The following is a 551,001-nucleotide window of genomic DNA, read 5'->3' as shown; positions in this document are numbered from 1 at the left end:
CTCTCCTTCCCTCCCTATTTCCATGGTCTGACATCTCTCCCCTTCACTCCTTCCTCCCCAGTATAACATTTCTCTTTCCCTTCCTCCTTTCTGCCCCCTGTAGTCCATCTTTCTTCCCTTCCTCCTTTCTGGCCCCTGTCCCAGTCCAACATTTCTCCCTCCTTTCCACCAGTCCAACATTTTTTTTCTCTCTTCCTCCTGCATGCTTCTTCTCTGATCCTCCTTCCCTCAACCAAACATCTCTTTCTCTCCCTCCATGAGTCCAACTTTTCACTCTCTGCCCTCTCCCCTTCCCCAGTGTAACATTTCTCCTTCCCTCCTTTCTGTCCTCCCCATCCATCTTGCTCTCTCCATGAGTCCAACACTTTCTGCCTCCTGCACGCTTTCTCTCTCTGTCCTTGCCTCTTCTCTCAGTGGCATCCCTCCTTCGCACCCCCCAACCCAACATGCTCTTTCCCCATGCACCATCTCACCCTCCCCTCCAGTTTGTAGCACCTTTAATTTCCCTCCCTTTCTGCCAGTTCCAGCAGCATCTCTTCTCCCTTCCTTTTACCTCCCCCTTGTCCAGCAGTACCCCTTCTCCCTTCCTTCCTCCCCTCCTTCCCTTGTCCAGCAATACCTGGTCTTGTACACGATCTCGCACACTGGGCAGGAAGAGAAGCTCCGGCATCAGCATCAGCTGACTTGCAACTTCCTGCAGCCGTCGCGTATGCCAGGACTCCTGCCTTCGTGTATCTGCCGGATACGCAAAGGCAGGCATTGTGGTATACAATATGGCAGCAGACAATTGCAAGTCAGCTGACGCCGATGCCGGAGCTTCTCTTCCTGCCCAGTGTGTGAGATCACGCTGGCTTCAGCTGACTTGCAACTGCCTGCTGCCATCATGTATGCCAGGACTCCTGCCTTCGCGTATCCGGCAGATACGTGAAGGCAGGAGTCCCGGCATACGCGAAAGTAGCAGGCAATTGCAAGTCAGCTGACGCCGGCACCTCTTTTCCTGCCCAGAGTGCGAGATTGGGTACTAGGCTGCGGGCTGCTAAATAGCACTCAGGGGGGCCGCGAGTTTGAGACTGCTGATGTAAAGTATTTCAGCTGAAATGTAGTTATTGCTGCCCTGTGCCAAACTGTATTTGTAGAGGTCACATGATGCGGTGAGAGCAACAGGACGTGTTCTGGGGGAGCTTTAGGGTCTCAGGTCTGTCATAGGGGAGAACACCCTCCAGGCATTCAAGACAAAGTTAGACAAGTTTCTGCCGAACCAGAACGTACGCAGGTAGGGCTAGTCTCAGTTAGGGCAAGATGGACCACCAGTCTGACCCAGCAGCGGCAATTCTTATGTTCTTATCCCATTGAAGCTAGTCCAAAATGCTGCAACACAGTTGATTTGTGGTGGTTTGAGGTTTGAACATGTCACTCATTTGTTAAAATTGCATTGGCTGCCTGTTAAGTGTAGAATTACTGTATATTTAAGGTGGTGTTAACATTTCAAGTTATCCATTTGGAAATACCTTGGTATTTGTCACAAAATATGACACTGTATCATCCACGGCGTTCCTTGAGTTCTGAGGTAGCAATGAGTCCTTCATTTACAGAAAGTGAAATATGCTGACACAAGAGCAAAAAGCTGTCTCTGTGGTCGGAGTGAAACTATGGAATAAGTTAGTTGGACAGTTAAGGATGATATCCTTATCTTCCAACTCTCCGAAATAGGCATAAGCTCCACAGTCCTAGATTGGTTCTCGAAATTCCTACGCTTCCGCTCCTACACCGTTAACTTAAACGGTACTTCATCCCCCCCTGGAAACCGAAATGCGGAGTCCCGCAAGGCTCCCCCCTCTCTCCTATCCTTTTCAACATCTACATGTCCTCTCTGAAACTCCTTCATCTATCCCCCCTGGAAACTCTCTACACCTACGCCGATGACATCCTCATCCTCCTCGAGACCGACTCGAACCTCTCTAACCTCGCTGAGAACATATCCACTTGTATTACGAATCTCCAATCCTGGGCCCAATCTGTCCAAATGAAACTGAACGAGTCCAAAACAAAACTACTTTGGCTCGGCCCAACATTAGATCATTTACCCACCTCCATCCCATTACCTTCTGGACCCACTCTTCAGCTTGAGTTTTCAAGCAAAGTCCTAGGCATCGTCATAGACTCCTCTCTCTCCTTCAACGATCACCTCAACTCTTTGATAAAAAAAAATGCTTCTTTTGCCTTCATATGTTGAGAAAGGTAAGATCCTGCTTTCATCATTCTCACTTTACCGTCCTCGTTCAATCTACTATCCTCTCTAGACTGGATTACTGCAATTCCATCTATATAAGCCTTACTAAGAAAAACCTCCATAGACTTCAGCTTATTCAGAACGCCGCGGCTAAGCTTATTTTCGCAAAAAGCAAGTTCGATCATGTCTCCCCACTCTTCTCCAAGCTTCACTGGCTCCCAGTATACTCCAGAGTCCTCTTTAAATGTGCCTGCTTAGCCTTCAAGATCCTACATGGCATCCTTCCTCCCGTTATCCCACTCTTTTGGAATTCCTCAAAATCACACTCCACCAGACCCTCCCAAAAACTGAAACTATCATTCCCCTCTATAAAAGGTATATCCCGCGCAGGAAAACTTGGAACATCTCTCCCCTTTAGAACCACAGAACTCTGGAACAAACTCTCATCCCCACTCAGAAACTCAAGCTCCTTCCAATCTTTCCGCAAACACTTGAAAACGTGGCTCTTTGCAAAAATCTAATCACCTCCCATTCTCCAGTATTCTGTCCCTCTCTTTCCTCTTAGTCCCTCTCCTTTATCCCTTATTGTAGTTCCTTTCCTCTTGTGACAGGGAAGCTCCTGTCACAGTGAAAACTACTGCTAAAACTCCCCAGAATGCAGCACAGGGCTCTGTAAAACCCGGCATGGAGCCAGGACAGCTGGCTCAGCCAAAAGAATGCAAGCCCAGGCAGGTCCCAGCACAGTTGAAGAGCCAGTTAAGGAAGGCTCTGAAAACCACTAATTGCCCCTATCACTCCTTTCCCCAGGTCAGGGAGAAACCTGAGACCAATTTAGAGAGGGGTGGAGTCTGACCCGGGAGTTTGCCTTATAGGCAAAGTCAGTTTGCAGATAGGGAGGAGAGAGAGAAGGAGGACACAGCTGACTCTGATAAGAGAAGCCAAATCACTCAAGGAGGTTCCAGGTCACAGAGGGTTCCTAAGACCCAGCATGAGCGTATGGCAGGAAGCCAGCACCTAAGGAAAGGTGGTACAGCACTTGGGAGGTACAGTGACTGGCAACTTAAACCCCAGAGAGAAGGGCTGGGAAATTATCCCCAGGGAAAGGCTGCAGGTATTTTGGCAGACTTGCAGAGAGGGGGATGGGAAGCACAGCCTGGGAGAAATGAGGAAACGTTAAGCCAGAGTTCCCATGAGGGTGAATGGGAAATGTGCAGTGTCCTGAGTGATACTATAAGTGAAGAGGACATGGACCTGGGGGAATACAGTATGTGAAAGTCCTCAGCTAATCTCCTGAAGAACGTTCTCCCAGTGTTTCTTTGTTTCACACGGAAGCCAGAGCATTGCTGGCAAAGCTAATTAGGTGATAAAAACGTGTCAAGAAGATAAAGAAAGCTGAGAGGGGAAAAGGCTTGACACAAGCCGGGCTCAGCTATAAAAGCCAGAAGGTGTTAAGGTCCAGAGAGATCAATAAATCCCAGTGGGGATACGAGCCAAGGAAGGCATTGAATTGAGATAATATTTTGATGTTATAGTATTTTTCCTTTTGATAAGGAGGGGCAATCCAGCTCCTCAGTAAAATACCTGAGACTCACCTGGACTGTAATGTAATAGTGTGCAGGATGCACCCAAAGGACTTTAACCAATCAAGGTGAATGTTTTCTTTTTGTTTCTGTTTTCTTTTCTCTGTACTTTGGGACACTAATAAACCTGGTTCTGTTTTTCAAGGAATCCGGTATCCGGGTCTTCCTTTCACCACCATATAAAAGGCGTACTAAAATTCTTACTTGTGGTCCGGGCCGGAGTTTCCCACCTACTCGGGGACGGGCCCGGCCACACTCTTAACTCTGTAAACCGTGCCGAGCTCTGCGCTTGCGGAGATGGCGCGGTATACAAACCTAAGGTTTAGTTTAGTTAGTACTAATGACAACTAACTTACAGCAATTTAAAAAGTTTTTGAAAACCTCATTATTTGTTGAAGCTTTTTCCTGAACAAAGGTTGGTTTAATGTATTTAGGAGTCCTTTTATTAAGGCGTGCGCTAAATGCTAAGGCATCCATTATATTTTTTGGGCACCTTAGTATTTAGCGTGCACTAATCTTTAGCGTATGCTAAATTGGTTAGCGCATCTTAATAAAAGGGCCCCTTAGTACTTAGTGCAGTTTTAAAATCATATGATTAGTGACATTTTTTTTTTCTGAGAGTGAAGTATGTTCATTTTTTGTTTAAAATTTGGAGGAAAATTTATTACTGTTTTATTGTTTTATGATATTTATTATGTACGAGGACAGCTGAAAAGTTCTCAGCCCAACCAACAAAGCTGGGGCAGTCTCCATCAAGGGCTGTACATGTAGTCCAGTGATTTTCCACTTTTTTGGATTGTGTATAGCTCCCTCGTATATTATATGTTATCTGTGTTTTGTATATGTGATTTTTGTAACCTGCTGTGACAGGGTGAAGTTCCCTGTCACTGGCCAGCCAATAGAGGGAGCCCAAGCAGTGGAACTCATTGAGAGAGTCTCAGAAGTGAAGTTCATTTGCATAAGAGCTGCAAATGTTGCTGGGAGTTGTCCACTGACCCTGAGAAGATTGTGGTACTGAAAAGAACAGCTCCAGCACAGAGATACTCAGATAGCAGGAATATCTTTGGGATGTGGGTAATCCTTAGACAGAAGAATGCTGACTTAATGCCTGCTAAGCCCTTAAGGCCCCAGCTGACCAGTCCTGATAGGGGGTCCATTGCAACAGAACAGAGTAGCTAAGCTGACAAGTCCTGATAGGAGAGACTGGTGCAGCAGCAGAAAGCCCAGTGGTGGGAAGATCTATGCACTGGCAGGAGAGAGCTGGAAAAATAACCAGAGGGCCCAGCAGAGTCTGGAGTCCAAGAAAGAGCTCAGACTTGACAACTGGTGATGGGACCAGTAAAGAAGAAGAATCCAGGCAGTGGGGACCCAAGAGGTCAGGGAGTGGAGGAACTGGCAGTGACCCCACAAGAGGCAGCTAAAAGAGCTGGAAGAATCCAAGGCTGAGGAGGTCTGGCAGCTGATCAGAGGTGGGAATGGCGGGGCTGGTGGTGAACAGCAGACACTAGTGATGGCACCATGAGCTGGCAGAAGACTCACCAGGAAGCAGCCTGGTAGACCCTGGGAGTATTGACCTAGAGATCTAAGGACATCCAGTGGAGAGACCAGCTTGGATGGTGACAACCAGCAGAGTGACCAGTAAATGGCACCAGAAGCTGCTGAAGACCTAGAGGGCCAATGGAAGGTCAGAAGAAGGACTTAGAAAGGACCTGGAGGAGACGGAGTCCAGGGAGGACCCAGGAGAATGACCAGGAGGAGCCAGGAAGACCTGGTCATGGAGTTTAAAGCATGATGTATGTTTTTAATCCTGTTGTGTCTGTCCTTCTTTTAACAGAGGAGGTACCTGGGGAGTAGACATGAGACAGGTGTTGACTGCTCAGCCCGATCACATGATGACACTCACTTAGGATTTAAGTGGGCTAGAAGGTTTTTTTAAATGAATAATCCCACATCATACACCTAATTTATTCACAATTGCTAAGCAAATTTATGCTTAAAATTTTATGGACAGATTTGTTGTCAAGCTAGACTTAGTTATAAGTACCAAAACAACTCGAAAGGAGAAAGACAAGGAGAAATCAAGAACGCCTGATGAGAAGATGGTGAATGGCCCAGGGGAGACAGCTCTGCCTTTAACACCAGAACATATCGTGGAGCTCACCTCAGCAGTTTTGCAGACCTTAGACCCCCGATTTACACAATTATCAGGGTAGCTGTCCAATTTGGAAGCGTTGTTGAAGGAGACATCATGTCGAACAGGAGAATTAGAAACATGTGTGGTATCGATGAAGGATGTGGCGACAACAAAATCATCAGGGGTGGACGACCTACATGAGCGACTGCAGGTACAAGAGGAGAAGATTGAAGATGTGGAGAATTGGAGAATTGCTTTCTCAGGGATAACATCCATTTCTTTGGGCTTCCAGAGTCTATCCCTGATGCTCGATTGATCTCTATGCTAGAGCAATGGTTGAAAACAATTACCATTGCCTGAAGGGGCTGGTCATGTCCATTTGGAAAGGTCAAAGGGCCCGGGGTAGTGATAGCAAAAATCCATAACTTCCCTAACAAAGCTGCGCTTTTACAATAATATAAATCTAAATGAGCTCTAAATGAGCTGAGCTTGCAGGATATGAGACTGGGGGAATTTTCATGTTGTGGTCCAGAAGAGTAGAATAGACTCTCGTCTTACATTAAGAAACTGCTCCTGCTCCTTCCCTGCTCTTCCTCTGATGCCACTTCCTAGGCACGGGTCCAGGAAGTGACATCAGAGAAAGAGTCAACGCTGGCACGACAGTAGGTTGGGGGTTGCTGATCATGCCAGGAATGTTACAGAGGTACAGGGGACGGGAAGGGAAGTGGCATTGGGGGTGGGGACAGACAGGATGATGGGGAATACACTATGTTGGGTTGGTGTTTGGGTAGGTTAAAGGAAAGGGGGATATTTGGGAGGTTGGGGAGGATAATGGGAAAACAGTTCTATATAATACATATATTGATTTTGCACAATGGGTGGGGGAGTAGGTTGGGGAGGATAATGAGAAAACAGTTCTATATAATACAGTGGTCTCAAACTCAAACCCTTAGCGGGGCCACCTTTTGGATTTGTAGGTACTTGGGGGGCCGCAGAAAAAAGTTAATGTCTTATTAAAGAAATTACAACTTTGCATGAGGTAAAACTCTTTATAGTTTATAAATCTTTACTTTAACAGTTAAAGGAAAGATTTATAAACTATAAAGAGTTTTACCTTATGCAAAATTGTCATTAACTATTTTTTCTGCGGCCCTCACATTTAAAGTTTAATATCTTTCCTTTCTCAAAAGTGACACATTTCAATCACTATATTGAAAATAAAATCATTTTCCCTACCTTTGTTGGCTGGTGACTTTATTTTTCTGTGCTTTTAACTATGTTTCCAGGGTCTTCTTGTCCTTTGTTTTTCTCTGTCTTCACTTTCTGCCTTGCATCCATCTTTGGCATTAACTTAATATTCAATTTTTCTGCTTTCTTTTCAAAATCTACGTTTCCATGTCTTACCTTCCCTTCTATCTCTCTCTTCTTCCGTCCCTATTTCCATGGTCTGACATCTCTTTCTTTCCTTTCTCTCCCTCCCTCCTTCCTTTCCCCTGGTCTGGCATCTGTCTCCTTCCATCCCCCCAACTTTTTATTTCTTTCACCCTGCCCCCTTCTTTCTCTCTCTCTCTATGCCCCCTTTCTTTCTATATGTCTGTATTTCTCTCTCTCTCTCTCCGTGCCCCCTTTCTTTCTTTTTTTCTTTCTCCATGCCCGCCCTTTCTTTCTGTCTTTCTCTCTCCATGCCCCTTTCTGTCTGTGTCCCGTATCCCTTCTTTCTTTCTGTCTCACTGTCCCCCCCTTTCTTTCTTTATTTTTCCTTGCCCTCCCCCAAGCCACCACCATTGGGGAACAGGTCGCCACCGCCGCAATCGGGGAACAGGCCAGCGCCGAGGTCTTAGCTCTCCCTACTTATCTTCCCCAGCGCAAGGCCGACCAATTCTTGTCACCCGACGTCAATTCTAACTTCGAGGAGGAAGATCCGGGCCAGCTAGGCAGCGATTGGCTGGCCTGGAACTTCCTCCCCGACGTTAGAATTGACGTCAGGTGGCGAGGATTGGTTGGCTCCGAGCTGGGGAAGATAAGCAGGGAAAGCTAAGACCTTGGCGCTGGCTTGTTCCCCGATTGCGGTGGCTTGGGGGAGGGCAGTGAGATGGGAAGGGAAGGAGATTGGGGACCCCTGCTTTAGGCGAGCCGCAGTCGTGGTCTGTACCCAATTGTCCTCTCCACAATCGGAAAACTTGTGAAGTGGAGAGGACAGATCGCGGGCCGCAAAATAGTCCCTTGGGGGCTGCATGTGGCCCGCGGGCCGTATGTTTGAGACCACTGATATAATACATATATTGATTTTGCACAATGGGTAGGAGATGTAGGTCACATTCTCTCACAGTTACACTGTTGGGACTTCTTGTTTATTTTATTGGTCTTGTTTATCTTCAAGGTATGATTTGAGGAAGGAACAGTGGAGAGGCATATGTTATGTTACTATCCTGGTTTAATTATAGAAGATAACCGTGCCGAGCTCCGCATTCGTGGAGATGGTGCGGTATATAAACCCAAGGTTTAGTTTAGTTTAGAGATTCCTTGATTTACAAAAGTCATATCTTTAACGCTTTGGGTTTGGACTGGAAGCCCAGAGTGCAAAATACCTTTTTTACTACTATGCATAATATAATTTTTTTTTTTTTTTCGGGGGGGGGGGGGGGAATAGGCTCTTCTAAATTAAAATTAGCCACTTGGAATGTATCGTGGATTTCCCAATATAGCCTGTTTGCAAGAAATGAAACATTCTAAATTTCATGCAGCATGGATTAGTCAGGTTTTTACTCTTCTTTTTTTTTTAATCTTTATTAATTTTTCAAAACTAATACAAAGTGCCAAGAATTATACAGACATTAATAACCAAAATAAACACTTATTTCAATCAATAACAATGCAGAAGAAAAGTATCCCTCCCATCCCATTGAACATATTTAATCAAGAATAAACCAACCCCCCTCCCCCCCGTCCTGGATGTGTAAAAAAATAAACCAAAATTAAAACAAAAGACAATTATAATGAATTAACAAAAGATGTCAACGGGCCCCAAACCAATTTAAATAAATTGCTATGCCCCAACATATCAGCATTCATCTTTTCATATCTGTAGCCTAAACATAAATTGCCCACCAAAAAGGAAAATTAAGGTGATCGTAATTTTTCCAATTGCAAGTTACCATTTGCATGGCTATCCCTGTCATAATTAGGAAAAGCCTGCATTTGTAGCGGTCCATGGGGGGCTTAATATGCAGCAATGTTCCACATATAACTACCTCATATGTCAATGGAATTGTTGATTCCAGTATTAGATTAATCTATCCCCATATTGACTTCCAGAAGTTGAGTATCAAAGGACAATAGAACAACAGATGATCCCAATGACAGTGCCAGCATCTATTAGATTTAGAACTAACTTGTGTAACCTAACAGGGGTCCAAAAAGATCTATGTAACATAAAAAAAACATGTTTGTCTCATAGATGCTGATGCTGAACATCCCAACCTCCAAGTCCAAATAGGTTTTTACTCTTCTAATCCTCATAAGAAGGGTGAAATTGCAGTACTTATTCATAAAGGATTAATGGGTCAAGTTACCATATATAAAAATATATCAATGGGACATGTCTCAGTTGTGTCTTCCACTGCTTTCTTATTATGAGACTGATAGATACTGGCTCCTTTCCGAAGGGTTCTAATTTGACACTCATAACGCTGCTTCTAAAACCAGGAAAAGACATGAGGAAACTAGAATCTTTTAGACCTATTTATTTTATTAAATGTAGATTTGACAATCTTGTCTCTTATCCTAGCTGATTATCTCTAGCCCATCTTAGTCCAGATTTAATCTGCTCAGAACAGTTGGGTTTTATCATATGTTGCCAAGCTCTAGTTAATGTATGTAAGGTATTTATGTCTATAGCCCACTGTAAGTTACACTCTGTATCTGCAATATAGTACGTATAGTAAATAATTATTTCTAGAGGGGCAAGAAACCTAGGTTATCCTATAAGAAAGTAGCATTACCCCGGGAGAAAGGAGGTTTAGGCCTGTTGAATATTAGATTGATGGCCATGGAATGTCAACTTTGGCACTTAAATGATTGTTACCGTTCCTTCTCTCATTTTTCTTTCATATTAGCAGAAACACAATTGTTGGCCCCTCCATGGCTTAGTGCCCTCATGCACGCCCCTGTGTGTTTTCTGTACCATGTAATACATTCCTATCCAGGGCTGGTTTTAGACATGCTGTGGTCCAGGGCAGAGATTAATGAAGGGGCCCCTGATCCCCTCTCCTCCCTGCCCCCTTCCTCTAATCTTCCCTCCTGCCATTACCACTACACATAAAAATAACTTTAAAACACCTTTTCATACACAAAACACAGACAGACCTTTACCAAATACAGAACTGGGAGCCCCACGAAATTAAGCTCAGCAAGAGAAATAACAATAGATATGCACTTTTTGTACTGAACACACAGGGGTCCTGAGCCCCGGATCTCCTAAAATTAGCCACCTCTCTTGTTGGTAGGGATCTCAAAGCCATGCCAGTTAATGACCACCTCCTCTGGCCTGGCAGCCAGAAATCTCCAAGTTCTGCAGCTAGCAGAAGTGTCCCTGAGCTGTTTGGAGAATTCTGGCTAATGGACTGAAGGAAGATGAGGTCTTCAGCTGTAGGGCTTTGGGATTCCCCATCAGCTTAGGTATTTATATTTTGCATTTGGGCAAGAGGCATGGAGGAGGGCACGGAGACAATTTAGTGCTCACCCATTTTGGGCTCAGGGCCACTGCCCACACCCTCATTGCCTGTCTTCTAAACCACTGAACACAATACATTCGTAACACCTCTCAAAATTTTCTGTTCTTTGTTTAAACTCTAGCAGGTTATAGTGCTCCTTGTCTGGGGTGAGAGGGGGAAGAAAAATTAAAACTATGCTTTGATATTGATAGACCTGAATCAAAATTGCAATCGTGGATCCTTTGCATATTTGACTTTTATGGTTGTGTGCATGTGACTTAATAAAAAACAACAACAACCAGTATTTGCATTCATATGGAAAGCAGCTAGGAACAAGCTTACAGGTATGGTTGCCAACTCTTGACCAGCCTAGCTAGTATTCTTCAAGGGTGGTCAGCAGGACTAAAACATTGACAATGCAAGTGCTGATTTTCTCCCTTGATTTGTGGATGCATCAGTACTAAAGATTGGTCTCTAAGTCCTGATTAGGCTGGTAGTAGTGGCAATATTATATTGTAAAGGCATACAAGACCATCAGTGCATGTAACTGCCAGGGTCTACCTCTTGTATGGAAGCCAGAGGAGGGAAGGGGCAAATTAATCTGTTAGGCAATTAGATGTTCCCCAGTGGATTGGTGAGCTTGTCAGCAACTATTCTTCATTGTGGAGGTGGGGGAGGAATCATGTCAGAAGCAGCAAATATATTTTTTTCTTTTTTTTCCAAAAGCTTCCTCCAAGTTACAACTACAAAAGCTGTTTTTAAGGCTTGGCTGGATAGTAATGAATTAATGTAGATCATTACATCATGTGTGTGTGTGGGGGGGGGGGGGGGAGCAAGGAAAAAGGAGAGAAAAAGAAAGAGGGGAAAGGCATGTACAGACCAGATGTATTCCATGCATTAAAAAGGAACAAGGAAGGTCAAATGACTACTGGTGGGATTAAAAGGTGAGGTGAAGGAGGAGGGGATGTCAAGCCCCTGAATGGCTGTTTGAGGAGATGTGAACTCAGTTTGCTAGTAGGACTGAACTTTTACACCACAATTTGGGCACACAGGTGGAATGTCTGGAGTCTTGAATGGAGGAGCAGGGAAAAGCCCTTAACTAAATACCACCTAAATACCAACTAAATACCCTAATACCACCAGATCCTCCCACAAATTAAAACTATCCTTCCCCTCGCTAAAAGGCATTTCCCACACAGGAAAGCTAGGGACCTCCCTTCACTTCAAAATCACTGAGCTCTGGAACAACCTTACCTCCCCTCTTCGGAAATTGAGCTCTCTCCAAGTTTTCTGCAAACATCTGAAAACCTGGCTTTTCTCAGAAAATGTAAGTCTCCCTCCAACTTAGGAATCAAGGAAACTCTTATATCTTGGCATCCCAAGTCCTCTAAATTTTCTTTACACTTCTACCTCTAACCCTCTGTTGTAGTTCCATCCTATTTCTCCTACTGTAAACCGCGTCGAGCTCTACGAACGTGGAGATGATGCGGTATACAAACCTAAGGATTAGATTAGATTAGAACTAAAATTTGATCTGTGTGATCACTTTGCTATGTAGTATTTCTCAATTAAAGCCCCCCAACTCTGGAACTCCCTACCTATTTACCTCAGGGAAGAGACTGTACTAAATAAATTTAAAGGCTCTCTCAAATGTTTTCTCTTCAAGGATGCATTTGAAAGCTATGATTAGGGCATTAGTAACACTAACCATCAGAGTTTCTTCACTTTTATCATCCTCATTTTTTATTGAACCCTCCCCTCCTTTTGTTCTTCCTTTAAATGTCTCCCTTCCTATAAAATTGTAGTTATTCCCTCTTTTCCCACTTTTCTCTAGTTGGTCTAGTTTTAGTGAATGTCTAGACGTACGTTTTTTACATGTGCCCCATTTTAATTGATGTATATTGCTTAGAAATATATAGAAGCATTTAAATCAAATTTGAAATAAAATTGGGAAACTTGGATGAGGAGCTGTTATATAAAATTGATAACAATTATGATTGTGTTATGAGAAAGAACCTTCATTTTTAGGGACTACCAGAGAGCAATGACCAAGACAAAATGCCAGCAGATCTTGGGCAAGGAGGCCAACCCTATACAATAAGAACTGGATCGAGTGCATCGGACTTTGGGAACCACATTGTCATATTCCAACAAGGAACTTATTTAGCAAAAAACAAGATCCTGCAGCTCTTTAAAATATCAGGATGTTTCCGTACATATTTACAAGGATTTACCTACTTTCACCCTAATTAAACAAAGAGAATTTAAACCAGTGTTGGAAGGGCAGGATTAATTATTTGGTGGGCCTAGGCACACAAGTACACTGGGCCCCCTATCCTCCACCCCCTACCTATGGCCCTTCCCATTCCCCCACCCTTCCCATAGCCCCGCCTACCCACTCCCCACCCAGATAGCACTGTAAATTTTACACTGGGCCCTAAAACACTATTACACCACCTAATGGGAAAAAACCCCCCACACATGGGACTGCCACAAGATCTCTACATAGAAACTACATGCTAGAAGAATACCAAATCCTAGTCACACATGCAAAACATTGACCCTTAAAAAATATGAAACTAGAGACCACAGAACAATAATAGCGATATAAAGGTAAGAAACTGAGCTGGGAATCTCAAGAAATCAGACTCATACTAGAGAAATAGAAAATGAAATACAAATTTTCTAAAAACTGACATATTCCCTTTAATAAATTATTTTTTCTATCTTTGAGCATTTTATTTTCCATTCCAGTGTCTTTCATCAGCTTTTCAGGGGCTGGGGAGTGTTCCTGTTATTGCAAGGTTTCCTCTCCATTTGACATATCTTCTTTCTTCATGCCCACCCTCCATCTTTCTTCTGTGTCCCTATCAGTCCTGTCCGGTATATCCCCTCTGCGTCCTTATTCCTTTTATCCCCATATTCAGAATCTGCCCTCAGTCTCTATTTCTCCCTCTGTGGTAAATATTGCCTTTATGCTCCCTCCATGCCCAGAATCTTCTCTGTGCCCCTTCTTCCCTCTCTCTTCCCTTCTGCCCCCCCCTTCACACAAGGGCTAATATATCTTTCCTTCTCTATTCTTTGCTCTCCCCTGCAATCCAGTGTCTCTCCCCTTCTCTTACCCTGATCCAGTCTTTCTTTCCTTCTTCATTGCCCCTCGATCCAGTCTTTCTCTCTGTCTCTCTCCCCCTACACAGTTCAGCAGCACCTTTCTTTCTCCATCCCCCAGAGCTAGCAGCAGCTCTCCCTCTCTCTCTCCCCTCCTCCTAGATCCAGCAGCACATCTCCTTCTCAGCTCCCCCCCCCACACCAAGATCCAGCAGTACCTCTCATTCTACTCCCAGGTCTAGCAGCACTCACTCTCTCACATCCAGAAGCATCCCTCTTGTTCACCTTCCCTCCCAGGTCCAGCAGCACTCCTCACTCTTCTTTCCAGTTCTAGCAGTATTCCTTCCCTCTTGCCTTCCTCCCCCAGCAGCATCATTCCCTCTCCTGTTCCCGGGGCCAACAGTATCTTTCCCTCTCCCTTCCTCTCCCAGTTCCAGCAGCACTTCTCCCTCTCATCCTGCTCACAGTCAGCAGTACCCCTCCCTCTCCTGTCTCCAGGGTCAGCAGCAGAGCATCTCTCCCAATTCAGAAACACCCTTCTATATAATCCCCCCATCACTAGGACTAGCATCCATCCCTCTTTTATCTCCAGGGCCAGTAACACCCCTTTCTAGTCTCCAACCAACCCTCCTTCCTTCTGCCTCTGAGCTGGCACCACTACTCCCTATCAGTTCTCTTACCATCCTGGATCGCTGCAGATAGTGGAAGTCCAGCTATTGCTATATGCAGACTCATGACCTTTAGCTAGGCTTGGCCCGCCTTCTCTATGTAGTTTCCTATTTCCTCAGAGGCAGTGTGCGGCCTAGCCAAAGGTCATGAGTCTGCATGTAGGAATAGCTGGGTTTCCACTATCTGCAGCAATCCAGACAGTGAGAGAACTGAATGGAAGCAGTGGTGCCGGCTTGGGGGCAGAAGGAGGGTTGGTTGGTGGATAGAAGAGGTATGGGTGCTGCTGGATCAGAGAGGGTGGCCGCTAGTCTCAGTGGAGGGATGGGAATGAAAGAGATGTTGCCGGCTCGGGGGAGGGGGGGAGAAAGATGAAGAGCTGCTCGGCGCTGCAGTAGATGATGTGACATCATCAGAGCAGTGCATCATGCCCCCCTCACCTTCTTGGGCCCAAGGCACATGCCTACTGGACATACCCTTTAATCTGGCCCAGAGTGTTGGATGTCTTACTTCAAGAGTATATCAAATAAAGGTGGTCATTTCCATTTGGCCTGTGCTTTTTCAGTTGTGGGGAAAACATATCATGTATGGCAATGATCCCCAACCTTTTTGATACCAAGGACCGCTTTTATAGAAGCAAATTTTTGCAGGGAATGGTGGCGGAGAGGGGGGATTCGGTATAGGTTCGTAGGGCAGTTTTATACACAATATACATTACATTTCTAGCAAAAAAAGAACTTTCAACCTTTGTTGTTTCTGCTTTCCTCATCTTCTTGTCATTCTCTTCCTTTCATCCACTGTCTGCCTCTTCCATATGGCATCTGCTTTATTTCTATGCCTCTACAGAAACTGTATCTCCCTCCACCTCCACCACCCCCAATTGGTCTGGCACTTTATCTCCCTCCACCCCCATCACCCCCAATTGATCTAGCACCTATCTTCTTCCATCTGCTCCCCCCATAGTCTGACATCTCTGTCTTCTTCCCTTCCATCTCTTACTCCGTCCCAGGTGGTTTTCAGCATCTCTCTCCTCCTTTCCTCTCTTCACATCTGGTATCTGTCTCCTCCCCTCCCCCAATGCTTTGGTATCTCTCTCTCCTCTCCCTTCCTTTTCTTTTCTGCTCTTCCTTCTCATTTTGTTTTCTACCTCTTGTCTATTTACTTTCCAGTCCTCAATTTCCCTTTCATTGTGTCTACCTACAGCTTGCCACCTCTTTCCCTCATCCCTTTCAGTATCTCACTAAATCTATCCTCGCATGTGCTCTTTCTTTTTCCCCTCCTTCCATCCATTATGTACTCACTCTCTCCTCTCCACTTCCTTCCAGAGTCTGTTCCACTCTCTCTGTACCCTCTCATCCAGCGTCTGCTACCCTTTCTCTCCTCCTCACTTTCTTCTAGCGTCTGCTCCTCTCTCTCCACTTTCAGCATCTGTTCCCCTCTCTCTATCCCCTCCCATCCACCGTCTGCGCCCCTTTCTTTCCTCCCCATTTCCTTCTAGCGTCTGCTCCCTCTCTCCCCTTCTAACCAACATCTTCTCCCCTCCCCACTTCCATCCAGCGTCTGCTCCTCCCTCTCTCTCCACCTCTCCCTCCCTCTCTCTTCACCTCCCTCTGCTCTCCAATCTCTCCCTTTCAGCGTCTGTTATCCTTCCCCCTCTCCCTCCACTTCCCTCCGGCATCACTGAACCTTCTCCCTTCGTCGGCCCACCTTCTCCTTTCCCCTCACCTTCGTGGGTGCTCTTCAGAGTTTTCTGTTTCTGAGTTCCTGGATGCGGCAACATTCTCATAAGTCCCTCAAAGCTTCTCCTCTGACGCAAGCCGCCCAGGCGGAAACAGGAAGTGCATTAGAGGAGAAGCTTTGGGGCAGTCGCGCAGGACTTGTGAGAATGTTGCTGCATCCGGACACTCAAAAACAGAAAACTCTGAAGAGCACCCACAAAGTTGAGGGGAAGGGAGGGAGATGGCAAGGCGAGGGGAAGAGATGCCCTTTGCTGGCAGGTCTCTCGCGGCCCGATGACATGCAGCTCCTGATTGGTAAAGCCTGAGTTTAGTACAGGAAGAGGCAGCTGGAGCATACAGCGAGTGATTTCCTTCACTCGCCGGCACTCCGCTGCCCTCTCCTCCTCTCCAGCCTCCCCTGCCTGGCCATTCGCGGTCAGAAAATACCACAAATGTCCTGCACCTATGGTCAGAACACAGCTGTTAGGGGTAGGACACACACTCCACACACACACAAAAGCTGCATCCAAACAAAACAAAATACATAAATAAATAAACTTACTTGCTTGCAGCTCTAGCAGGTTAGGAACTATACTGGACCTGTGCAGAAGAGCTGTGCCTACTGCTTGTGCACAGGCACCAGGCACAGTTCCTTCCCTCTTTCTCGGGGATACTCAGCACAAATAGCGTGCATATGATTTGCATGCTATTTGTGCTGAGCATGCCCCAGAAAATTAAATCACTCCCAACCCGATATTTTTTTACTGGGTTGCCAGAGCTTTGTGCAGCCTACCCTCAGAAATAGCAGCAGATGCCGTCTAGCAGCAGAAATTGGAGATTGACAAGGAATTCTCCAGACACCTGAGACTTTTATTGGAATTGCTAAGCCAGTGAGAGTCCTTTCATTATCTTCTTGGTCTTGTTCACAGTACCAGTCTAATTTAACATTGCCTGTTTTGTTAGCTTCTGTTTTGTCAGCGTTCATTGGTATGCTTTGAGCTTTAGCACTGCTTAGACTGCACCAATGTTAGACATCTTTGTTTGTTGAACTCTGGAGTTTGACAGTTTCATATTTTTATGTCCCCCATTTTTGGGGCAGGATTGGGCCTTTAATATGTTTCGCTCTCTCTTTTTTTCCCCCCTTTGCTGTTCAATGTATTTATAAATGACCTGGAAACGGGGACGAAGTGTGAAGTTATAAAATTTGCGGATGACACCAAATTCTGCAGCAGGGTTAGAACCGTGGAGGAATGCGAAGACCTACAAAGGGACCTAAACAAACTGGAAGAGTGGGCAAATAAATGGCAAATGTGATTTAATATAGAGAAATGCAAGGTCATGCATATAGGGAAAAAGAACCTGATGTTCAGCTACAAAATGGGGGGATCGGTGCTAGGGGAAAGCAACCTTGAAAAGGACTTGGGATTGCTGGTGGATACAACAATGAAATCAACGGCACAATGTGCAGCAGCCTCAAAAAAAAAGCAAATAGAATGTTGGGTATTATTAAGAAGGGCATTACAACCAAGATGAAGGAAGTCATCATGCCACTGTATCTTGCGATGGTGCGCCCGCATCTGGAGTACTGTGTCCAGTATTGGTCACCATACCTCAAGAAGGACATGGCAATGCTTGAGAGGGTCCAGAGAAGAGCGATGAAAATGATAAAAGATATGGAAAACCTTTCATACGCAGACAGGTTAGAAAGGCTGGGGCTCTTCTCTCTGGAAAAGCAGAGACTCAGAGGAGACATGATAGTGACTTTCAAGATCATGAAAGGCATCGAGAAGGTAGGCAGGGACAGATTCTTCAGACTATTGGGGACCACAAGTACAAGGGGGCACTCGGAAAAGCTGAAAGGGGACAGGTTTAGAAACAATGCTAGGAAGTTCTTTTTCACTCGGAGGGTGGTAGACACCTGGAACGCGCTGCCGGAGGTTGTGATAGGACAGAGTACCCTACAGGGTTTTAAAAAAGGATTGGATAAATTCCTGAAAGATAGGGGGATTGAGGGATACAGATAGAGGTAGAGATGGGATATAGAAAGAGTATAGATAGAGACCAAGGGGGATTTACGGGTTCAGACAAAGATCACCGCACAGCCTGATAGGCCGCCACGGGTGCGGACTGCTGGGCGCGATGGACCTCTGGTCTGAACCAGCAGAGGCAACTTCTTATGTTCTTATGACAGAGTATGCTAATGGGTTTCAAATAGGGATTAGATGATTTCCTGAAGGAAAAGGGAATAGAAGGGTATAGCTAGAGGATTATCATACAGGTCCTGGACCTGATGGGCCGCCGCGTGAGCAGACTGCTGGGCGCGATGGACCTCTAGTCTGACCCAGCAGAGGCACTGCTTATATCCTTATGTGGACTAGAAGTGTTTTAAATAAATACAATAAACAATAGGTTGTGACTTCTCTCCCTGTTTTCAGCCTCTGCTCAGACTTGTGTTTTTGTCTTTCAAAGAGTGGGGGAGGTGGGTTTGTCACCTTTGACATGTTACTGGGATGTTGGATGAAAAAAATGATATTACTTTACATTCTACATTTATTTCCTGCCTATACCAGAACAGATCCAGGTGGTTCATTAAAGATTAAGAATGTTCAATACATTATAGCAACCTTATATATAATCTGAACAATCATCCCAAATACAGTATATCAGACCTTAATCTAATCTAATCCTTAGGTTTGTATACCGCATCATCTGCACGTTCGTAGAGCTCGACGCGGTTTACAGTAGGAGAAATAGGAAGGAACTACAACAGAGGGTTAGAGGTAGAAGTGTGAAGAAAATTTAGAGGACTTGGGATGCCAAGATATAAGAGTTTCCTTGATTCCTAATTTGGAGGGAGACTTACATTTTTTGAGAAAAGCCAGGTTTTCAGATGTTTGCGGAAAACTTGGAGAGAGCTCAAGTTCCGAAGAGGGGAGGTAAGGTTGTTCCAGAGCTCAGTGATTTTGAAGTGGAGGGAGGTCCCTAGCTTTCCTGTGTGGGAAATGCCTTTTAGCGAGGGGAAGGATAATTTTAATTTGTGGGAAGATCTGGTGATATTAGGATTTGAGGAATTCCAAGAAAGAGGGATAAAGGGAGGGAGGATACCATATAGAATTTTGAAAGTTAAACAGGCGCATTTATAGTGGACCCTGGCGATTATCGGAAGCCAGTGGAGCTTGGCCAGGAGCGGGGAGACATGGTCAAATTTACTTTTAACGAAGATGAGCTTGGCCGCGGCATTCTAAATCCATTGGAGTCTGTGGAGGTTTTTCTTAGTTAGGCTTAAGTAGATAGAGTTGCAATAGTCCAATCTGGGGAGGATGATGGATTGGACAAGGAGGGTAAAATGTTTTTGATGGAAGCAGGATCTAACTTTCCTCAGCATGTGAAGGCTGAAAAAACATTTTTTTACCAAGGATTGGAGGTGGTCATTGAAGGACAATGTGGAATCAATGATGATGCCCAAGACCTTGCTCGAGAACTCAAGCTGCAGAGAGGAGCCAGAGGGTAGTGGGATGGAGGTGGGTAGGTGATCTAGTTTTGGACCGAGCCAAAGAAGTCTTGTTTTGGACTCATTCAATTTCATTTGCACAGGACAAGAGGATATGTTCTTAGACAGGTCAGTGAGGTTCGAATCGGTCTCGAGGAGGACGAGGATGTCGTCTGCATAAGTGTAAATTGTTTCAAGGGGGGATAGGTGGAGGAATTTAGGGAGGACATATAGATGTTGAAAAGGATAGGGGATAGTGGAGAGCCTTGCGGGACTCCACAATTCGGGTTCCAGGGGGAGGATGAGGTGCCATTCATGTTAACAATGTAAGAACGAGAGCGGAGGAATTTAGAGAACCAACCTAGGACTGTGGAGTTGATACCTATCTCAGAGAGTTGTTAAACAAGAATATCATGGTGAACAACGTCGAAAGCAGCGGAAAGGTCAAATTGTAGGAGGACGGCGAACTTGTTTCGAGAGTGAAGTTGTTGAACCCTTGAAATCAGGGAAGACAGTAGGGATTCGGTGCTGAAGTTAGGACGAAAGCCATATTGATAGGGCAAAAGAATAGAGAATCTCTCTAAGTATGATGAGAGTTGGGAAGAAATGATGGACTCTAGCATCTTGGTTAGGAGAGGGATATTTGCAATTGGGCGATAGCTGGATGGTATGGAAGGGTCAAGGTCAGATTTTTTCAGTAGTGGGGTCAAGGCGATATGACCCATTTCTGGGGAGAAATGGCCCGATTGAAGGGCAGAGTTTATGAGAATGGTGATAGAAGAAATAGCCTGAGCGGGAATGTTCTCGTATAGGTAGGAGGGGAATGGGTCCAAGGAGCAATTACAGGATTTAAGTTTGAGGCAGAGATTGAGGACCAGGGATTCAGATACGCGCTCAAAGGTGGTCCAGGATCTGTCAGCTGGGATAGGGTTGGAGACCATTAGGGTGGGAGTGGAATCGGTGGGCACTAGGGAGTTGTAAGAGACTGAAGGAGGGAAAGAGCATCTCAAGGAAGAAACCTTATCGTTGAAGAATTTTGCTAGAACATCGGCTGAGGGAGAGGAGGGGAGCAAGGTGGGGTCTCTTTTGGAGGTTAGGGAGCGACAGATGTTGAATACAGTACTGCTTTGATTGTTGGACCTGGAGATTTTGTCACCATAGAAGTTCTTTCTTGCTTTTTTTAGTGCTGTATTGTACAGCTTGATATTGACTCTCCAGGACTGTCTGTCTATAGGACATTTTGATTTTTTCCATATGCGCTCCAGAGCTCGACATTTCTGTTTTAGCTCTCTGTGATATGGGAGGAACCAAGGGGCCTTGCGGGGATAGGAGATGGATTTAGTGGAAAGGGGGGCGAGGGAAAGATAGGTGGATTTGGAGAGAGCGACCCAGTTATGCCAATTAGTACCTGAATCTGCAGGCTTAGGGGCAGAGGAGAATAGATTGAGAAATTTAGACCAGAACAGGTCGCTTGTGATTTTTTTGCGGAAGGTAATGGGATTGGAAGTATGGGGTGGAGCCCCAAGGTGCGACATAAAGATGGGGAGACACAAAGCCCCTAGGAAGTGGTCAGACCAGGGGACATGTTCCCAGCAAGTGTCGTCAATTGACGTCTTGTGAACGGTAAGGTCGAGGAAGCTAATGAGGTCTAGTGTGTGCCCCTTTTCGTGGGTTGGGGATGGTACTGGGGGGGTGAGGCCAAGGGAGGTGAGGAAACTAATAAGTTCAATCGTATCCTTGCTGGTGATGTCGTCTAGGTGGAGACTGATGTCTCCGATGATCAATAATCTTTGGAACTTGAGGAAGGCGTTTGTTATAGTCTCAAGGACGAGTTCGGAGGAGTTGTTCCAAGGGGTAGGTGGGTGGTATAGGAGCAGGATGCCCAGTGGGTGAGGGTGAAGTTCATTGTTGACGGAAGCAATCATGTATTCTAGTGAGGTGTGGCAACCCCTTTCGAGGAGCTGAACATCGAAAAAGGATTTGTAGAGAATTGCCAGGCCACCTCCTTTACGGTTAGATCTAGGTGAAAAGAGACCTTGGTAGCCATGGGAGCAGAGTTCATTTTGTGTAAATAGGTCATCTTTTTTAATCCATGATTCTGTGATGCATAGGAAACCAGGATCAGAATCTTCAAGTAGGTCCTTCAGAATTTGAATCTTGTTGCAAGCGGATCTTGCGTTGCAATAAAGCATTGGGACTGGGGTGAGCGAGTCAGAGGCAAGGTTGGGGAGATTGGCAGGGGAAACAGACTTTAAAGAAGCATGGTTGATTCTTTGTGGGGTTTTTTTGGGAGGGTGTGGTCTGGTGCGAATCAGCGTGGGGATTTTGAGGCCAGGGCAGATATTATTGGTATTTGCGGAATTGAGAAGATCGGGAGAAGGAGGTATTACGCAGAGGGTGGAGTTGAGGGAAAAGCAAAGTAGGAGGAGAAAGGGCCACGAGGGTGGCTTCATGGTGAGAGGTTGGTGAGCCTTTGGTGAGCTTTTGGGTTGTGAAAATATATATATATATATATATATATATATATAATTTTTTTTTTTTTTTTTTTTAGAAAAGCTAGGCAACTTGGTATCTAAGCAAGAAGAGGATCTAGACATCTAGGTAGAGAGAGGACTAGACAGACTTAGCATACCTTGATGGAACAGTATAGAGGTAAAGGAGAGGGCTTAAATATTGCGCTCGTCCCTTAACATTGAAAGCACTTAGCAACTGGATGGTGTCCTATAAGAAGCTGTGGACAAGGACAGGCACTTAGGCCCTGATTCTCCAAAGTGCATCCCGATTTTAGGCGTCCTACAACTGTCTAATCAGCCAATCGGGATGCACGTTTTAAAAAAAAAAATGCTCCCCAGGCAAGCCTGAAGGCGCCTCCGGGAGCCTAGGGAGACCCGCAAGATGCCTAAGCTCGTCTAAGGGCCTTAGGCGGGCCTTAGGCTGAACCTAGGCAGCCCTACGCGTCTCCCTAGTAGAGAAGAAGCTTAAAATGTAGGCCAGCAAAATGCTGGCCTACATTGTAAGTAGATGCGGCCGCTATACTTATCACGGCAAGGGATCTCTCTGCCGCTATAAGTATAGCGGGCCACGGCCCCCTGACCAGGAGGGTGCCCAAACCCTCTGCCCGAAGACGCACCCCCCCCCACTACCGACCGCCCCCCCGACACTACCGACCGCCCCCCCCCCGACATTACCGATCTCCCCCCCCGACAATATCTTTCGCTGGCAGGAGGGTGTCCAATCCCTCCTGCCCGAAGACGCACCCCCCCCCGGCACTAACAACCCGCAAACCTCCACTCCACCAAACCTGTTCTTAGATGGGTCTTGCACGTCTTGAGCCGGCAGGCACGCCTCGTCGAAATGAAGCGGGCCCGCCCCTTCCCGGCCCATCCCGGCGAAGCCTAAGGCCTGATTGGCCCAGGCTCTAGAAGCCTGGACCAATCAGGCCTTAGGCATAGCGGGTCCGCCCATCCCCACTTAATCTAAGGCCTGATTGGCCAAACACACCTTAGACTTAATCTAAGGCCTGATTGGCCAATCAGACTTTAGACTTAGTGGGGATGGGCGGACCCGCTATGCCTAAGGCCTGATTGGTCCAGGCTTCTAGAGCCTGGGCCAATCAGGCCTTAGGCTTCGGCGGGATGGGCCGGGAAGGGGCGGGCCCGCTTCATTTCGACGAGGCGTGTCTGCCGGCTCAAGACATGCAAGACCCATCTAAGAACAGGTTTGGTGGAGTGGAGGTTTGGGGGTTGTTAGCGCCGGGGGGGGTGCATCTTCGGGCAGGAGGGATTGGACACCCTCCTGCCAGCGAAAGATATTGTCGGGGGGGGGGGAAGATCGATAATGTCGGGGGGAGCGGTTGGTAGTGTCGGGGGGGCGGTCGGTAGTGTGGGGGGGGTGCGTCTTCGGGCAGAGGGTTTGGGCACCCTCCTGGTCAGGGGGCCGCGGCCCGCTATACTTATAGCGGCAGAGAGATCCCTTGCCGCGATAAGTGTAGCGGGCCATTTCTAATCTAACCCGTTTCTCTAACCCGCGTCTGTAACATGGACGCCGGTTACAGAATCGGGGTTTAGTTTAGGCCGATTCTGAATAGGACGCCTCTCCCGGGCGTCCTATTCAGAATCAGGGCCTAGGTGTCTTGCGGGCCTCGCCTTCAATATAGGCGGCCTGCCTGGGGAGCATTTTTTTAAAAAAACGTGCCTCCCGATTGGCTGATTAGACAGCTGTAGGACGCCTACAGCTGCCTAAAATCGGGACGCACTTTTAGAGAATCAGGCCCTTAGCAACTGAATAGTGTCAAATAAGAAACTTTGAACAAGGTCAGGCACTTAGCAACTGAATAGTGTCCTATAGGAGAACTTAGAACAGGGTCAGGGTCAGGCGTATATTGGCTATACATGTGGTTTTACATGCGGTAACAGGCTATAAGTGCAGTTTATAACAATCTATGACATGCTGGACATGCAGTTTGTACAAGTTAAATAAGCAGGCTATACAAACTATACAGGTTATATAGGGACAGGGAAAGCTGTGTTGAACCAGCTGATAGAATCCCCAGGAAGAGCAGCAGTTAGGAGAGATGAAAGAAAAAAACAGTTCCCTCAGAGCCTGGTGTGCTTTTTCACAAGTGACTTGGCACTAGAGGACAGCGTTAGAGTGGCCCCTCTTTGCTGCTGTGTTGAAACCAGCTGATAGAATCCTCAGGAAGACACAGGAAAATAGGAACTATAAATACTCATCCTAATACCATAATCAGGAGTATAATCAGGAGTACTCAGATGTCTCTACCTAATTTATTTATTTAAAAATTTTCTATACCGTTTTATATCAAAATGGTTTACAAAATGATTACATACATAAAATGTTAAAACAAATCAGGACACGGAGAAACAGACAGAATTAATTCTAACAATAGAGGTCAATACTCAGAAAAATGCATCAACAAATAATTGTGTTTTTAACAGTTTTCTAAATGAACTCCTATCACTGCATTTCCGAATTTGGCCAACAAGGGTACCCTACTTATGGAACCAAATTCCAAATATGTTTGGAACTGAGGTCTCCAAAGTCCCTGCTTATTGCAGCTTAAAAAGGCCTAACATGGTGCTCATGTATTCTACTGTAACATCCAAATGTGTGTGCACTACCCATATAATAAAAAATGTTTGTTGTTTTTTGGCTAAGGAGGTGTGTCGGGGTGGCGGAGAATACAATACAATACAACATTTATTTATATGCCACAAATACCTCAACATAGTTCATTATGGTTTAACATTAATAAGTGGAGACAATGTCCAGAATTACAATCTTAAAATCAACATTGAATTTACTGCTCCTTTAACACATGTTCATTAAACAAATAAGTTATCAAAGCCGCCTTAAAACTTTTCTAGTTATTCTCTTAAGTCATATGGTCTGATAAATTTTTCCAAAGTTTTGCAGCTTGATAAGCAAATGTAGAAGTAAACCATCTGGTGTACACAATATTCACAATATTTCCAGGAACCCCCGCGAATGTTGAAAACCCACAAATACGTTTTTTAGCGGGGGAGATAGGAGAGGGCAGCCAGAGCACCGGCGAGTGAAGGAAATCATTCGCAGTATGCTCCGACCGCCTCTTCCTGCACTCGGTCATTGCAAAGCAGGGAGACTATATTGAAGGATTGTAAAGAAATACTTGAAAAAAACAAACATGTAAATTTAAAAAAAAAAAAAATAGTGTGCATTATTTATGAAATGACTCTCGTATGAAAAAAGCCAAATGTTAAAACTGCTGAAATGCAAGGTAATGCAATTGTAAGTGGCTGCCAGTTTGACATCAGTCTTTGGCTTGTAACAATGCAAAAAACAAGAAAACATTTCTTTATTATGTTTCAGACCTCAGCTGTGTGCAAAGCAAAACTATTATGCCTCGCCAAGCTCCTTTGGAAGTAAAACATTTGCACCAGAAATAGAAAAGGAGAAACCTTGACTGCAAGAAACGTGGTTCTTTCAATTTAGGAGCCTAGAGGGAAGGTTAGATTTTGCTATGTTCTTTTTTTTTTTAAGCTTTGACTAACAGAAATGAGGGCTGGCAGCCCAGCCTTCTTATTCTCCAGTTCATGATTGTCTGAGCAAAATATTCTTTTAATTCTTTTCATTTAGGAACGTTGAATAGGCCTTAAGTAATTTCTCTTTTGAATAACAGCAATTGAAGCCTTTGGTGTGGAGGTTTACTGTAAGATGGTTAAGAATTTGCTCTCTGTGAGACTGAGAGGCTAGGGGCAGCAGGAGGAAGGAGTCTCCACTCAGTTCCTCTTCCTCCCCGATCGGAGAAGGTTATCATGCCACTGTACCAGGCCATGGTGCGCCCTCACTTGGAGTACTGTGTCCAGCACTAGTTGTTGTCCATGAAGAAGAACACAGTACTACTCGAAAGGGTCCAAAGAACAGTGACTAAGATAGTTAAGGGGCTGGAGGAGTTGCCGTACAGTGAAAGATTAGAGAAACTGGGCCTCTTTTCCCTTGAACAGAGGAGATTGAGAGGGGGACATGATCGAAACATTCAAGATACTGAAGGGAACAGACTTAGTAGATAAGGACAGGTTGTTCACCCTCTCCAAGGTAGGGAGAACGAGAGGGCACTCTCTAAAATTGAAAGGGGATAGATTCCGTACGAACATAAGGAAGTTCTTCTTCACCCAGAGAGTGGTGGAAAATTGGAAAGCTCTCCCAGAGGCTGTCATAGGGGAAAACACCCTCCAGGGATTCAAGACAAAGTTAGGCAAGTTCCTGATGAACCAGAACGTATGCAGGTAGGACTAGTCTCAGGGCGCTGGTCTTTGACCAAAGGCCGCTGCGAGAGCGGACTGCTGGGCATGATGGACCACTGGTCTGACCCAACAGCAGCATTTCTTATGTTCTTATGTTCATATACAGTTGTTCATCCTAGCAGCATGGTGCTGCTGCTACCATTGCAATCACATCTTAGACTCCTTCCTACTTCACTAAGAAAAGGTCTGCAGAACAGAGGAGATCAGGGGACGTAGAATTTCTTGTTTGTTGAGGAGGGGAGGGGATAAGGCAAGGTTAGGGGGGTGAGGTAGGGCAGGTGATTTATGTTATTTAGAAGTTAGCAACCTTAGGCGCAGGCAACATTTTGATTAATGGCTCTAGACTGCTGGAGGCATTAATCAAAGAGCAGTCTAGTTCTTGGCTTATAGGTTAACTGCAAAACCTTAATGCACCATTTTTCTCATCGTTCAGTATAATAAGTTTTATTTGTGTGCAAATGTGTGCCAGCAGGCTGAGCTTGGTGTTGACTTGTGCACAGTGCACCTTCTGTCATGACTTTTAAATCGTTTTTCTCAGAAGCTGGAGGTCTTGCAGGTTTGTTGCGGCAATGGCAATACAGACTTTTTCAAAAGGACTCTTAACTCTAGCCTTTAGTGACTGGTTTTGTTTGGATGAAACATAGGCACTACAGAAATGCTTTGCATCTATTTGATTTGCAGCAGTCCATTATTCACTATTACCTAACAACAAAATGACCTCCAATTCATCTCATAAAGAGTTATTGCAAATGCTACTCATAAATAATTATTTGCTCACTGAAAATCTGAAATACATTTAAAATGACAGGGGGTGGAAATGATCTTAGATTGAGAGAACTACACTGGGATTGGACTAGAACAGGGGTAGGGAGCTCCGGTCCTCGAGAACCATATTCCAGTTGGGTTTTCAGGATTTCCCCAATGAATATGCATGAGATCTATTTGCATGCACTGCTTTCAATGCATATTCATTGGGGAAATCCTGAAAACCCAACTGGAATACGGCTCTCGAGGACCGGAGTTCCCTACCCCTGGACTAGAACTTGAATACATAGGTGTAAGTAAGCATATTTTCGTTCAACGTTAAAGGTTGGAGGACATGACGAAATAGGCTATTGAAAAAATGTTTTTATTTTAAACTTCAGTCTTCAATTTACACTAAAACAATTTTTCTTCTATCTGCGCTAAACCTTTCCAGATATTCCTTTTCTGCTTCTATCCTTCTTTCCCGAACCAGCTTTCGATGCACACTTAACATGCAATAGCCCATAAGCGATCCTCTGTCGTTGCTGAGCACAACCAAGTTTTCACTCTGCACAAGGAACTAAACTGCTGTAAGTCACTTCACAAAGTTGGTTTTAAATAGGGTTGCCAGATATCCGTGAAAACCTGGACACGTCCTCTTTTTAGAGGACTGTCCAGGTGTCCGGGTTTTGGAAGGCTCCAAGTTCAGGGCTGCATCTGGAAAGCCACTGATCATATGTGGATGCGACGTAATGATGTCACACGCATGTGTGATGTCATCACATTGCATCCACACATGCTCTGAGGCCCTCCAGACCTGGTCCAGACTTGGGGAAGAAGAGATAAGGTTATGTGGGGATGGAGGTAGGGGGTGGAATGTTAAGGGGTGTTTAAGGCAGGACAGGGTGGGGCTGGAGGTGGGGGCGGGGCCACATGTCTTATTTTTTGCACAAACAAATCTGGTAACCCTAGTTTTAGACTGACTGATCGAAGACTAAAATTGAATAACAGAAGCAGAGAGCACTACTACTATTAATTATTTCTATAGTGCTACCAGACGCACGCAGAGTGTAGAATCATTCATGTCCGCTCACCCTACCCTACCACTCTCTCACTCACATGTCTTCCTTTCTTCCTTCCCACCATCCTTTCTGGTCTGGGCCACTTTCTTCCTCCCCCCACTTATGGGTCCAGTATCCATCTCCGTCCCCTCCCCTTCACCCTGTGGGTCCACTATCCATGTCCCTTCCTCTCCCCTCCCCAATTGTGGTTCACCATCTGTTCCCTTCCCTCCCCTCCTTCTTTTGCAGGTCAGTCCTCTCTCATCTCCCTGCCATCCTGCTCTTGACCTGACAATTCCCTCCCATGTGGATCTGGCCTCATATCAACCCCCCTTCCTGTATAGAGCTGGTATTTCAAACCTGAGGGAGCTCCTAAAGCATCAGTGGTGGCCTGTTAGTAGAGGAAATGCTGTGAACAGGCTGCTTGTAGCCAGCCGTGCCAGGGCCTTTTCTCTGTTGCATCGAAAGTGATACAGCAGAGGAAATGCCTAAGCAGGGCTGGCCACAAGCATATAGCATTGCATTAGTTTTCGGTTGGTTAGGGGGGTGCAACTGCACCCACTGCACCCCACTGGCAACACTCATGGGCACAATTTCGAGCAGTGTCTGAAATAGTAAAGTTGGTGGGAAATGTATCATTGTATGTTATTCCTATTTTATTTATTGTATGGAAATTATTAATGTATATCTACTTTTATTAGTTATGGGGGAGGGGGGAGAAAATGAGTGTTTTTCAAATTATTTGCATGTTTAAAGTGCGTTTCTTGATTTGTTTATGTTTAAATTCATTGAATTGCACTAGTTATATTTTAAATTTAATAAAGATTTACAAGAAAAAAAAAAAGCCGCTCCATAATGGTATAGAGAGATGCTAACCAGTCCTTATTAAGACCAAGCCTGCCTTCTTTGCGCTTATTAAAAGGCATGAGGAGTGCTCTAATCTGCAATGAGGGATAGGAAACAACCTTGCCAGCCTTTAGGAAAAAACCCCCAAACTATTAGCCTATACTCAGTTTTCATTCTGTCATGTAGATCTCTGCTTTGGCTCAAAGAGCCAACTTCTAAAATTATATAATGCTCCTTTGTAAGCAAATTTAATCACTTTATTGGGGTATCCTCTGACTAATAGCTTCTGCTTCAATATCTTGGCTTGAAATTTATACTTTTCTCTACTGGAACAAAAAAAAACCCCAACCCACCCCAAAACAAAACAGAGAGCAGAAAACTGTTCTTCAGAAGCAGTGGATGGCAGCTAGAATAATGCAGAACATAATTTCTATTTGTTCTTTTCTATAAATAGTAGTACACAAATACCATCATTATTCTTTTTATCAGCACATCCAAAATTGATAATTGCACAGAATCAACAGTCGCCGTAAACTTAATTCTAGGATGTAAATCATTAAACTATTGTAAAAACATAGTCAACTGTTGCTGTGATCTGTTCCATAGAAAGAAAATGTTATCAAATGAGATCACTGAATCACACAACCAAAATGTTCAGAGGAAAAAAAATTGTGTCTCAAGAAAACCAATAAATAAATTTGCCACAGAAGAAGCCATCATGGCTTCCATGGCTACCCCAGAAACTTGCTGAAAAAAAGCAATCCTTAAAAAAAAAAAAAAATACTCTTTATGGATTAAACAAAAAGATAGAACCCTTTGTAGTTATTCTCTGGTGTCAAGATAAAGTTCTAACACCTTCAATGCTTCATCCTGGGGAATCATTGTGTATAAAGAAGTAATGTCCAAAGTCATTAATTTCCTCTATAGCAGTGTTTCTCAACCTCGCAGGCCGCCATCTGGGATCTCTCCCTGCTCCCCGCTAAAGCCATCATCAATTCCTCCCTGCTACCCGATACGATACATCTACCCATCCCCCAGTCTCTACCTGCCACGCTCCATCCCCCACCGTCGCCACAACTCCGGGCAAAGAAGGGCTAAGCACGTGCAGTGATTGCACGCTGCCGGTCCACAAGCCTTCCCCCTGACGTCAATTCTGACATCAGAGAAAAGGTTCCAGGTGAGCCTAACAGCACCAGCTCTTCCAAGCCCGGAGTTGCGGCAACGGAGGATGATTGGATGGAGCGTGTCAGTGGTGGGTGCAGCAGTGGCGGGGGGCAGTGGTGGACCAGGGGGAGGATGGATGTAGTGCGCACGCCTGGCCCTTCCATGCTCGGAGTTGCGGCAGCAGGGGATGATTGGATGGAGCATGTCAGTTGGCAGCGGTGGGTGCGGCAGCAGCAGTGGCGGGCCAGGGGGGTGGATGTAGTGTGTCAGGTGGCAGGGAGGAATCGGCGGTGGTTTCAGAAGGGGACAGGCAGGCTTCAGTGCAGGTCGGCTTTAGGGGAGGGAGGAAAGGGGTGGGGCATAGGCTGGAAGGCAGTGAGTGGGAGGGGGCATGAACTCCGGACACAGAAGGAAGTGAGGATGTATGAACATGGGATACAAGGGAGAGAGGAAGGGGCACTAACTTGGGACATAGGTGGGAGGGAGGGAATAGAAAGGGACAATTGTTGGGTCTGAGTGTATGAGTGAGAGGGAAAGAGGGTTCACATGGGGAAAGGAAGAGGAAAATTGGGCAGAGAGAGAGAGTGAGGTAGAGATTCATGGGGAATAGAAGGATGAGAAGGAGAAATGTTGGATATGGCGGTGGAGAGGGAACAGAGGAATAGATTGAAGGGGATGCAAGGGGGAGGAATGTTGTGCATAGTGATGGATGGAGAGATGTGGCATGGTGTTGGAGAGGGGTGATAGAAGGGGAAATGGGCACGGGGCTGGTGGGCAGTGGTGAAAAATGCTGCACATGATCTGGGGGATGAGAGAGGAAGAAAAGCTGGACTCATAGAGGGACAGAGAGAGATGTTGGTTGGGGAATGGAATGAGGTCTGGAGGAGAGGAAGCATGGAGGAGGCAGAAAGAAAGAAATATTGGATGCACAGTCAGAAGAAAGTGTAACCAGAGACTCATGAAATCACTAAACACAGGTAAGAAAAATGATTTTATTTTCAATTTAGTGATCAAAATGTGTCAGTTTTGAGAATTTATATCTGCTTTTTATATTTTGCACTATATTTGTCTATATAGTTGTTACTGAGGTGACATTGCATATTTTAAAGTCATCTGCCTTAACCTCTTTGAAATCCCCCCCCCCCCCGAATATAAATGATAATAAACATTTTCTCTGCGAACAGTGTGCTTTGTGTTTTTATAATTTTTATGGTTACCATTGTGCATTAATAAGATTATATTGACCTCAGGGAGATTTTGAACAGTACACGACTACACAGCAACTTAAGTACATTTTGGATATTCTCTATGTCTTCAATTAATTCTGCGTCCATGTCTTCCAGTTGCCTTGGGGGTCTGTATACCACACCTAGATACAGGCATTTTTCTCTGCCTCTTGCCAGGTTTACCCAGAGGGACTCCCCGGTGTACTTGACATCTGATCCTGGTGATTTTGATGTCCTCTTTAATGTATAGAGCTACCCCCCTCCTAACCTGCCCTCTCTGTCCTGATGAAGTAGATTGTAGCCCGGTATAGCCATATCCCACCCATGTGAGTCCGTGAATCAAGTTTCAGATATTGCCACCACATCTAGGTCGGCATTCCTTATTTCAGCCTCCAATTCTAGAATTTTGTTACCTAAACTGTGTGCATTGACATACATGGCCCTCCATATCTTGTGTTTGCTAAGTCCCTGTGAAGCGTATCCTACCCGAGTTGGTGTGACTCCTAAAGAACTGTTTGCAATGTGGGTACTTACCTTGGACATGGAAGCGGAGTTTCGACTCACCTCATCAGGATAATTCCTTTCTGCACTAATATGTGAATGGGTACCCTCCTCCGACTTACCTAGTTTAAAGCCCTGTGAAGCAGGCGGGCTAGTCGGTGTCCGAAGACGTTCTTACCCCTACTGGTCAGATGGAGTCCGTCTGGTCCCTGAAGTCCTTGTAGCGCTTCCCCATGGTTTAGGAATCCGAAGTTCATATCCCGGCACCATCCCTGTAGCCACTCGTTCGTCCTCAGGATACGTTCATTTCTGGCTCTTCCCTTGCACACATTCGAGGTGGCAACAAATTGGCTGCTGCAATCCATAGTGGCAACCTTGCAATACTTCAAGTATTGCAAGTAGTTCAGGTTCCATGAGGTTGCCACTAGGGGTTGCAGGCCTATTATTGCAATGTTCTACAAAAAGCCTTGGTGCTTAATCCCCTCTGAGGACAGTTACCACAATGATGTTTCTACACTAGGTTGGAAGTACTATTCCTTCTAAGTCACAAGTGTCAAACACAAAGCCCGTAGGCTGAATCCAGTCCACCTGACCATTTTATGTGGCCCGTAGCAGTGCTCCCGAACTTTCCCTTCTCATAGCCCAGCATGTCTTCCCTCTCACGCCAGTCCGATGTCACTGTCACGCTGAAAAATCTGCCAGCCTCAGCAGCAATTAAGCGATGTTGTCTGTGGCTCCCCTTCCTGCTTTCCATCTGTCGTGGTCCACCCGGGCGAAAACAGGAAGTTGCACATCATTGGAGACGAGCAGCGGGCAATATTGCTGAAACACTGCCGATGCCGGCAGATTTTTCAGCTTGATGGCACCATCAGACTGGCACGGGAGAGAACACATGCTGGGTTGTGAGGAGAGAGGGGCCGGCACAGGAGGAAAGACTTGCTGGGCTATGAAGAGAGAGAGAGATGAAGGGAGACAGGTTGGATCTGTGGTGGTATGGAGGAAGAGGGAAAGAGATACTTGAAGGGAGAACTGTTGGGAAAAGAGAGGGAAAAATAGTGGACCTGGAGGGAGGGAGACAGACAGACAGGCAGGGGGAGAGATAGGATGGGGGGCAGTTGGGAAGAGAAATGGAGAGAAGTTTGATCTGGGGAGGGAAGAGAGGGAGAAATGTTAGGCCTGCATCTCTTTTTTTTTTTTTCTTCCATCTCATTGTTCAGCATCAAGGGGGGAGGGAAGAAGAAGAACAACAACAACAGAAAAAAGAAGGAGCAAAATGTTGGACCAAGGGGAGAGAGGAGGAGAGATGTGGCAATGAGGAGTAAATAGAAGGAAATAGGAGGCTGGGAAATGAGAGAGCTAGGGACTGAGAGGAGATGGAGAATTGAGAAGTAGCTGAAAATTTAAAAGAAGGGAGAGAAAGAGGGCAAGATTTCAAGTTTATTTAAAATTTCTTATTCCACCCAATCAGCCTTCTAGGCGGTGTACAAATTTGTAAAAACAGAAAACAAACTTTAAGTAAAATACAAATTTAAACTGACATTATGTCACCAAATTGTAACTTTTAAAGACTTTTAAAAACAAAGACAAACAGGAACAAAAGGTAAAAGGCAAAAACTACAATAGATTTGAGTGGACAGAGGCAAAAAAGAAAATAAAAAGTTAAGAATGCTGAATGGGAAAAATCAATATGTTGGAGACAGGCATAAAGAGGGAATGGAACAAGAGAGAAGAGGAGAAAAAATGGACAGCAGACAATGGAAAGAAAATTAGTAGAAGATAGACAAAAAAGAGAAACTGGGACCAAGATGATGGAAAAACAAAATGACCAAACAAATAAATGTAGAAAAAAATAATTTTATTTTCTATTTTGTGATTTCAATATGTCAGATTTGAAATGTATATCCTATCAGAGCTGGTGTTAGACAGCAAGTGTGAACTAGGACCTAAAAGAGAGAGAAAAAGTCTGTTTTATTTATTTTGTTTATACCACAGAGCTGGTGTGGAGTTGGAGAGGTTGTATCCCTACATTTCTACTAAGACTAATGGCCTCTTTTACAAAGCCACGCAGCAACAGCCTCGAAGCCCATTAAATCACTATGAGCTTCAGGGCCATTAGCACGGCTTTGTAAAAGAGGCCGTAAGTATCTTAATAAAAAAATTTGGCCCATAACTTAGCATGTATTTTAGATTTTGGCCTCTTATGTGATTTAAGTTTGACACCCCTGTTCTAAGCTGAGTGGGAGTCCTCCATCTATATAGTCTTGCCAGTAGGGGGTGCTGTTTCACTATCACATTTTCAATAGTGACGAAAAGGCAAGCTCTGCAGGACTCTAGGGACCTGCCTGTCCCTAGAGATTGAAATCATGGTATTGAAGCACCGCCCTCCCCTCCCCCCCCCCACACACACTTTTACTGGTAGCAATGTAGTTGGAGGACACCTGCTCAGCTTAGAGGGAACAGTGGTTGGAAGAGGATATAAATGGGGAACTCAGATAGTTGTGAAAGAAGTTTCCCAAAGCTGTCAAAAATTGTGTTTTCAGGGTTTCCACAATGAATATGCATGACAAAAATTTACATGCAGTGGAGACAATGCATGCTAATCTATTTTATGTATGCTCATTGTGGATATACTGGAAGCCTGACTGGCTAGTGGTCTCCCAAGACAGATTTAGGAAAGGCTGATTTTTATAATGGTTCACAAATCTAATAAATAGGCCCTGCTTCTTGAAGCTTGCAATCTAATAAAAACCGGTAGACAGAGAAGCAGACTATAAATACAGAGAGCAAATATGGGGAAGGCCTTTAAGTTAACATAGCAGAGCCAGCTGCAGGGAGTGAGGTATCTTGAGAATTTTTATGAGGAAGTAGCCTGTGTACAGAGACCATATCTGAAAAGTAGCCTCAAAGAAGTGGCTTTTTATGGCTTGGATTTGAATAGGCAAGTAGTCCAGTTAAGCCAACATACACAAACCAATCTATAATTGGAAAGATGATATATAAGATTAAAAAGAACATACCGATTTCGGGTGTGATCATAATCATCTTACATTTGAACTTCAGGTGCAATCAGTAATCTCTACAATTTTTCATACATTATGGGGCTCATAATCAAAACAAAAAACAACGTCTACAAAGTGGCCTAAATGGGTACTTGGATGATCAAAAAGCCTGATCGTCCAAGTACCCATAACTAAGGTGACCATACGTCCCGTTTTGAACGGGATCGTCCCGTTTTTAGACCCCCCTGTCCCGTTGTCCCCACACACAGCTTTGGGACGCCAAAATTTCCCGTTTTCAGGGATAGCGTCCCAAAGGTGTGCGCAGGGACAACAGGACAGGCGATCGCTTCCTGTCCCTCCCTGCGCGCAAAAAAAAAAAAGCCTCTTTTTCTGGCCTCTTGTAGTGCTGAAGGGAGGGAAAGAAGGGCAGAGATAAGGGCTGAGTGACGAACGGTCTTCAATCCCTTTCAGTGCTGGTTGGTCAGAACACTTCCTGGGGCGGGGAGAGTCATAGAAGGGTCCGCCCTCTAGCTCTGATTGGGGGAGAAGAGAAAAGAAGCCATCAATCTCAACTCCTTCTGCTACTCATAGCTAGGGTGGGAGGAGGAACCAGAACTGGACATGCAGCTGGGAAGATGGGCGCCCAATTTAAACCCACCTCCAACCCCTTCTGCTGCTGCTGTTCTCCTTCTTACCTTCCTGCTGCTGCTGGCAATCGCTGCCCAGAAGCCTTCTTCCCGATGTCAGTTTTGACGTCGGAGAGGACGTTCCAGGCCAGCCAGGCAGCGATTAGCTGGCCCAGAACGTCCTCTCCGACGTCAGAATTAACGTCAGGAAGAAGGCTTCTGAGCAGTGATTGCCAGCAGCAGCAGGGAGGTAAGAAGGAGAGTAGCGGCAGCGGCGAGGGAGGGTTAAATCGGGTGGTGGAGGGAGGCTTTTTTTTTTTTTTTACAGCAGCAGGGAGGGAAGGAGGTAGGTAGGCAGGCAGGTTAGCTTTGGTGGTGGGGGTGGGACAAAGTCTGGAAGGCAGTGTGGGGGGATCATGGGAAGGAGGCACTGGGGGCACTAGGGACATGAGAAGAAGGTACTGGGGGGCACTAATGACATGAGAAGGAGGCACTGGGGAGCACTAAGGACATGGGAGGGAGGCACTGGGGGGCACTAAGGACATGGGAAGGAGGCACTGGGGGCACTAAGGACATGGGAAGAAGGCACTGGGGGGGCACTAAGGACATGGGAAGGAGGCACTGGGGGGGCACTAAGGACATGGGAAGGAGGCACTGGAGGCACTAAGGACATGGGAAGAAGGCACTGGGGGGCACTAAGGACATGGGAAGGAGGCACTGGGAGCACTAAGGACATGGGAAGGAAGGAGGCAGGGAATAGGAAGGGACAATTGTTGGGCCTGAGTGCAGAAAGAAATGAAAGAAAGGATGCACAGTCAGAAGGAAATGCAAAAAGAGACTCATGAAATCACAAGACAGCAAAGGTAGGAAAAATGATTTTATTTTCAATTTAGTGATCAAAATGTATCAGTTTTGAGAATTTATATCTGCTGTCTATATTTTCCACTATATTTGTCTTATTTTTTTATTATAGTTACTAAGGGGACATTGCATATTTTAAAGTCAACTGCCTTGATATCTTTGAAACCCCCGAAATATAAATGCTAATTAACATTTTCTATGTGTATACCCTGCTTTGTAGTTTTTTTTAAATTTTATGGTTACCATTATGAATTAATAAGATATTATGTGTGCATGAAAAATTAATGGAAGAAATTGGGGGCAGGGCTAGGGCAAGATTGGAGCGGGACTGACAATTAATAGATGTCCCCTTTTGATGAAAAAAATAAATGGTCACCTTACCCATAACCAAAGCTGGTTTTAGACATAACTAAAACCAGCTTAGGCCTTTCCCCTGCCTCTAAACACATAGAGCGAAAAGAGGCATTTTTAGAGGAGGGGAAAGAGTGGGTGGTGGACGGGAGGTGGGCCGACATAGACACAGGCGTACAGCAGGTACAGTATAAGCAAAGATTTTGACAGGTTGCCTAATTGGCGCTTATACATTTTGACTTAGACGAAGTCAAAACAGGTATAAGTGCGAAAAAGGGGCCGCTGAGCTGATTGCGGCTACCGTGATCAGTTTAGCGGCCCTGGAAACCTGCCCACCCCCCCACTGCAACGATCACGGAAGGAGAGATGCCTCATCTCCCCTGCTGCGATAACGATTCCCCAAAGTGCCGCCAAGAGCGGCACTTCAGATTGCTTTCGCGGCAGGAGAGGTAGACAATCTCTGCTGCCGCGATCCACCCCCCCTGACAAGATTGGGGCAGGAGGGAGCCCAACCCCTCCTGCCACACTGAAACCCCCACCCGCACCCATAACAAAATTGGGGCAGGAGGAATCCCAGGCTCTCCTGCCCCGAAGCAGCCCCGCACCCCCCCGATCCGATATGGGCAGGAGGGAGCCCCCTCCCCCCACGACAAGATCTGGGCAGGAGGGAGCACAACCCCTCCTGCCCGGTGACCCCCCTGTGACAAGATCCTGGCAGGAGGGAGCCCAACCCCTCCTGCCCCGATGACCCCCCCACCTCCCCTAAGATACGGGCAAGAAGGTATGTCAGGCCCTCCTACCCGACGCAGCCCCCCCAACCTCCCCCTGAACTCCCGATCGGCCCCTCCGAACCACCCCCCCTACCCGCCGACCCGTGACACCCCCCCGTCCACCCCTCGACAGTTCACCCCGACACCCCCCCTTTACCTTACAAAAGTTGGATGGACGGACGGGTCCCAAGCCCATCCGTCCGGCAGGCCCGCCATCCAACCCAGCCCATGTGCCTAAGGTCCCCCCAACAGAAGGGGCCTAAGGCAACTGGGCCAATTCCTGTGGGCGGGGCTTGAGCCACCTGAACCAATCAGGCCCTAAGGCCCGCCATTCTGCAGATGGCGGGCCTGCTGGATGGACGGGCTTAGGACCCGTCCGTCCATCCAACTTTTGTAAGGTAAAGGGGGAGTATCAGGGGTGGGGTGGGCAGTCGAGGGGTGGGCAGTGTTGGCGGGTGGGGATGGTGGTTCGGGGGGCCGATCATGGGTTCAAGGGGCGGTCGTGGCGGGCTGCATCGGGTAGGAGGACCTGGGATCCCTCCTGCCCATATCTTAGTGAGGTGGGGGGTCATCGGGCAGGAGGGATTATGCTCCCTCCTGCCCGGATCTTGTCGCAGGGGGGGGTCACCGGGCAGGAGGGCCTGGCTTCCTTCCTGCCTATATCGGATCGGGCAGATGCAGAGCTGCATTGAGGCAGGAGGGGTTGGGCTCCCTCCTGCCAGATCCGATCTGGGGGGGGAGGTGGATTGCAGCAGGAGAGATTGGCTATCTCTTCTGCTGCGATAGCGATCTGAAGTGCCGCGGTTTGCGGCACTTCGGGATCATTATTGCGACAGGGGAGATGAGCCATCTCTCCTGCTGCGATCATTGCTGAGGGGGGAGGGTGTGTGTGTGGATTCTGTAACTGGTGTTCTTTTTGACAGACATCGGTTACAGAATCCAGCTTTTAGGCAAAGGACTGGCTCCTCCTTCGCCTAAAAGCTCTTATGTTGGGCGTTTGTTATTTAGGCTTTTTTGTGGTTGACGTAGTGGTGGTCTGGGCGTTTAAACAGCTGAACGTAGAGGCAGGCCATTATTTTTTAAAAACCCTCCTTTTGGACCTTTGATGTTTTGTCTGATTGTCCAGACTTTAATATTATTGACTACTGTAATTTCATTTATGTGGAACAAAAGACAAGAAGCAGTCCATTTGAAGAAAAGTGGTTTTTAATGCTTCCACATTGGATCTGTACATAGTAGACTGGTGCCTTATTGTTTCCTTACCTATGTTACGAGTATTTATGTGGACTGTAAAAAAAAAAAAAAAAAAGAGGTATAAAAAAAGAGCTCAGAATACTGCTGTATGTTTGCTTTTTTGGTTTATCTAAGTTTGAAAGGATAACACCTTCAGTGTTGAAATTACACTGGTTGAGGTATGTTTCATCTTAAATTGTGTAAATTGGTTTTTTTAAAATTATTCTTGGTAAATTGATCAATTGTAACATATAGGGCCCCTTATACAAAGCTGCAGTATCAGTTCTCCCGCAGCAAATGCACTGAAGCACATTCTGTTCCTATGAACTTCAGTGCATTTGTCGCCAGGGAATCGATACCATGGCTTTGCAAAAGGGGCCCTATATGTTACAATTGATCAATTTATTAGAATGAAATATTTCTGCTATAGCTAGGGAACCATTGAAATGACATTTTCCTTCTTATAGAAAAATCAGTGTAAGTCTGTTTATTCCTCTGGTTTTATATATCAAGCTGTGAAATGGTGGGTGAATTTCACGACCAGTTGAGATCAGAATTCAAGATGATGTTCTATCTTTTTGTAGACTGTTGAAAACTTTCTTATTTATGATATTTCTATTGGATGTTAATTGAATTTTAGTGGTTGTTCTATTGTAAGCCACATTGGAGGTATATGTGGGGTATGAAAGTCAAGCAAAGTAAGGAAGCACACAGCATGTGTTTAGAAAGACTGTTCAGGTGCTTGGTTTGAAAATATGGAGTCAAGAGGAGGAGAAAGGGATCGGGATTTGTATATTGCCTTTTTGTAGTTATACAACCACACTCAAAGCAGTTTACATACAGGTACTTCAGGCCTTTTCCCCATCTGTCTGGGTGGGCTCACAATCTATCTAATGTACCTGGGCTAGTGGAGGATGAAGTGACTTTCCCAGGGTCACAAGGAGCATTACATGGTTTGAACCCAGGTTGTTGAGGCTGTAGCTCTAACCACTACACCACACTCTTCTCCAAGGGTGTAAATAAGAGCAGATTGCTTGTTGAATGAAGTTCGACAGAAGGGTGTATGGGGAAATAAATAAAAGAGAAGAGATAACAAGGCACTTCAGAGTGGATGCATTGTAGGTTAAGACGAGCAATTTCAATTTTATGTAGAAGCAGATGGGAAGCTAATGTAGCAATTCATTATGAGAGGGTTCCCTGATCATACTAACATCAGAGGAATGTAAGTCATGTTGCTGAGCTTTGAACAGACTGCAATGGAAAGCGATTATTCACAGGTAGTAGGTTGAGATAGTCTATTTTGTTAATATGGTAGGTGAGGGAAAAGCCCTATCAGAAACCTGGTATACAAGGGGGGGGGGGGGGGGACCAGGCAACTCAGGGAGTCAATGAATCTCTAAAATAGTCTTACCCTTTAAAAACTGGGGATGGGAGCATCCTAAGGGGATCCTGAACCTCTAGAGTACTAGGAGTATTACTCAGCCCCAAGGTCCCCTGTGCACCAATCAGGGAGAGCTAGATGAAGAGCCCCAGCCCAGGGAAAAAGAGAGCCCAACCCCTAACACCAGTGGTCTCAAACCTGCGGCCCGCCAGGTACTATTTTGAGGCCCTCGGTATATTTATCTTAATCACAAAAGTAAAATAAAACTGTTTCTTGATCATATGTCTCTTTAGCTATAAATTACAATATTATTATTAATACTTAGCCAAAGGGAAAGATTTATAAAGAGTTTTACTTCATGCAAAATTGTAATTTCTTTAATAAGACATTAACTATTTTTTTCTGAGGCTTTCCAAGTACCTACAAATCCAAAATGTGGCCCTGCAAAGAGTTTGAGTTTGAGACCACTGCCTAACACAGAGGGATAGGCCATTTGGCCTTTATCTGCTATCATAATTCAATGTTTCTATGGACAGGCATGTGGGATCTCTTAGGGAGCGGAGGAGATAGTGGATGGGCAGACTGGGATGGGCCATTGGCCTTTATCTGCCATCATATTTCTCTGTTTCTACATTCAGCTGAGTAACAAGAAATAGCCTTGAAGGTACAATGGAAAATCAAGGAATGGATTGTGCATTTGATTCCTCTATTGTCCAGGAGTCAAGGACTTTATGAATTATTGTTCACAAGACAGCAGTGGGCAGGCCAGTGTCAGTTAAAATGCTGCAAGGGAGGAGGCTGCCCTAGCCCTTAAGACTAGAGAGTAAAAAGCCAGGGATTTGTTTTTGTTTGTACTTCTGATAAGTTTGGAGAAACACTGGAGGATGGTACAAACTTGTTCACCTGAAGTTGAGAAAAAGAAAGAAGAAAAGAAGGGGAGAGGGAGTGAAAGCCTCAAAATTCTAGTGGGGTCAGGCCCAGTGGCCCCATGAGCTTGCCTGAGAGGAAGGAAGCCTTAAGGAAAGGCTGCCTGGACAAGATATTACAAACCTTAGCCTAGATACTGCAGAGAAAATGTGGCTTCTGAAGCTAAGTCTGTATTTTGATATTAGGAGCTTTAATAAAGCAGTGGTTAATAATGACAAGGACTGGCTCATTAACACTGTCATGGAAACATTTCTACTAGAAAGAGACCTAGTGAAAGAGAGATAATCAGTGCCAGAATCACTTTGATCATGACACTGTGCATATAAGGGTTCAGGCAGTACATTCAAAATATAGATTTTGGAGAGGCTGTAGAGGAAAAAGCTGTATTTTATGAATGTCCGCAGAATGGTAAAGCAAAGAGCTAAAGAAACACCAAAGTTGTGGACCAAGAAGACCATGAGAATCACTTCATTATTCAGAGCCACCAAGAAAGTGTATGTGTTGGGTAGCGATGGAGGGAATGGAAGAAGTGGTTTGGGGAGAGATACAATGAAAAGTTTTGTTTTGGCCTTGTTCAGTTTGAAGCAATGGTAGAATAACCAGGCAGCAATGTTAGACAAGAAGTCTGAGATTTCAAATAGATTCTTGGAGCTGATAGAGATATTCATATAGTAAGGTTTGTGGAAGTCATGAAATAAGATCAGCTTACTATACAGGGAGAAGATGTAGAGAATGCACCAAACAAAAGAGAGCCTAGGTATGAGCCCTACAGGATGTCATCAGGATAAAGTGATAGTGATAGAAGGTTATCCTCTAAAACAGTTTTTCTCAACATTCAGTACTTGTACCCTTAGGAGTACGCAAGCTGCTTGTTGGGGGTACGCACTGCGCGGTTCTCCCAACCCCTTAACTTCTTAATGGCTGCCAGTGCCCACCCCTGTATGCTGAAAGAAGCCGCTGCTGGCGGGGATCCCATGCCTTAATTCCTGCCCGCCCCCCTCTGCCGAAACCGACCCGAAAAGCTTCCCTATGATGTCAGAGCCGACATTAGAGGGAAGCCTTCCAGGTCAATAGGGAATCCAATTTACCTCCTTCTAGGCTCTTGTTGCAGGAATGTGGCAGCGGCACTTTGCAGGATGCAGTGACTGACCTGGAAGTCAGAGGGAAAGCTTGTGGATGAGCCACGTGCAGCTGCGTCTGGCTGCAAACAAGTGTGACTGAAGGCAGGAAGAAGGAGCCCATCTGGCGGTCATGAAAGAAACAAATGCAGCTCTGCAATCAAAGAGAGAGAGAGAGAGAGAGAGATGTTGGATGTGGCAGTAGAGGAGGTGGTAGAAATGCCTGGATCTCTCAAGACAGATAGACAGTGAGAGAGAGGAGACATGTTGCCAATGGGGGCGGAGGAGAGAAGAAAAAAAGTTGGACTCATGGAGGGACAGAGAGATATGATTGTTGGGTAATGGAATGAGGTCTGGAGGAGAGAAGTGTGCAGGAAGTAGAAAGAAATAAATATTGGATGCACAATCAGAAGGAAGTGCAACCAGAGACTCATGAAACCACCAAAGGTAAGAAAAATGATTTTATTTTCAATTTAGTGATCAAAATGTGTCAGTTTTGAGAATATATATCTGCTGTCTATATTTTGCACTATATGGGGGTAATAATCAAAAAAAAGAAAGTTTAAAAAATGTCCTAAGTGGCTACTTGGATGATCAAAAAGCCTGATCATCCAAGTACCCATAACCAAAGCTGGTTTTTAGACGTATCTAAAAACAGCTTAGGCCTTTCCCCTGCCACTAAACGCACAGAGAGAAAAGAGGTGTGTTTAGAGGAGGGGAAAGGGCGGGCAGTGGGCGGGAGGTGGGCCGACCTACACCTAGGCGTACAACAGGTATAACCAAAACAGTTAAAGGTTGCCTAGTCGACACTTAGACCTTTTTGACTTAGACAAAATAAAACCAGGTCTAAGTGCTGAAAATGGGGCCGCTGAGCTGATGGCCGCTGGCGCCATCAGTTCAGCGGCCCGGCAACCTAACCATCGCAGCAGGAGAGATGCCTCATCTCCCCTACCGCGATGCCATCACTCCTCTACCCAAACTGCCGCGACCCGCAGAAGTTCCGGTAGAGGAATGATGGCATCACGGTAGGGGAGATAAGGCATCTCTCCTGCCGCAATGCATTTCTCCCCCCCACACACAACATCGGGGCAAGAGGGAGCCCAAGCCCTCTTGCCCCGCGGCAGCCGCGCCCCACCCGACAACCTTGGGGCAAGAGGGAGCCCAAGCCCTCTTGCCCCGCCGATTAACATCGGGCCAGGAGAGAGCCCAAGCTCTCCTGGCCCCAGCGACCACCCCTCCCGTGACTGGCTTGGGCCAGGAGGGAGCCCAAGCCCTCCTGGCCTTGGCGATCCCCCCACCACTATTCGATTGGGCCAGGAGGGAGCACTTGTACGCACCAGGCCTTTCTTGGGGAAGTGGAGAAATTGGCGCGATGGCTTGGGGGGGCAGGGGGAGAGAGAAAGAAAGAGAGACAGAAAGAAAAAGGGAGGGGGCAGAAATAAATAAATATTGGATTTACAGAAGAAGGAAGTGCAACCAGAGACTCATGAAATCACCAGACAAAGAGGTAGGAAAAACGATTTTATTTTCAATTTAGTGATCAAAATGTGTCCGTTTTGAGAATTTATATCTGCTGTCTAAATTTTGCACTATGGCCCCCTTTTACTAAACCACGATAGTGGTTTTTAGTGCAGGGAGTCTATGAGCGTCAGGAGCTACAAGGGGCATTCAGTGCAGCTCCCTGCGCTAAAAACCGCTATCGCGGTTTAGTAAAAGGGGAGGGGATATTTTGTCTATTTTTGTATAGTTGTTACTGAGGTGACATTGCATATTTTAAAGTCATCTGCCTTGACCTCTGAACCCCCCCCCACCCCCCAAATACAAATGATAATTTATATTTTCTCTGCGTACAGTGTGCTTTGTGTTTTTTAAAAAATTTGATTGTTGGTAGATCATTTTGACTTGGTCATTTTAAAAGTAGCTTGCAAGCCAAAAAAGTGTGGACACCCCTGGTATAGATGATTGTCAACGGTGCCAAAAACAGCAGAAAAATTACGTAGTGTGCAATAAAGCCCTTCAGACTTGGCCATAAGAAGGCCATTGAAGAATTTCATAACAGTTTCTAATTACCTCCTCAAGGAATGCAGAGGGCAACATCCAAATTGGAGCAGTTAAGAATATCTTGAAATTCAAGAAAGTCAAAGCATTGCAGTGGCGTACCTAGGGTATGTGGCACCCGGGGCCCATCATTTTTTGACACCCCCCCCCCATGTAAAAATTATTATTTTTTTTTTTTTTGCAATAACCATGAAATGGAATAAATGGTCAGAATAGAAACAGGCAGTGAAATTTTTCTTTTATTGAACCTCATATATGTAACCATTATTCCAAACATAACATAACATAAATTATGTCTAAATTGTCATGACATTAGAAGTACATATGGAGTAGTTGCAGGTGATGCTTGGGACAGTCCTGATTGTGTTAGTTCGGTTTTATGTGTTTTTTGAATAGAAGGGTTTTAATTTATTTTTGAAAGTTTTGTAGTCTGCGGTCGAAGTCAATAGGTCGTAGAGTTGGAGGTCGAGAGTTGCAGCTCGAATGGCTAGGAGGTTGTTGAACAGTTTTTGGTTGGAGGGTGTGTGGATGGTGCTTGAGTTCTCCTATGTCTAGTTGAGGTGGATTTAATTAGTCGATTGTTCCAATAGGCTGGGCTGTCTCCGTTTATTGCTTTAAATAGTAGGCAGGAAAATTGGAAGTGGTTAGTAGAGATAGTGGAGCATATCTGGAGACTGAGTAAGAAGGTTAAAACAACAAACTTAAAAGCAACTTAGAATTCTCTTCCATTTTTGTTCCCATTATAAAAAAACACTGATAAGTTCCCAGGAAAAAAATACATTAAAATAAGAAGTGAAAACAAAGGTCCCTACAGATGAGAACATAACATAAGAATAGCCTAACTGGGTCACACCAATGGTCCATCATGCCCAGTAGCCCATTCTCATGGTAGCCAATAGTGCTGCCCGATTCAGAGAAAAATATTTCATTCGATTCGATTCACCCTGTTGAATCGATTTTTTGATTCGATTCACTGTTAATGACACCGCTTTTTAAGTTTAAACAAAGTACAACAATAAATTTCACAACAACAATAAATTTCACAAAGTACTTAAAAAAAAATCACATTTTTCCATTAAAGCAGTTCTGGAGACATTTGCTTGAACAGTCTTTTTTCCCAGTCCATAAGCAAGCAATATGAAAAAGATTTCCTTAATTATCTACTCAAACATTTGTGCTATTTACTTTCATTGTACCTAGACTATTATTCAGTAGAAAAAAATTTAGTTTGTTCAATCAAGCAGAACATTCACTCATAGAAGTCCAATGTCCACACAGGATTTGATTGAACAAACCAAATTTTTTCTACTGAATAATAGTTTAGGTATACTGAATAGCAAAAATGTTAAAGCCACACAGAAAAGCAGTAAAAGTCAATAGGTTCTCCAAGTGGGAACAACCTGATGTCTCAGCACTTGAGGAAAAGACCACGTAATAATGTTTATAAGATAAATCATATAAATGATTATACTGAAGCAGGGTGTCCTCAGCGTGAGAGGTAAGCGAGAGAAGAGAATTCTCCAGCGCTTTACACAATAAGGCACAGGTTAATCACCCTCTGCCTGCAGTGCACACCATCATAGGACACCTCAGGTGTGCTCAAATTAATCAATGTGATAAATTAAACAGTGATAAACAATTGGTCAATCACAAGAGTGCAAGATCAAACAGGTTGTTCCCACTCAGAGAACCTATTGACTTTACTGCTTTTCTGTGTGAGTAGATAATTAAGCAAATATCTGATAGCCTACAGAACTGATTCTCACCTTCCATCCCCAGCCCCCAAGACTTACCAGATCCCCCCCTGCCGATGTATTTACTTACTGCCTGAACTGGATATTAAATAGTGGGGAAGAGAGGAGAAATGCGGGGAAAGAACCAGCCAAAACTAGTATTTGTTGCTGCTGAGTGCCGAGGTCTGCTGCACGAGGTCCGCTCGCTCGCCGCTTGACTCTCCCACTCCTTTCGTTTCTTCCGATGTAATTTACTGTTTCGCAAAACCGGAAGTTACATTAGATGGGAAGAGTCCGGCGGCGTGAAATAGTCCGAACTCGTCGATTTACCTGATTCGAATCGGTGAACCGATTCGAATCGTGAATCGGGCAGCACTAGTAGCCAATCCAGGTCACTAGTACTTGGTGAAAACCCAAAGAGTAGCAACATTCCATGCTACCAATCCAGGGCAAGCAGACGCTTCCCCCATGTCTTAATAACAGACAATGGGCTTTTCCTCCAGGAATTTGTCCAAACCTTTCTTAAAACCAGCTACGCTATCTACTTTTAACATAACTTCTGGCTACTTCATTTTTAAGCTTAGATCTTTCCTTCCAAACAGAGACCTTGCTAGATGTCAAATACAGCACAAGGTAACTTCACACGGACTTAACTGTGCAGGAAATGAATCTCCTCATACACCCACCATATAGTGCAAAAATGTGCAAAGGTCTGTTTTTTTCTTTCGATCACTACATAGCCTAATGCCACACAAGCAGCGCTGTTACAAACATATTCTGAAGGTCAATGCTAAGGTTGACAAAGTTTCCTTCCTTGGACCAGAAGGAGATACTGACAAACCACTGGAAGAGATTCTAAAACAACTACCCAGAAATAACACCCAAAGACCCACTCAGTGTGTGAACCAGTTGAGTGGAGTGGACTAACTGGGGGTGGAAATGGGCCCAGAGTTTGCTCAGCAGAATTTCCCAGACTACCTCTTCCTCTCAACACACTGACATGCTACCACCACACCAACACTAGGAACACCTCACCGAGTATGCCAGCAATGCTTATAAACTTTATAAAACACATTATTATATTTTCTTATAAAGCATATATTTTAACTGAACTCAGCCTTGCCATTCACAAAAATAGAAAAGTTCCCATTTCAAGCTGTCTCATGTACACTTTTCAAATCTAACATATTGTAATCACAAAACAGAAAATAAAATTATTTTTTCTACCTTTTGTTCTCTGGTCAATATTCAAATCTTGTTGGTCCCAGGCTCTTGTTGTCTTGCTTGCCAGGGTCTCCTTTCTCTGTGCTAACCATCCGTCTGCCATCTCTGTCCTCCCCTTCCGTTTCCCTTCCCTCTCCCGGAGATCTGGCATCTTTCCTTTTTTTTGTCTCCATCCACAGATTCACCTTTTCTCAACTCCCCACCACCCCAGGATCCACCATCTCTCCCTTTCTGTTCCCAACTATCCTCCTATCCAGTATCTCTATCCCCCCTCCACACCATCCCCTGTTTCCAGGTTCTCTCCCTTTCTGTTCCTTCCCTCCCTAAATCCCATTATGCACCATCTCTCTCCCACTCCTCTGTTTTTAGACCCATTATTTCTAACCCCCAAAGTCTGGCATATGCACGTATCTTTGAACCCCCCCTTCCCTCTCTCCCTCTGTGTACTTTTACACCAGGACCCCCCCTCCCCCGAAGGTCTGTCCCCCTCCGAAGGGCTACACCCCACCCCTGAAGGCCTGCACCCCCCGAAGGACTTTACCTCCCCCCCAAAGGTCTGTCCTCCCCCCAAAGGCCTACACCCCACCCCTGAAGGCCTGCACCCCCCCCGAAGGACTTTACCTCCCACCAAAGGTTTGTCCCCCTCTGAAGGCCTAAACCCCACCCCTGAAGGCCTGCACCCTCCCCGAAGGATTGTACCCCCCCCGAAGGTCTGCACCCCCCCGAAGGCCTGCAACCCCCCCGAAGGCCTGCACCCCCCCCGAAGGCCTGCATCCCCCTGGAGGCCTACACCCCCACCCCCAAAGGTCTGTACCTCCTGAAGGCCTGCACCCCCCCCTGAAGGCCTGCACCCCCCCTGAAGGCCTGCACCCTCCCCGAAGGATTGTACCCCCCACCCGAAGGTCTGTCCCCCCCTGAAGGCCTGCACCCACCCCGAAGGCCTGCATCCACCCCGAATGCCTGCATCCACCCCGAATGCCTGCATCCACCCCGAAGGCCTGCACCCCCCTGAAGGCCTGCCTCCCCCTGAAGGCCTGCACCCCCCTGAAGGCCTGCACCCCCCCCCGAAGGCCTGCATCCCCCTGAAGGCCTGCACCCCCCCTGAAGGCCTGCACCCCCCTGAAGACCTGCACCCCCCTGGAGGCCTGCACCCCCCCCGAAGGTCTGTACCTCCTGAAGGCATGCACCCACTGAAGGCCTGCAAACCCCCTGAAGGCCTGCACGCCCCCTGAAGGCCTGCACCCCCCCTGAAGGCCTGCACCCCCCTGAAGGTCTGTACCTCCTGAAGGCCTGCACCCCCCAAAGGTCTGTACCTCCTGAAGGCCTGCACCCCCCCCTGAAGGCCTGCACCCCCCCCTGAAGGTCTGCACCCCCCCTGAAGGCCTGCACCCCCCCACCCAAAGATCTGTCCCCCCCTGAAAGCCTACACCCCCCCGAAGGTCTTTACCTCCCACCCAAAGGTCTGTCCCCCCCCTTAAGGCCTACACCTCCCTCTTAAGGCCTACACCCCACCCCTTAAGGCCTACACCCCCCCCCCATCTAGTACTGTCTAATGCAATTAGGTACGGGTCAGGAGGCCAGAGGGGAAGCAGGACATTGCAGCAATTCCCAACTGACCCTCCCCCCTCGCCCTCTAAAGCACAGTTCTTCAACCGCCGGTCCGCGGACCGGTATCGGTCCGCAGGAAATTTTTGCCGGTTCGCACAGGACCGGCAAGATTGACTCATTTGAACTTCCTGCCGGTCCGCGCAGGACCGGCAAGATCAGCATCGGAAGCGTGTGCTGGGCCGGAGAGATCTTGGGGAGCCTCCGACAGTGGCTTTCTCCCCTCTCTGCAGCTCTCCTTTACTTCCCAGCGCAGCGATTCACGAAGGCAGCCTCGGGGCTTTTGCTGAGTCGCGGCTGCCTCTGATGATGCAACTTCCTCTTTCCTCAGAGGCGGCGCGACCCAACAAAGGACCCGAGGCTGCCTTCGTGAATCGCTGCGCTGGGAAGTAAGAAGAGCTGCTGGGAGGGGAGAAAACCACTATCAGTCTGGGAAGCTGCTGGGCAGGGGAAAAAAGGGACAGCTGCTACTGGAAAGGGAGAAGGAGAGATGCTTCTGGGAGGGGAGGAGGGAAAGGAATCTGGGAAGCTGCTGGGCCAGGAAAAAAAAGGACAGCTGCTACTGGAGAGGGAGAAGGTGAGATGCTTCTGGGAGGGGAGGAGGGAAAGGAATCTGGGAAGCTGCTGGGCAAGATAAAAAAAGGGACAGATGCTACTGGACAGGGAGAAGAAGAAGGAGAGATGCTTCTGGGAGGGGAGGAGGGAAAGGAATCTGGGAAGCTGCTGGGCAAGGAAAAAAAGGGACAGCTGCTACTGGATAGGGAGAAGAAGGAGAGATGCTTCTGGGAGGGGAGGAGGGAAAGGAATCTGGGAAGCTGCTGGGCTAGGAAAAAAAAGGGACAGCTGCTACTGGAGAGGGAGAAGGAGATGGAGAGATGCTTCTGGGAGGGGAGGAGGGAAAGGAATCTGGGAAGCTACTGGGCAAGGAAAAAAGGTACAGCTGCTACTGGAGAGGAAGAAGGAGAGATGCTTCTGGGAGGGGAGGAGGGAAAGGAATCTGGGAAGCTGCTGGGCAAGGAAAAAAAAGGGACAGCTGCTACTGGAGAGGGAGACGGAGAGATGCTGCTGGGAGGGGAGGAAGGGAAGAGAGTTACTGCTGGACAGGAGGAGGAGGGAAGGGAGAATGAAAAAAGGAAGGAAACAGCTGGCAGAGAGATTAGAGGAGGGGAAGGGGAGACACAGGCATGAGAAAGTAGAGAGATTGATGATAGGAAGGGGTCAGCAGAAAAATAAGCAGAGGGACAACGATGATAGATCTGGTGTAGGAGAGATAAAAATGAAGAGAGCAGTGAAGCTGGAATGAATCATGTAAATAGGAGAGAGGGGCACAAGCTGGATGGAAAGGGGAGAGGGACATAGAAAGAAGACAGATACCATATGGAAGGGGGAGAGGACAGATAGTGGATGGAAGGGGCAGATGCTGGATTGAAGAGACAGAGAGGGCATACGCTGGAAGGAAGAGAGTGAAAAAAAGATTGAAAGCAGAAACCAGAGACGACAAAAGGTAGAAAAAAATAATTTTATTTCTATTTTGTGATTAGAATATATCAGATTTGAAATATATATCCTGCTAGAGCTGGTGTTAGACATAACTGGGGACTGCAAAACCCAGGCAGTGCTTCTTTAGCTTTCAGCTGGCTTAGGGCGCTCTCTGACCAGGGGGCAGTTGCCCTAGTTGCACTCCCCTAAAACTATTCCTGTCATGTGTTACTTCAGTATTCTGTTAGCATGATATTTCTGTGTAGCATTCTGTAATAATTTGGCTTGTTCAGTTTTCTTGATAGAAGAGGGGATATATGTGAAGGGGAGGGGAGACAGGGGTTTTGTTGATCCTTGCTCTGAATTATTTGTATTTATAAAATGACAATTCTACAGAATATTGTTTCTTTTTATACTTTAATAAAATACATTCAATATAAAATCATAACTGAGGCTTGTGTGGATGGGATCAGATGATTTGTGGGGACCGAGCTCGCGGAGATGGGGCGGAAACGGGATTTTTAAATTTTAGTCCTAGTAGTTTGCCGGTCCACAAAATAATTATTTTTTTTCTGCCGGTCCACGGGTGTAAAAAGGTTGAAGAACACTGCTCTAAAGCATGAGCCGGCTAGCAAGAGGAATTTGCCGATCCTGCTTTAGGGGGGGAGGGTCAGTTGATGATTCGGGTGGCCGATTTTGGGGTTTTTAAAAAATTGATTCGGGCAGAAAAAAAAAATAACAATAAAACCACCGCCAAGCAGCCCAGCGATACTCACCCTCAGTTCCTGCCTTAATTGCAGTGTCCCACGCGGCTCGGGCTCCCTTTCTTGCTTCCACCCAGCCGGAAACCGGAAGTTGCTGACTAAGCTCTGACGGCGACGGGGTGTGTGGCCGTGGGGGAATGGAAGTTAAGAGAGAGGGCTCAGGCAGGATCACTTCGGGGACTCGCGGAAGCCTTGGAGTCGGGCCATAGCAGGGAAGTTCCCGGGCCATGACTCCAAGGCTCGAGCACCCCTAATGAGCTGGTACCCGGGGCGGACCGCCCCTCCCCCCGCCCCACCCTAGGTACGCCACTGAAGCATTGGATATAAAGAGCTCATCTGAGTATATTGGACTCATAAACATTCAAAATACAGATCCAAGTTTATTATGTATTTGATTAATCGCTTATTCAAAATTCTAAGCGATGTACAAAATGTTAAAATATTGTATTACAATAATCAAAGGGAAACGGACTATTTAAATATGACGGACAAGACAAAACATATGATACAAAAGGAAAGGAATAGGAAAAGAAATACAAGTTAAAAATAGTAAAGAAAATGAGTAAGGGAAAAAACAATAGGAAAGGGGAAACAGTAAGCTTCAAAGAGCTTGAGAACCAGGGCTCAGTTGAAGCACCTAATCTAATTTTCTGGTTTATGCATCTAATCTAGTCTTTTTAGTTGTCAAATGCATCTTTAAAAAGAAAGCATTTTAACTTTCTCTTAAATCTACCTAAATTATGTTCTTCACGTACTTGAATTGGGAGTAAATTCCATATTTGGGGTGCAGTGACGGAGAAAATAGATTGCCTACTGCACTTCTTCGAGGGGATAAGCGGACATTTGGACAAAGGTGACCCCACAGATATAGTATACCTAGACTTCCAGAAAGCCTTCGACAAGGTACCTTATGAGCGCCTTCTAAGGAAACTGTGGAACCACGGGGTGGAAGGGGACATACACAGATGGATCAAAAACTGGCTGGCAAACAGGAAACAGAGGGTAGGAGTAAAGGGACACTATTCTGACTGGAAAGGGGTCACAAGTGGCGTCCCACAAGGGTCAGTGCTGGGACCGCTGCTATTCAATATATTTATTAATGACTTGGAAACAGGGACAAAGTGTGAAGTTATAAAATTTGTGGATGACACAAAACTCTCCGGTAAGGTTAGATCTGTAGAGGAATGTAAAAAACTCCAAAGGGACCTGGACAAACTGAGTGAGTGGGCAGATAAATGGCAGATGAGTTTTAATGTGGAGAAATGTAAAGTTATGCACATAGGGAAAGGGAACCTGATGTACAACTACACGATGGGGGGGATGACATTGGGAAAAGGCAACCTAGAAAAGGACTTGGGGGTTTTGGTGGATAAAACAATGAAACCGGCAGCACAATGCGCAGCGGCCTCAAAAAAGGCGAACAGAATGTTGGGCATTATCAAAAAAGGTATCACTACCAGAACCAAGGAAGTTATCCTCCCGCTGTACAGGGCAATGGTGCGACCGCATCTGGAGTACTGCGTCCAGTACTGGTCACCGTACCTAAAGAAAGATATGGCGATACTCGAGAGGGTCCAGAGAAGAGCGACAAAAATGATAAAAGGCATGGAAAACCTCTCGTATGCTGAGAGGCTGGAGAAGTTGGGGCTCTTTTCCCTGGAAAAGCGGAGACTTAGAGGGGATATGATAGAAACTTATAAGATCATGAAGGGTATAGTGAAGGTAGAGAGAGACAGATTCTTCAGACTGGCGGGGGCAACAAAAACTAGAGGACACTCAAAAAAATTGAAGGGAGATAGGTTCAGAACAAATGCTAGGAAGTTCTTCTTCACCCAGAGGGTGGTGGACACCTGGAATGCGCTTCCAGAGGGGGTAGTTGAGCAGAGTACAGTTTTGGGTTTCAAAAAGGGATTGGACGAGTTCCTAAAGGGTAAGGGAATCCAGGGGTACAATTAGAGGGTTACTATACAAGACAAAATGCTCTTGAGTAATAGATCACTACAGGTCATTGACCTGGGGGGCCACCGCGGGAGCGGACTGCTGGGCATGATGGACCTATGGTCTGACTCGGCAGAGGCAATGCTTATGTGCTTATGTGCTTATTTATGGTTTTAAGAGAGGGAACAATCAAGAGATGTTGGTCAGTAGACCTGAGTAATCCAAAAGAGGTATAGGGAATCAATAATCTATGTATGAAAGCAGGCGTTTTGTAAAGGAGAGATTTTAAAGTCAATAGACAATTTATAAGTTATGTGGTGTGCTTCTGGAAGCCAATGCGCTTCCTTAAGTAGACGGGGTCACATGATCAAATTTTTTAGCGTTCCTTATGAGTTTAATTGAAGCATTTTGAACGATCTATAAACGACGGATTTCTTTTTGGGCAATTCCTTTGAACAACGCGTTACAGATGTTTAGTCAAGCCTTTTCTCGACAGATAACTTTAGCCGTCCAGAATGAAACTGAGCAGAAATGATTCAGCTATAATCAGCTTTAGCACAGCAGGAATGGGGAAAGGTTTGATTAAATGACACAGCTTGTCATATTTCTCTGAATTCCATAAAGGTTGCTCAGATTTGGGTGTTATATTATGCTAATCAGGTTTTTTGTTTCGCCATGACCTATTCAGTTCAAAGTCAGGTTAAATTACAAGAGGTTGGATCAGTTACCAGGCAGGAAATTACAGTACATTGGTGCAGATCTCAGATCCCCTTGCAAACTAATTCTTTAACAAGCTGTTACCAATAAATTATTGATGCAAATTGGCATTAATTTGAATGTATGTGCAGATCTGCCTCTGCCTGTGGAGGTATATCCTAATGGTTAGTGCAGTGGCCGAAGAATCAGGGGAACCAGGTTTGATTCCTACTGCAGGTCCATGAGACTCTGAGCAAGTCACTTAACCCCTTCATTGCCCCAGGTACAAAAAATAAATACTTGTATATAATATGTAAACTGCTTTGATTGTAACCACAGAAAGGCAGTATATCAAATCTCAGCTCCTTTCCTAAATTGTCTTGCAAGCAATTTAAAAGGGGCATGGGCATGGGTGGGTCAGGGAGGTTTAGTAAGGATTTTTCTCAGCACCTAACTTTGAGTGACATTTACTGAATCTGGCATATTGTTATTGTTCCCTCTAGGGTGTGCAGAAGTCCTCCAACTGCATTGCTACCTGTAGGAGATGGTGCTTCAGTATTGTGTTTTCAGTTGCTAGGAACAGGCAGGTTTTGTGGAGTCCTGCAGAGCTTGCCTGTCCCTCACTATTGAAAATGTGATAGTGAAACAGCACCCCCCATTGGTAGGTCTGTAGGTGAAACTTAGAGGGAACAGTGCCTGTTGTGTGTTAACAGGGTGATAGTTATTCTCTTAAGGAGATAGAGTAGGCCACATCTTATTTTTATGTTGTTGATCTTATACTGATTGATGTAAGGTGGTATATCAAATTTGGATATAAATCAATAAAAAGAGGGCACAAAAACATGGATAGTAGCAACATGAAGTATCTGATGAAGATGATTTTGAGGGGAACAATGTGACTATAGCATGTCTGAAGGCAATGGGGGAAGGCTGTACTAGACACTGATGGACTGGGATATGATGGGATGTCAATATTAGGGACAGGATTATGGAGTTGGATGGTCAAATATTTAATCTGGAGGATGAGAGAAGATGGGTTTCCTTCCTGCTTTGATTCCAGAAAAGGAAGAGCTGCAGTGACAGGGCTTGAGGAGAAGGAAGCAGGAGGAGAAGGCAATGGCCTTTTGAGGAACAAGTTAAGAATGGGAAAGAAATGGTGGGAGCTGGAAGCCAGGCTGTTGGTCAGATGAACATAATAGTCTTGTTCATAATTATGGTAATTATATTGAAAGAGGAGAGCATAAATTTGAAATTTAATTTAATTTAATTCTTATATACCGCTAATAACTGTGAGGTTTCTAAGCGGTTTACAAAAATGATGCATTAAAAAGATACAATAGATAAAAATAAATAAGATAGGTACTTGGAAAATTTCCCTAACTGTTCCAAAGGCTCACAATCTAACTAAAGTACCTGAAGAAACAATTAATGAAAAGTAAAGATAAAAATATAAAGAGAGAGGTAGAGATAGAGATAAATATGAATATTCCAACAAGTAATATATAAATAACTATTTTACATCTTACAATTGAAATTATTCTAACATCTAATCTAATCTAATCCTTAGGTTTGTATACCGCATCATCTCCACGTTCGTAGAGCTCGACGCGGTTTACAGTAGGAGAAATAGGAAGGAACTACAACAGAGGGTTAGAGGTAGAAGTGTGAACATCAGCGAAATATCATGATACAATTATGAAGAAGGAATTTTTAGCAGACAGGGAATGTGGATACCTAGTGTGAGGAAGAAATTCAGGATAAGGTGTTGAAGTTATGTTCGCGGGAGAGTGTCTGGCTATGACAAGAATTTCTTAAACAAAGTGGTCTTTAGTTCTTTCCGGAAGAAATGGATGAAATCCGTGCTGGAGTAGGGTTTGAGTCAGACAGCAGACAACAGAGGGATAAAAGGGGCTCTCAGGAAAGATAAGGCCATAGTGATTAAAGGAATTCTTTGCTTCAGTCTTCACTGAGGAAGATGTGGGGGAATTTTGGTGTCAATTCTGATGAATTGGAGAAACTCATACAAATCTCTGTAACACTGGATGATGTAATGGGTCAATTTGATAAATTGAACAGTAGCAAATCGCCTGGAACAGATGGTATACACTTCAGAGTGCTGATAGAATTGAAAAATTAACTTTCAGAGCTATTGTTAGCAATCTGTAATTTTTCTTTAAAATCCAGCATAGTACCAGAGGGTTCCAGAGGTGATCTGGAAAATACTAGACCGGTGAGTTTGACATCGGTGCCAGGCAAAATGGTAGAGACTATTATAAAGAACAAAATGACAGAACATATACATAAGTATGGATTAATGAGAGAAAGCCAACATGGATTTAGTCATGGGAAATCTTTCCTCACCAATCTACTGCATTTCTTTGAAGGGGTGAATGAACAGGTGGATAAAGGTGAACCGGTTGATATTGTGTATTTGGATTTTCAAAAGGCATTTAACAAAGTGCCTCATGAAAAACTTCTGAGGAAATTAGAACATCAAGGGATAGGAGATAATGTTCTTTTATGGATTAAGAACTGGTTGAAAGACTGAAAGCAGAGAGTAGGTTTAAATGGTCAATATTCTCAATGGAGAAGGGTAAATAGTAAATGGTAGGTTTCCCCAGGGATCTGTGCTGGGACTACTGCATTTTAACATATTTATCAATGATCTAGAAATGGGAATAACTAGTGAGATAATTAAATTTGGTGTTGATACAAAGGGGTTCTTTTATCAAGCCGCGCTAGTGGGGTTAGCGCGGACATTTCATCATGTGCTAACCCTCGTGGCCAGCTAAAAAGCTAACGCCTGCTCAATGCAGGCGTTAGCGGCTAGCGCGGCAGGTGGTTTAACGTGTATTAAACCCCTACCGCAGCTTGATAAAAGGACCCCAAAGTTGTTCAGATCGCTAGAGGATTGTGAATAATTGCAAGAGGACCTTGTGAAACTGAGAAACTGGGCATCAAAATGGAAGATGACGTTTAATGTGAGCAAGTGCAGTGATACATATGGGAAAGACAAATGCGAACCATAGTTACATGATGCTGGGTTCTATGTTAGGAGTCACTACCCAGGATAAGGATCTAGGTATCATTGTTGAAGATACGTTGAAACCCTCAGCTCAATGTGCGGCAGCAGCTAAGAAAGCAAATAGAATGTTAGGAATTATCAGAAAAGGAATAGAAAACAAAGATTAAAATTTTATAATACTCTTGTATTGCTCTATTGTACAGATACAACTTGATGGTCGCCGTATCTAAAAAAAGATATAGTGGAATTAGAAAAGGTACAGAGAAGGGTGACGAAAATGATAAAATGTTTGGGACGACTTTCCTATGAGGAGAGGCTAAAGCGGCTAGGGCTCTTCAGCTTGGAGAAGAGATGGCTCAGGGGTGATATGATAGAGGTCTATAAAATACTGAATGGAGTAGAAGGGGTAGATGTGAATCGCTTGTTCACTCTTTCCAAAAATACTAGGACTAGGGGGCATGCGATGAAGCTACTAAGTAGTAGATTTAAAACAAACCAGAAAAAATATTTATTCACACAACGTGTAATTAAACTCTAGAATTTGTTACGAGAGAATGTGGTGAAATTAGTTAGCCTAGCAGGGTTTAAAACAGGGGAAACCCACTGCTTATTCCTAGGATAAGCAACATAAAATCTGTTTTATTACTTGGGATCTAGCTAGGTACTTGGGACCAGGATTGGCCACTTTTGGAAACAGGACACTGGGCTTGATAGACCTTTGGTCTGTCACAGTATGGCAATTCTTATGTTCTTATGAGGTTTGATGGGGGAGAGAGGTGGAGGTACAAGAGGAGGAACTAAGGAGAATATACAGTTGTAGGAAGAGATTGGTTTATGAACCGAAGCTGAGAGGCAAGAAAACAGCAGAGATGTTATAACACCAGTTTTTGTCCCAGATAATGGAAACTGTCAGTTCATAATAGAAACACCATCGGGCTTTTAAATTTTACTGATGCTTTGCACTTTCATAGGTATAGCTGGTTTTCAAAATAGTTCTTGGCTGAAAAACTGAAAGGAGGCCAAGGCTTGATGTACAATAGTGCAGTGGTAAGACGTGTTTATAATTTGAAACTGTTACTGGAGCTCAACAAGGTGGACTTCAATTTGCACATTTTTCCTGCTACATTACACTTGATGAGGGAAATGAGGCTGTAAACATCATTTAATTACTATAAAAAGGTTTGGTTTGTGTGCAAACTTGTGTATAGGCTTGGGGGGTTGGGGGAATGATACTCTCTAGTTGATTATTCTGTTAGAATCTCTGGTGGTAGAGCATTAGCAATAGGCAAATTGAAACCAAAATGACTGTGGTCTGCCCTGCTGAACCAGGTTCAAACTAGCTATTGGCGAATCACTATTTCTTCATAAGTAGAACCCAGAACAACCCAACATCAGATTTTCACATACAAACAGACAGGCAAAAAAAAAAAAAAAATTAATAAAGTGTTGACAACTTTAGTCGTGCTAGATATTATAAAATGGAATGAAATTACTGAATCAAAATTATTGAATCAAATCACAAGTAATTGAAATTGAATAAGTTTTCTATGAATGCAAAAAAAAAAAAAAAAAAAAAAAGGGGCATCACTGGAAATTTCTCAGTAGTAAAACTACAATCCTACTGAGGAGACAAATATTTATATCATAATGATGAAATCTCCTTCCTTACCATCCATCCACCACAGTGGGTTAGTATAATATATCCTGAATAAGAGAAAATACAACAATGGGCTAAATTCTATATAGGGTGCCCAAAAAATCATCATCAAAACAGTGATATTTTATAAGCTGGACTTAGGGCGCCTTGGTAGCGATGCTGCCACAGTAAATGCACCAAAACCCACAGGAATTGAATGAGGTGCCTTTACTGAAGCATCGCTACCATGGCTTTATAAAAGGGGTCTGTAAAGTTAGGCATGGCTTAAAATATAGCACTTATACCTGCGAGCCGCAACTAAATTTAGGCACGGCCATTTGCACCTACAAAAACCTGCTGCAAATACTTGTGTCTGAATACATGTGTAAGAAACACCCCCTAATCTGCCCACAAGCTGCTCATTTGTGTGCCCCCTTTTTTGACTCATGCTTAAAATTTAAGGGTCCTTTTACAAAGTCGCGCTAGCGGTTTTATTGCACGCACCGGATTAGCATGTGCTAGCCAGAAATCTACTGCCTGCTCAACAGGAGGCAGTAGCGGCTAGCGTGTGCGGCAATCTAGCATGCACTATTCCGCGCGTTAAGGCCCAAGTGCGGCTTTGTAAAAGGAGCCCCTAGGCACAGATCTCACACCTAAATTTACACACATCTCATAATTGATTTTAATTAGCATCAATAATTGCTTGTTAAAATGCCAATTAATGCTAATTAGCTTGTTATTAAATTTTATTGCACACACAATTTGTAGCGCTTTTTATAGAATTTGGGGCATATATATTTTAACATGCTAGAACAAAGTTTGTATCAAGGGAACATTTTCCCCCTCTTTTTTATTAAACTGCGCTAGCAGTTTTTAGCACAGAGAGCCACACTGAATGGCCCGCGGGCCATTCAGTGCAGCTCCCTACGCTAGAAACTGCTAGCACAGTTTAATAGAAGAGGGGGTTTATCTTACAGTCTCAATTATCTGACCTTCACTAATCTGATCATCCAACATTGCATTACCAGTAAGAAACACTTAACATCTTTTTCTGTTCAAAAAGGAAACATTTGCACCCGAGACAATTTGTTTTGTACCCAGGACCCTGCTTTTACTGCAGTACAGCACTGTTGTGATCCGGAGACCCTGCATTTACTAGTGAGATTCTTTTTCTGCAACATTTTAATAGATAACATAAGAATTGCCATACTGGGAGAGACCAAAGTTCCATCAAGCCCAGTATCCTGCTTCCAACAGTGGCCAACCCAGGTTCCAAGTACCAAGCTAGATCCCAAAGAGTAAATAGATTTTATGCTGCTTATCCTAGGAATAAGCAGTGGATTTCTCCAAGCCATCTCAATAATGGCCTATGGACTTCGCTTCTAGGAAATTATCCAAACCTTTTTTAAACCCCGCTAACCTAACTGATTTCACTACATTCTCCAACAACAAATTACAGAGTTTAATTACAAGTCAGAGAGGCCAAACTCCGAATGGAAGAAGAGCTAGCACGGAATATTAAGAAAGGGGATAAATCTTTCTTTAGCTATATTAGTGACAGGAAAAGAAACAAAGTTGGGATAGAACGGCTGAAGCAATCGGACGGTAACTTTGCGGAATCAGATTCTGCCAAGGCAAACCTACTAAACGAATATTTCTGTTCAGTCTTCACCTGTGAAGCACCAGGAGCTGGTCCACAACTTCAGACCGGGGATAACCAGAAAGACCCGTTTCAGGATTTCGAGTTTACGCCCAGTAGCGTCTACAATGAACTATCAAGACTCCAAGTAAACAAGGCCATGGGACCGGACAACCTACACCCCAGGGTGCTAAGGGAATTGAGCGAAGTCCTGGCGGAACCATTATCTGTGCTTTTCAATCTCTCCCTACGCACAGGAAGAGTCCCCTTGGACTGGAAAACAGCTAATGTAGTCCCACCCCACAAAAAGGGCTGCAGGACAGAGACGACAAACTACAGACCAGTGAGTCTCACATCTGTAGTGTGCAAACTCATGGAAACTCTGATTAAACGAAATCTTGACACAATCCTAAACGAGGATAACCTGCGTGACCCCCACCAACACGGGTTCACCCAGGGTAGATCATGCCAATCTAATCTGATTAGCTTTTTTGACTGGGTTACTAGACAACTGGATGCCGGAGAATCACTGGATGTGGTATATTTGGATTTCAGTAAAGCATTTGATAGCGTCCCACACAGAAGGCTATTGAACAAGTTGAAAACAATGGGGTTGGGAGACACTCTAACTACATGGGTTGAGGATTGGCTGAGCGGTAGACTTAAAAGGGTGGTGGTGAACGGTACCCCATCCAAGGCGTTGGACGTGATCAGTGGGGTGCCGCAGGGCTCAGTCCTGGGCCCGATTCTATTCAATTTATTCATAAGAGATATGACACAAGGACTTAAAGGAAGGGTTGCACTGTTTGCTGACGACGCCAAACTTTGCAACATAGTAGGTAAAAGCGTACTACCTGACAATATGACACATGATCTACTGCTGCTGGAAAGATGGTCAACTACTTGGCAGCTAGGCTTCAATGCTAAAAAATGCAAGATAATGCACCTGGGCAAGAGTAATCCGCGTAGAACTTATGTACTGAATGGAGAAACATTGGTTAAGACCACTGCAGAACGCGATCTAGGGGTGATTATTAGTGAGGATATGAAGGCTGCCAATCAAGTAGAGAAGGCTTCCTCCAGGGCAAGACAGATGATGGGCTGCATCCGCAAAGGTTTTGTCAGCAGGAGACCTGAAGTAATGATGCCGTTATACAGATCCATGGTGAGCCTCACTTGGAGTACTGTGTTCAGTTCTGGAGACCGCACTACCGTAAGGACATACTGAGGATCGAGTCAGTTCAACGAATGGCGACAAGGATGGTCTTGGGACTCAAGGATCTCACGTATAAAGAAAGACTAAAAAAGTTGCGGCTGTACTCACTTGAGGAAAGAAGAGAACGGGGAGACATGATTGAAACGTATAAGTACATCACGGGACGTATCGAGTCGGAAGATGATCTCTTCTGTCTCATGGGACCCTCAACCACCAGAGGGCATCCGCTGAAAATCAGGGGAGGGAAATTTCGTAGCGACTCCAGAAAGTACTTCTTCACCGAGAGAGTGGTGGATCATTGGAATGGACTCCCATTGCAGGGGATTGAGGCCAGCAGCGTGACGGATTTTAAGAAGAAATGGGATATTCATGTGGGATCTCTAGGAGAGTGAACGCTGGGGGGCGGATAATTGGAATGGGCAGACTTGATGGGCTATAGCCCTTTTCTGCCGTCATTTTCTATGTTTCTATGTTGTATGAAGAAATATTTTCTCCAGTTTGTTTTGAAATCTACTACTTAGAGCTTCATTGCATACACCCTCGTCCTAGTACTTTTGGAAAGAGTGAACAAGCGATTCACATCTACCCTTTCTACTCCACTCAGTATTTTATAGACCTCTATCATATCACCCCTGAGCCGTCTCTTCTCCAAGCTGAAGAGCCCTAGCCGCTTTAGCCACTCTTCATAGGGAAGTTGTCCCATCCCTTTTATCATTTCCATCACCCTTCTCCATACCTCTTCTAATTCCGCAATATTCTAGGTACGGCCGTATCCTAGAGCAATGCAAGGGCATTATAACATTTTCAGCTTTGTTTCCCATTCCTTTCCTGATAATTCCTAACATTCTATTTGCTTTCTTAGCTCCCGCCGCACATTGATCCGAGGGTTTCAATGTATCCTCAGCAATGACACCTAGATCCTTTTCCTGGGCAGTGACTCCTAACATAGAACCCAGCATCATGTAACTATAGTTTGGATTTATTTTTCCCATCACTTTGCACTTGCTCACATTAAACATCATCTGCCATTTTGATGCTCAGTCTCTCAATTTCACAAGGTCCTCTTGCAATTATTCACAATCCTCTTGCAATTTAACAACTTTGTGGCATCAGAAAATTTAATTATCTCACTAGTTATTCCCATCTCTAGATAATTGATAAATATATTAAAAAGCACAGACTGGGGAACCTCACTATTTACCCTTCTTCACTGAGAGTATTGACCATTTAAACCTACCATATTTACCCACATATAGGTCGCTCCATTGTATAGGCCGTAAAAAATGCCTATAAGTTTTAAAACTCTTAGATAAGCCACCCCATGTTACAAGCCGCGGCTTATCTAAGAATTTTAAAACCACATGGGGTGACCTATACATCCCCCCCCCCCCCGATAAGAACCCTATACCTGCCGGCTGCCTCCTGTAATGTCGCAGCCGTGCTGCAGGGCAGGAGTGATCTTTTCAGCATCCAGCCCACCCCGCGCTGCTTCCTCAATGCCTGAGTCAGTTCTTGCGGGACTCGTACAAGAACTATCCCATAGTTGCAGGACTCGCAAGAACTATCCCATAGTTTTCTAATTTCCTCAGAAGTCTTTGAGGTACTTTGTTAAACGCCTTTTGAAAATCCAAATATAGAATATTAATCGTCTCACCTTTATCCACGTTTATTCACCCCTTCAAAGAAAGCAGTAGATTGGTAAGGCAAGATTTCCCATGTCTAAATTTATGTTTGCTTTCTCTTATTAATCCATACTTATGTTCTGACATTTTGTTCTTTATATCTCTACCATTTTGCCCGGCACCGATGTCAGAGTGACTCACTGGTCTATAATTTCCCAGATCACCTCTGGAACTCTTTTTAAAAATTGGCATCACAAATTACTAACAATAGCTCTGCAAGTTCATTTTTCAATTCTATCAGCACTGTGAGGTATATATACCATTCGGTCCACGTGATTTGCTACTGTTCAGTTTGTCAAATTTGACTCATTACATCATAAAGTGTTACAGAGACTTGAGTTTCTCTGATTCATCAGAACTGAATACCATTTCTGGAATCAGTAACCCCCCACATCTTTCTTGGTGAAGACAGAGGCATAGAATTAATTTAATCTCTCCGCTACAGCCTTGTCTTTCCTGAGAGCCCCTTTTATCCCTTGGTTGTCTAGTGGTCCAACTGATTATCTTCCCGGCTTCTTGCTTTTAATATACCTAAAAAAGATTATACCGTGTGTTTTTGCTTCCAACACAAACTTTTTTTCAAGTTCTCTCTTTGCCTTCCTTATTAGCGTCTTGCATTTGACTTGACATTCCTTGTGCTGTTTACAATTATTTTCAATCAGATCCTTCTTCCACTTTCTGAAGGATTCTCTTAGCTCTAATAGCTTCCTTTACTTCACTTATTAATGCCGGCTGCCATTTGGTCTTCCTTCCTCCTTTTTAAAACATGGAATATATCTAGTCTGGGCTTCCAGGATGGTATTTTTGAATAACATCCATGCCTGAAGTATATTTTGGACCTTTGCAACTGCACCTCTTAAGGTTTGTGGGGTTTTTTTAACCATTCTCCTCATGTTATCATATTCACCTTTTTTAAAGTTAAGTTCTGTTGTGGTGGATTTCCTGTGCGAACTTATTCCAGGGATTATATGAAACCTGATTGTGTTGTGATCACTGTTATCAAGTGGCCCCAGCACCATTACCTCCAGCACCAATTCATGTGCTCCACTAAGAATCAGATCTAGAATTGCTTCACCTCTTGTTGGTTCCTGAACTAGTTGCTCTATAAAGCAGTCCTTGATTTTATCAATAAATTTGATCTCCCTAGCATGCCCTGTTAGATTTATCCAGTCAAAATCTGGGTAGTTGAAATCACCCATTATTACTATTACCCAGTTTGTTAGCCTCCCTAATTTCTGATAACATTTCAACATCCGGCCGTTCATCCTGGTTAGGCTGACGGTAGTACTCTCCTATCACTATCCTTTTCCCACTTACACATGGAATTTCTACCCATAGGGATTCCAAGACATGTTTCTACTCCTGTAGAGTTTTCAGTCCATTCAATTCAAGGCCCTCCTTAACATATAACGTTATGCCTCCACCAATTCGATCCACCCTGTCATTACAATATAGTTTGTACCCAGGTATGACAGTGTCCTATTGGTTATATTCCATTTAGTGCAATATATTACAACTCTTCCATCTTGTTTCTTAGGCATCTGGCATTTGCATACAGACATTTCAAACAGTGTTTGTCATATCTATTTACAATTTGCTCAGCAGTTGGCATGAATAATATGCAATCTTTAAAATCAGCTTGAGTATTTAAGGAAACCTAGTCTACTGTGGACTGTTTTGCAATGTCACTATTGGGATGCTTTGTCTTCCCTTTTATGATGATATCTTTTAGAGATACCTTTTCCCAAACTATACTCTTTTGAGCGACTTGTTGGCCTTAACCCAGCTTCTAGTTTAAAACCTGCACTATCTCCTCTTTAATTGCTGATGCCAGTAGCCTGGTTCCACCCTGATTAAAGTGGAGTCCATTTTTGTGGAATAGGCTTCCACTTCACCAGTATGTTGCCCAGTTCCTAACATATCTAAAACTTTCCTCTCTGCACCATCATCTCACCCATGCATTGAGACTCCAGAGCTCTGCCTGTCTCTTGAATCCTGCGCATGGAACAGGGAGCATAAGAACATAAGAATTGCCGCTGCTGGGTCAGACCAATGGTCCATCCTGCCCAGCAGTCTGCTCACGAGGCAGCCCCAAAGTCAAGACCAGTGCTCCAAATGAGTCTTCTGAACATGCTACCCTGGAAGTTCTGGAGTTTAACTTCCTACCTAAGAGTCTAAATTTGGCTTCCAGAACCTCCCTACCACATTTCCTTATGTCAATGGTACCCACATGTACCAAGACAACAGGTTCCTCCCCAGTACTGCCTAAAATCTTATCTAGGTGACATGCGAGATCCTCCATCCTCGCACCAGGCAGGCATGTGACTAAGCAATCCTAACGTCCACCAGCCACCCAGCTATCTACATGCCTAACCCTTCCCTCCTGGGTAGAAGCCCCTGGAGACACATCCTTGGTGCAAAAGGACATTGCATCCCCTGGTAGGCAGGTCCTGGCTACAGGATTGCCTTCTGCTTCATCAGGGTGATGCTCTCCTTTAAGAAGACCTTCCTCTTCCAAGGCAGCACAGAGGCTGCCAGACTGGAGTTGGGACTTTTCTGCTCCTCCAAGTCTGCTCCTCTAGCCTCAAGAGATCTGACCCGTTCCCCAAGTGCTTGGAGCTCGTTGTACCAAGCACACACATAAGACCTCTCACCAACTGGGAGATAATCAAACATGTGACACTCAATGCAAAAGACTAGATGGACTGCATCTTGCTGCTGTACTGCTGCCTGCATCTGAATAATGGTGATTTCTTTGTTAAGTTTCTATGGGAGTTGGAATATGTATTCTACATTCCCCCCAAGATTGCTAGTTATATGTTAGGTTATGATAAAGTTTAATTTTTATTATTTTGTAATGTTGTAATTGGTAAGTTACCCTCCAAGGATTTTTTTAGACTATTTCTTAAGAGCTAATTACTTTTTTAGCCTTTTAATTGGTTCAAGAAACTATAAATCAGAGATCAGGCCTAGAGTGGATGGGGTCTAAACATGACTTTCCTCTACTACTGTCTGTGACCTAATATGATTTTACTAATCTAGACTAAAACACTTTATATATAAAAAAACACCCTAAGAGACTCTAAAGGCTTCACTATTGTCTAAACTGACTTTTCTGTAACAGCAGAGTACTAAACTAAAAAAGTAAAAGAGAAGACAATGAAATAACCCACTGAAGCTCAAGTTTTACCTTCTCTCAAGTTTGAATGCTAGCAGGTAAGATATTCCAATGGAGTTTTTCTTCCCCTTATCAGATGCACCACTCTAAACATTTAAAAATTTCCCAAAGAATTGTATCTTTAATAGCTTTGAAAATCTTAAATAAGATTTTTGTTGTATGATCAGAGTCAGAAAATTCTAAGATTTAACTGTCTGATAGAGGAAAGAAGAAATAAAATATAATTTAAACATACTTGATTTACAGAAAAGTAAAGCAACAAGCGATGTCTCCCGGCTTGTAGACTTTTAGGGAAAGACAGTTAAGGAAAATAAGCTGGAGCTTTACCACTGATTAATAAAAAAAAATAATAATAGTGCATAGTTTAAATAAATCACATATAATATCAAAAATTAATTCCACCCACTAGCAACTTAAGGTTACATAGTTGTATTAATCCTTGATTAATTACAAGGAATTTAAGAATTAGAGCTAGCAGGTTTTTCTGAGTTGTTTTTTTTAATTTGTTCCATATTGGATTTCACTTTTCACTCCTCAGATTTTCTGTTGTTTTTCAACAATTTAACCCCTTTGATATATTTCGGGTCATACCAAAAATCAATTTTGCAGTAGCATTCTGTAAAATTTTAAAACAGTTAAAAAAGCTTTCTGAACAATCAATATTTAGAAGATTTCAATAATTACATTACATTACATTAGGGATTTCTATTCCGCCATTACCTTGCGGTTCAAGGCGGATTACAAAAGGTTAATTTAAAAAGAACAGAGTTACAATGATTAGCTAGAGAGGTAGATTGTAGGTCTTATAAACATTTTGCGGGTTGTTGAGGGTTAGGTGGTTTGTAAGAGAGTTAATAGGTGGTCATAGTGGAGATTCTTTTGTTGTTATTAGTGTAGTAATGGGTAGATCAAATGTCAGTTTTAGAGTTACTATGAGGTCGTGGTGTTATTGCTGCTTCAGGAATTTCTTGAAAAGTGTGGTTTTTATTTCTTTTCTGAACGTCCTATAGTCTGGGGTGGTCATCAGAAGGTTGGAGATCTGGTTGTCCAGCCTTGCGGCTTGAGTGGCTAGGAGGCCGTCGTGTAGTTTTGTTCTTTTTACTTCCTTGATTGGGGGGGGTATGAATGGGGAGTGCGTTTTTCTGTGTCTGGTAGTGGGTGCTTGGATGAGGCGATTGTTCAAATATGATGGGCTGTCTCCGTGTAGGGTTTTAAATAGTATGCAGTAGAATTTGAATTGGATTCTTTCTTGGATTGGAAGCCAATGTGAGTTGATGAAGGCTTCAGTGATGTGGTCATGTTTTTTCAATGAGTAGATGAGTCTCAGAGCTGTATTTTGGATTGTTTGGAGTTGTCTTATCGTAGTTGCAGGGCAAGGGAGGAAGAGGATGTTACAGTAGTCCAATATACCTAGTATTAGGGATTGTACTATAAGTTGGAATTGTGTTCTTTCAAAGAATTTTCGGACTTGTCTCAGATTTCTCATGATTGCGAATGATTTCTGAATTGTTTTATTTATTTGCGGTTGCATAGTGCAGCATCTGTCTATGGTCATGCCAAGTAGTTTTATGGTGGTTTGGATGGGATATTTGATTGTGTTTATATCTAAGTTGGTTGTGGTTTGGACCTTGTCATTTTCGAGGAGGATGAATTTGGTTTTGTCTTGGTTGAGTTTAAGTTTGTGATTTTTCATCCAGGTTGTGACTGTTTCAAGTGTTTGTTGAAGTTTGTCTGTCATGGTAGGTTTAGAATGATCGTATGGGATGAGGATGGTGATGTCATCGGCATAGCTATAGGTGGTTATGTCCAGATTGTCCAGATGCGTTCCTAGGGAAGCAGTGTAGAGATTGAAGAGGGTAGGGGATAGTGGAGATCCTTGTGGTACGCCGCAGGGGTTTGACCAGGATTCTGACTTTTCTTTGTTTGATTTTACACTGTAGGTTCTGAGTTTTAGGAATCCTTCAAACCAAGAGTAAACTTTATCTGAGATGCCTATTGCGTCTAAGATCTGTAGAAGGATGTTGTGGTCCACTAAGTCGAATGCCGCAGTTAGGTCTAGTTGTATGAGAAGCATTTTTTTCCCTGTACTAAGTTGTTGTCTGACGGTATCCATAAGGGAGCCTAGCAGTGTCTCTGTACTGAAGTTTGTTCTGAAGCCTGATTGCATGGGGTGGAGTAGGTTGTGGTCATCTATGTAATCGGTGAGGAGTTTGGCTACTAGGCCTTCTATAATTTTGACATATAGCGGGATTGAGGCTATAGGTCTAAAGTTAGATGGGAGGTTTTGTGGTGCTTTTGGGTCTTTTTGGATTGGGGTGATGACGATTTCGCTGAGGTCAGCAGGGAATGTGCCTTCTGTGAGCGTGAATTGAATCCATTGTAGAATTTTGGTGCGGAATTTTACACTAGAGGTGGTAAGAAGATATGAGGGGCAATGGTTGAGGTCACAGGAGGCATGGCTGTATTTTTTATAGAGTTTGTTGAATTCTAGCCATTGTATGTTGGGGAATTGAGTCCAAATTCTGTCTGCTGCGGTTGCCTCTTTTCCTGTAGGGTGGATTGTGATTGGGTTTTGATGGGATGGGTTAAGTATGAGAGTGGCTCTGGTGTTGGTAATTTTGTTCTTGAAGTGTTCTGCTAAGAGGGTGGGTGATGGAGGAGGGGTGTTCGTGGTGGTGGTGTATGGTTTGGTGTCTGTTAATTCTTTCAGGATTTGGAATATTTTTTTGGAGTCTTGGGTTTCCGTGCCTATGAGATTAGTATAGTAGCTTTTTCTTTTATCCCTTAGTAGAATTTTGTATTGTTTGTTGATTTTTTTCCAGTCGGTTTTTGTTTGATCTTGGTTCTTTTTTCTCCATTTTCTTTCTAATCTTCTACACTGTCTTTTGAGTTGAAGTAATTCATTATCAAACCATTGGTCTGATTTCCTGCTAGTTCTGGTTTTGGTTTGTAGGGGGGCCAGATCATCAAGGATGTTGGTGGACACGTTTTTCCAGTGGAGGATGAAGTCTTTTGGGTCGCAGTTTTGGATAGTTTCGTCTACATTTGACCAAAAAATGGTTGGGTCGATATGTTTGCGTGTGGTATATGTGGTTTTTTTTGATTGAGGTGTGTGTTTGGTCTTGGTCCAATTGATGTTGAAGTTGTATGTGTAGTGGTCTGACCATAGGGATGGGGACCATGTTCCGTTAGGAGTTTGGATTGCTGGATTGGATGGTTGGTGAGTCATGAATGCAGCAATGTCCAGTTGATGACCTTTTTCATGGGTGGTTTGTGGGTTTAGGATCTGGAAGGATAATGCATTGAGGAAGGATAGACAGTTATTTGCTGGTGTGGAGGTTGTGTCTTCTAGGTGTAGGTTTAGGTCTCCTAGGATGAGGTTATATTCTGCTGTTAATGAGTTTTGGTAGATAAAGTTTTCAAATTCAGGTCTCACTGTGGTCCAGTTTCCTGGTGTTATGTAGCAGAGTAAGCAGTTTAGTGAGTTTTTTAGTGTTGGGTTTGTGAGATGACACGCTAGGAAATCCATTTGTGGAGTGGATGTTTTTTCAAGTATGTTTAGAGTTAGGGAGTTCTTGATTATTATTGCTAGTCCTCCTCCTCTTTTTTTTTCTCTGCAGGTTACTGTTATTTTGTAATATAGAAAGAATAAATTGATTGTTAGAACTGTATGTTCAACTTTAAAGCAATATTTAACTTGCCCAAGTACTTTCAATTTGTAAAAAAAATGTTTGTATCAATTTGTTTAGTTGGGCTTTCATGGTTAGATGAGAATCAAAAATTACTTCAAATACATGCAAGGGGGATTCAAGATCAAACTTCAACCTTTTAAGAAATTTTTTAAAGAAAGGTATAGGAAAAGAAAGAGGATCAAACCAAATCAAATTGTTTTTATTTGCATTCAGCTTCAATGGCTGGGCTAAGTGGAGCAATGGGGTTAAAATGCTGGATAGTTTATGAATAAAACTCAATATAAATAAATCCCACACAACAAACTTATTAGTGATACTCAATGAATACCTTGAGGGTAGGAAAAAGTCTCAGAATTCAATCTGCTCATTCTAATTTAGTGGAGCAGACCATCTACAGGGACACGACGGGCTACACCTGACCAGAAGAGGGAAGAATGTCCTTGGACACCGTCTAGCCCGTCTACTCCACAGGGCTTTAAACTAGGTAAGTCGGGGGAGGGTACAGGCACAAACAACATACCTGGCGAACTAAACTGCCAATACATTTTTGAGGTTGAGGTAAGTAGTCACCGAAATTCTGGGTCTAGGTCAGGGGTGAGTGCACACACTTTTGAGTCGGGAGTAGGGTCACATCATATTTATGGGTCACATTGTAATTCCGGGTATAGGGGGAGTACACACTGTAGTTCTGGGTATATGGGGAGTACACATTGTGGTTCTGGGCCTCAGGAAAGCACAAATAATGCTAAAGGTGTTCAAGTAGCTCAAGCAGGAATATCCCCATTGAGACGTAACAAAAATACAACATGGAGGGCTATGTACGTCAACGCACACAGTTTAGGAAACAAGATCCTGGAATTGGAAACAGAAATAAGGAATGCCGACCTGGATGTGGTGGCGATATCCGAGACCTGGCTCACAGACTCCCATGGGTGGGACATGGTCATACCGGGTTATAACTTGCTTCGCCGGGACAGGGAGGGCAGAATGGGAGGAGGTGTAGCATTATATACTAAAGTTGACATTAAGGTCACGAGAATCTCAGATGTCCAGTATACTGGGGAATCCCTTTGGGTTAATTTGGCCAGAGGGAAGGACAAATGCTTGTATCTTGGCGTAATTTACAGACCCCCAAGACAACAGGATGACCTGGATATGGAAATAATTGGAGATATAGAAAATATCACCTTGCGTGGGGACACAATATTGCTAGGTGACTTCAACATGCCTGATGTGGATTGGGTTACACTTACCTCTGCTTCCGGCAGCAGCAGGAGGCTATTAAACTCTATGAAGGGAGCAAGACTCAGGCAACTGGTGTTGGAACCAACAAGGGATCAGGCAATAGATCAGGGATCAGGGCAAGGGATCAGGCAAGGGATCAGGCAAGGGATCGAGGTCTCGGTGGGTGACACATTGGCCTCCAGTGACCACAACATGGTATGGTTCAGTCTCAGGAAAGGTTTCACTAAATCTACTACACTGACCAAGGTCCTCAAATTCAAGGACACAAATTTCAAAGAAATGGGAGACTTTGTTCACCAGGCGCTACAAAGCCAAGCACAAACCGATAACGTGGAAGAAATGTGGTCGACTTTGAAAGCAACCATACAAGAAGCAACAAACCGCTATGTTAAATCAGTAAGTAAACGGCGAAGGAACAATAAGCCACAGTGGTTTACTGCGGAGATCTCAGACCTCATCAAGGAGAAGAAAAAAGCATTCATCTCTTACAAACAATCGGGGAAGCAGGACTCTAGAGCAGACTACCTGACCAAATCAAAAGCCGTCAAAACAGCAGTCAGGGAGGCTAAATTCCACATGGAGGAGTCTCTAGCAAAGAACATCCAGAAGGGAGATAAATCCTTCTTCAGGTATATCAGTGATAGAAGAAAAAACTCGGGCGGGATTGTACGTCTTAGGAATCCAGAGGGTGACTATGTGGAAAAGGATTTGGAAAAAGCCCAACTATTAAATGAATACTTCTGCTCAGTCTTCACCCGAGAAGCGCCGGGGCTCGGCCCTCAGCTACAGACAAGGGTTGGCTCAGTTGACCCGTTTAGTAACTTTGAGTTTACGCCCAGCAGTGTCTACGGTGAGCTGTCAAAGCTCAAGGTTAACAAAGAAATGGGGCTGGACAACCTGCACCCCAGGGTGCTTAGGGAGCTGAGTGATGTCTTGGCGGAGCCACTGTCCGCACTCTTCAACCTCTCCCTTAGTACAGGCAGCGTCCCGTTGGACTGGAAGACAGCTAACGTCATTCCACTCCACAAGAAAGGCTCAAAGATGGAGACAGCAAACTACAGACCAGTGAGTCTAACATCGATAATGAGCAAACTAATGGAAACTCTAATCAAACACCAATTGGATAAGATCCTGGATGAGGAGAATCTACGGGATCCCCGACAACATGGATTTACTAAGGGGAGATCATGCCAATCCAACCTGATCAGCTTCTTTGACTGGGTGATGGGGAAGCTGGATATTGGGGAGTCCCTGGACATCGTGTACCTGGACTTTAGCAAAGCATTCGATAGCGTACCACACCGCAGGTTGCTGAGCAAGATGAGTTCTATAGGATTAGGTGACACATTGACGCAATGGGTTGGGAACTGGCTTGGAGGTAGGCTCCAAAGGGTGGTGGTGAACGGCACCCCCTCCGAAATGACGGAGGTGATTAGTGAAGTACCACAGGGCTCAGTCTTGGGCCCAATCCTATTCAACATCTTTATAAGAGACTTGGCAGAAGGGCTTCGAGGTAAAATAACATTATTCGCCGATGACGCCAAACTAAGTAATGTAGTGGGCAATTGCACAACAGACGAAGATTCAATGCCCGACAACATGATGCACGACCTACTCCTACTGGAGCGATGGTCTAGGACATGGCAACTCAACTTCAATGCCAAAAAATGCAAAGTTATGCACCTGGGCAGCCAAAATCCATGCAAGTCTTATACCCTTAATGGCGAGATCCTAGCAAAAACGGTAGCAGAACGAGACTTGGGGGTAATCGTTAGCGAGGACATGAAGTCTGCCAATCAAGTGGAGCAGGTTTCGTCCAAGGCAAGACAAATCATGGGCTGCATACGAAGGGGTTTCGTCAGTCGTAAGGCGGAAGTCATTATGTCATTGTATAGATCCATGGTGAGGCCCCACCTGGAATACTGTGTGCAATTCTGGAGGCCGCATTATCGCAAGGATGTGCTGAGACTGGAGTTGGTGCAGAGAATGGCCACCCGGATGGTCTCGGGACTCAAGTATCTTCCATACGAAGAACGGCTTGACAAATTACAGCTATACTCGCTCGAGGAGCGTAGAGAGAGGGGAGACATGATCGAGACGTTCAAGTATCTTACGGGCCGCATCGAGGCGGAGGAAGATATCTTCTTTTTCAAGGGTCCCACTGCAACAAGAGGGCATCCGTGGAAAATCAGGGGCGGGAAACTACGAGGTGACACCAGGAAATTCTTTTTCACTGAAAGAGTGGTTGATCGCTGGAATAGTCTTCCACTACAGGTGATTGAGGCCAGCAGCGTGCCTAATTTTAAGGCCAAATGGGATCGGCACATGGGATCTATTCACAGGGCAAAGGTAGGGGAGGGACATTAGGGTGGGCAGACTAGATGGACCGTGGCCCTTATCTGCTGTCTATTTCTATGTTTATTTCTATGTTTCTATCTTCATTCAATCATTGGCTTTAAAAAAACCTCCCCTGGGTTTATCTGTAATATATATTTATTTTATTCAAATTATGCAAAAATTCTTGTATAACTGTTATTTAGATTGTGCAAAAATTCTTTATAAATCAAGTCAACTTAATTGAAGAAGCCACTAATTCATTCTTTCTGGGGCGGCCAGCATCTCACTTGACTACAATCTGCTGCATCAAGTATTCTTGTGAATAAAGCAGCACACTTTCTGAAAAAAATAAATTCTAAAAGTACAACTTAGTTTCCATTTCTACTATAGTGTGGCTGTATCACTAATTAATTTTGTTGTGTGAGATTTTGGGAGTCGATTCTGGAAATGGCGAATGCAATGGTAGGTGCCTGCCAAACGGGCACCTACTGCGCATCAATCACTGGTAGGTGCTGCGTCCAGAATCAAGTCTATTTTTCAGACAGATGCCTTAAATGTTGGCCAGCATTTTACAGGCCTAAATTTAAGACTTGTGCCTACGGAAGCGCCTAGGCATGCCTTTGATGCACAAGGCTACTTCTAGCATGATCTTTAGGCATCTGTAGGGTTCCTAAATGCCTCCGTAGGCACGAATTAGATGCCTACATTGTAGGTGTCCTTTGTGGCACAGATTATTATTTTTTTTTAACGTATGTCCATTAGACTGTAGTAGGATGCCTATCGCCATTTACAGTCGCAATGCTGTTTCCAGAATCAGGCCATTTGTATATTATGTTTTATATGAATGTCCCATGGTCTTAATTTTTAGTATGAGTGTAGCTATTAATAAGAGAAGCCAGTTCTTCTTGAAGTGGAAGCCCGAAGAAGCAGGTGGAAATTGCTAAGAAAAAAATATGAATGACAACAATGTTCAAGCCTAAAGCTATAAGAGTTGTTTATCTTTCCTGTGGGATATGAATCCATCCTGTTGAGAAAAGCACAGAGTTTTTAGTTGTGAAATACAGAGAGCATGGAAGAAACACACACACTTTATATAATTATCACTTCTATATTTAATATTAATGGTCCAATATTCAGAAAATGCTGACTTCCTTTATTTATGCTCCTAAGTTAGCCTCCTATAGTTGTACCTCTTTTTCAGACAAACTTAGGGCTCCTTTCACAAAGCCACAGGGATCTAGCTAAAACCGTGCCGAGCTCTACGAATGTGGAGATGATGTGTTATACAAACCTAAGGTTTAGTTTAGTTTAGTTTAGTACTTGGGTTGGCCACTGTTGGAAACAGGATACTGAGCTTGATGGACCTTTGGTCCTTCCCAGTATGGCAATTATTATGTTCTTATGAACTGAATGGGCTGCAGTGCTTTTGCCACAGGGAAATTGCTACCGAGGCTTGTAAAAGGGGCCCTTAGGAGCATAATGTTGTAAGTGCTTGAGCCTATCGTAGGCAGTTAGACATGTAACTGCATGTATTTCACAACATATGCATGCCAAGTCCTGGTATGTTCCTGACCTGCCTAGTCCCCTCCATAGTCCACAGCCCCTTGTTAAACACTATGGATCTTGTACCAAATTTTGTAGAATAGCAAATAAGGCCAGTTGCATGCGTAACTGCTAATTAGTGTAAATTATTGCTAGTTAGCATCAATTATCAACTTATCATTATATTAAGTTACACACACCACTGATTTAATTCTATAACTTGCATGCCCAACTTTGCACTTAAAGCATTAAGATGGGTGCACAAGTTTATAGATGTAGGTGCAAACATCTCTCCTCCTAGGTCTAGTAAACGGCAAACAACTATTGATTTGATAACCACAGCTAACACATGGATTGTTAATAATGAAGATCAAACCTACTATACAAATAACCTACCTACAAGCAATGAATGTACTGAAATAGATGCAGCAAGAATATATGAGTATGGGCTGGCCTAGCGCCTCAGGTGGTGTCATGCAAAATATTTCTGGTTCAATCTATGCATCAAGACGTCTACTTCTTGGGATGTCATAAGAACATAAGAATTGCCTACTAGAACAGACTTCAAGTCCATCAAGCCCAGTATCCTGTTTCCAACAGTGGCCAACCCGGGTCACAAGCACTTGACATGATATTTATACTGCTTATGCTAGGAATACACATGTCCCCACATCCCTCTTCATAATGACTTGTGGACTTCTCTTTCAAGAAATTATCCAAACCTTTCTGAAACCCTACTAAGCTATCTGCTTTCACCACATTCTCTGGCAATGAATTCCAGAGTTTAATTTCACACTGAGGCCAAGATTCTTAAACCCCCCCCCCAAAAAAAAAACCACGTTAAAAAGCGACCGTCTGCTAACACAGCCATTTTGATAGTGAATTCAAAAAAGCGAGACATTCTCAAAAACTCACACAAGCAGATGAGGTCGGTGGACAGCAGTGAAGATTCACTAAATTTGCATGTGCCCATAACTGGTGATAGCGATGGGCACATGCGCAGAAAAACCGCATATAAACAAACATAACAAAAACACAACAGCGGGAGAGATGCCCACTCTCCCCGCTGCCACTTGGCCATGTGCACCCCCCACAGCGGGAGATGCCAACTATCCCCACTGCCAAGTGACCCTCCCACCATATAACAACCCTCCCCCTTACCTCCACATAGATGCATGGGGGGGGGGTGTTGCTGCCATTCAGGGGGAGAAGTGTTGTGATGCAGCGGGAGAAAGAATGGGCACCTCTCCCGCTGCATCACAACACAGGCTTTCTAGCAGTCTCCGACACTGACCGGCACACCTGGACCAGTCACTTAGTTTTGTTGCCAAAAGCCGACGCTGCTTTTAGAAAATGGCTTGGCATTTTTTAAGAATCCACCAGAGGGCTCATTTCAATATTGAAGAGACCATTTGCATGTCATTGTCAGAGACTGCTAAGGTAGGAAGCTCGCTATTGACAGAGATAATCTGTTTTGATAATCCACCACTAAAACGTGTACAGGCTAAACTGTCGGTAAACAGTTTAGCGATGGCATTAAAGTTTTGAGAATCTGGGCATGAGTGAAGAAATATTTTCTCTTGTTGGTTTTAAACTACTACTTAGTAGCTTCATTATATGCCCCCTAGTCCTATGAAAGAGTAAACAAGTGATTCACATCTATCCTTTCCATTCCACTCAGTATTTTATACACCTCTATCATATCTCCCCTGAGCTGTCTCTTCTCCAGGCTGAAGAGCCCTAGCCACTTAAACCTTTTTTCATAGGGAAGTTGTCTCATCCCCTTTATAATTTTTGTTGCCCTTCTAATAAGCCTTTTCTAATTCTGCTATACCTTTTTTGAGATGCAGCGACCATGATTGCACAGGGTAGTCAAGGTGCAGCAACAATATGGAGTTAACCTCTAATTTCTTATTATGTCCTTCCCTCATTTATTGAATTGCCTGTAAACCAGTGGTCTCAAACTCGTTGCCCGGGGGCCACATGTGGCCCACCAGGTACTATTTTGAAGCCCTCGGTATGTTTATCATATTCACAAAAGTAAAATAAACCAGTTTCTTGATCATATGTCTCTTTAGCTATAAATTACAATATTATTATTATGACTTAACCAAGAGGAAAGATTTATAAACTATAAAGAGTTTTGCAAAGTTGTCATTTCTTTAATGACATTAACTATTTTTTTCCGAGGCCCTCCAAGTACCTACAAATCCAAAATGTGGCCCTGCAAAGGGTTTGAGTTTGAGACCACTGCTGTAAACCGTGCCGAGCTCTATCTTTATGGAGATGATGCCGTATACAAACTTAAGGTTTAGTTTAATACAATGGCATTTTATCATCTTTGTTTTCCATTCCTTTCCTGATAATTCTTAACATTCTATTTGCTATCTTAGCCTTTGCAGCACACTGAGAAAACAAACAGAATGCTAGGAATTATCAGGAAAGGAAATTATCAGGAGCAAAATTCATAGCCCTCATTATAGGTGAGAAAGTTGTGGTTCCTACTTGAGTGGCACCAAGTAACATTTAGGGCCCCTTAATACAAGTTCCTGGATTTTCTTCACGAAATTCATGCTCAAGTTATTTTTAAAATGCTTTCTAGATTGCAAAGGGACTGTATTAGTGTTAAGAAAAAAAAATTCTGATAGGCATTCCCTTGAGTACTTAGTAAGCGCTACACTGCTTCCAATTCAGTTATTTACGTTTATGAATGCCTACAAAAATAAAACTATCAAGACTTGAAAAAATGTTTAAGTAGATACTGATTTTTAAAAAAAAAATAACAGATGAGCAAATCCATCTCTGTTAACAAAAGGAACACAAAAAAAGAATTAAGCCTGACATGAAGATGGAGTCAGTACTGCAGGCATCTGCAGAAGAACCCGTCTGCGACCGGGTCATTCATCTCATCACTTGCTCGCCGATTGTCAAAAACCTCGTGAACCTGCCTGTAATTGACCTAGCACGCTTTAAAGCAGTTTTCTCAGGACAGACCCCGCCTTAGAGCACATTTCCTCGCGGCAGATTGGTTACCGCTGAAAGAGGGGCGGGCACCGGAGCGTCACCGCCCCATGGCGGGATCCGGCGCGCCGATTGGGCGCGGCTGTGCTGAGTGGCAGGGCGCGGGTCGTCCGGGCTGTCCCGCTGCGTTGCCGGGTGCGGGAGGCTTCCAGTAGGCAGAGAGATGGCGGCCGCTGCAAGAAGCTCGCGGCTCTTGCTGCTGTCGTCCCGGAACGGCAGGGGCGGTGGGGTGCTGGCAGTGGGCTGCTTCCCTGGCCTGGGCAGCGCCAGGCACCGGCAACACCAGCACCGGACGGTAAGTGCCTGTGTGAAAGTGGTGTGTCCGGGGCGTTGGGTCTGCTGCTGGTATAGTTGGACGGTTGGTGGGGGGGGGGGGGGGGGGAGAGGAGGAGGGAAGGGAGCCCCTCCCTCGGAGCTGGGGCGGGGGGTGCCCCTTGCTCCTCTTTAGCTGCTCCGTTGTCTTGGAAGCTGAAGGGGAAGGGAGGCGGCTGTGAAGGGACGTTGAGGCGCGGTGGAGGTGTTGGAGCGTCTTCTTTCCTCCCCGCCCTCACTTCAACTCTCCCTTTACAGTTACACCCGGCAGCTCTGGGAAGGGAGCTTCCCCCTCCCCCCACCCCGCCCCACCCAGAGAGTAACTTTCTACCGTTTCATTCCCTCCGTCTGGACTCTGGAGTTACCTGGGTCACGATGGGCTGTGTGCTAATGTAGTAGACAGCTTGGCAGAGGGGGGGGGGGGGTTGTGGTGCATCGTTGTCTGTCCGAGAGAGGGCGGCTGGGGACTTGCTGCAGGCTTTTCCAAACTGGCAATAGAGAGCGCGAAGTCGGAGGTGCCTTTAGGGATCCCCCCCCCCCAACCGTCCGACCCAGTAGGCTAGAAAGCAGTTAACGTGTTCTTGCACAGATCTTGGGGTTAGCTTCTGTTTTAGAGGCCTCGGGTAGGAGCCAGGTTGGTAAGACCTGGCTCCAGGTTGGTAAGACCTGGCTCCAGTTGGAATTGAGGGTTTTGCTTCAATAGTCGTCCGTCCCCCTTCCTTCCTTAGCCTGAGCTCATCCTTGGCTATGGGGTTCAGGCTGCACAAAACTAGGAAACCGCCCGTAGGGATAGGCGTGAGGAGGAAGTGAATGTTGATTGGAGAAATGTTAACGTATATACAGCGTGGAAATCAGTTAGATTGGGTCACTTGTTGGTTTTACTGTGTGACCTGTTAAGACTTTGACATGGATATTTCTCTAAAGTTATGCAAGTCTTTTGTTGTTTATTTATTCAATTTTTCTCTAGAATGAAGAAATTTCCATTGTATACTATTCAGTACAAACTTGTGTTCTGATGGATGTGGAATATAGTCTGTAATCAGTGAGCTAAATTAGCTCTTTATTCACATGTCAAAATGGAAATGTTCGTTTCTGTTTGTACCCTTCTTTTATCTGATGCAGAAAAGCTTGTGAATGTTTGGTTTCTATCATGAGGGTAAGAGCATACCATACAGAAAGCTAGTGCTATTCAAATTATATGCATGAAAAACATGTGGCTAAATGGGGGTTGAGCATGCTGGATATATGCACACAGAATGCCACTTTAAGAAAACCTTTGTGCACATGTCTAAACAAAGTGTTGGTATATATTAGTACCTCTTCTTCTGTGCCTTAATATGAGCCTTGTTATTGCTTTCACATAAACTTTTCCCAGGCTTGTATTTAGGTGCCAAACATGCACTGTTGTGTACTTTTCAATTTTGGTTTTGTTATGTGCATATCTTACTTCCTATCTGGCTTTTACAACCAGAAGGAAGCCTCTTCAAGTTTCAAAACAAGATAAAACTAACAGTTAAATTGTAAACTGGCAGGATACCCTCTTGTGAACCCTTGAACACTGGCCTGGATGTGGTAAAAAAAATTATCACAGCAAGAGTGTACGAAAAGCTCCTGTTTATTTCTCTGCATTGCTGTAGAATATTCAAACGCTGTCGCTAAACTGTTTTCTGGCGGTTTAGACTGTACGCAGTTTAACGACGGATTATCAAAAGGGCTTTAGCGAGGATTCTAGCAGTCTCCTACACCAAATGGGTTCTTCAGCATTGAAATGAGCCCTCCGGTGGATTCTTAAAAAAATGCTGAGCTATTTTTAAAAAGTGGCGTTGGCTTTTGGCGACTAAAAAAAGCGATTGGTCCAAGGGTTTCGGTCAGTGTCACAGACTTCTAGAAACCCCTGTGTTGTGATGTAGCGGAAGAGATGATCACACTCTCCCGCTGCATGAAAATTCCCTCCACAACTGACCTGACCCCCGCAGTGGGAGAGATGCCCACTCTTCCCCCGCTGGCAAGTAACCCCCTTGCTGTTTCTGCCAAACACCCCTCTCTGCCAACCTCCTGCAGCGGGAGATATGCCTATGCTCCCCCACTGACAAGTAACCCCCACTGCCGCTGTCTCTGCTGCACTCTCCCTCTTACCTGAAAGTTGATGAGTCGGAGAGACGCGGACCCACTCCCAGCTTTCTGTGTCGTCTCAAATAGACTTCCCCTCTCCGGTGCATTTTGGGATGCATCGGGAAGGGACCTAAGGCTCTGATTGGCCTGGATGCCTAAAGCCCCTCCTATGGGGCATCTGGGCCAATTGGATTCTTAGGCCCCTTCACGATTTGCTCAAGTTTAAGACCCCTCCATGGATGGGGCCTTATACAACCTGGGCCAATTAGAGCCTCAGGCCCCTCCACGGTGCATCCCAAGATGCACCGGGATGGGAAGCCCATTTTAGAGGATGCAGGAAGCTGGGAGGAGTTAGGTCTGCGTCCTTCCAGCTCATCAACTTTCAGATGAGGGGGGGATGGCAGGGGATACTTGCCAGCAGGGAGATTGGGCATCTCATTGCTGTGGGTGGGGGGTCATCGGAGAAGGCTGCGATGGGGGAGTTCGGTGGAGATGGTTGTGGGAGAGGGGTTACTTACTAGCGGGTTAGATGGATGCGGGGGTTACTTGCCAGCGGGGGGATCATCCCTCCCACTGCGGGTGGGGGAGGGTCATCGGAGATGTTGGCGGAAACGGATGTGGGGGTACTTGCCAGCGGGGGAGAATGGGCATCTCTTCTGCTGCAGGGGTTGGGTTAGTCGTGGTATGAATTTATGCAGCAGGAGAGTGTGGGCACTTTTATGTTTAGTCTGAACCACTTTCAGTTGTGCTGTTTGGATCGTTTGGAAAAAAAAAAAAAATATATATATATATTTATATATGTATATATTTTTTCCAAACGATCCAAAAGCCATATTTGGATTCGGTTTCAATAGAAATTTTTCCTATGGGTTACCAGGAAGTCAGAGTCAGACCACCATTAGGCAGGATTACACAGTTGTCTAGAGCAGTGATTCTCAACTTCCTTAAGCTAAGTACCCCATAAGTCTAACAAATATCAACCGAGTACCCCCGCCCAAGCTCTGTCCCTGACCCCATCCCCATAATAATAGTGCTAATTGTAATGCAATTTCTTCCATTCATTTTTCATATACACACAATATAATCTTATTAATGCATAATGGTAACCACAAAATTAACCCCCCCCCCCACAAAGAACACCAGTACACACAGAAAATGTTAATTATCATTTATATTTGTTGGAGTTTTTTTCCAAAGAGGTCAATGTCACTTCAGTAACAGCTGTAGTGCAAAATATAGACAGCAGATATAAATTCTCAAAACTTGCACATTTCGATCACTAAATTGAAAATAAAATAATTTTCCCTACCTTTGTTGTCTGGCAATTTCATGAGTCTCTGGTTGCACTTCCTTCTGACTGTGCATCCAATATTTCTTTCTTTCTGCTTCCTGCACACTTCCTCTCCTCCAGACATCATTCCCTTCCCCAACCATCTCTCTCTGTCCCTCCATGAGTCCAACTTTTCTTCCTCTCTCTCCTCCTCTCCTATTGGCAACATGTCTCCCTCTCTCTCTCACTGTCCCATTTGTCTTTTTCTCATTCCCTCCCTTGCTGCAAAAGGAATGGGAAAAGAGGGAGAACCCGGATGCATCTCTCCCACCCCATCTACTGCCACATCCAACATTTCTCCCTCTCTCATCCCCTGGATCATGTGCAGCATTTTTCATCACTGCCTACCAGCCCCATGACTATTTCTCCTATCACCCCTCTCCCGCACCATGCTACAGCTCTCTCTTCATCACTATGTCCAATATTCCTACCACTTGCATCCCCTTCAATCTGTCCCTCTGTTCTCTCTCCACCACCATATCCAACATTTCTCCCTCTTATCCTTCTCTTGCCCATGCATCTCTACCTCACTTCTCTCTCTGCCCAATTTTTCTCTTTCTTCCTTTCCCCATGTGCACCATCTCTTTCCCTCTCTTTCCCTCTCAATCACACACTCATGCCCAACAATTCTCCCTTTCTATTCCCTCCCTCCCTCATATGCCCCAAGTTAGTGCCCCTTTCCTCCCTCCCTTCTGTGTCCTGAGTTCGTGCCCCTTCCCTGCCTTCCAGCCTTTGTCCCAAAATCGTGCCCCTCCCATGACCCAATGTGCTCCTTCCTCCCCCCTTCCTTTCTTCCAGATCATGTCCCCTCTCCCTTACTTGCTCGCTCCAGGGTCGCACTTGCTTCCTTCAGGGCCGTCCAGTTGGGCTGCTCTTTCTGCCTTCAGCGCACTTGTTGCAGGGCTGCTCAGGCAGCGACTCTTACATGCTGCACGTGGCTGACCCACAAGCCTTCCCTCTGATGTTGGAAAGCAGGCTTCCAGGTCAGCCACATGCATTGTGCAAGAGCCACTGATGCATCCCTGTAACAAGTGCTGCTGAAGGCAGAAACAACCCATCTTGAAGAAGGTAACTGGGATCTCCCGCTGACCTGGAAGGCTTCCTTCCGACGTCAGCTCTGACATCGAAGGGAAGCCTTCTGGGTTGGCTTCGGTGGAGGGGGAGGGCAGGAAGGAGGGCATGGGATCCCCAGCGGCTTTGGCAGAGGGGGGTGGCCAGGCAAGCAGTAAAGAGGGCATGGGATACTAGGCAGCGGCCATCAAGGAGGAAGGGGGCGAGAGACCCGCACAGTGCTGCATACCGTGTGTTGAGAAACACTGATCTAAAGCTGCAGCTATCAAAGCAGAGCAATAGATCCTGACTACTCCACAATAGTGCTGCCTGATTCACAATTTGAATCGATTCTAATCAATTCATTTTGAAAAAAAAAAATCAAAGTGATTCAGGCTTGCTCTTGGGCTGTCCCTCTGCCAGTGTCCTTCCTTTTGATGCAAATTTTCTAGACCAGAAGTTACAATCTGTGGAATATTGGGAAAGAATGGGGAATTCATTTTTTATCCCAGGACAAGCAGGCAGGTATTCTCACTAGTGGGTGATGTCATCCAACAGAGCCCCGATACGGACATCTTGCAAGCATGTCTTGCTTGAAGAAACTCAGAAGTTTCGAGATGCCCGCACCGCACATGCACCAGTGCCTTCCCACCCGATGGTCCAGGCGTGTCTCCTCAGTTCTTTTTCTTCCGCGGAGCTGAGAAGTCTATCTTCAATTTGCGCCCATTGAATCTTTTTTTTTTTGCCTTCTATTTTGCCGCGAGTTGAGTTCTTTTTGCTCTCCTGTGCATTTATTTCTTTATTTGATTTCTTTAAAAAAAAAAAAAAAAAAAAATTTTTCCTTCCGATACCGGGTCGGCCGCGTGGCTGGGGCCCCGCGCCTTCGACCTTGCGGCGGAGCTTTTCCGGCCTATGTCCCGGCCGATTACCGGTTTCAAAAAGTGTAGCAAGTGCCAGCGCGCGATTTCGCTCACGGACTCTCATCGACGCTGCTTACAGTGTCTGGGACCGGATCACTTCCCGAAATCGTGCCGGCCTTGCTCCACTCTGACGGCAAGAGCGTTTAAGCGCCGCTGTCTACTGTGGGAGTCCATGTTCAAGATGGAAGCTTCATCGGATCCTGCAGCTTCGACATCGTCGGGTGCTTCGACTCCTTCAGCGAAGCCCTCTGCCTCCCCGGCTGCTTCGGGCCTCCTGAAACCGGCATCGTTCACACCGGTTTCGGCCCCGGCTTCGGCGCCGGTGCCTTCCTCCGTCTCCTCGGAGCAGGTATCGACCCCTATAGTTCCACCGGTGGTGCTCAAGGTTCCGAAGACTGGCAAGCAGAAGCACGCAGCACCGAAGGAGCGCGGAGACCGTGCGGAAGGGCCCCCTTTTGGTGCGGATCCCTCCATATCGGCTTCGTCGCGGTCCCTTCTGGAGGCTCAGTTCGTGGAGCTCATGCAGACCATGGGGCTTCGACTGATTGCCACCATCCAGGGTGACCTCCCAGCTTCGGCTTCGAGGGGCGGACCGCCCCCTCCTCCTCGCCGCACGACCTCGTTGCTCGGCGAGGAGGAGCGGCGAGCGGTGTCCGGGTCCTCGAGGAGGTCCTTCGTTAATGCTGTGCCTCCTTTGGAACCGATTCCCTCGAGGAGGGCCTCCCTTAGTGATATGCCTCCCTTGGAGCCCATCCCCTCGAGGAAAGCCTCGTTTAGTGACCTGCCTCCCTTGGACTCCGCCCCATGACTCAGTGTGGCGTCCACCTTCAGGGCCACCCAGTCCTGGGCATAGCAGGAAGCAGGACGAGTTCTTCCGAACCCCCTATCAAGCCTGGGCGGCGTCAGGGGAGGCACCGACTCTTCCGCCTCTGCGATCGATGGCATCGAGTCCGATCTGCTCCTTGGAGGCGTCTGACCCAGTTTCTCACAGACGGGCTCGATCCCCTTCCAGGCATCGATCCAGACATTCTTCGAAGCATTCCTCTTGGCACTCGACCGTCTCGCCTCAGAAGAAATTGCCTCTGTTGGGGTATGCTGCTTCGACTTGGTCTCCTCCTCCGGGCCCGGAGTTCGAGGACCCCGAGGTTTTCTACTCGTCCTGTTGCTCGCAGGCCTCTCTGGAGCCTGAAGCCTCTTCTTCTAGTCCGTCTCGCAGACCGGCGACTGCGGACCAACTGTCCTTTTCATCGTTCCTCAGGCAGATGGCAGATGACATGGACATTACTCTCGATGCTGGGTCTCGATATTCCAAGGAGTACCTCGATACCATGCACTTGCCTCGTCCTCCGGCAGAGTCCTTGCGGCTTCCCCTGCACAAGCTCCTCGACCAGACCTTCATGCGATGCTTCGAGTCTCCTTACTCTATCCCTGCGGTCCCTGGCAAATTGGATGCGCGGTACCGCACGGTGCATCATAAAGGCTTCGAGGGTCCTCAGCTTTCTCACCAGTCCCTCCTGGTCGAATCCTCGCTCAAGCGGTCTCATCCTGGCCAGGTCTATGCTTCAGTGCCTCCGGGCCGCGAGGGCAGAACCATGGATAAGTTTGGTTGACGCATCTATCAGAATTCGATGATGGCGTCTCGAGTTCTGAATTACAATTTCCACTTTGCAGCCTCCTTGAAATTTTTTCTACCTGTGCTTCGGAAGTTCACACCATACATTGAGTCCCAGGCTAGGTTTGAGTTTGAGGAAGTGGTTGCTTCGCTGTCCCAACTTCGGCTTCAGTTAATGCAATCTGCCTATGATGCGTTCGAGCTCTCAGCCCGAGCGGCGGCCTGCTCGGTGGCGATGCGCCGGTTGGCCTGGTTGCGGACCATTGATATGGACCCGAATCTTCAGGACCGCCTGGCGAATGTCCCGTGTGCTGGGGCGGATCTTTTTGACGAATCCATCGAGACTGTCACGAAAAAGTTGTCTGACCACGAAAAGTCCTTCCAATCTATCCTTCGGCCGAAGCCTAAGCCTCAGCAGTCTCGACCTTCTCGTCCGCCGTTGATTTATCAGAGGCGTTATCAGCCAAGGCAAACTCCACCTGCGAGGCAACCGGCGAAGCGTCAGCCTCCCCAGAAGGGTCAGCCTAAGTCTCAGTCACCTGCTGTCCCTAAGACCACTCAGCCTTTTTGACTGTCTCGTCGAGGGCATAACCAACCTCGTTCTGCCTCCCCCTGTTTTTCCCATCGGAGGGCGCCTCCATCATTTTTATCATCGCTGGGAGGCCATAACAACCGACCTCTGGGTCCTTACTATCATCAAGGAAGGATACTTTCTTCATTTCCATCAGGTCCCTCCGGACCACCCTCCAAGAGAGTATCCTTCCAACTTGACTCAGACCGCCCTTCTTCTTCAGGAAGCTCAGGCTTTGCTCCGGCTTCGTGCCGTGGAGCCGGTTCCGACGGACCAACTGAACCAGGGATTTTACTCCCGGTACTTCCTTGTTCCGAAGAAGACGGGCGACCTGCGACCCATTTTGGACCTCAGGGTCCTCAACAAATTCCTAGTCAAAGAGAGGTTTCGCATGCTGACACTTGCTTCTCTCTACCCCCTCCTCAAGCAGAACGACTGGTTATGCTCTCTGGATCTCAAGGAGGCCTACACTCATATTCCCATTCATCCGGCCTCTCGCAAGTTCCTCAGATTTCGGGTGGGACATCTCCATCTGCAGTATCGAGTGCTTCCATTCGGCCTGTCTTCGTCCCCCAGAGTCTTCTCCAAATGTCTGGTGGTAGTGGCCGCGGCCCTCCGGAACCAAGGTCTTCAGGTATTCCCCTACCTCGACGACTGGCTGATCAAGGCTCCCTCAGCCTCGGGGGTCCTCTCAGCGACCCTGTCAACGATTCTGTTCCTGCAGAGTTTGGGATTCGAGATCAACTTTCCCAAGTCTCATCTACAGCCGACCCAGTCTCTTCCCTTCATCGGGGCTGTCCTTGATACCGTACGTCTCGGAGCATTCCTTCCTTCTCAGCGCATGGATGCTCCTCTTCATCTCTGCCAGTCTGTGTCTTCTCGCCAGACCATCTCAGCGAGACACATGATGGTCCTCCTGGGCCACATGGCCTCTACAGTTCATATGACGCCATTTGCCAGACTCCACCTCAGAATTCCTCAGTGGACCCTGGCATCTCAGTGGACTCAGGTGTCGGATCCGTTGACTCGACACATCACAGTCACTCCTGTCTTCGGCAGTCTCTGCTCTGGTGGATGACCTCTTCGAATCTATCCAGAGGTTTGCTGTTTCATTCTCCTCCCCACCAGAAGGTTCTCACAACCGATTCCTCGACCTATGCCTGGGGAGCGCATCTGGATGGGCTTCGCACTCAGGGATTCTGGACCTGTGCGGACCGACTCCATCAAATCAATCTTCTGGAGCTCAGAGCCATCTTCAATGCTCTTCAAGCTTTTCAACATCTGCTTCACGACATGGTGGTCCTCATTCGCACCGACAATCAGGTCGCCATGTATTATGTCAACAAGCAAAGGGGCACGGGCTCGGCCTCCCTCTGCCAGGAAGCTCTCAGAGTCTGGGGTTGGGCGGTTCGCCACAACACCTTCCTCAAAGCTGTCTACATTCAGGGGAGGAACAATGTCTTGGCGGACAAACTGAGTCGTCTTCTCCAGCCTCACGAATGGACACTCCACTACAAGCCCCTTCATCAGATCTTTGCTCAGTGGGGAACGCCTCAGATAGACCTCTTTGCGGCTCCCCACAATTTCAAGCTGCCTCAGTTTTGCTCCAGGATCTACGCTCCTCATCGCCTCGAGGCAGATGCTTTTCTGCTGGATTGGGGGAATCACTTTCTGTATGCGTTTCCGCCATTCCCTCTCATTCAAAAGACTCTAGTCAAACTGAAGTCCGAACATGCCACCATGATTCTGATAGCTCCTCGGTGGCCCAGGCAACCTTGGTTCTCCCTTCTACTTCAACTCAGCAGCAGGGAACCGTACCTACTTCCAGTGTTTCCTTCACTGCTTACTCAGCATCAGGGGTCTCTGCTTCATCCCAACCTGCAGTCTCTCCACCTGACAGCTTGGTTCCTCTCAACGTAACTCCGCACCAGTTTTCCCAGGCGGTGAGGGATGTCTTGGAGGCTTCCAGGAAGCCTGCTACTCGTCAATGCTACTCCCAAAAATGGACTAGATTTTCTTCATGGTGTATTTCCAATTCTAAGGAGCCTCAGCAAGCCTCCCTTCCTCTGTTTTGGACTATCTTTTACATCTGTCTCAGTCTGGTCTCAAGTCGACATTTATACGAGTCCACCTGAGTGCTATTGCGGCTTTCCATCAGCCTCTACAAGGGAAACCTCTCTCTTCTCATCCTGTGGTTTCCAGATTTATGAAAGGACTTTTTCATGTCAATCCTCCTCTCAAACCGCCTCCAGTGGTTTGGGATCTAAATGTTGTCCTTTCTCAGCTTATGAAACCTCCTTTTGAGCCTCTGAGCAAGGCTCCACCAAAGTTTCTCACTTGGAAAGTGGTTTTTCTGGTGGCCCTCACATCTGCTCGCAGGGTCAGTGAGCTTCAGGCCTTGGTGGCGGACCCACCTTTCACAGTATTCCATCATGACAAGGTGGTCCTCCGCACTCACCCGAAATTCCTGCCTAAAGTGGTCTCTGAATTTCACCTCAACCAATCCATTGTGCTTCCAGTGTTCTTTCCAAAGCCTCATTCTCATCCTGGAGAATCAGCTCTTCACACTCTGGACTGTAAACGTGCTTTGGCTTTCTAATTGGATCGGAGCAAACCACACAGAACTGCTCCTCAACTTTTCGTCTCCTTTGATCCAAACAAGTTGGGACGACCTGTATCGAAGCGCACCATCTCCAACTGTGTGGCGGCTTGTATCTCTTTCTGCTATGCCCAGGATGGATTACCCCTTCCCTGTAAGGTCACAGCACCTAGAGTCGGAGCAATGGCAGCCTCTGTAGCCTTCCTCAGATCGACACCGATTAAGGAGATTTGTAGGGCTGCCACTTGGTCCTCGGTTCATACGTTCACCTCTCATTATTGTCTGGATACTTTCTCCAGACGGGATGGGCAGTTTGGCCAAACTGTGTTACAAAATTTGTTCTCCTAAGTTGCCAACTCTCCCTCCATCCCATTGAGGTTAGCTTGGAGGTCACCCACTAGTGAGAATACCTGCCTGCTTGTCCTGAGATAAAGCAATGTTACTTACCGTAACAGTTGTTATCCAGGGACAGCAGGCAGCTATTCTCACGTCCCACCCACCTCCCCTGGGTTGGCTTCTCTGCTAGCTACCTGAACTGAGGATACACGCCCGGACCATCGGGCGGGAAGGCACTGGCGCATGCGCGGTGCGGGCATCTCGAAACTTCTGAGTTTCTTCAAGCAAGACATGCTTTCAAGATGTCCGTATCGGGGCTCTGTCGGATGACATCACCCACTAGTGAGAATAGCTGCCTGCTGTCCCTGGATAACAACTGTTACGGTAAGTAACATTGCTAAACATCCCATTGATGCATCTCATGAGTTGGACAAATTATTTCAGTTTCCACATGTACTGGTTTGAGAGGCTGATGCAGAAAGCCACAACAGGCAGAAGCATATGATTACTGTGAGAGGTATATGGGCACATTACTGGGTGAAGAAGTTAAACTTGTGCAGTATACTGAGGGCACAGTTTATTAAAATGTATGTTAGTGAGGCCATTTGGTATTTCTCCACAATGCATAGGTGATTTTAATACATGCACAATGCAAGAAATTCACTGCCATGTCAAAGGTAGTATAGAAGGGTTAACTGAGAGGATTTAATGTCACTTTTTTTCTTTCTGCCACTGTAGCGAGTAATTAACTTTAAAAGACAGAATGGGATGCCCACTCCCTCCTGCCACCAGATGTCCCCCCCGAACCACCCTCATACTTTTAGTGACAAAGATAGCAGGAGCGATGCCTAGTCCCTCTTGCTCACAGGCCTGCCACACGGGGAGGGGGCCTAAGGCCTTGACTTGCTCAGATACCCCCCCCCCCCTGGAAGAGGCCTTAAATGCCTTCAGCCAATCTGGGCCTTAGGCCCCTCCTTATTCATCCCAGGATGCACTGGTAAGGGGAAGGCCCACCATTTTGTAGTTGCGGGCCTGCGAGCAAGATAGATTGGGCATCTCTCCTGCTGTCTTTGTCACTAGAGGTATGGGGGTGGTTTGGGTCATGTGGGGGGGTGGGTGGGGGAAGCATCCGGTAGCAGGAAGGAGTGGGCATCCCTCCTGCCAATTTTTTGTAAAGTAGGGGTTAGTGGGGAAGGGGCAGGGTCCTGGCAGGGGGGGTTTCAGTGGTAGAAGGGAGTGGGCATCCCTTCTGCCTTTATTTTTGTTCCAGGGGTCTTTGGGAGGGGGAGGGTATGGCATGGGGGGGATATCTAGGGATAGCTCAATTTTTTATTTTTTTGTGAGCCAGATATTGTGTGTGTGTGTTACAAACGCACAATATCTGTGCCCATAGAAAAAAAAAAAAAAGAGAAACATGGCAGACCTGTCATTTTTATCGGGTTGGTATTAATGATCAGATGGCTTGTTTTAATATTAAAGACTTCATTTTAAAAGTAATGAGATCGTTTATATGCCAGAGTTGGAGAATGTATGAACATACAGAAAACTACGCAGTGAGCCATTTTGAACATTGGGTTGGCAAATTTGGTCGGTCGCTAAATCAGTCAAACTGGTTTAGTGACCATCAGTACATGATCAGAGCATTTAGTGTATCTAAGCTAAACCTTAAGTTTATATACCGCATCCTCTCCATAATTATAGAGCTCGGCACGGTTTACAAGAGTTTAATAAAGGAAGGAGTAGCATAGAGGGGTTGGATGTTGAGTCCAGGGGGGTAAAGAACATTATAATTTTGTGAAGAGACTAGTTTTCAGGTGCTTACAGAATAATTGGAAGGAGCCTAGAATCCGCAGTGGGGCAGTAAGATTATTCCAGAGCTCAGTGATTCTGAAAAAGAGAGATTTGCCCAATTTTTCCACGTAGAGGATACCTTTTAGCGAGGGGAAGGATAGTTTAAGTTTTTGGTCTAGGCCTCTGTCATTGAAGTCAGATTTCTTTTGTAATGGATTTTCTTAAGAGCCTGATTATGTATGTTCTAGAGGAGCTTGACATATGGGGTGGCACAGACTTCTCTGCTTTTAGAAATAAGTAGCATTAAACTGGGTCATGAATCTCGGAATGGTGATGCTGCTGTTAGCTGAGTGATACCAGTCCTCTGCTGACTTTGTTCATTATTTATTTCAAAGTTTGTGGTGCTCATTAGTATCTGTTGGAAACAGAAGCTTGATGATGGTGAGGTTATGCTGTCATTTTAACAGCATGGAGAAAAAAATTGCTTTCAGTCCATCCCAAAAAGCAAATCTTATTGTGCTGCCTATGCTTTGTGTGTGTGTGTTCTTATTTTGTATTTACTCAGCAGTGTCAGTTACAGCTCTTGTTTCCTTTTTCTTGAGAAGAATCTCATGAACCTAGGTATGTATGTAAGCCAACTGCAATAACTGCATCTCGGGGCTATCCATTAGGCATTTGCAGTAGCTTAGGTCCAGTGTTTTTCAACCTTTTTACACCTGTGGCCCGGCAGAAATAAAAGAATTATTTTGCGGACTGGCAAACTACTAGGACTAAAATTTTTTAAAAAAACATTTCTGCCCCATCTCTGCGAGCTCGGTGAACTCGGTCACCTCAGTAATTATAGAAAAATGACAAATATAGTGCAAAATATAGACAGCAGATATAAATTCTCAAAACTGACACGTTTTGATCACTAAATCTCCATGACGAACACAATATACCAAACACTAAAATCAATAGCAACCTGGATGAAAGATCACAAACTGAAATTGAACCCAGATAAAACGAAATTCATCCTCCTAGAAAACAACAAAATACCAACCATAACCAACATTGAAATCAACACAATCAACTACCCCATACAAACTACCCTAAAACTGCTAGGAATAACTATCGACAGATGCTGCACCATGCAACCACAAATAAATAAAACAATACAAAAGTCATTCTTAGTCATGAGAAACTTAAGACAAGTTTGGAAATTCTTCGAGAAAACTCAGTTCCAGCTCATAGTTCAGTCCTTAATACTAGGCCTACTTGACTACTATAATATCCTCTACCTCCCATGCCCTACAACCATAACAAAACAACTACAAACTATCCAAAACACAGCACTAAGACTCATCTACTCATTAAAGAAACATGATCACATTACAGAAGCATATCTCCAATCGCACTGGCTTCCGATCCCAGCAAGAATACTACTGCCTACTATTTAAGACTTTATACGGAGACAGTCCAAACTACCTGAATAACTGCCTCATCCACAACACCGCAACCAGACATAGGAAAACTCGCACCCCATTCTCATACCCCCCAATTAAGGAGGTCAAACGGAAAAAACTATATGATGGTCTCCTGGCCACTGAAGCAGCCAAACTAGACAACCAAATCGCCAATCTACTGACAGAATCCCTCTACTACAAGACTTTTATAAAAGAAATAAAGACCATACTCTTCAAGAAAACTCTGAAAAAAGAAATAATACTGCAAGTCTCAAACTCCACCTCTCACTAAAGCCAACTACCCCAAACAAATAACCTTACCCATTTCTCACTCTTTTTGAAAATGATCTATTTTTTTTTTTTTTTTGTAAGTTCTTATTGTAATACATCTTGGATAATTCTTTTGTAATCCGCCTTGAACTGCAAGGTAATGGCGGAATAGAAATCCCTAATGTAATGTAATGTAAATTGAAAATAAAATCATTTTTCCTACCTTTGCTGTCTGGTGATTTCATGAGTCTCTGGTTGCGTTTCCTTCTGTCTGTGTATCCTTTCTTTCATTCATTTCTTTCTTTCTGCACTCAGGTTTAAGAATTGTCCCTTTCTATTCCTTCCCTCTTTTCTTCCCATGTCCTTAGTGCCCCCGGTGCCTCCTTCCCATGTCCTTAGTGCCCCCGGTGCCTCCTTCCCAAGTCCTTAGTGCCCCTTCCTATGTCTTTAGTGCCCCTAGTGCCTTATTCCCAAGTCCTTAGTGCTGCCTTCCCATGTCTTTAGTGGCCCCCCAGTGCCGCCTTCCCATGTCTTTAGTGGCCCCCAGTGCTGCCTTCCCATGTCTTTAGTGGCCCCAGTACCTCCTTCCCATGTCCCTCTCACTGCCTTCCAGACTTTGTCCCACCCCCATCCCTGAAGCCTGCCTGCCTGCCTGTCTACCTCCCTGCCCAAAGCCAGCCTGCTTGCCTGCCTACATCCTTCCCTCCCTGCCGCGCAAAAAATAAAACAAAAAGCCTTCCTCCTTCCTTTCACCCTGCTGTTGCTTCTACTGCTAAAGCCGACACGAAGTCTCCTTTCCCATGTCAATTCTGACGTCGGAGAGGACGTTCTGGACCAGCTAGGCAGCGATTGGCTGGCCCAGAACATCCTCTCCGACGTCAGAATTGACGTCGGAAAGAAGACTTCCTGTCTGCTTTAGCAGCAGCAACAGCAGGGCGGTAAGATAGCAGTGGACCGGGTGAAAGGAAGGAGGTAGGCGCTTTTTTTTTTTTTGCGCGACAGGCATAGGAAATGATCTCCTGCCCGTTGTCCCCGAGCACAGCTTCGGGATGCTGTCCCTGAAAACGAGACTTTTTGGCATCCCGAAGCTGTGTGTGGGAACAACGGGACATGAGGTCTGAAAACAGGACCTATGGTCACCTTAATCTTGCTGGCCCTGCTCAGACCGGCAGAAATTTTCTGTGGACTGGCACCGCGGACCGGTGGTTGAAGAACAGTGGCTTAGTCAATCTGAGAGCTCAGTTTGCACTTTTATCCTGCCATTGGATCATCTAGGGATCAATTGGGGATAAGGTGCTTATGTGCTGACTGAGTAGCAAGAGGTTGGAATGTGAATGATCTTTCAAGACTGTGGATGAGGAAATAACAATCTGCACCAGTGACCTGCCATTGAATTTGGTTTCTTTTTGTTCTGTGATTTTCTGTATAAGGTCTGCAGCTCCCTCTAAAGCAGTGGTACTTATCCTGGTCTTTGGGACAAATTCAGAACAGTCAGGTTTTCAGGATATCCACCATGAATATGCGTGAGTTGCATAAAGCGGAGGTAGTGTGTATAAATTTTGCTCTTGCATATTTGTGGTGGATATTCTGAAAACCTGACTGGGTTTGTCTCAAGGATTGGTATCTCACTTTCATGAGAGCCAAAATAATTAGGCTAACCTAGTTGCCCCACCCATATGCTCTATCTTAAAAAAACTTTGTGTGTGTTTTGCATGTGAAAGATGGCTCTTATAAAATTGAATGAACTAATAAGTGAGTATGATGTGCCAAGAAGATGGTGTTTGTGTTTCCATATGTGGGTTTTGGACAGAGCTGGGACAGTTGCATTGTAAGTGATTATTTTATATAATATGAGTACACTCTTTGGAGCTAGTGTGTGTTTACTGCTTAGGCTGGTTCTGGATGCCTTTCTATAAAGCCACATAGGTGCCTAGGTTGTTTTTTGTAAGATAAACATCTTTAATATTCCACTTAGGGGGTAATTATATGAAAGGGCACTTAAGAAAGTGAATATAACTTGAAACCCAGTTCTGGATTTTTGAGTGTTGGGGCAATTATATGAAAAGGTACCTAAGAAGGTGAATATAACCTGCTGGTAGATGTGTGCTATCCCACTGGTCTCTGGATTCATCTGCTGTGTCTAAAGGAAAGAAAATTAACAGGTAAAAACATAATTTTTCCATCTCGTTTCTTTCACATTTTAGCCTCTTTTGCTGGGTGGAGTTTCTCCATATCCATCTTGTTTCTGGAGTATCTTTACCTTCCTCACAGCATTCACGTGACTCGTCTGTTGATGGTGAGCCATCACTTTGTGTGTTTACAGGCTGGATACCCTGCATTCTTCCAGGGAAGGAGGGTCTGTTATACTGTTGGTGGATATAACGGAGTCAATCATCAGGAGTTCTTATAGATCCTTGGAGGCATGAAGGGCTGATAGTCTGCAGTCATTCTATTCCTGGATGGGCTCTGTCCCTGTGGTTTCTGTGGCATATGGCTCTCGGGCACTGATTCCTCCTGGTGTTCTGAGGCTTAGACTGTCTAACAGTAAGGTATATAACCTCTGTTATCTAGTACCTCCTTGGACGAATGCTGCATTGAACAACTTGCAAGGAGGGATTGGTGGTTGTTCTCTAGCTATCCGCACTTGTTCTCTGGGGGTGAAGCTAGTTAGGACGTGGCCATCCATATGCTATGTCTGGTGGAGTGGTGTTTATTTCCTTCCCTATGTTAGGACTGCTTTGCTACATCTCACTAGTCTTTGGATTCATCTGCTGCTGATGACAAGGAATGAAAAATTATGTTCTTACCTGTTAATTTTCTTTCCTTTGTCACAGCAGATGAATCCAGAGCCCCACCCGGTTTAAGTGTTTGTCATTCTTGAGCACGGATTTGACATCTTTTTTTGGCTAGAGTTGCATTCTTGGTTTTTAAGTATCAATTGTTCATATAGCACATGTGGGAGAGAGGAGTTTTATATGTTTTATATGTTTAATGTGCTTTCTTTTGGCTGCTCTGAGAAGTGGCCAGGAGGCTGTGCATTCAATAAGGCTGAGGGCAACTTGGTTCTCTCTATCTCCATCTACTGGTTGATGGACATAATCCCACTAGTCTCTGGATTCATCTGCTGTGACTAAAGAAAAGAAAATTAACAGGTAAGAACAATTTTTCCCTATGCTTTTTGAACCTTTTTTTTATTACATGAATTGGGGATGGTTGGATAGAATTGATGTATAATAGATGGGTACGGTATATCAAATTCAGGAGCATGCAATTACTCTTAGACTTGCTCAATTCCTTATTAAGCAGCAGCAACAACAACTTAGGAAGAGGCTTGAATTCTTGTAGCATTGCTCAAACACTTTTTCCTGTCAGTTCCACCTAAATAACCCACCTGGTGGCTTTGATTCTTCTGTTTCATGTCTTTATTGCTTTGACCCAAGGTCTGTTTTGTCTGGCTAAGCCCCAGGGAGCAGAGACTGTTTTTAGAAGCCACATAAAATACTGGGTGTACTGTACATTCAAACAGACCCCATACCATATTTACTTGGTCAGTTAGACTTTTTCTGTAGCTATTTTAAATAGTTAAAGTTACTATTGCTCAGAGGTATAAAACTACTTGTCCACCTTATTCAGCCTCTCTAGAGGTTAGGTTCATAAATGACTTCTGTCTTTTGGAGGCTCTATTATTCACTAAAGTCTAAATATTGGTTTAAATTAGGTCACTTGTTTTGTTTCATATTAGAGTGAGATGTATATATCTGACTTATTCATGTTTGTGTGTTTTTCTGTTCATTATAGAAATAAACATAGAAACATAGAAGATGACGGCAGAAAAGGGCTACAGCCCATCAAGTCTGCCCACTCTGCTTACCCACCCCCTGTCTATGCCCTAATGACCCAATTTCCTTATCTTGACCCTCGTAGGGATCCCACATGGGTATCCCATTTATTCTTAGTCTGGCACGCTGTCTGCCTCGATCACCTGTACTGGAAGCTTGTTCCAATGATCAACCACTCTCTCTGTGAAGAAATACTTTCTGGTGTCGCCATTAAATTTTCCGCCCCTGAGTTTGAGCTGGTGCCCTCTTGTGGCCGAGGGTCCCTTGAGAAAGAAAATATCATCTTCCACTTCGACACGTCCCGTGAGGTACTTAAATGTTTCGATCATGTCTCCTCTCTCCCTACGTTCCTCAAGAGTGTAGAGCTGCAATTTGTTCAGTCTCTCTCGTACGAGAGACCCTTGAGCCCCGAGATCATCCTGGTGGCCGTCCGTTGAACCGATTCAATTCTGTGCACATCTTTACTGTAATGTGGCCTCCAGAATTGCACACAGTACTCCAGATGAGGTCTCACCATGGCCCTGTACAACGGCATTATGACTTCAAGCTTTCGGCTGACGAAACTTCTATTGATACAACCCAATATCTGCCTTGCCTTAGATGAAGCCTTCTCCACTTGATTGGCAGTTTTCATGTCTGCACTGATGATTACTCCTAAATCTCGTTCTGCTGAAGTCCTAGTTAAAGTTTCTCCGTTCAAGAAGTACGTCCTGCATGGATTTCCGCTTCCGAGGTGCATGACCTTACATTTCTTAGCATTGAAGTCTAGCTGCCAGGTTGAGGACCAACTTTCCAATGTAAGCAGGTCCTGCGCCATATAATTCTGTAAATTGCATTCACTTACTATATTACATAGTTTGGCGTCATCGGCGAATAGTGTTATTTTACCTTGAAGCCCTTGAGTCAGATCCCCTATGAATATGTTGAAAAGGAGTGGACCCAGGACCGAGCCCTGCGGCACTCCACTGGTCACCTCCGATGTTTTAGAGAGGGTACCATTAACCACTACCCTCTGAAGTCTGCCACTCAGCCAATCATTGACCCATGCAGTTAGTGTCTCTCCCAACCTCATCGATTCCATCTTGCTTAGCAGCCTGCGGTGTGGGACACTGTCAAAAGCTTTACTGAAGTCCAGGTACACGACGTCCAAAGACTCTCCCAAGTCCAACTTTCTTGTTACCCAGTCAAAGAAGCTGATGAGATTGGATTGGCAGGACCTACCCTTGGTGAATCCATGCTGACTGGGATCCCGAAGATTCCCTTCATTCAAGATCGTGTCCAATTTGCTTTTAATTAGTGTTTCCATGAGTTTGCACACTATTGATGTGAGACTCACCGGTCTATAATTCGCAGCCTCTGCCCTGCAACCTTTTTTATGCAGAGGAACGACATTAGCTAATTTCCAGTCCAGGGGAACTTTCCCCTTACTTAGGGAGAGATTGAATAGCTCAGCCAACGGTTTCGCCAGGACATCGCTCAATTCTCTGAGCACTCTTGGGTGCAAATTGTCTGGTCCCATGGCTTTGTTCACCTTGAGTCTTGCCAGTTCACTGTAAACTTCACCTGGTGTGAACTCAAAATTCTGTCATAGAAGTTTAGAAGTTAATCTTACAAGCAGATTAACCAGGCAGTCTCCAGTACTGGAATTTAGGGAGAAAATGTCAAGCACTGGTACTGCACTATGTATTTTTGTTATAAAGTAGATTTCTGAAACATTGCAGTAAATTTGACTTGGAGTAGCAAGAGAGGTCTAGGCAAACATTTTGCAGTGGAAAGGAACTTCAACAAATGGTAATATGAAGCTGTGGATTAGGGCGGCAGTAGGCTTAAGTAATGGACAGGTGTTTGTTACAAAAAAAAGTTCTGGATGCATAAGAGCCGACTAGAGGTTTTAAAGTCAGAAGACATAGGATAAATGTGTTTGGGATGGACAGCTTGAGTAAAAGATAAGAGGTGAGGAACTAGTGTTGGTTTTAGGACAGGAAATTACCCATCTGCCCAAAGACGGAGAACTAGAAAAAAATAATTTGGCAGATTGAATAGGCCAACTGGTCTTTGTCTGCTGCCAGCTATTATGTTTTGTTCTTATGTCATTACTGCTTTTTCTCTGGAGACATCTATTTATTTCATATAATTTATTTTCCACTCATCTGCATATTCTGAGTTTATGACAGTTAGACACAAAACAAAAAGCAACCAACCATACCTCAACAATCTACAAACACACCCACCTATGCCATTTTACTCAATCTTTTTTTTTTTTTTTTTACCAATCTTTCAGTAAAAAGCACTGTTCTACATGGACTGAATTTAACCTTAACAACCTCCCCCCACCCCAACATACTTACCCATAAGACCTCTAAGTCAGTGTTTCTTAACTCAGTCCTGGAGTACTCCCTTACTAGTCAGGTTTTTCAGGATTTCCACAATGAATATGCATGAAAATTTTATATATAATAGAGGCAGTGCATGTAAATCAAGTTTATGCATATTCATTGTGGATATCCTGACTGGCAAGGGGTACTCCAGAACCGAATTGAGAAACTGCTACTAGATATTAAATTTAAAAAATACTGTTCATCTTATCCACATGTGTCAAACGCAAGGCCCGCAGGGCGAATCTGGCCTGCCTGGCCGTTTTATGCGACCCGTGGTGACTTTGTGCGTTATGCTACACAGACAGCAGGTAGCTGTCTTGAGGATGATGTGGCATTTTACTAATTGCCACCACTGGGTGTTTACCTTTTGGCTGGCTCCCTCTTCCTCATTGCTGCAGTCGTTTCTGTGCACAAAGCCGTGGGTGGCGGCTCCTCGTGCATCCCGCGGCTCACCCAGCAGCATCGGAGAGAAGGCTTCCGGTTCAGGCGCAGGACACATGTAGGAGCTGCCGCCCGTGGCTTTGTGCACAGAAGCGACTGCAGCAGTGAGGAGGAGGGAGCCAGCCAGAAGGTAAACACCTGCCAAAGGGAGGCAAGTAGTTGAGGCACAGAATGGAGGGAGAGAGGCATGTTGGGACTTGAGAAGTAGGGAGTACAAATTTTGGACAAATGATAGAAGGAAGGAGGGAGGGGGCATGAACTTGGGACATAGAATGAAGGGGAGGGGAGCATGAGTCATAGGATGGAAGAATGGAGAGTGAGGGAAAGAGATGCTGAGGTGAGGGAGGGAATAGAAAGGGAGAATTGGGTGTCTGAGAGAGGGAAATTGAGATGGTGCACATGGGGAGATGAAGAAAGAGGAGAATTGTTAGGCAGAGAGAGGGAGGAAGAGAAAATTATTGGATATGGTGGTGGGAGAGGAGTGAGGTAGAGATGCATGGGGAAGAAGAGAAAGATGTCGGACCATATGAGGGGGAAGGGGGAAGACAGAGTTTCTGACCATGGGAAAGGAATGAGATGGTGCACAGAGATGGAGGGGAAGGGAAGATGGAGGAGATGGTGCACAGCAATGGGTGTGGCAGGGAAGAGATAAGAAATGCTTCTTATGGATAGATGGGAATTGGGAAGAAGAAAGAGGGAGAAGATGGTACATATGGATAGATGGGAAGATAGGACATGGAAAATAAAATTTTGAAGAGAAAGCAGAAAAATGGAAAAGTTGAATGTTAAAGATGGATGTATGGCAGAAAGTGAAGGAGAGAAAAACAGCAAATGGATAGGTGTCCCTGGATACACAGTTAAGTGCACAGACATAAGAACATAAGAATTGCCGCTGCTGGGTCAGACCAGTGGTCCATCGTGCCTAGCAGTCCGCTCACGCGGCGGCCCCTTAGGTCAAAGACCAGTGCCCTAACTGAGACTAGCCTTACCTCCATACGTTCTGGATCAGCAGGAACTTGTCTAACTTTGTCTTGAATCCCTGGAGGGTAGTTCCCCTATAACAGACTCCGAAAGAGCATTCCAGTTTTCTACCACTCTGGGTGAAGAAGAACTTCCTTATGTTTGTACATAATCTATCCCCTTTTAACTTTAGAGAATGCCTTCTTGTTCTCTCTACCTTGGAGAGAGTGAACAACCTGCCTTTATCTACTAAGTCTATTCCCTTCATTATCTTGAATGTTTCGATCATGTCCCCTCTGTCTCCTCTTTTCATGGGAGAAGAAGCCCAGTTTCTCTAATCTCTCACTGTACGGCAACTCCTCCAGCCCCTCAACCATTTTAGTCGCTCTTCTCTGGACCCTTTCGAGTAGTACTGTGTCCTTCTTCATGTACAGCGACCAGTGCTGGATGCAGTATTCTAGGTGAAGGCGTACCTTGGCCCGGTACAGCAGCATGATAACCTTCTCCGATCTGTTTATGATCCCCTTCTTAATCATTTCTAGCATTCTTTTTGCCGCCACGCATTGCGCGGACAGTTTCATTGACTTGTCGACCAGTACTCCCGAGTCTCTTTCCTGGGGGGTCTCTCCAAGTACAGCACCAGACATCCTGTATTTGTGTATAAGATTTTTGTTACTGACATGCATCACTTTATACTTATCCACGTTAAACCTTATTTGCCATGTCGTGACCCATTTCGTGAGCATGTTTATCACATTGCAGGTCTTCGCAATTCTCCTGCGTCTTCACTCCTCTGAATAACTTCGTATTGTCTGCAAATTTAATCACCTCACTAGTCATACCAATTTCCAGGTCATTTATAAATATGTTGAAGAGCACGGGTCCAAGCACCGATCCCTGTGGCACTTCACATGTGACGCTTTTCCAGTCCGAGCATTATCCATTTATCCCCACTCTGTTTCCTATCCGCCAGCCAGTTTTTAATCCACATGAGTATTTCATCCTTGATTCCATGGCTTGCAATTTTTTGAAGTAGTCGTTCATGTGGAAGAACGCCTTCTGAAAATCCAGATATATATTGTTGACTGGGTCACCCTTATCTATCTGCCTGTTTACTCCCTCGAAGAAGTGCAGCAAGATTGTCAAGCAAGATCTTCCTTTGCTGAAGCCATGCTGGCTGATCCTCATCAGATTGTGTCTGTCAAGGTGATCAATGATGCGGTCCTTTATCAGCGCCTCTACCATCTTTCCCAGTACCAAGGTCAGACTCGCCAGTCTGTGGTTTCCTGGATCTCACCTCAAACCTTTCTTGAAGATTGGCATGACATTCGCCACTTTCCAGTCTTCCGGAATCCTTCCTGATTTGATCGACAGATTGGCTATGTTGAAGTAGTTAAGATATAGCCCTTTTCAGTTCCTTGATTACCCTCGAATGGATGCCATCTGGTCCCGGAGACTTATCATTTTTAAGCCTATTAATCTGCCTGCATACCGCTTCTCGACTGACCGTCAACCCTGTCAGTTTCCCATCTTCGTTTCCTGTGTATAGCCTGTAAGCTTCCGGTATGTTGTGTATATCCTCTTTGGTAAATACAGATGCAAAAAATGTGTTCAGTTTGTCGGCGATGGCTTTGTCCTCCTTTAGCACTCTCTTTATTCCATGGTCATCCAATGGCCCCACCGCTTCCTTCATGGCTTGAATTTTTTTGGCTCCTTGGCTATTTTTTTCCTTGTAGTCTCTTGGCCCCTCTTACCGCATTATGGCACTTGCTTTGATGTTTGTGCTTTTTCCAGTTTTTGTCTGTTTTTGACCTTTTCTATTCCTTAAACAAAGTTTTCTTGTCTCTTATTGCTTCCTTCACTTCTACAGTGAGCCACGCTGGTTCCTTGTTCTTTTTCCTCTTGGATCCCTTGTTGATATGCGGTATATATAGATTTTGCGCCTCGGTGACTATCTGATGCTGCTGAGTGAGCCGCGGGATGTGCGAGGAGCCGCCACCTGCGGCTTTGTGCACAGAAACAACTGCAGCAGGTAAGGCTAGTTTCAGTTAGGGCACTGGTCTTTGACCTAAGGGGCCGCCGCGTGAGCGGACTGCTGGGCACGATGGACCACTGGTCTGACCCAGCAGCGGCAATTCTTATGTTCTTATGTCTGTGCACTTAACTGTGTATCCAGGGACACCTATCCATTTGCTGTTTTTCTCTCCTTCACTTTCTGCCATACATCCATCTTTAACATTCAACTTTTCAACTTGCTCTAGTGTTTTTACAGTGCTTATCCTCTTAATCTTCTTCCTCACCATGAGTCTCATCCCTTTGTAATTCCCTTTTTGGAAGTTCAGTGCCGTGGCAGTCTTTCTGGATTAATGTTTTGCCCCTGTGTCACCTTTTCAACCTGTTTGGCTACCTTAAGGTCATTGCATACAATCACAAGTCCCGCTCTTCTGTAGTACACATAAGTTCTTCACCCCCCCCTAAATTGTACTGTTCCTTTGGGTTTTTGCAGCCCAAATGCATGACCTTGCATTTCTTAGCATTAAATTTTAGCTACCAAATTTCAGACCATTCTTCAAGCTTTGCTAGGTCTTTCTTCCTGTTTTCACACTATCCAGGGTGTCTACTCTTGCAGATTTTGGTATCATCCGCAAAGAGGCAAATCTTACCTGACAGCCCTTCAGCAATATCACTTATAAAAATGTTAAAAAGAACAGGCCCAAGACGTGGCTTCTTTTTTTTTTTTGGTATACTTTTGTCACAAAACTGTTCCTCATTTAGATTCAAGCAGTTTTTATTCTTGTTGTCTAATACGGTTGACAGCACATACAACATTTTATTTGATTGGTATTAAATGCCTTTTTATAAAGTCTCGCCTAAGGTGGTATACAATGGGGATAGATTGATATATAACTTAGCTTTAAGAGCCATAACAGTAGTAAAATGATCAAAAATAAGAATAAATATAAATCTGTGGGGTAAATCTGGAGAGAGCAAAATTAAATCCTAGTAATAGAACATGCTACAGTATCAGAAATAAAACAGATTAAAACTGCACTGTAAAACAATCATAACAGGAATGATAAATGTTAAGAGTGCGAATGATACCATAATAGGCAGCGGCGAAGAACATTCGTTCATAGGACAAATATACTTATGATGTCAGCACAATACAAATAAGACACCTTAATGGGCATGCATTAGAACATTGATTTGATATATATCTATATAAAATATTTGTGAAACTGGGTAATGGTTAATATATAGATAGGAGAGCTTGGAAAAAAATAGCATGGTGGGAAAAGGAGTTAAATGTCAAAAGTATCAGACACTGCACATCATGTAAAGGAGCTCTATAACATCACGATGCATATAAGAAACCAGGAAAAGGAAATAAAGAAGTGAATATTAGAGAAAAACAGAAGTTTATTTAATTAATGTAGATGTATTGATAACTTCAGTATGAATGATGATTGGATTGTCTAATGTGGGGAGAGGGTAGGGAAAATATGTCTATAAAAATGCTAGCAATAAATAAGAAACTGAACTGAAGAGGAAAATTTGCTATGGTTCTGTAGTTTATTGATTCTGATAGTGTTGGTTCTTGCCTGCCTGAAACAGCTGTGTATTGTTGACCTGTTATCATAAAATCCCCATGGCCCACAGACCCTCTTGTCCCTGCTTCTCTTCCAATAGCTGTTAAAATCAGATTTGCTTGCTGAGAAAAGCAAGTTGTGGGCAGTGCAGTGACCACACTAATGGGCTTTGGAGTGCTGCTATCCTGACCCAGAGCTGCTGTCCATTTACCTGTGATGTAGAGCATTTTTCTCTTGCTCTGCACTCTCCTTGGAGCACTGAACTAAAATTGCAGTAAGAAGACCCCACTTGGTCTTCCAGACACATTACAGCTACTGTAGTTCGATGAAATTGTTCCAGTTGTTTAGCAAAATTAAAAGGGACTCTTGTCCTCAGAGATAGCTTCCCAGGATGGCACATTGTTGATATATGGACCGGAGTTTGTTCTTGCCTTCTGTCTTAGCGTTAGCAGTCTTTTTGCTCATATTGAAATTAAGAACTTAAGAATAGCCTTACTGGATCAGACCAATGGCTAATCAAGCCCAATAGCCCGTTCTCATGGTGGTCAATCCAGGTCACTAGTACCTGGCCAAAACCCAAAGAGTAGCAACATTCTATGCTACTGATCCAGGGCACTGTCAAATGAATCCAAATGAGGACACTGAATTTAATACTTCCAAAAATTGAGTGATTAAAGAAAGTACAGTGGAACTTTGGTTTATGAGCATAATTCATTCCAGAAGGATGCTCGTAAACCAAATTGCTCGCATTCAAAGTGAGTTTCCCCATTGGAAGTAAGGGAAACTCGCTTGATTGGTTCCACCTCCTCCCCTCCCCCTGAGGCCACCAGCGCTGCTCCACTCACCCCCCGCTCGAAACAGCATTGCTCCCGCCTGCGAATGCCCCCCGAGAACCGGCATCACATCCCGCCATTCAAAATGGCATCGTTCCCGCCCGCGACCCCCCCCCCCCCGAGAACCGGCATCGCACCCCCGTGCTGGAAGCGGCATCCCCCACCCGCCCAAGCCCCTTACCCCATCTGGCACCGGCACGCAGCACCAACCCACAAGACGTGCCGGTGCCAGTCATCGAAGATCCCGCCTCTTGCCTGGTCTGGACCTTGAGCATCTGGCGCATGCTGAAGGCCTTCTGGCTCTCATTCTCTACGAGAATCTCAGAGAGAATGAAACTCTCGGAGAGAACAAGAGCCAGAAGACCTTGAACATGCGCAGATACTCAAGGCCCAGCCCAGGCAAGAGGCGGGATCTTCGTTGACTGGTACTGGCATGTCCTGTGGGTTGGTGCTGCGTGCCGGTGCCAGATGGGGTAAAGGGCTCGTGTGGGCGTGCGGGGGATGCCGCTTCCAGCACGGGGGTACGATGCTGGTTCTCTGGGGGGGGTTTGCGGGCGAGGGAGGGAGCGATGCCGGTTCGGGTGGGGGGGGGGTGCTTGCAAATCGAGTCAATGCTCGGTTTGAGAGTCATGATTTGCAAGAATGTTTTGCTCGTCTTGCTAAACACTCGCAAACCGCGTTACTCGCAAACTGAGGTTTGACTGTATATCATATCAAATAGAAAATCACTCTTGTAACAAGTAAAACTCAATACTTGAAAAAATATATCAACTAGTAATGAAACTAATGCTCAGAGACTCGAAGGCAATAAACAGGGGAAACCCCCAAAACTACTGCCTCACCACCCAATCATCGCATGTTTAAAAAACTTTAGTTGATATCAGGAATTATGTATTTTCTCATAGTGCTGTGTACCACACATTAGTTTCATTACTAGTTGATACATTTTTCAAGAATTGAGTTTTACTCTTTACAAGAGTGATTTTCTATTTGACATGATACTGATCCAGGGCAAGCAAAGGCTTCCCCCATGCGATGGACTTTGCCTCCAGGAATTTGTCCAAACCTTTCTTAAAACCAGCAGTTATTTTGAATATGCTCTTCTATGTTGGTTTGGGCATAATTTTTTTTTTTTTTTTTAGCAATCATTGTAATGAAAGAAAAGGCATCTTTTTAGAATTGCAAATCTCCACACATATCCCAAAAATCAAACATAACAGGACTATTATAATTTATTTACACCTTACTCCCCTGCCCCAGCAAAGCCTTATAACCCTTAACTACCTCGGCTTTAGAAAATCACTCAAAACCCACCTCTTCCAAGACCAGGACCCTTAATGCCCCTTCTTTATCTACCAACACCTCTCCCCCCCCTACCGAACTACCCCCCGACCTACTCTCCCCTACTTCTACTTCGTAGTTTGCAACTTTGAATAATTTGGAATTGAACCGCTTGTAACTCTGTTTAATTGATGTGAACCGCCTAGAACTCTTCTGGGTATGGCGGTATACAAAAATAAAGTTATTATTATTATTATTAATATCCCTGAGATCACAATTTTATGTTACTCCTCCAGGTATTCCAGGGGAGTTTTGCCAGTCCCAGATTTTAGATGCGTATTTTGTGGTACTTTTCTGAGTACAAAGAATGACATCGATTAAACAAGTCCAACAACTATAACAGTTGTAAGACTTTGGTTCCATTATTGCTAGATCAAATTATCATTCCATTCATGTGTTCTTGAAACTTTCCCCACAAAATCAGTGCCTAATAATGCCCCCTCCAGCATCCTAAGAACTTCATGTAAAACTAATCACTTTGCAAAATGAACACCTTTTGTCAGAATTATTCAGTTCATGGAACCATATGTACATAAGAACATAAGAAGTTGCCTCCGCTGGGGCAGACCAGAGGTCCATCCTGCCCAGCGGTCCGCTCCCGCGGCGGCCCATCAGGCCCACTGCCTGAACAGTGGTCTCTGACTAATTTTGTAATTTACCTCTAATCCTGCCCCTATAACCTTACCTCTACTCCTATCTGTACCCCTCAATCCCTTTGTCCTCTAAGTACCTGTCCAGACCTTCTTTGAACTACTTTGAACTACTTTGACTGTGTCATTATGCCAAGAACTTATGAATCTTAAGTTACATTGATGTCTAATATTAGTTGATACTGAGAAGCTTATATGCTATCATATAGGTGTTTGAATCATTCCTGCCAGTTCCTTAGTCTTAGACCAATTCTCATCCTCGAACAACATACAGTAATTTCTGCTAATCATAGTCCTGCTATGTTCTTAATTTCCATTTAAAGAAGTTAGCTTTTAGAAGCAATTTTTTTTTCCTCTTGAAAATTTATTGAAAATTTTATCAAAATACAAAAAAAGGAGAGAAACAAACAATCAATATCAATACCATAATCGTGGAACAATAAATGAGTAAAAACAATTATTCAAGCACAACAGAAAATCGTTAGATACATATAATCAGAGGTAAAAATATTCTATGGTGTTGTGATAAGTAGCGGGAAGATATTCAAGGAAAGAAAAAAAAAGTCAGGAGAGAAGAGGGAAAAGAAAGAAAAAGAAGGGTGATGACGGAGGGCGAAAGGTAAGTAAGAAAGCAACAAGGGGTGAGAAAGAGAAGAGAGAGTCCCCCAGAGGTTCTTAAGATGCTGATATTTTGACAAATGTCTTCTGTACTAGTCAAATGCTTCTTATAAGCCCAGAAGGTATCATACTGATAATAGTTGCCCATCAAACTCCATTTCTTTAAATGAAAGCCATTTGTAGTTAGTGATTTCTTCAAATAGGTACATCTAAAGAAGATTGAAGGGCTGAATATACAAATTAGGAACAGCTTTACAACTTTCCTTTTGAAGTTTTAATGAGCAGGTTTTTGCCTTAATTCTCTGTGTGGTTTTTATCAATCCCTTCAGTAATGCTAGAGGATTACAAGAACACCCATTCACATCTGCCTACTTGGATGTATCATCCCTTTGTACACTGAGCCATAATGGAAGTCTTGTAATATAAATTAAAGTAGGCCTCCATTTCCACTACTGAATTTGACCTTGACAGTTAAATAATCCAGGTTTCCCCTAGAAAACTGATGTAAAAACTTTCAATTTGAATGTTTTTGGGGATATATAAAGGACAATAGTTCCACAGACTCAGCTCTGTTGTCACTTAATCCTCCACTGCCCCAGGTACGTTAGATAGATCGTGAGCTCAATGGGACAGATAAGAAAAATGCTTGAAGTATCTGTATGTAAACTGCTTTGAGTATGGTTGTAAAGCTACAAAAAGGTGGTATACAAGTCCCAGTCCCTTTCCCTTTCCCTCTGTTCTATAGAACATAGAAACATGATGGCAGATAAAGGCCAAATGGCCCATCTAGTCTGCTCATCCACAGTAACCATTATCTCTTTCTCTCTCTGAGAGATCCCACATGCCTATCCCAGGTCCTCTTGAATTTAGACACAGTCTCCGTATCCACCACCTCCTCCGGGAGGCTGTTCCACGCATCTACCACCCTTTCTGTAAAAAAGTATTTTCTCAGATTACTCCGGAGCCTAATTCAGACACAGTCTTCGTATCCACCATCTCCTGTGGGAGGCTGTTCCACGCATCTACTACCACCCTTTCCGTAAAAAAGTATTTCCTTAGATTATTCCACAGCCTAATTCAGACACAGTCTTCGTATCCACCATCTCCTGCGGGAGGCTGTTCCACACATCTACCACCCTTTCTGTAAAGTATTTCCTCAGATTACTCCGGAGCCTATCGCCTCTTAACTTCATCCTATGTCCTTTCATTGCAGTTTCCTTTCAAATGAAAGAGACTCGACTCATGCACATTTATATTACTCGCTGCCTTTGTTGTCATCGATAGAAGAAAAGTGAACTGTTTGTGTTCTTTTTCTGGCTCCCTTTGCACAGTGGTGGCTTTGGTCCCATTTTTGAAAAATTACATTTTGAAAAGTGTGGAGTTTTTTTGCCTATGATACAGAGCAGGACTGGTTTATGAACTCATTGGGTTGCCCTCCATATATTGTTGATAAGTTGAGGCTTTTTCTCCACTTGTTATAAATGTACTTTCATGGGTATCTTCTCCACCACTAGGCTAATAACAAATTTTTTTTGCATATTGTATTTAAACGTCTATCATATCTCCCCTCTTCCACCTTTCCTTCAAAAGTATACAGATTGAGATCTTTAAGTTTGTCCCCATATGTCTTATCATGAAGACCACACACCATTTTAGTAGCCTTCCTCTAGACTGACTCCATCATTTTTATATCTTTTTGAAGGTGGGGCCTCCAGAATTGTACATAAAATTCTAAATGAGGTCTCGCCAGAGTCTTATACCTCCTTTTTCCTATTAGCCATACCTCTCTTTATGCAACCTAGCATCCTTCTAGCTTTTGCCATCTCCTTTTCAACCTCTTTGGCCACCTTAAGATCATCACATATAATCACACCCAAGTCCCGCTCTTCTGTTGTGCACATAAGTTCATTACCCCCTAAACTGTACCGTTCCTTCTGGTTTTTGCAGCCCAAATGCATGACCTTGTATTTCTTAGCATTAAATTTTAGCTGCCAAATTTCAGACTATTCTTCCAGCTTTGCCAGATCTTTCTTCATGTTATTCACATCATCCGGCGTGTCTACTCTATTGCAGATTTTTGTATCATCCACAAGTAGACAAATCTTACCCGACAAACCTTCAGCAATATCATTTATAAAAATGTTGAAAAGAACAGGTCTAAGAATAGAACCTTGAGGCACACCACTGGTAACATCCCTTTCCTCAGAGCGATCTCCATTGATTACTACCCTCTGTTGCCTTCCACTCAACCAGTTCCTGATCCAGCCCATCACTTTGGGACCCATCCCAAGGGCACTCAGTTTATTTATCAGACATCTGTGTGAAACACTGTCAAAGGCTTTGCTAAAATCTAAAATACACCACATCTAGCGCATATCCTATATCCAATTCTCTGGTCACCCAGTCAAAGAAATTGACCAGATTTGTCTGACAAGACCTACCTCTAATGAATCCATGTTGCCTCCAGTCCTGTAATCCACAGGATTCCAGAAACTTGACTATTCTCTGTTTTAAAAGCGCTTCTGTTAATTTGCTTACCACAGAAGTCAGACTTACCGGCCTGTAATTCCCTACTTCTTCCTTACTTCCACTTCCCAGAAGAGGCAATGTCAGGTATATTAATTTCTCAATATTTTCTTTGATTTATCACACCCTTCTTCCAGTAAGAGGATCTGCATGTTCTGTTGCCCGTTAGTTAGAAAAAAAAATTATATATTTTAAAAATTTGGTCAACATTTTTGGATACTCAGTCAAATAGGAAAATAAGCCACTGAATACCATCAATCAAGTATCATGGAATTAGATATGTTTGTTTATTAAAACTTGATATCCTGCAGAAGCTTACAACAGTTCTCTGTGGCTAAAAATTAAAGCATATATTCAATTTTTAAAAAAGAAAAAAAGGATCTCCATAAAATATTGGAAAGACCTATACAGTCGTACAAGAGGGAGGGAGGAAAAAAAAAGCGGCATACCTTCTAAAAAAAAAAAAAACAACCCAAAACGCTCCATAAGAAATACTATGATATCTTATAAGGCCTTTCGGAAAGCATTGAAAACACACCTTTCCCTAGCAACAGCAGCAGATGAATCCAGAGACCAATGGGATAGCCTACATCTACCAGCAGGCGGAGATAGAGAAACTGATTAACAGGTGGTCCTATTGGCTGGCACTCCTCCTGTTTATCCACTATTCTCTATCTCCCAGCAGGAAAAGGTCGCTATTCAACTAGCTCCTGAATTCTGGCTGTGACTGGAAAATTATTTTCTCCTGTTGAGGTTTCTCTTCAGTGAGACTGCCATTCTGTTTCTCCTGTTGAGGTTTCTCTTCAGCGAGACTGCCATTCTGTTTCTCCTGTTGAGGTTTCTCTTCAGTGAGACAGGGGTGTCTGGCTGAATGGTGCCGGCTTTAGGGGTTACACCTGGGCCCCCCCAGGTCCTTGCCTCACGCTCCCTCCATTGCTAGAGGGTCTGACTGGGTCTCAATTTTTTTCTTCTTTCCCTTCTCTGTAAAAAAAAAAAAAAAAAAAAGAGACCACATTTGCTACATTCTGTCATGCTTTTGCTGCAAACTGGCTTCAACCGACCCTAACAACAAGCTTGTGAGTATGTCTGGCTTTTACAGTTGTTTGAACTTCAGATTCTGTTTGGGAGTCTTAGTACTGTGGGTTCGGTCATCGTACATTTAAGGTATAGATATTTTATTGAGGCTAAGTTTTATGACTAGAAATCCGTGGAGGAAGCTGGGACTTCCCGCCCTTTGCATGCACGCGCTTGGTTTCCTTGTTGGTTACAGCGCGGCAGTAGCGATGCGATTTCATGCTCGTACTTGTTCTCATTGTTTGGTTTCAGTGCAGCAGTAGTCCTGTTTATTCTGAGGCTCTCTTTCATCAGAGTTTGTAACGGCCATGTGCAGCTGATTGTGCAGGTGCTGGTTTATAGCAGCACGCATGAGATGGGGACATGTTTTTCCGGCGCTGTGGGCAGTTCTTCTGGTTATTCCCCGAGTCTGATTTTCTTTCTATGCAAGCCGCGGCAGGGTAAATTTTGCGGGGCTTGAGTCCAGCTATGTTTCTAGGAGCGTTGATGCAGTGACCACGTGTCAGCGAGAATCAGGCCTGCGCTTGGGTCTCCGGCGATGGCGGGAGAGCTGCAGTGTTCCGGTAGTTTGTTTCCAGCTGACTTTGGTCAGGGTATGCCGGGGCTTCTCTCCTTTCCGGTTCAGACAAGTTGTATGCAGTGTTCCCGCTAAGGTGCGCTGGTGTGCGCTTGCGCACAAAATATTACCTGGCAGCGCACAAGTTTCTCGTCACAGCGCACACATTGTAGAGCACAGTTCTTCAACCGCCGGTCCGCAAACAAAATCTTGCCGGTCCGCGAAGGATTCGGTCCCCGCCGCAACGAAAGGCCGGCGTCAGCTGACTTGCAACTTCCTGTTGCAGTCGCTGTGCCGGGACTCCTGCCTTCGCCGGGACTCCTGCCTTCCACCGCGTTTGCCTCCTGCCTTGTCTCCGCACCTCCAGACCAGCAGCGGCAGCTCTGTATGTTTTTAACTTCGGCACAGAGCTGCCCCTAATCAATAGTTTAGCGCGGTTTCATAAGGCAGCCTCGGGGCCTTTGCTAGGCCGGCCCACATCGCATCATCGAAGCGGGCCGGCTATCAAAGGCCCCGAGGCTGCCTCATGAAACCGCGCTAAACTATTGATTAGGGGCAGCTCTGTGCCGAAGTTAAAAGCATACAGAGCTGCCGCTGCTGGTCTGAACTCTTGGGCCGCTGAAGGAGGGCAAAAAGCAGCTATCCTGGAGGTTTCCCTTCCTCTCGCCTTACAGGTTCCTTTTTTCCACCTTTTTTTTTTTCCTTCAAACGGCAACGGGCCCCAGCATCGACATCAATCAAGTAAGTTCCACTGTCAATCAAGCGGTTCTGCTCGGCCAAAGCTTCCCCTGTGACATGAGCCACCCTCAGGGGAAAGAAAGTGACCCACAAAGGTGAGGGGAAGGGGGGCAGATGATGGAAGTTGGGGGGGGGGAGAGAGAGAAGGGGCAGATGATGGAATGGAGGAGATGAGAGAGAGAGAGAAGGGGACAGATGATGGAAGTGAGAAGAAGGGAGAGAGAGCAGAAGGCAGATGGATGTCAGTTGAGAGGGGAGAGCAGATGCTGAATGGAAGTGGGGAAAGAACACATACTGGATGGAAGGAGGAGATAAATAAAGGGGGAAGAAAATAGTAAGATAATGGAGGGGTGAGGGAAAGGGGTGACAAGCTGTGTGTAGACACAGTGAAAAGAGGGAAACGGGACTAAATAGTAAGAAAGAATTTAATTTAGATGGAGGCAGAAAATAGAGAAGGAAGACCAGAGAAGAAAAGGGAAGAGAGCAGAGAATGATCAGATCTGAGTGGAGGAAATGAGAAGAGAGATATGCTAAAAACCACAGGGGGGAGGGAAGGATAGAGATGCCAGACCATGAGGGGAACAGAAGGAAGATGATGGATGCTAGACCAAATTGGAGGGTGGGGGGGGGGGCAGGAGGAGAGATGGCAGGGAAAGACAGACAGTGAATGGAAGGGGCAGATGCTGGACTGAAGAGACAGAGAAGGTTATCATGCTGCTGTACCGGGCCATGGTACGCCCTCACCTGGAGTACTGCGTCCAGCACTGGTACTTTAAGAAGGACACGGTACTACTCGAAAGGATCCAGAGAAGAGCAACTAAAATGGTTAAGGGGCTGGAGGAGTTGCCGTACAGCGAAAGATTAGAGAAACTGGGCCTCTTCTCCCTTGAGCAGAGGAGATTGAGAGGGGACATGATAGAAACATTCAAGGTACTGAAGGGAATAGACTTAGTAGCTAAGGCAGGGAGAACGAGAGGGCACTCTCTAAAGTTGAAAGGGGATAGATTCCATACAAACGTAAGGAAGTTCTGTGGTAGAAAGCAACATATTTATTTGGCTCATAACTTGCTGGCGCCCGATATTTTTAGCTCACAGTGAAAAAAGTTTGCTCACAACACCCGCCCGCTTAGAGGGAACACTGGTTGTATGTGTTTCACCAGCTTGGGACAAGCTTGGGCAGATTTATATGTCTATGTCTGTGTTCCTGCTGTACTCCCTTGAAGGAAGCTGCTTGTTTAATCGGACTCTGGGGTTAGCACTCAAGGGGTTTACCAGAGAGACTCTGACCTGGGCTAGGTCACCCAGTCTCGGTTTGTCTCCGGAGTGGGGTGACATACGGCAACTCACAGCACGGTGAGATCAGCAGTAAGATAGTGCCCTGTATTTCACACAGGTATCTCATTGTCTCTCTTGGGGTCCCTGCAGATTGAGCCTTTGTCTGTTGATAACTGTTCTTATTTGGGCCTCTGTGCTGAGCTGCATGTGTCTAGTAGTGGCACAGGATATATATGCCTAAAGGTAATACAAACAGTTTCCAAGTTTGGGCTGTCTCTATGGGTATAATGACACTGCTCATCTTCCTGCGGCCAGGACTCTCTTTCTCTATTTCTGAGGGGGCCTGGACTTCAGATTTCCATGCTTATCACGCTGGTTTCTCCTGTCACCATTTTCTCATGGCACATGCTAGACGGGCCCCCCGACCAGACAGGAAGGGCTGTACAGCTCCTTTTAACCAGGAGCCAGTTACCTATTCTATCAAACCCGCGGAGGATCACGTGCTATGTGGCTGTTAGCCTCATCCCTGAAGCTCTCATTAGCGATGTGAGCTTTGTCTGATACCTGTAAGGATGCTGTTGTTTTCCACGGGGCGGTAGATGCAGCATCTTGATTGAGTCTAGTACGTATTCACTTTAAAGGACATAAGTATTTTGCTCATGTTGCATGGGGTTAGTACTGTTTTCATGGTTCCAGTATATTCCTCTTTACATTGTGAAACTTGATTTTTCCTAGAAGAATCTTCTTGCAGATCCTACTGTCTCATCCTGCCATTCCCTGACCTTCTGCACTTCATTCTGAGGGGATCTTGACTTCTTCCAATGACTCTTCAGGCTTAGAGAGTTGCGCGGGGACAGAAATCCCGTGAGGAATCACACCAGTCCCCACCCGTCCCCGTGAGGAATCCCCTCCGTCCGCGCCCGTCCCCGCGAGGAATCCCCTCCATCCCCGCCCGTCCCTATAAACTTCAGAAATAGTTATTTCATTTAATTATGCTACTGAATTAAAGGCTCTGGTAGAAACCCATTTACAAATAAGCAAAAAGACTTTATTAATTTGGAAATATTAATTGGGAAGAATACATACTTTGTAAACGGGTTTCTACCAGAGCCTCTAATGTTTATAAATTTTTATCAACACAACTAATATACTATTTTATCCTGAAGCAAAAAAAAAAAAGAAATTGAATTCTTTTCCTACCTTTGTTGCCTGGTTTCTGCTTTCCTCATGTTCTCATTCAATTCCTTCCATCCACTGTCTCTCTTCCTTCTGCGTCTTCCATTTGCTGTTACTGTGCCTTTCCCTTTCTCCCCCCTTCCAAATTGGTCTGGCACCCATCTTCTTCCCTCTGCTCCCCCCATAGTCTGCCATCTCAGTCTTTTTCCCTGCCAGCATCTTCTCCCCACTCTCTCTTCCCCATTTCTTTTCAGCGTCCTTCTCCCTTCCCATCTTCCCCATGTCCTGTCAGCGTCCTTCTCCCCCCCTCTGTCTTCCACATGTGCTTTCAGTGTCCTTCTCCCCCCTCTGTCTTCCCCATGTCCTTTCAGGGTCCTTCTCCCTCTCTGTCTTCCCCATGGCCTTTCAGCGTCCTTCTCCAACCCCCCCCCGTCTTCCCCATGTCCTGTCAGCGTCCTTCTCCCCCCTCTGTCTTCCACAAGTGCTTTCAGTGTCCTTCCCCCCTCCTTCTCTCCCGCCCCAGGTGCAGCACAGCCGGCCAGGTCCCCTTACTTTTGTGGCGCTTCCCCGACCGACCGATAACAGCCCCGGTCCGACAAACCTCCCTGCCCTTAACCGCAAATCTAAATTACCTTATTACAGCTGCTGCTGCTGTAAGAAGGTAATTTAGATTCGCGGTTAAGGGCAGGGAGGTTTGTCGGACCGGGGCTGTTGTCAGTCGGGGAAGTGCCACAAAAGTAAGGGACCTGGCCGGCTGTGCTGCACCTGGGGCGGCCCGCCCCACTCCCTTGGTAGCCACTCGAGCCGCGAGGCTGTTCTCCTTCTCCTTACCTGCCCTGCCTGCAGCACAGAGCCGAACGGAAGTCTTCCCTATGTCAGCGCTGACGTCGGAGGGAGGGAGGACTTTGTTTAAGCCCTCCCTCCCCTCCGACGTCAGCGCTGACATAGGGAAGACTTCTGTTCGGCTCTGTGCTGCAAGCAGAGCAGGTAGAGAGAAAAAGAGCCGTGCGACTGAGTACATCAAGCCCCGCAGGAACCCCGTGACCCTTGGGGGCGTCCCCATGGGATCCCCGTGACCCGAAGGGGGAACCCGCGGGATGCTCGCCGTCCCCGTGCAGCTCTCTATTCAGGCTTTCTCATGAGGGAGAAGACGCTATAATGTTAGATCAGGGGGCTGTGAAGGTTTTTCAGGATGCTTGCATCTTTGCATCCTCCTCAGGTTTCCAGTTCGTTCTTGGAGTCTCTGTTTTGTGTTTTCCTTTTCAGTGTTACTGGTCCTCAGGACAGTTCTTGTAGTTCTTCGGGAACTAAGGGACGTTGTTCCACTTACTGCATGGTGCCCGAGACGGGGGCATTGGGCAGGCTGGATCCCATTCTGCTGAATTAGTTTCTCGGGGTTACACATTTCTGCAGACAACCTGGGAGTATATTTACATTTTCTCTATGGACTCCGAATCGGCACTTGGTTTGCCTGCCTCTCTTGGAGCAGCGCTTTCGGTTTTGGCACATGCCATTTCGCCTACCCAAGGCTTCACGAACGTTTTAGGTGATGTGGGCGGTGGTACCATTTTTGGCGCTACCAGGCGATTCATCTAATTTCTTCTTGACTGCCTGCTTGATTCGGACGACTTCCAGTCCAGTCCAGGGTGGTATCTTTTCCTCAGTTCTTTACACGTGCATCTTCGAATTTGCACAGCACTCTTTTCTCCTGTACTATTTATAGGTATATCGGGGTAATGTTTTTATTCATATAGGAGAGACATGTGTTTCTTTCCGGAGACTTGGGCATGGGGTCTCGGTCTCAGATTGGTATTCTTCTTCGCTTACCATGAGCAAGAGTATGGGATTCGGTACAGTTTCTGGGATCCATATTGCTGACTCCACTGGGAACTTCGGCTTGCTTTCCCCTTCTTACGCTACAGCAGTCGCTTTTGTTCCGGTGGTTCCCGGTATTTCAGGGCTCCAATTATTTGGTATGCTCCTCCTGCATCGCTCTGTATAATTTGGTGGCTCAGCGCGATTTCTCTTTTCAAGGCATGCCTCGGTCTTTGCTGGACTAGCTCATGACCACCGACCATCTCGGGCTGTCGGGTTGGGGGGCTCGGTGGCTTCCATCCTCAGCTCCAGGAGTCTGGTCTTCAGAGGTGACTCAGTACTTGTTCATTCTTCTACTCTTGAGCAGGGTCAGGCTACCTTTCTGGAGCTTCAGATCATTCTTCCGGATTGCTGCTGAGGGTCCTTTTGGTCAGTATTAGGATGGGGGTATTTCTCTACAGCTTGGGCAGTAGGTGTTGTACTCAGTTGGCAGGTGAAGTTGGTGTGCTTCAATGGGTGGACTCTCATCTTCGTCTTCTGTTGGCAGATCCTTTTATGGATCAGGATAAGAGTTTGGATAGACTTTCTCTCCGCGGAATCTGAGCATGGCCCATTTCTTGTATGTTAAAGTGTACAGCGCTGTGTACGCTCTGGAAAGTGTGCATGTTAGTAATAGTTTCAAGTTAAGTTTCAAGTTCATTCCAGTTTTTGATTAAACGCTTGTTCAAATTGCACAGCGATTTACAAAATATTAAAATATAACATATAAACAAATAAATAAATATTAGACATACTGAACATACTTGGCCATGATAACAAATCTACTAGTGATTTGACAAGTAAGACGTATATGACCAATTACAAGAACATACTGGGTAGGTAGAACTGTAGAGCCCCTAGGAACAAATAGGGAAGGGGGGAGAAATATAATCGTTATAGAAAGAGAGAAAAACAATTAAGGTAAATACAAAAGGAAGATGAGAAGATAAGAATGAGAAGTAGAAAGAAGTAAATTGTGGACAGTTTCCCCGATGGTGAATGTAACCATTCAACATTATTAAGAATCATATGGTCAGCTGAAGGCATCTTTAAAAAGAAAGCACTTTAAGCTTCTGCATCCTGGATATTGAGATTTATGGCTCAGGCGTTCTAGCTCTTTTTATGGACGCGAGATCTCCTTGACCTAGACCTCATGGCCTCGTCTCTCAATTCTAAACTTCCTAGCTTCTTCGGCGGGCCCAGGGAGTGGGAGTTAGAGGGGGTAGCTGCATGGCTTCTTTCTCGCCTCTGCCTTCTCTTTTTCAGTGTTTTCCGCTGGCTGATGATGGCTTGGATTTGCCATCTCGAGCTCGCTTTCCGGGCACAGTATTTGAAGAATCTCTGGATTGGCGGCGCCATCTTTACTATGCAGATTTGATGAGTCTTTCGACAGCCGGACTAAGAAGTTTCCTGGTATCTCCAGCTTTGCTCGCCTAGAGTCCGATCAACATGGATATTTGTACTACTTTAGTATTACGACCTAGTTTTTTGAAAAATCTTGGCTGACGTATAAGGGTTATGCGAAGCAGGTTGTTTCTTCTCTTATCCAGGTGCTACGGATGTCTTCTGTGGCTTCTGCTTCCTTTTGGAGGTTTTTCCTTTCTTGGGTGCTTCTTAACGTTTGAACCACTCCAGAGTTCCTTTTTGGCACAAGTGTATTGCCGAGGGCTTAGCTTTCAATTCCCTTCAGCTTCTAGTGCCATTCTTGGCTTGTTACAAGGGCTAGGTATATTGCTCTTCGCTTACTTCTCAGCTTCATGTAGTTCAGTTCCTAAACAGAGTGCGGTATATTCATGCGCCTCTTAGAAAGCCCGGTTTGGAGTACAATCTTCACGTACTTCTTCTCAGTTTACTGAAGGCTTCATTTCATCCTTGTCTTTTGGGACTCTAAAAGGCTGTGCCGTTAAACATGGGGTTTCTTGTGGCCATGGCTTCAGCTCTGCAGTTTTCTATGTTGCAGGCCTTGTTCAATGGGGATTCCTATTTCTGATTTCCGAAATATGGGGTATCAGTTTGGATGGTACCACTATTTCTTTCTAGGGGGGTGTCATCCTTTCTTTTATGTAAACTAGGCACTATATTTAAATCAATTTAGAATGAAGAAAGTAACCAATCACGCTAGCTTTCAGCAGAGAGATATTGTCTCACTGCCTTACCAACCTTCATTCAACAATTGGTTCAGTATTTGTTCACTGTTCCTCAGCGGGCCACCACACACTCAAGCATTCTCATTGTGTATGGCTTTATGCTCCCACTCCTCATTGGAACAAGGTATATTTTTTAATATTATACTTATTTTGCAATTTTCTACATATATTTTAAATACTAAGAATACTTAGCTTTTAGCTTTTAGCAAGACGCTGTGCTGGGGAGTTAGTGTGAAAACACCGACATGTTTCGCCCGTATAAGTTAGTGGGGCTTTCTCAAGGCTCCAACTCCCTATAAGATATAAAATCAGGGTCTAAATTATACTGATCCACCTTCCCAACTTCTTACAGCATTATTTTTAAGTATAATTATATAAAGTATATTTAAATCATTCTTACTCACAAACATTCAACCACCATAGCGTCAAAACGAAATGGCCGGCTGACTCTAAATCACGTGATTTATAGGTTCCGTCCCCTCCCATCCAGCTGACGTCAGGGGACAGAATACATTTTAATGTAATAGTTATACTTCGGTACACTGAATAACTGGACAATATGGAGGAACCTTAATCCCTGTATGATCTCATATAAGGGAGGCCCATTCTAGCTCGTTGTTCAGTCCATACGGAGTCACTGAGTTTAAGCGGTAAATCCATCGCTGTTCTAACATGTTTAACCTCTGTTCCCAATCCCCTTTTAGTTCACTTGTTTCCAAGTGATCTATAACTCTCCATTTTAATTGGTGGACCCCGTGCTCTTTATCAATACAATGCTGGACTAGCGGGGCTTGTATAGCTAAAGTAGTGATCCGCGATTTATGTTCGTTAAGACGAACATTAATCGCTCTCTTCGTGCGCCCTACATAAATTAAATTGCAGGGACATACGATGATATAAACTACACGAAGGGTTCTACAACTGGTATTGGTCTTGGCTTTTATTACATACCCCGATTGTGGATCAGTCCATTGGGGGCCCTCCAAAGTCAAGCTACACCACTGGCACTGTCGGCATTTTTCATGGCCCCTGATCGTACTGGGGTCCACTTTCGTTCTATCAGATTTTAAAAGTGCCTGGCCAATGGTCTTACCCCGGCGATGTGAAAACAGGGGGGGTTCTACTAAACATTCGTGTAGATTCAGTATGGGCCAAAATTGTTTAATCAAGGAGATTAATACTCCTGATGCAATTGAGTAAGGTAAAACACAGACAAGACGATCTTCCTCTTTGATGTTAGATTTTTCTTGTAATAGAAGATCTCTCTGGGCGTACCTTGCCCTAAGATACGCTAGTCTAAGGGATCTTCTAGGATAACCCCTTGCTAGGAAACGTACCTCCAAATCTTTAGCTACCTTTTTAAATTCAACTAGGGTGGAACATACCCTGCGTATCCTCAAATACTGACTGATGGGCAAGTTGTATCTCAGATGGTATGGATGGTAACTATTGAAGTGGAGTAATGTATTCCTTGCTACAGCTTTTCTATATAGAGTGGTATGTATCCCTGAATCATCTTTATTAATAAGGATGTCAAGAAATTCAATCTTGGTTTTGCTATGGTGAGCCACAAACTGCAGATGTGGATTTAAGGTGTTAATCCATGTGCAAAACTTCTTAAGATCTTGCTCTGTCCCTTCCCATACTATGAAAATGTCATCCAAAAATCTTTTCCAGTATAATTTAGACCCTGATTTTATATCTTATAGGGAGTTGGAGCCTTGAGAAAGCCCCACTAACTTATACGGGCGAAACATGTCGGTGTTTTCACACTAACTCCCCAGCACAGCGTCTTGCTAAAAGCTAAAAGCTAAGTATTCTTAGTATTTAAAATATATGTAGAAAATTGCAAAATAAGTATAATATTAAAAAATATACCTTGTTCCAATGAGGAGTGGGAGCATAAAGCCATACACAATGAGAATCCTTTCTTTTATGTCATGCTCGCTTTTCCTTCCGCCTTTCTGGGAGGGGAAATTGGGAGCAGTGCTTTTATTCACTACATTTTTTGATACGTACGTAGCGTTCTCCGCGAGCTCGGTTTCTAATGACTTTTAGTTGTTTATATCTCCTTTTTGTATTCTTCAAGGGACGCCTCAAACGTATGGCGGCATCCGAAGCCTCCATCGCTCAATGGGTCCAGGAGGACATTCTTTATGCTTACTTGCTGGCAGGGAAGCGGTTGACGAAAGAACTTCATGACCATTCCGCCGGAGCGATGGCTACTTCTTGGGCTCGGCCCAGAGGTTTTTTCCTTGGAGGAGATTTGTCTCGTGGCTAATTGGTCTTCCAAGAGTGCTTTCTCTCAGCATTTCTGCTTGGATGTGGGGGCGCATGCGGTAGGGGCGTTTTGTGCTTCGGTTGTTGCGGAGGCGGCGTTTGCTTCTCACCCAGATTGAGGATTGCTTTGCTACATCCCATTGGTCTCTGGATTCATCTGCTGCTGTTGCTAGGGAAGGAAAAATTATGTTCTTACCTGTTAATTTTCTTTCCCTTAGACGCAGCAGATGAATCCAGAGCCCCACCCTTTCTGGATATTGTCTCTCGGTTTTTTCTTTTGCAACTTTCGCAGTTTGTTATTATGGCAGGTTGTTTTCTGTATTATTGCATTTTGAGATTTGTTATGGGAAAGAAGTTTTTTACATGCTATGCCTATTGATGGGTTACGGATACTTGGGCAAGGAGCTATACTAGATAAACAGGAGGAGTGCCAGCCAATAGGACCACCTGTTAATCAGTTTCTCTATCTCCGTCTGCTGGTAGATGTGAGCTATCCCATTGGTCTCTGGATTCATCTGCTGCTTCTAAGGGAAAGAAAATTAACAGGTAAGAACATAATTTTTCCATAATAGAGCCAGGGCATGGGTGCTTCAAAGAAGAAAGTTCTATGCAAGAAGATTCTAGTCGAGCAGAGCGAAGGCCTGGGATGACAGTCTGTTGATCGTCAAGTGATTTCAAGAGACTTGTTGGGGAAAAGGTATGGTTGGGATGGAGAAGTAAAGTGGAGTAACAAAATGAATGTCTTTAAAAGCCAGAAGAAGGGCTTTGAACTAAATACAGGAGGCAACTAGAAGCCTATGGAATTTATGGAGAAGCATGATTGTTTTTTTGTGAAAAAGCCTGATTGCAGTGCTCTGGAGAGTTTGTACTCTCTTAAATGTTGATTCTATGGTGCTAAAATAAACTGTATTACAGTATTGTAGTCATGAGGTCAATAAGAGAATTAATGAATGAAAAGTGGCTGTCGAAAAATGACCTAACTATGCAGAGCTGTCTCATTATGAGGAAGCCAGTTTTTCAGAGAGAAGAAACTTGTGGTTAGAGTATCACTTGTGAATTAATGAGAACTGCTAAATAATGAAAACTAGAGATGGGGTAGTAGATGTGCCCAGTAGGAGGGGCCAGGTGATTGTTGCTTTTGTAAACACTTTCCTTCAGCACTTTTTATACAGGACTTAATTTCTGGGGGAACAGCCTGGACCCTAGTTTTGCCACTTACCGTAATTTTCGCTCCATAAGACGCACTTTTTCCACCCCTAAAAACGGGGTGAAAATGTAAGTGCGTCTTATGAGGTGAAGATACAAATTTGTTAAGCCCGCTGCCGTTGCATCTTTTAAACCCCCCACTGCTGCTGCATCTTTAAAACCCACCCGTCGCCGTCGTACCTGGTGGTCCAATGTATTTCCCGTCCAGAATTACACAGGCCAGAAGTGCAGAGATCAGGAGCAAGCCATCTGCACTACCGCCTGGGCCCGTGCCGATCTCCAAATGGCTGCAGTCATCTCTTGTGGGACTCGCGAGAACTGACTGCAGCCATTCGGAGATCGGCGTGGGCTCAAGCAGGAGCATGGAGGGCTTGTTCCTAATCTTTGTGCTTCTGACCTGTGCGCCGTTGGCTGGGAAATAGATGAGACAGCCGTCTAAGGAGGGAGGAATTAAAAAAGGTATTGAGGGGGTATGATTAAAGGTATGGGGGGATGATTAAAAAAGGTACTGGGGGCATGTGGTTGTATGGGGGATAATTTAAGGTACTTGGGGGGTACATGGGGGTATGGGGCCTGTCACTAGGCCTGCCCTGTGTCCTGCCCCTGCCCAAACTGTGTCCTGCCCTTGCCCACCCTATGTCCTGTCCTAGCCTACCACTAGATCACCAGAGGGGGGACAGGATACAGAGCCTGGCAGGGAGGGGGGACAGGGTGCAGAGCCTGGCAGGGATAATTTGGTTCAGAATGTTTTTTTTCTTGTTTTCCTCCTCTAAATCTAGGGTGCGTCTTATGGTCAGGTGCGTCTTATGGAACAAAAAATTCTGTATCTCAGATTGGAGCAGCTAAAGGTGTTCTGCTTCAATCCCCACCCTTTCTGGCAGCCTACAAAGAAATACACACTTGCTTCTCTAGTGTAATTTTGTTTTGGTTGCGTTTTTCCTATTTGAACTGACATTCCTTTTTACTCTTTGGTATGTACATTGCCTTGCAGTGCGTTTTGGTAAGGTAGTAGATTAAATCTAATAAACTCTTTGCTCCTTTTCAGGACTGGCATGTCCTAGTGGAATTCTACATCGAGATCGACTGGCATGTCCTAGTGGAATTCTACATCGAGATCAGAAATTTTGCATGCAGAACTTTTTTGTTTTAAGGTTCTGCATATTTCATTTGTCAAAGCAATATAACACAATCATTTTGAGTCTCTTTTCTGTATTGCCATTTTAAATGATTTCTCAAAGCTGCTGAATCTTTAAAAGCAACTTTTGTTTATGAATTTCCTCAGGAGTTCTGCCGATGCTCAAAAAGGTTCTTCGTAGCTGCTACTGATCATAGTAGCAGACAATAAAGACAAAAACTGTGAATGAGGATGTTCTGAAAGATGATTTTATTTGTCCGGTAGGATGTTCTGAAAGTCCGGTAGGACTAATATATGTGGACTATCAACTTGGATTTGTATTTTATGTTTATCTGTTTTTTTTATTATGAAGAGTGCCAAATAAATCATCTTTCAGAACATCCTCAACCACAGTTTTTGGCTTTTATCGTTTGGATTGTTTTCACTGTGGAACATTGGGTCTTCCTTTTTTTGCTGTGTTGTACCATAGTAGCAGATACCCAGAACCAGGGCTGTAGAGTCGGAGTCGGAAGAAATTTCAGGTACCTGGAGTCGGAGTCAGAAGTACAAAAAACTGAGGAGTCCGAGTCAGAACATTTATCTACCGACTCCATTTTTGAACTTGGCATACCAATCACGAGCGATTCTTTCAGCTATAGCACCCACTATACACAGCACTATACACCCACTATACACAGCACAAATGTTGTGAGCATCTTCTGCGGCCTTAGAACCTTGATTAAAAGCAAAAAGAAGGTGGTGTCGAAAATGCTCATTTCTCTCAACTTGACATTCCATTTTAACGATCCGAAAATTAACCAGTGCTGTGGAGTCGGAGTTGGAGGAAATTTCGGGTACCTGGAGTCGGAGTCGGAGTCTGAAGTACAAAAAACTGAGGAGTCGGAACATTTATCTACCGACTCCACAGCCCTGCCCAGAACCCTATACAAATGCATCGCTAGGAGTTTATTAGTATTTAAATGAGCTTTTCTAGCAATGCTCAAAAGGGAATGTTTCTCCTCCCCCCACCTTTTTGAGTTAACTAATTTCCGGCAGCAATGGAACTGCCGGTAGCTGTTGTGAGTGTGTTGTGCACACAGACATCACATATACAATAGCTGTACCCCTTTTAAAAAAAAAAAAAAACCCAACAAAAAACCAAACACCCACCGCCATTCTCCTTCCTTCCCAGCTGATTTGCTGCTTCCCCTGTTGGCTCTGGAGCTGTGATCAGTTGATTGGGGCTTCCCCTGATGGTTCCAAAGCAGGAATTGGCAGGGGAAGCCCTCATCATCTGATTGTGGCTCCATTGGCAGGGGAAGCTGTGAATCAGCTTCTCCTCCGCTGATCCCCACCAGACCTCCCCCCCAAAAAAATCTCTAATGGGCTGGACTGGGCTGGGCTGGGCTGAGCCCCCTCAAGGACTCGGCTTCCCCCTCAGAGAACTGTCCCCTCCCACCTCAAGGAGCTGATCCTCCTTTCTCTTTCCCTCCCACCTGGCTGGATGTATGGTCCCCTCCTCCAAACCACCCCCCATACCTTATTTGGAGGAATGCTTGCTCCCTCCTGCCTTTTTTTTTCCTGTCTGTGAGGGAAGCTTAGCAATTTTTGGCTTATGCAGTAAAACCTTGGATTGCAAGTAACTTGGTATGCAAGTGTTTTGCAAGACGAGCAAATCATTTTATTAAATTTTAACTTGATAAACAAGCAAGGTCTTGCAATACAAGTATATACAGTATACACACATCACACAATCATAACTAAACCGATAGTTCTTCTCTCTCTGATGCTGTGGGAGTGTAGTGATTGTTCTAAATGAGTGAGGTCTTGCAATACAAGTATGTACAGTATTTTGTATTAAAGATTTTGGATTGTGGAACGAATCGTCTGAATTTCCTTTATTTCTTATGGGGAAGTTTGCTTTGATATACGAGTGTTTTGGATTACAAACATTTTTTTGGAATGAATTATGCTTGCAAACCAAGGTTTTATTGTATATTCTGTGCCTTAGCTTGAAGCACCGACACTGTAGATGAAAGACCCTGCATAAATCGCTAAAAATCTCCTTGCCTTATTTCACCTATCTACTGAATGTGTTCTCATATTTAGGCTTAATATTATCTAGATTTCAGATTTACTTCAGAGCAGAGATTGAAAAATGAAAATTAAGACTGTAAAAGGTGCTGTCTAGGAAATGTGCAAAAATCTCTTCTTGCTGTCTACATTTTTTTACCATCAGCCCCTCTGCCTCCCTTCCCATCCCACCCTCCCGCTCATTGTCAGCACTGGAAAAGAAAGTGTATAAATAGAGGAAGTTGAAAAGTGCTACCCAACAGAGGGACCAGATGCATCCAGTGGCAGGAGAAAGTGGACAGCCCTCCTGCATTTATTTATTTATTTATTTTTTTTTTTTAAGGGGGACGAGGGGAGGGGATGGGTCGGGATGAACTGCCTGGCGCTAGGGAGGCCCTCTGTTGGCAGAAGGGAATGGCACTCCTGTTATTCTTGCTTGGGGAGTGGGGTCGGCATGGCAGTAGGGAGTGGGCATCCCTCCTGCTGTTTTTGCTGCCATGGTGATGGAGGTTGGTTCCCAGTGCTGATTTGTCAGGGGGGACGTTGAGGAGGGCTGTTGGCAGGGGGTGTGCCTTTTTTTTTTTTTTTTAAATGGGGCAGATATTGGGTGCGTTTAACACTTATAGCATCTGTGTCCATTAAAAAAAAGGGCTAAACTATGGTTAGACAGGTAAGCGACTGGTCTTAACCAGTCGCTTTTTTGGGATTGCTAAAAGCGATCACTTTATTTTTTTGTGCTAGTATTAATGAGCTTATTTGCATGGTTATATTGGAGAATGAGCAATCATGCAGAAATCCACATGGTGAGACATTTTCTGCATTGGGTCTGTAAATGCGATCGTCGCTAAACCAGTCAAAACTGGTTTAGCAACTATTGTTAGATGATTGCTGACTTTAGTGCTTCTGTCCCTGATGGATTTAATTTGCACTAACAAAATGACTGCTGTCCACTAAATTGTATGTGCTAAAATGAATGGTGGAGGGGTGATGGGTGTTTTACCAAAAATGAAACACATTATATTGGTTCCTGCATTAGGGCTGCACTTTGATTTTTAAAAATTTTTATTTAATTGCAATTAATCATAAAATTAAAGGACTAATCTCTCTTGCCCCCAGATCAACATATCTTCTTCCCTCTTCCCCCAGGTCTATTATCTCTTTCTTTCCTTCCTCCCTCTTTCTCATTGTCCAGCACTTCTCCCTCTCCTACAGCTCCAGGTCTATTATCTTTTTATTTTCCCTCCCTCACTTCCTCTTGTTCTCCTGTTCTGTTTGCCTCCCCCATCCCTTTTCCATTGGGCTTCACCTGTGCTAGATACCAGAAGATCAGCAATTATATGCAAGGCTTCTTGAGCATTGATACAAACTTGGTGAGCAGCCTCAAACTCATTGTGGCACCTGGAGGTCACCGCCTCCGGCAATAGCTTCCACCAGGGACCCCTCCAGTTCAGCTGTTGGGTCTACAGTTCTCTCCCTCCTGAGGTTTGGCATCTGCTCCTCACTCAATCTCCTCCTGCCGATCTACCTTAAAGGTGGTGCCCAGCAGCAGCAGCAGCAGCAGCGATCCTCCATGTACATTGCCTGTAGCCTGTTAGGAAGATTTCCCTCTCGTCCGGCCTGTCCATGTGGCAACAGGAAGTGATGATGGGGGTGGGGGAAGCATAGACTGACCATAGGGAAAGCTTCAGAACTGACTACAGTGCATTGTTGTTGCTGCTGAGACTAATAGAAGACCTCCTTTAAGTTAGATAAAGGGAGGGAGATGTTGTATCACAGGTGGGGTCAGGGATGAAGATGCCAGATCGTGCCAAGGACAAGAATTTGGATTGGAGAGTGGGAAAGGAGATGGATACTGCAACTGGATTGATTTTTATTAGCTGTGATTTAATTTTTTTTAATAATCTAATAATGTGTTAATTGAAGCATTTACTAATTTAACTGCAGCCCTAGCATTTATTGGTCTGTTGTTTTTTTTTAGTGAGTAACAGCCTTTTCCCCAACATTTTTACTTTGTGCTACATAAAACATTTTTATTCATAGAACAGCGTTGTCTCTTAAGGGTTGAACTTCTCTGGTTATACATGATGTCTGTTCTACAACCTCAGGTTTTTTTAGTCTCTGGTTTATGGATGTTTATTCTGTGGCTTTTACTGGCTTCTTGATTTATCTCTTAAATGACTTTCAGAAATGCACTGCTAGACCATCTGCCCTTCAGATGGTTGACTGTATGCTAATGAAGAATTAAATAGTAAAGCGGTATGGGAATTCTGTTTGGATTAAGGCAGTGCATAAATCCACATTATCAATTACTGTGATCACAGAAGCAGCTCACAAATCTATAATCAAATGGGTGGTAGCTGAAGTAGAAAGCATGCAGAGAGCAATGACTCGGATGCAGGGGAGAAATCTAAAACTCATATACATAGGCAGTCCTCACAAAAAAGCTGTGTCAGCAGTAATGAGAGGATTTTGGTAAAACTCTTCTGCCAATGAGAGATAACATGGCTCACTGCTCATTGAGGGGCTCTGACAATTTCCAGCTATGATCAAGGACTCCGCTGTCTCTCTTGGTAGTGCTGGGCTGGGAATCCCTATAGTCTGTCAATGCAACCTTGCATTTGTGGTGGGTTGGTTCAGGCCAGTGATTTTGAAACATGTTCTAGAAGAACCCCAGCCAGTCAAGATTTCGGGCTATCCACAATTGATATATATGATATTAATTTGCATATACTGCCTCTTTGGTTTGCAAAACTATATCATGAATATTCATTGTGAATAGCCTAGAAACATGACTTGCTGAGGGTCCCCAGGACAGGTTTGGGAATCATTGACCTAAGATAAAAGCCTGCAGAATCATGCTTGACTGCAGGGTATGGAAGTTGAAGCTTCTGGAAAGATTGTGAAAAGAGCAAGGTATTAACCAGGATTCTGACTCTGCATACTGCTGCTCTGGATAGAGCGGTTCCCTATATATATTGTGAAACATGAAAAACAAAATAGAAACATGATGGCAGATAAAGGCCAAATGGCCCATCCAGTCTGCCATCCACAGTAACCATTATCTCTTATTCTCTCTAAGAGATCCCACGCTTTCTTGAATTCAGATATGGACTCTCTCAACCACCTCTACTGGGAATTTATTCCATGCAACTACCACCATTTCTGTAAAAAAATATTTCCTTAGATTACTCCTGTGCCTATCACCTCTCAACTTCATCCTATGCTATCTCATTCCAGCTCTTCCTTTCAAATGAAAGAGACTTGACTCATGCGTATTTATGCCACGTAGGTATTAAATGTCTCTCTAGAACAATACTAATAATAACAGTCTATAAATTAATTACTCCAAAAAAATGTTATTAGCCAAGTGGTGGACCATTGAAACTCCATTTAAGTAAAGTGGAGAAAAAGCCTCAACTCAATTTCATATGCAGACGGCTACCCAATTAGTTTTTCAGCTGTTCTTAATCTGTATCATGGGCAAAAAACTCCATTACTTCTCAAAATGTAGTCTTTCAAAATGGGGACATGTTTCACCATTGTGCACAGGGAACAGGAAAAAGAACCTTAAGGAAGGTTTCACTTATCTTCACAGCTGTTGTTAAAGACCAGGATCGCGATCCAAAAACGCAGCGATCTTCCCACAATCACAATTGCATTTTCGGCACTGAAGAGAAGACAAGGAACCGGTGTCCAAATCCAACAAGGCTCTTGTTTCACCAACAAGTTGCTGCTTCAGGGAGTTCCCTCCTATTCCGTTCACAATTTGGCTCCACAATGACACCTGACTTGTAGCTCCCGATCTCATGACGTCACTTCCACTGGAAACACTGTTGACTGAACTTTATTAAAAAAAACAAGAGCCTTGTTGGATTTGGACACCGGTTCCTTGTCTTCTCTTCAGTGCCAAAAATGTGATTGTGATTGTAGGAAGATCGCTGCGTTTTTGGATCGCGATCCTGGTCTTTAACAATAGCTGTGAAGATACGTGAAACCTTCCTTAAGGTTCTTTTTCCTGTTCCCTGTGTACAGTGGTGAAATATGTCCCCATTTTGAAAGACTACATTTTGAGAAGTAGTGGAGTTTTTTGCAGATTAAGAATGGCTGAAAAACTCATTGGGTTGCCGTCTGCATATGAAATTGAGTTGAGGCTTTTTCTCCACTTTACTTAAATGGTTTTTCAATGGGTAGTTCCACCACTTGGCTAATAACATTTTTTGGAGTAATTAATTAAATGTCTCTTATCATATCTTCCTTCTCCTCCCGCCTTTCCTCCTCCAAAGTATACATGATGAGATCTTTAAGTCTGTCCCCATTTGCCTTATGATAAAGACCACGCACCATTTTAGTAACTTTCCTCTTGACCTAGTACTCATCCTCTTAAAAATCTTTTTGAAGGTGCAATCTCCAGAATTGTACACAATATTCTAAATGAGGTCTCGCCAGAGTCTCATACAGGGGCATAATACCTCCTTTTTCCTACTGGTCATACCTTTTCCTATGCACCCTAGCATCCTTCTAGCTTTCAAAGTCACCTTTTCAATCTGTTTGGCCACTTTAAGATCATCACATACAATCACACCGAAGTCCTGCTTTGCTGTCATGCACCTAAGTTCTTCACCCACTAAACTGTATTCATTTTGGGGTTTTGCAGACGTTCCCATCCGGACAACAATTCCTTGATGTAATTCCCCACCCAAAGTTCATTTTTTAAACTTCTAGAACCTTTACTTTTGAACCAGTCTTAATATTAAACTGTATCATGCAGTGATCACTGGATGCCAGATGATCACCCACTGTAACATCAGAAACACTTTTCCTATTTGTAGGCACTAGGTCCAGTATGACCCCATCCCGTGTGGGTTCAATTACCAACTGCTGGAACAGTTCTCCTTGTAGAGAATCCAGGATCTCCCTACTTCTAGAAGACCATCTGGCATGTTAAAATCACCTATTAGTAAAACTTCACTTTTTTTAGATATATTCTGAATGTTTACTATTAAATCTCTCTCCATTTCTTCCGTCTGTGAAGGAGGCCAATATAAACATATTTACTATTCCCCCTTTCCAAATTGATCCACAGTGCCTCTTCCTTGCCATGCAGATCCTGCAAATGTGTGGCTTTAATATGATCTTATCCAGAGAAAAGAAAATTGTAGGGAAACTATCTATGGAAAGTAATATGTGCAATGTGGAGATCAAAATCCTTAAACCTAACCAACAAAAGTGTCTGTTATCATAAATGTTAATTTAACCTTAAATTCTGTGTAATTCAGCCAAGGACCGAAGCCCCTATAGCCAAACCCACCACCCAATCACTGTGTATGGAATATTTTATAATAATTTATATCAAACGGTGAATTTTTAAATTATATATAATCATAACTTTATTATAAAATCTTCAAAAAAATCACTTTGTGACTTATTTATAGAGCAGCAAACAGTTTTGAGAATCTTTACGCTGAATTTTGCTGAAATGACAGAACGGCATGGTGCAAACTAATGTATCACCCAAATTGTGTGACAGTTAAGCACAACCAGTTAACTCTTTTGTTGGTTCCTTGAAATGTGGTCCACGTTGGGACCCTTGAGACTCTATAAGCTAAGTCACAAAGTGATTTTTTTGAAGTTTTTTAAATGCTATGATATTTATAATTGAAAAATTCAGTGTTTGATATAAATTATTATAAAATATTCCATACACAGTGATTGGGTGGTGGGTTTAGCTATAGGGGCTTCAGTCCTTGGCTGAATTACACAATTCTGAGTGTATGAGAATTTAAGGTTAAATTAACAATTATGTTAACAGACACTTAACTGGAGATCTTTTGTTGGTTAGGTTTAATATGATCTTACCACTACTCCCCCCCCTTCTTTTCTTTCTACCCTGTCTTCATTAACAGGGACAAGTTAAAATTTTGAAAAATAGATATAAACCAGCGTTTACCATTTCTCAGAGAGTGATTTATCAAATATGCAATGACTGGATGGTAAACTTGTCCCAAGAGGGGGTTGTCTCTCTCTTTAGAGTTTCACTTCTCTGAGCGTACTTCAAAGTAATTTCACTCTCTTGGAATTGGTGTTCATTATAGTCAGTTTGTTTCTATCATCATTGCATCCATGTTTGGCATTAACTTAACATTAAAGTTTTCCATTATTCTGCTTTCTTCTCAAAATCTACATTTCCATGTCTTACTTTCCCTTCGTATCTCTCTCTCCTTCCCTCCCTATTTCCATGGTCTGATATCTCTCTCCTTTTCCCCCAGTGTAACATTTCTCTTTCCCTTCCTCCTTTCTGGCCCCCCTCCCAGTCCAACATTTCTCCCTCCTTCCCACCAGTCCCAACATTTTTTTCTCTCTTCCTCCTGCATGCTTCTCATCTAGTCCTCCTTCCCTCAACCATACAACATCTCGCGCTCTCTCGTGCTCACTAGCTCGGTAAAAATTTAAAGTTAAAAGTTAGAATAAAAAAAAAAAAAAGGGTTGCTGCTCTTTAAGCATGCGCAGACCATGTACAGATAAGTCTGCACATGCGTCGGGATCACTATAGAGCTGGGGTGTCCAACCTGCAGCCCGAGGGCCGCATGCGGCCCCGTGAAGTATTTTGTGTGGCCCTGGTTGAGGGTGATGTAGTGTTTTTTTCTGCTGCCCTTGGGTGTTTACCGTCTTGCCGGCTCATTCCTCTGTCTTGCTGCAGCGTTTGCACATTTGTGCGGCCCCAGAAACATTTTTTTGGGCCAATGCGACCCAAGGAAGCCAAATGGTTGGACACCCCTGCTATAGAGTGATCCGGGCACTTGATTGGAGGCATGATTCCGATTGCCCTCATTTGCATGAGGGTGATTCGTGATTCAACCCCCTGGACATGGATCAGATCAGTGCCCTTACTATAATCTGGGCCATACTCTTTTATTAGTGCAACAAATAAGCTCACAGCAAAGAGAGCAAGATCATGCTTAATTCTTCCAAACGTTTTAACAAAAACTATTCAGTGGTGCTGAACCTATTTGTCACTTTAAGAGTTATTGCTAACAGAAGTTATTTTACCATGCTTGCTAGTAAATATGGAGGGTATAATATATAAACACACACGAGAGCCCTGCAGCAATGTAGTTTCCAGGGGATATAATTACCACTTTATAATCTTTAAAAGCATTGCACTTCTCACTGAGGAGCTAATGCAGATTGAACAATTAGCAGCATCTTGATGAAATTAACAAAGCTATTCAAAAGTCCTTCTAAAATTTAAACAAGTTTCAGGCTCTAGTTGCTTTAAGTGACTGATCGTGTTCAGGTTATCCAGGTCTCCACAAATCAAAATTGTGGTTGGGGTTATTTCTTCTACTACTTATTTCTGTACAGTTTTATCATATAGTTGTATCTTGTTTTTGTAAAAATAAAATATGCTAAAAGTAGTTCCTTAGCAACAGCAGCAGATGAATCCAGAGACCAATGGGATAGCACACATCTACCAGCAGGCGGAGATAGAGAAACTGATTAACATGTGGTCCTATTGGCTGGCACTCCTCCTGTATCTTCAGTATGCTGTATTTCCCAGCAGGTGATGGTTGCTATTCAACTAGCTCCTGGATTCTGGCTGTGACAGGAACTTTATTTTCTCCTGTTGAGGTGTCTCTTCAGTGGAGCAACATTTATATTTCTCCTGTTGAGGTTTTCTCTTTAGTGAGGCAAGGGTGTGCGGCTGAACGGTGCCAGCTTTAGAGGTTACACCTGGGCCCCCCCAGGTCCCTGCCTCACCCTCCCTCCATTGCTAGAAGGTCTGACTGGGTCTCCATTTTTTTTTTCTTTCCCTTCTCTGTTTAAAAAAAAAAGGGAGACCACGGTTACTACGTTCTGCCGTTAGTGCTGCATAACCAGCATTTACTGGCTTCAACTGGCCCTAGCAATAAGCTTGTGAGTATGTATGTGTTTTTTACTGTTTGAACTTCAGGTTCTGTTTTGGAGTCTTGGTACTGTGGGTTCGGTCAACGTACGTTTAAGGAATGGCTATTTTATTGAGGCTAAGTTTTATGACTAGAAATCTGTTGAGGGAGCTAGGACTTTCCCGCCCTTTGCATGTACGTGCTTGGTTTCCTTGTTGGTTATAGTGCAGCAGTAGCGGTGCAATTTCATGCTCGCACTTGTTCTCCTTGTTGGGTTTCAGTGCAATAGTAGTAGCCCTGTTTATTCCGAGGCTCTCTTTCGTTGGTGTTTGTCACGGCCATGTGCAGCTGATTGTGCAGGTGCCGGTTTATAGCAGCGCGCATGAGATGGGACATATTTTTTCCAGCGCTGTGGGAAGCATCGCACCGTTCTTCTAGTTAATCCCCAAGTCTGATTTTTCTTTCTATGCATGAAAGCTGCGGCAGGATAAATTTTGTGGGGCTTGAATCCAGCTATGTTTCTAGGAGCGTTGATGTAGCGGCCACGTTTCAGTGAGAATCAGGCGCGCGCTTGGGTCTCCGGCGATGGCGGGAGAGCTGCAGCGTTCCAGTAGTTTATTTACATCTGACTTTGGTCAGGGTATGCCGCGGCTTCTCTCCTTTCTGGTTCAGACAAGTTGTACGTGTTTCATCAGTTTTGGGACAAACTTGGGCAGATCTATATTTCTTTTTTTTTTGTTTTTCAATTTTTATTAGAATTTTATAATAAAAACAATAACAATATAATCACCACAAGAACACTTCTGTAGAATAGTACAACAACTCGATATAGCCCACAATAATACCCCAATCCCACAGCCCATCATATAATACCATATAATAAAATAAGATAAAAATAAAACAAGAAAAACATCAACATAATATGCACTATGCGGAAGTCCCCTTGTTGTTTCTGCAAAGAGACTCCCAAACAACCACCCTACCCCTTCCCCCCTAACCCCCCCCTCCCCACTCTACAGAAAGATAGGATCAAATACAATGAAAAATGTTGTCCCAAGTCCGCTTCTGACTGTCATAATAACCATAATGCTTAGCAGCTAAACATTCCATCTGAGCAAGTTTTCGTAATTTTTCCAACCATTCAACTTCTGGTGGAGCAACTAACTTCTTCCACAGATCTATATTTCTATGTCTGTGTTCCTGCTGTATTCACTTGAAGGACGCCGCTAGTTTAATCGGACTCTGGGGTTAGCTCTCAAGGGGATTACCTGAGAGACTCTGATCTGTGCTAGGTCACCCAGTCTCGGTTTGTTGCTGGACTGAGTCGACATAGGGTGTATCACGGCACAGTGATATCAGCAGTAAGATAGTGCCCTGTATTTCACATGGATATCTCATTGTCTCTCTTGGGGTCCCTGCAGATTAAGCCTTTGTCTGTTGGTAACTGTCCTTCTTATTGGGCCTCTGTGCTGTGCTGCATGTGTCTAGTAATGGCATAGGATATATATGCCTAATAGTGCTGCCCGATTCAGGAAAAAAAAAAGTTCGATTTGATTCAGGCTGAATCGAATCGAGTTTGGTTTTTTATTAAACATCCTGGTGGGTTTATTTTATAACCTCTTCACCACTTTTATAGCCTCTTCACCCCCTTTGCCTTCTCCTAACCACACTGGCGCTGTGGTGTAAACAAACAAAAAATACCTTTTCCTCTCTCTGTTAAATCCTAGCTCACATTTGCGGTCTAACACCAGCTCTGGCAGGATACACGTTTCAAATCTGACATTGTAATGGCAAAACAGAAAATAAAATTATTTTTTCTACCTTTTTGTTGGTCCCAGACTCTGGTTGTCTTCTGATAACTTGCTTGCCAGGGTCTCCTTCTTTCTCCGTGCTAACCATCCATCTGCCATCTCTGTCCTCCCTTTCTGTTTCTCTTCCCTCCCCCAGAGTTCTGGCATCTTTCCTTTTTTTTTTCGTCTCCATCCACAGATTCACCTTTTCTCAACTACCTTTTCATCCAGCATCTCTCCCTCCTTCCCCACCACCCCAGGGTCCACCATCTCTCCCTTTCTTTTCCCAACTACCCTCCTATCCAGTATCTCTATCCCCTTCTACACCCCCCTTGTGTCCAACTTCTCTCTGTTTCTGTTCCTTCCTTCCCTAAATCCCATTGCCCATCATCTCTCTTCCTCTCTTCTATTTTTAGACCCATTATTTCTTCCCCCCCCCAAAGTCCGGCATATGCATGTATGCATGTCTCTTTGAACACTCTCTTCCCTCCCTCCGTGTACTAATACACCAGGGCCCATTCCCCTGAAGGTCTGATCTCCCCTGAAGGCCTGCACCCCACCCTGAAGGCCTATACCCCACCCCTGAAGGCCTGCCTGTCCCTCCCCTGAAGGCCTGCACCCAAGGCCTGCCTGTCCCCCCTGAAGGCCTGCACCCAAGACCAGCTTGTCTCCCCCGAAGGCCTGCACCCAAGGCCTACCTGTCACCCCCGTGAAGGCCTGCCTGTCTCTCCCCCCTGAAGGCCTACACCCCACCCCTGAAGGCCTGCCTGTCCCTCCCCCGAAAGCCTGCACCCAAGGCCTGCCTGTCCCCCCTGAAGGCCTGTACAACCCCCGAAGCCTGCACCCCCTCCCCCCTGGAAGACCTGTGTGTTCCCCCTGGCCTCCCAGCATTGATTTACCTTATTTAATCAGCCTGCAAAGATTGCTAACACTAGCGATCTTATGTAGGCTGATTAAATGAGGTAAATCGATGCCGAGAGGCCAGGGGGTAAGCCGGACAGAAGCACTGACACTCCCTACTCGCCCTCTAATGCAGGAGCGGCAGCGACCAGCCAGCAAGAGGCAGCGCTGCCGATCCTGCTTTGGGGGGGGGGGGGCAATTTTTTTTTGGGGCTTTTTGAATCGATTCGAACCGATTCACCCAAAATGAATCGGTGAATCGATTCAAATCGGGCAGCACTAATGCCTAAAGGTAGTACAAACAGTTTCCAAGTTCGGGCTGTCTCTTTGGGCATAATGACACTTCGCATCTTCCTGCGGCTAGGATTCTTTCTCTATTTCTGGGGGGGCCTGGACTTCAGATTTCCATGCTTATCACGCTGGCTTCTCCTATTGCCATCTTCTCATGGCACATGCTAGAACCCCCCGACTAGACAGGAAGGGCTGTTCAGCTCCTTCTAACCAGGAGCCAGATACCTATTCTATCAAACCCGCGGAGGAGCACGTGCTATGTGGCTGTTAGCCTCATCCCTGAAGCTCTCATTAGCAATGTGAGTTTGTCTGATACCTGTTAGGATGCTGTTGTTTTTCCATGGGGCAGTAGGTGCAGCATCTTGATTGTGTCTAGTGCGTATTCACTTTAAAGGACATATGTATTTCGCTCACGTGGCATGGAGTTAGTACTGTTTTCATGGTTCCAGTATACTCCTCTTTACATTGCAAATCTTGATTTTTCCTAGGAGAGTTTATTTCTTCTTACAGATCCTACAGTTCTCATCCTGCCGTTCCCTGACCTTCTGCACTTCATTCTGAGGGGATCTTGACTTCTTCCAATGATTCTTTAGGCTTTCTCATGAGAGGGAAGACACTATAATGTCAGGTCAGGGGGCTGTGAACATTTTTTCAGGATGCTTACAACTTTGCATCCTCAGATTTCCAGTTCATTCTTGGAGTCTCTATGTTTTGTGTTTCCCTTTTAAGTGTTACTGGTCCTCAGGGCGGTTCTTGTAGTTCTTTAGGAACTAAGGGATGTTGTTCCACTTACTGTATGGTGCCCAAGATGGGGGCATTGGGCAGACTGGGGCTAGATCCCATTCTGCTGAATTAGTTTCTCAGGGTTACACATTTCTGCAGAAAAACTGGGAGAATCTTTTCACTATGGACTCCGAATCGGCACTAGGTTTGCTTGCCTCTCTAGGAAGCAGCGCTTTCGGTTTTGGCACCTTTGTAAAAGGAGCCCTAAATCAACATAAAAACAAACTAATACAGTAGGGTAGAAGGGATGGAACTATAATTTGGTTTTTAAAGTTCTGATGAGAAACATGTATGGTAAGCACAATAAGGTAGGGGTTAGAAAGAAGAGAAATGAAAGGGAAAGACAAAGAAGAGAGAAAAGAGAGGAAAAATAACGGGAAGAAAGAAAAGATATCAGTTTTAAAGAAAATTAAAGACTGACAGCATCTTTGAATAAAATAAACTTTTCAGGTTACTTTTAAAGTGGGTCAGATTGACTTCCTTTCTTAGGTGTTGTGGCATAGAATTCCAGAGCAGAGACGCAGTCATGGAGAAAATAATAATAATAATAACAGTTTATTTATACCCTGCAAAGCTGTGAAGTTCTATGCGGTTTACATAATTTAAAATACATTTAAAGTGCAATAAAAGCACAAGAAGATTAGAGAGTAAAGAACCAATAGCTAAAATCCCTAAAAATCTAATAATTACATCGTCTAAAATTTTTACAAATTAACTAAGTACAGTGGTACCTTGGATTACGAGCATAATCCGTTCCAGGAGCATGCTCGTAATCCAAAATGCTCGTTTATCAAAGCGAGTTTCCCCATAGGAAATAATGGAAACTTGCTTTGATAGGTTCCCACCCTCCACCCCCCCCCCCCGAGGCCAGCAGCACTGTTTCCCCCCCCCCCGAGAACCGGCATTGCTCCCCCCGAAGGCCCCCCCACGAATCGGCACCCTCCCCCCCGCGATCCGGCCCCCCCTCCGCCATTGGCCACCCCCCCGCCGCAACCTGAGGTCCCCCAACCCACCCAAATCCTCTTACTTCAGTGTAGCCTCCGTACCGGCACCAGCATGTCCTGCCGGTGCCCGAAGTTCTGCCTCCTGTGCTGGGCCTTGAGCATGTGCGCATGCTCAAGGCCCAGCACAGGAGGCAGATCTTCGGGCACCGGCAGGACATGCTGGTGCCGGTGCGGAGGCTACACTGAAGTAAGAAGAGGGTTCGGGTGGGTTTGGGGGGCCTCAGGTTGCGGCGGGGGGTGCCGGATCACGGGGGGGAGGGTGCTGGTTAGCGGGGGGGGGGGTGCTCGCAAATCGAGGTGCGCTCGGTTTCCGAGGTGCCGATTTTGCTAATGTTTTGCTCGTCTTGCAAAACACTCGCAAACCGTTGCACTCATAAACCGAGGTACCACTGTACTTCCAAAATAAATGTTTTTAAATGTTTTCTAAATTCCCCATAAATTTCAATAAAAAGGAACAGTTGATCTAAGTTTTTGCCCCATGCTGCTGTTTGATATGAAAGAAGATGCTGATGATATTTTTTAAGTTTGCATTCTTTAATAGGTGGAAAAGCAAAAATCAAATTTGAGCTTCCTTTTATGTCTATTAGTTGTAAAAGAGAAAAGTTTATCTATATATTTAGGAGTCAAACCAAATAGAACCTTAAAACAAAAGCAACTAAATTTAAATTTCATGCGCGCCTCCACTGGCAACCAATGCAACACCTGATAAAAGGATGTCACATGGTCATATTTCTTTAACCCAAAAATCAACCTGACCGCTGTATTTTGAACCATCCGCAGTCGTTGCAGATGTTTGAGAAATTGCTGAATAAGCAATATTAAAGTAGTCAAGTTGACTCAATATAAGAGATTGCACCAAAACTCTAAATGATGAAACATCAAAATATGCCTTAATGGTCTGGAGCTTCCAAAGAGTGAAGAAACGCTTTTTAACCAAAGAATCCACTTGGTCCTTCATTGTTAATCCCTGGTCCAATATTACACCCAAAATTTTAACGGTAGATTGAACAGGATAATTAAATTTATTAATGCACAATGATGTTTTGGTGTCAAACGGATGAGGTGAGGTGAAGTGATGAAAAATTTCGTTTTTTCCGAGTTAAGCTTCAACCTAAATTCAGTCATCCATTGCTCCATCAAATCCAATACTTCTGTTGCCTTAGGAATAATTTCAGAAAGAGAGGTAGCAAATGGGATAATAATCGTGAAATCATCTGCATAACTAAATAGCTTTATCCCCAGCTGGGATAATTGCGCACCTAAAGATGACATATAAATATTAAAAAGCAGTGGGGATAACGATGAGCCCTGCGAAACACTAGATGGATTACTCCAAATGCCAGAATAGTCAAAATTAAAACGAACTTGATAGGTGCGAGACGTAAGAAAGCCCCAAAACCAATCTAACACGCTCCTCTAATGCCAATAGCATCTAAACATTGTAACAGTTTTTCATGGTACACTAAATCAAATGCAGAACTCGTATCAAATTGTTGTCGCGTCCCTATAATTTTCAGAGAGGGGACTGTTAGTAGCTTTTGATCCATAGACCGGAATGAATACGAAATATCATATGGGATGAGTAATTTATCAATAAATTGTGGTTTATTTGATGACATAGTTTTGGGAATGACAAAAGTAGAATTTTGAAGGTGATTCTATTGGTGCCTAACCTGTATGGAGGGACAGGGGCAAAGTAAAGAATAACAATGGTAACTGACGGAGAACTGCAAAACAAAACCACATGACAACCTGTCAATCAATGAGCAGAGATTTCTTGTCTCACCTTGCAATACATTTTTACTCTGTGTTTGATTTGTGAGACTTATTTAAATTTGTGTACTGTAATTTCTTTTTTTCCATTTTTGTCTAGTATGGCCTCTTAACCATCTACTGCCTTCCTTTCACATATAATTCATTGCTTTCTCCCTACCCCCCCACCCACTGTACACAGAAGTCTCCAGTGACTGAACAGGGGATGTTTAGATGAAGCTACTTCCATTGCTGTTCTTTAGCTGACACTACTTGATTCTTCCCCCTCCATGATCAATTATACCACTTCAGAGGTGAACTGCTTATGAAGCTCCATATATAAACAGCGGGGTCCAAGACTAGTCTTCATTGCCTCAGGTACAAAATAAGTACCTGTCTAAAATGTGGAAACCATTTGATTGTAACTACACAGAAAAAGAGGTATATCAAGTCCCAACCCCTTTACCCTTCAGTCATTTACTATTAATATAATTTTAGTTGTTCCCTGTGTATAAAGTATTGGCCCAAACAATCTCTGCCATGCTCTAAAAACTAAGTCATTTTTACTTTTTATCATGCAGATGGCTGTGTTGGGTCACTGAAATGACATTAAATACTCTTGCATGGATCATTTTATCTCTTGCTTCTTAGCAAGATAATGTCCTCCCTGGGATGCTACTTGCCTGTTGGACCTTCTGATGCAATTTCTGTGCCAGCTGAGAGATCTCTAATTACATTACTAGAGACTAGCTTTTGTGTTGCTGTAAAAAGCTTGGAAAGTGGGTGCTCATCAAGCCTGGATGAGCTGCTAATACCTCTACTTTCCTTTTTGGCTGCATTTGTGATGGTGTTGTGTATATCAGCAAATGGAGCATGGCTAATGAGGCTATTGCAGTTCTGACTATAGGGCTGATGCAGCAAGCTTCTGCAGAGGTTAGCACAGGTTAGTGTGATGTCTATATACATGGATTTGATACACTGCCTTTCTGTGCTACAAACAAAGTAGTTTGCATTTTTTATGTACTTTCTCTGTCCCTAGTGGTCTCACAATCTTTGTACCTATGGCATAGGCAGGTTAGATGACTTGCCCAGGTTTACAAGGAGATGCAGTAAGAATTGAACTAGAGAATGACACAGGGACCCCACAGGAACTAATTTTCCCGTCCCGGTGAGTTCTTTTCCTATCCTTGCCACATTCTTGCAAGTTCTGTCCTCATCTGCACAAGCCTCAAACACTTTAAAATCATAAGTGTTTAAGGGTTGTGCAGTTAAGACAGAGCTTACACGAATTGGGCAGGGATAGGGACAGCGACAAAACTTACGGGGACAGGATGGGGAAATTGAGTTCCTGCAGGGACGGGGACAAATTTGTCCCTGTGTTATTCTTTAAATTGAATGCAGTTTCTCAGCTCGCTGCACTAATCATTAGGCTGTTACTCATACTGTTTTATAGGCATGTGTTGTAGCGAGGTTTTCTATAGAAGATAAAGGTGTGAATCTGAGTGTAGGACAACACACTATATTAAATAAGTGTTGATGAAGCTATTGGCTATTCTGCCCTGATGCAGAGAAGTGCACATGAGAACTTTCAAGACTGAGCACAAGGTGGGGAGGCTTTAATATCACTTCAGAGGCATAGCTGGATCTGTTGGATCTTCTATAGCAGTAGTCCCCAACCCTGTCCTGGAGGACCACCAGCCAGTCGGGTTTTCAGGATAGCCCTAATGAATATGCATGAGAGAAAGTTGCATATAGTGGAGGTGACAGGCATGCAAATCTTCTCCATGCATATTCATTAGGGCTATCCTGAAAACCTGAGTGGTTGGTGGTCCTCCAAGTCAGGGTTAGGGACCACTGTTCTGTAGTATCGTTTGTTAGGATAAAATATCTGTCCTTTTTTATAAATTTTACTCCTAATGCCTAGGGATTTCCCCACCTTCCCATATACTTTGAAGAAGAAACAGGAGTAATTCTCTTACTTCTGCCTTTGTGCTGCTGTCATCCAATATGGCAGTGTGTGAATCTGCACAGGGCATCCTGCCAAATAAAGGATTTTTATATTATCTTGATTATCTGGTAGTCTCTTCCCTGACTACCAAATAAGGGATTTGACCCTATGTAGTGCGTCCCAGGAAACAGTGCATGGAGTCAACATGAAGGCTGGTCAGCAATTGTATAAATAGTTCCCCACATGGAGAAAGAATTCTTGTTTTTCTTTCCCCCTCATAAGAGATTTTTAGATTGTGTATTCTTTCAGTAGCAATAGGTCAGTGATTGGAAGAATAGTCTTTGTGACCTTCTCCAAGCTGTGCAATATAATGTTTATGGGTGAAAAGCTGCTAACCTTTTAAAATTGAGACACACTACAGCATATAACAAACTGCCAGGAATTGGGCAGTGCCATTTTACAAGATGGTACCCTTGTGGCAGGAGTGATTGAGGGATTGTGTCTCTCCTTAGGAATATTACTTTTCTGGATGAGCTGGGATTGGGGGCTCCTAGAGGCTGCTTTTGGGGGGGGGGGTGATAAGAAAGCAGGAAGACTAGATGGGAGAATCGGTGCTGAGCAACACTTCTGGGAGCATTACTATACTATGGGAAGGAGGGATGTTATGACTGATAGGTGAAAACCTATTTGTGGCTTCAAGCATGACCCTTAACATTCAACAGTTTTTATTGACGACTTCACAGAAAATATTACAATGAACAGAATAGAACAATATGGCCCAGATTCACTAAAGATAGTGACTCAATCGCTTTTGGCTGATTCTCTGGCCGATTTTCAAATAGTGATTGATTCACTATCAAGTTTGCATGCAAATGATTTGCATGGAGGTACAAATCACTTGCATGCAAACTCACCGACTCAATCACTCAGTGAGTAATTGAATCGGTGCAGAGTAGAGGTCTGTACGGGAACGGGGATTGCGAGAATCCCGTGGGTCCCACGGGAATCCCCCCCTCTGGCCCACGGGACTCCCATGGGGACTCCCTCTGGCACACGGGTCTCCCATGGGGATGGAAGGCTTTGGAAGCAGGGTTCGTCCATATAATATAATGGACACGTCAGCCTTAGTAAAAGAGGGGGTTTATAAGTTAATTACCTGAACAGAAAACAAAAAAAGGGTTCCACCAAAGAGATTCCACAAGGGAAAACAGCAGCGCAAACACAAAAGAAACTGTGGAATTAATGATCCTGTCAGAAGTAATTGCTGCTTTTTATGGGGACGGGCGGAGATGGAGGTAATTTCTTGCGGGGACGGGTGGGGACGGAGAGGATCCTGGCGGGGATGGGTGGGATTTCTGTCCCCGTGCAACTCTCTAGTGCAGAGCCCCGACAGTAGTGACAGGAAAAGCAGCCTCCTGTCACTGCTGTTAGGACTTCTTCCAGGTTGTTTTTTTTCCCATTTTTAAAAAATGGCATAGATATTTTGCTTGTAAGAAATAAAATAATAATAATAATAAAATTACACATGCAAAATATCTGCCCAATAAAAAAAAAGAAAAGAAAAAAAAGGTGTCCTCTCCTCCTGACAAATCACCCCCTCCCTCCCCCCTCCTCATAGAAACATAGAAGATGACGGCAGAAAAGGGCTACAGCCCATCAAGTCTGCCCACTCTGCTTACCCACCCCCTGTCTATGCCCTAATGACTCAATTTCCTTATCTTGACCCTCATAGGGATCCCACATGGCTATCCCATTTATTCTTAAAGTCTGGCACGCTGTCTGCCTCGATCACCTGCACTGGAAGCTTGTTCCAATGATCAACCACTCTCTCTGTGAAGAAATACTTTCTGGTGTCGCCATGAAATTTTCCGCCCCTGAGTTTGAGCGGGTGCCCTCTTGTGGCCGAGGGTCCCTTGAGAAAGAAAATATCATCTTCCACTTCGACACGTCCCGTGAGGTACTTAAATGTTTCGATCATGTCTCCCCTCTTCCTACGTTCCTCAAGAGTGTAGAGCTGCAATTTGTTCAGTCTGTCTTCGTACGAGAGACCCTTGAGCCCCGAGATCATCCTGGTGGCCGTCCGTTGAACCGATTCAATTCTGCGCACATCTTTACTGTAATGTGGCCTCCAGAATTGCACACAGTACTCCAGATGAGGTCTTACCATGGCCCTGTACAACGGCATTATGACTTCAGGCTTTCGGCTGACGAAACTTCTATTGATACAACCCAATATCTGCCTTGCCTTAGATGAAGCCTTCTCCACTTGATTGGCAGTTTTCATGTCTGCACTGATGATTACTCCTAAATCTCGTTCTGCTGAAGTCCTAGTTAAAGTTTCTCCGTTCAAGAAGTACGTCCTGCATGGATTTCCGCTTCCGAGGTGCATGACCTTACATTTCTTAGCATTGAAGCCTAGTTGCCAGGTTGAGGACCAACTTTCCAATGTAAGCAGGTCCTGCGCCATATAATTCTGTAAACTGCATTCACTTACTATATTACATAGTTTGGCGTCATCGGCGAATAGTGTTATTTTACCTTGAAGCCCTTGAGTCAGATCCCCTATGAATATGTTGAAAAGGAGTGGACCCAGGACCGAGCCCTGCGGCACTCCACTGGTCACCTCCGATGTTTTAGAGAGGGTACCATTAACCACCACCCTCTGAAGTCTGCCACTCAGCCAATCATTGACCCATGCAGTTAGTGTCTCTCCTAACCCCATCGATTCCATCTTGCTTAGCAGCCTGCGGTGTGGGACACTGTCAAAAGCTTTCCTGAAGTCCAGGTACACGACGTCCAAAGACTCTCCCAAGTCCAACTTTCTTGTTACCCAGTCAAAGAAGCTGATGAGATTGGATTGGCAGGACCTACCCTTGGTGAATCCATGCTGACTGGGATCCCGAAGATTCCCTTCATTCAAGATCGTGTCTAATTTGCTTTTAATTAGTGTTTCCATGAGTTTGCACACTATTGATGCGAGACTCACCGGTCTATAATTCGCAGCTTCTGCCCTGCAACCCTTTTTATGCAGAGGAACGACATTAGCTAATTTCCAGTCCAGGGGAACTTTCCCCTTACTTAGGGAGAGATTGAATAGCTCAGCCAACGGTTTCGCCAGGACATCGCTCAATTCTCTGAGCATTCTTGGGTGCAAATTGTCTGGTCCCATGGCTTTGTTCACCTTGAGTCTTGCCAGTTCACTGTAAACTTCACCTGGTGTGAACTCTAAATTCTGAAACGGGTCTTCTGTGCTTTGTGTTGCCTTCAACTAGGGACCGTGTCCCGGTGCCTCACAGGTGAAGACTGAGCAGAAGTATTCATTCAGTAGTTCGGCTTTATCGGAATCTGCTTCCACGTAACTTCCATCCGGTCTTCTAAGGCGTACTATCCCGCCTGTGTTCCTTTTTCTGTCACTAATATACCTGAAGAAGGATTTGTCCCCGTTTTTAATGTTTTTTGCCAGAATTTCTTCCACTCGAAGTTTTGCCTCCCTAACTGCCATTTTGACCGCTGTAGACCTGGTCCTATATTTGCCTCTCTTTTCTCCGTGCGCTTGTAGGAGGGAAACGCTTTTTTATTCTCCTTAATGAGGTGCGAGATCTCCGCGGTGAACCATTGGGGTTTATTGTTTCTTTGTCGTTTATTTACTGATTTTATGAAGCGGCTAGTTGCTTCATGTATGGTTGATTTCAGTGTTAACCACTTAGCTTCTACATCATCGGTCTCCGCTTGGTCCTGCAGCGTCTGGACGAAATCTCCCATGCGTGCGAAGTCTGTGCCCCGGAAATTGAGTACCTTTGTTTTCGTGTTTGATCTAGGGAAGCCTTTCCTAAGGTTGAACCATACTATATTGTGGTCGCCGGAGGCTAGCGTATCTCCTACTGAGACCTCTGAAACGCTTTCCCCGTTGGTGAGTACCAGGTTGAGGATCGCCTGGGCCCTAGTGGGCTCCGTTACCATTTGTTTGAGACGTGCTCCCTTTATGGAGGTTAAGAGCCTCCTGCTACCGCTGGTTGTCACTGAAAATGAGTTCCAGTCTGCATCAGGCATATTGAAGTCCCCTAGCAGTACAGCTTCTCCTCGTAGAGTGATATTCTCTATGTCTTCAATTAATTCTGCGTCCATGTCTTCCAGTTGTCTTGGGGGTCTGTAAACCACACCTAGATACAGGCATTTTTCTCTGCCTCTTGCCTGGTTTACCCAGAGGGACTCCCCGGTGTACTTGACATCTGTGATCCTGGTGGTTTTGATGTCCTCTTTAATGTATAGAGCTACCCCCCCTCCTAACCTGCCCTCTCTGTCCTGACGAAGTAGATTGTAGCCCGGTATAGCCATATCCCACCCATGTGAGTCCGTGAACCAAGTTTCAGATATTGCCACCACATCTAGGTCGGCATTCCTTATTTCAGCCTCCAATTCTAGAATTTTGTTACCTAAACTGTGTGCATTGACATACATGGCCCTCCATATCTTGTGTTTGCTAAGTCCCTGTGAGGCGTATCCTACCCGAGTCGGTGTGACTCCCAAAGAACTGTTTACAATGTGGGTACTTACCTTGGACATGGAAGCGGAGTTTCGACTCACCTCATCAAGATAATTCCTTTCTGCACTAATATGTGAATGGGTACCCTCCCCCGACTTACCTAGTTTAAAGCCCTGTGAAGCAGGCGGGTTAGTCGGTGTCCGAAGACGTTCTTACCCCTACTGGTCAGATGGAGACCGTCTGGTCCCTGAAGTCCTTGTAGCGCTTCCCCATGGTTTAGGAATCCGAAGTTCATATCCCGGCACCATCCCTGTAGCCACTCGTTCGTCCTCAGGATACGTTCATCTCTGGCTCTTCCCTTGCCTCTAACTGGGAGGATCGATGAGAAAACCACCTGTGCTCCTGTCTGCTTCAGCCTCTCACCCAGTGCTCCAAAGTCTCTGGTGATGGTCTCCGTTGTGTTCCTGGCAGTGTCGTTGGTTCCAATGTGGACAAGAAGCATAGGAAAGTGGTCTCGGGGCATGAGTAGTCTATCCAGACTGGCGGTGACATCTCGTATCCTGGCTCCAGGCAGACAGCAGACCTCCCTAGATTGCATATCCGGTCTGCAAATTGTTCCCTCGGTGCCCCTCATCATGGAATCCCCGATGACTATTACTCTGCGCTTCTTTGGGGGGAGCCGGTCAGTTGTCCCTGGAGATGGAGCTGGGTGTTGGGCCTGCTCCTGTTCCTGCTCCTGTTCCTCATCGGCAGTTCCTTCCTGAAGAATCTGGAATCTGTTCCGCAGGACGAGTTGAGGGGTTGATGTATAGCTGCCCTGTTTGTAAGAAGAAGGAGAAGTTGAAGAGATTGAAAAAGGGGGGGGGGTCTCCTATGTTTGCCCGTAGAGGAGGTCACCAGCTGCCAGGAGTCAGTGCCGCTAGCCATTTCCTGTATCCCAATTGTTGGTTTCAAAGCTGATGATTTGGGTGTCTCGAGGATGGACTTGTCATGGGCCTGCTCGGTGATTTGGGACAACTCCTGGACGACTCCGTCGATGTAGGCCTCGTCCTCTCGGATGCTTTTCAGGCGTATCACCTCCTCCCTGAGGCTCCTTAGTTCCTGCATGAGATCTCCATCCAGCTGCGCAGCCTCCTCTGTCTGTGTAGAGACTGTAGTGTAGCGCTGGGGGATGGTCTCGGTCTGCACAGAGACCTCTGTCCACCGTCCTGGGTTTTCCTCCTTCTGCATGCAGTCCGTGGTCGCTTCCTGGATCCCCATAGCGACTGGAATACTGGTCTTGATTGTAGACTTCGCGCTTCTTGTCCTCCCTGCCATTGCTGAGTTGTAATTGAGGTCTGCCTGTCAGTAAGGAAGAGAATTAGGAAAATTAGAAAAATCTGTCTGTGAGCAGGTGTGAGATTTTGAAAGTTAGGGTGTCTGAAAGTTGGAAGATTGGGGTATCTAGTGCTTGAAAGATAAAGATGTCTGAGAGACTGAGAGTTTGAGATGTCTGAGAGGGTTGCTGTCTGTGAGTTAGTATGAGAGCCTGTACGATTAGGGTGAAGGGATAGTGTGTTTGAGAGGTCCGCTTGTTGCCCTAAGGCATCGTTGTCTTATGTAGTTTGGCTCTTCTTAAGGCTCTTTGCAAAGGCGCTCTCGCTAAGGCGCTCGCCTTCGCCGTGCGCCGAACGGCTGCGCGCCGTTGGCTCGTCCCCTTTTATGGGGGGAGTTTGGCTGGTGATGTCAGGGGTGGGCGGAGTTAGCTCTCGCCTCTTCCCCTGCTAGCACCGCCTTTTCTGCTCCTCTCTCTGCTTCTTCTTGCTAGCACACTTTCCGCTCACTGTTCTGTCTTGTGCTCAGAACTCTGCTACCATGTGCTCAGGACTAGGCACAGCTCCTACAGTCTCCCTTCGGCTGGCCTTGCACTGTGAACCAAAAAAAAATTGGCAAGAGGAATGCCTACTCCCTCTTGCCATTGCCCATGCCGCTTGAACTGATATGGCAGGAGTGATGCCCACCTTTAAGTCAGGTGCAGGAGGACTGCTCAGTTCCTCCTGCTCCTCTGCCGTCCGCCGTCAGCAATGTGGGCCTTAGGTCCCCGGTGCTCAAGGCAGCCATTTCCTGTGAGCAATCTGCCTGAAAACCCGCTAGACCACCAGGTAAGGCTTAAAGGGGGGCTCACAGGGCTAAAAATAGCCGGGGGAAGTGGGGGATAAGGGCAGAACCGGCCTGAATATTATTTGCTGTTTTTCCATATTCGTGGGCAGGCTCTGCCCCTAACCCCTGTGAACACGGAGGGGGAAGTGTAGCAATATTATTGCATGGCTATTAACAGGAAAATGGAAAATTGGCCATTTTCTTGCTGTGGTAGAAAAGACCCATGTAAGGGCATGATAAAGCTACTTTCTACCACAGCTATGAAAGAAATTAAGTGTGAAACTTTTTTCCCTCCCCTGTTATGGCTAGTCCTGTTAGAAGATGTTCTGTTGCCTCTGAAGCAGAATGAATTTGAATCAAATCCACTTAAATCTTGAAGCAGGAATTTGTTGAATCACCAGTTTTCTAGTAAAGTGCATTCTTGTTTGATATAACCTTAATACAAATTTGTCTGCAGTGAGGTGTAAATTTTCATTTTTAGAAGGTGGGGCAGATACATGTATGGATTTTCATTAAGGAACAGGAAATGATTTGGTTATTTTATTTAGCATCTAAACAAACATGAATTTTGATGTCTGGCAGGTAATTTTGTCATGATGGGCTAGGGCAGGGGTAGGCAATTCCGGTCCTTGAGAGCCGGAGCCAGGTCAGGTTTTCAGGATATCCACAATAAATATGCATGAGATAGATTTGCGTCTCAAGGAGGCAGTGCATGCAAATCCATCTCGTACATATTCATTGTGGATATCCTGAAAACCTGACCTGGCTCCGGCTCTCGAGGACCGGAATTGCCTACCCCTAGGCTAGGAGAACAATTGTCCTTGAACAGGCTTTATGGTCAAATAGTTTTTATTATAAAATAGTAAAGCACACCAGTACAAACAGCATAGGCTTTTGTTATTAAAACAGAACAACTATCAACCTTCCTCCCCCCCCCATATCCCTTCCCACCCCAGGAGCCCAGTACCACAACAAAAATTGAGAGCAAGAGTCAAACTTAGAGGTTCAATAATCTGCTGCGGGCATGCGGAGTAAGATCCTGCCAGAAACATTCCCAGGTCAGACTGAATCTACAACCAAGGCCACGATCCAAGACTCCCACCATTCTTCGTTCCAATGTAGCATGGATTATCATCAGGGATCGCCACTGTGCATAAGATGGGGGATCGCGGGACAGCCAGTTAGTAAGTATTGCTTTTTTCCCCATCAAAAGCGCTCTAGTGATGAAAGCCGACATGCCTTTGGGTTTGGGCTTGGCTATATTGTAGAATCCGAATAGTGCTCTTGGTTGTGGAAGCCATCGCCTCCCCCATAGCATCGTAATGTAGTGTCCCAAATATCTCCAAAACTGTAAAATTTTAGGGCAAGTCCAGAGCATATGGCCTAAAGAAGCGTGAGCCTGATCACATTTCGGGCAGGAGTGAGATGCAGTAATCCCCATCCGAGCTGCTCGTTCTGGCGGGATGTAGAGTCGCAAGACTATCTTTAATTGCATTTCCCAATGCGTAATGTTAGGAGAGACCTTATGAATATGTTTCAAAACCCGCTGCAACTGCTGGTCTGTTAAAGTGCATTGCAAGTCCTCTGCCCATGTTGTCGCCAAGATGGCCAAATTAGTGCCCGATTGACAGTCCCGGACTCCCACAATGTGAAAACGAAGTGGAACCCTCTGTTGTGCATAAAGACTGAAAAGTTCCTAGAGGGCCTCCCGGGTATTTTCAGTTAGGTGTTCCCCAGGTAGAGACTGAGCATAATGTCGGATTTGATAATAAGCAAAAAAGTCAGTTGGCTGTAAATCAAATGTCTGACGTAATTCCGCAAAGGTGGCTATTCTCCCCTTCTCCAGAAACAGGTGGAAAAGATATTGTAATCCCAGTGTACTCCACCTCTGGAAGGATGTATTTTGCAGTCCAGGCGGAAAAGCTCCATTGCCCTGGATGGGTAAATAGCAGGAAACCTCAGAAGACAACTTTGCTGTTTTACATACCCACTTCCAGGTTCGCTGCGCCGACGCAAATATCGGGTAGGGAGACACCAAAGGATGTATCTGTTAGTCCGCTACATGCAAGAAATAGCTTACATGGTACGGAGCCAACAAAGATAATTCCAAAGGAGTAGCAGAGAAATCTGATATCCCCCTAAACCAATCATTGAGATGTCGCATCTGGCATGCCAGTGCGTACCAACGGACATTTAATAAACCAAAGCCCCCTCATTCCCTAGGTAAGCACATCCTAAGAAATTGCATACGGGGTCGTTTACCCCCCCACAAGAAACATTGTAAACCTTTAATTAAACGTGTATTATGAGTATAGAAGAGGAGTATTGGTAACACCTGAAAGCGATATAACCATTTGGGAAAGAGCACCATATTAAAAAGAGCCACCCGTCCCGCTACAGAGAGTGGGAAAGAGGACCAATTTTGTAGATGTTGTAAGGTGTCCTGCATGAGGGAATTAATATTACTGTCGTAAAGAGTTTTGAGGTCTCTGGGAATCCAAATTCCCAAATAGCGAATCGATGTCGCCCATGCAAAAGGAAACTCTCCCACCCATGTCTGCTGTAGAGCCGCCGGACTAGCTAGAGCTATAGATTTCTGATAATTCAAAGTAAAGCCCGAGTAGAATCTAAATTCCCTTAGCGCCTGCAGCAGATGAGCAATGGAATGAGTGGGGTTAGTCAGTGTAAATAATAAATCGTCTGCAAAAGCTAACACTTTGATAGTGCAGTCCCCAAAGTCCACGCCCACTATGTCAGGGTCCAGAGTCACTGTCCGGAGAAATGGCTCCAAGTATAACAAAAAGAGGAGGGGAGACAAAGGGCACCCCTGTCGGGTACCCCTTTCAATTAAAATAGGGGCTGTAATAATCTCATTAACAAGCAATCTCGCCCTCGGTGTCGAGTACAATGTGCGTATCGCTCTGGCGTACCAACCTGTCATCCCCATATAGTCCAACACCTCAAATAAATAATTCCAGTTGACTTGATCAAAAGCTTGGGCTGCGTCTAAACTAAGCAGCAACATCTGTGTATTATGGGATTGTGTATGGGCCAGTGATAATAGGGCCTTTCGAACATTATGTACCGCCTGTCTGCCTTTCACAAAACCTACCTGTGCCGGTGCAATAATATTCGGGAGAAGAGTAGCTAGTCTATCGGCTAATATTTTAGAAATAATTTTAATGCCCACATTTAAAAGAGAAATGGGACGATAGGACTCGGGAGCAGCGCTCTCTTTTCCTAGTTTCAATATCAGAGTGATTAAGGCCTCATTTGCTTCAGTGGGAAAGTGTTCATCCTGTATGGTCTGAGAATAGTATTCCCGCAAAAAGGGACCTAGTTGAACTGATAAAATCTTATAGAATTCTGCCGTGAAGCCGTCCGGCCCTGGAGCAGAAAAATTCCTTTGGCGTTGGATTGCATTTTGCAATTCTTTAGGGGCAATGGGTGTATTAAGATATTCTATATCTGGGTCAGAGAGTGGCAACAAACCAGAATCTGCTATATAATCCCTAATAAGGGATACTGCTCCCGAGTCCTGGCGACCATAAATCCTCTGAAAGTGAGAATGGAAAGTCTGGGCAATGTGAGCAGTAGAATGTTGCAGACGTCCCTTATCGTCCCTCAATCCCAACACGTATCGATGTCCCCTGGCCTGTGCAGTCAGCCGTGCCAACAATTTCCCAGCCCGATTACCGTAGCGGTGGTAACGATATTTTTGATATAGAAGCATTTTGACTGTACGCTCATGTATATACGAATTAAGGGTCGATTCCACCGATATTAAGCGTTCCCTATTAGTTTGTGTCGGGTATTGTGTATAATGGCGTTTGGCAGATGCTAGTTCCTTTTCTAAGTTAAGGATACCTCGAGACAAACGACGATTTCGCGCTACGACATAAGCTATACAATCTCCTCGGAGCACTACCTTAGCGGTGCTCCAAAACAGCGTCGAATTGTCGCAATGCTTACCATTAAATTCAAGAAAGTCTTCCCACTTAGATGTTAAATAATTTTTGAAATGGTCATCAGAAAATAAATAACTAGGAAAACGCCAGCGTACTGGGCCCCGCATACTAAAACCCACATTCACATCGATCCAAATCAACGCATGATCCGAGATCACGGTTGGGCCTATCATTGCTGCATCTACATTCAGAAAGGCCCTACTCGTGGTAAGGATATAGTCTATTCTAGATTGGGTGTTGTGTGCCCTGGATCGATGGGTGTAATCCCTTTCTGTGGTGTGTAAAAGTCTCCAGGGGTCAACTAGATCTAAAGTGGCACAGAGATAAGGAATACCCCTAGTGTGGGACACGCAGGTGTTCGGTCCTGGCATAGATCGGTCCCAGTTCGGGTCTAAGACTTGATTGAAATCTCCGGCTACGTAGACTGGTTCCCCAACACGCTCTAGTAACAATGCTGCAATGCCCTCAAAGAAAGAATGATCATATTTGTTAGGTGCATACACATTCAAAAGAAAAAAGGAATATGTTCCTATCGTCAAGTGTAACAGTACATATCTGCCCTGTAGATCAGTTACAATCACTCTGGCAGTATAGGGTAAAGTCTTACGAATTAATATTGCTACCCCCGCCTGTTTTTGAGGGGAAGAAGCTGCAAAGACTGCAGCCACCCAGGACCTCTTCAATTTCTGATGTTCCATGTCCGTCAGGCGGGTTTCCTGCAAACATGCAATATCTACGTTATGTCTTTTGAGCTGTGTTAAAATTTTGGTTTGTTTAATAGGGGATGTAATGCCCGATACATTCCATGACACTAGGCGCAGAGTATTAGCTATGACCTATGGAAATGGAAAATATTTGCAAAAAAGTAACAGTGTATAGAAACCAACCACCCCAGGCTCCCAGCCTCACCCAGGGTAGCCATGTGTTACTTAGGACCTGCCGAAGTATCTGCAAAACCACATGCCTGCCCACTGCAGAATTCCGACTCTCCTTCCTCCAAAATTGTCTTACATACCTCCAACATAGCAAAGGACTCCCCCCCCATACCCCCCCGCCCACCCCACCCACTCCCCCCTGTCGACCCCCCCTCTCGCATCAGTATGCAGTCACAACTAAAGGTCCACCCCAAGGCGGTCCTATAGGTGTGAGAGATCACAAACTAATGCCACTCCAGGCCCCGAGTCACCCACAGATCAAAAACATTAGGCCCATAAGAAACCCAGTAACAATTAAACTTATAATGGACAGCAAAATTAAGTACACAATCCCAGTAACTGTGTCCACTTGAATGCAATTCTGAACAAACCCAGTCCATATCAACAAGTAGGAACATAAGAAAGAAAAAGTCCCGAGCTCCCTGCATTTGGGAATCTAAGCGTCCCGGAAACCTCCAAACCATAGTGCAACCATCAGAATGAAGTGAGTGCTTCCATGAAGTGAATAGACAGTCATGTAAGGTCCGCCTGGGAGAGCACTTGGGTATTCATAAAAGTGGTTGCCTCCACAGCTGAATCAAAGACTTGCCATTGACCCTGATGTTGTATACGTAAGGTAGCTGGGTATAAGAAGAGAAAATGGATTTTCTTTTCTGCCAGGGAGGAACAAAGCGGGTAAAATAGCTTCCTGCGCTCGGTCAGGGCCGCGGAGTAGTCTTGAAAAATGCGCACCTCCGAATCTTCAAACTTAAGGTCCTCAAGAAGTTGTTTATATTTGCACAGTATTTCAACTTTGTGATTGTAGTTCAAGACTTTTGCTATGACCATGCGAGGCCGCGCCTCCCGGGCCTGCTCCCTGCCTAGGCGATGCACCCGTTCCAAACGTATCGGGCCCAGGCTCTCCCGTAAAGCAAAAGTATTGGTCAGCCATACCTCCAGGACCTGTAGCAGTTTAGGTCCAGTTACTGTCTCCGGGATGCGTAAAAAACGCAAATTGGACCTGCGTGAGCGATTTTCCAAATCCTCCAGTCTCTCTGCTTGCTTTTTTGTAAGTGCCTGCAGCTCCTGTAAGGTAGTTTCATGGATGCTCTGTGTATCTTCTAAGCCAGAGACCCGGGTCTCTAAAACAGTTGTTCTGCGGGTAGTCTCTGTTAGTAAGTTCTCTAAGTTGGACAGTTGGTCAGAAAGCCGGTCCATACAGGGCTGTATCGCCGCCGTTACCGCCGTTGTTAGAGCCGCCAGCGCCTCTGGCGCTATTTGGTGTATGGCCGAAGATGGGGCCAGCGCCATTTTGTCTGCGCTAAGCTGCGGGCGATCGCGGTCCTTCTTGGTGGTGCGAGTGGCCATCGGCGACGCTGGGGAGGACAAGAACCTGTCCATGCGCACCCCACACCACACGCGACCACTCGCCGTCCTCCGCCGCGTCCCCGGGGTCGGTAACGGGGCTGTTCGGGACTCGGGGCCCGGGAGCTCAGGCAGCCGTCGTCTGCCCGCGCTCAGTGCATCACATGATCTTTTTCCTTGAACAGGCTTTAAACTGTATTAAGTTTAGACTTTTTTGAGGAGCAAAAAAGAACAAAAGTTAAACTTGTGTGGCTTTTTTAACATGTTTTATAAATTTGACTACACTTATGTTTAAAATAACATTAAAAAAATTTAAATGTTCAATTTCAGTGAAATCGCTAACTTTGGATGGTACAATTAACCTTGTCATATTTACAGTACTTGGTTGGTTTTTTATTTCAAATATTTTTTTTGAAATTTTTAAACAAGTTTAACATAACATATAGAACAAACACGGTAGTTGCCAGTGTTTGAGAACATAAATGGACAAATAAGGTTTTCAAATAGTAAACATGTAAACACCACGGCAACTCCACGGAGTCGGAAGAAAATCCTGGAGAGGGATGGAGAGAATAGTACCTTGCTCAGTCAATAAGTCAGATGGGGGACTATTCAAGAGGGGTGTTTTGCATTGTAATGTAAGTAGCAGGGAGACTTCAAGTCAGAATATAGTAAAGTGTGTGGCATAATTTCAAAGAAAAACATGGTGGAAATATCATTGGCATTTAAGAAAAGTTCACTATGGGATCCCAAATCTTATTGACTATATTCTGTCTGTTGGAGAATTCTGCTGCTTTAGCTTCATATAAGGTGTATCATAAGGACTGTTTCCCTGAGCAACAGCAGCAGATGAATCCAGAGACCAATGGGATAGCTCACATCTACCAGCAGGCGGAAATAGAGAAACTGATTAACAGGTGGTCCTATTGGCTGGCACATCTCCTGTTTATTTAGTATTCTCTATCTCCCAGCAGGAAAAGGTCGCTATTCAACTAGCTCCTGAATTCTGGCTGTGGCTAGAACTTTATTTTCTCCTGTTGAGGTTTCTCTTCAGCTAGACTGCCATTCTGTTTCTCCTGTTGAGGTTTCTCTTCAGTGAGACTGCCATTCTGTTTCTCCTGTTGAGGTTTCTCTTCAGTGAGCTGGCAATGCTATTTCTCCTGTTGAGATTTTCTCTTCAGTGAGACAGGGGTGTCCGGCTGAACGGTGCCGGCTTTAGGGGTTACACCTGGGCCCCCCCAAGTCCCTGCCTCACCCTCCCTCCATTGCTAGAGGGTCTGACTGGGTCTCAATTTTTTTCTTCTTTCCCTTCTCTGTAAAAAAAAAAAAAAAAAAAAAAAAAAAGAGACCACAGTTGCTACATTCTGCCATGCTTTTGCTGCAAACTGGATTCAACCGGCCCTACAACTAGCTTGTGAGTATGTCTGGCTTTTACGGTTGTTTGAACTTAAGGTTCTGTTTGGGAGTCTTAGTACTGTGGGTTCGGTCATCGTACATTTAAGGCATGGATATTTTATTGAGGCTAAGTTTTATGACTAGAAATCCGTGGAGGGAGCCGGGACTTCCCGCCCTTTGCATGCACGCGCTTGGTTTTCTTGTTGGTTACAGCGCGGCAGTAGCGGTGCGATTTCTTGCTCGCACTTGTTCTCATTGTTGGGTTTCAGTGCAGCAGTAGTCCTGTTTATTCTAAGGCTCTCTTTCATCGGTGTTTGTTACGGCCATGTGCAGCTGATTGTGCAGGTGCCGGTTTATAGCAGCATGAGATGGGACATGTTTTTTCCGGCGCTGTGGGCCGTTCTTCTGGTTATTCCCTGAGTCTGATTTTCTTTCTATGCAAGCCGCAGCAGGGTAAATTTTGCGGGGCTTGAATCCAACTATGTTTCTAGGAGCGTTGATGCAGCGGCCACGTATCAGTGAGAAACCGGCGTGTGCTTGGGTGTCCAGCAATGGCGGGAGAGCTGCAGCGTTCCGGTAGTTTGTTTCCAGCTGACTTTGGTCAAGGTATGCCGGGGCTTCTCTACTTTCCGGTTCAGACAAGTTGTATGTGTGTCACCAGCTTTGGGACAAGCTTGGGCAGCTTTATATGTCTGTCTGTTCCTGCTGTACTCCCTTGAAGGAAGCTGCTTGTTTAATCGGACTCTGGGGTTAGCACTCAAGGGGTTTACCAGAGAGACTCTGCCCTGTGCTAGGTCACCCAGCCTCGGTTTGTCTCCGGACTGGGGCGACATTCGGCAACTCACGGCACGGTGAGATCAGCAGTAAGATAGTGCCCTATATTTCACACAGGTATCTCTCTTGGGGTCCCTGCAGATTGAGCCTTTGTCTGTTGGTAACTGTCCTTATTTGGGCCTCTGTGGTGAGCTGCATGTATCTAGTAGTGGCACAGGATATATATGCCTAAAGGTAGTACAAACAGTTTCCAAGTTCGGGCTGTCTCTAAGGGCATAATGACACTGGGCATCTTCCTGTGGCCAGGACTCTCTTTCTCTATTTCTGAGGGGGCCTGGACTTCATATTTCCATGCTTTACACGCTGGTTTCTCCTGTCACCATTTTCTCATGGCACATGCTAGACGGGCCCCCCGACCAGACAGGAAGGGCTGTACAGCTCCTTTTAACCAGGAGCCAGTTACCTATTCTATCAAGCCCGCGGAGGATCACGCGCTATGTGGCTGTTAGCCTCATCCCTGAAGCTCTCATTAGCGATGTGAGCTTTGTCTGATACCTGTAAGGATGCTGTTGTTTTCCACGGGGCGGTAGATGCAGCTTCTTGATGAGTGTAGTATGTATTCACTTTAAAGGACATACGTATTTCGCTCATGTTGCATGGGGTTACCGTATTTTCACGCAAATAACGCGCACCCGTATAAAACGCGCACACGGGTATAGCGCGCAGAAATCACGATGATATGTACAAAAACTTTGGTATACCGCGCTCACGGGTATACCGCGCATGCTGCCCGACGCTCCTTTCGCCCGCCCTGACTTTCCGTGCGCTGTCCCGACTCTCCGTTCACCCCCCCTGACTTCCGTGCACTGTCCCCCCTTGAAGGTCTGTCCCCATCCTGAAAGCCTGATGCCCCCCCCCCGACGTCCGATACATCCCTCCCTCCGAAGGACCGCCGACTCCCCAACAATATCGGGCCAGGAGGGAGCCCAAATCCTCCTGGCCACGGCGACCCCCTAACCCCACCCCGCACTACATTACGGGCAGGAGGGATCCCAGGCCCTCCTGCCCTCGACGCAAACCCCCCCCCCCCCAACGACCGCCCCCCCCCCAAGAACCTCCGACCGCCCCCCCAGCCGACCCGCGACCCCCCTGGCGACCCCCCCACCCCCCTTACCTTTGGTAGTTGGGCCAGAAGGGAGCCCAAACCCTCCTGGCCACGGCGACCCCCTAACCCCACCCCGCACTACATTACGGGCAGGAGGGATCCCAGGCCCTCCTGCCCTCGACGCAAACCCCCCTCCCCCCCAATGACCGCCCCCCCCAAGAACCTCCGACCGCCCCCCCAGCCGACCCGCGACCCCCCTGGCGACCCCTCCACCCCCCTTCCCCGTACCTTTGGTAGTTGGCCGGACAGACGGGAGCCAAACCCGCCTGTCCGGCAGGCAGCCAACGAAGGAATGAGGCCGGATTGGCCCATCCATCCTAAAGCTCCGCCTACTGGTGGGGCCTAAGGCGCGTGGGCCAATCAGAATAGGCCCTGGAGCCTTAGGTCCCACCTGGGGGCGCGGCCTGAGGCACATGGTCGGGTTGGGCCCATGTGCCTCAGGCCGCGCCCCCAGGTGGGACCTAAGGCTCCAGGGCCTATTCTGATTGGCCCACGCGCCTTAGGCCCCACCAGTAGGCGGAGCTTTAGGATGGATGGGCCAATCCGGCCTCATTCCTTTGTTGGCTGCCTGCCGGACAGGTGGGTTTGGCTCCCGTCTGTCCGGCCAACTACCAAAGGTACGGGGAAGGGGGGTGGGGGGGTCGTGGGGGTCGCCAGCGGGATCGCGGGTCGGCTGGGGGGCGGTCGGAGGTTCTTGGGGGGGACGGTCGTTGGGGGGGAGGGGGGGTTGCGTCGAGGGCAGGAGGGCCTGGGATCCCTCCTGCCCGTAATGTAGTGCGGGGTGGGGTTAGGGGGTCGCCGTGGCCAGGAGGGTTTGGGCTCCCTTCTGGCCCGATATTGTCGGGAAGTCGGCGGTCCTTCGGGGTGGGGGTGCGAGTGGTCCTGCCGGGGGGGGGGGGGATGTATCGGACGTCGGGGAGTCGGCAGGGCAAGAGGGCTTGGGCTCCCTCTTGCTCCGATCGTGGATGCGGGTGCGGGTGGGAGCGCGTGCGAGCGGTCGTTCGGGGTGGGGGTGCGAGCGGTCCTGCTGGGGGGGTGAATCGGGCGTCGGGCGGGGTGGGAACTATGGTTTAAAACTTTTGTATACCGCGCTCACGCATATAACGCGCGAGGGGTATGCGCGGTAGGTAAAAACGCGTATAACGCGCGCGTTATATGCGTGAAAATACGGTAGTACTGTTTTCATGGTTCCAGTATATTCCTCTTTACATTGTGAAACTTGAATTTTCCTAGGAGAATCTTCTTGCAGATCCTACAGTCTCATCCTGCCATTCCCTGACCTTCTGCACTTCATTCTGAGGGGATCTTGACTTCTTTCAATGACTCTTCAGGCTTTCTCATGAGGGAGAAGATGCAATAATGTCAGGTCAGGGGGCTGTGAAGATTTTTCAGGATGCTTGCATCTTTGCATCCTCTTCAGGTTTCCAGTTCGTTCTTGGGGTCTCTGTTTTGTGTTTCCCTTTTCAGTATTACTGGTCCTCAGGACAGTTCTTGTAGTTCTTCGGGAAGTAAGGGACGTTGTTCCACTTACTGCATGGTGCCCGAGACGGGGGCATTGGGCAGGCTGGATCCCATTCTTCTTAATTAGTTTCTCGGGGTTACACATTTCTGCAGACAACATGGTTGTATATTTACATTTTTCTCTATGGACTCTGAATCGGCACTTGGTTTGCCTGCCTCCCTTGGAGCAGCGCTTTCGGTTTTGGCACATGCCAAAGCCTAACCAAGGCTTCACGAACGTTTTAGGTGATGTGGGGCGGTGGTACTGTTTTGGCGCTACCAGGCGATTCATCTAATTTCTTCTTAACTGCCTGCTTGATTCGGACGACTTCCAGTCGGGCCATTTGACTGACACGAAAAGGGTGGTATCTTTTCCTCAGTTCTTTACACGTGCATCTTCGAATTTGCACAGCGCTCTTTTCTCCTGTACTATTTATAGGTATATCGGGGTAATGTTTTTTTTCATATAGGAGAGACATGTGTTTCTTTCCGGAGACTTGGGCGTGAGGTCTCAGTCTCAGATTGTATTCTTCTTGGCTTACCATGACCAAGAGTATGGGATTCTGTACAGTTTCTGTGATCCATATTGCTGACTCCACTGGGAACTTCGGCTTGCTTTCCCCTTCTTACGCTACAGCAGTCGCTTTTGTTCCGGTGATTCCCGGTATCTCAGGGCTCCAATTATTTGGTATGCTCCTCCTGCATCGCTCTGTATGATTTGGTGGCTCAGCGCAATTTCTCTTTTCAAGGCTTGCCTTGGTCTTTGCTGGACTAGCTCATGACCACCGACCATCCCGGGCTGTCGGGTTGGGGAGCTCGGTGGCTTCCATCCTCAGCTCCAGGAGTCTGGTCTTCAGAGGCGACTCAGTACTTGTGCATTCTTCTACTCTTGAGCAGGGTCAGGCTACCTTTCTGGAGCTTCAGATCATTCTTCCGGATTGCCGCTGAGGGTCCTTTTGGTCAGTATTATGATGGGGGTATTTCTCTACAGCTTGGGCAGTAGGTGTTGTACTCAGTTGGCAGGTGAAGTTGTTCAGCTTCAGTGGGTGGACTCTCATCTTCGTCTTCTGTTGGCTGATCCTTTTATGGATCAGGATAAGAGTTTGGATAGACTTTCTCTCCGCGGAATCTGATCATGGCCCATTTCTTATATGTTACAGTGTACAGCGCTGTGTACGCTCTGGAAAGTGTGCATGTTAGTAATAGTATAATCTTCTGCATCCTGGATATTGAGATTTGTGGCTCAGGCGTTCTAGCTCTTTTTATGGACGTGAGATCTCCTTGACCTAGACCTCATGGCCTCTTCTCTCAATTCTAAGCTTCCTAGCTTCTTCGGCGGGCCCAGGAAGTTTCAAGTTTATTAATAAATTTGATGAATCGCTTATTAGAATTACTAAGCGATGTACAAAATCCAAATAGAGTATAATAAAAAGAAACAAACATTTTAACAGTATATTTTCATACAAACATGAGTCGGGAGGGAAAGGATAAAAGTTACAATTTTCAATTTATGGTAGAAAAAGTGGAAAAAACAAGAGGGTAAGGGATAGTTAAACCACAGCATGATTTAAAATCTCACTAAAAATTTAAATATTAAAAGCATCTTTAAATAGATAAGATTTTAAAAGTTTTTTGAATATTGTGACATCTTTTTCGTTTCTAATATATTGTGGCAGGGCGTTCCACCATTGAGGTCCCATCACAGAGAATATGTCAGATCTTCTTGTTCCAATAATTTTCAGGGAGGGGACTGTAAGGAGATTTTGACCAGATGAGCGGAGTGGGCGTTGAGTATTGTGTGGTATTAATAATCTGGATATAAATTGAGGTTCATTGAAGGCTAGTGTTTTAAAGATAAGCAGTATTATTTTAAAGGTGATTCTATGACCAATTGGGAGCCAATGGGCATCTTTTAACAATGGTGGGACATGGTCGTATTTCCTAGCATTGTATATTAATTTAATTGCAGTGTTTTGTATCAGCTGAAGTCTCCTTTTTTCTTTCTGTGTAATGTTAAGGAGAAGTGTATTGCAGTAGTCGAGTTTTGCTATGATTAAAGAATGAATTAATATCTTGATAGAGTTAGAACTCAGAAATTTGGCGATTGACCGGATCAGACGTAGTTTAAAAAAAGCAATTTTTAACAGTGAGAGAAATATGTTCGTGGTAAAGCAGTTTATCCCAGGACAAGCAGGCAGCATATTCTTGACTGATGGGTGACGGCACCGATGGAGCCCCGGTACGGACAATTTTAGAGTGATTGCACTCTAAGAACTTAGAAAGTTCTAGTTAGGCCGCACCGCGCGTGCGCGAGTGCCTTCCCGCCCAACGAAGGCGCGCGGTCCCCAGTTTCTTAGTTTCCGCGGAGCTAAGAAGACGCGTGTTTCCAACGGTTGTTGGAAAATTTTTTCATTGTTACTCGCCTTCCCGCTCACGCGTTCTTTTTCTTCGAGAATTGTTCTCTTTCTTATTTTATTTCGTTTGTGTTAAAAAAAAAAAAAAAAAATTCACTTTTTTTTCGATTTTTTTCGGTCAGCCCCGGCGGGGCCTGTTGGCACCATCGAAGCCTTGGGCTTCGATTTTGCTACGGCCGTTTTTCCCTTCATGCCCCCTTCACCGGGTTTTAAAAAGTGTCAGCGGTGTGCGCGCCCTATATCATTATCCGACCTGCACAAGTGGTGCCTGCAGTGTCTGGGTCCGGACCATAGGGCAGAAGCGTGCACCCGCTGTAGTTCTCTTCAAAAGAGAACTTTGAAAAATCGTCAAATACAGCAGCGGATCCTTTTCGGTACCGCTATGGAAGTTCCTCCTGTATCGACTCCTGCAACTTCCTCCAAGTCGACACCGGTAGTGTCGGCACCGCAAGATCCATCGCCGGTGTCGCATCCCGTAGGTAAGCCGGCTAAGAAGCCTTCCCCTACTGTTCTCGGGCCGCCAGTCGAGCATGCAGTGAGCCAAGTCCTGCAGACTGCACGCCGGCCCCGTAAGCGCTTCGCTCCCATTGAAGTTACTGCCTCTTCATCGGCATCGACTTCGCCTGAGCGTCGAGCTGCACCGCAGGTACCGAGCAAGAAAAAAGCGGTACCGGTGCCATCGGGACCGACTCTGGATGAGCGTATTGCCTCCATCCTACAGGTCCAACTTAAGGAGCAACTACAACAATTGCTCCCGGCTCTACTGACTCCGAACCTTCCAGTGTCGGTACCTACTGAGCCTTCGGTGCCGATTGTCGACCAGCCCATTTTATCTGCATCGACGTTATCGGCACCGCAAAAATCTATCTCTTTGCCTGTTCTGTCGGCAGAGCCGAAGTCTCTTCGGCGTACTGCTTACTCGGCTTCTGATCCGGTACCGTTCTCTGACACCCGTACCGCTGTGCAGTCACCAGGTACGGTGTCGACACGTTCAGGAAAATCGGTACGCATGACCAAGCATACCGAATCCTCCACTCCCCTTTCTCAGGGCCGTCTTCAATCGGTACGGGACCCTGATTTGTGGGATGATTCTGACGATCCCCTCGGTACCGAGGAAGATTATTCGTCTGATGAGGATGATCCATCGGTGCAGGATCCTGCTAGTAAGCCAGAGCACTCCTCCTTCACCAAGTTCCTAAAGGAGATGTCAGACACCCTTTCAATTCCTCTAGAGTCTGACTCTAAAAAATCCAAGGCATTTCTCGATGCCTTGGATTTTGACCAACCTCCCAAAGAGTTTTTGAAGTTACCCCTCCATGACATCTTGAGGGAAACTTTTTACAAGAATTTGGAAACTCCTCTAACAATTCCAGGAGCCCCTAGGAAACTGGAATCACTTTATAAAGTGATTCCTATTCCAGGGTTTGACAAACACCAACTTCCCCATGAGTCTCTGCTGGTAGAGTCGACCCTGAAGAAATCTATGGGAGCTAGTGTATATGCCTCTGTCCCTCCTGGCAGAGAGGGCAAGGCCATGGATAAATTTGGGAAACGTCTTTACCAAAATGCGATGTTGGCCAACTGTTCAGGTAATTACGCGTTTCACTTCTCCTTTTACCTGAAACATCTCATCCAACAGGTGGCCTCTTTTCAAAAGTATATTCCGGACCGAAACCTTCCTGCATTTCAACAATGCACTTCCAGCCTTTTGCAACTCAGGAAGTTTATGGTCCGTTCAATTTATGATACTTTTGAACTGACTTCACGGGCCACTGCTATGTCTGTAGCGATGAGACGGTTGGCATGGCTCCGAGTCTCAGACCTGGATGTGAACCACCAGGACCGGCTTGCCAATGCGCCCTGCCTAGGGGATGAGCTGTTTGGGGAGTCCATGGATACCACCACGCAAAAGCTTTCTGCCCATGAAACACGGGACACCTTGTTGAAAAATAAGAAGAAGCCTCCTCCTCCTCGTCCATTTAGACAACAACCTTCGTATCAGAGGAGGTTTTCTGCTCGGCCAGTTCAGCCTCATCCTCCTCAACCTCGGAGGCAACGCCAACAGCACCAACAGGCTCGTCAGAAACAGCCGCCTACCGTAAAGCCTGCCCCTCAAACTAAACCGACGCAGCCCTTTTGACTCCCTTCTCCAGGGCATTGCCAGTCTTCCTCCCTCCTGTCCTCTTCCACAGCCCATAGGAGGTCGACTTCACGTTTTTTACTCTCGATGGGAAGTAATCACCACCGACCAGTGGGTGCTCTCGATCATAGCCCACGGCTACTCCCTAAACTTCCAGACTCCTCCGCCGTTAGGCCTACCAAAAGAGTCTGCTTCCAACAAGTCTCAGTCCCTCCTTCTCGCTCAAGAGGTTCAATCCCTCCTTCTTCTCAACGCCATCGAAGAAGTTCCTCAAGATCAGCGAGGCCAGGGATTTTACTCCCGGTACTTTCTAGTACCCAAAAAGACCGGAGACCTCAGACCAATATTAGATCTCAGAGATCTCAACAAATGTTTGGTCAAGGAGAAGTTCAAAATGCTATCTCTTGCCACCCTATATCCTCTTCTCTCTCAGGGCAACTGGCTATGCTCCCTCGATCTCAAGGAGGCGTACACACATATTCCTATCCATCTGACGTCCAGGCAATATCTACGCTTTTTCATCAACCAACATCATTATCAGTACAAGGTGTTACCCTTCGGCCTGGCCTCCTCTCCCAGGGTATTCACCAAATGTCTGATTGTGGTTGCGGCCTATCTCCGCTCTCACAACTTTCAAGTCTTCCCTTATCTGGACGACTGGCTAATCAAGGCTCATTCTCCTCAGGCGGTTCAGCTTGCCACCAATCAGACCATTCACTTCCTTCGACTGTTGGGGTTCGAAATCAATCTACCCAAGTCGCACCTCATTCCAACTCAGCGACTTCAATTCATTGGAGCCATTCTGGACACTATTCGGATGAGGGCATTTCTTCCACCAAACCGCCTTCACACCATCCTTTATCTCTGTCAGCAGGTGTTTCAGCAAACTTCCATCTCTGCAAATCACATGATGGTGCTCTTGGGACACATGGCCTCCACAGTACATGTCACACCTTTCGCACGTCTCCACCTGCGTACTCCTCAATGGACCTTAGCGACCCAGTGGTCCCAAGCGACGGATCCTTGTTCACAACACATATCTGTGACCTCGTCTCTTCGACAGTCGCTTCTTTGGTGGTTGACATCCTCAAATCTATCCAGAGGTCTGATGTTCCATCTACCTCCTCATCAACTAGTCATCACCATGGATTCCTCCTCCTATGCCTGGGGAGCTCACTTGAACGAGTTCCAAACTCAGGGGTTTTGGACTGCCCAGGAAAAGAAACACCACATCAATTTCCTGGAACTTCGAGCGATGTTTTATGCCCTCAAGGCATTTCAACATCTTCTCTTTCCTCAAGTACTACTCATTTGCACAGACAATCAAGTTGCAATGTACTACATCAACAAACAGGGAGGGACGGGCTCCCGCCTGTTGTGTCAGGAAGCCCAAAGGATTTGGTCTTGGGCGACAGCTCGTCACTTATTCCTGAAGGCTGTCTACATTCAAGGGGAACTGAATTCCTTAGCAGACAATCTCAGCAGAATTCTTCAACCTCACGAATGGTCTCTCGATCCCATGACTCTTCAGTCCATTTTCACTCAATGGGGCACTCCTCAAGTGGGCCTTTTTGCAGCTCCCCACAACCATCAACTGCCCCTGTTTTGCTCCAGACTCTACTCTCCTCACCGTCTGGCGCCCGATGCATTTCTCCTGGATTGGACCAGTCTCTTCCTATATGCATTTCCCCCTCTACCGCTCCTGCTGCGGACTTTGTTCAAGCTCAAGAGGGAACGGGCCACCATGATTCTCATCGCTCCACGGTGGCCCAGGCAACATTGGTTCTCCCTTCTACTTCAACTCAGTTCCAGGGAACCCATACCTCTTCCACTGTTTCCTTCTCTGCTTACTCAGCATCATCAGTCCCTTCTGCATCCCAACCTGCAGTCTCTGCACCTGACAGCTTGGTTTCTCTCGGGCTGACTTCGGCTCATTCACTCCTTTCTCAGCCTGTCCATTCTATCATTGATGCTTCCAGGAAACCGGCCACTCTTCAGTGTTATCAACAGAAGTGGTCTCGGTTTTCTTCCTGGTGCCTCTTACATCACCATAATCCCATGTCTCTAGCAGTGGGACTGGTGTTGGACTATCTTCTTTCCTTGTCTGACTCTGGCCTTAAATCTACTAATATCAGAGTTCACCTTAGTGCAATTGCTGCTTTTCATGAGCCGGTACATGGAAAACCCCTCTCGGCTCATCCTTTGGTTTCTAAATTCATGAGGGGACTTTTCAATGTGAAACCACCTCTCAAGCCCCCTCCTGTGGTTTGGGATCTCAATGTGGTTCTTTCCGCTTTAATGAAGCCTCCTTTTGAACCTTTGGCCACAGCGCATTTCAAATTTCTTACTTGGAAAGTGGTCTTCCTTATAGCTCTCACTTCTGCCAGGAGGGTCAGTGAGCTGCATGCACTAGTGGCCGATCCACCTTTCACTGTTTTTCACCATGATAAGGTGGTCCTCCGTACATATCCAAAATTTCTCCCTAAGGTTGTGTCTGACTTTCATCTTAACCAACCCATTGTCCTACCTGTATTTTTTCCAAAGCCTCATTCTAATCCAGGTGAACAGGCTTTGCATACCTTGGATTGTAAACGTGCTCTGGCTTACTATCTTGAACGCACCAAACCTCACAGATCATCTCCTCAACTGTTTTTGTCCTTTGATCCTAACAAGTTGGGTTATCCTGTATCTTATCTAAACGCACCCTGTCCAATTGGCTTGCTGCTTGCGTTTCATTCTGTTACGCTCAGTCGGGCCTGACACTGGAAGGTTCTGTCACGGGCCACAAGATTAGAGCTATGGCAGCGTCTATAGCTTTCCTCCGTTCCACTTCCATTGAGGAAATCTGCAAGGCTGCTACTTGGTCCTCAGTTCATACTTTTACATCTCACTATTGTCTGGATGCATTCTCCAGACGGGATGGACACTTCGGCCAATCTGTTTTACAAAATTTGTTTTCCTAATGGCCAACCTTCCCTCCGTCCCTCTTTTTGTTAGCTTGGAGGTCACCCATCAGTCAAGAATATGCTGCCTGCTTGTCCTGGGATAAAGCACAGTTACTTACCGTAACAGGTGTTATCCAGGGACAGCAGGCAGATATTCTTGTGTCCCTCCCACCTCCCCGTGTTGGCTTCTTAGCTGGCTTATCCTAACCGGGGACCGCGCGCCTTCGTCGGGCGGGAAGGCACTCGCGCACGCGCGGTGCGGCCTAACTAGAACTTTCTAAGTTCTTAGAGTGCAATCACTCTAAAATTGTCCGTACCGGGGCTCCGTCGGTGCCGTCACCCATCAGTCAAGAATATCTGCCTGCTGTCCCTGGATAACACCTGTTACGGTAAGTAACTGTGCTTTATCGTCAATTACTACTCCGAGGATTTTAAGAGAGGAAACTAGGTTAAGTGGAGTATTGTTGAGAATGAATGAATTTATCAGGGTTATATCTTTTTTCCAGGTAAATAACATTGATTTAGTCTTATTTATATTTAGTGCCAATTAGTTTGTATTAAGCCAGTTTTGTATTGTTTCCAGTTTGTGATTGATGGATGTAATATCGTTATTATTTTCTGGGTCCAAGGGGTGAATGAGTTGAATATCATCGGCATAGCAGAAAGGAGTGAAGCCTATTGACTGGCAGATGCTTAACAGTGGAGAGAGAAATATATTAAACAGGAGAGGGGACAAAATAGATCCTTGGATTCCGAAAGTAGAAGAGTAAGTTGTGGACATTTCGTTATTAAACCTAACAGAAGAAGTGTGATTAGCGAGATATGAGAGAACCAAGAAAGAACTTTCTCAGTTATGCCTATTGATTCTAACCTTTGTAGAAGTAAGTCATGGTCTATAGTGTCAAAAGCAGCAGAGATATCTAATGAAAAAGAATAACAGATTTGTGATGATCTAAGAAATATTGTATATTCGATGTTAATCCTATTAAAGAATATTCCGTATTGTGAAATTTTCGGAAGCCTGTTTGGTTAGGGTATAGTGCGTTAGTATTTTCTATAAAGTCGGAGAGTTGGTTAAATATCAGTTTTTCTGTTAATTTTGCCAAAAATGGTAAGTTGGCTATCGGGCGGTAATTTGTGAGTTCGTTTATACTAATTTTATGGTTTTTAAGAATAGGAGTAATGATTGCAGTTTTTCATAGGGCTGGAACGGTAGCTGTAAATAGACTCTTCTGAATAAGTGAGAGAATGAAAGGTCCAAAGTGAGAAAAGTATTTTTTTTAAATAAAAAGGTGAAATGATTTCAGAGCCGGAACTTTTTAAGTTAACTTGTTGAAAAAGGGATTCTATATCTTTAATTGAAGGAGTTTTGAAGTTTGAGCATCTTGCTATTGGTATGAGTTTTGTTTGGCTAATGTTTATTGAGTTATTTGTTGTGTTTGAGGTAAAAGAGTTACGAATATTATTAATCTTTTGAATAAAAGCATCGGCTAAGTCTTGTGCTTTTAATGTGGATTTATGGGTAGTGTTATTTATTTTATATTTTGGATCTATTTTTAAAATATTGTATAAAGTGGAAGAATTTTTAGCTTTATCAATTTTATTGGAATAGTATGTTTTTTTTGCCTGGTTAATTTTTATTTTGTATGATGTGACATTATCCTTATATGTTTGAAGATTCGATTGGGTTTTATTATGTCTCCATTTTCGTTCTAATGAGCGCAGTTGTTGTTTAATCAGGCGAAGTTCTGCCGTGAACCAAGGGTTTGATAATTTGCGGACAGATATGGTTTTAGTTGTTATTGGTGTTTTGTTGTCTAAAAGAGATGTCAGGGATGAGTTCCAAGCAGATAGATGGTATTCAATGGAATTGGAGGAGGGTGTAAGAATAGATAGATCAAGAAAGGAAGTTATGTCTATATTATCTAGTTTGGAATAATCTCGAACAGAAATAGTTTTAGTTTTGGATGCTGATTGCGGTAATCTTAGCTTGATTAAACCGAGGGAGAGAGATATGAAATAGTGATCTGACCAGGGGACGGGTATAACAGTCAGGTCAGAAAGAGTAAGGTGGTGAGATTGTGGAGCAAAAATCATATCTAAAGTGTGGTTTGCAATATGGGTTGGCTCATCTATTTTTGGATGTAAGTTAAGTAAATCTTTGGTATATGAGTTGGAAAGGTCATCAAAATGAATATTGAAGTCGCCCAAGATAAGGGGAATGATTGATGAAGAACAAAAATCAAATAGGATATCCTGAAGGAGAGAGAATTTGTTTTGTCCTAAGGGGGGGGGGGAACGTAGAGTAGTAGGAAGTTGAGTTTATTGTTTACGCTACATTTAAGGTGGAGATATTCAATTGTAGCATCTTTTGAGGATTGATCGGAAAGGTTTAAAAGATTATTTTGAAAAATAACTGCTAAACCTCCGCCTTTGCGGTTGTGATGATGGTTAAAAAGGTAATCATAATTGGGGGGACAACAGTATGATAAATATGCTTCATCACCTTCGGTAAGCCAGGTTTCTGTGATAAAGAGAATGTGCAGATTATTATGGACAATATCATCCTTTAATAGGTGGGAGTTAGAGGGGGTAGCTGCATGGCTCCTTTCTCGCCTCTGCCTTCTCTTTTTCAGTGTTTTCCGCTGGCTGATGATGGCTTGGATTTGCCATCTCGAGCTCGCTTTCCGGGCACAGTATTTGTAGAATCTCTGGATTGGTGGCGCCATCCTTACTATGCGGATTTGAAGAGTCTTTCGACAGCCGGACTAAGAAGTTTCCTGGTATCTCCGGCTTTGCTCGCCTAGGGTCCGATCAACATGGATATTTATACTACTTTAGTATTACGACCTAGTTTTTTGAAAAATCTTGCTTGACGTGTAAGGGTTATGCGAAGCAGGTTGTTTCTTCTCTTATCCAGGTGCTATGGACGTCGTCTTCTGTGGCTTCTGCTTCCTTTTGGAGATTTTTCCTTTCTTGGGTGCTTCTTAACGTTTGAACCACTCCAGAGTTCCTTTTTGGCACAAGTGTATTGCCGAGGGCTTAGCTTTCAATTCCCTACAGCTTCTAGTGCCATTCTTGGCTTGTTACAAGGGCTAGGTATATTGCTCTTCGCTTACTTCTCAGCTTCATGTAGTTCAGTTCCTAAACAGAGTGCGGTATATTCATGCGCCTCTTAGAAAGCCCGGTTTGGAGTACAATCTTCACGTACTTCTTCTCAGTTTACCGAAGGCTTCATTTCATCCTTGTCTTTTGGGACTCTAAAGGGCTGTGCTGTTGAACATGGGGTTTCTTGTGGCCATGGCTTCAGCTCTGCAGTTTTCTATGTTGCAGGCCTTGTTCAATGGGGATTCCTATTTCTGATTTCCGAAATATGGGGTATCAGTTCGGATGGTACCACTATTTCTTTCTAGGGGGGTGTCATCCTTTCTTTTATGTCATGCTCGCTTTTCCTTCCGCCTTTCTGGGAGGAGAAATTGGGAGCAGTGCTTTTATTCACTGCATTTTTTGATGCGTACGTAGCGTTCTCCGCGAGCTCGGTTTCTAATGACTTTTAGTTGTTTATATCTCCTTTTTGTATTCTTCAAGGTACGCCTCAAACGTATGGCGGCGTCCGAAGCCTCCATCGCTCAATGGGTCCAGGAGGACATTCTTTAGGCTTGCTTGCTGGCAGGGAAGCGGTTGGCGAAAGAACTTCATGACCATTCCGCCGGAGCGATGGCTACTTTTTGGGCTCGGCCCAGAGGTTTTTTCCTTGGAGGAGATTTGTCTCGCGGCTAATTGGTCTTCCGAGAGTGCTTTCTCTCCACATTTCTGCTTGGATGTGGGGGCGCATGTGGTAGGGGCGTTTTGTGCTTCGGTTGTTGCGGAGGCGGCGTTTGCTTCCCACCCAGATTGAGGATTGCTTTGCTACGTCCCATTGGTCTCTGGATTCATCTGCTGCTGTTGCTAGGGAAGGAAAAATTATGTTCTTACCTGTTAATTTTCTTTCCCTTAGACGCAGCAGGTGAATCCAGAGCCCCACCCTTTCTGGATATTGTCTCTCGGTTTTTTCTTTTGCAACTTTCGCAGTTTGTTATTTTGAGATTTGTTATGGGAAAGAAGTTTTTTACATGCTATGCCTATTGATGGTTACGGATGCTTGGGCAAGGAACTATACTAGATAAACAGGAGGAGTGCCAGCCAATAGGACCACCTGTTAATCAGTTTCTCTATCTCCGCCTGCTTGTAGATGTGAGCTATCCCATTGGTCTCTGGATTCATCTGCTGCGTCTAAGGGAAAGAAAATTAACAGGTAAGAACATAATTTTTCCATTCCACCAGAATGTGACATTCAATAGGTCTGCAGATTTCCAATTATGTAGTATCATTTGGATAGTAAGTGCTAGCAAAAGTAAGGATTTTTGCCAGGTGGTCAAGGAGTCTTCAATGGTGAGAGCTCTAAAAATAAGAATATCAGTAGAGAATTCTGATTGTATTGGAAGAATCTGATGATAAGCCATACTTGTGACCAAAAAGTAGCACTATTAGGACAAGAAAAAAGTCATATGACATATGTCTCCGAAGTCCGAATGACAGTGCCAACAAGTATTAGAGCCTAGAAGGCCAGCTCAAAACATCTTATTTGGAGTCCAAAAAGCTTTTATATGATAGGAAGTAAAGGGACTGTGAGAGACTAGAGGATGCAGTGGGTCGTATAATCTTGCTAAAATAGAGCTCCCAATCCTTGGCGATCCTTTCCAAAATGTTTTATTAGACCATATGTCAGTGGACTTTTTGGATCTGAGGAAAAGTTTGGAGTGCAGTTCCCTATAGAAAATAGATGTGGAATGACTCAAAGTGAATCCGAGATGTGAGAACGAGAGAAAAGCTGAAGATTTAGGATTTTCAGAAATGGAAGGCGAGCATTTTTTAATGCAATGAGAAAGTTGGAGCCATCAAAAAAATTCCGACGAGGGAATGGCAAACTTGCTCATGATTTGGGAGAAGGATAAGAGGGTAGTGTATTCAGAAATATGGGCCAGTGACCAAACACCTCTGTCCATCCAAGAGCGCCAATGAATAGGATGTTTGTCGATTTGGGTATTGTACCAAAGTGGAGATGAGATAATATGCCATCTATTTTGAATGGAGATAGTCAAAGTGTTGGATTGCATGAATAGTGACAATAATAGTAATAGATTTATCAGGTACTATATGTAAGGGAGTATACAGTAAACATGAAAGTGGAATGGGAGAAACCAGGAATTGTTCTATAGAAAACCAGGCAGACCGGCGATCCAGTGGTACTGAATCTTGTATCCAGAAGGAACTGTATAGGAGGAATGTAGTGATGTGATAGAGGAAAAAGTCTGGGAATCCCATGCTGCCATTTTCTTTGGAGGATTTCAATATTTTAATAGTAATTCTGGGAGTTTTCTTACACCACAGATATTCAGTAAGCTTACTTTCAATAGATTTATAGAAATCACGTGGAGCTAATTTAGGTAGCATGGATAAATAATAGTTGACAATTGGGGTGATGGTCATCTTAATTGCCTCAATTCGTCCCCACCGTGACAAGGATAGGGGAGACCAGTGTTTTAATAGGGATTCAACTTTAGAAGAAATGGCGGTTTGGTTAAGAGACATCATAACGTTCTTGTCACGATGGAAAAGGACACCCAAGTATTTCAGTGAAGAATGTGACTGTTTAAAGTTAATAGGATCTCAATCGGAGATAGATGTATGATCATTTAGGGGCATAATTTCTGTTTTATCCCAATTTATACGATATCCAGCACAATTCAAAAACTGAGATACTATTTGGAGCAAGATTGGTATGGAGGAGGAAGGATTGGAAAGAAATATTAGGAGATCATCCGCATAGGCGAGGGTTTTAAAATGTTCCGATACGACCGGTATTCCAGAGATATCGGGATGCAGTCTAATTGCTATAAGAAGGGGTTCCAGAACAATATTGTAGGGGAGTGGGGATAAGGGACAGCCTTGGCAGGTGCCCCTATGTAAAAGAATGGGAGTGGATTTAGAATCATTGATACGTAATCTGGAAGAAGGTTTGGTGTACAACATTTGAACCCATTTCACAAAACGTCTCCGCAACCGAACCATCGGAGAGTGCCAACAAGATGGGGCCATTCCATCAGGTCAAATGCTTTTTCAGCATCAAGCGAAGGTGCTAGCATAGGGAGAGAAGAGGATTGAGCAACATCTATTAGTGAATGAAATGTGTGTGCATTATCGTCTATGAAACAATTTTTCATGAACTCTATGTCGCCCAGAATTTTCTCCAGTCTAGAAGCTAGTATTTTAGCTAGAATTTTACAGTCAGTGTTTAATAGTGAGATGGGTCTATAGTTGGCTATATTAGATTAATCCCTATCAGGTTTAGGTAAAACTATGATGTGAGCTTCTGTGAAACAACCTTGGTCTTCGGGGTATGAAAAAAGATATGTAAATAATTGTTTCAGTATAGGTATAAATTCTGAAGAGAGAATTTTAAAAAGTTCTGCTGGGAATCCATCAGGACCAGGTGTGTTGTGTGAGGATAAAGATTTTAAGGCTTCCAAAATGGGAACTCCGAGTTTCAGTGCCTGGGAATGTGATAAGGAAGGATGTGGGAGATCATGTAGGAAACTATCACTTGTTGAAGTTTTGTTAATAGTAGAGGATGAGTATAGGTTTTCATAGAAGGAAATAAACACTTGGGAGATGGATCTATTCTCACAGATGATGCTTCTATTTGCTCCACTAAGAGAAGCAATTCTAGCACATTGTTTGCGGTTAGCAAGGTATTTAACGAGAAGTCGACCAGATAGAGGATATGTATTTGCCCGATCGTGAAAGCAGAAAGCTTTCCTGAGTTTTATTACGGGATAGAAGATTATATTCAGTTTTTTTTCTTCATCAATTCAGGAGATAAGGCTAAAGCTGTAGAATTATGCTGTTGTGATTCCAGAGTAGAAATGTCAGCTTCTAAAGAATTTAATCTGAAGGAACTTCACCATATTATCCAAGATTTAGGACTTTGTGATCCTTGGAGAATTCTCCATCCGGCTGAGAGTTCCTTCACTTTTTATTCGGCCCCACACTGATCATACTCCAGAATTGATTTTTTTTCTCATGTCAAAAATATTACTTCCACAGATTCGTGCTTCCATCATACACCCTATAATCTTATCAGATCATGCTCTGATTGGTCTTCATCTGGAACTACAATATGTTACACCTAGGCACCAATGGAGACTGAATACTTCCTTCCTTTCCGATTCTACCTTCCTAGATAGAATGCGCTATTTCATTTCGGAATTTTTCCTTAACAATCAGGACTATCTTCATACAACATGTTATGGGAAGCTTTCAAAGTAAGTCTCAGAGGAGAAATCCTCAGCTATATGTCATGGAAAAGAAAAGATGAATCCTCCAGATTTTTACAGTACTTGTATCTCTCTGATAGACTGGAATAAAGACCTGCTTTCCTGCTTTTTCAGTTCACATATTCACAGTTCAAAAGGATGAATTTCAAAAGCAGCAGTAAAGGTTTTATGTATACTTGTAGCTTAACAGCAGTAACTTCTAGATATCAAATGCTCTGAATGCTTAAGGCAGAGCTGCTCAAACTTTCTGGCTGTGACTCTGCCAAAGCACATCATGCCATACTTATGTAGTGGTTGCCCAGTTTGCAACACCAAATGTGGTTTGTGCAGTTTCCTAAAAAGCATTATCACATGATAGCATGAATGAAAACAGTGATTTACCAGTTAACTGTATTAGGCTGCTTTTATATTTTAACTCCCATATTTTTCTGTTTAATATCCATGTTTTAATCATTCCCATAATAAATTAGACTCTAATTTTATTTGTCCTGTTTGAAGATTGTAAGCTCTTGGCAGGGGCTGTTTTTTTTGATTTTTTTTTTTTCTTCCCTCCATACTGCATAGCTCTAGCAGTACTAGCTTGCATGCAAATACAATAAAGCACTTTAATCTAACCCTGGTTTGGATTTCTGTACACGCATATTTGTTGAATGCACCATCCTCATCCCTGAAATGTATTATAATACCTTGTGAGATTAGTAATAATTTATTTTTTATATACCACCAAAGTAGTTCGAGGCGGTTTACAATAAGAAGAGCTGGACAGTCAGCGAAGACATAACAATGAAGTCCTTGAATACAATGAATTTTTAGAATAACAGTGATGTCTTTGAATACATGCATATTTGTGGGGAGGAAGAGAAACAGAGTTCTGTAGATGTGCATGTTATACGCTCTTTAGCAGTGAAGGATTGAACCTGGTACTGCACTTATTGGAAAGAAAATGAACTAAAGAGTGCCGATGTTTGTGTGCTTGGGGTTTATTTTTTTGGGGGGGATGTCTGTAATTTTATCTGTTATCTTTTGTAGGTCACGCCCAGTTCTAATGTTAATAACTGCAAAATTTTAAAGCAGCTGTTCAGAGGTATGAATTTGGGTTTTAGCATAGTGTGTCATGCTGAGAATTTTTGTTGTGACTATATCTTTCTCTATATGGTTTTTGTTGTCAGATTGCCATCATATTAGGCCAGTTCTTGATACAGTACTCAAAATAGCTCATTTGAGAGCTCCACTGGTCATCTTATGGGAGAGTTAATTTAGTTTCTGTTGCTTTTTTCAGAGCTGGTGCTGCAAATTGATTATTGTGAATGTAGTTTATAAAAACAGTAATATTAGCCTTTATTTCTGGAGTTTCTTGCTGAGGTGCATCAAATGAGTACCACAGCTGTATGCTATTAGTTTGGAGTTTTTTCATTTTTTTCAAAATTTCCTGATAAATGCCTGGAGCAAATACAGTAATATCTTAAAAAGATAACAAAATACTAAAGTCTTTCATGAAAGAACTTTACACTGCTACTACATATACAGCCTTATATAGAAATGCCTAAATCGGTTCTGCTGTATGGAATTTAGAGAAGACACAAGTACAAGTAAGACAGATTAGAAGTTTCAGGAACTTTTATTACAGTGACCATAGTGGAGAACATTTGTGAATTTTAAACATCTGAAAGCAAGTGCATAAGGCAAAAAGGGCTTTAAAATGAATTCTTGTTTAATATGTATTCAGCCTGAGTACCAAACTTTCACCAGTGGATGAGTAAGTATTAGATAATCTGCTCTTTTTGGAGATTTGCATTTAAATAGTATGTCCAGAAATATGGGGATAGAATTTTAAGGAGAATACAGCAAGATATGATATTTTTGTTCATAACTGACTAAGTGGTATTATTTTAGATGGAATTCATTATCAGATAATTAAAAGTAACACTTTTTTGCATATGCTGTATTCTGCTACACAAAGCATGCATGAGTCCTTACAATAGGTGACTATCCCATACTTCTTAGTTGATTGTAGGATGATGAAATTTACATTTTTCAGCTCCGCCTCCTTTTCCAGTGCTATAGAGCCTCTTACAGTTTTTTCCTTTTGCAAGTGAGTTGAGAAGGCTGTTTATTCCAGGACAAGCAGGCAGGTATTCTCACATATGGGTGACATCATCGACGGAGCCCAGATGCGGATGCCTCACAAGCAGACTTGCTAGAAGAAACTCGAAGTTTTGAGTCGCCCGCACCACGCATGCACGAGTGCCTTCCCGCCCAGCACAGGGCGTGTCTCCTCGGTTCTCAGTTTTCCGCGGAGCTGAGAAGTCCGTCTTTGACTCTCTGTGTTTAACTTTGTTCACTTTTTGCCTTCTCTACAACCGCGGTTTGTGTTTTTCTTCCCGAATCGCTGTTTTATTTTATTTTAGTTTAAAAAAAAAAAAAATTTTCATCTTCCGTTCGTTTTCCGGGACGGGCCGCTCGGCTGCAGCTCAAGGGCTTCGACTTTGCGGCGGCTATTTTTCCGTCTATGTCCCGTCCTGCTACAGGCTTTAAGAGGTGTAGCAAGTGTCAGCTTGCGATCTCTCTCACGGACCCTCATGGATGCTGCCTCAAGTGCCTTGGGCCGAAACATCATCCTAGTTCGTGCCTGCCTTGCGAAACACTTCAGCATCGTGCTTTCAAGCGTTGCTGCATTCTGGTGGACAAGCTTTTCGAGATGGAGTATCCTACTGATCCCTCAACTTCGAAAGTGTCTTCGGCCTCGACTTCAGTCGAGGCTCTTTCAGCGCCTACTGCTTCCATCTCGAGCCTCATCAGACCTTCATTGTTTGCAGCGGCTCTTGCTTCGACGTCATCTGCTCTATCTTCCCCTGTTTCCTCAGGTCAGATAGCTCAGCAGTTGGTTCCGCCGGTAGTGATTAAAGTGTCCAAGACTTCTAAGTCGAAACACTCTCACACTACCTTGAAGGAACCTCCAGCCAAAGCAGGTGGTCTGGTTTCAGACGCGGATCCATCCTTGCCGGCTTCTTTCTAGACCATGTTAGAGAAGCAGTTTATTCAGTTCCTTACTAACATGGGACCTAAACTGCTTCCTCTTATCCAGCCTGGGCATTCAGCAGACTCCCGCGAGGTTGAGCTGCTTCCTATGCCCCAGTCTGAGCTTCCACACTCTTTGCAGGGAGCAGAGTCTCTGCGAGTGTCTGGTCTGCCTTCCAAGCACGAAAAGCAAGGAGCAGATTCTTTGCGAGTGCATCGACAAGAATCCTTACACTTTAATCAAGGAGCAGAGTCTTTGAGAGTGCATCGAGGTTCCTCCACCAACTTCGATCTACAGCCTCTAGCCCTATTCATACATCAACATCGGCAGTTTACGTCTCCGAGGCGAAATCTCCTCGATCTTCGAGATCTGGTTCCAGACACAGTTCTCACCACCATTTGAGGCCTTCATCAAGGCATCCTTCTTCTCAGGATAGACCATCTTCCTCGAAGCTTCGATCTACTCGAACCTCGACCAGACCACCGACTCCTCATTCGATGTCTCCGATGCCGGACCTCGAAGATGTTCTTGTTTTGATTGCCTCGTCCAAGTCACCAGGTTCCTTTGATGCCTTTTTCCATGCCGAGGCTTCTTCTGCGACCCAGGCTGCCTCGACGTCCTCGAGTCCTTCTCGAGGCAAAGCATTGGCAGATCAGCTATCTTTCTCGTCTTTCCTGCGACAGATGGCTGTAGACTTGGATGTTCAATTGGATACTGGCTCCAAATATTCTAAAGAGTATCTAGAAGTTATGCATCTTCCTCAACCTCCGGCAGAGTGTCTTAAGCTTCCACTTCATAAGCTTTTGAATCAGACTTTTGCTCGATGCATGGAGACACCTTTTTCCATACCAGCAGTTCCAGGAAAATTGGATTCTAGATATAAAACTGGCATCGCAAAGGGTTTGACAATTCATAATTATCTCATCAATCCCTGCTTGTCGAGTCCTCCTTGAAGAGATCCCATCCTTCCAAGGTTTATGCCACAGTTCCTCCTGGAAGGGAGGGGAAAACTATGGACAAATTTGGATGTCGCATCTACCAGAATGCTATGATGTCCTCTAAAATCCTCAATTATAATTTTTATTTCATCATTTATTTTGAATTTCTTCTTTCTGTTCTACCAAAGTTTTTGGCTTATTTGGATAACCACATGCATTTTGAGTTTCAAGAAGTCATTGCTTCTTTCTCTCAGTTACGTCTCCATCTCCTCCAATCATCTTATGATGCCTTCGAGTTATCTGCCGAAGCGGCTGCTTGCTCTGTAGCTATGCGTCGTCTTGCCTGACTTCGTACCATTGACATGGACTCTAACCTTCAAGACCGCTTAGCTAACTTTCCTTGTCAAGGCAACGACCTCTTTGACGAATCCATCGAGGCAGCCACCAAGAAATTATCTGACCTTGAAAAATCTTTTGCTTCAATAGTCAGACCTAAACCAAAGCCAGCTCCTGCCAAGCCTTCACGCCCTACTGTTATCTATCAAAGGCGTTTTGCTCCAAAGCCGGCTCCTTATACTCGCCCTCCTCTGAAAAAACAGCAACAGAAACCCCAACCTTCTGCTGCACCTAAGGCTTCTCAGCCTTTTTGACTGTTTACAACAGAGCATAACCTCCACCGTTCTATGAGACCGGACAAACTACACCCCAGGGTGCTCAGGGAGTTGAGTGACGTCCTGGCGGAACCGTTATCCGCGCTCTTCAATCTTTCCCTAAGTACAGGAAGAGTCCCGTTGGATTGGCAAATGGCTAATGTCATTCCACTCCACGAAAAGGGATGGAGGACGAGGCTGAGAATTATAGACCGGTGAGTCTCGCATCGATAGTGAGTAAACTTATGGAAACACTAATCAAACGCCAATTGGATACGATCCTGAACGAGGAGAATCTACGAGATCCCCATCAACATGGTTTTACGAAGGGAAAGTCCTGCCAATCAAATCTGATCAGCTTCTTTGACTGGGTAACAAGAAAGCTGGATATAGGGGAGTCCCTGGACGTCGTGTACTTGGACTTCAGCAAAGCATTTGATAGCGTCCCACACCGCAGGTTATTGAGCAAGATGGGCTCGATGGGACTGGGTGAAACATTAACCGCATGGGTTAGGGACTGGCTTAAAGGTAGACTTCAGAGGGTAGTGGTAAAAGGTACCCTCTCCGATATGACGGAGGTGATCAGCGGAGTGCCGCAGGGCTCAGTCTTGGGCCCGATCCTATTTAACATCTTCGTAAGAGACTTGGCTGAGGGGCTTTGAATTACATTATTCGCCGATGACGCCAAACTATGCAACATGGTAGGCAACTGCACAACAGATGAAAGCACAGTGCCCGACAAAAGCTCAATGCCCGACAGTATGACGCAGGACCTACTCCTGCTGGAGCATTGGTCAAAGACTTGGCAACTAAGTTTCAATGCCAAAAAATGCAAGGTCATGCACCTTGGTGGCAAAAATCCATGCAGGACTTACACCCTAAATGGTGAGATCCTAGCAAGGACTGTAGCAGAACATGACTTGGGGGTGATCATTAGCGAAGACATGAAGACTGCCAATCAAGTGGAGAAAGCTTCATCCAAGGCTAGACAAATCATGGGCTGTATCCGTAGAAGTTTCGTCAGCCGTAAGCCCGAGGTCATAATGCTGTTGTACAGATCCATGGTGAGACCCCATCTGGAATACTGTGTACAATTCTGGAGGCCGCATTATCAAAAAGATGTGCGGAGAGTTGAGTCGGTTCAGCGAATGGCCACCAGGATGTTCTCGGGACTCAAGGATCTCCCGTATGAGGAACGACTGGGTAAGCTGCAGCTATACTCACTTGAAGAACGCAGAGAGAGGGGAGACATGATTGAAACGTTCAAATATGTCACAGGCCATATCGAGGTGGAAGAGGATCTCTTTTTCCTTAAAGGACCCACTGCAACAAGAGGGCATCTGTTGAAAATCAGGGGTGGGAAATTTCATGGCGACACCAGAAAATATTTCTTCACTGAAAGGGTGGATGATCGCTGGAATAATCTTCCACAACAGGTAATTGAGGCAAGCAGCGTGCCAGATTTTAAGAAAAGATGGGATTGGCATGTGGGATCTCTTCATGGAGGTAGCTAGTGTGGGTAGACTAGATGGGCCGTGGCCCTTTTCTGCCGTCATGTTCTATGTTTCTATGTTCTGTCTGTCTCTTTTTCCCCCTATAGGAGATCATCTCCATCATTTTTACAACCGATGGACGTTAATTACATCCGACCTCTGGGTGCTTACCATCATCACGGAAGGATACTCTCTTCATTTCACTCAGGTTCCACCAGAGCTTCCTCCAAGAGAGTATCCTTCCAATCCTTCCCAGACCGCCCTTCTTCTTCAGGAATCTCAAGCTCTGCTTCATCTCCATGCCATCGAACCAGTTCCCTTAGACTCGTCCACTTATGCTTGGGGAGCTCATCTGGCAGTCTTTGCACACAAGGTCACTGGTCTGCCCAGGACTGCCTTTGTCATATAAATCTGTTGGAACTCGGAGCGATCTAAAGTACTCTGAGCTTTGCAGCACATTGTGACCAACACGGCCCTCCTTATCTGCATGAACAGTCAGGTCGTGATGTATTACATAAACAAGGTGGCACCGGGTCCCTGTGTCTTTGTCAGGAAGCCCAGAAGATTTGGACCTGGGCCATTGCTCGCAATATATTCCTGAAAGCAATATACATTTAAGTGGAACAGAATTCACTTCCAGACATAGAAACATATGACAGCAGATAAAGGCCAAATGGCCCATCTAGTCTGCCCAACCACAGTAACCATTATCTTTTTCTCTCTCGGAGAGATTCCTTGTGCCTATCCCAGGCCCTCTTGAATTCAGGCACAGTCTCTGTTTCCACCACCTCTTCCGTGAGCTAGTCCACGCATCTGCCACCCTTCTGGGAGCTGTTCCACGCATCTGCCACCCTTTCCGTAAAAAGTATTTCCTTAGATTCCTCCGGAGCCTATCACTTCTTAACTTCATGTTATGCCCTATCATTGCAGAGTTTCCTTTATATTACGTAGGTATTTAAACGACTTTATCATATCTCCCCTCTTCCACCTTTCCTCCAAAGTATACAGATTGAGATCTTTAAGTCTGTCCCCATATGCCAGGGATCTCAAAGTCCCTCTTTGAGGGCCGCAATCCAGTCGGGTTTTCAGGATTTCCCCAATGAATATGCATGAGATCTATGTGCATGCACTGCTTTCAGTGCATATTCATTGGGGAAATCCTGAAAACCCAACTGGATTGCGGCCCTCAAGGAGGGACTTTGAGATCCCTGCCATATGCCTTATCACGAAGACCACACACCATTTAGTAGCCTTCCTCTGGACCGACTCCATCCTTTTTATATCTTTCTTAAGTTGCAGCCTCCAGAATTGTATACAATATCTCCTTTTTCCTACTGGCCATACCTCTCCCTATGCAACTTAGCATCCTTCTAGCTTTCGCCGTCATCTTTTCAACCTATTTGGCCACCTTAAGATCATCACATACAATCACACACAAGCCCTGCTCTTCTGTCGTGCACATAAGTTCTTCATATCCTAAACTGTACCATTCCCTCTGTATTTTACAGACAGACTTAGTAGGTTTCTTCAACCACACGAGTGGACACAACTCTGCAATTCTGCATCCCATATTTTCTCAGTGGAGGAATCCTCAGATAGACTTGTTTGTGTTCTTTACCCCCCTCCCCCCCCCAAAAAAAAATCACAAGCTGCCCAAGTTTTGTTTCCGGCAGGACTCTTCTCACTGTCTGGAAGTGGATGCTTTTCTGCTGAATTGGACTCACAAGTTTCTCTATGTCTTTCCTCCATTTCTTCTCGTGCTCAAGATGCTTGTCAAGCTCAAGCAGGAATCATGACCATGATTCTTATAGCTCCTCGGTAGCCCAGACAACCCTGGTTTTCCCTTTTACTTCAACTTAGGATCAAGGAACCAATCCCTCTTCAAATTTTCCTGTCTCTTCTCACACAGAATCACGGATCTCTTCTGCATCCCAATCTTTCAGCGTTGCACCTGACAGCTTAGTACCTTTCATCCTAACATTGGCTGACCTTCATCTTTCTCAGCCTGTCAGATTAATCTTGGAAGCATCAAGAAAACTGTCTATGCAGCAGTGTTCTACCAGCAAAAATGGACACGGTTTTCCACCTGGTGTGCTCTTTATTATCATGAGCCTAAATCTACCTCTGTAACTTCAGTATTGGAATATCTTCTACATTTATCCAATTCAGGTCTCAAAATCACTTCGATTAGAGTTCATCTCAGTGCTCTAAATGCTTTTCACAGACCGATTGATGACTTTTCAATGTCAAACCACTTCTCAAGCCACCTCCAGTGGTTTGGGATCTCAATGTGTTTTTTTGCTAAACTGATGAAGCCTCCTTTTTAAACCAATGTCTACAACTCATCTTAAGTACCTTATGGGGAAAGTGGTTTTTCTCATCTCCCTTACTTCAGATCGACAAGTCAGTGAGTTTCAAGCTCTGGTGACGGATCTCCCTTTCACAGTATTCCACCATGACACAATGATGCTTCGTACCCATCCCAAGTTTCTTCCAAAGGTTGTCACTGAATTCCACCTTAATCAATCTGTTGTACTTCTAGTATTCTTAAGCCTAATTCTCACCCTGGGGTAATGTCGCTTCACACTCTGCACTGCAAATGAGCATTGGCTTACTATTTGCAGAAAACTCGATATCATAGAACTCCTCAACTTTTCATCTCCTTTGATCCTAACAAGTTGGGATGACCAGTATCCAAGAGAACGATTTCCACATGGTTGGCCTCTTGTATCTCCTTCTGTTATGCTCAGGCTGGGCTCCAACTGGAGAGTCGTGTCACAGCCCACAAAGTCAGAGCTATGGCAGCTTCAGTTGCTTTTCTTCGCTCAACTCCTATTGATGAAATCTGTAAAGCTGCTACTTGAAGTTCATACATTCACATCACACTACTGTTTGGAATCTTATTTCAGATGGGATGGTCACTTTGGCCAATCAGTATTGCAAAATTTAGTTTCCTAATGGCCAGTTCTCTCTCCATCTCATCATAGTAAGCTAGGGAATCCCTCGTGAGAATATGCTGCCTGCTTGTCTTGGAATAAAGCACAGTTACTTACCATAACAGGTGTTACCCAGGGACAGCAGGCAGATATTGTAACAACCCACCCACCTCCCCTGATTGGCTTCTTAGCTGACTTACCGAACTGAGGAGCTGTGAGTGGCATTGGGCGGGAAGGCACTTGCACATGCATGTACTTTTTCAAGCTCTTAAAGTGGTGATACACTTTTAAAATTGTCTGTACCAGGGCTCCGTGGATGATGTCACCCACATGTGAGAATATTTGTCTACTATCCCTGGATAACTCCTGTTAACGGTAAGTAACTGCTTTTTCATGGCCAAAGAATAAATGTGTTTCCTGATTTATTACCTGAGACTTGGAGCACAAGAAAGGAATATTTATAATTGTGACATCCCAGGCTGTCTGGGCACATTTTTCTTTTTATGATTTCCCAGGAAATGCTTGGTTAATTATGCTAGGAGGTGGGCATTTGTGTGGTTGGGTTTTTGGGGTTTTTTTTTTTTTCTTTTCTTCAAACCTGTCTAGTTTAAAGCACTAATTGAGTTTGGAAGAAGGGGTAATTAAGCATTCTTTCCCTATTTCAGAGGGAATTTAAGGAAGGATTTTGGATGTGGCAAAATTTTATGATCCTCTCTCTCTCCAAATATTTTTGGTGCCTAGGCATTAAGGAATAGAGTTAGGATCTATTTTATTTCTGTACTCTGTTACTTGTGTATTTTTTGTGCTTTATTCGTGTATGTGGTCTTGTGCATGATAAGTGATGTCATCACATAGATGTCCATGCATGCGTGAAGGTCTATCAGACGGGCCCTAAGATGCCAGCAGGGAAGTGGGCCAGAGAGGAGGAGAGGCGCCGGCTGATTGTCTACAGGACATGCCTCTTGCCTCTCCTCCTCCTCAATGTGCCGCAGCACACCTGAAAGTTCAGGAGGCATACTAGTGTGCCATGGCACACAGTTTGCAATTCACTGACATAGAGGATAGAGGATGCAGAAACCAAGGTGAGAGGAGTTAGGAGTCAAAAGCACACTCAAAAAGGTGGGCTTTTAAATGGGCCTTGAACACTGCCAGAGACTGAGCCTGTCATAGTGATTCAGGCAGCTTGTTCCAAGCATATGGTGCATCAAGGCAGAAGGGATGGAGTCTGGCATTGGCAGTTGAAGAGAAGGGCACAGATAAGAGGGACTTACCAGCTGAGCGGAGCTCACAGAGGGGATCATAGGGGGAGATAAGAGAGGTAGCTGAGTGAGTGCATTTGTAGGTCAGTAAGTGGAGTTTGAATTGTATTTGGAAATGGATCGGAAGCCAGTGAAGTGACTTTAGGAGAGGAATGTGAGTAAAAGTGAGTAAAAGTGGCTCTCCTGGAATATGAGTCATGTAGCCTAATTCTGGATGGATTGGAGGGGAGCGAGATAGTTAAGCAGAAAGCCTGAGAGTAGCGAGTTGCAGTAGTCTAAGTGCGAGGTGATGAGGGCGTGGTTAAGTGTTATGGTAGTGTGAACAGAGTGGAAGGGTCGGATTTTGGTAATACAGAGGAAGAAGCAGCAGGCTTTAGCAATATATTGTATCTGGGCAGTGAAGGAGAGAAAGGAGTCAAAGATGACCTCTAGATTATGAGCAAACAAAACATGAAGGATGAGTGTTGTTCATAGACGGAGAATGAGGGAAGCAGAGAGGTGGGTTTAGGCTGGAAGAAGAACAACTCTGTTTTAGCCATATTCAATTTTAGATGGCGTTGAGACATCCAGTAATGTTGGAGAGGCAGGCTAGTCTGGGTTTTAGTGGAGATATTTCACGCAGAGAGATAGATCTGGGAGTCGTCAGCATAGAGGTGATACTGGAAGCTGTGGGAGGAGATCAACGCTCCAAGTGAGCAAGTGTAGATTGAGAAAATGAGCGGTACTAGGACTGAGCCTTGAGGTACACCAATCGATTGTTTGAAGGCTGTGGAGGAAGAATCACTATTGCATACACTGATGGTGCGATGGGAGAGATAGGAAGAAATCCAGGAGAGGGACAGAACCCTGGAATCCTAACAAGGACAGCGTATCAAGGAGTTGGCGGTGGTCAACAGTGTCAAAGGCGGCAGACAGATTGAGAAGGATGAGGATAGGATAGAGGTCTTTGGATCTGGAAACTTTAGTAAGGGTGGTTTCTGTGAAATGCAGCGGGCGAAAGCTTGACTGAAGCGGATCCGGAATAGCATGGGATGAGAGGAAGTCCAGGCAACGGCAGTGAACAGCACGTTCAAGTAACGTGGATAAGAAAGTGGGGTAGGAGATAGGGCAATAGTTGGAGGGACACATGGGGTCCAGTAAGAGTTTTTTGAGGAGGGGTGTGACATGAAAGCATCAGGGACAGTTGCAGTGGAGAGTGATAAGTTGAGGATGTGACAGATAGGAGGGATGACAGAGAGCGAGAGAACACAGAGTAGGTGACTGGGAATCAGATGGAGGAGCAGGCAGTGGATTTGGAGGATGAGAGAAGATGTGTGATTTCCTCCTTGATGATCTCAGAGAAAGAGGAGAAGGTGGCAGTAGAAAAAACTAAGTGGTCTCCTTGGGTATGAGCAAAAATAATTTTTATAATAAATCCAGACAAGATTGACTTCCAGGTTTGTTTCCTGCTGCTGTTGTATATCCTGATGCCAGAACTAGGGATGGAGAATCAATTGAAGAGTCTGCAAAGTTGCTTTTGGGTGTTTGTGTTGCATGGCTTTGACCAGTTTCCTTTCCACCTACACCAGTGTATGCTATGCACAGGGTCCAGTCTGTCTGTACCTGTTCTGCTTACTAATTCAGCAGCAAAGGTTTCCTTGTGCTCATTCTGAACTGCTGATATTATCCATCAGCTCATAGTGCTGAGACAGCGCAGGAAGAAATGAATGACTGGGATATGTTCCAGGATTCAGTTCTGCAGAATGCAAATAAGAGAGCAAGAGTGGAGAACAAAGTATCCTGTCAGAGCTGAACCATGTAGAAAGAGTCCAAAATATATAGCTCTCTTAAGTCAAGTATGACATGACTTCTGAGAGCTATATGCTTTTTTATGTTTCAATCATCTTTATTAAGCCATTTTATATCATATAAGTCCTGTTGAAACAACTTGCATATAATATGTTAATGATATCAATTATGCAGCAAAATTGTTTTATCTTTATTCATATTCCTGTTGTACCCCTGTCCTTTCCCTCACCTTGTAGTCTTGTCTTTATACCACCAGGATATTTATTAGTTCTTCACAAGAACATTAAGGATCCTAGAAACAGCTCTCACATCTTAAGACATTTTTCACCACTGCTTTTCCTGCATTTTTCAGCGACAGCTTTACTATCCTTAATAGTTCATGCCTTTACTTTCTCTGTGAAGTAAAATATGTTGCCCTCTCACTTCAATATATCAAGAGATTTTTTTTCATAATGGGATAGGCCTTTCTGATAAATGGGTTAAGCACCACTGAGCCTAGTAGCAGCTTCTATCCCACATCCAAGGGACACCTTCTATTCTTTATCAATATGCACCCCCTATTAGCACTAAATGGATCCAGACCTCCTCCCAAATTTTCATTATAACTGGACAGCCCAAAGCTGACACTTCTCACAATTACTTGAGCTGGTCTCCTTTTACCTTACAGGCCACTTTATATATCTGGGCTAGACTTAAAAAAAAACCTAAGTTTATTCAGATGGAGGATTATGTCAAAGAATTGTCTGGATGGAAATGTCTGGAAGGAGTAGAAATGCAGTGGGCAAAACTGAAAGGAGTTATTGTAAGGGCAACAAATCTTTTTATGAGGTAAGTAAGTAAAAGTAAGAGGAAAAAAGGCCTCTTTGATTCTAAAAAGTAGTAGCTGAGAAGGTAAGGAATAAGAGGTTAGCTTTCATAAACTACAAAAGATCGCAGAAAGAGGAAGACAGGCAAAAATATCTGGAAAAGTTGAGAGACCGGTTGAGAAGTCAGGAAAGCAAAGATACAAATGGAATAAAAAATAGCTGACACCAGTAAAACGGGAGACAAAACATTTTTTAGATATATCAGTGATAGGAAGAAGTGCAAAAGTGGCATGAAACTCAAAAGTGAAGGAGAAGAATATTTAGAAGCCGAGAAAAGGCTGAATTGCTTAACAAATATTTATCCCAGGACAAGCAGGCAGCATATTCTCACATGTGGGTGACGTCATCTACGGAGCCCCAGCGCGGACAGCTTTTCAAGCAAACTTGATTGAAGTTTCAAGTTTGCTACACTGCACCATGCATGTGCATGCCTTCTTGCCCTCTAGAGGGCGCATCCCACCTCGTGGTCCTCAGTTCAGTTTTTTCCGCGGAGCCAGAAGCCCTGTGGAATTTGAGCTCTGCTATTTTGCCTTCTGTCGCCGCGTCCGGTGTATTTTATTCGGTCGTGGTACTTGATTTCGCTTTTCTTTTGTTTTGTACTTCTTTAAATCCAAAAAAAAAAAAAATATTTCTTTCTCTGTTCGGCTCCGGGGGCTCCCGTGAGCCGCGACCCGGCCTCCTTGTTCGGTCGGTTCGGTTTTCATGTCCCGTCCCTTGACGGGTTTCAAAAAGTGCACCTGGTGTGAGCGGTTACTTTCCATCACTGACCCACACCGGTGGTGCTTGCTCTGCCTTGGACCCGAGCATCCGACTGACTCCTGCGATTGGTGCTCCACCTTTCAGGCCAGAGCGCTCCGCCGACGCCGTGCCAGGATGGCGGAGCTCTTCGCGGTTGAATCCGCGCCCAGGAAGGCCTCGGCTTCGGCCCCGGCCTTGACCTCGGCCTCGGGAGCCTCGGCTTCGCCGCGTCCCTCGACATCGAAGCCTACTCCTGCGACCAAGCCTGCCTCGGGTAAGTCCTCTTTTCCATCCCCGACTCCAGGGTCAACGAAGAAGCCATCTTCGGGCTCCTCAACGGCGGGTGGGTCGTCCTCGGCCCCGCCCAGGACTCCGGCCACTAATGCCCCGAGGGAATACTCGAGACCGAGGTCGCCCTCCAGGGAGCATCCCCCGGCCTCGGACCTGCCTACCATGGTCGGGATCCCGGCGTTCCAGGACTTGCTCCGAGCATTGATTGTCTCGGAGCTGTCTGGGGCCCTCGAACAACTGCAGCAGGCTTCGACCTCGACTGCTTTGGCTTCGGGGGCGCCGACCTCGGCGACCTCGGTCTCGACTCCCTCGGTCTCGGGTACCGGGGCAGCACCGACCTCGGCCCCGACCTTGCCCTCGACTTCGGCTTTGGGGGCCCTGCCTGAGAGGAGCGTAAGGCCCCGGGACAAGGTGCGCAGGGTGAGACGGATCTCCTCCTCCTCTTCCTCGAGGTCCTCCCGGGACTCCTCGCCCTCGGGCTTCTCCGTTCACCCGCGAGAGGGGGTTCGTGCGACTCCTCGCCGAAGAGGAGGGGGCGTGCCTCGGTCCCTCGGACGCCTGGGACCTCTCCCAGGGGTTCTTTGAGACGGAGACGTTCCCCGACCCCCTCGAGGCCATTGGATCTGGCCTCTTGGGACTCAGGGTCCGGTAGGGAACCACGATATTCCCACGAGGCTTCCCCCTTCTGTTCGGCGGAGAGGTCGAGAACCCCCTCGCCCCCAGCCAGACCGTCTTCCTTCTCCAGCTTCGTGCAGGACATGGCACGTGCCTTGGGTCTGGACCTCATGGCTGGATCTCAATATACAAAAGAGTTCCTCGAGGAGCAGGACCTTCCCACTCCCCCAAGGGAAACCCCTCGGCTGCCCTTGAATAAGGTCCTTCATCAGACCTTGCTTAAGAACCTGACTTCACCTCTTACAGTCACAGCGGTTCCGTCCAAGATGGAGTCCAAGTATAGGACGATACCACCCAAGGGATTCGAGAAGGCTCAACTCTCCCACCAGTCTTTACTGGTCGAGTCTGTGCTCAAAAAGACACAACCCTCCCGAGTTTCTGCGGCGGTCCCGCCCGGCAGGGAGGGTCGGACCCTGGACAAGTTTGGTCGTCGCCTCTATTCGAATTCCCTTATGGCAACCAGGGTACTAAATTATGCCTTTACATTCTCATCCTATTTACGGGGCATGGTGAAGGACCTCCCACAGTATCACGACGATCTGCCAGATTCCCGTAGGGAAGGATTCGCCAGGTTTATGTCCAACCTGTCTCAATTACGCCTGTACCTCTTTCACGCTGTGTACGACGCGTTTGAGCTGGTGTCAAGGGTGTCTGCATTTGCTGTGGCTATGCGCCGACTAGCGTGGCTGCGCACCCTCGATATGGATCCAAACCTGCAAGAACGCCTAGCGGATTTACCTTGCGTGGGGTCCGAGTTATTCGATGAATCCCTAGAGGCGGCGACCAAACGGTTGTCCGAGCAGGAGAGCTCGTTGGCCTCGTTGGTCCGTCCGAAACCTCGGGCCACGCCGCAGAAACCCTTCCGGCCTCCTCCGAGGCGTTACCCTCAGAAGTCGACACCGGCCTTTTCTAGGCCTCCACCACGGCGTCCACCTCGACAGGGTAGAGGGGGACAAACGAAACCTCCGGCGCAGGGTCCGTCTAAGCCTGCGCCGTCCTTTTGACGGGCTATGCGGATGGGGCCGGCCCTCCTCCGCGATCGCGCCGGACCCCCTTCCCATAGGGGGTCGACTCCGGTCCTTTTATGCGGCTTGGACCGAGATAACATCCGACGCTTGGGTGCTCCGGACCGTATCCGAGGGTTACTCTCTCAACTTTTGGTCTGCGCCGCCGGAACAGTCACCGGGGGCTTGCCCATGCAATCGGACCCAGCTCCCCATCCTCATGGCCGAGGCCAGGGCCTTGTTGAGGCTTCGGGCGGTGGAACCTGTACCCCCAGATCAGCGGGGGCGGGGGTTTTACTCCCGTTACTTTTTAGTTCCAAAAAAGACCGGGGACTTGCGCCCCATTCTAGACCTCAGAAAGCTCAACAAGTTCCTGGTCCGGGAGAAGTTCCGGATGTTGTCACTTCCGGTATTGTATCCTCTCTTGGAGTAAGGGGACTGGATGTGCTCCCTGGACCTGAAGGAAGCGTATACCCATGTTCCGGTGCATCCCACCTTCCGCAAATTCTTACGGTTCCGGGTGGGCGAGCTACACCTGCAGTACCGGGTCCTCCCCTTCGGCCTGGCTTCGTCCCCTCGAGTCTTCACGAAGTGTATGGTGGTAGTCGCTGCAGCCCTGAGGTCTCGGGGTTTTCAGGTCTTCCCATACCTGGACGATTGGCTGATCAAGGCCCCAACCAGGGAGGGGTTATCTCAGCGACCCGACAGTCTATCATCTTCCTTCAGCGACTGGGGTTCGAAGTGAACTTTCCCAAGTCACAGTTGTGCCCAACCCAATCACTTCAATTTATAGGCGCAGTGCTGGACACTGTTCGCCTTCGTTCGTTCCTCCCTCCTCCTCGGTTGGAGGCTTTAGTTCGGTTGAGCCGTCTGAATTCTCGGCTACGGGTTGTGTCGGCTCAGCGCATGATGATGCTTCTGGGCCACATGGCGTCTACGTTCCACGTCACTCCGTTCGCCAGACTGCACCTGAGAATTCCTCAGTGGACTCTGGCCTCTCAGTGGCGCCAGGATTGCGATCCTGTCTCTTGTCTCATAGCGGTGACTCCTTCTTTGAGACAATCGCTCCGTTGGTGGACCGACTCTTCGAATCTTTCCGGGGGTTTGCTCTTTCTCGTCCCTCCACATCGCAAGGTTCTGACCACGGACTCCTCGGAGTACGCGTGGGGGGCCCACCTCGACGGTCTGCGAACCCAGGGCCTGTGGTCGGCGGTGGACCGACGCTGTCACATCAATGTGTTGGAGCTTCGTGCCATCTTTCTAGTGGCTCGAGCCTTCTGCCACCTACTCTGCGATCAGGTAGTCCTCGTGCGAACGGACAACCAGGTGGCCATGTATTATGTGAACAAGCAAGGTGGGACAGGCTCTTGGTCCCTTTGCCGGGAAGCTCTGCGCCTTTGGGAATGGGCGATCTCCCAGAACATCTTCCTACAGGCGGTCTATATCCAGGGAGAACAGAACTGCTTGGCAGACAAACTCAGTCGGCTTCTCCAGCCGCACGAGTGGTCACTCAACTCCAGAGTCCTACGCGAGGTCTTCGACCGCTGGGGGACTCCGCAGGTGGATCTGTTTGCCTCCCCGGAGACTCGCAAACTACCCCTGTATTGTTCTCGGATGTACTCCCCAGACCGTCTAGAAGCAGATGCCTTTCTTCTCGACTGGGGAGGGAGGTTCCTTTATGCGTTTCCTCCTTTTCACCTGATCTTGAGGACGTTGGTTCGTCTCAAATCATCCAGAGCCACTATGATTCTCATTGCGCCTCGGTGGCTTCGTCAACACTGGTTCTCCATGCTTCTTCAACTCAGTGTCAGGGAGCCTCTGCTTCTGCCTGTGTTTCCCTCTCTGCTATCTCAGAGTCGGGGTTCGCTGTTGCATCCCAATCTTCAGTCGTTACACCTGACTGCTTGGTTCCTTTCCCCCTGACTTCGGTCCAGGTTTCTCAGTCGGTGAGGGAAGTTTTGGAAGCCTCGCGCAAGGTCTCGACCAGGCTTTGTTATTCCCAGAAATGGACCAGATTTTCCTCCTGGTGCTCCTCGCGTCATCTGGATCCGGATTCGGTCCCGGTGTCTTCGGTGCTGGACTACTTGTTACATCTGTTTAATTCCGGCCTGAAGACGACATCTGTTCGGGTGCATCTCAGTGCCATTTCTGCTTTCCATCGTCACTTGGACGGACGTTCTCTTTCGCTTCATCCTCTGGTGACACGTTTCATGAAGGGTCTAATCAATGTTTGTCCCCCTCTGAAGCCTCCTCCCGTCGTTTGGGATTTGAATGTTGTCTTAGCTCAACTGATGAAACCTCCCTTTGAGCCTATCGATAAGTCTCTCCTGAAATTTCTTACTTGGAAAGTGGTATTTCTTATTGCCCTTACATCTGCTCGATGGATTAGTGAGCTGCAAGCTTTGGTTGCGGACCCGCCTTTCACTGTGTTTCATCATGACAAGGTGGTTCTCCGCACCCATCTTAAATTTTTACCTAAAGTTGTGTGTGATTTCCACCTCAATCAGTCCATTGTCCTTCCTGTGTTCTTTCCTAAGTCCCACTCCCATCCTGGCGAGACGGCGCTCCACACGCTTGACTGTAAGAGGGCGTTGGCTTTTTATCTCCAACGTACCAGGTCTCATCAGAAGGTTCCTCAATTGTTTTTGTCCTTTGATCCTAATCGTTTAGGACACCCTGTTTCCAAGCGCACCTTGTCCAACTGGTTGGCTGCTTGTATTTCTTTTTGCTACGCTCAGGCTGGTCTTACGCTCCCGGGTCGAGTCACGGGGCATAAGGTCCGGGCGATGGCAGCTTCGGTTGCTTTCCTCCGATCTACTCCTATGGAGGACATATGTAAAGCTGCCACTTGGTCTTCGGTTCATACGTTCACCTCCCACTATTGTCTGGACACTTTGTCCAGAAACGACGGTCGGTTTGGCCAGTCGGTGTTACGTAATCTGTTTTCCTAAATTGCCATCCTCCCACCTGCCCTTTTTTGGTTGGCTTGGAGGTCACCCACATGTGAGAATATGCTGCCTGCTTGTCCTGGGATAAAGCACAGTTACTTACCGTAACAGGTGTTATCCAGGGACAGCAGGCAGATATTCTCACAACCCGCCCGCCTCCCCGGGGATGGCTTCTTTGCTAGTTATGGAACTGAGGACCACGAGGTGGGATGCGCCCTCTAGTGGGCAAGAAGGCATGCACATGCGTGGTGCAGTGTAGCAAACTTGAAACTTCAATCAAGTTTGCTTGAAAAGCTGTCCGCGCTGGGGCTCCGTAGATGACGTCACCCACATGTGAGAATATCTGCCTGCTGTCCCTGGATAACACCTGTTACGGTAAGTAACTGTGCTTTCTGTTGTGTGTTCATGGCTGAAGATCTGGGAGCGGGACTGCAGAAGACAAATGCGAATAGGGATGGAGGAGTGGTAGACCCCTGATCGATTTTCAGAGGGTTGTATTCGTGAGGAGCTAGCTAAAATAAAGGTAGACATCTGAGGGTGCTGAAAGAACTTAGGGAAGTTCTGGTGGCTTCGCTGACTGACCTCTTCAATGCTTCTCTAGAGTTGTGAGTGGTACCGGAGGACTGGAGAAGGGCAGATGTGGTCCCTCTACACCAGGGGTGTCAAAGTCCCTCCTTTAGGACCACAATCTGGTGAGGTTTTCAGGATTTCCCCAATGAATATGCGTGAGATCTATTTGCATGCACTGCTTTCATTGTATGCTAATAGATCTCGTACATATTCATTGGGGAAATCCTGAAAACCCGACTGGATTGCGGCCCTTGAGGAGGGACTTTGACACCCCTGCTCTACACTAAAGTGGAAGTAAGGAAGAAATAGGAAATACAGGCCAGTAAGCCTGACTTCTGTGGTAAGCAAATTAATGGAAACCCTTTTACTTTAGTCAATTTTTTATTTTCAAACAAAAAAAAAAAATATCCAACCAACAAATGTCAACACCCAGAGAAAAATAGAAAGAAACCTAAGTACAAAGCAACAGATATGGAAACGCTTTTAAAACAGAGAATGGTGAAGTTTCTGGAATCCAGTGGATTACAGGACCAGAGACAATATGGATTCACTATAGCACAGGTGTGAACTCAATCACATAAGGGACCTAAATCCAAAACATAGGCTAAATTGCAGACCAAATTTTTTATTAGAATACTTAGCATTGGTAGAAGTATAGATCCTTCCTCACCTTGAGGCACCATATCACACACCATCTTTATGCATTAATCATGGGGCTGCACGGTCAGGCTCTTGAACATGAGAGATCCCTAGTAAACACTGAGACCCTAGGCATTTAGCCAAACTTTCTTAAGGCACTGCTTATCAATCTAAGCCAGGAGTCTCAAAGTTTCTCCTTGAGGGCCGCAATCCAGTCGGGTTTTCAGGATTTCCCCAATGAATATGCATGAGATCTATGTGCATGCATTGCTTTCAATGCATATTCATTGGGGAAATCCTGAAAACCCAACTGGATCGCGGCCCTCAAGGAGGGACTTTGAGATCCCTGATCTAAGCAAACATTCCACACTCTAGGTGCAGAATAATACACCTATGGAGACTCCCTCTGGCAGTTTTGAAACCCCATCTGGGATCCTGACCCACAGTTTGGGTAGCTCTGCCTTAGGGCCACATATGTAAAAAGCGTCTCTATAGAATTCTTAAGAAAGAAAATGGTTCCCACCCCTTCTGGTATTGTTATTACAATCTCTCAATCATTAAAAAGCAGATCTCTTGCATTTCTCAACATGCGATACAGGACATCTGTTGGGGGTACGTGGCCTACCCTCCGCCGGGGATCCCTCCCTGTCCCCTGCTGAAGCTAGCAGCAATCCTCCCTGTCTGCCATCCTGCTGTACTACCCCAAAGCTGACCCTGCCACCTCGCAGGAGATGACACGCTCCATCCCCCCAGCAGCAACTCCGCACAGTGACAGTCCACGGCTCGTGCAGCGATTTGCATGCGGCCAGCCCACAAGCCTTCCCCCCTGACGTCAATTCTGACGTCAGAGAGAAGGTTCTGGGCCAGCCAATCACTTATAATCTTATTCATTCCTGTTTGGATAACTAGTTGGCCCTTCATTTTGTACCTTCCTTTGTATCTTCCTTCTGTCAGTATTCTTTGGCCCCCACCTCTCCCAATCCCATGTTTCCCCAGGTCCTCCTTACTCCACCCCTCCTTTTTTCAGTTTTTTCCTCCACAGTACCCTTCCCTCTCTTCAAGTACTGCCCTCATCCATATGTTCATCTCTCCATGAGAGCCCCAAGTGTGAATCAAACTCAAACCTATCTTATCATATTTCCTATCTCTCTAATCTACTGTACTGCATATTTCACATATTCTTATCCCTATATCACACCCAATCATTCCTATGACATTCCCTTAACCTACTCATTCAGTTCCTCATACATCTGATTTAAAATATTCTGTACCATGAAATATGCTGGGTAAATAACATCAGTTACTTACATAATCATAACACTAAAACAAAACAATCCTCTAAAATAATCATAAAAACATAATTCAAAATCAATCTCTGTATTATGGTTAGTCTATCAGCCTGTCTTTTCTTAACCTTTTCCAAATGCCTGCTGAAATAGTTTAATTACTTTTTTTTTTTTTTTTGCTACTTGATTGAAATAGATCAGTGGTCTCAAACTCAAACCCTTTGCAGTGCCACATTTTGGATTTGTAGGTACTTGGAGGGCCTCAGAAAAAATAGTTAATGTCTTATTAAAGAAATGACAATTTTGTATGAGGTAAAACTCTTTATAGTTTATAAATCTTTCCTTTTAGCTAAGTCTTAATAATAATATTGTAATTTATAGCTAAAGAGACATACGATCAAGAAACTGTTTTATATTACTTTTGTGATTATGATAAACATACTGAGAGCCTCAAAATAGTACCTGGCGTGCCACATGTGGTTCCCAGGCCACGAGTTTGAAACCACTGAAATAGATTGTTTTGTTGGCATGATTATTTTTTTTTCAGGGGGTGAGGGGTCGGTTCCCTCAACTAGAAATGGGCATAGTCCAGGTTCAGGCCTTAAGAGAATTGGAGCACAGAAAAGAAATGCACTGTACTTTCTTTGTTACGCCTTGGTCTTCTGAAAATTGATCAGGGTCTATTACTCCTCCATCCCTATTCAGATTTGTCTTCTGTGATTTCTCTCCTGGTGCTTCAGCCATAAACAGAACAGAAATATTTGCATCTTTGCTTTTCTGACTACTCAGCCAGCCTCTCTTAACTTTACCAGATATTTTTGCCTGTCTTCCTCTTTCTGCGATCTTTTGTAGTTTATGAAAGCTAACCTCTTATTCCTTACCTTCTCAGCTACTACTTTTGAGAACCAAAACTGCCTTCTTTTCCTCTTTCTTTTACTTACTTGCCTCACAAAAAGGTTTGTCACCCTTACAATCGCTCCTTCCAGTTTTGCCCACCGCATTTCTAATACTTGAACAGAAGGCATACTTGATATGGAGGAAAGTGATAGGGGGCTGACAATTAAGGTGGAAGATGTGATGGGTAGAGTATGCTCATCTGCTCAAAGTAGATCTGTACACATGCTAACCATGCCTGCCAACAATTCCTATCTTGTAGCTTGCTTTAAGCATTTGATGGATGTTTGATTAATACACAGCTTTTACAAAGGCCTAAGTACTGTTTTCACAGTTAAAACCCTGTGTTGTCAGATGAATAGACTTTTGAGCATATACCAGTGATTGAGGGGTTTAGTTTAAGTATGTATTTTTGTTGATTAGACCTTCATTCTCTATCAAAGAGCAATGAGTTTTCCTTTCCTAATTACAGATGATGCTGATATCATGCATGTGATTCTGTGTTAAGGGGCAATGATACAATACTGAAAGTTACTGTATTCTATCACTTAAAGTAGAATACAATTGCAAAGTGTTGGGTTTTTGTTTTTGTTTTTTCCTTCATCAGTTGGCCCAAATTAATGTTAGTCTTCTTTATGGCCTCAAAATGGATAAAATGATCTTTTAAGCAGTTTTATTTTATTAAAACATTTTTTGGGGGATGCAAGTTTCTAAAATGAGCTCTATGCATCTTTTCAGTCTGAATTTTGAGCAGTCGAAGCATATAAGAAGTTTAATATTTTGTAAGACTAAGTAACAATAGCTATGCCAAAATCTTAAAAGTACATAGGTACATATTCAGCTTTAGAGACTGACTCTCTGATCTTTTCATATTCCTCTCTAAAACTTTAGTTGTCTACCTATGTCTTAGCAACACATTGCACAGTTTGTTCATGGAACGTGTTGCCAGAGTATATAAGCAAGACATAAATGGATTTAAAAAGGGTTTAGAAAAACTGCTAGAGAAGACATCCATAAAAACTATTAACCAACTAGGTATCAGAATATTGTTGCTTATCTGTGAGGGAAAGGCTAAAGCGGGTAGGGCTCTTCAGCCTGGAGAAGAGATTACTCAGGAGAGATATGACAAAGATCTATAAAATATTGAGTGGCGTAGAACAAGTAGATCTGAATCACTTGTTTACTCTTTCCAAAAATACTAGGACTAGGGGGCATGCGATGAAACTACAAAGTAGATTTAAAACAAACTGGAGAACATATTTCTTCATTCAATGGGTAATTAAACTCTGGAATTCGTTGCCAGAGAATGTAGTGAAAGCGGTTAACTTAGCAGAGTTTAGAAAGGATTTGGGCAATATCTTAAAAGAGAAGTCCAAAAACCATTATTAAGATGGCTTGCGGAAATCAACTGCTTATTCCTAAAATAAGCAGCATATAATCTGTTTTTCTCCTTGGGATCTCGCCAGGTACTTGTGACCTAGGTTGATCACGGTTGGAAACAGGATACTGGACTTAATGGACCTTCGGTCTGTTCCAATATGGCAACTCTTATGTTTTCTCTGGGAGGGAACTGCAAGAAATAGATCAATTTTGTTAGGGTTTTCCAAGTACATTCTAGTGACCTGACTTAGTCACTGTTGGAGTCGCATTACTGGGTCTGGACCTTTGTGGTTTGACACAGCGTGGCAATTGTTTCCTCTAAACATGGAAGAGAATTATCATTTGCTATCCTCTTTAATATTGAATTCCTACCAGGAAAAGACGATTCTTAACCAGAAAATAACTAAGTGCTGAATTGAGCTGAAAAACAAAAATAGCATGGACATTAGATGTGATGCAAAGCTATATTAACTATATCCATGCCTCCTCTCAACAGAAAACCTACTTTTTAGGTACATAGTAAAATATCTTCCATCCTCTTTGTGAATGATACCAAAATCTGCAAAAGAGTAGGCACCCTTGATGGTGTGGATAACATGAGGAAGAACCTAATGAAGCTTTACGAATGGTCTAAAATTTGGCAGCAAAGAAATGCAAGGTTATGCATTTGGGCTGCAAAAACCCGAGGGAATGGTACAGTTCAGGGAGTGAAGAACTTTTGTATACAAAAAAGGAGCGGAATTTGGGTGTGATGCTATGTGATGATCTTAAGATAGACAAACAAGTTGAAACAGTGACAGTGAAAACTAGAAGGTTGCTTGAGTGCACTGAGAGAGGAATGACCAGTAGGGAAAAGGAGGTATTGATACCCCTGTGTAAGACTGGTGAGACATCATTTAGAATATTGTATGCAATTCTGGAGACCGCACCTTCAAAATGATATAAACAGAATGGAGTTGGTCTAAAGCAGGGGTGCCCACACTTTTTTGGCTTGTGAGCTACTTTTAAAATGACCAAGTCAAAATGATCTACCAACAATAAAATTGAAAAAAACCCCCACAAAGCACACTGTATGCAGAGAAAATGTTAATTATAATTTATATTCTGGGTTCTTTTTCAAAGAGGTTAAGGCAGATGACTTTAAAGTATGCAATGCCACCTCAGTAACAACTATACAAAAATAGACAAATATACCCCCTCCCTTTTTACTAAACCATGATAGCGTTTTTTAGCGCAAGGAGCTGCGCTGAATGCCCCGTGCTGTTCCCGACGCTCATAGGCTCCCTGCACTAAAAATCACTATTGCGGTTTAGGGGTCCATAGTGCAAAATATAGACAGCAGATATAAATTCTCAAAACGGACACATTTTGAATACTAAATTGAAAATAAAATCATTTTTCCTATCTTTGTTGTCTGGTGATTTCATGAGTCTCTAGTTGCACTTCCTTTTGACTGTGCATCCAATATTTCTTCCCTTCTTTCTGCCTCCTGCATTCTTCCCCTCCTCCAGACCTCATTCCATTCCCCAACCAACATCTCTCTCTGTCCCTCCATGAGTCCAACTTTTTCTTCCTTTCTCCCTGCCTGACCCCGGACACACTCCATTCCCTCCCCCAACTTTTTCTTCCTCTCTCCCTGCCCCCTACCCTCTCTTTCTTTATTCCCTCTTTTTCTCTATTTCTTTCTCTCCCCATCCCCCTCTTTCTTTCTTTCTCTCTTCCCCCCTCCCTTCTCTTTCTTTCTTTCTCCCCTTTCTTTTTTTCTTTTTTCTTTCTTTCTTTTTTTCTTCCTTCCTTTGTCTGTCTTTCTCTCCTCCCTGTTCCCCCCCTTTCTTTGTCTGTCGGTCTGTCTCCCCCCCCCAAGCCACCGCCGCCGATTTCTCCCTTCTTCTCCAACGCCGCAAAAGCCAGGTCCGTGCAACCACTGCACAATCGCCGGGCCCACAAGCCTTCCCCCTCGATGTCAATTCTGACATCGGAGAGGAAGTTCTGGGCCAGCCAGGCAGCGATTGGCTGGCTCCAGAACTTCCTCTCCAATGTTAGGGGGAGGGTAGACTTGTGGGCTCAGCGATTGTGCAGTGGTTGTACGCACCTGGCTTTTGTGGTGTAAGGGAAGCAGGGAGGATGCAAAGGCAACGCAAGTCTATCGGGATTCTGCGATCAACTCAAATTACCCTTGCAATCTTCTGTCGACCCTTTGGGCACCCCTGGTCTAGAGGAAGGCTTCTAAAATGGTCAGACTCGGGGCACTGGTCTTTGACCTAAGGGCCATCGCGGGAGCGGACTGCTGGGCATGATGGACCACTGGTCTGACCCAGCAGCGGCAATTCTTATGTTCTTATCATAAGGCATTCAAGAACAGACTTAAAGTTCTCAAAAATACTTTGGCGGAAAGGTGGGAGAGGGGAGATATGATGGAGATGTTTAAATATGCATGAGACCAGTCTTTCAGTTGAAAGGAAATTCTAGAGAGAGGACGTAGGATGAAGTTAAGAGGTGATAGGCTCAGGAGTAATCTAAGGAAATACTTTTTTTTATAGAAAGGGTGGTAAGGTTGTAGAATAGTCTCTCTGTAGGGGTAATGGACTCAAAGATTGTCTGAATTCAAGAAAACGTGGGACTGGGATGTGGGATCTCTTGGAGAGAGGAGAAGATAGTGGATGCTTCCGATGGATAGACTGAGTAGGCCATTTGGCCTTAATCTGCTATCATGTTTTTATGTTCAAATCTATTTTATTAAGCAACAGTAAATACAACAGCAATAACAACCATGGTATGCATTTTCATCAAACACCCGCGGAGGACTGGACTCTTATGTCCTCCCCGGACCCACCATACCCCCCCCCAACAAAGAAGCCCCTACCCCCCCACCCACCCCTCCCCATCCCCCCACAGATACAGAAAAACTCATAAGCAGGGAACAGCAGAGACACCTATAAGCACAGTTTCAGAGGTGGAGTCTATTCAAGACCCGGCTACGACTCTCAGGAGTCAAAATGTTCAAATATGGAGTCCAAGTGTAAACAAAGTCTCTGCTCCGGCGTCGAGAAGAACGAGCCAAACGGGCCTCCCAACCCATAAGTTCATGGAGGCGATTCCTCCAGTACCAGAATGAAGGTGGTTCAGAAGACAGCCAGCAACACAAGATACATTTCTTCCCTAAAATAAAACATTTACTAAGAAATAATTTTTCATAAGAATTGTACATATGCAAGAATGAAAAATGGGCAAACAGCATAGACTGCACGGATACTGGCACAAGGGTCCGCAACAAGCCCTGTAAAAAGGAGGCCATCTCCGTCCAGAAGGTCTGAATCCCCTCACAACTCCAAAGACCATGAAAGTAAGAATTTACCTCCACCGAACAGCGGATACATAACTGAGTATCAATACAAGCATTTCAGACATAGCTATTCTCAGGCCCCTTATCTCTAAGACAGAAGGCTCTGGAATAGAGCCTGCCAGTTCTAGGAGACATTAGTTTGCAGTATTATTCCCTTAGACATTGGCCTCAGAAATTTGCCTTAATGCTATCCATGCTGCGCTTGTTCTGTGGATTTACAGAGGGCTCAAGTATCCAGTTTTGTCACTAAGAATTTTCATAAGCACTATAAATAGAAAATTCTCACAACCATGATTAGTAGTGTGGCATTTGACTGCTCGTGACGTAGGAAGGAGTATGAAACATTTGTCCTTATTGCTTTGTGAATCTCATACCCTTCCCCAGTTTCCAACCCTGCCTTTGTATATCCATTGTGGATGAGAGCTTTAAATTAGAATTGCTGGGGCAAGGTGATCAGAGACCCTAGGTGAGTATAAGCCCTCAGGTAAGTGAGTCACTAAATGCTTCTAAACAAACAGAAAAAGGGGCAATGTCTGAAAAGCAGTATATACTAAAGCTTGAAGTATGGGAAACAAAGTTCTGTATCTAGGGGCTTTGATGGAAGACGCCAAGTTGGATATAGTGGCGATCATAAGAGATGTGGTACACGAAGAACAATGACTGGGATATAGTTATACCAGGCTATAATCTGTTCAGGAAAGACAGGGTAGGAAGAAAAGGAGGTGGAGTTGTGTTATATGTTAAAGATCATATTAAAGCAACACAATTTCAGGGTCAGTCTGGAAAGAGGGAATGGAAAATTTATGCATGCATGTGATATACAGGCCTCCTTCAAAGAGAGAAGTGGACAGAGATTTAATAGTAGACATTCAGGATATAGCTATAAAAGGGAAAGTATTACTAATAGGTGATTTTAACATGCCGGATATTGATTGGAGTATCCCTATTTGTGGGGTCTTCAAGAAGTAAGAAGATCCTGGATGCTCTACAAGGAGAACTGTTCCAGCAGTTGGTAATGGAACCCATACAGGAGAGGGCCATACTTTGTGCTTGCAAATGGAGACAATATTTCTGATGTTAAAATGATGATCTGGCATCCAGTGATCACCGCATGGTAAAAGAAAGAGGAAAAGATGGTTGCTCTGTTCTCAAAAGTAGTAGCTGAGATGGTAAAGAAAGAGGTTAGCTTTCATAAACTACAAAGGGAAAGACAGGCTGGAAAAATTAAGAGAGGCTGGTTGAGTAGTCGGGAATGCAAAGATGCAAATGGAAGAAAACATAGCTGACACGGTACAAGATACTTTTTAGATATATATCGGTGGTAGGAAGATATGCAAAAGTGACATTGTGAGATTCAAAGGTGAAGGGGAGAAATATGTAGAAGCTGATAAAGATTAGGCTGAATTGCTTCACAAATATTTCTGTTCTGTGTTCTCAGCTGAAATGTCAGAAGTTGGACTGCAGAAGACAAATACAAATAGGGATGGAAGTATAGTAGACCCTGATTGATTTTCAGAGGATTGTGTAGCTAGCTAAACTAATAGTGGACAAAGCGATGCGGCTGGATGTTGTACATATGAGCGTACTGAAGGAGCACTGGGAAGTTCTGGCAAGTCTGCTGGCTGATCTTTTCAATGCTTATTGAGAGTTGGCAGTGTTACTGGAGGACTGGCAAAAGTAGAAGTAAGGAAAAAGTAGAGAACTACAGGTTGGTAAGTCTGACTTCTGTTGTAAGTAAATTAATGGAAGCAATTTTAATAATAATAATAATTTTATTCTTATATACCGCCAAAGCCATGATAGTTTGAGGCGGTTTACAACAAGAGGTGCTGGACAATCAGCGAAATGGTCATAAAACAAAGTCATCGAATACAAGCTTACAGAATGGAAGAAGTGAAAAACTATAAAATTCTTAGGTTACAAATCGATTAAACAAATTCTGATTTTCTAAAACTGAAGTAGGATGAGGAATGCATGATAATGTTACCCAGCCAATCGTTCCATTTACCTGCCTGGAAGGCAAGAGTTCTGTCCAGGAATCTTTTGTAGCAGCAGGCCTTTATTGTCGGATAGGTGAACATATGAATTCTACGTGTGGGCCTAATAGAACTATCCAGATTAAATTGAGAAACCAAGTACATAGGGGCCAGACCAAATATTGATTTATAACAAAGACAAAAAAATTTAAACAAAACTCGTGCTTCCAGGGGCAGCCAGTGAAGTTTTTGATAATACGGACTTATGGGTTCCCATTTTTTCAGCCCCAAAATCAGTCGAACTGCCGAATTTTGAATAACTTGGGAGTCTTTGAAGGTGTGTTGTTGTTTTTTTTTAAGGTTCCCAAATAAATGATGTTGCAATAATCAAGCATGCTTAAGATGGAAGATTTAGAAGATTAGAAGCATGTTTAAGATGGAAGATTTAAAAAATAGTAAAGTTTCTGGAATCCAGTAGGACCCAAGGCAACATGGATTCATTAGAGGCGAGTCTTGTCGGACAAAGCTGATCAATTTCTTTGACTTGTGACCAGAGAATTGGATAGAGGGAGTGCACTAAATGTGGTGTATTTAGATTTTAGCAAAGCCTTCAACAGTGTTCCACACAAGCATCTAATAAATATGCTGAGTGCCCTCAGTATGGGCCCCAAAGTGACAAATTGTGTCAGGAACTGGTTAAATAGAAGGCATCCGAGGGTAGTAGTCAATGGACCTCGCACAAAGGAAAGGGATGTTATCAGTGGTATGCCTCAAGACTCGGTTCTTTTTAACATTTTTAAAAGCAGCATTACTGAAGGGCTGTCGGGTAAGATCTGCCTCTTTGCGGATGATACCAAAATCTGCAATAGAGTAGACATTCCTGATGGTGTGAATAACATGAGGAAGGACCTAATAAAGCTTGAAGAGTGGCAGCTAAAATTTAATGCTATTAAATGCAAGGTCATGCATTTGGGCAGCAAAAACCTGAGGGAACGGTACATTATAAGGGCTGAAGAACTTATGTGCATGATAGGAGAGCAGGACTTTGGTGTGATTGCATGTGATCTTAAGATGGCAAAACAGCTTGAAAAGATGACGGCGAAAGCTGGAAGGATGCTAGGGTGCATAGGAAGAGGTATGGCCAGTAGGAAAAAGGAGGTATTGATGCACCCTATATAAGACTTTGGTGAGACCTCGTTTAGAATATTGTGTATAATTCTGGATTCTGCACCTTCATAAAGATATTAAAAGGATGGAATCAGTCCAGAGGAAGGTTACTAAAATGGTATGTGGTCTTCATCATAAGGCGTATGGGGACAGCCTTAAAGATTTCAAACTGTATACTTTGGAGGAAAGGCGAGAGAGGGGAAATATGATAGTGACGTTTAAATACCTATGTGGTGTAAATGCGCATGAGTCGAGTCTTTCATTTGAAAGGAAACTCTGGAATGAGAGGGCATAGGATGAAGTTAAGAGGTGATAGGCTCAGGAGTAATATAAGGAAATACGTTTTTATAGAAAAGGCGGTTGATACGTGGAATAGTCTATGTGTAAAGGTGGTGGAGACAGACTGTGTCTGAATTCAAGAAAGCATGGGATAGGCACTTGGGATCTCTTAAGGAGAATAAGATAGTGGATGCTGTGGATGGGCAACTGGATGAGCCATTTGGCCTTTATCTGTTGTCATGTTTCTGTGATTGATTAGTAAGTTTGGGCTCATTGTGTGAAGTGTGCCTGGAGGTTTCATGGAAGCATAGAATATATAAGGAGATAATGATAGCAGTCCCATCCTAGTCTACCCATTTTCTCTTGTTTCAGTGTTTCTTCCTTTCTGATTTTTAAATTTATTGCTCACAATCCATTCTGTTTATCCCACACTTATATTTTTATTTTCAGTTTTGTTTTTGCTTTACTCTTGTGGTGATTTCATATATTAACATCCATGTCTACCCTCTTTGTCTTGTGCAGTGACCCCTTGTACTCGAACAGGGATAGGCAATTCCAGTCCTCGAGAGCCACAGGCAAGTCAAGTCTTCAGGATATCCACAATGAATATGTATGAATTGGATTTGCATGCACTGCCTCTTTGAAATGCAAATCTATCTCATGCGTATTTATTGTGGATATCCTGAAAACCTGATCTGCCTGTGGCTCTTGAGGACTGGAATTGCCTACTCTTGTTAGAATAGGATTTTAAGAACCTGTTGAATTTATTCACTGTGATAACCTGGTATGTTTTGGGATTACTATTTGTCTGTAAATATAAATGACTGCATTATTTATGTATCTCCCTCCATCCTACTTTGTTGTAGAGCAGAGGTACTTGTTTAATTGGGTTTTTTGGACATCCGAAATGAGTGCATAAGGGATTGCATACACTTCTTCCAGTGTATACATTTCATATCTAAACTTTTTTCAGGAATCTTCTGACAAATTAGTGGGCTAGGAGGGGATTAAGGACCAGTTTGTGCACCACTGATTTAGGTGGTGTGTACGATCTTTTATTACCTTCCAAGTCTCATTATTTTGATTCTGGTTGGTTTTCTTTGGTCTGCTTGAATCATTTGGAAGATGCATCCTTTAGTCCAAATTGGTGTCTTAAGTTATTCCTGGAATATATCTTATGCAGTCAGACTTTCTGGATTGCCAGAATGGATGCTTGTGAGGGAGATTTGCATATGCTTTGCTCCACTGTATGCATATCTAGCTCATGCATATTTTGGGTATCTGAAAACCTAACTGGATAGGGATACTCCAGGAATAATTTGAGAAACTGTGAAGTGATACCAGTGATTTATGTAGGATCATTTTATCTCCATTTATTTCTTTGTCACTTACTTCATATGCACCCTGCCATCCTTCTGACTCTTTCCCAGTACTTTGTCACTGTTTGGCAATTCTGATATGATTACATCAAAGATATCTGAGCTGTTTTAATTCATATGCATATCTTAATGTTAAACTCTGCTTTGTACAGTGGTGCCTCGCATAACGAACGCCTCGCACAACGAACGCTGCACACAACGAACTTCATGTCTTGATTCACACAACGAACTTCGTTTCACACAACGAACTTCGTTTCACACAACGAACTTCGTTTCACACAACGAACTTCGTTTCACACAACGAAGTCGCCCGAGCTGCCGATGTATTGCATCTTTCCGCGCAGGCACTGCAGGCAGTCGTTAGTCACTGCGCTTAACTGCCCTCTCTCACTGTATACAGTCATCCTTTTAAGATAAACTCAATATTTTTTATATATCATGGCTTCTAAAAAAAGCAGGAAGGTGATTTCTGTTGAAATGAAACGGGAAATAATTAGAAGGAGTGAATGTGGGGTAAAACAGTGTGACCTCATCAAAGAGTTTGGCCTCAGCAAGACCACCATTTTCACCATTTTGACAAATTTATCTTTTTTTATGTCATCTTAGCATATTTTATGCTGCAGAACGAATTATTTTTTTTAACATGTATTGTTATGGGAAAACGCGTTTCACATAACGAACTTTTCGCATAACAAACTTGCTCCTGGAACGAATTAAGTTCGTTGTGTGAGGCACCACTGTATTTGTATGTTCACCATTCTGCATACTTAAATTTGATTATATTTGCAGTAATTCTCATTTCTCAAATTTAAACTACTTTTAAGGCTTTATTTTAAGGAGTTCTTATTTTTTCAGTTAAAAAAAAAGATGCACTTTATAGTATAGAGGTACAGAAAGAGCAATAGGACTAAATATCTATTACTTATGTTTTTTTAATAAACCTATTATATCAAGCAATTAAGTAAAACTTTAAACACATTAAAAAAAAAATTGTCAAAACATATAGCACATAACAAAGTACATAGACATCATATAGTAACATAGTAAATGACGGCAGATAAAGACCTGAACAGTCCATCCAGTCTGCCCATTAGTTATTCTCATTAAAAATACATGATTAAATTAACATGTCTCTTTGATATTTCTGGGCCATAACCTAAAGTCCACCTGGTATTGTCCTAGGTTCTACCTGTTGAAGTTGCCATCTAAGCTCACTCTAGCCTACCCAACCATCCCGTTGTCTGCCCTCCCCAGCCCATCCTACACCGAATCACCATATATGGGACACAAACCATACAAGTCTGTCCATTACTGAACTTAATTCTTTAATTTATACCATTTGTTTTCTAATTAGAGGTCCTCTGAGTTTATCCCATGCCTTTTTGAATGTCATCACCGTTTTCCTCTCCACCATCTCTCTCGGGATGATATTTCAGGCATCCACCACCCTCTCCGTACTGCCCTGTAGTTTTACCATTTTCCCTTCTCTAGAAAAGATCAAACATAGAAAACAAAGAACTAGATGGCACCAGCATGACCCCAACATATCAGCTGTAAATGTCCATAAATGATCAAGTGCTCAACATATATGTACACAAGACCTGCATCAGCAAACTTAAATTTTAAACTGAATTGATTCCCAATTAAAACACGGAAAGGGATAGCTGAAAAACTGCATGAAATACTCTAAGGAAAAAGATAAGATATTAGTGTTGCCTGTGGGGGTGGGAGAGGGGGCGAGCTTTCCTACTAACTTTTCTAACTACTAATTATGAAAATATTGATTCGTTTGGATCTAGGATTAGTTCCTCTAACATACTATTGGTAACCCTCCTTTTTCTTGGAGAAAATGTGATTGCCTAATAACATTTTCAGTCTCTATCAGATTGTTGTTCAGTGCTGTCTCGTAAAAAGTGATTATTATTCAAGCATCTAAGGTAAATTGAATCTTAAGTCTTCAAGTTTTACATTATAGTCATAATGATTATATTGGTTTTAATCACTGCCAGCTTTTATCACATAAAGAATGGTACAAATTAATTTTTGACAAAGTGTGATTTAATGTATATTTTTAAAATAGAAGCTCATTTTCAGCTTTTGCTATATTTAGGCATTGATTAAGCATGAGTACAGGTATGAATGATTATACTCATTGTTTCTTGATATATATTGACTTTTAAGAGTAGCTTCTCTTGGGATGAAATGGCCTTATAAACAGAAGGTTTTTGATTTATAGGGACATATCACTTTCTTTAAAAAATGTTTTAGTATTTTTTTTAAGTCAAGGTTTATTTATTGAAATATTTTCAAAAAAGGAACAAGAGATAATACAGTAAACTGAATGATGATGAACCACAAAATCTGCGAACAGAGAAATCAGTACAACAATAAAAGTATGTGATACAAGAATAACAAATCTCAGTAAACATCAATCAAGTCAAACATAAGCAGCGTCCATCATAGAGTCAAACAAAAAGAGGGAGGAGAGGGAAAAAGGAGAGAGGGGAACTAGAGAGAGAAGAAAAAGAGAGAAAGAGAAAGATAGAGGTTATGCATCAGAATGATATAGGTAGAGCTGTAGGGATTTCCAGTTATCTTGAAAACGATGATAATTATTTAATTTTTTAGCTAGATAAGCCTTGAATCTGTAAGTTTGGCAAACTAAATTCCACCATTGAGGGTGAGAGGCTTTGGCCAGATTCTTCTTAAAACTAAGAAGGACCTTAAGAGCCAATGCTAGGAGGAAATCAAACAGAAAAGCATCACATACAGAAAGAGTAAGCGAAGATGCAGAAGATTTTAACAATAACATTTGATAAGACAATTCAATATCAGTATGAAACAGGGAACATATGGTGTTCCATACAGATGTCCAATATGTTTGAATTGCAGGACAAGTAAATAAAAGGTGTTTCAAGGAGCCAGTAGCAGTAGAGCATGTCCAACATGGGGTCCAATGTGCTCTGTGTAGGAGAAAATAAAGACTGCGTAAGGGAGGCAGATCTGGAAGTGTGAAAGGTAGATTTCAAAATAGTATCCCAATCAGTATCGGAAATGGAAATGTCAAGGTCTTCTTCCCATGCACGTTTCAGAGTGGAGGTTGGATTAGAGGAAATTTGTTTGAAAAGTTTATAAAATCTTGAGGCTGTGTGACCTAAAACTAAGAAGTGTTTAGAGAGGGTATAAAGAATGGGGATATGAGTAGTAATTGAAGTATTGAGGCCAGATTTTCTAATGGAGGAGCGAAGCTGTAGCCAGTGATAAAAATGAGATTCAGGGAGGGAGAATTTAGTTTGCAGCTCACTAAAGGTATGCCATGATCCATCAGAGTGACATAGGGATGCAAGATCCCAAATTTGTTGACGCTGCCACAGTGGCCAGGAAATGCATTTCTTTTCAATTTGAAATAGGTGGTTATGCCATATTGGGCAAAAGGCAGACTGAAGCCAAGGGTGTTCCATCAAAATTTTATGAGTTGTATGAATTAACGGATTGCCAAGGCGAGATTGTAGATAAGACGAACCTAGTAACCTAAGTAGAGGAATAGGTTGCATGAGTGAGATTTCTAATCGCAACCAATTTGGGATATCATTGAGCTCTGTTTTATGAAGCCAATCAGCACCTTGTCTAAATATAAATGTCCTATGGTAAAGTCCCAGGTCTGGGAAATTAACCCCTCCTAAGAGATTGAGAGCTTTTAATTTTTGGAGCGAAATTCGATGAGGTTTATTGTTCCAAAGAAAATTAAGCTTTAAAGTTTCCAGTTGGTTGTAAAAGGAGGAGGGAAGCAGTAATGGGAAACACGTTTAGCATGTATGTAATTTTAGGGACAACCATCATTTTTAAGGTATCAAGTCTTCCCCATCAGGAGAGGTGTAAGGGAGACCAGGAGGAAAGAATATTTTTTACTGTGGAGACAGATTTAGCGATAAGCAAGGTTGATGTGGATTTAATATCTCTATCAAAAGGTATGCCTTTATTTGCCCATGCAAATGGATAAAGGGGAAGGTGGAAAGGAGTGCAGGCCTCGTTGAGTGGCATGAGCTCTGTTTTGTCCCAATTTACTTTGTAGCCTGACATACTGAAGAATGATGAAATTAAATCAACCAGGGAAGTGAGAGAAGATTGTAGATTTGATAAGTAAAATAAAATGTCATCTGCATATACTGATAATTTGAATTCAATGTTAGCAATAGTAATGCCTTCGATGGAAGTGGATTGTCTAATAGCAGACAGTAATGGTTCAAGGGCTAAATTAAATAGAAGTGGGGACATAAGGCATCCTTGCCTTGTGCCTCTATGAAGAGTAAATGGTTGGGAAACTTCGTCATTAACTACTAATTTGGCAATGGGTTCATTATATAAAAGTGACACCATATCAATAAATTCCACAGGAAAACCAAAATGATCAAAGACCTTGAACAAGTATCTCCACTCTACCCTGTCAAAAGCTTTTTCAGCATCAAGAGAAGCTATAATCACACAGGGCAGAGTGGAGTACATGACAAAGTAATCTGGTATTATCTGCTCCTTCCTTAGCAACAGCAGCAGATGAATCCAGAGATCAATGGGATAGCACACTTCTACCAGCAGGCGGAGATAGAGAAACTGATTAACAGGTGGTCCTATTGGCTGGCACTCCTCCTGTATCTTCAGTATGCTCTATCTCCCAAATGGTGATGGTCGCTATCAACTAGCTCCTGAATTCTGGCTGTGACTGGGAAAATTATTTTCTCCTGTTGAGGTTTCTCTTCAGTGAGATGGCAATTTTATTTCTCCTGTTGAGGTTTCTCTTCAGTGAGACAGGGGTGTCCGGCTAAATGGTGCCGGCTTTAGGGATTACACCTGGGCCCCCACCCAGGTCCCTGCCTCACCTTCCCTTCATTGCTAGAGGGTCTGACTGGGTCTCGATTTTTTTCTTTTTTTCCTTCTATGTTTAACAAAAAAAAAAAGGGAGACCACAGTTGCTACATTCTGCCCTGTTAGTTCTGCACAACCAGCTCTTACTGGCTTCAACTGACCCTAACAACAAGCTTGTGAGTATATATGTGTTTTTACTGTTGTTTGAACTTCAGGTTCTGTTTGGGAGTCTTAGTACTGTGGGTTCGGTCAACGTACGTTTAAGGAATGGATATTTTATTGAGGCTAAGTTTTATGACTAGAAATCCGTTGTGGGAGCTGGGACTTTCCCGCCCTTTGCATGCACGAGCTTGATTTCCTTGTTGGTTTACAGTGTGGCAGTAGCAGTGCGATTTCATGCTCGCACTTGTTCTCCTCATTGGGTTTCAGTGCAGCAGTAGTAGTCCTGTTTATTCCGAGGCTCTCTTTCGTTGGTGTTTGTCACGGCCATGTGCAGCTGATTGTGCAGGTGCCGGTTTATAGCAGCGCCAGGGCCGGATTTTTCTATAGGCTAACTAGGCTTCAGCCTAGGGCCTCAAGATCAAAGAGGGGCCTACATTCAAATTGTTAGCAAAATTAAAATTACACTATTCTAAAAACAGTGAACACTAAAACACTGAACCGAAAATAAGGAGAAATTCTACGCATATGACTAATAAACAAACATAAAAATGTATTGGTTAAGATCAATGCGTTCGGCTCATTGGGTCTGTTCGTTTGTATATACTAGATTGCACCAAAGTATAGTTCATACGTTCTCTGATTGCTATGACAAATGCTACTAAGCTGCTCGAACTCCTTCTTTAACTCTTCGCGATCCACTCGTCCGAAGAGATTTCTGCGAGCTGAAAATTTTGAATTTTCCATTTGTCTCGCCTCCATCCGTTCCGGGTTAGGGCTCCCATTCTGAAATCACATTTGAAACCTCATTCTAAAGTGCCTAAATATTTATCAGACACTAGGTGGGAGGCATATGCAAAAGCTACAGAAGCTATTTTAGAAAATTACAATGATATCACCGATGCACTCAATTATTTACATTCAGATAATAATACAAAGGGTGATACTAGATTGAGGGCCAACAATCTTTTAGAGAAGATGGAAGAATTTGAATTCGTGTTTATGCTCCATTTCTGGAATCGAATACTGAGACATTTTTCAAAAGTAAATAAAATTCTTCAAAGCCCTAATATTTTACTTAGTAGTTGTGCAGATTGGTACAGGTCACTTTTGGATATTTTACGTGGAATTAAGGAAGATTTTGATGCACTTGAGCAAGAAGCAAAAAACACGTTGCCAAATACTGAATATAGAACTGCCAGAAGGATAATAAGAAGTAAAAGGCAAGGGAATTACGAAAATTAATCTGACCCTGATGCCTTAGACCAGTGTTTTTCAACCGCTGTTCCGCGGCACACTAGTGTGCCGCGAGATGTTGCCTGGTGTGCCGTACAGTCAGGGCCGCCATCAGGGCAGTTCCACCAGTCTAGGGAGAGGGGCGGTCCGCCCCACGTGGACAGGAGAGAGCTGGACGGGGGACTCGCGGAGTTCAATACATCTCGAGCCGCGAGGCTCGTCTTCTGTTCCTGCCTGCCCTGCAGCTAACATATAGCCGATCGCAAGTGTTCCCCGATGTCAGCGCTGACGTCGGAGGGAGGGCTTAAGCAAAGCCTGCCCTCCGACGTCAGCGCTGACGTCGGAGAATACTTCCGTTCGGCTATTTGTGCGCGGCAGGGCAGGCAGGAAGCAGAAGACAAGCCTCGCGGCTTGAGCTTCATTTTGCTGAGAAAGTTGCAAAGATGGGCTGGGAGGCAAACACGGAACACAAAAGGGGTGAGGGAGTGCGTTTTGGACACAAGGCATGAACTTGGGAGAGAGGAAGGGAGGGAAAGAGATGCTGAGGTGGGGGAGGGAATGCGTTTTTGGACACAGAAGAAATGGACTTGGGAGAGAGGAAGGGAGGGAAAGAGATGCTGAGGTGGGGGAGGGAATGCGTTTTTGGACACAGAAGAAATGGACTTGGGAGAGAGGAAGGGAGGGAAAGAGATGCTGAGGTGGGGGAGGGAATGCGTTTTTGGACACAGAAGAAATGGACTTGGGAGAGAGGAAGGGAGGGAAAGAGATGCTGAGGTGGGGGAGGGAATGCGTTTTTGGACACAGAAGAAATGGACTTGGGAGAGAGGAAGGGAGGGAAAGAGATGCTGAGGTGGGGGAGGGAATGCGTTTTTGGACACAGAAGAAATGGACTTGGGAGAGAGGAAGGGAGGGAAAGAGATGCTGAGGTGGGGGAGGGAATGCGTTTTTGGACACAGAAGGCATGGACTTGGGAGAGAGGAAGGGAGGGAAAGAGATGCTGAGGTGGGGGAGGGAATAAGTGTTTGGACACAGAAGGCATGGACTTTGGAGAGAGGAAGGGAGGGAAAGAGATGGTTGTGTACACGGGGAATAGAAGAAAGGAGAATTTTTGGTCATAGGGAGGGAGTGAGGTACAGATAGTGGCATACCAGGGTGGGGGGGGGGCGGTCTGCCCCACCCCGGGTTTACGTCCCAAGGGGGTGCACAGCTGGCCACCCTCCAGTGTTGTCCCTAGGCCGGCAAACTGCGGCTCTTTAGCCACTTGAGTGCCACCGCCGCCATCGGGAACAGGCCGGCGCCAAGTTCTCCCTGCTTTTCCCTGTGGGGCCGGCCAACTCTCGCCACTCGCGTCAATTCTGACGTCGGAGAGGACGTTCTGGGCCAGCCAATCGCTGCCTGGCTGGCCTAGAACGTCCTCTCCGACGTTAGAATTGATGACGGGTGGCGAGAGTTGGTCGGCCCTGCGGGGAAGAGAAGCAGGGAGAACTCGGTGCCGGCCTGTTCCCGATGGCGGCAGTGGCAGCCTATTCCCCAGTGGCGGTGGCAGGATTATAAAATACTTTCTTTGTGTTTATTTGATTCCTATATATTTATATATAGTCAATATAGGCACAGTTAAATTTTTTAACTTTTTCTAATGGTGGTGTGCCTCGTGATTTTTTTCATGAAACAAGTGTGCCTTTGCCCAAAAAAGGTTGAAAAACACTGCCTTAGACGAACTATCTTCAATAGATAAATTTAGGATTAAATCATTTATTCCTATATTAGATGCACTAGAATCAAATTTAGGAAGAAGAGCTTCTGTTTATGATGATGTAGTGAAAATATTTTCCTTTCTTGCCGATCTTACATTATCAAAGGTAGAACTTCAAAGAGGTGTTGAGCTGTTAATGCAAGAATGCCCAGAAGATGTCAACCAAAATCTTACTGAAGAACTATTTCATTTCCACACATATGTGAGACAAACACATAAACCTTCAAAAAATTGCACATTGTCGCATACAGACTTGTATCAAATAACATTCAAAGAAAATATTCAAGTAGTCTTCCAAATCTTACGGCTGTTTCTCAGTTTAATAGTCACTAATTGTACTGGAGAAAGGTCATTTTCAAGACTTAAAAATATCAAAAATCAATTAAGAAGCACAATGACCCAGACGAGGTTGTCTTCATTGAGTATTTTGTGCATCGAAAATGAGACCTTCAGAAAAATAGATTTTGATGAACTTATAGAAGAATTCTGTGTGAAAAAGTTTAGAAAGAAATTCTTCTAATCTACTATTTCGTTTTAAATGTATACTTGGATTGAATCAGTTCTTAAGTAAAATAACTTATTAACATAAAATTTAATATGATATACAATTTGATATTTTCTTTTTTGTGATCTAGATTTTGTTTGAATAAAGTTCCATTTTTGGTTTAGTTTAAGACTTAAAATTCATAATAATTCATACTTAAATTTTAAATGCGAATTATTATGAAATAAATTTATCTGAATTGAATTTGGTTTAATGTTCAATGTATTGAATATATTTTATTTAATTTGATAGAAAATATGATTTTTATTGCGTATTTTATTTTCATTGTCATAGATTTTCATTATTTGAATTTTGTTTCTTTGTAAATGTTGTGTGTTATGTTTGATTAGTTATTGTTACAAGTACTATATATGGTGCTGAGAATAAATGTTCAAATAAGTGTTCTCGACTTTTTTTTATTTATTATCCGTGTCACATTTTTTATAAAGGTTAGTACCAATAACAACATGTTTCATTTAACATATTGATATATATCACAGTAATGATGTATTTTATTATCTCTCATGTAATTTACAAACTTAAAAATGGGAGGTGAAAGGGCCTCATAAGTGGAATAGCCTAGGGCCTCTTTTCATCTAAATCCGGCCCTGAGCAGCGCGTATGAGATGGGACATGTTTTTTCCGGTGCTGTGGGAAGCACCGCACCATTCTTCTAGTTATTCCCCGAGTCTGATTTTCTTTCTATGCAGGCCGCAGCAGGGTAAATTTTGCGGGGCTTGAATCTGACTATGTTTCTAGGAGCGTTGATGCAGCGGCCACGTGTCGGCAAGAATCAGGCGAGCGCTTGGGTCTCCGGTGATGGCGGGAGAGCTGCAGCGTTCCAGTAGTTATTTCCAGCTGACTTTGGCCAGGGTAGGCTGCGGCTTCTCTCCTTTCCGGTTCAGACAAGTTGTTCGTGTTTCACCAGCTTTGGGACAAGCTTGGGCAGATTTATATGTCTGTCTGTGTTCCTGCTGTATTCACTTGAAGGAAGCTGCTAGTTTAATCAGACTCTGGGGTTAGCACTCAAGGGGATTACCAGAGAGATTCTGACCTGTGCTAGGTCACCCAGTCTCGGTTTGTCTCCGGACTGGGTTGACATATGGCAAATCACAGCACAGTGAGATAAGCAGTAAGATAGTACCCTGTATTTCACATGGGTATCTCATTGTCTCTCTTGGGGTCCCTGCAGATTGAGCCTTTGTCTGTTGGTAACTGTCCTTCTTATTTGAGCCTTTGTGCTGCGCTGCATGTGTCTAGTAGTGGCATATGATATATATGCCTAAAGGTAGTAGAAACAGTTTCCAAGTTCGGGCTGTCTCTATGGGCACAATGACACTTCGCATCTTCCTGCGGCCAGAATTCTCTTTCTCTATTTCTGAGGGGATCTGGACTTCAGATTTCCATGCTTATCACGCTGGTTTCTCCTGTCGCCATTTTCTCATGGCACATGCTAGATGGACCCTCCGACCAGACAGGAAGGGCTGTACAGCTCCTTCTATCCAGGAGCCAGTTACCTATTCTATCAAACCCGTGGAGGAGCATGCGCTATGTGACTGTTAGCCTCATCCCTGAAGCTCTCATTAGCGATGTGAGCTTTGTCTGTCTGATACCTGTTAAAATGCTGCTGTTTTCCACGGGGCGGTAGATGCAGCATCTTGATTGCATCTAGTACGTATTCACTTTAAAGGACCTATGTATTTCACTCACGTTGCATGGAGTTAATACTGTGTTCATGGTTCCAGTATACTCCTCTTTACATTGCGAAACTTGATTTTTACTATGAGAGTTTTTCTTCTTACAGATCCTACAGTTCTCATCCTGCCATTCCCTGACCTTCTGCACTTCATTCTGAGGGGATCTTGACTTCTTCCAATGACTCTTCAGGCTTTCTCATGAGGGGTAAGACGCTATAATGTCAGGTCAGGGGGCTGTGAACATTTTTCAGGATGCTTGCAACTTTGCATCCTCTTCAGGTTTCCGGTTCGTTCTTGGAGTTTCTATGTTTTGTGTTTCCCTAAGTGTTACTGTTCCTCAGGGCAGTTCTTGTAGTTCTTCAGGAACTAAGGGATGTTGTTCCACTTACTGCATGGTGCCCAAGACGGGGCATTGGGCAGGCAGGATTCCATTCTGATGAATTAGTTTCTCAGGGTTACACATTTCTGCAGTAAAACTGGGAGAATATTTACATTTTCACTATGAACTCCGAATTGGCACTAGATTTGCTTGCCTCTCTTGGAGCAGTGCTTTCAGTTTTGGCACATGCCATTTCACCTACCAAGGCTTCACGAACATTTTAGAAAATATGGGCAGTGGTACCGTTTTGGCGCTACCAGGCGATTTACCTACTTTCTTCTTCACTGACTTCTTGATTTGGACATCTTCCAGTCAGGCCATTTGACTGACACGAAGTGGTTTCTTTTCCTCAGTTCTTTGGACGTGTATCTTCAAATTTGCACAGTGCTCTTTTCTCCTGTACTATTTATAGGTATATCAAGGAGATGTTTTTATTCATAGAGGAGAGAATGTGTTTCTTCCTAGAGACTAGGGGGATGGGTCACAGTCTCAGGTTTGCATTCTTCTTCGGTCACCATGACCAAGAATATGGGATTCTTTACAGGTTCTAGGATCCATGTTGCTGACTCCACTGGAAACTTCGGCTTGCTTTCCCATTATAACGGTACAGCAATCGCTTTTATTCCGGTGGTTCCTGGTATCTCAGGGCTCCAATTATTTGGTAGACTCCTCAAGCATCGCTCTGTATGATTTGGTGGCTCAGCGAGATTTCTCTTTTCAAAGGCATGCCTCGGTCTTTGCTGGACTAGGTCATGGTCACCAAACATCCCAGGCTGTCGGGTTGGGGGACTCTGTACCTTCCATCCTCAGCTCGAGGAGTCTGGTTTTAAGAGGCAACTCAGTACTTGTTCATTCTTCTACTCTGGAGCATGGTCAGGTTACCATTTCTGGAGCATCAGACCATTCTTTCGGAATGACATTGAAGGTCTTTTCAGTCAGTATTATGATGGGGGTATTTCTCTACAGCCTGGGCAGTAGGTGATGTACTCAGTTGGCGGGTAAAGTTGTGGTTCTACTTCAATGGGTGGACCCTCATCTTTGGCAGATCATTTTCTGGGTCAGGAAAAGAGTTTGGATAGATTTTCTCTCCGCAAAATCTGAGCATGATCCATTTATTGTATGTTACAGTGTACAGCGCTGTGTACCCTCTAGAAAGTGTAAATGTTAGTAATAGTGAAATCGTCTACATCCTGGATATTGAGAATTTTGACTCAGGCGTTCCAGCTCTTTCTATGGAAGTGAGATCTCCTGGAACTAGACCTCATGGCCTTGTCTAGAAATTCTAAGCTTCCTAGCTTCTTCGGCAGGCATAGGGAGTGGGAGTCAGAGGGGGTAGCAGCGTGGCTTCTTTCTCGCTTCTGGTTTCTCGTTTTTCAGTGTTTACTCCTGGCTGATGATGGCTTGGGTTTGATATCTCAAGCTCGCTTTCAGGGCACAGTATTTGTAGAATCTATGGATTGGCTGCGCCATCCTTCCTATGTGGATCTGATGAGTCTTTCGACAGCCGTACTGTTGAGTTTCCTGGTATCTCCGAATTTGCTCACCTAGGGTCCGATCAACATGGATATTTGTACTACTTTGGTATTACGACCTAGCTTTTGAAAAATCATGGCTGACGTGTAAGGGTTATGCGAAGCAGGTTGTTTCTTCTCTTATCCAGGCAATACAGACGTCTTCACCTGTTGCTTCTGCTTCCTTTTGGAGGTTTTTCCTTTCTTGTGTACTTCTCAACATTTGCACCCTTCCAGAGTTCTTTTTTGGCACAAGTGTATTGCCAAGGGCTTAGCGTTCAATTCCCTTCAGCTTCAAGTGCCATTCTTAGCTTGTTACAAGGGCTAGGTATATTGCTCTTCGCTTACTTCTCAGCTTCATGTAATTCAGTTCCTAAACGGAGTACAGTATATTCGTACACCTCTTAGAAAGCCCTGTCCGGAGTACAGTCTTAAGGTACTTCGTAGTTTACCAAAGGCTTCATTTCATCCTTTCTTTTGAGACTCTAAAGGGGCTGTGCCATTGAACACGGGATTTCTTGTGGCCATGGCTTCAGCTCAGTGGTTTTCTAAGTTGCAGGCCTTGTTTGGCGGGGATTCCTATTTCTGATTTTCAAAATCTGGGGTGTCAGTTTGGACGGTACCACAATTTCTTTCTAAGGAGGTGTCATCCTTTCTTTTATTACACACTCACTTTTCCCTCCTTCTTCCTGGGAGGAGAAATGGGGAGACATGCTTTTATTCACTGCATTTTTTTAAAGTGCATAGCGTTCTCCGCAAGCTAGATTTCTAACGACTTTTAGTTGTTTAGATCACCTTTTTATATTCTTTAAGGGACGCCTCAAATGTATGGCAGCGTCCAAAGCCTCCATTGCTCGATGGGTCCAGGAGGACATTCTTTACGCTTGCTTGATGGCAGGGAAGCGGTTGGCGAAAGAACTTCTTTATGACCATTCTGCCAGAGCGATGGCTACTTCTTGGACTCAGTCCAGATGCTTTTTCCTTGGAGGAGTTTTGTCTCGTGGCTACTTGGTCTTCTGCGAGTGCTTTATCTCAGCATTACCGGTTGGATGTGGGGGCGCATGCAGTGGATGCGTTTAGTGCTTCGGTTGTTGCGTAGGCAGCACTTGCTTCCCACTCAGATTGAGGATTGCTTTGCTACATCCTATTGGTCTCTGGATTCATCTGTTGCTGTTGCTAGGGAAGGAAAAATTATGTTCTTACCTGTTAATTTTCTTTCCTTTAGACGCAGCAGATGAATCCATAGCCCCACCCTTTCTGGATATTGTCTGTCGGTTTTTTCTTTTGCAACTTTCGAAGTTTGTTGTTATTGATGGTTGTATTCTGTATTATTGCCTTTTGAGATTTGTTATGGGAAATAAGTTTTTTACATGCTATGCCTATTGATGATTACGGATGCTTGGGCAAGGAGCTATACTGAAGATACAGGAGGAGTGTCAGCCAATAGGACCACCTGTTAATCAGTTTCTCTATCTCCGCCTGCTGGTAGATGTGTGCTATCCCATTGGTTTCTGGATTCATCTTCTGCGTCTAAAGGAAAGAAAATTAACAGGTAAGAACATAATTTTTCCATGTCTTCCCTTTAGAAACCCAACTTGATCCCTATGAATTAAACATGGCATAATCTTCTCTAAACGAAACACAAGTATTTTAGCAAAGATCCTATAGTCCAAGTTCAGGAGAGATATTGGGCGGTAATTTTTCACCAGGTGAGTATCTCTGTTCGGTTTCGGGAGTACGATGATATTAGCTTTGTGAAAATGATGAAGGTTGCTCGGGGAAGAGATGAGAGATTGATAATAAGCAAGGAGATGTGGAGTCAACACAGAAGAAAACGATTTGCAGAATTCAGATGGAAGGCCATCCATTCTGGAGCTTTGGCTGAGGTCATGAGGAAATGGCTCTGGTTATCTCATCCGGGGAAATAGGGTGTTGTAGAGATTGACACTAAGACTCAGTTACAGAGGGTAATGTGAAGGATTGTAGAAATTCCGATATTTGAAAGTCTGGGCAGGATGTTTCAGAAGCATACAGAGATTCATAGAAGATGCAGAAATCTTCAAGAATGTCTTTGGTAGCTGTATGAATTCTTCTAAAGGAAGAAGTTATGTGAGACACTCTATGCTTCATTCTGCGGCCTTTCAAGTAGGAAGCCAAAAGGCGGCCAGCCTTATTCGATTGAGCATAGTACATGGTAGATTGTCTAAACATTGACGAGGAGGCAGAGGTGCTAAATACTTCATTATATTGAAATTTGAGCGATTGTAGAATTTTGTATAGATTTGGATCAAATTTGTCATTCAGTTGAGTTTCATGAGAATGTATTTCCTTTTCCAATCAAAGTAAATCAGCCTTTTTTTGCTTGAGACGAAATGCTGAATAACTAATCGTTTCACCATGTATCCATGCTTTGTAGGCTTCCCAGAAGATAGAATAGTCAACAAATGAATTCTGATTAGTGGTGAAGAACGCTTCAGATTCATGAGTAAGATGAGATAAAAAGTCTTTATCATGTAACAAGATATTATTCATTCTCCAAAACCTAGTCTTCGATGGGGGACGTCCACAAAAGAGAGTAAGAGACAGCAGCATGGTCTGAGATGCCAATATCATGAATTTTGGCAGCTGTAGTCATATGTAGGATGTCTTTAGACCCCAGAATATAGTCGAATCTGGAATAAGTTTTATGAGGAGCAGAGTAAAATGTAAAATATTTCGTAGTATTCTCCAAATGTCAGACCACCATAATTGTTCATTGTGTTGGAAAGTGTAGATCTGGAATGAAGTTTAGAGGGACGACAAAGAGATGATCTTATCTGTGAAAGGATCAATAGGAAAATTGAAGTCTCCAGCAATAATGGTGTGTTCAGATAGAGAAGAGATGGATATAGTATGGAAAGAATTGAAAAAATCCAGATCATCAGAATTAGGGGCATATATATATATTTAGCAAATTGAGTGACATACCATCAATGGTACATTCAATATATGACCAACGACCAGTGGGATCAAATTTATGAAGAGAAAGTTGAAAATTGATGGCTTTGCTGATGAGAATAATGGTTCCATTTTTTTATTTTTTTTTTAACCATCAGCTGGAGCTGCATAACAATGTTGTATCCAACCACCAGATAGTTTTTGAGCTTCTGCAATAGTTAGATGGGATTCTTGAATTAGGCATATGTCAGCATTCAAGTGTTTAAAATATTGAAGAATCTTTTTCCGTTTAGCAGGATTGGAAATACCTTTAACATTTAAAGAAACTCGGTTAATTCTAGTCATCAGAAGTTATGGGAAGAAAACGTTCAGAGGATCCATGAGAAAATCTGATACTTGGTTGATATTGCATTGAGATAACTAGTAAAATCAGCCTCTTGCTGGAGAGAGAGTAATGTGGAAGAAAAACTTGAAAAAAGCTCCATAAGCGAAGATTTAAAGATGAGGAAAAACAAAAATGAAAATAAACATGACTCAGGATGATGCCAAATATGTATAAGGTGAAAAAAGAAAATGTTTTAGTATAATGGAGTAACTCAATCCATCTTTAGAATCGATGCTTTTTGTGAAAACCCTTGGTAGTTTATCTTAATAAGGTTAATTATAGCCTTACAGTTTGAACTAGACTGTAAAATAATTATCTGTGTAGTAGCAATATTATGTTTTGCATGCTTAAATGAGTACGAGTCTCTGAAATTTCTTAATGGTTAATGCAACACATTTTTATTTATTTGTTTAATTTGTTTTCTATCCCATTGGACCCAAAGAGCTCAGAATGGGTTCCAGTTTGATTTACATGATATACAGTTAACAGATTATAATTTGCCATAGTTACACTACACGTTTTTTAAATACACATTTTTATCCTACTTTGACACATACTAAGGATCTAATACAGATATACAGTACATAGGTTACAATTTTGCCATGGTTCCAGGGCAGGGTTCTTCAATACAAGTTTTATCTTAATTTGACGCATACTAGGGATCTAATTTTCAAAGTTGGTGGCCAACCTGTGCTATGCAGATGATACAACGCTCATCACTAGCAGCAAAGACGACATGTTATATCTATTGAGAAAAATCAAAGCCGAAAGTCATAACTTGGGATTAGAACTGAACACACGACGAAGATCATGAACACAGAAAATGATGAAAATTTTGAGCTTGAAGGCGATTGAAATACTTTACAATTTCTATTCTATCTCCTGGGCTCTTTTATAAACAAAGAAGTAACTAGCAGGGAGGAAATATTCCGCAGAATAGCAGAGATCCCTCCCGCCTCTTGTCCCAGCCGATTCTAAGAATTTTTACCTCCTTCCCGCGTTCTCGCGGCAGCCAGTAAGCTAATGGCTCTGCACGGGCTGGAACGAAGGAAAATTGCTCATGCCGCGGTTCACCGCTGGACCATCAGGGATTCTAAAGGTATGCGGGGAGTGGGGCGTGGGAGGGAGGTAAAAATTCTTAGACTCAACTGGGACAGGAGGCAGGAGGGATCTCTGCTGTTCTGGTACAATGCTGGCCCACCAGGACTTACAGCAGGCCTGGTGGAGGCTTGCAAGGCATCGGGAAGGAGGGGAGACAGGGTACATAACCTAGCAGGGAAGGGGGAATGAGTGAGTGAGGAGGCTGGATGCAGAGCCCCTGCACTTGAATATTCTCTCTCCCCCCTTCCCCGGTTTATATTAGAGTTGACCTTTTTTTTTTTTTTGGGGGGGGGGAGGGGGGAAGGTTACCTCAGTTTATACTTGAGTATATACAGTAATTTGGTCCTTTTTAAAGAACACAAAATAGATACCACTCTATGCATTCACAAGCTGAAAACCATGTGGATGATATGACTCAGTACGCTGTCTTAGACTAGTTCTGCAGTTTGAGGGAGCTGAAACATCAGCTCAATGTTTGCAAGCTGGAAGAATCAGATTGGTCGAAGATAGGTTAAAATTTTTTAGGAAGCTAGTGTTATTCCAGCTGTTAATGAAGCATTAATCTTACTCAGGAATGGGGTCATTAGCTCCTTCAAACTTTAATAATCCAGGAGAAACATATTTCTAGAGGACAAACTGAGCTAGTCATATGTGACAGTTTAATAATATATGCTCTTTGTTGCATCACTATAAATTGTTTTGTTTTCTTTGCTCACAGCTTCAAATTTATCATATCCCTTACAAAAAGAGTTGTTTCACATTTATGCTTTTTAACTCTTCGTCATTCTCTTAATAACCAAGATGTTATATACACTTTGTCTTTTCATCAGACCAAAATTTCTCTTGCTTTCTGTTGGCCCTAAGTGAACAAATCTTAATCTGCTTGTCTTTTTTCCATTTTTTTTTAATGCTAAAGTACTCTGGTCAAGATGTCTTTCCCACCACTATGGTAAGGCTAACTTCCATTATCCCAGGACAAGCAGGCAGCATATTCTCACATGTGGGTGACGTCATCCAAGGAAACCCGGTAAGGACACTTTAAAAGTGCATCGCCACGTTAAGATCTTAGAAAGTTCATGATAGCCCGCACTGTGTATGCACGAGTGCCTTCCACCTGATGTAGGCATGCGGCTCCTCAGGTCTTAGTTTTCCATGAAGCTAAGAAGTCATGTTTCAACGGTCGTTGATGTTTTTTTTTTTTCCTTGTCTTCCTGCTCTTGTGTTTATTTCTTTTTCGTTCTTTCTTTTTTTTTTTTTTCTTCATTGTATAGAAAAAAAAGATATTTCTTTTTTTGCTGTCTGTGGGTTATGGCCTGGCGGGGCCTTTGATTTAGTCTCAGCCATCGAGTTTAATTTGACTGAGATGGTGTTCTCGCACTATTTCTTTTAATGGACCCTCATAGCTGGTGCCTACAGTATTTGAGTCCCGAACACCGTGTTCAAACTTGTAAGCGCTGCTCTTCCTTACAAAAATGTACCATGGCTCACAACAATTGTCTATGCTCTCTGGATCTAAAGGAAGCCTATACTCATATCCCAATACACCAGACTTCCCAAAAATATCTCAGATTTCAAATAGCTTGTCACCACTATCAGTACAGAGTCCTAACATTTGGCCTGGCATCTTTTCCCAAAGTCTTTACAAAGTGTCTGGTTGTGATGGCAGTGGCTTTGAGATCTCAGGATCTTCAGGTATTTCCCTGTCTAGATGACTGACTCATCAAAGACCCTTCATGTCGGGATGATGTTCTAGCGACAAATCACACCATCTTGTTTCTTCAGAACTTGGGATCTGAGATCAACTTCACCGAGTCACAGCTTCTTCCATCTCAAAGGCTTCAATTTATAGGAGCACTTCTAGACACCACTCAAATGCTACTACACATCCTCCCCTAGTTGGCTTCTTAGCTTTGTTACTAAACTGAAGGTCCCACAAGGTGACATTGGGTAGGAAGGCACCGACTCATGCGCAGTATGGGCAGTCTTGATACTTTTAGAGTGACAGTACACTTTTGCATCATCTGTGCCAGGCTCCATGGATGATGTCATGCGCATGTGAGAATATCTGCTTGCTGTCCTTAGATAACATCTGCTACAGGTAAGTAACTACTGTATCAAGAATTAATAAAACTTAGAATGCCTAGTGGTATCTAAGAATGCTTAGGTGCTGCTATTCACGGTTCTATAAACTAAGCCTAGCAGATAATTGGCAATTCTGCTTAATGGTGCCTACGAATTAGACCCCATTTATAGAACCAGGGCCTTAGTGTCTGAGCAGCTAGAGTTTGGACAGGATGTGGAGACATAGTGCAGACTTCTGAGATGGGTTTGTTGATTTTTCTTGCTAGCTGTAATTCCCAGAAAGTGGGAGGATGATGAGGGATCTGGTCATTCTAGGATATATGAACTCCAATCTGTGAACCAAGATCAACTCGGTAACTGGGTATTACCGTATTTTCATGTAGATAACGCGCACACGGGTATAGCGCGCGGGAAACACACATTTATGTAAATAAATTTTTATATACTGCACTCACGGGTATACTGCGCATGTCGCTCCGACTCTCCTCTGGCTGCCCCGACTCTCCTTTCACCCGCCCCGACTTTCCGTTCACTGCCCCGACTCTCCTTTCACCCGCCCCGACTTTCCGTTCGCTGCCCCGACTCTCCTCTGGCTGCCCCCCCTTAAAGTCCTGTCCCCATCCTGAAAGCCTGATGCCCCCCCCCCGACGCCCAATTCATCATCCGGAAGGACCGCTTGCACCCCCACAGCTCGCACTCCCACCCCGATGGACCGCTTGCACCCCCACAGCCTCCCCCCCCTCCCCCATGGAGAAGCTGTCTACCTTGTTTCCGGATGCCAGTGAGCCCAGCTGCTTCCTCTGCCGGCGGTCCTACCCCTTCTCTGAGCCCTGCTGTGCTGCTTCCTCTTCCGGCGGTCCCGCCCTTTCTCTGACATCAGAGAAAGGGCGGGACCGCCGGAAGAGGAAGCAGCACAGCAGGGCTCAGAGAAGGGGCAGGACCGCCGGCAGAGGAAGCAGCTGGGCTCACTGGCATCTGGAAACAAGGTAGACAGCTTCTCCATGGGGGAGGGGGGGGAGGCTGTGGAGGTGCAAGCGGTTCTTCGGGTGGGAGTGCGAGCGGTCCATCGGGGTGGGAGTGCGAGCGGTGGGGGTGCGAGCGGTCCTTCTGGATGATGAATTGGGCGTCGGGCGGGGTGGGAACTATGTAAAAAATTTTTATATAGCACGCTCACGCGTATAACGCGCAAGGTTGTGCACGGTTTGTAAAATCGTGTATAACGCGCGCGTTATATGCGTGAAAATACGGTAAATGTGGCGATAACATTCAGGTTTATATATAGGTTGAAAACCTTTTTTCAGACTGTCAAGAGTATATATCTTGTGGTTTATGTAATAAAACAAGTTCACTTTGTAACAGCTGCAGACTGAATAAAGGTTTTAGATCTAATCTGTATAATCTGAGCTTTATGCATTCTGAGCATAAGATTGTGCCCCTGTGGAGCAGTGGTAGCAGAACCTTTTCTGCAGCATGGGACTTTGAACCAGTCTTGTTAGCTGTGTGACATGGCTCATTTTGGAAATTACCTGAGTTACATTTTCTGGTGTCATATTTGGCAGTTGCCCAGGCACCTAAGTACACAAAACCTTGAGTAAATTTGTTGGACATGGCAAATTCATTTTCCTGGTTGGCTAGTTCTCTGAAGATTTTAAACCAATAGCTGTACTGTGAAAGCAAGTAAGGAAAGGAGCTGGGATTAGATGAACATATTTTTCAGTTCAGCAGAAAGAGAACATAAGAACACAAGCAGTGCCTCTGCTGGATCAGACCAGGGGTCCATCCTGCCCAGCAGTCCGCTCACGTGGCGGCCCAGAAGTGTAGGGGTTGAGGTGAAAGTACGTTTAGTTATCCGAGGACAAGCAGACAGCATATTTTCAACATATGGGTGATGTCATCCACGGAGCCCCAATGCAGACAGCTTCACAAGCAATCTTGCTTGAAGAACTTTAGAAAGTTCTTGACTGCCACACCGCGCATGCACGAGTGTCTTCCTGCCCGAAGTAGGGCGCGCGTCTCCTCAGTTCTAGTTTTTCCGCGGAGCTGAGAAGTCCCTACTTCGAGGCTCTGTGTGTTTAATTAGTGCCTTTCAGCTGTAGCTTGTCTTTTTTTCGTCGAGTGTGTGCTTCTCAAAAATTTTTTTTAAAAAGATTTTCTTTTTCATGTGCATTTTTGATGGCAGAGCGTGCTCCGCGGCCTTGGCCTTCGGGCTTTGATTTGGTTGAGGCCGTTTTTCCCGCCATGTCCCATCCGATCACCAGATTCAAAAAGTGTAGCCGGTGTCAGCACGCAATTTCGATCACAGACCCGCGTAACTGGTGTATACAGTGTCTGGGCCCAGACCACTGTCTGGAGTCTTGTTACAGAAACGATCCCTGAAGAAACATCGAGTTCAGCAGGAAAAAATCTTCGGGATCATGGATCACAATTCTGATAAACCATAGACATTGGCCTTGACTTCGATGTCGATGAAGCTTGTCTCGTTGATTAAGTCATCGTCCTCGGGGAAGACATCAACATTGAACACATCGACGTCACCCGATGTATCCATGTCTACATTGATGTCACCGACTCAAGCTAGCTAAGAAGCCACTAGCTTCCCAGATGGAGTCTTGGGCCGTACATGCATCGAGTCTAGTCGTGCCGGCCGCTCAGAGACCACTTATGCGGCTTGCCTCCAAATCTTGAGGTACATCATCATCGATGTCACCCTCGCCGGAGCGCACCGCAGCACCGGTGATACCGTCTACACTGTCAGTATTGGTGTCTAATTTGAAAGATATGCTTGAGGCTATCTTTCGCAGGGAGTTTGGTAACATGATGGCCAAGTTTAATCCCACATCAATACCTCTGCCTGCAGACCAGTCTGAGCATCACTCCGCACCATTGGAAGATGTCAAATCATCGAGGTTGTCTCGACATCGTTCCTCGTCCTCGAGTCGTGCTTCACAACATCGATCCAAGTCACTGAGGTCTAAACATTGATCTCCAATGAGATCAAAGCAACATCGAGGTTCAGAGCAGCAACTGACAACTCCTCGACATCGAGGCAAGACTTACACTCCTCTAAGCATCATTCTTTGAGGCAGAGATCATCTTCGTCTAAGCAGTGATCATCGAGGCACAGATCATTTTCTGAGGTTCGGTTTTCGGGGCTGAGGTTATCCTCTCCTAAGAATCTATCTTCGAGGCAACGGTCCTCATCTTCGTGATGTTCATCGAGATGACAAACTCCAGTGTTGAGACATCATTCTTCAGAGCTTCCTCAACAATCGAGGCAAGAGTCCAATCTATCATATCAGACTCCTCGGTCAGGGAAACATGTTTCTAAATCAAAGCATTCTTCACCAGCACACTCTGTTAAAAGGAAACGCTCTGCATCTTCTGTCCCTTCCACACCACAACGTTCTAGGGGGCCACTATTCTTCTTCTTTACCTGAGGACTCAAATATTCATTCAGTATGCTCCTGCGGCTTCCCCATCTTATTCGGTGCCAGAAGGTTCTCCATAGGCAGGTTCTTATTCTCCTCCTCGGACAGAAGCTTCACCATCTGAACCAGTGTCTTTCACCAGATTTCTACATCAAATGAGTAAGGATCTACAAATTGTTCTGGAATCCGATTCTAAATATACTAAGGAGTACTTGGACGAGTTGGAGCTGTCAAAGGAGTCTCTTAAGTTATCTATAAATGGTACAGTACTCCCCCCAATATTCGCAGGGGTTCCGTTCCAGGAACCCCTGCAAATATTGAAAAACCACGAATACAATTTTTCGTCTGGGGAGGCAGGAGAGGGCGGCTAGAGTGCTGGCGAGTGAAGGAAATCATTCATGTTATGTTCCGTCTGCCTCTTCTTGTACTAAAGTCAGGCCTCACCAATCAGGAACTGCTTTGACATGCAGCTCCTGATTGGTGGGGCCCAACTTTAATACAGGAAGAGGCGGTCGGAGCATACCGCGAGTGATTTCCTTCACTCGCAGGCGCTCCAGCTGCCCTCTCCTTACTTTCCAGCTGCTTTCCCTTCGTGGTCGGAAAATACCACGAATGACTGGGACCGCGGACTGCGAATTCTCAGGGGAACATCGTATACTTAAACATACTTTTAAACAAAATCTGGATACTCCATACTTGGTTCCATCAGTGCCAGCCAAACTGGATTCTTGTTACAAGGTATTTCAGTGTAAAGGGTTTTAAAAACCTCAACTTTCACACTACTCTTTTGTGGTTGAATCTTCTTTAAAGAAGTCCAATCCTTCTTAGGTGAATGCTGCGGTTCACCCTGGATGTGAAGGTAAAACCATGGACAAATTGTATGGTCGCAGATTGTATCAGAATTCCATGATGACAAATAGAATTCTGAATTTTAATTTTGTTTTCACCTCATATTTGAAATTTTGGATTAAATCCATGCCATTATGTTTCAAATACTTACCTTCTCATTGTCTGTCTGAGTTTTAAACATATTCATCGTACTCTCACGCAACTCCGAGTGCACATGGTACAGGCAGCATATGATGCCTTTGAGACATTTTCAAGAGTCGCAGCATTTTCAGTGGCTATGCGACGGTTGCCATGATTGAGGCTGGTGGACATGGAACCTAATTTCCAAGACAGATTAGCGAGCATCCCCTGTCTTGGAGAAGAACTTTATGGGGAATCCATTCAGGATGCCACTAAATAATTGTTTTGAGCATGAAAAATCCTTTGCCTCCTTACTCAGACCAAAACCTAAATCTTTGGCTTCCAGGGGATTTAAACTTCCTTCCTCCTATCAGAGGCGTTATCCCCAAGTCTGCGCCATATACTAAACTAAACTAAAGCTTAACTTTATATACCGGGTCATCAACCTAAGGAAGCTCGACTCGGTTTACAACAATTATATAAGAACTGAAAAAAGAAAGAACAGATGTTTCAAAAGAGATTAATTTTCAAAATGTTTAGCAAATAAAAAAGTTTTTAGAAATTTACAAAAAGATTGGAAAGGACTGGGGTTCCTCAGAGTTAAGGGGAGTTCATTCCATAGTTGCAAAAGTTTAAAAGCCAGAGATTGACTAAAGATCTTAACTCCTTTAATTCCTTTTCTGAAAGGAAGGGAAAGTTTGAATTGTTGGATGCCTCTTGCATAGGAGAATCTGTAAACGTTCCATAATAAGGGAACGAGGGGGAAAAAATTACCATATAAAATTTTGAAAGAGATGCAAGCACATTTGAATTGCATTCTAAGATAAACCAGAAGCAAAGGGGGTCACATGGTCAAATTTACTTTTTCCAAAAATCAACTTCGCAGCGGTAATCTTTGGAGACAGATTTTTGTTATGCCAAAGTAAATAGCATTTCAATAATCTAGTCGGGATAATATGATTGATTGGACCAAAACAGAAAAATGTTGATGATGAAAAAAGATGTCTAACCTTCCTCAACATTAGTAAACTAAAAAAGCATTTCTTGACCAAGGAATTTTATTTGATCCTTGAAGGTAAGAGAGGAATCGAAGGACTCCCAATATCTTAGACGAGAACTCAATCTGCAAAGAGGCCCCAGATTCCAAAGCTACAGTAGAAGGAAGGCAGTCCAGTTTTGGGCCTAACCACAGAACTTTAGTTTTAGTTATATTAAGCTTCATCTGGACAGACATAGCCCAGGCTTGAAGTTTGGAGATGCAATGATTTACTTTAAAAACGAAATTGGTAGTATCCGAATCAATCTCAATCATTATAAAGATATTATCCACATAGGTGAACTGCGTTTCCCAAGCTGACAGCTTAAAGGTATTCAGTGTGATCATATAGAGATTAAATAAAATTGGAGAAAGCGGAGAGCCCTGGGGAACCCCCCAAGGAGGCCGCCAGGAATTGGAGATATCGCCATCAATATTAACTGAATAAGAATGAGAGAATAGAAATTTAGAGAACCAATCGAGAACAACCTGATGAAGACCTATATCTGAAAGTAAATGGAGTAGAATGTCGTGATGTACTACATCGAATACCGCAGAGAAATCAAACTGGAGCAAAATAGAACATTTATTTTGAAGTCATAATTGTTGAGTTTTTGAAAGAAGAAAGATCAATAAAATTTCAATACTAAAATTAGAACGAAACCCATGTTGAAATGGTTGAAGTAGTGAGAATTTCTCCAAATAATCTGTAAGTTGACTAGCTACAATTGATTCTAATATTTTTGTTAACAAAGGTATATTGACAGTTGGTCGGTAGTGAGAACGGATAGTAGGATCTAAATCTACTTTTTTTTTTAGAAGAGGAATGAGTGTTTTATTTGTCCCATGGATTGTGAAAAGTATCCATTTTCCAAAGAGAAATTCAATAAAGTAGTTAACCATGTTATAGCTTGAGATGGAATATTAAAAATAGATATGATGTAAAAGGGTTCAGTGAACATTTACACCTTCTCAACTTTTCACACAATTTAGAGACTTGATGTTCAGATACTGGATTAAATGAACACCAATAACGATTAACTGGTATCTCCTCTGAAAATGTTTTTGAGTGAGTAGGAAAATATCCAATTTCACCTATGGGAAAAGATTGCCTGATAAGGGAAATCTTATCTTGGAAATAAAATAAGCTAGAATATCAGCAGAGGGCGATGAAGATTGATCAGATTTAGAATCAAAATTAATCAAAGAGCACCAGAGTTTAAAAAGAATGCTACTCTGGTTATCAGACTTAGCTATTTTATATCCATAATACATTTTCCTCACTTTTCTAAGTTCAAAATTATATTTTCTAATTGCACTTTTCCATTTTAATTTGTCCAAGTCTAAATGAGATTTTTTCCATTTCTTTTCTAACTTCCTACAATTTTGTTTTAGGGCTCTATGAAAGGGTAAAAACCAGGGTGCATTCCGAGCCTAAGAAATGGTTTTAGTAATTTCTGGGGCCAAAGAATGATAAACAAGTTCTGTAGAAGATCTCCAATTATGCCAACTCTTGTCAATAGGATATTCCCTAGGAGAACAGGGGAGGGAAGCTAAAACTTGGGACCAGAAAGATTCTGAACGAATTTTCTTTCTAAAGGTGACGGTTTTTTTTTCTGCAAAAATTGCATCAGAATATGAGACATAAAAATAGGGGGTGAAAACTCACCAAGATAATGATCAGTCTAAGGGATTTGCTGTCAGCGAACGGCATCAGTGGAGGTCTGTTGAGTAGTATGGTCTAAGAAACTAATGATATCCAGTGAATGACCTTTTTTGTGAGTTGGGGTAAAAGGTGATGATGAAAAGCCCAGTGACTGAAGAAAGAAAATGAAATCAGAGCCATCCCTGTTATTAGTATTTTCAAGATGCAAATTTAAGTCACCTAACACTAGTAATCTATGAAATTTGATTGAAGCATCAGTAATCGTATCAAAAACTGGAGTGGAGGATCTATTCCAAGGAGTTGGGGGTCGATATAAAAGGAGAATGCCAAAGGGTGTGAAGAAAACTCATTCTTAACAGATGTCAGCAAATACTCTAAATCAGGGCTACTAGCCTTTTCAACTAGTTGAACATTAAAAAATGATTTAAATATTAGAGTTAGTCCACCACCCTTTTTATTGTTTCTAAAAGACAATAGGCTCCTAAAACCCTGGGGGCAGATATAATTTTGAATAAAAGTGTCAACCTGAGAAATCTATGATTTAGTGATGCACATTAGACCTGGATCTAAATCGGTTAACAGGTCTTTTATGATATGTTGTTTATTATAAACAGACCTGGCATTACAGTAAAGGACAGGGACTGGAGTACGGGAATTTTAAAAAAAAATCTTTGGATCATTTGGATCTTTGGATCAATGGTTTCAAAGTAATTAGGTTTCTAAAGGGAGTCGATTTCTTATAAAAAGGTTTTCTATTACCTATAATAACAGGGATTTTCTGGCCCAGGCAAGAACAATCTTCTAAAATTGATTCTAGTGAGTCTAGAGGGGATAGACCTACTGAGTAAATATTACCGGCATTCAGACAAAGTAGGAACCCAACAAACCAAAAAATAAAATCCATATTAAAAGAGATAAATAAAAACAGTAGTATCAAATAAAATAACTAAAAACAGCTTAAAAAACTGACAAAATGGCATAAGAAAGAGCAGATTAAAATCTCAGGAATTAAAACTAGCAAAATAGCATAATCATACCATCAAATAATAAAAATAAACCATACAGCAATATAAAAACCTTATTAGACTAAAAGTCTTAAGTTCAGATCAAGGAGAAAACATAGTCCTACCAGAATAGTACAACATAGTCAGAAGTCAATATCACTGGAAAAGAAGCTTCAGGGAGACCACTATGATGATAACAAGACTCTTCTGCAGAGTTTTAGACAAGCTTCAAATCGGGCAAATCATTCAGACTTTGAAACAATTTGGGCTGAGAACATTGGAGGTAAATCTAACTACAAAAATAGTGAGACAGAAAAGAACATTAGGCACTACCCAAAGTCGCGTGCTAAGGCACACGCCTTTGACATGCGCTTTTGAGAGTGTGCCGAAGAAACAGTCTCAACAGCAATGTCAGTGGAAGCCTCAGACATTGGCTGTGGTCAAACCCACACAGCCTTTTTGACCATCTAAGCCAGAGCAAAACATCAATCTCTCTGTCTCCCCCTCTTCTCATCGGAGGTCGTCTACACTATTTTTATCAACGATGGGAATTGATCACTTCCAACCTCTAGGTGCTCTCAATCATCAAGGAGGGTTATTATCTCCATTTCCTTCAGATACCATCAGGTCACTCTCCAAGAGTTTCTAATTCGTCGCAGACCCCCCCTTCTCCAGGAAGTACAAGCTCTGCTAGCTCTCAGCGCCATTGAGGGAGTACTTCTGGAAAAGCAGAATATGGGATTTTACTCCCGTTACTTCCTTGTCTCGAAGAAGATGGGAGGTCTTCAACCAATATTGGATCTCAGAGCTCTCAACAAATTTCTCGTCAAAGAAAAGTTTTGGATGCTGTCGCTGGAATCCTTGTATCCCTTTCTGGATCACAACGATTGGTTATACCCTCTGGATCTCAAAGAGGGCTTACACTCGCATTCCCATTCATCCAGCCTCTCGCAGGTTCCTCAGATTTCAGATGGGACATCAGCATTATCAATACAAAGTGCTACCTTTTAGGCCTGTCGTCATCTCCCTGAGTTTTCACCAAGTACTTGGTAATAGTGGTAGCAGCAGCCTTACAAAGTCACAGACTCCAGGTTTTCCCATATCTGGATGACTGGCTCATCAAAGACCCAATGTCTCAGGGGGTTACTGTAATGACAAAACAGACTATTTGGCTCCTGCAAAATTTTGGATTTGAGATCAGTTTTCCCAAATCCCGACTGCAGTTCACTGGAGCTATACTAGACACAGTGCAACTCGGAGCATTCCTTCCCCAGCAACATCAGGATGCACTCATTCTACTTTGCCAAAAAGGTGTCTGCCCTCACTTCACTCTCAGCGAGACACATGATGGTTCTCCTAGGTAACATGGCCTCTACTGTTCACATGACTCCTTTTGCCAGACTTCACCTCAGAATTCCTCAGTGGACCCTGTTTTCTCAATGGTTACAGGCTTTCGACCTGCTCTCTAAGCACTTTACAGTGACTTCTCTACGGCAATCTCTTCAATGGTGGATGCTCTCGTCCAATCTTTCCAGGAGGTTTGCTATTCCTAACACCCACTCACCAGAAGTTTCTCACTGCAGATTCCTCAACCTACGCTTGGGGGGACTCATCTCAATGGTCTCCTTACTCAAGGGCATTGGTCCGCCCCAGACCGTTGAAATCGCATAAATCTGTTGGAACTCTGAGAGATCTTCAATGCTCTATAGGTACAAGCTCTATAGGAGGGACAGGACCCACAAAAAGGGGGGAGGCATAGCACTATATATAAAGGACTCTATCCACTCGGTCGGGATGGATATGGCAACGAAGGCAGAGGGGCTGGAATCGCTGTGGGTCAAATTACCGGGAAACAAGGGTGCGGGCATAAAACTGGGGCTGTACTATCGACCACCTGGTACGCCAGAGGGAGTCGGACCCGACTTGGAAGCAGAATTGAGACAGGAGTGCAGGACTGGAAGTGTAACAGTGATGGGGGACTTCAACTACCCAGGGATTGACTGGAGTACGGGTCACTCCAACTGCACTAGGGAGACAGGATTTGTAGAAGCTGTGAAGGACTGCTTCATGGAGCAACTAGTCAAAGAACCGACGCGAGGGGGTACTACTCTTGACCTCATCCTAAACGGATTAGGGGGGCCTGCAAGAGGGGTAGAAGTGGGAGGACCACTAGGCAACAGTGACCACAACACGATCAGATTCACATTAGAAAGAGGGACACCCATAGTTAGGAGGACCGCAACAACTGCGCTGAACTTCAAGAAAGGGAACTATGTTGCTATGAGGGAAATGGTGGGGAGGAAGCTCAGAAAAATCTTTAGGATGGAGACTGTGGGAAGCGCCTGGACCCTATTCAGGGACACCCTGCAGGAAGCACAGAGAATGTACGTCCCCAATTTCAGGAAAGGCTGCAAGAACAAGCGATCAAATGACCCGGTTTGGATGTCAATAGAAGTAAAGAGGGCGATAAAGGACAAAAAAGTATCTTTCTGGAGATAGAAAAAGGACCCAACAGAGGAAAATCACCAGGCGCACAGGAAATGCCAAAAGGAATGCCACCGGGAGGTTAGAAAAGCAAAGGGGAAGTACGAAGAGGGGCTGGCCAGGGAGGCGAAAAACTTCAAGGCATTCTTCAGTTACATTAAGGGGAAGCGACCAGCGAGAGAGGAGGTGGGGCCGTTGGACGATGGGGACAGGAAGGGAGTGATTAAGGAGGAAAAAGAGGTAGCTGAGAGGTTGAACACGTTCTTCTCGTTGGTTTTCACGAGCGAAGACACATCTAATATACCGGACTCAGAGGAGCTCATGAGTGGGGAACAGGCTGAAAAATTAGAGCACATAGAGGTAAGTAGGGAGGATGTCCTCAAACAGATAGACAGGTTAAAATGCGGCAAATCACCAGGCCCGGACGGGATCCACCCAAGGGTTCTGAAGGAACTAAGACAGGAAATAGCGGGCACAATCCAACATGTTTGCAACCTATCCTTGAAAACTGGTGAGGTACCAGAGGACTGGAAATTGGCAAATGTCACACCCATCTTCAAGAAGGGATCGAGGGGTGACCCCGGGAACTACAGGCCGGTGAGCCTGACTTCAATTAGGGAAGATGGTGGAAGCTATGATCAAGGACGACATTTGCGAGCACATCGAGAGGAATGGCCTACTGAGAACAAGCCAGCACAGATTCTGTAAGGGAAGGTCGTGCCTAACGAACCTTCTGTACTTCTTTGAGGGAATAAGCAGTCGGGTGGACAATGGGGAGCCCATAGACATCATTTACCTCGACTTTCACGGGGTGGGAGGGGATGTGCACAGATGGATCAAGCACTGGTTGTCGGGTAGACTGCAGAGGGTTGTAGTAAAGGGTCAATATTCTGACTGACGGGGAGTCACGAGCGGTGTGCCACAGGGATTGGTGCTGGGGCCTTTACTCTTTAACATATTCATCAATGACCTGGAAAAGGAGGCAAAATGTGAGGTTATAAAATTCGCAGACGATACCAAACTGTGCGGCAGAGTTAGGACCAGGGAGGAGTGTGAGGACATGCAAAGGGACCTGGACAAGCTGGAAGACTGGGCAAACAAATGGCAAATGCGCTTCAACGTGGACAAATGCAAGGTCATGCATATAGGGAAAAAGAACCCGTTGTTCAGCTACAAATTGGGGGGGGGGGTATTGTTGGGAGACAGCAGACTCGAGAGAGACTTGGATGTGCTGGTGGATGCATCACTGAAGCCATCTGCACAGTGCGCAGCAGCCTCGAAAAAAGCCAACAGGATGCTGGGAATCATAAAGAAGGGCATAGCAACCAGAACACGGGAAGTCATCATGCCATTGTATCGAGCGATGGTGCGTCCACATCTAGAATACTGCGTTCAGTATTGGTCGCCGCACCTCAAGAAGGACATGGCGGTACTTGAGAGAGTCCAAAGGAGAGCAACGAAAATGGTAAGAGGGCTGGAACACTGCTCATATGCCGAGAGGCTGGATAGGCTGGGGCTCTTCTCTCTGGAGAAAAGGAGGCTCAGGGGAGATATGATAGAGACCTTCAAGATCATTAGGGGCATAGAGAGGGTGGATAGGGACAGATTCTTCAGACTGAAGGGGACAGCAAATACGAGGGGGCATTCTGAGAAACTGAAGGGAGACAGGTTCAAAACAAATGCAAGGAAGTTTTTTTTCACCCAAAGGGTCGTGGACACTTGAAATGCGCTACCGGAGGAAGTGATCAGGCAGAGTACGGTACAAGGATTCAAACGGGGATTGGATGGATTCCTGAGGGATAAAGGGATCGTGGGATACTGAGGGAGGAGCTGGGATGTAACACAAGTATAGGAAGTTAACCAGGTAATGAGTATAAACCAACCAGGTCGTGCATGTGCAAGACCGGAGGGCTAGGACTTCGATAGGAAGGCAGGACTTAAATGGGAAACCAAGGTGGCAAGGGAGCCCCTTCTGATGATTCAGACAGGTCTTGACCTGTTTGGGCCGCCGTGGGAGCGGACTGCTGGGCAGGATGGACCTGTGGTCTGACCCAGCAGAGGCACTGCTTATGTTGTACAGACAATCAAGTAGACATATACTACATGAACAAGCAGGGAGGAACAGGATCTCTTCCCCTTTGCAAGGAAGCTCAGAGGGTTTGGAATTGGGCAATTCTTCACAACGTTTTTTTGAGAGCTATCTACATTCAAGGAGAGAGAAATGCACTGGCGGACAAATTGAGTTATCTCCTTCAACCTCACGAATGGACACTCAATTCTCTGTCTCTCCATTACATTTTTTCTCAGTGGGGGACTCCTCAGATCTTTTTGTGTCTCCCCACAACAACAAACTACCTCAGTTTTGCTCCAGAATTTACTCTCCTCACTGCCTGGAGGCAGATGCTTTTCTTCTGGAATGGACGAACAGATTCCTGTATGCATTCCCTCCATTCCCTCTCATTCTCAAGACACTTGTCAAACACGAACATGCCACCATGATTCTGATAGCTCCTCGGTGACCCAACAACCTTGGTTCTCCCTTCTACTTCAACTCAGCAGCAGTTTTTCTGTCTCTGCTTACCAGTTTTTCTGTCTCTGCTTACACAGAATCATGGTTATCTTTTTCATCCCAACCTGTAGTCTCTACATCTGACAGCTTGGTATCTCTCCATACAAACAATGCGGATCGCTTCATCAAATATCCAACCCACAAAAATCACATCATCAATGTGTGCTTTGGCCTTCCTTTTAAGGGTAGGATGGAGTATCGTTGTAGATGATTATATGCTTTAAATCAGAATGAGGACTTGAAATAACATATGTTATAAGAGGTTCTATGCACTGAGCTTGTGGCCCTTGTATGATACTCCATCCTCCTAATTTATTTATTCATTGTTTTTTTTTTTTTTTTGGGGGGGGAGGTTTACTTGGGAAAGTTGATATGATAGGGTAGGGTGCTATATGACCAGCTTAAATAATTCATGAGTTATATTTGTCATTTGAATAATGAGAGATTGTGACACTATATGTGCAAAAAAAGTGGTTTAAATTATCGATGTATTATTAAAAAAAACTCTTTTTTTATGAGCTTGGTATCTCTCGACATAACTTCAAACCTACAGTTTTCTCAATCTATTAGAGACATCTTAGATGCTTCCAGAAAACCTGCCACCAAGCAATGTTACAACCAGAAGTGTACTAGGTTTTCTGCTTGGTGCGATGTTCATCACAAGGAGCCTCAGTCTACCTCCTTGTCTTCAGTTTTGGATTACCTGTTTCATTTATCTCAATCTGGCCTCAAATCAACCTCCATTAGAGTCCATCTTAGTGCAATTGCTGCGTTTCATCAACCACTAGAGAGGAAACCTGTTTCTGCTCATCCTGTGGTTTCCAGATTTATGAAAGAACTTTTCAATGTCAAACCACCTCCAGTGGTTTGGGATCTCAATGTTGTTCTTGCTAAATTGATGAAGCCTCCATTTGAACCAATGTCTACAGCTCATCTGAAATATCTCACTTGGAAAGTTGTCTTTCTCATCACTCTCACTTCTGCTCGCAGAGTTAGTGAGTTACAAGCTTTAGTAGCGGACCCACCTTTCACAGTATTCTATCACGACATGGGGATACTTCACACTCATCCAAAATTCTTACCAAAAGTTGTTACAGAATTTCATCTCAATCAATCAGTTGTACTTCCAGTGTTTTTTCCGAAGCCTCATTCTCATCCTGGAGAATCAGCTCTTCATACTCTAGACTGGGGGTCGGCAACCCGCGGCTCCAGAGCCGCATGCGGCTCTTTTTCACCTTTGCCGCGGCTCCGGTAGTGTCAGGCGGGCTGGAGTCTTTCAGTGGCTGCGGTGCGCTCCTGAAGAATGGGAGGCGCGGAGGATGACGTGTGATAGAGGTCTGCACGGGAACGGGGATCGCGGGGATCCCACGGGTTCCCCCCCTGGCCCACGGGACTCCCACAGGGATGAAAACAGCCTACCTAAATTCTGGCGATGCAGGCATGCAGCTTACAAGTCCGGCGTCGCTGCGGGAAATAGCCATGCTGAGCAGTGAGCTCAGCACGTACACAGATGAAAGCCTTGCTTGCTGATTTGTCCGGCGGCCCCACCCCGCCGTGCCGCCAGACCAATCAGCATCTAAACATTAAGATAAGAAACAATATATGCAGTGTTAGATTTGTTTTATAATGGTTTTGCGGCTCCAAGTTTTTTTTTCTTTTCGAAAACGGGTCCAAGTGGCTCTTTATGTCTTAAAGGTTGCAGACCCCTGCTCTAGACTGTAAGCGTGCTTTGGCCTTCTATTTGCAAAGGACTAAGTCACATAGATCTTCTGCTCAACATCCAGTTTCCAAGAAATCAATCTCCAGTTGGTTGGCTGCTTGCATCTTGTTTTGCTATGCTCAGGCTGGGCTGCAACTAGAGGGTCGAGTCACAGCCCACAAAGTTAGAGCTATGGCAGCTTCTGTAGTTTTCCTTAGATCTACTATTGAGGAAATCTGCAAGGCTGCCACTTGGTCCTCAGTTCATACATTCACCTCACATTACTGTCTGGATTCTTTTTTCAGACAGGATAGCCACTTTGACCAAACAGTATTACAAAATTTATTCTCTTAAATTGCCATCACTTCCACTATCCCATTATGGTTAGCTTGGAGGTCACCCATATGTTGAGAATATGCTGCCTGCTTGTCCTGGGATAAAACATAGTTACTTACCGTAACAAGTATTATCCAGGGACAGCAAGCAGATATTCTTACAACCCACCCACCTCCCCTGGTTGGCTTCTTAGCTAGCTGTCTGAACTGAGGAGATGCCGAGGAGAAGCTCGCCCTACGTCGGGTGGGAAGGCACTCGCGCATGCGCGGTGTAGAAGTCGCAAACTTTCTGAAGTTCTTCAAGCAAGATTGCTTGTAAATCTGTCCACATCAGGGCTCCATGGATGATGTCACCCATATGTTGAGAAAATCTGCCTGCTGTCCTTGGATAACACCTGTTATGGTAAGTAACTGTGCTTTCTGTTTCCCTGGTTAAATCTTTTGAATACTGGCAGTGAATTGTTGCTATAGCAGCAGGATATATCTGGTAAACAAAATTGGTTTGTGTTGACCGCCACCCCACTCTGAAGAACATAATCTTTGACCTACTGTAATATGTCATTTATCATATTTGTGAATGTGTGTTTAGTCTAGTGCTGCTCCCACTGCAGAAATTCCTTCGATTGTATTCTGAGAGCTGCAGAACCTGTTTTTGGTGACGGGCTTCATACACCATACATCTCTCCCCTTGAATCAGCCTTCGGGTAGTTGTTTTTTTTGTTTTTTTTTCATGACATGGTATGCACAAAACAAATTTCTCTTAAGCCTGGGTGTGTGCTTCAGTATGAGCTGCTGCTGCTCTTTGGGTGAACACATCTATTCATTTCAGATTGAGGCCCAAAAAAGAGATGTTTGACACTGGTAGCATCTGTAGGAAAGAACCATGAAAAGGTACTAATTCTCACCGTTGTTCCACAGTAATTGAAGGAAATGTAAGAATAAGTCCATTACACCAAAATTTTGTTTTCCAATGTAAATAATTCATGAAGACGTTTGTAGCTAGTCTTTTGGAGGCTGATAATATTTTCCTTTTCTTTAAATTGCGAAAATGTCGAAGCATGTTTTGTTTCAAAGTGGCGGTGTATATTGTATTCTTTCAACACAGCAACAGTGTCTTTACAAATGAGATATACGGCTTTATCGATTGTATGAAGAAGTATTTTATGCCCCATTCTTCATTAAGGACATGACATTCATGATCAACTTTTCTTTTTCCCATCCATGTTAAGACTGTAAAAGAGAATAAATTTATAAATAATTATGAAATTATTAAAATCATGAGAACTCCCTACAAGCAAATATGTGAATAAGTGAATATACACCTTTAAATATAAATTTATGCAATTACAAATTGAATATTACACTGCACCACTATAAGTATTCTTATGGACAGTTAACTGTAACGACTAGTAATGAACTTCTAGATTCAATTTAAAGATTAGTCTAAACTAAACCTTAAGCTTATATACCGCATCTTCTCTCTAAAGATAGAGCTCGGCACGGTTTACATGAACATTAAAGTAAGGAAACATACATAATAAGTCACAACGCTAGAGCTACTTACAATGCTGCGAATTGACACTGATGCTTGAGATCGAACAAGTATGAAGAAATACTGCAAAATATGCATTTATGATTCAGTATTAAAATTTTGAGTAGTATTAATATTAACACATGTATGGAATATCAGTATATTTTGAACACAATTTTAATTATTGCATTTGAAATCTATCAACACCCCTTGGTTTTTTTTGCAGATTCTCATTAGAAAATTAGTCCAATTTGCGCATTTCAGCACAATTCTTTTGCAGGCTGGATAATATCATATCAAGGGCCATATGTGGCCCATTGGGTGTACTTTGGAGACCCCTGCTCTAAAGTATACATATTGAAACTTTTAAGTCTGTCCCCCATATGCCTTATTATGAAGACCATGCACCATTTTAGTAGCCTTCCTTTGGACCGCCTCCATCCTTTTTATATCCTTTTGAAGAAGCGGTCTCCAGAATTGTATACAATATTCTAAATGAGATCTCGCTAAGTCTTATACAGGGGCATCAATACCTTCTTTTTCCTACTAGCCATACCTCTTCCTATGTACCCTAGCATCCTTCCAGCTTTCGCCGTCACCTTTTCAATCTGTTTGGCCACCTTAAGATCATCACATACAATCACACCCAAGTCTTGCTCTTTCGTGCACATAAGTTCTTCATCCCCTAAACTGTTTTTGTCCCTCTGTGTCTCTCTAGCCCCCTTGCCCTCCCCAAAGGTCCAGGCTCTTATGCAGTCTAGATTTTTGGACTTGTACTGTATCCTGTACACATCTGTTGAATTTTTGCAGCAGTTCCATCCCTGCACCCACTGGTAGTATATCACAAGGCATAACATTAAGAAATTTACACCCAGCAGGCTTGAATCTAACTTAAAAACACAACTGAAAATGAAGACCTTCATTGCAATAAGTGCTGAAAAATAAATAACTTAAAGTTTTGGGGTTTTTTTTTTGTTGGGTTTTTAAAAAAAAACAAAAAAACATTTTCCTTGCTTTTTTATCTACTTTTGTTTTTATCTGTGGGTGTTTTTCACCTTTACATATTGAGATATATATATATATATATTATTTTAACTTTCTCTTATTTCTTACATTACTTTCCCTGTCACTTGTCTTTCCCTGTAATTCTTGTGCACACTTACACTGCTACATGTTAAAGCAGTTACATATTTTTTTTTTTTTACATACGTGTCAGACTACAGAAGAATGGGATTGAAGTCCTTTAATTGGACTAGCTTGAGAGCTATTCAAAGTCTAGCACAAGGGGAAATTTCTGGCCTCAGAAAATGAGATTGAATGAATGAGGTTGGTTATTCATCAGTGGGTCTGAAATGTCTGCAGTGGAGTAATGTGGCATTAATTCCTCCTCAGCCAAGTAGCCTGGGGATTTGCAGCACACAGAGATATCTTATCCTGTTAAGTAGTCTTGTTTCCAGATGTGTCATTTGGTTCTGAGCTCTTTCATTATCACTGATGGATGGGGAGGTGGACCCTGGGGCAGTTCTTAGGTGACTGATTTGATTGGTTATTTGAAGACCAGGATTTTCTTTGTCAGGATGTACTGAAATTGTATTGAGCAAGATACAAGACAGGAGAGGAGAAAGCATGACACAAGTGATTTAAATAGCCATGTTAGTCTAAAGCAGGGGTGAGGAGGGGTAAATCACAGTCCTTGAGGGCCGCAACCCAGTTGGGTTTTCAAGATTTCCACAATGAATATGCATGAGATTAATTTGAATTGACTGCTTCCATTGTATGCAAATCAATCTTGTACATATTCATTGTGGAAATCTTGACAACCCGACTGGGTTGCAGTCTTCAAGGACTGTGATTACCCAACCCGGTCTAAAGCAACACTCCTTAACCCATTCATTGGGGTACATCCAGCTGGTCAGATTTTCAGGATATCCACAATTGAATAATCCATGATAAATTTGCATATGCTACCTCCTAGCTTTCAATAAACAATAAACAGTGTAGATTTCTCTCATATGTATTCATTGTGGTTATCCTGAAAACCTGACTGACTAGATATGCTCCAAGGACTAGGTTGATAGGAACTGGTCTAAATGAGGCTCCTGTGCACTCTATCAAATATTTCTTGAGTTAAAATATACCCTTTCCACTTCTAACCCCTCACCCTAAACAATTTGATTTTGGTCAATACGTCTCTTGACATTTTATAAAATTCAGATGTAATGATTCCTAAAACAGTGTCTCTGGAGGACCCTTGGGGAGGCTTTGTTGATGGGGGTTTATGAAAGAGTTAATTTTAATCAGCTTGTAGCTTGTTTTTCTTTAGTAAATTTCGATCTTTTGCTGGAAAGCTACAATATTTTGCTGGAAAGCTACAGTATCTTCTCTAAGGTATTGTATTCCTCCCCACCAAGTTTGAGGACTTGAGCTAGAAGGTAATGATTTTGCCTGAATGTTGGGAAGGGGAGGATTTTTTTTTTTTCATCTTTCCTATATTTTACCTTGTCTTTTCTCTCTGCTTTCTGTGCTAGTGGATTTATTTTTATTGTATTTTTGAAACTTAGGATTTTAAAAAATGTTGAGAGTAACGATCTGTTGATGGAATACACTTTATAATTTATTGTAAAAAGACTTGGGTGCTCTTTACTGATTTGTTCCAATTTTTTTTTGTACATTTTATTTCTCTTTAGTGGTTTGGGTTTTGTTTGTTTTTGCTTGGTCTGTTTCAGTAGCCTGTACACTCCTCCTCTCCATTGCTTTTTTTTCCCTCCACTACTGTTAGCCATTGACATCTGTTTTATGATGTAGCTGGATACAGTGTGCTTGTATGGCTTATCTAATCTTAATAGCATTTTTATTCTGTGTTATCATATGCCACTTTTTCAGTGGGAAATCCTGGCGGTGGCCATCTTGGATGTTTACTGATTTGAATCCTAAGTTCTCAAACTTCTTCAAAAAAGTCTTGTTTTTTTATTCTAACCATCAGGGATGGAGTCCTCATGCTCCAATGACATGAATTCATGCAAAGTTTGTGCTAGTTGGGCATCTGAAGAGCACCATTGTGCCGCATGTTCTGCTGCATATGCTGGGAAGGCAGGAAAGGAACCTCTGGTTTAGCCTTTGATCATCTTATTAATGCTGCCAAATAACTGTTGGGACAGATTGGGGATGATTTTACCCTCTCGGGGTTCCATGATGTGGTGTCAGTGCCTAATAAAGGTTCTGATGGCCCCAAAGCAAAAAGAAAGTGCTCTAACCCTCCTCTTCAAGGGGGTTCTTGGTCCTTTCTGCCATTTATGCTTGACTTTGTGAGCTCTGTCCAGCCTGTCGGCAGTGTTGTGGTGCCTTCTGCGCCAGTTAGAGAGCGACCACCTGTGCAGTCTCCCTGTGTTCCAGCATCTGCTTCTCCATAGAGGCCTATGTCTCCCTTGGATACTGACAGCTGGTTGGACAAGGACCCTGAAGATCTTGATCTGGATGTTTTTCCTCTCTCCCAGAGAGAAACCTTTGTCACAAATAATTCTACACTGGGCAAAGTGGATCAGGGTCTGAGTGCTGCTGTGGACCAGGGCAAGGACTGTTCAAGTCTGTTGCTCTGATGGCTCTTCTTGAGTCTCTGAAGGAGCTAAACATTGATCCTCCTTGGCATTCTTCCCACTGTTCCCTGTTGAGCAGGGTCTGCTCTCAGCCTACGGCAGGGGTGTCAAAATCCCTCCTCGAGGACCGCAATCCAGTTGGGTTTTCAGGATTTCCCCAATGAATATGCATGAGATCTATTTGCATTCACTGCTTTCATTGTATGCTAATAGATCTCATGCATATTCATTGGGGATATCCTGAAAACCCGACTGGATTGCAGCTCTCGAGAAGGGACTTTGACACCCCTAGCTTACGGCATTTCCGTTGCACCTGGATATGAAAGCCTGATTCCTGAGCAATGGTAGAACTTGGAGGGTTCCCCTAAAGTAGCAAAAGCCATATCCAAGCTATATCCTATGGATCAGCAGTTCCAACTTATGTTTGCTGTTCCCCAAATTACCTTTTGTCTCATTTTGTGTTATACAGTCCAACGAGGATAACCTGGAATTTAAACTTATTTGCTTATCCTAAAATTACTGGCTGCAGATACAATACTCTTTTTTGGATAGGACCCTTGCATTTCAAACAAGTATGCAGCAGTCCTGGTGGGGTAACTATATTGGTGGAGTTATGTTGTATTATGGTGCATTTTGAAAAGGAATTAAATCGACGTTGTTTGATAAATTTATTTCCTAAACGAGGATATTACTGTCAATCAAAATTTTACATTGAATTTATTAGGAAATAGTTATTTCCCTAGCAACAACAGCAGATAAATCCAGAGACCAATGGGATAGCCCACATCTACCAGCAGGCGGAGATAGAGAATCTGATTAACAGGTGGTCCTATTGGCTTGCACTCCTCCTGTTTATCCAGTATTCTCTATCTCCCAGCAGGAAAAGGTCGCTATTCAACTAGCTCCTGAATTCTGGCTGTGACTGGAACTTTATTTTCACCTGTTGAAGTTTCTCTTCAGTGAGACTGCCATTCTGTTTCTCCTGTTGAGGTTTCTCTTCAGTGAGCTGGCAATGCTATTTCTCCTGTTGAGATTTTCTCTTCAGTGAGACAGGGGTGTCCGGCTGAACGGTGCCCGCTTTAGGGGTTACACCTGGGTCCCCCCAGGTCCCTGCCTCATCCTCCCTCCAGTGATAGAGGGTCTGACTGGGTCTGAATTTGTTTCTTCTTTCCCTTCTCTGTAAAAAAAAAAAAAAAAAAAAAAAGAGACCACAGTTCCTCCATTCTGCTCGGTTACTGCTGATCAACCACCTTTAACTGGCTTCAACCGGCCCTAACAACAAGCTTGCGAGTATGTCTGGTTTTTTACTGTTGGTTGAACTTCAGGTTCTGTTTGGGAGTCTTAGTACTGTGGGTTCGGTCAACGTACGTTTAAGGCATGGATATTTTATTGAGGCTAAGTTTTATGACTAGAAATCCGTGGAGGGAGCCGGGACTTCCCGCCCTTTGCATGCACGCGCTTGATTTCCTTGTTGGTTACAGCGCGGCAGTAGCGGTGCGATTTCATGCTCGCACTTGTTCTCATTGTTGGGTTTCAGTGTCCTGTTTATTCTGAGTCTCTCTTTCATCGGTGTTTGTCACGGCCATATGAAGCTGATTGTGCATGTGCCGGTTTATAGCAGCGCGCATGAGATGGGACATGTTTTGTTTGTTTTTTTCCGGCGCTGTGGGCCGTTCTTTTGGTTATTCCCTGAGTCTGATTTTCTTTCTATGCAAGCCGCGGCAGGGTAAATTTTGCGGGGCTTGAATTCGACTATGTTTCTAGGAGCGTTGATGCAGGGGCCACGTGTCAGTAAGAATCGGGCGTGCGCTTGGGTCTCCGGCGATGGCGGGAGAGCTGTAGCGTTCTGGTAGGTTGTTTCCAGCTGACTTTGGTCAGGGTATGCCGGGGCTTCTCTCCTTTCTGGTTCAGACAAGTTGTATGTGTTTTGCCAGCTTTGGGACAAGCTTGGGCAGATTTATATGTCTATGTCTGTGTTCCTGCTGTACTCCCTTGAAGGAAGCTGCTTGTTTAATTGGACTCTGGGGTTAACACTCAAGGGGTTTACCAGAGAGACTCTGACCTGTGCTAGGTCACCCAGTCTCAGTTTGTCTCCGGACTGGGGCGACATACAGCAACTCACGGCACAGTGAGATCAGCAGTAAGATAGTGCCCTGTATTTCACACAGGTATCTCATTGTCTCTCTTGGGATCTCTGCAGATTGAGCCTTTGTCTGTTGGTTAACTGTCCTTATTTGGGCCTCTGTGCTGAGCTGCATGTGTCTAGTAGTGGCACAGGATATATATGCCTAAAGGTAGTACAAACAGTTTCCAAGTTCGGGCTGTCTCTATGGGCATAATGACACTGCACATTTTCCTGCGGCCAGGACTCTCTTTCTATTTCTGAGGGGGCCTGGACTTCAGATTTCCATGCTTATCACGCTGATTTCTCCTGTCATCATTTTCTCATGGCACATGCTAGACGGGCCCCCCGACCAGGCAGGATGGGCTGTACAGCTCCTTTTAACCAGGAGCCAGTTACCTATTCTATCAAACCCGCGGAGGATCACGGGCTATTTGGCTATTAGCGATGTGAGCTTTGTCTGATACCTGTAAGGATGCTGTTGTTTTCCACGGGGCGGTAGATGCAGCATCTTGATTGAGTCTAGTACTTATTCACTTTAAAGGACATACGTATTTCGCTCATGTTGCATAGGGTTAGTACTGTTTTCATGGTTCCAGTATATTCCTCTTTACATTGTGAAACTTGATTTTTCCTAGGAGAATCTTCATGCAGATCCTACAGTCTCATCCTGCCATTCCCTGACCTTCTGCACTTCATTCTGAGGGGATCTTGACTTCTTCCAATGACTCTTCAGGCTTTCTCATGAGGGAGAAGACGCTATAATGTCAGGTCAGGGGGCTGTGAAGATTTTTCAGGATGCTTGCATCTTTGCATCCTCCTCAGGTTTCCAGTTCGTTCTTGGAGTCTCTATGTTTTGTGTTTCCCTTTTCAGTGTTACTGGTCCTCAGGACAGTTCTTGTAGTTCTTCGGGAACTAAGGGACGTTGTTCCACTTACTTCATGGTGCCCGAGACGAGGGCATTGGGCAGGATGGATCCCATTCTTCTGAATTAGTTTCTCGGGGTTACACATTTCTGCAGACAACCTGGGAGTATATTTACATTTCTCTATGGACTCCGAATCGGCACTTGGTTTGCCTGCCTCTCTTGGAGCAGCGCTTTCGGTTTTGGCACATGCTATTTCGCCTACCCAAGGCTTCACGAATGTTTTAGGTGATGTGGGCGGTGGTACCGTTTTGGCGCTACCAGGCGATTCATCTAATTTCTTCTTGACTGCCTGCTTGATTCGGACGACTTCCAGTCAGGCCATTTGACTGACACGAAAAGGGTGGTATCTTTTCCTCAGTTCTTTACACGTGCATCTTCGAATTTGCACAGCGCTCTTTTCTCCTGTACTATTTATAGGTATATCGGGGTGATGTTTTTATTCATATAGGAGAGACATGTGTTTCTCTCCGGAGACTTGGGCGTGGGGTCTCGGTCTCAGATTGGTATTCTTCTTCGCTTACCATGACCAAGAGTATGGGATTCTGTACAGTTTTTGGGATCCATATTGCTGACTCCACTGGGAACTTCGGCTTGCTTTCCCCTTCTTACGCTACAGCAGTCGCTTTTGTTCCGGTGGTTCCCGGTATCTCAGGGCTCCAATTATTTGGTATGCTCCTCATGCATCGCTCTGTATGATTTGGTGGCTCAGCGCGATTTCTCTTTTCAAGGCATGCCTCGGTCTTTGCTGGACTAGCTCATGACCATCGACCATCCCGGGCTGTCGGGTTGGGGGGCTCGGTGGCTTCCATCCTCAGCTCCAGGAGTCTGGTCTTCAGAAGCGACTCAGTACTTGATCATTCTTCTACTCTTGAGCAGGGTCAGGCTACCTTTCTGGAACTTCAGATCATTCTTCTGGATTGCCGCTGAGGGTCCTTTTGGTCAGTATTAGGATGGGGGTATTTCTCTACAGCTTGGGCAGTAGGTGTTATACTCAGTTGGCAGGTGAAGTTGTTCTGCTTCAATGGGTGGACTCTCATCTTCGTCTTCTGTTGGCAGATCCTTTTATGGATCAGGATAAGAGTTTGGATAGACTTTCTCTCCGCGGAATCTGAGCATGGCCCATTTCTTGTATGTTACAGTGTACAGCTCTGTGTACGCTCTAGAAAGTGTGCATGTTAGTAGTAGTGTAATCTTCTGCATCCTGGATATTGAGATTTGTGGCTCAGGCGTTCTAGCTCTTTTTATGGATGTGAGATCTCCTTGACCTCATGGCCTCGTCTCTCAATTCTAAGCTTCTTAGCTTTTTCGGCGGGCCCAGGGAGTGGGAGTTAGAGGGGGTAGCTGCATGGCTCCTTTCTCGCCTCTGCCTTCTCTTTTTCAGTGTTTTCCGCTGGCTGATGATGGCTTGGATTTGCCATCTCGAGCTCGCTTTCCGGGCACAGTATTTGTAGAATCTCTGGATTGGCGGCGCCATCCTTACTATGCGGATTTGATGAGTCTTTCGACAGCCGGACTAAGAAGTTTCCTGGTATCTTCGGCTTTGCTCGCCTAGGGTCCGATCAACATGGATATTTGTACTACTTTAGTATTACGACCTAGTTTATTGAAAAATCTTGGCTGACGTGTAAGGGTTATGCGAAGCAGGTTGTTTCTTCTCTTATACAGGTGCTACGGACGTCTTCTCCTGTGGCTTCTACTAAGGGAAAGAAAATTAACAGGTAACATAATTTTTCCATTTTAATTATTTGTATTTCGCTGATTGTCCAGTCTTCTACTGTGTAAACTGCCTAGAAATTGTTTGATTTTTGGCGGTATAGAAGAATAAAGTTATGTTATGTAAGGTGGACTCTGTTGGCTCAGGTGACCAAGCACACATCCCTTAGTGAGGGGGCATAGTGCTTAAGGATCAACAGAATTGCATACTGTATATGTTGCTCAAGAGGCAGTTTGAGGCCTTGTCTCTGGCAGTGAGGGCTGCTGTGGCAGCTTTTGTGGCTCGAGCGTGCCGCTCTAGATTGCATGACCCTGGTGATGTGCCTTCTTATCCTCCTTCCCAGCTGTTGGTGGTGGGAGTGGATAATGTGATGATGCCTTGTGTCAGAGGTTCCCCAACCTTTTTGATACTAAGGACCGCTTTTACAGAAGCAAATTTTTGCAGGGATTGGTAAGGGGGGGTAGGATTCAGGGCGGGTTCATAGAGCAGTTTTAGACACAATATACAGTATATTTCTATTAAGTTATAATATCGTAATAGAAATTATACAACTTAACATAATGCAGAATGCCCTGAGCTTGCAGAACCCCGATGACCCTGCCAACCCATCCACCTGCACAGCATCTTTCCATCTCTCCATCTGCAGCAGAACCCTGTCCTTTTATCACCCCTCTCAAGCACAATGCCACACTTCTCCCTCCATTCCCTTCACTACTAGGTCCAACATTCCTCCCTCTTGCATCCATTTCAATCTGTCCCACTGTTCCTCTCCACCACATTTCACCTTCTCATCTCTCTTCCCTATGCATCTGTACCTCACTCCTCTCTCTTCTTATGACCAAAAATTATCCTCTTTCTTCATTTCTCCATGTGCATCATCTCTTTCCCTCTCACTGACACACAATTCTCCCAACAATTCTCCCTTTCTATTCCCTCCCCCACCTCATCTCCTTCCCTTCCTCCACCATCCTATATCCCAAGTTCGTGTCCCCTTCCTCTCTCCCTTCTGTGTCCCAAGTTTATGCCCCCTCCCTTCTGTGTCACAGGTTTGGGCCCCTCCCCTGTCTCAACATGCTCCCTCCTTTATCCCAAGTTCATGCCCTCTCTCCCTTCCTTGGTCCAATGCGCGCACCTGCTCCCTCCCTCCTTTTGTACCCCCTCCCCTCCCGCAAGACTGTACCGGAGCCATCCAGGTCGGTTGCCTCCTTCCTGTCTTCAAGCTGCACTTCTTTGCAGGGCAGTGGGCTCTGCACGTGGCATGTGGTTGACCTGAAGCCTTTCCTCCGATGTGAGCTCTGACGTTGGAGGAAAGGCTTCCGGGTCGGCTAAGGGTGGCATGCTGGGAGCGCTGTACGCTGCTTTGTAGAGGAGCGAGTATGGATGGAAGGCAGGAAAAGGAGGCACACCAAGGTATTTGAGCCCCTTGAACTGCCTCCAACCCCATGGGATCCTATGACCACGAAAGGGGGGGGGGGGTCCCTGTGACCCGAGGCATCCCCACAGGATCCCCGTGACCAGAGCGGGATCCCTGCGGGTTCCGTGGGATTCCCATCATCCCTGTTCCCGTGCAGCTCTCTATTCTATAGTGATACATGACTGAGCCACGTTCAACCTGCTTTTAACTCTCAGATGCAAGTTCTGGTGATTTTGGTTTTGAGGTGTTTTATGAACTCTTCTAAAGGCATTAAATCCAGTTGCTCCTCTTCACACACAGGTGTTGTTAAAGCTTGCAACAGTCCTCCATTTCTCTCACTTCATCTGTACAAAACACATTTCTTTTTTCCTCATATGGTAAAGATTTTGACTTGGAGGAGGAGATGTTATGAGACTTCCTCAAGTTCTCTCCATATTCAATCCCAGAGGGCTGGCTTGGATTGCAAAAGAGCTGAATGAAGCCGGCAAGTGCAGTGGTTACAATGTTTTTGTCATGTTAACAGCTTGTGTATCTTCCTAAGTGGGAGACAACCTGCTGTGACTTGGGGAGGGGGGATTTTTCAGGCCAGGAAATAGACCAAGGACTTTGCCACGTAATGCTGCCTTAATTAGCTGGAGAACAATAAAGGAGAATGCTCCTAAATATCCTTTTTAGGATTTGCATGCATACATTTTTGTAAGATCACGTCAAAATTTTTAAATTCTAGTCACACGACAAGTGGAATACTGCTGCCCTCCTCACGCGGAGGTTGTTTTTTTCCTTTTAACTTTAGAGAGAAACTATGTTTTCAGCTAAATTGAAATCTGTTTCGTGAAGATGACAACTGGAGGCTTAATATACATTTCCCTTTCATTCTTTAACACTATTTCAAGTTTCATTGATGCTCGTTTATTTCAAAGCTTGAAACATTTGTCTGTTGGTTACCAGTGGGTTAAAGTAGGTCAGCCAGACACTCTGTAATAATCTGAAGTAGAGGTGAATCCATTCAAAATGGGAGTGTGCAGTTGCTCAAAGTATCAGTTTTCCTCTTTCTTTAATCTATGGCAGCTTGTTCTGGTCTTATCTGATCTTTTACCTCATTTTTTTAATAATAGAAGGGTTCTCTGTTCTTTTTATTACAAGGTTTATTTAATATTTTACCTTGTTTCCATTTTTCTATTTTAGTTCCAAGCCCTCTCTTCAGCTGTGCCTGCTGTATTTTCGCTTCATGTGTATCATTAGTGTGATGGCTGTGAGGTGCAGTAGGACAGTGTCTAATTTATTCAGTTTGCAATGGTTGGATGGTTTTAGTAACTTTAGAGGAGGGAGAGGATGATATACTAGACAAATACCTTAGGGAGATAAATCATATATAAGAGACATTCTTCAGTAGAAAAGCTCTTGAACATGGAGGTTATAATGTGAGGTTGAGGAAGGGCAAAATTGGGAGCAATTTAAGGAAATATTTCAGAAAAGCAGACTTGCCGATTTCAGTCAAGCCAAATTTTCAGAATATCCCTAAAGAATATAATATATTTATTTTTTTAGTTTTCTGTATCGTTCTCCCAGGGGAGCTCAGAACGGTTTATATGAATTTATTCAGGTACTCAAGCATTTTCCCTGTCTGTCCCGGTGGGCTCACAATCTATCTAATATACCTGGGGCAGTGATATATTGGATAGATATCTCCACTGTATGCAGATTTCTTTTATCCATATTCATTAGGGATACTCTGAAAATCTGGTCTGTTATGGTCCTTGAGGACTGAACTTAAACAAGCCTGCTTATACAAAGGGTAATGGAAGTATAAAACAACTTCCCAGTGGCTAGTGGAGGCAAAAGTAACCTTCAAGAAACCTGGAATAAGCATAGAGGATGGGCAGAGAAGTGAGGTTAGCTAGAGGTGCCTGATTTGAATCGATTCACCAATTCACTTCGGGTGAATCGATTTGTTTCCAGAAGAAAACAGACTCACCGATTCATGAGCAGTGGCACCAGTCCCCTTGCTGCCACTCTAATTTGCAGAAGCCCGTTTGGTCTTTCCCTCTGCCGGAGTCCTTCCATGTAATGTAACTCTGTTTTGTGAAACAGGAAGTTACATAGAAGAAAGGACTTTGGCAAAGGGAATGCCCGAGAGGGCCTGTGTGAACAGATTGGCAGCAAGGTGAGCCCACTTCTCCCTGGCTTCTTCTCTTTTGTCTTATTTTTATTTTTTTTAACTGGTTAGCTCTTTCAGCGCACTCCTTCCTAGAATTGATCTTGTCACCCTTCTCCCCCCAACAGCGTTTATTCAATTCCGCTCCCCCCCCCCCGCTCTGTCCCCACATTTACCTTTAATTCGATGCAAAAGTTGTTGCTGAGGGGTGGTAGCGAATGCGATTCACAAAGCTACCCTGCTTCTAGTCCAGGTATCTTCTCTCCATTGTGGCCGCCCCAGCGGAAACAGGAAATTGTAACTGAGGGCGGGCCACATTGGAGAGAAAACGCCAGGAGCGGCGGCTGAGAGCTGTGTGGATTGCTAGATTTGCTGCCACCACAGGCAACAGATTTTACAACAAAATAAAAGTAGATGTGGGGGGATGGAGGAGATGGGGGGAGATTTTGGAGAAGGGAGCGATGGACTTGGAGGAGGAGGAGGGCAAAATGGGGAGAGGGAGAGATGAACAATGCAGAGATAGCAGAGGGAGCCAACAGCTGAAGGCAGTCTGCTGACACCTGAATTCATATCAAGCCACAACATTTAGCAATTCAAGAGATTAGGGCAAACGGTGTGCCTCCAAAGATTTCAGGTGTGCCGCAGCACACTGGGGAGGAGGAGAGGCACCAGTGCCAGATGACTGCTTACAGGATGTGCCTCTCGCAGCGAGAGACACGTCCTGTAGGCAATCAGCCGGCACCAGCGCCTCAACTTCTCTCTGGCCCTCTTACTTGCTGGCACTACCCTATGTTTCTAACTAATTTTAAAGCTATGTTATAGATTGGATATTCCTATTTTTGACATGATATTGCCTTGGTTAAATAAAATGTTTAAACTTAAAAAGCTGTGTCATTGAAATTGATTTGAAAAATCGATTCCTAGGGCGAATCGAAGTATTTTCCCCTGAATCAGGCAGCACTAGTTATAGCCTGTATAGATATGTGCGACTCACAATGGGAGATTAGATTAGATTAGATTCAATGAACACCAGGGCAAGACTAGATGGCCTGTGTAATTATAGGGCAATACTTCTCAGCCTTCTCCTGGAGGTATACTTAGTTAGGTTTTCAGGATAACCACCATACATTTGCATGTAGCACAGACCCACTGCTTGCAGATTTTTCATTCCTGTTCATTTTGGTGATCCTAAAAAGCCTGATTAGCTGGTTGGGGTGGGAGAGTGACAGCTAGAACTCTGGTATCATGAACCTTTATTTGCGGATTTCTTTTCCCCCACAAGCAACATATCTAGCTTGGTCATTATAGCAATGGTTCTGGGCTCTCTATGGATTTCTGAAATGATGGGTTCTGAGTCTGGTCACTATGCATCACTCTTCAATGATGACCAAAATTCATGTCTTTCCAAGGGACTGAAAATATTTATTCTTCTCTTAAGCTGTCTCAGACATGGACCAAATCCACAGTGTGACTTGTCCTTGTTATCTTTTTATGGTTTCTCCCCTTTATCAAAGTGGTTTGCATTCTGCCCCCTCCCCCAAACATCATACATTGCTGAGAAGCCCTTTATTGGAGGGGAGATAAGATAATCCATCAAATATCATCAGTAAATAAAACAAACATCATCCCTGGCTAAGCTGACGAGCCCTTGTAGGCTGAAAGGTATGTACAGTAAAACCTTGGTTTGCGAGCATAATTCGTTTCAGAAGCCTGCTTGTAATCCAAACCACTCGTATATCAAAGCAAATTTCCCTATAAGAAATAATGGAAACTCAGACGATTCATTCCATAATCCAGAAACTTTAATACAAAATACTATACGTACTTATATTGCAAGACCTCACTTGTTTAGAACAGTCACTACACTCCCGCAGCGTCAGAGAGAGAACCCCATCGGCTCAGTTGTGATAATGACAACGTGTATACTGTATGTGCTCGTATTGCAAGATTTTGCTCATTTAGAACAGTCACTAGACTCTTGCAGCGTCAGAGAGAGAAGAACATCGGCTCAGTTGTGATGATGTGACGCGTATATACTGTATGTACTCGTATTGCAAAACTTGGCTCGTTTAGAACAGTCACTACACTCTTGCAGTGTCAGAGAGTGCTCAGTTGTGATATGTGTATACTGTATGTACTTGTATTGCAAGATTGCTTGTATATCAAGTCAAAATTTAATAAAATGTTTTGCTTGTCTTACAAAACACTTGCAAACCAAGTTACTTGCAATCCAAGGTTTTACTGTATACTGTTTGTGATTCATTGTCAGGAGATGCTAGGTGATATCTTTTTTTTTTCTTTTCCTGGGTCAGTGTGCCACCATTATGGCCTGCAGGCTTGACTGACATTGAGGCAGAGGATCTGAATCTGCATCTTGTGCACTGCAACAGTGGTGTACTAAAGGGGTGGGGGTGGGCGGTTTGCCCCAGGTGCAAGCACTAAGGGGGTGCAGCTGGCAACCTCCCACCTTTCTCTGCTGCCAATGCTGCTTTCATGAACTAGCAGCAGCAGTAGTAAACTTAAATACAGCCATTGTGGGACCTTTGGGCAACCCCCCCCCCCCCCCAAATGCCTGTCCATCCCCTCCAACGTCACTTCCTTCTTCTGGAGCAGAGCTGGCAACCACAGGAGGGTGCATATAGGTCCTGCGATGGCTGCATTTAAGTTTACTACCACTGCTACTGCTGCTGATTTGGGAAAGTAGTGCATTGATGGGAAGTTAGGGGGCAGGATTCTGGGTGGAATTGAGGAGGAGGGAGAGAAAAGGGAGCAAGATACTGTATGGAAAGGTGATGGAGAGAGAGGGAATTGGGGTGGAGGGAGAAAGAGAAAGGGGGCAGGATACTGGGTGTTGTGCAGCAGCCGGGGTGGGGGGGGGGGTGGGGGGATAGAAAGATGCTACACGGGGGGATGGGAGGAAGGGAGGGAAAGAAGCTGCAAGGATGGGAGGAAGGGATAGAAGCTGCAAGGGTTCTGCTGCATAAGGGATGGGAGGGAGGGATAGAAAGATACTGCACAAAGGGATGGGTGAGAGGGGAGGAAAGATACTGCACGTGTGGGGGAGAGAAAGGAAATAGGAAGATTTGGGATGGAGGAGAGGCAGGGAGAGATGATCATTGTACATGAAAAAAAATAAGACATCCCCCCAAATAAGACCTAGTGCCATTATTTTCGGGGAAACACGGTATTTTCACTAATACATATGTCACTGAAAGAACATCCGACTTGAAGTGCTTGTGATCTTAGCACTGGCCCTGTTTCATTTTAGTGGCTGCTTCATACCTGAACTTTAAAGTATTAAGAAAAACATGTATGTCTTAACTACCATGATGATTTTGTGACTGGGACTGAGGCTTAAGAATATCTTTAAGCCTGGACTTTCTTAGGGCAAGAGAACAGCAGGTTTGATGCATACCTGCAGTGGACAAGATCTCACAACCACAGATTGTGGCAGCATCTGATTTAGACAGAAAAGGTTACGGGAGGGTAAACAAAAAGAGACCATAGTTTATTGCAACATCTTTGGAAGCAGGGCCAGCTTAATCTAAGGACCAGGTGAAGCTCTGGCCCAGGGCGCCAGCACTAAAGGGAGCCAAACACCCATTGCTACCCTGCAGCTTGAACACTTCCCTCCTCTTCCTTCCATCTCTTCTGATATCTGGTTCCAGCAGGGTGTGGCTTCATAGGCCAGTTGCTGTGAGGGGGGAGGGCCAGCTTCAACATCTGAGGAGGGGAGTGCAGCACTTCCTTCCTCCCTCCCTCCTTTGACCCTAGTGCTTGACAGTTGACACTGATGTTGGCCTATGAAGCTGCATCCTGCTAAAACTGGCAGTAGCATGGGAGGAGGGAACAGGTGGGGGATGTGGCATGGGTCAATGCGTCGTAATCTATTGAGCTGATCCTGTCAAGAAGTTCATGATTCCCAGATTTAATAGTATCATGTCATCTGACTTGCAGGGCTGGTGATATCACAATCTGAAAATTAAGACCACTGAATGTGTCAGGCAGAGGCAGTGATGTGTGGTACTAAGGTGAGGCTTAATTAGGACTGGGAGATGCAAGGAATAAGGTTTCTCTTACTACTGTAAATACTTTGGTCTCGCTGGGATTTTCCCTTTGTTCCACAGAGTTGCTGTCTGAAATTTCATTATGAAGAATGAGCCGCTCTATGCAGGAGGGAGCTTTTAATTTTTTCTCTTTCTGAGTTAATGGCCAGAGCCCGAGGAAGGCTTTTTCACTTGTATTAGTGGGCAGAGTAGACACAGAAAGGCAATATGAATTGTGACCCAGTGAATGCAATTCTTGATTTGATTTTGGAGAGAGAGGTTTCAGGACTGCCAGTTCTTGCTGCATTTCCTGCTAATATACTGACCTTGATTGGGATCATGTTTATGTGAGTTTTTGTGGCTGAAACACTTTAAAATTCAGCACAGTTGTGAGAATACTTGGAAGAGATCTATAGAGAGGTCACCAGGGTCTGATTTGTGGTAGCTGGACGGAAGCACGTAGAGTCATAATTAGCATGGCTGAGTATTTTAAACGAACATAGTTGCTATGAAGTCTTGCTCTCTCTAACTCAGACATGTCAAACTCTGGCCTGTGGACCAAATCTGGCCCACGGTGTAATAAAATTTTGCCCACCAGACAATTTCAAATTTACACTTAAGCTGGCCCGTCGGTACAAGCGCCGCATCAGCTGTAGGTTCACACAGCTTCCCGGTCTCACATTACAGCAGCCTGCATAGGATTGCTGGTCAGCTGTAGCGATCCTAGCAGGTTGCTGTTGCCTCGGCAGCATGTTCCCTGTTCCACGGTCCCACACATCAGAGGAGGGGGAGGGACCATGGCAGAGGGAATGTGCTGCGGAGGCCGACAGCCTACTAGGATCGCTACAGCTGACTGGTGATCCTCTGGAGGCTGCTTTAATGTGAGCCCGGGATGGAGGGAGTTGGAGAAGGATAGTGGGAGATGTTGCAGCAGCTGGCTCCTCAGTTCAAAGAACATAATGCATTGCCCATCTTTAAAAAGGGATCAAGAGGTGACCCGGGAAACTACAGACCAGTGAGTCTCACCTCGGTTCCGGGGAAAATGGCGGAAGCACTGATAAAAGAAAACATCGATGAACATTTGGAAAGAAACAAACTTCTGAAAATAAGCCAACATGGTTTCTGCAGGGGGAGATCGTGCCTAACTAACTTATTGCACTTCTTCGAAGGAATTAACAAACAGATGGACAGAGGAGACCCCATAGACATCATATACCTGGATTTCCAAAAAGCCTTTGACAAGGTGCCACACGAGCGTCTATTCCGGAAACTAAAGAACCATGGGGTAGACGGAAACGTACATAGATGGATCAGAAACTGGTTGGCGGGTAGGAAACAGAGGGTAGGGGTGAAAGGCCACTACTCGGAATGGAGGAGGGTCACGAGTGGTGTTCTGCAGGGCTCGGTGCTTGGGCCTCTGCTATTTAATATATTCATAAATGATCTAGAAACAGGGATGAAGTGTGAGATAATAAAATTTGCAGACGACACCAAACTATTTAGTGGAGCTCGGACTAAAGAGGACTGCGAAGAATTGCAAAGGGACTTGAGCAAACTAGGAGAATGGGCAACGAGATGGCAGATGAAGTTCAACGTTGAGAAATGTAAAGTATTGCATCTGGGAAGCAGAAACCCGAGGTACAACTATACAATGGGAGGGATGTTAGTGAACGAGAGTACCCAAGAAAGGGACTTGGGGGTAATGGTGGACATGACAATGAAGCCGACGGCACAGTGCGCAGCGGCCGCTAAGAGAGCGAATAGAATGCTAGGTATAATCAAGAAGGGTATTACAACCAGGACGAAAGAAGTTATCCTGCCGCTGTATCGGGCGATGGTGCGCCCGCATCTGGAATACTGCGTCTAATATTGGTCGCCGTACCTTAAGAAGGATATGGCGTTACTCGAGAGGGTTAAGAGGAGAGTGACACGTTTGATAAAAGGGATGGAAAACCTTTCATATACTGAGAGATTGGAGAAACTGGGTCTCTTTTCCCTGGAGAAGAAGAGACTTAGAGGGGATATGATAGAGACTTATAAGATCATGAGGGGCATAGAGAGAGTAGAGAGGGACAGATTCTTCAAACTTTCAAAAAATATAAGAACAAGAGGGCATTCGGAAAAACTGAAAGGGGACAGATTCAAAACAAATGCTAGGAAGTTCTTCTTTACCCAGCGTGTGGTGGACACCTGGAATGCGCTTCCAGAGGATGTAATAGGGCAGAGTACGGTATTGGGGTTTAAGAAAGGATTGGACAATTTTCTGCTGGAAAGGGGGATAGAAGGGTATAAATAGAGGATCACTGCACAGTTCCTGGACCTGTTGGGGCCGCCGCGTGAGCGGGCTGCTGGGCACGATGGACCTCAGGTCTGACCCAGCAGAGGCATTGCTTATGTTCTTATGTTCTTATTGTATTTGCTACGGTGAAGAAAATACAAATGCACAAAAGAATAAAAAAACAACATAGAAATACCTCCTGTGCCTGGATGTAACTTTCCTTGAGCTACAAAATTCAAATCAATCAATAAATGTAGACAAAACATAAAGTTCCAAACAGGGACGATACTAGATATGATGGGACCCAGGGCAGATTGTATTGAGCGGTCCAGGATAGAGGGAGGGAAAGAAAAGAGGGCCAAATCTTGGGCCAAAAGGAAAGATGCCAGACCTCCGGGGGAGGGAAGGGAAACAGAAGGGAAGAGGAAAGAAGGAGACTATGGCAAGCAAGTTATCAGAAGACAATCAGAGCCTGGGACCACAACATGATTTGAATAATGATGACCAGACAACAAAAGTTATATATATGTTATATACCTGATATGTAAACTCCCTGGAAATGTCCAGTTTTCACCCAATTTTGTAATCCGCTTAGAACCGCAAGGCACAGGCGGAATAGAAATCTCTAATGTAATGTAATGTAAAAGGTAGAAAAAATAATTTTATTTTCTGTTTTGTAATTACAATATGTCAGATTTGAAATGTGTATCCTGCCAGAGCTGGTGTTAGACAGCAGGTGTGAACTAGGATCTAAAGGAGAGAGGAAAAGTCTTTTTTTTATTTATTTTGTTTACATCACAGAGTCGATGTGGGGTTGGAAAGGTTGTAACCATATACTTCTACTAAGACTAAGGGGTCCTTTTTTTAAGGTACGCATTTAGCGTGCGCTGAATTGGTTAGCGTACCTTAATAAAAGGACCCCTAAGTATCTTAATTAAAAAATTGGCCCGCGACGTAGCCTATGTTTTAGATTTCGGCCCCTTATGTGATTGAATTTCACACCCCTTCTCTAACTGTATGTCTCTGTATTGAACCCCTGACTGGGCTACCTTTTTAAAGCAGGAGTGCATCCTGTTTACTAAAAATATAAAAATTAAAAGATCCTCTTTATGGAATAGGAAGCAAAGATATTAAATACTAAAAATAAATAAATAAATAAAGGAAGAACAGTAACTTATTTTTTTCAAAGATCCAAAGACTTCACACCAAAGGTAAGAACAGGGTGCCATATTCCTGCATTATGGCACACCTATGCCAAGTAATTCCGTACCATAATGCTGTTGGATGAAGCCAGAAGCACTATCTCATCTTTATCCCTAGACAGCCAGGTACTACTGTCCATTTTCCATGACATGGAGTACAGGAAAGCATCTTGCTTGTTTGCTGTTTGACTTTGAGACAGCTTCCTGCATTGCTGGCATCTGCATCACAGCCAGTCTCAGACATGGTCATTATTGCAATTTTCAGTACACTCATTGGCCAAGGCATGCATGGTTTCCATACCTGCAGTGCGCCTTCACTCTTCCACTGCCATCCTTCCCCTACTTCACTTCCTAAGGTGAGGAGATGCCTACTCAATCACAACCTGCAATCCTTAGTTCTCTCTGCATAGGTGTTGAAAGGCTGACCATCTTTACCTTGTGCATGCCATTGGTGGTCTTGGCACATATTTTAGATCTTTATCTTATCCTGCATTTTAAGATTTAATTGTGCTGAGATATTTATTTGAATGTGCTATTTTGTGCTTTCAATGTATAAAATACAGGCGCTGTTAGTTTCTACAATTTAATCTAGTTGTTTCCAAGGTTACATTGATCTGTGTATTACGCTGACATTTGGTAGTTGTGCTATTACTACATGTAAGCTGTTACACTACTTGGAAGAATCTCTTCATAAAGAGTTTATAAATCTCAATAAATACATGAAAATGCCTCAATTGAGTGCTCTGAGTTACAGTTTAAGTAGTGAGGATTTACTCATCCTTTTCACACATGTGGTTTGTTTTTTGATCTCCTGACACAGCCCGCTAATGTCCCATGAAACAAGGCTGTCCTTGTTGGAGGTGTTTTTGATGGTGTACTGCTGATTTATTTATTTTTTTTACCTGGAGGGGACTTTTGTTGGAGGAATTTTTCTCTTCTCTTTGAAGTGTCACTACAGTGGAAGAAACTATGGCCTCAATTCACTAAAGTCAGTGATTGTCGGTAAATGATCGCTGCTAACAGGCCCAATTCACAAAACGGCCCACTGCTTGTTTTTCCCCTCGATTGCCCATTTTCCAATCCGGCCATGCAAATTTGTAAAACCCCATGCAAAATGCAAATTCACAAACATTTGCTTAGCTATTTTGCATCGGGTTGTATGATCCTAAAACCCGACTGCTGTAGATCTTTCAGTAATTGTTACTGACAGGTCTGCCGGATTTTTTTCATTTTTTTTAATGGCACAGATATTTTGCGTGTATTACACATGCACATGCAAAATATCTGCCCATAAAAAAATGGACCCCCCACCCACTGCTGCCAACGGCCCTCCCACATCGACCTCCGACAAACGCGGTGACCCTAAAACCAATGTCAGGAGGGATGCTCACTACCCCCACACCTGAATAAAACAGCAGGAGGGATACCTTCTCCCTCCCCACTCCACCCCTGAAACAATCGGCAGGAGGGATGCCCACTCCCTTCGGATGCCCCCCCTCCCTGTACCTTGAAGTTGGGATCAGGAGGGGTGCTGAGTCCCTGCTCCTCCAGCCTCATCCAGCACAATGTGCCTTAGGCCCCACCTCGGTACATCATGTGATACACAGGGGGAGGGGGAGCCTGAGGTGTCTGAGCCAATCAGGGACTTCCTTAGGGTAGAGCTTAAGAAAGTCCCTGATTGGCCAGTCAGGGCCTTAGGCCCCTTCCTGTGCATCACATGATACACTGAGGAGAGGCCTAAGGCCCACATTGTGCTGAAGGAGGCCGGAGGAGCAGGAGGGTTTGACTGGGCACCCCTCCTGCTCCTAACGTAAAGGTACGGGGGGGGGGGGGGCGACGACGACGACGGGGTATGGCAGAAGAGAGTGGGCATCCATCCTGCTGGATTTTTTCAAGGTGTGGGAGGAGGTATTTGTGGGTAGGAGAGAGTGGGCCTACTTCCTGCCATTTTTTTTTCCTTTGAGGAGCATATGGGCCCGATGGCAGGAGGGAGTGGGCATCTCTCATGCCGTTTTTTGGGGATTGGGGAGGGAGGGAGGGAGGGGGTGCTTTGCCAGGGAGGGCTTTAAAAATTTTTTTTTAATTGGGCAGATATTTTGCATGTGCCATTAAAAAACAAAAAACCCGGCAGAAGCATTACAGCAGTGATAGGAGGCTGCTTCTACTGTCACTTCTGTCAGGGCTCAGCACCGATTTGAGGGCTAGATTCACTAAACCTTTCAATCCTGTCCCGACGATCGCAAAACCAGTTTTACTAGTTTTGCAATTGTTCCCCGACCCGATTCACTAAACAAGCTTCCCAATCAATCTCCGATCCGATCCACCCATGCAAGTGAGGGGAAATTTCATGCAAAGGTAGGAAGCCATCGATTCACTAAGCAGAAAAAGAAACACTGATTGGGTTTGCCGATCTGAAAAGAAGCAACTGCTGAGGACCAGTCGCTTATTATCCTTGCCGACTCTCCTGCCCTCTTCTACCCTGAAATATCAATATCAAGGTTACAACCCCATATAAAACAAAATTAAGCATAAAACTGAAAAATATCTTTACATATGCGTAAGAATTCTGTTTTTTATATATTCTTTAAAAAGTGCATTGCGAGCCCATGTTTTAACACACAGGTTTAAAGCATGTTCTGTTCGATAATCTAGCTACACAAAATAATTCACTGTCGATCACAAATCATTCCTTATTAAAAATGTCCAACTTGTAGGGCCTGCAAAAGTAAACTGCAGCCACTCCTCCCCCTTTCTTTTGAGCTTGCTTGTGCTTTGCCGCCAATGACATGTGGGAATAAACCCCACCCACTTACTACGTAGTAAGGGCGAAGAGCTAACGCATGCATAAATTGAATCAATAAACAATAAGGATACTCTGCGCATGCATTTTGATCGTTCTTAGTGATCAGTGGGATCACTATAGGGTGTTCGTCCAATCAAGATCATTTGCATATAGAATCTGTAGTGAATTGGTTGCTCGGCAAAACTCGGCCAAGAATCGTCCAACAACAATCCAGATTGGTAAGTTTAGTGAATCTAGGCCTGAGTCGGTGAGTTTGCATGCAAATGACTTGCATCTCCGTGTGAATCAATTGCTGTTTTAAAATCAGCCAGAGAATCTGTAGTGAATCTGGGCCTATGTCTTCCTTTCCTGTGAACTCGGTTTCTTGATCCCTGCCGGGAGATGACTTGACAGCTAAGGGCTAGATTCATTAAGCCCACTGATTGTTTTTGTAATCATGTACTGACCCGATTTACCTCCGATCTGATTCACTAACTTCTGGGATGATCATCCTCCGATCCGCGCATGCAAATGAGGGGGAACGGCATGCAAAGTAGGAAGGACGCGATTCACAAAACAATTTCAGCAACACCGACTGGGCTGCCCGATCAAAAAAACAAGCGAATGCTGAGGACCAGTCGCTTGTTTAAAAATCCCTACTCTCTGCCCTGGTTCTGCTTCTCCTGCTCTCTGCCCCGACTCCGTGGTTTTAACCCACAGTGCAGCCCCGCTTTCAACCCGTGGGTTAAAACCACGGGCTCGCAAAAGTTTCCAGCTCTGTGATGATAACAAAAAAAAAAAGTTTCAAACTCTTATGTTCACGGTAAGCATGCGCAGACCATCTACAGGCAAAGGAGATGGTCTGTGCATGTGTCAGGATCGCTGGAGAGCGATCTGTGCGGCCGGTGGGGGTGGGGCATGCCTACAATCGCCCACATTTGCATGAGGACGCTTTGAGAATTCGTTGGCCTGCCATGGATCAGACACGATCAAGAAGGTAAGTGAATCTTAGCCCTAAGTGACTTGTGTTTTTTAAAAAATCAGTGTCGGCTATCAGCTAAATAATTGGTTTTCTCAGCAATGTGCTAGATGCATTTGTGATTTACTGGAGACCAGAATAGGTTTTTATATATTGCTATTTTGGGGAATGCCTTTTTTTGTATGACTTTTTTTTTTTTTTAAGGTTTTTGGGGGTTTTTTGCTCAGTTTTTTCTGGTCTAATTTGGCCAATGATAATTCTGCTGGATTCCATAAGAGTGCTGCTATGGCAATCTTGTGTTGGATTGGTGCTCGTTGAGTTTTTTAAGGCTATGTTTATAATTGTGACTAAGGATTGCCCCCCCTAACCAGTAATATTTTCTATTATTATTTTAGTGGTGGTAAGTCAGCTGTTTTTGTTTTGCTAGTGAATTATTTCATTGAAAATGGTCCCTGATATTTTAGGTTGTTTCATTTGGGTTTATAATCCAGCCTTTCCTAAACAGACTGCACACCCCAGTACTCTTGTTCTCTCCCTTTTAAATAATATTTTACAGTAAAATCCCAAACATGGACTCCGCTGTAGCGCTACTGTCTGCCAAGGTGCCCAGGCACAGCCACTCCCTCCTTCAACAGTATACAAAAGTCTCTTTCAGCCAGTGTACTTAAAACTCTCTCCACAGGACTCCTTGTATGCAAGTACTTTTTCATACAATTGCTTTCTCTTGTGCTAATACTTCCTAGTTCAGCATTGAGCTAAACCCAACCTTTTCTCATGTACTAACTTTTCCTCACAAGTTAGAGCTGTCTGGCTGTTCTCCCCCCATATTCACTAGTATTAATCCAAATACCTGGAAAACTGTAATAACCAAATACCAGTATTCTCTTCCCTAAAGCTTCCCAACTCTCTTAATTAGACACTTGGAACACAATACATAGCTATTTATTTAGTAAGTTTTAATTAAATGGGAAAATTTTAAAAGATGATACCGTGTTTACCCGAAAATGTCTTCTATTAATTTTGAGTCCAAAAAAATGCATAAGAGCTTATTTTCAGGGATGTCTTATTTTTTTTTTTTCATGTACAACAGTCATCTCTCTCTCCCTTCCTCTCATCTACCCTGATTTTTCATCTTTCCTTTCTCCCCCCCCCTACCCATGTGCAGCATCTTTCCTTCCTTCTCTCCCATCCCTCTGTACAGCAGAAGACTAACATACCTCTGCTCTGAGGCCTCAAAAACCAGCAGTGGCGGCAGTGCTCAGTGATGTGGCAGAGGGAAAACCCTGGCGGGGAAGGTCGTGAAGCAACTCGATCAGAGCGCTGCCACTGCTGTTGCTGTAGGAGGCCTCGGAATGGAGGTATGTCAGTTCTTACCGGGGTGGGGGTTGCTGAATCGACGAGTCCAATTTTTTCAGCAAATCGGGCAGGGATGGAGTCAGGGAGATTCGGGGGGGGGGGGGCATTGATCTTAACTAGGGCTTATTTTTGGGGTAGGGCTTATTTTTGGGGTAGGGCTTATATTAGGAGCATCTTTAAAAATCATGCTAGGGCTTATTTTTAGGGTAGGGCTTATATTAGGAGCATCTTTAAAAATCATGCTAGGGCTTAGTTTCAGGGTAGGGCTTATTTTCAGGGAAAGAGGTTAAATGACTACTTTTGACTATAACAGAAGACAAGATAATTGTACAATTATGCAGTATTTTCCCCAGATTTTAAAATATAGTGCCCAGTTTGAGCTATATTTCGGTTTGCGTACAATATTGCTTAGCCTTCACCCACGGCTTGCCTTATAATTGCTCAACTTCTCTGTGATGGCTCATGGAAATGGAGAAAATGAAAACCATGTTCTGTGCATTCAGTGCTGTAGTTTTGCCACTTACCTTGCCATTTTGTCAGTACATCAAAGCCCTTTCATGTCTGCTCTTGGATTTGTGCTAAAACCCTCCCAAGCTACAGGTGCCAGTGTTCCTCAGGAGAGAGCATCTGCTTGTCTTCCAATACTCACTCATAGACCAAACGGGGCTCTCTGTTACGCTGCCATGTAAGAGCAGGCACACTTTGTTTCCTCTGAATCCTGTGCCCTATGGTTGTGAATTTGAATGTAAGCAATTTCATAAACTTGGTTTTAATGTAGTGGTGCGTCATGCTTCTGCAGAATGAGTTCAAGCTTCTGTATACTGTGCAATCCTATTGTGCTATCCTGTATATTGTACTGTAGCATATTTGGGACTTGTGCTTAAGTTTCTGACTTCTGGATTAATTCATTCTCCATCTTGGTACTTTCTATTGTAGCTTGGCTTTCTCATTCCCAATCTGGTTCTCTTCACAGCCTCTCTCTGGAACTCTAATACCCAGGCTGCTCCTCGTCCATCTCCACTTCAGGCTGGGTATGCGTATGGCTTTTGCCCCAATTCTCATGCTCCCCTCTCCCCAACACATCTTTTGCAGTTTATGGTCAATGCTAGTAATTTGAATTTCTTTAAGATCTGAAGCAAGGACATTTCCTATTCTTTCATTGAATTTTTATTCTTGCTTTTTTACTGCATACAAAGTAGGTGCAGAAGCAGATGACCCCTGTTCTTTATTTTTTATTTTTTTTTGGGGGGGTCTTTTATTACAGAAGAAATTTGAGAACCCCCCCCCCCCCCTAAAAGGAACGCAGATGAAATCTGCTTATTTATCATCAGGAAACCATTTCAGTATGCTTCCTCATTTATGTCACTTTAATCAAGAAGCTGTCCATTTATCTTATGTTTGCAGTTGTCACTGTCATGTGCCCCTTCCTCTTCCCCACCCCCCATATGTAGCTTGTATCGAGAAACCTTCATGGATAGTTTCTGTATTCACTCATTCAAGTCTCTCTGCAACCTCCAGCTTTCCCCTAAAAGAGTACCATATCTATTCCCACACACAAGGAATGTTCTGCCATAGTCTGACGTTAAATCTCGTAGAAACATGATGGTAGATAAAGGCCAAATGACTCATCCAGTCGCCCATCCGCAGTAACCATTATCTCTTCCTCTCTCTAAGAGATCCCAAGTGCCTATTCCACGCTTTCTTGAATTCAGACACAGTCTGTCTTCACCACCTCTTCTGGGAGACAGTTCCACATATCTACCACACTTTTTTTTACAAAAATGATTTCCTTTGATTACTCCAGAGCCTATCACCTCTTAACTTCATCCTATGCCCTCTCATTCTAGAGCTTCCTTTCAAATGAAAGAGCCTCAACTTATGTCCATTTATGCCGACTCATGCACATTTATGCTACTTAGGTATTTAATTGTCTCTATCATATCTCCCCTTTCCTGCCTTTCCTCCAAAGTATACATGTTGAGATCTTTAAGTTTGTCCCCATATGACTTATGATAAAGACCAAGCACCATTTTAGTAGCCTTCCTCTGGGCCGACTCCATCCTTTTTATCTTTTTGAAGGTGCAGTCTCCAGAATTGAACACAATATTCTAAATGAGATCTCACCAGAGTCTTATACAGAGGCATCAATACTTCCTTTTTCCTACTGGCCATACCTCTTCCTATGCACCCTTGCATCCTTCTAGCTTTCGCTGTCACCTTTTCAACCTATTCGGCACCTTAAGATCATCACATACAATCACACCCAAGTTCCGCTCTCCTGTCGTGCACATAAGTTCTTCGCTCCCTAAACTACCGTTCCTTTCAGTTTTTGCAGCTCAAATGTATGACATTGCTTTTCTTAGCATTAAATTTTAGCTGCCAAATTTCAGACCATTCTTCAAGCTTCATTAGGCCTTTCTTCTTGTTCACATTATCTGGGATGTCTGCATTATTGCAGATTTTGGTATCATCTGCAAAGAGGCAAATCTTACCTGACATCTCTTCAGCAATATCGCTTATAAAAATGTTAAAAAGAACAGAATCTTGAGGCACACCACTGGTAACATCCCTTTCTTCAGAGCGATCTACTTTGACCATTACCCTCTGTCGTCTTCCACTCAGTTTCTGACCTAGTCTGTCACTTTGGGGATCAATTCAGAGGGCATTCGGTTTATTTATTAGATGTCTGTTTGGAACACTGTCAAAGGCTTTGCTAAAATCTAAATACACTAAATAATATCTATTGCACTCCCTTTATCCAATTCTCTGGTCACCCAGTCAAAGAAATTGATCAGAGTTGTCTGACAAGACCTATCTCTAGTGAATCCATGTTGCCTTTGGTCCTGTAATCTACTAGATTCCAGAAACTTCACCATGCTCTGTTTTAAAAGTGTTTCCATTAATTTACTTACCACAGAAGTAAGACTTACTGGCCTGTAATTCCCTTCTTCTTCCTTACTTCTCTGGAGAGGGACCACATCTGTCCTTCTCCAATCCTCCATTACCACTTCCGACTCCAGAGAAGCATTGAAAAAGTCGGTCAGCGGAGCCACCAGAACTTTCCTAAGTTCCTTCAGCACCCTCGAATGTACACCATCCGGCCCCATCACTTTGTCTACCTTTTAGTTTAGCTAGCTCCTCACGAACACAACCCTCTGAAAATCGATCCCTATTTGTGTTTGTCCTACTCTTGGCGCTTCAGCCGTGAACATAGAACAGAAATATTTGTTAAGCAATTCATCCTTTTCTTTATCAGCTTCTACATATTTCTTCATGCCACTTTTGCACTTCTTCCTATCACTGATATATCTAAAAAATGTTTTGTCTCCTTGTTTTACTGTTTGAGCTATTTTTTCTTCCATTTGTATCTTTGCTTTCCTGACTACTCGACTACTTCTCTTAACTTTTCCAGATATTTTTGCCTGTCTTCCTCTTTCTGTGATCTTTTGTAGTTTATGAAAGCTAACCTTTTATTCCTTACTTTCTCAACTACTACTTTTGAGAACCAAGGCGGCCTTCTTTCCTCTTACTTTTACTTATTTTACATAACGATCTGTCGCCCTTACAATAACTCCTTTGTTTTGCCCACTGCATTTCTACTCCTTCCAGTGTTCCCACCCAGACGATTCCTTGATGTAATCCCCATCCAAATAAAGTTTTTTTTAAAAGTCTAGAACCTTTACTTTTGAATGAGCCCTCTCTATACCCATCTCAATATTAAACAATATTGGCCACAGATTATTTCTTGAGCCGAAGGTATGGGCCCAGAAGTGCTGGACTGGTCACCCTGGTCCAAGTCTGGCTTGTGGAGGAGCTTCTGTATGTGTTCCCCCCCCCATGGCCAATGATAGGTAGAGTGTTTTGATGGATCAGAACGCACCCAGATTGAGTGATCCCAGTAGCTCCAGATTGGTCAAGTCTTCTTTCACAGGGTCCAATTGTTCTGGAGGATACAGAGTGCTTTGGTCTTATGGTATGGCTCTTAGGGCATAAATGCTATGCACTTGAAGTTATTGCCAAGCTCCTGAGGTCTAAGAAGCAGTCCACATTAGCAGTCTATATGAAAACCTAGAAGTGTTTCCAGAATTGGTGCAAGTGAAAATACTTGGACCCAGTGACCGCACTGGTTTTGGTGGTGCTGAACTTCCTGCGGGAAGGTCTGAAGAAAGACCTGGTGATGGGCTCTCTCAAGGTAGAGAAAGATGAACTATCCTGCTTCAGAGCGCAGTTCAGCAAGTGCATGTTGGCATCCCATTCGGATGTTTCCAGATTTTTGAAGGTAGCCTTATGTCTTCGCCTTTCAGTGCGCTAGCCTCTCCATCTTGGAATCTCAATCTGGTCCTGCAGACCCTTGCGAAGGCCCCTTATGAGCTTTTGGAGGTGGCGTGCCCGATAGATCTGATGTTCAAGACAGATTTTTTAGTGGCTGTGACGTCACAAAACCAGTGTCGGAGATGCAGGCTGTGTCCCGAGGGGAGCCCTTTCTTCGAATCTCGGAGGTTAGTGTCTTGATTTAAATGGTTCATTCTTTCCTACCGAAGACTGACTAAGATAGGAAAGCAGAAACCATAGAATGGTACCAACAGAATAAAGAAAACAGATAAAAGGTAGAAAATACTTTGTTGTTTAGTGTGTAGTTTTTGGCAAGGGCATAATGCTGGACCTGGTCTACTGGTCTTAGATATGGCTGGGGCCTATGAGGAAATCCTCATGCATTGGCTTTGAGGGCCAGATGTACAGAACTCAGACAACCTGGTAAAAAACACCAGGTTAGAGCAACATTCTTTGATGCTCAATACAAATATGCAAATTATATGCATGCTATTTGTGCTGAGTACCATGGTGAAAGGGGAAGGTACTGTGCCTGGCACAAGAGCTGAGCGCAGACTGAACAGAGTGCAGGGTTGTGATCACCAGAGCTCCTAACTGAAGCAAGCAGCAGCCAGGAGGAGAAAACACAACTTGTCATTTACTTCAGTAACAAAGAGACTTCAGCTGAAGTTCAGAAGTCATGTCCCCTCCCTCCCCATGCAATTTTGGATGCAGCTGTTAGGTATGGGACTCACATGCACACAAAATAGTTCCTAAATTCAACCAAATAGTGCAAATAGTTCCTAAATTCAACCAAAATGCTTCTCTTGAAGCTACTGACAGCTTCAGACCTGCCAGAAAAGTTTGCACGGTAAAAGGTGGGCATTCCTTTCTGTGCATTACACGGAGTCTTACTTAAATACTAATGAGCGCCTTGTAATGCATTTGCATAGGATTCTCGGTGGCTGCTACTGTCACTACTGTGATCTGTAAAAGCTCCCGAACCCTTTTGTTCATTGGAGGCTGCGCTAATTTGCAAGTAAGACTGGCTACAACCAGTCTTACTTCCAAGGTCTGCTTTTGAGCATTGGGGCCTGAGTCTAGCTTTGAGATGGGTCATCTTTGGTATTTCTGACAATATAATGGGACAAAACGGTGATATAGGGCTCCTTTTACAAAGGCGTTCTAGCGGTTTAACACGCGTAATAGCACATGCTAAACCGCTGGACATGCTAGCCGCTACCGCCTCCTCTTGAGCAAGCGGTAGTTTTTGGCCAGGGGGGGTTAGCGGGTGATGAAAAGTCACGCGCATTAACCCCGCTAGCGCGGCTTTGTAAAAGGAGCCTATAGTTTAAGACCCCAAAGTAGCATAGGGAGGGCCAAGAAAATAGGCAAGCTGTCATGGTACTAGTTTGAGACATATTTATTTCTTACATTAAATCTAGGAATGGAAGTAGGGTGGAATTGGTTATTTAGCTGCTTTCTGTTACATTAAAAAGTAGCCTGCTCTATCCAAATTAATAATGAGCTGTTTTTTTTTTTTCCCTTTCTTTCATATGTCAACAAACTAGAAAAATCTGTTAATAAAGATCTTAAATCTGAAAAAAAGTAATCTGCTTTTCTTAACATCTTTTGTGTGGCCAGTGTAGTCCAGATTTAATGAATCGCCCCCTCCCCCAGCACATTTTAGATTTACATCTCCAAAAGTGGTTTTAATTGGCAGCTTGTTGCTAAACTGTACTGTGAACTAATTAGAAATATAAAGAGAAGAAAAAAAGTATTAAATTGCTGTACTACTTTTGCTGCTTGGTGTTGGTATCATAAATTACGATTACAAATGGAGAAGACATGGCTTTGCATTAGTTGTTCTGTTGTATACTGCCCTGTCTTCCTCTGCGTCTGCTATCTAATTTTATTTCTGATCATAGCAGCAGAAGCATGCCCTTGTTTAAACTATTAAGGGCTGTGTTCATGCCAGCTTTTTTTTCTTGCAGGTGGTGCTGCGGACTCGTTTTTCAGTTTGCTCCCTCCCCTTTCAATTTTTATTTGGGGTCAGATCACTCGCCATAATCTGCTGGGATAGGACCATAACTCGGAAGGAACATATTTTCTTTCTTTCTTTTTTTTTTTTTTTTTTTAGGAAAACGTTCTAGTGGTTGTTTCATGCTCTACTAAATATAACAAAGACCTTTTGCTAGGAGGGTTAGGTTTGGCTTTCACTGCAGCAAAGCCCATGATAAGGCGATGCGGGTGGAGAAGAAAGGACGTTTCTCCTTTCTCTGCATCTTTCTGACACTTCTCTCTGACCTTTCCGCTTTTTTGTCCTGACTTCTACTTTCTCACTCGCTAGTAGAGAAAAGGGAAGGGTCTGTTAAAATATTGACCCTTGGAGGCTTGCGGTAATAATAAATATAATTGCTGGGGAGAGTCTTATTCTAATCCAATTATTGCTCTCAGCCTTAACTCGCTAGTCGGTGTTTGTTCAGAAAACACAGAATTATGTTAGACTTGTTTGGAGATCTCTAAAAGCAGCTTAGTTCTTTTATTCCCACTGCTTTCTGCCCTCTCAGGTGCTGTATTAGTTGTCTCCCTTAGCTGCTGAGCAGGAAATAGATTTAGCAATAGAGGATGTATGTGGCTGCGTCAGCTTGGGGGAAGGGAAGGCTTGGCACTGGGAGGCAGTACGCTTGGAATCCTCCTCGTGCTGTCGGGGGAGCCGGGATTCCGCAGTGGAGGGGGAGGGGTTTCCCCTTCGAGCTCTGCTTAGCATGCGGAGGGCGTCTTGTGCTGCTTGCCAGAGAGCTTTCCCCGTCTCTCCCACCCACCGCACGTGCTGCAGCCCCTCCCTCGCTAACCTTGCAGCCCTCCTTCCAAGGTTAACTTCCAGCTTACTGCAGAATACCTAGCACAGCTTCTCAGCTGTTTGGCGCTGGTTAAACTGCCTTTCTTACGACAAGAAGATGAAAACTGCTCAGCAGAGCTGCATTAAGCCAGCTACTGTGTGTACAAGACTACTACTTGGGATGTTTTTCTGATGAACTTGGTGTCCCTTGATAGAAGTGGAAAGGGAAAAATCTGTTTGCGTTCAGTTTCCCGTTGCCGGGAGACGTCTGCATGAGTTTCTCTGGTGGAGTTACAAAGATTAGACTTGGCAGAGAGAAATCGCGGAGAAACAGTGAGTTTAACAGAAACCCCCAAATACATTGCTGGTTCACTTTTTCCACCTGCTAATTCACACCATCAGAAAAATCTAATAGATTGTAATAAAGTATACCCTCTTATTGCTATATTCACCTTGGCTCTTCTCCACGTTTATCCATATAACCCGTAGTTTTTCTCTTAACATTAGCTTTCGCCATTTTCTCCACCACTTGAGTCATTTGTGAAACCTTTTTGAAAATCTGTGTTTATGTTGGCTACCCTCTGGGATTTGGGTATAGAAGCAAATTTAAATGATTTACAAATGACCAGTAGTAGATCTGTAATTTAGTATTGTAAGAGGCAAAGCCCCATTTGCCTCCTCTCCCCCCCCCCCCAATATCCTCTTTCAGTTATGATTCATGCCCCATTGTTAAACCCAACACATAAGTGAATTTGCTAGTCTGAGCCATTGGGTTAGAACAGTGATTCCCAAACTAGGTTTTGCATCCGTGTAAATTCTAGCTACCTCCTGTGGCAGGTCACAGCCATTTTGTCAGCAGAACTGAATGGGCAGGAATGACCGAAGAGTGCTCTTAACCCTCTCTAGACCACCAACAATATGGTAGGCCCAGGGAATTGGGGTCATATATTTGGTTCCATGAGAGAAGGGCTTCTTGTGTTTGAGGGGAACAGAGGTTTTGTGGTGTATGAAAAATATTTTAGGGGTTCCGTCATAGAATAAATTTGGGAATCACATGGGTAGAACTTGGCTGCAGCTTTGTCAACCTGGTACACACCAGTTCACCTAAACCAAAAAGCAGAGAAAAACTTCTTATTTGCCTTGAATATTACCTTCCACCACCATGTTGATCACATTCCCACCAGTACTGGGGCAATAACCCAGCATGACCAATTATAACCCCCCCGCCCCTCCCCCAGCTGTGACTGTGATTACTGTCAACATAATTTCTCCTATACCATCCCAGAATAATTTTGCAGCCTTGTAACTGTCAACCGATGCTTAGTTAACAGCTTAGTTAACTCAGCTAGGGTTACCAGACGTCCAGATTTTACCCGGACATGTCTTCTTTTTAGAGGACTGTCTGAGTGTCCAGACAGTTTCCTGGCATTTGTCCAGGTTTTGGACTCACTCTCTCCAGTCCAGCCCCCACCCTGGAGTTGGGTATGGCTTTTGTGAGTTTCCCCTGTCCCCCAGTACCTTCTCAGACGCTACAATTTAAAAACTTTGGGTAACTGGCTGCATTAATGACGTGATCCTTCTGCTATCATCAGCCTGCCTCAGACGCCTTCACTCTGCAGCACTGTGCTCGGGGAGGTGGGGTGGAAAAGGGGTGAGACTAGCAGGAGACAGAATACTATGGGCAGGACAGGGACAGGGGTGGTGCATGGGCGTAGTCAGGTGTCCTCTCTTTTTTTTTATTTTTTATTTTTGACTTAGCAATTATCCCAGGACAAGCAAGCAGCATATTCTCAACATGTGGGTGATGTCACCTACGGAGCTCCCTAGTGGTCGTTTTCGCAAGCAGACTTGCTTGAAGACCTTCAAGCTTGCGAGTGGACTGTGCATGCGTGAGCGCCCCTCCTGCTTGACCTAGAGCATGCGTCTCCTCAGTTCTAAAGTTTCCGCGGAGCCAGAAGCCCTGCTCCCTTGCTTCATGCGAAATCGTTGTGCCTCTTTGCACCACGGCTTGCTTTTTTTGTTTTCAGGTTAGTCGCTGTGCTTGCGTCTTTTGTTTTTCACTTCATGTCTTTGCGCCAGGTAACCGGTCTTAGTTAGGCCGCTTGGCCTCACGGGGCCGCGGCTGTGTTTTTTCTTATGTCCCAGCCTTGTTCCAGGTTTAAAAACTGCACCCAGTGCACCCAGTGCAACCGGGCGATCTCCATCACAGACCCCCATTGTTGGTGTATGGAATGCCTCGGTGCGGACCATCATGCTGAGTCCTGCCCGCGTTGTGCGACCTTGCAACCGTGGGTGCTTCATCGGAGGGTGGCCAAAATTCTTCAACTTTTTGGCCCCATGGAACCTGCGGGACAGGCCTCGAGCTCGGCCTCGGCCTCGAAGTCCTCCTCAGCCTCGGCCTCGAAGTCCTCCTCAGCCTCGAAGACCCCGGCCTCGGCTCCTCCTGCTACCCCGGCCTCGGGTAAGTCTCCTCTTGCCTCCTCAGGTGTGCCGGCAAAGAAGCCTACCTCGGAGTCTCATATGAGTGCCGCTTCGTCGGCCTCTTCGAGACAACATTCAAAGCGTGCCTCCTCACGTAGGGAATACTCTTCCTCGAGGTCACCCCTGAAGGAGTGCACTGCTGCACCTCCAATCCAACAGCCTCTGGTGTCGGTGCCTATGTTCGAGGACATGCTTAAAGCTATCCTTACCACGCAGCTTTCCTCGGTGGGGAGCCAACTGGTCCCGGCCTCGAGTCAACTGGCCTTGACCTCGACCCAGTCCCGGTCTGACCAGCCTGAGCATTCTCCCTTTGTGTCTCGGGGCCATGCTCGGAAGTTTCGCAGACTGCCCTCGAGTGACGATTTCTCCCCGGAGTCGGGGCGTGTGGCCTTTCGGATGTCCTGGAAGGGAACCCGCTCCTCGCTCTTGGCCTCATTGAGGCTTGCTTCTTCTAAGAAGCTTCGGTCTTCTCTGCCCCTCTGAGGCCGGTCTCCGACCTCGAGACTCACGGGGCCTCTGTTGTCTTCGGCTTTGGAGGCGGGTCTACATTTGACCCCATCCTCCGCATTCCCTGGGCAGCTGGCTGGATGTTGCTCGAGTGGTTGCCTTAAGCCACTCACCGAGGCTTCGCAAACTGGTACCCCGGACGCTAGGGTCCTCCCCGAGCCGCTTTCCGCGGGACCGCTTTTCTTCGCCCACGAGGCATTTCAGTAAAGCTTCCTCAGTCTCTCGTTCTCGTGACTCCGAGGCTCCGACTTATTATTCGAGGGAAGTTTCTCCCTCTTTCTCTGCTGCCCCCAGATTTTCGTTCTGGGTCCCCTCTGGAGGATGAGTCTTCTCCTCGAAACTCCTCCTTCACTTGTTTTATTTCCGATATGGGTAAGGCCTTGCAGTTGGATCTCTAGTCTGAGTCCCTCTATACCCAGGAATATTTGGAGGAGATGGGGGTTCCTCATCCGCCCCGTGAGGCGTTGCGCTTGCCACTGCATCAGGTTCTTTGGCAGACCTTCCTCCGAACCTGGAGACGCCGTATGCTGTTTCTGCCATCCCCTCCAAATTGGAATTCCGTTACCTGATGGTCCCGGTCAAGGGGTTTGAGAGTGCTCAGCTTTCCCTCCAGTCCTTGGTGGTGGAGTAGTCCTTGAAAAAGTCCAACCCCTCGAAGGTGTACGCTGCGGTCCCTCCGGGCCGGGAAGGGTGTACCATGGATAAGTTTGGTTGCCGCCTGTATCAAAATTCTATGATAGCGAACCGTGTCCTTAACTACACTTTTACCTTCACGTCCTATCTCAGGTACTGTTTGGTCGCACTCCACTCGTTCCAGACAGACATGCCGGCTTCTCGGCATCAGGAGTTTCATCTTCTCGAGGAAACCCTCTCCAAGCTCCGTCTCTATATGTTCCAGGCGGCTTACATAAGAACATAAGAAGCGCCATCAAGTCCGGCGATTCGCACACATGGAGGCCCCGCCAGGTGGCATAGTTTTGGTCCCCATATCGCTCTAAACTTCTCTTAAAGAGAAGTGCATCTAGCTTACCCTTACCCATGTCATTTCATGCCACTCATAAGGAGATGTACATCTAACTTACCCTTAAATCCTAGAACGCCTTTGAGTTATCCTCGAGGGTCAAGGACTTTGCGATTGCCATGCGGCGCCTCGCCTGGCTCCGGACTGTGGATATGGACCCGAACCTCCAGGATAGTCTGGCCAATCTCCCTTGTGTGGGGCATGAGCTCTTTGATGATTCCATTGAGGCTGGCACTAAGCGCTTCTTGGAGCATGAACGGTGTTTCGCCTCTCTGGTGCGGCTTAAACCAAAAACTCCTCCAGCTCAGCCGTACAAGATCCCTCCTCGGAGGTACCCGCAGAAATCGATTCCTGCGTTCTCTCGGCCGCCTCCCAACCATCCGCAGCAGCAACAGCAGCAGCGTCCTGCTAAGGCCCAGCCGCCGGCTCTGGCGAAGCCTGGGCCGTCTTTTTGACAATTCCAGTCTGGACCTCCTGGCTCCCTTTCTCCTGGAGCCTTCCCCCCTCCCCATCGGGGGTCGTCTCCAGCATTTCTACACTCGGTGGGAAAGTCTTACCACCGACAGCTGGGTGCTTACCATCGTCCGGGAGGGGTACTCTCTTCACTTCTGTCGCGTACCCCCGGACTTTCTGTACGCGTTTCCTCCTTTCCCTCTGATTCTGAAGACTCTCGTCATGCTCAAGTCCACTCACGCCACCATGATTCTGATAGCTCCTCGGTGGCCCCGACAACCATGGTTCTCCCTGCTGTTACAACTCAGTTCCAAGGAGCCTCTTCTACTGCCTGTTTTTCCTTCTCTGCTTACGCAGAGTCGGGGATCTCTGCTTCATTCCAACCTGCAGTCTCTGCACTTAACAGCTTGGTTCCTCGAGATTTGATGCCCTCGTTCCAGTTTTCTCAGTCTGTGCTGGATGTCCTGGAGGTGTCTCGGAAGGAGTCCACTTGCCAATGTTACTATCAGAAGTGGACTTGCTTTCCTTCCTGGTTTGCTACGCAGCGACAAGATCCGCAGTCCGCCTCCTTGTCTTCTGTCCTGGATTATCTGTTGCATTTGTCTGGGGCTGGTCTCAAATCCACCTCGATTAGAGTCCACCTTAGTGCCATTGCTGCTTTTCATCTGCCGATTGACGGGAAGCCTCTCTTTGCTTATCCTGTGGTTTCCCGCTTCATGAAGGGCCTTTTTCATGTTCATCCACCCCTTAAACCTCCTCCCGTGGTTTAGGATCTCAACGTGGTCCTTGCTCATTTGGTGAAACCGCCTTTTGAGCCACTGATGCGGGCTCACTTGAAGTTTCTCACGTGGAAAGTTGTGTTTCTTATTGCGCTCACTTCTGCTCGTAGGGTCAGTGAGCTGCAGGCCTTGGTTGCGAACCCTCCTTTCACTGTTTTCCATCATGATAAGGTGGTTCTCCGTACCCATCCTAAATTCTTGCCTAAGGTTTTTTCGGATTTTCACATCGACCAATCCATTGTTCTTCCTGTGTTTTTTCCGAAGCCCCATTCTAACCCAGGAGAAGTGGCTCTGCATTCTCTTGACTGTAAGCGTGTGCTGGCCTTCTACTTGAAGTGCACTGCTCCTCATCGTTCTGCTCCCCAGCTGTTCCTCTGTTTCAATCCTAACCGCTTGGGGCGCTCTGTTTCTAAGTGGACCATTTCTAATTGGTTGGCCGCTTGTATCTCTTTCTGTTACACTCAGGCTGGTCTCTCCTTGCCGGGTCTGGTCACTGGCCACCGGGTCAGAGCGATGGCTGCGTCTGTTGCTTTCCTCTGCTCGACTCCGCTTGAGGAAATCTGCAAGGCTGCCACTTGGTCCTCGGTTCATACGTTCACCTCTCACTACTGTCTGGATGCTTTCTCCAGGCGTGTCGGCCATTTTGGCCAGTCGGTTTTGCAACATCTGTTCTCCTAAATTGCCAACTCTCCCACCATCCCTTTCTGGTTAGCTTGGAGGTCTCCCACATGTTGAGAATATGCTGCCTGCTTGTCCTGGGATAAAGCACAGTTACTTACCGTAACAGGTGTTATCCAGGGACAGTAGGCAGATATTCTCGCAACCCACCCACCTCCCCGGGTTGGATTCTTTGCTAGCTATCTGAACTGAGGACACGCTGAGGAGACGCTTGCCCTAGGTTGGGTGGGAGGGGTGCTCGCGCATGCGTGGTCAATTCGCAAGCTTGAAGGTCTTCAAGCAAGTCTGCTTACGAAAATGTCCGCTAGGGGGCTCCGTAGGTGACGTCACCCACATGTTGAGAATATCTGCCTGCTGTCCCTGGATAACACCTGTTACGGTAAGTAACTGTGCTATATAGTAACCCTAATTTCAACTCAACAGTCTCCATATAGTCTCCATATTTTACCCCACTGGCTTGGGTTTTTCATCCCCTTGTTGCAACAAAAATATAACTTTTGCACCAGCCTGAATAATAAAGAAAACAAATTCTCACCACCAACTCCCAGAGATAAGTGGGAGGGATTGCAGTGCAATTGCTGCCTCAAGGACCCACACTGCCTCTGGTACCTCTGACACCTTGTCTGGGATTCAAAATATCCCCGCATCCGTTGCTGTTCAACAGCTGAGCCTCTTAGCAAGGAAGATGGAGTATGACCTGATGTTCCGTCAGCCCTGTTAAATTACAGCTGATTAAAGGGGCTCAGCAACCTTCATATGGACTTAGGAAGAGCAAACTACTGTTTCTTCTAGGAGAACACCCCCCTCCCCGCTTCTAGGAGAACACCCCCCTCCCTGCCTATCACTAGAAGTGGCGTTTCTGTGTGACTGTTTTGTGACGTGTAGCCATGCCAGGCTTTAGTCAAGCCTGCTGTAACTTGCAATTTTTTAGGGTTACATCCATCGCTTTTCTGAACCATTGAGACCACCTCTATAAATAAGACTTTACCAAGTCATGAGACTTACATACCCACTGAGGATTCCTCTCCCCTTTTTAATCTTTGATTTTTATTGGCTTTTGTTTACAAAATTCCCTAGAAAATTTAGTTGCTGGCAACAGAAGTTTCTCTTACATGGTCTGTCTGCTCCATTTTTTTTTGAGTCTTTTGGGTTAAAAGTAGAATTTCTGTCCCTCTTACAGTCTTCTCAGCAATGAACTCTTCAGTTTATTAGGGATGTGTAGTCTTTTGAGACATTTCCCATGGTTTTAGGCAAAAATAGAAAAATACTTTAACTTTATGTATGTGGGTTTTGGCTTTTTTTTCCCTGTTGGAAGAGTGCACTCCTTAACATTTCTCTATGAAATAGGAAAAATAAAAATAAAATTCCTGCTAATGACTAGAGCAGTCTCTCTTAAACTGTGTGTTGCTGCACAATGGTATGCCAAAGAGATTCCAGAATTTTACTTTATTTTTAAACATTAAGAACATAAGAACATAAGAAGTTGCCTCCGCTGAGGCAGACCATAGGTCCATCCTGCTCAGCGGTCCGCACCCGCGGCGGCCCATCAGGCCCATTGCCTGAGCAATGGTCTATACCTATCTATACCCCACAATCCCTTTTTCTTCTAGGAATCTATCCAAACCTTCTTTGAAACCATTTAATGTTTTCTTGTCTACAACAGCCTCTGTTGTCATGTACACAAGAATGTGTCAATGTCATGAGCATCTGAGTGCGTAAGGATACACCCACCCAGGCAAGCATCATTTCGAGCTATGTTTTGAGGTAATTTGCACTCAAAAACAAGCTCATCCATCTTTAGTTTCACTGTTGTTACAATTAGCTATACATAGCTTTAAGAACTTTAAATAACTCTCAAATTTGCAATTTTATAATTTCAATTATAATGTGCCACGAAAATTAGTGTGCTGGAGCTAAAAAAATTTTGAGACACTGGGCTAACTAAACAAACCATTTTGGGCTGTATGCCCCTACACTTTTAGCTACTTTCATTGGCAATAGCACCCTTGATTTTACTGACCTGAAGATGTAAATTTTTTTTTGTTTTGTTAGGGCAATGAGCGGTTAGTGCAGAGATCAGCAGATTGGTTGGACAGAGTATTGGTAGAGCTAATTACAGGTTAGTTAGAATGAGGACCAATCACAGAAATTGGGTTGGAGTTACCATTACAGGAAGGACAGACTTTTAATACAGTAGTTCAGATATAAATGTTGAAATATCTGGAGATGCTCTCATTCTCTTTTCTTCATAAATGAATTACTTTTTTTTAAAACTAGTTCATGGTCTTATGTAGGTTACATCTGAACTTTGACTCAGTGAGAAGCATTGAGTGTTTGTGGATCAATTGTATGCATACAGACAGGACTTTTTAGTTTATTCCTTTAGAAGAAATAGACTTGGGAAAAGAATAGTTGGTACTAAGCTGTCAAAGAGGAGACTTTGTTAGAAAGGAGATTTGTGTTCCTATCTGCTGTGCTGATCTAGGTGTGGACTCCTTGTATGTTATGGCTAGCTGATGCAGATGCTGCTCATCCACAGGGCACAACTGATGTATTAGCTGAGCAGCAAAGCAGGGCAGGAGTGAGTGAATTGATAAATTATGTAAGAGGAGAGAGAATGTGTGCCATCAGACTGCTCAGTCAGTCAGTGTAGATAAAGCTGCAGCCCCCTTGTCTGGGCTATGTAATAAAATGGATACAGGGATGTATAAGCAGAACCAGAAATGACAGTGGAAAAACAGTGTCCAAAACCTATGTCGCTGCATTTTTTTGTCCCTGCTCTGAAAGTTGTTAATATTAGATCTTTTTTTTCATCACAACTATTACATATTTGAAGATGGTGGTAGGCCCAGCTAATAAACACCTTCAAACTGCTCCATTTAGACACACATTTCTCACAATTTCTCCTTTCTTTAAAATAACATGACTCTTCCTAATGATCAATGACCTCCATTTGAATCCCATTGTAAAGTTATCCGTAATTTAGACAGTTTGTTGGGGAAGGACTTTGCAACTGAGATTTGTTGTGAAACACTATCCAAATATTCTGCTGGTGAGTGCAGTCTTGGTCAAAAACAATTTGATAGGTTCAGTTTTATCTTGTGTATCAGCAGAGTAAAATGGGTATGTTGCATGGTTTGAGGCTAGGGGTTAGGATGGGGTTGTGATTTGGGTTCACTGGTTAGCATGCTGTCTGTGGCTGGACTGAAAGTAAAGGGACTGGACTTCTCTTCTTACCTCCTAAATCAAGATGCAGAGTGCCTGCTTTAATCTTTGCCATCTGTGACTTAGAAAGCGCTAGATCAGGGGTAGGGAACTCCGGTCCTCGAGAGCCGTATTCCAGTCGGGTTTTCAGGATTTCCCCAATGAATATGCATGAGATCTATTTGCATGCACTGCTTTCAATGCATATTCATTGGGGAAATCCTGAAAACCCGACTGGAATACGGCTCTCGAGGACCGGAGTTCCCTACCCCTGCGCTAGAGTGTGGGGTGAATTTTAATGCTTAACATTGAAGTAGTTTTATTTTCTTTTGCACTTTTGCAGTGTCCCTGGAAGTCTGTAACACTTGACTAATGTTGCACCAGAACACCTCAGGTTGCCCCCTCTTCCCCTCCCTCTATCTTGCTTCTTCCAGCAGGAAGCCTGCATGAATGTCCTGTAGGAAGCGTTTTACAGAAACCCAGGTTAAGCAGTCTAGCTGTAGAATGCGCACATTTTGTGCTAGAACATCATCAGATTTTAGCACAGCAAACCTTGAAGCAATCAGGATTCATACATTTCTTAACTGCTACTAAAGAACAGTAAGTTGCCTGCCAAAATAAAGCATCTGACAGTGTTATTTTTACAGTAGTTTTACACTATTTATTATTTATACAGTAATAGCAAACCTAATGGAGTCTGCATGTTGATCTGCTTGCTGATGGGATCAGAAATGTTACAGCTAAATCATTTTGAAGAAGTTGCTTTTTCCTCTTGTTGGAGCATTACACAGTCTAAGGGCTCCTTTTACAAAGGTGTGCTAGCGGTTTTAGCGTGCGCTAGCCGCTACCACCTCCTTTTAAGCAGGCCATAGTTTTTCGGCTAGCGCATGCTATAGCACGCGTTAATCTTGTGCGTGCGCTAAAAATGCTAGCGCACTTTCGTAAAAGGAGCCCTAAGTATTGTATAAGCCCATTTTCTTGGTAGGCTAACACTAACCGTGTCTTTTTGTGTATGATTTTTGTCAGTGCTCTGGTGCCTAAAGGGACTTCAATAAGCTGCCTAGGCAAGGAGATACTACTAGTACTACTAATCATTTCTCTTGTCTGAACTAGAGAGTTGCGCGGGGACAGAAATCCCACCTGTCCCCACCCGTCCCCTTGAGGAATCCCCTCCATCCCCACCCGTCCCCGTGAGGATCTCCTCCGTCCCCGCCCGTCCCTATAAACTTCAGAAATAGTTATTTCATTTAATTATGCTACTGAAATAAAGGCTCTGGTAGATACCCATTTACAAATAAGCAAAGACACTTTATTAATTTGGAAATATTAATTGGGAAGAATACATACTTTGTAAACAGGTTTCTACCAGAGCCTCTAATGTAAATATAAATATTCAGCTGATGAGAACCTCCAAGCTTCTCAGCTGAGGACATCCTTTGCAGTTGGCCGGGGTCCCTTTTGCCAAGCTTGGCAGGCGGCAGTAGCGTCCCTGAGTCACAGATGCTGGCACCTCAGTGGCTCATGGATGTTGCCAGCGACTACTGTGCTTGGTGGAGGGGAGTTCTGGCCGTCTCTAGAGGAGGTCCTCTGCTGGCGGTGCTTGGGGATCCCCACTAGTCACAGCAAGGGTCAGCAAGTACTTCAACACTGTAGAAATAAAACCAGAAATGCATTTCCTTTTCTTTTGAACACAATACAAAGACATCTGCTATATACATTTCCCAAAGCTAACATATTTTAGTCAATAAATTCCGTTTTTTTACCTTTGTTGTCTGGAGGCTTATTTTTCCATAAAGTTGGTCCCAGTTTCTTTTTTCCGCTTTCCCATCTTCTGTAAATTCTTCTGTTGCTGTCCATTGGTTCCTCCTACCATGGTCCAGCATTTATCCCTTTCTCATCTTTCGTGCCTGCCCACCAGCCCCATGCCTGACATTTCTCCTTCTATCACCCCCTCTCCAGCACCATGCCACTTCTCTCCCTCCATTCCCTTCACCACTATGTCCAACATTCCTCCCTCTTGCATCCATTTCAATCTGTACCACTGTTCCCTTTCCACCACAATATTTCTCCCTCTCATCTGTACCTCACTCTCTATGACCAAAAATTTTCCTTTCTTCCATTCCCGTGTACACAACCATCTCTTTCCCTCCCTTCCTCTCTCCCAAGTTTATGTCTTGTGTCCAAAAACGCACTCCCTCCCCCACTTCAGCATCTCTTTCCCTCCCTTCCTCCATCCTCTCTCCCAAGTTCATGCCTTGTGCCAAAAACGCACTGCATCCCCCCTTTTGTGTTCTGCCTCCCAGCCCTCATCTGCAAGCAAATTACCACCAAAATGGAACTCGAGCCGCGATGCTCGTCTTGTCTTCTATTTCCTGCCTGCACTGCCCAGCACACATAGCCGACCGGAAGTCTTCCCCGATGTCAACGCTGACGTCAGAGGGAGGGCTTAGGCAAAGCCCTCCCTCCCTCCGACGTCAGCGTTGACATCGGGGAAGACTTCCGGTCGGCTATGTGCTACGGCAGAGCAGGTAGGAAAAAGAAGACGAGCCTCGCAGCTCGAGTTGCATCGAACCCCACAGGATCCCCACGACCCTAGGGGGCATCCCCACGGGATCCCTACGACCCTAGGGGGCATCCCCACGGGATTCCTGTCGTCCCCGTTCCCGTGCAGCTCTCTAGTCTGAATATACAGTAAACTCTGTTAACCAGAACTCAATTAACCAGAACTCTCAAGCAACCAGAAAAAAAAATGTAAGAAATGCTGTAATACTTTAACTAAAAATGAAAATTAAATTAATTTCTGGTGGAAATTTAAATGTAAACTTGGTACGCTACACCTGAGTACGCCCACGCTTTGCCTAGACCATATGTCTGGTAGTTTGTCTGGAACAGTTTATTATATGGCACAGTATGGGGTATAGTATTAATTAGGCCTGTTTTTAATAGTAACTCTCAAGCAACCAGAAACTATATTTATCCGGCATCTATCAATCTCATGGGTGCCAATTAACTGAGAGTCTACTGTACTATATATAGATCTTCAAGAAAAAGAAAACTCTGTTGGTCCAAAGCAGCAGTCTGCTCAAAATCAGAGTTGTGGCACACAGTGTTAGCAACTTGAGATGCAATTAAAATGAGTTCTGCTTTTAAATTTTTGGAGGTTAGCATTGTGATCATAGTATTTTAGTTAAATATCTACGGTACCATATCCATTACTGATGCTGGAATTTTGTTGATTAGTTATGAATAATATGCATACTGTATAATTATCAACAGATGTTAGGCATGAATATATGACATTCCAAACTTTATGCCACTTGTGGTCTAGGAATGTTTTACTTACCAAAGCTTGTTACCAACTTCATTTGTCATTAAAGCTAATTAGGATTTTTACACATACCACTGGAGCAATTTGTTAGAGTGGACTGATAGCATTATATTAGGTCTGTTTAAAAAGTTCCAGGACAATTTGATTTGCACACCAATGGGAAGTTCTTTGAGATGTGTTAGGCAGCAATGAGTAGCTTGAAACCTCTTGAGTAACCTACTTTATTCCATTTGTTGATATCTAGTTTCGTCTACGAGCTAAAGTAGCTTTTCTGAAAGTCTGTTAACATAAGAACATAAGAAGTGCCGCTGCTGGGTCAGACCAGTGGTCTATTGTGCCCAGCAGTTCGCTCACGCGACGGCCCTCTGGTCAAAGACCAGAGCCCTGAGATTAGCCCTACCTGCGTACATTCCGATTCAGCAGGTAATTGTCTAACTTTGTCTTGAATCCCTGGAGGGTGTTTTCCCCTATGACTGTCTCCGGAAGAGCGTTCCAGTTTTCTACCACTCTGGGTGAAGAAGAACTTCCTTATGTTTGTATGGAATCTATCCCCTTTCAATTTTAGAGAGTGCCCTCTCGTTCTCCCTACCTTGGAGAGGGTGAGCAACCTGTCCTTATCTACTAAGTTTATTCCCTTTAGTCCCTTGAATGTTTCGATCATGTCCTTTCTCAATCTCCTCTGCTCAAGGGAGAAGAGGCCAGTTTCTCTAATCTTTCGCTATACGGCAACTCCTCTAGCCCCTTAACTATCTTTGTTGCTCTTTTCTGGACCCTCTTGAGTAGTACTGTGTCCTTCTTCATGTACGGCGACCAGTGCTGGGCGCAACATGGCCCGGTACGGCAGCATGATAACCTTCTCCGATCTGTTCGTGATCCCCTTCTTTATCATTCCTAGCATTCTGTTCGCCCTTTTCGCCACCGCCACACATTGTGTGGACGGTTTCATCGACTTATCGATCAGAACTCCCAAGTCTCTTTCCTGGGAGGTCTCTCCAAGTACCACCCCAGACATCCCGTATTTATGTATGAGATTTTTGTTACTGACGTGTATCACCTTACACTTATACATGTTGAACCTCATTTTCCATGTCAATGCCCATTCCTTGAGCTTGATTATGTCACTTTGCAGATCTTTGCAATCCTCCTGCGCTTTACTACTCTGAATAACTTTGTATCGTCCGCAAATTTAATCACCCCACTCGTTGTACCAATGTCCAGATCATTTATAAAGATGTTGAAGAGCACCGGTCCAAGCACCGAGCCCTGCGGCACCCCACTGGTGACGTTTTTCCAGTATGAGTATTGTCCATTTACCCCCACTCTCTGTTCCTATGTTCCAGCCAGTTTTTAATCCATGTGGGTATTTCACCCTCAATTCCATGGCTCACAATTTTCCAAAGTAGTTGTTCATGTGGAACCTTGTCAAACGCCTTCTGAAAATCCAGATATACAATGTTGACTGTATTGCCCTTGTCTATCTGCTTGTTTACTCCCTCGAAGAAGTGCAGCAAGTTTGTCAAACAAGATCTGCCTTTGTTTTTGTGATTGGCTATTTTTCATTATGTGCGACCTGAGTGAGTAGCGCTACAGCATGAAGTTCAGCTTTAAATTGGGTAAGACCACTACAGAAACTTACAAAATGTTGAAAGTGGCTTTATGGGGAACATGTCATGAGTCGTGGAAGGTGTTTTGAATGGTATTCGTGGTTGTGAATCGGTGGAAGACCATCAGCGTCAACTGATTATGATCATGTTGATCAAGTGAAGTGTCTTGTGTGGCTAATCGGCGATTAACTGTTAGAAAATTGGCAGAGGAATGCAGCATTTCTATTGGTTCATGCAATAACATTCTAACAGAGAAGTTTGGGATGCCTCACGTTTCGGCAAAGTTTGTTCCACAGTTGATGACCGGTGACCATCATGATCTGTCAGAATTTTCTTGAGTAGGCAAATGAAGACAAAATGTTTCTTGATAAAATAACTGATGATGAGACATGGGTCTACAGTTATGACGTGGAAAAGTTCAGTCATCTCAATGGAGTACCAAAACATCGCCAAGTCCAAAAAAACCTCGGTAAGTTTGGTCGTACATCAGTGATGTTAGAAGTTTTTTGTCAGTCATGGCATTGTTCAATATGAATTTCTATCACATGACAAACTGTCAACCAAAATTACTATTTGAAAGTGTTGAAATGACTCTGTGAGAGAATCAGGAGGAAGCGGTCCGAACGTTGGAGGGAGCAGTCGTGGTTCCTACATCACAACAATGTGAATTTTGTGCAAAACAGTGCAATGACAGTTCTTCCTCAGCCATCTTATTCTCCTGACTTGGCCCCTGCTGACTTCTTGTTTCCTAAACTTAAATCCACGCTGAAAGGAACGTGATTCGACACCATTGAAGACACAAAGCAAAATTTGACGCAGCAACTTTTCTAGAAGTGTGTCAAACTTGTACTGTTCTTTTTGTTCCTTCTCAAACTGATTTTTCATTATTTTCCTCATAATTCATTTTTTTATCCTGTTCTAATATTTTACCTAAATTTGCTTCATTTTTTTCAACTTACTTTTTGGCCTTTGCGTCACTCTGAGCCCTTTGTTTTTCCTGGGCGCATCGACCGTTTTCAGCATCCTAGTTAGTTTATTTCCCTGAGCTATTGAGCTCTTTGTTTATCCCAGGACAAACAGGCAGCATATTCTCACACAATGGTGGCGTCTCCAACGGAGTCCCAGTACGGACACTTGCAAAGTGAATCACAACTTTTAAGTTTTAAAAAGTTCGTGATCAGCCTGTACCGCACATGTGCAAGTGCCTTCCCACCCGACGTAGGTGCGTGGTCCCTCAGTTTCTTAGTTTCCGCGGAGCAAAGAAGACAAGTTTCAACGGCTATTGAAAACTTTTTTTGCCTTCCCACTCTCATGACAGTGACTTTTAGTTATTTTTGTGTTCTTTTCTTCTTTTATTTTTGTCACTTTGGTTAAAAAAAAAAAAATCTTTTTTATCCCTTACGGGTTTGTGGCCTCCGATTTTGTTTTTGCTGAGGCGGTCTTCCCGTGGATGTCATGTTTGCAGATGGGATTTAACAAGTGCAGTCGTGGTGCTCGGCTCATCTCTGACTTACCCACATCACTGGTGTCTAGGGCCCGAGCACCATCCAGAATCCTCTACTCATTGTTCATCACTTCAAAAAAGGACTTTTAAAAAATTGCATTCTTCAACAACATTTGTTTGGTGTCGCTATGGAGGGGGAACCGACATTGCTACTGACACAACACTCATTGACACCGGCAGAAACATCTCCGGTGTCACCACCTCCAGTGGGTAAGCCAGCTAAGAAGCCTTCCCCTATCCCATATGGGATTCAGGTCAAAGTGGCATTGAGTCGAGTCATGCTGACCTTGAAAAAGTCCTGTAATCGCCCGGTCCGATTTCATTGAGTGCCTCGACATTGGCCGCCTCATCACCGGTGGTACGGGCTAAAAGGCCTGCGGTACCGGTGCTCTCCCTCAAGCAAAAGATTGACAATTTGCTTTGGGAGGAATTGGGTGAGCATTTTCAAATGTTGGTGCCGACTCAAATTATGCCCACGTCGACACCAGCTATCTCAGGCCGTGTCGACACTGGCTATCCCAGGTGCTTCAGTTTGAGCAACGAATGACACAGACTGAACCTCAATATGATGCTCAACTGGTGCGTAGACCATTGACACGGGAGTCGATTGATCTATCTACACAGCACCAGTTGTCCTTGACTCAAACATCGAGAGAGGTTACTCCAGTGTAGTACTGGAAGCACTCTCATAAGACCCAGCATCTCGAGGCTTCGACACCAAGTCTCCCACACCATCCTCATTTCATACAGGATTCAGATTTATTTGGAGACTCCAAACAGAAACCACTCTCTACTGCAAATGAGGACTCTTCTGGTTCAGATTCACCTCAACGATCGCTTCAAAGACATTCAGTTTTTCTAAATTTCTCCATCAAATGTCTGAAGATCTTTCCATCCTGCTAGAAGCAGATTCCAACATAGCAAGGAGTTCTTGGAGGCTTTGGATTATGACCAGCCTCCTAAAGACCTGCTGAAGCTTCCGCTCCATGACATTCTACGAGAGACTTTCTATAAAAACCTCGAGACTCCTCTCTCCATTCCAGTGGCTCCTAATAAACTGGACTCTTTGTATAGGGTGGTTCCTATTCCAGGTTTTGCTAAACCACAGCTCCTTCATGAATCTTTAGTGGTTGAATCCACTCTAAAGAAATCATCGGGGGCTAGTGTCTATACATCTGGACCTCCGGGCAGAGAACGTAGAGCAATGGACAAATTTGATCCATTTTTCATTTTACCTGAAATATTTGGTCAAACAACTTGCATCTTTTCAAAAGTATATTCCATCCCATAAGCAATTGAGATTCTAACAACTCATTGCTTAGACTTTTCAATTGCAGAAATATATGGTTCGCACTAGTTATGATACTTTTGAACTTACATCATGAGCAGTGGCCATGTCGGTGGCCATAAGGCGCCTTGCCTGGCTTTATGTTTCTGAACTTGATGTAAATCACCAGGACCGCTTGGCCATTGCTTCCTGTCCAGGAGATGAGCTTTTTGATACATCAATGGATATGACTACTCAAACGCTATCTGCTCATGAGACCATATGGGACACTTTGGTTAAACCAAAGAAGAAGCCTCAACCGCCCCGTACTTTCAAGCCAGCTTCTTCGTACCAGCGCAGGATTTCGGCTAAGCCTGCTGTTTCTCAGCCTCGGAAGCAAAAGCAGCAACCACATCAGTAGCCTAAACAGGCTGATCAACAAAACCCACACAGCCTTTTTGACATGTTCCTCAGGAGCATAGCCACAGTTCCCATTCTCCAACTGCTACCTCAGCCGATTGAAGGGCCGCTTCAGCATTACGTAAATCATTGGGAGCTCATCACCACATTCGTCAGGGGTATGCTCTCCATTTTCATACCCTACCTCCGGATCATCCTCCAAGAGAGTCTATTTTGGACTCGATACAGTCTTCTCCTCTCATTCAGGAGATTCAATCCCTCTTCCTTCTCAATGCCATCAAAGAGATTCCTTTAAATTAGCAGAGTCAGGGATTTTACTCCCGGTATTTTTTTATCCTGAAAAAGACTGGAGGTACATGACCCATACTGGATCTCAGAGATCTCAACAAATTTCTAGTCAAAGAGAAATTCTGGATGCTCTCCCTTGCTCTTCCTTTATCAACTTCTGGATCAGAACAACTGGCTATGCTCTCTAGATCTCACTAAGCCTACATGCATATACCAATTCATCAGGCTTCCCGCATGTACCTTCAGTTTTTTGGTGAATGGATGTCATTACCAATACAATGTTCTTCCTTTCGGCCTGGCATCTTCTCCCAGAGTCTTCACAAAGTGCCTGATTGTTGTGGCCACATTTCTCCGATCCCACAGTCTTCAAGTCTTTCCTTACCTGGATGACTGGTTGATCAAAGCTGTGTCATCTCAGGAGGTAGCTCTGGCAACATATCAGACCATTGCCTTCTTAAAAGTTTTGGGATTCGAAGTCAATTTCCCCAAATAAGTTTGTTTATTTAAGTTTTTGATTAAACGCTTATCCAAAGGTACAAAGCGTTGTACAGAAAAAATTTAAAAATAACAAGGAGACAAACCTTTAGACCAATTTAGATGTACATGACTGATAATAGGACATTCTTGGGCTGACTGACATACTTAAGCCTCAGAAAACAATGGGAATGGGGGGAGAACTAATAACACCTAATTCCGACTCAACGTCTTCAGTTCATTGGGGCTATCCTCGATACTACTCTAATGAGGGCGTTTCTCCCTCCAGAGCGCCTAAACACTCTTCTCATCCTCTGTTAACAGATGTTGAAGGTGCACACCATCTCTGCGAGGCACATGATGGTTTTCCTGGGTCACATGTCTTCCACAGTTCATATAACTCTACTAACAAGGCTACATCTTTGCTTTCCTCAGTGGGCCCTTGCTTCTCAGTGGCCTCAACATATTTCTGTCACAGCATCTCTTCAGCAGTCACTTCAGTGGTGGATGACCTCCTCCATTCTATCCAGAGGTCTTCTTTTTCACTTACCCCCCCCCCCAAAGGTGATAATGACGGATGCATTTCCTTATGCCTGGATGGCACACCTGGAGGGCCTTCAAACACAAGGTCATTGGTCTGCCAGGGAGCAGAAATTTCACATCAGTTTCCTCAAGCTAAGAGTGATATATTATGCTCTCAAAGTTTTCCAGCATCTCTTGAGTCCTCAAGTCCTCTTCCTTCGCACAGACTATCAAGTAGCAATGTAGTGCATAAACAAGCAAGAAGGCATGGGCTCTCTTCTGTTATGTCAGGAGGCTCAGAAAATCTGGCTTTGGGCGACGGCTCGCAGCATTTTCTTAAAGGCTGTCTACATTCAAGGGGAGAAGAATTCCCTGGCAGACAACCTCAGCAGAATTCTTCAGCCTTATGAATGGACTGTCAACTCTGCGACTCTCCATCTCATCTTTACTCAATGGGGCACTCCTCAGATGGACTTATTTGCAATTCCCCACAATTACAAGATGTTTCAGTTTTGCTCCAGTCTTTACTCTCCTCACTGTCTGGAAGCTGATGCGTTTCTCCTGGATTGAACGGGCCTATTTATATATGCATTCCTTCCAACTCCTCTCCTGTTGAAGACTCTGTTCAAACTCAAACGAGAGTCAGCCACCATGATTCTCATTGCTCCTCAGTGGCTCTGGCAGCATTGGTTCTCCCTTCTACAGCTCAGCACCAGAGAACCAATTCCTCTATCAATCTTTCCTACTCTGCTTACTCAGAATCAAGGATCTCTTCTACATCCCAACCTGCAGTCGTTACACCTGACAGCTTGGTTTCTCTTGGGCTGAATTCATATGAATTACATCTTTCTCAGCCTGTTTGCGATATTATTGATGCCTCCAGGAAGCCAGCCATGCAACAATGTTACCAACAAAAGTGGACTCTATTTTCTTTCTTGTATCTCCATCATCATGATCCAGCTTCCTTGTCAGTGGAATTGGTTTTTGATTATCTACTTCATCTGTCTGACTCTGGACTTAAATGTACATCTATTAGTCCATCTCGGTGCTATTACAGCTTTTCACATTCCAGTTGGGAGAGAACCTCTTACTGCTCATCCTTTGGTCTCCAGATTCATGAAAGGACTTTCAATGTGAAACTACCTCTCAAATCTCCTCCAGTGGTCCTGGGACCTTAATGTAGTTCTTTCCAGCTTAATGAAACCTCTGTTTGAACCAATGGCCATGGCTCATCTCAAGTTTCTCACCTGGAAAGTTGTCTTACTCATTTCTCTCACCTCTGCCAGGAGGGTCAGTGAGTTGCAAGTGTTGGTGGCAGATCCACCTTCACAGTTTTTCACCGTAATAAAGTGGTTCTACGCACGCATCCTAAGTTTCAACCGAAAGTGGTTACGGAGTTTCATCACAATCAGTCGATTGTTTGTCTAATTTTTTTCTCTAAGCCTCATTCTCATGCTGGAGAAACGGTGCTGCACACTCTGGACTTTGGCCTATTACATCAACAGGACAAAGCCACATGGAACATCTCAACTTTTTGTCTCATTTGATCCTAATAAGTTGGGGCATCCATGTTTTCTAAGGAGAATGGATTTCCACCTGGGTAGTGACCTGTATATCGTTCAGCTATGCTCAGACTGGACTGCGCCTGGAAAGTTGTTGTCACAGCTCACAAAGTCCGAGCATTGGCAGCTTCTGTAGCTTTCCTTAGATCTACTCCTATTGAGGAAATCTGTAAAGCTGCCACCTGATCCTCAGTTCATACATTCAACTCGCATTATTCTCTGGAGTATTTCTGCAGATGGGATGGGCACTTCGGCCAGTCAGTATTACAAAATTTTATTTTCTTAAAGGCCAATTCTCCCACCATCCCATTCAAATTAGCTTTGGAGGTCACCCATATGTGAGAATATGCTGCCTGCTTGACCTGGGATAAAGCACAGTTACTTACCGTAACAGGTGTTATCCACGGACAGCAGACAGATATTCTCACAACCCACCCACCTCCCCTGGTTGGTTTCTTAGCTGGTTTATCTTAACTGAGGGACTGCGTGCCTACGCAGTGCTGGCTGATCGTGAACTTTCTAAAACTTAAAATTGCGAATCACTTTTCAAGTGTCCATACCAGGGCTCCGTCGGTGACGTCACCCATGTGTGAGAATATCTGCCTGCTGTCCCTGGATAATACCTGTTAACGGTAAGTAACTGTGCTTTATTGTACATTTGATATCCCACTTAATGCAAATGGTCAAAGTGGCTTTACAAATTTTAAAAAGAAAAAAAAAATACGTATAGAAAAGAATGCCAATAATAATAGGAAAAATGTAACAGTCAATCATAATATCCATACAATTAAAATAAGCAATAAATAAGTACAAACTAAGATACACATAGTAGTGCCTGGTATTATATTCAGCCTACTCTGACATAGTGTCGTCCATTATCCCCTCCATGTCAAAGAGGGTACCACATGGTTTTAATTGACATGTTCTCGATGTAACTGGACCATTTGGGTGGGGAGGGGGAAGAGCTTTTTTTGGGTGGGGGTCTATGGACGAGAGAGTATTGGAGGGGGGGGAAAAGAGTGGAGGGATGGATGGGGAGGGGGTTTCTCTTTTTTTCAATGGGGGCATTGGGGCCTTAATGGCAGAGTCTGCTGTCATAGCCTTGCTTTCCTGTCAGTGCCTGCCAATCAGCGTTCAGACACCGACAGGAAAGTAAACCTACCGACAGTTCAGACCCTGCCTGTAAAGTTTGCATGGAAAACAACGCACTTCCATACTTTGCATTATATGAAGTGCTCATTAGAATACTAATGAGCTCCTTGTAATGTATTAGCATAGAATTCTCAGTAGCTGCTACCGATGATCGGAAGCAGCCATGGAAAACCTTTTGTGCATCGGCAGAAGTTTCCTTGCAAGTAAGACAACAAAAGGTAGAAAAAAAATCATTTTATTTTTTATTTTGTGATTACAGTACACCAGATTGGAAATGTGTAACCTGCCAGAGCTGCTGTAAGACTGCAAGCATGAGCAAGGATCTAACAGTGTTTGTATTGTGTATACATGACACCGCCAGCATGGGGTTAAAGAGAGCAAAATGGGGAGGTATATCGTAGAAAGCGAATCGTATCAAATTGAAAAATTAACTCAATTGGCAAAATCAATTTTTTTCCTGAATCAGACAGCTCTACTTAGAACCTGGGTTGGCCACTGTTGGATGATGGATCTTCGGTCTATCCCAGTATGGCAAGTCTTATGTTCTTATTTTTATATAGCAGATGGACAACTTTTTTTTTTAAGCTGTATTCATATTTTGCCTGTATCAGAGTGCAGTTACATTATTCCCTGAGGTATCTCTTCTGCTGTCCATGCTGTAGTATTTTGTTGGGTGTATCAGAGAGATGGAAAATACCATCCCTGATATTCATGCAGTCTCCCTGAGTGCTGATTCATTTACAGCAATATCTGGTAAATTCTTGTTTTGTTTGTTTTCTTGATCGTGTCCAGGCACTAATATGCTGAGCATGGCAAGCCTAGTCTTGTATGGATTGAAGGGAGTCTGAAGAATGAACCAGCAGGACAAACTGTGGCAGCTGCTCTTGTGTAGTTCTGTAATTAGCCATTTGTTGCCTATAATAAACTGTTGCAACATATCCAACCAGGCTCCATTGTCATTAGATCCTATTTCATGCTATGTTTCTAAACTTCTATTTAGGGAATATGTTGAGCCTGTTAGATGGTTACACCATTAAGTGTTAAAAACTTTCTAAGCCATACCTGAACAGGTATGTAGCTGAATAATAACGCTCAAAGTGTTGGCATGGGTTAAAGCTGCTGTGTACTGGGGAACCAACTGCTTGCATCCAGATTTGCTTTTTCTCCTGTGTGCCAAAGAGATGTAGACTGAGAATCACTGTACACTTGGATGAAAACTTGTTTGTCCAAAGCAGCAGTCAGAGCAATGCTGGGATTCTCCAGGTGACATAGTTTGAGAGCACTGCACTTAACTTTCACCTGTACAATGGTGATGAAATGCTGTACTTTGGTGTCCAACTCAAAACTTTTTTTTCACTTATGTCAAACACGCAGTACAAAACAAGAGTCAGAGATGAGGTAACAACACCTTCCATGTCTAGCTGAGACCAATGTTCATGAAAAGATGTTATTGAAAAGTCATTTTTAGGTATTACTTCCATCTCTATAGAGTTTATCACTGTGGATTAGCTAAAAGAGCTGAGACGCATTCTATGCACACCAGAGGTAGTTAACTTATAGGATAACCCTTTCTGCAGTAAAGAACAATTACTAAGGTTGCTTTTTTCTTTTTATTTCTCTTTATTCCTAAATTTATGGGATAGAGAAGGCAGAGACAAGTGGGTTATTGATGATGGATTAGATAGTCAGTGCCTGTAGGCTCATCTTGTTATGTTCTATTGTCAGACACTTTGCCGAGAGTTGCGGCTCCGATTTAGATGGTACTGCCGCCGAAGAGATTGATGTCGAATCTCCCTCCATGAAGAGCAGTTTTTACTGGATGAGGCGGTTCTCAAGTGTTCTTTTTTGTAGAGACGAGCAAGACTCTGGACGGTGCTCAGGCCCCAAACATTGGAGGCACCAGCGATGTGGGTCAGTGAGGGAAATGGGCCGAGCACAACGTCTACACTTTTTTAAAGCCCATCTGAGGCCGGGGACATTGATGGGAACACGGCCTCAGCTAAATCAAATCCGGAGGCCAAGGTGGACAAAAAGCCGTTGAAACATGAATTCTTAGCTCCACGGAAACTAAGAAACTGAGGGACCGTGCACCCTACGTCGTACGGGAAGGCACTCGCGCATGTGCAGTTTGGGCTATTGCGAACTTTCTAGAGTTTTAAAGTGGCGATGCACTTTTAAAGTAGTCTGTACCGGGGCACCATCGGTGACATCATCCATCAGTGAGAATATGCTGCCTGCTTGTCCTGGGATAATACAATTAAACAATCAAACCAACAAGGAAATACGAGGAAAGGTAGGTAGGTTACAATAAACAAAAAAAGGTTGGGGAAAGGGAAGGCATGAACAATATGGTAAGGGGAAAAAAAAACTAAAGTTAGTTCTGCCCACATTAGTTGAGATAAAGCCATTATTCCTTGTGAGGTAGTGTAAAGAGTCATCAAATGTACCTTCTATAGATCAGTTTATGAAAAGAGAAAAAGCTTCCAAACCACAAAGCAGGTAAATGTCTTTTACATTACATTACATTACATTACATTAGTGATTTTTATTCCGCTTGTACCTTGCGGTTCAAAGCGGATTACATAAGAAGAGAACTGGACATTTCCAGGATGGTACATGACAATAGAGAATACAGTTTGAGGATAGAGACTTAATAACAGAATGATAGTAAAGACTTAGTAACATCGGAAGATGTTATTGGACGGCAGTGTTTTGGTTTCTTGGGGGATGGGGTGAGGGTAGGTTAGGTAGATTGTATATGCTTTTTGAACAGCAGTGTTTTGATTTCATTACGGAATGTCTTGAGGTCTGATGTTGTGGTTAACAATCTGGTGATGGAGGGTTCGAGTTTTGCAGCATGTGTTGCCAGGAGGCTATCGTAAAGCTTTTTGCGGTGAGTACCCTTGAGTGGTGGGTATGCGAATGATGTCAGTGTTCTTCTTGTTCTGGATTGGAAGGTTACGGTTTAGGCGGTCATCTAGGTAGGTGGGTGCAGTACCGTCAATTACTTTGAAGAGTAGACAGTATAGTTTGAATTGAATTCTGGCTCGAATCGGTAGCCAGTGTGAGTCTAGGTAGGCATTGGTGATGTGGTCAAATTTTCCGAGTGAGTAAATTAGTCTAAGGGCTGTGTTCTGAACAGTTTGAAGTTTTTTGATCATGTTTGTGGGGGCATGGTAGATAAAGGATATTGCAATAGTCCACGAGACCTAGTACCAGGGATTGTACAATTATCCTGTAGTGTTCTTTGTCAAAGAATTTCCTTATTTTTCTAAGTTGCGCATTGTGAAGAATGCTTTTTGGGGTAGTTTTGTTGATTTGGGTCTGCATAGTGCATGCATCTGTCTATCAGCACTCCCAAGATTCTGAGTGAGGTCTGGATTGGGGTTATTTGGTTGCTTTAATTTCTAGGTCTGTTATGGATGGGTTTTTGTCCGTTTCACAGCATTAGGAATTTGGGTTTTGTCCGAGTTTAGTTTCAGTTTGTGGTTTGTCATCCATTTTTCTACTTCATCCAGAATTATTTCCAGGTGTCCTGTTGAGGTGTGGTCTTTGGTATTCAAAGGGGAGGAGTATATGTTATGTCATCTGCGTAGCTGAATGATGTTACACCTAGGTCGTCTAAAGTGGTGCAGAGGGAGGAGATGAAGAGATTGAATAGAATGGGCGACAGTGGTGACCCCTGGCGGGACTCCGCATGGATTTGACCATGGGTTAGATTTCGTGTTGTTTGTCTTAACTCTGTACGTTCTTGTTTTAAGGAATCCTTGGAACCAATTGTAAAACCACCCCTGAGATCCCGATTGCATCAAGTATCTGGAGTAATATGGTGTGATCGACTAGATCGAAGGCGGCAGAAAGATCTAGTTGGATAATTAGAATCCTGTGTCCTTTACTGAGGTGTTGTCGGGCTATGTCTAGTAGTGTTGCTAGTAGTGTTTCCGTGCTGTGGTGAGATTCTGAATCCTGATTGAGAGGAGTGAAGTATATTATGGTCAAATAGGTAGTTGGTGAGGTATTGAGTCACTAGTCCTTCAATCAGTTTGACATATAATGGGATCGAAGCGATAGGTCCTGATGGTTGGTAGGAGCGTCTATAGGACCTTTTTGATTCTTTCAGTAGGGGTGTGATTATGATCTCTCCAAGATCTTGTGGAAATTGACCTTCTGTGAGAGTGCTTTGAATCCATTGCATGAGGTTGGTTTTGAATTTAAGGGAGGCATTTGTAAGCAGATACGATGGGCAGTAGTTCATGGTCGCATGAGGTGTGGCTGTATTTTTTGTATAGTCGGTTCAAATCAGGACCATTGTAGGGTTGGGAATGTGGTCCATGTTCTGTCTGCAGATATGGCTTCTTCCGTTGTGGGGGTTGTTATCTCGTAGAGTTTGGTGGTTGAGTTGTTGAAGGTATTTCTGATTGTAGTGATCTTGTGTTTGAAGTGGTCTGCTAGTTGAGAAGCTGTTGGTGGTTTTATTGCCTTGGGTGGCAAGGAATGGGTTTGTGTCCGTAAGTTTTTTTTACTAAGTTGAAGAGTGTTTTTGTATCAGAGGTGTTTGTGCCAATTAGTTTAGAATAGTATGTTTTGCGTTTTTCTTTAAGTTTGATGTTGTATAGTTTTGATTTGGGTTCTCCAAGCGGATTTGGTTTGATCATTTTTCTTTTTTCTCCAAGATCTTTCAAGTTGTCTGCAAAGCCTTTTTTGTAGGAGGAGTTCGGAGTCGAACCACTTGTCTGAGGATCTGCAGGTTCTATGTTTGGTTTTTTCAGGGGCTAGCTCGTTCAAGGTTGTTTCACTTAGGGTGCTTTCTTTTCCTATGTGTATAAGTAGGGACTGCCCTTCCAATAAAAGTTATAGTAAATTCTTATCTAGATACTTTGGGCTAGATTCACTAAACCCCGATTGTGTCTCCAATCCATTCCTGATTGGCACGTAGGCCGACGAATTCACAAAAGACAAGCATGCAAATGGGGACGATCGTTGACACGCCCCCCCCCCCCAACACACACTCTGCACAGATTGCTACAGAGAGATCCTGTTGCCTGCACAGACCCTGACAGTAGTGACAGGAGAAACAGCTTCCTGTCACAGTTGTCAGGGCTTCTGCTGGCTTTTAATTAATTATTATTTTTTAATCGGGCAGATAGTTTGTGTGTATTGCACACACAAAAATAGCTGCTCGATTAAAAAAAATAAAAATAAAAAGCCCCCCCCTCCCGAAGTGCCTCCCCAAACCCCTAAAAAAAAATGCCACCCCCATGCGCCGATGCCCCACAAAAGGCAGGAAGGATGCCAACTCCGTCCTACCACCACCTGTATGCCTGAGCCAATTAGGGACTTCCTTAGGGCTGAGCCTAAGGAAGTCCCTAATTGGTCAAAGTAACAGCTATTACTTTGACCAATAATCAAGAAAGAGAGAATAAAACCTTCAGGGGTTGTTGCAGAAAGCTAGTGTAGACAGAAGTTAGCATGATGTCTGCTTTCTAGCACATATCATATACAAATGAAGGCTACTACCGTGTTTCCCCGAAAATAAGAGAGTGTCTTATATTAATTTTAGGCCCAAAAAACACACTAGGTCTTTTTTTGGGAGTATATTCATGATCATCTCTCCCTTTCCTTCACCCCAATTCTTCTTCTTTCCTTTTTCTCCCCCACATGTGCAGCATCTTTCCTCCCCTCCCATCTCTCATGCAGCAGGACACATGCCTAGCTTCCCTTCCCTATCATATATAAAAATGAAGGCTACTATCGTGTTTTCCCTGAAAATAAGACAGTTTCAAGTTTCAAGTTTATTAGGTTTTTATATACCGCCTATCAAGGTTATCTAAGCGGTTTTACAATCAGGTACTCAAGCATTTTCCCTATCTGTCCCGGCGGGCTCACCGTCTATCTAACGTACAGTGTCTTATATAATTTTATACCCAAAAAATGCACTAGATCTTATTTTCAGGGTATGTACATTGATCATCTCTCCCTTCCTCTCCTTCAACCCAGTTCTTCCTTTCCTTTTTCTCCCCCATATGTGCAGCATCTTTCCTCCCCTCCCATCCCTCATGCAGCAGGACCCTTGCCCAGCTTCTATCCTTCCCTCTATCCCTCCCATCCCTCGTGCAGCAGGACCCTTGCCCAGCTTCTATCCTTCCCTCTCTCCCTCCCATCCCTCGTGCAGCAGGACCCTATGCCCAGCTTCTATCCTTCCCTCTCTCCCTCCCATCCCTCGTGCAGCAGGACCCTTGCCCAGCTTCTATCCTTCCCTCTCTCCCTCCCATCCCTCGTGCAGCAGGACCCTTGCCCAGCTTCTATCCTTCCCTCTCTCCCTCCCATCCCTCGTGCAGCAGGACCCTTGCCCAGCTTCTATCCTTCCCTCTCTCCCTCTCATCCCTCGTGCAGTAGGACGCTTGCCCAGCTTCTATCCTTCCCTCCCTCCCATCCCTCGTGCCGCAGGACCCTTGCCCAGCTTCTATCCTTCTCTCCCTCCCATCCCTTGTGCAGCAGGACCCTTGAGTGAGCACCTGTCCCCCAGCCGAACCCCTCCGATCGCGACCGAGCCCTAGTACGTAATGCAGCAGACTGAATTCACGAGCATACAAGGTCGAAGCAGCCTGTTTAAAGTACTGCCGGCCTGACACTGCTTAGGAAGGTATGTACTAGGGCTTGCTCGGGGTCAGCGGGGTTTGGATGGGAGGGAGGGAAGAATGGAGATTTGGCTGCATGGTGGGGGCAGGGGAGGTGCTCGCTCAAGGGTTCTGCTTCACAAGGGATGGGAGGGAGGGGGAACTGCCGGCAAATCCCGGGACTAGGGCTTATTTTGGGATAGGGCTTATATTAAGAGCTACCCTGAAAATCCTGCTAGGGCTTATTTTTGGGGAAACACGGTGGTGGTTCAAAGTTGTTAAATCGCAAGAGGATTATGAAAAATTGCAAGAGGACCTTAGGAGATTGGGCATCAAAATGGCAGATGATGTTTAATGTGAACAAGTGCAAAGTGATGCATATGGGAAAGAGGAACCTGAACTATAGTTACATGATGCTGGGTTCTATGTTAGGAGTCACTGCCCAGGAAAAGGATCTAGGTGTGTTTGTTGAGGACACTGAATCAGAAGCCAAAGACTGGCCTCAAGGTCGAGACAGGAACACACAAAATGTCTGAAATCCAGGCAAGGGTATATAGTTCAAAAAGACAGGAACAAGAATTGGTGTCCACCAGTGTTCTTCAGTTTTCCTGTGGACACCAGTTCCTGTCTTACTTTCGCCAATATTTTTCAACGCTTCAACCCAAGTGCGGTGCCTCCAATCAAGACAGACTCTTGATAAAGGCATATATAGAAACATAGAAACATGATGGCAGATAAAGTCCAAATGGCCCATCTAGCCTGCCCATCCACAATAACCATTATCTCTTTTTCTCTCTCTGAGAGATCCCACATACCTATCCCAGGCCGAAACACTGCCAGTGTCGAGTCTTTGAGTTATTGTGACACATTCATCAATAAAGTGACTTTCTGAACTATACACCCTTGCCTGGATTTCTGACATCTTGTCCTCACCAACTCCCTGTTGTGTGTCATTGTTGAAGATACATTGAAACCATCAGCTCAATGTGTGGCAATGGCTAAGAAAGAAAATAGAATGTTAGGGCACTGGTCTTTGACCAGAGGGCCGCCGCGTGAGCGGACTGCTGGGTATGATGGACCACTGGTCTGACCCAGCAGCGGCAAATCTTATGTTCTTATGTTATCAGGAAAGGAATGGAAAACAAAGATGGAAATGTTATAATGCCCTTGTATCTCTCTAAGGTATGACTGCACCTCAAATACTGTGTGCAGTTCTAGTTGCCATATCTCAGAAAAGATATAGTGGAATTAGAAAAGGTGCAGAGAAGGGTGATGAAAATAATAAAAAGGAATGGGAAGACTTTCCTTTAAGGAAAGGCTAAAGCGGCTAGGGCTCTTCAGCTTGGAGAAGAGACAGCTCAGGGGTGATATGATAGAGGTCTATAAAATACAGAGTGGAAAGGGTAGATTTGAATCACTTACTCTTTCCAAAAATACTAGGACTAGGGGGCATACAAAGAAGCTACTAAGTAGTAGATTTAAAACAAACTGGAGAAAATATTTCTTCATACATGTGGTGAAATCAGTTAGCTTAGCGGGGTTTAAAAAGATTTGGATAATTTCCTAAAAGAGAAGTCCATAGGGCATTATTGAGATAGCTTGGGGAAATCAACTTATTTCTAGGATAAGCAGCATAAAATCTGTTTTACTATGTGGGATCTAGCTAGATACTTGGGACCCGAGTTGGCCACTGTTGGAAAGAGGATACTGCACTTGATGGACCTTCGGTCTGTCCACAACTTTTATGTTCTTAGTTGTTGTTCTTCCAATGTGATGAGAATTGCTGCAGACAACTTTTAAGATGAACACAACATGGGAACCTGAAGGCCACGACCGAGGATATATAGAAGGATTAGTTTGTTGTTCTACAGTAGGAACAGAATAACCAACAGTTGTTGTCATCCTTCTGATCTCCCAGACTACCAGATAGGGGAGAAATTACCTTATTTGGCAGGCTGTCTCCCCATGTAGTGCATTTCATTGTATTGTGCATGGTCAGGTGGTGCTATTTTCAAAGATAGTACAGAGTAGTGCTGCCTGATTCAGGAAAAAAAAATTTGATTCAATTAATCCTATTGAATCAATTTTTCAATTTGATTCGATTTTCCTGCCCAATTGGGTGGGTTTTTTTTGTTGTTTTTTTCAAACATTCTGGTGGGTTTATTTATAGCTTCTTCACCCCTCCCTTTTATAGCCTCTTCACCCCCTTTGCCCTCTCCTACCCACACTGGTCCTGTAGTGTAAACAAAATAATCAAACAAAAAATACTTTTCCTCTCTCTGTTAAATCCTAGCTCACGCTCGTGGTCTGGAAGGATACACATTTCAAATCTGACATATTGTAATCACAAAACAGAAAATAAATTATTTTTTCTACCTTTTGTCTGGTCATTTTTCAAATCATGTTGGTCCCAGGTTATCTTCTGTTAACTCGCTTGCAGGGTCTCCTTCTTTCTCGGTACTAACCATCCATCTTCCATCTATGTCCTCCCCTTCTGTTTCCCAGACCTCCCCGGAAGTCTGGCATCTTTCCTTTTTTTTTTCATCTCTATCCCCCCGGAACTGCAACGATGGACCCTACCATCCCCAGATCCACCATATCTCCTTTTCTCAACTACACTTTCATCCATTATCTCTCCCTCCTTCCCCACCACCCCAGGATCCACCAGCTCTCCCTTTCTCTTCCCAACTACCCTCCTATCCAGTATTTCTATCTCCACCCCCTCCACATCATCCCTTGTTTCCAACTTTTCTCCCTTTCTGTTCATTCCCTCCCTAAATCCCATTGTCCATCTCTCTCCCTCTCCTGTTTTTAGACCCATTATTTCTTCCCCCTTCCCCCCCAGGCAAGTATATGCACATTCCTTTTAAACCCCCTTCCCTCCCTCCATGTTCTTCTACATCAGGGCCTCCTGCCCCCCCCCCCCCAAGACCTGCATGTTCCCCCCCAATTTCCCCTGTCCACCATCCATCCTCCCTATGAATCCCTTATCTATTATATCCAGCATCTCTCTTCTGTGACCTTGTCCCTCCATGCCCAGCATCTTTTCTCTGTTTCTCTTCTGTGTGAACTGCCTAGAAATCATCTGATTGTGGCGGTATAGAAGAATAAAGTTATGTTATGTTTCATGTCTCTCTCCATATCCAGCTTCTTCCTTCTCTCTTCCTTACCTCCTGTATCCCCTTCCCCAGATACAGGCTTTCTCCTACTATCTCTTCTGCCATTCTGCACTCTGCTCACCTACTTTGGAGCAGTATCTGTCCCTCTTGTACCCTTCCCCTCCCCCCTGTGGTTTTGCATTTCTCTCTCCCTCTCTTCATTAGTCCAGCACCTCTCCTAAACTTTCCACCCCCTCTTTTTGGTTTGTTCTCTCCCTCCCCTTCACTTCACCCCAGGTCTGGCATCTCCCCCTCCCCTCTCTTACTCTCTCTTTTTCCTTCTTCCTCCTCCCTCTGCACAGGCCTGGCAGGCATCTCTCAATCTTCAACATACGAGTATAGCAAATGTGTTATACTGCTCCCCCCTCGAAGGCCTGCCCCCCCCATTACAAAGGCCTACTCTCCCCGTGGTCTTCACCCCCACTGCCGCGAAGGCCTGCTCCCCCCCCCCCCGCAAGCCTGCATATTCCCCCAGCTTTCCTGCTTTTACCTTAAGCTAATACAGCAGCCTGCAGGATCGCTGGTGCTATAGCGATCCCTGCAGCTGCTGTCATCCTCAGCGGCACGTTCCTTCTGCCGCGATCCTGTCCCTGACGTCAGAGGAGGGGCGGGACTGTAACAGAGAGAACGTGCCGCTGAGGACGACGGGCAGCTGCCGGGATCACTATAACACTGACGATAGGCTGCAGTATTAGCTTAAGGTAAGAGCGGGGAAGCTGGGGGAACATGCAGGCCTTTCTGACTGACCCTTCCCCGTCAAGCAGTAGTGGCAATGGACGGCCCTGAAGAGGCAGCACTGCCACTCCTGCTTTAGGAAGGCATGGGGGGGAGAGTCAGTCATTGAATTGTGAGGCCAATTTTTTTTTTTTTTAAATCGATTCGAATTGATTCACCTGATTCGAATTGAAAATCGGGCAGCACTAGTACAGAGGCTGGAGCAAGTGGGCAGCCTCTCTTTTAAGTTATGCTGGGGGGGGAGGGAGGAAGGAATCTGGGTCCACTATATGAATATTTTGTGTAGCCATGGGGGAGGTCCTTTCAGGGGGCTGGTGATTTGTAGGATCAGGAGGTCCACCAGACCAGTACGTAGAGATATTTGTCAGGAAGGGTAGTGTGGGTATGCAGGCTTTTTATTTTTGTCTCCGCAGCAGCAAACATCTGCATTCTAGGTCTTTTCTTTTTTTTTGACAGCACACTTTTTAATGCAGTAGTAATTTTCATAAAGAAAGTAGGAAAAAAAAAATATCCCAGGACAAGCAGGCATGATATTCTCACATGTGGGTGACGTCATCTACGGAGCCCCAGCGCGGACAGCTTTTCAAGCAAACTTGATTGAAGTTTCAAGTTTGCACACTGCACCACGCATGTGCTAGCCTTCCTGCCCACTAGAGGGCGCATCCCCACCTCGTGGTCCTCAGTTCAATTTCATCCGCGGAGCCAGAAGCCCTGTGGAAAATTGTGCTCTTCAGTTTGCCTTCTGTCGCCGCGGCTGTGTCCTGATTTCGACGCGGTCGCTGCGTTTTGCCTTGTTCTTTTATTTAATTGTTTAGTTATCGTAAAAAAAAAAAAAAAAAAAGTTTTAATTTTTCCGTCGCTCCGGGGGCTCCCGGTAGCCGCGGCCGTGGGACCTCGCCTGTTCCCGGCCGCTTTTTGGGCCCATGTCCCGGCCTGTGACGGGATTTAAAAAGTGCGGTCGGTGCGACCGACTCTTATCGATTACAGATCCTCACCGGTGCTGTCTGCGGTGCTTGGGGCCCCAGCACCCGACAGATTCTTGTGCCACTTTTCAGAAGCGGGCTCTCAAACGCCGCAGGGCCCGCATGGCGGAACTTTTCGCCGTTGAGTCCCCGACCGGGAAGGCCTCGAGTTCGGCTTCGGCCCCGGCCTTGACCTCGACCTCGGCCTCGGGCCCCTCGGCTTCGCCTCGACCTTCGGTCCCGTCGAAGCCTGTTGCCTCGTCCAAGCCGGCCTCGGGTAAGTCTCCACTTCCCTCCTCAGCTTCAGGATCGACCAAGAAGCCATCCTCGGGCGCCTCGACAGCGGGAGGGTCTGCCTCCGCCCAGCCCAAGGTGTCCAAATCGATTGCCCCGAGGGAATACTCGAGACCGAGGTCGCCCTCTGAGGAGCATCGACAGGTGTTACCGCCTGGGATGACGATCCCGGCTTTCCAGGACTTGCTCCGGGCTTTGATTGCCTCGGAGCTGTCCGGGGCCATTGAGCACCTGCAGCAGGCTTCGACCTCGACTGCTTCGGTCTCAGTTGCCCCGCAGTTGGCGACCTCAGCCTCAGGTACTGGGGCTTCAGCCCCCGAGGTTCGTACTGCCTCGCCCTCGGCTTTGCCCTCGGATCCGGCATCGGTGGGACAACCTGAGCGTAGCGTGCGGCCCCGTGACAAGATGCGCCGGGTGCGGAGGCTCTCGTCCACTTCTTCCTCGAGGTCCTCATGAGGCTCCTCGCCTTCGGGCAGGCCTCGGGCGAGGTGCCGTCCGAGGAAGGCCAAGCGATCTCGGGCCTCGCCTCGGAGGCGAGGTTGCTCGTCGCCGCTCGGGGGCGAGACCTTGCAGGTCTCGGAGCTCCGCCTGGATAACCCCAGTCTTTTTCGCTCCCCTGTCGGAGAAGGTTCCCGTGCCTCCTCGCCGGGGCGGAAGGGACGGGCCTCGATACCTCGTACCCCGGGGGGTTCCTCCAAGGGTTCCTTCAGGCATGATCGGTCCCCGACCCCCTCGAGGTCCCGGGAGCGTGCCTCATGGGGATCGGGGTCGGGTAGAGAGCCGAGGTATTCCCGCGAGGCCTCCCCTTTCGGCTCGGCGGGGAAATCTCGGTCTCCTTCTCCGCCTGCCAGACCTTCGTCATTCTCCAGGTTTGTGCAGGATATGGCGGGGGCTTTGGGAGTGGACTTGTTGGCAGGTTCCCATTACACCAAGGAGTTTTTGGAGGAGCAGGATCTTCCTGCTCCCCCTCGGGAATCCCCTCGCCTTCCGCTGAATAAGGTCCTTCATCAGACCTTACTGAGAAATTTGGAAACCCCTCTTACGGTCACGGTGGTGCCATCCAAGATGGAGTCGAAATACCGGACCCTCCCTCCTAAAGGGTTCGAGAAGGCGCAACTCTCCCACCAATCGCTCCTGGTGGAGTCGGCGCTTAAGAGGACGCAACCTTCCAGGGTGTCTGCAGCGGTCCCGCCGGGGAGGGAAGGCGGACCCTCGACAAATTTGGTCGTCGCCTCTACGCTAATTCTCTTATGGCGACGAGGGTCTTGAATTACGCATTTTCATATTCTTCCTACTTGCGTAACATGGTGAAGGACCTCCCAACTTTTCGGGACGTCATACCTGATTCACATAGGGAGAAGTTCGCCACCTTTATGTCAAATCTATCTCAACTGCGCTTGTACCTATTCCATGCTGTGTACGACGCCTTTGAACTCGCCTCGAGGGTATCGGCCTGTGCGGTGGCTATGCGCCGGCTGGCGTGGCTCCGTACCCTCGAGATGGACCCCAACCTGCAGGAGCGTTTGGCGAACTTGCCCTGCGTGGGTTCGGAGCTGTTCGACGACTCCCTGGAGGCGGCGACCAAACGTCTGTCGGAGCAGGAGCGCTCTCTTGCCTCCCTGGTCTGCCCTAAACCTAAGGCCCCGCCGCAAAAACTTTTTCGGCAGCCCCCGAGAAGATACCCGCAGAAATCTACGCCGGCCTTCTCGAGACCTCCCCCCCGACGCCCACCCCAGCAGGGTAGGGGAGGTCAGTCAAAACCCCCAGCGCAGGGAGCGTCCAAGCCTGCGCCGTCTTTTTGACGGGATCTGCGGTTGGGGGCGGGCCCCCTCCGCGGTATCGCCGGACCCCCTCCCCATCGGGGGTCGACTCAGGTCCTTTTACGGGGCTTGGACCGAGATTACATCCGATGCATGGGTGCTCCGGACCGTCTCCGAGGGCTATTCGCTCAACTTCTTAGCACAGCCTCCAGACAGGCCGCCCAGCGCTTGCCCGTCCAATCGGAGCCAGTTGGCCCTTCTCCTGGTCGAGGCCAGGGCCTTGTTGAGCCTACGGGCAGTGGAGCTGGTCCCTCCAGATCAGCGGGGTCGGGGGTTTTACTCCCGTTACTTTTTGGTCCCGAAAAAGACCGGGGATTTGCGCCCCATTTTGGACCTCAGGAAGCTCAACAAGTTCCTGGTCCGGGTGAAGTTCCATATGTTATCGCTTCCGGTTTTGTACCCCCTGTTGGAGGAAGGGGATTGGATGTGCTCCCTGGACTTGAAGGAAGCATATACCCATGTTCCAGTGCATCCCGCTTTCCGCAAGTTCTTACGGTTCCAAGTGGGAGAGTTGCACCTTCAGTATCGGGTCCTTCCCTTTGGTCTGGCGTCCTCTCCTCGGGTATTCACAAAGTGTATGGTGGTAGTCGCGGCGGCCCTGCGCTCTCGGGGGCTACAGGTCTTTCCCTACCTGGACGATTGGCCGATCAAGGCCCCGACCAGGGAGGGAGTTATCTTAGCGACCCAACAGACTATCATCTTACTTCAACGCCTAGGGTTCGAAGTGAACTTTCCCAAGTCTCAGTTGTGCCCGGCTCAGTCTCTCCAGTTTATCGGAGCCGTGCTGGACACGGTTCGCCTCCGCGCTTTCCTTCCCCCTACTCGGCGGGAGGCCTTGCTTCGGTTAAGTCGCCAAGTTTTGGGGCTATCCGTGGTGTCGGCCCAGCGTATGATGATCCTTCTGGGCCACATGGCATCGACGGTCCACGTCACTCCCTTCGCCCGCTTGCATCTGAGGCTTCCTCAGTGGACTCTGGCCTCTCAATGGCGGCAGGATCGCGACCCAGTCTCTTGTCGGATAACAGTGACTCCTTCCTTGAGACGCTCGCTCCGTTGGTGGACCAACTCTTCCAGTCTTTCAGGGGGTTTTCTGTTTCTCGTTCCTCCGTGTCGCAAGGTCCTGACCACGGACTCCTCGGAGTACGCGTGGGGGGCACATCTCGACGGTCTGCGAACGCAGGGTCTATGGTCGGCCGAGGACCGTCTTTGTCACATCAATGTGTTGGAGCTTCGTGCCATTTTCCTGGCTGCTCGAGCTTTCTGCCACCTACTGCACGATCAAGTAGTGCTCGTGCGGACGGACAACCAGGTGGCGATGTATTATGTAAACAAGCAAGGGGGGACGGGCTCTTGGTCTCTGTGCCAGGAAGCCCTGCGCCTTTGGGAATGGGCACTCGGCCAGAACATATTCCTACGTGCGGTTTACATTCAGGGAGAGAGGAACTGTCTGGCGGACAAACTCAGTCGTCTTCTCCAGCCGCACGAGTGGTCGCTGAACTCCCGGGTTCTCCGCGAGGTCTTCGACCGCTGGGGGACTCCCCAGAGACTCACAAACTACCCCTCTACTGTTCTCGGATATACTCCCGGGACCGTCTCGAGGCCGATGCCTTTCTTCTCGACTGGGGGGGGAGGTTTCTCTATGCGTTCCCTCCTTTTCCGCTGATCTTGAGAACGCTGGTTCATCTCAAATCGACCAGAGCCACTATGATTCTCATTGCGCCTCGTTGGCCCAGACAGCACTGGTTCTCCCTGCTTCTTCAACTCAGTGTCAGGGAACCTCTGCGTCTGCCTGTCTTTCCCTCTCTGCTGTTTCAGAGTCGGGGTTCGCTGTTACATCCCAATCTTCAGTCTTTACATCTGACCACTTGGTTCCTTTCCCCTTGACTTCCGTTCCTGTTTCTCAGTCGGTGAGGGAGATTTTGGAAGCCTCGCGCAAGGTCTCGACTCGGCTTTGTTATTCCCAGAAGTGGACCAGATTTTCATCCTGGTGTTCTTCGAACCATCTAGACCCGAGTTCAGTTCCCGTGTCTTCGGTGCTGGAATATTTGTTGCATCTGTCTAAGTCTGGACTGAAGACGACTTCCATTCGGGTGCATCTCAGTGCCATTGCGGCGTTCCATCGGCATCTCGAGGGTCGATCTCTCTCTCTTCATCCTCTGGTAACTCGTTTTATGAGGGGTCTTGTGAATGTCCATCCTCCTCTGAAACCTCCTCCTGTAGTTTGGGATCTTAATGTGGTCTTAGCTCAACTGATGAGGCCTCCTTTTGAGCCTCTCGACAAATCTCATCTTAAGTTTCTCACTTGGAAAGTGGTCTTTTTGATTGCGCTCACATCCGCTCGTCGGATTAGCGAGCTGCAGGCTTTGGTTGCGGATCCACCTTTTACTGTGTTTCATCATGATAAGGTGGTTCTTCGCACCCATCCCAAATTTTTGCCTAAGGTTGTGTCTGATTTCCACCTCAATCAGTCCATTGTTCTTCCGGTGTTCTTCCCGAAGCCCCACTCTCATCCTGGTGAGGCGGCGCTTCACACGCTTGACTGTAAGAGGGGGTTGGCCTTTTATCTCCAACGTACCAAGTCTCATCGGAAGGTTCCTCAATTGTTTTTGTCCTTTGATCCTAATCGGTTGGGACGTCCTGTTTCCAAGCGCACCTTGTCCAACTGGTTGGCTGCTTGTATTTCTTTTTGCTACGCTCAGGCTGGTCTCACGCTCCATGGTCGAGTCACGGGGCATAAGGTCCGGGCTATGGCAGCTTCTGTTGCTTTCCTCCGGTCTACTCCGGTGGAGGACATATGTAAAGCTGCCACTTGGTCTTCGGTTCATACGTTCACTTCCCACTATTGTCTGGACACTTTGTCCAGAAGCGACGGCCGGTTTGGCCAGTCGGTGTTACGTAACCTGTTTTCCTGACTTGCCATCCTCCCATCTGCCCTTTTTTGGTTGGCTTGGAGGTCACCCACATGTGAGAATAACATGCCTGCTTGTCCTGGGATAAAGCACAGTTACTTACCGTAACAGGTGTTATCCAGGGACAGCAGGCATATATTCTCACAACCCGCCCGCCTCCCCGGGGATGGCTTCTTTGCTTGATATGGAACTGAGGACCACGAGGTGGGGATGCGCCCTCTAGTGGGCAGGAAGGCTAGCACATGCGTGGTGCAGTGTGCAAACTTGAAACTTCAATCAAGTTTGCTTGAAAAGCTGTCCGCGCTGGGGCTCCGTAGATGACGTCACCCACATGTGAGAATATATGCCTGCTGTCCCTGGATAACACCTGTTACGGTAAGTAACTGTGCTATATGGTACCTGAATAAACGCAGAAAAGACAAAAAGGACCAACACACATAAAAATAGTGTCTTTAACAAAAAAAAAATCAAAAAGCTGTAATCAATATGCAATATGTAACAAGCAGTATTGTCAAAGAAGAACCTAACATGATCCGTGTTTCAGCACTATACCTTCCTCAGGAATCCATATGACTTGAGAGTTGTGAACCAAATATTGAACAGTCTTCTCTGACCTTCCACTCTCTGCCCCCCCCCCCCCCCTTTGATAAACAGGGAGCGGAGACGGAGTTCTTGTCCCCTCCCTTGATTACTACTTTCTTTTCCCAGCAGTCTCACATTTGCACAGTGACCTGCCAGAACTTACTCTCTGACAGCTTGAACTGGTCAAAGGACCTTTGGCTCCTCCTGCAACTATGAAGGAGCCTGAGGTCCCTTGACCTACAGAAGAAAGTAGCGATGGAGGGAGGGGACAAGAACTCCTTCTCTGCTCCTTGCCTATCAAAGGTTGGGGGGGGGCAAGTGGGAAGTTAGAGGACCTCTCCTTGACTGTTCTGTATTTGGTTCACAACTCTCAAGTCATATGGACTCCTGAGGAAGGTATAGTGCTGAAACATGGGTAGGCCATGTTGGGTCCTGTTTGACAATGCTGCTCATTACGTATTGATTACAACTGGTATAGGCGGAATAGAAGTCCCTAATGTAATGTAACTTTTTGATTCCTTTTTTTTTTTAAATTAAAGATGCTTTTTATTTTTATGTGTGTCTTTCCTGCATTCATCCAGGTACTACATGTTTTTTAATCCACTTTCTTATGTGTTTTAATTTCATGGAATTTTTTCCACTTGTTTGGTGGTAATTTGCATGCCATTAATTTACTGCACTGAAGAGCAAATAATTGTAAGAACATAAGAATAGCCTTACTGGGGAGGAGCTGTTGGAGTTGGTGTGCGGCAGAGGAGACATCGTTTACCTGGGACAGCAGTGGCTTATTGAACTGTGCTGCTTCTTTTTTCTTTGTCCTGCCTGGTGCTGGTTTCGGACAGGCATCTGGGGAGACGGACGGTGACGTTATCTGGGTCCGTCTTCTCCAGCTGAAAAGCGGGCTGCAGCCGGAACATTTTGAGGAGCTATTGGAGTTGGTGTGCGGCAGAGGAGACATCATTTACCTGGGGCAGCAGTGGCTTATTGAACTGTGCTGCTGCTTTTTTCTTTGTCCTGCCTGGTGCCCGTTTCGGACAGACATCTGGGGAGACGGACGGTGATGCCATCCAGGTCTGCCTCCTCCAGCTGAAAAGTAGGCTGCAGCCATTGTGTGCGGCCGCAGGGTGCGCTCTAAGGGGCAGGTTCTGCCCCTTGGAGTTACGAGAAGTTGCGAGGACTCTGAGAACGTGTATCTACTGGGGTAAAAATCAACTTATAACTATTTTCATGAGTAAAAGAAAGGTCAAACCTAAAAATTCTACCCCAGCTTTGATTGGCCCTATGGACTGCCATTTGACTGTACTTTCGACAATTCCTGTAACTCAAGATACTTTATCCACATCGGGAGCATCGATTAGCCCCCTCGATAGAACTCCTCCCCTTCCACCAATATCTGGAGCTATGGGACCTAATTTAGATCTATAGCAACCTTGGATGACTCTCTAAAATCCTCCTCTCCTTCTAAATTGCAATTTACAGCATTACCTAAAGTGATCTCTCTATTTGAAGGTAATGGGGAGATTTGAGACCATCTGAGGACTCTAAGGACATTACCTTGAAAAACTTATGGCAAGTTAATATGAGGATAGATGGGTTGTTAAGAACAGTAATCAAACAATCTTCAGACCTTTCATCTGATGTTGTAAAAAAATTTGAGCATGTTGACTCTAATTTATTGTTATTGGATAATAATTTAATAACAATTGAATCACAGGTTTCTACACTGCAGCAAGTTTCTATGTCTGCAGTAAAAGATTCATGTATTATCCATTCCAAGTTTGAACAAATGGAAAAAATGACATGATCAAAGAACCTCCGCTTTGTTAATTTTCCAAAAACTCACTTGATATCAGCTGAAATTTTGCTTAGAAAATATTTTAAAGAGATATTGGGATTAACAAATGCAGAGTCCTTACAAATAATGAATTGTTATTATATTCCTCTGAAAAGGAAAATAACATCTGATCAAGGGACAGACCTATTAGTTTCCACAGAGATTGATTTAACAGACTTCCTGGAGGATTCCCAGGATACTATGGGCTCCTTTTACAAAGCCGCGCTGGGGCCTTAACACGCGAAATAGCGCACACTAAATTGCCGTGCATGCTAGCCGCTACCGCCTCCTTTTGAGCAGGCGGTAGATTTTCGGCTAGCGCACACTAAAATGCTTAGCACACCTTCGTGAAAGGAGCCCTATATTAGATAGATCTACTCTCTTGATCACTTGTTTAAGTGAATTTGATAAAAATTTAAACTAAACTAAACTAAACCTTAAGTTTATATACCACATCATCTCCACGGAAGTAGAGCTCGGCACGGTTTACAAGAACTTAAAAATGAGAAAGGGTAGGAAAAGGTTTACATAAGTTTATAAATCGAGTGGAAAAGTGAGGGAAAAGAAATTACATGTTGGAGAAGAGCCAGGTTTTTAGTTGCTTGCAGAATAAATGGAGGGAGCTCAGGTTCCGCAGCGGGATAGTAAGGTCATTCCAGAGACCTGTGATTTTGAAAAGAAGTGATTTTCCCAGTTTACCTGCGTGGAAAATAAACTGCAGCAAGTTTCTATGTCTGCAGTAAAAGATTCATGTATTATCCATTCCAAGTTTGAACAAATGGAAAATATGACATGATCAAAGAACCTCCACTTTGTTAATTTTCCAGGGAGGGGAAGGATAGTTTTAATTTATGGGCGGTCCTGGTGGAGTCAGGGCACGAGGAGTTGAAAGAAAGTGGGATTAGGGAAGGAAGGATGCCGTGAATAATCTTAAAAGCCAGGCAAGAGCATTTGAATTGGACTCTGGAAATCACTGGGAGCCAATGAAGATTGGCCAGGAGTGGGGAGACGTGGTCAGATTTACGTTTTGCAAAAATCAGCTTGGCTGCCGTGTTCTGAATAAGCTGGAGTCTTTGGAGGCTTTTTTTTGTTAAGCAAAGGTAAATGGCATTACAATAGTCAAGTTTGGAGAGGATGATGGATTGGACAAGGACGGCAAAATGTTTTTGGCGGAAGAAGGGTCTTGCTTTCCTTAGCATGTGGAAGCTGAAAAAGCATGATTTTGTCAAGGAGTTGAGGTGGTCGTTGAGAGAGAGGAATCGATAATGATGCCAAGGACCTTGCTTGAGAACTCAAGGTGTAAGGCAGTGCCTGAGGGCAGTGCAAAGAGGGTGGGCAGGTGTTCTAACTTTGGGCCGAGCCAGAGTAATTTTGTTTTTGATTCATTTAGTTTCATCTGTACCGAGAGGGACCAGGAGTGGAGTCTCATTATGCAGGATGTTATGTTATCGTGGAGGTTGGTGAGGTTCTGGTCTGTTTCAAGAAGGACAAGGATATCGTCGGCGTATGTGTAGATTGTTTCAAAGGGGGAAAGCTGGAAGAGCTTCAATGAGGACATATAGATATTAAAAAGGATAGGGGAAAGGGGTGATCCCTGAGGGACACCGCAAGAAGGAGACCAAGGAGTGGACATGGTGCCATTAGAGTTGACAGTGTAGGAGCGAGAGCGAAGGAAGTTTGAAAACCAATTAATAACGGTGGAATCAATTCCTATCTCGGAAAGTTTATAAAGTAGTATGTTGTGGTGGACTACATCAAAAGCTGCAGAGAGGTCGAATTGTAACAGAACAGCGAATTTGTTTCGAGAATGTAGTTGTTGCACCTTTGATATTAGGGAGACAAGGAGGGACTCGGTGCTGAAGCTGGGTCTAAAGCCATGTCGATAGGGGGAGAGAATGGAGAATCTCTCTAGATAAGAAGATAGCTGGGTAGCGACTATGGACTCAAGCAGTTTGGTTAGGAGGGGGATGTTTGCTATGGGGCGGTAGTTCGATGGTGAGGAGGGGTCGAGATCAGCTTTTTTCAAAAGAGGGGATAAGGCAATGTGTCCCATTTCTGTAGAGAACAGGCCAGATAGTAGGGCAGTGTTTACAAGATTGGTGAGGGAGGATATGGCCTGCACAGGAATGTTATCGTAAAGGTAGGATGGGAAAGGATCTAGGATACATTTGCAGGATTTCAATTTGAGACAAACTTTAGAGATCTGGGATTCGGAGGCTATTTCGAAGGCAGTCCAGGATCTATCAGCAGGGATAGGGTTAGAGTCGTTGGGAGGTAGAGAATTGTAGGAGATAGTTGGGGGGAAAGAGCTTCTTATGGTAATTATCTTATCGTTAAAAAATTTGGCTAGGTCGTTAGCAGATGGTGGAGAGAGGGGGGAGGTGGAGTCATTTTTTGAGGTTAAATTACGCCAGATGTTGAACAGTGTACTAGTTTGGTTTTTTGATCTGGTGATTTTGTCACCATATAAATTTTTTCTTGCTTTTGTCAATACCGTGTTTTAGAACTTGATATTGTCTCTCCAGGATTGTCTGTCAGAAGGGGATTTCGATTTTTTCCATTTACGCTCCAGTGCTCGACATTTCTGCTTCAATTCCCTATGATATGGAAGATACCAGGGAGCTTTGCGGGAGTGGGAGATAGGTTTAGTACAGAGGGGAGCTAGAGCGCGGTAAGTGGATTCAGAAAGGGTTACCCAGTTGTGCCAGTTGGAGTCAGGGTCGGTATGGTCAGGAGAAGGAGGGAGTTGGTTGAGAAATTGGGACCAGAACTGTTCACTCGTGATTTTTTTGCGGTAGGTGATAAAATTTGTGGCTCAGGGAGGAGTGCCCAGATGGGACATGAAAATGGGAAGGCATTTGATAATGAAATCATATTTTAAGAATAGATCTGTGAAATTTTGTGGTGATCTCGTATCAATTTTTCCTGATGTTGCTAGAGCAACACAATATTGTAGAAAATAATTTCTTAAGTTAAAATCTCAAGTATTAGCTTAAAGCTTCCATGCAAATGTATCATTAAGGGCCTGTTTTACAAATCCGTGCTAGCGGCTGCCGCAAGGCAACAGCCCCGAAGCCCTTTAAATCTCTATGGGCTTCGGGGCCATTACGCACAGCAGCCGCTAGCGCAGCTTTGTAAAACAGGCCCTAAGTTTCAACAAAAAGAATTTATATTTTGGGATCCTTTGCAATTACAATTTCTGAGTAAACAAGAATCATCTGCAGATAAGGGGGTTGACAATGAATGCTGATCTTTATTGGGAGTTAAGTAATTACAGCACATAATAAGCTTTAACCCAAGTATAATTTGGGTTATATATTTATTTGTTAATATTATGGGAAATGTTCAGTAACTCCTCCATTATAGTGGGCTAGAAAGATATAAAAATGAGGGGTGTTTTTATTTGAATGATTTATGATTTTGTTATCTCTGTTCTTTGCTGTTCTGTTTGAACTGTAAACTTGGAAAATTTATAAGGGAAAAAAGAAAAAGAAAAAAAATGAATAGCCTTACTGGATCAGACCAATGGTCCATCAAGCCCAGTAGCCTGTTCTCACGGTGGCCAATCCAGGTCACTAGTACCTGTCAAAAAACAAAGAGTAGCAACATTCTATGCTACTGATCCAGGGCAAGCAGAGGCTTCCCCAAGCTTGTGTTAAAAGTCATGCACTAAGGCATTGGTAGATGTCTCTAAAGCAAGCTTTCCGACTCTACCCCTCAGTGTCTTACTTTCTGGTACTTGTAGACCTCAACAAGGATACTTATTTCTGGTGCAGTTCCAACAAGCAGACTCCTGGGCTCTTGAACAACCCTAGATTGGATATTTGTCAGCGCATACTTCCCTCTCTTCCTTTCCCTGCTTTAAGTTACAGCATCAGTCTTTATCTCAGGAGTCCAGGGAAGATGAAAACCACTTTCTTCCTTTTCCTTCATCACTAATGTCACTAAAAAAAAATCTTTAATACCAGCAGTTTTAACTTCAGATGCATGATAAAAACCATGTTTAGGGGCTGCTGCTCAGGCATTTCCCAAAGACATGTGCTCACACGCACACACACGCACACACACACACACACACACACACACACTTTATTTTAAAATTTATAGTCCGCATATCCAACAATTCTATGCGGATTACAGCAAAACATACATAATAAAAGGACAACATACACACAAAGTTCACCAAATAAAATAACCATGCTATTACACATTAAAACAATAAAACTTGACAAAGACCAGAGTCAATAACAATACAGCTTACTTTATGGAAATAAACCTAAACAAGAGGTTTACTGAAGACTGACTAACATGACATCGTATTACAATAACCAGACTGTCTCTCTGCTCTCAAAGGGATCACATCCAAATAAATTTTGTCATGGATCGTAGGTTCCGTGTTTGCTGATAAAAGTGCAGCAAAGAGCGCACTTCCGTTGGATCATTATTGTGCAGCACCTTGAAAATTAAACAAAGAATCTTAAATTCAATGCATACACTAATGGGCAACTAGTGCAAATCCTTCAAAATAGGTATAATGTGCTCAAACCGTGACACGTGCAATAATGTGTGCAGTCTCATTTTGAGCAAGTTGCAGAGTCTTAAGAACACATTGCGGCAAGCCTAAATACAAGCATTGCAATGATCAAAGACCGGATTCAACATCATTACGATGGTATTTCTACAGTTATCCTCAGACAGATAATCCCTTAGTCTGCAATACTCGCAACTGGAAAAATGCGCCTGACACAACAGATTTTACTTGTGATTTGAAAGATAAAGTGGAGTCCAGAATTACATCAAGGTATTTGCAGTATTGCAATATTGGCACTGACACATATCCAGAACTTTCTCTGCCAGAAAAGCACATAATTAATTTGTGCAACCAATGCACAAGATCTCTGTTTTAGCAACATTCAACTTCAACTGATTTTCACGCATCCAGTCTTAAATAATTTGGAAACACATATGAAGCTTACCCAGGGCCTCAGTTATACTGAAGATTGATGGACTGGAATCAAAAACTGAATTAAGAATTTTCTCAGCCTCCCACTGGTTTAACAATGGCCACAACTTTTGTAAAAGAAACAAAAATGCTAACACCTAGCAGCCTATGACCTCAGTTTCATAATTAGCTGAAGAAAGTTGGTAGTGCCAGGGATCAAGCAGGCCTGGTGAAAAAGGGTCATAACTGTCTGCATTCCCCTAGCCTATATCCACCACCATCTCCACAGGAACTTCATCACTGTCTCCTGCCAGGGACACTTGGAAGTTTTTCTAATAAACCTCAGACCCTTCCTCCAGGTAAACTAAACCTTAGGTTTTTATACCGCGCCATCTCCATGGTCGTGGAGCTCGGCACGGTTTACAGGGATTGTAATGAGAAAGGAACTCCAGGGACAGGGTTAGATGAAGATCGGAGGGAAGAAGAATGTAAGAGAGCTAGAAAGTCAGAGAGGAGGGAGAGTTAGATTTTAGAGAAAAGCCAGGTTTTCAGATGTTTGCGGAAGGTACAACCCTTTCCTTGGTTTCCAGGACAACAGCTGGACCAGGATTGCTTTCTTCCCAGGGATCTTCTCCAAATTTGTGTCCTCATTTATCCTAGGACAGGCAGGCAGCATATTCTCACATATGGGTGACATCATCCATGAAGCCCAGTACGGACAGTCTGAAAAGTGAACTGTCACTTTAAATTTTAAGAGCTTCGACTACCCACACCATGCATGCATGACTGCCTTCCCACCTGAAGAGGCTCGAGGTACCTCAGTTCTTTGTTTTCTGCCTTCCCGCTTTGTGTAATTTTCTTCTATTTTTACTTTGTTTTGTTAAAGATTAGTAAGAAGAGAAATATTTGTCATTTTATCCTGTTCGCGGGGGTTTTTCCTCGGCGAGTTTCATGTTTTGAAATTGAATTTCATAGCACTGAGAAAATTTTTCTATCCGTGTTGAAACTTTTGATGAGTTTTAAGAGGGGCAGTACATGCCAGCAGTCTATTTCTGTAACCAACCCTCATAACGGGTGGCTTCAGTGTTTAAACTCTGGACTCTGCATCGACTTCAGACTTCCAGCATTGGAGGAGCCAGCTCAGAAGCGTTATAGGTCTCTACAGCATTGAGTCTCTTGATGCAGACCAATTGATGATGCCAGCACTCCCCAGCTTCGCAGGTTGCCTCTCCCTCATGGTATGCATCCTCATTGAGGTCATCTACTTTGAGTCACCCTGCTGCACCAATGGTACCGGATATTGAGCTATAAGTACTGCTGGCATTCTTTTAAGGCATCACAGGTCTAAGCGGCATAGAATCTTATGATGCAGACAGAACAGCAACATCAATTGTTCTTCATTTACAGGTTGTTTCTCCGTCACGCTGTGCACTCAAGGTACCCTCTCTGAGACAACCTGCTGCATTGAGGGTAACGCCTGTTGAACCATCAGTACTGGTGCATGTTGTCCCGGAGGAAGTGATCAGGCAGAATACAGTACAGGGATTCAAACAGGGATTGGACGGATTCCTGAGGGACAAAGGGATCGTAGGGTACTGAAACCAAGGGGTGATTCAAACAGGTCGTGACCTGTTGGGCCGCCGCGGGAGCGGAGTGCTGGGCGAGATGGACCTGTGGTCTGACCCAGCGGTGGCACTGCTTATGTTCTTGTCTGGGAGATACTCCATGAGTTCTTCCAGAGGGAGCTCGGTAATATGCTTAATTTGCACAAAATTCTCCTGCTAGCATAGACTCACTCCCTTGGTATCGTCTCACTTAAGCATAGTGTTATGAGACTTTAAGGATTGATGTTCTCCGTCAAAAATTCTTCAAGACATTCTAAGCTGAGGTATCATCCTTTCTAATCGCATCGATCTTATGCATCTGACCGAACAAGAGATATTCATAGATCCTCATCATTTTCATGGGATCGGCATTGAGGACATTGTAAGATTTTTTTTTTTAAGAACTTCTCTATAATTCAAATTTCCAATGGGGCTCAGATGGTGCACTTACTTTATATAAGCCTGAGTCTTAGGACATTCCTTTCAAACTATTACAGCAACTGCCTTTCGGGAGAAGATAATCTTCAGTGGATCTTTCCTTTCTTGGATATATTTGGCAGCTGGGCGCAGCCCTGCCTGTTAATTTGGAAGCTGACAGTAAACCTAATGCTGAGTTCATATGTGCTTTGGGCTATGATGAGTCTCTGAAAGAGCTTCTCAGGTTGCTATTATATGGCAGGCTTACTGAGATGCCTCTCAACAAATTGGGGCACAACTTTATGTATCATGGTTGCTCCAAGAACACTGGACTCGGTCTTCTCCATGGCCCACATCACTCATTACTGATGGAGTCAACCCTTAACAAATATTCCAGTACGTGAGTTTAAGCCTCAGCAGCTCTAGGGCGTCAAGGCTGTACTTGAGACAAATTTGGACATCACCTTTATCAAAATTCTAGGCTGGTGACCAGAATCCTTTCTTGTGCTTTCTATGTGTCCATTTATCTAAAGCAACTAATCGAGAAATGACCTGGCTTTGAGTAGTATATTCCTTCAGAGCACCTTCTAGAATATCATCAAATTCATAGACTTGCAGATATATAGCAAGGTCAGCCTATCATGTTTTTTAGAGGTCATCTAGTCCTTCTGCAATGTCAGGGACTATGAGGCATCTAGTATGGCTATTTGTCATAGTAGTTTCTTGGATTGATTTCCTTGAAACACTGAGGTCTTTTTCTCCATGACAGGAACCTGCCCTTTCTGCCTTCTGTTAATAGGTGTACTATTTGAATACCTTTTAGTGTTGATTTGTTATTTTTGGTATTCAGCTTGTATATTTTTTGCTATAACAGTCTCTCTTGTACCATTGTAGTGGCTACAACATGAAGGGAATAGGAATGCTTTGACAAGCACAAAGTCTACTTCCTATTCATATCAGGGGTGATATACTTTTACATATTGGCTGCTGCCGCAAAAGCAGCAAAACTAACAGCAGCCTCAGCAACCTCAGCAATACCTTTGGCTTCTTAAAGTTATCAATGACGCTTACTATATCTCATTTCAAAGTGAGGTTTCGTCAACCCTTGGCAAACGCCCTTCTTCAATGACAAATGCTGGCTCTACTTCAATTACATACCATAGGGGTAGTTTCCCCTTCTCAGAATCATCAGGGATTCTAGATGATCTACGTCCACCTGACTTCTGAGACTACAACTGCAGTTGCAGACACACCTTCAACATTTTTTTTAATTATTATTTTATTTTTATTCAAAACTTTTTACAAAAAACTTCAGGTCAACATACTTGCATTAAAGATTTAGAAATTATATTCATTAAGTATAAATATGCTTGATACAACATCAAAAACTGTAGATTAATTACTTATTTAGTCCACAACTAGGATCCAAGAAAAAGGAAAAATAACAATTAAGAAAAACATCTTTCCTTGAGTTCTCTGTCTCCACACTTTTTATTTGATTAATCTGTTCCTCATGATTTTTTATAGACTTACTTTGCTCTTCTATCTTAATCCCATGTGCTATGACCTGAGAGCTAATAGTAGCACAGTCTGCACGATCCGCAGTCATAGCCTTCTTAAGGTTTGAGTCAATAATAACTATTGCCCTCCACAGGTCGTCTAAATTGACTTTGGCAGGTTTAACTAGGTCCCCAAACTGGATATCAAAAGAAGGAATGTTCTCGCTAATTCCAGCAATGGGGGACATTGATAGTAGGTTATCTTCAGCGGAAGCTTGTCTCTCAGGAGACTTCCATCTCTCTTCCGGGACTACCCAGTTGTCTACCTTCTTGAAGGAACTGGGTTACCGCATCCACTGCCGGTATTCCTCCCTCAGGTTGGGGCGGAGGCTACCTCTGTATGAGCTTAGAGAAGCCCGATCCGAACTGAGGTTTGCCAGTGCACTCGGCAATCCTCCCGAGGTCTGGGGCATCCCCTGAGGTTGACACACACCTCCAGCGTCCAGCATTGTCTGAATCGGTCTCGAGCCTCCAGCCACTGATGGTCACGGCCGAGAGGTTCCTTTCCTCTTACCCATTAGGACACGCTAGGCAAACAAGTTCCCGATTGAAGAGAGCTGTCTCACTGGGAAATTTCAAGGCAGCAGATGAAACCATGTAAGGAAGTCCAATGGGGAGACGCAGAGCTGTGCTTCACACTCATGTCTCAATCGCCATCTTGGATCTGATCACCATCAACATTTTCAATACAGAGTTTGCCTTTCCCAAGAGAGTTTATTAATTGCCGGGTAGTAGTGGCAGCAGCTTTATCAGCTCACAGCACTACAGTCAAGTTATGGTTTGAAGTCAGCTTTTCAAAATCCCTCTCAACCAATATACTCGGTAAAGTTCCCCTTTGCAATCGTCTATCATCTGCAATCCATCTCAGTCAATCCAGTGATGATCCTATTTGGTCACATGGTGTCCATTACCCCCTTCGCACATTACCCCCTTCGCATTCATCTCAGAACAGCTCAGTGGTCCCTGCCGTCTCAGTAGTCTCAAGCTCTCGATCCATTCGTTCAGAACATTGCAGTCACATCATCGCTTCACCAATCTCTTTGGTGGTGCATAAATTTGTCAAAGCTTTCTAAAGGGATGCTCTTTCAAATGCCTCCACATCAGAAAGCTTTGACACAGACTCGTCCATATATACTTGAGGTGCTCTCCTGAACGGTCTCAGGAATACAGAAGTTCCACATAACTCACTTGGAACTCAAGAGGGATTCAGAATGCTCTAAAGACTTTTTTCAACAGTATATCCAATCCTATCCCCCCCTTGTTCGCACCAACAATCAAGTTGCACTATGTTACATAAACAATCAAGGAGGGGAAGAACTCTCTGACTCTTTGTCAATCAGCTGAGGAGATTTGGGAATTGGACAATTGCCCGAAAAGTTTCCTCAAAGCTGTCTATGTTCAAGGAGCACAAAATATACTTGCCGGTAAGCCAGCAAATATTTTCAGCTCCACGCCACTCCAAGGTCTTACTTCAGAATATTTCCTCAGAGAGGACTCCTTAGATAGACCTATTTATTTCCCCCAGCAATCACAAACTGCCTCAATTCTGTTCCATCATCGTCTGGAGGCAGATGCTTTTCTTCTGAATGGGGTGGACAAGTTCCACTCATACTCAAAACGCTGATCACGCTCACTCAGAGTTGGCCACAATAATTCTCGTACCTCCTCGGTGGCCCATACAATGGTGTTTCTCCTTTCTACTTCAGCTCACGGTCAAAGATTCAGTAACCTTGCAGATATTTCTGTCTCGTCTTACTCGGAGTCAAGGGTCTCTTTTGCATCCCAATCTACAGTTGTTACACCTGACAGCTTGCTACCTATTAACTTGACCTCAACAGCAAGCTGATCTCTCTGATCCTGTTAGTCATTTTAGCTGCATCCAGAAAACCTTCCACGCAGCACTGCTACCAACAGAAGTGGACATGGTTTTCATTATGCTGGGATCTTCAGCATCTTGATGCTTCATCCTTCCCCATATCTTCAGTGTTGGAATATCTTCTTCACTTCTCCAACTCAGGTCTTAACACCACTTCAGATTCTACCTGAGTACTATCTGTGCTTTCCATGTTCAGGTCAACAATAAATCTCTGGCTGCGCATCCTCTTGTTTCCAGGTTTATGACAGGCCTTTTCAATATCAAACCACCTTTTAAGCCACCTCTAGTGGTTTGAGATCTTACTGTTGTTCTCACTAGATTGATGAAGCCTCCAATTGAACCAATGTCTTTTGCTTATCTTAAATATCTCACTTCGACAGTGGTATTTTTAATTTTCATCACCTTTGCACGTCGTCTGAGTGAGCTTCAAATGATGGTGTGGTATCCACCCCTTACGATATTCCATCATGATATGGTAGTCACGTACCCATCCTAAATTAATACTAAAAGTGGTAACAACAATTTCATTTTAACCAATCGATTGTGCTTCCAGTTTTCTTTCTAAAACCTCATTCTCATGCTGGTGCAACAGCTCTTCATACCTTGGTCTGCAAACGATCCTCAGCTTATTACTTACAAAGAACTTTGTCTCACAGAACATCTCCTCAACTGTTCATCATTCTCATGCTGGTGCATCAGCTCTTCATACCTTGGTCTTCAAACGAGCCTCGGCTTATTACTTACAAAGAACTTTGTCTCACAGAACATCTCCTCAACTGTTCATCTCCTTTGATGCTAACAGATTGGGCCACTCTTTATCCAAAAGAACTATTTCCACATGGCTGGTAGCCTGTATTTCATTTTGCTATGCTCAGGCTGAGCTGCAGCTTGGGGGTCATGTAATACCACATAAGGTCCGAGCTATAGCAGCTTCAGTTGCATTATTGCGTTCCACTCCCATTTATGGAATCTGCAAAGTAACTACTTAGTCCTCAGTTCTCACGTTCACCTCTCATTACTATCTGGAATCCTATTCCCGACCGGATGGGTCACTTCGGCCAAGCAGTATTATAAAATGTATTCTCTTAATGGCCAACTCTCCCTCTATCCCATTGTAGTAAGCTAGAGAGTCCCTAGTGTAAGAATACGCTGCCTGCTTTCCTAGGATAAAGCACAGTTACTTACCGTAACAGGTGTTATCCAGGGACAGCAGGCAGATAGTTTCACATCCCACCCACTTTCCCTGGTTGGCTTCTTAGCTTGCTTACGGAACTGAGGTACCTTGAGCCTCTTTGGGTGGGAAGACTGTCGTGCATGCGCGGTGCGGGTAGTCGCAAATCTCTTAAAATTTAAAGTGACAGTTCACTTTTTAGACTGTCCCTACTGGGCTCTGAGGATGATGTCACCCATATGTGAGAATATCTTGCCTGCTGTCCCCGGATAACACCTGTTATGGTAAGTAACTGTGCTTTTTGGACTTTTCTGTCTTTCCACGATCTGAGCCCTGCTCCCATCTTTCTCCAGACAAGAACTTTCTGAAACCCCCTCCTTACCTGGGTCTGTTCCTTTTCCTTTGCCATTTACTTCCTTCCTAGGAAGGTTGCAGGAAAGGTATGTGAGTTAGGGGCTCTACATATTTTATTCTCTTTGCTCTCAGCCTTTGGGGCACTGTGCTTGTCAGTGTCTATCTTGAGGTGATCCACAACCACTGCACCTTTAAGGGGGCATGTAAGACAGGATGCTGCTTTAAAAGCAAAGGCCCTTAACACTTATTCTAAGTGGGATTTGCTGAATAAGAAGAGGACTCCGGAAATTTTCCTGATACCGTTCTTTGGAAAATACATCCCCCACACGCCTTTTTCCTATACCCAGAGTGATGGAAGTATTTTGAAGATCCAGTGATACCTCTGAATTGGAGAGACTGTTGAGCAAAAGAAAAAATAAAATAAAACCTGGGCTATGCTCTGTGGTAGTTGCTGTGGACTACAGTGTGGAGGATCCGAGTGTTGATTCCAGCCCAACTTTGTTCATAAAATAGAGTCAAAGCTGTCGGCCATCATGCAATAGTGACATTTAATAGCTGGACATAGAATTCATGAAATAAAATGAGTAGGAAGAAATGGCCATTAAAAACCAGGAAATAAACCCCTCTCCCCACCCCCCAAAAAACAAAATCTCTCTGCAGTTTTCATGCAAGACTTTCAGCAGACATTTGTAACGACCATTCCAGCTTTTATTCTGTTCTGTTTAAACATGAAATTGGCTTCTCTCTGTATTGCAGGGGCAGAGAAATGCTTTTTTTGTTTGGGGTGAGGGTCCGATCTTTGTTTTCAGCTCCACCCCTACCCCCAACTCATCCCCTTCCCATACCTACAATCCCATAGTCCTGTGTCTCCCCCTCCCCCCCATCAGCACCATGTTGCCTTGCATCTTTTCTTCTAAATCTCTCACCTTTTCCCTCCACCGTCTCCCACATTTCCTAACCTCCCTACCCTGGGGTGATAACATTATTGGCAGAACAGACATTGGGGCCAGCTGGTGTGCTGTCTAGAAAACTTGCCCATATCAGTCTTCTAGTCCCTTTTGAATTTTTTCCGAAGGGGATGCAAGCCAGAGGCCTTGAGAATGTACAGATATTCAAGGCCCTGTGCCTTGCTGGCCACAGTGTGTCTACAGTTCTTCTGGTTTGTAGAGTCACCACCCTGGGGAATGAGTTGAGGAAATAATTGCATTGTGTGTGTTGGTGGAGGGGAGAAGAAAAACTTTGGGAGGGTGTAATGACATCTGTAGTTTTTCTCTTCCCCCCCCTCAGTTCCAATGCCTAAGGTGTATTGTTTAGATGGGCACTTCTCAGCCTGGATACTGATTCTTAAACTCCTTTAAAATACTGGAATGCCAGGTTTCTGAGGCTCTAAACCACTTTTGCTGGCAGTTCTTAGCCAGCCCTGCTGCTTTCACTGAATTGGGATTTTTAGTTCACTGGACAATGGAATTATAGTAATTGCATATTGATTTAGCTTTTCTTTCCCTGTGGTGGAATGATGAGATCACTGAGCAGTGCAGTCACTTTCAGTTTGGAGGGTTGAGGGAAAATGTGCTCCTGAAGATAAAGGGAGGACTTACTAGCACTGAAGTACATGTTGCTACTTAGATGTGAATGGAGGGTGTTCTCCAAAACTAAACCCAACCCCGTTCATGTCTGTCCTCTTGATCATTTATCCTTTTCACCCCAGCCTATGAAACTTGAAGCTGGAGAGGAGGAGGAGTGATGACTGTCTCAGGAAGACACTCTAGAGATGTTAAAGAATAAAGGGTTAGATTCACTAACCTACCCGGTCATAACCGATCCATGTCCGATCCGGGCAGGTCCGATGGATTCTTTAACCTTCAGTATTCAAATGGGGGCGATTGGAGGAAAGCCCCCATCTGCCAGCACGGATTGCTAGTGTGCAATCCCGACTCATGCGCAGACCATCTGTAGATGGTCTGCGCATACGTCTAAGTCCCGTCTGAGCCGTGACTTTTTAAAAAACTTGTTTAGCCCAGCGAGCCCGTGGTTTTAACCCGCGGGTTAAAACCACAGGCTCGCAGTGCGGGGAAGGGCAGGAGAGATTCGGGGACGAGCAGGGTAGGGATTCAGGGCAGAGCGGTCAGGAGAGATCGGGGAAGAGCATTGGGGCGACAGGCAGGAGAGATTCATGGCAGCAGAGAGCAGGGCTTCAATTGAACTGGAAAGTCAGAAAGATGTTTGCGACTGGTCCCCAGCAGTCGCTTCTTGGGTTGATAGGCCAGTCGGTTTCATAAATTTCTTTGGTGAATTGCGTCCCTGTCTACTTTGTGTGTGTTTCCCCTCATTTGCATGCACGGATTGGAAGTGGATTGCAGGAGAGATTAGTGAATCGGGCCGGAGGGAAATCTGGTCTTAAAAGGGTCGCAATTTGTTTGCTTAGTGAATCTAGTAGTGAAGAAACATGCTATCTTATATTTTTTCAGCCCTAATAATCTAAAGTAAACACATACTCTATTTTGATATCTGTTTTCTTTAAAAAATTTGCACAACCCTTTTTAGAGGCTGTGCAAATTAAGTCTGTTTTGTGCATTCAGGTTGTTTGTTTTTGAAGATTTGCTATGCTGCTAAAACTATACAGGTTGAAGTATTTTACAAAAAAAAAAAAAAATCATACCAAATAGAAAAGAACATCATTAAAATAAGACAGGGCTACAACAGGTTACCAGTCCACAGGTGCTGCTGATAGGGACATGCAGCATAGGGCACTCTCAACTGTTTATTTCTTGGGGAGAGATCAGCCTCTGTAACAGAGGGAATCTTTGTGTTTTCCAAAGATTTTTTAAAGTCTTATTTATTGTACTACTTTTTGTGTTCTGTAGGTGCACCAGAGACTCCCAGCATGGCAAAACCAACAAATAGTCTTTTGTAGTACAGCATCTCCCTCTGATGGTGAGTAGTTATAATGCAGTTTCCTTCACAGATTACCCTGGAATGTAAATCATCCAAATGTTATGCCCAGTGTTCTCCTCAGAAATTTTTTCCAGCCGGGTGGCATGAAAAAGTAGCCGAGTGGGGTGGGGCGGGATGGGGAAATTTGGTGGTGGTACAAAAATTAAACGTGTACTATTTTTATTAGTTAATTATTATTATTTTCCAATGCTCAATATAACTTCCTTTTTTAAGGTTTGACACTTGTGCCAGAATATTTTTACTAAATTTAAGAAGTATCCAATTCTAGAAGTGAATAATTAGATATTCGTCCTCTTTCAAATGACATTGAGCAGGGGTCTCAAAGCCCCTCCTTGAGGGCCGCAATCCAGTCGGGCTTTCAGGATTTCCCCAATGAATATGCATGAGATCTATGTGCATGCACTGCTTTCAATGCATATTCATTGGGGAAATCCTGAAAACCTGACTGGATTGCGGCCCTCAAGGAGGGACTTTGAGATCCCTGGTATAGAAGTTTAAAAAAGGGAAATGCATTAATGAAGTCATTAGGTTCAATCTAGCCATTTATTTAATAATAAGAATAATTTATTTTCTTGTATACTGCCCAACCAGTAGTTCTGGGCGGTTCACAACAGGAAAATACTGAGACATTTCAGCACATGGTACAGTTTCATAGAACACACTATCTATGTACAATCTAAAATTATATAATAAAAGTAATACAATTGTTAAAAACATTCAAGTACAATATTAAAAATTATTAAAACATACTATGACAATAAGAATAGAAACAAAAGACCTCATTTAAATTTATCAAAATTAATATTCTTATTTGTCAAATAAATAGGTCTTTAATGATTTCCTAAATGTGAAGTAAGAATTAGATTTAACAATCATCGGATTTAGCCAGGAGTTCATCTTCCAAGCTTGATACTCCAAAGTCCTGTCTAAAAAGGTCTTAAAACGACAGGCCTTTGGAATAGGGAAGATGAACTTTCCAGAATTTCTAGTTCCTTTTGTTGAGTAAGAAAGTTTCAGATATGAGACAAATATGAGGGAGATAAACCGCATAGAACTTAACGGTATTGCAGTATATAAACTGTTGTTATTATAATCCAAAAAGCACCTTATAACAAATGCATCCAAACTTAAAAAGCATTCTGCAAAAGGCAACCAATGCAACTTGGTATAAAAAGGACTAACATGATCATACTTTTTAAGATTAAAAATCAAGCGAACTGCAGCATTTTGCACCAACCGAAGTCTTAATATAATCTTTTTAGGTAACCCCAAATAAATTATATTACAATATTCTAAAGTTAATAATACAATAGATTGAACCAGTAACCGAAAAGATTCACTGTCAAAAAACTTTTTAATGGTTCTTAATTTCCATAAAAGCGCTTAACTTTTTTAAATTAATAAATGTTAATGTGCGATCCAAAGTAACCCCCAGAATTTTCAAATTAGACGCTATCTCGAAATTTTGGCCCTTCAGTTGGATACTTTTTTCTTGAATTTTCTCATTAGGGCTTGCCAAAAAACACAAACTTGTTTTTTCAGGATTAAGCTTCAACCTAACGTGTAGCATCCATAATTCTAACCTTTTCTAAGATTGGTAGAAATTTGGGTAATCAATTCATTTGAGATGTTCTTACAAGGTAGCAATATAGAAATGTCTGCGTAAATGTAAAACATTACTTCTAGACTTTGTAGTAAATGCGCCAGGGACACTAAATGGACATTAAACAACGTTGGGGATAAAGGAGAGCCCTGCGGTACTCCGCATGAGTTCCTCCAATAGGGAGAATATTTCTCATCAGAAAACACTTTATATGTTCTTTGTTCTAAGAACCCTCTGAACCAATTTTGTACCTTACCACTGATCCCGATTGAGTCCAAGCAGTTTAACAGTAGATCATGATCCACTAAATTGAAAGTGCTGCTTAGATCCAATTACAGGATCAGGGCACTTGTATCAGTACTGAACAGAATGGTGAGTTGATTTAATAGTGATGTTATTACTGATTCTGTACTGTGTCCAGAACGACACCCAGATTGATTTTCATGTAGGATATTATATTTCTCTAAATAATTCACCAATTCGGCATCACCAGTCCCTCCATTAGTTTTTCAAATAATGGGATACTTGCAACTGGCCTATAGTTTTTTTCACTAGCAAGTGACTCCTGGTTTGTTTGTTTTTGCTATAGGGGTTATTATTATTTTTCCTAGATTTTTTTCAAATTGTCCGGATTGTAATTGAGAAGTAATCCATTTGTAGAGATGAGCTCTAAAAGTAGGCGAGGCATTCATCAATATGTTCCTTGGACATATATCTAAACGACAATATTTTTTTGCATACTTTGAATATAATTTACTAAAAAGTTCCCAATCTGGAATAGCGAATTTTTCCCACATCATATCTATCCTAATTCCCTCTTGTTGTCCTATTGGATTAATAAAATTGATGACTTGATTATTCTTATTTTGGCTGCTAAAAGCAGTTTGTAAGCCATCAATTTTATCTTTAAAAAATGTTGCCAAATCATCAGCAGATGGAATATTTTCCTTATTTGGACGCTTCTTAGTCTGCATGAATTTAAACAACTAAAAAAAAACCCCAACTAAAACAACTAAAAAAAAAAAAAAAAAAAAAAGATAAATATAGCTCATCCAGTCATACAAGAAATGGCTCTACAACACCTCTAATAATGTTTTGATCAATAGGTTCTTTCCTGAGGTCTCACTGAGGATATGAAATAGATGCGATCCCCACTTCCAGACCTCTTGTTTAATACAATAATTTATAGAGAGGTGTTACTGAGCCTTGGAGGAGACCTGTGTGATTGCACTACAGCAAAATTAAAAAGTAGCAGATAAAGATCAAAGTGAGAGCTAGGGTAAAAAGGTTTAGGTAAAGATGCAGGTAATAATTAGCAATGTATTAAAATATTTTATTTTATTTGCTTATAATGTCATTTGAAAGCTGCTTGATGTTAATACAACTTTAATTTAATTCTTTATAGTGTGTGTGGGGGATGGGAGGGGGAACAACACCTACGTCAACAGTAAAGTTAGAATAGGGTCATTAAATCCAGTGGTGTACCTAGTATATATGACAGCCAGTGCTGATCATTTTTTAACAACCCCCTCCTATATATAAAATAGTTATTTTTAGTAATGATCCATGAGTCACACAACAAGGGTGCACCTAGGAAAAGGCAGCATCTTAAACAATGCAGTGAGCAATAAAACACCAACACACAAATTGTAAAATTAAACAAGCCTGATCCTGTACAGTCGATGCTGACAGAAAGCCATGTCCTTTTCATACACACAGAACACAGATACACCCTCGCCCAATATGGAATAATCACAAACTAAAAATAGAAATATGTAGACATAAGTTAAACTGAACAAAGAAACCAGATTCTGCATACAATGCAATACCATTGACACAGTGACATGTCCCCTAATACTGTGCAAAATATAAAGACAGTACATGTACATTTGAAAAACTGCTATATAACAATTACCACTTTACAAATTAACAAATAGAAATAAAACAAATAATGTGAAATAAGAAAATACCATTTTATTGGACTAATCCATTTTTCAATTTGCTTTCAGAGTCCAAATCTTTCTTCAAGACAGTACAGTATATTGCTGTTAGGGTCTCCTGTCCTGACCTGAGGAAAGGGGTTTAGTCCCACCAAAATTGCCTTATTTCCTATTTATAAATTTTGATCAGTACAGTTCCAATACTATTTGATTCTACGTAAAGCAACAAAAAAAATTTTTTCTACCTTTTGCCGTTTCTGCTTTAATCATCTTCTCTTTGCTCTCTTCTTTCTATTAAGTATTTGTCCTCGCTCCCTTCCATGCAACATCTGTCTTCTCTCTTTGCCCCTTCAACCCAGTCTCTGCCCCCCCTCTCTCTACCCCTTCCATCTACTATCCACCCTTTCTCTGCCCCTTGCACACACTGTTTACCCTCTCTGCCCTTTCCATCCAGTGTCCGCTCTCTCTCTGTTCCATATGGCATCTTCCCTCTTTCTATGTCACTTCAATAAATTGTATATCCTGTGCCCTTTCTCTCCTTTGTACATGATTCATTTCAGTTTCACCCCCTCTCCATTTTTTTGTCTCCACCCCCCCTCCCCTATGCTCTGGCATCTTTCTCTTCTTCTTTCCTTCTCACTCCACCCTATGATCTGGCATCTCTGTCTCCTTCCCTTCTCTACCCCCATGCCCTGGCATCTCTCTCCTATCTCTCCCTCTCCCTCCTTTGGCACTTCCTCTCCTTTCTTTTCCTTTGGTCCGGCATTTTATGTCTCCTTAGTTTCCCTTCCCTCTTCCCATGCCCTGGCATCTCTCGTCTCTCCTTCCATCTCCCCCTCCCACTCCATTATCTGGCTTCTCTTCTCCGTCCTTCCTTTCACCTGGTCTAGCATCTGTCTCCTTCCCCTCTCCCCATATGCCCTGACATCTCTCCCCTCTCCCTTCCATGGTCTGGTAGCTTCTTTCCCTCCCTCCCATAGTCTTGGCATCTCTTTCCTCTCCTCTCCCTTCCCTGGTCTTCCTTCTCCTGTTGGATAACTGTGGAATAAAGGGAGTGCTAAAGAAGGACAAAGCAATCGCCGACAAACTGAAAACATTTTTTGCATCTGTATTTACGGAAGAGGATATACACAGCATAGAGGAACCCATCAGGCTATATGCTGGAAATGAATACGGGAAACTGACAGGGTTGACGGTCAGTCTAGAAGAGGTATGCAGGCAGATTGATAGGCTCAAGAACGATAAATCCCCGGGACCGGATGGCATCCATCCGACGGTCATCAAGGAATTAAAAGGGACTATCGCTGAACTGCTTCAACTAATAGCCAATCTGTCAATCAAATCGGGAAAGATTCTGGAAGACTGGAAGGTGGCAAATGTTATGCCGATCTTCAAAAAAGGTTCGAGGGGAGATCCGGGCAACTATAGACCGGTGAGTCTGACCTCAGTACCGGGAAAGATGGTAGAGGTGCTGATAAAGGACCGCATCATTGATCATCTTGACGGACACGGTCTGACGAGGACCAGCCAGCACAGTTTCAGCAAAGGCAGATCTTGTTTAACGAACTTGCTGCACATCTTTGAGGGAGTAAATAGGCAGATAAACAAGGGCGACCTGGTTGACATTGTATATCTGGATTTTCAGAAGGCGTTCGACAAAGTTCCACATGAATGACTACTTTGAAAAATTGCGAGCCATGGAATCGAGGGTGAAATACTCACGTGGATTAAAAACTGGCTGGAACAAAGGAATCAGAGAGTGGGGGTAAATAGACAATACTCGGACTGGAAGAGTGGTGTGCCACAGGGCTCGGTACTTGGACCCGTGCTCTTCAACATCTTTATAAATATAGAAACATAGAAGATGACAGCAGAAAAGGGCTATAGCCCATCAAGTCTGCCCACCCTACTGTCCCTTCCTCTTAAGTCTATACCTAGTGACTATTTATTCAGATTGACTCTCTTAGGGATCCCCTATAGGCATCCCATTTATTTTTAAAGTCCCATTTATTCTTAAAGTCCAACACGATGCAGGTCTCGATCATCCCATCAAGTCTGCTGACCCATCCTCTTAAGTCTATACATAGCGACTGATGTTCCCGTTCGACCCTCGTAGGGATCCCACATAGGTATCCCATTTATTCTTAAAGTCCAGCACGCTGCTGGCCTCGATCACCTGCGCTGGAAGCTCATTCCAACGGTCAACCACTCTTTCTGTGAAGAAGTACTTCCTGATGTCGCCATGAAATTTCACACCCCTGAGTTTGAGCGGATGCCCTCTGGTGACAGAGGGTCCCCTGAGAAAGAAGATGTCATCTTCCACCTCGATACGTCCTGTGATGTATTTAAATGTCTCAATCATGTCTCCCCTCTCCCTACGTTCTTCTAGAGTGTAGAGCTGTAGTTTGTTTAGTCTCTCCTCGTACGAGAGACCTTTGAGACCCGAGATCCTCCTGGTGGCCATCCGTTGAACCGACTCGACTCTAAGCACATCTTTACGGTAATGTGGCCTCCAGAATTGTACACAGTATTCCAGATGAGGTCTCACCATGGTTCTGTACAATGGCATTATGACTTCAGGCTTCTTGCTGACAAAGCTTCTACTGATACATCCCATCATCTGCCTTGCTTTAGATGAAGCCTTCTCCTCTTGATTGGCAGTTTTCATGTCTGCACTGATGATTACTCCTAGGTCTCGTTCCGCCGAAGTACTAGTTAAAGTTTCTCCATTCAAGGTGTAATTTCTGCATGGATTACCGCTACCGAGGTGCATAACCTTGCATTTCCCAGCGTTGAAGCCCAGCTGCCAGGTCGAGGACCATCTTTCCAATGTAAGCAGGTCCTGTGCCATACTATCCTGTAAATTACATTCACTTACTGTATTGCATAGTTTAGCGTCGTCGGCGAATAATGTTATTTTACCCTGAAGCCCCTGAGTCAGATCCCCTATGAATATGTTGAAAAGGAGTGGGCCCAGGACTGAACCCTGCGGTACTCCGCTGGTCACCTCCGATGTTTTAGAGAGGGTACCGTTAACCATTACCCTTTGAAGTCTTCCACTTAGCCAATCATTGACCCAAGTAGTTAGTGTTTTTCTTAACCCTATCGATTTCATTTTGCTCAACAGCCTGCGGTGTGGGACGCTATCAAATGCTTTACTGAAATCCAGGTACACGATGTCCATAGACTCTCCCAAGTCTAGCTTCCTTGTCACCCAGTCAAAGAAGCTGATGAGATTGGATTGGCAGGACCTACCCTTGGTGAATCCATGTTGTTTGGGATCCCGTAGATTCCCCTCATACAGGATCGTGTCTAATTTGCGTTTAATTAAAGTTTCCATGAGTTTACACACTATTGATGTGAGACTCACCGGTCTGTAATTCGCAACCTCTGTCCTGCAACCCTTTTTTTGCAGAGGAATGACGTTGGCTGTTTTCCAGTCCAAGGGTACTCTCCCCGTGCTTAGGGAGAGATTGAAGAGTGCGGCTAGCGGTATTGCCAGGACATCGCAATATTGCTACTATTTGGGGTTCTGCCAAGTACGTGTGACCTGGATTGACTTCTGTTGCAAACAGGATACTGTGCTTGATGGACCTTTGGTCTGTTCCGGTCTGACAATTCTTATGTTCTTAAATGAGCCATATATAGGACAATCAAGCCATTGTGACATCACTGATGAGGATGGCTCTTAGGCATTGGTAGAATGAGGCATTATGACATCACAATGTGAGCTACTGTTTGGGACCTGGGTTGGCCACTGTTGGAAACAGGATCCTGGGCTACATGGACCACTGATGTACATGGATCATCTGCTGATGATTTGAGCACTCTTGGGTGCAAATTGTCTGGTCCCATGGCTTTATTTCTAAATTACATTAAGTCTAAATACAATACTATACATTAAGTCTAAATACAATATCGTACAAAGAGTCTAAACGCAATACAATAGTTTAGATGCGAAAGTTACGCATTAATTGATTGGAGATCTAAGGGTAATGAGTGTCTGAGGGATTTAGAACAACCATGAGTTGGGGTTCTGGGTTCGAGGAGATCAAGGTATGAGGGGTTTGTAGAGAGAGAGAAGATGCGTTTTGTGGGGAGAGGAGACCTGGTGACGTACATTGACTAAAACGGTCCCCAACGTCACCAGGTCTCCTCTCCCCACAAAACGCATCTTCTCTCTCTCTACAAACCCCTCATACCTTGATCTCCTCGAACCCAGAACCCCAACTCATGGTTGTTCTAAATCCCTCAGACACTCATTACCCTTAGATCTCCAATCAATTAATGCGTAACTTTCGCATCTAAACTATTGTATTGCGTTTAGACTCTTTGTACGATATTGTATTTAGACTTAATGTATAGTATTGTATTTAGACTTAATGTATAGTATTGTTATTCAGCCTCACGGTATTGTATAGTATCGTATTGTATGTGGATCTATTGTTTTGTTTTGTACTGTTTTAAAACCTTTAATATTCGCTGAATGTCCAGCCTTCTTACTATGTAAACCGCCTAGAAGTCGTCTGACTATGGCGGTATAGAAAAATAAAGTTATTATTATTATTATTATTATTATTATTATTTACCTTTAGTCTTAACAGTTCGCTGTAAACTTCACCTGGTGTGAACTCAAAATTCTGAAACGGGTCGTCTGCACTTGACTTAGCCTCTAACTGAGGACCATGTCCTGGTGCCTCGCAAGTGAAGACCAAGCAGAAGTATTCGTTCAGTAGTTCAGCTTTATCTGAATCTGCTTCCACGTAATTCCCATCCGGTTTGCTAAGGCGTACTATCCCGTCTGTGTTCTTTTTCCTATCACTAATATACCTGAAGAAGGATTTGTCCCCCTTCTTAATGTTCTTTGCTAGAGTTTCTTCCACTCGAAGTTTGGCCTCCCTAATTGCTGTTTTGACCGCTGTAAATCTGGTCCTATATTCCATGATAGCTTCTCTTGTTTCCGTACGCTTGTAGGAAAGAAATGCTTTTTTCTTCTCCTTAACAAGGTGCGAGATCTCTGCGGTGAACCATTGGGGTTTATTGTTTCTTTGTCGTTTGTTTACCGATTTTATGAAGCGGCTAGTTGCTTCATGTATGGTTGATTTCAGTGTTAACCACTTAGCTTCTACATCATCGGTCTCCACTTGGTCCTGCAGCGTCCGATGGACGAAATCTCCCATGCGTGCGAAGTCTGTGCCGCGGAAATTGAGTACCTTTGTTTTCGTGTTTGATCTAGGGAAGCCTTTCCTAAGATTGAACCATACTATGTTGTGGTCGCTGGAGGCTAGCGTATCTCCTACTGAGACCTCTGAGACGCTTTCCCCGTTGGTGAGTACCAGGTCGAGGATTGCCTGGGCCCTAGTGGGCTCCATTACCATTTGTTTGAGACGGGCTCCCTTTAAGGAGTTTAATAGCCTCCTACTAGCGTTGGTTGTCGCTGAAAGTGTGCTCCAGTCTGCATCAGGCATATTGAAGTCCCCAAGTAGTACAGTGTCTCCCCTTAGAGTGATATTCTCAATGTCTTCAATTAAGTCTGTGTCCATGTCATCCAGTTGTCTAGGGGGTCTGTATACCACACCAAGATACAGGCACTTTTCTCTGCCTCTTGCCTGGTTTACCCAGAGGGATTCCCCTGTGTATTTGACATCTGTAATCCTGATGGTTTTGATGTCCTCTTAATATATAATGCTACCCCACCACCTAACCTGCCCTCTCTGTCCCGACGAAGTAATTTGTAACCCGGTATAGCCATATCCCACCCATGAGAGTCTGTTAGCCAAGTTTCGGATATCGCCGCCACGTCTAGGTCTGCATCCCTTATTTCAGTCTCTAATTCTAGAAATTTATTACCTAAACTGTGTGCATTAACATACATAGCCCTCCACTCTTTATGTTTGCTAAATCCCTTTGATACTTTTTCTACCTGAGTTGGTATGACCCCTAGAGAACTGTTTGCAGTGTGGGTACTTACCTCGGAGCTTTGACTCATCTCATCAGGATAGTTCCTTACTGCGCTGGTATGTGAGTGGGTACCCTCCCCCGACTTACCTAGTTTAAAGCCCTGCGAAGCAGGCGGGCTAGTCGGTGTCTGAAGACGTACTTACCTCTACTGGTCAGATGGAGTCTGTCTGGTCCCTGAAGTCCCTGTAGCGCCTCTCCATGGTTCAGGAATCCGAAGTTCATATCCCGGCACCATCCCTCTAGCCAATGATCTGGACATTGGTACAACAAGTGAAGTGATTAAATTTGCGGATGATACGAAGTTATTCAGAGTAGTGAAGACACGGGGATTGTGAAGATCTGCAATGTGGCATAATCAAGTTGGAGAAATGGGCATCGACATGGCAAATGAGGTGGATAAGTGTAAAGTGATGCATGTCGGTAACAAAAAGCTCATGCAGGAATACAGGATGTCTGGGGCGGTACTTGGAGAGATCTTCCAGGAAAGAGACTTGGGAGTTCTGATCGATAAGTCAATGATGCCGTCCGCGCAATGTGTGGCGGTGGCGGTGAAAAGGGCGAACAGAATGCTAGGAATGATAAAGAAGGAGATCACGAACAGATCGGAGAAGGTTATCATGCCGCTGTACCGGGCCATGGTACGCCCTCACCTGGAGTACTGCGTCCAGCACTGGTCGCCGTACATGAAGAAGGACACGATACTACTTGAAAGGGTCCAGAGAAGAGCGAACAAAATGGTTAAGGGACTGGAGGAGTTGCCGTACAGTGAAAGATTAGAGAAACTAGACCTTTTCTCTCTCGAACAGAGGAGATTGAGAGGGGTCATGATTGAAACATTCAAGGTACTGAAGGGAACAGACTTAGTAGATAAGCACAGTTTGTTCACCCTCTCCAAGGTAGGGAGAACGAGAAGACACTCTCTAAAATTGAAAGGGAATAGATTCCGTACGAACGTAAGGAAGTTCTTCACCCAGAAAGTGGTAGAAAACTGGAATGCTCTTCTGGAGTCTGTCATAGGAGAAAACACCCTCCAGGGATTCAAAACAAAGTTAGACAAATTCCTGCTGAACCTGAATTTACGCAGGTAGGGCTAGTCTCAGGGCGCTGGTCTTTGACCAGACGGCTGCCGCGTGAGCGGACTGCTGGGCATGATGGACCACTGGTCTGACCCATCAGCGGCAATTCTTATGTTCTCTCTCTCCCCAGTTGGGTGAAGCAGCAGCACTTCTCTTCCCCTCCCCCCAATTGGGTGCAGCAGCAGCATTTCTCTTCCCATCCCTCCCATCTCACACACCCATCAGCAGAGTCACTACAGACTAAGGCAAGTTGCAAGTGTCCCTCCATTGCTGACCTATGTTCCATAGTTCAGCAAAGGAGGGAAGCTTACAACTTGCTGCTCTTTCTTGCTTCGGACCTTCCTCTTTGCCTTCGCGGAAACAGAAAGTAGGCAGGACCCAGCAGCGAGGAAGGCCCGAAGCAAGAGCAGCAAGTTGTAAGCTTCCCTCCGTCGCTGACTTGTCTCCTGCCTAAGCCTGTAACGAACTCATGCTCCGGGCTCTAACGTGTGCGTGACGGCTTCCCTTCTCTTCTCCCCTCCCCCCCCCCCCCCAAGGACATAACTTCCGATTTCAGAGGGAAGAGAAGGGAAGCTGGCACACACACGTTAGAGCCCCGGAGCATGGATTCAAATCGCTTGCTGGTGTTTAAAAAAAAAAAAAAAAAAAGGTCAAGCAGGAGTCAAACTCTTTCGGTGGCGATTCAGACTGTGCCGAGTCAGCCTGGGAAATCTCCAAGCTAGTGAGAGGGTTTTAAAAAAAATGTTGAGCAGCAGCGGCAGCATCAGGATTCGCGATCGAGATGACAGTCGGGTGGTCATCTAAATTAGCCGGGTAGAGCGCCCGGCAAAAAGACCCTAGGGAGAACACTGGTTATGCCTCAGAGCTGGAGTCTATATTCTGGACCACAAAGGCTGCAATCTGATCAGGTTTTTCAGCTAATCCTGCTGAGTATGCATGACAGATTTGCTTGCATGTGCCCTAATTTTATACATATTCACTATGGTTATCCGGAAAATCCTGGCTGATTGAGGACAAGATACACCAAAAAAGAAAGATCTTTGTTATGCTGTTGATTTACTCTGAACCCATGTATATGAAATCTTCCAGGTACTTTCATCCTGATGGGAAATAGTATTCAGAATCAAGGCAGGGGGACCTAGAAAGTACTGTTCTGGGGGTGCTTTTAATTCTTGTCCTCTTTCTAGAGGAGACAGGAGGTGTCTGTTGGCCTTGGGTGATATTTAATGAGTAGAACACTGGCTTGTCCTGTACAGAAAAGAAACTCAGGATGACAAAGACTTTTCCTTCAAGAAAAGATAGGGGTGTTTTTTAATCGATATACCCATTTGTGAAATTAGCCCAACCAATTAATTGTACATATTTGGATGATAGTTTCTGTATTGAGACTTGTGTAAAGGAGAGCAGTTACAAGACCAAGAGGGAACGGTGACATAATAAAAAGCTAGCTCACTATTATAATGAAACAAATTAACTAGTGCTTACTACTTATATAATACAATAACAGAAATAATGTTTACTATTTATTTATATCACTACAAGTGTTTAAGACCGTTAAATTAACAGGTGCTAGAGTAGAGATGTCTGTCTCTTTCTGTCTCTGTCTCTCTCTGCCCAACAATTGTTCCTTTCTATTCCCTCCTTCCTATGTCCTCAATGCCTCCTTCCCATGTCCTTAATACCCCAGTGCCTCCTTCCTATATCCCCCCTCACTGCTTTCCAGCCTTTGTCCCACCCCCCTCCCCCGAAGTTAGCCAGCTTACCTCCCTCCCTATTTGCTGCGCTAAAGTCAGCCTGTGTGCCTCCGTCCAGCGCCGAAGCCTGCCCCCCCATCCGTACCGCCCCCCCGTCTGGCCTACCGCTACTTCAAACACCTCCGGTCTGCCGCCGCCCATTGAAACTAAAGTAAAGGGAAAAGGGTCCACCGCACACAAACCGCCATAGGCTCCAGCTGAACATGTCGAACACTGCCACGGAGCTACAGATCATGGAGGCAGGGATCACGAAGTTCTAAGTGCACATGCACGCTTAGGGTTTTATTATAATAGATTACACACCTGTCCTGTAGATCAGCTGATTACTCTTTAAGGAGCAGATGCTGTTTGGCAAAGAAGTAGACAATCTCATGGCCAGTGTGGTGGATCGCTGTCCCAAATCCCTCCTGGATAGGGGGAGCCGTTGATCTGCTAGGGGCAGCAGAGGCAATTTTCATGCCTCTAGGAGATCCCATCAATTTTCTTCCGGTTACTCTTCTCAGAGGCCCTTTCAGGGGTCCAGACAGAGATTTGACAGGTACAGGCACCAGCAACCCACAGGTTCCCGTGGTGCTCGACCTCCAAGAAGCAACAATGATGCCAGGATGACAACTGTCCCTCCTCATATCAGAGAGCAGATGTCACTACAGATTTTGTCAGACTGCTGAGTTCTGGACATTATCAGGGAGTGGCACAGGATCTATTGTTCTTGTCCCCTCCAGATCTGTTCCTCGACTCTTCTGCTGGACAGCTAGAGGAGGCCAGAGTCAGAGTGACAGTGCAACATCTTAGACAGGCACTAGTGTCAGCCTGCTGGCTACCCATTGCCAAACATTGCATTTTCAAAGGCTTAGTGCTCGCATTCAAGTCCATACACAACATGGAACCCTTCTACATATCAGCCAAACTCCCACCCTATGTCCCAAACTGACCCCTCCACTCCCAGGAAGAAACATGGCTATAATTACCACCTGGCCAGAGCCTCCAACTAGAAAATGCCAGATACAGATCCTACTCCTAATTCTTAACAAGATACTGGCATCAACTGCTTCTACACAACAGATCCCTCGAAGGACCTTTGAACTTTAGGAAGGAAATAAAAACCTGCCTTTTCACCAAATCTTTATTCTGCATCACCAACTCAGGATGAGTCTGTATTAGACGATTCCCACTATAACCATACTGCCTAATTTGTCTGTATCTCGTTTGTTTTAATTATTATGTATATTACCTTGTAACCTGTTCTGAGCTCTTTGAGGAGAACGGGATATAAATCATATTACATGCATACATCCTACCTGTCTTCCTTCCTTCCTCCCTGCTTGCCTGACGGGTTTGCTATGAAGGTCAACTGAGTTATTTCGGCTTCCTCACAATCACCAAAATGGTCTAATATCCAGACTTTATCATACCTCAGCTTCAGCCAAAATGCTAGTGCCCTACTGATTTCTTTAGGGGAGGAGCAATTCTGAGTTGCTCCTGTCCATGCTGGCTCTGTTGTCAAAACTACTGTTGCAACCTTCTGTGGCAGTTTAGCTGTGGTGTCTGCATAGGCAGGAACCACTAGGAATTGAACCTGTCCCAAAGAGGACTTCTAAAAGTAAGCCCAGGGAGGGCAGATTGGTGTTTGGGAGGTGGTGACAGGTTGGGGGATCTGCACTCTGACAAGATTTGGGTGAGTGGCATTGGTTTCTGTTTCAGATGAAACAAAGCAGCACATTTCACATGCAGATTCAGTTTCGACTGTCTTTCAGTTTGCTGCAGCTTTTGTAGAATTTGATTTACTAAGCTTAAGAAACCAGACCCTTAATGCACCATTGCACATTGTTGACTTAAGCCTAAGGTTACCAGACATCTGGGAAAACCTGGATATGTCCTCTTTTTTGAGGACTGTTCAGGTGCCTGAATGCTTTTTCAAAAATGGGGGAGTCTCTCTGGGTTTAGCTTGCTCTCCTGACTCCCCCAGCTACCTCTTCCCCGGGCCATCTGCTATAATTGAATCTTCGGGCAGCCAACAGCAGCAATAAGGTAAGCCTACAGCCTCTGGCCTGTCTGCAGCGACTTCCTGTTCCTGCATAGGCAGGGCATACAGAGCAGCTTTTGGGGCAGGTTGGCAGCAGCAGGCTTACCTCGCTGCTTCCACCGGCTGCCTGAAGATTCAATCACAGTAGCCATCCTGGGGAAGAGGAAGGTGGGGGGGAGTTGGGAGCTAGAGAGCAGCATTGGAGGAGGGAGGGAGGGAAAGAAACAGCATGAAGGGAAGGAGGAAGGGGGCTGCAGAAAAAGCATTGAGGGAAGTTGGGTTAGAGAAACAGTACAGATGGAGGGAAGGAGGGGGGCTGGAGAAACGGCTTGGTGGGAGGGAGGGCTGGAGAAGCATTATAGAAAGGAGAGAATGCTAGAGAAAAGAGCATTGAGTTGGGGTAGTGTTGGATGAGAGGGGAGAGACAACAGCAGGAGATGAGGTTGGAAAGAGAGAGGGGCACTTGTGGGAGACGGGTTGAGAGAGAGAGAAAGAAGCACCCACAGGAGAGGGGGGTTGGAGGAAGAGAGAGAGAAGCACTAAAGGTGTAGAGCGGTGTTTCGCAAACTGCGTGCTGTGGCACACTAGTGTGCCTTCTGAGATTTCAGGCATGCTGCGGCACACTGTGGAGGAGGAGAGGCACTGGCGCTGGCTGACTGCCTACAGGATTTGTCTCTCGTGGTGAGAAGCATATCCTGTAGACCAGTGTTCTTCAACCGCCGGTCTGCGGACCAGTGCCGGTCTGCAGAAATTTCCTGCCAGTCCGCAGGGCTGCCACGTGCATCAGGCCCAAGACAGTGTTCTTCAGCCACCGGTCCACAGTGCGATCGATGCGGCGTTATCTTTGGGCCAGCTCCTTATTCCTCAGTGTTGCAGTGCACAAAGCCGCGGGCAGTAGCTGCTGCTCCTACGCGCATCCTGCGCCTGAACCAGAAGCCTTCACTCAACGTCAGAGGGAAGGTTTCCAGATGAGGCATGGGGAGCACGAGGAGCTGCTGTCCTCGGCTTCGTGCACTGCAGCAGTGAGTAAGAGGGAGCTGGCCCGAAGATGACACCGGGGTGGCATAAAATGACCAGGTGGGAGCAGGCCAGAAGTTAAGGTACAGCATAGAGGGAGGGAGACAACAAAGGTAGGGGGAATTATTTTAATTTTGAATTTACTAATTGAATTGTGTCATTTTTGAGAATTTACATCTGCTGTCTATTTTGCACTGTTCTGGAAGAAATGCATTTGTTTCTTTTTCTCTGGGGTTGTACTATATCCAGAGTCTTGCATCTTAGGGTCTGTTTGTATATATTGGTACTTTTAGTTTGTGGTCCCGTATTTAAATGGGGTTATCTGTGTTCTGGTAGGAATGAATGTTGAGAAGCATACAATGTGCTTTGTGTCATTTAATTTTGTGGTTAACCATTATGTGTTGTTAATAAGATTATATTGTGTGTATGATGTCAGAGGAGGGGGCGGGACCGCGGCAGAGAGAAGGCAGCTCGGAAGACCCGATGGCAGCTTGCAAAGATCATTAACACTAGCGATCTTATGCAGGCTGATGAAATGAGGTAAATTGATGCCGGGAGGCCAGTGGGGAAGCCGGACAGAAGCACAGACACTCAGACACTCCCCACTTGCCCTCTAAAGCAGGAGTGGCAGCTGCCGGCCAGCAAGAGGCAGCGCTGCCAATCCTGCTTTAGGGGGGGGAGGATCAGTGCTGAATCGGGAGGCTAGGTTTTTTGTTTGTTTGTTTGTTTTTGAATCGATTTGAACCGATTCACCTGAAATGAATCGGTGAATCAATTCGAATCATGAATCAGGCAGCACTACTCACCAGTCCCCCTGCCGATATCAGCTTCCATCCCCAGCTCCCGAGACTCACCAGGCCCCCTGCCGATTTCAGCTTCCATCCCCAGCCTCCGAGATTCACCAGGCTCCCTGCCGATTTTAGCTTCCATCCCCAGCCTCCGAGACTCACCAGGCCCCCTGCCGATTTCAGCTTCCATCCCCAGCCTCTGAGACTCACCAGGCCCTCTGCTGATTTCAGCTTCCATCCCCAGTCTCCGAGACTCACCAGGCCCCCTGCCGATTTCAGCTTCCAGCCCCTAAGACTCACCAGCCCCCCTGCCGATTTCAGCTTCCATCCTCAGTCCCCAAGACTCACCAGCCCTCATTCCGATTCATTTACTTACTGGACTAAATATTAAATCGCGGGGAAGAGAGGAGAAATGCGGGGAAAGAGCCAGCCCAAAATAGTATTTGCTGCTGCACTAGGTCCATTCGCTCGCTGCTTGACTCTCCCACTCCTTTCGTTTCTTCTGATGTAACTTCCGGTTTCGCAAATCCGGAAGTTACATTAGATGGGAAGAGTCCAGCAGCCGGCGGCGTGAAATAGCCCGAACTCGTCTTGCGGCTGAATTGGTGAGTCTGTTTTTAACAAAAACGAACCGATTCAAATCAATTCACCTGATTTGAATCGGTGAACTGATTCGAATCGTGAATTGGGCAGCACTTCTACTGACACGTCCTTGCAACAAGTGCCGCCGAAGACAGGAAGAAACAACCCACCTGGAAGGAGGCAACTGTGATCCCCCTACTTCTTCCTTACTTCCACTTTTCTGGAGAGGGACCACATCTGTCCTTTTCTAATCCTCCAGTACCACTCCTGATTCTAGAGAAGCAATAAAAAGATCAGAGGAACCACCAGAACTTCCTTAAGTTCCCTCAGTACCCTTGGATGTATACCATCTGGCCCCATCACTTTATCTACCTTTAGTTCAGTGAGCTCTTACAATCCTTTAGTTCAGTGAGCTCTTACAGCCCTATTTGCTTTTGTTTTCTGTGGTCCGACTCCCAGTGCTTCAGCTATGAACACAGAAGAGAAATATTTTTAAGCAATTCAGTCTTATCTTTATCAACTTATACATATTTATCCCCTTCACCTTTGAGTCTCACAATGCCACTTTTGCATGTCCTTCAGTCATTAATATATCTTTAAAAAATCTTGTCTCCACGTTTTACTGTCTATTTTTTTCCATTTGCATCTTTGCTTTTCTGACTACTTGACCAGCCTCTTTTCCAGATATTTTTGCCTATCTTTCTGAGATCTTTTGTAGTTTATGAAAGCCACTATTTTTGAGAACCAAAGCGGCCTTCTTTTACTCTTCCTTTTACTTACTTCCCTTACAAAATGGTTTGTTGCCTTTACAATAGCTCCTTTCCTAGTTCTTTGATGATCTCATCTAGACAATTTCTTGACATAATCCCCCATCTGAACAAAGTTAGTTTTTTTTAAAAAAGTTTAGAATCTTCTCTTTCGAATGAGCCCTCTCTACCTACGCCTGTCTTAATATTAAACCACACCATGCAGTGATCACCATGCCAAATGATCACCTACTATAACATCAGAAACACTTTTTTGCATTAAGTTCATTATGGCCCCATCCTGCATGGGTTCTATTACTAATTGCTGGAACAGTTCTTGTAGAGAATCCAGGATATCCCTACTAGGAGATCCCGCACTAGGGATACCCTAATCAACATCTGGCATATTAAAATCTATGTAGTAGTACTTCACATTTTACAGCTATATTTTGAATGTTTTCTATTATATCTCTATCCCCTTATTCCATCTGTGAAGTAGGCCTGTATATCACTTCAATATAAATATATTTTCCATTCTCTCTTTCCATTTTGCCCCATAGTACCTATTCCTTACCTTGTAGATCTGCAATTATATGGTTTGAATATGATCTTTAACTTATGCCATTCCCTCTTCTTTTCCTCTTACCCTATCTTTCCTGAATAGATTATTGCCTGATATAACTATAATCAAAGTCATTGCTCTCCGTGAACCATTTCTTCATGATCACTACTAAATCCAATGCAGCCCCTTCCATCACAGCATCTAGATCAAGAACCTTGTTTCCCATACTTTAAGCTTTAGTATATACTAATTTCCACACTCTTGTTTTTATTTTTGTCAGCTCCGCTGGTGTTATTTGTTTGTTTTTGCTTTGCTTTGGAGTCAAGGTCCTTTGTGGGCCCCTGGCGATTAGTCCACTTCACCTCCTCCATGTTTAGTTGACTCCTTTGAGGAAGGACAGCACTGATGTATTTCCTATCCTCACTTTTAAATTTCCTCCAATTTTGAGAAGCACAATCTACTGGAGGTTTTCCTGATTAGTCCATCCCCTAATCTTCTTTGAATGGCATTACTCTGACCCAGGGATCTGGAATGTTCCTCCTATTACTAAATTAAAACATGTTTTGGTGCCTTGATACACCTGAATGGAAATTGTATTAATACCTATTGCAAAATTAATGTAAAATATCTATATGAAGACAAAAATGAAAGCAAGGCTCTAATGCTGATGTGATCCAAACTGTATAGAAGTACAGTGGTACCTCGGTTTACGAGTGCACCGGTTTGCGAGTGTTTTGCAAGATGAGAAAAACATTTGCAAAATTGGCGCCTCGGAAACCGAGCATGCCTCGATTTGCGAGCGGCGCCCCCCGTGATCCGGCACCCCCCCCCCCCCCCGCGATTGGGCACCCCCCCTGCCCGCAGCTTCTTATTGTCATCTGGGCCTGGGCACCGGCATCTCCTGTGTGTTGGTGCCGGTGCCCAAAGATCAGCCTCCCCTTCTTGCTGGGCCTTGAGCATTGGCGCATGTTCAAGGCCTGCGAGTTCACGCTCTTTCCGAGATTCTCAGAGATCTCGGAGAGAACGTGAACTCGCAGGCCTTGAGCATGCGCAGATGCTCAAGGCCCAGCAAGAAGAGGAGGCCGATCTTTGGGCACCGGCATCTCCTGTGCGTTGGTGCCGGTGCCGGTGAGCAGAATAGATGGGCCGCGGCCCTTATCTGCCGTCTTTTTCTATGTTTCTATGGGGAGGGTCATTGGGGTGGGCAGACTAGATGGGCCGCGGCCCTTATCTGCCGTCTTTTTCTATGTTTCTATGGGGAGGGTCATTGGGGTGGGCAGACTAGATGGGCCGCGGCCCTTATCTGCCGTCTTTTTCTATGTTTCTATGTTTCTATCAGCCTCCCCTTCTTGCTGGGCCTTGAGCATCGGCGCATGTTCAAGGCCTGCGAGTTCACGCTCTTTCCGAGATTCTCAGAGATCTCGGAGAGAACGTGAACTCGCAGGCCTTGAGCATGCACAGATGCTCAAGGCCCAGCAAGAAGAGGAGGCCGATCTTTGGGCATGTCCTGTGCGTTGGTGCCGGTGCCCAGGCCCAGATGACAGTAAGAAGCGGCGGGGGGGGGGGGTGCTGAATCACGGTAGGGGGGGAGAGTGCCGGATCACAGGGGGGGCCTTCGGGGGGAGCAATGCTGGTTCTCGGGAGGTGGGGGGGGGGGGGGGATAGAGCAGCGCCGCTGGCCTCGGGGGATGGGAATGTATCAAAGCAAATTTCCATTATTTCCTATGGGGAAACTCGCTTTGATAAACGAGCATTTTGGATTACGAGCATGCTCCTGGAACGGATTATGCTCGTAATCCAAGGTACTACTGTAAATGTTTTCTATGTACATTGGAAGTTCTTGGGTGACTGCTCACCTTGCGAGTTACTCATCTGTATTCAATGAAGTCCATTACCATAATCCTTTCATTGTCAAAACAGAGATGCTTGCATAATAGATACCAAGAGTTGCAAGCCTATTCTCTCATCACTTCTCAAGGGATATGGATGTCAAAACATTTTCTTCAAATATCTGTATCCCTACAGAAAAAAAACAAATTTCATATTTGATCCAACTACTGAAGCTTAGATTGCCGTATAATTTGTTATAAAGAATATTATTCATAGATCATAAAATTATTAAAGCCATTAGCTTCAATTAATTACAATAAGTAGTAACTGTAAATCATAGTGAAGCATCCTCACGACAGATTTATAAAATCATAAATGGTGTGGAACAAGTTAATAGTGAATGCCTATTTATGTTCTGATAACAATAGAGCCAGGGTGTATTCTGAAACTGGTAGCAATTTGAAATATTTTCCAGCTAGTGTACAATTAAGCTGTGGCATTTGTTGCTGGAGTATGTGGTTAAAGCAGTGTCCCGCAAACTTTCTCAAGCTGCGGCACACTAAACGTAGTGGCCACAGCTCGAGACACCCGGAAGTTCGTGGACATCGCCGTGATATCATGTGCATGTGCGAAGGTCCTCCAGACAGGCCCTGAGACTCCAGTGGGGGGTGCCAGCAGGAAAGAGGGCCAGAGAGAAGGATAGGGGTTGGCGCCAGCTAAGTGCCTACAGGACATGCCTCTCACCATAAGAGGCACATCCTGCATGCAGTCAGCTGGCACTGGCACCCACCCCTATTCCCTAGTGTTTCACGGCACAGTTTACAATAAACTGGGTTAAAGTTTTTAAAAAGGCTTGAATTCCAGGAGGATAAGTGATTTTACCGTTATTAGGTGGAGCTGGAGTGTACTTTTGAGAGTAAGCAACAGGAAATGGTCCTGCAAGTGGTCCTGATTTTGTCCAGCATGAAAGAGAAGACACTAGGCTCGATGTTCTGCGGGTCTAACTCATCATGGCAATGATCTTTGTTTTTTACTGCTTCCTTTCTTGTAACTTCCCCTCCCCTTTCTTACCTTAGTGTGTCTGTTCCCATGTTACTCAGCCATTAAATTAAGGATCATAGCTGCTGTAACTTCATTATCCAACATCTGTCATGGCCCCTGAAGGTTTATAATACCTTTGCTTTCTCTATCCTTGCTCCTTGGCACCAGTATTGCCACTCATCTTTATCCTGCTTAAACAGAGCGATAATTCAAGGACAAGCAGGATAGCAAATCTCATTGAAGTTGATATTTGACAGAGCCCACATGGAGAATATTCTGCAGCTTAATTACTCTAGAAGCAGCTCTGTACATTCATGCAGTTTTACAACCTCACTGTTGCACAGGAATTCTGGTTTTCCATGAAGTTGAGTGGACATCTGCTCCTGCACTCTGAGAACTTAACTTTTTTGAACTCGCTGTTTTTGTGGACCACTTAAGTTTAGTACTCTTACATTACTAGTTTAGTACTCTTCTATTACTAGTTGCCCTAGTTAGGGTTTTTGGTTAAATTCAAATGTTCTTTGCTTTGTTGCATGAATGCTGGCCTCTCCTTTCTGGGGACCTTGGGGTGATCTTGACTGGTATATTTTCAAACAGGTTGGTTTTCTTTAAATTTGGCCACAGCAGTATCTTTTCAGTCATATGTCCTAGAAAAAGGCTTCCAACTTTAAGAAATATAGATGGAGCGCCAAGACCATATCCATAGCACATATTCAGAATTGATTATTGCAGTGTCTTGGGCTTGATTACTAGCTCTCTTGATGCTATTGTTGCTCCTAGATGATGAAAAAAGAATTCATGATTGTAAAGAATAGCATTGTCCAAGAGCTGCACCAGATGTTGGGGTTTCATCAGCATCAGTCACTCTCTGTCTAACATAAGGGGCAATTATCTGTGCAAATTACACCAGGGGGGTCCATATAGATATGTTTTAAAAAAAAATAGCATAACATAGTATAGCATAGCAAAGTGTTTCAGTTTATCATAAGTAGCTGGCCCAACCTGTTCATTTTAAAGTATATTAATGGTAGAAAACATGTTTAATAAAAGATATATGAAGGAATTTGAAAGGTACTTGGAAACTGCTTTTTTTTTTTTTTTCTTTTAAAGCTGCCTAGAACAGAGGCTTATGTTTGCCGACATAAGCTACTGTTTAATGGGAACCAGGACATCAGTTGCACAGAGAACATGGTCAATGTTTTTACTGTCCAAAGAACGTTTGTGGGAAAATCATGACAAGACATGTTCTTAGCTGCCTTATGTAATTGGGTTGAACGTAAGGAAAACCAGGAAGTGGGCCTTCCGCATGATGTTTTTCCTACAGAAGTTGATAGATGTCGATCTAAAGCAGTGGTCTCAAACTCACGGTCCAGGGTCCACATGCTGCCCGCCAGGTACTATTTTGAGGCCCTCGGTATGTTTATCATAATCACAAAGTGTAAAACAGTTTCTTGATTGTATGTCTCTTTAGCTATAAATGACAATATTATTATTAAGACTTAGCCAAAAGGAAAAATTTATAAACTATAAAGAGTTCACCTCATACAAAATTGTCATCCATCATAATAAAACCCTTAGCATGCATACGCACTTCAAACTCTGTGCTGGTGTGCCACGCATGCGCAGTAGAAAATTCACCTTCTGCTACCAATCACCCATGCCTGCGTTAGCTATTTCCTGCCTTCTGCTCCAATCGCCGGCTGACTTCCTGCCTTCTGCCTACGCTGCCAGGTCTCCTCTTCTTCTAACCCCTGGGCCAGCAACAGTAGCAGCCGCGGTTTCATCAAGCAGCCGCGGGGCCTTTGCTAAGTCGGCCCATTTCGATGATGTGAGACAGGCTGACCTAGCAAAAGCCCTGAGGCTGCCTGATGAAACTGCAGCTAAAGCTAAATTAAAGCTTACGGATGCTGGATAGGGGGGGAGGTAAAAGGAAGGGAGAAGGGCTACTGCTGGACAGGGGGAGCAGGGAAGGGAGAAAGGGTACTGATGGACAAGGGGAAGGTAAAAGGAAGGGAGAAGATGGGGGAGGGAAAGAGGACCAGAGGAGAAACATGCAGGAGGCCCTGGAAACATAGTTAAAAGCACAGAAAAATAAAGTCACCAGACAACAAAGGTAGGGAAATTGATTTTATCAATAAGTGCACATGCGCACTTGAAACCCGTGCTTCCAAGCTTCCATACCTCCACATGCGCAGTACACCGCCGTGCCTTCTGAGAGCAAAAGGCGAGGGTGAAGGAAGGGAGAGATGACCGTGGTCGGAAGGTGGGCGTGACTGTCTGGAAGGAGAACCGGTCATGTTTTGAGGGAACAGACCGCCTCCGTTTGGTCCAGGAGCAGAGGCGAATGAGACTGGCCTGTTGAAGGCAAAGTTGACAGAAACTGTCACAGTTTGAGTGAGAGAGCGCGGGCGCAAGGGGGGAGGGAGAGAATCCCGGTGTGAAGGAGCGGAGAGACAGAGGGGGCTGGAACAAGCGTTGTGATTGGGTTTGCTTGCCCGGGAAGCCAAGGAGCCGGAGATAAAAGGGAGGAGAGCTGCAATCGGACATCTTGCCTCCATCTTGGGGATGCATCCTATCTACCTCTGCAATTGCCCCAGCTGGAAAATGCAAAAAAAGCTGAATCCTCCCTCCCAACCGACTGGAAAGGAAATTAAATCCCTGCAGAGCAAGGGAGACAGAAAGAAAGACAGACACATAGAAAGACAGTGAGCAGGGAGAGAGAGAGACAGCAAGAAAGACAGCGGGCAGGGAGAGAGAGACAGAATGAAAGACAGCGGGCAGGGAGAGAGAGACAGAAAGACAGACAGTGGGCAGGGAGAGAGAGACAGACAGAAAGACAGACAGATGAGACCAGAGAGAGAGAAAGACAGACACACAGAAAGACGGGCAGGGAGAGAGACAGAAAGAAAGACAGGGAGCCAAGGAGAGAGACAGAAAGACAGACAGCGGGCTGTAAGAGAAACAGACAGACAGCGAGGCAGAGAGAAAGAAGACACAGACAGCGAGGCTTTGGATATCTTAAGGGAGTTTCTGGACACTAGGATGCCTCCAATTAGAGTTCCAACAGATTTCTTACTCAAGTTAGCCTTCTTAGTGATGAAGAAGAGGTTTTTTTTTTTCCCTTTATGGAGGTCAGATTTTCCAACAAGTATCGGGGATAGCAATGGGCATCACAATGGCACCATCAATTATGAATCTATTCATGGCTGTTTTTGAATCAAAATGGGTCTATTCCAGTGGATATTTTTCAGAAATACCCCTCTGGGTGAGATATGTAGATGATATATTTTTCTTGTGGAAGGGTGATATTCAACAGCTGCTGAAATTTAAGTGAATGGATGAATATGTGTCATGAACAGATCAATTTTACAATTACATGTGATGATACTTCAATTTCATTTCTGGATGTGAAAATTACATTGACTGCTGATGGGGTTGAAATATCAGTGGTCAGAGAAGTGACTGATTGATAGAAACAAATTACTACGCTTTGAGAGTTTTCACCCTGAGCCATTGAAAAGGAGCCTTCCATTTTCCCAATTTCTGAGAATTAGATGAATTTGCTCTACAGTGGATGAATTTAAGGTACGTGAATCTCGGAGAGAGTGAGACTAGAAGGCCTTGAGCATGTGCAGATGCTCAAGGCCCAGCAAAAGGAAGACTGCAGATCTTCGGGCACCAGCATGTCCTGTGCGTTGGTGCTGGTGCCGGTGCCATTGGCTTTCCCCCATATGTGGGTAGGTGAGTGGGGGATGCCAAATCGCGGGGGTGGGGTGGGGGGGATGCCGGATCGCAGGGGGAGGGGGTGCTCGTGAATCGAGTCAAGCTCGGTTTCTGAGGTGCCGATTTTGCAAATGTTTTGTTCATCTTGCAAAACACTCGCAAACCGGTGCGCTCGTAAACTGAGGTTTGACTGTATGTTGAAGAGCACGGGCCCGAGCACTGAATCCTGCAGCGCTGCACTCATGACACTTTTCCAGTCCGAGAATTATCCATTTACCACCATTTTCTGTTTCCTATCCACCAACCAGTTTTTAATCCACGTTATTTCACCTTCGATTCAATGGCTCGCAATTTTTCAAAGTAGTCGTTCATATGGGACCTTGTCGAACGCCTTCTGAAAATCCAAATATACAGTGGAACCTTGGTTACGAACATAATTCGTTCCAGAAGTATGCTCGTAAACCAAATTGCTTGTATATCAAAGCGAGTTTCCTCATAGGAAGTAAGGGAAACTCACTTTGATTCGTTCCACCTCCTCCCCCCTCCCCCCCCGAGGCTACCGGTGCTGCTCCATCCCCTCCCCCTTGAGGCCACTGACGCTGCTCCATATTCCCCTCCCCCCCTGCGATCCGGCATCCACCCTACAAACTGGCATCCTCCACACCGCTCGCGTCTCCCCCCCCTCTCCCCGCGATCCTACATCCTCCCCGAGCACCGAAACGACAACACTTACCCCGATTGGGCACCAGCACCAATGCACAGGAGGTGCTGGTGCCCGAAGATCCTCCCTCTTTTGGCCTGGGCTGGGCGGTGCGACGGAGATCCTCCCTCTTCCCTGTGCTGGGCTGGACTGGGCTTTGAGCATTTGCGCATGCTCAAAGCCTTCTGGTCTCGCTCTCTCTGAGATTCTGAGAATCTCGGAAAGAGCGAGACCAGAAGGCTTTGAGCATGCGCAAATGCTCAAACCCAGTCCAGCCCAGCACAGGGAAGAGGGAGGATCTCCGTCGCACAGCCCAGGCCAGAAGAAGGAGGATCTTAAGGCACCGGCACCTCCTGTGCATTGGTGCTGGTGCCGGTGCACAATTGGGGTAAGGGATGTCGTTGCGGTGCTCGGGGGGGATGTAGAATTGTGGGGGGGGGGGGGGAGAGAGACAACGACGCAAGCGGGGGAAGCCGGATCACGGGGGGGGGGGGGGGGCGCTCATAAACCGAGTCAAACTCGGTTTCTGAGGTGCCGATTTTGCAAATGTTTTGCTCGTCTTGCAAAACACTCGCAAACCGGTGCACTCATAAACCGAGGTTTGACTGTACAATGTCAACCGGGTCACCCTTGTCTATTTGCCTGTTTACTCCTTCGAAGAAGTGCAGTAAATTTATCAAGCAACCTATCCCTGAAAACAGGCGTGATCCCGGAGGATTGGAAGATAGCCAACGTTACGCCCATTTTTAAAAAGGGATCAAGAGGTGACCCGGGAAACTACAGACTGGTGAGTCTGACCTCGGTTCCGGGGAAAATGGTGGAAGCACTGATAAAAGAAAGCATCGATGAACATTTTGAAAGAAACGAACTTCTGATAACCAGCCAACATGGTTTCTGCAAGGGGAGATCGTGCCTAACTAATTTATTGCACTTTTTTGAAGGAATTAACAAACGGATGGACAGAGGAGACCCCATAGACATCATATAACTAGATTTCCAAAAAGCCTTTGACAAGGTGCCTCACGAGCGTCTACTCCGGAACCTGAAGAACCATGGGGTGGACGGAGAAGTACATAGATGGATCAGAAACTGGTAGGGTAGGGGTGAAGGGCCACTACTCGGGCTGGAAGAGGGTCACAAGTGGTGTTCCGCAGGGCTCGGTGCTCGGGCCGCTACTATTTAATATATTCATAAATGATCTAGAAATAGGGACGACGTGTGAGATAATAAAATTTGCAGACGACACCAAACTATTTAGTGGAGCTCGGACTAAAGAGGACTGCGAAGAATTGCAAAAGAACCTGAACAAATTAGGGGAATGGGCGACGAGATGGCAGATGAAGTTCAACGTTGAGAAATGTAAAGTACTGCATGTGGGAAGCAGAAACCTGAGGTACAACTATAGGATGGGAGGGATGTTATTGAATGAGAGTACCCAGGAAAGGGACTTGGGGGTAATGGTGGACATGACAATGAAGCCGACGGCACAGTGCGCAGCGGCCGCTAAGAAAGCAAAATAGAATGCTAGGTATAATCAAGAAGGGTATTACAACCAGGATGAAAGAAGTTATCCTGCCGTTGTATCGGGCGATGGTGCGCCCGCATCTGGAATACTGCGTCCAATATTGGTCGCCGTACCTTAAGAAGGATATGGTGTTACTCGAGAGGGTTCAGAGGAGAGCGACACGTCTGATAAAAGGGATGGAAAACCTTTCATATACTGGGGTTTAAGAAAGGATTGGACAGTTTCTTGCTGGAAAAGGGGATAGAAGGGTATAAATAGAGGATTACTGCACAGGCCCTGGACCTGTTGGGCCGCCGCATGAGCGGACTGCTGGGCATGATGGACCTCAGGTCTGACCCAGCAGAGGCATTACTTATGTTCTTAAGCAAGATTTTGTTTGCTGAAACCATGCTGGCTGGTCCTCATCAGATTGTGTCTGTCAAGGTGATCCATGATACAGTCCTTTATCAGCACCTCTACCATCTTTCCTGGTACTGAAGTCAGACTCACTGGTCTGTAGTTTCCCGGAACTCCCTTCGAACTTTTCTTGAAGATCGGTGTAACATTCGTCATTTTCCAGTCTTCTGGAATCCTTTCTGATTTGATCGACAGATTGACTATTAGTTGAAGCCGTTCAGCTATAACCCCTTTCAGTTCTTTGATTAACCTTGGGTGGATGCTGTCTGGTCCTGGGGATTTATCATTTTTAAGCCTATCAATCTGGCTGCATACTAATGCTGCCCGATTCAGGAAAAAAAATTTTGATTCAATTCGATTCAGCCTATTGAATTGGTTTTTAGATTCGATTCGATTTTCCTTCCCAATTGGGTGCTTTTTTCAAACATCCTGGTGGGTTTATTTTATAGCCTCTTAACCCCCTTTGCTTTCTCCTAACCACACTGGTGCTGTGGTGTAAACAAAATCAACAAACAAAAAAGACCTTTCCTCTCTCTTAAATCCTAGCTCACGTTTGCGGTCTAACACCAGCTCTGGCAGGATACACATTTCAAATCTAACAATTGTAATCACAAAACAGAAAATAAAATTATTTTTCCTACCTTTTGTTGTCTGGTCATTATTCAAATCTTGTTGGTCCCAGGCTCTGGTTGTCTTCTGATAACTTGCTTGCCAGGGTCTCCTTCTTTCTCCGTGCTAACCATCCACCTGCCATCTCTGTCCTCTGGCATCTTTCCTTTTTTTATCTCCCTCCACAGATCCACCTTTTCTTAACTACCTTTTCATCCAGCATCTCTCCCTCCTTTCCCACCACCCCAGGGTCCACCATCTCTCCCTTTCTTTTCTCAACTACCCTCCTATCCAGTATCTCTATCCCCCCTCCACACCATCCAAGTTGTGTCCAACTTCTCTCCCTTTCTGTTCCTTCCCTCCCTAAATCCCATTGTCCATCATCTCTCTTCTTCTCCTCTATTTTTAGACCAATTATTTCTTCCCCCCCAAGTCTAGCATATGCACATCTCTTTGAACCCCCTTCCCTCCCTCCCTCCGTGTACTTCTACACCAGGGCCCCCTCCCTTGAAGGCCTGTCCCCCCCCCTTGAAGGCCTGTCCCCCCCCCCTTGAAGGCCTGTCCCCCCCCCCTTGAAGGCCTGTCCCCCCCCCTTGAAGGCCTGTCCCCCCCCTTGAAGGCCTGTCCCCCCCCTTGAAGGCCTGTCCCCCCCCCTTGAAGGCCTGTCCCCCCCCCTTGAAGGCCTGTCCCCCCCCCTTGAAGGCCTGTCCCCCCCCCTTGAAGGCCTGTCCCCCCCCTTGAAGGCCTGTCCCCCCCCTTGAAGGCCTGTCTCCCCCCTTGAAGGCTTGTCCCCCCCTGAAGGCCTGCCTGTCTCCCCCCCTAATGGCCTGCCTACCTGTCCCTCCCCCCTAAAGGCCTGCCTACCTGTCCCTCCCCCCTAAAGGCCTGCCTACCTGTCCTCCCCCCCCCTAAAGGCCTGCCTACCTGTTCCCCCCCTAAAGGCCTGTCCCACCCCCCATACCGAAGGACTACTCACCCCCCCCCTCTTCATGCCGGAGGTTTAGAAGTGGCTATAGGGGAGGAGGAGGCTGCTCAATCCTTTTTAGAATATTTTTCCTTCTCCTGTTTTTCCATTGCAGCATTTCCTTCTTTTTGCAAGTTTGAGGGGGTCTGTGTGTATTTTTTCCTTACATTGCCCTCTTTTAATTTCTGAGCCTTAGGACCTTTTTGCCGCTATCCGGCTGTTAACATCCCTGAGTTCTAGAGGTTTGGAGTTTTTCTCCTTCCCAATCGATTGGTTTTCAACACCTTTCGGTTATACTGTTGTTTTAGCACCCAGGTGCATTATTTTTACCCTTCCCGAGTCTCAGCTCTCTGGGTTTCAAGGAAGCCTGTTCTCTCTCATTCCTTCTGGCTTCCCGTATGTGCTTGCACTTTTCAGTCTCTTAGTGCAGTTTGTGCTACAGGCCCTTATGGCCTCTCATCTTTTTCAATAGTGAGTGGGAGTGCTTGCATTTGTGGCACCAAAACTTCGTTTTTGTTATCTTTGGATTTTCTTTTCCTGTACGACTACTATTCTTCAGTTTCGGCAGTGACCCTAACAAAGTTTTTCAGTCTTTTGCCTCTTCTCTACTGAGAACATTTCTTCTTCTGAACTTGTTCTCCTTTGCTTCTGTATCCATCTGTTTCAAATTTGAACATTTTCTGCAAGGCACTTGAAGGTTTCTGAGGCCACATGGCTACCATGTGACATGGAACACTACGAGCACAACTCCATCTTCATACTTCTCAGTGGGCTTTTGCTATATAACCTCCTCTGTATTCTTGGGGGGGTCTCTTTTTTTGCACTTTCCTCCTCTTCAAGGGGTGATGTTGACAATCCATCTCCTTATACCTGGGAAGTGCAACTGGATGTCCTTCTAAACCAAGGACTTTACTCCTTCAAGGAGCACACTTTTTTTCACATCACTTTAAAGTGATGTATTTTTCTCAATGTTTTTTCAACATTTCTTGAGTCCTGGCAATCAGCTACCCTTGTACTCCGTAAACACATGGCTTTAGACAATTGTTTGCCTCTTGATGATTGTCTGTTTTTCCAGGGGAGTAGAATTCCCTATCAGACAAACTCAGCATGGTATGAGGAAGAAGGATTCCACTTTGTGTGCAACTGGACATCGTTCTGGGGGAAGAGCAAGCTATACAGGAAGGATGGACTCCACCTCAGCGGAGATGGAACTAGGCTACTTGCAAGCAACATCAAGCAAGAAACTGAGAAGTTTTTAAACTAGGAAGAAGGGGAAATCCGACAGTCGACCAAGAGTCGATGGTTCGGGAAACGTTATACCCAGAGGATACCATGCAGGAAGATAGCAGGGAAGACTCAACGGATCATTGGCAAGACAGAAATCTTGACGGATCGAAAGGGATACAAGAGGGAAGGAAATGCAAGAGAGTAACAGGCCACAAACTCAAGTGTATGTACACAAACGCAAGGAGCCTAAGGAATAAGATGGAAGAATTGGAAGCTATGGCACAAAAAGATAACCTGACATCATCGGCATCATGGAAACATTAGTGAAACGAGGAAAACGTCTGGGACACTGTGCTACTGGGATAATAATAATATCTTTATTTTTGTATACCGCAGTACCATAACAGTTCAAAGCGGTTAACAGAGTAAGAGACATTACATATACAGCGATGTTACAAACAAGACAATCAGCTTAACTTAGCAAGTCGGGAGTAGTCAGGAGATCCGGAGGCATATAGGAGATACAAGGCAGGTTGACAAGGCTGGGAGGGAGTCAGAAAAATTTATCAAAGAGATAGGTTTTGATTGATTTCCTGAAAATTTGGTAGGAGGGTGAGTTAGAAATGAGAGTGGTAAGACATTTATTCCATTTGCCTGCTTGGAATGCCAGAGATCTGTCAAGGATACAAGCTATACCGCAGAGACAGAATAGGACAAAAAGGTGGGGGTATTGCCCTACACATCAAAGAGAGAATCGAGTCTACCGTAGCGAACACACCGGAAACAAAAAAAATAAGGTAGAATCTCTCTGGGCCAAAATACCAGGAACAAATGAAACAGAAACGAAGATTGGCATCAACTACTGATCCCCAGGGCAGTCCGAAGAAACTTATGAAGAAATGATGTACGAGATTAAACACAACTGCAAAGGAGGCATAAGAACATAAGCAGTGCCTCCGCCGGGTCAGACCACAGGTCCATCCCGCCCAGCAGTCCGCTCCCGCGGCGGCCCAAACAGGTCACGACCTGTCTGAATAACCAGAAGGGGCCCCCTTGCCACCTTGGTTTCCCATTTAAGTCCTATCTTCCCATCGAAGTCCTAACCCTCCGGTCTTGCACATTCACGACTTGGTTGGGTTTCCATACTTATTACCTGGTTAGCTTTCTATACTTGTATTACATCCCAGCACCTCTCTCAGTATCCCACAATCCCTTTATCCCTCAGGAATCCGTCCAATCCCTGTTTGAATCCCTGTACCGTACTCTGCCTGATCACTTCCTCCGGTAGCGCATTCCAAGTGTCCACGACCCTTTGGGTGAAAAAAAACTTCCTTGCATTTGTTTTGAACCTATCTCCCTTCAGTTTCTCCGAATGCCCCCTCGTACCTGTTGTCCCCTTCAATCTGAAGAATCTGTCCCTATCCACCCTCTCTATGCCCCTCATGATCTTGAAGGTCTCTATCATATCTCCCCTGAGCCTCCTCTTTTCCAGAGAGAAGAGCCCCAGCCTAGGCAACACAGTTATCATGGGCGACTTCAATTATCCGGCGATAGACTGGAACCTAGGCACCTCTGGCTGCAGTAGGGAAACCAAGTTCCTGGATGCTGTAGGCGACTGCTTCCTGGAACAACTTGTCAAGGAAAATACGAGAGGAAATGCAATTCTGGGCTTAATTCTAAATGGACTACGAGAACCGGCGCAAGGTGTAGAAGAGATGCTGGGAAACAGTGATCACAATATGATCCACTTCAACCTGGACACAGGGGCAAAACAACGATCCATGGCAAATGAGGTTTAACATGGATAAGTATAAGGTGATGCATGTTGGTAAAAATATTATACACGAATACAGGATGTCCGGTGCAGTACTCGGAGAGACCCCCCCCCCCCCAGGAAAGAAACTTGGTAGTACTGGTAGCCAAGTCAAAGAAGCCGTCAGCTCTGCAGCTCTCCATACTTTTAAATTTAATGGGGCACGCCATGGGTGAACTTCTTGGTGATTCGCACCAATTTTAAGCCGCCCTACTTTTGTTTCGGACTATATTCTTTTCAGACTATGCTCATTGCATTGTCTGAATGACAGACATCTTTTATAGATTAGATGAGCATGTTTCTTTCTATGCATTTCTGTGTTGATGTTTTTGTTCAATCTACAACAAGAGTTAACCACTATGCTTCTCTTAGCTTCTGGATGGCTCAGATAGCATTGGTTCTCCCTTCTTTTTTTTCCTCAGCACAAAGGAGCAACTACCTCTGCCATTTTTTTGTCTACTCTGCTTTATCACTAGCATGGACATTTTCTATGTTTCAACCTGCGCTCATTCCACCTGGCAGTTGGGTTTCTTTCGTGCTGAACTATTCTGTATTACATATCTCAGCCTGTTCGCAAGATTTTTGATGTCCTCAGGACACCAGCCTCACTATATTGTTATCATAACCAAATGTGGGTTAGGTTTTCTTCCTGGTGTCTTCTTCATCATCCAGATCCCACTTCCTTGTCAGTTGAAATGGTGTGGATTTTTGTTGTCTATTCGAATATATCTCGGTATTCTTCTAGCTTTTCACATGCTAGTGGAGGGAAAGCTTCTTCTGGCTTGTTACAGCTTTTCACATGCAATCGAGGGACAATCTCTCTGTGCTCTTCCCTTGGTCTCCAGATTCATGAAAAGGCATTTCAAGGTAAAGCTGCCTCTCAAACCTTCACCTGTAGTCTTGGACCTTGATGGAGTTCTTTCCAGGTTAGTGAAGCCTACATTTGAGCCAATGGCCACAGCTCATCCTCAGTTTTTTAACCTGGAAAGTTGTTTTTTCTCCTCTTGCTCACTTCTGCCAGGAGGATCAATGAGTTACAAGTGTTGGAGACAGATTCATCCTTCACAGTTTTTCTCTATGATACAGTGCTTCCACGTACGCAACCATAGTTTCTATCGAAAGGGATGGCGAAGTTTCATCTCAATTTCTTCCTGATCCTCTTTTTTTGGAGGATAAACAGATCTTTCCTTTCTAGTCTATAAGGGTGCCTTGGCTTTTTACATACCAGGACAAACACTTATCAGACTTCTCCCCAACTCTTCGTCTCCTGTGATCCTAACAAGTTGGGGCATCCTGTTTCCAAGAACACGGTTTCTGTTTGGTTACCTGTATTTTGTTCTGTTTTGCTCAACCTGGTCTGCGCCTGCTGAATCGGGTCACAGCCCATAAAGTCTGAGCTAGGGCAGTTTATATAGATTTCCTTAAATCTACTCCTATTACAGAAATCTGTTAAGCTGCCACCTGGTCCTCAGTTCACATTCACCTCTTATTATTATCTGGAGTCTTTCTCCAGACGGGATGGGCACTTCAGCCAGTTTGTATTATAAAAGCTTGGAGGTCACCCATGTGTGAGAATATGCTGCCTGCTTGTCCTGAGATAAAGCCCAGTTACTTACCATAACAGGTGTTATCCAGGGACAGCAGGCAGATATTCTCACAACCCACCCTCCTCCCCTGGTTGGCTTCTTAGCTGGCTTATCTTAACTGAGGAGATGAGCGCCCTGCGTCGGGTGAGAAGGCACTTGCGCATGCGTGATGCAGGCTATCGCAAACTTTCTAAAGTTTTAAAGTGGCGATGCACTTTTGAAGTGTCTGTACCGGAGCTCCGTCAGTGATGTCACCCATGTGTGATAATATCTGCCTGCTGTCCCTGGATAACACTTGTTACGGTAAGTAACTGTGCTTTATGGAGGACGCTTAAAGTAATTGACCTAATTGCGGTGGGTAAAAGGATTTTGTAGTATGGACACGGAACTGAGAGTTGATTTACTAAGATTGTAATTTCCCTGACGCAGCGACTTTGGAAATCGCAAAATGCTGTCAGCATCGGACAACTTGAATGCTGAAAAAGGAGCTCCAGGGAATTTCTGTTTTAATAGCTAAACAGAGAACACAGCAAATATTTGTGAAAGTTTCTATAGCCTATAAGGAATGCCGTATTTCTGAAACTGATTGAAACCAGGGGGGTGGGGGGGCCACAGGGGTCTTGGCCTCCCCCAAAATTGATGGTGGCTCTGCTCCACCACCTACTTCCTCTTCTGGCCACTGTACCTTTAAATTGTTGGCATGTAGCACATGTTATTCACTCCTTCCTTTCTTCCTCCCCCCTCCTCTAGCGAGACCATGTCGCACAACCTCTCTCTTCGGCTCCTGAGTCCCCCATACCTATCTCCTTCCTGGTGTTTGTTATTTTAAATCTTCGGGCAGCGTCATTGAGATCAGCGTTCTGGTGTCGGCCTGCCCCGGAAGTCTTCATTCAGCAGTGATTTCCTGTTTACGCATAGGTGGGCTGCTGTTGAATGAAGGGTTCCGGGGCAGGCCAGCAGCAGCACGATGATCTCATTGACGCTGCCCGGTGGCTGATGACATAAGTGATGCGGTAGAGGGTATGACCCGGCGGGAGAAGACTGTGAAACAGCCTATTTAAAGTGCTGCCGACACTGCTGTTTGAAGGGAGATATGTCAATCTCACAGTGGGAGGGTTAGCGGGGTTCAGATGGGAGGGAGAGATGGAAAGATGCTACGCGGTGGGATGGTCAGCGGGGTTCGGCTGGGGAAGGTGTGCTGCTGCCGCCACCAAATCTAGGGATGAAGTCAGGGACATTTGAGAGGGCTTCAGAGGCGATCTAACTAGGGCTTATTTTTGGAGTAGGGCTTATTAAGACCTACCTCAAAAATCATGCTATGGCTTATTTTCAGGTTAGGTCTTATTTTTGGGGAAACATGGTATTGTTAATAAGATGATATTGTGTGTGTATGAAGAATGAATGGGAAAAATGACATTACAATTAGTACTATTACAGGGTGAGGTCTTGGATGGGGCTTGGGTGGAGCTTTTGGGTCCCCCTCCCCAAACAAAAAAACGTTCCGCTGTCTATGATTGAAACTGTGTTTAAACTTGAGAAAACAAAGGCACCGGAGGGGTGGTTTTTATGCCAGTGACTGAGCTAGGGAATTTGGAGAAGTTCTTTGTTCTGTTTGCCCTTTGTACTGCTTCTGAATGGTGAATATTAAGAATGCAGTGGTATGTTAAACTGAAAGGGGTTCATAAAACACCTGCCAATTCCTCTTCTCTCTTTGGCATATGCTTATCCAAGCTTACTAAATTCCTACTGCAATATCATTCTTGCTCCCTACTTTCACTAAAAATGTGATACGATCTCATTTAATTTACCAGTTTTTTTTATTGTTTCTTTTGTATTTTAAATGTGATAGACAGTCAAGATATTAACTAAATATAAATTTATATTTATGAGCTCAAATGTCCATTCATTACACGTCACATTGATTCTAGCTGTCTATAAATGCATAAGTTTATATAATATCTAGACACATTAATTGCATAGGGAGTTAAGTACATTTATCAATAATGTTTCTCCATGATGATGATATGCCTTGCCAGTTATTTTTATTATATTATTTTATATATATTAAGTATATTACTTATCTCTGTTTTGTATTCTTAGTAATATTCATAGTTCTCTTACTGAAAGTAATTTATCATAGCTGAATTAGGATTCCTGTTGTAACCTATAGGTAAACACTGATAGTAAAAATTAATACCAGTAGGGTGAGAGTGTGGCGCAGTGGTTAAAGCTAAAGCCTCAGCATCCTAAGTTGTGGATTCAAATGCATGCTGATTCTTGTGACCCTGGGCATGTCACTTAATTCCTCTATTGCCCTAGATGCATTAGACAGATTGTGAGCCCTGCGGGCTTGACAGGGAAAAATTCTTGAGTACCTGAATAAATTTATGTAAACCATTCTGAGCTCCCCTGGGGAATGGTATAGAAAATTGAATGAATAAATAAATAAATATGTTTCAGCATCTCGTCTATCTCTTCAATATTCTCAAGTCACTAAAAAGGCTCTGTGACTGATTCTACAAACAGGCATCCCAATTGTAGGCAGCGGTAGGTGTCCCACTGCCATCTAGCAGCCAATCTGGACACCTTTCATTGGTCTTCCAGTAAAGGTGTAGAGGGTTTCGGGGGGTGGGGGCATCTCTCCTGCCGATTTTGGGTGTTGAGGGGGCAAGGTTCATTCAGGCAGGAGGGAGTTTGCATCCCTTTTACCGATCATCCAGTAAAGATGGGGGGAGGGGGGTCCTCATGTTTCAAGTTTCAAGTTTATTGGCTTTTAATATACCGACCATCAGCAAGTATCTGGCCGGTTTACAATAAAAATTTGAAGGAAAAATAAATAAATAGTTTAAAAATAATCGAGGTGTACACTGAGGACATTAACTAGACAAACTTGAAGGTGAGGGAAAGTGGGAAGGATGGGGGGAAAGTTACATGTTAAGAGAAGAAAGGAGAAAGAGGGAAGAGGATAAAACAAATAGGGTGGGATCGCTTTATAAAAGCGGTTGGTTAAATATAGAAAGGAAGAAAAAAGATGAAGAAAGGAAATAAGGAGAGAAGGAAAAAAAAGAAACTATAAGTATTTGAAGGAAAATCTAAATACAAGAAAAAGCATCGCTAAATAGGAAGGTCTTCAAACTTATCTTGAATTTATCGAGTTGATTTTCGGATCGGAGTAGCTGTGGCAGAGCATTCCACAAGGTGGGAGCTACTACTGCAAAATTTATTTTCCTAGTGTAGAAAAAATCTTTTATAGTAGGAATTGACAAGAGTTTCTGATCTGCTGACCTTAGGAGACGTATTGAGCGGTGTGGGATAAGGAGCTTGTCTAGGTATGAGGGCAGGTGAGAAAGTCTGATTTTAAAAGTAAGCAGAATAGTTTTATAAGTGATACGGTGTGTAATGGGGAGCCAGTGTGCTTCCTTCAGAAGAGGGGTAACATGGTCAAATTTTCTGGCTTTATAGATGAGTTTTATTGCTGTGTTTTGAATTAGTTGTAAACGTCGAATTTCTTTTTGAGGAAGACCGTTGTAGAGAGAGTTACAGTAATCGAGGTGGGAGGAGGGAGGGAGTAGGCATAAGTGCTGCCTGATTCATTGAAAAGTTTTTTGATTCGATTTGGCCAATTCATTGATTTTTTTTCAATTTGATTCGGTTTGATTCACTTTTCCTGCCCAGTCGGAGCATTTTTTGTAAACAGCCGGACGTATTTATGTTTGCAGCCTCTTCACCCATCCTATCCTACCCCCCTCTTTGCCCTCTCCAACCCCCCACGCCTGTGCTGTGGTGTAAACAAAATAAAAAAGACTGTTCCTCTCTCTTATGTCCTAGCTCACGCTTGCTAACCTCTGGCAGGATACACATTTCACATCTGACATATTGTAATCACACAATAGAAAATAAATTTGTCTACCTTTTGTTGTCTGGTCATCTTATTAATCTTAATTATATTAATCTTATTAATCAAATCATATTGGTCCCAGGTTCTGGTTGTCTTCTGTTAACTCGCTCACCTCACCTCTCCTGCCCATTTGACATTTTCATCTTTCCCCGTATTCTCCATTCATCTTTCGTCTCTGTGCCTTCCCTTTCACTGCCATATTCAACATTTCTGTTTCTTTCCCACTATCTTCTCTCTCTCTCCCTCTCCCTCCCCCTCTCCCTCTCCCATGTGCCCTGGGTCAAACCTCTCTATTCTCCTCCATGCATCATCTCTCCCTTCCTCACCTCCATTATCATGTGCAACATTTCTTTCTCCCCACTAACTCTCTCTTTCCTCCACCCTATGTCCAACATTTCTTTTATCCATGCACCATACACAAGCTTTCTCCCTCTCATCCCTTTCTGCCTCTTTGTTTACTCCTGGCAGAATTCTGTGCACAAAATTAGCAAATTCTGCAAGTTTATTTGTCAAAATCTAAACAATATTTTTGCTCATTACTATCCATATTCCATTTTAAACAGTTAAAATAAAACTGTTTTCTTCTACCTTTGTTGTCTGGATATTTTATTTGTCCATCATTCTGGTTCCAGTTTTTTGTCTGCTTTCCTGTCTGCTAATTCTCCTTCAAGTGGCTGCTATCTATTTGTCTTTTCTATTCTTTCCTGTCTATTCCCTCACTACACCTGCCTCATACATATTGATCATTCCTTTTTAGCTCTTTTCTGCCTCTTTCTTATCTTCTCTTTTTCACTTTTCAGATACCTATCAAATTTCCATCTTCTCTCCCATTCCCCATCTCATTCCTTCCTCAGCGCTCTTCAGTGTACCTCCATTACCATATTTGTACCCTCTGTTATATCTATCCTCTTATCCATTTGCCACCCTCTCCTCCCCCTCAGGGTTTTACCATTCTCAGCATCTTTCTTCCTGCACCCTTATAGCCCTGCATCTCCTCCCCACCCTCGTAGCCTGATGCACTTTCCCCCATGGTCCAGAATGTCTCCCACTCTTCCCCCACTCTCATTTCATTTTTAAAATATTTTATTTCCCATTCCAGACATCTCTCCATTCTGAGCCTGGATCCAACATCTCCCTCTTTCTCCCTTTCCACTTCCTGTGTATCTCTCTCTCTCTCCCTCGCATCTTCCTCCATGTTAAACACCTCTCTTTCTCCCTTCCTTCCTTGTTCCCTATGTCAAACCTCTCCCTTCCTCCCCTCTATTATGTGTAATTTCATTCTCTCCCTTCATCATGCATGTCTCCCTCTCCTCCCCATATGCTACAATCTTTCCTACCTCTTCCCTCCCCCATGCCACCAATTTTCCTTCCTGTCCTTTCCTGTACTCCAAGGTTTGCTTTGTCGGGTCGCAGTATCAGCAGTGACTCTCACATGCTGCCTGCTGCTAACCTGGAAGTCTCCCCTCTGCTATGGAGAGACTTCCTGGTCATTAGCAGACAGCGTGTTAGAATTGCTTCCGATACTGCAACACAGCGAGATCCAATTCTGACATGGCCTGCGCAGTGAGATTCTATGTGGGAAAAGGGAATTCCATTTCTTCTTCCCATCCCCTTGTGCAGCACATAACATAGTAACATAGTAGATGACGGCAGATAAAGACCCGAATGGTCCATCCAGTCTGCCCAACCTGATTCAATTTAAATTTTTTTTTTTTTTTTTCTTCTTAGCTATTTCTGGGCGAGAATCCAAAGCTTTACCCGGTACTGTGCTTGGGTTCCAACTGCCGAAATCTCTGTTAAGACTTACTCCAGCCCATCTACACCCTCCCAGCCATTGAAGCCCTCCCCTGCCCATCCTCCTCCAAACGGCCATACATAGACGCAGACCGTACAAGTCTGCCCAGTAACTGGCATAGTTCAATCTTTAATATTATTTTCTGATTCTAAATCTTCTGTGTTCATCCCACGCTTCTTTGAACTCAGTCACAGTTTTACTCTCCACCACCTCTCTCGGGAGCGCATTCCAGGCATCCACCACCCTCTCCGTAAAGTAGAATTTCCTAACATTGCCCCTGAATCTACCACCCCTCAACCTCAAATTATGTCCTCTGGTTTTACCATTTTCCTTTCTCTGGAAAAGATTTTGTTCTACGTTAATACCCTTTAAGTATTTGAACGTCTGAATCATATCTCCCCTGTCTCTCCTTTCCTCTAGGGTATACATATTCAGGGCTTCCAGTCTCTCCTCATACGTCTTCTGGCGCAAGCCTCCTATCATTTTCGTCGCCCTCCTCTGGACCGCCTCAAGTCTTCTTACGTCTTTCGCCAGATACGGTCTCCAAAACTGAACACAATACTCCAAGTGGGGTCTCACCAATGACCTGTACAGGGGCATCAACACCTTCTTCCTTCTACTGACTACGCCTCTCTTTATACAGCCCAGAATCCTTCTGGCAGCAGCCACTGCCTTGTCACACTGTTTTTTCGCCTTTAGATCTTCGGACACTATCACCCCAAGGTCCCTCTCCCCGTCCGTGCATATCAGCTTCTCTCCTCCCAGCATATACGGTTCCTTCCTATTATTAATCCCCAAATGCATTACTCTGCATTTCTTTGCATTGAATTTTAGTTGCCAGGCATTAGACCATTCCTCTAACTTTTGCAGATCCTTTTTCATATTTTCCACTCCCTCTTCGGTGTCTACTCTGTTACAAATCTTGGTATCATCTGCAAAAAGGCACACTTTTCCTTCTAACCCTTCAGCAATGTCACTTACATACATATTGAACAGGATTGGCCCCAGCACCGAACCCTGAGGGACTCCACTAGTCACCTTTCCTTCCTTCGAGCACTTCCCAATCGACATCCCCCACCCCTCCGTGAGACCTCAACTTTTGGGCTTCCTAAAGCAGCAGCAGCAGCATTGAACAGGTTGCTCATTTCCTGCCTGCCAGGGCTTCCCTCTGCCGCATCATCACAGTGATGCCATCAGTGACGCAGCAGGCAGGCAGGCCAGGAGCAGCCTGTTCATCGCTGCTGCTTTAGGAGACCCAGAGGAGACTCAGGACTTACTGAATCAGTGAATCCAATTTTTTAAGGAAATGAATCAATTTGAATCGGTGAATTGATCAGCACTAGTTGAGTGTGGTCTTCTGCCTGTCACTGCTGCTGCTTTCCCTGCCGGCTGAGCACGGTGGAATCGCCGATCAGCTGAGTTGGCAAGACTTCCTGAAGCAGCTGGCCTCGGTGCTTCTCCTGCTGACTCAGCCCCAAATAGCTGAGCACATGGGAAGCCTGAAGCCAGTGGCTTCAGGAAGTTCTGCTGGCTCAGCTGATTGGAGATTCCCCTGTCGCATCAGCTCAGCGGGAGTAAGAGCAGCAGCGTTGGGCAGAAGAAAGCTTTTAAAATTTTGACAGGAGGGATGATGGGGGAGGAGCTGTGCCTAGCGATTGCTTTTCTGAGCAGACACTAAGCATAGTTCTCCCTCTTTTAGTGGGGCTGCTCCGCAATCAGGTGTGACTCTCTAAGTGTCACATGATTAACACACGATCGGAGGCTGCCAACATGGATGCCAGCTAGAGAGTCCAGGGGTTATTTTGTACCTGGAGCAATGAAGTGTTAAATGACTTGCCCAGATTCACAAGGAGCTGCAGTGGGAATCAAACTTACAACCTCAGGGTGCTGAGGCCGCTGCAGTGTGGTATTAGTGCCTGGCAGTTTAAAAGGCCAATATTATAGTTTATAATTCAGATTGTTCCTTAATTGCAATGAATATTGGCAATTTTGTATACGAGAAGTTATACCAATAAAAGACATATTAATAAAATGCAGTGAATAATATGTATAGGATTGCTGTTTAATTATTTTTTTTCTGCTATTATTAACAGGAGTGATGTGCAAATGCCATGCTCCCTGTTTTGCACATTACACTTGAGTGTGAGGTTGCTCAGTGAGATAATTTTTTATTAGAATATCTCATACACTGTGTGCACTTCTCTCCTCCTATGCAGATGTAACTGTAGCGTACCAGAATGGCTTACCTGTGATCTCTCTCTGCTTGCCATCCCGCCGAGAGCGCTGCCAGTTTACACTGAAACCCATCTCCGACTCTGTTGGGATCTTCCTGAAACAGCTTCAAGCAGAGGACAAAGGCATTGACCGTGTTAATGTCTACTCGACAGGTATTTCTTTAAAAAGGGGCCTTCTAGTGCAACAGGCATGGATTAATGTGAGCAAGATTGAGGTGATAATTGTTTCTTGTGAGGTTGATGAAGGGTGGCCAGAACATTTGAAAGTGACATTTGTGACTCTGTACAGCGCTGTGTATGTCTGATAGCGCTATAGAAATAATTAATAGTAGTAGTAATGAATGAAAGCTAAGGGTTAAGAATGAAATGGGTTGGCTTCAAAATTAAGTATGAGTGCTCAAGTATTAAAATCTATTCAATCAGGTTTTGCTCAACTTTATCTCCTTTATCATTTGAAGTCAATGTTATCTCCTTTTGATTTCAGACCTGTTGTGCAGGGAATGAATTTGTCAAGATTAGATTATTGTAATGCCTTGTATTTAGGGATATTTAAATCAAAGTGTAGAGCTTTTGCAGTTAGTTTTGAATGCTGCAGCCAAGTTAATCATGGGTGCTGTAAGATCAGTTCATATAATCCCAGTTTCTGTTACTTCTCTTCCAGATTCCATGCAATAGGTATTCAATCTCAACCCGCAATCCGGCAATGCTTTTCTGAGCACATGCTCCTCCACCTTAGACTGAGAGCTAGAGCTATATACAGTTTCAATTTCTGCAAGCAATCTGTGCAGAAGTCATTTGAATTGCTCTGATTCTTTTTCTCTTGGTCTTTAAAAAAAACATAAAAATTGCCACTGCTGGGTCAGACCAGTGGTCCATCGTGCCCAGTAGTCCGCTCACTCGGCAGCCCTTAGGTCAAAGACCAATGCCCTATTTGAGTCTTTTTTTTACCTCTGTACGTTCTGATTCTTCAGGAACTTATCTAACCTTGTCTTGAATCCCTAGAGGGTACTTTCCCCTATAACAGCCTCTGGAAGAGCGTTCCAGATTTCTACCACTCTCTGTGAAGAAGAACTTCCTTACGTTTGTATGGAATCTATCCCCTTTTAACTTTAGAGATTGCCCTCTCGTTCTCTCCACCTTGGTGAACAATCTCTCTTTCTCTACTAAGTTTATTCACTGTACGGCAACTCCTCCAGCCTCTTAACCATTTTAGTCACTCTTCTCTGGACCCTTTCGAGTAGTACCATGTCCTTCTTCATGTATGGCGACCAGTGCTGGACTCGGTACTCCAGGTGAGGGCGCACCATGGCCTGGTACAGCGGCATGATAACCTTCTCTGATCTGTTCATGATCCCCTTCTTAATCATTCCTAGCATTCTGTTCGCCCTTTTCACCCCCGCCACATATTGCGCGGACGGCTTCATCGACTTGTCGATCAGAACACCCAAGTCTCTTTCCTGGGGGAGGTCTCTCCAAGTACCGCCCCAGACATCCTGTATTCATGCATGAGATTTTTGTTACCGACATGCATCACTTTACACTTATCCACGTTGAGCCTCATTTGCCATGTCGATGCCCATTTCTCGAGCTTGATTATGTCACATTGTAGATCTTCACAATCCTGTGTCTTCACTACTTTGAATAAGTTCATATCATCCGCAAATTTAATCACCTCACTTGTCATACCAATGTCCAGATCATTTATAAAGATGTTGAAAGAGCACGGGTCCAAGCACCGAGCCCTTCGCCATCCCACTGGTGATGCTCTTCCAGTCCGAGTATTGTCCATTTCCCCCCTCTTTGTTTCCTATGCTCCAGCCAGTTTTTAATCCACATGAGTATTTCACCCTCGATTCCATGGCTCGCAATTTTCTGAAGTAGTCGTTCATGTGGAACTTTGTCGAACGCCTTCTGAAAATCCAAATATACAATGTCAACCGGGTTACCCTTGTTTATCTGCCTGTTTACTCCCTCGAAGAAGTGCAGCAAGTTCGTCAAACAAGATCTGCCTTTGCTGAAACTGGTCCTCATCAGCCCTTGTCTGTCAAGGTGATCAGTGATGCGGTCCTTTATCAGTGCCTCTACCATCTTTCCTGGTTCTGAGGTCAGACTCGCCGGTCTGTAGTTTCCCAGATCTCCCCTCGAACCTTTTTTGAAGATCGGCCTAACATTTTCTACCTTCCAGTCTTCCGGAATCTTTCCCGATTTGATCAACAGATTGGCTATTAGTTGAAGCAGTTCAGCTATAGTCCCTTTCAGTTCCTTGATGACCCTGGGATGGATGCCATTCGGTTCCGAGGATTTATCGCTGTTAAGCCTATCGATCTGCCTGCATACCTCTTCTAGACTGTCAACCCTGTCAGTTTCCTGTCTTGGTTTCCAGCATATAGCCTGATGGGTTCCGGTATGCTGTGTATATCCTCTTCGGTAAATACAGACGCAAAAAATGTGTTCAGTTTGTCAGCGATTGCTTTGTCCTTCTTTAGCATTCCCTTTATTCCATGGTCATCCAATGGTCCCACCGCTTCTTTCGCGGGTCGTTTCCCCTTACTATATCGAAAGAACGGCTTGAAATTTTTCGCCCCCAACTCCCCAGACCCTAAATCGATATTTTTATTTTTGGATTTTGTTTATTTTTGCCATTTTGGGCGTGTGATCAAACTCTGAATGCTCGGTAAATCTATCTTTTGTTAACCGCACTGATCCGTGACGTAGCTGCGGTTTATAAGCATTTTGTTATGTTATGAATTCCCTGGCGGTGGCCATTTTAGATTTTAATCTATTTTTTTTCAGTTTTATTTCTGCCTCAAAACCTCTCAATTTGATTAAAAGTTGTTTGAGATGTATTCCCGAACTCTATATCTGTCGAGTTTGTGCCTTGGTTGTGCTGGATTGACCGTATTCCGCGTGTAGAGTGCGCTGGGGAAGGGGGCGGGAGCTTCGGGCTTCACCCCTTCAGGTCCTCCTGGGCCAGAGAGTTGGCATGGGTCTGCGATATTGAGGAAATATCTCGCCCAGAGGCCGTTCTGGAGTTTGGCACCAAATGCCTGCATGCTGAGTCTGAGTCCTCAAGGGTCACTGCTTTTTCAGTAGCAATGTGATGCTTGGCTTGGCTGCACATTGTAGACATGGATGCCAATCTGCAAGATCGGCTGGCAAATATTTCATGCCGGGGCAATGAACTGTTTGAGTCCATAGAAGCGGCTACCAAATGCTTCTCTGAGCATGAAAAATCATTTGCTGCTCTTATTCGACCAAAGCTTAAAACCCTGGCTACTAGAGGTTTCAAGCCCTCTACTTCTTACCAGAGGCGTTACCAGCAAAAAAATATCTTATGCCAGACCGCCACCCAAAAAACAACTGCAGCGTCAACGGAAGTTCCAGACTCCAGCTGCGGCCAATTTGTGGATGCCTTCATGTGATATATGAAGTGGAATATTATCGAACAGGCATTTAGTTACCTTGAGAACTGTTAAGAATTGGAGTGAATCATAGTGATTTCATGCTATTATTTAGTTTGTTTATGATGTTTGTGTTAATATTGTGTGTTCTACTGTAAACCACTTACTGAATTTTTTGCTCCATAAGACGCACCCTAGATTTAGAGTAGGAAAACAAGGAAAAAAAAACCCATTCTAAACCAAATTGTGCACTAACATACACCAGGCTCTGCATCCAGCCCCCCTCACTCCCTGCCATACTCTGCACCCAATCCCACACTCCTTGCAAGGCTCTGCACCCCCTCCCCCTTCCCCTACTAATGCAATTTTTTCCTTTCATTATTCATATACACACACACAGTAGATATAAATTTTCAAAACTGACACATTTCGATCACTAAATTGAAAATAAAATAATTTTTCCTACCTTTGTTGTCTGGTGATTTAATTAGTTTCTGGTTGGACTTCCTTCTGACTGTGCATCCAACATTTCTTTCACAATCCAGCCCCATCCCCTTTGGGTCCAGGTCTCTATCTCTTTTCCCTCTGCTTACCCTCCCCAGATCCAGTGTCAGTTCTCCTTTGTACCTACCACCAGCTTTGGTCCAGGCCTCTCTTTCTCTCTCTCTCTCTCTCTCTCTCTCTCTCTCTCTCTCTCTCTCTCTCTGTCTTTCTTCTGCTTACCAACCACCCCCCCATGTCCAACATTTGTTCTCCTTTCTTCCAGGTCTTTCTCTGCTTCTCTCTCTCTCCTTCCTTCCTTCCTCCCTCCCTGGTCCAGAATATTTCCACCTCTCTGCAGTCTCTCTCTCTCTCTTCCCTCTATACACCCCAAAGTCCAACATAGAAACATAGAAAATGACAGCAGAAAAGGGCCAAGGCCCATCTAGTCTGCCCACACTAGTGACCCACCTCCTAACTTCCTTTATGAAGAGATCCCACATGGCAATCCCATCTTTTCTTAAAATCTGGCACGCTGCTGGCCTCGATTACCTGTAGTGGAAGATTATTCCAGTGGTCAACCACCCTTTCAGTGAAGAAATATTTTCTGGTGTCGCCATGAAATTTCCCACCCCTGATTTTCAGTGGATGCCCTCTTGTTGCCGTGGGTCCTTTAACATCTGCCCCCCTCTCTTCTGCTTCCTCTTTGTTTCAGTTTTCTCCTTTTCTCTATCTATCTTCTGCTAACATTTTGAGTCTTCCCCTCTCTACCCCCCTCTAGTCTAGCATCTGCCCTGTCTTCAAGTCTGTTTCCTGTCCTTTTCTGCCTCTCTCCTCCCCTCCCCCCCCCCCCCCCCCCGTGTCCAGATCCAGCATCCCACAGGGGCCCTCACATTCCCTTCTTCCTGTAAGATAGTTTTCTCCGGTTCCCAGATAACATAAGAAGCGCCATCTCCGGATCAGACCTTCGGTCCATCAAGTCCGGCGATCCGCACACGCGGAGGCCCTGCTAGGTATACACCTGGCTTATTTTATAGCCAACCATATCTTTATATGCCTCTCTCAAGGAGATATGCATCTAGTTTGCTTTTGAAGCCTAGGACTGTCGATTCCGCAATAATCTCCCCTGGGAGAGTATTCCAGATGTCAACCACTCTCTGTGTGAAGCAGAACTTCCTGATATTAGTCCTGAACTTGCCCCCCCTTAGCTTCATTTCATGTCCTCTTGTCCGTGTCAAATTGGACACTGTAAATAGTTTTTTCTGCTCTATTTTGTCGATTCCTTTCAGTATTTTGAAGGTTTCGATCATATCCCCACGCAGTCTCCTTTTCTCAAGGGAGAACAATCCCAGTGTTTTAAGTCGATCCTCATATTCCAGTTTCTCCATACCCTTCACTAGTTTAGTTGCTCGTCTCTGCACCCTCTCCAGCAGTTTTATATCCTTCTTTAAGTAGGGAGACCAATGTTGGACGCAGTATTCCAAGTGGGGTCTGACCATTGCCCTATAAAGCGGCATTATAACTTTCTCCGATCTACTCGAGATTCCTTTCTTTATCATGCCCAACATTTTATTTGCCTTATTTGCCGCTGCCGCGCATTGTGCCGACGGCTTCAGGGTCCTATCTATCAGTACACCCAGATCCCTTTCTTGTTCACTTTTTCCCAGAGTTGCACCTGACATTCTGTACTCGTATTCCTTATTTTTACTGCCTAAATGCATTACCTTGCATTTCTCCACGTTGAACTTCATCTGCCATTTCTCCGCCCATTTTTCTAACCGACACAAATCGCTCTGGAGTTCCTCACTGTCCTCCTGCGATCTGATTGCCCGGCAGAGTTTTGTGTCGTCTGCAAACTTGATGATCTCACTGGATGTTCCGTTTTCCAGGTCATTGATATAAATATTAAAAAGGATCGGCCCAAGTACCGAGCCTTGGGGTACACCACTAGTCACTTTCTCCCAGTCGGAGAACTTCTCATTTATGCCCACTCTCTGCTTCCTGTTTTCCAGCCATTTGCCTATCCATCTTTGTATATCTCCCTCTATGCCATGGCTTTGTAGTTTCCTAAGAAGTCTTTTGTGTGGAACTTTGTCAAATGCTTTCTGGAAGTCCAAGTATATTATGTCCACCGGCTTTCCACTATCAATTTGCTCGTTCACGGTCTCAAAGAATTGGAGTAAATTCGTCAAACACGATTTCCCTTTCCTGAATCCATGTTGACTGGGTTTCATCAAGTCATGTGTGTCCAAGTGCTGAACTATGCTATCCTTGATCAGTGATTCAATCATCTTGCCGGGGACAGATGTAAGACTCACAGGTCTATAGTTGCCCGGTTCTCCTCTCGATCCTTTTTTGAAAATTGGCGTGACGTTCGCTTTCCTCCAGTCGTCTGGTATCTGACCAGTTCTGATTGACAGGTTTGCAAGTTTTTGCAGTAACTCTCCGATTTCGACCTTCAATTCCTTCAAGACTCTCGGGTGAATTTCATCCGGTCCAGGGGATTTGTCACTTTTAAGTTTGTCGATCTGGTAGTATATCTGATCTAAGTTCACTTCAACTGTGGTGAGGCTGTCCTTTATTTCTCCTGTAAACAGTTTCTCCACTTCAGGTATTGTTGAAGTGTCCTCCTTCGTAAAGACAGACGCAAAGAAGGAATTTAGTTTGTCTGCGATTTGTTTATCTTCCTTGATGTACCCTTTTCTTCCCATGTCGTCCAGGGGTCCCACTGCCTCCTTTGCAGGTTTTTTCCCTTTCATGTATCTAAAGAAGGGCTTGAAGTTTTTGGCCTCCCGGGCTATTTTTTCCTCATAGTCCTGTTTTGCATCCCTCACCGCCTTGTGACATTTCTTCTGTTCATCTTTATGTTTGTTCCAGGCTTCGGTTGTCTTCGTGCATTTCCATTTTTTGAAAGAGTCCTTCTTTTCTTTTATGGCTTCCTTCACCTGTATGGTAAGCCATGCTGGTTCTCCTTTGCCTTTAGTTCTCCGATCTTTGGAAATCCTCGGAATGTAGAGATCTTGTGCTTCTGCAATAGTATTTTTCAATAGGCACCATGCCTGGTCTACTGTTTCAAGTTTGTCCACCATCTTCTCGAGTCGTTTTGTTACCATGGCTCTCATGCAATCGTATTTACCCTTTTTAAAGTTTAAGGTGGTGGTTAAGGTTTTGGCATGTTTCCCTTTCCCGATGTCAAGTTTAAAGTTGATTACATTGTGATCACTCGTTCCCAGTGGAACCATGACTTCTACTTCTGTTATCGGTCCGGTGAGACCATTTAGGACCAAGTCCAAGGTGGCGTCGCCTCTTGTCGGCTCTTTTACCATTTGCTCCAGGAAGCAATCCCCTAGCACCTCCAGGAACTTGGCCTCCTTGCCGCAGTTGGAGGCTCCTAGTTTCCAGTCTATTCCTGGGAAATTGAAGTCTCCCAATATAACTACATTGCCTGTCTTGCATACTTGTTTGATTTCCTCCATCATTTCTGAGTCAGTGACCTCCGCCTGTCCTGGGGGACGATAGTAAAGGCCAATTTTTGTATCTGCGCCATTGTGACCAGGAATTTTGATCCAGAGGGACTCCAGCTTCTCTTTCCTGTCTGTTGTAATCATTCCAACAGAATCTATTCCTTCCTTAACATATAGGGCAATACCTCCACCTTTCTGCCCTTCTCGATCCCTTCTATATAGTTTGTATCCCTGTAGTACTGTGTCCCATTTGTTTTCTTCATTCCACCATGTTTCTGTTATGCCAATGATATCCATGTTCTCATGTCTTGCTATCGTCTCTAGTTCTCCCATTTTGTTTCCTAGACTTCTAGCATTTGTATACATACATCTAAGTTCCCTTCGTGTTACCTTTTTGGACCTTCTACTCTTGGCTGTCCTTACAGTTTCATTTACGGTATCCTTTACTGCTCCTGTGTTATCTCCCATGTTTGCTGTGTGGTCATCCCCTCCTGTGTCTGAGTTGTCCCTTCCTACTTGTTCTCCTTTGTTGGCTGTGAGGTCGACCTCTCTTGTGTATGAGTAGTAGTCCTTTGTTCCTACGTCGGGGCATCCTGTTGTCCGTGCCATCGACCGGTGGTCGACTGTCGGCTTTCCCCTGTCCTTCAGTTTAAAGCCTTCTCTATTGCTTTCTTCATGTTGCCTGCCAAAACTCTTGCTCCTTCCTTGTTGAGGTGTAGTCCATCCCTTCTGTAGTATTTACTTTTTCCCCAGAACGCCGTCCAGTTGCGCACGAAGTCGAAGCCTTCGTCTTCGCACCATCGTCTCATCCAGGCGTTGATCACTTGCAATTCCCCTTGTCTCTTTCCATCTGCTCTTGGTACAGGGAGGATTTCAGAGAAGGCCACCTTCACCTCCCTGATCTTCAGTTGTCTTCCGAGTGAGCGGAGCTGGCCCTTCAGCTCTTCCCTGTCATACTTCCGCCCGCTCACATCATTTGTTCCTACGTGGATAAGCACAGCGGTGTCCACTCCCCGTGCGCCATCTATGATCCTGGAGATCCTGTTGGTCACATCCTTTACTCTTGCTCCAGGCAGACAGGTGACTACTCTGTCCTCTCTTCCTCCTGCGGTGTGGCTGTCCACGTGTCGTATAATGGAGTCGCCTACGATAATCCCCATCTTCTTTATTCGGGAGTTCCTTGGGGGGCGTAGGTCCACGTCCTTGGAGTAGGGCCTGTCTTCTTCCTCCAGTGATACTCTTGAAATTGTTTCCTGTTCTTTGGGTGGGGGGACATCTTCCTGTGCTCTCACTATTCCTCCTGGTGTGCGGTTGTCTCCTACCTCGTCTTCATTTTCTTCTGTGTTTGCATGGGTGTCTTCTCTCCTCACTTGGGTTTCCTGAGTACAGTTTTCCAGCCCTGGGATCTCAACGTGATGCTGATGGGCTTCCTCTATGAACATTTCTAGATCCTTGACCTCGTCGTTTGGGCTGTGCTCCACTAGAATCTTCTCCTGTGCTCGGATTCTGTCTTCAAGTTCCATCACTGTTCCCTCCAATAGTCTTACCTGACATTTCAAGCTATCCATCTCCATGCATCGATCGCAAATGTATGCCTGGATCCCCGAAGGGAGGTAGTCATACATATTGCAGTCGATACAGAAGACAGGAAAGCTCATCTTCTGACTTCCTTGGGCTTCCATTTCGTGCTTCACTCGTGGGTTATCTGAGTGATTTGTTGTGACCTACTGCTGCTCTTTTTCCTACTGATCCTACTTCCCCCTTACCTTCTGACTTCCTGACTGCAGTCTTCCTATTTGAGTGAGTCTGTTTGTGTTACAGTGCCTGTGCCTTTGTGTGCTTGTGTCCCTTACCTGCTGCTTCCTTGTGTTTCTTGCCTTGTTGTCTCTCTCGTGTGTGCTGTCTCTGCTCTACCTCACCTTGATTGTATGTGCGGGTTGGTTTCTTTTGTGTCTGTCTCTTCCTTATCTTCTGTGCTTGTCGGTTCCTTACCGGTCTGTTCTCCTCTGGTGTTCTTGAGAGTAGCGCTCGTCCCTTGCAAGGCCCTTCGCAAAGGCGCTCACGCTAAGGCGAGCGCTTTTACCGCACGCCTTCACCGCGCGCCGAACGGCTGGGCGCCGTTGGCTCCTCCCCTTTTCAAGGGGGAGTCCGGCGCTGCCTGTGACGCGTGGGGGGGGGGGGGCGGAGCGAACTCTCGCCGCTACCCCGAGCCTACTGTCTTCCTACTTCCTTCTGCTTTCTTCGGTGCTCGGCACCAACGCTGCCTGCCTCCTCTGCTTCCTGCTCCCCTTCTCTCCTCTCTCTCTTCGGCACCGCGTGTGCCGCGCTGGCTCCTCCCCTTTTCAAGGGGGAGTCCGGCGCTGCCTGTGACACTGTGGTACTGTGACACTGTGGTACTGGGTTGAGCTGGGATGGTTGGTAGAAGCCCTCACAGTGCAGGGCTGCAGCTTCTGCCCGGTCTGAATTCATGTTTCAGAGTTGGCAGGCTCTCATCGCCTCCCCAACAGTTGCTCTTCTTGCCTGCTACCTGGGGCAGGAGATCGTGGGAGACACAGCTCTCCTTTTCTGTTGAGAGATTGTCTTTGGCGCTGTAACTGCTGCTGAGATAATTACGGCAGCCTGCAGAATGAACCTAGCAGGCTGCCGTTGGCTTCCTCTTCCGTGGTCCCGCCTCTTCTCTGATGTCAAGGGCAGGACCGCAGCAGAGGCAAACGTGCTTCGGAGGCCAATGGCAGCCTGCTAGATTCACTCTGCAGGCTTCCGTAATTAGCTCAGTGGCGGTTACATTGCCGAAGATGACCTCTCGCTGGGTGCGGGAAGCAGCTTAGAGGTAAGGACCCCCCGCCCGTCATGAGCCTAATTAGCTTTAAAGGGGGGAATCCGGAGGACGCTATGTGGGAACCAAGAAGACAGTTGGGTGCTCACAGATGCTAGGGAGAGCTGTATTTGGCGAGGCCTTTAAAAAGGTACGACAGTGTAAGGGTGGGATGTGTTTAAAAATTTAAAAAAAAAAGGGTATCTTCGCTGCATAAGACGCACCAACATTTCCACCCACTTTTGGGTGAAAAAAAAGTGCATTTTATGGAGCGAAAAATACGGTAGATTTAAGTGGTCTATAAATTTTAAAAATAAATAAGTTTGAACATCTCTGAGATTACAAATGATGGCACAGAAGGACAAAACATGCTATTCATAAGGCATCCGAAAAGTTTGTTAAAGCAGTTTCCAGGGGTGCCTACCTCTGGAACACAGACCTTATCCTGCATTATTTGAGCTCCAAATTATTACTCTTTAACTTTCTTTATGCTCTAGGTTTCACTAATGATAACTGAAATACCCTTATATTCTGTCTTGCAGATGGAACACGAGTAGCCTCTTCCACAGGCATAGATGTTCTTCTCTTGGATGACTTTAAACTTGCCATTAATGATGTAACGTATTACGTGCGACCACCAAAGAGAGGTACTGACTGTTGTGGTTAAAAGAGAAAGTCGGGCAAGAATTTGACAACACATACTTTTTTCCAAAGGTTGTTAATGTAGTGTAAGCGCTGTTATGGATGTACCTAATTTTTTTGATTTTTTTTAAATTGATGTAAGCCATATGCACATTAATGATCAGATCTGAAAAATCCCCTATTGCATCATACATTCCCAGACCACACATAGTGCCATCAGTACAGATTGGAGCAACATGTGTATCTATGTGGTGCCACATCCTTGACCCTTCAGTTTTGTTACTCCAGATGTGTTTAGTGTGTTAGTTGTTATAGTTTAAAATATTCAAAGAAAAAACAAGTGCTATGTAATTAACCTTTTTCATGACCATTTATACAAAAAGTAAAATCCCAAATGATGAGAGAGCCTGCTTATCACATTACAACCACTTCCTGGCTCCCTTTCTCCCCCACCCCTTCCAAATGTCTTAAGGCTTAAGAGTGATAAATCCCCGGGACTGGATGGCATCCATTCGAGGGTCATCAAGGAACTGAAAGGGACTATAGTTAAACTGCAAGTTTGCAAATTTAATCACCTCACTCATCGAACCTATGTCCAGATCGTTTATAAAGATGTTAAAGAGCATGGGTCTAAGAACCGAGCCCTGCGGCACCCCGCTGGTGACACTCTTACAGTCCGAGTATTGTCCATTTACCCCCACTCTTTGTTTCCTATGCTCCAGCCAGTTTTTAATCCACGTATTTCCGAATCTTTCCCGGACGACTGGAAATTAGCGAAGGTTACGCTGATCTTCAAAAAAAGTTCGAGGGGAGATCCAGGAAACTACAGACCGGTGAGTCTGACCTTGGTACCGGGAAAGATGGTAGAGATGCTAATAAAGGACGGATACTGTTTAATGAGGACCAGCCAGCATGGTTTCAGCAAAGGCAGATCTTGCCTGACGAACTTACTGCACTTTTTCGAGGGAGTAAACAGGCAAATAGACGAGAGTGACCCGGTTGACATTGTATATCTGCATTTATAGAAGACGTTCGACAAAGTTCCACATGAATGACTACTTCATAGAATTGCGAGACATGAAATCGAGGGTGAAATACGTGGATTAAAAACTGGCTGGAGCATAGGAAACAAAGAGTGGGGGTAAATGGACAATACTCGGACTGTAAGAGTGTCACCAGCGGGGTGCCGCAGGGCTCGGTTCTTAGACCCATGCTCTTTAACATCTTTATAAACGATCTGGACATAGGTTCGATGAGTGAGGTGATTAAATTTGCGGATGATATGAAGTTATTCAGAGTAGTGAGGACACAGGGTCTCTTTTCCTTGGAGAAGAGGAAACTTAGAGGGGATATGATAGAAACTTACAAGATCATGAAGGGCATAGAGAGAGTAGAGAAGGACCGATTCTTCAAACTTTCAAAGAATAAAAGAACAAGAGGGCATTTGGAAAAGTTGAAAGGGGACAGATTCAAAATAAATGCCAGGAAATTCTTCTTTACCCAATGTGTGGTGGACACCTGGAATGTGCTTCCAGAGGACATAATAGGGCAGAGCACGGTACTGGGATTTAAGAAAGGATTGGACAACTTCCTGCTGGAAAAGGGAATAGAGAGGTATAGATAGAGGATTACTGCACAGTTCCTGGACCTGTTGGGCCGCTGCATGTCCGGACTGCTGGGCACGATGGACCTCGGATCTGACCCAGCGGAGGCATTGCTTATGTTCTTAATCAAGCTCAAGAAAAGGGCATCGACATGGCAAATGAGGTTTAACGTGGATAAGTGCAAAGTGATGCATGTTGGTAACAAAAATCTCATGCACGAGTACAGGATATCCGGGGTGGTATTTGGAGTTACCTCCCAGGAAAGAGAGTTGGGAGTTCTGATCGAAAAGTCGATGAAACCGTCTGCACAATGTGCTGTGGCGGCAAAAAGGGCGAACAGAATGCTACGAATGATAAAGAAGGGGATCACGAACAGATCAGAGAAGGTTATCATGCCACTGCACCAGGCCATGGTGCGCCCTCACCTGGAGTACTGTGTCTAGCACTTGTCGCCATACATGAAGAAGGACACGGTACAACTCAAAAGGGTCCAGAGAAGAGCGACTAAAATGGTTAAGGGGCTGGAGGTACAATGCTGTACAGTGAGAGATTGGAGAAATTAGGCTGCTTCTACCTTGAAAAGAGGAGATTGAGAGGAGACATGATCGAAACATTCAAAATACTGAAGGGAATAGACTTAATAGATAAAGACAGACTGTTCACATTCTCCAAAGTAGGGAGAACGAGAGGGCACTCTCTAAAGTTGAAAGGGGATAGATTCCGTATGAATGTAAGGAAATACTTCTTCACCCAGAGAGTGGTGGAGAGCTGGAATGCTCTTCTGGAGTCTGTTCTAGAGGAAAACACCCTCCAGGGTTTCAAGACTTCTTCTTCTATGTTTCTATGACTAAGCTGAACAAGTTCCTGCTAAACTGGGACGTACACAGGTAAGACTGGACTTATTTAGAGCACTGGTCTTTGACTTGGGGGCCACTGCGTGAGCGGACTGCCGGGCAGGATGGACCACTGGTCTGACCCAGCAGCGGCAATTCTTATGTTCTATGGTAGGCTATTCTTGACATACCACACACTGGCAGAGCATTGCCATCAGCTTTCCTATGTGGTAAACTCTCCTGTGCTCTGTTCAGCCAGGCTTCATTGCTGGGAGCCACCGGTTGCTTTCACCCACTGCTACACGGCATTGTGCCACCACAACTAAATGCCTTATCAGTCTGACCATATATCTCCTACCCTTGTATAGTCAAATTAAATAAGAAGTATTTATAATTATGAGGGACATGCATAAAATTATCACTTCCTAAATCCACTCATGTACCCTCCCCAATAAGTCCTAATGGTTGAACATTCACAACAAATATGCAGCATTATACCCTTCTCCTCCAACATAGCCTGGAGCTTGAGGGTTAGTGTACATGCTTTTCAGCCTTGCAGAAATAAAGTGCCAACAGACAGAGCATCTTATTGTCCAAGATTCTGGTACAGATTGAATCTTTGGTGGTGTTCAGAAAGATCTCTTCCTTCTCCTAACATATCTCGTCTTTCATTTACTTCCTTATAAATAAATGACACCCCTTCCCCCTTTCTCAAGCCACATGTAACACTTATTTAACTCATAACTTGACTTATCCGTAGACAAGCAGGCAGCATATTCTCATGTGGGTGACGTCATCCTTGGAGCCTCGGTTCGAACAGGGAAAAGTGTAGTATCACTTTAAGATTTAGCAAGTTTTTAGACTGCCCACACTGCACATGCACGAGTGCCTTCCCGCCCAACACCAGCTCACGAGGTCGTCAGTTTTTCGTTTTCCGCAGAGTGAAGAAGACATCTTTTTTCTCTGTCAAGTTGTCTTTCCGTTTAAATTTTTTAATGAACTTTCATTTTCTTCTTCTGTTCTTTACTTTTGAAAATCAGTGAAGAAGAATAGTTGACAGAAATTTTGGACATTCTTTATTCAAAAACAAACTTCTTTCGAAGATCAACAGCCCTCATGCAAAGTTCCATCCATACTTCATACCGGGATTATCAATGGATTTTCGGCCTTATTTCTACTTTACTCCAGTTTGCCCTCTTCGACTATATCTGACTCCGGGGCTATGGTTTAGGAGAAGAGAAGCTATATTGTTTAATGTCAAAGTTTTTCTTCTTTTGTATGTTTCTTATTTCAACATATAGGTCTGGAGTCAAATTTCCAGTGACTGGGACTTGCCGGTACCGGTAAACATCCATACTTTTATCGGTTGCATATTAGCATCAAGGCTATTTGATGCATGCCTTTTGTATCGATATTTCAACCGTGTCAACGCAGATGCATCACAGTAACAAAGATGTATCGCAGTGACGTCGATACCTCCATCTGCTTGCATTGGTAGCATATAAGCATCGAGTCTATTTGATGCATGCTTTTCGGTACCAATGTTTTAACCACGTCAACACAGATGGATCACAGTGGACAAGTGTCTTGTCAATTAAGCATCGAGTCCATTTTAAGCATGGCTTTCTGGATGGTACAAGTTGTCATTCTGAAGAGCATCATTTTTGCAGGCACTCATGCTTCGATGCCTGTGGCACCTTAGGTACCACTTGATGCTGGTGACGAGTCAAAACTGCACGAAACAATCACACGTGGACAATGCTGGGCAGACAATCGCGTACAGGATGTCACTATTTTAAAGCACTCTGAGGGTGTGTGTGGGGAACCCTCCCACTTTACTTAGAACTGTTGGCGCTCTTATTGGGGGTATGGGGAGACCCCCCATTACAGAGGAAACTAATTTTTCCCTAAAAAAGAGGGAAAAAGGCTGTTTCCTCTATAATGGGGGTTCCCCCCCAACACTCCCCACAACAGGAGTGCCAACAGTTTTAAGTAAAGTAGAGGGGTTCCCCCCCTCAGAGCGCTTTAAAATACAGTTTTAATTCAGCACACTGACATCCATCTGCGCAATTGTCTGCCCAGCATTCTCCGCATGCGATTGTCTCGTACAGTTTAGTCTATGTACCCTTGATGCTACATGGTCATGGTGCTTTCACTTAATCGATGAACATCGATTCAGATTATTGTTTAGAAGTGCAGAGCTTCTTCATCGTACATTGCTCCATCGGTACCGATCCATACTAAGTGTAGCATATTCAACAACGGTATTTTCTCCAGGTTCTTCTTATATAGAAGCATCAATGATTATCGAACCTTTATGCAGTATTTCCTTGTATATAGCAGTTTTTCTTTAGTACTGTGGCATCTACATCAATGGTACCTGTCCGGAATACATCATCGAGGAATAACTCCACTTCAACACCTTCTGTGCAGATTGGACGTTTATCCTCTTTGAGGTCTTCTACCTCTTGACAACCTACACAGGATATTGGTTCCAGGGTCGATGACTTTATACACATTGCTCCCCATCGTTTCATCGACTATGACCTACTTACTTTTGACAGAGTATTAGTTGCTGTTTGAAGGAGTATTTCATTAGAGGGGTACTGAAGACATCGGTTCCACCTCAGCCTCTGTTCTTCAAGTTATCATTGTTGTTCATCTTCAAAGCATCGGAGCATCGTTGAAACATCATATGTCTGCAAAAAAATCAATGTTCTTTGTCTAAATGTCGTCATGAAACAGTGAATAAGAAAAGAAATTGATGTTTTGTCCCAGATGGCATAGCTGCTTATCTTGGAGCGTCAGCATGGGTCCAAAACAACCTGTATCAACAATGATGATTTTCATCTGGTTACTGTAACAGGAATCCACCATGGGTGTAAAGCCTGTAAGATGGTCTTTTTCCTGTTTAGACTCAATCACACACAGACTAGTGGCGGAATCTAATATGGGGGTAGAACCTGTTTGTTAGATATCAGGATCAACCAACATCAATTCACATTGCAACTGCCTTTCCATACTGCGTCAGGAATCCACCATGGGTGTAGAGCCTATAAGGTGTTTTTTTTCCTGTTCTCTGGATACAAACATGTAAAGACAAGTGGCGGAATCTAACATGGGTGTAGAGCCTGTTAAGTTGTTTCCTTAACCATGTTTTAAAAAAAAAAGAAAGCAGTGTTTACTTTTGTGCTTGTGCGCTATCACTGGACATTCCCTTTCTCTATTTTATCCATTGAAGCAGAATGGTTCTCTGCTTTATCTTATAAGCAGGATCAACAAGGTTTTTCTTACTGAAATATGCCTTCCACGTAAGTAGCTGACCCAGAAACCTTCTCTCCGATATTAGAGTTGACATCAGAGGAAAGGCTTGTGGGTCAGCCATGTGCAGCATTTGAATCGCTGCTTGAGCTGTCCCCGCTGCAGACAGAAGGAGCAAATGCGGTTTTGGGGTCTTTTTGGGGACTTGGGTCCTTTCTGGAATGTTGCTACTGTACACACCTCCTGTCCTGACTTCTTTCCCTGGAGACTTTCCAGAGATGTCTTTTTAGACGTTACCTCAGGGAAGGTTTCTGGAACCCTGGTTTATCTTAGTGGTTTCCAGAGTGTTTGAGTTTCAATTTGTTGAAAAGTGCCAGCTTGCCCCAGATAAGCTGGTACATGTGACAATAATAAGGCTCAGTTGCATCAGTTTGCATCAGTCTCTGTATCACTGATAAGACTGTAGGAACAGAAGCAGGCCATAGTTTTATCCTGCTTCAAGCAAAGTCTCTACCAAAAGGTGAAAGGCGCTTAGCTTCTGTGTAAAATCTAGGTGCGGGCCTAACTCCTACAGCAACCTAGATAAGAGACAACAAAAGCCTCATTATCCCAGGACAAGCAGGCAGGTATTCTCACTAGTGGGTGATGTCATCCAACAGAGCCCCGATACGGACGTCTCACAAGCATGTCTTGCTTGAAGAAACTTAGAAGTTTCGAGATGCCCGCACCGCGCATGCGCCAGTGCCTTCCCGCCCGATGGTCCGGGCGTGTCTCCTCAGTTCTTTTTCTTCCGCGGAGCTGAGAAGTTTACTTCATTTCTGCGCCCATTGAATTCGATTTTTTGCCTTCTGCATCGCCACGGGTTGAGTTTCTTTTACTCTTGCCGTGTGTTGTTTCTTTCTTTGATTTCTTTTTTTAAAAAATTTTTCTTCCAACTCCGGGTCGGCCGCGTGGCTTGGGCCCCGCGCCTTCGACCTTGCGGCAGAGCTTTTCCGGCCTATGTCCCGGCCGATCACCGGTTTTAAAAAGTGTAGCAAGTGCCAGCGCGCGATTTCGCTCACGGACCCGCATCGACGCTGCCTCCAGTGTCTGGGCCCGGACCACTTTCCGAAATCGTGTCGGCCTTGCTCCACTCTGACAGCGCGAGCGTTTAAGCGTCGCTGTCTTCTGTGGGAGTCCATGTTCAAGATGGAAGCTGCGTTGGATCCTACAGCTTCGACATCGACTGGTGCTTCGACTCCATCTACGAAGCCCTTGGCCTCCCCGGCTGTTTCGAGTCTTCTGAAGCCGGCATCGTTCATGCCGATTTCGGTCTCGACCTCGGCGCCGGTGCCTTCCTCCGTCTCCTCGGACCAGGCACCGACCCCTACTGTTCCACCGGTGGTGCTCAAAGTGCCGAAGGCTGGCAAGCAGAAGCACTCAGCACCGAAGGAGCGCGGAGACTGTGCGGAAGGGCCCCCTTTTGCTGCGGATCCCTCCATATCTCCATATCAGCTTCGTTGCGGTCCCTTCTGGAGGCTCAGTTTGTGGAACTCATGTCCACCATGGGACCCCGGCTGATTGCCTCAATCCAGGGTGACCTCCCAGTTCCGATTCCGAGGGGCGGGCTGCCCCCTCCTCTTCCGCCGCGCCGCTCGACCTCGTTGCTCGGCGAGGAGGAGCGGAGGTCGGTGTCCTGCGCCTCGAGGTCGGCCTCGGGTAGTGCCATGCCCCCCTTGGAGCCTAGTGCCTCGAGGAAGGCCTCCTTTAGTGACATGCCTCCCTTAGAGCCTATTCCCTCGAGGAAAGCTTCCCTTAGTGACTTACCTCCTTTGGAGCCTGTTACTCCTCCCCATGAGTCGGTGTGGCGTCCACCTTACGCCTGCCGCTGCACAAGCTCCTCGACCAGACCTTCATGAGGTGTTTTGAGTCTCCGTACTCTATGCACTTGGCCAGCCGAGCAAGCACGTGGGAGCAGCGCGAGGGTGCTTGCAGGGAGAGAGGGCTGAGAGGCTAAAACAACTGAGAGACGCAGGAGGCACACAGCAGCAGGGGAGAGGAGCGGAGAGCAGTAAGAGGAGCAGTGAGGTAGCCAGGCACTGAGGAGGAGGCGGACGGGACGTGGTGGTAACTCCGCCCACCCCCCGACGTCACAGCCGAGCTCCCCCATAAAAGGGGTCGAGCCGACAAGGGTCTTCAGCACTTGGCCAGCCGAGCAAGCACGTGGGAGCAGCGCGAGGGTGCTTGCAGGGAGAGAGGGCTGAGAGGCTAAAACAACTGAGAGATGCAGGAGGCACACAGCAGCAGGGGAGAGGAGCGGAGAGGGGCGGAGAGAGGGGCGGAGAGCAGTAAGAGGAGCAGTGAGGTAGCCAGGCATTGAGGAGGAGGCGGACGGGACGCGGTGGTAACTCCGCCCACCCCCCGACGTCACAGCCGAGCTCCCCCATAAAAGGGGTCGAGCCGACAAGGGTCTTCAGCACTTGGCCAGCCGAGCAAGCATGTGGGAGCAGCGCGAGGGTGCTTGCAGGGAGAGAGGGCTGAGAGGCTAAAACAACTGAGAGACGCAGGAGGCACACAGCAGCAGGGGAGAGGAGCAGAGAACGTGCAGAGAGGCGGAGAGAGGCGGAGAGAGGGGCGGAGAGCAGTAAGAGGAGCAGTGAGGTAGCCAGGCACTGAGGAGGAGGCGGACGGGACGCGGTGGTAACTCCGCCCACCCCCCGACGTCACAGCCGAGCTCCCCCATAAAAGGGGTCGAGCCGACAAGGGTCTTCAGCACTTGGCCAGCCGAGCAAGCACGTGGGAGCAGCGCGAGGGTGCTTGCAGGGAGAGAGGGCTGAGAGGCTAAAACAACTGAGAGACGCAGGAGGCACACAGCAGCAGGGGAGAGGAGCAGAGAATGTGCAGAGAGGCGGAGGAAGGGGCGGGGAGCAGTAAGAGGAGCAGTGAGGTAGCCAGGCACTGAGGAGGAGGCGGACGGGACGCGGTGGTAACTCCGCCCACCCCCCGACGTCACAGCCGAGCTCCCCCATAAAAGGGGTCGAGCCGACAAGGGTCTTCAGCACTTGGCCAGCCGAGCAAGCATGTGGGAGCAGCGCGAGGGTGCTTGCAGGGAGAGAGGGCTGAGAGGCTAAAACAACTGAGAGACGCAGGAGGCACACAGCAGCAGGGGAGAGGAGCAGAGAATGTGCAGAGAGGCGGAGGAAGGGGCGGAGAGCAGTAAGAGGAGCAGTGAGGTAGCCAGGCACTGAGGAGGAGGCGGACGGGACGCGGTGGTAACTCCGCCCACCCCCCGACGTCACAGCCGAGCTCCCCCATAAAAGGGGTCGAGCCAACGGCCCGCGGCCGTTCGGCGCGCGGTGAAGGCGAGCGGCAAAGGCGCTCGCCTTAGCGAGAGCGCCTTTGCGAAGGGCCTCAAGAAGGGCATAAAGGAAGGACTATTAACTTTATCTGGTCCCTCAACTTCTACATCTAGTTAATTAACTTCAGTCTTTCTTCATTAATTAACTTCAGCCTTCTTTCTTTCTTTCTTTCTTTCTCCCAAGTCTTTCATCTCTCTACTTCTACCTAACATATAAGCACTTAGCAGGCAGACCACACTATTCTCTAACCCTTAGATTAAAACTCTCTAGCACACTAACAAGCAGGTAACCTTAACTGACAATCAACTACTGTTACCTAACTACTCTATCCCTCTGACCATAATTAAAAAAAAAAAACCAAACAAAACTAACTACCTATAACTACCTCTATCCCTCCCTAACACTTACTGACCAGCACCTAATAATAATAATATAATTAAATAAATAATAATAATAAACCTTTGTAAATGGCAGGTAGGACTAGAAGCAGCAAGTCTTCAATCAAGACGGGTAGTTCAGTCACTGAGAGCACCCAGGGGATGGCTATGGTCCGAGTACAGATGGAAGGGGAACCAGGAAGGAGGACAGAGGTCTCTGTACAGACTGAGGCCATCCCCTCAAAGATGTCTACAGTCTCAACACAAACAGAAGTAATGGACCAGTCGAACGAAAGCCTTTTGCTGGAGCTGAGGAACCTGAGAGAGGAGGTTCAGCGCTTAAGGAGCATCCGTGACGACGAGACCTTCATCGATGGAATCATCCAGGAGCTGTCCCAGATCACCGAACAGGAACCTGACAAAACCACCCTGGGAACACCCAAAGCATCCAAACCTGCAAACTTGAGACCAACCACCGGAATGCAGGAAGTGGCTGGAGATGCTGACTCCTGGCAGCTAGTGACTTCTTCCACAGGAAAACGCAGAGGACCTAACTCTATCTCTTTTTCTCACATACAGGGCAGCTCTACATCGACACCACAAATCGCCCTGAGGAACAGGTATCAGCTGCTACAGGTAGGTCCTGAGAACGAGGTGCAAGAAGTTGTTCAGCAGACGGTTCCAGCTCAGGAATCAACAGAACGGCCCACCCCCAAGAAGCGCAGAGTGGTGGTCATCGGGGATTCGCTGCTGAGGGGCACCGAGGGACCAATTTGCAGATCAGACCTACAATCAAGAGAGGTCTGCTGTTTGCCAGGGGCTAGGATCCGGGATGTAACCGCTTGCCTTGACAGACTCATCAAGCCCCGGGATCACTTCCCCATGATTCTAATCTACATCGGAACTAACGACACCGCCAGGAGCACCACGAACAGCATACCTGAGGACTTCAGAGCCCTGGGGGAGAAGCTGAGGAGGATGAATGCGCAGGTGGTCTTCTCCTCGATTCTCCCTGTGAGGGGCAAGGGCAGAGCCAGAGATGATCGAATACAGAGGGCAAACGACTGGCTGCGAGGATGGTGCAAGGAGATGAACTTCGGGTTCCTGCACCATGGGGAAGCTTTGCACGGACTACATGGACACGACGGCCTACACCTGACCAGAAGAGGGAAAAATGTCCTTGGACACCGTCTAGCCCGCCTACTTCACAGGGCTTTAAACTAGGTAAGTCGGGGGAGGGTACAGACACAAACAACATACCTAACGAACTAAACTGCGAATACTGTTTTGAGGATGTGGTAAGTAGTCACCGAAAGTCTGGGTCAGGGGCGAGTACACACACCTTCGAGTCGGGGGTAGGTTCACATCATAAGTATGGGCCACATTGTAATTCCAGGTCTAGGGGGAGTACACATTGTAATTCTGAGTCTTTGGGGAATACACATTGTAGATCTGGGTTTTTGGGGAATACACATTGTAGTTCTGGTTCCAGGGGGAACATATACAACGCAAATTATGCTGTGGGTGTTCAGGTAGCTCAAGCAGGTATATCCCCACTGATATGTAACAAAAATACAACATGGAGGGCTATGTACGTCAACGCACACAGTTTGGGAAACAAGATCCTGGAGTTGGAAACAGAAATAAGGAATGCCGACCTGGATGTGGTGGCGATATCTGAGACCTGGCTCACAGACTCCCATGGGTGGGACATGGTCATACCGGGTTACAACTTGCTTCGCCGGGACAGAGAAGGCAGATTGGGAGGAGGTGTAGCATTATATACTAAAGATGACATTAAGGTCACAAGAATCTCAGATGTCCAATACACTGGAGAATCCATTTGGGTTAATTTGGCCAGAGGGAAGGACAAATGCTTGTATCTTGGCGTAATTTACAGACCCCCAAGACAACAGGTTGACCTGGATATAGAAATAATCGGGGATATAGAAAATATCACCTTGCGTGGGGACACAGTATTGTTAGGTGACTTCAACATGCCTGATGTGGATTGGGATACACTAACCTCCGATTCTGGCAGCAACAGGAGGCTATTAAACTCTATGAAGGGAGCTGGTCTGAAGCAACTGGTGTTGGACCCAACAAGGGATCAGGCAATACTGGACCTATTACTTACCAACGGAGAAAGTGTCACAGAGGTCTCGGTGGGCGACACATTGGCCTCCAGTGACCACAACATGGTATGGTTCAATCTTAGGAAAGGTTTCACTAAATCTAGCACGCTGACCAAGGTCCTCAAATTCAAGGACACAAACTTCCAAGACATGGGTTCCTTTGTTCATCAGGCGCTACAAAGCCAAGCAAAAACCGATAGCGTGGAAGAAATGTGATCGACTTTGAAAGCCACCATACAAGAAGCGACAAACCGCTATGTTAAATTAGTAAGTAAGCGGCGAAGAAACAACAAGCCGCAATGGTTCACTGCGGAGATCTCGGACCTCATCAAGGAAAAGAAAAAAGCATTCATCTCTTACAAACAGTCGGGGAAACAAGACTCTAGGGCAGACTACCTGACCAAGTCAAAAGCAGTCAAAACAGCAGTCAGGGAGGCTAAATTTCACATGGAGGAGTCTCTGGCAAAGAACATCCAGAAGAGATATAAATCCTTCTTCAGGTATATCAGTGATAGAAGTAAAAACTCTGGCAGGATTGTACGTCTTAGGAAACCAAACGGAGACTATGTGGAAAAGGATTCCGAAAAAGCCCAGCTATTAAATGAATACTTCAGCTCAGTCTTCACCCGTGAAGCACCGGGGCTTGGCCCTCAACTACAGACAAGGGCAGACTCAGTTGACCCATTTAGTAACTTCGAATTCACGCCCAGCAGTGTCTACGATGAGCTGTCAAAACTCAAGGTTAACAAGGCAATGGGGCCTGACAACCTACACCCCAGGGTGCTTAGGGAGTTAAGTGATGTCTTGGCAGAGCCATTGTTGGCACTCTTCAACCTCTCCCTTAGTACAGGAAGCGTCCCGTTGGACTGGAGGACAGCTAACGTCATTCCACTCCACAAGAAAGGCTCAAAGATGGAGACAGCAAACTACAGACCAGTGAGTCTAACATCTATAGTGAGCAAACTTATGGAAACTCTGATCAAACGACAATTGGATAAGATCCTGGATGAGGAAAATCTACGGGACCCCCGTCAACATGGATTTACTAAGGGGAGATCATGTCAATCCAACCTGATCAGATTCTTTGACTGGGTGACGGGGAAGCTGGATGTTGGGGAGTCCCTGGACATCGTGTACCTGGACTTTAGCAAAGCATTCGATAGCGTACCACACCGCAGGTTGCTGAACAAGATGAATTCTATAGGATTAGGTGACACATTAACGAAATTGGTTGGGAACTGGCTTGGTGGTAGGCTTCAAAGGGTAGTGGTGAACGGCACCCCCTCAGAAATGACGGAGGTGATCAGTGGAGTGCCACAGGGTTCGGTCTTGGGACCGACCCTATTCAACATCTTTATAAGAGACTTGGCAGAAGGGCTTCGAGGTAAAATAGCCTTATTCGCCGATGACGCCAAACTAAGTAATGTAGTGGGAAAATGCACAACGGACGAAGATTCAATGCCCGACAACATGATGCACGACCTACTCCTACTGGAGCGCTGGTCTAGGACCTGGCAACTCAGCTTCAATGCCAAAAAATGCAAAGTAATGCACCTAGGCAACCATAATCCATACAAGACTTATACTCTTAATGGTGAGATCCTAACAAGAACGGTAGCAGAACGGGACCTGGGAGTGATCGTCAGTGAGGACATGAAGGCTGCCAGTCAGGTAGAGCAGGCCTCATCCAAGGCAAGACAGATCCTAGGTTGCATACGCAGGGGTTTCGTCAGCCGTAAGCCGGAAGTCATTATGCCATTGTATAGATCCATGGTGAGGCCCCACCTGGAATACTGTGTGCAATTCTGGAGACCACATTATCGCAAAGATGTGCTGAGATTGGAGTCGGTACAGAGAATGGCCACCCGGAGGTCTCGGGACTCAAAGATCTCCCGTACGAAGAAAGGTTAGACAAACTGCAGCTATACTCGCTTGAGGAGCGCAGAGAGAGGGGGGACATGATCGAGACGTTCAAGTATCTCATGGGCCGCATCGTAGCGGAAGAAGATATCTTCTTTTTCAAGGGACCCACGGCAACAAGAGGGCATCCGTGGAAAATCAGAGGCGGGAAACTACGAGGTGACACCAGGAAATTCTTTTTCACTGAAAGGGTGGTTGATCGCTGGAATAATCTTCCACTGCAGGTGATTGAGGCCAGCAGCGTGCCTGATTTTAAGGCCAAATGGGATCGACACGGCTCTATTCACTAGGCAAAGGTAAGGGAGGGTCATCAGGGTGGGCAGACTAGATGGGCCGTGGCCCTTATCTGCCGTCAATTTCTATGTTTCTATGTATCCCTGCGGTCCCTGGGAAATTGGATGCTCGGTACCGCACGGTGCATCATAAGGGCTTCGAGGGACCTCAGCTTTCACATCAGTCCCTCCTGGTCGAATCCTCGCTCAAGCGGTCCCATCCGGCCCAGGTGTATGCTTCGGTGCATCCAGGCCGCGAGGGCAGAACCATGGATAAGTTGGGACGACGCATCAATCAGAATTCTATGATGGCGTCCCGAGTTCTGAATTATAATTTCCATTTTGCCACCTATTTGGAATTTTTTCTTCCTGTGCTTCGGAGGTTTACACCCTACGTCGAATCCCAGGCTCGTTTTGAGTTTGAGGAAGTGGTTGCTTCGCTGTCCCAGCTTCGACTTCAGTTGATGCAGTCTTCCTATGATGCCTTTGAGCTCTCGGCCCGGGCGGCGGCCTGCTCTGTGGTGATGCGCCAGTTGACCTGGTTGCGGACCATTGACATGGACCCGAATCTTCAGGACCGCCTGGCGAACGTCCCGTGTGCTGGGGCAGATCTTTTTGACGAATCCATCGAGACCGTCACGAAGAAACTGTCTGATCATGAAAAGTCCTTTCAGTCCATTCTTCGGCCGAAGCCTAAGCCTCAGCAGTCTCGACCCTCTCGACCGCCTTTAATATATCAACGGCGTTATCAACCGAGGCAAGCTCCACCTGCGAGGCAGCCTGTGAAGCGGCAGCCTCCTCAGAAAGCTTAGCAAAAGCCTCAGACGTCCGCCGTCCCCAGCCTCCTCAGCCTTTTTGACTGTCCCTTCGAGAGCATAACCAGTCTCGTTCTGCCTCCCCCTGTTTTTCCCATCGGGGGGAGGCTCCATCATTTTTGTCATCGATGGGAGGCGATAACAACCGACCTCTGGGTCCTTACAATCATCAGGGAAGGGTACTCTCTTCAATTCCTTCGGGTCCCTCAGGACCACCCTCCAAGAGAGTATCCTTCCAACTTGACTCAGACCGCCCTTCTTCTTCAGGAAGCTCAGGCCTTGCTCCGGCTTTGTGCTGTCGAGCCGGTCCCTGTGGACCAACACAACCGGGGGTTTTACTCCCGGTACTTCCTTGTTCCGAAGAAGACGGGCGACCTGTGACCCATTCTGGACCTAAGGGTCCTCAACAAGTTCTTGGTCAAGGAGAAGTTTCGCATGCTGACCCTTGCTTCTCTTTATCCCCTCCTCGAGCAGAACGACTGGTTGTGCTCTCTGGATCTCAAGGAGGCCTACACTCACATTCCCATTCATCCGGCCTCCCGCAAGTATCTCAGATTTCGGGTGGGACATCTACATCTGCAGTATCGAGTGCTTCCTTTCGGCCTATCCTCGTCTCCCAGAGTCTTCACGAAGTGTCTGGTGGTGGTGGCCGCGGCACTCCGGAGCAGTGGTCTTCAGGTTTTTCCCTATCTCGACGACTGGCTCATCAAGACCCCCTCGGGCCAGGAGGTCATCTCTGCGACCCTGGCCACTATCTCCTTCCTACAGAGTTTGGGCTTCGAGATCAACTTTCCCAAATCTCATCTACAGCCTACCCAGTCGCTCCCCTTCATCGGGGCGGTCCTGGATACCATCCGTCTCAGAGCATTCCTTCCTCCTCAGCGCATGGAGGCTCTTCTTCATCTCTGCCAGTCTGTGTCTTCTCGCCAGTCCATCTCAGCGAGACACATGATGGTCCTCCTGGGGCACATGGCCTCTACAGTTCATGTGACACCGTTTGCCAGACTCCATCTCAGAATCCCGCAGTGGACCCTGGCATCCCAATGGACTCAGGTGTCAGATCCATTGTCTCGACACATCCTCGTCACTCCTGCTCTTCGGCAGTCTCTACTTTGGTGGATGACCTCTTCGAATCTATCCAGAGGTTTGCTGTTTCACACTCCTCCCCACCAGAAGGTTCTCACGACCGATTCCTCGACCTATGCCTGGGGGGCACATCTAGATGGTCTTCGCACTCAAGGATTCTGGACCAGTGCGGACCGACTCCATCAAATCAATCTTCTGGAGCTCAGAGCCATCTTCAATGCTCTTCAAGCGTTTCAACATCTGCTTCACGACATGGTGGTCCTCATTCACACAGACAATCAGGTCGCCATGTATTATGTCAACAAGCAGGGGGGCACGGGCTCGGCCTCCCTCTGCCAGGAAGCTCTCAAAGTCTGGGATTGGGCGGTTCGCCACAATGCCTTCCTCAAGGCTGTCTACATTCAGGGGAAGGACAATGTCTTGGCAGACAACTTGAGTCGTCTACTCCAGCCTCACGAATGGACTCTCCATTCCAACCCCCTTCATCAGATCTTTGCACAGTGGGGGACGCCTCAGATAGACCTCTTTGCAGCTCCCCACAACTTCAAGCTGCCTCAGTTTTGCTCCAGGATTTACACTCCTCATCGCCTCGAGGCAGACGCCTTCCTGCTGGATTGGGGGAATCGCTTTCTGTATGCGTTTCCTCCATTTCCTCTCATTCAAAAGACTCTGGTCAAGCTGAAGTCCGACCATGCCGACCATGATTCTGATAGCTCCTCGGTGGCCCAGGCAACCTTGGTTCTCCCTTCTATTTCAACTCAGCAGCAGGGAGCCGGTCCTTCTTCCAGTGTTTCCTTCACTGCTTACTCAACATCAGGGTTCACTGCTTTATCCCAACCTGCACTCTCTCCACCTGACAGCTTGGTTCCTCTCAACATAACCCCTCACCAGTTTTCCCAGGCGGTGAGGGATGTCTTGGAGGCTTCCAGGAAGCCTGCTACTCGTCAATGCTACTCACAAAAATGGACTAGATTTTCTTCATGGTGTATTTCCAACTCTACGGAGCCTCAGCGAGCCTCTCTATCCTCTGTGTTGGACTATCTTCTACACCTGTCTCAGTCTGGTCTCAAGTCAACCTCTATACGAGTCCACCTGAGTGCGATTGCGGCTTTCCATCAGCCGCTAAAGGGGAAACCTCTCTCTGCTCATCCTTTGGTTTCCAGATTTATGAAAGGACTTTTCCATGTCAAGCCTCCTCTCAAACCGCCTCCAGTGGTTTGGGATCTCAATGTTGTCCTTTCTCGACTTATGAAACCTCCTTTTGAGCCTCTAAAAACTGCTCCATTGAAGTTTCTCACTTGGAAAGTGGTTTTTCTAGTGGCCCTCACTTCTGCTCGCAGGGTCAGTGAGCTTCAGGCCTTGGTGGCGGATCCTCCTTTCACAGTATTCCATCATGACAAGGTGGTCCTCCGCACTCATCCAAAATTCCTGCCTAAAGTGGTCTCTGAATTTCATCTCAACCAATCCATTGTACTTCCAGTGTTTTTTCCAAAGCCTCATTCTCATCCTGGAGAATCAGCTCTTCACACTCTGGACTGTAAACGTGCTTTAGCTTTCTACTTGGATCGCACCAAACCACACAGAGCTGCTCCTCAACTTTTCGTCTCCTTTGATCCAAACAAGTTGGGACGACCTGTATCGAAGCGCACCATCTCCAACTGGTTGGCGGCTTGTATCTCTTTCTGCTATGCCCAGGCTGGATTACCCCTTCCCTGTAAGGTCACAGCCCATAAGGTCAGAGCGATGGCAGCCTCTGTAGCCTTCCTCAGATCGACACCAATTGAGGAGATTTGTAAGGCTGCCACTTGATCCTCGGTTCATACATTCACCTCTCATTATTGTCTGGATACTTTCTCCAGAAGGGATGGGCAGTTTGGCCAAACAGTGTTACAAAATTTATTCTCCTAAGTTGCCAACTCTCCCACCATCCCATTGAGGTTAGCTTGGAGGTCACCCACTAGTGAGAATACCTACCTGCTTGTCCTGGGATAAAGCAATGTTACTTACCGTAACAGTTGTTATCCAGGGACAGCAGGCAGCTATTCTCACGTCCCACCCACCTCCCCTGGGTTGGCTTCTCTGCTAGCTACCTGAACTGAGGAGACACGCCCAGACCATCCGGCGGGAAGGCACTGGCGCATGCGCGGTGCGGGCATCTCGAAACTTCTAAGTTTCTTCAAGCAAGACATGCTTGTGAGACGTCCGTATCGGGGCTCTGTCGGATGACATCACCCACTAGTGAGAATAGCTGCCTGCTGTCCCTGGATAACAACTGTTACGGTAAGTAACATTGCTGTATCGATCACAATCCATGCGGAAGCAGCCCTTTTGACTTCTTTCTAGAGATCATTGGCAGCCTCTCATTATTTCTCCCTTCATACTTACATGATATCAAAAAGAGAAGAAACTGTAAGGTTTATTAGATGCCAAGGACTATGCTTGTTTTTTGTTGTTTTTTTTTTTTTTTTGGTGAATAAGCTTAAATATATGCAGATGACATTTCCATTTTAATCCCAGTGAACAGCATTACAAACGAAACCTCAAATAATAAGCTTAAATATATGCAGATGACATTTCCATTTTAATCCCAGTGAACAGCATTACAAACGAAACCTCAAAATACATTTCTCATATTATGACCGAAATAGAACATTGGACAATCAACTTCAAACTGAAACTTAACACAGAAAAAAACAAAAATCTTCCTTGCAAGCCCAACGGATAAAATTACCAACACAACGTTACATATAAAAGACCACGATTACCTGATTACTAATTACAATAAAAATATTGGAAGTCACATTGGACCCACACCTGACAATGGTCGAACACACGAATATAGCGGTAAAAAAATGTTTCCTGATATTATGGAAATTAAAGACCATCAAAAAATACTTTGACCCATTATCGTTCAGATTACTAGTGCTTTCTACTCTGGACTATTGCAATATCGTTTATATGGGTATACCCAAAAAAACAGTGAGAAAACTTAGAATTATTCAGAACACAGCGGTCCGCTTGATATTTGGACTAAAAAAGAGCGACCATGTCACCCCCTACTACAAACTACTGCACTGGCTGTCAGTCGAGACACAAATAATTTTCAAGTTCTCCTGCATATGTTTTAAACTAGTTTGGGGACTAACTCCTACGTACTTGCTATCTCACTCATATTCTACAGCCCTATAATACAAACCAGAAACCACTATCTTTTTGCATACCCAAGCATTACCAATTGTAAATACAAAATCTTTCTGGACAGAACTTTCGCATACCAAGCAAACAAACAACAACACTGGCTAGACAACTACATTAATAAAGCTAAACTGACCTACAACGCTTTTAGAAAACTCATAAAAACTGCCTTATTTGACAAATATATCACCTAAACAGAATCTTCACTGAACACTTCTTTCTTTTCTCGTTCCCAATATACCCCCTCTGAAATCCTAATCAAACTGTATTTTGCAATTCAAGACAATTCTTTTAATATGTCCCCCCTGAAAATTCTTAAACTGTATATTGTAATTTTTGATGTATTTTTTGTAATTCGCGACCTTTTCCTAACAGGTCCTCTCGGAAATTTCTTAGCGTGTACTGTACATTTTATATTTTCGCATTCTTAAAGTTGATGTACTCTGTATTTCCTCTGACTATCTGCATATTGTAACTCACTGAATGTCCAGCTCTCTTGAATGTAAACCGCCTAGAAGTCGCAAGATTGTGGCGGTATAGAAAAATAAAGTTATTATTATTAAATGATTACACACACAACTAAGTCAGGATGCTATATGTACTAAAGATAATGTGATGTTACCTATACAGACCTTCACACAGTTTTCAGAAGTTACACCTGCAGATTATTGCAGGCTGTATTACAGAGTACAGTTTATGGGGTGAAAACTTGTGTGCACGACAGAAGAGCGGGACTTGGGTGTGATTGTATGTGATGATCTTAAGGTGGCCAAACAGGTTGAAAAGCGGTGAAAGCTAGAAGGATGCTAGGTTGCATAGGGAGAGGTATGGAAAAAGGAAGTATTGATGCCCCTGTAAAAGACTTTGGTGAGACCTCATTTAGAATATTGTGTACAATTCTGGAGGCCTCACCTTCAAAAAGATATAAAAAGGATGGAGTCAGTCCAGAGGAAGGCTACTAAAATGGTATATGGTCTTCATCATAAGGCAGGGGTGTCAAAGTCCCTTCTTGAGGGCCGCAATCCAGTTGGATTTTCAGGATTTCCCCAATGAATATGCAAGAAATCTATTACCATACAATGAAAGCAGTGCATGCAAATAAATCTCATGCATATTCATTGGGGAAATCCTGAAAACCCGACTGGATTGCGGCCCTCAAGAAGGAACTTTGACACCCCTGTCATAAGTCATATGGGGACAGACTTAAAGATCTCAATCTGTATACTTTGGAGGAAAGGCGGAAAAGGGGAGATATGATAGACGTTTAAATACCTACGTAATGTAAATGCACATGATTTGAGTCTTTCGTTTGAAAGGAAACTGCAATGAGAGGGCATAGGATGAAGTTAAGAGGCTTAGGAGTAATCTAAGGAAATACATTTTTAAAGAAAGGATGGTAGATGCATGGAGCAGCCTCCCAGAAGAGATGGTGGAGAAAGAGACTGTCTGAATTCAAAAGGGCCTGGGATAGGCACGTGGGATCTCTCAGAGAGAGAAAGAGATAATGGTTATTGCAGATGGGCAGACTAGATGGGCCATCATGTTTATTTCTATGATTCAGAATTCTATGATTCAGAATGCTGCTGCTTGGATGATTGGTGGTCTGGCTCATTACCAACAAGTGACATCTACATTGGTTACCTGTGCAATTTCGTATAAGGTGCTATGTTTAGTTTTTCAAAGCTTGTACTTTTCCGATCCTCTTTACTTTGTCTGTGATACGATTTTATACTGCAAGGAAAGACTTATAAATTAGTGAGAAAAAACAAGTAGCTGTGCCTGATTTGTGGTGCATACAACATGCTGTGACTACTCACAGTTTTTTTATTTTGGTAATGGAGCCTAAACTGTGGAGATGAAGTCTGTATCTGAGTTCAAGATAGTGTGGGACAGGTATGTGGGATTCTCTTAGGGAGAGAAGGAAATAGTGGATACTGTGGAGGAACAAACTGGATAGGCCATTCGGCCTTTATCTGCTGTCATGTTTCTATACTGGGGCACAACAAAGAAAAATGGGGAGACCCAATGATCCACAGTGAAAACAATCCACCGATGAAAACAAAAACTGTGGATACAGATGCTCTGGAGATAATTTATTAAACACTGACATATAAAACCATCAAAATTCAATTAAAAAAGTACAATGATAAAAAATACTGTGATAAAAATCCAACTGGACCCTACACGGTCCATGTTTCGGCAAACACGCCTTCCTCAGGTGTCCAATGGTTTGCAACCTCACATATAAAGAATTGGACTGAAAAAAGTCTATTGTCTTTAAACATGTGAGCAAAGAACACCGCAGACAAGCTGAAGTAGCAAAAAAATGCTAAGGGGCAAACTCAAGGTCCATCAAGTCCAGTATCCTGTTTCCAACAATGGCCAATTCAGGCCATAAGCACCTGACAAGATCCCAAAAGAGCAAATCAGGTATTATGCTATATAACCCAGGAATAAGTGGTGGATTTTCCCAATTCTTTCTTAATAATAGTTCTTGAACTTTTTCTTTTAGGAACTTAGCCAAACCTTTTTATTTTTTTAAGCACTACTACACTAACTGCTTTTACCACATTTCTTGGCAGTAAATTCCAGAGTTTAATTATACATTGAATAAATAAATATATTCTCTGAGTCATTTAAAATTTATTACTTAGTAGCCCCTCAAGCCTGGAATTATCTCCCCCAAAATATAAGAGACGAAAAAGACATTAGCCATTTTAAAATCAATTTAAAAACCTTCCTGTTTAAAGACGCTTTTACCTCTTGTATGGAATAATCACAGTGCAGCAGTCCTTTATCAAAAATAGAATATTAAAAAAAAAATACCCCTCCTAATGTTTTTCCCCTTTTTGTCTCCCTTTTCTTATAATGATTAATATTACATTACATTACATTAGGGATTTCTATTCCGCCATTACCTTGCGGTTCAAGGCGGATTACAAAAGGTTAATTTAAAAAAAACAGAGTTACAATGATTAGCAAGAGAGGTAAGTAACCTTATCCCCTCATCCCTTCACATTCAGTCAAGTCTGTAGGTCTAACCCCTTTTTTATTTTGTTATTATCATTCCTTTGTATTTTAACGTATGTACAATTTTGGATTTTAATGTAATTCACTTAGTATTTTATGTATAAGCGATTCATCAAATTTCGAATAAACTTGAAACTTTCTAGTACCTTTATTTTTGAAAAATGTGAAAAAACAAGTCACATCTATCCATTCCACTCCATTCAGTATTTTATAGACCTTTATCATATTTCCTTATAGCCATTTCTTTTCCAAGCTGAAAAGCCCTAGCTTTTTTAACTGTTCTTCATAGGAAAGTTGTCCTATCCCCTTCATCGTTTTCACTGCCCTTTTCAGTACCTTTTCTAAATCTGCGTTCTCTCTTTCTTCCTCTTTCTCTCTCTCTTTCTTTCTCTTTTTCTCTCTTCTCTTTCTCTCTCTCTCTCTCTCTCTTTCTTTCTTTTTATTTATTTATTTATTTTTTAAAGATGCAGTGACCAAAAATGGCACACAATATTCAAGGTGTGGTTGCACCGTGGAGCAATACTAAGGCATTATAATTGTTTTGTTATTAGCACCTTTAATAATTCCTAACGTTCTGTTTGCTTTTTTAACCATGCCTACACACTGAGCATAGGGTTTCAATGTATCATCAATGTTGACATTTAAATACTTGTCCTGGGCGGTGACTTATCTAAATCCTTTTCTTGGGGGGTGACTCCTAATGTAGAACCTTGCATCATCCTCTATAATAATCCTCTAAGTGTGCATGTGCACTTAGGAGGCTGTGCTACCTGATATCGTGCTGTGTCCCTCCATGGCCGGATTATATCTGCGGCTGGTGGCGGCTTGAGGTGGCTGGCGACGGGTGGCTAGCGGCAGGCAGTGGCTTCAGGTGGCTAGTAGCAGGTGGCGGCTTCAGGTGGCTGGTGGCGGGCGACAGCTTCAGGTGGTGGGCGGTGGCTTCAGGCTTCTGGGAGGGGGGAAAGAAGGGGGCCATGGAGTAGGCAGCCATGGCACAACAGGGGGAGAGGGAAAGGGGGCTGCTTTGCGGAAAGGGGATGTGCTGGGGGCAGACAGCAATCATGCTTTGCTCTGAGAGGGGGGGAAAGAAGGGGGCCACGGAGTAGGCAGGCAAGGCACAACAGGGGGCCAGGTGGAGAGGGGGAGGGGTGTGCTAAAAAGAAAAAAAGACAGACAGCGGCCAAGGAGAGAGAGAAAGAAAGACAGACAGACACATCTATTCTAGCACCCGTTAATGTGAAGGGCTTAAAGACTAGTATAGCTATAATTTGGTTTCCTCTTCCTTATGTGTATAATTTTGCACTTGCCCACATTAAGTGTCTGCTGTTTGGATGCCCAGTCTCCTAATCTCATAAAGTTCTCTTGCAATTTTTCACAATCTTACGATCTAATACTTTTAGAATAACTGTGTCATCAGCTAATTTAATCACCTCACTTGTTCCAGTTTCCAGATAATTTATAAATGTTACCCCTCCAAAAATACCCAACAAACAAACCCCAAAAAATAATAGTGTCAGCATAGATCCCTGGTGAATCCCATTGTTAACCCTTCGTTGAGATTATTCAACCTTACTCTTTTTTTCTGTCTTAACCAGTTCTTAATCCACTATAGGATTCGGCCTCCTATCACATGACTTCTAATTTCCTCAAAAGTTGTTCTTGAAATACTTTGGATTTTTAGAAAGCATTTAACAAATACACAATAACAACTGACTCGACTTTGTTGACCTGTATATTCACACCTTCAAAGAAATGTAGCAGATTGGTGGTGATTGTCATCTGAGATAAGAACATAAGATTTACCACTGCTGGGTCAGACCAGTGGTCCATCGTGCTCAACAGTCTGCTCACGCAGCGGCCCTTATGTCAAATACTAGTTCCCTACTTGAGTCTAGCCTTACTTGTGTATGTTCTGTTCTAGTAGGAACTTATTCAACCTTGTCTTGAATCCCTGAAGGGTGATTTTCCCTATAACAGCCTTCGGAAGATCATTCCAGGTTTCTACCACTCTGAGTGAAGAACTTCCTTTACATTTGTACGGAATCTTTTCCCTTCTAATTTTAGCGAGTGCCCTCTCGTTCTCTTCACCTTGGAGAGAGTGAACAATCTCTCTTTCTCTACTAAGTCAATTCCCTTCAATATCTTGAATGTTTCGATTATGTCCCCTCTCAGTCTTCTCTTTTCAAGTGAGAAGAGGCCAAGTTTCTCTAGCCTCTCATAGGGCAACTCCCCCAGTCCCTTAACCATTTTCATCGATCTTCTCTGGACCTTTTTGCATAGTACTAGTCCAGGTGGGGGCGTACCATGGCCCAGTATAATGGCATGATAACCTTTTCAGATCTGTGTGTGATCCCCCTTCTTAATCATTCCTAGCATTCTGTTTGCCCTTTTTGCCGCCACAGCACATTGCATGGACGGTTTCAGTGACTTGTCTATAAGTACTCCCAAGTATCTTTCCTGGGGGCTATCTCCGAGTATAGCACCGGACATCCTGTATTCATGCATATGATTTTGTTACCGACATGCATCACCTTGCACTTATCCACGTTGAATCTCATTTGCCATTTTGTGGCCCATTCCTCAAGTGTATTTATGTCTCTTTGTAGGTCTTCGCAATCTTTCTGTGTCCTCACTACTCTGAATAACTTTGTATCATCCGCAAATTTAATCACCTTACCCGTTGTGCCAATTTCTAGGTCGGTTAGAAATATGTTGAAGAGCACAGGCCTGAGCACCAAACCCTGGGGCACTCCATTCGTGATACATTTCCAGTCTGAGTATTGTCTATTCACCCCTCACTCACTGTTTCCTATCTGCCAACCAATTTTTAATCCACATGAGTATATCACCCTCGATTCGATGGCTTGCAATTTTTCGAAGTAAACGTTCATGCAGAACCTTGTCAAATGCCTTCTGAAAATCTAGATAGACGATTTCGACCGGGTCACCCTCATCTATCTGCCCATTTACTCCTTCGAAGAAGTGCATTAAGTTTGTCAAGCAAGATCTTCCTTTGCTGCAGCCATGCTGGCTGGTCCTCATCAGTTTGTGTCCGTCAAGGTGATTGATGATGTGGTCCTATATCAGCGCCTCTACCATCTTTCCTGGTACTGAAGTCAGACTCACCAGTCTGTAGTTTCCTGGATCTCCCTTTGAACCTTTCTTGAAGATCAGCGTAACATTTGCCACTTTCCAGTCTCCTGGAATCTTTCCTGATTTGATCGACAGATTTGCTATTAGTTGGAGCAGTTCAGCTATAACCCCTTTCAGTTCCTTGATTTCCCTCGGATGGATGCCGTCCAGTCCGGGGGATTTATCGTTTTTAAGCTATCTGCATACCTCCTCTAGACTGACCGTCGTCCCTGTCGGTTTCCCATCTTAATTTCCTGTGTATAGGCTGTCGGCTTCTGGTATATTGGATATATCCTCTTCGGTAAATACAGATGCAAAAATGCGTTCAGTTTGTCGGTGATGGCTTTGTCCTCCTTTAGTACTCCCTTTATTACCTGGTCATCTAACGGCTCCACCATTTACTTCGCGGGTCGTTTCCCCTTAATGTATTGAAAGAACGGCTTAAAGTTTTTGGCCTTCTTGACTATTTTTTCTTTATAGTCTCTTTTGGCCCCTCTTACTGCCTTATGGCATTTGCTTTGATGTTTGTGCTTTTTCCAGTTTTCTTCCGTTTTTGTCCTTTTCCATTCCTTAAATGAAGTCTTCTTGTCTGATCGTTTCCTTTACTGCTACAGCGAGCCATGCCGGTTCTTTGTTCTTCTTCCTCTTGGAACCCTTGTTGATATGCGGTATATATAAATTTTGCGCCTCTGTGACTGTCCTTAAAAAGGGACAATGCTTGCTCTAGCATATTTACAGTGCTTATCCTTTTCCTCATGTAGTTCCCTTTACGGAAGTTTAGTGCCGTGGCTGTCGTTCTGGACCAATTTTTTTGTTCCTGTGTCTAGGTTGAAGTGGATCATGTTGTGATCACTGTTTCCCAGCATCCCTTCTATATCTACACCTTGTGCCGGTCCCTGTAGTCCATTTAGAGCTAAGTCTAGAATTGCATTTCCTCTCGTATTTTCCATGACAGGTTGTTCCAGGAAGCAATCGCCTACAGCATCCAGGAACTTGTTCTCTCTACTGCTGATGGAGTTGCCTAGGTTCCAATCTATCCCTAGATAATTGAAGTTGCCCATGATAACTTGCATTTGTGTTTAATCTCATCCGTCATTTCTTCATCAGTCTCTTCGGACTGCCCTGGGGGTCGGTAGTAGAAGTCGATCTTCGTATCCGTTCCATTTGTTCCCGGTATTTTGGCCCATAGAGACGCTACCTTATTGTTCATTTCCGGCGTGTTCTCTCTGGTAGACTCCAATCCCTCTTTTATGTATAGAGCAATACCCCCACGTTTCTGTCCTACTCGTTCTCTGCGGTATAGCTTGTATCCCGGTAACACAGTGTCCCAGATGTTGTCTAGGTCATCTTTTTGTGCCATAGCCTCCAATTCCCATATTTTATTTCATAGGCTCCTTGCAACTTTTGGACGACTGTTGGCTTTCCCCTTCTTCCTAGTTTAAAAACTTCTCAACATCAAGCGAGAAATTGAGAAGTTTTTAAACTAGGAAGACGGGGAAAGCCAACAGACAACGGTTCGGGAAACGGTATACCCAGAGGATACTGTGCAAGAAGATTGCACGGAAGACTCACTGGATCATATGCAAGATGGAAATCCTGGAGGATCGGAAGGGACAGCAGCGAAGGAGACAGAAGGAGGTAGAAAGTGCAAAAAAGTAACTGGCCGCAATCTTAAGTGTATGTACACAAACGCAAGGAGCCTACGAAATAAAATGGGGGAATTGGAGGTTATAGCACAAAAAGATGACCTAGACATTATCGGCATCATGGAAACATGGTGGAACGAGGACAAGTGGGATACTGTGCTACTGGGAAACAAGCTATACCGCAGAAATAGAGTAGGACAGAAAGTTGATATATATTTCAATAAATATGGCTTCCTGTTCTTTCCACAGCATTCTAATTCTTGTAATTGTGCTAGAGAGAGAGAACCAGAGCTGGAGTACCAGGTGCTTAGGGTGGGAGGTTTGACCTTGTTTTAGTCTGTGTGTATGTTGCATGAAAATTCTGGGGTAGTAGATATATAACTGTGTTTTTTTCTGGGTGTCATGGAGTCTTAGTTGTAGCTGTAATCCTAGTAATACAAGCATATGGCTTAAAATAATAGCTGTGTCCCCTTTTACTTGCAGAGCTCCTGAGCCATGAAGATGCCACAAATTTAAATGACTTGAAGACACTAGTGCAGCAGCTGTATTGCACCCTGCGCATTGAAGAGCACCAGCTTAATAAGGAGAGAGAGCTTATAGGAAGAATAGAGGACCTGAAACAGCAACTAGAACCTCTGGAAAAGGTAAATGGAAAAGGGAACTTTAAGGGTCATAATGAAAACTTAGCTGTGAATTTGGTAAGAGAAGGAGCATCCGAGAGCAGCAGGCTGTGAAACCAGAAAGTCCGGAGTTCAAAATTAGATCCCCTTTTACGAAAGTGATTGGTGTGGTTACCGCGCCAGCCTACACTAAAGCCCTTTAAATCTTTAAAGGGCTTTAGTGGTTTCTTCTGAACCAGTTGTGCCAATTGCAGAGATCCCTTTTCAGGAGCCCTCTCATCTCCTGACACTGCTTTTATTTTGGATCCAGCAGATACCCTTGCTGGGACTAGTCAGCACTGCCACCCTGAGAGTCCAGATTTGGATAAAGACCCCTTCATCAGCAGACTTTTTAAACCTTTGTCCACCATTTTATTACTGAGGTTCTTAAAGAGCAAAGAATTTCCTCATTCTACATGTCAGTGTTCGGTCATGGACCATTGTAATGTGCTGTCCTCTCCCTCCCCATCCCATCCATAGCTTCTTGGTCTAAGATGCCCAGGCTGCTCTTTCTGGCTCTCTCAAGATAGGTCTAAGGTTTATCAGCTAGCTTGCTGCTGCTTTTCAGCAGCTTTGAGCAACCTACGTTGGATTCTGCTGTGGCACAGGATACCTAGCGCATGGACCCCCCCTAGAGATGGAGGACTTGTGAATACAGTCCCTGTGACAACACTTCCAATTCCAGACATCCTGATCCTGGGCAGCTACTGCTCCTAATCAGCCCTCCAGAGGGCCGCCTTGCTCAGTTTACCAGGAGTAGACTTGCATGTCCTCAGATAAATGGGTGCTAGACATCATACGGGTGGGACACAAGAGAGATTTCTTTTGCCTGCCTCTGGATTTGTTTCTGGACTTGCCGGCAGGTCGACTGGAAAAGGAGTAAAAGGTCTGCACTACTTTGCAGCATCTCTTGGATGCCTGAGCACTAAATCCCATTCCAGAACACGAATCGGGCTTCGGCAGATACTCTTTATACTTCATCATGCCAAAGTATAGCTCAGAAGACTAGAGACCCATTCTGGATCTCAAATAGGTCAGTCGCTTCCTGAGGATTCCTCATTTCTGAATGGAAACCATGCACACAGTCATTGATGCTGCTGTCTCTCCTGGGGAGGTTTCTAGCATCCTTGGGTCTCCTGGAGGCTTTCCTCCATATTCTGATATTTCTGGAGCATCACTTGTTTCTGCATTTCCATGTTTTGCAACAACATTTCCAGTCCATGGCGCTTCCCTTTGGGCTTGCGACAGTTCCCTGCAGTTTCACCAAAGTGAGGATACTTGTAACATTTTCTCCGCAAGCAGGGTGTCCAGGTCCATCCTTTCTTGGATGACTGGTTGATCCGGGTTCCGCCTCGACATGAGTGGGCTCATACAGTGAAGACTATAGTCTCTCTGCTACAGAGCTTGGGTTAGATTGTCAACTTCAAACAGAGCCAGTTGACGCCGTGTCATACCTTCTGGGCCTTCTCTTCGACACCCGGCAGGGTTGTGCATTTCTTCCCAAGCAACACAGTCTGAAACTTCAGCAGCAGATCGGAGGTCTCCTTAATCTTCCAGCTCCCACACCCACATGTGTTCAATTTTTCTTCCTCTCGCCTCCGCCCCCATTGGCAACATGTCTCCCTCTCATTCCTTCCCCTGCTGCAAAGGGAGTGGGGAAAGAGAGAGAGAGATCCAAGGTGCATCTCTCCCACTCCCTCTACTGCAACATCCAATATTTCTCCCTCCTTTCCACCAGTCCAACATCTCTTTGCCTCTTGCACGCTTCCTCTCCTGCAGTCCTCATTCCCTCCCTCAACCAACATCTCTCTCCCTCCCTCCATGAGTTCAACTTTTCTTCCTCTCTCCTCTACCCCTATTGGCAACAAGTCTCCCTCTCTTTCTCTCAATGTCCATCTGTCCTGAAAGTTCCAGGCATCTTTCCCACCCCCTCTACTGTCACATCCAACATTTCTCTCTCATCTGGATCATGTGTAGCATTTTCACCACTTCCCACCAGCCCCATGCCCATTTCTCCTTCTATCACCACTCTCCAGCACAATGCCACATCTCTCCCTTAATCACTATGTCCAACATTCCTCCCCCTTGCATCCCCTTCAATCTGTCCCTTTCCACCACCATTTCCAACATTTCTTCCTCTGATCCTTCTATTCCCCATGCATCTCTACCTCATGCCTCTCTTTCTCTCTCTATGCCCAATTTTCCTTTCCCCATGTGCACCATTTCTCACTCTCACACTCATGCCCAACAATTATCCCTTTCTATTCCCTCCTTCCTATGTCCAAAGTTTAGTGTCCCTTCCCTCCCTTCTGTGTCGAGTTTGTGCCCCCCCTCTCCTTCCCTGCATTCCAGACTTTTTTCCAAAATTAAGTTATACGGTGGGGATCCCTGATTGTCCGCCCGCTCCCGCTGAAGCCGCTGCCAGGGATCCCTCATAGCCAACCAGAAGTCTTCCCCCAACGTCAGAGCTGACGTCGGAGAGAAGGCTTTGAGTCAGTCATGTGCAGGTGAGCAAGCTGGAGCTCCAGTCTTCCCCTCCCCCATCCAGTGTGTCCAGCGAAGAGACCGAGTGCGCCCCCCCCATTCCGTCCCTCCTCTGGCCGCGTTACTTGGGCGCCACTCTCTGTCCCCCTTGCTCTGGCAGTCACAGCGATCGTGCTGGAGCGGAGCCTTCCCTCTGCCCTGCTCCACTGGAAGCAGGAAGTGGCGTCACCGGAAGGCAGAAGAAGAGTTCGGGAGGAGTTTGGGGGATCTCGCGAGCGCTGGTCGGAGGTAACTAGAGTGGGGGAATGGGAAGGAAAGAGTGATGAAGCGGACCCGGTAGAAGGAAAGAAAGATGAGGACTAGGAAAGGGATGAGTGATACTAGCTGGGGGAAGGGGGCTGTGGAGTGCAGGGAGAGATGCGTGGGAGGCAAACGCGGGACACAGAAAGGGGAGGAGGGAAGGAGTGTGTGTTTGGACACAAGGCATGAACTTGGGAAAGAGAATGGAAGAAGGGAGGGAAAGATGCTGAGGCGGGGAAGGGAATAGAAAGGGAGAATTGGGCATGGGTGTGTCAGTGAGAGAGAACGAGAGATGATCGTGTACATGAGGAATGGAAGAAATAATTTTTGGTCATAGGGAAGAAGTGAGGTACAGATGAGAGGGAAGAGAAAGATGAGAGGGAGAAATGTGGTAGAAAGGGAACAGAGGGACAGATTGAAAGGGATGCAAGAGGGAGGAATGTTGGACATAGTGGTGAAGGGAATGGAAGGAGAGATGTGGTATGGTGCTGGAGAGGGGTGATAGAAGGAGAAATGTTGGGAATAGGGCTTGTGGGCAGGTGTGAAAGATTCTGCACATGGTCCGGGGGATGAGAGAGGGATAAATACTGGACCATGGTAGGAGGAACCAATGGACAGCAACAGAAGAATTTACAAAAGATGGGAAAGCGGAAAAAAGAAACTGGGACTAACTTGATGGAAAAATAAGCCTCCAGACAACAAAGGTAAAAAACAGAATTTATTGACTAAAATATGTAAGCTTTGGGAAATATATATAGCAGATGTCTTTGTATTGTGTTCAGAAGAAAAGGAAATGCATTTCTGGGTTTATTTCTACAATGTTGAAGTACTTGATGACCCTTGCTCTGGCTGGTAGGATCCCCAAGCACTGCCAGCAGAGGGCCTCCTCTAGAGACGGCCAGAACTCCCCTCCACCAAGCGCAGCAGCCGCTGGCAGCTTGGCAAAAGAGATCCCCGGCCAACTGCAGAGGTAGTACTCAGCTGACAGTTTGAGGGTTCTCATCAGCTGAGTATTTATATTTTATATTTACATTAGAGGTTCTGGTAGAAACCCATTTATAAAGTCTGTATTCTTCCCAATTAATATTTCCAAATTAATAAAGTGTCTTTGCTTATTTGTAAATGGGTCTCTACCAGAGCATTTAATTCAGTAGCATAATTAAATAAAATAACTACACTTCCCCCTCCCCATTCGCGGTTTTGGCAATTGCGATTTCACATATTCTTGATTTTTTGGGGCGGGGGAAAAAAAGAAAAAAACCCATAGTTTAGCCTTCCCCCCGGCATCCTGGGCTCACCTGGTGGTCTAGCAGGCTTTCGGGGCAGGAGCGATCTTCCTACGCTCCTGCCCCGTGTAGATCGCCAATAGGAAATGGCTACCGTGAGTTCCCGCCGTAGTCTTGAGAGACTACGGGAACTCATGGCAGCCATTTCCTATTGATGATCTGCATGGGGCAGGAGCATAGGAAGATCGCTCCTACTAGACTACCAGGTAAGGCCGGGATGCTGGGAGGGAGGCGGGGGTGGGTCAGAGCCGGACCAGAAGATATTCGGGGTATTTCACCATTCGCGGTCCAGCTCTGCCCCTATCCCCCGCGAATACGGAGGGAGAAGTGTACTTCTGAAGTTTACAGGGATGGGCGGAGATGGATTTGATTCCAGCAGAGATGGGACGGATTTGATTCCAGCGGGGATGAGTTTGACTACTAGCAGGGACGGCAAGGACTGGCTTCATTCTACTGGGGATGGACAGGGACAGGTTTGATTTCTGTCCATGTGCAACTCTCTAGTTTGCACTAGGTGAAACTGGGTAGCAATACTGACTGATAGCTGCTTACACAGCAGAATCCCGTTGTGGTATAGGTTAATGTAAACAGAGTGATAAAAACATGCCTCTGCAAATTTGTGGAAAGATGGCCTGGAAACATTGTGTTTAGCCAAAATAATTTGTATTTGGAGTTATTGCAAGCATCATACAAGACTTTTCAGACACCTCATAGATTTACAGTGATAATGAAACAAAATTGCATCTTTTCTGTGTTCCATGCAGGTGCGGTTGGAGGTTTCCAGAAAAGCAGAGAAACGTACCACCTGGGTGTTGTGGGGTGGATTGGCATACATGGCCACCCAGTTCGGCATCTTGGCCCGTCTTACATGGTGGGAGTATTCTTGGGATATCATGGAACCAGTCACTTACTTCATTACATATGGCAGTGCTATAGCAATGTATGCCTACTTTGTATTGACACGCCAGGTATGATGCCGCAGGAGAACATTGGTATTGGACAGATAAGATTAGCATCATTTACGTATACATGCAAATTGTAGTGATTACAAGTCACTACAATTTGCTCTCAGGAGTGCATATATACTGTATGTAAATGCTGCTAATCTTAACTGTTTTTTTTGCTATACAGATAGATCTCTTAAGATTTATGGGGAAAGATAGCCCTTAAAGATGAAAGGAAGGTAGCTAAATTATCTGGTGGGTAATTTTGAATGGTTTCAGTTTATTAAAGAAATAGTTAATCCACAGGTTTTCCATGTTTAAACTCCATTTTCAAGACTTAACAACGCCTGTATCATAGGCTCTTGAACCTAAGTGAGTATTTTCCAGAGCTATCTTTCATGCACAGTGTTAATACTGTGCATTGTAGCTAATTAATAGGATCTGCTTATGGCATGTCTTGGGGATTAGGTAGAAGTGGTGTTCACAGCCCCAGATGGAGGGATTCCTTAATGCCAAATGGCTAATTGCAGGCTGGGCCTGCACTGGGTTTCCTGGGACTGTTGCTGCAATTGCTGGGTCAGATGTTAAGGCTTAAAAAAAGGGGAGGGGGGGCAATAGATTCAGGAAGTAGTGAATGAAGTTTAATCGTTCCATAACCTAGTAACATTATTTGAATCACAGTGGAAGTCCAAAAGAAGATATCGGAAACTATAAAGTGCTGAATCACTTCTGTGAGAAGAATTAGTGTTGACTAGGGAAGGCTCAATAATAGGTGATACGTTATTGATTGACAGAGAGTAAAGCATGATAGAAAACTATTTGAAGGTTGCTGCTGTTCTAAGCCAAGATTTTTCTAGAGCTGGTGCCTAGAGAACAAATGAAAACCAATAGATGAAGCCATGCCAGGGGATCTGAAGCCACAAATAGGAGGAATCAATACTTTATAGTATTTAGGACTCCTGACATTGAGTTATTCTCAAATAATTGAGAAGCCAAGAGACATAGATGAATTGGTGATCAAGAACTATGAGGAAGAACAGTAATGCAATATAAGCTCAGTGCTATGAAAGATAACTGGAAGAGAGTAGAAATTTTAAGCAGAAACCACACATAAGTAACACTTATCTGATCTCTTATCTTGGAAATAATAAGAATGATATAATTGACAATCAAGCGAGAAACCTTTTTCCTATATTTAGTAAGTAGTAGGTTTAACAGCTATCTATGGTTGGCACATTTCAAGGAACAGAGATTGCTTTGCAGAGTCTAGGAGTGAGTTTGTAGTGTGGTGTGGTATAGAATTTGACTAAGTCTGTATGCATGCTGCTACCAAACACTGTGGACTTAAGGCTACCTTGCCTGAAGTCCACAGTGTTTGGTACCTTGCCTGAGACCTATAAGTAGTTTTTCATGGTAAAATTTGATCAGAGCATATAGTTGTCTAATAATGAGTGCGACTTGTTTCCTGACTCCCCCCACCCCTTTTTTTTTTTTAGGAATACATTTACCCTGATGCCAGAGATAGACAACACTTGCTTTATTTCCATAAAGGAGCCAAAAAGATACATTTTAATCTTGAGAAATACAACCATCTGAAAGAAGCAGTGGCTCAGGTAATGGGAGAATGCAGATCTGGGGATCCCATTTCTCTGTTTAAATAAATAAATTAAAACTAGATTAGCCCTTTAGACTTGTGCAAAAAGAAGAAATTGTACTATAAGAACTAACCCAGTGCCAAAATGGCTTCTAGTCCCCTCTCATTGGCAATGGTGGGGCAAGGGACGCTAATGAGTGAGTCTCACAGGGCACAACTGTAGCTTGTTTTAGTCCTGGGGCTAACATGAGGCATATGAGGAACAAGTTCTTGCTTCTGATATTTTTGGGGCACTTTTCAGTTGAAGCTCTCAAACAAGAGGTCATGAGACGAGGGTAAGAAAGCAGATTCAGGAATAATATAAGAGAGTTTTTTAAAAAAAAAATTTTATTCTGTCACGTCAACAGAGTTCAAAATCAATCAATATTGCTCTAAAACAATATCCTTTAAAAATGAATCAAAATGTATTAATTCTGTTTTTATCCCCTAAAGCAGTGGTTCCCAAACCTGAAGGCACCCCAGCCAGTCAGGTTTTTAGGGTATCCACAGTGAATATTCATGAGAGATTTGCATGCAGTAGAGCAGTGTTTTTCAACCGCTGTTCCGCGGCACACTAGTGTGCCGCGAGATGTTGCCTGGTGTGCCGCAGGGCCGCCGGGCCCGGAGCTGACAGGGGGCCCGAGGCAGGGGCGCCAGTAGCTCGCCAAGGCAAAGTGAGTCGATCACCCAGGACTCACTTTGTCTTGGCGATCTAATCTATCGAGCCGATAAGTCTTCTCCTCGACGTCAATTCTGCAGTCTGAGAGGAAGTTCGGGCCAGCCAATCGCTGCCTGGCTGGGCGGAACTTCCTCTCCGATTGTAGAATTGACGTCAGGGAGAGCATGCGTCGGCGTCGGCTTTGGAGCCTGTTATCCATTGGTGGGTCCTGTTCCCCGATGGCAGCGGCAGTGGCAGTGGCTTGGGGAACGGCAGGGAGAAAGAAAGAAAGGGGGCAGGCAGGGAAACAGAAGGAAAGAAGAGAAACAGAAAAAAAGAAAGAAAGGTCAGGGAGAGAGGAAGAAAAAGTTGGGGGAGGGAATGAGGTGTGGAGGAGAGAAAGCATACAGGCTGATAGAAGGGAAGAAAGATTGGATGCACAGTCAGAAGAAGAAAGCGCAACCAGAAATCACCAGACAAGGTAGGAAAAATGATTTTATTTTAAATTTAGCAAAGTGGAGGCAGTATTACCACAGTTTTCAAAAGAATTTGCCCAAATAACTTAATAGTTAACTGGGTAAATTCCCAGAGATGAAAACTTCCCTTCACTTACTATGCACAGTTCTGAATTTATATCTGCTGTCTATATTTTACAATATGGTCACCTTTTACTAAACCGCAATAGTGGTTTTTAGCGCAGGGAGCCTATGAGCGTCAAGAGCAGCGCTGGACATTCAGCGCAGCTCCCTGCGCTAAAAACTGCTATTGTGGTTTAATAAAAAGGATGGAGGGTATATTTGTCTATTTTTGTATGCTATAAAAACCAAATACAGAGAGAGACTGAGAGCTGTTGATGAAGAGCTACGTGTGTGTCTTTCTTCGATTCCAGCCAGAATATCAGCTTTGTGTTCAGCCAAACAGGCCCAGGTTTCGCACTGAATAAAGTATTTTATAATTTTTATTTCGTAATAAAGTAATTATAAAATACTTTCTTTGTGTTTATTTGATTCCTATTCAAGATAATTACTTTATATATAGTCAATATAGGCAGAGAGTTAAATTTTTTAACATTTTCTAATAGTGGTGTGCCTCGTGATTTTTTTCATGAAACAAGTGTGCCTTTGCCCAAAAAAGGTTGAAAAACACTGCAGTAGAGGCAATGCATGCAAATCACTCATGAATATTCATTGTGGATATCCTAAAAACCTGACTGGCTGGGGTACCTCCAGGACTAGGTTTGGGAACCACTGCACTAAAGAAATATTTCTGTATAGAAATGATGGTGCATTATGGATAGAACAACCCTCCCAGTGGAGGTGATGGAGACGAGGACAGTCTGAATTTGAAAAAGCATGGGACAAGCATCAGTGATTTCTGAGAGAGAGGAAGAGTTGGTTGAGTACAGCAGTTGGTGTGAATGGATAGACTGGATAGGCCATATGCCCTTTATGTGCAACTATTTTCTGTTTTGTCATTTCTTTCCAAACCAATAAAAGTTGGAAGGAATTATACAAAAAGGGTCAAGAATGCTCATCTGGGGTAAAATAACTCTTCAAAAAAATAAACAGAATGAGAGAGAACAGGGGTAGCACAGAAGGTCTGTGGAGCTCTGTTTATTTCATGTTCTGGCATTATTATGTAACATTGCCACCCATTAAGGATAGCACTGACATTCACATGGCTCTCTGTATAACAGCTGACCACTCCTGGAATATAACTTAGTATGTTGAGGTGGAGGGGACGGGACCCAGCATAGGGACACAAGTTTGAAAATGGATCAAAAGACCAGGGTTCCTAGAGATATAAGTCCCCTCCCAATAAATGACCTAATACATTTCTATGGGAGAAAGAGTTTAGCTTGTATAGCACAGCAAAATTAATGGAATGAGATGAAACTCGATATGTGGGACAAAAAAAAAACAGTAAAAAAAAAAGGCACTGAGTTTGAAAATGGGCTAAATCATATCAGGGTTCTAGAGAAATGATCCTCCCAAACTGTGGTGCAATGCATTTCTGTGGAAAAGGTGTTCCAGCTTTTGTAAAATAGAAACTGAGTGGTGTTTATGGTTTATTTGGTAGTTTGGCATTTTCATCAAGGCAGTGCACAATTTAAAAAGATTAAGCAAAGTAGTGCTAAAGCTAGAAAAGAACTCCATTAATGATAGGATATAACAAAAAAATTATATCAAATAACAAAAAATTATATCAGTGGACAGAAAGAAATATCGCTGTTAGAAAACAGGGCAAGGCAGTTTAAAAGTTGGAATTCCCTACTCTTCCAAACACCTTGCAACAGCCCCACCGCCCTCAAACTGTTCCATACCCAAAAGCTACCCCCTGTGTTTGCCATTGTATACCAAATAATGCCCCCACACCCCCAAAAAATATATCTTGCCTTACCATACCTCCTGCAAACTGGCCCATTCAAAAACTGCCTGCACCCTATAAACTATCTCTTTTAAAAAAAAAAAAGCCTCTACAAATTGTCCTCCACCCAAAAATTACCCATTGGCAATTGCCTCACTCCCATAACTATCAACATGGTCCAAAGTACCCTCTCTCTTTCAAACTTGCACTCCCATAAGTTCCCCTTTAATTCAAGCTACCTTTCTACATATGGGGAGTATTAATATTTCCTTACTCCTTTATTTCATTTTCTTCTAGTTTGAAAACTTTAACAATCAACTAGTTTTCTTATTGGTTGCTATGTGTATTGCCATTTATTCCAGGCCAAGCAGACAGCATATTCTCATATGTGGGTGATGTCATCCACAGAGCCCCAGTATGGACAGCATAAAAAATGTAGTATCACTTTAAATTTTTAGAAACTTTGCGACTGCCCACACTGCGCATGCGCGGGTGCCTTCCTGCCCGATGTAAGCTCACAGTTCCTCAGTTCATTTTCCATAGAGCGAAGAAGTCTTTTTTGACCTGAACTCTGTTCAGATTTGCCTTGGTTTCCTGCTACACGTCTTATTTTTTTCTCTACTCTTTTTTACAGTATCTTATTTTTCTCTTCAGTTTAAAAAATAAATCAAAAAATAGTTTATTTCTTTTTTGTCACTCGTTGTCTTCGGCCTTCGTGGCTTCTTTTCTCCAGCAAAATTGAGTTTAATTTTGCTGAAGCCATATTCCCTTTTCGTCACTCATTGGCTTCAGCCTTCGTGGCTTCTTTTCTCCAGCAAAATTGAGTTTAATTTTGCTGAAGCTATATTCCCGTCTACGTCAAAACTATTAATGGGGTTTAAAAAGTGCTTTAGGTATTAAAGGCCTATTTTCTCACTGACTCTCATGGTCAGTATATAGGGCCTGATCACCAGGTGGAATCTTGTGCCCATTTTTTCACCTTAAAGAAACGCTCTATCAAAAGTCTTCAGCTTCAGCAGGAGAAATTGTTTGGTGCGGCCATTGACACCAACAAGACATTGCAGCCATCGACATCGAAGACTCTTGCATCAACATTGGTATCAAGAGATCTTACACTATCAGGGAAGCAAGCTAAGAAGCTGCCAGCATCCCAGACGCCGTCACAGGTAGCAGTAGCTTGATGCAGACTAAACAATGACGTCCAATCTTGTGGTTTGTCTCTCCCTAGAAATGTGCATCCTTATCGAGGTCACCCTCTCCTGCACTGATGGTACCGGCAGATAAGTCAACAGTACTGGTGTTTTCTTTTAGGGAGAAACTCAATGAGTTCTTCTGGAGGGAGCTTGGTGATATGTTCAAACTCCATGCACCAACATTTACATCAACTCCCTTGGTATCGGCCCAGTCTGAGCAGACTGTTACAAGGCCCCATGGTACCACAGTCGACTTTCCTGTAGAATGTCGGCATGGGTCTTCATTGAGTTATCCTCAACATGATATTCTACTCCTCGACGTCGATAATCGCATCGAAGATCCAGTTCTCCATCAGTGCTTCAGTCCACTTCCTCCAGACACCGATGTTCCTCTTCTTCGACTCAACGTTCCAAGTTCAGGAAGCATTACTCCACATCAAGCACATCAAAGTAGAAAAGAACTTCACACCGAACCTCATCATCTTCCTCAGATCAGTACCGAAGTTGTAGGAAACGTAAATCTTCTCAACGCTTACCTTCAATCTCTTGGAATTCAGGGCCATTTGCAATGCTCTCAAAACTTTTCAACACATGGTATCTAGTCAGGTCCTACTAATATGCATGGACAATCAAGTGGCAATATATTACATAAACAAACAAGGAGGAACAGAGTCTCTCATTCTTTGTCAAGAGGCCGAGAAGATTTGGAACTGGACTGTTGCTCACAACATATTCCTCAGAGTGGTCTATATTCAAGGAGAGAAGAATTCTCTCGCCGACAAACTCAGCAGATTTCTCCCACCACATGAGTGGACACTCAACTCCACGGTCTTGTGTCAGATATTTTCTTTTTGGGGAACTTCTCAGATAGACCTGTTTTCATCCCCCCCAAATCACAAGCTGCCTCAATTCTGTTCCAGATGATACGCTCCGCAATGTCTGGAGGTGGGTGCTTTTCTTCTAGATTGGACGCACAAGTTCCTTTCTGTATTTCCACTGATTCCTCTCATTCTCAAGACGCTAAAGCTCAAACGAGAGTTGGCCACTATGATCCTAATAGCCCCTTGGTGTCCCAGAAAACCGTGGTTCTCCTTTCTACTTCAGCTCAATGTCAAGGAACCAATGCCCCTGCAGATCTTTCCATCTCTTCTCACACAGTCAAGGATCTCTTTTACATCCCAATCTACAGTCCTTGCATCTGACAACTTGGAACCTTTCGGGATGACCTCAGTTGACACTGATCTTTCCGATCCTGTCCGACTCATTTTGGGTGCGTCCAGAAAACCTTCTACACAGCAATGCTACCAGCAGAAATGAACACGGTTTTCTATGTGTTTGTACTCTTCATCATCATGATGCTTCATCCTCCTCTATATCTTCGGTATTGGATTATCTTCTTCATTTATCCAACTCGGGTCTTAAAAACTTTTTCAGTTAGGAGTCCATCGTAGTGCTATCAGTGCTTTTCAGGACCAATCAACGGTAAATCTTTGACTGTCCATCCTCTTGTTTTCAGATTCATGAAAGAACTTCCCAATATCAAACCATCTCTCAAACCACCTCCAGTTGTTTGGGACCTTAATGTTGTTCTCTCTCAATTGACGATGCCACCTTTTGAATCAATGTCTTTGGCTCTTCTCAAATATCTCACTTGGAAAGTGGTATTTCTAATCTCCATTACTTCTGCTTGTCGAGTGAGCAAACTTCAAGGGCTGGTGGCGGACCTGGCTTTTACAATATTCCACCATGATAAAGTAGTGCTTTGCACCCATCCAAAATTCTTACCAAAAGTAGTCACAGCATTTCATTTGAATCAATCCATTGTGCTTCCATTGTTTTTTCCCAAGCCTCATTCTCACCCTGGAGAGACAGCTCTTCATACTGTGGACTGCAAACAAACTTTGGCTTAGTACTTACAGCAGACTAAGCCACATAGAACATCTCCTCAACTGTTCATCTCCTTTGATTGTAACAGGTTGGGCCAGCCTTTATCCAAGAGATCTATTTCTTCATGGTTGGTGGCCTGTATTACCTTCTGGTATGCTCAGACTGGGCTACAACTTGGGGGTCGTGTAACAGCACATAAGATCCAAGTTTTGGCATCTTCAATTGCTTTCTTGCGTTCCACTCCTATTGTTGAGATCTGTAAAGCTGCTACTTGGTCCTCAGTTCACACATTCATATCTCACTACTGTCTGGAATCCTATTCCAGACGAGATGGTCACGTCAGCCAAGCAGTTTTGCAAAATTTATTTTCTTAATGGCCAACTCTCCCTCTATCCCATTCTAGTAAGCTAGGAGTCCCACATGTGAGAATATGCTGCCTGCTTGTCCTGGGATAAAGCACAGTTATTTACCATAACAGGTGTTATCCAGGGACAGCAGGCAGATATTCTCACAACCTCCTTCTTAGCTTGCTTATGGAACTGAGGAACCATGAGCCTATGTCGGGCGGAAAGGCATGCGTAGTGCGGACAGTCGCGAAGTTTCTAAAAACTTAATGATACTACACTTTTAATGCTGTCCATACCCACATGCGAGAATATCTGCCTGCTGTCTCTGGATAATGCCTGCTGTCTCTGGATAATACCTGTTATGGTAAGTAATTGTGCTGTACCATCTGTTAACCAAAGGCAGGGCTAGATTAAGTATACTTTGTCCAAAAAGGGTAGGCACAGGCCTACCCTTTTTTGGCTCAGTGGTAGCATCACTCTTTCATCTCTCCTTCTCCTTGGCTGGTGGCCTGACATTTGCCCGCCTTCAGTCTCTATATCCCCACTTCATTTTGATTACTTGTGCCAGCCTGGCAAGCTTGGCTGCTTCTGAAGTACACCAAGGAGGGAGTTCAGAGATGAGAGGAGTTGTTGGTTTGTGGGTGTTGGATTAGGGAGAGATATGGAATCCGGGGGGGGGGGGGGGAAGTGGGGAAGCTGAGGGGGAAGGTTAAAAAAATTCATATTCGATTGAGGGGTGTGTGGAAGGGCTCATTCAAATTAACTTTGGGTCCACCAAAAATACTAAGTCTGGTTACACCACTAGCATCCACATGTTTGGGGAAGAGGGTGCCTGTGAGATGTTGTCAGGAAGTTGGGGTTGCCCTGGCTTTTTTCAGAAGTTGACAGAATTTTACATTAAAGTCAGAAGGTAGATTGATAAATGTCTAGAAAATTTTCTGAGTTTAAAATCTCTATCTGCAGTTCCCTAGTGCTCTCTCATCCCTCCCAATATGTGAGTGAACCTTCCTGTGTCCAATATAAGTAGTAGCAGAGATTGTAGGTAGGCAATGGGAAGGAAGTGGGGAGCAGAGGACTTGAAGGCAGCTCTAATCACAGGAAGGGCAGAGGAGATCTGGAGAAAGTTTATGTGCTGTAGAAGTGAAATTTCTTTATCTGGTGGGAGGCAGAAGATCAATGAACTCCTTCCAAAAATGCCACAATATATTTATATTAAAGAAGCAACTCCATAGCTGCAGTATACCACTGTACCGGTAGGCATGCCTTCCAACCCAAACCACCTCAGTCTATCCATGTACAAAAAATGCTTCACCCACTCCCACAAATAAAAGCTGAGAGAGACACCTCAAGAGTTGTCATTCTTTGAAACTGCTCAAGGCTTAGGAACCCAGTCGTAAAAGCCTAACAGGAAAGAGTCCATCCAATCCCAGTCACCTTCCTCAGATAACACCACTTTCCACATGTAATCTCAGCTCTGAAGAGCAACACCGTTTTAGATTAAACACCCCGTACAAGAAAACCACCCAGTCTCTCTACCTATTTCTGCTCCCATTGTATCCAGTTTTAATCCAGGATAAGGAATGCCACTGGGAAAGCAGCCCAAACATGGAGGCAAAATGGTAGTTATAGAGATCTGGAAGATAGAATTCTCCATGAAGGCAGGTGTTGGCCCCTACCCTGTTTCATTGTTTACAATGGAGTACATATATTTAATTGTTGAGGATTCTTGTTCCCTAATTTTTATAATTTTAGTTTGGTTTCTTTTATAAACTATAAAAATGTTGCTTTAAGAAGTGGGTGTACATTGGCTACATGGTTTAGAAGTGTTTATCTACAGTGTGCTGTGGTTAGTTTCTTTGGTAAAAGTTGTTGCAATGAATGTTTAGTTTTTTAAGCACTAATTATAATAGTTATACATTCTCTATTTATATTTGGTCATTTTACTACTGTTATGCTGTTAACAAAATTATAGGTTTTATGTTGACTTATACCTGCTGTAGAGTATACTGCCTTGGGTGAATATCTTCATAAAGGCAGTTAATCTCAATAAATAAAGATTGAATCCTTCTTCCTCCTCCCTTCTCTGTAAAGTTTTGATGTTCACTGTATCATGTCTGTCTTCCCAATGAAACTGGAGGTTATTCTCTCTAAGCTGTGAAAAATCCATTAGTGAATGCAGCTGGCACTGTAATAGAGAGAAGGAATTCAGGGCAACCAGTTCATACTGTATTCATTTTCCTCACCCAGGTTAATGCACATTATCCCAGGACAAGCAGGCAGGTATTCTCACTAGTGGGTGATGTCATCAGACAGAGCCCCGGTACGGACGTCTCACAAGCACGTGTTGCTTGTAGAAACTTAAGGTTTCTAGATGCCCGCACCGCGCATGCGCCGGTGCCTTCCTACCCGGAGATCCGGGCGTGTCTCCTCAGTTCTTTCTTTTCCGCGGAGCTGAGAAGTTCAACTTCTTCATGCGCTAGCTGAATTCAGTTAAATTTGCCTTCCTTGTCCGCGTTTTCGTTTTCGTTTCTTTAATTACTTTAACAGTTCTTTTCTTTTTCAAAAAAAAAAAAAGGAGAAGATTATTTCCTCCGGCGGGTCGAACGGGCCGGCCACGTGGCTCAGGCCCACGGGCTTCGACCTCGCGGCAGAGATTTTCCGGCCTATGTCCCGGCCAATCACCGGTTTTAAAAAGTGCAGCAAGTGCCAACGCGCGATTTCACTCACGGACCCTCACTGGCGCTGTTTGCAGTGTTTGGGCCCTGACCACATCCCGAAATCGTGCGGGCCTTGCTCTACCCTTACGGCACGCTCATTCAAGCGGCGTTGCCTATTGTGGGAATCGATGTTCAAGATGGACGCAGCTAAGGATCCCTCAGCCTCCACTTCATCTGATACCTCCCCGGTGCGGGCGAAACCGGCATCGACTCCTCCTGCATCGAGTGCGGCGAAACCGGCACCGCTCGCCCCGACACCATCCACGAGCTCGACGTCGGTGCCTGCCCCGGTCTCCTCGGTTCAGGTACCTCTTCCTTCCACAGTGCCACCAATGGTCATCAAAGTGCCGAAAGCTACTAAGCAGAAGCACTCGACCTCGAAGGAGCGCGATGCCCGTGCAGGAGGACCCCCTTTCGGTGCGGATCCCTCCCTATCGGCTTCGCTACGGTCCGTGCTGGAAGCTCAATTCGTTGAGCTCATGCAGACCATCGGACCCGGGCTCATCGCTGCCATACAGGGTGACCTCCCGGTACCGGTCCAAAGGGGCGGTCCGCCCCCTCCCCCTCCCCCACACCGTTCGACCTCGACAACCGACGAGGACGAACGAGGGAGGGCGGCGATACCCACGCGGCAAGCCTCGCTTACCGACATGCCGCCATTAGAACCCATTACGCCTCCGCGCCAACATGGGACCAGACCTTCGATCGATACTCGAAGCCCTGGGCATAGTCAGGAAGAGTTCCTCCGTACTCCTTACCAGACTTGGGTAGCATCGCAGGAACCCGCATCGCAAACCCAGTGGCGATCCACTGCTTCCAGCCCTATCCACTTGGGGACCTCGGGAGACCATGCGATGCACAGACAATCCCGATCCCCGTCCCGCCACCGAGACGGGCACCGATCGAGACACTCATCCTGGCACTCCTCACGCTATTCGGAGGTGTCACCGCAGAAAAAACTGCAACGTAGGGGATACTCCTCTTCAGAGGCGTCCCCTCCGAGGGGCCCAGAGTACGAGGAGACACCGGTGCCCGATTCTCCTTGTCACTCCCCGATGTCCACGGACCTGGAGGCCTCCTCCTCCGCCAGCCCGTCCCACAGACCGACGCTGGCGGAACAATTGTCCTTCTCATCATTCCTCCGACAAATGGCGGATGATCTGGATGTGACCCTTGACACGGGCTCCCGATACTCCAAAGAGTATCTGGACACCATGCATTTACCTAACCCCCCAACGGAGTCGCTTCGGCTCCCCCTGCATAAATTACTGGACCAGACCTTCATGCAGTGCTTCGAAACGCCGTATTCCATACCGGCGATCCCTAGCAAACTCGATGCTCGATACCGCATCGTGCACCATAAAGGGTTCGAGGGCCCCCAACTCTCCCACCAATCCCTGCTGGTCGAGTCCTCCCTAAAACGCTCTCACCCCTCCCAGGTCTACGCCTCTGTACCGCCGGGCCGAGAGGGGAGAACGATGGACAAATTTGGTAGAAAATTCTACCAAAACTCCATGATGGCGTCACGGGTGCTAAACTACAACTTCTTTTTCTCTTCCTATTTGGAGTTCTTCTTGCCGGTGCTCCGCAAGTTCACTCCGTTCATAGACAACCAAGCTCGATTCGAGTTCGAGGAAGTGGTAGCCTCCCTCTCCCAATTACGCCTCCAGCTGATGCAATCCTCCTTCGATGCATTCGAACTCTCGGCACGCGCCGCCGCAAGCGCGGTAGCTATGCGTCGCCTGGCATGGCTCCGTACTATCGATATGGATCCCAACCTACAGGACAGACTCGCCAACGTACCATGTGCTGGAGCTGACCTGTTCGATGAGTCTATCGAAACTGTTACCAAGAAGCTGTCGGATCATGAAAAATCCTTTCAATCCATCCTGCGGCCCAAACCCAAACCTCAACAGTCCCGACCTTCCAGGCCACCCCTGATTTACCAGCGGCGTTACATGCCCAGACAAACGCCTGCTGCGAGACAGCCTGCGAAGAGACAACCTCCCCAGAAGTCTCAGCAAAAACCTCAGCCACCGGCTGTACCTAAGGCTCCCCAGCCCTTTTGACGCCCCCCCCGGGAGCATAACCTCGGCCTCTCCCATAGGGGGCCGCCTCCATCTTTTTTACCATCGATGCGAGGCCATAACCACGGACCTATGGGTCCTCACCATCATAAGAGAAGGATACTCTCTTCAATTCCACCGGGTCCCCCCGGACCATCCTCCAAGAGAGTATCCTTCAAGCTCGACGCAGACCGCCCTTCTCCTTCAGGAAGTCCAAACCTTACTTCAGCTTCGGGCTGTCGAGCCGGTCCCGTCAGACCAATTGAACCGAGGGTTTTACTCCCGGTACTTCCTCGTCCCGAAGAAAACGGGCGACCTGCGACCCATTTTAGACCTTCGGGCCCTCAACAAGTTCCTGGTCAAAGAGAAGTTTCGCATGTTGACTTTGGCTTCTCTATACCCCCTCCTCGAGCAGAACGACTGGTTATGCTCCCTGGATCTCAAGGAGGCCTACACTCACATCCCCATTCACCCGGCCTCCCGAAAGTTCCTCAGATTTCGGGTGGGAAATCTACACCTACAGTATCGAGTGCTACCATTCGGCCTATCTTCGTCCCCCAGAGTCTTCACAAAGTGCCTGGTGGTAGTGGCCGCAGCACTCCGGGACAGGGGTCTACAGGTATTCCCATACCTCGACGACTGGCTCATCAAGGCCCCGTCAGCCCCAGAGGTCACTTCGGCGGCCGTGGCTACAACCTACTTCCTCCAGAATTTGGGCTTCGAGATCAACTTCTCCAAGTCTCATCTGCAACCCACCCAGTCCCTCCCCTTCATCGGAGCGGTCCTGGACACCACCCGACTCCGAGCATTCCTACCTCGGCAACGCATGGAGTCTCTTCTTCATCTCTGCCAGTCGGTGTCGACTCGCCAAACCCTACCGGCGAGACAACTGATGGTGCTCCTGGGCCATATGGCCTCCACAGTACATGTGACACCCTTTGCCAGACTCCACCTCAGGATCCCCCAGTGGACCCTGACATCACAGTGGAATCAGACATCCGATCCACTATCCAAACGCATCTTAGTCACACCTGCTCTTCGGCAGTCTCTACTTTGGTGGATGACCTCTTCGAATCTATCCAGAGGTTTGCTGATGCACTCTCCCCCCCATCAGAAAGTCCTCACGACCGATTCGTCGAATTACGCATGGGGGGCCCATCTGGAGGGTCTCCGCACCCAAGGATTCTGGACCAATGCGGAGAGACTACACCAAATCAATCTACTGGAACTCAGAGCCATCTTCAATGCGCTCCAAGCTTTCCAACACCTACTCCACGACATGGTAATCCTCATTCGCACAGACAATCAGGCCGCCATGTATTATATCAACAAGCAAGGAGGCACGGGCTCGGCCCTCCTTTGCCAGGAAGCTCTACGAGTCTGGGACTGGGCGGTGCGCCACAACGCCCTACTCAGAGCAGTATACATCCAGGGGGAGAACAACGTCTTAGCAGACAAACTAAGCCGTCTGCTACAACCGCACGAATGGACTCTCCATTCCAGCCCCCTTCACCAAATCTTCACGCAATGGGGGACGCCTCAGATAGACCTCTTTGCGGCTCCCCACAACGCCAAACTGCCTCAGTTTTGCTCCAGGATTTACACTCCTCATCGCCTCGAGGCAGATGCTTTTCTACTGAACTGGGGGAAACGATTTCTATATGCGTTCCCACCATTCCCGCTGATCCAGAAGACTCTGGTCAAGCTGAAACTCGAACGGGCCACCATGATTCTAATAGCTCCTCGGTGGCCCAGACAACCTTGGTTCTCCCTCCTACTTCAACTCAGCAGCAGGGAACCAGTACCACTTCCAGTGTTTCCTTCACTACTTACTCAACATCAAGGATCACTACTTCATCCCAACCTGCAGTCTCTCCACCTGACAGCTTGGTTCCTCTCAACGTAACCCCTCACCAATTCTCACAAGAAGTGAGGGAGGTCTTGGAAGCTTCCAGGAAGCCCGCCACTCGACAATGCTACTCCCAGAAATGGACCAGATTCTCCTCATGGTGTGTTTCTAAGTCAAAGGAACCTCAGCGAGCTTCCTTATCCTCCGTGCTGGACTATCTCCTACACCTATCTCAATCTGGGCTCAAGTCCACGTCCATACGAGTCCATCTGAGCGCTATTGCGGCGTTCCACCAGCCTCTACAAGGGAAACCCCTCTCGGCCCATCCGGTGGTCGCCAGATTTATGAAAGGACTCTTCCATGTTAACCCTCCTCTCAAACCACCCCCAGTGGTTTGGGACCTCAATGTAGTCCTTTCCCACCTCATGAAGCCCCCGTTTGAACCACTCAACAGGGCCCCTCTGAAGTATCTCACCTGGAAAGTGCTTTTTCTTGTAGCCCTTACGTCCGCTCGCAGAGTCAGCGAACTCCAGGCATTGATGGCGGACCCACCATTCACAGTATTCCACCATGACAAGGTGGTCCTCCGCACTCACCCGAAATTCCTGCCTAAGGTGGTCTCCGAATTTCATCTCAACCAATCCATTGTACTTCCAGTATTCTTCCCTAAGCCTCATTCTCACCACGGAGAATCGGCCCTTCACACTCTAGACTGCAAACGTGCCTTGGCTTTCTACCTGGATCGCACCAAGCCACACAGATCCACTCCTCAACTTTTTGTCTCCTTCGATCCTAATAAGTTGGGAAGACCCATATCGAAGCGCACCATCTCTAATTGGATGGCGGCTTGTATCTCTTTCTGCTATGCCCAGGCTGGATTATCACTTCCTTGTAAGGTCACAGCCCATAAGGTCAGAGCAATGGCAGCCTCAGTAGCATTCCTCAGATCAACACCAATCGAGGAAATTTGCAAGGCTGCCACCTGGTCCTCGGTTCACACATTCACCTCACATTATTGTCTGGATACCCTCTCCAGACGGGATGGACAGTTTGGCCAAACAGTATTGAAAAATTTATTCTCTTAAGTCGCCAACTCCCCCTCCATCCCACTGAGGTTAGCTTGGAGGTCACCCACTAGTGAGAATACCTGCCTGCTTGTCCTGGGATAAAGCAATGTTACTTACCGTAACAGTTGTTATCCAGGGACAGCAGGCAGCTATTCTCACGTCCCACCCACCTCCCCTGGGTTGGCTTCTCAGGCTAGCTACCTGAACTGAGGAGACACGCCCGGATCTCCGGGTAGGAAGGCACCGGCGCATGCGCGGTGCGGGCATCTAGAAACCTTAAGTTTCTACAAGCAACACGTGCTTGTGAGACGTCCGTACCGGGGCTCTGTCTGATGACATCACCCACTAGTGAGAATAGCTGCCTGCTGTCCCTGGATAACAACTGTTACGGTAAGTAACATTGCTTTCTTCTCCATTTGAGGCCCTTCTCTTTAAACCTTTCCAGAATAGGAACAAAGTTCAAATGATTGTTTTCCAAATCAGGAGACATCAGTTACATTTAAATGGGCACTGAGTTTCCCTTTTCACCATCTGAGTTCTTTCTGCTTAGGCAGAATATTAGACTTATCAGCATTCACATTATAACCAAATAGCCCCCAAATTGCTACAGGTTCTTAAGGAGAGCCACTGTTGAGCCTCTTGATTCAAATATGTCATCTATGTACCATGCTGGACTTTAGTGTCCCTTCTAGCAAACTCAACCAACCTCTTTATCACTTGTGTGACAGTAGGCATCCCTGCCTCATCCCCCTAGTAAGTGAGAATGGCTCAGCGAGGCAGCCATCACTGCTTTTTCAGGTCATTGACCCACTTAAAGTTATCACCTAAGCCATATTCTCCCCTGCTCTCCAAAAACCCTAGTCCAACCTATAAAACACCCTTATGACCTAGATGTTCTTTGGCATGAATGCTCTCCCCCATCCTCTATAAATCCTGCTTGGTCTCTGTGTACCAGTTGGGGAGCAACCTGCTCCAGTCACATTACCAGAACTTTGGTAAAAAAAACAAAACCCCACGTTATATCTGCATTCAAAGGAGAGATAAGTTAATGCAATTGTCATCTGTTGATTGTCCCTCTTTAGGTATTACCAAAATACATGCTTCAAACATAAAAGAAAGAAAACCTGAGTCCAGAACACTTTCAAAAAGCCTAACTGATATAGGATTCACATAGAGTTTACCTGTACTGTATACATGGTGGGCAGTTTTTAAAAAGCATTTTTACCCAGATTAAGTAGCTGTTTACATGAGTAAATGACTCTTGAAAATAGCCCTCTTTATGACCTTGTAAAAGTTGAGCTCAGTTACTAGAATATATAATAGGAACCTGTTCCTATGAAATCCATTGTCATCTGCTACTCTATTTTCCCTCTAGGCACACATTGCCATCTCCCCTTCTCTGGCAATTCTGGATAATAGGGCTTTAACTTCAGAGGTCTTTCTCTCACAGCTATTCCTTTTCTTTCATGTTTAGGCAGAGTTGGATCTGAGGCGGCTGCGGGACCCTCTGCAGGTGCACCTTCCCATCCAGCAAATTCAAGAGAAAGATTGATGCCTAGAGACATTTTTCATAGCAGAAACCTGCAAGAGCATTCTGGCCTTTGAAATAAAAACAGTGCAGGTGTGAGCTGGGACCTGGTACAGGGGATGAGATGTTTTTTGTTTTTTTACTTTTAAGAAAAGAAAATGAAGATAATGGAAAGACTCATAATCTGAGAATTGGGCACAGTGGGACAGAGCTGCTCTTGTAAGAGCATTGAAGAAAGATTGTATGATTCACAAATTTCTCTTGTTTTTCACTCTGTACTATGCAGAGTGCATGTTTCAGGGTTTCATATTGAGAATGTAATGATGGTGGTGCTTTTTTTGTTTTGGCCTTTTTTTCCTTATTGCAGTTGAGGGATGATGGGTTCTGCTTGTTTCATGCTCTGGGTCCATGACTTCTCAGGCTTAGAAATAAAATGCACAATTAGAGAAGCCATCGGGAGATTCTGCAGTTGTGCAGTTTTGCCTTCCAGTGGCATCTGGGTGTGTTTGCAGCATACACATTGCACCGCAGTCTTCCCATTTTTATGATCTATTGTTGCCCATACAGTCTCCTGCTCTCTTGTATCCCTGATCAGTTTTTCACCCAAAGTCTCTGGTATAGTACAAGCTTTGTGAGATGCCTATCAGAGAAACACCCCTGTGAAATAAAAGATGGGGCTGGCATGCTTTCGCTAAACACTTTTCTGTCTCCAGAGATACTTGGACTTAATGAATGAGAAGGTTTCTATGTATCCTATAGCCTGAGAAGGGAGTCTCCCCCATTTCTTTTCTAGTAGTGGGTTCAATCAGACTGAGGAATCATTCTACTCTATCTCATCTCCTTAGGAGAGAGGGTGCTTCAATCAGAGTCTTCTGAAGGATGTTTTCTCCAAATATTAAGTTTTGCAGCAGGCTATATGGCCATATCATAATTCTGTTTTGGAGAATAATAGATAGTTAAGTAAGTGTATTTTGATTCCTGACTTGGATGCCCTCTGAGGAACAAGGGTCTATCATCAAAATAAATGGTCTTAGAACTTCCTTTACCTTTTCATGGTGCCATGGTGTCACAAGTCTCGCACTGGGGACAGATTTTTGTGTCCACATGACACATTGGAGGACTTGAGTGGTAGTAAGGACAATTTTTTAGAAGCATGTTAGAAAATGGGGGTTTATATAGGCATGGGGCACATATGGAGAATGGCATTTTTTCCTGTTTGAGATGCTGCTTGAGATTTGGAATATGTGGTATAAATTCAGAGGCTGTATCTTTCAAAATCCTGTCCCACAATGTTGAGGAAAGGGGGGTTTCTCTTCAGGAGAAAAGAGAAATTGCATTAAAATGAAGATAAAGCAGACAGCCAGTGCCTTGCAAGTGTGGAAGAGAAGCTGGGTGACCTTGCTCTGTACCTGGTTAATGTTGCGGCAAGCAGAGCCAGACCTCCCATTGTAGCACACTGTCACTGATGGTGCACTTGGAAAGATGGATCCTTCATTCAAGGACACAGTGGCAACAGACCACAGCTGCCACCTCTCCTCCTGCCTGTAGAGTGGGAGAAATTAATACACGATCCTCTCCTCTCACCTTTTCCTTTCTTTCCTTTGTCCTTGTTTCTTTTAATTTTTTAATGACTGATCTACATTATTTTAAATGTTTTATCCATTTTGTGGGCAGAGTTTTAAAACAAGGAAATAAAATTAATTGAGTCCCTTCTCCCAAGGATCGATGTATGTGTGCAAAGAGGGGGAGGGGGCATGGAGGAAAACAAATTATTGAATGTGTAAAATCCTGTATCATTTATGAAATATGTATAAAGGAAAAATGTAATTCTGCAACAATAAATACATATTATGTTTTTGGAGTTGAGTGTAAGAATTTTTGCCTTTTTCTGTTAAATTTTGTTTTATATTATTTTTAAATTGTTTACTCCTGTTCCTTTGGTCATTTGACTCAGTTGGAACTGACCGCGAGGCTATGTTGTCTTGAGCTTTTTTTACATCTGCCTGGGTTTTTTTCTCTTATTTTCTGCCTCCTGGGTAAATATCGGAACTCTTTCCACAAACCTGCAATTGTGAGTCTTGCCCAGCCACTAGGGCCTAGATTCACTAAACAGAGTTGGTAAGACTGCATGGGTCTGCTGCGGTCTGATTTTGGCTGCATCCAAAAGAGCAACTGATGCTCAAACAAGTTTGCATGCAAATGATTTGAGCGGAGGTTTGTCGTAATCCCCGTCCGATCCCACCTATGAATTGCTATGAGAGTGACACACATGCGCAGAGCTGGCAGGGGAAGCCCGAACATCTGAGAGGCAGGGAAAGTCCAGAAGCAGCCTCTTGCTACTCAGCTGTTCAAGGTAGGAAACCTTTAATTTTTTTTGTTTTTTTAATGGACACAGATGTGCATGTTACCCATGCACAATATGTCCTCATTAAAAAAAAAAAAATTGTGCTGCTGGCCCCCTCCCAACCACAGCCGTCGCAACCCCTCAACCCGATGAAAAGCATGGGTCTCTGAACCCCCTCCTCCACACACACACACAAAATGCACTCTGACAGGAGGGATGCCCACGCCCTCCTGCTTCAGCAACCTGGTTGTGTATCCAGGCCACCTGGACCCTCCTGGCACTTATTCATTGTCCCCCCGACACCCCCACCATACACGAAGATCCCCCCACTACCCCACCAAGACCCTAAAAGACATCCCTAGTGGTTTGGGAAGGTCAGCTCAGAAACCCACCCCAGCTCAAGCAACCCCCCAGCCCCTCCCCGTACCTTGTAGAAGCCAGCAAGAGGGATGCCCTCTTGCTGTTGCCAGCAGGCCTGCCTCTTCGAAATGGTGGGCCTTCCCCTTCCTTGTGCATTCCTGGTACACTAGGGAGGGGCCTAAGGCCCTGATTGGCCTGGATACCTTAAGCCCTTCCTATGGAAGGAGCCTTGGGTATCTGGACAAATCAGGGCCTTAGGCCACATTCCCAATGCATCCTGGGATGCATCAGGCCTGTGAGGGATGGCCCACCATTTCAAAGAGGCAGGCCTGCTGGCAAGAGAGTGGGCATCCATCTTGCCTCTGAGCTGACCCCACCAAACCAGAAAGGCTGTCTTTTGGGGTCTTATTGGTGGGGTGGTGGGAGTAGGGATCTTTGTGTATGGTAGGGGGGTTTCAAGGAGGGAGGGAGTGTAGGGGAGCGCTGTGGGAGAGCCCGGGAGAGGGTGTCCAGGTGGCCTGGATGCACAACTGGGTTGCTGAGGGAGTGGGCATCATCGGAGGGTTCGGGTACACTTTGTCATTGTGGGGGGCGGGGGTACAGTGGCTTGTCATCGGGTAGGGAGGCTTCAGTTTGCATTTGTTTTTTTTTAATGGGGCAGATATTGTGCATGTGTAACACTAGCAGAGCATCTGTGCCTATTAAAAAAGAAAGATATGATATGTTAGAAATATACTAATTTCAGGGCTGAACTATGGGTAGGACAGATAAGTGATTGGTTTTGACCAGTTGCTTTTTTTTTTTTCAGATCGCTAATAGCATCACTTTTTTGTGCATCGGAAAGCCATATTAGAGCATTCATTGCTTTTCTAGTTTACATGGCATGTCAATATTAATGACCTTATTTGCATGGCTGGATCAGCAGTTCCGATCGGGTTTAGCGACGATCATTAAACGATCGCTGACTTTAGTGCATCTGGGCCTAGATATGGCTAGGATCCACAGGCCAGCCCCCTTCCAGCAGAGGTATGAATGCATTCTCCATAGAAATCCCCTTCAGCAAAAGACTGGAAGACCAAGTTTCTAAATCAAATCTGAATGGACACCTCTCTGTCTTTCTTATGTTCTCACTGTGTGTTTGCATCTGGCTTGCTGTCTTTCTGCTTCTTTGTGTTGCATATTTCTGTTTCTGTTGCATATTTCTGTTTCAGTTGCATATTTTGAAAAGACCAGAGGTCCATCAAGTCAAACTAATTAATGGTTTTCTTTAGATGCATGAAAACTAAAAACCAAAATGTTTTCCTATAACACAATGCATTTTAGCTTAAAATGAATTTAAAAAATATCTTCAGGTTAAGGGGAGTAGACTTGATATATTGCCTTTCTGTACTTATTTTGTACCTAGGGTAGTGGAGGATTAAGTGACTTGCCCACATGAAACTTAAGGATCTAGTTCAAGATTGGAAAAAATGGGGTTTAAAAAGATGACAAAAACGATATGCTGTTAAACTTATGGGTCTAGCCAGAATGGGAAAGGGGGTATAGGTAGGCACAAATGAGAGACAATCATCAACTTCTGCATATGGAGCTTTTCTATGGATAAGCCAAATCAATGGAACTATAGGTATGGGTGATGCCATTGATACATCCTGTTCTGGATTCTCTGTTTATCTAAAAGCTCAGAGCATGCATGGGAGTTCCCATGCTAGGAATGGTCCCTGTTCCTTTTTAGTTTTTCATTTTGGCTCATATTAACTCTTTGCTCCTTCCCCCACCCTCCTAAAAAGGAATATGGATGGATTCATTTCCCTCATTCCATGAGACCCTTACTGGATAGCCACAGAAGCTACAGATATAGTAATTGGAGCCATGGAATGGCTGGGCTGCTTTCAAACACCATGGTCCTTGATTTCAGAACAGAATATAGAGCAGTGCAGGAAGTAAATGACACAGAGCAAGTGATAAAACCAGAGAGTAAGAGAGCCACTTTTCTTCTTTTTATATACCCTGGCAATTGATCCCCCTACCTGGTCACCCTCAAGCACACCTCTGAGTCCTCAGGAGAGCCCCCACTCAAATATGCAAAAATAGTCTTGATTTCTATGACTTTTTCATGTACTCTGAACATATCTTTAAAGGGACACTGGTGTCTATTCCCACCAAAAGACAGTATCTCCTATTTCTACCTAGAATCTTAAGTGACCAGCAACAAGGCAAATGGGAAGTGTTTGTGCCACCTGCTACACTCCCTGCCCTCTAGGAAATGCCCCTTCATGCTTTAGCTGATTGGCCATCACCTCACCTCAATCTGTAGATAAAAACACCTCTAATATGCAGGAAATTTTATCTCTGCTTCAGTCAATTTGTTATGCATCTGTCTGACCTGCCCTATCGGGCATACTGCAGTTTGCAGAGTCTCACTGATTCCCAAATCTAGAGATTTGTCATCCTTCTCCTGCACCATTCTATTGGTATTGGAAGTTTCCAAACAGGTAATCTGAGAAGATCTTTCCAGAGTTCAGTGACCAATTGGGCCTTGCAAGCTTTCTGGAATCTGGAGAATTCGAATGCTTTGATATGGAGGGTCTAGAAAACCCAGAAAAGGATGTCATATTCCTAGAACAGCAACCAGAAAAGACGTTTATCCTAGGACAAGTAGGCATCATATTGTCACATGTGGGTGATGTCATCCACAGAACCCAGTATTGACAGTGGTAAAAGTGTATTTAAGATTTTTAGAAAGTTTGCGACTGCCTGCATGTGCAAATGCCTTCCCACCTGATGCCAGCTCGCGATACCTTAGTTCGTTTTTTGCAGAACGAAGTGCTTTTTTTCTGGACTCTGTCCAGTGCGATCATTGCCTTCTTGTCAATTACTTTTTTTGTATCTTTGTTCTGTTAAAAAAAAAAAAAGGTTTTTCTTTTTCTTTTTTTTTTTTTGTAGTCGGGCCTTCAATCTTGGTAGGTTTTCTTCTTTTTCTTTCACCATTGAGTTTAACCTTGCCGCCGAGATTTTGCCATTGATGTCAAAACTTTTAAGCAGTTTTAAGAAGTGCTTTTGGAGTCAGCGCCCTATTTCATTCACTGGCCCACATAGTTGATGTTTGCAGTGTTTGGGTCCTGAACCTCGGGTAGACACTTATACTCATTGTTCCACACTACAGAAGCCCTCATTGAAGGCTCATCGCATCCAACAAGAAAAACTCTTCAGCTTGACAATGGACTCTGGGATTCAATCTGAGCCATCAGTATCGGCATTGACATCAGATGTTATTAAGGCTTCAGAGAAGCCTGCTAAGAAGCCATCCTCTTCCCAGCAAGTGTTGCAGGCCTCTATAGTATCAAATACCTCGATGCAGGCCAAGAGTTGATGCCAATGTTCTCCTTTAGTGCAGGTTGTCTCTCCTTCAGGGCGTGAATCCTCCTTGCCACTCTGCCACATCCATGGAACTGGCTATTGACCAAAGGATACCAATACAAATCTTCAAGGAACAACTCAGTGAGTTTATCCACAGGGAGCTGTGCGACATGTTCAAACTGCACTTGACACCGGTGCTTGCATCGACTCCCTAAGTACTGTCTCATCCTAAGTGTAGCATTTCAAGGCCGCATGGTACTGATTCCAGGTCTGCACTGACAGTCCACTCTGTTTCCTGTCAGTGCTCTTCCAGTAGACATCGACACTCTCCATCGAGGCATCGATGATCTACATCAAAACCTTAATGGTCTACATTAGAGAATATAATAATAGTGTGTGCTCAAAAATATTTTGATAAAGATATCTATTACTGCAAAAAACAATTTTCAATCTCACAAATGCTCAGAGAAATTTAATCCTCCTAGGAACAAACCCTATAGGACAGTGGTGTCAAACTCAAACCCTTTGCAGGGCCACATTTTAGATTTGTAGGTACTTGGAGGGCCGCAGAAAAATAGTTAATGTCTTATTAAAGAAATTACAATTTTGCATAAGGTAAAACTCTATAGTCTATAAATCTTTCCTTTATCTGTTAAAGGAAAAATTTAAAAACTATAAAGAGCTTTACCTCATGAAAAATTGTCATTTCTTTAATAAGACATTAACTATTTTTCTGCGGCCCTCCAAGTACCCTATTTTTTTCTGTGGCCCTCACAGTTAAAGTTAAACATCTTTCCTTTCTCAGAACTGAAACATTTCAATCACTATATTGAAAATAAAATCATTTTCCCTACCTTTGTTGTCTGGTGACTATTTTTCTGTGCTTTTAACTGTTTCCAGGGCCTTCTTGTCCATTGACTGTTTTTCTCTCCATCTTCACTTTCTGCCTTGCATCCATCTTTATATATAATGAGAGACTGACTATATAATAACTACCAGTGTGAAACTACCAGTGTGAAACTACCAGTGTGGAGAAAATGAATAACTCATTAGCTGTACGCTCAGAGAAATGAAATTCTGAAGAGGGGGTGAGAACCTCCTCTTGGGGTAAGAGTTTACCATCCAATCATTGCATATGTTTCATGAAAAAACACTCTGAACACTGGTAAAACATGTATTGATAATTAGACTTGCTTGTAAGGCTGGCGTAAGTATTCAAATTTCTTATGCCACAAATCTCACTGGATTGCTAGTTTGGAACACTTATCTTGTAAGTATAGCTCTCAGGGGTCTCAACGCGGCCCCGTTTCGTGTTCTGCATCAGGAAACCCAAAAACACTTAATTGAACGATGTACTCATTGAGACTCTGTACAACAGTAACAGCTTTCCATGAGAAAATCAATTGCAAACTTCCAAAATTCCAAGCAAGCATATGAAAAAAACATAATGCTATGTTTTTTTCGGTTCTGCTCATTTTCATTTGCAAATGAATGATTGACATGGGATATGTCATTGAATTTTTCCATGTTGAAAACAAGAGCTCATCCTTATTATTGAATGTTCTAAAGCAAGGTAGGCAACCATGGATCTCAAGGACCACAATTTATATTTGATCCCTTTAACGAACATACTTGATGGCGGAATTTTAAATTTCATCTTTTCTTTGATGACATTTAGATTAGTGTTTATGAAAGAAGACCAGCTTGATGTAATGACAGACCTGAATAGTTGTCTTGATTTGCTGGAGACCTGGCTGCGGGGGCATGATCTATTTCTTAATACTGTTCTGCTGGATATCTAGACAACAGCATTCAGATACATCAAAAAATGGGAGGTCAACCAATTCCCATGAAATCAGAAATCACCACATTAGTACATTAGTAGTCTGTTGCGATTTAGAATTGAAATTTGAAAAGCAATGTAATATAATACTGTAGTCAAATCCTACTACTTTCAGATTTGATTTATCTGACAATTGTGATCTCTTCTAACAAAGGAAAATCTGGTGAAACTAATTTTTGTATTTGTCATCAGTAGACTGGCTTATTGCAATGTGCTGTTTCAATTTGGCCTTCCTAAAGTGGATCTCAATAGATTTCAGTTGGTCAAGAGCACAGCAGCATGATTGATTCCATTTAAGAAAATCGATCATTTAAAACCTATTCTCAAAGATTTGCATTGGCTGCTTATCACTGAGTGGATTTCTTTAAATTACTTTGCCTTGTATTTAAAGCATTTTGTTACATCAGCCAGGTTATCTTAGGGCAAAGTTGCTAGAACTACATCGTGAAAGAGTATTTTGCTCATCTCAACGTAGTTTGCTGGAGCTTCCCTCTCTACATAAATATCTAACATCTACCAGAAAAAGAGTATTCTCAGATGCAGGCCCTTCACTTTGGAACACCTTACCTACAACAATTTCTGATTTGTCAGGATATTTTGCATTTTGCAAGGTGTTGAAAAGAAAGCCTGGTTATTTTCTTCAGCATTTCACACTCTAATAATTTTGTAATCATTAGATATTCTCTGCTAGTAGATCTGATAGTGCTGTCTTGATATTATGGTCAATGTAAAACCTAATTGTAAGCTAGTAGTTTGTTTGAATGTAAACTGCTCTTAAACCTTGTGTCCTGGGTAGTATATAAAGGAAATAAATCAGATCAAATAAGACTAAGGGGAAGGGTCAAAGCAAGGGGAAGGAAAGCAAAAACATAAAGGGGAGGGGGGGAGAGAGAGAGAGCACAGAAAGGACGGGGGGGGGGGGGGAAGATTGTGTGAATGTGACCTTGGAGTTATAAGGAGTGCTACTGTTCTGGTAAAGGAATGAATATTTTTCCAGCTGGCTAGCCAGCATGAAAAGTCAGGGGAGAAGTTAAGATTATGTAGCCTTATAAGAACGTACCCATAAGTGTGTCGTTTCAAAAAACAAGGAGGTAGTTGTATTGCTACTGATCTCCCACCATTTGCATGTGTCTCTAACATCAGTGATGTCATAATCCATTGTGATATTGGCACTGAGCTTCCTTGACTTGGCTGCTATCTCTGTTTCACCTGCATTGCCTGAGAGACAGCAAGGGAACAGAGATGGACAAAAGTCAAGAGGAACCATTAAGCCCAATTCTGGTCACCTCTGAGGAGGTAGGCTTTTTTTTTTTTTTTTTCAAAATCAGAGGGCTGGGAAGGGGAAAGAGGGTAAATATACATACAGAAATAGGAAAAACCAATCTTGAAAATATATAATTGTTGCCGATTATAATTGTTGTAGGAAATTCAAAGAATAATATATTGACGTTTCTGGCAATTCTATAATAGGTGATTTCTTTCTTTTGCTCTTTTTCTGTACCAGTAATATAGCAGATTTAGGAAAGATATACAGAAGGGAAATAAAAATGATTAAGAGGGTGAGACAACATTCAAATGAGGAAAGCTTAAATAGGTTAGGGCTCTTAAGCCTGGAGGAAAGATGTCTGAGGGGAGTTTCATAGAGGCCTTTAAAATTCTGAATGGAGTGGAAAGGTAAATGTGAATGTATTGCTTACTCTCTCAAAAAGTACAAAAGTCTAGGGGACAGGCTATGAAGTTATATAGTAACATTTCATAAATAAACATGTAGGAGAAAAAAAAAATTCACTCTGCATAATTAAGCTCTGGAACTTTGCTAGAGGATATAGTGAGGGAAGCCACTGCTTGCCCTGGATTGGTAGCATGGAATGTTGCTACTCCTTGGGTTTTGGCTAGGTACTAGGGACCTGGATTGGCCACTGTGAGAACAGGCTACTGGGCTTGATGAATCATTGGTCTGATGCTATTCTTACATTCTTATGTGAAAAATGTAGACCAGAGGTGTCCAACCTGCGGCCCGTGAAGTATTTTGTGTGGCCCCGGTCAAGGGCAATGCAGTGTTTTCCTCTGCTGTCCCCAGGTGTTTACCGTCTTGCCGGCTCCCTCCTCTGTCTTGCTGCAGCGTTTGTGCGGCCCCAGAAACATTTTTTTCGGCCAATGCGGCCCAGGGAAACCAAAAGGTTGGACACCCCTGATGTAGACAGTGTAGCTGGGTTTAAAATGGATTTGGATCAATTCCTAGAGGTAAAGTCCATAAACTGTTAAGGTAGAGTTGGGGAATAGCCACTACTTATCCTTGGGATAGGTACCATGAAAGCAGGCTACTCTTTGGGATTCTGTCAGGTACTCGTGATCTGAATGGGCTACTGTTGAATGCAGGATACTTGGCTAGATGGATCTTTTGCCTAACCCCCAGTATGGCTTTTCATATGCTCTTATGTTCTTAACTCCTATTAAGATCAAGTGAGGTCTAGTTAACTAAACAGACTAATTTTCACTTGTCTTTTACTATGGCTTTGTGTTGCTTTGGAAGGAGTGTTGTTGTCTAGTTAAATGGATTATAATTTATCTAGTGAGAGTAGGAATAGAAGGCTATATTCACTAACCTGCCCGATTGTGACCGATCTGTGTCTGAACCGGGCAGGTCCAATGGATTCTTCAACAAGTAATATTCAAATGGGGCGATCGGAGGAACGCCCCCAACTGCCGGCACGGATCGCTAGTGTACGATCTGTAGATGGTCTGCGCATACGTCTAAGACACATCTGAGCTGCAACTTTTTTTTTTACTTTACTTTTTAGCCCAGCGAGCCCGTGGTTTTAACCCGCTTTAAACCCACAGGTTAAGAACATAAGAAATGCCTCTGCTGGATCAGACCAGAGGTCCATCGTGTCCAGCAGTCCGCTTGCGCGGTGGCCCAACAGGTCGAGGACCTGTGTAGTAGTCCTCTATCTGTACTCCTCTATCCCCTTTTCCTTCAGAAAATTGTCCAATCCCTTCTTGAACCCTAATACCGTACTCTGTCCTATCACGCCCTCTGGAAGCTCATTCCAGGTGTCCACCACCCGCTGAGTGAAGAAAAACTTCCTAGCATTGGTTTTGAATCTATCCCCTTTCAGCTTTTCTGAATGCCCTCTCGTTCTTGTAGTTTTCGAAAGTTTGAAGAATCTGTCTCTCTCCATTTTCTCTATGCCGTTCATGATCTTGTAAGTCTCTATCATATCCCCTCTAATCCTCCTCTTCTGCAGGGAAAAGAGCCACAGTTTCTCCAGTCTCAGTGTATGAAAGAGTTTTCCATACCTTTTATCAAATGCATCGCTCTCCTCTGAACCCTCTCGAGTATCGCCATATCCTTCTTAAGGTACGGCGACCAATATTGAACGCAGTACTCCAGAGGCTCGCTGTGTGGGGAAGAGCAGGAGAGATTCAGGGGAGAGCAGAGCGGCAGGCAGGGGAGATTCGAGTGGCAATTTGGGGGAGAGCAGGGCGGCAGGTAGGAGAGATTCGGGGAAGCAGAGAACAGGGTGGCAATGGAGCTGGAGAATTGGAAAGGACATTTGCGACTGGTCCCCAGCAGTCGCTTCTTGGGTTGATCGGCCAGCCCAGTCGGATCGTGAAATTTGTGCTGTGAATCACAACCCTACCTACTTTACATGCCATTCCCCTCATTTGCATGTGCGGATCGGATCAGCAAAGAGGTAAGTGAATCGGACCAGAGTAAAATCGGGTCACAAAGGGGTCGCTTACTGATCAGTACACGATCGGTTTGCTTAGTGAATCTAGTCCAGAGTAAATCTGCTTTAGGAACTTTCATTGCTATACTGATGCATTATATTTTGATGTACTGGTAAATAGCTTTGGGTACAGTTTTGAGGAATAAAGTGGTATATATATGTATGAATAGGGTAGAAGAGACAGGCTTGACTATTAGTGCTTCCTAATAGGCTGTCTTTCCTTTGATGGGCAAAAGAGGGAAGAGACTGCCCTAGTTAGAGAATGACATGGGGAAAATTTTCCCTATCCTGTGGGATCTCTCTATCCCTGCCCCTGCCCCATTCCTGCAACTTCTGTCCTCATCTGCACAAGCCTCAAACACTTTACAATCATAAGTGTTTGAAGCTTGTGTAGTTAAGGCAGAGCTTGCAGGAATGGGGACAGGGACAGAACTCGTGGGAATGGCACGGGGATATTGAGATCCCGTGGGAAAGGGGACAAATTTGTTCCCATGTCATTCTCTACAGTTGCATGTCATACTATAGTCTAAATCTAAATAAATAACAATACTTAACTAGTAGGTACATTATTAAAAGATTGATTGTCATTTGTTTCTTGATTTATTTTGTATGTCGAATTGTAAGTCACCTAGAGCAGGGGTAGGCAATTCCAGTCCTTGAGAGCCGGAGCCAGGTCAGGTTTTCAGGATATCCACAATAAATATGCATGAGATAGATTTGCATCTCAAGGAAGCAGTACATGCAAATCAATCTCACACATATTCATTGTGGATATCCTGAAAACCTGACCTGGCTCCAGCTCTCGAGGACCGGAATTGCCTACCCCTGATCTAGAGGTAAATCATGCCAAATGAATCTGATTGAATTCTTTGGGTGACCAGCGAAATAGATCAAGGAAGTATGCTAGATATAATTTACTTAAATTTCAGCAAAGTTTTTGACATGGTTCCTCACAAGATGCTCTTAAACTTCACGGGCTAAAGTTTAGGCCCCAAATTGGTGAACTGGTTGATGGATAGACGTAAGAGGATGGTGATTAATGGAATTTGTTTGGAAGAAGGAAATGTGAGTAGTGGAGTGCCCCAGGGATCGGTGCTGGGGCTGATTTTCTTCAATATGTTTATGAGCGATATTGCTGAAGGGTTTGGATTTTTGTGGATGATACCAAGATGGTCTTCCACGCCAGGTAGTCGAAGCCAGCAACATGCTCGACTTCAAGAGACAATGGGATAAACATGTGGGTTTGCTCCGGGGAAATGCTTAGGGGAAGTTTTTTTTAGGGGGAGGGTTCTTTGCATGGGCAGACTTGTTGGGCCGTCGGCCCTTTTCTGCCGTCATACTTTATGTAATTTATGTAAGATTTATAACAGAGTGGATACCCCGAAGGGAGTGGAAAACATGAAAAAGGCCTGTAGACTTCTTTTTTAGGAAATTATCCAAACCTTTTTTTTAAAACCCTGCTAAGCTAACTGCTTTCACCACATTCTCCAGCAACAAATTCCAGAGTTTAATTACACGTTGAGTGAAGAAATATTTTCTCCAGTTTATGTATGACTTATTGAAAGTGAAAACCTTGAAGACTTCTGTGTACCACCCCCAGAAAGATGGCCTGGTTAAACAATTTAACAATACACTGAAACAAATGTTAAAGAAATTTGTGGATAAAAATGGGAAAAACTTGGACATCTTCCTGTCTTATGTGCTGCCATCTGAGAAATGCCCCAGAGTTCAACAGGGTTCTCTGACCCTTTATTAAAAATTTCTGTACCACTTATATTGACCAATGATTTTGTATGGGAGAAGGCCCAGAGGAATCTTGGATGTTATCCAAGAAGCCTGGGAAGATGAATCTAGCCCAGGGAAGAACCAAGTGGATAGTGGGGTCCAGATACAAGAGAGATTAAAGAAGGCAGAGGAGGTTGTAAAACTCTGCTTAGAGAAGGCTCAGGTGGGAAAAGCCTGAGCCTATAATCAGACAGCCATCCAGAGAACCTTTCAACTAAGATATCGGGTCTTAATACTTCTGCCCTCATCAGAAAGCAATCTACTTTGCAAGTGGCAAGGCCTTATGAGATAGTGTAAAAAACATATTCTGTCTACGACTAGGTGACCCAACCAGATATGAGCACCAGAGTAAAATTTATCACATCAATTTATTAAAGAAATGGGCTCTGGTGAACATGACGCTGCTCCAGGATGAAGACTTCAGACCAGAGGCCCTGACCAAGCCAGAGCCACAGGTTCCTTTTGGAGCCCAGCTTTCAAACATCCAGAAAGCTGACATGGAACATTTAGTCCTCCAGAATAGGGATGTGTTCTCCAGAACTGTGGGCTGGACTTAGCTTGTATACCATGATATAATCACAGATCCAGCAGTTGTGGTTGGGCAACACCCATACCGGATTCCAGAAGCATAGTAACATAGTAGATGACGGCAGATAAAGACCCGAATGGTCCATCCAGTCTGCCCAACCTGATTCAATTTAAATTTTTTTTTTTTTTTCTTCTTCTTAGCTATTTCTGGGCGAGAATCCAAAGCTTTACCCGGTACTGTGCTTGAGTTCCAACTGCCAAAATCTCTGTTAAGACATACTCCAGCCCATCCTCCTTCAAACGGCCATGCACAGACACAGACCGTACAAATCTGCCCAGTAACTGGCCTAGTTCAATCTTTAATATTATTTTCTGATTCTAAATCTTCTGTGTTCATCCCACGCTTCTTTGAACTCAGTCACAGTTTTACTCTCCACCACCTCTCTCGGGAGCGCATTCCAGGCATCCACCACCCTCTCCGTAAAGTAGAATTTCCTAACATTGCCCCTGAATCTACCACCCCTCAACCTCAAACTATGTCCTCTGGTTTTACCATTTTCCTTTCTCTGGAAAAGATTTTGTTCTACGTTAATACCCTTTAAGTATTTGAACGTCTGAATCATATCTCCCCTGTCTCTCCTTTCCTCTAGGGTATACATATTCAGGGCTTCCAGTCTCTCCTCATACGTCTTCTGGCGCAAGCCTCCTATCATTTTCGTCGCCCTCCTCTGGACCGCCTCAAGTCTTCTTACGTCTTTCGTCAGATACGGTCTCCAAAACTGAACACAATACTCCAAGTGGGGCCTCACCAATGACCTGTACAGGGGCATCAACAGCTTCTTCCTTCTACTGACTACGCCTCTTTTTATACAGCCCAGAATCCTTCTGGCAGCAGCCACTGCCTTGTCACACTGTTTTTTCGCCTTTAGATCTTTGGACACTATCACCCCAAGGTCCCTCTCCCCGTCCGTGCATATCAGCTTCTCTCCTCCCAGCATATATGGTTCCTTCCTATTATTAATCTCCAAATGCATTACTCTGCATTTCTTTGCATTGAATTTTAGTTGCCAGGCATTAGACCATTCCTCTATCTTTTGCAGATCCTTTTTCATATTTTCCACTCCCTCTTCGGTGTCTACTCTGTTACAAATCTTGGTATCATCTGCAAAAAGGCACACTTTTCCTTCTAGCCCTTCAGCAATGTCACTTACATACATATTGAACAGGATTGGCCCCAGCACCGAACCCTGAGGGACTCCACTAGTCACCTTTCCTTCCTTCGAGCGACTTCCATTAACCACCACCCTCTGGCGTCTGTCCGATAGCCAGTTTCTGACCCAGTTCACCACTTTGGGTCCTAACTTCAGCCCTTCAAGTTTGTTCAACAGCCTCCTATGAGGAACTGTATCAAAGGCTTTGCTGAAATCCAAGTAAATTACATCTAGCATATGTCCTCGATCCAGCTCTCTGGTCACCCAATCAAAAAATTCAATCAGGTTCGTTTGGCACGATTTACCTTTTGTAAAGCCATGTTGCCTCGGATCCTGTAACCCATTAGATTCAAGGAAATACACTATCCTTTCTTTCAGCAACACTTCCATTATTTTTCCAACAACTGAAGTGATGCTCACCGGCCTGTAGTTTCCTGCTTCATCCCTGTGACCACTTTTATGAATAGGGACCACATCCGCTCTCCTCCAATCCCCAGGAATCACTCCCGTCTCCAGAGATTTGTTGAACAAGTCTTTAATAGGTCTCGCCAGAACCTCTCTGAGTTCCCTTAGTATCCTGGGATGGATCCCGTCTGGTCCCATCGCTTTGTCCACCTTCAGTTTTTCAAGTTGCTCATAAACACCCTCCTCCGTGAACGGCGCAGAATCTACTCCATTTTCTCATGTAACTTTGCCGGACAATCTCGGTCCTTCTCCAGGATTTTCTTCTGTGAACACAGAACAGAAGTATTTGTTTGCACATTTGCTTTCTCCTCATCACTCTCCACATATTTGTTCCCAGCATCTTTTAGCCTAGCAATTCCATTTTTTATCTTCCTCCTTTCACTAATATATCTGAAAAAATTTTTATCTCCCTTTTTTACATTTTTAGCCATTTGTTCTTCCGCCTGTGCCTTCGCCAAACGTATCTCTCTCTTGGCTTCTTTCAGTTTCACCCTGTAGTCCTTTCTGCTCTCCTCTTCTTGGTTTTTTTTATATTTCATGAACGCCAACTCTTTCGCCTTTATTTTCTCAGCCACTAGGTTGGAGAACCATATCGGCTTCCTTTTTCTCTTGTTTTTATTGATTTTCTTCACATAAAGGTCCGTAGCCATTTTTATCGCTCCTTTCAGCTTAGACCACTGTCTTTCCACTTCTCTTATGTCCTCCCATCCTAACAGCTCTTTCTTCAGGTACTTTCCCATTGCATTAAAGTCCGTACGTTTGAAATCTAGGACTTTAAGTATCGTGCGGCCGCTCTCCACTTTAGCCGTTATATCAAACCAAACCGTTTGATGATCGCTACTACCCAGGTGAGCACCCACTCGAACATTAGAGATACTCTCTCCATTTGTGAGGACCAGATCCAATATCGCTTTTTCCCTTGTGGGTTCCGTCACCATTTGTCTGAGCAGAGCCTCTTGAAAGGCATCCACAATCTCCCTACTTCTTTCCGATTCCGCAGACGGAACATTCCAGTCCGCATCCGGCAGGTTGAAATCTCCCAACAGCAGAACCTCCTCTTTCCTTCCAAACTTTTGGATATCCACAATCAGATCCTTATCAATTTGCTGCGATTGAGTCGGAGGTCTGTAGACTACACCCACGTAGATAGAAGTTCCATCTTCTCTTTTCAGAGCAATCCATATCGCTTCTTCCTCTCCCCAGGTCCCTTGCATTTCGGTCGCTTGGATATTGATCTTAACATAGAGAGCTACTCCTCCACCTTTATGACCATCTCTGTCCTTCCTAAAAAGATTATATCCCGGTATGTTTGCATCCCATCCATGTGATTCACTGAACCATGTCTCTGTGATAGCAACAATATCTAGATCTGCCTCTAATATCAGGGCTTGCAGATCATGAACTTTGTTGCTTAGACTGCGAGCATTTGTGGTCATCGCTTTCCAGCTATTTTTCAGCGATAATCTCCTTTTTCGTATGGATTTTTGTGTCGTTTCACTTTCCGTTGCAATACTAAGAAATGAGTTGCTGATATTGCTTATGTTGCAGCCTTTACTACTATCACATCTTTTCTTTTGCCGGGGGTGGTCTCTATAATTGTCCTTCGTACATACACCACCCCCACCTTCTAGTTTAAATGCCTAGAAAAATATTGTCTAAATTTCTCTGCAAGGTTTCTTTTTCCTGCTGTAGCAATATGTAGCCATCAGTGCAATATAGCTTCTTGTCCTTCCATGTATTTCCCCATCCTCCTATGTACCTGAAGCCTTCTTGATGATACATAGGAGGATGGGGAAATACATGGAAGGACAAGAAGCTATATTGCACTGATGGGCTACATATTACTACAGCAGGAAAAAGAAACCTTGCAGAGAAATTTAGACAATATTTTTCTAGGCATTTAAACTAGAAGGTGGGGGTGGTGTATGTACGAAGGACAATTATAGAGACCACCCCCGGCAAAAGAAAAGATGTGATAGTAGTAAAGGCTGCAACATAAGCAATATCAGCAACTCATTTCTTAGTATTGCAACGGAAAGTGAAACGACACAAAAATCCATACGAAAAAGGAGATTATCGCTGAAAAATAGCTGGAAAGCGATGACCACAAATGCTCGCAGTCTAAGCAACAAAGTTCATGATCTGCAAGCCCTGATATTAGAGGCAGATCTAGATATTGTTGCTATCACAGAGACATGGTTCAGTGAATCACATGGATGGGATGCAAACATACCGGGATATAATCTTTTTAGGAAGGACAGAGATGGTCATAAAGGTGGAGGAGTAGCTCTCTATGTTAAGATCAATATCCAAGCGACCGAAATGCAAGGGACCTGGGGAGAGGAAGAAGCGATATGGATTGCTCTGAAAAGAGAAGATGGAACTTCTATCTACGTGGGTGTAGTCTACAGACTGTCAATAGCCTGTCAATAGGTAATGATGAAGGAAATAACTAAGATGCTGAAATTGGGAGTTATTTATTAATCCACCAGTAACTGTAAATCCCCTATTGTGCTGGTGCTTAAACTAGAAGGGATCATCTGGTTTTGCATAGATTTCCAAAAAGTGAGTGCCATTTCCAAACTGGAGGCATACCCAATTCCAAGGGTTGATGAACTCATTGAACATCTCAACATTAGACTTGACCAAGGTGTATTGGCAAGCACCTCTTACTTTGGCTACAAAGGAGAAGACAGCCTTTTCAACATCTCAAGGCCTGTTCCAGTTTACTGTGCTGCCTTATGGCCTTCATGGAACTCCAGCAATATTTCAACACTTTGTCGACCACCTACTGAAGCTGCATGGTAGTTACGTGGCTAACCTATCTGGGGGTACTGATAGACAGGACCCTGAAGCCGTCGGCTCAATGCACAGCAGCAAATTGCAAAGAAAGCAAATTGGATGTTGGGCATGATAAAGAAGGGAATCACAAGTAGATCGGCGGACATCATAATGCCGCTTTACAGAGCAATGGTCAGACCACACTTGGCGTACTGAGTTCAACACTGGTCTCCCTACCTAAAAAAGGATATAACCCTACTGGAGAGGGTGCAAAGGCGAGCCACGAAGCTAGTTAAAGGTATCGAGAATTTGAGCTACAAAGAACGCCTCGGAAAACTGGGATTGTTCACCCTCGAGAAGAGAAGACTGCGAGGAGACATGATAGAGACTTTTAAAATACTAAAAGGATTTGACAAAATAGAGCAAGAAACATCGTTATTCACATTGTCAAATGTGACTCGGACTGTCATGGACTGAAACTGAGGGGCACCAGGCCCAGGACCAATATTAGGAAGTTCTGTTTCGCACAACGAGTGGTGGACCTTGGAACGCTCTCCCTGAGGAGGTCGTGATGGAGACCAGCATTCTGGGATTCAAGAGCAAGTTGGATGCACACCTTCTTGCAAATCACATTGGGGGATACGAGTAAACAAGGTTTCTCAGCAGGGAACACCTGGCTTGGCCTCCGTGGGTGCGGGTCGCCGGACTGGATGGACCTAGAGTCTGATCCGGTGAAGCCATTTCTTATGTTCTTATGGATGATAGTGCCATTTACAGTAATGATTGGAAGAACAACTTAGTCCAGATGGAAGTAGTCCTGCACCGCCTAAGAACAACCAGATTGACAAAAATCTAAAAGATACTTCCTGGGAGGACAAGAGGTCAATACTTGGGGTACGCTGTTGGGAAGAGACAAGGAAAGCCCCAGGTCAGGAAGGTAGATGCAATCACACACGTACTGATGTCCCAGTCCAAGAAACAGGTACGAGCTGCTTTGGGGCTTGTCAGGTACTATTGATGCTTTATTCAAAGGTTCACTGAAAACCCCTGGACTAACCTCTTGCAGAAGATGCAGTGAATGTCTGAATTGGACTTGGCTTTCAAGATCCTGAAGGATGCCCTTTGCTTGGGGCTGATATTGTTTAGCCTGGACTTCAACTGGCTTTTTGTGGTGCAAACAGATGCATTGGATGTTAGGTTGGGGAGCAGTTCTGGTCCAGAAGGTCAAAGGGAGAGAACACTCTGTGGCTTTCATTAGCTGAAAGCTGTTTTCCCGAACTATGCAGTTATTGAGAAGGAGGCCCAAGTGGTCCAATAAGCTTTGGAAACGTTTCGATGGTATTTACTGGAATGTCAGTTCTTGCTAGTCATGGATCATGAACCCCTCAAGTAGATTGTTCTCCATAAAGAATCTAACGCATGTATCATGTGGCGGTTCTGTCTATGACCCATCAGTTTTGAGGTACTGACATCAGGTGGGCTGGGATCATGCCAACACTGATTTCCTGTCTCAGGAGTTGGAACCTGATATTGTAGATGTTCAACCAGGTATTTGAGGGAATCATGGTACATAGGCTTGTCATGCCACTGTGGCTTGCGCACATTTGTGAAGCTGAAAGCTATTCCATCGGTAGTTTCACTACCAGCAGGGCCTCCCAAGGTGGATAGTTTCAGTGGAGATGTCAGACTAATGATGCACCACCCATCTGGGCAGCAGCAGATGTTGGAGGCAGAATATCGCATTTGATACAACAACATCAAATTTATACTGCACATAAGAATGGCCCGGAAATCTACTTCTGTATTCTGCCATAAAAACTTGATGATAATCATCAAGTTGCTAGCACTCGAACACAAGTCGATGGTACCTAACATAGGAAATTACTGTTTCCCCGTAACAGTATTCCCTCACAGTCACAGAAAATCTTAAAAGGCAGGCCATAGAGCAAGGAAAAGATAACTTAGCAAGAGCAGGGAGGGTGTGGTCAAGGTAGGATAAAATTTCTCAATCTAGCTCAGTCACTAGAGGCCCAGAGGAGAGGAGCAAAAGTCCTCTACCCTATGGGGATAATAATAATAAAAAAAAGGTCCAAAAAGTGTCCTAAATGGCTACTTGGACGATCAAAAAGCCTGATTGTCCAAGTACCCATAACCAAAGTTGGTTTTTAGACGCACAGAGAGAAAAGAGGCGTGTTTAGAGGAGGGGAAAGGGCGGGAGGGGGGCTGACCTACACCTAGGCTTACAACAGGTATAACCAAAACCTTAGGCAGGTTGCCTAGTTGGCACTTATACGTTTTTGACTTAGACCAAGTCAAGACACGTCTAAGTGCCGAAAACAACCTGCCTGCCCCTCCACCGCAAGCATCGCGGCAGGAGAAATGCCTCATCTCCCCTACCGCGATGCCATCACTCCTCTACCCGAACTGCTGCGAACCACGGCAGGAGAGATGCCCTCTCTGGAGAACAGTAGGCAGACTTTTCTCTGGGGCTGTCTTGGCTCCTTAATCTTCTTCTCTAATTTCTCTTTAGTTTCTGGGGTGCCTGGCTTCACTTCTGTTCATTCACATCTCCCTCCAAGGGACAATACTTAGTCCTCTCTGCAGGGCACTACTGCAGTGTTGACTTGGCTTCTTCCCACTCCTGGTCCCAAACTCCCATCCTGAAGTTTCTTACTCCTTTCTACCTTTTTGCATTATCCTTTCATGATATGCAAATATCAACTGACTTTGATGCAGGAAGACCACCTTTACACAGCTGCTTCACTCCAAATTTTCCAGCAGACCTACAGCTGTTTTCTCCTTGACTGGGAAAATCGTGCACTCTTTAGTGTGCACCAGCTTTGAGGGTTGGCCCTTCCCAAGAATCAGCACCAGCTCTGTCTATATTTCCACTGCAGACCAGTATTTCTGAACTGCCCCAGTTACAGTTTTCCTGGCAGCAGTTCAGCTTTCAGTTCTTTTCTAGGTGCACAGCTTGGAATTCAGGCTCCTTTGCTCTGCATTTCTACAAAGCCAGCTTCTTAATAGCCCCAGTTCTGGAGCCTGGACCGGATTTCTCAGCTGCTCCAAAGAAGAAAATGGAAAGAAGAAAATGGAAGTTACTGCAGCTACTTAATATCTGTGGTACTGCAGCAGTCCTTAGTTTGACTTTTCTGCTGCTTTCTCTGTCTCAGATCAGCTTCTCTGCTGATTACTCTCATGTACAGGCTCTTGTTGATTAAGGAAGGCTTAGGCACTTTCTCTCACTTAACTACTGTTCACCCAACATGCTGTGCTTCCTCTTATCTACCTGCAAACTACAGGTCAGTCAAGTTTCCAGTTTGTCAGAACTCTGCTGTTTGTAGCTCACTCCAGTGGCGTACCTAGGGTATGTGGCACCCGGGGCCCATCATTTTTTGACACCCCCCCCCCCCCCCCCATGTAAAAAATTTTTTTTTTTTTTTTTTTTTTTTGCAATAACCATGAAATGGAATAAATGGTCAGAATAGAAACAGGCAGTGAAAATTTTCTTATATTCCAAACATAACATAACATAAATATGTCTAAATTGTCATGACATTAGAAGTACATATGGAGTAGTTGCAGGTGATGCTTGGGACAGTTCTGATTGTGTTAGTTCGGTTTTATGTGTTTTTTGAATAGAAGGGTTTTTATTTCTTTTTGAAGGTTTTGCAGTCTGTGGTTGATATCAATTGGTTGTAGAGTTGGGGGTCGAGTGTTGCAGCTCGAATGGCTAGGAGGTTGTCGAACAGTTTTTTTCTTTTGACGTTTTTGGTTGGAGGGTGTGTGAATGGTGCACAAGTTCTCCTATGTCTGTTTGAAGTGGATTGAATTATTTAGCTGAAGAAATTAGTTACCCCCCCATTCCACACACATTAATTCTCTTCCATTTTTGTTCCCATTATAAAAAACACTGATAAGTTCCCAGAAAAAAAATACATTAAAATAAGAAGTGAAAACAAAGGCCCCTACAGATGAGAACATAACATAAGAATAGCCTAACTGGGTCAGACCAATGGTCCATCATGCCCAGTAGCCCATTCTCATGGTAGCCAATCCAGGACACTAATACCTGGTCAAAACCCAAAGAGTAGCAACATTCCATGCTACCGATCCAGGGCAAGCAGACACTTCCCCCATGTCTTAATAACAGATTATGGACTTTTCCTCCAGGAATTTGTCCAAATCTTTCTTAAAACCAGCTACACTATCTGCTTTTACCATAACTTCTGGCCACTTCATTTTTAAGTTTAGATCTTTCCTTTCAAACAGAGACCTTGCTAGATGTCAAATACAGCACAAGGTAACTTCACATGGACTTAGCTGTGCAGGAAATGTGAATCTCCTCATACACCCACCATATAGTGCAAAAATGTGCAAAGGTCTGTTTTTTTCTTTCAATCACTACATAGCCTAATGCCACACAAGCAGCGCTGTTACAAACATATTCTGTAGGTCAATGCTAAGGATAACAAAGTTTCCTTCCTTGGACCAGAAGGAGATAAACCACTGGAAGAGATCCCAAAACAACACCCAAAGACCCACTCAGTGTGTGAATCAGTTGAGTGGAGTGGACTAACTGGGGGGTGGAAATGGGCCCGGAGTTTGCTCAGCAAAATTTCCCAGACCACCTCTTCCTCTCAACACATTGACACGCTGCCACCATCACCACTAGGAACACCTCACTGGGTAGGCCAGCTATGCTATAAACTTTATAAAACACATTATTATATTTTCTTATAAAGCACATATTTTAACTGACCTCTCTGACATCCTCAGCCTTTCCATTCACAAAAATAGAAGGAAGAAAAGTTCCCATTTCCTGCTGTCTCATGTCCCCGGCCTATACAATATTTTTTTTCTGCAGACCCTTCAAAAGTCTGACCAAATCCTCGTTTCACTTGCATTATAAAGTACTGAGGATGCCATCTCTCCCCAATCCCAGGTCCTAAAGTCTAAGACAGTAGCGCAAACTAATGCTGCCAGATACAGGAAAAAAAAATTTTGATTCGATTCAGCCCTATTGAATTGGTTTTTCAATTCGATTTTCCTGCCCAGTTGGGTGATTTTTTTCAAAACTCCTGGTGGGTTTTATAGCTTTTTCACCCCCTTTGGCTTCTCCTAACCACACTGGCGCTGTGGTGTAAATAAAATAAAGAAACAAAAAGGACTTTTCCTCTTTCTGTTAAATCCTAGCTCACGTTTGCAGTCCAACATCAGCTCTGGCAGGATACACATTTCAAATCTGACATGTTATAATCACAAAACAGAAAATAAAATTAATTTTTCTACCTTTTGTTGTCTGGTTATATTTCAAATCTTGTTGGTCCAAGGCTCTGGTTTTCTTCTGATAACTTGCTTGCCAGGGTCTCCTTCTTTCTGCATGCTAACCATCCATCTGCCAACTCTGTCCTCCCTTTCCATTTCCCTTCCCTTCCCAGGAAGTCTGGTATCTTTCCTTTTTTTCATCTCCCTCCACAGATCCACCTTTTCTTAAATACCCTTTCATCCGGCATCTCTCCCTCCTTCCCCACCATCCCAGAGTCCACCATCTCTCCCTTTCTTTTCCTAATTACCCTCCTATCCAGTATCTCTATCCCTCCTCCACACCATCCCTTGTGTCCAATTTCTCTCCCTTTCTGTTCCTTCCCTCCCTAAATCCCATGGTCCATCATCTCTCTCCCTCTCCTCTATTTTCAGACCCATTATTTCTTCCCCCCCCCAAAGTTTGGCATATGCATGTCTCTTTGAACACCCCATTCCCTCCGTGTACTTCTAAATCATGGTCCCCCCCCCAAAGGCCTGTCCCTCCTTAAAGGTCTGCCTGTCCCACCTTGAAGGCCTGCACCCCCCTTGAAGGCCTGTCCCTTCCCCTTGTAGGCTTGTCCCCCCCTTGAAGGCCTGCCTGCCTGTCCCCCCCTTGAAGGTCTGCACCCCCCGAAGGCCTGCACCCCCCCGAAGGCCTGTCCCCCACTTGAAGGCCTGTCCCACCCTCTTGTAGCTTCTCCCCCCCCTTGTAGGCCTGTCCCCCCTTGAAGGCCTGCCTGCCTGCCTTTCCCCCCTTGAAGGCCTGTCCCCCCTTGAAGGCCTGCACCCCCTTGAAGGCCTGCACCACCCCCCTCGAAGGCCTGCACTCCCTTGAAGGTCTGCACCCCCCCCAAAGGCCTACACCCCCCCCCCCCGAAGGCCTGCACTCCCCTGAAGGCCTGCCTGCCCCCCTTGAAGGCCTGCACCCCTTGAAGGCCTGCACCCCCCCTTGAAGGCCTGCACCCCCCCTTGTAGGCCTGTCCCCCCCTTGAAGGCCTGCCTGCCTTTCCCCCCTTGAAGGCCTGTTCCCCCCCTTGAAGGCCTGCACCCCCTTGAAGGTCTGCACCCCCCCAAAGCCTACACCCCCCCCCCGAAGGCCTGCACCCCCCTGAAGGCCTGCCTGCCCCCCTTGAAGGCATGCACCCCTTGAAGGTCTGCACCCCCCCCCGAAGGCCTGTCCCCCCTTTAAGGCCTGCCTGCCTGCCTGTCACCCCCTCCCCCTTGAAAGCCTGCTTGCCTGCCCGCCCGCCCCACCCTGAAGGCCTGATGCCCCGACCCACCCCGAAGGACCGCTCGCCCCCCTGGCCTCCCCGCACCACCTATGAAGCAGCCGCAGCAGGATCGCGAAGTCAGCGTCAGCGATCCCTCGCTGCTTCCTGCGCCACGGTCCCGCCCCTCCTCTGACGTCAGAGGAGGGGCGGGATCGCGGCGCAGGAAGCAGCGCAGGGATGCTGACGCTGACTTCGCGATCCTGCTGCGGGCTGCTTCACAGGTGGTGCAGGAAGGTCAGTGGGGCGAGCGGTCCTTCGGGGGTGGCGGGGGACTGAACGGCAAGGCCGGGAACACCCCCTTAGGGCTGGCACCCGGGGCGGCCCGCCCTCCCCCCGCCCCCCCCCCTAGGTACGCCACTGGCTCACTCTAAAGCCAATGTCCTTCAAGTAAGGCAGAGTTTCCAAGACTACATGCATTTATCAGGGCAGGATTAATTCGTCGAGGGCCCCTAGGCACATAAGTACACTGAGCCCCCTGCCCGCCCCACCCCACCATGTGCCCAGGCGGAAACAAGAAGCTACATCAGAGGGAAGCTTTGGGCAAGCAGCACTGCTTGCAAAATTACAGTTCCCGTTGCCTTTCTTACCTGCATTGCTTGCTTGTCTTACTTTCCGTCAATGGGGGGGGGCCCGCGTTGCCGATCGATGTTGGAGGGGTCCATCGCTGTTTGGAAAAAAAAATGTTGATGCTCTCCTTCATCGGGCCCCCCTGACCATTTCGGGCCCTAGGCACGTGCCTACTTGGCCTATTGGTTAATCCTGCTCTGGCATTTATACTTTTAATGGAAACATGGTGTAATGAGAACAACGTCTGGGGCACTGTGCTACCAGGATACAAACTATACCGCAGACACAGAGTAGGACAAAAAGGTGGGGGTATTGCCCTATACATAAAAGAGGGAATTGAGTCTACCAGAGAGAACACGCCGGAAACGAATAATAAGGTAGCATCTCTATGGGCCAAAATGCTGGGAATAAATGGAACTAATACGAAAATCGGCATTTACTACTGACCTCCAGGGCAGTCCAAAGAGACTGATGGAGGAATGACGGCTGAGATTAAACACGAATGCAAGGGAGGCAACACAGTTATCATGGGCGACTTCAATTATCCGGGGATAGATTGGAACTTAGGCTGCAGTAGGGAAACCAAGTTCCTGGATGCTTTAGGCGATTGCTTCCTGGAACAACTTGTCAAGGAAAATACAAGAGGTAATGCAATTCTGGTTCCAAGTGGGGATTTCCAGCAGCATTATCTGGATAATATCACAGCTAGTCATTTCCAATCAGCTCAATCCAATCCAGAGTTGGAAGCTATCTGGGTACTGCTGGTATTCAGTGCTGGTACTCGGAGAAATATCCAGGTAAGTTAGGATAGCAAATGAACTATCCTGTACTGAATATCAGTAGCACATGATAACATCAGTGGTAACTCTCTACTCAGATATGCATTGCCGATATCCAGGTAAGGTATCATCTGACACTGACTTTCCAGATAGAGATTAAATGTCATGGTTGGCGTTTGAATTCAGTACTGACTATGCTGTTTAAATATTGGGGAGCTAGTTTACAAAGAAGAAAATGGAAGTTACTGCAGCTACTTAATATCTGTGGTAATTTTTCAAAGCAAATATATGAGAGATCTTCCACTTTGAAATGAGCACAAACACCATAGTTAGAAAATATCCATAGGCTTTGAATCTATTATTTTAGCCTATTCTTATTTCTTTTTTTTATTCTTCTTTCTTATCTATCCTATTTTAATTGTAGTTCCTTTTCCCTTATTATTGTATCTTTTTTTTGTATCTTTATAATTTTTTAATTTCTATTTTTATCTCTTTACATTTTTACTGCTTTTGAGGGCAAATAAATATAAAATAAGCTTGGAAACAAAGGGCTCCTTATACAAAGCAGTGCTGCTGATTAGTGGCGCACTGAATACAAAGAAGCCCATGGGAATAAAATGGGCTTGTCTGCATACAGCGTGCCACCAACTCAGGGGTCTCAAAATCCCTCCTTGAGGGCCACAATCCAGTTGGGTTTTCAGGATTTCCCCAATGAATATGCATGAGATCTATGTGCATGCACTGCTTTCAATGCATATTCATTGGGGAAATCCTGAAAACCCGACTGGATTGCGGCCCTCAAGGAGGGACTTTGAGATCGCTGCACTAACTGGTAGCACAGCTTTGTAAAAGGAGCCCTAAGTGATTATCTGATCATAGAGTGCCAACTAGCTCCAAAATTGTCTGGCAGGGTTGATCTAGTCCTGGGCTTTATACCATTGCATACAGGGGCATATAGTTCTGATCTCCCAATTGTACTCCTTAAGTAAAGCAACCATACAAGTCTCTGCATATGTGGTTTTAAGATTAGAGCTAAATCATTCCCACTGGGGGAATCTGAAGTCATCTGGCAACCCTGTCTTCTCACTATGTCCTTACTGGAATGACCACAAATAAGCTTACTCATTCCAGTTCCTCCAATCATTTAAACAATGAAACTAATTAAATAAGTTGAAGCAGAAAATTTTTGTGTTTTCCTGTGTCCCTAGCATTAGAATCCTGCATTGACGTGGCAATACAGACAATATCTTTTCCTTCCTCAACCTCCACCTTTGCAGCAAGGTCCAATGGAGAAAATAACATTGATGACCAAGATCTCAGGACAAAGCAAAAAGTTCTTAATATAAGAAAAATCCCCCCCTCCTTTACTAATGCATAGCGCAGGTTTTAGCGCTGGTAACTGCTCTGACGCTCATAGGAATTCTATGAGCTAATACCTGTGCTACGCATTAGTACAGGAGGGGGTTTGTGAGAAACTAACCTTTCATGATCTAGGTCAGTGGTTCCCTGATCTAGGTCAGAGGACCACCAGGCCAATCGGGTTTTCAGGATAGCCCTAATGAATTTGCATGAGAGAGATCAGCATATAATGGAGGTGTCAGGCATGCAAATCTGCTCCATGCATATTCATTAGGACTATCCTGAAAACCCGATTGGCTTGGTGGTCCTCCAGGACAGGGTTGAGAACCACTGATCTAGGTGATCCTAGTAAGCAAAAATCATTTTTAATTATTATTTTTTATTTATTTTCAGATGGAAAAGGATGGTACCATTCTGTTCAAGAGAATGGTAAGTGGTATTGCATAGTATCCTATAATATATAAATACTGTATTAAGTTGTACCCTTTGAGGCCTATATTCAGTTGGCACTAAGTAGCATACTGTCTGCCAGACTGTTTCTGGTGACCAGCATGGAATATCCACTTTTATTATTAGCTGTGGCACCTTAACTGGTTATGCCAATAAGTCATCTATTATGGGATTCTCTGGTATTTGTCACAGGTTATGGCAATTTACCGATCATTTAGAACTCTGAGGTCTGCGGGTGCAATGTGACTATCGGTGATGGACTTCTCAAAAGTGCAGCATGAGAACATGAGAGCTTCTGCTTTTTCCATCATAGGAGTAACTCTGTGGAACAAGTTAACTGGATCACAAAGAGCTCTCTCATTGATATTCAAAAGTTCAAGAAAATGCTTCTTTGTAGAAGCATAGTAATGAATGATGATTCTTGTTTACTCTGGTTTTTGCTATATAATAGAGCACTGTGGATTAATTGTTCTTACAGTAATTGCAGCCATCTTGGATAACTTACGCTCCTTATTTAGCAAGGGCCACAATGCCCTGATCATGCAATTTGACATGATTTGGTGGATCACGAGAAATTGTTACAATGCTTGGACGCAATTGGCATCAGAGGAGAGGTATTGGACTGGTTCCGAGGTTTCCTTATATCCCACACCTATCAATTATGTTTCAATTACAACCTCTCTAATACCTGGAGCAACCCATCTGGAGTTTCTCAGTGGTCACCACTATCCCCACTGCTCTTTAATGTTTATATGTCATCATTAGGTGCACAACTGGCCCAGTGAGGAATAAAATTATTTAGTTACGTAGACGACTTTACAATCATTATCCCATTTGCCACTTCTCTCTCTGAAGCTACCCCCATGGCAACAAAAGTACTAAACTTGATGGAACAATGGATGACTGAATTTAGACTGAAGCTTAATTCAGAAAAAAACAAAATTTTTTGTAGCCTCGCCACACCCATTTGTCACTAAACATCACTATGCATCAACAAACTCAGTTACCCTATTCAACCTACAATGAAGGTTCTGGGAATAATACTTGAGCAAGGCCTAACCATGAAAGATCAAGTGGACTCATTGGTTAGAAAGGGTTTCTTTACTCTCTGGAAGTTTCGGTCCATCAGAGCATACTTTGACGCTTCATCATCCAGAATTCTGGTATAATCCCTTATACTAAGCCATCTTGACTACTGTAATATCGCCCACCTGGCAATCTCCCAGAAGAACATGCAGAGACTACAACTGGTGCAGAACTCAGTGGTTAGGCTGATTTTTGGGTTGAAGAAGTCCGATCACATAACCCCTTCCTACCGACTCCTGCACTGTTTGCCAATGGAGGCACGTGCGAAGTAGAGAGTTGCGCGGGGACAGAAATCCCACCCGTCCCCACCCGTCCCCGCCAAAGTCCCACCCGTCCCCACCCGTCCCCGTGAGGACTCCCACCCGTCCCCACCCGTCCCCGCGAGGAATCCCTCCGTCCCCACCCGTCCCCGCGAGGAATCCCCTCCGTCCCCGCCCGTCCCCGCGAGGAATCCCCTACATCCCCACCTGTCCCTATAAACTACAGAAATAGTTATTTCATTTAATTATGCTACTGAATTAAAGGCTCTGGTAGAAACTCATTTAAAAATAAGCAAAAAGACTTTATTAATTTGGAAATATTAATTGGGAAGAATACATACTTTGTAAACGGGTTTCTACCAGAGCCTCTAATGTTTATAAATTTTTATCAACACAACTAATATACTACTTTATCCTTAAGCAAAAAAAAAAATAATAATTTTTTTCCTACCTTTATTGCCTGGTTTCTGCTTTCTTCATGTTCTCATTCAATTCCTTCCATCCACTGCCTCTCTTCTCTCTGTGTCTTCCATTTGCTCTGTTACTGTGCCTCTCCCTTTCTCCCCCCTCCCAAATTGGTCTGGCACCCATCTTTTTCCCTCCGCTCCCCCCATAGTCTGGCACTTCTGTCTTCTTCCCTGCCAGCGTCTTCTTCCCATTCCCTCTTCCCCATTTCCTTTCAGTGTCCTTCTCCCCCACCATCTTCCCCATGTCCTGTCAGGCAGCATCCTTCTCCCCTCTCTGCCTTCCCCATGTCCTTTCAGCGGCCTTCTCCCCCCTCTGTCTTCCCCATGTCCTTTCAGTGGCATTCTCCACCCCTTTGTCTTCCCCAGTGCTTTCAGGGTCCTTCCCCCCCTTCCTCCCGTTTACCCCATGTCCTTTCAGCGGCCTTCTCCACCCCTGTTTTCCCCATGTCCTTTCAGCGGCCTTCTCCACCCCTGTTTTCCCCATGTCCTTTCAGCGGCCTTCTCCACCCCTGTTTTCCCCATGTCCTTTCAGTGGCATTCTCCACCCCTTTGTCTTCCCCAGTGCTTTCAGGGTCCTTCCCCCCCTCATCTCCCGTTTACCCCATGTCCTTTCAGCGTTCTTTTCCACCCCTTTGTCTTCCCCAGTGCTTTCAGCGGCCTTCTCCCCCCTTAAGCGTCTTTTCTTCTCCACTCCACCTTTCCTCCCTCCCTGCCTCCACCTTTGTGGCGCTTTTGCACCCGACCGACAACAGAACAGGCCCGGTCGGACAAATCTCCCTGTCCTGTAGCCGCGAATCTAAATTACCTTCTTACAGCAGCTGGAGTAGTGAAGCTGCTGTAAGAGGTAATTTAGATTTGCGGCTACAGGGCAGGGAGATTTGTCGGCCGGGCCTGTTGTCGGTCGATCGGGGGACCTGACCGGCTATGCACATTCTTCGGGGCGGACCGCCCCCTCCCCCCTCTTTCGTTCGCCATTGCCTTCTCCCTACCTGCCCTGCCGCACACAGCCGACCGGAAGTCTTCCTGATGTCAGCGCTGACGTCGGAGGAAGGGAGGGCTTTGCTTAAGCCCTCCCTCCGACGTCAGCGCTGACATCGGGAAGATTTCCGTTCGGCTGTGTGCTGCGACAGGGCAGGTAAGGAGAAGGAGACTACTCTCGCGGCTCGACCAACCCCGCTGCGATCCAACCCCGCAGGAACCCCGCGACCCTCGGAGGCGTCCCCACGGGATCCCCGCGACCCTAGGGGGCGTCCCCACGGGATCCCCGTGACCCAAAGGGGGAACCCGCGGGATCCCCGCGGGTCCCGCGGGATTCCCGTCATCCCCGTTCCCGTGCAGCTCTCTAGTGCGAAGTTTAAGCTGGGATGTTTCTGCTTTAAGGCACTATACGGTTTAGCCTCTAAATATATAACTGACCTCTTCTCCTTCTCAACCAACAAATATAAGAGAACCTCACACCCGAAGTTCATCACCCCACTGGTTAGAGGATGCAAATTTAAAAGACACCATCAACATCTCTCTTTTGAAGCAGCATTATGGAGCAAAAACCTGGAAAAATTACTTAGGCATACAAACAACTATGGTGAATTTAGGAAACACCTAAATACATATCTGTTCTTGAATTACCTAGCTGATCCGCACAATCTCTCCCACAACAACTGCTCTCATAAACTGTTAGTCACTAATCTCCAACTATGTAAGTTCTCCTCAATTGTAGCATTCTTTTTAATCATTGTAAACCGCATAGAATTTCACGGTCCTGCGGTATATAAACTGCTATTATTATTGCTATTGCATGATTTAAAATGTTTATTGACTGTATAGATTTTCTTTTTTGTATGGTTTTAGTTATTTTATGAATGTTATTTGTAAGCCGCCTAGTAATAGGCAGTTGAGAAATTTGTTATATAAATAAATAAATAAATCTCACCATTTTAATTCCAAAGGTCTTACATTCTTGCATTGTCTTAAAGTTTCCTTTTTGTATTCTCACCATAAAATCATTGGTATAGTGGTCAGTTTTCTAAAGGTTGTCTGACAAAAGTGACATCCTGGTTGGTTTTGCAGTTTTTAATATGATATCTATATAAGTTGATCCTGGTCTTTAGCATCTGGCCTGTTTCACCAATGGAACATCCTTATTTGCAATTTTTGATTTGAATGATACATTAGAAGATGAACATTACATTGAATGACCATGGGATCCTTTGAGATGTGCTTGCAGTTTGCAGCTTGCCACACCGCAAGGATGTGTACCATTTTCTTCTTCAAGGGTTAAGTAAAAGTTATGTGTGGAATTCTGTGTGGTACCTACTGATGCCTAAGTTAAGGCGCCCTCCAATGTCTAACGATGCCTACCTGAAAAGTAGGCAGGGTTAGGGTGGAGAATAGGCTTGGCAAACTTAGGCTTTACTAGGCATGCAAGATGGGTGTTGGTAAATTAGGCTAGGTTAAACCTAACCTGAGGACACCTAGGCACTGTGGGCATGATTCTGTAAAGGATGTCTAGCAGTTGATTGATAGCTGCATGGACTGGTGCCTAAAAGTTAGGCACCATTTATAGAATCAGGCCCTAGCACCCTGTAGGGTTTGAAGTTGAACGTGTGGCTGCACCACAGATTTAACTGATTCTAATTTAGTGACTCTGGTTCGCAAAAGAGAGAGATTATCAACAATATTAGAAGAAAAGTTATATGGTTGTCCAGGTTTTACCTCTTTCTCTTGTACCCAGTAAGTTTCTTGCTTAGACTTGCATAAATCTCCACACCACCCAATCACCTTCTTCTCAATCCACAGACTTTCAATTTCCTACATTATTTTAAATTACTTTCAATTCATGACTGCTTCAGCCTTCAGTATGTCATCCTATTAATACAAGGCTTTTTATACACTTTATTTAAAACAATTTGTAACCCTCCTAATGGAATGAAGTACTAGGGCAGTGAACACAAAACATAATAAATGGCTTCCCCTGACCTCAATCAAGTTGACGTGTCTGATCTAATAGTTGATTCCATTGTAAAATGTAAATCTTTATTTGGTGAATCAATTTATTTTTGTGTATCTCAAACTATATATTATTTTTTATTTATTGCTAAACAGGTAGAAAAAGTTGAGGCTGAAAAGGCAAAGATCCTAACTTGCAAAAAAGTATGTACATTATTTAATCTATTAATTAAATAAGTTCTTTAAACTGACATAACTGATGCTCAGTAATACTGAGAAGTTTATGTGATTAAGTTCCAAGTATCACGTTTCAAGTTTAACATTTTGATATACCACCTTGTCAGATTTCAAGGCAGTTTAAGAACAGTGCACCAAATCTAGTCAGGGGAAATCCTTGCATATATTATCAGGATTATAAAATTGTATGTAAGAAGAACAGACAGTGCTGCTGCTGCTGCTACTACTACTATTTATCACTTCTATAGCACTGAAAGGCATATGCAACACTGTACATTTTGACATTTAATAAACAGTCCCTGCTAAGAAGAGCTTATAATCTAACTTGGACATACACACATGACATATAGGGTCAAAGATGCAAGATATATATAACCAAACTTAACATGAAGTATTGGAACAAAATAATAAAATAACAAAGTTATCAAACAGACAGGTATATTGCATGGTACGTTAATAATCAGTACAAGAAGAAAGAGAGAAAGTGTGTGTGATACATATATCCTATATAATAAAAAGCTAGCCGTGCATGCGCACTTACCTGCGTGCTTCCGTGATCCCTGATCTGTGATCAGTAGGTCCGTGGCCAGCAGGAGTGCGGATGTGGCGGCTAGACAATCGGGAAAGTGGAGAAACAGCACAGCCGGCGACTCCCCCCTCCCACCCTCACTCAGCGCCAAAACCACCACCGCCAAAGCCTCCTCCTTCTCACCCGCGTTTAAATGGAGAAAAGCGCTGCACCGCGCTAACGCTGGCCTCGCCATCTTCTGTCCACTGCGGCCCGCCCTCTCTGACTACTTCCTGTTTCCGCTAGGGTTGGCCGCAGTAGATAGAAGATGCCGAAGCCAGCGGTAGCGCGGTGCAGTGCTTTTCTCAGAATTTAAACGCGGCGGCAGGGAAGGGGGCGGCGGGAAATGTTGCTGCTGTACAGGGAAGTGTATGTGTGTGGGGGGGAAATGCTGCTTCTGCACAGGGAAGGCCGGGAATTGCTGCTGCTGCACAGAGAAGTGTGTGTGAACATAAGAAGTTGCCTCCGCTGAGTCAGACCAGAGGTCCATCCTGCCCAGCGGTCCACTCCCGCGGCGGCCCATCAGGCCTAATTGCCTGAACAGTGTCCATGACTAATTTTGTAACTGCCTCTAATCCTCTAATTCTATCCCTATTACCTACCTCTACTCCTATCTGTACCCCTCAATCCCTTTGTCCTCCAGGTACCTGTCCAGACCCTCTTTGAAGCCCTGTAGTGTGCTTCTGCTTATCACATCCTCCGGTAGCGCGTTCCATGTATCCACCACCCTCTGAGTGAAAAAGAACTTCCTAACGTTTGTTCTAAACCTTTCCCCTTTCAATTTCTCCGAGTGCCCCCTTGTGCTTGTGGTTCCCCGTAATTTGAAAAATCTGTCCCTGTCCACTCTTTCTATGCCCTTCATGATCTTGAAGGTTTCTATCATGTCTCCTCTAAGTCTCCGCTTTTCCAGGGAGAAAAGCCCCAACTTCTTCAGTCTGCCAGTATATGAGAGGTCTTCCATACCCTTTATTAGCTTAGTTGCTCTTCTCTGGACTCTCAAGTACCGCCATGTCCTTCTTGAGGTACGGCGACCAGTACTGGACACAATACTCCAGGTGCGGGCGCACTATTGCACGATACAGTGGCAGGATTACTTCCTTCGTCCTGGTCGTGATACCCTTCTTAATGATGCCCAACATTCTGTTCGCCTTTCTTGAGGCTGTGGCGCACTGCGCTGACGCCTTCAATGATGTGTCTACTATCAATTCCAGGTCTCTTTCAAGGTTACTCACCCCTAGCGGTGATCCCCCCATTTTGTAAGTGAACATCGGGTTCTTTTTCCCTACATGCATGACCTTGCATTTTCCTATGTTGAAGTTCATTTGCCACTTTTTGGCCCACTCTTCCAGCGTTGTCAGATCTTTTTGGAGGTCTTCGCAGTTCTCCATGGTTTTGACCCTGCTGTATAGTTTAGTGTCATCCGCAAATTTAATAACCTCACATTTTGTTCCTGCCTCCAGGTCGTTGATAAATATATTGAACAGGAGCAGTCCCAGCACCGACCCCTGCGGAACTCCGCTTGTGACCCATTGCCAGTGTGAGTAATGGCCTTTTATTCCAACCCTCTGTTTCCTGTCCCCAAGCCAATTTTTGATCCATCGATGGACCTCCCCTTGCACCCCGTGGTTCCATAGCTTCCTTAGCAGTCTTTCATGTGGTACCTTGTCAAAGGCTTTTTGGAAGTCAAGGTAAATGATGTCTATAGATTCCCCTTTATCCACCTGGCTGCTTACCCCCTCAAAGAAGTATAATAAGTTAGTGAGGCATGACCTGCCCTTGCAGAAGCCATGCTGGCTCGGCTTTAGCTGCCCAGTGTTTTCGATGTGCTCCCAGATGCAGTCTTTAATCAGCGCTTCCATCATCTTTCCCAGGACCGAGATCAAGCTCACCGGCCTGTAGTTTCCTGGGTCTCCCCTTGAGCCTTTCTTGAAGATGGGCGTGACATTTGCTATTTTCCAGTCTTCCGGAATCTCTCCAGTTTTTAAGGATAGGTTGCATATTTGTTGAAGTGGCTCAGCTATTTCGTTCCTTAGTTCCTTGAGTACCCTTGGGTGAATGCCGTCCGGACCTGGCGATTTGTCGCTCTTTAGCCTGTCTATCTGTCTAAGGACATCCACTTTGCTCACTTCTAGTTGGACCAGATTTTCATCCTGATCTCCTTTTACGATCTCCTCGGGATCCGGAATGTTGGTTGTGTCCTCTCTCGTGAAGACTGACGTGAAGAACTCGTTTAACCTGTCAGCTATCTCCTTTTCCTCTTTTACCACTCCCTTACTGTCTCCATCATCCAAGGGTCCCACTTCCTCCATTGCCGGTTGCTTCCCCTTGACGTACCTAAAGAATGATTTGAAGTTTGTTGCTTCCCCCGCCAGTCTCTCTTCATATTCTCTTTTTGCTTTCCTAACCACTCGGTGACACTCCTTTTCGTGTTTTTTATGTTCCTTTTGGTTGTCCTCTGATCGATCCTTTTTCCATTTTTTGAAAGATGCCTTCTTGTCATTTATCGCCTTTTTCACTGCATTTGTCATCCACACTGGATTTTTAGTTCTATTCTTCTTGCACCCTTTCCTGAACTTGGGGACGCACAGGGTCTGTGCTTCGTGCACCGTGTCCTTAAGTAGGGTCCAGGCTTTTTCTACAGACTCCATCTTCCTTGCGGTGTTGTTGAGTTTCTTTCCCACCATTTTCCTCATGGCATCATAATTCCCTTTTTTGAAGTTGAGTGCTGTCGTTGTAGTTCTATTCTCCTTTGTAGATCCAATTTCTAGCCTGTACTGGATCGTGTTGTGGTCGCTGTTTCCTAGTGGGGCTAGTACCGCCACCTCCTTGGCGGGTCCCCCTAGTCCGTTGAAGATTAGGTCAAGAGTTGCATCCCCCCGTGTTGGTTCTGTGACCAGCTGTTCCATAAAACAGTCCCTTGTGACCTCCAGGAATGCGGTCTCCCTCATGCAGTTTGAGTGCCCGATACTCCAGTCTATTCCCGGGTAGTTGAAGTCCCCCATCACCACCACACTTCCGCTTTTGCATACTTGCCTCATTTCAGCCTCCAGATCCTGGTTGGTTTCTTCCGTTTGTCCAGGTGGACGATAGTACAGACCTAATTTTATGTCTGCTCCAGAACCTCCGGATAGCTTAACCCATAGTGATTCCAAGTCATCCGTGTGTGTGTGGAGGAAATGCTGCTTCTGCACAGGGAAGGATGGGAAATGATGCTGCTGCACAGGGAAGTGTGTGTGTGTGGGGGGGGGGGGGGGGAAATGCCGCTGCTGCCGGGAAATGCTGCTGCTGCTGCTGCACAAGGAAGTGTGTGTGTGTGGTTGGGGGGGATGCTGCTTTTGCACAGGGAAGGCCGTGAAATGTTGCTGCTGTACAGGGAAGTGTGTGTGTGTGGGGGGGGAAATGCTGCTTCTGCACAGGGAAGGCCGGGAAATGTTGCTGCTGTACAGGTAAGTGTGTGTGTGTGTGGGGGGGGGAATGCTGCTTTTGTACAGGGAAGGCCGGGAAATGCTGCTGCTACACAGGGAAGTGTATGTGTGTGTGTGTGTGGGGGGGGGGGGAATGCTGCTTTTGCACAGGGAAGGCCGGGAAATGCTGCTGCTACACAGGGAAGTGTATGTGTGTGTGTGTGTGGGGGGGGAATGCTGCTGCTGCTGCACAGGGAAGGCCGGGAAATGCTGCTGCTGCACAGGGAAGTGGGGGGGGGGGGGAGAAATGCTGCTTCTGCACAGGGAAGGCCGGGAAATGCTGCTGCTGCACAGGGAAGGGTGGGAAATTCTGCTGCTGCACAGGTAAGTGTGTGTGGGGGGGAAATGCTGCTTTTGCACAGGGAAGGCCGGGAAATGATGCTGCTGCACAGGGTAGTGTGTGGGGGGGGGGGGAAATGCTGCTGCTGCACAGGGAAGGGTGGGAGGGAAATGCTGCTGCTGCTGCTGCTGCACAGGGAAGTGGAGGGGACGGAGAGGGAAAGGGGGCCTGGGAGCAATTTTGGTTTGCTTTGGGGGAGGGGAGACAGAAGGGGGCCATCGAGAGACAGAAAGACAGGCAGGCAGGGCATTAGAATGAAAGACAGAAACACAGAAAGACAGCAGGCAGGGAGAGAGACAGAAAGAAAGACATGGTGCCAGAGAGAGAACCCAAAAGAAAGCAGGACAGACAGCAGGAGGGAGAAAGACAGAAAGAAAGGAAGAGAGAGACAGGGGTAGGGAGAGACACAGAAAGTAAGAAAGAAAGCCAGACAGACATATATATTCTAGCACCCGTTAATGTAACGGGCTTAAACACTAGTGTGTATATATATATATATATACACATACACACACACACACATTATAGTGAAGGTAGAAACTTGGTTCCTATCTAAGAGGGCTAACTAGGATGCAAGTAACATATTTATTCCTGGAAGGAAGATGGCGGCCATTGCTTTGCTGTCTCCTGGTCCCTTGGTCCTGGTTAAGGAATCATAGAAACAAAGAAATGTGATGGCAGATAAAGACCAAATGGCCCATCCAGTCTGCCCATCCGCAACATCCACTTATCTCCTCTTCTTCCTAAGAGATCCCATGCGCCTGACCCACACTTTCTTGAATTCAGACACAGTCTTTGTCTCCATCACCTCTACTGGGAGACTATTCCATGCATCTATTACCCTCTCTTTAAAAAAAAAAAAAAAAAAAGTATTTCCTTAAATTAATCCTGAGCCTATCATCTCTTAACTTCATCCTATGCCCTCTCACTCTTGAGTTTCCTTTCACTTTAAAGAGACTGGCCTCATGCATATTTCTGCCACGTAGGTATCTCCTGCCTTTCCTCCAAAGTATACACTTTGAGATCTTTGAGTTTGTTCCTATATTCCTTATAACATAGACCACTGACCGTTTTAGTAGCCTTCCCTAGTCTGACACGGCAGACAAATAAGCAGCATATTGACAGTTGTTGTGATGGTATTTTGGGATCAGACCTACCATCTCATCTTTCATTGGAAATAGTTTTCAGCAGTAAAATTTGGGTTTCTTGAGACAGGCAATTGAAATGTGATCCACGTCAGGACCCTCAAGGATTTTTCAGCTAAGCTGCATTGATTATAGTTTTATGAGTATAGGAATTGCACTAGTTTGAAAGTTGTTTTACTATCACTTTTCACTATGTCACATATGCAATGATTGGGTGGTGGGTCTTGCTATATGGACATTGTGTCTTTGGCAAGGCTATACAGTTCAGGAGAAGAGTTAGAGCAGAATCACATTTCTATGTAAGGTATATGCTTACATTCACTCCAGCTTAGAAAATGACATGGGGAAAAAATTTGTCCCACTAATATAAATACACTCAGGAAAGGGTCAGTTAAACTCCAATAATTACTCTAAATCAGAACCCCATAAGGACACAAACACCCCCTCTGCAACACTACCAGGCCTTAATCACACACACCCAAGCCAATCACACAGCATGTAGTAGGAAGAAAAAAAGAAAGGTGGAGAAAAAGCCTCAGTTCTGCTTCATCTGGCAAAAAACTCCACCTTTCAGACAGGCCCTGTACTCCAAAATATAGAAAAAATAGAAAAAGCACTATGTTAGCCTGCAGAGTGATGTTACATAGCACATCGGGACACACAGCCCACAGTCGTGATAGTGTAGGTAAATAAGCACTATAGCAATGCAGTCCAGGATATTAGCGTGGAACACAGCAAGAAAAAACAACAACTTAGCTGCTTCGGCATCCAGGATACTCTCAGTCTTTCATCTCCTGGGCCCGGCAGCCACTGAACCCGACAAGGAACCCTCCGTTTCGCTCTGGTCGCTGCATCAGGGGTTTCAATTTCACTGCTTCTCATACGCACTATCCAGACCCACCATGCTCTTCAGGCTCTCATACCACTTCACGAATCAATACCGGTGCTGCAGAGGGGGTGTTTGTGTCCTTATTGGAAAAAATTTGTCCCCATCACAGTCCCGTCCCTGCGAGCTTGGTCCACGTCACCATCCCGTCCCCACGAGCTCGGTCCCCATCACCGTCCTGTCACCACGAGCTCAGTCCCCATCACCATCCCATCACTGCGAGCTCAGTCCCAATCCCGTCCCCACAAACCATGTGATCCCATCCACACAAGCCTCAAATAGTTTTATACTGAACTTATTTTATTAAAGTATAAAAAGAAACAATATTCTGTACAATTGCCATTTTATAAATCAAAGTTCTGGCTGCTGAACTAGAGAAAGAGATGTTGAGCTTGCAGGGCGTTGTTTATAAATGTTTATCAACACAACTAATATACTACTTTATCCTAAAGCAAAAAAAAAAAAAAGAAAAATAGAATTTTTTTTTTCTGCCTTTGTCTGGTTTCTGCTTTCCTCCTCTTCTCCTCATTCAATTCATACCATCCATTATCGGCCTTCTCTATCCCTTCCATCTCTTCCTCCACCCCTCCCAATTGGTCTGGTACCCATCTTCTTCCCTCCACTCCCCCAATAGTCTGGCATCTCTCTCTTCCCCATTTCCCTTCAGTGTCTTCTCCCCACTCTCCACTTCTTTTCCCAATTTTCCTTCAGCATCTTCAGCCCACTCTCTCTTCTCCATTTCCCTTTAGCGTCTGTTCCTCTCTCCACTTCCCTTCAGCGTGCGTGGTCCAGTAGCCACCCCCTCCCCCGATCACTGGAGATCCTCCCTCCCGATCGTCGAAGTCATCTCCGAGTCATCCGAGGACATCTCCGTCCCTTCCTTCCTTCCCCTCCCCTTACCATGGCGACTTTCTGGGCTTTTTTCATTTCTCAGCTGCCCGAGCCGGCTTTCATCAAGTCGTGTGTGGCTGCTGAAATTTCTCCTCTGAAGCAGCTTCCTGTTTCCGGTTGCATCGGAGAAGTTTTGGCAGCCACACACGTTTTGATGAAAGCCGGCAGGGGCAGCTGGGAGATGAACAAACCCCACAAAATCGCTACGGTGAGGGAAGGGAGGGAGAGAGATGCTCGGTCAGTGACTGCGCACGTTCCCGACCTTAACTGTGAAGACAAGGCTATTCACCACTCCATGGGGCAGTGAATGGCCTTGTTCCTGTACCTGTGGTGATGATGACTTTTTCTCCCACCGTTTCGGTGGGTTATCCGCAGCTAGCCGCGGGTAACAATCACTGTGTCATTCTTTACTCCACCTCTCAAGCAGGCATAATATCTGTGCCTTCCATCGACAGTAGGAGCAATCTCTGCAAGGTTTTGTGCTAGTATTTCATAGAGATATAGGTGCCTATGATGCTTATTTATGAAGCATATGGATGTGTCAAAGGATATAAATGGACATCATGTGCTTGAAACATTCAAGTACTGATTTTCCAAAGGTGGAAGAGGGATCGCCAACACTGCAATTTAACCACATAGTAAGGGATCATGTTGTGGGTGTGTTTTGGGTGGGATTAGGGAGGGCCTGAAATCTGGACATCCAAGAGTGATTTCCAAAGGAGAAGAAACATCCAAGTCTATAAACGATGTCCTTATTTAGACCTGTTTCATGCATATTCAGTGTACAAAAGGGTGCTCTGACTGAGCAGATATCCACTGGATGCATTAAAACAGTGTTTCTCAACTTCTTGAAGCCAAGTACCCCTTAAGTCTAACAATTATCATCTGATTACCCCTGCCCAAGCTCTGCCCCAGACCCACCCAAGCTATGCCCCTGACCCCACCCCCATAATAATAGTACTATTTAATTTCTTTCATTAATTTTTCATATACACGCAATATAATCTTATTGACAATACATAATGGTAAAAACCACAAAATTTAAAAACACAAAGCACACTATGCAGAGAAGATGTTAACTATCATTTATATTCATTTTTTTTCAAAGAGGTCAAGGCAGATGACTTTAAAATATGCAATGTAACCTCAGGAACAGCTACAAAAAAAATAGACAAATATAATATAGCAGTAGATATAAATTCTCAAAACTGATGCATTTCGATCAATAAATTGAATATAAAATCATTTTCCCTACCTTTGGTGATTATATTAGTCTCTGGTTGCACTTCTTTCTGACTGTGCATCCAACATTTCTTTCTTTCTACCTCCTGCACGCTTCTTCTCCTTCGGACTTCATTCCCTTCCCCAACCAACATCTCTCTGTCCCTCCATGAGTCCAATTTTTCTTCCTCTATCCTCTACCCCCATTGGCAACATGTTTCCCCCTCTCTCTCACTGTCCATCTATCTTTCTCTCATTCCCTCCCTTGCTGCAAAGGGAATGGGGAAAGAGAGAGAGATCCAGGATGCATCTCTCCCACCTCCTCTACTGCCACATCAGGGAAGCAGCAGAGGAAACTAGGCCAGTAGAAGACCCGAAGCAGCGTTTAGTGTGCCTGGGACGCTGCTCCTCCTGCCGGGTATGTCAGCTGTGTAGCAACGGGGGTTTCTGTTGTGCCGGGTAAGGTCGGCGGGGGAGGGGGGGAAGTCACGACATGTTAGTGGTATTCCTAGGATCGGCGCAGGGGGGGTTAAAAACATGCTGCTCAGGGGGATGGGAGGCAGGCAGGCATCGGGGGGGTTCAGTGGAAGGGGAATGGGAGGCAGGCAGGCTGGCATCGGAGGAGGGGTGGGGGGTTCAATGGAAGGCAGGATGGCATGGGGGGGTTCCATGAAAACATGCTGCTCAGGTGGATGGGAGGCAGACAGGCATTGGGGGGGGGTTCAGTGGAAGGGGAATGGGAGGCAGGCAAGCTGGCATCGGAGGGGGGGTGGGGGTTCAATGGAAGGCAGACAGGCAGGATGGCATCGGGGGGGTTCCATGGAAACATGCTGCTCAGGTGGATGGGAGGCAGGCAGGCAGACTGCCATCAGGGGGGATTTCAGTGGAAGGGGGATGGGAGGCAGGCAGGCTGGCATTGGAGAGGGGGTGGGGGGTTCAATGGAAGGCAGGCACGCAGGATGGCATCGGGGGGGTGGTTTCCATGGAAATATGCTGCTCAGGGGGATGGGAGGCAGGCAGGCTGGCATGGGGGGTTCTCAATGGAAGGGGGATGGGAGGCAACGGAGGGGGTGGGGAGTTTCAATGGAAGGCAGGCTGGCATTGGAGGGGGGAGGAAGGAGGCTCAGGGGGCACTAAGGACATAGAAAGGGGCACTGGGGGCACTATGGACATAGGAAGGGGCACTAAGGACATAGGAAGGAGGCACAGGAGACAGAAAAAATGACAGACAGGCAGCATGCAAGGAGAGAGAGACAGAAAAAAAATACCCAGACAGACAGTCATCTACTCTAGCACCCGTTAATGTAACGGGCTTAAAGACTAGTGTATTTATAAATGACCTAGAAACAGGGACGAAGTGTGAAGTTATAAAATTTGCGGATGACACTAAACTCTGTAGCAGGGTTAGAACCATGGAGGAATGTGAAGACCTACAAAGGGACCTGAACAAACTGGAGGAGTGGGCGAATAAATGGCAGATGAACTTTAATGTAGAGAAATGCAAGGTCATGCATATAAGGAAAAAGAACCCGATGTTCAGCTACAAGATTGGGGGGATTAGTACTAGGGGAAAGTAACCTTGAAAAAGACTTGGGTGTGCTGGTGGATACAACAATGAAGTCAACTGCACAATGCACAGCAGCCTCAAAGAAAGCAAACAATGTTGGGTATTATTAAGAAGGGTATCACAACCAGAACGAAGGAAGTCATCATGCCTCTGTATCGTGCGATGGTGCGCCCGCATCTGGAGTACTGTGTCTAATATTGGTCACTGTACCTAAAGAAGGACATAGCGATAATTGAGAGGGTTCAGAGAAGAGCGACAAGAATGATAAAAGGTATGGAAAACCTTTCATATGCAGACAGGTTAGAAAGGCTGGGGCTCTTCTCCCTGGAGAAGCGGAGACTCAGAGGAGACATGATAGAGACATACAAGATCATGAAAGGCATAGAGAAGGTAGAGAGGGACAGAGTCTTCATCCTATTGGGAACCACAAGAACAAGGAGGCACTCGGAGAAATTGAAAGGGGACAGGTTCAGAACCAATGCTAGGAAATTCTTTTTCACTCAGAGAGTGGTGGACACCTGGAATACGCTTCCGGAGGTTGTGATAGGACAGAGTACATTACGGGGTTTCAAAGAGGGATTGGATAAATTCCTGAAGGATTCGGGGATTGAGGGATACAGATAGGGGTAGAGATAGGACTATGAAAGGTTAATAGATAGAAGGAAAAAGGGGAATGAAGGGTTTAAGATAAAGGATCACTTTACAGGTCATGGACCTGATGGGCCGCCGCCACGGGAGCGGGCTGCTGGGCGCGATGGACCTCTGGCCTGACCCAGCGGAGGCAACTTCTTATGTTCTTTTGATTGAAAATGTAAGGCCACCAAAACCCTGCTCTAATGCCATATAGGTGCCACCTGCAGTCATAAGGGCTATTGGGGTTGTAGACAGTTGGGTATAGTGGGTTTTGGGGGGTGTTTTGAGGGGCTCATCATAACCTCTAAGGGAGTTCTGGTGAGATGTTTATGTGATGCCCTTTTTGTGAAATTCACAGCAGTGCCCTGTAAGGTGTTCCACTGCTCTGTTGCCATGTCTGGGTGGCCAGTCCATCATAATGCTGGCTCCTCCCACCTCCAAATAATCTTGTTCTGGACGTTTGAGACATGGATGAATTTTTGGTCGAAAATGTGTTATAAAGATAGATATACTGGCGGTCTGGATTATCAACCGCCTGGATGTTGTGCCGCCAGCTGTTGCGCACTCCTCTGGACGGCTGGACGGACACGTGATTTCTAATTCCCATGAGCCTTCAAATAATAGTCAGAACGGTCTAAGGCTTAAATTCAGCAATTTCTTTATTTTTCTTGCCAAAAAAAAACCTGAACTGGACCACAAACAGTGCTGTGGAGAATGCCTGTAATCCTTTACAGTTCAAAATATTCCACTTCAACTTCAAACAGGACAAAATAATCACTTTGCAATGCTAACAGTTTGTGGAAAAAAAAAATCCTTGTCTCTAGGGCAAACTGGAACAGCTTTAGCAGAGGTCTCTCCCCTTCCTCTCTGCTGAAAGCAAGATTTTACAACTCTCTCGCTTTCCAGAACGGGACTGGCTTGGCTTCAGTCTTTCTTAGGGTTTGTGCAGGGCACTAGAATTTCCCCTCAGCCTACTGCAGAGAGATATCCATGTTTTAATCCCCTCCCCTACTCTAGGTAACAGCCACAGCAAGTCTTCACATTACACAAACAGTTCACTTTTAAAGTTGAAAGAAAATAGTTTCCAACATTTTTGCTTGGCTATTAGTACCTCCATAGCTACTTCCTCTCCAAGCCCACTCTGGGGATTACTTGCCCATTCAGGAGTGACTTCCATGGGCTGGAGTTGTTCTAATGAGGACTCCCCATTACTCTCAGCAGCATCCAACATTTTTTTTTTTTTTTAATTTTTTTATTAATGTTTCCAGTTTCATGATCACCAAAATCATTCATATTAAAGTTACAAATAAAACAAACATCAAAACAAATACTAGAAGAATAGGAATTTTCCCCTTTTGTACTGTTAATTAGTTCACAATATAAAGGAGAGCGCTTTAAAATAATCAGAATATTCGTAGTTATTAAATCATTATTAGGAAAACAGTCAAGTGAACCTGAATATCACCTAAGCCATTATATTATGAGCCTTCTTGTAAGTTAACAGAGTTACTAGCAGTAATCACATCTTTACCTGAAATAAATCTTGACAATTGTGAAGACTCAAAAAAATACATATCTATCTAGTTCCCTGAAAATTAACTAAACATTTACAAAGAAATCTAAGCACAAATGTTGCCCCCAATTTTAGAACCTGAGGACATAAAATCAAAAATTGTTTCCTCTTATTTTGGGTCACTCTAGATAGATCTGGGTACATTCTGATCTTGTAATTCATAAACTCTTTATCTTTAAATTTAAAAAATATCTTCAGAAACCAATCCCTGTCAGATTCTAAAGCTAATTGAACAAAAAAGTGTAAGCATCCAACATTTCTATGTCTGCTTTCTCCTGAAGGCTGGAGCTTTCCTCCCAGTCCTTCCTCTGGAAAGCCAGCGGGTCTGGGTTTGGGTTCTTCTCTCTTCTCTCTTTCCACTCTCCTTTCACTCCCCTTTGTATAGCGGGGCACACCCTGATAAGGCTTGCTTTTCCTCACAGGTGCTTCTTCTGGGTATTTAGTATAGTCATTAACCTCCAGGGATCTTGGTGTTGCTCTGTTTTCCTTCCCCTGGGAAACTGCAACCCAAGGTCCGGTCTGACACCTAACCTCTTTCCTGTTAATGTGAAAGTTTTTACTTTTACCCACATCCTTGTCATTCTTGTGGGTCTGGGATGCCCTGGCACCATCTGGGAAAGAAATATAGGTCCCTTTCTGGGTCAACTTAGGGCACACGGGCGTTACAGGTGGTGCAGCGCTGTCCTGCCCATGACAATGTCCAGATAGATGATTTTCGGGAAAAAAAAAATTTGGATGTATAGTGATTTGCCTTTGGACATTTTCTCAGTGCCGACTTTGGGTACTGAGAAATCCGAATCAGACTTAGATTGATTATGCCCCTCTATGTGTATATAAATAATGGTGAGAGCATTTAAATGCCAGAGATATGCATGTAAGTAGGAGTCACATCATGATCCACCCAGACTATTCCATGTATATATAGATCTATCTGTCAAATATGTGCTAGGTAAGATATGTGCACATTTATAGAGTCCCGCATAGGCAGATTTTCATTTGTTTATGCTAATATTATTCTAATCATTTATGCACACAAGTGGAGTGTAATTCTTAGCACCTAATTTATAGAATTAACCTGTAAGTACACGCATTCCCTAACTTCTATACTGCTCTTCCCTTCTTGATGCGGCCTTTCTTCATAATAGGAATGGATGAGAGGGGGAGGGGGCATACTTGCAGAGAGTGAGATTTTGGGCTTACAGTGTACCACGCTGCTGCTGCTGCTGCTGTTCATCTGACTGCCAGAGGGAAGGAGAACTAGAAGAAAGTTGGCTTTTAGATTTGATGAAGTTTGGTATGACTTTTATCAAGGGAATATCCTATGTTTGGGTGGGGGGGGGGGATGGGAGTTGGATCCATCAGTGGCCACCCTACCTCCTTGATCCCTGGCATGGCTGGGCTCTCGATGGTGTTTTCAGAAAGGTATAATGAGGGAATCCACACTGTGACTGGAGAGAGCGGGGAGGCACAAGAGACTCATTGCTCCTTCAAACTGCATTCTCAAACTATGGAAAAGTGGGAGCCCTGACTCTTTTCAATGAGCTGGATCCTGAAGTAAACCGCTTTTGCAGTTTGTCTCCGAATCTATTTAACTCCTGGGTCCTTTCTTGTACCATTTAAATCAGGGTGTCCAACCTGCGGCCCAGTGAAGTATTTTGTGCGGCCCTGGTCGAGAGCGATGCAGTGTTTTCCTCTGCTGCCCCTGGGTGTTTACCGTCTTGCTGGCTCCCTCCTCTGTCTTGCTGCAGCGTTTGCACGTTTGTGCGGCCTCAGAAACAATTTTTTTGGCCAATGCGGCCCAGGGAAGCCAAAAGGATGGACACCCCTGATTTAAATCATTATGCTTCAATTTTTTTTGGGGGGGTGCACGGTATTGGATCTTACCTTTTGATTCTCTCTTTGGTTTCTTTGCAGGTTTTTTTTTTTATTATTTATGGCTTACTAAAACATAATCTCTGTTTCATTTTCTTCAGAGTTTGGAGGAAGAAAATCGTAATCTTTTGCTTCAGGTAATTTTTTTCTCTGTTTTGTGCAAAATGAACTTTTTCATTAGTTCATATGTAATCTATGCTAAGTGTGCACACATAAGCCTCTTTCTAATTTGGCTTTCAGTACTGGACATCCATTAATAATGAAAATTATAGTGAGCTTTCCTACTCTTGTGTCCTGCATTACATCTACAGGCTCAATTCAACCAAATCTGTGACCTGGAAAACTTTTTATAGAGGGCTATATAATCAGAGATCCATGTACAGTATGTACAAGCTGCAAGGTCTGATAATTAAGTTTGTGAACTTGCCTCTGTGCGCTTATGCTGGCAGCACTGTACAAACAACGCTGTAAGATTTCATAATCTTGGTATATCAGTGTCTCGTGTCGATGTGTGGCAGTATCTTGCTGAGTGGCATTCATTATTGTTGTTGCGTGTTTTTGTGTGCCATCACAAGAATGTCGGAGCTTGAATTAGAGCAACAAACAAACATTAAATTTTTTGTTAAACTTGGCAAGAGTGAAAGTGAAATCAAGGACATGTTAATTCAAGTTTATTGGGATAATGCCATGAAGAAAACAGCAGTGTACAAATGGATTAAACATTTTTCTGAGGGGAGAGAAAATGTCACTGATGAAGAAAGGTCAGGGCAACCAGTAACGACCAGAACTGATGAAAACATTGCAAAACTTTGTTAAATTGCGCGTCAAAATCATTGGCTGACTGAAAAACATAGAGAAACAGGAAAATCTTAATTGAAAATCTTGGCATGAGAAATGTGTGTGCAAAAATGATCCCAAAGGAGCTCACCAATGAGCAAAAGCAAAGGAGAGTTGAAGTTTGCCAAGATCATAGGAGACGCAAGATGATGTTTTGGGTCATGTTATCATTAGTGATGAAAACAGGTGTACTAATATGACCCTGAAACAAAGCATCAAAGTGCACAATGGAAGCCAGCCAATTCTCCATAACCATAAAGGTTCTGACAGTTCAAATCAAGAGTCAAAAACGATATTGCTAACCTTTTTGATATCTGAGGGATTGTTCGTTATGAATTTGTACCAACTGGACAAACAGCCAAATTTACTATTGGGAGTGCTGAAAAGGCTGCGTGAAAAAGTTAGACAAAATTGACCTGAACTTTTCACCAACAACTCATGGTTCTTGCATTACAACAGTGTACCAGCTCACACAACACTGTCTGTGAGAGAGTTTTTAGCTAGAAAACATATAAATATATTTGAACATCCTCCCTACTCACCTGATCTGGCCCCCAATGACTTTTTTCTTTACCTGAAGATAAAGGAAATATTAAATGGAAGACATTTTGATGACATTCAGGATATCAAGGGTAATACAATGACAGCTTTGATGGGCATTCCAGAAAAAGAGTTCCAAAATTGCTTTAAAGGGTGGACTAGGCACTGGCATCTGCGCATAACTTCCCAAAGGGAGTACTTCATAAGTGATCTTAGTGATATTCAGCAATGATGTATGTAGCACTTTTTCTAGGATGAGTTTGCAAACTTAATTGTCAGACCTTGTAGATAGCATAATTATCTCTACATCTCTTCTGAAAGTGACTTCATATCTTCCAACTAACTCTCCAATGTTTCAAAATTATGGGTCCCTTTTTACTACGCAGTGCTAAAAAGTGGCCAGTGCTTCTCTAGCATGAATCTTTCCTAGGCACTGAGGCCACTTTTAGTAGCCTCAGTAAAATGGCCACATTTTCTATTTTACCTATTAATGGCCATGCACTAATTTTCCCATTAGCATGTGGCTATTAGCATGAGAGCCCTTACTGCCATCTATTTTGTAGGCAGTAAGGGCTTATGTGCTAACCACACACTAATCAGTTAGGGGCTGATTCTGTAAGCAATGCCATGGCAGAGACCTAGAAAATGGTCGCCTGCTGTGTATCAATCATGGACAGGTGTCGCTTACAGAATTGTGGCTAGCAAGGACCCTAGGCGCCGGAAATGTAGGCCAGGGTTTTACAGGCCTACATTTCCAGCGCCTAGGGTCCTTGCAGAACCATGACCAGTAATGTCCAATGACGCCAAAGTCCAGCACCACCCCTAAACATGCCCACCTCTGGGCTTTGGCATCAGTAGGACCCAGGTGCCGATCCCGGAGGTTGCCTAATGTTTTTAAAACAAAATTTTAATTGGTTTTTAACAGCGTGACTAATTATTGCACCACTTACAACCAATTAAAACACTTAAGTTAGGCACCAGTAGGCATGATCTAGGAGCCTGCTAGTGCCTAATCTTCAGTGAGTTTTTTCAGAATCCGGTCATTAGTGCACATGTTTGGTGGAGATCATGCCTACTCTCTGACTCCACATGACATCTGAGCGCAGCTTAGTAAAAGAGCCCTTATACATGCTCAGTTAGGTGTAGAGACTTCTAGAGTTCTGTAAGTTGCAGATATCTCTACAAGCTGTACTAAAGTTAGACTTTGACATGTAAATACCTCCACTGCTTTTGGAACAAGAAGAGGGCTGTCCTGCCCAGTGAGATAGTGGTAGGAGAGAACACCTCTTGGAGGGAAATTCTGCTGATATAAAAACCCAGCCCAGCCTGAATTTCTTTGTCTTTGGCTACTACTTCTTTGTCACTATACAATACACGTAAGGGAAGAGGGTTCTTGGCTAACAGCCACTGCACCTGGAGATGCAAGGAGTGGATAGTAGTTTATAGTTTATTTTGGGTTTGCTATACCAGTTTTACTAACTCGCAGATCAAAGCAGCTTACAGTCCTAAAATCATGAAAGAAGAAAAGGAACCTACAACATTATGATGGGAAAGCAACATTCATTCAAGACCAAACATAACTAAAAGTCCAGAAAAGAAAGGGAAGGTACCTTTATTTTATTCAGGATAAGATGAAAAGTGAAGGGGACAGGGGGAAACAGATCCTAGAGTAGGTAGCAGAATGGAGATCAGGAACTGATGCAAATCTAAAGCCAAGTTTTCAGTTCAGTTTTAAATTATTTGAATGAAAGTGTCCGCACAGTGTAAGTCTTCTCTAGCCTTGGTAACAAGCTGGAACAGGCAACCAACTCACCACCACATCCCTGCAGAGGAGGATAAAGGAAAGGCAGAAGAGAGGTTGGAGAAGGAACAGGAGATCCAAACCTGAGAAGAAGGAGGGAACAAAGACTATAAGAAGACTTACATCAGAGTTCTCTTCTATGGATGACCCATGAGATGACACTATAATCGAGACTTTCTTAGGAGACTCCAAAAACAAAGAGCTCTTACAGAGCTGATATGAGTCTGTAAGTGTTGGAATCTTAAACTTTTTTTCCCTTCTGTGCTATAATATAGTTGCTTTCGAGTTGCCCTATCTTTTTTTTAAAGTATAAAATGCCCAGTTAGTGCCCAATGCAAAGCATGCTATTTTGGGGGCAGAGTTGGTATTTGGCTGGTTAAGTGCCAGTATCCAGCACTTAACTGGGCAAGGTAACTGCATAAATAGGACTGCATAAAAGACAGTCCTATGTTTATGTGGTTTGCCAAATGCTGGTTAAATGCTAAATATCACACTTAATCGGTTATGTTTTTGCTAGCTCTGTTGCAGAGCCTGGGCATGGCTTGGCATTGAATTTCCTAGGATAATGCCAGCAGCAGTCAACAAAATATTGATCGCTGCTGGATGAATATTGGACCCTCCAAGTTTTAAACACTTTTGGTTTAGAGCTCAAATTCTAGCCTGGACTGACATATTGAACAATAAAAAAAAAAGCATGGAATGGGTGGATTGTTGGTGGCAATGGTCTCTCAACACAAACTGGTTCTGGCACAGACATCCCTGTTAAATTTTACTAAATGTAACCCACCCCAGATAGTACCCAGCTACCAGAGTAAAAATAGGATTCTAGAGGTAGAATATCAAATGGGCTGCATCTTGAGGTCAAGCAAGGCTGCATTTTGGCCCATGGGCCTCATGTTGAACCTCTTGGTTATATAAGCTTTCCATTGGATGACAGAAAAGGATTCTATAAATAAAGCCTAACTTGTAGGTACTGTTAAGTGTGATTGTCAATCATTCACTAGACACCATTTATAGAATCATGCCTAGCAGTGCCTAAGTGGTCTTAGACGCTGGTAGGCATTGAATCCTTAGATGCACTGCCATTTAGGCCAGGATTTTCTTGGCATAAATGGTACCTAAGTCAAACCATACTCAAAATCTGCCCCAAATCCATTAACCATACCTACTTGTTGGTAGGAACTGATAGGCATTGGATCATATAGGCCACAGTTTTCTTGGCCTAAATGAGTGTGCCTAAGGTAAGTGCCTACAGGTGCCTAAGTCAAACTACACCCAAAATGCACCCAAATATGCCCCTAACCCTGCCTACTTGCTGGTAGGTGCCTCAATACAGAGGCCTACCTCGAAGTGGTAAGTGCTTACTGAGTTAAGCACCTACTGACTAAATTATTTATAAGGATTTTTGGGTTTTTTGGTGCTTTCAATTATCAGTGCTGATTAAGTGAATTAAGAAAATTAAGTTAGGCACTTAGATCGGCTAGGCACATCAATTTAGGCACCTAATTTTAGGTGTCTTTTACAGAATCAGGGCCTTAATGCCTATCAAATCAGCCCAAGCTATAAAATGATAAGAAATGTATAAGGAACTTTCAAAATATGCAGAGCCTCAAACTCTCTCTCTATAGGGTGAGACTATTTATAATTAAATAAGGTGAAACTTTTTCCAAGACCTGAATTTTGGTGAATTAAATCTACGCAGAATTTTTTTAAGATGACCCGAAATTAAATGACAGCAGAAATTGAAAATTTGTGACTGAATAAAATTATTCTTTATTATTAAACTGGTTGCTTATCTGTACAGGTCCAACATCTCCAAGAGGAGCAGTTGAGATGCAAAGTGAACGTAAGTATAATACTTTATAATAAGGCTTCACTCATGTATCTCAATTAATTTAATTCTAAAAGGAAACATTTTCAATAGGGTGCTTGATAAAGTACAAGAGCAAATAAACTTGATTTTTAAGCACAGAGGGATTTTTTTTCCCCCCCAAGACCAATGAGCCCTCAACCATGCAAAATCTAGCCAGCTAAGTTTTTTAAGGAAATTTTCAGATATAACCTAACTAGATTGTGCTTGAAAATTTGTCTGCTTTTAAGTTGTGAATACTTTAGACATGCAATGGTTTCTGAAAAAAGACATCATATATCCCCCTCATCATGCATTGACCTCTCACCTGATAAGATCATTTCCTAGCTTGTTTTAGCTTTCTTTCCCTGTGCTCCCCAATGCACCACAGATAATTCAGCAAATATGACCACATCACCCCCGCCTATGTAGACTCTCACTGGCTTCCAATAAAAGCAAGAACTCAATTCAAGTTCTATTGTCTTCTATTTAAAGTAACCCATGGAACTGCCCCCTGTTACCTAAACAACCACCTATACCACTACCACTCATCCAGATCAAGGAGAACTCAAAACCTATTCACCTTCCCCCCTCATAATGGTACCCGACGTAAGAAACTATACGACAGCCTTCTAGCGACACAGGCAGCGAAAATTGACCCCACCATCACCAAACTAATGATCAACACAACAGACATCAAAGTGTTTCGAAAAGAAATCAAAACATTTCTATTCAAAAAACACGTCCTTACTAACTAGTCTCCTCCCCTTTTGCACAAGCTCTCCCTCTCTTGAATATCACATTAGTCAACTCCTAGAACCCTTCCCTCCAAAAATACTCAGATTCCTAAATAAGCATTTACCTCACTATCCAACAAACTTCTTACGTCATTGTTAGGTAACTTCTCGTCTGTAACCCGCATATACTGATATTCTCCACTATATCCTGTTATCACGTGATTCTCTTAAATGTAATTCTTATAATTGAATCCTCTACCACACCATGTAAAGTACATGAATCACGGTTATGCAATATCTCTAGATAATCTATTAAGTAATTTCTCTAGATAATCTGTTATGTAATTTCTCTGGATAATCTTTGTTTTGCAATTCTCTCGGTAATATCCAGATCTCTTATAATTTGTAATCCGCCTAGAACCGCAAGGCACAGGCAGAATAGAAATCACTAATGTAATGTAATGTAATGTATAATTCAATAACATCCCAAGAAGCTTCCAGTCTCTTAAGACCCTTACCTATACCCAGTTTACCAAAGCCACCTTGTGTCCTGCCCCCCAAAGAAGAACTCGGCCCCCTTTTGCCAGAAAGTGGAACATAATATCCATCTTGTCTGTATCACCATAAAAGTAAACAGGATGGTGCCATTTAGTTATAGTGTTGTAATGAAGTGCTATTCTGCATAACTCTGTAGTCTTAGCCGGAAGGAGATCATGTCCCTCCTATTGGCAGCAAAGATGGAAGAGTTGAGATTCTAGAGAACTCTCTAGGAACCTTTTGGAGGAGTAGCCATCAAAGGGTCTTTTTTTAAAACTTTGATAGTGAGACCTAGTGGAGCTAAGATCTTCTTGGGAGGAGTGCCACCATAAAGATTTTAGAACAGTGAAATGTGTATATGGGGTGGGGGAGGGAGGATCTGAGAAAGCCAGACTCTTCATGGAAAATCAGTGTTAATTTTCTTAAAACAAAGTTACCTGGTTGTAGCCACCTCCTACTCTAACTAGAATGAGGAAAAGTAGGCAATTTACCACAGTACCAAAAGTTTCCAGATAGGTAGCACAAAGTTCCAAGTACATGAACACACATAACCGAGCAGAAAATCAGCACCATGGCGAGAGCTCATGCAGGTGGAGGGATCTGGGATAACATAGTAGATGATGGCAGATAAAGACCCAAATGGTCCATCCAGTCTGCCCATCCTGATTCAATTTAATTTAATTTTTTTCCTTAGCTATTTCTGGGCAAGAATCCAAAGCTCTGCCCGGTACTATGTTAGGGATCTTTTTGAAAGATTTCCTGGTACATCATGAAGATCCTGTGGATTAAAATCTTCTTGAGTTACTGAAGGCTGGAGTTACCTGGCTAAAGTTAGCTAATTAACGTGAAATCAGGAACTGACTGGTTCATTTCTTTTTCAGAAGAAAAATCTGATTCCCTTTTACATCCACCTCTATCTATCTATAATGCAGATATACAATGGGGTGTTGAAAAGTTCTCAGCCCAACCAACTTTCTAAATCTGACGCTATTTTGCCACTGTAGCTGAAAAGTGTTATTTTAGTTTTGCAAAGTGCCAATTTGCAGATGCTAATAAAATAAACTAAATAACATGCTTTTCAGCTACAGTGACAAAATAACGTCAGATTTAGGAAGTTGGTTGGGCTGAGAACTTTTCAGCACCCCATTGTAGATACAGATAGACACACACACACGTTGTACCAAAAGCAATGCAAAAGTGGGCATAACATTTTTATTAACTAACATAGGTCATTCAAATTGCACATGTTGGTAGAGTAACTCTTCCTCTATACAAAAGTACTACTCAACATAGTCTCCATCACAAGCGATGCATATGCACCATCATTGAATCCAACTCTCAAATCCTCTTTGAAAAAATTCAGGTATGCACTGTCGTACCCACTTCTTCACAGCCACTTTCACCTCATCTGTGTTATCAAATTTTTTTTCCTGAAGATTGTCCTTCATTGGACCAAACAGGTAGAAGTTGGAGAGCCCCAAATTTGGGTTGTACAGTGGATAGGGGCCACCGACCAGCCCAATTTGCTGATCACTTGATTTGTTGCCATAGATGTATGCAGTCGTGCATTCTCGTAGTGAATGTGGTTCATTTTTAATTCTTGTTTGGTCTCTTCTGCCTAATGACTTCTCTAAGCTTCTTAAGTGTCTCAGTGTACCACTTGCTGGCCATGGTATGGCCATGTTCCTGAAAATCAAGGAGAATGACGCCCTTGTCATTCCATAAAGCAATCACCATGACTTTCTGTGCTGATCACTGGCTATTGAACTTAGGCCTTGGAGAAGAGGTGTGATGCTATTCCATGGACTGATTCTTCATTTCTGGATCATAAAGATTCTCCCAAGTTTCATCCCCTGTCATCAGATTGGAAAAAATTGTATCTTCATTGGTTTCAAATGCTTCCAGCAAACTTCTACCCTTCTCTCCTTCAAATTGGGTGTTACAAATTGGGTGATACCTTGTACCAAGTGTGTACAAGGTATCCACTTTGTACACACTTTCTGATACCATAAGTCCTTCACCATCTTTGGTATGGCATTGTGACCACAGTCCAGTGGTGCAGCAAGATCACGGATTTTGACTCATTTGTCCGTGCAAATCAATTTGTCTACTCACTGATGATTCGTATCAGTGGTCACAGTTGATGGTCTCCCACTGCTTGGTGTATCCTCATTGTTGGTTTCCCCTTCTTTAAAATTCTTCATACATCTGTGCACATTGCTCTTGTCAATAGTGTCATCTCCATAAAGATTCTGTAGCCTTCTGTGGATGTCAGACAGCCTGAACCTGTCCTTCATCAAGAACTCAATGATGGCATGTTTCAGCTTGGAATCTATTATTCATCTGCAGTGAAGAAAAAGATTCTGAAACATCTGTATAGAGGAAGAGTTACTCTACCAAGCTGTACAATTGGAGCAACCTATGTCAGTTAATAAAAAAGTTATGCCCACTTTTGCATTATGTTTGGTACATCCCTCATATATATAACATAACACACATTCTGCTTATATACCGCAGGACTGTGAAGCTCCATGCGGTTTACAAAAGAGAAAGTTATTACAATTGAATAGAGTAACTTAGTTTCCAGATGTGTTTTCAAATGCCTCCTGAAATCTAGGTAAGTGCCGGAAGTCATAATTAAGAGATTTAAGTCTTTGTCCCAAGATGCTGCCTAATAAGACAAAAGACGGTGATAGTTTGTGCTTATTACATTCAAGCAAAAAAAGAGTGACAGAGGGGGAAGAGAGGAGAAAGATCAGATGCTGGGCAGAAGCAGGAGAGAAGGTCTGATGCTGGATGGAAAGGGGGAGGGGCAGATGTTGGATGGAAAGGAGAGAGAAGGCAGATGCTGGATGGAAATGGAGATGCTGGAGAGAAAGGACAAATGCTGGATAAGAAGGGGAGCAGAGAGGGGGAAATGCTGAATGATGGGAGAGAAAGATGATAGAATTAGTGACAGACTAGTAAATAAGAAGTGGAATAAGAGAGCCAGAGTGAGGGAAAGAAATGGCAAGTTTTGGTAGACAGAGCAGACCATCCAAGCTCACGGGGCTTTAGAAAGGTGGATCATTCTGGTATCGACAGAGCAGTTTTCATCCTCGCTTGGTGCACTCCAAGATCCTGGGTTGCAGCTCTTCACTTGGTTTTTGCAGTTTCAGCTCAGCAGCCCTCGGTGTCCACCGATCCCCGCTCAGCTCTGAGGCACAGATCCAGAGAGGGGGGGGGAGGAGGAAGACTCTGTCCGCCCGCTCTAGCTTGCACGTGACACCTCCCCATGAATCAGCAACAGTCTCTGTCACGTAGGCAGTGATCTCAGCACGTAGGCACACAGAGTCTGTGTGCCTACGTGCTGAGATCACTGCCTACGTGACAGAGACTGTTGCTGCTGATTCGTCGAGACTTGGGAGCTCAGTTCGGCGCCAGACCCGGACCAGAAATTAGGTAGGCCTCAGAATAGGAACTCTGGGTCCATCCCTGTGGGAGTCCTGTGGGCCTGGGAGGGGTCCCCGTGGGAGTCCCGTTTACCTAGGGGGATCCCCGCGGGATTTTCGCGATCCCCGTTCCCATGCAGACCTCTAGTACAGAGCACAAACAATTAATCCCAAATCTGCAGACACATGCTTAAACTGTTCACTTTGTAAAGCGATCTTGCTGACTTGAGGTTCCTGACAGAAGAGCACAGTGATTTCTAGCAATATTTCTCCCACTTTCTCTTTTGCTCATTTGCTATTCCAGTTAAGAGAAGGTTGCTCTTAGCCTTTGCAGACAGAAAGGCAAAAACGTCAGCTGACTGTTGTTAGATGAACAGTCAAAGGACAGATCCTGATGCAGTGGCGTACCTAGGGTATGTGGCACCCGGGGCCCATCATTTTTTGACACCCCCCCCGCCATGTAAAAATTTTTTTTTTTTTTTTTTTGCAATAACCATGAAATGGAATAAATGGTCAGAATAGAAACAGGCAGTGAAAATTTTCTTTTATTGAACCTCATATATGTAACCATTATTCCAAACATAACAAAACATAAATTATGTCTAAATTGTCATGACATTAGAAGTACATATGGAGTAGTTGCAGGCAGTGGCGTACTTAGGGTATGTGGCACCCAGGGCCCATCATTTTTTGACACCCCCCCCATCTATATGAAAAATATGATTTTTAGTACCAATCTACATATCGCACCACAAGAGTGTACCTAGGAAAAGGCTGCATCTTAAACACTGCAGTGAGCACTAGAACACCAACACATACATTGTAAAACTAAACAAGCCAGATCCCGCATAGTCAATTGGTCCTGTAGTCAATGCCAACTGAAAACTATGTCTTTTTCATACACACAGAACAGAGATACACCCTCGCCCAAAATGGAATAATCACAAACTAAAAATAGAAATATGTAGACAAAAGTTAAACTGATCCGCCAAGAAACCAGACCCTGGATACAATGCAACACCACAAAAAACAGTAACACATGTCCTCTAATACAGTGCAAAATATAAAGACAGTAGATGTAAATTTGAAAAAACTGATACATAACAATCACCACTTTATAAATTAACAAATAAAAATAAAACAAATAATGAGATATAAAAAAATACAATTTTATTGGACTAATCCCCGTAAGCTCGGTCCCCATCCCCGCAAACCACCTGATTCCATCCACACAAGCCTTGAATTGTTTATATTAAAGTATAAAAAGAAACAATATTCTGTACAATTGTCAATTTATAAATCAGCGTCTTCTCCCCACTCTCTTCCCCATTTCCCTTCAGCATCCTCAGCCCACTCTCTCTCCACTTTCCTTCAGCGCACGCACATAAAAACAAGCAAGTAATTTTATATCATTTTCATTCTATTCATTCATAGAAATTAAAGTCTAGATAATGCCAGTCACATAACAAAACATGATTTTACAAAAATAATTCCCTGCAGTCAAGCCTGCAAGGATTATTAGATGTCTTTCAGCAGTTCCCCTCCCTCCCTCCCCCTTACCTTTGTGGCCAAGTCAAAATGATCTACCAACAATAAAATTTTAAAAACACAAAGCACGCTGTACGCAGAGAAAATGTTAATTATCATTTATATTCCGCGGGTTTTCAAAGAGGTCAAGGCAGATGACTTTATGCAATGTCACCTCAGTAACAACTATACAAAAATAGACAAATATTCCCCCTCCCTTTTTACTAAACTGCGATAGCGGTTTTTAGCGTAGGGAGCTGCGCTGAATGCCCCACGCTGCTCTCGACGCTCATAGGCTCCCTGCGCTAAAAAACTCTATTGCGGTTTAGTAAAAGGGGGCCATAGTGCAAAATATAGACAGCAGATATAAATTTTCAAAACGGACACATTTTGATCACTAAGTTGAAAATAAAATCATTTTTCCTACTTTTTTGTCTGGTGATTTCATGAGTCTCTGGTCCTTCTTCTGATCCTTCTTCTTTCTCTCTCCCCCTTGACCCCCCTCTTTATTTCTGCCTTTCTTTCTCTCCCCTTGGTCCCCCTCTTTCTTTCTGCCTTTCTTTCTCTCTCCCCCTGGCCCTCCTCTTTCTTTCTGCCTTTCTTTCTCTCCCCCTTGACCCCCTCTTTATTTCTGCCTTTCTTTCTCTCCCCTTGGTCCCCCTCTTTATTTCTGCCTTTCTTTCTCTCCCCTTGGTCCCCCTCTTTCTTTCTGCCTTTCTTTCTCTCTCCCCCTTTCCCCCCCCTCTTTATTTTTTCCTTTCTTTCTCTCTCCCCCTAGCCTGCACAAAGCCATCGTGCCGATTTCTCCACTTCCACGATTCTTTCCCTACCCTCACCCCCAAGCCAGCAGCCGATTTCTCCCTGCTCCTTCCCCGATGTCCTGAACTTCATCGGGCAGCAGCAGCATTCACAATTCACTGATGTTGCCCGCTTCAGGCCTTCCTCTCTGTCGGGTCCTGTCTTCATGAAAACTGGAAGTAGGCAGGACCCGGCAGAGAACAAGGCCTGAAGCCGGCAACAGCAGCGAATTGTAAACGCTGCTGCTGCCCGAAGAAGGTAATGGAGCACCGAGGCAGTCCGCTTCTCCCCCCTCCCAGCCGAACCCCCGCTGACCCTCCTATCTCCCCCCCCCGTGAACCTTTCCGACCTTCCCAGCGAGAGCAGCAAACCTCCTTCGCGGCTTTCTCCTTCCTCTGCCGCGTTACTGATGACGTCATCAGTGATGCGGCAGAGGGAGGATAAAGCCGACGCTACTGGAGGGAGGTTTGCTGCTTTCGCTGGGAGGGTCAGAAAGGTTCACTTGGGGGGGGGGGGGAGAGAGATAGGATGGTCAGCGGGGTTTCGGCTGGGAGGGGGGAGAAGCGGTCTGCCTTGGTGCTCCAAGGCCTGGCGCCATTACCTTTTTCGATAATGGCGCCGATGCTGCTTTCGCTGGGAGGGTAGGAGCGCGATAGGGACCGGGCCAGCTGTGCACCCCCCCCTAAGGCGGCACCCGGGATGGACCTCCCCCTCGTCCCCCTTGGTACGCTACTGCCCTGGGGAAACAGCCTGCAACAAGATCGCGCGATGCCAGAGATTTTTGCCTGCTTCGGCTGTTTCCTCCGCCGCGGTCCCGCCCCTCCTCTGACATCAGAGGAGGGGCAGGACCGTGGCGGAGGAAACAGTCGAAGCAGGCAAAGATCTCTGGCATCGCGATCTTGCTGCAGGCTGTTTCCAGACGCGACACCCGGCGCAGGGGGGGGTAACTGGACCGGACCGGGAGCACCCCCTCAGGGCTTGGTACCCGGGGCGGACCGCCCCCCCCCCTTGGTACGCCACTGTCCTGATGCTCAAAGAGAGGCCTACTCTTTAGCAATGAAGTCCAGCTTGTGGATATCTCTCCATTGTTCTTTACCCAGTGTTGAACTGAACTAAGCTTGTCGAGAGCTACAGCTCTCTATAGCTGACCTTTCCCTTTGGTGAGGAACAAAGTCTGTGGGGTAACCTAAGTATGTTGAGCCCACATCTGACTGACTTACCTAGCCCATAGAGGGTAGGGGCAGGGGTAAAGTTCAGAGCAATTCCCCCTGTTTGTTTCACCCCCCACCCCCACCCCCACCCTTTGGAGCTTCTTTAGCAGAATGGTTAACATTGTCAGTTCTGGATTGCAGCAGCAGAGAATCTCAAATTAAGAGGCAACAAGCAACATTTAAAAAACTCAGTGGCATGTGGCCAGGCTTTTAGGGGATTCAATAAATCCCTAACTCTACAGCCCTGGAGTTTGTTTTTTTTGTGTACCTTTTGCATGATGCAGTTTGATTTGTTGAGCAGGCCATTCCAGGTTATGCTAGTATTCTATAACTAGTCTTATAGCCTGTTACATTAACGGGTGCTAGAATATATGTGTGTGTGTCTGTCTTTATTTTTTTTTCTCTCACCTTAGCCGCTTTCTGTATTTCTGTCTGTCTTTCTTTTTTCCTTGGCTGTCCACTACCACCCCTTGCCTGCTCCCCCTGTCCATTCTCCCTTCCTTTTACCTCCCCTGTGTCCTCCACCACCCCATCACTGCTCACCTTATCCAGCAGCAGCCCTTCTCCCTTTGTTTTACCTCCCGCTGTCCATCATCACCTCCTTTCTGCTCCCCCTGTCCAGCAGTAGGCCTGCGTTCATTTTTCTGCCCCCCCTGTCCATCAGTATCTCTTCCCCTGTTCATCAACCCCTTTTCTGCCCCTCCATTTCTGTGTGCTGCAGCATTTCCCTCCCACCCCACTTCCCTGTGCAGTATTTTCCTCCCCCCCAATACCTTCCTCCTTAACTCCATGCCCTACCATTCTCTCCCCTTCTGCTCCCTTTCCTCCTTCACGTTTCAAGCAAAGGGTCTAAACTTGCTATATTGTTTCCTCCATTTAAAAAACAATATGCAAGGAGAGCTTTGAAATGACTCCAACTGAACCTGTAAAGGGAACTTACTTGTCTTCAGCTTTTGCTGTATTGTTGAGTTCTACAAATTTATGTGAGGTCTTTTTCTCTACCTGTTTATAGTTTTCTGTATTTTTCCCACAATAGAAGAGGATAGAGTTTTTTTATATACTATATATTTTGATATTTACTATCCCACCTGGTGTTAAATAACATGTGTTACAGAACTCATGCTCTCAGTATGATGCCGTCCGGGTTCAGCTGCCGCGGCCTGCAGCCGCCGACATCCGCCTGGGGCCACCGACAGCCGCTGCGGCCAACAGCCGCCTTGGGCCGCCGACATCTGCCTCGGGGGGGAGGGAGAGAGAGAGCTTTGTGCGCATGCGCACTCCTACCTGCAGTGCCCTACAGCTCATAGAAAATGGGCGCACGCAGGTGGGAGTGCGCATGCGCGGCTTAGCGTTTTATTATATTAGATGGTATCATGGTGAACAGATGAATGGCATTATTGGTGATTATACTTTTCTAGATACACATAGAGATTTTTATGTATTTAATGTGCACATGGATATATTGGAAAATATAATCCTGGAGCTTTATTCATAATAGTTTTGCTGGATATGCTACAGCTTTAGATGATATCTGGGACTTTGTGAAACTAGTCTTAAAATTTGGGTGACCATACAGCTCCATATTAAGATGGGCAAGCTAAGTTAGTCCTAGTTAAATCTCATTGCATGCACAGAGATGCACTTCTGCTTTTCTTAGAGAAATAAACTGGGAAATCATATCTCTATACATGTAGTGGGGCAAAAGCAGCACTGGTCAGCCTGTCCAGTTTGAGTAGGAGCTATGCAATCACCCAACTTATAAGGTTCTTGGGATTTCCATGCCATAAAGATTAAAGGAGACTTGAGTGAAATAGTGGGGTTTTTTTTAAACATCTTATTTGTTCAAGTTCCTATTACAGCAATGAAGAATATTCTTCAACTTGATGTACGAAGACCAGCTCACTTATCTTCAAAAACATTTATTGAAAACAACAACTGGAAAACAGAGTACTTAACTGAATATGAAATTAAAATAATAACTTGTCTTGAAGCCTCAGAGCTGTTTCAGATGTTATGAGTCCTTCTTTGAATTAGTATAAAAAGCAATGTTTTCTTTAGGTTCCAGGTTCAGGCTTATCAGTTGCTCATACAAAATGGGGGATTATCATATATAGATGCAAATCTCTCAGAATACTGCTTGCCAAGTGAGAGCAAAGATTAAATTTCTATATTAAGGGCATATAAGCAATTCATACTATTGGAATTTTCCTCTACCAAAACCATGTCACAGAATACGCAGGGGTGCCCAACATGTTGATCGCGATTTTTTGGTTGATCGCAAAGGCAATGCGAGTCAATCGCGGAGCCCTGCCTTTCAAAATAAACTTTACCGCGCACAGGAGACTGTGCCTGAAGCTGTATGTTCAGTAGTGCTGCCCGATTTTAAATTGATTCATCGATTCACTTTGGCGAATTGATTAGTTTAAAAAAAAAATTGGGCTCGCTGATTTGTTCAAGTCTCCTAAAGCAGGAGTGGCAGCGCTGCCTCTTGCTGGCCATCCACTGCCAAGTTTCAAGTTTATTTTGTTTTGATATACCGTCTATCAAACATGTGTCTAAACGGTGTACAATAAAATGAGATTAAAAAGAAATAAAAAGGGGCGAATTAAAATAAATATTTTATCAAATGTTATAAATACTGGATAAGTTCGCACTGACGTACATGGAACAAGAGGGAAGTAGGGGAGGGAAAGTTTTAAAATACATCGAAGTAAAATAATAAAAAAGGGAGGTAAATGGAGAATGGAGACACATTAGGGAGGAGATCGCTTTAAGCATTTTGTTTCAGGGCAATTCAGCCATTGCTGCTCATGCTTTAGGGCAGTGTTCTTCAACCTTTTTACACCTATGGACCGGTGGAAATAAAATAATTATTTCATGGACCGGCAAACTAATAAGACTGAAATTTTTAAAAAACCATTGCCGCCCTGTCCTCGCGAGCTCGGTCCCGTTAACCATCTGATCCCATCCGCACAAGCCTCAAATAGTTATGATTTTATACTGAACATATTTTATTAAAGTATAAAAAGAAACAATATTCTGTACAATTGTCATTTTATAAATATAAATAATACAGGGCAAGGATCAACAAAACCCCCGTCTCCCCTCCCCTTCACATATATCCCCTCTACTATCAAGAAAACTGAATAAGCCAAATTATTACAGAATGCTACACAAATATCATGCTAACAGAATACCGCAGTTACACATGGCAGGAATGGTGTTAGGGGGAGTGCAACTAGGGCAACTGCCTTCTGGTCAGAGAAAGCCCTAAGCCAGCTGGAAGCTAAAGACGCACTGCCTGGGCTTTGCACTCCCCAGTTATGTCTAATATCAGCTCTAGCAGGATACATATTTTAAATCTGATATATTCTAATCACAAGATAGAAATAAAATTATTTTTTTCTACCTTTTGTCGTCTCTGGTTTCTGCTTTCATCGTCTTTTCACTCTCTTCCATCCAGCGTCTGCCCTCTGTCTCTTCAATCCAGAATCTGCCTCTTCCATCCACTGTCTGCCCTCTACCCCTACCCCTCCCCCTCCCATATGGTATCTGCATTCTATCTATGCCCCTCTCTCCTACACCAGATCTAGCATCTTTGTCCCTCTTTCCTTATTTTTCATCTGACCCCCCTTCCCAGCATCAATCTCTCTCTACCTTGTCATTCCTCTGTCTCTCCCCTTTCCCTCATCTGATCTCTCCATTCCATCCTGACTCCTTCCCCTCCTCTAATCTCCCTGCCAGCTGTTTCCTTCCAATGTTCCTCCTCCCCTGTCCAGCAGTACCTTCTCCCTTTCTTCCTCCCCTTATCCAACAGTAACTCTCTTCCCTTCCCCTTCTCCCCTGTCAGCAGTATCCCCTTCCCCTCCCTTGTCCAGGAGTACCCCTTCTCCATTTCCTCCTTCCCTTATCCAACAGTAATTCTCGTCCCTTCCCTTTCCCTTCTCCCCTGTCAGCAGTAGCCCCTTCCCCTCCCTTGTCCAGGAGTACCCCTTCTCCCTTTCCTCCTCCCCTTATCCAACAGTAATTCTCATCCCTTCCCTTCCCCTTCTCTCCTGTCAGCAGTAGCCCCTTCTCCTCCCTTGTCCAGGAGTACCCCTTCTCCCTTTCCTCCTCCCCTTATCCAACAGTAATTCTCGTCCCTTCCCTTCTCCCCTGTCAGAAGTAGCCCCTTCCCCTCCCTTGTCCAGGAGTACCCCTTCTCCCTTTCCTCCTCCCTTTATCCAACAGTAATTCTCATCCCTTCCCTTTCCCTTCTCCCCTGCCAGCAGTAGCCCCTTCCCCTCCCTTGTCCAGAAGCACCTCTACTCCCTTCCCTCCTTCCCTCTCCAGCAAATGTTTCCTCTATGTAGGCTAGCGGCAGCTCTGTGTGCTTTTAACTTCGGCACACAGCTGCCCCTAAGCAGTATTTTAGCCGCGGTTTCATGAGGCAGCCTCGGGGCCTTTGGTAGGCCGGCCCGCTTCAATGATGTGATGTGTGCCGGCCTACCAAAGGCCCCGAGTCTGCCTCATGAAACTGCGCTAAAATACTGCGTAGGGGCAGCTGTGTGCCGAAGTTAAAAGCACACAGACCTGCCGCTGCTTTTCTGGGGGTGCGGAGACATACGCGGCAGGAGTCGGTGGTGGCAGGCAGGAGTACCGGCATAGCGATGGCAACAGGAAGTTGCACGTCAGCTGACGGCGGCACCTTTTGCTGCGGCGGGGTCCTGAATCCTTTGCGGACCGGCAAGATTTTTTTGCGGACTGGCACTGGTCTGCGGACCGGCGGTTGAAGAACTGTGCTTTAGGGACTCCGGGTCAGTCGGGAAGTGCTGCAGTGTATAGGTGCTCTTTGTAGCATCCTCTGGCTTCCCCCTGGCCTCCCAGTCTCACCTTCAGCTAATTAGGGCAGCCGGCAGAGGATCACCAGTGCTGTAGCAATCCTTAACAGGCTGCTGTCGGCCTCCATAGCATGTTCCCTCTGCCGCGATCCCACACCTGACGTGGAGGGGTGGGACTGCGGCAGACGGAATGTGCTACGGAGGCCGACAGCAGCTTGTTAAGGATCACTACAGCACCGGCGATCCTCTGCAGGCTGCCCTAATTAGCTGAGGGTGAGACCAGGAGGCCAGGGGGGAAGCCGAATGACACCACAAAGAAGGAGGGGTGAACATGCAGGCCTTCGGGGGGGGGGTGTCCCTGGTGTAGAAGTACATGGAGGGAAGGAGGGGGGTCCAAAGAGACATACATATGCCAGACTGGGGGGGTGAGAGGGAGGGGGGAAGAAGAAATAATGGGTCTAAAAACAGAGGGAGAAAGATGTGGGCAATGGGATTTAGGGAGGGAAGGAACAGAAAGGGAGAGAAGTTGGACACAAGGGATGGTGTAGATGAGGGGATAGAGATACTGAGGGTAGTTGGGAAGAGAAAGGGAGAGCTGGTTGATCCTGGGTTGGTGGGAAGGAGGAAGAAATACTGGATGAAAGGGTAGTTGAGAAAAGGAGAGATGGGGATCTGGGTATGATGGGGTCCATCGCTGCAGCCGCGGGGATGGAGACGAAAAAAAGGAATGATTCCAGACCTCCAGGGGAGGAATAGGGAAGGGAAACGGAAGGGGAGGACAGAGATGGAAGATGGATAGTTAGCACGGAGAAAGAAGAAAACGACAAATGAGCAGGAGACCCTGGCATGCGAGTTATCAGAAGACGCTTGTCGCAGAGCCTGGAACCAACATAATTTGAATAATGACCAGACAATAAAAGGTAGAAAAAATAATTTTATTTTCTGTTTTGTGATTACAATGTGTCAGATTTGAAATGTGTATCCTGCCAGAGCTGGTATTTGACCGCAAACATGTGCTGGGATTTAACAGAGAGAGGAAAAGTCTTTTTTGTTTGTTTATTTTGTTTACACCACAGAGCCACTGTGGATAGGAGAGGGCAAAGGGGGTGGGGTTGGTGAAGAGGCTATAAAATAAACCCACCAGGATGTTTGAGAAAAACACCTAATTGGGCAGGAAAATTGAATTGAATCGAAAAATCAATTCAATAGGCTGAATCAAATTGAATCAAAATTTCTTTTCCTGAATTGGGCAGCACTAATGTTCAGTTCACCTTTCAAACACCCCCCCCCCCAGCTCTGACCCCTCTCAATCACAAACCAAGTACGGCTTCAACTTTAGTAGTGATCCACGTTTTAAGGAAATAGTCACTGCCATCCTCAATGTCCCAGTATCCCATCTCTACCTCAAGGGCACCAGCCATCTCCACCACAAACTCTCGCAAGAACTGCTAAGGTAAACGTTGCCTGCAAAAGTCGCGAGAACTCTCAATAGGTGGCAAGCAACTAACAAATCTCTTGAGAAGTGCAAAGAGATCGCACAAATCACCATCAAATCTCGCAAGGGTTAGGTGACGCTATTCCTCTCGATTTTGAGCAGGGAGGGCGGAAGCAGTCGCAAAGAATTGTATTCTGCCATACATGTTCATGCTGTTATGCAAGGTAAACAATTTATATTTTAAATATATAGTACACTCGGTGTATATATATAAATAAATAAATTATATTTTTAGCATTTTTATTGTTGGTAGATAATTTTGACTTGGCCATTTTAAAAGTAGCTTGCAAGCCAAAAAAGCGTGGGCACCCCTGTTCTAAAGACTAGTTTTGTAAACATCATCGAGGGCAATATTCAGCCTGCAGCGATCAGCATTTAAAAAACACACACACTGAATGGGTCTGCATATTCTGTGCCAAGCCCAATCTGTGAACTGGCACTGAATATTGGGACTTTTATGGTCATTGGAAGTTTCTGGCTCTGGCTGATATTTAGATAATAAAGGCTCTCTTTTATTAAGCTGTGGTAGAAGTTTCTACTGTGGCCTGGGGTGCTAAATGCTCTGTTGTGACTTGGAAACAGGATATTGGACTTGAGGGATCTTCGGTAACTTGAGGGTCCCAGTATGGTAACTTATTTTCCAAAGTGACACAATGTAAGAAAAAGAGGCACTAGAACATCTGTCTGGCATCATTTTGAGAGAAATGGTCACATAGATGTCCATGAAGGTCAGAGGGGCAGCATAGTGGTCAATTCGGTGGACCACCATAACCCCTTTATTTTGTATTGTGAGCCCTCCAAGAACAGAATAAGACTACTGTGCCAAATTGTATACAAGTTTCAAGTGTATTAAAACATTTTTTATACCGCTAATTCAAATTTCTAAGCGGTGTACAGCCTTAATAAAAGAAAGCTTTTAAAACACAAATAAAAATTGGTGTTAAAATATTATAAAGTACTATACTAGGTTAGTAGACTTTTAGCATAGGACACATATACTGACTACACATAATTTGGGAAGTAGGGTTGAATTACAATAATTATAATAAAGCACACTTAAAGGTTAAAACAATAGGTGGACTATTGCTTATTTAGTCCTAAAAAGGACAGTTTTATCCAAAAGCATCCTCAAATAAAAATGTTTTGAGTTTTGCTTTAAACTGCTTTATCGAGGTTTCTGCTCGTAAGTGATTGGGCAATGAATTCCATAGGGAAGGTGCAGTGATGGCAAAGTTATTAGATCTCCGCGTATTGATTAGTTTCAAAGATGGTATAACAAGAAGGTTTTGTGACGTAGATCGGATCAATTTAGCAGGTTGATATGGAATAAGGAGTCTATCAATGAATTCGGGTTGGCTATTGAAACGAGTAGTAAGGGTTAACAGTAAAATTTTGTAACTAATTCTGTGCTCGACAGGCAGCCAATGAGCTTCAATTAGAAGGGGAGAGACATGGTCATACTTCTTTGCGCCGTAAATGATCTTAATAGCAGTATTCTGTATTATCTGAAGGCGTCTTATTTCCTTTTTGGTAATGCCCTTATAGAGGGCATTACAATAATCTATGCAGGAAATAACCAAAGAGTGAATTAGTGTGTTCAACGATGAGGGATCGAGCAGTTTTAGCAAGAGACCTTATCATTCTGAGATGGTGGAAACATTTCTGAACCACCGTACTGATGTGATTGTGATAGGAAAATTTGCAGTCGAAGGTAACTCCCAAAAGCTTTAGAGTGGATACAACTTTAATTGAAAGCGATTCGATTTTCAGAGGGGCCTGAAGAGTTAATCCCTCTTTAAAGGGGAAGATCATTAGTTTCGATTTATTGACATTGAGTGATAACTTATTTGAATCCAACCATGATTTAATTTTTTAAAGTTTTTGATTAATGGAAACAACATCCCCGATGTTATTCAGGTCAATAGGATGAATTAATTGCATGTCATTGGCACATGCAAAGGTGGTAAAGCCGATAGATTGACCGACTGTCAGAAGAGGGGATAGAAAGATATTGAAAAGTAATGGAGACAAGATAGAGCCTTGCGGAATACCGTATTCAGTAGATGAAGGTTCAGAAGATGAGTTGTTAAATGATCTATCAGAAAAGTAGGAGGTGAACCAGTCCATGATTTGACCTGTTACACCTATTTCCTGAAGACGGGATAGTAATAAACTATGATCTATGGTATCGAAGGCAGATGAAAGGTCTAAGGAAATGAGCAGAACTGATTGGTGATGGTCAAGATGATAGAGAATTTTTGTAGTTAATCCTAGTAAAGAAAGTTCAGTGGAGTGATGATGACGAAAACCAGTTTGATTAGGGTGTAGGGCTTTTGTTTTCTCGATAAAGTCAGATATTTGAAGAAAGACAATTTTTTCAGTCAGTTTAGCTATGAATGATATATTAGCAATGGGACGATAGTTGGACATGAATTGAATACTAGAGGAGTGGTCTTTAACAATTGGATAAATTATGGATTGCTTCCAAGACTTGGGTAAGGAGCCTGATGATAGGCTAGAATTGACCAACTCTTTGATGCATGGTCCAAAAACGGAAAAGAAGCGTTTTAAAAGAAAAGGAGGAATAGCTTCTGAACTGGTCCCTTTTATATTAAGTGAATTTAAACATATTTGTATTTCCTGAAAGGTGGGAAGAGTAAAACTAGAGCAAACAAGACAAAACTGCAGATCTGTACAAGACGCAGGCAAAATTTATTTGTGACAAAAAATATATATAAAAAATTTTTTAAAACCCTTTACCAATCAGGGGACCAGACACGGTCCGTGTTTCGGACAAACCTTCGTCAGGGGTCCATGGATAAAATAGAGGGAAAAACAAAAAGTCACAAAAAAACTGTATAGTGGTAGCAAAGTATGGGCGACGTCAAGATCCGTCACTGTAATAAGACGGCTTATTACAGTGACGGATCTTGACGTCGCCCATACTTTGCTACCACTATACAGTTTTTTTGTGACTTTTTGTTTTTCCCTCTATTTTATCCATGGACCCCTGACGAAGGTTTGTCCGAAACACGGACCGTGTCGGGTCCCCTGATTGGTAAAGGGTTTTAAAAAATTTTTTATATATATTTTTTGTCACAAATAAATTTTGCCTGCGTCTTGTACAGATCTGCAGTTTTGTCTTGTTTGCTCTTGGTTGTTTCTTTACTGCAGTTTAGGTTGGAACTCTTCTTTTTGTTTTGTTGCTTCAAGAGTAAAACTAGAACATTTTGAAAAGGACAGATTGCCAACAGTAGAATCAGTAAGGTCTTTGGCATAGCTATAAATGGGAGTTTGTGAGAAATTTTCTCTGATTTTTTTTTTTATTTTGTCTGCGAAGTAAGTAGCAAGAGCTTGTGCTGATGGTACTTGATTATTTTTGTTTGTTTCTTTTTTCCTAGAAGTTAAAGATTTAACTATTGCAAAGAGTGCAGATGTATTTTTTGCTTTCTTAATTAGTTTGGAATAATATTCTTTTTTTGCTTTATTAATTTCAGATTTGTAATATGCTGCATGTTCCTTCCACCTTGCAGGTGTCTCCTATGTACAGTCAGTAATTTGGCGATTTTGCAAGGCTCACAATTTCTACCATAAATATACTAGACAGAGAGGGATTTGGACCTGGATCCTCTTGTTCACAATCCACTGCACTGACCATTAGGCTACTCCTGGGAGCTGCTTGCTGCAGTGTTGGCTATTCCCATAGTACCTACAGCTGTTATACCTTTCAGTTCTACTTCTTATGGGGGTGAGAGGGGGACAGCAACCACTGGGGATTAAGGAGGGGTCAAGCCTTAATCCTTCCAGTGCTGAGCTGGTCATTCAGAGCACCTTTATGTAATTTAGATAGAATTACAACAGGTCTAGATACACATGCCCTTTCTTGCATAGAAACATGATGGCAGATAAAAGCCGAATAGCCCATCCAGTCTGCCCATCCATAGCATTTACTATTTTGCCTTGGAAGTTTCTTCCTGTTCTATTATTGCAGAAAGATGTCCTAATTTTGGGTTCACCCTAGTCCTGCCCAAAAACAGACCTACGATATGCTTTAATTTTACATTTCAAAAATTGAAATTTAGACGTTTTTGGTAGATGGATATTTTGTGGGCCATTTTGAGGCATCTATGTGTTTTGAAAATGAATCACCTTAGTGACATGGGTTGCCTTTATTGATGTGTTAAGGAAGATTATGCTCTAAGTTGGCTGACAGATACTGTTGAAGGGTTCAAAGAATATGAGTGACTTCAAGCCTTATGCAAATTTTAATTTATTACTTATTCGTGCATTTAGCCTGCTCTACCAATTACACTCAGAACAGATAACCTTGATAGGCGGTATATAAAATCCTAATAAACTTGAAACAAGAGTTACGTGCATAATAAACATGTGCAGGAGCATTTTCAAAAAATGGTCTAAGTCCAGCTTGGATGTATCCAGTGAACGTCCAAAGTTCGAAGAACAAAAATGGCCATTTTCAAATGGCAAACTGCTGGATGTCCAAATATAATTTGTTTTTGAAAATTATCTACTTAGATGTCTTGGCCATCGGGATGTCTAACTTTATAACCCATTTTCGATCAGAAAAACATCCATGTTGAAAACAGCCTAATCCTAACTATTTGGACAAGGGTGGGACCAGCACAGTAATGGACTGGCCACATCACCATCCTGACAGAGCAATGGGACACCTTAGAGAGCACTGCTGTGAACTTCACATAAAGGGTGCCAGCTGTATATCTCACCAAAACCCCCTTATGGCTGCAGGTGGCACCTATTTGGCAGTTTAGTAGGGTTTGGGTGGGCTCACATGTTCTACCATAAATGTAGTGGTTAGAGTGGCTCATGGGCCTAGGTCCTCCTTTCTATGGTTTACTAGCCCACCTACCAGGCTACTTAAGACACCTGTATGCAGCTCTACCAGGCTTCCCCATATCAGATGCTGCTGTTTTAGAGACAGGTTTGTACCTTTTTGTTCTCGTTTTTGTGTGGTGGAAGGGGGGTCAAGTGAGCACTGGGGGAGTATGGGTGTGTCTTACCGTGATGCATGCAGTGGTCATCTGGTCAGTTTGGATACCTTTGTGGCACTTGTACCCTTCTAAAATGGTACATAGATGAAAACGCATGATATAAAGCCGCGCGAACAATCGCGCACAGGACATTTGCACGCTGGATTTAAACAGTATTTTAAAGCGCTTCGAGGGAGGGTTTGGGCGGGGACTTTACTTAGAACTGTTGGTGCTCCTGTTGGGGGGTGTTGGGGGACCACCCCATTATGGAGGAAAAAGCCCTTTTCCCTGTTTTTTTTTAGGGAAAAAGTACAGTTTCCTCCAGTGCCCCCAAGGGAGCACCAACAGTTCTAAGTAAAGTGTGTGGGGGGTTCCCCCCACCCCCTCGGAGCACTTTAAAATACTGTTTAAATCCAGTGCGCAGACATCCTGCGTACGATTGTCGGTGCTCCATTGTCGGTGTGGCATTGTCTCGCGCGGTTTTGACCCGTCACCTCTAAAACAGATCTAGTTCCAAAAATCTAAGTTCCATCCAGGATGTCTTGCAAAATGCCCTTGGGAATGCCCAAAGCCCAGTCATGGCCCACTTCCATCATGCCGATCTCATGCTCTGGATACACAGAGGCTGGACCACCTCGCTAGATATACAGAAAGACAGTTTTGATTATCGGCACTTGGACGTCCTGGCAATTAAGACATCCAAGTGCCGATTTAGGATGCATTTTGGATGACTATGTTGTTTGATTATGAGCCTGATAATGTATTAACAGTAGATGTTAGTAGATAAAGACCATAATGGACCGCAGAGTGCCCACAATAGAATGGTCATGCCATAGTTACTCCCCAATGTTGTAAGTCAAAATCTATTTTCTCACTCTGTCAATAGTGTCAGTAAGATCTCAAAAACCATTGACATATTATACAGAGTCTTAGTTCTCTCAAAAGAAAATTAATGGTAGCATAGTCAAAATGTCAGAATTTGAGAGAAAACTATTTAGTATGCTTTATCTTTGGACACTAAAATGCCCTCTGTTGCTTGCTACAGCTTTGAAAGTGAATTACCCTCTGCGTGCATTAGAGTGTGCAAAGAAATATCTGTTGGATGTTTTATCCTTTATACACATTAGACTAGAAAAATTATAGAACATAAATGTTTTATGTAGAGAGTGCACAATTATGGAATATGCACCCCTAGAGTCACTATGCAAAATGAAAAATTATTTACAGTTTTGGAAGTTGCTAAAAGCTTTCCTGTTTCAACAAGGCTTTGAGTCATAACTAGGGGAAACTTGACGAAGTTACAGGGAAATATTTTTAAAACCAATAGGAGGAAATTTTTTTTCACTCAGAGAATGATTAAGCTCTGGAACACGTTGCCAGAGGATGTGGTAACAGCGGATAGCGTAGTTAGTTTTAAGAAAGGTTTGGACAAGTTCCTGGAGGAAATGTCCATAGTCTGTTATTGAGAAAGACATGGGGTAAGCCACTGCTTGCCCTGGATCGTGGCATGGAATATTGCTACTCCTTGAGTTTTGGCCAGGTACTAGTGACCTGGTTTGGCCACCGTGAGAACAAGCTACTGGGCTTGATGGACCATTGGTCTGACCCAGTAAGGCTATTCTTATGTATATGTTTTATTGTTTTTGTTATTGTTTGATTATGAATATTATGTTAGAAACCGCCTAGCAAGCATTTCAGATATAATGGTATAGAAGTTGTGAAAATATGAGGGATGTAACAAACTTAATGCAAAAGTGGGCATAACATTTTTATTAACTTACCCTATTCCTGTGCCCTCCAACCCTCCAGCCTGCTGATTAACCGTTCCCCTTAACTGTATCCATGACATCCTGTTTTTCTGTCTTGCCTTTTTAGATTGTAAGCTCTTTCGAGCAGGGACTGTTTTCTACTCTTTGTGACTCTGTGCAGCGCTGTGTTCATCTGATAGCGCTATAGAAATAATTAATAGTAGTTCATATTGCACATGTTGGTAGAGTAACTCTTTCTCTATACTGGTATTTCAGAATCTTTTTCTTCATTACAGGTGAATAATGGATTCCAAGCTGAAGCAACATGCCATCATTGAGTTCTTGATGAAAGAGGGATACAGGCTGTCCAACATCCACAGAAGGCTACAGAATGTTTACAGAGATGACACCATTGACAAGAGTAACAGGCACAGATGAATGAAGAAGTTTAAAGAAGGGGAAATCAGCATTGAGGATAAACCATGCAGTGGGAGACCATCAACTGCGACTACTGACACAAATCATCAGCGAGTGAATGAACTGATTTGCGTGGACAGACAAGTCACAATCCATGAGCTTGCTGTACAACTGGACTGTGGTCACAATGCCATACAGAAGACGCTGGAAGATTTAGGGTATCGGAAAGTGTGTGCAAAATGGGTTCCTCAGCAGTTGACACTTGATTTGAAGGAGGGAATAGAAATCTGCTCTGAAGCATTTGAAGTCAATGAAGGCACATTTTTTCTGATCTGGTGATTGGATGAAATGTGGTGGTGTCTTTATGATCCTGAAATGAAGTTCAAGAGCCAGTGATCAGCACAGAAAGTCATGGTGACTATTTGTGGGATGACAAAGGCATCATTTTCCTTGATTTTCTGGAACGTGGCCATACCTTAACCAGTGAGTAGTACATTGAGACACTCAAGAAGCTTAGAGAAGCCATTAGAAGGAAGAGAAGGAACAAGAATCTGGAAACAATCCACAATCATCATGACAATGCACAACCACACACATCTTTGGCAACAAATCAGGCAATCGGCAATTGGTTTGGTCAGTGGCCCTCCATCCACTGTACAGCCTGGATCTGTCACTCTTTTTGGTCCAATGAAAGACAGTCTTCAGGGAAAACAATTTGATAACACAGACGAGGTGAAAATGGCTGTGAAGTGGGTACGATGGTGCATACCTGGATTTTTTCAAAGAGGATTTGAGAGTTGGCTTCAACGATGGTGCAAATGCATCACTTGTGATGGAGACTATGTTGAGTAGTACTTTTGTATAGAGTGAGTTACTCTACTAATGTGCAATTTGAATGACCTAATTAATAATTAATAAAATAGTTATGCCCACTTTTGCATTGCTTTTAGTACAGCCCTCTTAAGTACGAGAAATTCCAGTATGTAATATTGCTATTGGCCACTTCCAGTGTAGGAAATATTTTTGTTTATTTTATAGGATTTTGGATCATGGCCTTTTCACATGTAGCTCATGTTGAGCTACATTCAGGTACAGTAGATATTTCCCTGTCCTTGAAGGTCTTGCAATCTAAAAATTGTATCTGAGGCAAGGGAGGGTTAAATGATTTGCTCAAAGACACTTGGAACAACAGTGAGATTTGAATCAGACTTCTCTGGTTCCCAGCCCACTGCTCTAACCATTAAGCTGCACTCCTACTGCTGAGATGACCCAAAGATTTTCAAAGCCCCAATATGTTTTGAGACAACAGACTGCTGCATTTTTAATGTAATTTGTTATGCAATGCCTATATAAAATACTCTATACTGGTATGATGATGAGGAAAGGTGCACTGCACAAGAGTTGTATGAAAAATGGGAATCATGAAAGCATCATTTGTGAATCATTGTCTGAAGGAAAGCCATGTTTTCATAGGTCTTAGTTTTTGCATTTTCCAGAGTATAGCCTTCTCTAGGAGGGGCAGCAATGTGAACCAGCTGTTAGACCAGTGTATCGCAAACTGTGTGTTGCAGTGAGATTCCGAGTGTGCTGCGAGATGGAGGAGAGGCGCAGGTGCTGGCTGATTGCTTACCGGACATGCCTTTCACGACGAGAGGCATGTCCTGTATTCAGTCAGCTTGCACCTGCATTGGCACCTTTCCTCCTCCAACCCTCCCCCCCCCCACCCCACTGGCATAGTGATAGCAGACTCAGAGCCCTGTTTGGAGGTTCCTCTGTGCATGCACGGACAGACATGATAACATCACACATGTGCATAACATTGTTGCGTCAATGTCTATGCATTTCCAGATGCCCTGCAGCCACGGTCCCGAGTTTAGTGTGCCTTGACTACAAAACATTTGCGGGACACTGTGTTAGACAAAAAGATTCATGCTTAAAAATGAATGCTGTGAAACCATGTGGCCTGAACTAGGAACTACTTGTATATTTGGATATGCTTTTGTGTATAATAATCACTAGTAGGTTTCCAGTTTTACTGTTTAACATTCTCAGTGTTTTCCATAATTCTTCTAAGGCATATTCTAAGGTAGTTCTGTAGGGGATTATGTAGATTTAGAATGCAGGCGGGTATGTAAGTGCCAAACACATATACTGTACATCAGGGCTGCCCAAGTCCGGTCCTCGAGATCTACTGGCAGGCCAGGTTTTCAGGATATCCACAATGAATATGTATGAGAAAGATTTGCCTGCACTGCCTTCTTGGTGTGCAAATCTCTCTCATGCATATTCATTGTGGATATCCTGAAAACCTGGCCTGCCAGTAGATCTCGAGGACCGGACTTGGGCAGCCCTGCTGTACATGTTAAATAACAATAATATACCTGGGTACATTAGCATTCTATAAAAGAGAGTAGGCTTCTACTTTTCTTTACAGAATTGCCTCCAGAAAGGCAACTTTTTATAGAATTTCCCTCATAAATGTCCCCTTTTACAAAGCGGTAGTGATTTTCCTGTGGCAAATGCACCACAGTACAAAGGAATTGAATCAAGTTTCAAGTTTCAAGTTTATTAGGATTTTATATACCGCCTATCAAGGTTATCTAAGCGGTTTTACAATCAGGTACTCAAGCATTTATGAGTTTCGGTGCATTTTCCATGGGGGACTTGCTACTGAAGGTTTTGTAAAAGGGGCCCAAACATGCACTTTCCCTATTAGAGCACATTTAACATGTTACTTTACCATAGGTCCCATTTTCCACAGCTGAACCGAGTTACTAAAATGCATTACTAGCATTATACATCAATGAAGTAACCCATGTTAGAAACATAGAAATATGACGCAGATAAAGGCCAAAGAGCCCATCTAGTCTGCCCATCCACATTAACCATAAGGTATTGGCGAAATAGAAATGTAATGTAATTATCTCTTTCTCTCTCTCTCTGAGATATCCTACGTGCCTATCCCAGGCCATCTTGAATTCAGACACAGTCTCTGTCTTCACCACCTCTTCTGGAAGACTGTTCCACACATCTATCACCCTTTTTTAAAAAAGTATTTCCTTAGATTACTCCGGAGCCTTTTAACTTCATCCTATGCCCTCTCATTGCAGAGTTTCCTTTCAAATGTAAGAGACTCGACTCATGCACATTTATATTACATAGGTATTTAAATGTCTCTATCATATCTCCCCTCTTCCGCCTTTCCTCCAAAGTATACAGATTGAGATCATTAAGGCTGATAGGCCTTATGATGAAGATCACACATCATTTTAGTAGCCTTCCTCTAGACCAACTCCATCCTTTTTATATCTTTTTGAAGGTGCGGCCTCCAGAATTGTACACAATATTCTAAATGAGGTCTCACTAGCGTCTTATACAGAGGCATCAATACCTCCTTTTTCCTACTGGCCATACCTCTCTCTATGCAACCTAGCATCCTTCTAGCTTTTGCCGTCACTTTCTTAACCTGTTTGGCCACCTTAAGATCATCACAGACAATCACACCCAAGTCCTGCTGTTCCGCCGTGCACATAAGTTCTTCACCCCCTAAACTGTACAGTTCCCTCGGGTTTTTGCAGCCCAAATGCATAACCTTGCATCAGTAGCGTACCTAGCATATGTGACACCCGGGGCCCATCATTTTTTTGACACCCCCCCCCCCCATCTGTATGAAAAACATGATTTTTTTGTAACAATCCACACGTCATATATGAGTACCTAGGAAAAGGCAACATCAATACACCCATTGTAAAACTAAACAAGCCAGACTAGTACAGATGAATCCTGCAGTCAATCCTAACAATAAAACATGTCTTTCGAATACACAGAACACAGAAAACACCTTCGCCTAGTATGGAATATGTAATCACAAATTAACCCCTCTCTCTTTTACAAAACTGTAGTTTGTAGCGTGGATTTTAGCCACGGTGGTAATAGCTCTGACGCTCATAGAATTCTGAGCATCAGAGCTGCTACCACCACTACTGGCGCTAAAAAACGCTCCACAGTTTTGTAAAAGGGGGGATAAAATAGAAATACATAGACAAAGGTTAAATTGAACCAGCAAGAACCTGGACTCTGCATACAATGCAACACCACAGAAACAGTGACACATGTCTCCTAAAGCAATAAATAAATAGAAAATTTTTGTTCTACCTTTGTCTTCTCTGGTTTCTGCTTTCCTCATCTTCTTGTTACTCTCTTCCTTCCATCCACTGTCTGCCATCTCTCTGCCAATATATGGCATCTTCTCTCCTTCTATGCCCCTTCCTGAAACTGTATGCCTCCCCTTCCATCTCTCCTTTCACCTCCATTGGTCTGGCATTTCTCTCCTCTCCTTCCCTCTCCCACACCTCTCCTCTGCAATCCCTTTCCCTTTTTTCCCTCATTTTCCTTTTCACTTTATTCTGCACCCGTCTAGATTACGTTCTTACTACCCTCTCATCAATTTCCTTTTTTACTGTCTACCTACAGCTCACCACCTCTTTCCCTCACCTCTCCAGTATTTCCCTAACTCAATCCTTTTCCCCCCATCATGTGCCCTCCTTTTATTTATCCCCTCCTTCCATCATGTGCTCTCTTTCTCTACCCCTTCCATTTAGTACCTTCTCCTCTCTCTGTCCACTTCCATCAACTGCTCCACTCTTTCTCTCCTCCCATTTCCTTCCTGCATTTGCTCCCTTATCTCTCTCATCCACACTTCCATCCAACATAGGCTCCCCTTCTACTCTCCCCACTATCATCCAATGTCTGCCCTTTCTCTCTCCATCCACCCCTCTTCAATCAGCATCTGCCCCCTTTCCCTCCAATCCAATGCCATCCAGTATCCTTCCCCCTTAAGTCTCTCTCCCCTTTCCCTGTGCATCAATTCCATCAGCACCACCCTGCCCCTTTTCTCTCCCTCCACCACTCTTCCATTCCAGTAGTCCTGCTTCTTTCCTGTGATGACTGTAGCTGCCGGCTGCCGGTCCACCCCACTCTGACGTGCTTGCTCTGGAGCAGAGTCAGCAGCTGCGTGCTGGAAGGTCCCGCGATGACTCATCTGCAGGTTTTGCTCCGGAAGTTACATCGGAGGAAGTGGACCCGGCAGACGCAGGGAGTTGCGGCAAGGTCCCGCGATGACTGCATCTGCCGGGTCCACTCCCTCCGATGCAACTTACTTCTTCTGGAGCAAAGCAAGCAGACGAGTCATCGGGGACCTTCCTGCACCTCAGTGCAGCTGCTGACTTTGCTCCAGAGCAAGTATGTCAGAGGGGGATTCACCGGCAGCCGCGCTGAGGTGCAGGTCCTATTGCACAGTAGGGCAGGATGACCTGGACCTGGCCGGCTGTGCACCCCCCCTAAGGTGTGCACCCGGGGCGGACTGCCCCCCCCCTTGGTACGCCACTGCCTTGCATTTCTTAGCATTAAATTTTAGCTGCCAAATTTCAGATCATTCTTCAAGCTTTGCTAGGTCTTTCTTCATGTTATTCACACCATCTGATGTGTCTACTCTATTGCAGATTTTGGTATCATCCGCAAAGAGGCAAATCTTACCAGACAACCCTTCAGCAATATCATTTATAAAAATGTTAAAAAGAACAGGCCCAAGAACAGAACCTTGAGGCACACCACGGGTAACATCCCAGAGTTATCTCCATTGATCACCACCCTCTGTCGCCTTCCACTCAACCAGTTCCTGATCTAGTCTGTCACTTTGGGACCTATCCCAAGGGCACTCAGTTTATTTATTAGACTGTCAAAGGCTTTGCTAAAATCTAAATATACCACATCTAGAGCACATACTCTATCCAATTCTCTGGTCACCCAATCAAAGAAATTGATTAGATTTTTCTGACAAGATCTACCTCTAGTGAATCTATGTTGCCTCGGGTCTGTAATCCACAGGATTGCAGAAACTTGACCATTTTCTGTTTTAAAAACATTTCCATTAATTTTCTTACCACAGAAATCAGACTTACTGGCCTGTAATTCTCTACTTCCTTACTTCTACTTTTGAGGAAAGGGACCACATCTGCCCTTCTCCAATCCTCCGGTACCACTCCCAACTCTACAGTTGAGACTCATTGAAAAGGTCAGTCAGCAGAGCCACTAGAACTTCCCTAAGTTCCTTCAGCACCCTCGGATGTACACCATCCAGCCCATCACTTTGTCTACCTTTATTTTAGCTAGCTTCTCATGAACACAACCCTCTGAAAATCAATCAGGGTCTATTACTCCTCCATCCCTATTCATGTTTGTCTTCTGCGGTCCCACTCCCGACGCTTCAGCCGTGAACACAGAACAGAAATATTTGTTAAGCAATTCGACCTTTTCTTTATCAGCTTCTACATATTCATCCCCCTCACCTTTGAGTTTCACAATGCTACTTTTGCTCTTCTTCCTATCACTTATATATCTAAAAAAATGTCTTGTCTCCCCATTTTACCATGTCTGCTATTTTTTTCTTCCATTTGCATCTTTGCTTTCCTGACTACACAACCAGCCTCTCTTAACTTTTCCAGATATTTTTGCCTGTCTTCCTCTTTCTGCGATCTTTTGTAGTTTATGAAAGCTAACCTCTTATTCCTTACCTTCTCAGCTACTACTTTTGAGAACCAAAGCGCCTTATTTTTCTCTTACTTTTTCTTACTTGCCTCACACAAAGGTTTGTTGTTTTTACAATCACTCCTTTCAGTTTTGCTTACCGCGTTTTCCACTCCTTCCAGACGTTCCCACTGTGACAAACCTACAGCAATCCCAAGGTTTATCACAGAGAAGTATAGGAAATCATACAAACCCTGGTGCAGAAGGGCAGACCAGGTCAGAGCCCAGGACAATAATTTAGCTGACTACCCTATGAATAGTGAGGATGAGACTGAGACAGAACAGGAAAGGTTTGCCTCAGAGAAACGTCCCCGGCTGAGGAAAGAAAGCCCTTCCCCCCACTGAAACCAAGGGGTGGTGGTTTTTTTTCCCTTCGGCTTAAAGCGAGGCTCATTAGAGAGCAGAGGAAAGGATAGGAGTTGAGACAGGAAGCTTAGAATGGGACTGAGCTTACCCCAGACCAGGCAGGGCAGCTTCTCAGCCCTGATTAGGAAATGAGAGAGGAGCAGACTGAAGAAAACCTACCTTCAGGATTCTTGTCTTCAGAGCCAGGTCAGGCAATGATATTGGAAGAAGACAATGCTCCAGCTGAGATATGGCCAGAGCAAATGGAAGTAACTTGAAACAGTTTTTTAGATGTTTTCCTGGGCTGTGTTTTTTTTCCTGATAGGCAGATTGTGTGAGCTACCAGAGAAAGGATTTTGGACTGTAGAATTTGGTACATTTTTCCTCTGTGTTTCAAGATAGTATCCTGCACTGTACCAAACAGTGACCAAATTAGACCCAACGCTGGGCAGAAACCTCAGTCTGTTTATTTCTGTGATTCATGGTTAACAGAACTCCGTGTGGGAACACCAGCTGCTAGCTGTTACCATAGCAGCTAGTTAATTGCAGGGAGCCTGCACACTTCTCAAACGTAGTGAAAATCTCAGAGTTTAGAACTGCTATGTCTTCTCTGTTAATTACCTCAGAACCAGTGTTTTCTGCCTACTGCCTACCTGCTTTAAAGCTGTCTGTATACCTTGCTCAAGAACTTGCTTTACAGTAGTGTAAATTATTCTGTATCTCCCTCATGACTAACTGTGCCATCCATCCTGTATTACTAGCTTATTAAGCAATGCCCTAAACCAGGGGTCAGGAACCTTTTTGGCTGAGAGAGCCATAAACACGACATATTTTAAAATGTAATTCTGTGAGAGCCCTACAATATGTTTAAAACTAAATACAAGTAAATGTGTGCATTTTATGTAAGACCAACACTTTTAAAGTACAATAAGTCTCTGAATTCTTTTTAATAATGTTGTTATGCTGTTGCTAACCAATGAATAAAGTAATTCTTATCATTAATGCAACTTCTGGTGCTGCATGGTTTTGCTAATGGCTTTGTAGCCTGGTTGATACGTGGTGAGGTTAAGTTTCATGCAGGCGTTGAGACTTCCATCCATTAAATGTGATCATAGGTTGGTCTTAATGTTCTTTAGATGTGAGAAAGACTGTTCACATGCATATGTAGAGCGAAACATTGTCAGTACAGCAATACTCACATGCTGCAGTGTGTGGTATGTGACGGGAAGCATGTTCCAAGTTTTGACAATCAGCTGGTCTGCGGATTGAAGTTTTTTCATTTCTCCCCACTTGTGTTTGCTTGCCAACTCTGCTTGCTGTCGTGCAAGTCTTTCCAAATCTTCATTCAGTGACTTGAACTTATTCACCCACATGTCTGAGACCTTCAGGTCATCAGCTTGGAGCTCAAAATCTCTGACGGAGACATCGGAGATGTAACTCAGGTCGGCGCTGTCCACTGCACACTCGTGTGGATGGGTGGTGCGCTCACGAAATTCTCCAAAGCACGCTTTGAATGACTGCAGGAGTTTAGATGTGAAGCCCACTAGCTGCTGAAGATCAAGATGTTTAGCACGGTCACTTGCTGTGCATGCATCTTTAAACTCTCCCAGTTTTTCAAGTGTAGTAAATGACCTGTTTCAATGTTGGTGATGAAAAGTTCTAGCTTTGTTTTCAAATGCAAACACTGCTTATTGGAGGGGTAAGACTGTATTTCCAATGCCTTGCATTTTCACATTGAGCTGGTTCAGATGTTCGTCATGTCCACGAGATAGTAGAACTTCGGGAGCCACTCAGTGTTAGCTAACTCAGGATGCTCGATGTTTTTCATTTCAAGAAAAGTCCGGATTTTGCTCAGACAAGCCGCAAAACGGCTGAGCACCTTCCCTCTTGACAACCAACGCACATTGCTGTGCAGAAGCAGACCAGGATAATTATTCCCAACTTCATCCAGCAGTGTTTTAAACTGGCGATCATTTAAAGCTCGGCAACAATAAAGCTGACCACCTGAATGACCAGTGACATCACCTCATCAAGCTGCTCGCCACACATCTGAGCACAAAGCGCCTCCTGATGTAGGATGCAGTGAAAACTTAGGATGGGTCTCTTTTCATGTTCACGAAGAAGCGCTATGAATCCTCTGTTTTTCCTCACCATGCACGGAGCACCATCAGTACACACCAAAATAAGTTTATCCATTGGTAGATTTTGTTCTTTAGCAAGCTCAGTGAAAGACTTGAATAAATCCTCCCCTCTTGTTGGCCCTTTCATAGGCAAAACAGCAAGACTTTCCTCATGTAGTGTGTCACCGACAGCCTACCTTGCAATCACACTGAACTGGGATAAATGGCTTATGTCTGTTGACTCATCCAAAGCGAGAGAAGAGAATGGTGCTGCATTTATGTCCTTCACTTATTATATTACATTAGTGATTTCTATTCCGCCTTTACCTTGTGGTTCAAGGCGGATTACACAAGAGTTGATTAAGATATTAAGAAGTACATATTACTAAGATATTAAGAGATATTAGGGAATAGTTTGAACATTTCCTGGTTTGTTGATGGGTAGATGGTATTGCAGGGTAGATGGTATTGCAGATTTGTTGATGGGTAGATGGTATTGCAGGAGGAGTTCAGGGCTTGTTTGGTTGAGTTATATTGGTTTTATGTATTTTTTTGAAGAGTAGGGTTTTTGTTTATTTTTTGAAGGTTTTGTAGTTTGTGGTCGAAGTCAGCAGACTGGTGAGTTGTCGGTCTAGTTTCGCTGCTCTGGTGGCCAGTAGGTTGTTATACATTTTTATTCATTTGACATTTTTGGTTGGTGGGTGTGTGAATATTGTGTGGGTTCTCCTGTGTCTGGTTGAGGTGGAATGAGTTAGTCTATTGTTCCAGTAGGTAGGGCTGTCTCCATTTGTAGTTTTGAATAGCAAGCAGTGGAATTTGAAATGCACTCTGGCTTGTATTGGGAGCTAGTGTGAGTCATGGTACGACTCTGTGATGTGGTTGTTTTTTTTTAGTGAGTAGATAAGTCTTAGGGCTGTGTTTTGTATTGTTTGAAGTTGTTTTATCGCGGTTGTTGGGCAGGGGAGATATAGTATGTTGCAGTAGTCAATTAGGCCAAGGATCAGTGATTGAGCCACTAGTTGGAATTGTTTTCTGTCAAAAAATTTTCATACTTGTCTTAGGTTTCTCATAGTTGTGAATGATGTTTTTATTATTTTGTTGATTTGTGGTTGCATGGTACAACCTCTGTCTATCATCACTCCGAGGAGTTTTAACGTGGGTTGGATGGGGTATGAGATTGTGTTTATCACTAGGTTGGTCAGGGTTGGGGCTCTGCTGTTTTCTAGAAGGATGAAATTTGTTTTGTCAGGGTTAAGTTTTAGTTTGTGTGCTTTCATCCATGTTGCTACTGTTTCAAGTGTTCCTTTTATTGTTCCTACCATGGAGGGTTCATGTTGATCGAAGGGGAGGAGTATCTTCATAGCTGTAGGAGGTAATTCCTATTTTGTCTAGGTATGAGCTTAGGGAGGCAATGTATATGTTGAAGAGTGTGGGAGATAGGGGTGATCCTTGGGGAACTCCACATGGGTTGGACCATGGTTCTGATTTTTCTTTGTTTGTTTTGACTCTATAAGTTCTGGTTTGTAGGAATCCTTTGAACCATGTTAGTACCTTTCCAGTAATTCCTATTGAGTCTAGAATTTGTAAAAGGATGTCATGGTCTACTAGATCGAAGGCTGCGGAGAGATCTAATTGTATGAGCAACTTATGTTGCCTCAATTTGATTTGCCATCATGATGGTACGATCGTGAACAGTTCTTGCTGACAGAGGCATGTCTTTTATTTGTTTGATTATCTTGTCTTTATCCGAAAAGTCGTCAAAAAGTTCATTGTCAACATCAAGCATGAATGTTTTGGCATACTCCCCATCTGTGAATAGCTTTCCCTTTCTCACAATTGCTAAAGCACCATCAAAGCTAGCCGAATTCCATTTACCTTGTTGGGTCCAAACACGGAGTTGCAGTAGTTCTTGACATTCTTTCTTCCTGCTGTCCCCCGCAGGATATTTCGATGCAAATGTAGTATGGTGTGTGTCGAAGTGCCTTTTTATATTTGACCGTTTCATCGATGCAATTTTATCATTGCATATTAGACACACTGCAGAACCTGCTCTCTCCACAAAGGCAAATTCCTCTGTCCATTCCTACTGAAAAGTATGATACTCCTGATCTTTTTTTCTTTTAGCCATCTTCTTCAATAAAAGGGTTTCTGCAATTAGCCAGCTGACTGAGGTGAGGAGGATATCACCCCAGGTAGTGGTCTGTGGGGCAGGGCAGAGGTAATGAAGGCAGGGTAGCCAATTGCGGGTGTAACTGGTGGGATGGGAAGCTGGGTCCTCGATTTGGGGCTGCCTGTGAAGGACGATGCGACTTCAGGCCCGTTTGGCCACGGATACAGCAGGGCAAGGTAGGTTGGGTCCCAAAGATGCCAGATGCAGATGCGATGCAGAGGAGGGCGTGGCCTGCGCTCGGCAGAAAGATGTGTTCTTCTTTCCCAGCATGCATCAATCAAGTCCCAGCCAAGGATCTTTCCCATGCATTCATGTACTCTCCCCTCTATGTAAATTTTAACAAATAATGCAACTGTAACTTTCCCCTTCCTTCCTTCTTAATCATGTTTGTCTAAATTTGTTTTGTCAACTGTCCAAAGTAGTAAAATTGTATGTATTACCACAATCTGCTGGTTTTTAAATTGTACATCGCTTAGAAATTTGTAATAAGCGATACATCAAATGTAAATAAACTTGAAACTTGAAACTTGGACACTGGGGAGATTAGGGGGGGGGTTCTGGAGCAATAACAAATGAAGTAGGCACAATCACAACTCGTCCCCTTCACTGGTATAGCTTGCTGGGGTCCAGGCTAGAATCTGCAGCTGGGGGAGGTGCCACACTGAGCAGAGCGTCGGAAGATGACCGCCGCTGTCCCCGTCCTGGCTCAGATCCGATCCAGCTCTGTGTCAGCGGCTCCCGCTTCTTGGTGACTGGCAGAATGTCCCTGATGGTCTGGGTAGGTCTGCTCGGGTATCCTCTGCTGCAGTGCACATCTTGGAGAAGATTTTTCTCCGCTGCATCAGAGGAGCTCATAGTGTGTGCGGCCGCTCTCCTTGGCTCTGCCCCCAGAAGACAGAGTGTCACGTTGGCAGTGAGCCAGGTGCAGCCATCAAAAGAGCCACATCTGGCTCGCGAGCCATAGGTTCCTGACCCCTGCCCTAAACACTGTCCGAACATAGAGCTGCTTATTGGAGATGTTGTAAGACAATGAAGCATTTGAGTAAAATGGATGTCTTTCTTTTTGTAAAACATGCCTAATGGCAGACTCTGGTGAAGAGGACTGTATATAACTTACCTGCTAAAGTCCAGAGCTGGCAACAGGGTATAAAGTTGATTTTGAGGAATCTTTTCAATTGAATTTATTTTACTTGTTTGCACTGAAACCTGTTATGGTCTATGATTTTGAGGGTTTTTTTGGCAAAATAAAACTTATGTTTTCTTACAGTCATCCTGACTTGATGGTATTCTGTGAGAGTCCAGTAAAAGAGCCATTCCAGGCTGTTGCCTGGGAATAACCAACCTGAAAGGCTCCCCTAGTTCCAAGGAGACCACGCCAGATGTAAGCATCGTGTCACTACTTGGCCACCCATGGCGCTCTTGGAGGGCACAGGTTTGACACCACCCAGACAACAATTCCTTGATTTAGATCCCCATCCGAACAAAGTTAGTTTTTTAAGTCTAGAACCTTTGCTTTTGAATGAGCCCTCTCTATACCCATCTTAATATTAAACCATACCATGCAGTGATCACTGGATGCCAGATGATCACCCACTGTAACATCAGAAACACTTTCCCCTTTTGTAAGCACTCTGGCCTAGATTCACTAACCTCATTTTTTTGTGCAATCCGTAGTCGAGTCTTGCTGCATTCAAATTATCTAGTTGGAAACACACCCCACAAACACGCCCACGGATCGCTGTTGAGCGATCGCGACGCATGCGCCTTCCTCTTCTAGTCTTCTCCCCTCACCCTGCATGTCAGCCTGTCACTCCCGGAGCAGGGAACCTGTCTAAATCCTGCCCCAGCCTGGCCTTCTGCGCCTTCGCCTCTGCCTTCGCTCCCCTTCTTGCCTCCAGTGTTTTAACCCGTGGGAAAGTGGGGGTGCACTACGACGTATTGAGGCGGTACTTCTCTTCGATTCAGTTTTTGTAAGCAACAAATACACGTGGTTGTATTATTAACTGTGAATTTCAAATACTGGCCAGTTTTCAAGTTGAGCAGAGTTTCTCCTTTCAGTGTATGAGAGCAGGAGAGAGCCCAAATGGCGTTTAAAAGTGTATTTTTCTCCTCCCCTTCCCTGTGCTGACCTCGATGCTGCCTGTTTTTTTCTTTAGACATTTTTAAAGCTGCTAGTGGAAAGCTCAGTCCCGGTGAGTTGAAATGGCCAACAATGCTGGGCTGGGAGCTTGTACTGCCTCACCACTGCTTTTTTTTTTCCCCCTCCTAACTGTGTTTGCATAAGCAGGAGGAAGGGAGAAGCCGCACGCTGGGAGAACGAGGTGGACGGAAAGGCAGGCTTGCTGCTTGACCACACAGGCAGGCAGGGTGACAGAGAGCAGTTTTTTTCAGGGCTGTAGGGCTTATACACACCTGGAAGTTTTGATCACCCTGCCTCATCACTTCTAGTTTAAAGCCCTCTTCAGTAGATTAGCCAGCCTGCCGGCAAAGACACTTCTTCCCTTCTTTGATAGATGCACACCATCCCTGCTCAGCAGCCCTTGGAAAATCATCCCATGGTCCAGGAAGCCAAAATGCTCTCGACATCGCCATCCACATAGCCATGCATTCATCTCCAGAATGCAAGCTTCTCTGCCCTGGTCTTTACCCTCCACAGGGAGGATGGACGAGAATTCTACCTGTGCACCTGACTGCTTCACCTTCTCTCCCAGAGTCACAAAGTCACTTTTGACATGTTCACAGGGGTACCTGGCAGTATCATTAGTGCCAATGTGGATGAGCAGCATCGGATAGTAGTCAGGCTTGATGAGTCTCGGCAAGCTCTCCGTAACATCTTGGATTTTGGCACCAGGTAGACAGCATACCTCTCATGACATCATGTCTGGTCTGCAGATGGACGTTTCTGTACCCCTCCTAGTGGTCACGGATCCAGTAATTTTGGGGATCTCAAGCTTTGGTCCTTCCTCTCCTTGGGATGGTCTCCTCTCCTCCACTTCCAGGACAGCATACCGGTTCTTCAGTTCAAGGGTGGGGGGAGTCACAGTACCAATCTTAAGTGTTCTGTAATCTGAGTCCAGCTGCCTTCCCTCGGCACAGCCTCTTTTTCACCACCACTGGAAATCTTTGACGCCTCATGAACTATTTCATCGATGTACCTCTCATTTTCACGGATGCTTCTTAGTCTTGCCACCTCCTCAGTTATTTTACTTCTCTCTGAGGAGGGCACTGTCTAGCGAAAACAGCTGCCTTCCCTCGGCACAGCCTCTTTTTCACCACCACTGGAAATCTTTGACGCCTCATGAACTATTTCATCGATGTACCTCTCATTTTCACGGATGCTTCTTAGTCTTGCCACCTCCTCAGTTATTTTACTTCTCTCTGAGGAGGGCACTGTCTAGCGAAAACAGTGCAGAACAAATAAAAGGGTGTGACAGAGACCTTTCTAAGTTCTGGTTGGAGGGACTTATATGCAAACATGATTAAAACTTTTAAAAGATAGTTAACAAAAGACCAGGAAACTATATATAGAGAGGAAAAAGGGAATAATAATATTAAGTATTTATGTAATTTGCTGGATAAGCAAAATGATAATTGGACGCATACATAAAACAAGTATTAAAATTATAAGTGTTCTTTTTCTATCTCCTCCCTTTGTTCAGTTTCCCACTCATAGCCTTGTCTGCTGTGGCTCTATGTTTAAACTAGTAAACTACAGGAGATTGATGGCTTCTGATCTGATTGATGGCTTTTGATCTGGCTAGCTCAGAAGAAATATGATCTTGCATTCCATTACTTGGTAGAGAAGAAAGCGTATCTCTTAAATGTGCATAAATATTGATTATGGGACATATATGTGTGTGTGTGCCCTGGATCTAGGAGAGAATGAATATTAAAAGTGTGATTGTATGTGTGATTGTGTAATTAAAAACTTATAAGATTTAAATTGGGAAAATTCAGAGGAACTGGATTTTCCAGGTGTATGGAGGTTGATTTTATTTGACCTTTAAGTTAAGGCTGTTACCATAGAAACTATCTGTGGAATGTGGGAGGGGGTTGGACTGTTCCTATCCTGAGTATTGTAACTCAGGATGCACTGGTTTGCGAGTATTTTGCAAGACGAGCATAACATTTGCAAAATCGGCGTCTCGGAAACCGAGCGTGCCTCGATTTGCGAGCGCCACCCCTCCGCGATCCGGCACCACCCCGCCACAATCTGAAGTCCCCCAGACCCACCCAAACCCACTTCTTACTGTCATCTGGGCCTCGGCACCGGCATGTCCTGTGCGTTGGTGCCAGATCGCAGGGGGGAGCCTTCGGGGGGAGCAATGCCGGTTCTCGTGGAGGGGGGGGGAATAGAGCAGCGCCGCTGGCCTCAGGGGGTGGTAACGTATCAAAGTGAGTTTCCATTATTTCCTATGGGGAAACTCGCTTTGATATACGAGTATTTTGGTTTACCAGCATGCTTCTGGAACAAATTATGCTCGTAAACCAAGGTACCACTGTACTGTATTAGATTTTATGAAGAATAATCCTTATTTCCTCTTCACAAAAACAAAGAACAAGTAGGTATTCTCGTGAAACAAAGTAGGAATGCAAGAAGTCTCTTTAATTGTGTTAGTTTAAGCATCTGAGATCTCAGGCTAATATAAACACAGCAAGACCTGAAGGGGGAGCTTCTTGGTGTTTATGTTTTCTTTTGTGGCTGTGAAACCTGTCAGTTCTTCAGACAGAGTTAATTTTGGTCAAAGAACCATTTTGATTCATACTTTTAAAACTATACTGGTTAGAATATATTCTTTCTTCCTAGAAAAAACAAGTTTTGCAATTTGTTAGTAAATTGTCAGCAGTGGTACTTAGGAATGCCTTTGTTCAAATAAGTCCAACCTTTTACAGTGACGTGCTAACTTAACATTGGAAGATTGAAATGAAGTGTTACTGGTCATTGCAAGAGTATATAAGCAGGCCCCTTTCTCTGATCAAGGGGGGGAGGGGGGAGACCCCTTTCTTCACATGGACCACTTGGTCCTTGGGAGAGATAAACCCCCCTCACACACAGAGAATGTTTTACAGAGTTGGCAATGTATGTAATGCATATAATTAATTGGCAATTTAATCTCAATTCTAATTTTAACCTCAAGTTTAATTGGATATAAATTGAATAAATATTATTTTGATTAAAATTCGTCTGTGTATGAGTTATTGGCATGAAATGCCCTGTATGTTTTGACGCGGTGCGCAACCTGTGTACTCACTTCATGAGGAATTCAAGCTGAAGACAGCTTGTACATGGAACTTACATTTTCTGTCTGCACAGAGACAGAAGTTGTAACCTGAGCAGCAGCTTTGGTGATACGATGTTTCCCAGCCATACTGTGGTGCAGAAGTATTTACACCTAGAGTAAATAAAAGAAAAAAATAAAGGGCAGAAAAATCCTACGAAAGTAATTCCCTGTTCCTAATTGGCTGGAGAGCCTATAAATCAAAAAGCTCTGCCTTGGGGTGGGTGGGAGGGAGGGAATTAAATTAACACCAGAGCCTTTCCTCAATGCTATTTGTGCCCTAATCTGATTATATGCTCTGAAATGCAACCTAAATCATTAATCTAGGTTAAAACTCTGTTTTGTATTAAACCCTAACCGACTCTAAAGGTTAAGTTATTGCCTGACTGATTTTGCTTGGCTAAATAAAGAAAACTAAAAAATATAACTTACTAAAACTTAAGTTTACCTTTCCCAAGTTTGAATACCACCAAACAAGATGTTCCAATGGATGTTTTTTTTTCTCAGCAGGACGGACCTCTTAGTACCTCTTCATTTGTGGGAAAACCGGTGAGTTTCCAGATCTGGTGAAAGGGTTTGGGGGTTAGGTGTTTCAGGGTTGTGCAAATTGTCCTTGTTAAGATCAGCTGGAGGAATGTGAAGGGTAATTTAGGAGTATTATAAGAGTAATTTGAGCCTAGGGATGGGTGGGCAGAAGCAGAAAGTAGTTCATAGGTTGCTGTAAAAACTATCTAATGGAGATCCTCTACAACAGTGGTCTCAAACTCAAACCCTTTGCAGGACCACATTTTGGATTTGCAGGTACTTGGAGAGCTGCAGAAAAAATAGTTAATGTCTTATTAAAGAAACTAGTCTTTAAGCCTGTTACATTAACAGGTGCTAGAATAGATATCTGTGTCTTTTTTTCTTTCTCTCTTTCTCCTTGGCCACTGTCTGGCTTTTTTTTTTCTTTGTCTCTATCTCTTTAGTCGCTGTCTGTCTCTCTGGCCCCCTGTCTGTTTGTCATTCTTTCAGTCTGTGTCTCTCCCTGGCCCCCTGTATGTCTGTCTTTCTTTCTGTCTGTATCTCTCCTTAGCCCCCTGCCTGCCTATCTCTCTCTGTTGCGCCATGCCTGCCTGTCTCTCAGTGGCCCCTCTTCTGTTCCCCTCCCCAGAGCAAACCAAGATTGCTGTCTGCCCCCAGCACACCTCCAACCCCCAAAGCAGCCCACTTTCCCTCTCTCCCTCAACTTCCCTGTGCAGCAGTAGTAGCATTTTTTGGATTCCTTTACACCTGACGGCTAGCAGCACCCGCAGGAGACAATCCGCCGCTGAAACCGCATACCGCAAACAGCCACTTGCACCACATGCCATGGCCATGCCGCATGCCACGGCCACGGAGGCACACATCACGGAGGCAGGGATCATGCCATTTCAACTGCGCATGTGCGGGTAAGGGTTTTATTATAGAGGATGACAATTTTGCATGAGGTAAAATTCTTTATAGTTAATAAATCTCTCCTTCCCCCCTTCGAAGGCCTGCATGTTCTCCCCTTCTTTTCAGTGTCCTCCAGCTTCCCCCCTGGCCTCAGTTTCAGCTAATTACCGCAGCCTGCAGAGAGGATCGCTGGTGCTGTAGCGTTCCTTGCACGCTACCATCGGCCTCCACAACCAGTTCCTTCTGCTGCGGTCTCGCCCCTCCTCTGACATCAGGGGCAGGATCGCGGCAGAGGGAACGTGCTGCTCAGGACAATGGCAGCCTGCGAGGATTGCTACAGCACCGGCAATTCTCTCTTCAGGCTGCGGTAATTATCTGAAGGTAAGTGCAGGAGGCCAAGGAGGAAGCTGTAGGATGCTGCAAAGAGTGGGCAGCACTAGTACTGACTGCGGGCCGCAAAATAGTACCTGGCGGGCCGCATGTGGCTCCCGGGCTGCTAGTTTGAGGCCACTGCTCTACAACCTCTCTCTTAGAACCAGGCTTACTGAGGGTTAGGCACTAGGCCAGCATTCCTTCCCTCAAGGGTCACCTGTGGAATCTGATCTTTTAAGAAAGTCCTCAGAGTTCAGTTTTCTATTTCTATTTTTATAATTTTTTTAAACTTATTTTCTTTTTTTTATTGTTGGCTTTTAATTTTTCTTTTCGATACTATGAGGCACATAATCAAAAAGATAATACATCTAAAAACCCACCTAAATCGGCACTTGGACAATCAAAAAGACAGGTCCTCCAAGTACCGATAATCGAACAGGGTTTTAGATGTATCTAAAACCAGCGTAGGCCTTTTCACTGCCTCTGTGCACCCAGAGCGAAAAAGGGCAATTTTGGAGGAGTGGGTAGGGCAGGAGTTGGGCTGACCTAGACTTAGTCGTCTGGCAGCCATAATCAAAAAGTTTAACAGGTTGCCTGGACGGAACTTATAAGTTTTGACTTAGACTAAGTGAAAACAGGTATAAGTTCTGGATCGGGCTGCTGAGATGATCGCAGCTGCCGTGATCAGTTCAGTGGCCCAGGCAATTCATTCTCCCCCCCCCCCCCCCGCAACGATCACAGCAGGAGAGATGCCCAATCTTTCCTGCTGACACTCACCATGACCCTCCCCCCTCCCGAATGATCACAGCCGGAAGGATGCCCAATCCCTCCTGCTGACAATTGCCACAACCGCCCCCCCCCCCCCCAAATGATCGTGGTAGAAGAGATGTCAAATCTCTCCTGCCAACACCTGCGACCTCCAAAAGGATGCCCAGTCCCTCTTGCCAACAACCGTCACAACCCCCGATAGTTCTCCTGTAGGAGAGAGACCCAATCTCTCCTGCCAGACACCTCCCCAAAAGTTTGCTGGCAGGAGGGACAGCCCCCAACCTCCCAAAGGTAGCCCACCTGGACCCCCAAGGCTAACCCCACCAGGACCCCACTAACCTTTTTTAGATGGCTGGATGAGTCCTTCCTGCGTCTGACCGGCAGACTCGCCTTTGCTGGAATGATGGGCCTGCCCCTTCCCAGTGCATCTTGGGATGCACCAAGGAGGGGCCTAAGGCCCTGATTGGCTCAGATGCTTAAGGCCCCTCCTGTAGGAGGGGACTTATTTATTTTAAAATTTTCTATACCGTTTAAACCAAACGGTTTACATATCTTTACACACATAATTCAATAAAACAAATGAGATCAATCAAACATAAACAAATAATCCTCAGAAGATCGGCTATAAAAGAATGAAAGCCATACCAGGCTTATGCAAGGAATCATATAAAAATTGTTCAGCAAAAAACAATCACGAGGGATCAGTATCTAGAAAAATGCATTTACAAATAACTGCATTTTGAGTAATTTTCTAAAACTGACCTTTTCACAGCATTTTCGTTACTGACAAACAAGTGAGTTCCACAGTTTAACTCCTGCACAACAGAAGGTCATTTTACTGGTCTCAACATATTTTGGATTAGTGTTTGGTTTTAATAAGGCTAAGTTTTCAGAACACAGAGATCTATTTGGTAAATAATTGGTAATCTTGCTCTTAAACAGTTCAGGTATGACTAATGTAACCATTAATTTTTTAAATCAAAACGAAACACCTATTAATTTTCAGTCCCGCCCCAATCATGCCCTAGCCCCACCCCACCCCCACCCCCAATTTCTTCCATTCATTTTTCATGTATACACAATATCTTATTAATTCATAATGGTAACTATAAAATTAAAAAAATCCACAAAGCACACTGTACGCAGAGAAAATGTTAATTATCATTTATGAGTTTTGGGTTTTTTTCAAAGATGTCAAGGCAGATGACTTTAAAATATACAATGTCACCTCAGTAACTATAGAAAAATAGACAAATATAGTGCAAAATATAGACAGCAGATATAAATTCTCAAAACTGACACATTTTGATCACTAAATTGAAAATAAAATCATTTTTCCTACCTTTGTTGTCTGGTGATTTCATGAGTCTCTGGTTGCACTTCCTTCTGACTGTGCATCCAACATTTCTTTCTTTCTTTTGCATCCAAAATTTATTTCACAATCCAGCCCCATCCCCTTTGGGTCCAGGTCTCTAACTCTTTTCCATCTGTTACCCTCACCAGATCCAGTGTCAGTTCTCCTTTGTACCTACCAACACCTTTGTTCCAGGTCTCCCTCCTCTGTTATGATCTTCCATCTCTCTGTTCTTCCTCAGGGTTTCTCCCCCTCTGTCTGCACCTCCAATAGTCCAGCATCTGACTCCTGTCTTTCCCCTTTGGTCCCCTTTCTCTCTCTCTCTCCTTCCTTCCTCCCTCCCTCCTTTCTATGTCCACCTCACTGCCTTCCAGCCTTTGTCCCACCCCTCCCCCGAAGCCAGCCAGCCAGCCTGCCTGTCTCCCTTCCTCCCTGCTGTGCTGAAGCCTGGCCTACCACCGATTCTTCTTACAACACCTCCCTGGTCTGTCGCCGCCCACTGCTGCTTCCTAGCTGCCACTGCAACTGCTGGAAAGGAAGGTCCAAGCACCGGCCCACAAGCCTTCTCCCCGACATCAATTCTGACATCAAAGAAGTTCCAGGCCAGCCAGGCAGTGATTTGCTGGCCCAGAACTTCCTCTCTGACGTCAGAATTGACGGGGAGAAGAATTGTGGGCTGGCGCCTGGACCTTCCTTTCCAGTAGTTGCGGCGGCGGGCAGGGAAGCAGGGAGAGAGCCCATTCTCCGCAATCACCTGTCTTGTTGTCCCCATGCACAGCTTTGGGACGCTGTCTCTGAAAATGGGACATTTCGGTGTCCCAAAGCTGTGCGTGGGGACAACAGGACAGGGGATCTAAAAATGGGACGGTCACGTTCAAATCGGAGCATATGGTCACAGGTATGACAGCATAAAAGAATTAATAACAAATCATTATTGCTTTATACTGGGATCTGAAAACAACAGGCAGACAATGTAATTGTTTAAGATAGGGCGAAATGTGACCATATTTCGATACTCCCATTATCAATCTTGCTTCTGCGTTTTGCACAATTTGCAATGCCTTGCACCTTGTCTTAGTTATTCCAAGGTACAAAGCATTGCAATAATCAAGCCTTGACAAAACCATTGCCTGAACAACTGTGCAGAAGTCAAAAGATGACATTGGTTTTACACGATGCAATAAGTGTATTTGTGCAAAACATGCTTGTACTGTTTTTGCCACTTGTAAATTCATTGAAAGGCCATAATCCAACCTTACACCTAAGACAGTCATTGACTCACTAACTGAGAGAACATCTTCGAGAACTTTTAATTCCTTAGGCCATTTGTAATCAGGTTTCCCTCCAAGCATTACCTCTGACTTATTCACATTCAGTCTCAGACCCTTCTCATCCATCCACTCAACAATTTTACTCATGTAGTTACTCAGTAACTTTTCCAAATCCTTTCCCCATCCACACACCGGGAAGAAGAAAATGATGTCATCAGCACCTGGGCAACTGGATCATTAGGCACCTGGGCCAACCGGAATCTTAGGCCTGTCTCCCAGTGCATTCTGGGAGTGGCCTAAGATTCTGATTGGCCAGCTCTCCTAGGCCACCCCCCCATAGGAGGGACCTAGGGGATCTGGCTAATTGGAATCTTAGGGGGGGTCGTGGTGGGTGTCGGGCAGGAGAGATTGGGCATCTCTCCTGCCGCAATCGTTGTGTGTGTGTGTGTGTGTGTGTAGGGGGGGGACGGTTCCATGATTCTCTAACTGGCGCTTATGACAGATGCCGGTTAGAGAATCGTGTTTTTAGGCGAAGGACTGGTCCCTCCAATACCTAAAAGGTTGTGTTTGGGCGTTTGGGACTTGGGCATTTTTTTGTCAAGTATAGGGCTTAAAGGTAGACGTAGTGGTGGTCTGGGTGATTAAACGCCTGAACGTATAGGTAGGCCATTCTCGACTCTTTCCCCCCCCCCCAACACACACAAACACACAGTTTGGATGTTTTTTTTCGAGAAGACATTTCCCTGCTGCCTACTTTGGATGCCTAAAGCCTTAGGCCAAAAAGGTCCTTAGATGTTTTTTTTTTATTATGCCCCCTCCACGTATTTTTGGATTTTACAATTTGTAAGCATTTTTATGTCATCCTTTTTTGACATATTCATATGTCTTATTATTTACTTAAATGTAAGTTTTGGGATATCCAGAATAATATTACATTTCCAATTTGATTGACATTTTTAAATGATCTATTTTATCTACTATCTCTTAGGGGGTCTTTTATTAAGCTGGGTTAAGCAGCTAGCATGGGTTTTACTGCACATAAGATATTAGTGCAAACCCACACTAACCTCTAATGCACATTATAAAAGGCTAGCTTGGAAAAAAAAAAATGGCGCTAGCTCCTTAATGTTAAGAATGGGTGTGACGTGTGGAGCAGATGTGTGGCCATCCATGACAACTATCTCACAGGTCGGTGCCACATAATAGCTGCCACAGCTATTGATTTCATGACTACACTTCCTAGTACCTCAAGAGGTGGTGGTAAGTGTAGCCACACTATGCGCAGTCTGGTGGAGTGATCACTGTCACTTCTACCAAGTCACCCAACTCCCTATCTGATCCCCCCGTATACATTTCTTCCTTCTGCCATTCCTCTGATCCATAATCCATATCCCTGAATACAATATTCAGCTCCTCCTTGAGTACCATTCGATTCTCCTAACAGCACAACTCAATAGACTTATCTTCTAACCCCTAGACCTGCCCATATATAGCCTTCTGAACTCTTCCCCACCTTCCCAGGTCCCTCTACCTCAGACATCAACCCGGGCCTTACCCAGGGGGAATCATTGGTGGAGTCATGGTCCCTGTCTGCTCCTTCCTACATGTTTGCAGTTCTAAAAATGATATGCCATTACCCCCTTAATATATTATATTTCCCTAGGTATTGAGAGGACTGTTTCCCTGGTATCTGATGTTCTCAGATGTTTTTAGGAGGTTTTAGCATCATGGAGTTACTGTCAGGTGAATGTATTACGTTAAGCAAATTTGTCAGTATTTCTATCCTTTCTTTCCACAGCAATGATCTTGTCCATCTCTGTAGGCCTCGTTTTCACTTCCATCTCCTGCTGAAAATCTTGTGGCCAAGAGTCATGACATCTTACAGGAATTCCTCTCCAGGCAATCAATAAAGCTTGTCAGCAAAATGTTCAGTGTGGTATTTTAGGAAGGTGTCAGCTCCAAGATCCAGAGTCCAAGTACTATATTAGGAATTTGTACACATACACTGTCCATAATCTATCACTACGGGGCTCATAATTGAAACTTATACATGTCTAAAAACTCACCAAAGTCGGCACTTGGATGACCTAAAGGACAGGCCATCCAAGTGCTAATAAACCTAATTTTTGGACTTATCCAGGGACTTTTTAGGATTCTGAATGCCACTGTGTGCCCATAGTTATAAGGGGCGTATCTGGAGGAGTGGTAAGGGTGGGATGTGGGCCGACCTAGACTTAGTCATCCTGCAGGGATAATTGAAGGTTTTACAAGACTTCTTGGACGGAACTTAAACGTTATGACTTAGACTATGTAAAAACAGATATAAGTGCCAAAAATGTATCCAAAGTGACCAGATAACCACTGCAGAGACAAAGTAAAGACCCACACACACTCCCCCCAAAGTTCACTGACCCCCTCACACCCCGCAGAGATTGGCATAAGAACATACATACCTGTCTCCAGAACATCAGCACCTAGTTTAGGAAAGCCTAGTAGAGCTGCACACAAGTGTCATAAATAGCCTGGGAGTGGGTGGGCTCGTGAACCATAGAAAGGAGGATCCAGGCCCATAAGCCTCTCTAATCTCTACATTTATGGTGGAAAATGTGTGCCAACTCCCCTCCAAAAAAATCACCTACTCTACTTCCATATAGGTAGCACCTGCAGCCATAAGGGCTATTGGGGTTGTAGGCAGGTGGGTATAGTGGGTTGGGGGGGCTTACCATAACTTATAAGGGCATTCTGGCGAGATGTTTATGTGGCATCCTTTTTGTGAAGTTCACAGCAGTGCCCTGTAAGGTGCCCCACTGCTCTGTTGCCATGTCTGAGTGGTCAGTCCATTACAAGATTGGCCTTCCCACATATAAATGGTCTTGTTCTGGGAGTTTGGGACTTGGCTGAAATTTTGGTCGAAAATGTGGTATAAAGATGGACATACTGGCAGTCTGGACGAACAATAGCCTAGACGTCCAGATTTTTTTCTGTTTCAACTGTTTATTAATTTTCTTGAGAACATCATACAAGAATGCATGAGAGAAAATAATAACAATAATTCCATAAAAGTACTTATATTCTTTACATGAAACAAGAATAAAGAAACCCCCTTCTCATCCCTTCTCTCTTTTTTTGAATGTGTAATGAATCTCTCTTCAAACTGACAGGGACATATGCGTATATTATTTTAAAGATCTTTAACGTAACTTTCCAATGGACCCCCAAGTCTTCTTAAATTTCATGCAATCACTTGTTCTTCTGCTAATATTTTCTCATAATGATAATATAAACAAAGAGTCTCCCATCAGAAAGATAAATTTAATCAGTTCCAATTTTTCCAATTTCTCATAATCATTTGTAAGACTTTTGACTTGGCCAGATAGACTTCCCTAGAGTCCTGTTTCCCTGATTGTTTGTAAGAGATTAATGCTTTTCTCTTCTCCTTGATGAGGTCCGAAATCTCCGCAGAGAACCACTGTGGCTTATTGTTCCTTCGCCGTTTACTTATTGATTTAACATAGTGGTTTGTTGCTTCTTGTATGGTGGCTTTCAAAGTCGACCACATTTCTTCCACGTTATCGGTTTCTGCTTGGCTTTGTAGCGCCTGGTGAACAAAGTCTCCCATTTCTTTGAAGTTTGTATCCTTGAATTTGAGGACCTTGGTCAGTGTGGTAGATTTAGTGAAACCTTTCCTGAGATTGAACCATACCATGTTGTGGTCATTGGAGGCCAATGTGTCGCCCACTGAGACCTCTGTGACACTTTCTCCATTGGTAAATATCAGGTCCAGTATTGCCTGATCCCTTGTTGGTTCCAACACCAGTTGCCTGAGTCTTGCTCCCTTCATAGAGTTTAATAGCCTCCTGCTGCTGCCGGAAGCAGAGGAAAGCGTGTCCCAATTCACATCAGGCATGTTGAAGTCACCTAACAATACTGTGCCCCACGCAAGGTGATATTCTCTATATCTCCGATTAATTCCATATCTAGGTCATCCTGTTGTCTTGGGAGTCTGTATATTACGCCAAGATACAGGCATTTGTCCTTCCCTCTGGCCAAATTTACCCAAAGGGATTCCCCAGTGTAGTGGACATCTGTGATTCTGGTGACCTTAATGTCATCTTCAGTATATAATGCTACACCTCCTCCCATTTTGCCCTCCCTGTCCCGGCGAAGCAAGTTGTAACCCGGTATGACCATGTCCCACCCGTGGGAGTCCGTGAGCCAGGTCTCAGATATCGCCACCACATCCAGGTCGGCATTCCTCATTTCTGTTTCTAATTCCAGGATCTTGTTTCCCAGACTGTGGGCGTTTACGTACATTGCCCTCCATGTTGTATGTTTGTTACGTCTCAGTGGGGATTTTCCCGCTTGAGCTACTTGGACACCTTTAGCATTATTCGCATGTTTTGTACTTTCCCTAGACCCAGAGTTACAACGTGCACCTATCCCGGTCTCCCCAGACCCAGAACTACAGTGTGTTCCTATCCTAGACTCGGAAATGTGTGTACCCTGTGGGGGTATTCCCGCTTGGGCTACTTGAACTCCTTTAGTACAATTTGCAATGTGTGTTCTCTCGCTGGACCCAGAATTACAATGTGTACTCCCCCTAGACCCAGAATTACAATGTGTACTCCCCTTAGACCCAGAATTACACTGTGACCCAGAATTATAATGTGAGCCAACCCCAGACTCGAAAGTGTGTATACTCTCCCCTGACCCAGATCGGTGTTTACTTACCTTAGTATCAAAAAAGTATTGGCAGCTTAGCTCGCCAGGTAGGTTGTTTGTGCCCGTACCCTCCCCCAACTTACCTAGTTTAAAGCCTTGTGTAGTAGGCGGGCTAGACGGTGTCCAAGGATGTTCTTCCCTCTTCTGGTCACATCAATAGTGTGCAAACTAATGGAAACTCTAATCAAACGCCAATTGTATACGATCCTGAACGAGGAGAATCTACGGGATCCCTGTCAACATGGATTTACTAAGGGGAGATCCTGCCAACCAACCTGATCAGCTTCTTTGACTGGGTGACGAGGAAGCTGGATGTTGGGGAGTCCCTGGACATCGTATACCTGGACTTCAGTAAAGCATTCGATAGCGTACCACACCGCAGGTTGCTGAGCAAGATGAGTTCTATAGGATTGGGTGACACATTGACGAAATGGGTTGGGAACTGGCTTGGAGGTAGGCTTCAGAGGGTAGTGGTGAACGGCACCCCCTCCGAAATGACGGAGGTAATCAGTGGAGTGCCGCAGGGCTCGGTCCTGGGTCCGATCCTATTCAACATCTTTATAAGAGACTTGGCAGAAGGGCTGCGAGGTAAAATAACATTATTTGCCGATGACGTCAAACTAAGCAATGTAGTGGGCAAAAGCGCAACAGACATAAATTCAATGTCCGACAACATGATGCACGAGCTATTCCTACTGGAGCGCTGGTCTAGGTCCTAGCAACTCAGCTTCAATGCCAAAAAATGCAAAGTCATGCACCTGGGCAGCCAAAATCCATGCAAGACTTACACCCTTAATGGCGAGATCCTAACAAGAACTGAAGCAGAATGAGATTTAGGGGTGATCGTCAGTGAGAACATGAAGACTGCCAATCAAGTGGAGCAAGCTTCATCCAAGGCAAGGCAAATCATAGGTTGCATACGCAGGAGTTTCGTCAGCCGTAAGCCTGAAGTCATTATGCCGTTGTATAGATCCATGGTCAGGCCCCACCTAGAATACTGTGTGCAATTCTGGAGGCCACATTACCATAAGGATGTGCTGAGACTGGAGTCAGTCCAGAGAATGGCCATCCGGATGGTCTCGGGACTCAAGGATCTCCCGTAAGAGGAATGGCTGGATAAGTTGCAACTGTACTCACTCGAGGAACGCAGAGAGAGGGGTGACATGATCGAGACATTCAAGTATCTCACGGGCCGCATCGAGGTGGAAGAAGATATCTTCTTTTTCAAGGGTCCCGAGGCAACAAGGGGGCATCCGTGGAAAATCAGGGGCGGGAAACTGCACGGGGACACCAGGAAATTCTTTTTCACTGAAAGGGTGGTTGATCGCTGGAATAGTCTTCCACTTCAGGTTATTGAGGCCAGCAGCATGCCTGATTTTAAGGCCAAATGGGATAGACATGTGGGATCTATTCACATAGAAAGGTAGGGGAGGGTCATTGGGGTGGGCAGACTAGATGGGCCGTGGCCCTTATCTGCCGTATATTTCTATGTTTCTATGAACTTCAACAGAATGAGACTTGGGAGTGATCATCAGCGCAGACATGAAAACTGCTGATCATGTGGAGAAGGCTTCATCTAAGGCAAGACAGTTGTTAGGTTGCATCCGCAGGAGTTTTGTCAGCTGGAAACCTGAAGTCATAATGCCATTATACAGAACCATGGTGAGACCTCGTTTGGAATACTGTGTGCAATTCTGGAGGCCACACTACCGAAAAGATGTGCTGAGAGTATAGTCAGTGCTATGGATGGCCACCAGGATGGTCTCGGAGCTCAAGGATCTATTGTACGAGAAAAGGCTGAAAAATTTGTGGCTGTACTCACTCGAGGAACGTAGGGAGAGAGGAGACATGATCGAGATGTTTACCGGCCGTATCGAGATAGAAGAAGAGATTCTCTTTCTCAAAGGACCCTCAGCCACAAGAGAGCATCCGCTCAAACTCAGGGGTGGGAAATTTCATGGCGACACCAGGAAATATTTCTTCTCCGAGAGTGGTTGATCCTTGGAATGAGCTCCCGGTGCAGGTGATCGAGGCAACAGCGTGCAAGAATTTAAGAGCAAATGGGATGCCCATGTGGGATCCCTTAGAGGGTTAAGCCAAGGGATCCTGTCACCAGAAGTAGGATCCCTAGGATAGTAGACTTGGGGGTGGGTCAGTAAAGTAGGTAGACCTGATGGGCTATGGCCCTTATCTGCCGTCATCTTCTATGTTTCTATCTTTTTTTAATAGACTCTTTGTCATAAATGAGGTTCTAAATAAAATTATTCCATAAGATAAAGGAATGGGGACTTCAAGAATAAAAATTATCTTTTCCCAGATAGACTTCCAAAAGGCCAATATTAAGGGACAGTGAAATAAAAGATGATCTAAAGTTCCCACTTCTAAATGGCAATGCCAGCATCTATTAGACTGTGTTTTATCTATTTTCTACAGTCTTACTGGGGTCTAAGCAACTCTATACATCAAAAAATATAAAGTTTGTCTCATAGATGCTGAAGCCGTACATTGCAACCTGTGCTTCCAAAGTTGGGGCCTACAAGCTTCTCTCAGAAAAAACTAACAGACAGCACCTCCACTTCAGAAGAAACTGTATAACTTTTCCCTTTGACTACAGAACTTACATGCTTCTCTCTTCTCCCTCCTTTCTAGCCCCCTGTCCTCCCTGCCCTCTTCTAACCCCTCCTTCTGTAAGTCGCCTAGAGCCTGTAAAGGTATGAGTGACACAAAAATGGAAGATTAGATTAGATTAGAATCATTGTTGCCGGTGCTAATGAATCAACTGATTTATTGTTGCCGGTGCTAATTGGTGTTAATGTGACTGAGCACTATTATTTGAAATATTTTTTGTTTTTTTATTTTTATTTACATAGGGATTTTTTGAGTAGTTATCCCTTTATGTTACACCATCTTGGGTGAATATCTTCATAAAGATGACTAGCAAAGCCTAGTACATAAAATAAATGTATGCTATTATGCAATTCCGTACCTAATTTACATAAATAAAAGCGGGCACATAGATGGACACAGTGGTGTAAGGGGGGGTGTGGGGGTGCAGTCTGGCCCTGGCGCAGTCTTCCTATGGGCGCAGCACATCCTCTCCGCCCCCGCTCCTCTCTTTGCCATGTGCATGTGCCCCTTGCCTTCCCCCGTACCTTTTCTACTACCCTGTTGCGAGGTTGCTGCCCGCGTCGGCGTTCTGACATCACTTTTATGACCCGCGCCTAGAAAGTGACATCAAAGAGCGAGCTAATACTGATGTGGGAATGCTGCTCGCGTCAGAGAAGTTAGAAAGGTATGGGGAAATGGAAGGGGGTGCATGCATGGCTGGGGAGCACCCTGGGCACCCCTCCCCCCTTACTACACCACTGGATGGACAAAACATGAGTGGGACATAGATGGATCTCTATGTTATACACTGTATATAACTTACAGAATACTGTAGGTTATGTGTGTCCTTGCTGTATTTAATAAGCTGCAGTTAAGCCAAATCTTTGGCTGGTGTAACTGTAGAAGCGTAAATGTTAGGCACACTGATACCACCGGGTTATGCTAGTATTCTAGAACAGAATTTGGGTGTCCAGATGCTATCATAGAATAAGCTCCCATTGCGTGTCTTCAGCATTCCTAAATCAAGGCACCTGGTTGCATAATTACCCTCTATTTTCCTCATGCTATACAGGTCCCCTAAAGTTAAGTACCAATTGCATAATTACGTTATAGAATACTAGTACTTACACATGAGAAGGTTATGTGCATAAGTGATAGCTGCATGCTCAGCCATATTCTCTAATTTATGCTCACAACTGGCATAGCATGTAAATGCAAAGATTTGCTCACAGGAGGAGGAGCATTGTAAGGTGAGCCGAAATGTTGGTGTGGACCTGCTGATTTAGGCTAGTATTCTATAAGAAAACTTACATGTGTTCCTAGAGAACAGGCTCAAAGCCTGTGTAATTTGGATGCCTAAACTATAGCACCCGGTTATAGAATTGCTCTTTTATGTTATATAGGGCCCCTGGGTATTTGGGAAAATAAAAAGGTTATCACAGTGAAAAACATATAGGTGGTCGTTTTAGAAGTATTTCCAAATGTAAATGGCTGCATTTAAACACCTGAAGAGGTACAGATGTGTAAAGTCTATTTCAGAATGGGGCTATTCACACTTGGGGAAGCTCATGATGACCAGGGGTTTTGTGAAAACATGGAAGGGGAGTGGTATGGCTATGCATTCCCCTTTTTTCACACAGGGAATCCATGTCTGCATTGGGAAACCTACATTTGGAATTGAAACCTGCCCTGAGGCATGTCTAAGTGCCTGTTGTAGGGGCAGCTGTAAATCTCAGCATCTGGAACCCCTGAATGCCAGCTTCCCCCAGTCCTCCAGCCGCATTAACTCATCCCTTGGCAGCAATGACACTGCCCCCAGCTACCCCAGGCCGTTGCTGCTGAGAGAATGGATGTATGCTGCTGGGAGGTTTGTTGCTAGAGGAGAGCTGGGGAAGTAATAGCATCGAGGCCTTAATGAGGGAGCACCAATTTTAGAAAGCTCCTCTCATGCCTTTATGTATGTGTGGGTGGGGGGCAGTATTTGTTTTTCCACACATGCAGCTTTCTCAAATCACTGCTCCGGACAGAGAGGGGTTTGAATGTGGAGCTGTGCTCCTATTTTACGAGAGACTTTATGCTTGGCAGAGCCTTGTGTAAAATAACATGGGAATTGCACACATCCTGACTTGGCATCTACCATTTTATGTAACATTTGTCTCATTGGATGATGTTTGAATATTGACCAACCCAATGAATCTTTGCGTTCTCCTTCATGGCAATCAAAACAACTGTCTTCACAAATCAGAATATGCTGATCATGGGACAGAAAGTCAATATTTGTACTGTATTTGTCAATCCTGTATTGAGAAATAAAAGGGCTGAAAAAATGTAGCAGCCAGTTTCCACAAGGGGGGACGTTCCTGTTTATTTTGACCATGAGATTTATCTTTATGATATGGCGATGACAACAATATTTCACCATGTATATCAGTGGTCTCAAACTCAAATCCTTTGCAGGGCCACATTTTGGATTTGTAGGTACTTGGAGGGCCTCAGAGAAAATAGTTAATATCTTATTACAGAAATGACAATTTTGCATGAGGTAAAACTCTTTATAGTTTATAAATCTTTCCTTTTGGCTAAGTCTTAATAATAATATTGTAATTTATAGCTAAAGAGACATATGATCAAGAAACTTTTATTTTACTTTTGTGGTTATGATAAACATACTGAGAGTCTCAAAATAGTATCTGGCAAGCCGCGAGTTTGAGACCACTGATATATATGTTCCCCTTGTACTTTTGCTTCCCTTTCAACATGACTACTATCACAAATTCACAAACTCTGCATTTACTAATATTAAGGCTTGCAGATACTCCATCAGTAATTCTCGTATGATGCAGCTCTTTGAGCTTGACTTTATGCCACTACATCTTTTCCTCCCGAGCCTCAGACGACCTTTACAATCTGTGGAGTTGAAGTTTCCAGTCAGCAAAAGCCTTGGTGATGTTTCCTGTGATATGCTGGATCTCAACAGCTGGGCCATCCATTTCTTTGGTGGCAATCATAGGTGGAGTGTAAACTGCAGTTAAGCACCTCTGACTTTACACCTTATATATGCTGTCTCTTGGGTCTCTTTTGTCTTGAGAATTCCAATCTTACTATATTGTACAGATGCCATCATAAAGAGAAAGTTTGGGGGCCCCTTTATTAAAACCTGTTAAGTGCTAATGTGTGCTGAATTTGAGAAAAAGGCTTACTGGAAATGCATTATAGCATTTTTCAATCGTATACTTTCAGCATGTGCTAACCTGACCACTAGCTTTTTTTTTTTTTAGTTCAGTAATAAAAGAAATATCAAACAATATTAGTTCAGTAATAAAATAAATACAGAACAATATTAAAACAATAATTGCCAACAAAAACAAAATGCAAAGCATATGACAAGCCAGACACATGGATCTTCAAGTATTTCAGATATAATACGAGATGGTAAAGTCAAACATGGTTTTGATACTGACATCAACAGCTTAACCCCTGTATGGTACTTAGAAAGATATAAGTAACATCCATAACATTAACTAAGGGTCCTTTCATTAAGGTACGCTAACCGATTTAGAATGCGCTAAATGCTAAGACACCAATAGGATATAATGGATGACTTAGCATTTAGTGTGCACTAAATCAGCGTACCTTAATAAAAGAACCCTTATATTCTTACCCCCTCATGAGTATGTAACTATGTGGCCATCGATGACCTAAACCGGGGGTCGGCAACCTGCGGCTTCAGAGCCGCATGCGGCTCTTTTCCACCTTTCCTGCGGCTCCGGTAGTGTGTCACGCAGGCATGCAGCTTACAAGTCCGGCGTCGCGGCGGGAAATAGCCATGCTGAGCAGTGAGCTCAGCACATACACAGATGAAAGCCTTGCTTGCTGATTGGTCCGGCGGCCCCGCCCCGCCGTGCCGCCGGACCAATCAGCAAGCAAGGCTTTCATCTGTGTAGTGCTGAGCTCACTGCTCAGCATGGCTATTTCCCGCCGCGACGCTGGACTTGTAAGGTGTACGCCTGAAAAAGAAATCATCCTGGCCGGGGTCGGTGTCATGCTCCGGAGATCTACAGCCTTCCTATCTCCCTCTCCCTTCTACCTGCTTCCGGCCACATCCCCTGCTCCGCGGCTCTCTTCGGCAACTCAGCAGCAGCGATCGACACAAGCTTCTGACGTCGGGGCCTACCCTCTGCGAGTCCCGCTTGTTTCAACTTCCTTTTTCCACAAAGACGGGACTCGTAGAGGGAAGGCCTCGATGTCGGCAGCTTGTCTTGATCACCGCTGCTGACGAGTTGCTGAAGAGAGCCGCGGAGCAGGGGGGTGTTGCCAGGTGCAGGTAGAAGGGAGAGGGCCAGATGCAGGACTCGTGGGTGAAGGAGCAGAAGAGAGAAAGAGAGAGGGGAGGGAAACAAAAGGAAATATTTCATACTGGGCTGGGCCGGAGAGGAGGGAGGGTGGAAAGATTCTAGCTACAGGGTGCAGTAACAAAGGAAAAGGGGGGAAAGCTGAAAATGGAGATAGTGACACAAAGAAGAGAAAGGGTAAGCAGGACCTACTGAATAAGGATAGAGATACAGAGGGGACATGAAGAGGAGGTGAAATAGAGACATAGAAGTAATGCTGAAAAAGTGTGTGGGGGGAGATAAAGACATTGAAAGGGCAAATGGTGAACATGGCGTAAAGATAAGGACAGAGACAAATGAAGATTCTGAAAAAGTGGTGAGATAGGGATATAGGTGAGATGGACACAAAGAAGGGTGATGCTGGAAAATAGGTGGAATGGTAATTCTGACAGACACAGAAGGGAAATGCTGGATCAAGGAGAGATGGGGCTCAGGCTGGATGGAATGAGGAGAAATGCCTTGTTGGCCCGGAACTTCCTCTCCTACGTCAGAATTGACGTCAGGGAGCGGAATGCTGGTCAGCGCAACACTTCTGCAGGGAAAGCTTGGGACGGCGGTGGCTTGGGGGCTGTTCCCCGATTGCGGTGGCAGCAAACCGAGTGGCTTGGGGGACGGCACGGAGACAGAAAGAAGGGGGAACAGGGAGACAGAAAGAAAAAGTTGGGGGAGAGAATGAGGTCTGGAGGAGAGGAAACATACAGGAGGCTGAAAGAAAGGAAGAAAGATTGGATGCATAGTCAGAAGAAGAAAGTGCAACCAGAGACTCATGAAATCACCAAATAGCAAAGGTAGGAAAAATGATTTTATTTTCAATTTAGTGATCCTGTATATAGCATTAAGATAAGAAACAATATATGCAGTGTTAGATTTGTTTTATAATGGTTTTGCGGCTCCAAGTTTTTTTTTCTTTTCGAAAACGGGTCCAAGTGGCTCTTTATGTCTTAAAGGTTGCAGACCCCTGACCTAAACCATCAATGACCTAAAATAAGAAGTTAGGGATCAGTGAAATGAGGTACAATAAATATTTAAAGGATCCCATATCTCTTGAAATTTATGAATTGAGCCAGCTTTTTCTGCAGGAAGTCTTTCATATTTCACCAACAAACATACAGTAGACCATCATGTATTAAAACTCAGATAAATTTTTCCAGTTTGTCAAAATAATCTTAAGTGCTGTCAGTAATAAACATTTCAACAGACGTCCAGCAAGGCCTCTTCAGGACCAAAACCAATGATTGCAAGGGTTAGGTTCTTCTCAATGTGAAGGGTATTCCATATGGTATCCCAAATCTGCATCCAACAGTGTGGCAAAGCAGAGCGCTTAAAAATCATGTGATCTAGTGTTCCGATATCTACTTTGCAAGTCCAAGTGGCTTGAGGGAGGATTCAGAAGTTTAGACACACTGTAAGGAGTCGAATATGCCCGATGCATCAAGAAATAAGCTGTTTGTATCATGGTTGAAGAGTGTAATGATCGAAATGTGCTAAGCAATATTTTATGCCATTGGGCTTCATCTAGTGTCAACTCTGCATACCTTATGCCAAACATCCTGTAGCCCAGTAAAATGATGGTATTTGTATGATTGCAAAAATTTATACCATTTGGATGCCTCACTATGTTTAAACGTAATTTGATGCAGTGTAATAATGTAGTAATGGGTATATGGTACGTTATAAGTCTTTTTACTGCTGCAAAAGGACAACTAATCCGTACCATCAAATAATTGCCCTACATGCCAAATACCCAATCTTTGCCATGACTTCTAATCAATTAATTTACCTTGTACAATATAATGAATTTAGGATTGTTCCAAATTGAAGTATATATAGTGTCATTCCATTTCACCTGCAATCATTGGTCATGCACTGAATGTTTAGTGGATGTGAATATAACATTTGAGTTTGTATTTTTCATAAATAAAATATATTTTAAATAGGAAGTATTACCATTAGCTTCCATTTTGATCCAAGATGGAGATGATATGGTACATGACGATGCAATTCATCTGGTTCCTTGTCTAAGCAGAAAGGCCATATGATAGTCGTAAAAGCTGAGGAAACTTATTCCACCACATGATTTATCACATTTTAATTTCTGATGGCTTATTGCCCCAGGTACATTAGATAGATTGTGAGCCTGGCGGGATAGACAGGGAAAATGCTTGAGTACCTGAATAAATTAATGTAAACCGTTCTGAGCTCCCCTGGGAGAACGGTATAGAAAATTGAATAAATAAATAAATATTTTGGGAGACTTATAATTCCATCGGAATTTTAGTAGAATCAATTCTATATGTTTGTCTTTGTAGTAAAATAAAAAAAGATTAGATTTAAAAAAATGATATGAATGAAATTAAGTGATGCAGAGGGGTTTTTTTGGACCAATGATATAGTACAGAAGTCTTGTCTGGTGTTTTAGTAGAGTATAATAGGGGCTTCTTTGTTCTCTTATGTATTAGGGTAGTGTACGGAAGGAGGACATCAGAGTATGCAGAGATCTTCACTACTCCAGTCTCATAATATAGATCTTCAACATTTTTACTTGATCTTAAGACAATAAGCAAGGATTCTAGCATGATTGTAGAAGGCCTGGATGGTGCAAATTGCACAGAAGAAGCAATAGCAGGGCATGACAGAGATCTTTCAGACCTGATCAGAGGGTCTTATATACATGCAAACACATTTAAAACTTTGAAAAGTCAGGATGATAAAACAAAAGAACAGGAAACCGATATATAGCATCGGCGGTTGCAGTGTCCCTTCTTTTTTTTCCTTTGTTTTTCAGCGGCGGAGGGCAGGAGGAGGAAGCCACGAGGAGGTAGCCAGGGGAGGAAGGCAGAGCAGGCAGGAGGAACCGGGGTCGCGGCGAGAGGTAGCTCCGCCCACCCCCACCGCGTCACAGGTCGCGTCGGCGCCCGGGCTCCCCTTTAAGAAGGGAAGCCAGGGCACGAAGCAGACCTCGGCGGTTGCAGTGTCCCTTCTTTTTTTCCTTTGTTTTTCAGCGGCGGAGGGCAGGAGGAGGAAGCCACGAGGAGGTAGCCAGGGGAGGAAGGCAGAGCAGGCAGGAGGAACCGGGGTCGCGGCGAGAGGTAGCTCCGCCCACCCCCACCGCGTCACAGGTCGCGTCGGCGCCCGGGCTCCCCTTTAAGAAGGGAAGCCAGGGCACAAAGCAGACCTCGGCGGTTGCAGTGTCCCTTCTTTTTTTCCTTTGTTTTTCAGCGGCGGAGGGCAGGAGGAGGAAGCCACAAGGAGGTAGCCAGGGGAGGAAGGCAGAGCAGGCAGGAGGAACCGGGGTCGTGGCGAGAGTTAGCTCCGCCCACCCCCACCGCGTCACAGGTCGCATCGGCGCCCGGGCTCCCCTTTAAGAAGAAGGGAGCCAACGGCGCCCAGCCGTTCGGCGCGCGGCAAAGGCGAGCGGCAAAGGCGCTCGCCTTAGCGAGAGCGCCTTTGCGAGAGAGCCTTGCGAGGGAGCCAGAAACGCCAAGTAATTTACTTTTCTCTTCTTTTCTCTTTTTCCTTTTTCTCTTTCTCTCTCTCTTACCCACAGCACTTCACAAGAGCGATGGAGCGATGGAGGACCCAGGATCCCAGAGGTACTTTCCGGTATACTGCACAGAGTGCAATATGTACGACTACCTCCCTTTGGGAAGGCGGGTGTACATATGCAGTCGGTGTCAGGAACTGGAAAGCCTGAGGATGGAAGTCGGCAGATTGAGGGTCAGGGTCCAGGAACTAGAAGGACTGGAGGAACTGCGCACCACAGAGGAGATGAGCTGGTCTACCCAGAACACAGACGGAGCACGCCCCATTGTGGACCAGGTGAGGGACCTCGAGAGATTCATTGAGGAGGCCTATAGGACGGTGGAGGAACGGGATCAGCAGCAGCACAGACGGATGTCGGTAGACGAGACCCAGGATCCACAAGGCGATACCGGGGAAGGACCTAGCGGAGGGACAACGCAAGAGGAGGAGACCGCGACTCACCAGGACCCCGAGGGAGAGACACCACACTACACCGAGGACACGGACCTGAGGCAGAGGAGGGTGCTGAGGAAAGGGAAGTCTGCTATTGTGGTGGGAGACTCGATCTTGAGAGAGGTAGACAGTCAAGTAGCTGGAGGAAGGGAGGACCGGCTAGTGACTTGTCTCCCAGGGGCCAAGACACGAGACATCACTGATAGGATCGAGAGGATCCTGGACGGAGCAGAGGCAGAGGAGACTGCGGTAATAATCCACGTCGGAACAAACGATGTGAGCCGGAGGAACTTCAGCATGGACGCACTGACTGACCAGTTCAGGGTCCTGGGACGAAAGCTGAAGCGGAGCACACGGAGGATAGCATTCTCGGAGATCCTGCCTGTGCCGAGAGCAGATGCAAAGAGGCAGGCAGACCTCCAAGCTGTGAATGCATGGTTGAGGAGATGGTGCCAGGAGGAGGGCTTCCGCTTTATGAGGAACTGGACGTCCTTCTGGGGAAAGAGCAAGCTCTACCGGCGGGACGGCCTGCACCTGAGCACAGCGGGAACCAGACTACTGGCAGCCAATTTGAGGAAGGAGATCGAGAGGGCTTTAAACTGAGGAGAGGGGGAAAGCCGACAGCTGATCTGATGTTGACGCTTCGGACAACAGTATCCAGAACAGATGCTGAACGGGCTGACTGCAGGGAGGAAACAGAGGGACCAGAAGATCTCCAAATCAGACAGCGAGGGAAACATCAGGTAAAGGGAGCTTTCTGGGAGAAGACTAAGGGGCATGGGGACACAGGGGGACTGGGTGGCATAAGGGCGAAAGCCGAGGGTAATATAGAGGTACCACAAGGCGAGGGGGATCAAACAGAGGCGCAAGGGATGATAGCCCAGGAGGGGGCCGGTAGGGCTAGAAATCCCAGAGGAAAAGCAGGGATGTGGGGTGGCAGGAATGTGGGGAAGCTGAAAGCTAAGAGGGTAAAGGCTGAGGGCAAAGCAGAAACACAGAGAGCGGGAAAACTGCCAGAAATCCAAGGGCAAGTGGCCCAGGTAAATGCAGAGGTGGAAAAAAAACGACGGGACCTGCGGTGCTTATACGCAAATGCAAGAAGCCTCACGGCCAAGATGGGTGAACTAGAAGTCGTGGCCAAGGGGGAGGACCTGGATATAATTGGAATTGTAGAAACCTGGTAGACAGAGGAAAATCAATGGGATGTAGCGCTGCCGGGGTACAAGCTCTATAGGAGGGACAGGACCCACAAAAAGGGGGGAGGCATAGCACTATATATAAAGGACTCTATCCACTCGGTCGGGATGGATATGGCAACGAAGGCAGAGGGGCTGGAATCGCTGTGGGTCAAATTACCGGGAAACAAGGGTGCGGGCATAAAACTGGGGCTGTACTATCGACCACCTGGTACGCCAGAGGGAGTCGGACATGACTTGGAAGCAGAATTGAGACAGGAGTGCAGGACTGGAAGTGTAACAGTGATGGGGGACTTCAACTACCCAGGGATTGACTGGAGTACGGGTCACTCCAACTGCACTAGGGAGACAGGATTTGTAGAAGCTGTGAAGGACTGCTTCATGGAGCAACTAGTCAAAGAACCGACGCGAGGGGGTACTACTCTTGACCTCATCCTAAATGGATTAGGGGGGCCTGCAAGAGGGGTAGAAGTGGGAGGACCACTAGGCAACAGTGACCACAATACGAACAGATTCACATTAGAATGAGGGACACCCATAGTTAGGAAGACCGCAACAACTGCGCTGAACTTCAAGAAAGGGAACTATGTTGCTATGAGGGAAATGGTGGGGAGGAAGCTCAGAAAAATCTTAGGATGGAGACTGTGGGAAGCGCCTGGACCCTATTCAGGGACACCCTGCAGGAAGCACCGAGAATGTACGTCCCCAATTTCAGGAAAGACTGCAAGAACAAGCGATCAAAGGACCCGGTTTGGATGTCAATAGAAATAAAGAGGGCGATAAAGGACAAAAAAGTATCTTTCCGGAGATGGAAAAAGGACCCAACAGAGGAAAATCACCAGGCGCACAGGAAATGCCAAAAGGAATGCCACCGGGAGGTTAGAAAAGCAAAGGGGAAGTACGAAGAGGGGCTGGCCAGGGAGGCAAAAAACTTCAAGGCATTCTTCAGTTACGTTAAGGGGAAGCGACCAGCGAGAGAGGAGGTGGGGCCGTTGGACGATGGGGACAGGAAGGGAGTGATTAAGGAGGAAAAAGAGGTAGCTGAGAGGTTGAACACGTTCTTCTCGTCGGTTTTCACGAGCGAAGACACATCTAATATACCTGACTCAGAGGAGCTCATGAATGGGGAACAGGCAGAAAAATTAGAGCACATAGAGGTAAGTAGGGAGGATGTCCTCAAACAGATAGACAGGTTAAAATGCGGCAAATCACCAGGCCCGGACGGGATCCACCCAAGGGTTCTGAAGGAACTAAGACAGGAAATAGCGGGCACAATCCAACATGTTTGCAACCTATCCTTGAAAACTGGTGAGGTACCAGAGGACTGGAAATTGGCAAATGTCACACCCATCTTCAAGAAGGGATCGAGGGGTGACCCTGGGAACTACAGGCAGGTGAGCCTGACTTCAATTATAGGGAAGATGGTGGAAGCTATGATCAAGGACGACATTTGCGAGCACATCGAGAGGAATGGCCTACTGAGAACAAGCCAGCACGGATTCTGTAAGGGAAGGTCGTGCCTAACGAACCTTCTGTACTTCTTTGAGGGAATAAGCAGTCGGGTGGACAATGGGGAGCCCATAGACATCATTTACCTCGACTTTCAAAAGGCTTTCGACAAGGTGCCACATGAAAGGCTACTTAAGAAGCTGTGGAACCACGGGGTGGGAGGGGATGTGCACAGATGGATCAAGCACTGGTTGTCGGGTAGACTGCAGAGGGTTGGAGTAAAGAGTCAATATTCTGACTGGCGGGGAGTCACGAGTGGTTTGCCACAGGGATCGGTGCTGGGGCCTTTACTCTTTAACATATTCATCAATGACCTGGAAAAGGAGGCAAAATGTGAGGTTATAAAATTCGCAGACGATACCAAACTGTGCGGCAGAGTTAGGACCAGGGAGGAGTGTGAGGACATGCAAAGGGACCTGGACAAGCTGGAAGACTGGGCAAACAAATGGCAAATGCGCTTCAACGTGGACAAATGCAAGGTCATGCATATAGGGAAAAATAACCCGTTGTTCAGCTACAAATTGGGGGGTGGTATTGTTGGGAGACAGCAGACTCGAGAGAGACTTGGGTGTGCTGGTGGATGCATCACTGAAGCCATCTGCACAGTGCGCAGCAGCCTCGAAAAAAGCCAACAGGATGCTGGGAATCATAAAGAAGGGCATAGCAACCAGAACACGGGAAGTCATCATGCCATTGTATCGAGCGATGGTGCGTCCACATCTAGAATACTGCGTTCAGTATTGGTCGCCGCACCTCAAGAAGGACATGGCTGTACTTGAGAGAGTCCAAAGGAGAGCAATGAAAATGGTAAGAGGGCTGGAACACTGCTTATACGCCGAGAGGCTGGATAGGCTGGGGCTCTTCTCTCTGGAGAAAAGGAGGCTCAGGGGAGATATAATAGAGACCTTCAAGATCATGAGGGGCATAGAGAGGGTGGATAGGGACAGATTCTTCAGACTGAAGGGGACAGCAAATACGAGGGGGCATTCTGAGAAACTGAAGGGAGACAGGTTCAAAATAAATGCAAGGAAGTTTTTTTTCACCCAAAGGGTCGTGGACACTTGGAATGCGCTACCGGAGGAAGTGATCAGGCAGAGTACGGTACAAGGATTCAAACAGGGATTGGATGGATTCCTGAGGGATAAAGGGATCGTGGGATACTGAGGGAGGAGCTGGGATGTAACACAAGTATAGGAAGTTAACCAGGTAATGAGTATAAACCAACCAGGTCGTGCATGTGCAAGACCGGAGGGCTAGGACTTCGATAGGAAGGCAGGACTTAAATGGGAAACCAAGGTGGCAAGGGAGCCCCTTCTGATGATTCAGACAGGTCTTGACCTGTTTGGGCCGCCGCGGGAGTGGACTGCTGGGCAGGATGGACCTGTGGTCTGACCCGGCAGAGGCACTGCTTATGTTCTTATGTTCTTATAGGAAAATGGGAATTCACTATTTGTGTGAGGTGTTAGGTGGGGCAGGATCATATGGAAATCAGGTAACTATATGTGTGTAAATAATAATACGTAGAGGTATTAATGATTCCATTTTGTATTAATCTGACTCCATCTTGTTTTCTGTCTTTCTGTATGTCTCTTCCTGGTGTAAACCATACCCAGCATTGGAATGCCAGGCACATCTGTTTTCACTCAGGCCATGAGGTTTCATGACAATCCAGACAAAGAACACTAGCAACCCAGGCCTTTTCTAAGCGGGAAAATTTCAGTATGGTTTACACCAGGAAGAGATATACAGAAAGACAGAAAACAAGATGGAGTCAGATTAATACAAAATGGAATCATACCCAGCATTGGAATGCCAGGCACATCTGTTTTCACTCAGGCCATGAGGTTTCATGACAATCCAGACAAAGAACACTAGCAACCCAGGCCTTTTCTAAGCGGGAAAATTTCAGTATAGAAGAAAAGCTTTATTATATTAAATATGAATGAAATATGTCGTGTGGATTTATGAATGTTTTGGGCCCCGAATGCGAATGCGTATGAGAATGTGTTTGATTATGTGTGTGAATTTTGGTTGTGTCTATACATATGAAATGTGCATATAAATTACTATAAAATTTAGGTTTTGAAAATTCCAGAGGCAACATCTGGAAATGCTTAAGTTAAAGCCAGGGATACTGTTACTATGGAAACCCCCTAGAGGCCCAATATAGGAATTCTCATTAAGGGGGGCTCAAAACTCCAGGCTGTCAGTGTTCAAGCAAAAGGGTCAGAGAACTGTTTTGATTTAAACTTTTTGAGAATTACAAAGTATCTGTTGGGTATGTTATAATGTGTTGTGCATTCAGAAATGGATGTAAACAAAAATATGATTTGTAAAACTTTTTTCTATGTTAAGAGGAATTTTCTTTGTTAAAAAAAACCCTAAGGACAGCCTCTGTTGGCTGATTGGTTGACAGGAGTGATGTCATACTGGTCAGTGTGAAGGTATAAAGAAACTCACCAGTATTGATTCTTTGGAGACCTTTGCTTCAGGAGAGGTGCAATTTACACGCCTGGGGGGTCTCCCATGCCCACATGCCTTCTGAAAATGGACTTTATGGATAATATTAATAAATAATATTTGGATTGGTAATATATGGGCATTTGTCATTATTCCCGGACAACTAAGGGCAGGGTTTGGTATGTTACCCTACTCAGATATTAAACCACAATGTCTCTCTCCGGATGAAAGGAGTCATTGATGTACAATCTAGTCTTTGGAGATATGTACAATATTGTAACCATTTGTATGAATTCAATAGGAAAACCAAAAACTAAAAAAGCACCTGAAAAATATAAGACCATTCAATGCATTTAATCCCTTAATGGTGAACTATTATCATTAGCTTGCAAGATGACATTAGTAAATATCTTAGTATTATCACTTGATAAGTGGGCCAGGCATGAATCCATTTTGATCAGGTGATATGATTTGCAGCAATACTTTTAGCAGTCTAGTGGCCAATATTTTTGTGTATAGTTTAGCATCAGTATTGATAAGCGAAAAAGGCTTATAATTTTGCACTTGCAAGGGATTTTTTGCCTTGTGTAGGTAATACTATAATCAGGGCAGGATTAATTCTTCGAGGACCCCTAGGCACACAAGTACACTGGGCCCCCTGGCCCTGCCTCACCCCACCCTGCCCCCATTTATTTACCTGTTTTCTTATTTACTTCTTTATTTCCACTTGATTTTTTTTAAAATTTTCATTTTAAAATTAAAACAAACAACAAAGATTACTATACCAGTGCACCAGTGCCAGTGTACAGTTTTTCTTCTATGCAACCCCCAAACATCTTTGAACAAATTTCCCCTTCCTTCACTTCCCACATACTTGCCCAGGACTTATATTCTGAACCCTTTCCTTACATATACAAAAGTGTACTGCTTTTATATGTCTCTTGTGAACAAGCAGACACGTCTTTTTTTCCCCCTTGCATGAATATTTAATTAGTACATTTGAAGAAGTTATATACTGTATCCAGTGAGGTGACCTCTAAATTTCCTACACATCATTCCAATGTATATCTTCTGCATCCCTATCTGCATCTCTGTGATCTTATCCTTTTATACCCCTGTGATCAGTATTGCCCTTCTGTGTTCCCCATCCCCTCTCCATCCAGCATTCCCTCTCTGTGTTTGTCCCTCTTCTCCATGCACAGCATCTCTTCTCTGTATATCACCTTTCTATTCTTTTCTGCCCACAGCCCATGCTTCCACCCTATGGCTTTACGACTTCCTCTCTCTTCCTTGCTCTCCCCATGTTGTCAGCATCTCTCCCTCCCTGAGTCCAGTGTCCCCTATCCACCAGTTCACTCTCTCTGCCCCCTTCTCCACTGCCCTCCCGCCAGTTCATCAGCATCTCTCCTTCTCTCTCCCTCCCTCCAGGTCTAGCATCAGCTCTCCCTTTCTTTGCCCCTGTTCAGCAGCAGCAACCCCTTCATCATCCTCCATTTCCAGTCCAGTGTGGCAACTCTCTCTCTCTCTCCTGACCAGCAGAAGCAGTGGCTCCTTCCTCCCAACTAGCTCTAGTCCCCCCTTCTCCTAACATCAGCAGCTCCCCCCTTCATCATCCTCTGTTTCCAGCCAATGTGGCATCTCTCTATCCCACCCCTGACCAGCAAAAACATCTTACCTTTCCCCTCAACCAGCTCTAGCTCTCTTTCCCCCTTTCACTCCTACCAGCAACAGCTCCCCTTTCCACCGCCAACCAGTGGCAACAACACCTTCCCTTACCCGGACTAATAGCAGCAACTCAGTATTTTAACTTGCCTGCAGCAGTGTTGGTAGCACAACGATTCACTTAGGCAGCTTTGGGGCCTTTGCTGGGTCACACCCGAATCCAAGGAAAGAGGAAGTTGTATCAACAGAGGTGGGCCGTGACACAGCAAAGGCCCCAAGGTTGACTAAGTGAATCACTGCACTGACACTACTGGCACTGCTGCAGGCAAGTTAGAACACTGAGAGCTGCTGTGAGAGGAGGTTAGGAAGCCACTGTTAGTCTGGAGGCTGGGAAAATAACCAGTGCTATTCGTCTGGTGGGGGGGAATGGGAAGAGAGGAAAGCAAAATGGTGGCCGCTGCATGGGAGGGAGAAGGAAGGAGGGATGGAGACACACAGGTGCCCAGCTCATTAGATCCCCCTGACATCCTCAGGTCTGAGGCACGTGCCTACTGGGCCTACCCTTTAGTTAAGCCCTAACTATAATAATAGATTCAATAAATGAACCATAAACCAGGCCTTTATTTTTGCCATGATTTTAATTGCAAAGGATATCACTGTAATATTTAATCTCTCAGATAGTGCCTTAACTGGTGAAAAAAAAAAATACTTGTGGATCACTATTAGGGTCTAGTTCAGTTGAGTATAATTTCTTGTAGAAAGACTGAAATTGGTCTAAAATAGCTTTAGTTTCAGTTATAATGGTATTATTTTCATCGGTGATGGCAGCAACATTAGTTTTATCACGCTTGCCTTTTAAATACACAGCCAATTAATTGGTGACCGCATTTATTATTGTCCATTTAATAATTAGCATTTTGTAATTTAAAAAAAACTGAGTACTAGCTATTTTATTTAAGGTGAGATTATATTCATATCTATTGGCTTGCAATTATTTAAAAAATTTAATATTGTTTGGATTTTCGATATGTCTATTTCCAATTATTTAATGCTATCTTCCAATTTATTTAGTTCACTTTGTTTGGCTTTCTTTTTAAATGCTGAGTTTGAGGTAATCATTCCCCTTATATATGCCTTAAAGGCATCCCAGAGATTAATCCAATTTGTGTCTTCAGCCTTATTAATCATAAAATAGTCATCAATAGCTTTTTTAGTATATGCAAGGAAAGTGCCATCTTGTATTAAAGAAGCAGTAAATCTCTATTGTTTTTGTGGTAATGATTCACATGAGTCCTTCAGCTGCAAAGTAATTACACCATGGTCAGATACTGCTATTTCACTAATATCTGCAACCTCAACATGTTTAATTAAAGAAGCACTTACAAGAAAGTAATCAATTCTAGTGAATGACGTGTGGAGGCAAATAAAACGTATATTTATTGTTATGTTCATGAGTAATCCTCCTTAGATCTATCAATTTAAATTGCTTCATCATATCTTGAAGTTTGTGCCAAGCTTTAGGTTTCCTGTAAGTGATGGAAGATTTCCTACCATTGAGAGGATCCTGAAATAAATTAAAAACACCTCCTATAATATATGATAGAATATTATTAATATTTATATTTTCTGCTAGTTCATTTTGAAAAAACAGGGTCATCCCCATTGGGCCCTTAGTTGGTCCTTGCATAATAGCAGTAGGGAAAACAAAAAACAAACTGCAGACTCCTATGTACGAGATGCAGGCAATGTTTATTATACCAAATATTTTATGCAGTTGAAAATACCACCTTATAACAAACCAAGGGAACTGATATGGTCTGTGTTTTGAAAAACACTCCTTCCTCAAAGGTCCATGGTTGCTAAGGTATAAAATAAACCACAATGAAAGGTATAAAACAACCGCCTGTATGGTATCCTTCTCCACTTAAAATGTGCGACGCAAAACTAGTAAAGCTAGGAAGGAGTGTTTTCCGAAACACGGACCGTGTCAGGTCCCTTGGTTTGTTATAAGGTGGTATTTTCAACTGCATAAAATATTTGGTATAATAAACATTGCCTCCATCTCGTACATAGGAGTCTGCAGTTTGTTTTTTGTTTTTGCTTTGGCTGGCAATATTGCAGTTTTCGTTGGGTTCCTTTGTGTTGTCCATAATAGCAGTAGGGACCATTGAGTGACTAATTTTTTGACTCAATGTCCGATAAGTGTGCTTCCTGTAAGAATATAATAGGATGAAATTGTGATACGTAATCTAAGATTTTCTTTCTTTTAATTGGATTATGCAATCCCTTCATAGTCAGGGAAAAACAAGTCAATGACATTTGAATTAGAGAATGACATGGGGAAAATATTTGTCCCCGCCCCATCCCCGCAAACTCAGTCCCAGTCCCTGCAACCTCCCGCAACCAACTGATCCCATCCAAAGAAGCCTTGAATAGTTTTATACTGAACTTATTTTCTTAAAGTATAAAAAGAAACAATATTCTGAATAAATGTCATTTTATAAATCAAAGTTCTGGCTGCTTTACTAGAGAAAGAGATGTTCAGCTGGCAGGGCTTTGTTTATAAATTTTTATCAACACAACTAATATACTACTTTATCCTACAGCAAAAAAAAAAAAAAAAAAAAAAATAGAAATTTTTTCTACCTTTGTTGTCTGGTTTCTGCTTTCTTCATCTTCTCCACATTCAATTCCTTCCATCAACTGTTTGCCTTCTCTCTGCCTCTTCCATCTCTCCCTCCCCCCCCCCCCAATTGGTCTGACACCCATCTTCTTCCCCCTGCTCCCCCATAGTCTGGCATCTCTGTTTTCTTTCTTTCCAGCGTCTTCTCCCCATTCTCTGTTCCCTATTTCCCTTCAGCGTCTTCTCCCCACTCTCTGTTCCCCATTTCTGTTCAGTGTCTTCTCCCCTCTCTCTCTTCCCCATTTCCCTTCAGTGTCAAATTATGACAGTACAGGATATATAATGATCACATTCAGTCATTAATATAACTGTGTTATCCATTCCTAATATGCCTGGATTGACAAAACCTTTTCCAACATGAACAAACATGTTAATTGTTAATTCAACCTTATAAGGGATAGTCGTTCTACAGAGGTGGCAAGGAAACTGATCTGGTGTTCAGCACTCTTTCTTTCTCCTTTACAAAGCTGCGCTAGCGTTTTTAGTGGTGAACAAAAAAAGAAGAAACAAAGCCTTGAGCTACTATGAAGAGAACAGCAAAAAGAGGCACTGGAGATGTCACAACCAACAAAGGGAAACAAGTCTTTTATTGGAGGAAAGCCACTAAAATATGTAAAAACAAACGAAATCAGAGATGCCGACACGATTGATATTGTTTCCTGAGGAAGGCGACGCAGTTGCCGAAACTGGGT

The 551,001-nt window shown here is 44.7% G+C and overlaps 1 protein-coding gene across 8 annotated transcripts; it reads left to right on the top strand.

The window, feature by feature from the left end:
- Nucleotides 1–77,954: 77,954 nt before the first annotated feature.
- Nucleotides 77,955–527,001, top strand: MCU (mitochondrial calcium uniporter). Of its 8 annotated transcripts, none has more exons than XM_033940609.1 (14): nt 77,955–78,257; nt 222,905–223,015; nt 327,456–327,525; nt 368,922–369,092; nt 379,642–379,746; nt 406,869–407,029; nt 411,879–412,082; nt 413,555–413,671; nt 457,455–457,490; nt 462,427–462,474; nt 476,769–476,804; nt 481,650–481,691; nt 520,434–520,472; nt 526,903–527,001. In XM_033940609.1, the coding sequence occupies exons 1-14, from the start codon at nt 78,126–78,128 to the stop codon at nt 526,906–526,908; spliced, it is 1,278 nt and encodes a 425-aa protein (XP_033796500.1). In that variant the 5' UTR covers nt 77,955–78,125; the 3' UTR covers nt 526,909–527,001. The 8 variants fall into 8 exon arrangements, with proteins under 8 accessions (XP_033796500.1, XP_033796499.1, XP_033796502.1 ...); XM_033940608.1 differs by having other exon boundaries at nt 520,431–520,472; nt 526,903–526,991; XM_033940612.1 differs by having other exon boundaries at nt 77,957–78,257; nt 222,905–222,937; nt 520,431–520,472; nt 526,903–526,923.
- The last annotated feature ends 24,000 nt before the right edge of the window (nt 527,002–551,001 follow it).

This window comes from Geotrypetes seraphini, chromosome 4 (assembly GCF_902459505.1).
Source record: "Geotrypetes seraphini chromosome 4, aGeoSer1.1, whole genome shotgun sequence".
Taxonomy (NCBI): Eukaryota; Metazoa; Chordata; class Amphibia; order Gymnophiona; family Dermophiidae; genus Geotrypetes; species Geotrypetes seraphini.
The sequence above is the reverse complement of the archived record's forward strand: the minus strand, read 5'-3'. Positions and strand labels throughout refer to the sequence as shown.

Bases quoted from the DNA above. Each gene is read 5' to 3' on its own strand.
- MCU (XM_033940608.1), top strand. From the start codon at position 78,126: ATGGCGGCCGCTGCAAGAAGCTCGCGGCTCTTGCTGCTGTCGTCCCGG. The intron at 78,258-222,904 runs GTAAGTGCCTGT...TTAATGCTAAAG, and splicing joins GGCAACACCAGCACCGGACG to TACTCTGGTCAAGATGTCTT. The intron at 407,030-411,878 runs GTAAATGGAAAA...TGTTCCATGCAG, and splicing joins AACTAGAACCTCTGGAAAAG to GTGCGGTTGGAGGTTTCCAG.